Below are 576,716 nucleotides of genomic sequence, written 5' to 3' on the forward strand. Positions count from 1 at the left end.
GCCCGTCATCTGTCACTCAGGAGGGTAATGCAGGAGGATTGTTAGTTCAAAGCCAGCTTTGGCAACTTAGTGAGACCCTCAGTAACTTAGGGAGATCCTGTCTCAAAATAAAAGATGAAAAGGACTGGGGATGTAGCTTGGTGACAAAGGACCCCTGGGTTTAATTCCCAGTACTAAAAAGATAAAAAGAAAAGAAAATTACCAAGAGGAAGCATCCAGGGGAATTCTGGCTAAACTGATCTGACAGAATCATTACTGAAGGCAACTCAGGTTGACATCAAGGATGGGGGATAAGGAATTTGGGCAGATATTAAGGGCAATCAGATATTAAAGGTAGGGGACTTTTACCAAACGGACCCAGCAGAATTCTTGTTAAAATTGGGTTAAATGAACAAAGCCACTAGACTCAGGATAGGGATTAAAGTTGGAGTTAGTTAGAAAGAGGACTCAAAGGAGCCTGATTGGTCAAAGGAGAGAATCTTTGTCAATAATGATCTCCATAGCATAACTGTTTGTCCTTATATAGTAGTGATATAAACTTCTTAAATTCTTAGCAATAAAAGCCAATTGTTTTAAAGAAAAACATTAAGTACATCATAGTATAGGTAGCATATAGCTTAAGTCAGGAAGGTGATGTGGGTATTGCTTTGCCCTTGGAACTATCGGATCTACACCTTCTATTCTATAGATAACAAAATGATGGTAGCCCCTAAGAATTGATTAATTTGTCATTGGTCCTAGAGCTTGTGGCTCAGCCAGTGTTTAATCAGCTCAGGCTGCTATTAAAAACAAACAAACAACAAAACAAAGCAAAGCAACCCTCCCCCCCACATACACACACACTGGGAGTTTACGAAAAACAATTTTATCTCTCAGAGTTCTGGAGTCTGACATGGAGGTGTCAGCACCATCAAGTTCTGGTGGACGCCTTCTTGGGGGTTGCAGCCCAACAACTGCTGGTTGTATGTTTACATGGAGGGAAGCAAAGGGAAGCAAGCTCTCTAACTAGCTCTTCTAAAATCACTAATCCCATTCATGAGAGGTCACATTCATGACCTCATCTAATCCTAATGATCTCCCAAAGACTCTACCTTCAAATACCACCACACCGGGGTAGAGGGAACTAGAGCTTCAACATATGGATTTGGGGGTGGGGAGAGTAAGGACACAAATATTCAGTCCCTAACAGCTAGAAACTAGAAGCTCTTGGACATCATAAAAAGCAGGGCTTGTAGACACTTTGTAGATCCATATGAATGACCTATTGTTCAGAGTCAGTGATATTAGTTCTCTGAAGCATGTTTTCTAAGGTAAGAAAACCACACAAATAAGCCCCAATTCCTAAGGCTGCAAAAATGTCTTCATTCACCTGGCGAGTTGGCATACAGCTGTAATCCCAGCAACTCAGGAAGCTGAGGCTGGAGGATTGCTGAGCTAGCCTCAGCAGTTAATAAGACCGCAAGCAGCTTGATGAGACCCTACCTCAAAATAAAAAATAAAAAAGGGATGGGGATGTTGCCCAGTGGTTATGTACCCCTGAGTTCAATACCCAGTACCAAAAAAAATTTAAAATAAAAATGTCTTCATTCATTATGAACTGGGGTAGGGGACTGAAGATAGTGTATCTGTAAACTTAAGTAGTTTTGAGCTTTCTATATTGCATTATATTGCACATGCGGGGGGGTATGAAAGCAGGTCATTTAAGGATCTTAAGTTCATCTTATAAGATGGAGTACACAATACAATGTAATTCTTTACTCGAATTGCTTTGTCTTGCTGCACAGCTTTGTCATCAGTCGATGTAACAATTACTTTAACAAGCAAAGGAAATGCCACTCAAGTGCAGCACCTGGGACCTCCTCACCTTGCAATATGTCAGACCTCAGGCAGAAGACAAAAAACGCCCTAGGCTGCATGTGAAGCCCAGGTAAAAAGGAAGTGGGTGGTTTTAAGCCTGGGAGTGCAACATGTCCTGTCCCCAGAAGGCCAATATTTACAGTAGGGATTCACTTTCACCTTTGGTACACTTAATCATGGACTGGTTATATTCTATGGCATCATCCTGACTTCAGAACATTGGAGGAAAGCTGGAAGCAGAATGCTCAAGTGCATTTGATAATAAAATGCTTTGTGCAGCTACCTGCCCAAAAGCTTATGTTAAAACATAAACAGAGCTGACCCACAAGGAGCAGACCTCTTCCTCGCTTGCAGAATCTGGTGAGACCGTTAAGAGCGAGAAGTCCGCCCACCAAGCGAGCTCTTCCGCAACACAGGATGCAAACCTAGAAAGGTGGGTCATTGCTCTGCACCAGTGGCCGACCAAGACACAACAAATAAAAATGGAAGATCCTTCTCTGGGGGAAAACAGGCCTCGGACTCATGCGGTGGGCCTGAAGGGGGAAGATGAGCAAAGAAAGGCTCAGCAAAGGCGCTACTTCAAGAAGCCGGGTTCATTCAAACCCGGAGGACAGTAAACCCCGCCTCCCCACGCCGCCGCCCGCTCAATCGCCGAGCACTCCGGGTGTGAGCTCGCCCCGCGGGGAGCGGCTTGCAGTCGAGGAGGCGGTGGCAGAGGTGGTTTGGGCAGCCCCGCGCGGCGGATAGGCCCAGGCAAACAACACCCATTCCCCCTCCCCCTCGCTCAGTTCAACTCCCACTCGGCCCCGGCCACGCCCTGACGCCACCGCCCCCTCGGGCAGCTTTCCGCTCGGCAGCCCGGCCTCGGTCGGGGGCGGGAGGGAGGCGGCGCCTCGAAGAGGCCCCAGCATCCGCCGAAGACTACAAGGGCCGACAGCCTTTGCGGTAGTAGTCCGCCCCCTTTCTCCCACCACTCAGCACGCGTCAGCAGGGGCTCAGCCAATGGAGACCGAGCCAAGGAAAAAGGGCGCCCGGGTCCGGATGCGCCTCAGGAAAGCCATGCTCGCAGCGCGGGGGCAGTGGGCAGTTCACCTCGCGCGCCGAGCAGCCGGAGGTCCGCTCGTCCCCACGTCCACCTCTCGCGCGTCCCTTGAGCGATTGCTTCACTTTTTCCTTTAATGGCCATTCGTAGGGATGCTGGAACAGGGTTTTGAGTGGAGGGCGCCGGGAAATGAGTAGGGGGCGGGATATCCTGAGACAACAAGTTTGGCTGTAAGGAGGGCCTACCGACAGCGCGCCTGAGCTAGAACACCGAGAGAAAGAGCGCGAGAGGAGTCAAGGGAGGAAAAGAAAAGCGACTGAAAGAATAACCCCGGGAAAGGGGGTGGAGAGGAGGCGGCCCCAGCGCCCCGGCCCCCGGCAGGTCGGCGGCCAATCCGCTGGGGGAAGGGGTGGAGAGTCGGCGGCTCCGGCGGAGAGAGGCCTAGGGGGGTGGGGAGTCCGCCAGGCTCGCACCGCCCTGGCCCCGCCCCCGGCCCGCGCCGCCGCCCGCGCCGCGCGCCGCCGCTGTCAATCAAGGGCGAGTCAGCCGGGCTCGGGCGGAGAGAGGAGCTGCTACGCCACAGCCCAGCGGCGGCCATTCGCGGAAAAAGAGGCAGAGCCTGTGCCAGCTACAGCCTCCTCCGAGCCACCGCGGGCGGGCGGGACCGGCCTCTCCTCCCGCCTCGCCCCCACCCCCACCCACCTCTATCCCAGTGTCTCCGTCTGAGGGTTTGTCCTGTTAATGCGGGATGAGCGGTACGTATTCTCCACCCCCCTCGGTCTCCTTCACCGCCTCCCTCTCCCTCCCTCCCCAGACCCTGCTCGGTTCTCCCCCCTCCCCCGGGGCCGCTGAGATGCTTTAAGGGGAGGAGGAGAGGGAGGGAGGGAATCAGGGGGAGGGAAGGAGGGTTGTGTTTTGTCTTAATGTCTGAGCGAGAACAACCTCCTTCTGGGTGTTGCTCAGGAGCCGATGGGTCGGGTTTCAAACCACGTTTTGTGATATCCCCCTCCTCCCTTCCCTCCTTCTCCCCCACCCCCTGCCGGTGTGCATGGATCGCCGGTTTATGGAGATTAATGTTCGGGGGGAGGGGGGAGTAGTGGAGAGGGGGAAGACAAATAATAATAATCCTAATAACCTGTTGTCGTGTATGTGTGTATGGGGGGGTTTGTTGCAGATCAGAAGAAGGAGGAGGAGGAGGAGGCGGCGGCAGCGGCGATGGCTACAGAAGGAGGGAAAACCTCTGAGCCAGAGAATAACAATAAAAAAACCAAAACCTCAGGCTCCCAGGTAAAAGCCAACATACGGAAAAAAAAAAAAAAAAATCATCACGGAACATTAGGAGAGAAAGGGAGTTATGCCCTTTAAATGCCCAAAAGTAAAGGGCAAAATAAAAATGTTTATCCACTCAAAGCATCTTAAAGTGAGGAACTTAAATTGTAAGTTCATGAAAATTTCACATATTTGAGGCTATAACGTTGTTTAAATTACATCAGGAACTTAGACTGTAAGAAAAAGGTGTGTATTTTTCCAAGGGCATTTTGAGCTTAGGTGAATAACACTTTAGGAAAGTTTGTTAGAATTTTTTTTTTTTTTTTTTTTTTTTTTACTTAAACTTTATATTACAGGTTATGCTTCCTTATCCATATAGTTCTTACCTGGTTTTGTTCATATTTCTTTTTTATTTCTGCCACTTCTTGAGTAAGTTCTGATAAGTAAAGCTGTCAGAATAAATAAATGACCCCCTCCCAACTACTGGCCTCCACTAAATGCGCCCACTTTTTTCCCCCTTTCCTTTATCATTCCATTTTGGTTAGGACTCTCAGCCCTCTCCTCTGGCTTTACTGGCAGCTACTTGCAGCAAAATAGGGACTCCTGGTGAAAATCAAGCAACTGGACAACAACAAATTATTATAGATCCAAGCCAAGGATTGGTGCAACTTCAAAATCAACCACAACAGCTAGAACTGGTAACAACACAACTTGCTGGAAACGCTTGGCAACTTGTTGCCTCTACTCCTCCTGCTTCAAAAGAAAATAACGTTTCTCAACCAGCTTCTAGTTCATCTAGTTCTTCCAGCAGTAATAACGGGAGTGCATCTCCTACAAAAACTAAATCAGGTAATTCTTCCACCCCTGGCCAATTTCAAGTCATACAAGTACAAAATCCAAGTGGTAGTGTGCAGTACCAAGTGATTCCACAACTTCAAACAGTGGAAGGTCAGCAAATTCAAATCAATCCAACTAGTAGTTCATCTCTACAGGATTTGCAGGGTCAGATTCAGCTAATTTCTGCAGGTAATAATCAAGCTATACTCACAGCTGCTAATAGGACATCTTCTGGGAATATTCTTGCTCAAAACCTGGCAAATCAAACAGTTCCAGTCCAAATTAGACCTGGTGTTTCAATACCACTGCAATTACAGACCCTTCCTGGTACTCAGGCTCAAGTTGTAACTACCCTACCAATTAACATTGGAGGAGTGACTTTAGCTTTGCCAGTGATAAACAACGTGACTGCTGGAGGAGGGACTGGACAAGTCGGCCAGCCTGCTACTACTACTGATAGTGGGACTTCCAATGGGAATCAGTTAGTTTCCACACCCACCACCACCACTGCTTCTGCAAGTACTATGCCGGAATCACCCTCCTCCTCCACCACCTGCACCACCACCGCTTCAACATCTCTAACAAGCAGTGACACATTAGTGAGCTCAGCAGATACAGGCCAGTATGCAGGCACATCAGCCAGTAGTTCTGAACGCACCATTGAAGAATCTCAAACACCTGCTGCTACTGAGTCTGAAGCACAGAGCTCCAGTCAGCTTCAGCCTAATGGAATACAGAATGCACAGGATCAATCAAATTCTCTTCAGCAAGTGCAAATTGTAGGCCAGCCTATCTTACAACAGATCCAGATTCAACAGCCTCAGCAACAGATTATTCAGGCTATTCCACCACAGTCATTTCAACTTCAGTCAGGGCAGACAATTCAGACCATCCAGCAGCAGCCTTTGCAGAATGTTCAACTTCAAGCAGTAAATCCGACTCAGGTGCTTATCAGGGCTCCAACTTTAACACCTTCAGGGCAAATCAGTTGGCAAACTGTACAGGTTCAGAATATTCAGAGTCTTTCAAATTTGCAAGTTCAGAATGCTGGATTATCCCAACAATTAACCATCACCCCAGTGTCTTCAAGTGGTGGCACAACTCTTGCTCAGATTGCTCCTGTGGCTGTTGCTGGTGCCCCAATAACTTTGAATACTGCCCAGCTTGCATCAGTGCCTAACCTTCAAACAGTGAGCGTTGCCAATCTGGGTGCTGCAGGTGTTCAAGTGCAGGGAGTTCCAGTTACAATCACTAGTGTTGCAGGTAAGTTATAGCGTCTTTTGTTTTATTACTGTATAAAGAGTTTTTAGTAATGATCAATTAATGCTTCTCTTTGCTAACTCAGATTTGAAATGATCTTTGAAGTAAACAAATGATTATAAGGAATCAAAACCAAACAAGAACACTATGCTAGCAGCCATAACTATAGCAATCAGTGTGACCTATTCAGATCTATAGATTTTAGGTAGGGTTTTATGTATTAAAATTCGTTAAATAGACAGTTTTAAAAATTCTTCCATGAAACAAAAATTTTTTTGTTAGAATCCTAATTGTCTTCTGTAATTTAGAGATCATATTTGAGTTCGCTTGAACTGTTCAGAAAGAACTAGTCAAAACGATGATCCCGTTCTTTAGGGAAAGTAGGTTTAAACTGAATTGTATATAGTTGTGAGTCTGTTGAAGTTTTAGTTCTGCAGTGTAATAAGTCTAGCTTTTTTTTTTTTTTTTAACTAGAACTTACTGGTCAAACTTCAGCATCTTGTTGCCAGTGTTTTGTGTTTTATTATACTGTGTTATTATAAACTCGATATTGTTGCACTTAAAGGATAGAATTTAAAGTTGCAAATTGTTTCATTAACTTTTATGTCTACTTTTTGCTACAATCAGGATTTGCTCTATATTGTGAATTAACAGTCCTTTCATTAAAAATTTTTATATATGTAAGTCGAGGTCGTTATATTATTTGTAGATGTTTAGTGTGAGGTTGGTGGAAAGCAATTAAAAATGTAGACAGTAAAATGTCACTAATTTGGACTAATTGTGGTAAGGTCATTTTTAAAACAATTATAAAAGCAGTTGTTATTTGTTATGCATATAAATAGATACGGCTAAATACTTGGAAAACTAGTCCATAGTAAGTAGTTTAATCTCTTTTGAACCAATTTTACTTTACCTAATGCCCTTTGACTTCTAGTAATTAAATATTTTTCATTGATTCTGATTTGGTGAAAACCTAGTTGTGGTTTTAGTGCCGTTGATACTTTTAAACCTTGTTAATTAAATATTTCTATTTTGGTAATCTGAAATAAACAAGCTTGTCACTTTTGAATGACCTTTCTTGAAACAAGTTGCAGAAAAATTATACTAAGGCTTTTTTAAAGTTAATACCTATAGTAGATGTATACATGTAAAATTGGAAATTGACTGATAGAGCCTACTGGTTGAGGAGAACCCAGATAACTTTTCTTTTTCTAGATACCTACTACCTCTAGACCAGTGGCATCCAATAGAACTTTCTGTGCTCTTGGAAATGTTCTCTTTCTGTCCCATCAAACATGTCAGCCTCTAGCGACATGTGGCTATTGAATATTTTTAAATGTGGCTAGTGCAACTGAAGAACAGAATTTTAAATTTTTTATTTAAGTAGCCACATGTAGCTAATGGCTTTTACATTGATAAGCATAGTCATCTTGTCAATATTTTGAGTGTGGTACTTTTTCCTCTATCACCATTACAGTACAATTATGTAAGTGATTCTCTGGCTTACAATCCTTAACTTGCTTTTTGTTCCTACTCATTTTCTAAACATTAACAGTAGCTGGAGCATTTCAGAACGGTGCTTGCTTTTGGTAGGTTGACAGTTTGCACTGTCAGAGCAAAAGTTATTTCATATTGACCTTTAAGCATTAGTTAGTTAATTGTAGTAATTAAGAGAATTGAGTAATTTATAATTTAGATTAGAAATAGCCAGTTCTACTCTTTAATATATGTTACAATCCAGGGGTTTCCCCTTCTCTCTTGAGGGTAAGCCAGCGTTCTGACCCCCCAACTCAAATTCACTTGAGTGGTGCATTATAAACACAGGATCCAGCTTTTGGGATTAAGAATCACCTGGAAAGTTTGAAAGAATCCAGGGTCTAATCATCAGCAGTGAACCAAAAAACAATATGAATCAGATGAATACAGATACCTCAGAGAAAAGATTTCACTGGCAAAAAAAGAGAAAAACTTTAGTTTTTAATTTGACAAATATATATTGAGATGGCTACTGTATGCTGAGCACTCCTAAAAGATATGTTTATTCTGTTATTTTCATGGGTCATTTTTTTTTTCCTTTTTACTTAAAGAGTTTATATGCTGTAGGAGTTAAGTCTGAGTAAAATTGAACTTTATATATTTGGATTTTTTTCCCTGAAGCCCAAAGACTTTAACTTTTCTTGATGTTGCAGTTAATGTTCTAGTAACTCAGCTCCATCATTTAAAAAAAGACATTCACATTACAAAGACCAGAAATTAATCCAGTCTTAATTGTTTGCAGATTTTATCCTAATGTCTAGCATGGCAGGTGCCTGACTAGTGCTTTTTGAAGTAAGGTACTCAAGGTGATGGAGGATTGGAGACATAGTTCAGTGGTAGAGCACTTAGCTAGCTTGTGTGAGGCCCTGGGTTGAATGCCTAGTACTTAAAAAAAAAAAAAAAAAAAAAAAGAGAGAGAGAGAGAGAGAGAGAGAGAGAGAGAGAGAGAGAGAGAGAGAGACAGCAGCATAGCAGTTTGAAATTGGGAGTAATGCCCAAGAATGGTTATAATGGAGCTAATAAAATTGCTGTTTTCTTTGGTTTTGTGTTTTTAAGACTTCGAATAGTAGAAGACCAAGTATTTTAATGCTTTGAGAAGGGGAGAACAAGTTCCTATATATCCCTTTTATAAATTAACCCTGGAAGTTTGGATCTATTACTTTGTATCCCCATTTCATTTTAAATACCTTCTTGGTTATTTCATGTTTTCCTTCATGAGAATAGTAGTATTTAATTTGTGGAAGTATATTTACTCAATATTTACAAGTTTTTAAATTAGTTTTTAACATATAGTAATTGTACTTATTCATGGGCTATAGTGTGACATTTCAGTACATCTGTATAATGTATCATCTCAGATGTTTATCATTTCTTTGTATTGGGAACATTCACAATCCTCTCTGTTAGTTATTTTGGAATATTCAACTAATGGTTAGCCACAGTTATCCTACTGAAATAGTAATTAGAAATTACTACTCTTATTCAACTAACTGTGCCTGTGTACCCACTAACCACTCTCTCTCTTCCTTGGTTCTGATAACCACTGTTCTATTCTTCATGTTTTTGTGATACATCTTTATCTCTCACATGTAAATGAGAACAGGTCATGATGAGCACTATCAAGACTTGAAAACATTATTGATCAACTTTAACAGAATATAGGTAGCTCAAGGACAAAGGTTAAAACTTCTGTACTATCCATCCTTGTTTTACTTTTCAGGGGTGGGGAAGGTCTGAATGATATGGACAAAGATTGGAAAAAAATCATTTAAGGCAAATCTAATGAAACCAGTTCTTGAATCTGGGGAGCTCTGTACTTTGTATTATGAAATGAGACTTTCTCTTCTTGCTAATGTACTCAAAATAATGTGTTTTTGTGCTTTGGTCTAATCTAAAAATCCTGATTTTTAGGCTAAGCATCTAGCATTCAATTAGTTTAAATTATAGTAGGAAGTAAATTCATGTGCTTTCTGCATGTTTGTTTCTTTATTGAGATTCTGAGGTTGAAGGAAAGTGGGAACCTAATTTTAAGATAAACACAAAGGTAACAACTAATGGTGCTTCTGGCTCAAGGACCTCCTTTGTTCTAACTAAGTGAGGAGAGTGCAAGTTTTGTTCAAATAAGAACTATTTTCATAATATCTTTAGTTACCAAGTGAACTTCAGGAGTTACATCTCCTTAAAGAATTTAGAGTTTTTAGGGACCATTGGTATCTACAGTTGTAATTGACTTAGACTGGCCAGAGCCAGTGATTTATCTTATTTTGGGCTATAATCATCACATATGCTAACACATCATGCTGTAGGCCTTTTGCTTGATAACTGGATTCTGCTTTGTCAGTTTTAGTGGAAATTACGTTTTCTATGCTAGTTTTCCCACAAAGTAGGTTCTAACTTGATAACATACTGCTGACCCTTCAAGAACCTGAGACTCTTACAAATTCCTTTATTTTTCTGGGGGAATTGAAGTTTGAAACCTGGGATTATAGTATGAAACCAGAAATGGGAAAGCCAGTTCTTCATTACTAATAAAAATGGGGACCAAAGGATGTAATTGGAATTTATATTTAATTTATAGACCTAATAATCTAGAATTATCCGGTTACATCCAGAGCTACTAAATTGGCTTGAGATTTAACACAAATAAGGTTTTCTTTTGCCATATAGGTTATATTAATTTGGATTTCCCTACTAGGCATCTTAAAAGGTCTATATACATAAACTTATACTCACTTTGGTTCTTTTTCAGACAAGTCAGATTTACTTTTGTAACTCCATTTTCTCAAAATCTTCTAATATTGTTTGTTATAGATTAGAATTTGTTAATAAGGAACTTACATTTTATATGCTAACAAATTATTTGGGTTCTGAACTACCAAGTTGGTTTTACCCATTAGATTGTTCATGTAAGATGAACAGTACTCAAGTTAGAGTTCCATTAGTTTTTTAAAAGGTCATCTTCTGCAATGGGTTTCAGGATCGAGAAAGGAGCAAAGGAAAACATTTTTAATCATCTGCTTTCCAAATTCTAAATCAGGCTGGTTGTCGTGACACATAACCATAATCCCAGCTACTCAAAAGAATGATTGCAAATTCAAGGCCAACCTGGGCAATTTAGTGAAACCCTATTGCAAAAAAGAAAAAGTGCTGGGGATATAGCTCAGTGGTAGAGCACCCCTGGGCTCAATCATCAGTACTCAAAAAAAAAAAAAAAAAAAAAAAAAATATATATATATATATATATAAACCAGGGAAAATATAAGTAAGTCTTTGGAATATTGGGGCAGTCTATAAAAGTAGGTTTAAGAGAAAATAGAAAAGGAAGCTTGATTAGGAAGCTAGGGGATGGTGCTATATGTAGACATTGTAGAATTACACAGATTTATAAAATGATAGTATTTTAAATTGGAAAGGATCAATGACTTGCCAGCTATGACCTTTTGATACTGCTGCTAAAGTCTGTTTATATTTTATTTTACTGTTTTAAGTGAAAGCAGAAATATGGGTCAGATGTTACAGTACTCCATTAAGTGGGAATGACACATTAGGATTGATAATAAAAGGAGGAACCTGACCTGATACCAGACCATACACATATCCGTGCTGTTCTGTACTCTTCTGATTTGGAATGTTCATGATGTGGGTTGTTTTACTACCTAGTGAATGAGCAAAGTGTGTCAAAGAAAATCTGTTGAAATGCAAATCGCTTATATAAGTACATGGTGAGATGAAGGCTTAATGAAATTGTAGTTTCTAAGGTAACTTCAAAATAATTGAGTTGCTCCCACCCGCATTCCTTAGCCCTATTTTAGAAATGAATAAATTGAAGCCCAGAAAGGTTGAATGACTTTCTTGTATTTTGTGGCAAAGTGAGAGCTAGAGTCTTGACTTCTGCTCCAGTTGTCTTTCTGTTGTCTTTCTGGGTTTGTTTTCCAGATCTCTTGTGAGCAGGTGAGAAAATGTAGCTGAGGTTTAGGAATCAAGGAAGGAGAGCTCTCCATTTGAATTTGTCTCTCACAGCCTGTGCCTGTCCTCACTGAATATTCATCTCTTGTATATTAAATATGAGAGCTGGTGAAAACACAACTCTCTTGGTCTCCTTGTTATAGAATTTAATGGTGGAACCTAGGTGATATTATTTTTCTCTTGAAAGAACATGTTCAGAACTAAAGAAGTTAGTAAATTTTACATGTAGGTAAAGAAATCTTTGGGCTATAGAGAAGTTTCTTTTCCCAAACTGTAGTTAGAAATGGCTTTTTCTTTTAAATGAAACTTGTGAAGGAAAGAAGTAAACATTTATTATTTACCTAATACATGTTAGGTGCTAGACTAGCGTTTATATGGTCTTATTAAACCTTATTAAACCTTAATATTTTTGTTAAGTATTTTGTCCATTTTACAGACAGCCTCACTGAGCTTTAATTTCTTTGGGAAAATACAACTGCCAGTAAGTGGGAACAGCACAATTTAAAGTCATCTCTGATTCCATTGCTATTGTTACATAAGAAGCTACAGGATAAGTCCACAGATTTTGTATCTGATATCTACACTGAAATCCTTAAAAGGACTGGTGACTTTGAAAATTGAAAGATCTCTCCTAACTCCAGTAATTTGTGGTAATGACAGACAATAATGTAAAAAGTGGTAAAAGAAGTGGTGAAGTCCAACTAGTGTGGCTCAGATTTATTGTATGTGGAAGTTAGGAGGGACAATGGACATAGGATTAAGAAAACAAAAAGCATGATAATTTAAGAGTAATGTCAGGAAAGTAGAAACTCATAATAAAAGCAGGCTTTTAAAAACATTTCAAACAACTTCCAGGCCTTTTTTTTTTTTGGGTACTGGTGGTACTGGGTACTTAACCATTGAGCCACATCCCCAGCCCTTTTTCATCTATTATTTAGAGACAGGATCTCACTGAATTGTTAGGGCCTTGTTAAGTTGCTGAGGCTGGCTTTGAACATGAGATCCTCCTGCCTTAGCCTCCAGAGCTGGGATTATAGGTGTGTAACCACTACACTTTGAATCATAGCAAGATGGACACTCATTGAGCAAAAGTATGTGATGTGAAGAGAGGACAGAGCAAAGGCAGAGCTTTTCTATTCTGTTTCTGTTAACCATCAAGGAAAATGTAGTTCTAGCTGAAATGACTACACTGTCACTCTGAGATACTTGTTCAAGGTAAGTGAGGAGATATAGCTCATTTAGTTGTTTTTTGTGTATGTGTGTTTGGGGCAGGGGAGTACTAGGGATTGAATCCAGTGTGCTCTACCACTGAGTTACATCCCCATCGTTTTTAAAATTTTGAGACAGGGTCTTGTTGAATTGCAAAGGCTGACCTCAAATTTACAATCCTGCTTCAGCCTTCTGAGTCTCTGGGATTACAGACATACAGACCTGTCACTATGGCTGGCTAGGGTTCTTTTGTTTTTGTTTTTTTTTTTCTGTCAGTGCCACAAATTACTAACTAGGTTGGTGATATGGATGATTCCTGTCCTATGGTCAGAAGGAACTTTCAGATTCCATTTCAAACTAGTATCAGTAACTTAAAAATTAGGCAGCATGAAAAAAGTACCATAAAATTAAAGATGAATAGCACCTCAATTTTTTTAATTATCCTAAACTTCAGGCAAATCAGTTTGATTTCTGTCTTTAACAATGTCTTTGAATGAATCATCAAGTGGTTTTGGCCCCTGAGCATTTAAACAATAATTCCAGGATCATTGGGAGCCACTGTGGACTAAGAAATGGGTTCCTAGCCAGGCATGGTGGTGCAGGCCTGTAATCCTAGCAACTGGGGAGGCTGAAACAGGAACGTGGTAAGTTTGAGGCCAACCTCAGCAGTTGAGTGAGGCCTGAAGAAACTTAGTGAGACCCTGGCTCAGAATTTAAAAGACCAGGGCTGTAGCTCAGTGGTAAAATGATCCTGTGTTCAATCTGCAGTACTGTCCTGTCCTCATTTCCTTAAGCTTTCTATTGAGTGCACCAAGGAAGTAATGTCAATGCAATGACAGTATTTCTGAATCAGATGAAAAGTGTTAATTGATCATCTACCTTAGTAGTTGTCTGGCGTTTTGGCATGGGACTGTACCTTTGATACAGTCCTATATAACTTTCCTTTTTAAGTACCTCATTTACTGAATTCAAAGATGAGACAAAGCAGGGAGATGGTGCTAATATGATCGGAGATAAAATTGAGATTCAAAATACAACAGATAAGATCCTATATTTAAAGTGAGGAGTATTATATTTCTATAGGAGGAAAAACCTGGCTTACAGCAGGATTGTGAAAATGGATTGGGGATTTATTGGTTTAATATGGACTGAGAGTAGAGTATAGGTTTTTCTGTACTTTGTGCTTTTCATACTGCTTCTGCAATAATGTGCACAGTCCTGGGTGGCACATTTTAAATGAGACATTGACACACTAGCAAGCATATCAAGATGGATTCCCAGAATGAAGAGTGTGGAAAATATTTTATACTAGCAATAATTAAAAGAAAGGCACTTTTTATTGTTAAGTGAGAACAAGAGAAAGTGTGACAGCTGTGTTTGGATATCTAAAGAGCTTTTTTTTTTAAACAAATAGTTCTGTTTTGTTTGGCCTTGGGGAACAGAACATGCATATGTACACACACATACACACAAAGACACATACACAGTCTCGAACTAAACTATCATGGAATGTTTCATTAGTGATCTGTCATTAAAGATTGTCTTATCTGTCAGAGATAACTATAGACTAATTTAAAAGACTTTGTTGTGCTATGTGTAAAGTTTGATTAGATGAACTATGAGTTGTCTTTTGGTTTTAAAACTTGACATTCTGTGAATATTTGAGTATTTGGACATATATTGGGTACTTCTTTCCAACCTATGATCAGAGTGCTCTATAAGTCTTAACCTTACCTGGTGAAATAAGTAGGGATTTGAGAAGGAGGTTTGAGGGTGATTTTTACCTTTTTTCTTATTATAGAGGCCATGTAAGACAGATGAATTCTATGATATAATGAATGTAATACTTTAATTAATAAATTAATATATGAATATGTTCTCCAACTTTTTAGGCTTGTAGGTGCTATTTTTCAGTATTATTTGCTCTTTAATTTAGTGAATACCAAAGCATTAGTATTTTAAACTGACACTTTGGTGCCCAGCACTGATTTGGTACTTATTTTATCTCAGTAGCTCCTTAGCTACTGTTTCTAACATTGTCACATTAGTATGAGCAGTATGATTACTTCTTGAGTGGAATTAGAGAACAGTTGGAAAATCTGAGATCCTGAGATCAAACTCTGAGAAGCACTCATAGCTTTAATTTGTTAATTTACCCTGTAGAGTATGCAAATCTAGAATGTCTTTCTTTTGGGGCTCAAGATACCTAGTGCCAGAAGTGGGTTTTTGTTTTTTGTTGTTGTTGTTGTTGTTATTGTTGTTAATTGTTTGAGACCAGATAACCTTTTGAATAGGAGAAAAAACAAAAGTGTGATTCATGTATCTGAAGGCTCTTTTCCTCAGGGATGGTGATTAAATATAGTCAGGTGTGGTTTAAGGAGCAGATTTGTTACTTATTAACTTCAGAGGCAGATACCCAGAGGCTTCATAGCACAGGACTAAAAATTAAAACTTTTTTATATTTTTGCTTGGGTGGTGCCCCCAATTAACTGTTCCACCCTGGGCAAACTTTGTGTTTGGAGCTTCAATACTTGTTTTCCTTTGTAAAATACTAATTCCTTTTGTCTTTACCTCATAGAGTAGTAAAGATCAGATATGCATGTATAAAAATACCGACTATTATAAAGAAAACTATATATGAAAGTGATAATCTGGTACACTCTCAACCTAGCAACACCCACTAGAACAATGTGAAGTAGTAAAGTGGGAGCAAGTTATTTTAGGTATGGATATTAGCATTTACATTGAAAGTAAATGAGAGGTTTGCATGAGACAAGTATCAAAACTTTGGCAAAGTTCAGCCAAGGATATGAGGAGAAGTATATATACAAATGAAAAAAGAAGCAGTGCTCCCATGTAGTAAGAATTAAATGTCTGCTCTGTGCTCTCAGCTCAGCCTTTCTTGGATTCTGAGAATACTCACCTGTCTTATAAGATGCTTATGTTGGGGAGGTAAGGCTTATATACATGAAACAATTATCTGGCAGTTGCAACTATATGAGAGTTTATACTTAAGTACTGGGTTTTGAGGTACAGTAAACAAGCATGAGAACTCAGAGACAAGGAGATCGGTGTATTGGAGTAAACAGTCAAGTCTTTCTTGGATGAAGATAGGACTTGATGTAGTCCTCAAGGATAGGTTTGAAAAATGGACATTTGAGACTTTCAAAGTGGAGAGGTGGAAAAAGAGGATGTCTTGAGTCAAGCTGCTGAACTTGGAATGAACTTGACAGGGATCAAAGCATAAAGACCTCACTTGGAGCTTAGAGCTAACACAGGGAGTGGTATTCCATAGAGGTATAGGGGGTATCCCAAAATAGTAGCTCATCCTGGGCTCAGTAGGTAGTATGCCATCCCTCTTAGCTAGAGAAGTTGTGTTTATTAAACCAGTCCCTAACATTTTGAAAAGGAGATTATACCAAAGTAAAAATAAAAATAAGTTCAAATAACATCATTCTAGATAGAGTGTAGAAGGAATTGAATGGGAATATTTGTGATGCAAATGATATCTATTAGAGTGTTTCTCTAAATGAAAGTATGGAAAAGTTAGAAATCAGAAGCCCAGTTAAAAGGATTTTATTGGGGTAATGAAGTCACAAAGTCACAAAAGACTCCAAAAGACAATGGCAGTTAAGTAAATGGTTACTAAATGCGAAAAACAGATTATTGAACATTTCTTTAGTACCTAGAATGTTGACATGAAAGAAATGGTAAGGGTTTAGATAAAAACATCAGATTTTTTTCCCCTATATATTAAGCATGATACTCAGTATTGAAAAACTAATGATGAAGTGAGACATATTTTTCACCTTTACAGGATATATAATCTATTGTGAGAGACACTGTATTTTTTTCTTCTAAGATATACTTTGTACATTTTGTTATATTTAAAATTGAAATATACCTTATAATCAAAGGCATTTCATAGTTTAATAGACTTTTTCTTTCTTAAGGTCATTCACATCTTAGACTCAATGGAATATGATGTATATATAGTTTATTAGATTACAATGTGACATTTGGTTTATAAAAGCTATGAGTGAAGTGTTATAGAAGCCCATAGGAAAGGAGAACTGGTTCTGGGAATGTTTTCATGGACAGATTGATAACTGAGCTGGAACTTAAAAGAAGACTGAAAATTTGCTAAGTCAGAAGAAAGAGGAGGGCCATTTCAGGTTGTGTTGGATATCACATGTAGTTTGAAAATTCAATTAGTACTCTGTAAATTTTATGAAATTTAGATTTAGTCAAGTAATCATAGTATATATTAACAAATATGCGTATGTGTGTATATGTACATCCATACACGTATATTTTCTCCTCACACCCTGGTGAACATTTCTCAGTTCATATAATCTCAATACTGAACTAGGAAAGTACACACGCAGAGAACCTAGATTTCATAGAAGAAAGGATGGATAGATTCTTGGAATAGATTCAAGATTCATACTTAAAGGATGAGAGTTTATGATCATAAAAGGAAAAGTGATTAGTAAAGTAAGATTTGTATCAGATTGCTTTATATATTTTTGGTAGACAATTGCAGGCAAAAATTTTAGCAGAGAGGGGAGTTTGGAAGAGAACTTGAAAGTGTGTACAGATGCCAGTTTGTTTCTGTCCATCTGAGGTTATGTAGATGCTTCGTAAGGTAGCCATCAAGAGGGGTTTAGAACAGTTCTGTAAATAATGAGTCAAGTCACCATAGCTTTTTGTTCACAGAAGCGGAGCTGCTTTTGCACAGGAGTATAGGAACCAGATAGTGATCTGTGCTGTGGTAAGTGGGTACCTGTGCTTGGTTTGGGGCTGTGGGAGGGGTGGAAAACCCTTGTTTTGGTATAGTTGAGGATGTTGACACCAGGGAGTTGAAGGAGAAAAAGGAAGAGGAAAAGATTAGATGAATGTGATGTCAAATACTAACTGGATATATATATATACATATAGAAGAAATACCTAAAATGGTTTATAAATCCTGTAGGTTTTCCCAGATACTTAAATCTACTTATGAAGTAATTTGAGATATTTGACAGATATTGTCATACATACTATACATTATAATGTGTTTGTTGAAACATATCAGATTATTTGTGATTTTAGTTTTATGATGTTAAAGCATGCTGTAATTTTATTTCTAGAATCTCTCTTTTGTCCTCATTAGTAGGCTATTACTACCTGTATTTATTTTTTATTAGGGCAGGTAAATGCTTTTAGTAACTCCTTGATAAACTCCTATCTGTTTCACGGACTCCCACTGGCAGACCATCCATGAATTCAGTCAGTGAATAGATACTCTGCATCTATATTGTGTGACTTCATGTGTTCCTTATAAGGTTTAATATCATGGAACTGATACCCTGCTCCCGTATGTTCTAATGGGGAAAGAAATCATGCTGTTTTATTTCATGAATAAAACAAGTAGTAAAAGGGTACTTCTTTCACCCTTAGGTTTTATATTTTGACTGACATTGACTCATGGTTGTAGTATACTAGATTATAGGTGTAGCATGTGATGTAGTAACTCATTTAATCTTCAGAACACACTATAAGGTAAGTGTTGGCATCTCTTCTTTCAGGTGTAAAAAACTGATCTAGAGAGAAATAACTCGATCAAGGCCATATGATAAATGATGGTTCCAGAACCCTGTACTTTAATCCTGCTGTGCATTCCTTATGTACTATATTGTGTTTGTCTCCTGTGATCATTTATGAAATTGGTTCATTGGTTGTCTCTTTTATGTTACACACTGTTTAAACACTGTGTTTATGTTAACTCATTTTTTTTCACAATCCTATGAAGAAGGTGATGTTGGTGATCTCAATTTATAGAACAAGGAACTGAAGCCATCAGAGGTGAATTTACTTGACCAAAGTCATTCATCCAGTAAGTTAGGGAACTAGGAAGTAAAAGTTCTTCATAAGATTGATCTAAGGGCTGGGGATGTAGTTCAGTGGTAGAGTACTTACCTAGCATAAGGCCCTGGGTTTGATCCCCAGCACTGGGGTAGTGGGGGGGTGCTTGGAAAGAACTGGTCTAGATGTCTAGATGAACAGGACTATAATATGTTCAGTAAGGCACAGACTCCTATATCTTTAACTGAGTGTTCCAGTCCTTCTTTCTTTGGGGGCACAGTGCACATTAGCCACAGAGGGAATTAAAATGCAAAAAAATTTTTATTACTTTGATATCCTGTTTTGATTGGGAATTTGAGGCTAGGAAGACTATTTCATATCTGTAGAATTTGTATTCTTCTAATTCTGCATGTCATTTTTATGTGACATTAGCTTAGTTGACAGGGATGGTACTGTGGCTTTATTGTTTTGTAGTGGATAATTAATAAGATCTGCCACTGTATATCAGACATTGTTCTAGGTGCTGGGAAAATGAAACATGCCTGTTCTCCATTCATGGGGACTATGCTTTGTCTAGGTAAGTTGTGTTTTATCTCAATCTTAAGAGTGTCAGTGGCTTTTTGAGGGGGAAGTAAGTTTTTGTTTGTTTGTTTGTTTTTTGTGGTTCTGGGGCTCAAATCTGGAGCCTCATGCATACTCAGCAAGCACTCTCCCTCTGAGGTACATCCTCTACCTAGTATTTTTAATGGTTGAGAAAAATAAAGTTTAAATAGTTTGCCCATTGTTACAGAATTACTACATGGAGATATTGGAGAAGGAACCTGAAGTTCCTCTGGCTTTAAGATTCTTACTGCTGTTTCATCATAATTTGTTGAGGCAAAGGAAATGATAGTTCCCAAAAAAGTTTTAAAAGAATTTTCTCTCTATTATTATTATTATTATTATTATTATTATTATTATTATTGGCAATAAACTACCAAAGAGAATTGAAGACCAATGTACATTTTATAGAGGTTGATACATCAGAGTTCATTCACAACATTAAATTAAATACTAATTAAATTTAATTTGTCCTTTATTTTCAAAACATGTGATTGGGTTCATTTTATCTGTGTGTATGTCTGTACATATATGTGTGCATGTATATGCATTACATATGTATTTACTTGTTTGAAAAATGTTAAGGAACTGGGTATGATGGCACACACCATAATCCCAGCCACTATGTAGGCAGGGGCAGGAGGATGTCAAGTTGGAGGCCAGCCTGAGCAATTTAGCAAGACCTTGTCTCCAAAAATAAAAGGGGTGAAACTCAACAGTAGAATACCCTTGGGTTCAATTCTCAGTACTGGGGGGAATAAAAAAAAAAAAAAGTGAGGAAAAACAAAGGGATTATATTCTATGTCTATTTATCTTCCTTGTCCTCCCAACACTACTTTATAATTAAAGCTATCAGCCCATTTTTGAGGTATTTAGAAAATTTGGTATACTTCTTCACATTTCCACCCTCATCCTAAGCCACAAAGAAAACTTAATTGTCAAAACCAAAGTACTCAAACAGCTTTCAGCTTTTTAAAGGGTTCTTTGGCAGCTGCCGATCCTGGTAGTGATAACTATGTATAATGTTCACATTGGAAGGAAAATATGTTTCATTCTGTAAGCAGTTTATGATTAACAGAGGTAAACTGATAATATTTAAGAAAAAAGCTCTGTACTGGATAACAGGTTGTCTTTATCATGTGTGATCTTTGGGAATAGCATCTGTTTTTTTCTTTTGTACAACAAAATATTATTTTTGTATGTGTGTTGTGAAATGAAATAGCTGAGATACTTTCTTTTAGTGTTAGAATACTATAATTTTAAGCAAAAATGTGTGGAAATCAAATTGAACTTAATTCTATTTCAGTGAACCAAGGGGAGAACTCAGGAAAAATATAATTTACTAATATTATTATGAGTTTTAAAATTGATTACCTTTTGAAGTTAAACTGTCATATTTCAAAAAAAATGTAAGGTTTTGTTTTGTTTTGCAACTCCTTGAAGCCACATCTAATATTGATTCTGATGTTCCTCTTCTTTAAAGATGAGTATCTGTAGGTTTGAATTGTTGTTAAGGACTTAACAGAATTTTAAGAAATCAATTAGTTTGCCAGCATCCTTGTAACTAGGCACATGCCCTGCCTTGAGCAACAGCAAAGATGGGGCCAGGACTCTAAATCCTTGGGCATTTAGATTGCCATCTGGGACCTTGTCTGACCACACAAAATGCCCTTGCCAGTGGATACAGACGTTAAAGATGCCTGCTCAGAGACCAGCTGCCCTTTAAAGCTGAGGAGTGTGCTTGCTTAGGCCTGAGAACTCTAGCTTACAAGCACACAGCCCTGTGATATTGAATACTGCCATAGTAACTTTGCAGAAAGCTCTCCTCTCCAGTATTACCTTCTAACCTTTCCAAAAACCAATTCCTGATCTTCAGACCAAGGATTTTTACTCACTCTATATCTTTTCAGTAACCATCTTAGCCTACCTGTTTATTACTTTAGCATCTCACTTATTGGACTTCTAGTCAGCCTGCCCCATGGATGGTAGTTGTAATATCTAGAAGTTTAGAAGTAGAAGTGTTAGGTACTTTTATTTTAAAATGTCTGTTTCAAAGGAGAAAATATTTTACTTCTTATTCTAGAAAGTGGAGAATGTCACAATTGAAATTGACCTCCTATAGGTCTCATAGGAGTAGTGGTATCTTGTCATCTGCTAGACCTGTAGAATTTTTTTTAGTGGTATTAAGGCAGGGAGACCATTTTAGTCTAGCAACTACTAACACAAATGAAGTTTAACATCAGGTTCTAGTTGATAGTATGGGAAGAAAGTACTGTAAATGTTAATGTCAAGGATGCATTTACACAGTGGCCCCTGTGAAGAATTTTTTAGTTAATAATGATAAAAATACAGGCATTTAAAAAGCCAATTTATTTAATTTTTTTTTTACTTAATTTTAATTAACAGATAAAATTGTGTGTTTATTGTACACATGATGAAGTGTATGTACATTGTGGTATGGTTAAATCTAACTAATTAACAAATGTATTACCTCACATAATTAGTATTGTGGTGAGGATATTTAACCCATTCTCTAAAAACAATTTTAAATATAATATTTGCTTAGAATTCATATCCTATATTGACAAATTTATAGAACCATTTTAAAAATATGTAATTACCCATGATTACCAAGAAATAAAAGATCTGTTTTGGTAATATGTCTTAGAAAGGTTACACTAGCATACTACTGTTAAGAAGTTAAAAAAAAAAAGAGAAAATTATGCATTCAAATACCACTTACAAGAAATATCAGTAATGAATTTGTTTCATTAGTTATGAAGAATCCTGCATGCTTTTAAATACAGTATCAGCCCCACACTTTTGCAGTAAAGGTCATTGAGCAATTAATCTTCAGTAGTTGAGAAAGCTATGTTTTTCCATATAATAATCTTAAAGACTTGACTGGAAATAGAGCTGACTTTGTGGTGTTGGTAAAAGAAGCAGTAGACAAGAACCAAGACTGGGGTTCAATTCCCTGTTCTGCCAGTTGCTGTCTGTCACGTTGGGATGTCTTCTAACTTTCTTGAGCCTCATAGTAAACACCTGTAAAATGAAGAGAACAAGCTACTTACCAGACAAGGTTTTTCTGAGGATTAAATGGAATAATATGTGTGAAAATATTCTGTAAAGGCCAAAGTACTAAATAGAAGAAAATTGTTATTATTTTAGTTTACCTTTACTCTTCTAAATTAATAAATGTGTATGCTTAGTATTTTGTACTCTTACATAGTCATGTAAGTGCATGGTCATGTTTATATCTGTGACATAGTGCAATGCCAGTACATAGTGTGGAATAAATATTTAGTAAAGAGGGAGGAGGGTTTGGGGTGGGAAAGATGGTGGATTGAGACAGACCTCATTACCCTATGTACGTGTATGATTACACAAATGGTATGAATCTACATCATGCACAACCATAGAAACAAAACATTGTGCCCCGTTTGTGTATAATGAATCAAAACGCAGTTTGTAAAAATAAAAATAAAATAAAAATATTCAGTAGAAAGAAATATATATATGTTTGTTTATTTATTTATTCTTTTTTAAAATGTATTCTGATACTTGGCTATCTGGGGATTTGCTGACCCTGGGGGGTTCAGTGAGTTCTTAGAGGTAATAAACAATTAGTCTGCCAGTGTGATTTTCAAATACAGACAATCAATCCAGAGCCCATATTTCTTCCCCAACCACCTCATATTTCTTCCCCAACCACCCTAGGGCCAGGTACTAGACAACTAGGAACTATGCCCCAGAGTCCTCTAAAAATCATTCGAAGTAGCTGTCCTGAGCCTGTTCTTTCCTGCAGAAAGCAGGAACTGTAGCTCTGACTCTGGTGTTCCCCACCCCTCCAGTCCTATGGCATGGTTTGCCCTCTTGGGAAATTGTCAATAACAAATTGTCTCTTCAGTGGCAGTTGATTTTTTACTAATACCTTATTATGTGTATTTATTTTTTTTGCAGTACTGGGGTTGAATCCAGAGGTCCTTTACCACTACTGAGCTATATCTCCAGCTCACCCCACCCTTCTTTGAGATAGGGTGTCACTAAGTTGCCCAGGCTGGCCTCAAACTTGTGCTCCTCCTGCCTTGGCTTCCTGAGTCACTGATTACAGGCATAAGCCACTGCACCTGGCTAATACATTATTTTAAAATACTGGGCTACTAAATTTTTTTTTTTTTAGCAGTCCTTGTGCCAAAGAATCTTATCATTAAGAAATAGTGTTACAGTTTTCTTGGAAATAATTTAAATCAAGATTCAGAATGGTACTGAGATAAATGTTTGTATGTAAAGGTAAATATGTATGTGTGTATAAAAATATTTTTTAACCTCACTGGAAGATGACAGGGATCTTCCTGTCATCTAAGCTACCCTTACAAATCATTTATGATTCAACTCTTTTTTTTTTTTAATTTAAAAAAGTGAGACCCACATTAGATATATGGTTTAATCCAGATCAAACCTCTAGTTGTTGGAAATGCCAGGAAATCCAGTTCTAACTCCTTATGGCTTAAATAGATACTCAAGTTCTGTAAGCTTTTTATTAGGAAGAAAATTATTAGACGCAAGTTTTTCTTGCATCTCCTCATCTCAAGGGAATAAGACCTTAAAGTTAATGCTGTTTTCTCCTATCCCAGGTGACAGTGATTTGGTTGCTAAGTAATTGTTGCAATTGGTGTAGTTTCTCCATCTAGCAAAACTAAAATTTAAAATCTAATATGATCATTTAAATTATTTTATATGCAATTTTTATAGTAAAACCCAGATAGTTTTTGCCAGAATCTACCTGTTTTGTTTCTTGCTTTTTTGTGAGTTTTCTTACTTTTATTTTGCTTTCAGTATTAGATTCACAAACCAGGCAGCCTTTAAGTTGCTTTAAATGTTTTATCATAAACATTTTATAGCATATGTACTTTTGTGATTAATTTGGGTCAAATAATCATATTGTGAACAGGTAATATGGGGAGAAATTATTGACTAAAGAGATCAATGAATTATAGTGAAAAAATGATTTAGGAAATAGGGGTTTTTAAAGTGTTTTTTGTTTTTGTAGGGGAGCATTATATGAAGAGGTAAATATATAAGATTTGGGGTATGAAAAGCTTTTCTCTTCCTTTCTGTATTGCTGGGCCTTTATGTAAATAGTGGATCAAGAAAAATGAACTCTGAGAGGCAACTTCCATGCAGACTCTTAATAAGATAGTGTTTTAGTCAGCTTTTACACTGCTGTGACCAAAGGACCTGACAAGAACAATTTTAAGAAGGAAAAGTTTATTTGGGCCTCACAGTTTCAGAGGTCTTAGTCTATAGATGGCAGGCTTTGTTCTTTGGGGCTTGAGATGAGGCAGGACATCTTGGCAGAAGATTGTGGTAGAAGAAAGCAGCTTAGGACATGGCTGTCAAGAAGCAGAGAGAACAAGTTTTTGCTTATGTTTTAGTATTATAGTTCCTTTCCTTACTGAAACATTAGTCAGTGGACATCCATACTCACCAGGGATAAAATGTATACCCCAAAGGCTTGCCCTTGGGGCCACCTTCTCCAGCCATACCCTACCTACCTATAGTCACCACTCAGTTAATCCCTATCATGGGATTAATGTCTTGATTAGATTAAGGCTCTTATAACCCAATCATTTTACCTCCAAACTCTTATGCATTATCTCACACATGGACACTTTATATCTAAACCATAACAGATAGTTCTTTTATTTCCTCAGACAACTGAACAAATTGTAATTATGTTGGAAGGAGAAATGAGATTAAATTAATGTGTTCTTGATGTCAATGCTTAAATAAGGGTATAACTGTTGAGGAATGGTGTTGAATCTCTGCTCATGAAAATCTTTTTTTATAGTGCATGCTAGTTTGTTCTAGGAGTGCATGTCACCTACTCCTCAGGGAACCCAAAATTTCCTAAATGAGGAAAGTTATTTTTTTTAATCAAAATATTTAGCAATTTTGTTTTATAGTACAATCTTAAATTTTGGTTGAACAATGTAGAATTATCTGGCTTATTCAGGAACTCAGAGTTTTTAAAAATCTTCGATTCCCTGCCAGATTTTTTCATATAACGTTTTCTTGCCAGCCTTTACACTTGGTTTCCATGAAGCCCAGAGATGTGCTTATTGCCATAACTTGCAGCTTTTGTAATGGAAAATACATAACTATAAATGAGAGCTAATTAAATAATGGTCTATTATACCACTGCTAATACTTTAGTGCCCTGATCATTTTGACTTCCTCCAGACTTCCTCCATAGACTTCTTGTTTATTGTTGATACTTAGTAAATATTTGAGTAGATTCACTTTATTGAAAAAATTGAATAAAATCGATTGAGTTTTCCATAAGCATATGGGCATTTTCTTGAACTTGTCACTTATTTCAGGGGCAAGTAGTTATTTGGACTGTAGAAATCATGTAGAAATTTTGGAGTTAGCTGTGTGCAGTGGCGCACACCTGCAATCCCAGCAATTCTGGAGGCTAAGGCAGAAGGGTTGCAAGTTTGAGGCCAGCCTCGGCAACTTAGCAAGGCCCTAAGCAATTTAGCAAAACTGTGTCTCAAAAAATAAGAAGGGCTTGCAGTACAGCTCAGTGGTAAGGTGCCTTTGGGTTAGATACCACCTCCCCCCCACAAAACAAAGAAATTTGGGGGATCATTTTTTGGAATGATTTGCTTTTTTTGTTAATTAAATATAAGATCATTTTATTATTTTTCTGGTAACATGAAAATCTCAATATTCTGTATTATGATAAAATCTGATTTTTTCAGTGATGTATATCTGCTTTGTATTTTGTTTTGTAGCTACTAATGAAAGTTAAACAAATTTTTGCTTATGTTTTTGTTTTATAGTTCCTTTTCACACTGAAGCATTAGTCAGTGGACATCCATACCTTCTCTAGATGCTATAAATCTGGTCAGATTTTATTCTTTATTGTTTAGAATTTTAAAATCATAAACAATCCTTTGTTTACTAATTAAAACTGAAATTTTTATATGACACAAATTTAGTAGCATCCTTTGGAAGAACTTAGTAACTTCAGATTTCTTGCAAAGTATTACTAAGTAGAGTGTAGTAGTATAGGTCTCTCAGTGACTGTGGAGGCTGAGGAAGGAGGATCCCAAGTTTGACGCCAGCTTGGGTAACTTAGCTGGACCCTGTCTTAAAATTCAAAAAATTTTAAATAAAAAAAGGATGGCTATGGATGTAGCTCAGTGGTAGAGCACCCTGGGCCTAGTCTAGTTCCCAGTACTGTTTTTTTTTTTTTTGTTTTTTTTTTAACTTTTTAAAGATATATAAGTAAAAGCGATTTTGAGTATTTGAAAAAAAATTTTTAAGCCATTCTCTGAATTTAAGTGCAGGTTGAACACACCTCACCTAAAATCCAAAATGCTCTGAAATCGGAAACTATTCTTCTTTCTTTTTAATGGCAGTCCTCAGGATTGAAGCCAGATAAATTGGAAATGTTTTGAGCACTGACTTGATGGCACACCTGCCTTAATGTGATAGGTTGCTATCAAAATGCCAGCATAATGAAATATACAAAATTACTTTCAGGCTATGTCTATAAGGTGTATATGAAAATTAAATGAATTTAATGTTGGACCTAGGTCATATCCCCAAGATATCTCATTGTGTTTTAAAAATATTCCAAAACCTGAAAAAAAAATTGAAATCTAAAACAGCTATGATCTCAAGCATTTCGGATAAGGGATCATCAACCCATATTAACTACCTCTAGAAATAAGAACACTTTCATGTTCTTTTCCTTTTCAGAATCTTCAAAGGTAAGCAGGCCACAAGTATTCTTTGATCATAAATAGATAGTTGTCTGCCCAAGATGATAAAGGCTCGTGAATTTTTTTCCAAGGGATAACGAAATAGAAATCCAAAGTAGTAATTAAGCCTCCAGTGTGATGAAGGGAAAGGGATATGACTAATCAATTGTTGGTTCTTTTCATTAGTAGTTCTTTTATTTATATCATTAATTTCTCATCTATTGCCATACGTAATGGTTAGCTGCATATATGTGGAAAGATTCTTGAACTCAGTGTGAGCAATTAATGAAATGAATCTGATTTAAAAAATAGCAGTATAGATATTGCAAATACATGGTCTTTTGGAGATTTATTGTGATGTGGACATTAAAAGAATAAATAATCTTTTTTAAAAAAATTTTGTTAGTTGATGAAACTTTATGTATTGTATGCGGTGCTGAGAATCGAACCCAGTGCTTCACACAGGCTAGGCAAACACTCTGCCACTGAGCCACAGTCCCAGCCCAATACTCTTCATTTTAAGAGTTCTTATAACTCTTAAAAGAGGAAATGTAGGTATCCCTTGTTTAAAAGGGTAGGGTTTTGATTATACTTTTACAGTAAAGTTCATTCCTTTCCTTGTCAGAATTCCCCTTTAAATTATTCAAATTAGTCTATGAAGGACAGAAATGGTTGACCTGTCAAAGTTTATTTCTATAAATGAGATGTTATTGTTTTGTATTTTATCATACTGTGAATTACTTAGGTAAATGATAAAACCTTTCCTTGCTTATGTTCTGATCTCCCCTCCTCAATGTACCAAATGTTGCTTGTGTCCAAGAAAAAAATCATATTTAAATATAATTTTTAAAAATCCTTCTTTCCACTTAAATATGTGTTCTTATACTTTTCGCCTTAATTGAAAGTAAAAAGAAATAACTAGAGCGAAATTCCTCACAATTGAAGATAGTTCTGGATTGCATAGTAGAATATGTAGGATGGTTCTATGGTTAGAATGATCCCTATTACATTTTTATAGGAAATTTGTGGCTAGTTCATCTACACTTGAAAGTAGAAAGCTAGTATTTCCTGATTGCTCAATATGCTGTTTAGAGATGCAGCTTAAAATAGCCATCTATGGGGTTAGACTGCTCTATGACAGTGTAACAGTGTTAGACTAGCCTCCCTTGGCCCTACTGTGCAACTATTTTAAGCTATGACCCTAAGAACTGACAGGGCATACTGTACCCTCTTACCACTGAGTGCCAGTTCTGTATTTCCAGGGCTGTATGGATCAGCTATAAACTTCTTTGAAATTAAGACTATCATTGTAATATTTTGGGAATTCTTTTACCCACCTACCCAGATTGCCAGCTTGCCTTGATATACCAGATTTCATTAAAATAAATACCATTGTTGGTGAGAAAAGATGATTAGAAAACCATAAACCCTATATGTCTGGTTCAGTGGTTGCCTTTGCCCATATTCTCTGCTCATGTCAGATTGCTTTTCCCTGGGTTTTTTTTTTTTTTTTTTTTTTTTTTTTTTTTTTTCTGTTTTACCCATTTATTTGTTAGCGTCTGGGTGCTTTCTCTTTATTGTGTGTATTACCATCTCAATTGCATATCTCTGTGATTATTTCTTAACATTCCTACTTACTAAGTATAAGCACAGTTAAGGGTAAGTGCTGAGAATATTACAGTGGAAATCTTTGCCTTCTGAAAGCTTAGGTTCTTGTTGAGGAGACACAATATTCATTAATATAAAAGGTAGAACATAGGAATAATACATGATGGCATATATTAAAAGTGAAATGAATGGGAAAAGGTAGTGATACTGAAATTAAGAGCGGATTGAAGCCACTGAAAACCATAGCAGAAATCCAAGACTGTGAAACCCAGGAGACTTGAACTGATTCTTTAAAAAAAAAAAGAGGAGCCCTCACAAACATGAATAAAGAAGCAAGGCATTATAGACTGAGGAGACAACAGTTGAAAAGAGAAGCTGGAATATGATTCACATATTTGAGAAAGAATGGGTAGACCATCAAAACTGTTGTGGAGCTTTTGAGGGAAATGTTAGAAGATAAAGTAGTCAGGATTGATAGAAGTCTGGTTTTAGAATGACAGATGTCAGAACAAGGACAGGGACAAGTCATTGAAAAGACGTGTGCAGGTGTATATTTTTTGAGGTGAGGGGGTTATGGTGTTTTTGTTTTATTATCCAGCATTATAAGAGAAACAGGGAAATCAATTTTTGGACCACAGGTTTAGTCAAGATATCAGTGATAGAAATCTGAACTTGAGGTCAAGGTGTGATTTTTCAAGAAGTTCTTAAGAAGAATAACAAGATTTGATTTATGGTTATAGAGAGGAAAACTAAGAGTAATTTTATTAAGTTTTAAGTGTGGATGACCATAAGTATAATTGTACCAGTAAAAGAAATGACATTGAGAAAAAGAATGGGGTGAACCTGAATTTTGATGTGTGTTATGTCTGAGCTAATAGTAAATCATTTCATTGGAAATGTTCAATTTCTATTTGGGTTAGATCTGAGAAGAGATCAGAACTAGCATTCTAGATTTGGAATTCTTCTGCATAGAGTTGGTGATTGAAATTATGGTAGTACATGAAATTGATGAGACACAAATTTGTGTTGGAAGTTCTGAAGGATGAAAACTGAACTTAGGATTACACTGACCTTTGAGGACCAAAAGGAGAAAGTTGAACTGAGAGAAAGAGAGAGAGAGAGAGAGAGAGAGAGAGAACACACATCTGTCAATAACTAAGAGGAATCTTTGCAGAATGTTATTAAGATGACTTGGAGAGTGAGAAAGTTCAGTGGGTTTTGTATATGAATTATTTGATAAGATCTAAGATCTGTATTGTTCAATATGATAGCTAGTAGCAGCATGTGGTTTTTTAAGGTAAAGGTAATTAAAAATTTACATCCTCAGTTGGATTAACCACATTTCATGTGCTAATAGCCAGGTGTCTAGAGGCAGCCATATTGGAATGTACTGATGTACAACATTTTATTGCCACATATAATCTGTAGGAGAATGCAACTTTATAAAGCTAAAGGATTGCTAAATCAAAAATTGGGGGGGCTTTTAAATAGATGAGGGCATAGTAACAATATTAAGTGTAGAATATACTTCAGAAAAGTTTGATGAAAACCAAGGAAGAAGACAGTATCTTGGAGCTGATAGAGAAAGACTGTGTAAGGCCACAATTTTGTTTTTTCATTTAGGATTTATTTGTTGAGGGCCTGTTGTGTACCAAGTACTGCACTAGGTATAGACAACACAACACTGAAGAAGGCATTAGAGAGTGTGTAAATATATAATTGGATCAGGGATGTTAAGAAGTTTGAAATCAGATTAGATGCAATATAGTGTGATACTTCTTAAAATGCAATGACTATCTTCTATGGGAACATTTAAATGTGGTTTTAAAAGAAATGAGGGACTTTGTGAGGAAGGTTCCCTGAAGGAGGTAGAACAGGGTAGCTCAGGTAGGATGACTAGAAATTAGCCATACTGGCAAAAAATCACCCAATGTGAAAGGCAGACTCAGTGGCATGATATAATCTGGAATTTACAGATAACTTCAGGTGCTCTGACCAAGAATGCATATACTAAAGTCAAGGTGGCAAAGATCAGGTCAGAAAGATTCTTTCCTTGATAAGGAATGTAAACTGCATCCTGAAAGTTACAGGTAGCCTTCAAGGGACCATAAGTGTAATATCGTGGTCAAATTTGCATCTGGGATTGCTTAGCGTGTACAGTGGAGAGAGGAGGCCAATCTGGGTTCAAAGAGATTGAGAGTATAGGAAGATGAATCTTTGGAGAGGGAATAACTTGAGAGCGTGTATGTGGAGAATAGGAAAATAACAGAATATGTTTTTTGAGGTGTTAGGCTGTAGAAAATGAAACCAAATGCACAAGTGGAAGTGCTTCCAAGATGAGATTTTTTAAAAGATGAGTCAAGCTGGGCACAGTGGCACACCTCTCTAATTCCACCTACTCTGGAGACCGAGGCAGGAGGATTTCAAGTTGGAGCCCAATCTAAACAAGTTTTTCAGACTTAGCAAAACTGTGTCTCAAAATAAAAATGATCAGTGGTAGAGTGTCCCTGGTGTCAATCTCTGCTACCCTCCACCCAGTAACACACACATGAAAGATGAATAAACATTTGGAGAAGTACTCGGATGCTGTTGATAGAAGGGAGAATGGAAAGACTTCATGTGACTTTAGTCTTCTCAGTAATTGAGGCAAAGTCATCTCTTGATTGTGAGGTCCAAAGAAAGAAGAATGAGAGGTTGAGGATTGGAGGAAAAATTAGAGCAGTTGATGAAGAGATTTTTCATATATACATTGCCAAAATAGGGTGAATGAGAGGATACTAAGCACCAGTGATGGCCTAGGTACTGTTCCATTAGAATAAAATTTCAGGGGTCTGTAAGCTTCCTTTCTTTTGATTTTACAGTCTCAGAACATGAGAAAGTGGATAGTGAGAATTACTACCAGGTATGGCAGAGGTTCAAAGAGGCAAAGGTTCAGCAAATGAAGCCAGAGGAAAGTAGCAGGATCAGGAGTGTGTGTGCAGACAAATCCCTAAGAACAAGGTGAGGATTAAGATGGAGTTGGGAACTGTTGAGAGTCAGAGTGGTGCAGGTTGATGATGTGGTCAGAAAAGAGAGTGCTGAGCTGACTTCTTGAAGGTTGAACAGTTCTAAGTGATGACAGAGTTGGAGCAGGGGTTCTGTTTGTAGGGTTTATCTTGAGCATAAAGACTGATTTTCCCTTCCAAACTGGCTTCCTCTCCCAGGTTCATCATCTCCTCTGTCACCTAGACCAGAATCTTTTAAGACTGATTTGGTCTTATAACTTAATGATTTTTACCAAAGCTTGTAGCTTTACACCAGAACTAGACAGATCTTGATTCAAGTCTTGGTTTTGCCACCTAAATCTTGATCACATCTCTCTCTCTAGGTCTGTATGTACTCTGTAAAATATCAATAATAATGTTATTTTAGTGGAATTATGCATGTAAAGTGCTTTTGTACAGTGTAGAGAACACATAAAAGTATTCACTAAGTCCTAGCGACTGTTCATTATTATGATAATTATTCGTTATTCATATATCTGGTTCATTTTTTTGTTGTTAGGACTTTCTTTTACAACCTCACCATCTGGAAGGTAAAAAATGGCATCTTTCCTAACTGGTGTCTCTGCCTGTATCTTTTCACATCTCTGGTCTATAATCAACATTTCATATTTAGCCTAAAACCAGATCCATGATGCACTCTGTTCCCCACAGCCTTAATAGATGAACAGTTACAAGCTTTTCAAGTTATTAGAACTTTCAAGAAGTAATAGATCTCAGTATAGGATAAAAGTTGCTTATAGAGGCTGTATCAGTTTAGTAATAACTTTGGTGGGTTATTCATTTTATTTCTAAAGGACCAGAGGTACCTTAAAACTTTATGTATTAATTAAAATTCCACATAGAAATGTCAGATTTTCCAATTTTCCTTCCCCCCAACCATCTTAAATGCATATATTTAATATAGAATGAATGGAATTGAGGGAAATTAGATTTTTTTTTATTTACAAATTCTATTTTAGAGAAATATTCAGACATTTCTGGGGTAGTTTGTCTACTAGAACAAACTGTTGTTTATAGTAACAGAATAAATAGAAATAACTAAGAGTTAAAAAGGAGCGTATGTCTGTTTTGACAGAGCTTTCTTTCCAACTCTTGCCTTATTTCCTTATTCATTTGGATAGTCTCACCACCTACAAGCCTAGTCAGTGGGAGACGTCCAATAAAATGCTTGTTGTAGCACATTGATTTGGATGCATAAACTGAAGCCACTTTATATGTTGGATAATTTATTCTGATGAAATTTTGAGGAGGAAAAATACATACTAATTGAGTAATTTGATCCATGACTGTTATCTATACTGCCCGTTAGTATTTCTTGACCAGGTAATTTTGGAGGAAAATGTGAACTTTTTTTTTTTTTTTAATACAAAATGCCATCTGAGGTTTTCATCATTAAAAAAATCTTTATTACAGTGATAAATTAGTACTGTGAACAGTACTATTGCAAGTTAAATGTAAGAAAATGTAGAGTTTCTATGGTGCATGGGCTCTAGAAAATAAGTGGAGGATACATTTAAATAGTTAAGCTTATTTACCAGCCAGTGACTTATTTTTTATTTGTTTTTTTTTTGATACTTTATTCAGCTCTTTTTATTTATTTATTTTTATTTATTTTTTTTATTATTTATTTATTTTTTTATTATTGTACACAAATGGGATACATGTTGTTTCTCTATTTGTACATGGCGTAAAGGCATACCATTTGTGTAATCATAAATTTACATAGGGTAATGTTTGATTCATTCTGTTTTTTTTTTCCCTTCCCCCCACCCCTCCCACCCCTCTTTTCCCTCTATACAGTCCTTCCTTCCTCCATTCTTGCCCCCTCCCTAAACCTAACTCTAACCCTAACACTAACTCTTCCCACCCCCCATTATGTGTCCTCATCCACTTATTAGCGATATCATTCTTCCTTTGGTTTTTTGAGATTGGCTTATCTCACTTAGCATGATATTCTCCAGTTTCATCCATTTGCCTGCAAATGCCATAATTTTATCATTCTTTATGGCAGAGTAATATTCCATTGTATATATATACCACAGTTTCTTTATCCATTCATCAATTGAAGGGCATCTAGGTTGGTTCCACAATCTGGCTATTGTGAACTGAGCAGCTATGAACATTGATGTGACTGTATCTCTGTAATATGCTGATTTTAAGTCCTTTGGGTATAGGCCAAGGAGTGGGATAGCTGGGTCAAATGGTGGTTCCATTCCAAGTTTTCTAAGGAGTCTCCATACTGCTTTCCAGAGTGGATGCACTAATTTGCAGCCCCACCAGCAATGTATGAGTGTACCTTTCTCCCCACATCCTCGCCAACACCTGTTGTTGCTTGTATTCTTGATAATCGCCATTCTAATTGGGGTGAGATGGAATCTTAGGGTGGTTTTGATTTGCATTTCTCTTATTACTAGAGATGTTGAACATTTTTCCATATGTTTGTTGATTGCTTGTAGATTTTCTTCTGTGAAGTGTCTATTCATTTCCTTAGCCCATTTGTCGATTGGATTACTTGCATTCTTGGTGTAGAGTTTTTTGAGTTCTTTATAGATTCTGGAAATTAGTGCTTTATCTGAAGTATGATTGGCAAAGATTTTCTCCCACTCTGTAGGCTCTTTCTTCGCATTGCTGATAGTTTCCTTTGCTGAGAGAAAGCTTTTTAGTTTGAATCTATCCCAGTTATTAATTCTTGCTTTTATTTCTTGTGCTATGGGAGTCCTGTTGAGGAAGTCTGGTCCTAAGCCGACATGTTGAAGCTCTGGACCTACTTTTTCTTCTATAAGATGCAAGGTCTCTGGTCTGATTCCGAGATCCTTAATCCATTTTGAGTTTAGTTTCGTGCATGGTGAGAGATATGGGTTTAGTTTCATTCTGTTGCATATGGATTTCCAATTCTCCCAGCACCGTTTGTTGAAGAGGCTATCTTTTCTCCATTGTATATTTTTGGCCCCTTTGTCTAGTATGAGAAAATTGTATTTATTTGGGTTAGTGTCTGTGTCCTCTATTCTGTACCACTGATCCACCTTTCTATTTTGGTACCAATACCATGCCGTTTTTGTTACTATTGCTTTGTAGTAGAGTTGAAGATCTGGTATTGCGATACCCCCTGCTTCACTCTTTCTGCCAAGGATTGCTTTAGCTATTCTGGGTTTTTTATTCTTCCAGATGAATTTCATAATTTCTTGCTCTATTTCTGTAAGGTACATCATTGGGATTTTAATTGGAATTGCATTGAATCTGTATAGCACTTTAGGTAGTATGGCCATTTTGACAATATTAATTCTTCCTATCCAAGAACATGGGAGATCTTTCCATCTTCTGAGGTTTTCTTTAATTTCTTTCTTTAGTGTTCTGTAGTTCTCATTGTAGAGGTCTTTCACCTCTTTTGTGAGATTGATTCCCAAGTATTTTATTTTTTTTGAAGCTATTGTGAATGGGGTAGTTTTCCTAATTTCTCTTTCTGAAGATTCATCGCTTATGTATAGAAATGCCTTAGATTTATGTGCACTGATCTTATATCCCGCTACTTTACTAAATTCACTTATGAGATCTAACAGTTTTCTGGTGGAATTTCCTGGTTCCTCTAAGTATACAATCATATCATCAGCAAATAGGGATAATTTGAGTTCTTCTTTTCCTATTCGTATCCCTTTAATTTCTTTGGTCTGTCTAATTGCTCTGGCTAGAGTTTCAAGGACGATATTGAATAGAAGTGGTGAAAGAGGGCATCCCTGCCTTGTTCCAGTTTTTAGAGGGAATGCTTTCAGTTTTTCACCATTTAGAATAATATTAGCCATGGGTTTAGCGTAGATGGCCTTTACAATGTTAAGGAATGTTCCCACTATCTCTATTTTTTCTAGTGTTTTGAGCATGAAGGGATGCTGTATTTTATCAAATGCTTTTTCTGCATCTATCGAAGTAATCATGTGATTCTTGACTTTAAGTCTATTGATATGGTGAATTACATTTATTGATTTCCTGATGTTGAACCAACCTTGCATCCCTGGGATGAAACCCACTTGATCATGGTGCACTATCTTTTTAATATGTTTTTGTATGCGATTTGCTAAAATTTTGTTGAGAATTTTTGCGTCGATGTTCATTAAGGATATTGGTCTGAAATTTTCTTTCCTCTATGTGTCTCTATCTGGTTTAGGTATCAGGGTAATATTGGCTTCATAGAATGAGTTTGGGAGGGTTCCCTCCTCTTCTATTTTATGGAATACTTTGAGAAGTATTGGAATGAGCTCTTCTTTAAAAGTTTTGTAGAACTCTGCTGAGAACCCATCTGGTTCTGGACTTTTCTTTGTTGGTAGGCTTTTGATGACTTCTTCTATTTCATTACTTGAAATTAGTCTATTTAAATTGTGTATGTCCTCCTCGTTCAGTTTAGGCAATTCATATGTCTCTAGAAACCTGTTGATGTCTTCGAAATTTTCTATTTTGTTGGAGTATAGATTTTCAAAATAGCTTCTAATTATGTTTTGTATTTCACTCGTGTCTGTTGTGATATTTCCTTGTTCATTCTGAATTTTAGTGATTTGGGTTTTCTCTCGTCTTCTCTTTGTTAGTGTGGCTAAAGGTTTATCAATTTTGTTTATTTTTTCGAAGAACCAACTATTTATTTTGTCAATTTTTTGTATTGTTTCTTTTGTTTCAATTTCATTGATTTCAGCTCTGAGTTTCACTATTTCCTGTCTTCTACTACTTTTGGTGTTGGTCTGTTCTTCTTTTTCTAGGGCTTTGAGCTGTAGTGTCAGGTCGTTTATTTTTTGAGTTTTACTTCTTTTATTAAATGCGCTCCATGAAATAAATCTTCCTCTAAGTACTGCTTTCATAGTGTCCCAGAGATTTTGATATGATGTTTCTTTGTTCTCGTTTACCTCTAAGAATTTTTTAATTTCCTTCCTAATATCTTTTGTTATCCATTCATCATATAATAGCATATTGTTTAATCTCCAGGTGTTGGAGTAGTTTCTGTTTTTTACTCTTTCATTTATTTCTAACTTCAATGCATTATGATCTGATAGAATACAAGGTAGTGTCTCTATCTTCTTGTATTTGCTGACATTAGCTTTGTGGCATAATATATGGTCTATTTTAGAGAAGGATCCATGTGCTGCTGAGAAGAAAGTGTATTCGCTCTTGGTTGGATGGTATATTCTGTAAATGTCTGTTAAGTCTAAATTATTGATTGTGTTATTGAGATCTATGGTTTCTTTGTTCAATTTTTGTTTTGAAGATCTGTCCAGTGGTGAGAGAGGCGTGTTAAAATCACCTAGTATTATTGTGTTATTGTCTATTTGGTTTCTAAAATTGAGAAGGATTTGTTTAACATACATGGATGAGCCACTGTTTGGGGCATAGATGTTTATGATTGTTATATCTTGCTGATTTATGCTTCCCTTAAGCAGTATGAAATGTCCTTCCTTATCCCTTCTGACTAACATTGGCTTGAAGTCCACATTATCTGAAATGAGGATGGATACTCCAGCTTTTTTGCTGAGTCCATGTGCATGGTATGTTTTTCCCCATCCTTTCACCTTTAGTCTATGGGTATCTCTTTCTATGAGGTGAGTCTCTTGCAGGCAACATATTGTTGGATCTTTCTTTTTAATCCAATCTGCCAGTCTATGTCTTTTGATTGATGAATTCAGGCCATTAACATTCAGGGTTATTATTGAGATATGATTTGTATTTCCGGTCATTTGGTTCATTTTTAAAATTTTATTTATTTATTTATTTTTTGACACATCTTGGTTCCTCCTTTATTTGACAGTTCCTTTAGGATAATTCCTCCCTTTGCTGATTTGCTTCTTTGTTTTTTATTTCTTCCTCATGAAATATTTTGCCGAGAATGTTCTGTAATGCTGGCTTTCTTTTTGTAAATTCTTTTAGCTTTTGTTTATCATGGAAAGATTTTATTTCATTGTCAAATTTGAAGGTAAGCTTTGCTGGGTATAAGATTCTTGGTTGGCATCCATTTTCTTTCAGAGCTTGAAAAATGTTATTCCAGGCCCTTCTAGCTTTTAGGGTCTGGATTGAAAAATCTGCTGATATCCGTATTGGTTTCCCCTTGAATGTAATTTGGTTCTTTTCTCTCACAGCCTTTAAAATTCTGTCTTTATTTTGTATGTTAGGTATTTTCATTATAATGTGCCTTGGTGTGGGTCTGTTGTAATTTTGTGTATTTGGAGTCGTATAAGCCTCTTGAACTTGATTTTCCATTTCATTCTTCAGATTTGGGAGATTTTCTGATATTATTTCATTGAATAGATTGTTCATTCCTTTGGTTTGTTTCTCTAAGCCTTCCTCAATCCCAATAATTCTCAAATTTGGCCTTTTCATGATATCCCATAGTTCTTGGAGATTCTGTTCATGATTTCTTACCATCTTCTCTGTTTGTTCGACTTTGTTTTCGAGGTTAAATATTTTGTCTTCAATATCTGAAGTTCTGTCTTCCAGGTGTTCTATCCTATTGGTTATGCTTTCTGTGGAGTTCTTAATTTGGTTTATTGTTTCCTTCATTTCAAGGATTTCTGTTTGGTTTATTTTCAATATCTCTAACTCTTTATTGAAATGATCTTTTGCTTCCTGAATTTGCTCTGTTAACTGTCGATTGGTGCGATTATTCAATGCCTGCATTTGCTCTTTCATCTCATCATTCAATGCCTGCATTTGCTCTTTCATCTCATCATTTGCTTCCCTAATCATTTTAATTATGTACATTCTGAACTCCCTTTGTGTCATTTCTTCTGCCATGCTGTCGTTGGATTCTATTGATGTAACATCTAGATTTGTTTGGGGCATTTTCTTCCCTTGTTTTCTCATATTGTTCAGGAATCAGTGGGTCATTAAGATATTGCAGATTTCCTCTATCGACTTATAATGTCCCTGAAGATTGCTAGTATATCCCCTTTTATCCTTTAGTAGCCTGAAGTCTTGGAGGAAGTTGATAATGCGGAGCTCCACGAAGAAGCTGCCTCTCTAGGGTGGTGACCCTCAGGTGGCGTATATTCCCTGCTAGTGGTCAGAGGTGTCTCCACTTGTTGACCAGTGGTCATCCAACGGGGAACTAGGCTGTGGGCACTCGCCTCCTCCTCTGGCAACCGCCTATGGCTCTGATGCAGTCACTCCTAGACCAAGCGACCCGTCGTGCTCCTCCTCTTCCTCCGGGCAACCCCCCGGTGTTCAGAAGCGGTCGTTCTGGGTCTAAACAGCTCACCATGCAGCTCCTCCTCAGGCAGCCGCCCGGAGCCCCAGTGGTTGCTTCGAGTCCAAGCGCTGTGCTGAGCCGCCTCCTCTATGATGATCCCAGTTGTCCGTGTTTACCGCTCCAGCGGGGGGAGGGGTGTCTCGCCGACCAACTCTACTTCACAAAGTTCCCTGCGTTCCGGGGCTACTGCCCCATCCGGGACGCCTCCCCAAAGGGAGAGACTCACCCAGTGGCTTTGAGTTGGTCCCAAGTCTCTCACTATCTCCTCTTTTGAATCCTGCGTCCTGGAGCAACATGAAATGCAGCCGCCATCTTGAAAACTCCCTTATTTTTTAAAGTAGGCATTTATAGAGATCTGTTAACTCTCTCATAACACTAGGGTATTGCCAATCTCTAGGGTATTAATTTTGGGCTCTTGACCACTGTTACCTCAAAGTTCTTACTCAGGCACATTTAATCTTTATGACTCAGTTTGTATTTCTTAATGTTTTTGCATAATTTGGAAGCTGTTGTATTTGCCTGTGTATTCTCTAAAAAGTTATTGACCTGCTTGTAAATTTAACTTCTTGCTATTTACCTTATTGAAATTTATGCATGCATATGATTATTTGTATTTAAAATGTTTAGGTAATTTTTCCTTTCAACGCAGTACTTCCTAAAGTGATTCTTTGATAAAGTCAAAATAGATCTGTGATTTAGTCTCTAGTTTTGGAATTACAGGAACTGATTTTCAGTGATCAGGTTCTATAGAAATTGGTTTATAAAATCAGGGCCCACAAGAGGCTGTTAGTTATTTTTCTTTTAAATATAAGATTAGAGATACCTCTTTTCAGTTACTGGAATGCTCTTAATCTTGTATTTGTTGTGCCAGAGAATCTGAGAAACCAAATAGTAATCAATATTAATTGGTGAGCATTGACTCAGAGCATAGGGAGATAGATAATCTTCTGGACTAATAACCTATTCCAGCAGGTTATGTATAAAGTATGGGAAGAAGAAGAAGATTTTCATTAGGATTTTCCTCAGAAATGAAGTTGCATCTACTGCTGTTAGGGTTATCTTTCTAATATTTGGAATATTGTCTTCCAGTTACGGTTTTTAAAAAAATTTTTTTAGATGTTGATAGACCTTTATTTTTATTCTTTTATTTATATGCGGTGCTGAGAATGGAACCCAGTGCCTCACACATGCTAGGCAAGTGCTCTACCTCTGAGCCACAAACCCAGTTCCTACAGTTGTTTTTGAAGATAGTAGTTCTAAATGAATGTTGATAAATTCTTACTATTAAGTACTTTTTTCCATGTAGGTAGATTAGGGAGATCTCTAATTCTGCAGATGAATATAACCATCTCAAACCATACCAACATAATAACTTTTAAGCAAAATTAACTCTGAGCTTTTAACTCTCTTGGAACACAAACTTCAATACTTTAGTCTGTTTGCTTTCCAAAATAAAAATCAGGATGAAAGGTTGGGGGTATAGTGGAAGAACTCTAGAACTCTTACCTAAAACACAAAGACCTGGCTTTTATAATTGTTTTTATAAATGAAATTATAATTATAAATATATTGTGATGTCAAGTATTTTTAGTGATAGGTAAAAAAGTTTGAGATACCACTGTTACCTGTTTTTGATAAACAGCATTCTCTGTGCTTGGTTTTTTGTTTGTTTTTTGTTTTGTTTTGTCTTTCCCTCCCAGTACTTCACTGGGGATTGAATCTAGAATCTAGCACAGACTAGACAAGTGTTCTACCACTGAACTACATTCCCAATCTTTTTAAAATACGGTTTTGAGGCAGGGCCTCACTAAGTTGTTCATGCTGACCTCGAACTTGGGATCTTCTTGCCTCCACCTCTGTGCTTGCTTGCTTTTTTTCTTTTCTTGCTTTCTTTCTATTTATTTATTTATTGGTACTGGGGCTTGAATCCAGGGCCTTGTGCTTGTTAGGCAAGTGATCCACTGTTGAGCTACATCCACAGCCTCTTTTTATTTTGAGACAGAGTCTCATTAATCTGACACTTGACTAGCCTTGAATTTGTGATCCTTCTGCTTCAGCTTTCTGAGTAGCTGGAATTGCAGGCACGTGCCACCATACCTGGCTGTGCTTCCTTCATAATTCTTCTTAGATGCCCCTCCTCAGTATACTTTTTCACACTTTCTTGAATTTGGTAGGATCAGATCGTTAGTGAAGTTTTAGCAGGCATTTAAAAATATATCTATGTCTGCTCCTCATGGTAAAGAATTCTGCCTTGGGACTTCATATTATTATTTAAAAAAATTTTTTTTTCTTAGTTGTAGATGAACACAATACCTTTGTTCTATTTATTTATTTTTATGTGGTGCTGAGGATCAAATCCATTGCCTCACACATGTTAGGCAAGTGCACTACCACTAAGCTACAACTCCAGCCCCATGCCTTGGAACTTTAATTGGGTGGGGAAAGACCTAAGAAATACCTGCCATGCCTTATAAATAGCAGATTCAAAGCGATTAAAGTTGCCTTTCCTTCTTAGTTCAGAGATGTTCAAAAGTGCAACATCTTAAGTCATCTGAATTGATAGACAGGTGCTACTATGTATATCTCTAAATCTTCATTGTCTCCAAAGCCGAGATCATATCTTTAATTCCAGAGGAGAATGTAGCTAACTGGAAGAGAGTTCAGGGCTCTGGATTGAGGTTGACCTAGGTTTACATCTTGGTTTGCTACTTACAGTTGCTACGTAACCTTTGGAAATTTATATAACTTCCCTGTCTTAGAACAGTAGATGGCAGAGTATAAAGTAGTTGAGTTCAGTTCCAGTCATTTAGTAAATTCAGTAAACACAAATGTTCGTCATATGGCAGCTGTTCTCTGGATTTAGGATGGGAAGGGTAGCATGATACTTTAGAAAGGATCCCACTTCTCTACCCTAGAAAATCACTTCTTTAAATATTTGATTAAGGCCCTTTCTGATCTCTCTCTCCAACCCAAAGGGGCAGTTTTTATTATTGCTTAGCTCTTCACTGAGCTGCATCCCTTTTATAAAACAGTATTTTGCTAAATTGCCCAGACTGGCCTCGAACTTGTAATCCTCCTGCCTCAGCCTCCTAAGTAGCTGGGATTACAGATGTGCACCACCACCGTGACTCCCAGTGTTGTCTTTAGTATACCTTTCCCATTGTCTTCCTGGGAAATTTACTTCTGTTCTTTCTATTTCTCCATGGTTTTGTCTCTTCCATGAAACCTTCTTTGTTTCTTCTTGACAGTAAGTCTCCTTGACAGTAAATCTGTCTATTTGAGTTTGTTCCCACTACAGGTAATTATTTCATCTTATTTATCTTCATCTTGCCAGCACTGTTAAACATGTAGCTAGTACTCAGGAAATATTTGCTTAATGACTAAAACTCACTTGTATACTAGGTTCTTGTATTAGTCAACTTTGCATTGCTGTAACAAGTATCTAAGATAATCAAATTACAAAGAGAGGAAGAGATTGGAGTCCTACAGGGCATATCTCCAATGACCTAAACCATCCCACTAGGCCCCACTTATTAAAGTTTCAACCATTTCCTGATTGTGGCAAGCTGGGGAGCCATTCTTTAGCATTCTAGGTCCAAACCATAACAGTTCTCATTCAAAGATCTAGAATTTCATGGAAATCTGAATGTTATTATTTGTACTTAATATTAATTTTGTAATTTCATGTTCATTGGAATTAATGTTTCTCTTGAACATTTATCATATTTTAGACATTGTCCTAAGTGCCCTATATAGTACATTATCAATTGATTTCCAATATTACCAGGTCCTCAAAGGAAGAAACTAAAGAAAGAATCATAACTCACAGAGCAGACTACTTGATCCAAAAGCTCTGTTGTTTAACCTGTAGACTCTTCTGCACCATCTTTTGTGACTCTCATTGGCTAATATGGTTTACTTTCATTTAAGAAATAGAGAAAGCATTCAGTTGTTCCTTGATATTCTTAGGTTATTCTTTGTCTTTTAGGAAATATGCAGTTGTAGCCTTGCATCGGATGAAGAAGTGTTTTGTAATTAATAAGCCTAATTTCCAAACTTTGGATATTATTGTTTTCAGTAGCATTATACTGTGGAATCTCTCTCTAGTTGTGTCTTATCAAAGCTGTCAAAGCCTATTCCCAAATTTATATTGTTATCTTTTCAAAAGCTTTAATCCAGAGTCATGTGGTTTATAGTTGTTATAGGTATTATACAAGGGTACCATATTTTAATTTTCATATTTAATTTTAGTTTATGACTGTGATAATATGATTGAAAGTCATAAACATTAGTTGAGTTCTAATATTGCTTGATAGTTTTTAAATAGGCCATTTTCAGTCTGGGGTTGTAGCTCAGTGGAAGAGCGTTTGCTTAGGATGTGTGAGGTACTAGGTTCGATTCTTAGCACCACATAAAAACAAATAAAATAAGGTCCATCAACAACTAAAAAATATTTTTAAAAAATTTTAAAAAAAGGTCATTTTCATTGAATTGATAGGTTAATTTATTTGTAGGTAAGTAGGTAGACAGTTGAGGTTGCTTAGTTTTTCCATTTTCTGTACCTGTCTTACGAACACAGTAATGTGACCTGATATCCATATAGCAAACAAACAAAAAGCTTGGAAATTATTATGTTTTCCATAAGAAGAAATAGGCCTACCTGGGCATGGTGATACATGCCTGTAATCCTATTGGCTCTGGAGGCTGAGACAGGAAGATCAAGAATTCAAAGCCAGCCTCAGCAGTTTAGCAAGGCCCTAGGCAACTCAGCAAGACCCTGTCTCTAAATAAAATATAAAAAAGGGCTGGGGATGTGACTTAGTGGTTAAGCACCCCTGAATTCAATCCCTGGTACAAAAAGAAAAAGAGAAGAATAGACCCAGTTGGATTATTTGGGTCTGTTTTCTTCTCTGTAAAATGAAATGGTTAATGACTGACCAACTTACCTCAAAAGGTTGGTATATAAAGAGCTTAAAGAATCATGTTAATAACAGGTAAAAGATATTCACAAGTTGTATCTTTATCCTTTTTACTTTGACTTTTCCCTTTGTGTTCCTTTTTGTTTAAATGTTACTAATTTTGGTATTAATGTAATATGGTTAAAATGTGGACAACATAAACAATATTTTCAACACATTAGACCAGGGGTCCTTAATAAGTAGAGCTACATAAAAGACTTGACTCCTTGTGTAAGGATATAAACACACAGTTCAAAAGGAATATTCAAATGACCAGTAAACATTTGAAAATTATGTTCAACTGTAGTAGAAATCTAATAAATAGATAAAATTAGTAATGGTTGGTCAATTTTTTTCTTTTAAAATTAGTCTTATATTAGCAACACATGGAAATACTTTCCTTGTTAAAAAGAAAAACTGCAACTATAACAAGTGAGACTGAAGTTTCCTTTGTACCCTTATCTTAACCCCCTTTAAAAGGAAACACTCTTAATCAATTTGTTATATATCCTTTCAGAGCTTTCCCAATTTTTTTCTTTTACTGCATGTGAATGTCATTGTAGGAGACATAGTACCATAATATAAACAATTACCAGCAACTCTGTTTTCACATAACCAAATGCTTTAAAACAGATTTGATTCCTAAATATTTCTCTTGTTCTTTTTGACTGCTACATTGCATTCCATTGTATGACTATTTCACAGCCATTTAATTATTCCCCAATTCATAGTTATTTGTTTCTGAATTTTTACTATTATAAACAGTTGCAACAAATATCTTTTTGTGGTATGTGAAAAAAAGAAAAGTTAAGCAGAATGTAAGGGAAATGGGATTGCGGGGGAGGGGCATGTTCTAAATAGAACAGTTGGTATAAGGCAGACCACATTGTGGAGGTGACATTAAACCAAAGATTTGAAGGAAGAAAGTTAGTTTTACGTACATACATTGGGAAAAGACTATTCTAGGCAGAGACAAGAGAGCAGAAACACTAATTTGGAACTACACTTATTGTGTTCAAGGAACAGAAAAGGGATCAACATTGTTGAGGTAGAATAAACCTATGGATTTTTTGGGGGAGGTTATTGTGAACATTTTATGTAGAATCTTATAAGCAGTCAATTAAGCAGAGCAATGACTTGATTTTACTTTACATTTTAGAGTGATCCTTCTGGCACTTTTGAACTTAACAGGATAGGGCAGTGGTGGCAGAGAGACCAGTTTGGAAGCTGTTGTATTGTATTGTGATCAAGCAAGTGTCTTGAACAAAGTGGGGCAAAGGTGCAAGCTGTGGGGTTGATGGGGAAGTGCTTGAATGTTGGATAAATTTTGAAGGAGGAGTCAGCAGGTTTGGTAATTAAATATGAAACAAAGGCAAGAATCAAGAGTCTTGATTACTTTGAGTCCTCAGACTTTGGTCTAGGTTGATCAGATGGATTTGTTTAATTATCTTAAATTTAAATTCTGATAAGGCCAAATTATCAGTATTTTCCTTCATATTTTTTATTGGGCCTTGTTAAGACTCTGATTCCTCTGTATTTTCTTATAACATTTGTTGTGTTTGTTATTTTGTTTTTACATTTAACTATGTATGTATGTATGTATGTATTTGTGGCATTAGGGGTTGAACCAAGAGCCTCTCACACATGCTAGGCAAATGCTCTGTCTTTGAGTTACATCTCCAGCTCTATCAATTTTCTTTTGTCTGTTAAACATTTTTAAATTCTTACTGAATTTTTTGTGTGCATGAGATGCAGCAGTGTTCTCGTACTTCTAGTGGAAATGTAAATGAATGCAGCTCTTTTCGTACACTTTGAAATTCCATAATCTGTATAAAATCTTATGAGTTTCATATCCTTTGACCTAGTAATCTCACTTCTGGGACTATTCTTTGAAAATAATGAGTAAAAATATTTTTGTTCAGGTTACTCATTATTTATGTTACTTATTATAAGTGGAAATAGTCTAAATGTCTGATAGTAAAGCAGTTTCATAAATGATGTTGTATGTCCATGATAAAATAACGTACACTCGTTACATTCTCTTAAATGAAATGTAATAGCTTGGAAGTACTTATTAAGTAAGAAGAATGCAGAATCATTATGTAGTAGAAGTGCATCAGTGTCAAAATGCACTGAACAAAAGACTAGAAGCAAATACATCAAAATGATTACAGTGATAATCTGTGGGTAATGGCTATATGCATAATTTTACTTCTTCCCTCATAGTTTTCAATGGTTCTTAAAATCAGAAGAAAAACTTTAAATATATGTATCTATAAACTATGCTATTTACATTCTTCAAAATAGGTAGAAAGGGACAAAACCCATTTCCTCAAGGGCAAATTTACTTTTAGTTTTTTAAGGTATACTTTTAATTAATTAATTAATTAATTTTTAGTGAATATGAGATTTCCAAAATTCTGCTATTTGCTTGAAATCTCAAACTTTATTACTGGCAACAAATACTGTTAGCTGCCTTGCTTGTAAGGTATACTTTTAATACTCTTTTTAAGAGAGATCTTGCTGAATTTGTGTAACACATGTAAGATAAATCCAATACCTGAGGGAGAAGAAATACAGTGACTTAAGGTATCAGGTTATGATTTAAACCCCAGATCAGTTCTTAAATTGCCTGAATGCTGTATTAGTGAAGCTGGAGGAAATTAAAATTTCTTACCATCTTGCCACCAACATTGCGTGTATGTTGCAGACTAGCTGGTATCTAGGAGTACTGTGGTATTGTACTGGCCTAGTTTCAGAAGAAAACTTCTGTGTTTATTTGAATTTTTAAATTCCCGTTCACTTTATTTAAGAAACAGTTACTGAATATTTCCAGTGTGCCAGGAACTTTGATAACTAGAAAAGTGACATAAAACCACACAGATGTCCTCTGTCCTGAGAGGCCTTCGTTGGAAATAATTTTATGACTAATACTATGATGGAATAGGTTGCTATCTGATTAGCGGAACTGGGAATACTTAAATTCTTAACTCAAGTCTTTAACATCACTTAGGGAGCTAGGTATACTGGAAATCAAGTCAGAATAATAGTTTGTTGCCTTAGGCAAGTTCCCCTTCCTCAAAACCCAGAGAACTAGGCCAGTCTACATAGAATATGTATTTTCCTTTATTAGTTAGACCTGTTTTCCCTTCGTTCTCTAAGATTATCAGTTCAAGTCTCAGAACTTAATACTCTATTGAAGTAAAAGACCACTCAATTGGTGCTAAAGGAAAATTTGCAAGAAATGAGGTTTTTTGTTTTTGTTTTTCTTCTCCAAATACTTATTCTAGATATTATTATCTCAAAGTCTATTGTCTTGCTGCCTTGGTCCAATTTCCATATTTGAAAAATGAGAAAAGTCTAAAACAAAGGCATAAGAAAGGTTGCTTGACTGCTCCAAGCAGCCTTGGAATGCTTTTTCCTCTGTTAGCATGGGAGAAAGAGAAAAGAAGGGCCATCCTCAGTCTGTTCTACCATAGTGTATGGGAACAATACCAATAAATTTTGAGTTACTTAAAAATTTATTTCATAAAACTGTTTCAGAAGTATAAGTACAGGCAAACTTTTTCCCTTGTCCTTATGCCCCAAACAATACAGCAAACTACTTACGTAGCATTTACATTGTATAAGGTATTTGTTATAAGTAATCATTTTTAAAATGATTTAAAGTTGGGGGAGATTGTGCATAGGTTATGTGCAAATATTGCACCATTTTGTGTAGGGGACTTAAGCATTGGTAGGTTTTGGTATTTGTGTGTTGGGCAGCGGGTGAGGGTGGGTATCGTCCTGGAACCAATTCCTCATCAATATTCAAGATAATGGTTTGTATTTTAGAGGTGGGTGTTCCCACAGAGTTCAGAGTGCTGTGGATACAGAGAAGGTTGAGATTACTTTGTCTCGGAGAGTGAGAGGTTTAAATTTGTTTAGTTAAATGCATGCTATTTTCTTGGTAATTTTTATTGTCTTTTCTTGGTCACTCCATATGTTTAAAGTACAACAAGTGCAGTTTAAAATAAGTCCCTTTATTTTCATAGCCAGGACCCACTGCTAATGTTTTATCTGTGTATTGCCACCCATTCAGAGCAGACTAATGGTAACAGTAGCTAACGTAATGAAAATTCTATACTGTAAGGGATTTGTAAGTATTAACTTAATCTTTATATCAACTCTCTGAGACGGGAGCATTCTTTCACAAATAGATTATTTTTTTTTTCCAGTCTCTTCACCTATTTGATATTGCTACCTCTGATGGTTAAGAGTGTAGAACTATGAGAAAAAGGGTAATTATAAGATTTACCATTTATACTTCAGGATAATGTTAAGCCATGCAAACAGATACTTTTTGGTCATATTCATAATTTTTTATAACTGACGAAGCCGAGTTAGTACACGTTCTAATCTGAGGCGAAGTCTAAGTTATAAAACATGAATGAATAACAACATCCTTTTTATTGTTATAGTGATGTTAAGTAATAGTTATTAGTGGTTTTACATTTAGAAAACCAGTTAACTCTGTATAATAAAAAGATGACTTCTCAATAAAGGGATTAATTTTGCTTAAATGATTGAGAAAGAAGAAATATCCATAAAACTTAATCCTTCATTTAGTTACTTTTCACTCCTATATTTTCTTGGCACGATTAAGACATGCTGTTTACTGTAGAAATAGCAATAATGCTTTGTATTTATGTAGCATTTTTCATTTGAGGATCTCAGAATGTTTTTCAAGTATCTCATGAATTCTCACAGTACTTCAGTGAGATAGGTAGGTGGCAAGTATTATTATCTTCCTTTTATAGTTGGAGGGAGAAATTAAGCCACAAGGAAGGTTAACTATTTTATGTATAGCCCCATCAACTAGAGAAAGAGACAGTTTGAGCTACTAAAATAAAAATCAGTATTAAATTTTAGGAGAGTTGGCATAGTATCAGTCATTAACTTCTTTCTTTTGTACATGACACAGATTATTAGAGCAAATATGTTAGCTTTAAAATACCTACCTGGGGACTGGGGATGTAGCTCAGTGTTAGAGTGCTTGCCTAGCATGTGCAAGGCCCTGATTTCAGACCTATAATGTCCGCCCCCAACAAAAATGCACATGGAATTATTTTCTTTCTTTAGAAATAGAAAACATTATATACTCTTTTTTTCCCCCCTTCTTCCTTTTTAGGTCAGCAGCAAGGACAAGATGGAGTGAAAGTCCAGCAGGCTACTATAGCTCCTGTAACGGTAGCAGTTGGAGGAATTGCTAATGCCACGATAGGTGCTGTTAGTCCTGATCAACTCACTCAAGTGCATTTGCAGCAAGGCCAGCAGACTTCTGACCAAGAGGTGCAACCTGGCAAGAGACTTCGAAGAGTTGCCTGTTCCTGTCCTAATTGTAGGGAAGGAGAGGGAAGGTAAATGCTCTGTTTTCAACTCTTAACTCTCTTGAAGGTATAAAACAGTACTTAAAATGAAGTCATTAGCTACCTGCTTTGATTCCTGGAACCTCAATGACTTTGTAGCCCAGAAGTTGGAATGTAATATCATTAAGGGAATTAAATTGGGGTGTTCTAGGAGTGAGACTTGAGTGATCCTCTGCCTTGTACCTCATGCTTTTTTTTTTAATCAATTTATTTTGTAAAAATTTTAAACACTCTTGTTAATATAAAAATAACTCACCCACCATGACATTTGCCCATTTAGAGTATAGTTTGATGGTTTTAACACATTCACAGAATTGTACAACCATCACCATAATCAATTTTAGAGTGTTTTCGTCATCCTTGAAAAAAGTCCTGTGTTCTTTTTTTTTTTTTTTTCCAAGAAGTCCTGTGTACTTTAGCTATCAGTTTCCCAACCTTCTTAGCCTTATGCAACTGTGAAACAAATTTCTGTTTTTATAGATTTGTCCGTTCTGGACATTTCAAGTACATAGAACTATGAAATGTGTGGTCTTTTGTGGGTGGCTTTTTTCATTTAGCATTAATGCTTTCAAGATTTTGTCATGGTGACATGATCAATACTTCATTCCTTTTTTATGTATGTATAATATTCCATTATGTGGACTGTATTTTGTTTTTCTCATCACTTGGTGAATATTTGGATTTTTTCCCTGTTGAGCATTGTGAATAATGCTGCTGTAAACATTTGTGTAGAAGTGTGTGTGTGTGGTCACGTTTTTCATTTCTCTTGTGTATGTGCCTTGGAATGGTATTGCTGGGTCCTATGGTTTAATCATTTGAGGAACTGCCAGGTGATTTCCAAAGTTACTGCACCGTATTACATTTCTATCAGTGATGTGTGAGAGTTCCAGTTTATTCATATCATTGCCAATAGTTGCCATTATCTGACTTGTTATAGCTAATTGTGGGATTGAAGAGAGATCTTATTGTGGTTTTGATTAGAAATTTTCCAATGATTATTGATGTTGAGCATCTTTTCATGCATTTCTTGGTCATTTGTATACCTTTGGAGAATAGTATCCTTTGTATCAAGCACCAGTGTTTATGAATTCAATTTTTTTTTCTATTTTTTTTTCCTTATGATTATTTCTACTTTTGGTGTGATATCTAAAAATTCATTGCCAAATATAAGACCACAAAGAATCTGGTTTTCTTTTGAGAGTTATAGTTTTTACTCTCATGTTTAGATCTTTGATCAACCTTGGATTAATTTTTGTATGTGGTATGAGGTAAGGGGTTCATCAGACACCATTAATTGAAAAGATTATCCTTTCTCCCAATGACTTGTCTTGGCACGCTTCTCAAAAATAACTAATCGGGACTGGGGATAATAGGTCAGTTGGGAGAGTGCTTGCTTCGCATGCACAAGGCCCTGGGTTCAATCCCCAGCACCACAAAAAATAAATAAATAAATAAATAAGAAAGATGATTTATCATAGACATATGGGTTTATTTCTGACTCAATTCTATTTCATTGAAATCTATCTTTATGCCAGTTACATACTGTCATGATTACTATGATTTTGTCATAACTTTTGAAATCAGGAAAAGTGGTGTCTTCCAACTTTGTTATTTTTTTAAATCTTTTAGCCTCTTTAGCAAGACTTGGAATTTTATGTGACTTTTAGCATCAGCTTGTCAGTTTCTACAAAAATGCTGGTTGTCATTGTGATGGGAATTGTGATGGGAATTGCGTTGAATCTGCAGATCAGTTTGGGGAATATTGCCAACTTAACAATATTAAATCTTTTGACCCATGCAAATGGGGTGTTTTTCTATTTAGATTCTTGCTAACTTCTTTCATCAATGTTTTATAGTTTTTAGAGTGTAATTTTTGCATGTTTGTTAAATTTATTCTGATTTTATTCTTTTTGAATATTATAAATGAAATGGATTTCTTGATTGTTTATTCCAAGTGTACAAAAAATAAGCTTTTTATATATTGATCCGATGACCTAAAACTTTTGCTAAATTTTTCATTAGTTCTAGAACTTTTTTCCCGTGAATCCCTTAATATTTCTACATGTAAGTTTATAGCATCTGTGAATAAAGCTTTTACAGTTTTCCACTCTTGAAGAGGGTTCAGTTTCTCTCCCCCTGCCCTCCCCTTCACCTGATGCTAACTGCCTTGTCTAGAACTTTGAGTACAGTGTTGAATAGAAGTGGTAAAAGTATACATCCTTGTTTTGTTTCTGATCTTAGCTCTGGGTCCCTTTATCAAGTTAAGGAAGCTTCCTTCTATTCCTATTTTGTTGAGTATTTTTATTATGAAAGGATGTTTGATTGTGTCACATGCTTTCCTGCATTTGTTGTAGTGATCATGTGCTTTTATTTTTTATTTTACCAATATGTTACATTAGTTGATTGTCAGATGTTAAAGCATTTTGCATTTCTGGAACACATCCAGCTTGATCATGGTGTATAGTTATTTTTACATGTTCTTGGATTCAGTTTGGTAGCATTCTGTCAAGAATTTTTGTACCTATACCCAAAGAGATACTGGTCTTTGGTTTTTTTTTTCTTGTAATGACTTTATCTGGTTTGGGAAATAGTAATACTGAATTCATAGAATGAGTGGAGATGAGTTCTCTCCAGTTTTATTTTTGAACAAGTTTTTAAAGAACTAATATTCTTTAAATGCTTTCTGAAATTGACCAGTGAAACTGTTTAATCCTGGACTTTACTTTTGGGTAGTTTTGATTACTAATTCAGTCTCCTTACTTATTATGTGTTTATTCTGATGGGGACTATTCTTGACTCTAGAAATTTGTCTGTCTCATCTAAGGAATGGTTCATAGTATTACTTTATAATCCTTTTTATTTTTATAAGAATGATAGTGATCTCCCCTTTTTCATTTGTTAATCAACAAATTTTGAGGTAAGTCTTTATCTCAAATGAATCCATTAAGTCTTTTCTCAGTTCTCTTTTGTAACGATATCCACTTTATTGAGAGCACCCTTAGACTTGAACTTTTTCAACTTTGTTGTAAATTGTCATTTCCTTTAGGAAGAGATTTGGAGCTCTCTGGCGTGCTTCTCTTTCTGTGCAAAATTTGAGTCATGGCTCTCCAGCTGGTAGTTGAGACAATGGTACATTTCTCTCTGAGTGATACCCTATTTTAGGAGCCGAGTGCATGGTGGCAGGGACAGCAATAGCCTCAGGTCTTCTCAGCTTGCCTCTTCCAGCTTAGAAGCTCCAGTTTATGAATTGTGAATGAAATAGCTCAGTGGCCATTTGGAGCACAGTTTTTTCATCATGTCACTTCCAAGGTAGTACCTACGTTCCAGGGTTGGGGGCAGATGGAAGAAGGCAGTCTCGAGCCCTCTCAGCCTCACACTCACCTGGAACTTAAACACAATAGTGGGTAGCTGGGGGTAGGATGAGAAATGCTATATCCTGCTCCTCTTGGGAAAAAGTTGTCCAACTGGGAAGTGGGAGGAGAGGGAACCATGTTCTTGGTTGCATCAGTCTGTTTCTTGTGTCATGAAGGTGCAAGGAAGAAGGGAAGGATTGAGTCTTGATTCAAAAACCACAGACTCTCATTGCTCTTACCAGTTCTGTTAGATTTACTTGAATAAATGTTTATTTGCTGTTATTTGTTCTTGGGACCATTTCCAGAAACATAAATCGTATTGTGTTTGTTTTATAATTTTCATCAGTTTTACTGGGAAGCAGACCCAAGGAACTCCTCACACTGTCCTGCTGGAAATGAAATTCTGCATCTTATTTTCTTAACAGGAGTTAGCCATCTTTTTGGTATTTTAGAGGAGAATTTTAAAGTGTCTTTAAAAACTTAGAGATTAGTTCCCCAAGGAATTAATCTTTTCCCCAAGGAAAGAGCCTATGAGGGAAGAAACATGAGGTCCATAGTAGACATAAGCATTGAAGTTATTAACAAGTTTTTATAGCATTTTTGTTTTCAGTATACAAACCCAATTTATTTATTTTATTTGGTACTAGAAACTGAACCAAAAGGTATTTAAGCACAGAGCTACACCCCCAATACTTTTCATTATTTTAAGTTTTGAGACAGTCTTGCTAAATTGCTAAAGATATCAGTTGCTAAGACTGGCCTTGAACTTAAGATCCTCCAGCCTCAGCCTCCCAAGTCTCTTTGGAATTACAGGTGTATGCCACCACATCTGGCTACTTTTTCTTTAATTGAAATTTCCACAGTTGTGGAATTACAATCGAACAAACCTATTTAGAAAAGCATCGTTTAATTATCTTGATTCCCATTTGTTTTTTCATAATTATAAACTTAGTTTTGAAAATGTGATTATTGTTTGGTTTTGTTTTTTGTTAGGAGCAGTAATGAACCTGGAAAAAAGAAACAGCATATCTGTCATATTGAAGGATGTGGAAAAGTTTATGGTAAAACATCTCACCTCCGAGCACATCTCCGCTGGCATACTGGAGAAAGACCTTTTATATGCAACTGGATGTTTTGTGGTAAAAGATTCACAAGGAGTGATGAGCTTCAGAGACATAGAAGAACCCATACAGGTTAGTTGGTTTATTTTAGTAGGACTTGTATGTTTTACTTATTTTTTTTTTTTTTTTTAGTACTTAGATGAAAGTTTTAGTGATAGGTTAGCTATCTACGATTAGAAATATACAAATTAAGAATTCACTTTAGCAATTATGTAAAAGGTGTTGATGATAAATTTTTTTTACTTTATTCCTGAAATGTATTTTATTCTACTTTTTATAAACTTTATCAGCTTATTTAAATGACTTGGAATTTGTTCCATTTGCTTATCTTGTGTTCTTACTTTGTTGAATTCCCATAATATTTTTCATCAGCCTTTAAATAGGTATAAAGACAATTGGATTATAATCTTAGTAGTGACCTGTATTAGTTTTGATTTGTCTTTACAAATTCAGAAAATTCATCAAGAATAATATAACACATATGCAGCTATCACTCAGAACTAGCATTGTTAATATTTTATTTTCTGAGGGGCTGGGATGTAGCTCCTTAATAGAGTACTTGCTTTGCATATGTGAGACTCTGAGTTCAATCCCCAACACCACAAAAAATAAAAAATAAATTATATTTAGTAAAACAGATCTCTTAAGAAAGTCAATATTGAAGATACAATATTGAAGACACAATATTCACAGCTTCTGTTTATTAATGTTTTATTAATTTATAGTTTTTAATGCATCTAATAGCTTTACACATATTATTCATGATTTTATAAATAAAATAATGTTTAAATTAAAAACTGTTACATAAATGATATGTTGCAGTCATAATTTTACTGTTTAAGAAGTAAGCACATATAAATGTATATTTTCAAGTATCTGTGTCTTAGCAGCTATGTAGTATTGTGTCACATGACTCTACCACCTATATTAATTCATTTCCCAGGTGGTTGAGGTTATTGTTAGTTTTTTTGCTGTCACAAATTTTGCTGCTGTGAATATTCAGTGAACATGTGGAGAAGTGGTTTACTGGATGCTAGAGAATATATATGTCTGGTTATGCCAGATAATAGCTAAAAGGTCTCCACAGTGGCTGTTATGATCTCTACTCACTGTAGGGAACATTAGTTTCCACTTTGCTGTGTGCTAACTTGTTAGTAGTGTGAGGCCTCAAAAGTTTTTGTTTATCTAAAATGGTTTCTATTTTATTTTTATTTTTATTTTTCCTAATTGTCAGTGAGATTAAGCATCTTTTCATATGTGTATGGGTCATTTATATTTTTTTCTGCTTTTCTGTTTCTCATTTGTCTTTGAATTGTTTTCTTATTATATATTGCAGTTTCTCTGTTTCAACCTTTTTCATTGTGCTATCCTTTGTCATAGCACATAGTTTTATTTAGTTAGACAGAACTCTTTTGTCTTTTGCTTTTTGTTATGAAATTTTCTTCTATTCCAAGATTTTTTTAAGTTTTTTCGAACTTTTTCTTTTAATGACTTTAGAGTTTTCTTTTTGTAAATTTGGTCTTTTAACAGCCTGGAGGTTTTTGGTTTGTTCAGTCTGTTTTGTTTTTTTTTTTTTTTTTGATGATCAAATGAATCAGGGCTGCCATTTTATTTCTCTTCCATATGGAAAGTCATTTATTTTTCTTTTTTTGCGGGGGAGGAGGGGTTATGTACTGGAGCTGAACCAAGGGGCATGGACCTATACCACTAGCCCTTTTATTTTTCTAATTTGAGAGAGTTACTAAGTTGCTGAGACTAATTTCAAACTCTTGTTGAGTCTAACTTCAAGCTCTTGTTCTTCCTGCCTCACAACCTCCTAAGTCATTAGAATTACAGGGATGTGCCACTGTGTTCAATTAGGAAGTCATTTCTTGTCTATTCATTCTTTCTCTGTCAATCTCTAATAATAGTTCTCTCACATACTATCCCCCTTCAAGTGTGGCTCAATTTCTCAATTCTCTGTTTGGAGACTTTTGTCAATTCCTTACCAGTACCATACTATTTAATTGCCATATTAGGTCTTAACGTCCAAGAAGGCTTTCTCTGTCTCTCTGTCTGTGTCTGTCTGTGTCTCTCTCTGTCTCTCTCTCTCTCTCTCTCTCTCTCTCTCTCTCTCTCTCTCTCGTGTTCTCTCTTGCTCTCTCATTCTCAGAACGTGCATCCTTTCTATTTAGAACATGCCTGTCATATATCCAGTATTTAACTGCTAAACAAATTGATTTAAGTAGATTATTGAATTAGCCATAACTTGTACCAAGGTATATGTGGAACCAAAGGAGAACTAGAATTGACTCTTTCTTTGGGGGAGGCCCCTGGAATTGAACCCAGGAGCAGTCTACCTCTGAGCTACATCCCCAGTCCTTTTTAAATTTGAAGACAGGGTCTTGCTAAATTGCTGAGGCTTGCCTCTAACTTGTGATTCTTCTACCTCAGCCTCCTGAGTCACTGAGATTAGAGGCATGTGCTACTCCGCGTGACTTAGAACTAACGTTTTTTGATCAACTACCATATATCAGATTTTCTAATGTTATTTCATTTGATTATAACAGCAACACTGAGATAGAAATTAACTCCTTTGAACAGTCTCAGAAAAGAAAAAGATGTTAAATGCAAAATTATCTAATTTGACATGCACATATAGTAATAACAACAGTGAGTATTAGTATTTTGACTCAGTCTCTGGAGGACTTAGTACTAAAACTGTGAGTTGTAATTTTTTTTTATAAAAGTTTTTAGACCTTCCTGTATTTTATGAGGCCTTTAATGCCAACTCACCTTTGACACTATCAAATGTGATGTGATTTAAATTAATTCCATAATGTTCTATCTTTTGTGGAAAATTATCTGCTATTTATGCTGTAGAAGAGGAATATTGTATTTCCACCTTGGAGTACCAGTAAGAAAGATTAAGAAAGTTAAGAAAAATTGCCACTTCGATTTGGAAACTCACACTGTGATTGCATCATTTTTTCCAAAAGATGCTATGTTCATAAGATCCTGCTGTGCCACACATTTATATTCACACAGATATATAAGACAAATTTACTCAAGGATTTACATGTACATATGCTTTAAAGTTAAATATTAACAGTTGTCAGTTATTGAGGCCATTTCTTTAAAAAAATGATCCACACCATCATCATCATCTACTAGCTTGATAATTGAGAATCAAATATATCTTAATGTTTATTGATGCAAATGTCTTAAATACACCAATCCAAAATTGTTTAATTACAACTTGTTAGGGACTAGAAATATAGATTGATGGTAGAGCATTTACCTCACTATACAAGGCCCTATCACCAGTACCATGAAACAAAACAAAACTTAGTAACACAAATAGTAAACTCAATATCAGCATATTTACAAATGTTACTTTTAAAGATTTTAACATTGTAACTTCTACTCGTTTATTGAGTTTGTTGAAAGCATGTGAAGAGGCTGGAGATGTGGCTCTGTGGTATACATAACCTTTTGCCCAGCATGTGTGAGGCCCTGGGTTTGAGCCCCAGCATCGCCACAAAAAAGAAAAAAAAGAAACAAAATACCTTTTAGAATAATTATGAATATTAAGTTGAAAGCCTTGAACATGCATGACAAAACCCATTTTATTCAGTGTCTTAACCACTACTATCACTAGATACACACTGACTTATTACTATGAATGAATAAATGAGTTATTTTTAGTCACTGCTGAAAATAGTGAAGATATTTGTTTTGGGGAAAAAATGTAAAGGTTTTCAAAATGGCACATGATTGTAGCTTTTAAAAATCAAATCCTATAAAGGAGCTTAACAATATTAAGGAGGTTAACATTCCTATTTCACTCCTAAAAGAAAATCATTTTTAATCATTGAACTATTGCATTTTTTTCTTCCTTTGATTTCTACTATATATCTAAATAATATACTAATGGTCTATCAATATTTACCAATATCTATTGACATCTAGCATTGAAAGTTAATAACTTACCTAACTTGGCACCATCTAATAGATTGTCTTGTATTGGGCTGGCAATATTGCAGTTGGTACATTCGCCTTGATTTTGATCTTCAGCACTGCAAAAGTTTTAAAAGATTTATTTTTTTAATTACTTATTTCTTCTTCATTTTATTAATTATTCTTCTCTTCCTCCTCATGTTGTTGTGGTTGTTGTCATACTAGGAATTGAACCCAGGGGTGCTTTACCACCGAGCTACATCCCGCTTTTGATTTTGAGATAGGGTCTTGCTAAATTGCTGAAGCTAGTCCCAAATTATGATCCTCTTGCCTCAGCCTGCCAGATAGCTGGAATTATGGGTGTAGGCTACCATACTCAGCTAAAAGATCATCTTTTATAGCTGTATATAGGCCACACATCTCTTGATTAGCCCTCTATAGTATGGATATTAGCATGTCTCTCCTTTATTTTCTATCCTCTTAATTTCACTCACCTAAAAGTTTACCCTTTCTCATTCTCTTGAGGTTAAAATGCTTGTATTCTCATCAATAAATGCTAATATGTTTTTGATATTTTGATTTTTAAAGTTGAAAATTACTAAATAATTGCATTATGTTCAGATATGTACTATTATTATGTTTCTTTGTATTGTTTTTAGTTTCTCTTGGAGTTTCTAATTTCCTTTTTTCCTTGCATTATCTAACTTCATCACCTTTTTAATTATTTCAAATTTTCAAGAATAGTATAAACTCCATTAATTTTCTCAATATATGGCGCTTTCCATGTTTCTGATTGGACATGGACTGATCACTGTGTAGGGTCCTGCATAGCTGTAATCATGGGACTTTTCTTGCCTGCTCTATGCTTTAGATCTCACGTTGGTTTCAAAGATGTCATTTTTTTCATTTTTCTTGGCTTACTCCTTTGGTTGCTGGAAATCATTCTGAAATGCTTCCTAACCAAGAAAAAAAAGTGATAGTAATTTTGTCTGAAAACTGCTTTGTTTTGCTTTTTCACTTAATTTGATTTGACTAATATAGTGTTCTAGATTCAAAACTATAGTCCCTCAAAACATTAATTGCATTACTCTCTTGTCTTTTCACTTCTATTTTACCAGTGAAAAATCTATTGTCACTCTCTCTTGGGTTTTTTAAAAGGTGACATGATTTTTTTCCCTTATAACTTTGTTACTTTTTATTTTGGAATAATTTTATGCTTCAAAGTTATAAAGATAATATGAAGTTTTTATATTTTCTTTATGAAGCTTCCCTTGTTGCTAACTTCTTATTAATTAAACTAAGAAATTAACATTTTTACCATACTGTTAAACTATAGGCTTTGCCATGAATATACTTCTCTAGGTTTAAATCTAGAATAACCCATTGTATTTATTTGTCATGACTTCTTAGTCTCTTGCAGTCTCTGACCTTTTCCAATTATTTTCTTATCTTTTATTACCTTGACACTTTTAACAAATACTAGGCTAGGTATTTTGTAAAATGTTCCTTAATTTGGGTTTGTCTTATGTTTTCTCTTGATGAGATTGAATTGTTAGACTGGACTGAACAAGATCATGAATTGTTGGGAAGAATATCACAGAGGTTAATGCCTTTCTCATTTCATCATATGAGATGTATACCCAGTGTAATTATGTCTTACTAATCCTGATCATTGGCTAACAAGTATGCCAAGTTTCTTCACTGTAAAGTTTTTTTTTTTTTTTCCATATTCTGTTTGTTAGAAACAAGTCATTCAATTCAGTGCACACTCAAGGGGTTGAGAATTAATTTCACCTCCTGGAAGGCTTAGCAAAGAATTTGTAAACATATGTTAAATCAACCACAGTGATTAGTAAATATTTGGGGAGCATTATGGGAATATTTTCGGAGTCTATGCAGATAGATACTGTTTCTCCTTAAAGAAAGACACTAGATCTTCACTTTTAGAGTTCCTTAGTGAATCTTGACTACAGCAGTTATTTCTCTGGGTTTCTGAAGAGTGTTGTCCATTTCCTTTATTCCTTATACAATTTTTTGTTGGAATTCTCATGGAAGGAAAAGTTATGCCTTCATCCCCAATTGTTTGTTTATTCATTCATTTACACTAGTCTGGATTCATATTCTTTGGTTCATAATCCACTACTGTCATCATTTATTTTCTTGCTCAAATTGTTTAATATTTGGCCTTCAGAAAGTCTTTCACATTGGTTCATGTGGGCTTTTTTGTTTGTTTTTGTTTTTTGTGTTTTTTGGTCCTGGGAATTGAACCCAGCGTTGCTTAACTACTGAGCACATCCTCATCCCTTTTTATTTTGAGACAGGATCTCGCTAAGTTGAGACAGGATCTCGCTAAGTTGAAACAGGATCTCGCTAAGTTGCTTAGGCCGGCCTCAAACTTGCAACCCTCCTGTCTCGGCCTCCCAAGTTGCTGGGGTTATATGCATGTGCACCACTATGCCTGGCTTTTATGTCTTTTATGTCTTGTTGACATGCCCACATGCTTTTTTTTTTTTTTTAAACAAGAACTTCTTTAATCTTTGTTGTTTTATTAATTTCATAATGATGTATTTAGGTATAGGTTTTCATTTATTATGCCAGCTAGTTGAACTCAACTCTGGGTAATCTCTTTTTTCACATTTTCATCCCCCTTTTTTCTTTATTCTTACTAGACTATTAATAGATCGATGTTGAACTTGCTAGATTGATGACTTTTTTTTTATGTCTTACATTTTTTGTTACCTCTTGTCTCTTTATCTTTTATTTTCTGTGACATTCTTTAACTCTATCATCACATATTTCATCGAATTGTTTTTTCATTTCCAACAGTGCCTTTTATTGTTTATTTTTTACTTCTTGCTCTTTTCCTAATATGGATGCATGTGCTTGCCGAAACAATCTTGAGTTTTTCATCTAGAAAATTTTTTTCATATTTATTTCATTCAATATAATTTTTTGTCTGTATCTTGCTTTTTCTGAATCGTCCAGTGAATCTTCTTTTTTGTTCAAGTTAATCGTGATTGAAGAATGTGTTTTAAGTGAAAGATTTTGAAAAGTTTATTATGAGCGGGTGGCTTTCATTTTAAGGCCATTGGGTGGGGCACTGTGTTACACTGGAAGATGTCTAATTAGCAAAGGACAATAATATGACCCCAGCCCAGGTAATATGTTTCTTTAGATACAGATCCTCAAATATTTTGCTCCAATTTTTATTTATCCCAAAATTGATATTAGGTCTTATATACTATGTATAGATTTTAATTTTCCATTTTATACTCTGTGTTTCCCTCTCACAATTTTGAGTCCCAGACGCTTACAGATTTCTTCAGAAGATAGATTGGCTCTCTTCTAGAACATACCTTCTTCTTTGATAATCTCTGTTTTCATTTGCAGCAATGTGACGGCATCCTTATTTTGATGACTTCTTTCCTACTTTTTGTTGTTGTAGATTTAACCTTTTTTTTGCCTTTACTATTATTTTAATGTGCATTTCAGTTGTATAGATGTACATATTCATTGTGTTCATGTAGTAATGTAGTTTACCCTTATGAATATTTTATTGTAGATGTCTTATACACTTACTGTATTATTATCCTAGTATAGAACTTTCACTTTTTAAGAAACTTTTAAAAAAAATTTTTGTTATGGTTGGACACAATACCTTTATTTTTATTTATTTATTTTTATGTGGTACTGAGGATTGAACCCAATGCCTCACATGTGCTAGGCAAGCACTCCACCACTGAGCCACAACCCCAGCCCCTAAGAAACATTTTTGATTTCATGAATTTAATTTTATGTTCTGTGATTGCAAAAAACAGTTGTTTCACACTGATGTGTTTGGCACATAGATGCCTAATAAATGTTTATTTTAAAACTTAAAAAAAATTAAAAAATTGGATCGAATAGATGAGACCGAGAACTCTTTATCAGTTATACTGAAGTTTCCCCCAGAATTGTTTACACAGATTCTTCAGCAAGTTGCAAAATGGTCAGAACTGTTGTTTTTGAGTTCACTATCAGCCACAAATAAATCAAGCTATCTGCTCTCTGAAGCCTATCAGTCCCATTTTGATTACATCGAAAACTCTGGACGGAGTCAATCTGTTATACTGAGCATCTAAATGACCATAGTGAAAATTAAACAGTAATAGGCAACTGAGGAGTGAAATCACACTTAAACAGTGCATAAGATGGGTGAGTTCAAAGGTGTTTTTCACCTGCTTTGTTTCCCAGGTTTGATCCTGTGGATGCTGCATAAGTATTTATAGGCAGAAAACACAGCTGCACAGCTGGCCCCTCCCTTTTTTTTTTTTAGTACCAGAAATCAAACCTTGGGAAGCTGTACAACCTCAACCCTTTTTGTTCGTTTGTTTGAGAGAGGGTCTTCCTAAATTGCTTAGGAACTCACTAAGTTGCTGAGGCTGGCTTTGAATTTGTGATCCTACTTGCCCTCAGTCTCCCTAGTTGCTGAGATTACAGGTGTGCACCCCCACATACAGCAGAAGACACTGGATCTAGAGAAACTTCCTGTATCTAGAGAGAGAAGTAAGAAAAGAAAATTAAAGATATTGAAAAAATCTTAAAAGGAGCCAAAGGAAAATAACATGTTTTACATATGGGGGAACAAAAATTCCAATGATGGCAGATTTCTCCTCAGAAACTGTCAGTTCATTATTTTATGTCCAGTGAAAATATCCTGAGTAACAAAAGCCAAGTAAAGGTATTTTCAGATGAAGGAAGACCAAGAATTTTTTGGCATCAGATTTGCTCCAAGAGAAATAATAAGCAAGTTCTTCATGGCAAAAATAAATATTACTAGAGAGAAACTAGAAGGAAGAACAAATAATAAAAATTTAAAATTAATATGCAGCTCCTATCAGTCAGTTAACTGATATATTGTAGAATTAACTAATTCTATAAATTAGAACATTAAATATTAAGCCAAAATAAAAAGGAAAGGGGGAGATAGAAGAATGGAAAACAAAGAAACAGAAAATAGATAATAAGATGATAGACTTAACTCTAGTCAAATCAGTGATTATATTAAAGTCACATGGTTTAAACATATTAATTAAAATTGTCAGATGGCCTTTTTTGAGGGGAGGGTCCCACTGGGGTGAGCCCAGGGGTGCTTTACCACAGAACTGCAACACTTCTATTTTTAATTTTGAGACAGGGTCTCACTAAATGAATGAAACTGGGCCTCAAACTTTTCCTGCCTCAGTCCACCAAATAACTGGAAGTACAGGCCTGTATCACCATACCTAACCATCAGATGACATTCTTGTAAACAAACCAACTAATTACATTCAAAAACTCACTTCAAAGCTTATTCCAGCAAAATATATATTTTATTCAAGTGTAGATGGAGCCTATGGAGGCACATACCTGTAATCTTAGATACTTGGGAGGCTAAGGCAGTTCACAAATTTAAGCCTAGCCTGAACAGCATAGCCAGAACCTGACTCAAAATAAAGTAGATAGGGCTGGGGATGGAGGTCAGTGTTGGAGAACTAAGGTACATGTAACATGGAGGGAGACCATATTCTGGGCTATGAACACTCCTTAACAAGTTAAAAAGAACAAAAATCATTCAAAGTATGTTATTATCATCAGTGAATTAAACTATAAATCAAATAACAAAAATATCTAGAAAATCCTCAAATATCTATTTAATTCTCAAATAGAAATTAAATCACACATTTCCAAATAACTGATGGATCAAGAGGAAGTCTCAAGGGAAATTAGTAATTATTTTCAGCTGAATGAAAATACAACATAATAAGAATGTAGGCCAGGTGCAGTGGTGCAGGCCTATAATCCCAGCGTCTCCGGAGTCTGAGACAGGAGGATCGTGAGTGCAAAGCCAGCCTCAGCAACTCAGTGAGACTCTGTCTCTAAATAAAATATAAAAAGGACTGGGGATGTGGCCCGGTGGTTAAGTGCCCCTGAGTTGAATCCCCGGTACCAAAAAAAAAAAAAAAAAAAAAAAAGATTTGTAGGATTCATGTAAAGTGATGCTTAGAGTGAATTTATAAAATTAAATCCTTCTATTATCCTTCTATTAAAAAAAGGAATGTCTTCAGCCAGTAATCTAATAAGCTTTCATGGTAGGAAACTAGAAAGTGAGCAAATTAAATCCAAAGCAAGAAGTTAGGAAACTATAAAAAGCACAAATACTTTGATAATAGAGGAAAAAATAAAGAAATTCAATCAAAACAAAATCTAGTTTGTCGAAAAGCTAAAACTGACAAGTCTTCTAGCTAGACTCCCAAGAAAATTTACCAACATTACTAAAGACCCAGTAGACATTAAATGGGTAATGAAGGAATGCTGAGCATAACTCCTCTCCCTAAATTTTAGAATCAACTCCTTAAAAGACACAAACTATGAATACTTGTTCAACAAGAAATAGATAATAATCAGAAAAATGAGAAATTACACTCCATTTATGTATGATCTATCAAAATGTATAAATTCATTCTGTCATATACAACAAATTAGAACAAATAAAAAATTTAAAAAGATAGATAAACATGAATAGTTCTATATTTGTTAAAGAAATTGGACTTGTATTTTAAAACTTGGAACAAAGAAAACCCAGGGCCCCAATGATTTGATTGTCAAATTGTACCACTTAAGAAAGAAATGACAGTTCTACAGTGTCTGAAAATTAATGAGAGAAACACTTTCCAACTCACTGTACAAAGCCCACAGTAATATGACAAAACCCAAGGCTTCACAAGGGAAGGAGAACACTGCAGACCAGTATAAAAAGTTTAGGTGTCAAAATTCTCAATAAAATTTTGACAAACTAAATCCAGCAATATGTAAAAAAGATAATGCATCATAACTAAGCAAAGTTTATTCCAGGAATGAAAAAGATGTTTGAACATTTGAAAATCAGGTACTTTAATTACCGATGAAAGAAAAAAAATCACAATTACTTAAGTACAAGTAAATATTTGGAAAAATTCTGTGTTGGTTTTTATAAAAAATATAAAACAAGAATTGAAGAGAACATCATACATACACCAGCATGTTTTATTATCTCACAGTTTCATTAGGTCAGAAGTCTGAGTGGACTTAGTTGAGGACCCTTTTCAGCATCTCACAGAACCAAAATCCAGGTTATCAGCAGGGCCCCATTCTTTCCTGAAGACTCTGGGAAAGTATCTGCTCCAAACTCATTCCCACAGGCAGTTAAATACAGCATTTGGCTGTGGTAGGACTAAGGTCCCTGTTTTTCCCTTGGTACCTGTTAACTGGGCTCCCAGTGTTTGCTTTTGGAGGCAGGCTGCCCATATTTCTTTGCAGTCTTGCCTTGTGGCCCCTTCCCATTATTCAGGTCAGCTCCCTCTCCCACTTTTAATCTCTCTGACTCCAGGTAAAGAAAGCACTCTTTTTTGACCAGTTCATGTGGTTAGAGTAAGTCAACCTAGATAATTCAGAATACTTGCCCTGTATTAACTGTATTAAACTCTATAAGCTTAGTTACATCTGCGAAGTCTCTTTTACCATGTAACATATTTACAGGTTTCAGGGATTGGAGGTCTTTATAGGGCCATTCTGTCTACCACAGTAACTAGTACCAACAGTTTTGATAATTATATGCATTAATTATAAAAAGTAATCATATATTGTGAATAATTATAAAAGTAATTATTAAAAAGATATTATATATATTTAGTGTAAGCATTCTATGTCCTTGAGTTACAGTATACTTAAAGTATACTGATAATGTTTGCTAAGGGTGGGAAATTTATAAATTATCTGACAAAACACAAAATACACTTCCCTGTGGAAAAGGATAATGAACTAAAATGAGTCACTCCCCTAATGAAAGTTATTATATAATATGATTTGCACATATGAGATTGCAGGCAACTTTTATTGCTTAAAATTAATTGGATGCCCCCACTGAGTAGACAGTGTCATCACCATTATTTCCCATTTACCTTTACCATTTGCCACTGAGTAGCTGGGGAGTAGAATTTCTTTACTGGAACTGATAGCTCTTCATGGTTGCAAATAACTCTCAAGAGAATGGAAGCTTCTTAAAGTGAGAGACTCTCACTTATTTGTTTTTAATAGCAGCAGTGCCTGGCAAATAATCTGCAAATAATTTGTTGAAAAATTACTGAATTTATGAATATCACAGTCAATACATACTTGTTAAATGGCCACTGTGTACAGGTTGATCTCCAGCTGTTACTGAATGATGCCATGTCTTTAGGCTATCACCACCCAATTCTGATAATTCACAGTATTTGTTGCTATAAAGTAACATCAGGCTCTAGTTTTACTCTTGTGGTGTAGCATAAATAGCTTAGACCATAAATCAGGCACCTTGAATCCTGCTTTGCCATTAATGCATGGTATGACTCCCAAGCAAATTAATTTCTGAAACTCAGCTTTTTCATCTGTAAAATATAAAATAAGAGTCTGACGATTTTCCAGGTTTAGAATTTGCTAATAGACTTTTTTCTTTTAAATTTTCTCTCTCTCTCTCTCTCTCTCTCTCTCTCTCTCTCTCTCGTGGTATGGAAGTACTGGGGATTGAACCCAGTGGCACACTACCACTGAACTATAACCCCATCCCCATCCCTTTTTATTTTTTAATCTTGAGACAGGGTCTTACCAAGTTGCCTAGGCTGGCCTCAAATTTACAATCATCCTGCCTCAACCTTCCAAGTATCTGGGATTACATGCATGCACCACTGTGCCCAGAACAATTTTTCTCTTTTTAAAGAAAAGTGAAAAAATTGAAAAGATAAAGGAGTTCAGGATTGAACCTGAACTGCGTTTAATATTTTCACCCTTACCTAAATGTCAGTATTTGTAATATTCATATCCCTTTACGGCCTTTTAGTTTGAATATCTTTTAGTTTGAATTGTATCTAAGTCATTTAATTATTTAATATTTCAAGAAAGTAAATGCAAACACGTAATGGGAAATAATGTAGACAAACTTGAGCTTATAGATTTTCTCTTGGTGAGTCAAAGATAGAGCCATAAAATGAAATCATCCAAACTGAATTTTCTTATTATCCAAGTTCTGTCAGAATGGGAAAGCATCACTTTGTTTTATTAACTAACAATTTTATAAGCTAATAGTCACTCATTTTATATATCAGAATATGTATATATAAATATATATATATAATACATATATATAATACATATAATATGCCTTGTCCATTATGTACAAAAATAAGATGACTTTTTTCTTTTTTAGTTAACCATTTTTATTCCAGAGGACTGAAGTAGTTCTACCAGAACTGTCATATTTTGAAGAGAGTTTATTTCTATAAGTGCATAAGGATCCCTTTGTATAATAGAAACCTAAAAGCTCTATTCAATTTGAAATGCCTGCTTCCCATTTTTACCTTATGACAAACTTAGTACAATACTAAATTCCTGGCTTACTTTATTTAAAATGGTTCTAAAATATTTCATGCCTCAGGATTAAAACTAAAACACAAGTAACAGTTTTAAAGATGAATAGACATGAACTTTTGATATTATGGTTTGCTATACCTGATAAAAGATCTTCAAGATCATCTATTAGAAGCCTTCTTGTGATTGGGGACACTGAGACCCAAAGTAATTTTTCACTTGTTCAGTTGTTATTTCTGGTTCATAGCAGAACCAAGACTTTAACTTAGGTCTTGTATTCTCATTCACATGATTTTTCTCCTGTAGGACTTGTTTGGTAGCATTTCAGAATAAAAACAGAAAGAAAACATTGTGCTTCTAGGTAAACTATACAAAAAAATCATGCCATACAAAAAGTGTAGTATGATCAGAAGAGAAATTATTGAAAATTACAGTTTTATTTAAGTAAAATGTATGTAACTTCATTTACTGTTTTTCCTTAAAGGTGAAAAAAGATTTGAATGCCCAGAATGTTCTAAAAGGTTTATGAGGAGTGATCATCTCTCCAAACATGTCAAAACGCACCAGAATAAGAAAGGAGGTGGGACAGCTCTTGCCATTGTTACCTCGGGAGAACTGGACTCATCTGTTACAGAGGTGCTTGGCTCCCCAAGAATTGTCACAGTTGCAGCCATTTCTCAAGATTCAAATCCAGCAACTCCCAATGTTTCGACCAACATGGAAGAATTCTGAAAAGTTATTTATAACAGAGACCTCTAGTGCTGCACTTAAGTTTACACACCTTTGAAAATCTGGAAATGGGCTGGTCGAGTGGATTACAGAGTAGGAAATCATGTTTTTATTCTTGGCTTCTTTAAGTATTCCAGGGTTTTGGTTCAACACATGAAGTGTTGAATTTTTAAAAATACAAAAACAAACTAATATACTGGAAACAGGTAGGAAAAGTATTTCCTCCATACTATAAGTTGTAGTTATTTGGAAATATGTATCACACAACCTTTAAACAGAATCCTCCCCTCTTGAAGATCATGTATTAACATGTTTAAAAAGACAGACCTCAGTAGTTTGCAGGCTGGACCTTAATTGGACTTATTTTCTTTGAAAGTACTTTGTTATAAATTCAGGCAGTAATAATTTATGTGTATTTCTTTTCTCTTTCTCTATAGCACAGAAAACTGATAGTTAACTGATGATAGAAATAATACTATATTTCCTTAGCTTGATTTTTGGAAAATCAGCTCAAAATAGTTTTGGCCGTCTTTTCTAAATCTTAGAAATTCTTCAAAAGTTGAATTAGGTAAGTTCCAAAACAGTAATCTGAGATGTATCTCAGATCTTTATTACCACTACATTATAGTAGTGTGTATGCAGACAATCAGTGAAATCCAATTACTTTCTCCATTTTGGAGACACAAGAGGAACTTAGAGCTAAATCTTAGGTTAAATTTTAGGTTGAAACCTTAGGAAAATGCTGGGAAAAAAATGGTTAAAACAACTCATAATAGCTTCAGAAAAATAAAATGAAGCAACTTAACATGCATTGTTTTAAAGTTAGGATTGATTGCATTCCTAACCCTAGGTTGAACCACAAAATTTCATTTTAAATGTTTATATTGGAAATATTTGCATAGATTATAAATCATTTTGTAGTTTCTTATTCTGTAAATATGAGTTATGTTGACAATGTGCAGAATTCTTTATGCTTTGACTTGGTAGCCAAAGAAAGAATTATCACACTTTTTCAAGGCCAGCAGAAAATTATTTTTTAGCTACATTATAATTTTTTGTTTTCCTTTACTATAAATTGGCCATTCCCATTTTATTTTGAGTACTGTGCTAGAATTTTAATTAGGAATTTATATCACAGTAATGTCTTCATATTATGTCAGTAACTGACTTTTTCCTAAAAATGTACACAGCCTAATGAATATACGAGATATATTATGAAGCAAAAATTATTTTTGAAATATCAGAATACTTTACAGTCAGATAGTGACTAAAGAAAAGCATATTTCATCTTTTATGCAAGGATCTTATAGAAGAGGGTCTTATTAGGAAAGATGGCCAAAAGTTTCATATGAAAAAAAAATTGGATTATTCTAATAGCTTAAGCATTAGTAAGATGCTTATTCTTTTTAAAACTATTTACACAGAATCAAAATTAATGACGTTGACCATTTGAAAACTAAAGTTTTTACCTGCTTGGTTTATTAACATCATTGATTTGGGGACTGTTTGAATATAGGTACATGTTTTCTTGTGCATTCTCTATTATTTCAGGAAAAGTACTACTCGTGAATGAATTCTCTTCCAAAATTGTGATGTTTCTTGTATTTTTGATGAAGGAGAAATACTGTAATGATCACTGTTTACACTATGTACACTTTAGGCCAGCCCTTTGTAGCGTTATATAAAACTGAAGGTCTTTTGTGCTTTCAGTTTGTATAAAAAAGCTTTGAGATTAAAGGAAAAAAATTTTTACACTGTGGTTATAAATTTCAAGTTTCTTAAAGCTTTTGTAGACTTGTAACAAAGTCTTTAAATTTTAGTTGGATTTTGTAAATTGTTTTGTATATTTTATTTAATGTACTCTTAACAACTGATGTATCTGGCTTTAAGACATCAGAATCAGTTTGTTGTTTTGTTTGGTACAGAGGAGCATTTGGTAGTGTTCATTTTAATTTTATTATATAGGAGCTGAAACATCAAATATATATTTTATCTATCATTATGCTACACAATCAGTGCTATAAATTTTTTTATGCAAAGAAACTTTCTTAATGTTTTAATCATGTTTCCTTCGAGTGACACTTTTTGTTGTTGTTAATACCAAGTTTGAGCACTCTGAATCATTATTCCATGAACCAGTTTTAATGCAAACCCATGTATGTTCATCAGAGATGGAAGTTATTTTTAATCAACAATAAGACCTATTATAAATTTATCAAACTGAATCTGGATAGCTTTATAGCATATAAAATATATTAATTTGTGTTAGCAGGTGCACATTTCACCACTGAAATTAGAAATATTTTGACAGTCTGTTCTGCATAACATTCTGAGTCCACTTTTCTGTCTATAAGAATCGTAAATTTCAGTGTCCTTTATTTGACTCAGTGGGATATAGCTGTTATAAGTAATAGGGCACAGATGTGCAGTAGAGTCTTGTTTAATGGCATTTCACTGTTCATTCCCTTTGCCACCGTTATAAAACTTTTCTTTATTGTAATTATCAGTGCAAAGCTATGTATTTATCATGGTAGAACTCCAGTGTTAGAATAGTTTTTTCTTACAGTATACTTTCTTTGGTTAGGTTTGTGTATGTGTTGCTGATTACATTAGAACTTGATGTTAAGTCATTATTTATCACACTCTCATGAGAGCAGTAATAAAAGTGTGTAATCTAGGAGAAAAAGTTAATTTGTCAAACTTAGATAAGCATGATGTTTAGGTCCTATTTTTCAATTTTATAACTGTTTTATTGCAACAATATTTGTATTTAAGTCTCCATTTTAATGCCTTGTGGTGTTTTTTTATGCATGTCACTAAGTTGTCATCCCACATAAATTGATGTGCAGCATAGGGTATTAAATCTACATAATGATTTTAAAACAGAAATAGTTGATGGTAAAATGTAAATGTTTTGCAAAAATTCCTTATAAAAAGTTTCGTAGTAACATTTCACTTGTAAATTTTTTTGTAAGAAAAAAAAAGAAGAAGAAGAAGAAGAAAGAAAATGGAAAAAAAAAAAAAGATGAATCCAGGAAAAAAAACCTTATTTCCCATATCCTAGAATTTAGACAATTATTCTGCCAGCAAAGCCTCTGGGGCTGTAATTGACATTTTTACAGTGCTGATTTGTATAAAATTTGTTTTTTGTGGATTTGGAAATAAAATCATGTACAAGTTGTTGCCTGCAATAACAATTGCAAGTAACCTATTAAAAATTCCCTTGAGTTTAACATGTTTCATTTAATTATGTATACTATAAAGCAGCAATAAATTGTTTCAACTATCAACCTTTTTATCACAGTGAACACTGGAAAGTAAAATACTTCTCACTAGAAAACGCATTGGCAACCCCTCATAATTCCTGGTATTCAGATCTGGTCACCATTTCTCTGAACATACCGCCAAAGAATACCATTTAAAATCAAATGTTAACTCGTAACTGTTGCTTTAAACATGTATGGAAATTAAATTTTGATTTAGACATACTTTTTACTTAAATATTTTGCAGCAATAAATGTTAGTATGTAGGAAGATCTAAAAGTGAAAAACAATTAAAATATTATTTAAGCACACAGGAGCATTAAGAAGCAGTGTAGACCATGTATATATGCTACAGAGTCTGCAAGCAAAAATTCTTTTTCTCTTGGGAGAGCCTTGAGATCTCATGGAGACCCTAACTGACATAATGAATACTGTAATGACTTCACTGAACACATCTCCAAGCCCACAGATAAACAGCAGAGGGGGGCAGGGAAGAGCTGTGGGGTGTCTGCCAAAAGGGAAGTAAACTGGTCCACTGGCCAAATACTCCAGTCTTTAAATCTGTAGTAACCAGAGGCTATTATAGAGTATGGGTAAAGAGCTTGTATGGCAAAGCCCTAAAGGCATGTTTATATTACAGCTTAATGTATGTTCATAATAATGACTGCATCAAGGAACAGTTAAATTTATGCCACTCTGTCAAATAAGAAGTAAAACATTTTGTTAAAAGATTTTCCATGAAAAGCAAAGGTGTGTATTTCTATTACCTGAAAAATTTACATTTGGAGACATCAGGATGATAGTGTATAAAAGAGAGGATAATGCAATTAGAAACTTAAGAAAATACTGTTTTAAAATTTTTTAATATAGTAGCAATCTGATTTTTTTTTTTTTTTTTAACTTCTGGGAATTTTAACCACACAAGACTGAATCACAAAGAAAAAACGGGATAAAATCACTTTATCATAGATTTTTGACATAAAATCTCAGTCTAATAAATTAGGGAAATTCAAACAGTACTAAGAACATTGTGTGTGTGTATGTGTGCGTGTGCATGTGCAAGGGAATACAAGAGATAGGCAAGGCAAGTGCTCTGCCACTGAGTTATATCTCCAGCCCAATACTCCTGTAACCTTGGTGTGGTTTACAATGCCATCATTAAAGATGACTTCAAGATCATGGGAGGAAATTATATTCAGCATAGTTTATTTAAAAGTTCAGATGCTTAATCATAGGGGTGCAGAGACTTTAAGTGCCTACACGAAATGTGAAATATTTTGTTCCTTAATGAATTTGAGTAATATGATATTTACTGTTCAAGGAATAATACCTGCTTAAAGTACACCCAACCAACTTGTAATTGTGTAGTGGGATTTCTAAGTCTTATATTTCCATCCTTTAAAGATTTGCTGATTAGCATAAGCCTTGGACTCTGCTCCTCTTAATATTCATATTATATTCATATTTGGATACCTGAGAGCAATCTCAAGTGGAAATAGTGGAAAAAAACAAGGAACAGAGAGAGGGAGGGGAAAAAAGGAAGGAGCCTACAGTCCTGTTTTTAATGCAGAGTTGCTTTCCATGGTGATAGCAAAGCACTGTGACAGAGATCATCAACTCCCACATGGGGAGTACCCACAAGAGGAGTCTGAGAATTAGTATGGGTTCCTGGTTTAGGTGCTTACTAGCCACACATCTATGGGCAAGTTACTTTTTCTGCATCTTTTCAGTTGCAAAATGGATGATTGATCAAGAAAACCATATCAAGCACCTGACTAATAGTAATGTTTAATAGGTGGATTTATTACTGTTAATTGTAAGTGAACCCAAAAGTTAGGGGTTATCTTAGTTCGCCTTACTATAACAAAATAGCATAAACAATAGAAATTTATTTCTCACAGTTTCTAGAGGCTATAAGTCCAAGGTCAGAAGTGCCAGCAGACTCAGTGCCTGGTGAGAGCCTGTTCCGTTGGTCCATGTGTTCTGGACGCACTTCTAGTGTGCCCTTCACAGGTGGGAGGGGCAAGGCATCTTTCTGGGGCCTCTTGTAAGACCACTAATCCTATTCCTGAGGGCTCCACTTTCATGATCTGATCACTTCTTAAAGGCCCATCTCCTGATAGGGTGGTAATCAGGTTTCAAACATACAAACTTCGGAGGGCACAAAAATCCAGACTGTTGCAGAGGGCATGGAATAGTTTCCAAATGGACCAATGCTGAAATGCTCTGCAAAGGAGCAAAAGTTAATTCTCAAACTTGAAAAAAGAAAAAAAAAATTTTTTTTCAGTGGGAATTCCTCGTTCGACCACATAGTTTTCTCAAACTACCAGTGAGCTAGTTTGAAGTACTCTCACCTCAAATTATATGATGATCTTCCTGGAGCACCCCAATCTATGTGCCACACAAGAAACAGACTGCAGAGATGATGGAGCACATGAAGACCATGTCTACAGGAGGGAGCCCAGGCTGAGGTAATGGTGGGCTAAGTTGAAATGAACAGGATTTAAGACAGCTAAGAAATCAGATCTGGGAGCTAAGATCAGACAAAAGCAATGTACAGGGAAGAGGAGCAGTTGTTTCAATTCATCACTGAATCATGCCTTTCTGGGTGGTTGACTTCAGATTGTGTTATTTATTATCATGCTATGAAATGCCATCTAATAAACATTTTATTTATAGTAGTAGTATTTTTGAGATGTGGAAGCCATAATGAAGTTATATTTTCTGCTGGTAAAATTGTTCCTAGCTTGTATAATTTTATGCTAGAATTAAATACATCAGTAATTCATGGTGCTTCATAAAGGGCATCATGGCTTCCAAGAATTTGGTCAACTTAAGTTTGAACACACTACTGTTGAGAAAAACATTGTAAAGGCAAACAATAAGCTAACTGGGAAAGATTCCAATTCAATTAAGTACTATTGTAAACAGTTACAACTTTACCATAGCTATCTATGTTATGTCTTCCCAGTTTTATATGTTAGGGTACTCTTTGTCAAGTTCATATTTGTTTACGTAATGTGGAGCATCATGTATATGTCTAATTATGGTTGGTAACTCAGGATTAAATTTGAAAGTTACTGTGCTTTTTGTATTGCAGTTGCTGCCTCTCTTAAACTATGTGGACAGAAATACAACATTTTTAGAAAATTAAACCCTATTATGATGGCCAATGTATTAGCTTACTTAAATGTTTACATTTATGGAGCAAATCATGACTAGTACAGGATCTGGGGTCCTATAGGAAGGATTTTTCTTTGTATTGTTTACTCATTTGGCTTTGCTTTTCAAATATTGTGAATGCCAGTTTGTACTAAAAGTGTAGGTAAGTATGTCCATTAGTTCCATAAATAGCTGAAGTACTTTTATTCTTGTGTCTAATTGTAAACGTAAACTTTGACTTAAAAAGAAATGAAAAAAATAGCAAACCTCAAGGATTTGTTTAAGTTGACCATTTTGTAGACATGGGTGGTGGTCTGTACTTTTAGGAAAAAATGTTACCTCATTTTATAACATTAATTTTTAAATACTTAATGTTTTAATTTGTTTTGTAAATATTAATTTTTATTTAAACTTTATTCATATTTTAATCCACGATCTTGACAATTCTTTAGAAAAATTAGTTTTGTTGGAAAAGAGGTGAAAACCACCAGAGAATACATTCAGATAAAATTATCTTCAGCTTATGCATTTTATTCTAAGTGAAAATATTTATCAAATTTATGATTTCATTGTCTCTTATAAAAGAAACATAAAATGTCATTTAACTCTGGCACTATTCAGAATATGCCAAAAATAATTATGATTTTTTTTTAAATCTAATTTTACTACCTTAATTTTTCTGTAGCTGAACTATAACTAGGCCTAAACTACATCCAGAGGACATTGCTTTGTTCTTGAAAATCTACAACCAGGACTAGGGATAAGACTGAGTGGTAAAGCACTTGTCTAGCATGCGTGAGGCCATGAGTTCATCCCCAGCATCACACACACACACACACACACACAAAATCTATAATCATCAGTCAAAATTTAGACATACTTAAACATATTAAATGGAGAGCTCTCCTATTCCAAGTTCAGTTCTTTTCCCTTAAAAGAACATAAAAGCAATCAGGTATGGTGGCACACACCTGCAACACCAGCTACGTAAGCTGGGGTAGGAGGATTACAAGATCAAGGTCAACCTGGGCAATTTAGTGAGATGCTGTTTCAATATAAAATTTTTAAAAGGACCGGGTATCGTAACTCTGGGGCAGAACTCAGTTTCAATGACTAGTACCTTAGAAAGGGGGAAAAGCAAATATTGGTTCTCATTATCAGATACAATGATGCTATGTCCCACATGTTTATATAACCCAGAAATTGGTATGTTGAGACCCAATTTTCAAGGTGATGGTATCAAGAGGTGGGCTTTTGGAAGTGAACAGGTCATGGGGATGCCCTCATAAAAGAAGCCCCAGAGAACTAGCTAAACCTCTTCCCCATATGAAAGCACAGAGAGAAGTTGCCATGGATGAATCAGAGTGCTTCCTCAGACACCAAATCTACCAGACCTTTCGTCCTGGACTTCTCCGCCTTGAGAACGGTGAGAAATAAATTTCTATTGTTTATAAGCCACTTAATTTATAGCATTTTTGTTATAGCAGCCCAAACAAACTTGGACAATGGGTGACAGTAAAAATACTAAGGGCCACCACACAGGTCAATCATCAGAGAAGGAAGACTGAGTATAGTCATGGAGGAAGGTCTCAGGGCAACTCTCCCTCCTCCCTCCTCTTGTCTTTGTTGTTGGATCTAGAGATCACGGGGTGGTGAGAAAGGGATAAGGAACTAGAGGGGCTAGCACCTCTTGTTATGGAATTAGCTCAGTGTTTAAGAACCAGTGTGGTTACACAGGTGTCCCTCTGTAAAGTGGACCTTGGGTAGGTGCGTTTCTGCTCTGTGTAGGTCCGACTTAAGTTTGTGGATAGAAAAACCCAGACCCAAAAACATCCCTTTAAGTGCTAATATAATTTATGAAAAAGTCCATGGAAATTATATCTCGTTTTGCTGAGATTTGTAAAAAGCAAGGGAAAGTGGAGAAGTCATTTCACTACAAGTCAGTTAAGGTTGATTCAAAAATACCGGTAAAATGTGTAAGAAAAAACTTCATTAAATTATGCTGGTCAAGGTGGCACATGCCTGCAATCTCAGTGACTCAGGAGACTGAGGCAGGAGGATCAGTAGTTGGAGGTCAACCTTGTCAATTTAGCAAGCCCCTCAACAACTTGACTCCTATCTCAAATAAAAAAAGTAACAATGTCTGGGAATGTAGTTCAGTTCGATTTTGCTTTTGGTTTTTTGGTACCAGGGGTTGAACCCGAGGCACTTAACCACTGAGCCACATCCCTGGCCATTTTTTAATTTTTTAATTTTTTTTTTTTTTTTTTTTTTTTTGAGACAGGGTCTCATTAAGTTGCTGAGACTGGCTTTGAACTTGCAATTCTACAGCTTCAACCTCCCATGCCACTGCGATTACAGGTGCACACCACTGCACCTGGCTGTAGTTCAGTTCTCAAGTATCCTGTGTTCAATCCCTAGTACCAAAATACAAAACAAAACAAAAAAAACTTTGGATGATGATATCTTGAACAATTTTAAAAGGCAAATCAGAGAAATGGGTTAATTTTTGCAGTTGGTGTGTTATATTAATAAATGTGATTGCTCCTTAAACTTTCTTCTCAGAGATTTTAAAAAGTGTGTTTACTGTATTTATTGAATCTAAGACATGGTTGATTATTTTATATACCACTGAAAATACTCTGGCAATCATATAACACAATGCTTTAGTATCACAAGTTTTCTCTTACACTTATGAAAGGTCTCTGAGATTAACTTAGATATTTTATCATGCATTGCTCTTGTACATAATTAAAAATATAAATGAGCTGGGTGCCATGGTTCATGCCTATAATCCCAGCAGCTCAGGAGGCTAAGGCAAGAGGATTGCAAGTTCAAAGCCAGTCTCAGTAATTTAACAAGGCCCTAAACAACTTTGACCCTCCCTGTCTCAAAATAAAACATAAAAAGGGGCTGGGAATATTGCTCAGTGGTTAAGTGCCCCTGGGTTCAATCACCAGCTTTCCATAGTGGTTGCACCAATTTGCAGTCCCACCAGCAATGTACAAGTGTACCCTTTTCCCATAAAAATTGAATGCATTCCCTCTAAAAACTGGTTTTAAGTTTTTTGAGTTCTTTATGTATCCTGGAGATTAGTGCTCTATCTGAGGTGCGTGTGGTAAAGATTTTCTCCCATTCCGTAGGTTCTCTCTTCATGTTATTGATTGTTTCCTTTGCTGAGAAGAAGATTTTTAGTTTGAATCCATCCCATTTATTGATTCTTAATTTTACTTCTTGTGCTTTAGGAGTCTTGTTGAGGAAGTCAGGTCCTAAGCCAACATGATGAAGATTTGGGCCTGTTTTTTCTTCTATTCGTTGCAGGGTCTCTATTAGGTTCTAGTGCCTGAGTCTCTGATTCACTCTGAGTTGATTTTTGTGCAGAGTGAGAGATAGAGGTTTAATTTCATTTTGTTACACATGAATTTCCAGTTGAAATTGTGTCTTCTTATCACTAACTCTCTAATCATATTTTGCCTGAGAGTGGCTTTGTTAAAACTACCATTACAGCTACTCGGGAGGCTGAGGCAGGGGAATCACAAGTTTGAAGGCAGATTGCACAATTTAGCAAGACCCTGTCTCAAAATAAAAAAAAAAATAAAAAAAAAAAAAAAAAAAAGCCAGACCAGAGATAAGGAGCCACTGGGTTCAATCCAGGGGTTGGGGTGGTGGGGGACCACTCCTCCTTTTGACAGGTGGAGTCTAATTAATTCCCCTCCCATTGAGTGTGGACTGCACTTAAGGACTTTCTTCTAGTCAACAGAATAGAGTGGATGTGACAGTATGCGATTTCAGAGACTCATTCACATGAAGTCACTGTGGCTCCCCTTTTAGTTGTTCTCCTGATTGGACCCTTTGGGGGAGGCCATCTGCCATATCATAGCCAATTCTTACCAAGAGACCCCAGGCATGAGGAGCTAGCACCTCTGTTGGTCTGGAGTGGGGCACTCCACTTGGAGACTGTGGCCTCAGCCCACATTGTGACTACAACCTCATGAGGGACCTTGACCCAGAATACCCAACTAAACTCCTTATAGACCCGTGATCAACAGAAACCACATGAGCCAGTCAATGTTGCTTAGGGTTGCTATATTTTAGAGGTAATTTATACACAACAGTAGATAATGAATACTCATGAGTCATCAGTTTCCAACCAATACCACCTTCTGCGCCTACCATCTTCTGCATCATGAAGAACGTTGATGATGCAGCTTTTCTTGAAAGGGTGCTCCACTGTCATCTCCAGGAATTTCCTCTACACTGACTACATCCATTCTTCAAGTTCTGCTGCAGGTGTAGGGGGAATAACAACTACAAAAGACTTGTCTCCTGGTAGACCACAAATGTAAGACCCACCCTAATTAAAAAGATACTAAACCGGGGGGGGGGGGGGGGGCGGAATGTGCATCATGGAATCAGTAAAGTATGTTTTAAGTCATGCTTATTATTTCCTTTTTGTTCCATCAGCCCTCTTTCTTCTGTTAGACCTTGATCTTGTCCATCTCAGGACAAACCTTGTGTTCACAGGGGCTTACTTTGTTGGCATCCTCCACTTTCCTGAGGAGTGAAAGGCCAAGGAGGTGGTGTAAATGGCAGAGGTGCTTTAACTAGCATCTCCCAGCCCAGGCAACCCTGGTTGTGATTGTCCCAGAGGTCAGCACCCTCTTGGTAATGGCCTGAAATTGCTAGTGGTAGTCAGGGAAGGGGATGGTTGGTGGTGATGGAATTTGGGACATGAACGAGACATATTAAACCTTGGAGAGTTGAGAATATTCCAGTTCCATGTGATATTCTGTATCCCAGAATAGTTCATTACCAGCATATTAGGAATATTAATATATATTTAGGGAGAAAAGCAAGAATGCAAACAATATTTACGAGTTTATTAAGAAGACTTTGTAGTGTCACAATTGTGGCACACCAAAGTAAATATAAAGGAAAAAAGCAGATTTATCTGACCTAACCACACTGATCTCCTCTTTCAATCCTTCTCCGGGAGCTAAGATGCCACCCGGGAAAGGATTTTGTAAACTGTTGAGCCCTGGCAAATGTAGTGCTTAATTACCTTTGTTTTCCATCCTGCTTCCATGCTGGGAGAGACTGCAGAGCCTCATTTAATTCCCACTTGTGCCTGATTTAGAGCCCTTTTTCTGGGCTTCCTCTTCATTTCTGATCTCAAGGAAAGGTGTAAGGAACAGAAATAGAAATAATAATGCTTAATACGATTTAGGAGATAATTCAGACATAATTGTGCTTAAGACCTTTATAATTTTACTCTCATATTGTTGGGAAAAAATTATTTAATCTGTCAATCTTCTTCCCTCTCTGGAACTAGCATTCTAAAATAAATCTGCTTTTCCATTCTGATCCCCTGTAATTTAATTAATCTCTTTCTACAGGTTTCCTTTCGTCCTTCTCCCTTCAGAGGTCTAACTTTTCTCAGACTTGAGTTTCTCGAGTCTAGAAGTCCTTCCTCCCCAGCATCTCTGTAACGCTCCTTTCAATTTAACAAATATTTGAACAATCGTATTGCTAGAGGGTCTATACTAGATGCTGCAGGGGATAAAAAATAAATGACACCGTCTCTAACAGTGCCCACCTCAAAGGGCTTGGTTACTACCCCGGAAAAATAAGAAAGCTACACAAGGAAGTGTAATGCCAGGCAGAGTGGATTGCACTGGTACAGGAGGAGATTACACCCAGTGTCAGGTGAGGATTTTCTCTCTAGAAAGTCTGTGCTGATTGTTTGGGTTTGCTTGATGGCTTGTTTCTGTCAGTCTTGGTCCTTGACTTTTTTTTTTTTTTTCTGTCTAGATATGACATCATTAATCTTTGCAAATCTATCAGTTTTATATTATACTTTATCCTTTAACTCTTAAATTCATGCTTATATACCACAATGATGATGCAGTTTTTCTTAGCTGGTTTTAAATTATTTTGCCCAAACCAGCAATAGTAAGACAATAGAACTTTTGTTTTATTTCTGCTTTGTATGGTCTTGACCTTACGAGGCTACATTTCTGCCTGGGACCTGCATGTCCTCACTGGGCTCAGCCCTTCTTTGCCTCCATCCTGTGTGTACCACACAGCTGGTGACCTGAACAGCAGCTGCCTGATAGATGTGCCCTTCACCCTTTTGTTTTATCTATGTCTGGATATCCCTGAACCAGATATTAAAATTCATCAAGTCACATGGTTTTCTTAGTTTCACTCTGATTTTCCTTTTCTCCTTCCAAACTCTTAAGTTGAGAACAATCAAGGGCTTCTCCAAAAAGAATGTTTAGCCACACTCTTAAAAAAAAAAAAAAGTCATAAAGTCTCCATCATGCTCGGGAAACCACATTAGTGTAAAGTGCTATTTCCAGCACTGTTGTATGTATTGGAGTATCTGAGACAAACATTTTCATATGTCACTTGGTTTACTACCAGATAGTTTCCCCCCTTTTCTTCACCAAGAGAACCTAGATTTTGCTCAGACTCCTCCTAGTGGCCTAAGAGGAGACTGAAGTTGAATACCTTGGTAAGCTAACCAAGGTCTCATTTCCATGACAAATGCAAGATTTAGATATGGGTATCATTCTGTCCAAGTATATGTAGAAGGAAGTTTTCTGGAAGGCTTAGGGAAGTTGTGTTTCTTTCTGCTAAAAATCAATATGTTCCTCACTATATTTTGACATATGTTTATATGTTTTGTCCCTTCAAAACTCATGTTAGAAATTAATTGCCATTGTGGCAATTATTAAAAATACAAGCAACAATAAATGTTGGCAAGGATGTGGGGGAAAAGTTACACTCATACACTGCTGGTGGGACTGCATATTGATGCAACAATTATGGCAAATATGGAGATTCCTCAGAAAACTTGGAATGGAACCACCATTTGACCCAGTTATCCCACTCCTAGGTTTATACCCAAATGACTTAAAAGCATCATACTACAGTGATGGCTACATCAATGTTTATAGCAGCTCAATGCACAATAGCTAAACTATGGAACCAACCTAGATGTCCTTCAAAGATGAATGGATAAAGAAAATGTGCATATATACACAATGGAATATTACTCAGCCTTAAAGAAGAATGAAATTATGGCATTTGCTGGTAAACAGATGGAGCTGAAGAATATCATGCTAAGTGAAAAAAGCCAATCCCAAAGAACTAAAGGCCAAATGGTTTCTGTGATATGTGAGTGCGAATTCACAATAAGGGGGTGGGGGAGAATAGAGGTACTTTGGATTAGAAGAGGGGAGTGAAGGGAAGGGAGGGGTGGGGCTATGGGAGTAGGAAGGATAATAGGATGAATTGGACATTATTACCCTATGTGCATATATGATTACACGACAGGTGTAACTCTACATCATGTACAACCAGAAGAATGAGAAGTTATATTCCATTTATGTATGTTGTGTCAAAATGCATTCCATTGTCATGTAAAACTAATTAGAACAAATTTTTAAAATGGAGGAAAAAGAATTTAATTGCCTTTGTAACATGATTAGAGGTGCTTCTTATAGGTGGTGAGTAGATCATAAGGCCTCTATCCTCATGAATGCATTGATGTTGTTATAGAGGTTATCAAGAGAGTGGGTTCCTGATAAAATGATGAGCTTGGGACCCCCTTATTGCACATATATGGCATGCCCCACTGTCCTTCCTCTGGGTTATGATGCAACATGAGCCTTAACCAGATACTGGCACCATACTCTTGGACTTCCCAGTCTCTTGAAGTCAAACTAATTTCTATTCTTTACAAATTAACTGGTTTATAGTATTTTGTTATAGCAGCAGCAAACTAACTAAGATACTTCCTTTTCTTGCGGGTCCTAGTCATCTGCATGGAATGCTAAAAAGCATGGCTGCCACTTAGCAATCATGATAGAAGATTCACTGACTCATTGGGACCACAGTTTCTTCCCTGGATCATTGAATTAATCTGCCCACAAACTCTGTACATTCAGAATTCTTGTGTGAGATTCTAAATGTCCTTCCCCTATGTCATTTTTAGTTAGCTTTTCTGTTTACAGCAGTAGACAGCAAAGCATCCTGTCGGACATTTCCTGTGGTAGATTTGGACACAATATTCAATTACTTTCCAAGTCTACTTTTGTTGTCCTTTCCTCCTCCCCTCAGGGCACTCTGTTCCTTTTCAGTTGTCTGACTCTCCTACTCTTCTTAAATACTCTGCCTATCAAACTTGAAAAGAACTGTAAAATTGGATCATTTATCCTCACAGAATACTTGTGTGATTGGAGCAAATAGATTGATGGAACTTTTTAGGCATTAGCAAAGAGTAGAAGAAACTATTTTTAAGATACTGGAAATCATCATGTACTGTTATTTATGTGGCCAGTACCAAAGGCCAAGTTTAAATTCATCCTCATGGTGTTCAGCAGGAATCTACTTTCCCAAAGAAGAAACAGTATTTATCTTGCATGAGGCGAGTTATTTGACCTTTCTCAGTGTCCACTTCTTCATTTGTTACATAGAGATAATAGTTGTAGCATCTCAAGATTCACTGTGAGGATCGCATGAGGTAACTTGGCTGTCCTCTTCAGATCCCTGGGCCATTCCATCTTAGAGTTCTGGCCTCACTGTCACTCTCTCCAACACTATTTTTGTAAGGATTTTGAGTGCTTTCAATAGCAACTGAGATGATCTTTCCAAAGTCTTAGTTCTGGTGACCTCTTCTCTTACAGTGATCCTGAAATAAATACAACTCAGCTACTGACCCCATGTTCCTACCCTAGACCTCTTCATTTCCAATAAGTATAAATAAGTACTCAATTGTTTCACTTCCTACATCATGTTCTCACTACCACATCCCATCCTTCTAGCAACTTTCCTACCTACTCAGACTTCAAGTGTCTTTGCTTTGCCTGGTTGAGCAATCCGTTGATTCTGTCATCTTTATACTGCCCCCAATCTCTTCCTATCATCACTTCCCTTCTTACCCAGCTTAAATACATAGTAAAATATGAGTGACTGAGTTCCCTATGCCCTCAACTCCCCTTCCCCAATCTCTCTCCATCAAACTATTTTGACAAAACCAACCAATTATGGCTAAATCCAGCCAACTCAGCTCCAACAACCATGCAGGTGAGTAAGGCTAGAGAAAAACACCTGAGAACTGCTTTGCAAACTTCCATTTCAAAAGTTCGTTCACCTTCTGAGTCTCCTGAACCATTCTTTCATACCTTCTCTGATATCAAACTTCAAACACCACTTCCCTATTCTGCATTCTCAGTTGATGACCTTCCTTCTGATTCATCATAAAATAGACAATCAGAAGAGAACCTTCACTAACTCCCATCCCCACATTTCCCAAGCTACCTGAATCTTCTCTGTTTTTCCTTCTGCTTCTATGGATGCATTGCCACTGTTTAAAGCTTGAATTCATCCTCTTCTTACCTGCTCAGATAACAATTCCTTTTCTTTCTCATTATCATCAGCAATTTTTCTGTCTCTATTGAATCAGTCTCATTAGAAAAATAAAATGCAAGAAGATATTTTTTAAACAGAAAAAGATCTTAAAAATGAACACTCCTGTTCATTTTTTACTCCTTCCTACTTTATTTCTCCATTCCTTCTAAAGTCTCCCATTTTTCAAATTTTCTTCTCCCATTCTCTCTTAAATTCTGCACCCCCTACCAACCCAGTACTGGGGATTGAACTAGACTTTTGATCTCACCATTTCATTGACAAACTTCTTTCCTTGGTCATAAATGACCTCTCCGTGTGACTAAGTCCAATAGTTGATTCTCAGTCACCAACTACTGGACTCCTCAGAAACAAAGTACAATTTCCAGAAATCCTTTTTTCTAGAGTGTCTTTTTCTCTCTTAGCTTTTAGAACTTCACATGCCCTTGGTTTTCTTCCTATATCATTGCCTCATCTTCTCGGTCTTCTTTACCTGTTTCTCCTTAGCCCCAGGGTTTGGTCCTCATATGATGTCTTCCAGTGTTTTGACTTTAAATATCATCTCTGTGCTAATGACCCCCAAATTTATTTATCTAAATCACACTTTCCCCCTAAATCTATACCTTATATCCAATTGGCATTTTAATATCTCCACTTGCACTTTGAATGAATATCTCACATTTAACAAGTTCAAAACTAATCTCCTGGTTTCCTCCTTCAAGACTGTGTTGTTGTTATTTTGGGGGTACCAGGGATTGAACTCAGGGAAACTAGACCACTGAGCCACATCCCCAGCCCTATTTTGTATTTTATTTAAAGACAGTGTCTCACTGAGTTGCTTAGTGCCTCGCTTTTGCTGAGACTGGCTTTGAACTCACGATTCTACTGTCTCGGCCTCCTGAGCTGCTGGGATTACAGGTATACACCACTGTGCCTGGCCTGTGTTGTTGTTTTTTAAGTTCCCTTGTCTTAGCACATTTCAAGTTCAACCCTGACCTTGTCAGAAGATTGAATTAATCCATAATTATTACTTTTTATAGATCCTATATCTAAACCTTCAACATGCTGTTAGCTTTACTTTCTCAAAACATATTCAGAACCTAACCACTTCTTATAACTTCTCATCACCCCCAATACTGAAACTGGTCTAAGCTCCCATCATCTCTCACCTCTTATTACTATAGCCCTTGACTCTTTATTTTTTAGACACAGCAAACAGCTAGAATCATCCTTTGAAAATCTAAAGGAGATCTCATCACTCTTTTCTCAAAAACAAACAGTGGATCCTTCTCTGTTTTAGTTAGAATACAGGCTAAGGTGCTTTAACACAGAGATCTGAAATACAGTAAAAAAGAAAACTTTGATTTCTCTCCTACAGAGCAGATCAATACATGGGAAGTCCTGCTCCAGGAGTCCACCCTGTGAACCAAGCTTCCTCTGGCTTGTTCTTCCTCTGATGGTAGAGGTCTGCTGATGGTGAATTCTCTCGGTTTGTATTTCACTGAAAAAGTTTTTATTTCATGTTTAATTCTTCCAGCACTTTACACGTGTCACTCCATTGTCTTCTTGCATGAAAGAAGTCTGTTGTAATTCTTTCCTTATACCACTGGTCTTCTCCCTCTGGTTGCCTCTGAAATGTTCTCTTTGTCTTTTGTTTTAAACAGTTTGAACAGGATACACCTAGGTGTCTTTGTTTGGTATGTTTCTTGCTTGATGTCTTCTAAGTTTTTTAGATTTGTAGTTGGACATTCTTCATTCATTTCAGAAAAATATTTGAGCCATTTTTTAAAAATATTTTTTCTACTTCATTCTCTCTCTCTCTTCTCTTCCTAGGATTCCAAATCTGAGTCTGACACTGTTTGATATTGTCCCACAGCTTGCTTTTCTTTTTGTGTTTCAGTTTGTGTAACTTCTGTGGACCCATCTTCACATTTACTGATCCCTTGTTTGGATGTGTTGAGTCTTCTGATGATCCTGTCATGGCCATTCCTCATGTCTGTTTCTGTGTGTGTCTTTTGTGTTGTTTCTGTTTTGCTTTAGCATTTCCATAAGCTTTTTAAAAAAAGTTCTATCATTTTGGTGAATATCTTTATATGATATTTTTCATTAGTGACTTTGATAAATACTCATAGTTACTTAAATTCCCCATCAAACAATTCTAACATCTGCTGGGTGTGCTGTACTCCCATGCCTGTACTCCCAGCAATTGGGGAAACTAAGGCAGGAGGATCACAAGTTCAAGGCCAGTCTCAGCAACTTAGCGAGACCCTCTGCAACTTAGTGAAAACTTTTCTCAAAATAAAAAGTAGAGGACTAGGGATGGAGGTCAGTGAGCAAGCACTCCTGGATTCAACCCCTGTACCAAAAAACAAAAATAAAAATAATTCCAGGGCTGGGGAGATAGCTCAGTTGCTAGAGTGCTTGCCTTGCAAGCACAAGGCCCTGAGTTCGATCCCCAGTACCACAAAAAATAAAAAAAATTAAAAAAAAATAAAAAAATAATAATTCTAACATCTATACCATATTGGAGTCTGGTTCTGTTTGTTATTTTGCCTCTTGGCAGTGATTTGTTTTTCTTTTTGTTTGTGTATGCTTCACACATACACACACACACATTACACATATATATTTTTAAACTAAATACCAATAAGAAAAAAATAGAATTGTACTCTTGATTTACATTTTTCCTTTCTGAAGGAGGTCGAGCATCTTTCCATGTGTTTAAGAATTATTTGCATGTCTGAATATGATTCAGCATTCTTTATTCATATTTTTGTCAGCAAGTTGTGTGATGGGCTGACAGATCTGACTCCATGAGAATGTTATAGGCCAGACTTTAAAGGAAATGAATAAATAGACTCCATTTTGCTCTGAGACTCCATGTAATATAGGAAATAAGCTTCTCCCATGGGAACACCCCACCTCTGTACCTATTATCAGTTACTTAGTGTGACATGTTTAACAATACAGAATGACAATTCCTATGTAAAGAAAAATTGCTCTCTTTTGATTCCTATTGCTCCTAAACAATGTACCATGTGAACAGTGATTGTGTGGATGTTAGTAACTATTCTTTAGTTTGTACCTAGGTGACCCACTTCCCCCTCTGTCGATGATCTCATGATGTTAGTTTGTAATTTCAAATCATAGCAACAGGTACTTGTGATTAATGTAATTTTTGGTATAAGAACCCCTACAACCCTGTGGTCGGAGCTGTTCTCCCAATAGCCATTTTTTGTGGCATTGTGTGACACAGTCAGCCAGCTGGCTTAAAAACAGTTCTCAAATTTGGACTTCTCAGTGGTGATTGGTCTGTTCTTAAGTTGTGCCCCATAACAGTTGGAAAGACAAAAAATGGAGATTGGGCAAATAATTTTTCTTCTGCTCCTACTCCTTCTTCTTCTTCTTTTTTTTTTTTTTTATTTCAGTATTCGAGATCAAACCCAGGGAAATTTACCACTGAGCTATATTCTTAGCCTGTTTTTTTAAAAATTTTGAGTCAGGGTCTCACTAAGTTGTTTAGGACCTCTCTAAGTTGCTGAGGTTGGCCTTCAACTTGCAATCCTCCTGTGTCAGCCTTCAGCGTCAATCATTGGGATTACAGACCAACCTGTTCCAACATGTCCAGCCAGGCAAATTCTAAGAACACAACATGTGTTGCATACCTCATTTACTCTCACTTTCCTTTAGATAAAAGAGAAATTCGGAAACGTAATTTCTAGTTTGGGTGACTCTGAGTTCCATCACAACTTGGGATTGGGGGAAAGAATTTTATTATAAGAGCAAAAAGATGAGTGGATGCTGGAGACAGCAGTTTCTGCCACACTTTTAAAGAAAATTCCAGTCATGCCAGTCGTGTGGTGCACACCTGTAATCCCAGAAACTTGGGAGACTGAGGCAGGAGAATGGCAAGTTCAAAGCCAGACTCAGTAACTTAGCAAGGCCCTAAGCAACTTAGTGAGACCCTATCTTAAAATAAAAAGGGGTGGGGATGTAGCACAGTGGTAGAGTGCACATGGGCTCAATCCTCAGTACCAAAAAAATGGAAAATGAAAAATTTCAGATGTTACCACAGCCACACATACTTTGGTTCCTTGTTTCTTCTTTGTCCTCTTCTCCTACTCTTCTCTCTCGCACTGACCTTGCTGTTTCTCCAAAACCAAACAGCCTCTCTTGTCAGTCTGCTTATTCTCCCTTCCACCTGGAAGAGTCTTCTTCCAGAATCTATGGAAGTTCACTGAAGTTGCTGCTCAAAATTGAGGCCTTCCTTGAAAATGGATGCTAACTAGCACCTTCCCACCCCCAGTCCTTCACTCTCCTTTGCCTTTTTTTTTTCTTTTAACTTTTTACAGACTGCATTTTGTTGCATTTTACACAAATGGGTACATCATTTCATTTCTATGGTTGTAACACAATGCAGATTCATACCATTCGTGTAATCACTCATGTACATAGGGTAATGATGTCTGTCTCATTCCACCATTTTTCATACCTCCCCCTCATTTCCTTCTACATAATCTAAAGTTCCCCCAATCTTCTCTCACTCCCCACACCCCCACCCCCATTATATATCATTCTCCACTTATCAGGGAAAACATTCAGCCTTTGGTTTTTTGGGATTGGTTTATTTCACTTAGCATGGTATTATCCAATTCCATCCATGTATTTGCAAATGCCATAATATTCTTCTTCTTTATGCCTGAATAATATTCCATTGTGTATATATATACCGCAGTTTCTTTATCCATTCATCTATTGAAGGGCATCTAGGTTGGTTCCACAATCTAGCTATTGTGAACTGAGCTGCTATAAACATTGATGTGGCTGTGTTACTGTAGTATGCTGATTTTAGGTCTTTTAGGTATAAACCAAGGAGTGGGAAAACTGGGTCAAAGGTGGGTCCATTTCAAGTTTTCTGAGGATTCTCCACACTGCTTTCCAGAGTGGCTGCACCAATTTGAAGCTCCATCAGCAATGTAAAAGTGTGCCTTTTCCCCCACATCCACACCAACATCTATTATTGTTTGTGTTCTTGATAATAGCCACTCTAATTGGAGTAAGATGAAATCTTGTTTTAATTTGTATTTCTCTAATTACTAGAGATGTTGAACACTTTTTCATATATTTATTAATTGCCTGTGTGTCTTCTTCTGTAAAGTGTCTGTCCAGTTCCTTGGCCCATTTATTGATTGGGTTCTTTGTATTTTTGGTGTAAAGTTTTGTAAGTTCTTTATAAATTTTGGAGATAAGTGCTCTATCTGAAGTGTGTGTGGAAAAGATTTTCTCCCACTCTGTAGGCTCTCTCTTCACATTCTTGATTGTATCATTTGCTGAGAAAAAGTTTTTTAGTTTGAGTCCATCCCATTTATTGATTCTTGCTTTGATTTCTTGTGCTTTGGGAGTCTTGTTGAGGAAGTCTGATCCTAAGCCAACATGATGAAGATTTGGACCTACTTTGTCTTCTCTTAGGTGCAGGGTCTCTGGTCTAATTCCTATGTCCTTTATCCATTTCGAATTGAGTTTTGTGCAGAGTGAGATATTGGTTTAATTTTATTTTACTACATATTGATTTCCAGTTTTGCCAGCACCATTTGTTGAACAGGCTATCTTTTCTCAATTGTATGTTTTTGGCTCCTTTGTCTAGTATGAGGTGACTGTATTTGTGTAGTTTTGTCTCTATGTCTTCTGTACCATTGCTCTATTTTGGTGTCAATACCATGCTGTTTTTGTTACTATTGCTCTGTAGTATAGTTTAACGTCTGGTATTGTGATACCTCCTGTTTCACTTTTTCTATTCAGGATTGTTTAGGCTATTCAAGGTCTCTTGTTCTTCCAGATGAAGTTCATGATTGCTTTCTCTATTTCTATGAGGAACGTCATTGGGATTTTAATTGGAATTGCATTGAATCTGTATAGTGCCTTCGGTAGAGTGGCCATTTTGACAATGTTAATTCTGCCCATCCAGGAACATGGGAGATCTTTCCATCTTCTAAGGTTTTCTTCAATTTATTTCTTTAAAGTTCTGTAGGTTTCATTGTAGAGGTTTTTCACTTCTTTTGTTAGATTAATTCCCAAGTATTTCATTTTTTTTTTTTTTTGAGGCTAATGTGAATGGAGTGATTTTCCTAATTTCTCTTTCAGAGGATTCATCACTTTATGAATAGAATTGAATTAGATTTACATGTATTGATTTTATATCCTGCTACTTTGCTGCATTCATTTATTAGTTCTAGAAGTTTTCTAGTGGAGTTTTCTGGATCCTCTAAGTGTAGAATCATGTCATTGGCAAATAGTGACAGCTTGAGTTCTTCTTTTCCTATTTGTATCCCTTTAATTTCTTTGGTCTAATTGCTCTGGCAAGTGTTTCAAGGACAATGTTGAATAGAAGTGGTGAAAGAGGGCATCCCTGTCTTGTTCCAGTTTTAAGAGGCAATGCTTTCAGTTTTTCTCCATTAAGAATGATGTGGGTCTTGGGCTTAGCATAGATAGCCTTCACAATGTTGAGGTATGTTCCTACTATTCCTTTTTTTTTCTAGTGTTTTTAGCATGAAGGAGTGCTGTATTTTATCAAACATTTTGTCAGCATCTATTGATAATGAAATAATGAAATAATCATTTGATTCTTAACTTTAAGTCTATTGATATGATGAATTACATTTATTGATTTCTGGATGTTGAACCAACCTTGCATTCCTTTGCTTTTACTCTTAGGACTTATCATCATCTGGCTGGGTGCAATGGTGCATGCCTACAATCCCAGCAACCTGAGGCTGAGGCAAGAGGATTACAAGTCCGAGGCCAGCCTAAGCAACTTAGCAAGACCCTGTCTCAAAACAACAAGACAACCAAAAACAACAACAAAAGGAAAAAAACAACTTATCATCATCTGATGGAATAAACATACTGTGGTCTTTGTTTAGTTTCTCAAATAGTTCCCCCTTTCCAACCAACAATAAATCTTTATAATGTTTATAACTTGCCAGATATTTGGCCTGAATGATTATGCTTTTTATATATCCAAACTAAATTACTTCTCTCAACAACCTTACGGTGTGGTGTTCCACCTACTGTTGTACACAGTTGCTGCAGAACACATCTGGTCAAAACCATGTTGCCAAAATGAGAATCATCTACTCTTGTTTATACATTGGTGGGCTGATGGAACATAGGCTGATCAAGGCTAGACTGAACTGAACTTTCCCCTAAGCCACCAGTTGGGACCAGGTAGCTCTTCCCAGCAGGCTAGCTGGGGATGTTCTTCCAGGACACTGGCAGAGGCTCAAGAAGGCAAACTTCCATGTCAGGATTTGTCAAGCCTCTTTTTGTGATAATTTGACTGACACAATCACATGGTCAAACAAAATTTCAATGGAACAAGAAAGTATACTCTTCACATGATGTGTGTCAGGGGCTGTGGGTGGGTATCATTTATTTATTTTTTTTGGCACTGGGGTTTGAACTCAGGGGTACTCAACCACTGAGCCACATCCCTGGCCCTATTTTGTATTTTATTTAGTGACAGGGTCTCACTGAGTTGCTTAGCACCTTGCTTTTGCTGAGGTTGGCTTTAATCCTCCTGCCTCAGACTCCAAAGCCAATAGGATTACAGGTGTGTGCCACAGTGCCCAGCTGTGGGGTGCATATCAAATGAAACTGAGGCACCTACAAGGTAAGTAGCTTGCCAAGGTCACACACCTAGTTCCTGGTAAAAGTGGACTGCAAGAAGCCCAGTCTAGCCAGGAGGCCATATTTCACTGTAGAATTGTTGCCATTGCCGTAATAGTTACACCCTGTTTTTTCAGTCCAAAAATTGGTTTATAACCTTTCATACTGTAATTGTCACATGGTATAATTCTGTTCATTATGCTGCTTAAAAATTAAATAGCAATAATGTATTCAGCAGCGACATGTGGATGTGCATTTTTCTTCTGGCGCATTGTGAGAGGGGAGCCTAGAATTCTCAGTGCACTTACACTCTCAGTGTATTTTCAAAAGCTGACTTGTGTGGTTGCACTAACTGCAAACACATCTTATATGTGTGGTACTGAGGACAGTATGCCAGCTAATGACAGCAGCACAGAATCTTTGAACACAGATTTTTTTGTGTAAATCCATAACGTTGCAATACGGTAGCAACTTTTTTCTAGTGTAATATTATTTTGACTCCAATACAGATATCATTAACAACCAATGTGTTAACTTTTTTATTTTCAGAATGAAACAATGTTCACTAAGTTGTGAAGAAATGATGTGCATCAGTTTGGACTACTCAGTTTTAATGTATATTCATGAGTATTCCATGTATTCTAATATTCCACCAAACACAGTTTAGTAATAAATGATATTAAAGTAATACCAGCACAATTAAAAAACAAAACAAAACAAAACTTCACAGCTGGGTATGGTGGTGCACAACTCTTATCCCGGCAATTTGGGAGACTGAAATAGGATGGTTGCAAGTTCAAGGCCAGCCTTAGCAACTTAGTGAGAACTTCAGCAAGACTCTGTCTCAAAATAAAAAATAAAATGGATTGGGGATGTAGCTTAGTGTAAAGCACTCCTGGGTTAAATTCCCAGTACCAAAACAAAACAAAACAAAAAATCTTCACAAAATGGTTACACCCCACTGTTTTGCAAAAAACAAACACCTGCCCCCCCCCCAAAAAAAAAAACCCACCAAAAAAATGGGTATAAAATCTGTGACAACTATGCAGTAAAATACAGTAAGTGTACCTTATAATCACAATATGAGGGCAGGAGATTTTTCTGTTGAGTTTGTTGTTGTGGTCCCAACATCTACAACAGTGCTTGGCACTTAGTAGGTGTTCAGTAAATATTTGTGGAACAAATAAATGAACTCAGCACAGTACATGGCATATGGCTGGTACTTGAGATATGGCAGATATCATGGAGAAAAAAATACTCAAAACTTGGGAATAAGATAAAGAAAAGGCAGCATGGTCTTTCAATACCATACCGGAATGTTGTTTAACTGGTCCACCAAAACATTATTCAATTATCTAGGGAAATGTATGTTTTTGAGGGGAGGGGCTCATTTTCTACTATTGATTAAATTCCCAAAGTCTGTGAAGCTATATTTTAATTTTAGATTTCTGTTCATTACAGACATAAATTATTTCTGAAAAACAAATTATTCTGGGAATGTCCCAAAACTTAACATTACATTGCCCTACAAAACATTGATGAATATTATATTATATTATATTTAACTTATCAATCTTATTCCCAGTTTCTCCAATCAAACCAACTTCACTGTTTTGTTGGTTTCCTCATTAATGAGTTGAGTAAATCTGTCATGTTTTCTTTCTGTAATTTGAGTTACATATTTAACTTTTTGGAAATTGTAACTTTAACATTAGCTCTATTATTTAAAAAAATTCCTGCTGAGCACTGAGGATGTAGCATAGTGGTAGTGTGCTTGCCTAGCATGTATGAGACCCTGGATTCTCTCCCCAGCAACACTCCACCCCCCCCCACACACACACACACCCTGCTGAATCTGAAAGTGGTTATTCACTTCCAATTTAATTTAACTATTATTTACAGAACTCCTGCTTCTCTGGAGTAGGGGAATGCAAAATAGGAATGCAGGGGTGAGAGAAGGGTCTGTGAACTCATTGCTAGGCTTCCATGAGCAACTGGGAGCCCTAAAGATATCATGGACCATACAAAGCAGGCTTGAAGTAATTATAAAGGCTTTCCATGAGTTTATGTTCATTCAAAATTCTGATCATATAACCAGAAAAGCATATAGTTATGAGAGAGCATATAATTATTATTTTGAAAGGAAAAATAGCTGAGGTTCCAAATCTTCCTATAAACATACATTAATCAACCAACTTGTATTATATGAATTATTGAGGGCAACACTGTCAGTAGCATCTATGGAAGGGCAGGGATTGAAATCTTCATTTTATAATGAATAATTAACAAAGGGGAACCACTAAAAAGTTTTAGTTCAAAGACACCCTTCTGAAAAGTCTGGTTACTTCAAAAGTGGGAATTTCCTTCAAAATCTTTACAAGTCCCTGGCTTGGTGGGGAATGCCTGTAATCCCAGTGGCTGAGGCAAGTTCAAAGTCAGTCTCAGAAACTTAGTGAGGCCCTAAGCAATTTAGTGAAACCCTATCTCAAAATAAAAAAAATTAAAAAGAGTTGGAGATGTGGCTCAGTGGTTAAGTGCCCCTGGCTTCAATCCCCGGGACAAAAACTAAAAACTAAAAATAAATAAGTAATAGTCTCTACAAGTGCCACTGATAGACTATACTGAAATTCCATTTCATTTCAGTATTATATAGACTTTTTTTTTTTTTTTTTTTGGTTTGGTGCCAGGGATTAAACCCAGGGGCACTTAACCACCGAGCCACATCCTCAGCCCTTTTTATTTTTTGAGACAGGGTCTCACTAAATTGCTTAGGACCTCACTAAGTTGCTGAGACTGACCTTGAATTTGGGATCCTCCTGCCTCAGCCTCCCAAGACCTGGGATTACAGGCATGCGCTACCGCGCCCGCCGTGAAGACTATGTTTAATCTAGCATTTTTCTCCCGTGCACTTTTACTCCTGAATAATTCTACAGATTTTTGGAACACATTGGCGTTTACAAAGAGCACTATGCATTCTCTTTTGTGAGTAATATCATTCTGGCGTTAGGTTGAGGATGGGAATCAGGATTTGGATTTTCACAACTTGGAAAGTTGAACGTGAGTTGACTCTTTTCTAGTAATACATGGATTATCTCCAGCAAAGGGAATGAAAGCCCTGGACTTGAGCCCCGAATACGGGTTACACAATTCCCTTGGGACGTTGTGACTTAGTTCCTTATCTATGAAGACTGACCAGTCAGAACCTTGACTTTCTAGAGGTCACACGAACTAATCCAGGTAAAGGTTTCAGCATGGAGCTCCGCCAAGACAGCACGGCTTAACTGAGAGCAGCTAATCAACACTGGGCTGTCACCGGGAGCTCCACAAACACGTCAGGTAGGTGAAGGAGTGGACAGCCGTGGAGTGAACGCACTGGGTGGCTCAGACCCAACCAGGATACACACCTCTCCAGCCAGGTTTCCCTCGGGCGCGGACCTCTCCTGTGCTACTGCGAGGAGATCACAGGGCGATCACTCCGCCCCAGGCGGAGGAGGCGGAGACGCGGTCCCCTGGGAAACGGGACGCGTTGCTTGTCCCGGGCCACCGCCTCTGTCTCGGCCTGCGCCCGCCGGACTCTCAGTGCCCAGTCACGCGGCCGCTAAATAGCAGCTGGTCGGGGCCGAGGGTCTGCGATCGCAAGGCAGGTGGGCACCTCCGGAGGCGCGCTGTGTAGGGGTGTCCTCGCCCACTCCAGACTGGCGCAGGGGTGAGCGCGAAGAGCTGACCGGCCCCGCGTCCCCTCGGATGTACCAAATGGCAGCCCGCGGGGCAAGCCCCGAGACTCGAGGCTTTCGGGAAGTCCGGACTTTGCGCCAGACCCCAGGGACTGGCCTGAAGGCCTCAGGTTCTGTGGAGCTGGAAGAGGAGGAGGAGGAGGAGGACGAGGAGGAAGTGGCGGCCAGGAAAGCGCGGAGTTTCGCTCAAGACCCGCGAGTGCGCTTCGTCGGCGACCACCTGGAGCAGATGCTGGGGTTTCGGGAGGAAAACTGGAACCAGTATTTGGAAAGTGAGGAAAACCGGCAGGTTCTTAGGGAATTTTTGGAGAGCATCAGTCCTGTCTGCCTTCTGTTCAGCGTCGCCACCACTGGGCGGCTCGCCGTCTCCCGGGAGGTAAGGGGAGAGGGGATCTGCCATGTCGCCCGGCTGGCAAAACGGACACTGACGGGGAAAGTCAATAGCGGCTCCTTCCCCGCCCCCGCACTCCGAGTGGCGTTTTTAAAAAAAAAAAAAAAAAAAAAAAAAAAAACAGCTTGAATTCTCTAGCCTGGAATCCACAGAACCCCTCTCCTCTCACGTGCTCCCACTTTGCAGTTAAGCGACTGTAGGTTAGTCCTCTACTTTGTAGTTTTCAGTTCTTTTATGCTGATCAAGACCCTCCCGTTGAGCTGGTTGGGACGGGATAACGCAGGAAAAACAGCGCTTCCTTCAGCTAAGAGGTGGTTTTTTTGTGCCAAATAACTTCTGTCTCAGTCGCTCGTGAGTTACTCTAAGATCATAGCCTTTAAAACATGCGTCGTTTGGTCGAGTTCTTCTAACTTATCTTTGTTTAGTTTGACTACCTGTGAACCACATTCCATTCCGGGGAGAATATTGAGTCCTTTAAAAGGAGCGTCTAGGCAATATGCGCACAACGTGGTGGTCCTCCGTCCTTCCTCTTGTTTTTCTTCCTTTTTTTTTTTTTTTTTTTTTTGAATTTATATTGCTTGTCCACTAGAATCTAGTTAATATATCACCTACAAGTACAGCATTTGTAATTAGCGTTTCTCCTGGGTGAAGAGCTTGGAGGAAGATTCCTGATCTTTAGGTAACCGTGCCTCAGGTGAATGTTGTAAAGTGATATGAGCATCCCAGATGTCCCTAAGATAGTTGGAAAATAGGATCCCAGACACTAAAATGTGACAGGAAGGTTGCCTGAGGGTTTTGTGCGTTTTTGAAAATCTTTGTTTTGGTATTCTCCTAATTGTAACTTACTATTTAAGAGTGTCAGACAAAAAACCATGTTAGTATTGAGGAAGCTAAATAGTATATTTGTACAGAAATGACTCAGTAGTTGTGAAAATGTTAGAATATCTTGGTTAAACATTTCTATTCTTTGCCCTGAAGACAAATACAAATAGACTCTTGTGCTTTGTCTTTATCTCAATTTGATTTATTTCTAACCTAGAGATATTAAAAAATTTTAAGATTGAAATATTGTATGCTCTTTGTTTTAAATGATGAGAGCTTATGGTATATGTTGATTTGCTGTAATTGACATGCCTTTAAAGGTGATATTTCCACACCAAAAATACTGTGAAATTAGCATTATAAAAGAACAAAGAAAATTGTATTCATTTTGGAGAACAGGGAAGAACAAGAGAATGACCTTGTTTGTAAAGGTAGGCAAGATGCCAGGTTTTGTTTCATATGTTAGCAATCTGGCTACAAATTGGATACAGCAAATCCTGCTTGTTAACAAGGAAACTGTATAGTGAACTTGCACTAATTATCTCACTCTCATTTCAGATTCCAAGAGATGCAAAACATAAACTTGTTTATATTGCTAAGAAGATTACTGAAAGCGTTGGAGTAAATGATTTCTCTCGAACGGTTTTATTTGGAGAATTACCTGCATCATCTCTTGGGCATATAACTGCTTTCCTAGAGGAGGTACTAGTCAATTTTTAACTTTTGAATTTTTCATTTATCTCCATGATCCTTGAAATTACTTGGCTATTTAAAAGGAAGAACATATAGAAGCCAGCAGTCTCTTTAGCCAGGTGGTTGGCAAGTAACAGCATTTAGATTGTTTCTGTAATGAGCCATTACTGACTCTAATATGCAACAGGTGGTAACTTGTCAGGTCATTCCTCTTTCCTTCTTCCTTACCAAATAATGGAAGTATATATAAATCAACTTGAACTGGCTAGGTTCTTGTGCTTAGTTATAGATTTTAAACTTCACTTTCAGATAAGATAAGCTTACATTTGGAAATGGGTATTATCCATTTTTCAGATTCCTGTTAGAAACTAACAGTTTGAAACTTAGTTTCACTTATGTGTGATCATGAAAAAGGGTGATGGAAAGAATTAGAAATATCTGTCTTAAAACTCCCTTAGCCCCTTGCTATTGTTTGATCTGGAACATCCCTCCAAAGGCCCATGTTTTTAAGACTTGGACCTCAGTTTGGTGCTAAAGGTACCACCTTTAAGAGGTGGGATCTAGTGGAAGGAAGTAACATCATGGGGCATGCCCTTATAACAAGCAGATAAGGATATATAAGGACCCCAGCCCCTTCCTTTTTCTTTGCTTCCTGGCTGCCATGAAGTGAGAGGCTTTCTCGGTCCCATCTGGCCATGCTGTACTACCTTGCTACCAGCCCAAAAGCAACAGGGTTAACCAGCCGTGGACTGAAATCTCTGAAACTGTGGGCCAAAACAAACCTTTCCTTCTTTAAGTTGATTATCTTGGGCACATTGTCAGAGTAACAAAGATGACTGACACACCCCTTATATCAGAGAAACGTTCTTTAAGCCTGTCACTGGCACTTTAAGGTGCCTATGAACCATGTGGGGGGATATTTTTCTAACCGTCTGGGGATTTTGTTGTTGAAGTAAACTGAAATTTTTGGCCTTGAACAGAGCCCCAGAGTCTTCATTCCTCACCTGAAGCTTTTCACAGGCTATCTTTGAGAGTGTAGGTCATAGAATTAGAGCAGTGCTTTTCAAAGTTTACTGACCATTAGGTTTACCTTGGGGAACATTCTAACATACCAATGCCCTAGTCTGATAGCAATTCAAAATGTCTGTGGGTGGACACCAGGTGGTGGTAGTTCAAGGTTCCCAGCTGATTCTAATGCATAGCAAGCACTGGGAACCACTGGGTCAGATACCTGTCCAGAAAGTCAATTACACATTGTTCACTAAATCAGAACTCAGTCAGTCCTGCCAAAGCTATATGGTAGGTTAAATTGCTAGTATGTTTATTAGTGACGATTTACCAGTCTCTCTTACCTCTCTTCCACTTCCTGAGTCTTACGCTATCTTCTTGAAAGGAGGTATTCCTTGCTGTCTTCAGGCAGGCCAAGTCTCTTGCCACTAGCTCTAATACTCTGCCCAGGCTCCCCTTTCCCTGCTCCCATTGACTGGTTTTAGAGGATTATAAAGAGAGGCTGGGAAGAACATTTTCTAGCCTTAATACCTGGAGCAGTTTTTGGTATGTAGCAGATGCTCAAGAAATTTTTATTGAATCTTGCCATAGTCATTTGCTTACATTTAGACTACCACTGGCTGGGGCTTAGGAAGGCAAAGCTACACTCTTCATGGAGATTCTCACTCTACCATCTGTGTTTTGCAAGATAGAGAACTCTCAAATCCCTCTAGTCTTTCTCTGACTTTATCTCAGTACCAAGATCTGCATAGAGTATGCCAATAGGTACATGTATTGGAAACATAAAATATTCAGAATTTAGGTTTAATAAGTGGTTTAGAAGGGTCTAAAATGAGCAGTGGGCAGAAGAAAAGTAAGGACATCACATTATTATGTGTCATTACTTGGTGTGTTGCACATGCTCAAAAAAAATTTATTACAGGGTTTACATTTGATATGGATGAGACTATAAGGTCTGACTATAGATTTTTAGGTTAAAAGATCCAAGGTTTTCCATGGCTTAGTACCCACCATAGTTTACATAATTAGGTGATTAACAGTGATTTATGATGATGTGTCAGGGACTCCTAAGCTTCTTTCTCCAGCCAAGATCTCCCTTCTGTACTCCACACTTGGAGAGCCACATACCTTCCTGACATTTCCACTTGCTGTGCAATTGACCTCTCAAAGTTGAACTTCTGGCCTTCCTCAACCTTCCTTTTCTGGCTTTACTTGTAGTTATGCCCAGATTACTGGAGAAGAATCCTTACAGTTGTTCAAGCCAAGACCTTGGAGTCATCCTTGACTCTGTGTCTCAATGTTCTATCCATTCTGTTAGGAAATTGTGCACATTCCATCTTCATAATACTTCTGAAATCAGTCCCCTTCTCCCCACCACTGCTGCTTCCCTGGTTCAGTTCACCATTACCACCACCCTGTGACTGCTTTAGCCTTTTTAAAAACTTCCCAGCTTCTGTTGCGGCTCTCATTCAGAGCCCACTCCCAGCACAGCATTGGAATGATACTTGCTGCAACACAAACTGCAACATGTCACTTTTCAGACCCTACCTTGGCTCCTGTTTCACTCACAACAAAGGTCCAAGGGCTCATCGCCATTAAGACTTTGCTTTGGTAGCTGCTGGGAATCTGTGTTATCAATGTCACTGAAAACTTGATAGAACTATAGGACCTCAGATCCCACTTTAGTGCTGCTAAATCAGCTGATTGCAATGCTTATTAAAAGCTGAAAGCACTTGCCCAAAGTCTGTGATCTGGGCTCTCCATTACTTCTCTGAAGTCATCTCCCGTGCTAACTCCTGACCCTTTTGTTAAACACCTCAGGTACACACTTGCCCCAGGGTCTTTGCTCTCACTGTTTCTTCCTCTTTGCCTGAATCCACTCAGCTAACTCCTTCTTGTCCTTGAAGTGCAGGGCCCAAATAGCTCTTTTCACTGAAACTTCCATCCTCAGAGGAGGGGTTTTTTTGAGGCGGAAACCAAGGTGAGGCAAGGAGATGCCCAACTCAGCAGCAAAATTAGCATCATAGAAAAGCAACTCCTGCCTGGCACAGTAGCGAATGCTTGTAATCCCAGCAACTGGGGAGGCTGAGGCAGGACGATTAAGGGTTCAAAGCCAGCCTCAGCAATTTAGGCACTTTGCAACTCCATGAGATCCTGTCTCTAAATAAAATACAAAATAGGTCTGGGGATGTGGTTCAGTGGTCAAGTGCTCCTGAGTTCAATCCCCAGTACCTGGGGGCGGGGGGGGGGGGGGAAGTAACCCTAAACCAATGCATTAATTAAGATAAAATATTTTTAGTAGTACACCTCTTATTTACTTGGCAAAAGAAAGGAGCTTAATAAAACACACTGATGACCTAATCAGAGTGATACATGTGAGCTAGTGAATTCAGAAGAGGTGAATTCAGTAGGAGTGAAAGGGATAATACACATTTGAAGTCATAGCAAAATCCATATTACTTTGGAAAAACTTAAATAATACTAAATATTATATATTTTTACAACTTTGTCAAGTTCCACTTTGCTGCATGTGAAAATGTATTTTTACAAACATGAAATTTCCTCCTAGTATCATACCTTTACTGACTTTTTTTTTTTTTTTTGAGGGTAGAGTAGATTGCTGGAAAAATTGCATTCTTTCTCATTTTTGGCATTATTTTAGCAACAAAATCCTCCAGGTTTTTTTTTTTTTTTTTTTTTTTTTTTCTTTTTCATTTGTACTGTTTTATTGGACACTCTTGTTACAGCTTGAATGTAAATTTGGGTTTTAGATTTACAACTCTTCTCCCTCATATGTCAACAAACACAAGAATTCACACATAGGACAAGGAGAACAGTAACATAACTGCTGCAACGTCTTTTTTTTTTTTTTTTTTTTTTTTCCTTTTGTGGTTCTTGGGATTGAACCTGTGGCTTCATACTGGGAGGCAAGCACTCTACCATTGATTATACCCCCAGCTCCTCTGTACCTTTTTATGTGTTTGTTTTTTAAGTGCTGGCATTCAAACTTAGGGCTTTGAGCATGCTAGGCAAATTCTCTACCACTAAGCTGCACTCCCAGATCCAATTAATTAAATTTTAAAAACAAAACTTTACTACACATTGTACATAAGAAAATATACCCCATGTGTGGTGACTCATGCCTGTAATCCCAGTGGCTCAGGAGTCTAAGGCAGGAGGATTGGAAGTTCAAAGCCAGTCTCAGCATTTTAGTGAGGCCTTCTCTCAAATAAAAAATGTGCTGAGGATGTGGCTCAGTGATTGAATGCCCCTGGGTTCAATCCCTGGTTACCTCCCACCAAAAAACAAAACCCATTACAATTGTAGAATAATGATAATTTCTAAAAAAGGAAAGGGAGAAGGTCAGAGAAGATAGTACAAAAGCAATTTATTCTTTAAATTTTTTAAATTTTAATTTGTTGTACATGACAGTAGAATGCATTTATATATTTTGATAGATCATATATAAATGGAGAGTAATTTCTTTTTTTTCTGATTATACATATTGTAGGATCACTTCAGTCATGCAGTCATATATGTACGTGAGGTAATAATGTCTGTTTCACTCTACTATCCTTTCTACCCCCATGTTATTTTAACCTTATTGGATAAAGATAATGTTGTAATGCAAAATTTTAAAAATAAAAATGTTCCACAATCCACATTTTTAAAAAATTATTTTTATATGCAGTTTTAGTTGTCAGTAGACCTTTATTTTATTCATTTATTTATATGTGGTGCTGAGAATTGAACAGTGTCTCATACATGCTAGGCAAGTGCTCTACCACTGAACCCACAACCCCAGGCCCCAACAATCAACATTTTAAACAAAATGTAGGATTAGTAATAGTACTAATCCATACTGGAGTCTGAGGCAAAAGGTAAGTGAATCCTATCCTGTCTTTATTAAATATTTTTGAAGTATTTTTCATGAAAATTTTTGAATTTGTGTGTGTATGTGGCATTGGAGATTGAACCCAGGCCCTCACACATGCTAGGCAAGCACTCTACCACTGAGCTACATCCTCAGCCCTTTTGAGACAGGTCTTGCCAAGTTGCTAAGGTTGGCTGAAGTTGCAGTTCTCCTGCCTCAGGCTCCTGAGTAGCTGGGTTACAGGTGTGCATCACTACATCTGGAAAATTTTAATGTAAAAATATTTTTTTAATGTTCATTTTGATTACTAAGGTTTTTGGTGCCCTCTTAAATTTTGTTCTCAGGCAAGTGCCTTATTAACCTTATCCCAGCCCATCCCTGAATCTTTGCCTCACTAATGTGTTCCAATCCCTAGGAACATTGTATGGCACCTATTAGGAACTCAGGAATTATTTGTTAAAGGAATGGAAGTTAAATGATGTCTAAATGATGTGTTGTTCTTATTAAAGATAAAACACTTCAGCATCAAGATATTTCTTCAGAGCAAAAGCATGTGATATATGATGTCTGTTTTCCTTATTTGAATTTTTCAGCAATATTTGAAAAGACTAGTTGGAAAGTTCTATGCTAATAAGCCTACAGTTGTCAGTCATCATGTAATTGATACTGATTGCACACCTAGTTGGTAGCAGTTCCTGGACACTTGAGATTAGTAATACACTTTTTGCCTTCAAAAAGAGTCTAGTGGGCTGGGAGTGTACCTGAAAGGTAGAATGCACGTTTAGTATATGTGAGGCCCTGAGTTCTATCCCGAGCACTGAAAAAAAAAAAAAAAAAAAAAAAAAAAAAAAAAAATATATATATATATATATATATATATATATATATATATATATATATCAGTCTAATTAGGGAGGCAGAGAGATAAACCAACAGCAATATGGTATGGTAGCAATGGGGGTTAGCAGGGAGTGATGGGAGCCCACTGGCATCATCCCACATTGGAAAGGGTGATGGGGAAGGTGAGGATTCTTGAAGAAAATGAACATAGGTCTTGGCTTGCCTGGAGAAGTTGCAGTTTTGGTCTTGGCTTGCCTGGGGAGGTTGCAGTTTTCTCCTGTTACAGATCAGTTAATATCTGTTATTTTTAGTGCTTCCTTTTCCTCTCAAAAGCATCCATATTTGAATGCTAAATTACGTGGTCCTTTTAAGGACAAGGAGGAGATAGCTGGATGTTGAAGATGGAGGGAAAGGCATTCTGGGTATCGGTGTACAGACTGGCACAAAGGTGGGGAAACACAGGTTGAGTTTTTAGAAATAATTTATAGCTGGGTTGGGAGATGAGCTGGGAAGTGGGAGAAATGAGGTTGGAGAGGCTGATAGAAATCAAACAACCTTGTGACTTTTTTATTCAGGTGACTGCCCGCAAAGCCCATTTGCCAAACTTAAGTCCTTGTGTTTATTGAATGACAGTAATGGTAGTGCATGTTCTGTGGAGGCTTTTTTCAGGTAGTCTGGGTGGCTTAGGCGTTTCCTTCTCTCCATTCTGGAGGCTGAGCTCAGTGTGTCGGCTGGATAGAGTTCTTGGTCAAGGCTGTCTCCCTAGAGAGAAGTGGGGCAGGGAAGGAGGGAGGGATGGATTTGCTCTTTTAGTTCTGGTTGTATTTGCCCTTCATAAACATGTCCAAATTATTTTGGGCCACAGAAACTTTGGGATTTGTCTTACAAATCACAAAAATTCGACAAACAATTCCCAACTGAAACAAGATGAATTACCTTGTATGTAGTTGATAAAATATATTGTGATTAACAAGCAAACCCCAGGCTTATTTATCTTGTTGTATTTATAGAGATACTTTAGCTGTTTGCCTGAATAACTGCTTTCTAGAGCATGTGACTCATAGTATTTTTTCTTGCAGTTCATAGCATGAATATTGTTTTTTAAAAATTATTTTTAGTTGTAGATGAACACACAATGCCTTTATTTTGTTTATTTAGTCATATGTGGTGCTGAGGATCAAACCCAGCGCCTCATATATGCTAGGCAGGTGCTCTACCACTGAGCCACAACCCCAACCCTGAACATTAAGTTTTAAAAGAACCTGGCCATGTTACAGAATAGTAGAGTGAAAGTCTGAAACAGGTACCCAGTAAATCAGGAACATTGACATTGAAATTGTTTTTGAACCTGAGTTTTAGGTAAAGCTGTTGGTACTGGGGATTAAGTCTCCAAAGTAGTTTCCTGGTGGGTTCATGCATGTTCATCCCTACACCCGAGATCTCCATTCTGTTTTCAAAAGCCTGTATTGGACCACAGGCCCCTGGCCTTCCTCAGAGCCTGATTATTGTCATTTCTCTCTGGGGTGCTGGTTCTAGCCCCAGGCAGCACAAACTGGCAGTTTCCCCTAAGCTCCAGGATTCCTTAGTGTCCAATGATTCTGTGCATCTATCTGCAGTTTTCTGGAATGCTCACTCAACCTCGGTATTGTAACAATACCATAGCATGGGTGCCTCGTAAACAGTAGAATTTATTTCGTAGCCCAGCATGGTGGCACACACCTGTGATTCCAGCAACTCAGAAGGCTGAGGAGGAGAATTACAAGTTCCAGGCCAGCCTCAGCAACTAAGAACCTGTCTCAAAGTAGATTAAAACATAAAAAGGGCTGGGCATGTGGCTCAGTAGTTAAGCACCCATGGTCTGGAGATGGGGGTACTATTTCTCATTGTTCTGGGCTGAAAGTCTGAGATGAAGACTAAAGATACTGGCAGATTTGATTGTCTGGCAAAGTGCCTGCTTCCTGGTTTGTAGTTGACACCTTCCAGTTTTGTCCTGTTGAAAGGGACAAATGAACCTTTTTTATAAGGGCACCACCAATCCATTCATGAGAGCTGGAGCCATGTGACCTAATCACTTCCTAAAGACCACCCTTTCTAATAGGATCAACTTTAAGGCTAGGATTTCAACACATGCATTTTGAGAAGACATAATCACGGCAATTGCACTTGCCTTACCTCACCTCGTCCTTTTAAAGATTCAAACCAAGTAACGACTTTTCTGGCGAGTCTTCCCTAATATAATTGTGTCCCAGAGTCAGGTGTTTCTTCCATGTTTTTATGTTCATCCTGAACACACCTTTAATTATGGCAACGCTTATGTTATGATTTCTGGTACCTCATCTACCCACTGAGCTTATTGAGCAGGGACTGTTTATTAATCTCCATACTCATAGCTTGACAGGTAGTAGGTACTAAGTAGAAAGTTATAATAATACCATTGTGGAGAAATTCATTTCCACATTGAGAGAGATACTTTAGCACATTAGAAAACAAAAGTGAATTTTGTTTTTTAGAATATTGTACAAATTGAACACTCTGAACCCCCAAATTGAAAATCTGAAATGCTGCAAAATCTGAAAATTTTTGAGCACCAACTTGATGCTACAAGTGGAAAATTCTATGCCATGGAATTTTGTTTCATGCACACAGTTATTAAAAATAATTGTATAAAATTACCTTCAGCCTACACGAATAAAATGTATATGAAGCATAGTGAATTTTGTGTTTAGTTGTGTGCACCAATCCCAAGATACCTCATTATGTATATTCAAATATTCCCAAGTCTCAAAAACCCTGAAATCAGAAATCCTCTGGTTCCAGGCATTTTTTGGTAAATGGGCTTCAACCTGTATTCTCCACATTAACTTTAAAAAGGTGGAATAACTATTTTCCGAGCATTCGAGCTAATTGAAATTTTATAGTTATAATGTTTATAATGTATCAGGAAAATACATCATAAAAAAGCATTCAAAATAAATAGTTATTGGAAAGGAGCAAGAAAGCAAAAAGAAACCAACATGATTTTATTATGTAACATATGCTAGGCTCTGGAAATACAAAAAAATACTTTTTAAGGGAGCCTCCACAACTGCTTGGTAAATACATGACTGAACAAGCAACATCGTATTTCTACTACAAAGACCTTACATCTAGTTGATGTCAATTTGGTATCCTAGGATATTTATGAAATTGAGTGGTTTTGTTGCCAATTTATATGACAAGAAAATCTTCAAAGGAGCACATTGTCTACAAATTAACTGCTTTTTAAAACATTTCTTTTTCTGTAGGTATTAGTGCCAGTTCTTTCTAATAAGACCAACCATAAATCCTGGTCATGTTTTACTTCACAAGATATGGAACATCATGTAGAAGTCATGAAAAATAAGATGCATATTTTTAGAGGTAAAATGTCCAGAAGAACTCTTCTACCAATTCCCACTGTTGCAGAAAACATTGACCTGGATCAGAATTATTCAGAGACTAAGTATGTATTGGTATACATATTTCATATAGCATATTAAAATGGAGAGCCAGCATACCCATTTACTATCACACCAGTAGCAAATTATTTGCAAAATAAGGAGCTATTTTAACTACATCATATTTTTAAGTGTTATTTTCTTTCAAAGTATACTTTTTAAAGAAAAACTTCATGATCTCAACAACAATATTCCTTTAGAAAAATGTTTTTTGAGGATATGGCAATTCTATGCTTAATTTTGAAAAATATTATAGACCTACTAAGTACAGAATAAAATGCCACAGCTCAAGCAAGAATGTAAAAATGATGGATTTTTAAGACATAATATTTAGGAAACTAGTTTACAGATGCATAAAATAACTATTAAAACACATCCGCATTTGGATAATTCACCTTTGAATTATCATTTCAATATTTGTAGGCTACAGTCAAATGAGAGGAGAATACTTCATGCAATTGAATCTGTGGTTATTAATTGGTCACATCAAATCCAAGAAATTGTAGAAAAAGATTCAGTGCAGCCTTTGCTGAGTGGTCTTCATCTCACTCCTCAAACTGAGCTGGATTTCTGGACGATGAGAAGAGAGAATCTATCATGCACTTATAATCAAGTAAGTAGAGAGTCCTAGAAATTGTAAATTGAATAAACAAAGACAACCATAGAGTGAGGTCTCCTGAGTAGTGATATCCAGTAATTTTAAAGGTATAATGCAGCCTTTATACCACTCAATATGCTGCTCTGATCTTACACAAAGTGCTATACATATGGTATGCATTTTTAAAATTAATGGGGATTAGTTTTGCCTTTATGTGAATATTTTGACAGCATTTGAGATAATTGGAAATATTTTGTGACAGTGGAAAAAGAATGTTCCCCAAGGGAAATGGTAAGGATGCCAAGATTTAATTAATCTAGTTAATTTAATTGATTTGGGAAGGAATAGTATCTTGCTTGCTAGAAACACAGTTTTGGAGGAGCTAACTTTGGTTCCTCTCCTGGGTGCTTGCTGAAAAGTTTCTTTAAATGTTCTAAAGACTAAGACATTCATTTACATGTTTCTGAGAGATTTTTCTGAAATGAATCAAGAAAGTTGACATGGACTAAATAATAGTTTAGACATGTAAACTAATATCTTGAAAATTCAAATGAAAACTAAACGCAAAATAAAATAAACCTATGGAAAAAAATTTTAAAACTTTTCAGCTTGAAAAGCCTTTTAGAATTAAACACCTTTTAGAATTAAATATTAATTTTTTTCCTTTTTAATTTAGCTTCAGGCTCCTGTTGTCCTCAAGATGGTCAAGATTCTGAAAACCAAACAAAGCAGCTATTTTTCTACTTTGAAGGATATTTTCATGACTGTGGAAAATGGTAAGACTCTTGTTCATGAAATGATTATACTCAGTTCTTCTAGTGATAGATTCATCTCACCCTTGGTACTTTATTCTCCAGCTATACTAAACTATTTTTAGTTTATCTGGTATACAGTGGTATTTACCCAAATGACCCCAGATTGAAGATCTAATTAGAATGTCTGAGTGAAGGGAGGGTCCTGGGTATTTGGCAGAGGGTAAATGAAAACCCTACACAGGGGTTTTCCTATCAGCAGTCAGGCTATGATTGTCTAGTTTTCCCCTGACTGGTGAATCTGAATGTGCTTGATCTCCACCGGTTATTTAGCTTACAAGCACTCAAAGGCATCATTTGATCTTTTGGTGAAGATGAACTCTGTGAAAATTATAAAATGGTAGCCAGTTAAAAAACTCTTCTCCATCCTTGTCCTCCCACCATTTCATTTGAGATCCACCCAAACACAATAACTCAGATTTGTGATTCTGTTCATGTTTCTTCGTCCATGTTTAAACAAATATGGATATACATGAAACTGAAGTTTTAAATAAGATTAAAAATATGAACAAACCGGGCATGGTGTCACATACCTATAATCCCAGCATCTTGGGAGGTTGAGGCAGGAGGATCATAAGTTCAAAGCCAGCCTCAGCAACTTAACAAGGCCTTTAGAAACTTGGTGAGACCCTGTCTGAATAAAATATAAAAAAGGACTGGGGATGTTGTTCAGTGGTTAAGAGACCCAGGTTCAATCCCTGCTGCCAAAAAACAAAAACAAAAAAAAAGAACAAATAGCTATTTTTGCTTGTTTCTAACACTTGAAAATTTCTTTTTTTCCTACATAACATTCAGAAGGTTAGCAAATAATTCAAATTCACTTTGAAAGTGTTTTGACATATCTTTAGAATTTTTTTCCATTAATTCTGTTGGAAAAGAAGGTGTAGGGGGAATATTTGGTCTAAGGTGTCTTTCAGAATAGCATTGGTGTTCTAACTCTGCTTATTGAACATTTTAAATTTGCCAAGTCTCCAGTTTTTCATCAGCCAACTGACCATTAACACCTTAGTTTTGGTGTGGTATTTCTCATTCTTGTCACTGTTAGCATTTTAGGACAGATAATTCTTTGTTATAAGGGGTCATCTTTGCATTGTAGGATGTTTAGTATCATCCCTGACCTCTACACGCCCCCCCCCCCCGTTCCAGCTGTGACAAACAAAAATGTCTCTAGACATTAGCAGATCTCCCTTGGGGGGGAACTCTCCCCTGACTGAGAACCACTGGATAAAGGTTACCATATACATTATGTAGTATAGAGCACATAGTACTTTTTCTCTCAATGAATAGAAACTGTTAGCACTTATTTTGTGTGTGTGTGTGTGTGTGTGTGTAAAAGATAAACATTTTCTGTGGTTCAAGCTGCTACAGAAATGAATCACAGGGGTTCTCAGAGTCTTTCCAGCAAGTGTCCTGGAGATTCAGAAAAACAATTTTCAGTTGAACCTACGGCCCAAACCCATGGTCAGTTAGAGGTAGAAGACCCCTCCCAAAGATGCCCTTAAGTTCTGTGAAATTATCAGACATGTTTAACATGTTTTAAGGGCACTTGCCTATGATGTAGGTATTTAAGTTAATATTGATAAAAATATATTAATTTCAAAACATGAGTATATGTGGAACGTGAATGCACTCTTTTCACAAGATTTTACTTATTATTATTATTTAATTATTATTTTTTATTTTGTTTTTGCGGCACTGGGGATGGAACCAAGGGCTTAGCACATGGCAGGCAAGCACTCTACCACTGAGCTATGTGCCCAACCTGCAAGGCTTTACTGTTAGTGCACAGATAAATTGGTTACATGTCTGTCAAGTAGATATGGGTGAGTGACAAAGGCCAGCATGTTTTTTTTTGGGGGGGGGGATGATCTTTTGGGATAACATATGAAAATATGATTTAACTCCATTCCCTACCTTCCTAAAAATAACCGTTTTTCAGTTAATCAAAGGTATGTGTAGCCTCAGGAGCAAACTGAAGTCTGATGGAGATCTACTTAGGTACATTAAGAGGACTAGCTTTAACCAAGAGAAAGTATGAACTTCATTAAGCAGTCACTAGCAGTAGTAAAATGTTTAATTTTTTTCTTCATATCTATGACATTTTTAAGAAGGATTTTTTACTATTATCACGATTGACTAGTTTTTGTTGAGGTAAAATTCATACAGCATAAAATGAACCATTACACAGTGTAAGTTCAGTGACATTTAGGACATTGCAGTACAACTATCCCCTTTGTCCAGTTTCAAACTATGTTCATCACTGCGCTTAATAATTGCTATCTTTGTCAGTACTGTAATAGTTCTCCTAATCATCGCATCAGTTACTCTCATAGGAAACTGGATTGACCTGATAAATGATTCATTTGCACTTGTCCCACGTACTGAGGAAGAATGAACATTCTGGTGATGAAGCTTGTAATCCAAGCCATAAAGTGACAGCAACATCACAGAGCTGTTTTATTCCCACAGCGTTTCCATGGGGTTGAGTAAATCTCTTTAGACTACAAGGATTTTCCCCCCTGGGTCTTCAGCCACAATTACTTATGCTATGTGAGTAACTAGACCAGAGCTCTCCTGAGTGACCGCGTTACAAATGAACAGTGTATAAAGTTTTCCAAATTGTTCATGTGTACATGGTAAAATAAATAATGAAAAAGGAAAGATGATAACATTTAAGCACAGCCTTGTTGTTGGACATGGTTCTCTTGAGCTTGTAAAGGGAGTTTAGAAAAAAAATGACATCCTATGCATGACAGTTCTCTCTCCTTTCAGCTCTTCTTGAAGCCCAAGATGTAGAACTTTACTTGAGCCCTCTGAGAGGACACATTCAACGTCTCCAGGAAGCAGAATTCCCACAGATCCGCCTGCTGATCACCCCATTATTTCATACCATCTGTCTTATTTGGAGTCATTCCAAGTTTTATAACACCCCTGCTCGGGTTATAGTCTTATTGCAAGAGTTTTGTAATCTCTTCATTGAACAGGTATGAAGCATTAAAAATGGGAACAATAAGGATCATTGCCATGAGGTAGGTTGTATTGGAAGAGGGAAGAAAAAATCCAGATTACAATAAGAACATCATTTCCCTTTTTCTGTTTTCAGAAAGGACTTTTATGATAACAAAGACTGGTGGCTTTTTATCCAAAATGGCAAGGGAGCTCTGGAAATTAGTCAGATACAGTCAAAGAACAAATTGTTGCTGGGTTTTGTTTAACATCCTACCTTCAAAAAGATTTAAGGCAGATTTCAATAAAAGGTCAATATGCATAGTACTTTCTTTGTAGCCTTCCCTTTGGTTTCCATAAGATGCTGGCTGATAGAAGACTGTTAGTGAAGTAAGTAGAGAATCTGCCCCCACCCCCAAATCATCTTTGACAAACAATTGTGGAATTGTATTAAAAGAATTCTGATTCACTGTTGATCTTTAAAAATCTTTTGTAATTATTTCTCTACCCTTGACATGCAAAAAAAAAAAAACTTTTTTTTTTTTTTTTTTTTTTTTTTAAACCAGATCACCTTACTTCTGCTTTCCCATCCTTCTCTGTGTGAGCTTTCATTCTTCTTGGGTTCATGGTGTCAACATGTTGCCTAATTTGAGATCTGAAAGATGCTTGGATACCGCAAAATCTGGTTATTCTTAGTTGGGAGTGAGTCCGTCTGCTCTGGCTACCATAATTAAATACTGTAGACATAGTGCCTTAATCAGCATAAATTTATTTTCTCACAGTCTGGAGGCTGGAAGTCTGTGAGGAGGGTGAAGTCAGGGTCATGTTCTGCTGAGGGGCCTCTTGTTGGTTTGTAGGCAGCCAGCCACTTTCTTCCTGAGTTCTTACTTGGTGGTCTCCTCCTTATAAAGTGACAGTCCTTTTGGATTGGGACCCCATCCTTAAAATCTTGTTTAACCCCAATGATCTCCTGAAGACCATAGATCCAGAGAGAATCACATTGGAGTTAGCCTTTCAACATCTGAATTTAGGGAGGACACAATTCAGGTATGTTTCAGATGATTTAACTGAGACTTGAAATGTCATTTGCTCATTTTCCCTGAGAAGTTAGTGGGGAGCCAGACTAGACAAGAGATCTGCAGACTTAATGATTTAGAGTTTCTGGAGTGTGAGATGGAGTTGAGTCTCTCCTCCTCAACCCTTGGAGGACTGAGTGGTGTGTGGAAAGGTCTTCAGACTTGGACTCCTAGATTCAGATCTACTTGAACCGGGTTCTATTACCCTTCTCTGAGTTTCAAGTTAATTTGTTGCTGTATTTTATTGTCCTCTCCCCTGGTTTCCTTCCTTTCTGTTCCTCTGGTGACAGACTTCCATTTGCTCTGTTTCTAGGAAAGGGCCCTGGGCTTTAATCTCCATGTGAAATGCCACTATTTCTGTCACAGGGTCATAAATACAACTACTACTTCTCCAAACCTCCTTTTAGGGACCCTCTTTTCATTATAAGAATTATCAAAACCATTTTACTGCAAAGCTCCATTAATGTGCTAACTCAGAGGAGGCTTTTCATCAGTATAGATTGCTTTTAAGAAGTCCTGGCTACCTTTAAGCCTGTAAACCTATTATCCTGACCCCTAGTCTGTGTCAACAACCAGAGTCTGCCAAGCTCCCGAGGGAATGCTGGGGCTTCTCTTATTCCTTAGTTCTGGCTTCAGTCCAAAGGTTCCATTGACCTGATTTCTTTGATTCTTCAAGTGGCAGAGCCAGGATTTTTTAGTCAATCTGTCCTAATATGTTAAGAAGTGAAAATCAGGTACCTGGATTCCTTGAAGAGCTGAGTGCCCTTTCCTCCTCCCAAATGTTTGCTAATTTATTTCACATATTTAACAAATACTGTAACTACTATATTTAACAAATACAAATACATATTTAACAAAATACTATTATTATTTTGCCAGGATCTACTTAAGCCCTTTACCAAATATCAAATATTCAATCCTCATATCCAGACTATGGCATAGGTACTTTTAGTAACTCCATTTTGTAATTAGAAAACTGAAGCTGAGAGAAGATAAATAACTTTCTCAAGGTCATCTAGCTAGTAAGTGATGGAGTTTTTTGTCCCTGTGCTCCATATTTTTAAGGTTTTTATTTCTAATTAAAACAAACATACATGTTGTACAAATAATAATTATAAAATATTCTTACTGTATAATATTTGAAACAATGGAAAAAGTCTTGCAGTTCTAGAACCCTGAAACTCAGCATTTAAATTTTTTTCCTTTCCTTAAAACTTATGCATATTTATGCACTTTATCATACATACAATTTTACTACCTTCTTGGAAAAATGACTTTTGTTGTTGCTGGATATACAGGTTGTTGCCAGACTTCTCTATTAATTACATGTGAAAAAAAAACTTTATACAAAAGCCCTTTTCTTTAACTTGGATTATTGGCTTAGTGTTAATTCCTTATGTTGATCAAAGGACACAATCTTTTCATGACTCTTGAGCGTTAGTTAATATTTGCAAATTCTCTTCTAAAAGAATATTATCAATATGTGTGAAGTTTTACTACAACTTGTCAACTTTGAGCATTACCATTTTTTAAAAAATTTGGGGTCATTTATTGGGTATTTAGCAGTATCCTATAGTTTCTTAATTTGTACCTTGCATGATATATGTGATTACACATTTTACGTACTTCTTATAATTGTGCTTCTTCATGTAGCCTCCATGTGCTTCCCTTTCATGAATTTATTGATCCCAGCATTTCAGTGAAGATAAAGCATTTTTAAATTTGTTATGTAATTAAGGGTCATAATCTGTGTTATATTAGAGGACGTAAACTAGCATTCTGTCAGCTGCATTTTGCATAATTTATTCATTTTTGTTAGTGGGAATTTAACCCAGGGGTGATTTGCCACTGAACCACATCCTGAGCCTTTTTAATTTTTTATTTTGAGACAGTCTCACTAAGTTGCTTCAGGCCTAAGTTGGTGAGGCTGGCCTTGAACTTGTGATCCTCCTTCTCAATCTCCTGAGTTCCTAGAATTACAGGTGTGCACCTCCATGCCTGGCTTTTTTTTTTTTTTTTTTTTTTTTTTTTTTTTTTTTTTTTTTTAAATTGCCAGTAGTTAAATTTGCTAGATTTCATTTAAACTCCAGCTTTTAGCCTCCACTGAAAAGTCAGAAATATTGCCACACTGACTGTGCCATCCCATTATCACTGGTTGCTGGTGCTTCAGGTGCCCCTTTCCATGAATCAGTTGTGGACCAGGTTACTGTCGTCCTCACAGTCTGCTGCTGCTTCTGATCTGCTTTACTCAGCATCTGCCTGACCCTATGGCTGGTACCCAGTGACAGACAAAAACCCTGAGTTACTTTGGAAGCAAATGTGCTTCTCCTTACTTGTTTCCTCAGTGATCATTACCATTGTCACTTAGGTTAGCCCCGTAGAAGGGATCATAGGGTCACCTGACGTGATAACACACATAGGCTTCAGTGATGGGAGTTTTCTTAATGCCTTGACTCACTTCTCTGCTAACCCCGATTCTAACTTCTGGACAGTGCATCGTTACCCCACAAGCCCACCACTCTGTCCATTCTATGATTTGCTATCTCCCTGGTAAATATCGTTATCTTTAAGATCCTGGGTGAAGAAGAGTCAAAGTCCAAACAGTCAAACCTGGAGGAGAGTTATCAGCATTGAGCATAATAATCCATAAAAGCACATAAAGAATAGAGAAGAAGCAGGTGGGAGACAGGTATTATTAGACTAACAATAACATTGATAAATTGGCTAATTGATAATTAATTGGCTTACTGATATGTAAATTCTCAGTGTTCTCTCTCAGTGTCTGCAGGGAACTAGTTTCAAGACTCTGGTGGCTACCCAAATCCCTATAAGCATAAGTCCATTGTTTATGATGGTCTAGCATTTGTGTTTAACCAATGCATGTCATCTGGTATACTTTAAATCATCTCTTATACCTTATAAGATTTCATCTTATATCTACTGTAATGCAAATGCTATGCAAATAGTTATTATACTATATTGTTTAGGGAATGATGAAAACATCTGTTCATTTTCAATACAGATATAATTTTTTTTTTCATGTTTCCAATCTGTGGTTCTTTGACTCTATGGATGTGGACCCAGTGGATAGGGACAACTGACAAGGCTGACCGTATTTTAGTTTATAAGATCTTCTAAGTAGGACTAGTTCATACTAAATCCAGTGGTTTTTTTTTTTTATTATTTGTCCTCATACCATTAAGAATAAGATAATAGAACTGGTGTGGTTGGTATGCTCCAGGAACATTTGTAGGAGGTAGAAAGGAATTCAGTTTAAGAGCTAAAATGGATCTTGAGGTTCTCCTAATTCATCTCCCTCATTTTACAGATCAGGACAACTTGCCCAGGTCTCTTGACTTCTGTGTTTTTTCCCTCGTATTCTCTGCTGCCCAGTATAATACTGTAGATTGGGTTTTGGAATCTGGGAAGCTAAGAGCTAGTCTGGGATATTGTTTTAGGAGATCTTACTCAACAGTGGGCGTGTGAACGAATTGAATTGTCTATGATGATCTTGTCTACTTGCAGGCCAAGCCAGCTAGTACAGGAATGAGTACAGGGGTAGCTTGTGCTGTGATGTTACTTTGAATATAAGTAATTAGGTAACAGGAAACTGCAGAGGGAAGGCAATTGAGTTACCTGTCTATTCTCAGCTTACCAAAATATTAAAGAATATAACATACATAATGGTAAATGGAGTGTACCATACACTCTTCCAGAATGTGCAGTTTTGAAATTCACACTATGAGGGGATCACTGGCAGTTCTCCTCCCTGTTCTATGTGAAATGTTGGCAGCCTTCAGGTAGAGATTAGTTTCCAGCCAGAATAGGAAATAAGAGAATAGAACAGAAATCAGCAGCTAGAACTCGAAATGTTCTGAGAAGTGTGGTTTTAGACACTAAATGAGTGGGAGATTTTTGTTTGTTTTGGGGCATTTTACCACTGAGCCCCTGCCATTTTATTTATTTTTTATTTTGAGACAATCTTTCTAAATTGTTGGGGCTGTCCTCAACTTGTAATCCTCCCATTTCAGCCTCCAAAGCTGCTGGGATTATAGTATGTGCCACCACACCTGGCGAGTGATTTTCTTATTGCTTTACAAATGAATGCCACAGAGTCTATCTTGAATGTAAAATTGTTGCATTAATGGGTTAGGAAATCATATGTCTATATTTGGAGGAAAAAAGGACTGCCACGTGCTACGTGGAACTCAGTGGTTTTAAAACATTCCATTCTTCACTGAGATCTTGAAAAACCTTATAAGCAACCACAAAATTAAAGATACATAATTTAAACCTAATTTATATGAGGTTAAAATGCATCAGAAGATAGTACACAGTAGAAAATTTCAGAAGGCAGTTTTTGAGGTCCTTTCTGAAGGGAGGAATTCTGAATGTTCATGACAAATACAATGAGCAGAACATTGGGAAGGACTAAGTGGTGGTCCTCAGAGGTGCTTGCACAGAGCTTTGTGAATCAGCTGGTCTTTTTCCTTTACTCTTTCCTTTTCCTCTTTCAAAACTAGTTCATGTGATCTATCTCAGATCATACATCCTAAAATGCCACTTAAGCCCCCAGAAGAGAAGTTCACTAACCCAGAAGACTTTCTAGTGGCCTACCTACCTAATCAGCTCTGACTCATTTTTTGCAAGTGACCCTGTACTTCAGGTAAAGTGATGATATTTTTAAAACCCACATTTTGACAGCTTTCCTCTGCTGGCTTATGTATTTCTTTATATGAAATAATGGTGCAGAATATTTGCTGACAGAAATACCTGTGCAAATTCCAATTACACAGTTTTCATATAAGGTTCTGCAAGAATTTAGTCATTACTAGAATATAAAAATCCAGAAATAGTGGTGTCTCCCACATATTATTCAACCTTATAAAATTTACGTCACTGAAGCCCAAGTGTCTGAATTTCCAGAATTCATGCTTTCTGTGTCTCAGCATTGCTGATCCAATTCTAGATGTTGTCATTTAAAAACAATGAACTGAAAACAAATGGCGACAGTAAACTATTAAACAGTTTTATCCTTTCATTGAATCCTAGGCAATAGCTTACCTTTCACCTGAGGACCTTTTGAAAGGAGAAATCGAAGACTCGCTGGAAAAGGTGCAGGTTGCCGTTCACATCTTAAAGACTTTCAAACATTCTTTTTTCAACTATAGAAAAGGATTGACAAGCTATTTCATGGGAAATAAAGACATGAAACCTTGGGATTTCCCATCCGATCTGGTGTTTTGCAGATTTGACAAGTTTCTTGAACGTTTAATGAAAATAGAGGTATCTATTTATTTGTTGTTTATTCATATTGTGAGTGAGGTCAAAAAGCAAATAGCTTTTGGACCAGCTTCTGTGTGATGGGAGAAGGGCTCCTTTCCTAGTGAGTCTCATGAGGAACTCACAAGGTCCATGCCATAAGGATAGAAAAATGAATTTAAAAGTTTTAATTTGGTTTTTTACTCATTTTTGATTCAGCTCTTACACTGAGTATAAGTAAGTCTTTTTACCCATTAGTTTACTAAGATCCTGAAAGCTATAAATCAGGAAGCTGTAAAGGAATCCCTTTTCCCTGAAAGGTTCAAGAGGAAATATATAAAACATGGTTGAACTTAAGATGGCATTCCTAAAAATCCATTTGATAATTTAAAATAATCACACTATCTTTCAACATATGGAACCTACTGGCTAAGGTTTTTTACAAGTTTGAACTGAAAATACTGCCTTTTCAAAGCTCTAACAATTTGGGCTTTTATCATTGATAAAAAGTTTATTGGATTTCCTTCAGAAAAGTCTCATTTTCTGGAGACTATCATGTTAAGCGAAATAAGACAATCCCCAAACACCAAAGGCTGAATGTTCTCTCTGATATGTGGATGCTGACTTGTAATAGGGAGGAGGGAGTGGAGGTTCACCAGACTGGACAGGGGGAGTGGGGGGAAGGAAGCAGGGATGAGAATAGGAAAGACAGTAGAATGACTTTACATAACTCTCCTATGTTCATATATGAATACATGACCAGTGTAACTCCACTTCATGTACAACCACAAGAATGGGAAGTTATACTCCATGTATGTATGATATGCCAAAATATATTCTGTCATGTATAACTGAAAACAAATTTTTTAAAAAAACCCATTTTTGCTTAATCAACCTGTCTCTCAAACTCAAATACCTGAGTAAGAGCAACTTGTTCGTCCCTTTCATAACAGTCTCTGGAGCTCCCTTCCACTAAAGGAGCTGCCTCATTGCAAAGTTGAGCAGAAAATGCAAGTTTCGTATATTACGTGGGGATCTGACTTATGATTAGGAGGGTATAAAATTAGAGGACTCCTATGTCTAACCATGGTAAGTTAGGGGTTGCGTGAATTGTGAAATACTTTCTAGTAAATATGAAAATGGGGATTTTTATTTTAAAACTTAACAATGGTTCAGTTAGTTATTTTCTATCATCTAAATGTCCATGGACTTACTGATTCAGCATGTTTGAAAATGTTCTCCATTTGAAACTGTCAAATCTTTTCCTGGTCAAGATGATGGAAAGGTCTTTACTGTGTTTTTACAAAGGATGTATTTGTCACCATGTTGGAATTTGAAAAGCTGGAAAGACTGGAATTTGGCGGTTCCAAGGGAACAATTTTAAATGAGCAAATCTGCAAGATGAGTGAAGAATTTATAGAACTCTGTAAAGTTTTTAAACACAGCTCTTACGACCCGACTGATTGCAACAACATGGTAATATTATACCTTTGCATTTTTATTTCCTAGGATTCTGTATTTTTAAAGCTGAAAAGGAAGGTAGGTCATAGTGACCGTAGGTACCATCCAGTCTGGTCCCTTTAGGACCAAAGAGATTAAATGATTTGCCTTAAGTTTCTTAGTTACTTGGTGGTGGATTGCGAAGCAGAACTGAGGCCTTTGTATTTTTTCCAGAACTGTTTCTAATATAACTGGACCTCAGTCTGGATTTGTAAGTATTTGTTTCCAACTTTCTGGAGTTGTAATTGACAAACAGAAATGGTAAATATTCAAAGTGTATAGATTTAGTCATATCACAATGTATATATGTTTCAAAACATTTATACAATGGTATAATCTGTTAATTAAAAATAATTTTAAAATTGTAAAAAAAAAAAGGAACTTGTTCTTTCGTAATTCATTTTAGTCTCAGTTTCTGATGTCCATGTCATTCATGTACTTTATTATACCATTTTTCCAAATCACTGGATATATTTTTGGTCTGTTTATTCAGTTAATTTCACCCCTTTCATTGTATCTATTACTAACATGCATGTTGTTTCTTATAATGTTATTTAGAGCTATTTATTATTTCATATATTCAACGTCAGGCAATAGGGGAAGACTCTCAGATTTAATCTAAGTTGTGATTAGCGGCTTCTGTTCTGTCACCTGGGAGCATCCTGTAGCTCTAAGATAAAAATAGCATCATTTTAGTGGTTTGCCAAAAACAGTGAAGCCTGAGTTTTAAAAAACTTCGTTTGTTTTTAAAAATATGAATTTATTCACTATTGTGTTTATATTTGGCCAAGTAATTGAATCTTTAAAATATGCAAATGTTAGCTTTACAGTAATGCATTTAGTAAAACTTATCCCCTCTGAATTATTTAGTTCAGGTAAGTGTAGTCGATGGTAAGAGGATACTGCCATGCTGGTGCCCTATAATTTGTGGAAAGGTGGGAGAAGCCTAGTGACATATTCTGAGCTTGTCCTAACAGCCTTGTGTGATGTCTGGTATTTGGAAGGCATTCAGTGAATGGGAATCTTCTGGGAACTGGTGACTCAGCCCACCTGCATGAACTACTGGAGGAGGATTGTGGAACTGGGCAGGACATTTGAATAGCAGGACAGTTGTGCTTTCCTCACAATTATAGAACCTGGCAGGTTTCAGAATGCCAGGGTGAGAGACCGTGAGCAGGTTTCACTGATGTCACTACCTTGTCAATTCAGGGGTCCTGATGCTCTTCCTGTGTCTGCCTGCACAGTCACAAGCGTGTGGGAGTAGACAGTGCATTTGTCTTGACACACCTATCTGCTTGCTACTTGTATCTTGGAGGCCTGTTTTACTTTGTACATAAGGTGGGCAAGGCCTTTGCTCTCCAGGTCTGGGTTAGAGACATCAACCTTCCCTTAAAGTTCCCCTTCATCTCCTATCTGATTAACTTACTTTAAGGCATATTCTACAATGAATCAAAATGCAGTCTGTAAAAATAAAAAAACAAAAAAATAAAAATAAAAATAAAATAAACTTTTAAAGGACTGGCTGTATAGATCAGTGGTAGACCATTTGCCTAGCAAGCATTAGGTCTTCGGTTGATTTCTAGCCTGGTACAGGAAAAAAAAAAAAAAAAAAAGAGGGACTTTACCAAAATGTTAACTATGGTTACCTTAGGGCAGTGGCATTATGAATTATTTTTCTTTGAGTTTTTCTATGTTTTCCAAGTTTTCTGTATTAAAAAGCAGTACTTCAAAAAGAAAAAAAAGATATATTCTAGAAGCTGCTTGATGTTCACATCATTCCCTAAGATTAACACATGAATTAACTAAAAATTTAATTAACTGGTATAGTTATGCTGAAGAAGATATTTCTTTTTTGGAAAACCTCTTGGTTATCACCATTACCTCAAAATATTGTGTCTATTATACATTTTTGCATAATAAGCTGTTCATTTGATGTGTTTTAGCTGAGTCTATTGTACATTGATTTTATGATGAAATCAGTAATTTTTATATGCATACATGTGATACACATATATATGAAAGCTTGCCACCCTGCCCTTCCACGCCACTGCACACACCCTTATACATCCCCCCAGTCCCCTTTGTACACTCATGCTTACATAACAGGTGTGTCATGATCAGTCATCTACACTATGGTATAGAAATGGTTTAAAAGTATTCCAGTAAATTAAAGAAGTGATCACTGTAATTTGCTTTCTTGAAATGCTATTTTTCTCCTCATCAATTTCAAGCCTATTAATCAGGTTTTCAGTTGTAATTGGTGTGACAAAAGGTCTGCCACTGTGATGGTCCTTGTGCAGAATGTGGGGACTTTCTCAGTGTTATGATTTATATATGAGGTGTCTCCCCAGAGCTACTGTGCTAATGCAGGAATATTTGGAGACAAAGCGATTGGATTGTGAGCTGTAACCTAACCAGTCATCCTAGTTTGAATGAACTAGGTAGTAACCATAGGCAAGTGGGGTGTGGCTGGAGGAGCTGGGTCACTGGGGTATGCCCTAGAAGGGTTTGTGGATCCCTTTTCCTGTCTTTGCTTCCTGGTGACCATGAATGGAACAGCGCTTCACCACCACACCCATCTGCCATGATGTTCTGCCTCAACTTGGGTTCAGAGCAATGGAGTTGGCCCACCATAGACTAAAGTTCTGAAAATTGTGAACCCAAAATAAAACTTTTCCTTGTCTAAGTTGTTCTTTTTTTTTTTTTTTGCGGTGCTGGGGATCAAACCCAGGGCCTTGTGCTTGCAAGGCGAGCACTCTACCAATTGAGCTATCTCCCCAGCCCACTGTCTAAGTTGTTCTTGTTGAGTATTTTGGTCAGTGACAAAATGCAAACACATTCAGGTATGTAGATAAATTTTTTTTGACTTCTCAGTTATTTTTTTAAATTTATTTTTATTGTAAACAAATGGGATACATGTTGTTTCTGTTTGTACATGGAGTAACAGCATATCATTTGCATATTCATATATTTACATAGAGTAATGACGTTTGATTCATTCCATTATTTTTTTCCTTCCCCCCACCCCTCCCACCTCTCTTTTCCCTCTATACAGTCCCTCCTTCCTCCATTCTTGCCCCCCTCCCACCCCCCATTAGGTATCATCATCCACTATCAGTGAGTTCATTCGTCTTCTGGATTTTTGAGATTGGCTTATCTCACTTAACATGATATTCTCCAATTTCATCCATTTGCCTGCAAATGCCATAATTTTATTATTCTTTATAGCTGAGTAATATTCCATTGAATATATATACCACAGTTTCTTTATCCATTCATCAATTGAAGGGCATCTAGGTTGGTTCCACAATCTGGCTATGGTGAATTGAGCAGCTATGAACATTGATGTGGCTGTATCTCTGTAGTATGCTGATTTTAAGTCCTTTGGGTATAGGCCAAGGAGTGGGATAGCTGGGTCAAATGGTAGGTCCATTCCAAGTTTTCTAAGGAATCTCCACACTGCTTTCCAGAATGGCTGCACTAATTTGTAGTCCCACCAGCAATGTATGAGTGTACCTTTTTCCCCACATCCTCTCCAACACCTATTGTTGCTTGTATTCTTGATAATCACCATTCTAATTGGGGTGAGATGGAATCTTAGTGTAGTTTTGATTTGCGTTTCTCTTATTACTAAAGATGGTGAACAATTTTTCATATGTTTGTTGATTGCTTATAGATCTTCTGTGAAGTGTCTGTTCATATCCTTAGCCCATTTGTTGATTGGGTTATTTGTATTCTTGGTGTAGAGTTTTTTGAGTTCTTTGTATATTCTGGAAATTCTATCTGAAGTATGAGTGGCAAAGATTTTCTCCCACTCTGTAGGCTTTCTCTTTGCATTGTTGATAGTTTTCTTTGCTGAGAGAAAGCTATTTAGTTTGAATCTATCCCAGTTATTGATTCTTGCTTTTATTTCTTGTGCTAATGGGAGTCCTGTTAAGGAAGTCTGATCCTAAGCCAACATGCTGAAGATTTGGACCTACTTTTTCTTCTATAAGATGCAGGGTCTCTGGTCTGATTTCAAGGTCCTTGATCCATTGTGAGTTGAGTTTTGTGTAGGGTGAGAGATAGGGGTTTAGTTTCATTCTGCTGCATATGGATTTCCAGTTTTCCCAGCACCATTTGTTGAAGAGGCTATCTTTTCTCCATTGCATATTTTTGGCCCCTTTGTCTAGTATTAGAAAATTGTATTTATTTGGGTTTGTGTCCATGTCCTCTGTTGTGTACCATTGATCTACCTGTCTATTTTGGTGCCAATACCATGCTGTTTTTGTTACTGTTGCTTTGTAGTATAGTTGAAGTTCTGGTATTGCGATACCCCCTGTTTCATTCTTCCTGCTAAGGATTGCTTTAGCTATTCTGGGTTTCTTATTCTTCCGGATGAATTTCATGATTGCTTGCTCTATTTCTGTAAAGTACATCATTGCGATTTTAATTGGAATTGCATTGAATCTGTATAGCACAGATTTTTGGTAGTATGGCGATTTTGACAATATTAATTCTGCCTATCCAAGAACATGGGAGATCTTTCCATCTTCTAAGGTCTTCCTTAATTTCTTTCTTCAGTGTTTTGTAGTTTTCATTGTAGAGATCTTTTACATCTTTGGTTAGATTGATGCCCAAGTATTTTATTTTATTTTATTTTTTTTGAGGCTATTGCAAATGGAGTTGTTTTCCTCATTTCCCTTTCAGCTGTTTCATCGCTTGCGTATAAAAATGCTTTAGATTTATGCGTGTTGATTTTATAGCCTGCTATTTTTCTGAATTCACTGATGAGATCTAGAAGTTTTCTGGAGGAGTTTTTTTGGATCCTCTAAATATAGAATCATGTCATCCGCAAATAGTGACAGCTTAAGTTCCTCTTTTCCTATTCGTATCCCTTTAATTTCTTTAGTCTGCCTAATTGCTCTGGCTAGAGTTTCGAGGACAATGTTGAATAGAAGTGGTGAAAGAGGACATCCCTGTCTTGTTCCTTATTTGTTACTTAAATAAAATTTCTTGAATTACTAATCAAGGATGGTGCTTGCTTCTTGAGGGAAACTTTGTGACTCCATTTAGTCTGTTAAGCAGAGCCAATTAACATTTACTGAGTGCTGGGCATTATGCCAGAAGCTTCACATACTTCCTGCTGAATTCTCACTATAACCCTGAGAGTGGTCTCACAGGCAAATGACAGGTCGAGTAAATCATCTGGGGGTACACAGTTTCCAGGTGATAGAAGAGACTCAAATCCAGAGTTCTTATCTCTAAGCCCAGCATTCTTTTTTCCTTGCTTCACCCTCAGTATTTATTTCTCTCCTTGTATCCTCATTTAATTGAAGGGAATAGGTTTATCTGGAAAGTCCACTCAGTGTGTCCTGGGATGGAGCATACTGAGTTGCTGTGTCTGCTTTCCTGCTAGTTTTCTAGGAAGTTTATTCTGGGCACCTATCCTGCCACTATATCAGGCTCTAAGATACATTTTTAAAGTATTCATTTAGTTTATCTGTACTAGGTTATATTCTGATTTCTAGAACTAATCCATTATCTCTTTCTTGTCTATTGAACTATTATTTTACTAGTGCTATGTGTAGTGTTTTCTGATTTATATAGATTTAGTCACCTATAGGATTTTGATCTATTTTGCTTTCTTTTTAATGTGAAATTTAATGTTTAAAAGCATTACTTTTAGAAACGTAATATTTACAAAAATATAACCTGGTGCTCTTCTTACCCACAGCCTTTCCTCTTAGTTTTCCATTCCTTCCCAAACGCAACTCTACTATAAATTTCTTATAAAATGTTCCAGAGAAATTTGATACATATAATACTATATAGAGAGAGCCTGGTGCTGTAGCACATGCCTGTAATCCCAACGGCTCAGGAGGCTGAGGCAGAAGGATCACAAGTTCAAAACCAGTCTTAGCAAAAGTAAGGTGCTAAGCAACTCAATGAGGCCCTGTCTCTAAATAAAACACAAAATAGGGCTGGGGATGTGGCTTAGTGGTTGAATGTCCCTGAGTTCAATCCCTGGTATCTGCCCCCCATATAATAAATAAATAAATAAATAAATAAATAAATATATATATATATATACACACACACACACACACACATATACACACGTGTATATATATATATACATACATATATAAATTTGTGTATGTAAATGTGTATATACATATAAATATGTATATATATAATACATATTTATGTATATATATATATATGTATATTTATGCCTTGCTTTTAACAAGTCATTTATACTTTGCTTTTAACATGTTAACACAATATATTTTGACAGCCATTCCCACCTCCCCACCCGCACCCCCAGTACAAGGGACTGAACTCGGGGGGCAAATACCACTGAGCAACATTCAAAAACTGTTCTTTATATATGAAAAAAGGCCAGTATTTTCACTCTGAAAAGTGAAAAGAAGGCAAACTGGCTAAGGCTTTAGGACTGAAGAAAGAGTATGGTGAGGAGTTCCCTGGGTTTTCTTGTTGCCTAAAATGGCCCAGTCTTGGAGCCGAATACACTGGCAACCTGGAAATACCAGTGGGTATAAACTAAGACAAACCCAGTGAAAAGCCTGATATTTTTTGATATTTTTCTAACTGAAGGACCAAGAAGGGAGCTGCCTACCAAGACAGAAAACTTAGACTGTAATTTTTCGAGTTCTGCCAAAATCACAGAAGAAACTGCCCTGCCAATAACTCCTGCCAGGAAAGGCTGAGTGAGGAACCTAGAGGTACACCAGTCTATATTAAAGTGCTCCAACTGAGTGGTATCCGCAAAGGCTGAGGGGAGCCAGGATCTTTATCTTTCCTGGCCAGGAATGAGCACAACTCTCTGGTGTCCAAGGAGGCCACATGGGAATCCTGAATTCTCTTCACCCAGTAGCATCCTCATCCCACTGGGCTGGTGTCAGAGGAAGCTTGATGGAGAGTCAGGACCCTTACTGTGGTAAAATAGTAACAATACCGTGTTCACTGTGGTGTCAATAGAGACCGCGTGGGGAATTGGACCTCTCACCCCAGACTAGTTTAAGCAAGGGGTCTTCCTACCCTTGAGCATAAATAGATACTGAATGGAGAACATAAATTCTCTCTCCACCTGACAGTAATGAGCCTAAAACAGTATTAGAAAGTCACCCAAAATAGTTTAAGATTCAGACTCATAGCAATTTGAAAACGTCCAGACACTTTATAGAGTGAACTGTGATCTCAGCTGAAAGACAAAAAGACAACCAGTTGATGCCAGCAGCAAGATAATAGAGATGTTGAGATTATCTGACAAAGATTTTTAGATCACCCATGCTAAATGTGCTTTAATAAACAATTATGAACATGTTTGATACAAATGAAAAAATAGCCATAGGAAGTGTGAGGAATTTTGGAAAAATAAGGACAAAATTATTTTACCTCTTCAGGATCCCTTGGGATTTGATGAGAGGTTTTAGGGTTTTTAAAAAAATTCTACAAAGGACTTTGGTTGAGATTTTTTATAGGGATTATATTGATGCATATTAGCTTTCTGTTGAAAGCTACCTGAGAAAAACAACTTAGGGGAGGAAAGGTTTATTTTGGCTCATGGTTTTAGAGGTTTTCTGTCCATGGTTACTAGGCTCTCTGGATTCTGGGCCTGTGCTGAGGCAGAGCTGCTCACTTCATGATGGTCAGGAAGCAGAGAGAAGGGCCAGGGATAAGAGTCCCTAGGAGAAACCCCCACTTTCCTGGACCTACTCCCTTCAACTAGCTCCCACCTATGAGAGTTTCCACAACTTCCCAATAGTCCATTCAGCTATGAAGCAATCAGTGGGTTAACCCCTTGATGAGATCAGAGCCCTCATAATCCAATTACTTCCCGAAGCCCCACTTCTGAACATAGCTACTTCACCTTTAACACACGAGCCTTTGGTTGATATTTCATATCCAAACCATAGTAACTGTATAGATCGCTTTGGGTAATATCATCTTAATGATATTCTTCTGGTCTGTGTAAATGGATGTCTTTCTACTTCTTATACATTCTTTAATTTCTTGTAGCAATTATTTTGCAGTTTTTGGTGTACAAATCTTTTGCCTCCTTGGTTAAATTTATTCTTAACTACTTTATTCTTTTTAAATTAAAATTGTAAATAATTGTAAAAAAATTAATTTTTAAATTAAAATTCTAAAATTTAAATTGTAAATGTATTCTTTTTCCTCTCCACTGGGAATTGAAACAGGCCCTTACACATGCTAGGCAAGCATTCTATCACTTAACTACATCCTTAGCCGTGTTTTAAAACTTTTACTTTGAGGCATGGTCTTGTAAAGTTGATGAGGATGGCCTTGAACATGTGATGCTCCTGCCTTGGCCTTTCCTGTAGCTGGCATTGTAGATGTTACATGCTTAGAATTGCCCATCTTGCAATTGTTTTCTTAATATCCTTTTTGGATTATTCACTGTTATTATATGTGTTTTAGTCATTTTTTTCACTACCATGACCAAAAGACCTGACAACAATTTTAAGGAGGAAAAGTTTATTTGGGGCTCACAGTTTCAAAGGTCTCAGTCATAGGTGACTGACTCCATTCCTTGGGGCCCAAAGTGTGGCAGATCATCATGGCAGAAGGGTATAATGGAGCAAAGTGGCTCCGGACATCACACCGGGAAGCAGAGAGAGCTTCCCTAAACAAGAACAAAATATATATCTCAAAGGCACACCTTGGAACCCACCTCTTCTAGCTACATTGAATGTAGGAGTGCAAACGTCTTTATAAGGTGATTTCTCTCCTTTGTGTATACATTCAGAAGGAAGATTGTTGGGTTACATAGTAGTTCTATTCTTAATTTCCTTAGAACCTCCATATTGTTTTTCATAATGGTTGTACCAATCTATAGTTCCACCAGTATAAAAAGAGTTGTACAACATGTCCAATGGGTATTTATTCTAGGAATGTAGGACCATTTCAATATTTAATTTGAATTTGAAATCAACACGTATAGCTTTCAGTGTAATTTCCATGTTAACAGGCTGAAAAAAATTTCCAGTAATCATGTTAACACACAAAACAAATTTGACCAAATTCAACACCCATTTATGACAAAAAAAAAAAAAAAAACCCTTAGAAAGATAATATAGAACTCCACCTTGATAAGAAACATTTAGCAGAAACCTAAAGGACTTTTCTAACAGTGGGAAACTTACCCTAAGTCCCGAATACATAGCATATATTCAACTACCTACTTATCATCCCACTGAGATATTTAATAGACATCTCAAAATTAACAGGTTCAAAGCTAAATTCTTGCTTTACCCATCCCCAAAGCTACTTTGTATACGTTTTACTGGGAATTGAACCTAGGGTGAGGGTGGGAGGACCCTACCACTGAGCTACATCCAGTCCTCCTTTATTTTTTGATTTCCTTTTCTTGCCTGATCATTTTGCTAATGTTTTGAGGACTATATTGAATAGGAGTGGTGAGTAGACAGACTTGTCTTGTTCCTGATTTTAGAATAAATACTTTTAGTTTTTCTCCAGTTTGTATGATGTTGGCTTTGGGTTTGTCATAAATGGTCTTTATGATGTCTAGGGAAGTTCTTTCAATCCCTAGCTTTCCTACTATTTTTAATATGAATGGGTGTTGGATTTTATTAAAAGTCTTTTCTGCATCTATTGAGATACTCATGTGATTTTTGTCAATTCTATTTAAGTGGTGAATTACGTTTATTGATTTGTGTATGTTGAACAACCTTGTATCCCTGGAATGAAACCCACTTGATCACGGTATATTATCTTTTTGATGTGTTTTTTAAAATTTATTTTTATTGTAAACAAATGGGATACATGTTGTTTCTGTTTGTACATGGAGTAAAGGCATACCATTTGTGTAGTCATACATTTACATAGGGTAATGGTGTTTGATTCATTCTGTTATTTTTTTCTTCTCCCCCACCCCTCCCACTCCTCTTTTCCCTCTATACAGTCCCTCCTTTCTCCATTCTTGTCCCCCTCCCCCCCCCCATTAGGTATCATCATCCACTTATCAGCGAGATCATTTGTCCTTTGGTTTTTTGAGATTGGCTTATCTCACTTAACATGATATTCTCCAATTTCATCCATTTGCCTGCAAATGCCAGAATTTTATTATTATTTATAGCTGAGTAATATTCCATTGTGTATATATATATATATATATATATATATATATATATATATGCCACAGTTTCTTTATCCATTCATCAATTGAAGGACATCTAGGTTGGTTCCACAATCTGGCTATTGTGAATTGAGCAGCTATGAACATTGATGTGGCTGTATCTCTGTAGTATGCTGATTTTAAGTCCTTTGGGTATAGGCTAAGGAGTGAGATAGCTGGGTCAAATGATGGTTCCATTCCAAGTTTTCTAAGGAATCTCCATACTGCTTTCCAGAGTGGCTGCACTAATTTGTAACCCCACCAGCAATGTATGAGTGTACCTTTTTCCCCACATCCTCTCCAACACCTATTGTTGCTTGTATTCTTGATAATCGCCATTGTAATTGGGGTGAGATGGAATCTTAGGGTGGTTTTGATTTGCATTTCTCTTAATACAAGAGATGTTGAACATTTTTTCATATATCTGTTGATTGCTTGTACATCTTCTGTGAAGTGTCTGTTCATATCCTTAGCCCATTTGTTGATTGGGTTATTTGTATTCTTGGTGTAGAGTTTTTTGAGTTCTTTGTATATTCTGGAAATTAGTGCTCTATCTGAAGTATGAGTGGAAAAGATTTTCTCCCACTTTGTAGGTTCTCTTTTCACTTTGTTGATAGTTTCCTTTGCTGAGAGAAAGCTTTTAAGTTTGAATCTATCCCAGTTATTGATTCTTACTTTTATTTCTTGTGCTATGGGAGTCCTGTTAAGGAAGTCTGATCCTAAGCCGACATGCTGGAGATTTGGACCTACTTTTTCTTCTATAACATGCAGGTCTCTGGTCTGATTCCGAGGTCCTTGATCCATTGTGAGTTGAGTTTTGTGTAGGGTGAGAGATAGGGGTTTAGTTTCATTCTGCTGCATATGGATTTCCAGTTTTCCCAGCACCATTTGTTGAAGAGGTTATTTTTTCTCCATTGCATATTTTTGGAACCTTTGTCAAGTATGAGAAAATTGTATTTATTTGGGTTTGTGTCCATGTCCTCTGTTGTGTACCATTGATCTACCTGTCTATTTTGGTGCCAATACCATGCTGTTTTTGTTACTGTTGCTTTGTAGTATAGTTGAAGTTCTGGTATTGCGATACCCCCTGTTTCATTCTTCCTGCTAAGGATTGCTTTAGCTATTCTGGGTTTCTTATTCTTCCAGATGAATTTCATGATTGCTTGCTCTATTTCTGTAAGGTACATCATTGGGATTTTAATTGGAATTGCATTGAATCTGTATAGCACAGATTTTTGGTAGTATGGCGATTTTGACAATATTAATTCTGCCTATCCAAGAACATGGGAGATCTTTCCATCTTCTAAGGTCTTCCTTAATTTCTTTCTTCAGTGTTTTGTAGTTTTCATTGTAGAGATCTTTTACCTCTTTGGTTAGATTGGTTCCCAAGTATTTTATTTTTTTTGAGGCTATTGCAAATGGAGTTGTTTTCCTCATTTCCTTTTCAGATGTTTCTATGTTTGCATGTAAAAATGCTTTAGATTTATGCGTGTTGATTTTATAGCCTGCTATTTTGCTGAATTCATTGATGAGGTCTAGAAGTTTTCTGGAGGAGTGTTTTGGATCCTCTAAATATAGAATCATGTCATCCGCAAATAGTGACAGCTTAAGTTCCTCTTTTCCTACCCGTATCCCTTTAATTTCTTTAGTCTGTCTAATTGCTCTGGCTAGAGTTTTGATGGCAATGTTGAATAGAAGTGGTGAAAGAGGACATCCCTGTCTTGTTCCCATTTTTAAAAGGAATGCTTTCAGTTTTTCTCCATTAAGAATGATGTTGGCCTTGGGCTTAGCATCAATAGACTTTACAAAGTTCAGGTATGTTCCTACTATCCCTATTTTTTCTAGCATTTTGAGCATGAAGGGGTGTTGTATTTTGTCGAACGCTTTTTCTGCATCAATTGAAATAACCATATAATTCTTATCCTTAAGTCTATTGGCATGATGGATTACGTTTATTGATTTATGGATGTTAAACCATCCTTGCATTCCAGGGATGAACCCCACTTGATCATGGTGCACAATTTTCTTAATATGTTTTTTGATATGGTTTGCCAATATTTTGTTAAGGATCTTTGCATCTATATTCATCAAGGATATTGGTCTAAAATTTTCTTTCCTTGATGTGTCTGCCTGGTTTGGGTATGAGGGTGATATTAGTTTCATAGAATGAGTTTGGTAGGGTACCCTCCTTTTCTATTTCCTGGAATTCTTTGAGAAGTATTGGAATGAGTTCTTCTTTGAAGGTCTTGTAGAACTCGGCCAAGAATCCATCTGGTCCTGGACTTTTCTTGGATGGTAGGTTTTTAATGGCTTCTTCTATTTTATTGCTTGATATTGATCTGTTTAAATTGTATATGTCCTCCTGGTTCAGTTTGGGAGGCGCATATGTCTCTAGAAATTTGTCAATGTCTTCGGTAGTTTCTATTTTGTTGGAATACAGATTTTTGAAGTAGCTTCTCATTATGTTATGTATCTCAGTGATGTCTGTTGTGATATTTCCTTTTTCATCACGAATTTTAGTAATTTGAGTTTTCTCTCTTCTTTATTAGTGTGGCTAAGGTTTTGTCTATTTTGTTTACTTTTTCAAAGAACCAACTTTTTGTTTTGTCAGTTTTTGAATTGTTTCTCTTGTTTCAATTTCATTGATTTCAGCTCTGATTTTAATTATTTCCTGTTTTCTACTACTTTTGCTGTTATTCTGTTCTTCTTTTTCTAGGGCTTTTTATGTTAGGTCATTTAGTTGTTGACTTTTCATTCTTTTCTGGAATGCGCTCCATGCAATGAATTTTCCTTTTAGTACCGCTTTCATAGTGTCCCAGAGATTTTGATATATTGTATCATCATTCTCATTGACCTCTAAGAATTTTTTTATCTCCTCCCTGATGTTTTTTGTTATCCATGTTTCATTCAATAGCATACTACTTAGTCTCCAAGTGTTGGAGTAATTTCTGTTTTTTATTTTGTCGTTGATTTCTGCTCTCATTCCATTATTATCTGATTTTGATGTGTTTTTGAATGTGACTTGCTAATATTTTATTAAGGGTTTTTACATCTGTGTTCATGAGGGATATTGGTCTGAAGTTTTCTTTTCTTGATGCACTTTTGTTCTGTTTTGGTATCAGGGTGACACCGTGTTTACAGACTGTATTTGGAAGTATTCCCTCTCTTCAATTTCATGAGATAATTTAAGAATGACTGGTGTTAGTTCTTTTGTAAACGTCTGGTCAAATTCAGATGAGAATCCATTACACTTCATTACATGCCACATGTAATTGGCCATTTAGTGCAAAACCTTGGATTCATCCATAACCTCACTCATTTTCTCACAAGAAGCACCAAGTTCTTTCATATATACCCTGAAACTATATCCATCATTCACTTCTTACCTGGTTTTTGCACTTGCCTGTCAAGGATGCATTAGTCTGTTCACACTGCAGCTCGACAGCCTTTACATGCTAAGTTAAGTCATGGCTTTCCTCTAATTAAAGCCCTTCAATAGCTTCCCATGATGCTAGTAAAGTTAACTTTGTCGTTTTCAAAATATGGATACATTTTTATAATGATTCTTAAATAATATTAGTCATTTATTTTCTAGTAAATATTTATTGAGAAACAGCTATGAGCTGGGAACCTCATGAAATATTGGTACCATAATTGAAAAAGTAAACCTGTCTGTTAGACTTAAAATCTAGGGGAGAATACAGGTAGGTAGTTCTTACAAAGTGTGCTTGGTGCTAGGGTATGAAAAGTACAGTGCTGTGAGAACATTTGCAAGAGGTTCTTTTCCAGATATGAAAATAAACCAAGACCTGTAACATAAATAGAAATGAATCAAGTGAGGAGTTGGTGACAGGGGTGGAGGGGGGCGTGGAGATGTGACAGGTGTAGCCAGATCCTAGAGTGTAAAATTTGGAGAAGTGGCAGGATAGTTAGTAAGTAAGGTTCAGATTACACAGGGACTTGTTGGTTATACTCACTTTTGGATTTTATCTTAGGAAATTCAGAATTCTGAATTGAGATTACAAAGTAAAGGATTATGAATAGGAATGACTTAAGATTTCTATTTTAGAAAGACTATTAATGCTGCAGTCTGGTGGATAAATCAGACACGACTATGGGCAAAGAGATTAGTTTAGAGAGTGGCTAACAGCAGTTCAGATGAACAGTGGTGGTCATTAGGCCAGTCTGCCTGGGGAGATGGAGAACAGAGACCTCGTCAGGAGACAGACAGACTGGAGAGAAGATGGACTGCACTTCCCAGAGGGAGGAGTGGAAAGAATTACCCAAGTTTCTACTGGGGTGTGTACAAAGTCAGAGCAGCTTTATAGATAAGGCAATGAGTTCACATTTGTGCAAGATAAACTTGAAATCCCCATGAGACTTCCTAAGAGAGGGGTCCTGTCTGCAGTTCTAAATTTGGTTTCAGGAATGCACGAGCAAGGGAGAGAGATCTGGGATAGAACTTAGCATTTTTTTTTCCCTCTGAAGTTGTTACTTATCTCTAAGTGTTGGATAATGTTTGAGGATTATAAATTGTATGCCCGGTCTTACTATACCGAGAAACCAGACATGTCAGGCTTGTTAAAACTTGTTGGGATGTTGTGTTTACTTTTAAGTCAGTGATCCTTGAATGAAGAGACTGCTTGGCCATAATTCAGGAGAAGTAGAAACTTCCTGTTGGTGCTAAATATAACTGGTGTACAACACACAGTGTTCTAGAACTCTGCCATTGCACTGTTTCCCAGTGTGTGTGGAATTCAGTGTCACATGCTGTCGCAGTCTGTTCAGGTTGTTATAACAAAACAGCGTAAATCCAGTGTCTTATAAACATGAGAAATTTACTTTTTGCGGCTCTGGAAGTCGGCAAGTTCAAGATCAAGGTCACAGCAGATTTGTTGTGCAACAAAGGCTGCCTCGAATTCTTAGAGCCTTCTTGCTGTGCCCTCACCTGGCGGGTGGGCCCAGGGGTCTGTGCAAGGCCTCTCAATGAGGACACCAGTCCCCTTCATTCAGAAGGGCTCTGTCCTCCCCACCTAATTTCCCCCCAGAGGCCCCACCTCCTAATATGTTAGAATTTCAAAATAGGAATTTGTGGGTAGGAGGACTCAGACAAGCACAGGTGTATTCCTCCTCAGAAACAGCACCATGTTTGAGAGTCAGGCTCAGGACCCAGACCACCTGGCTTTAAATTCTGATCCTGTCATTTGCTACAAAGCAACTCCTCCTTTTTACATACCCTAGTAGAAACCTGGGTAACCCCGTCGGCTCCTGTCTCTGGCAAGGGCTGGCCATCTTGTCTCCTGTCTCTTGTTGGGGTTCCTGTTTTCCATCTCCTTGGGCATGACCCTGGTCTGGTTCTTAAGCAAATTATTTAACTTTTATTTGTCACTTTTAAATGGAAAAAAATATTATCTTGGACATAATGTTGTGAGAATCAAGTTAATGATATGAAGCATGAATAACAGAACTAAATAAATGTCGTCATGATTATTAGTTACTGGTAACAGCAGTGGCAAAGGTCTTTGTGAAGTCGGTGGCAGGTGCTTTGGGGTACCCTGACTGTCATGACCACGAAGCCCCAGAGTTTCTGCATTCTTTGGACAGCTTTGCAGAATGTAGAATTGCAGTGCTGTGAAGATGCCAGTTAATCTCTCACCATTCCTTCCTTCTAGTTATGGGAGTGCATGATTATGTATCAGGAAACTGGGGGTTTGTTGGAAAGAAACAGTATTTGTTTCTCCTGTCTCACTAATGATGTTTTCTCACAGACCTGTGGATTTTAGCACTCACTTGAAGAAATAGAATTTCCATGTAGGTTTTCCACTCTGAAAAACTACCAAAAACTGTCCCCCTTAAACTTACCAATGACTGAAGTTATAATAAGGCTAGGTTCTTTTTATTTCTGTTCAGAAAGCTTTACTTTTCATTTATAATCAAAAAGTGTTGGGAGAAGTGAGACACACAGATGCTCCCTTGTGAATGTGGGCCAGAGTTCTGGTGCTGGGGTTTGAGCCAGGGAAAAGGCTATGGACACTGGGCAGTCAGTGGCCCCTTGCTCAGTCGATGCAGCTGATCATTGGTTATCTTTGGGGTCCTGTTATGAAAAATAAATTCAGAAAGTTAGGTCAGGTTTATGTGATTGTTATTTTCACTGTTGGATTCTTTCCTGTAGACTACTATTTTACTTTGAATTTTACAGGAGTTTGAACATGATTATGCTGCATTTAAATCCCAAACTTTGGATTTTGACAGAAGGCTTGGGACAGTTCTTTGTGAAGGTTTCTGTAACTGCAATGGTTTGGAAGCTGCATTTAAGGTGAGTTTGGGGGACTGGGGATATAACTCAGTTGGTAGAGTGTTTTCCTTGCAAGCACAAGGCCCTGGGTTCAAATCCCAGCACCACAAAAAAAAAAAAAAAAAAAAAAAAAAAGGGTGAGTTTGGTGGAAACTACCGTGACAATGTTTTACTATTGAATAATTTGGACTATTAGATGCCAGGCATGAGTACACTCTTCTCTGAATAAGGTGCAGTATTAGATTAGTTGTGTTCCCTTCAAATTCACACTGAAAAATAAGTAATAATGCACTAATGAGTAATGAAGTTTAGTTTGGCAAGGTCATTTTTAGGACGTTTAACTATTGATTTTTTTTTTCTGGTATTCACAACATTTTAGTGCTCATTATTTTTAGAGTAAGCTTGGCCTGGCCAATGAAATATTGATTCAACATTAAGCTTCAGTGAAAAGTGAAAAATGCCTATTAATTCAGGAATTTTTTTTTTAACCATTGTTTACATATGTTGGTTTGCCTGCCTGCTTCATTACTCTGACTGAAACAAATAACCATTTATACACTGTATTTCATCAGGTGTAAGACATCATTGATTATCAGATACATCATTATTTATGTGTCAATAAAGAAAAAAATTTTGCCAAATAATTATGATTCCATTGACTCTATAATGCATGTCAATTTCAAAGGTGTTAAGACATCAAAGAATCTTGTCACAGAACCGATGAAAAACAGTCTATTTGTATTAAGAATTGCATAAAACACAAGCATCTTGATGGCTTCCCTAAATTGAAGGCTTGTAATATGGGGAGTAGGAATGTCAGGTGAAAGGTGCTTGTCAGAGAAGACACTTGCAAGTCAAGTGCAAATTCATAATCGGGTGACATCTCAAAAGAGAAATTGAATGTTCGATATCCAAAGAAACACAACTGGGATCATGGGCACAATTTGTTGGGAGTAACAGTGCAAAACAATATAGCAGACAAATTTTTTACAAGGGATTGTTTGACTTTGACTTTCAAATTCAAATGAATCGGTCAAACAATGGTGAGGCCCCCAGTGTCCTTGTCCTCAATTGAGCATTTAAACATGGAGAATTCACAAGGATCAGATGGCACTTTGTTTATTAAAAAAAAAAAAAACAGAACAAAACAAAAAAAAACTCTTGGGTGAAAATGAGATGCTGTTGGCTAAAATATCTAGCCTCTTATAAAATAAAATGGCCTACAATCTTTCAGGTACAATGACTATTATATATAACACTCACTGTTTGACTCAATTTGCATATATTTTTCTCTTAGACAAAGATGCCAACATATTCTGATCCTCTTTTGTAACTTTTCCCACTTAGCCAAGTCATATTTTTCTTGCCTTTATATCAGAATTTGACTATGATTTTTAATGTCTGTGTATTAGTCTATCATATTCATATTAATTGAAACTCATTTTTTTCACATTGTTGTAATTATGTGGAAGAAAGAATGGAGAGTGAAATCTCAGTCACTTTCCATTTCTAATTCATCTTTATTCTTACCTGTCTACAGATTCTACTGTTTCTAAATAATTTTCTCTTACCTTGTCACCATGTGGTTTTTAAAAAACTTTCTCCATATTTGTACCTTGTCTACTGAAAAACTTAAGTTTTGGAATCCTGCCTTTATGAACTTGGCAAGCGGGGGGGCATCATCTTCCAGCTTTTGTGAGGTTTAGGGAGACTTTTGCAGTGCCTTGTATACAACAGGCACTCAATAACTGCTTAGGGGTAATTGTACTAACTGGTAATTTGAGTATTGAAATGTCACAGTGATGAGGATAAGTTGCTGAAAGAGGAACAACAGGAGAAAAAAATTACATTGTTGTATGTTTAAGAGAAAGGAGGATTTTAACCATGGGTGCAAATTGAGAAACTCTATTATTGGTCCCTGGGAAGAAATATTTGTAGGCTACTTTCTGAAGATGTCAATGTAGGTACACGCTCTGGGTGAAGTCATGACCACAAAGGGCACCAAACACCATTTGCCTCTGGTATAAAACTATAGTGCTTCAAAATCTAGAGTGCTCATACTTAATAAAACATGAAAGCATGAATACATAGCTCGAAAATTTACATGAAGATAAACTGAAGTGGGTAAAAAAGTGTCTAGAAAAGACTTTAGGTGATTGAACATCCTACTCTAAAGTCTGAAATGCTCCTGAATCCAAAACTTTTTTGTGCTATAACATAATGCCACTGGTGGAAAATTCCCATACTGTGTAGAAAACTATGAAAAATATCATATAAGATTATCTTTGGGTTATGTGTGTAAGATACATAGGAAACATAAATGACTTTTGTATTTAAGTTAAAACCTCATCCCCAAGATATCTCATCATGTGTGTGGAAGTATTCAGATTTCCAAAATTGTCTGAAATCCGAAACACTTCTGGTCCCAAGCATTTTAGATAAGGGATACTCAATGTGTATTTGAAAACTATAAACTGTGAAGTGTATATGGTTGAGGGTCCACACATTTTTTAAAAAAATATTTAAAAAAGGCAAACCAAGGAAAAATATAAATACTACTGTGGACAGTGAGAACAATGTTCTGAGAAGTTGCATTACATTATGAATCTGGAAATAGAAGAAAATTAAACCTTATGAATCTTATGTGGGATATTTAGGGGGAGAAATGTAGAAATCCATTTTTAACCTTTTGAGGTCATTGTGAAGGAAAACATTGATATCCTCCTTAAAATAAGTCTTAGTTCTGTGAGAAGGAAGCAAGAGGTTCCAGAACAATGACCTTTATTTTCATTCTTGAGGGTAATTTTTAACACGTTTGTGATAATGAATATTATGATAATGTACACTAAGACATTGTAACTTTTACTTTTTGGTTTTATCACCTACCCAAAGAATATTTCCCATCTTTCCTTCTTTGCATTTGGAGTTAGGTGCCACTAAGCAGGAAGGCAAGGTGAGAAGTAGCAAGGAAACTTCTGGTCTTGTGTTTCTGTTAGGCCCAATATAATAAGTGTTTGAAAAATAATGTTGTGAAATAAATGTATTTCTCAATTGTTGCTGGAGAACACTTCTTTGTTAAACTCATGAGGCAGCGTTGACTTTTGAATTTACAGGAAGCCCAAACATAACAAAACAATGGCTGTAAGAAGAAAGTTAATAATTTATATTTTGCTATGTAGAAGCTAACCAAGACAATTTAAAATATTTAGCGGTTTCTGTGATAGATATGATCAATATTACCAGAAAAAGCTGGAATGTTTTTGTCTAGATTGGCCCCTAAGATATATTTAGATTTACATTTTAGTTTGTATGACTTTTTTCATTATGTTGGTGTTTTGCTTTTTTTTTTTTTTTTTCGTTGAGTGTAGTTTCTGGAAATGTTTGCATAACTTTTATAATGAAGCTATTTTTTAAATAAGTTTTGAGAAATACCTAATATATTCTGAACAAAATCCTTTTTCATCTTGCTAACAAGGCATAAGGTTTGACAGTTTTTCTGTCACCTTAAGTACATTTCATTATTTTGAGGTGGCATCTTTTAAAATACATAATAAGATGCCAAATAAGGGACATATAATAAAGCCCATAAGCAAATAACAAAACATAAAGTGCCCCTTTAAGTGACAGTAGATGCCTGAATCCATGGAGAGTATTAAACTCTGTGTACTATATTTTTTCCTATACATATGTCTCATGATAGTTTAGTTTATAGATAAGGCATAAGTAAGACTAACAACTGATAACAAGTAGAGCATTTATAACAATGTAATGTAATAAAAGGTCTTCAAAACTTAAATGTCCATTTCTAGAATTTTCCATTTAATATTTTCAGTTACCACTGGTAATGGAAACTGTAGAAAGAAAGAATTGGAAAAAGGGGACTACTGTGATGTAGCTTTCAGTGGCCCCTGTCATAAGAGGCTTCACCTTAAAGTGTAGACTCAGGTACTAGGTGGCCCAATTTAAAATCCCAGTTCTACTTTGTGACTTTTGGCAAGTTATTTCCTTCCCACAACTCAGTGTCCTCATCTAGAACACGCAATATCAGCATTTTTAAGGGCCCAGATGTACAGTATCTGGCACATAGCATAATATAAACACTATTCCATAAAAATATACACAAGAAAATCTGCATGAGCAGTAAACAAGATGAGACCAAGGAATCCAAGGTTCGGCTCCAAGGTTAGCTCTGTGGGCACCGGTGGCAAGTGTTAGTTTGAAACCTAGGGCAGGCACTTCATTGAGCAAGAGGACCTGTGGACCTTTGCTTCTGCTTTGCTGGTAAAGTGATCCTGGTCAGTCCCTGTGTCTACTTTTTCTGTCCCCTTTCATTTGGCTTCTCTGCTTGCTAGTACTTTCTACTCACTCGTAACTTTACACAGCATGGATTCAGTCAGCCATATGCTGACTCAGAATCAGAGAATCTGATTAGCTCAAGGCATAGGTTTGAGCCAGGACTTTCATGTCAAAGGAGGCATCCACCTGTGGAGTGGTTGGTTTTGGAACAAAACACTGCTGTCCCAGGTTACTGTCAGGGATGGCTAGATCTTGTGGGTACACAGGGGCTATGGGAAGAACAGTTGGTGTGAGTGGTACACTTGGTGTAATTATTGATGGTGAAATCAGGAGGTCCTCCTCATGGATATGTGGATTCTTATATCTAAAGAATATATATGCAGGAGGGAAGAAAAAATAACATGTGTATCACACTTGCTTCTATTATCACATACACAAGCATCTTCAAAAATGCTCCCTGATGCCCAATAGGAAGTATTATTAGCTGAGAGCAGGGACTTCTGACGGGTGGGCTGTTTCTGACCCCTCTCAGTTTCCACTGAGAGAGAAGAATTACATCTAGAATTTGACTTGTTGAATGTATAGACATTTAGAAAGATACAACATGTTGAAGCAATGTAGAGTTCTAGACTTTTCTTCTATCTAGTCAAGTCAGAGGTTTAGTGGGGGATATTATGAGCTGAATATTTGTATTAAAAACTCACAGTTCTTAACCTTTCTTTAACTTTGATTTTTCTAGCTTTTGACTATATTTGGGAATTTTCTAGAGAAACCAGTTGTCATGGAAATTTTTAGCCCACATTACAGCACACTAGTGAACATGTTGAATACAGAACTGGATATGTGTAAGCAGTTATATAATGAACATATGGAACAGGTAAGTGGTGTGAGGTTGACCATATTCACAATATCATTTTTGTAGGTAATAGCCTAGATCTATATTTGATTATATCTAAAGATTAAATAGAGGTATTAATTTTTTTAATTTAACTGGTTTCTTATGGAGATGGAGAACTTGCTTTAGGACCATAACGCTTCTAATCAAGTTATTAAACACTTTATTTTTTGTAATACTGAGGATTCAACCCAAAGGCACTTTACCACTGAGCTATATTCCCAGTCCCTTATTTTGAGACAGGATTTTGCTAAGTTTCTGAGGCTGGCCTGGAACTTGCAATCCTCCTCCCTCAGCCTCCCCAGTCTCTGGGATTACAGGCAGGCACCACTCAGATAGGTTTTATACTGAAGTACCAAAATGAACTGTTACTTACAAAGTTGGAAAGCATCCTCATTAAATGTTCCTTCTCTTCCTCTTCACCAAAATATCAACTTGCAGATTGAACATGGTCTTGTAGTTCTTAACAAGAATATGCCATTTACCTCTGGAAATATTAAATGGGCCAAAGAGGTCCTTGAGCGCCTTCAAATGTTTTGGTCAAACTTTTCATCTCTCCATTATCTGTAAGTACTGAGGCCTATGTCAAGGTAAATTATCCTAATGTTACAGGTGGTTTTTATATAGGGTAGCACTCAAGAAGTCATTGCTTCATTTAATTCTCTTCACTGGTTTGTTAGGGGGCTCCATCTTTGTGGTTGTAATACTTTTGATGGGACTCAGGTCCTTTTTTTCTTCATACTTTTTTTTCATCCATAATGTTTGTTATGATTTTTTGCTATTATTTTACCTTTCTCTGGTAATAAACACACTTCTAATTATGCATTTCTCTGTGCCTTTTTTAACTCTGTAGAGATTAGTATCTTGTTGCTGTTGACATTTAGCAAAATCTTTGGAGTTCCATTTATTTATAACTGTATATTTTAAAGCAAAAATAATTCAAAAGCATTATTTGGTACTTATTGTTTCTCCTCCAGGGCATTTATAATGTATAACATCATCATTTATGTATATTATATTATTGTAAAATAAGCTGAAATCAATATATAGAAAAGTGGAAAAGCTTTATTCCTACAGATTCTCGGACAATCCTGATGAAGCTGCAGTGTATCAGAAGTATGTCGAAATGACCACTTTACTAGACCAATTTGAAAATCATATCTATAATGAATGGAAAGCTACTGTGGATGAAATCTGTGAATTCAATTTGAATCAACCCTTGGTTAAATTCAGTGCCATAAATGGTCTTCTTAGTGTCAACTTTGACCCAAAGGTAGGGGTTTGGTTTTCTAAGATGTTTTATAGATGCTATTATAATCCTTAAGTAAATCTCTGAAATATTTCTGGATAGGCTTACATTTCTAATCATTTATACATTATTTTGGGAAAATGTCACTGCTGTGAGGAATATAATTATAAACAGCTTCCAGTAAGTCTTTCCTTAAAGATGTATTTTCTAAGTCTTAATTAATTATTCTTTGCTATTTTGTCTTATAATTATTTCTTGGCCACCCCACTCTTTCTAGGTGTGAGCTTTCGAGGGTGGGCTTCATTTCATTTTTCTTTGTGTCTGTGTCTCTAGTGTCTGGCACTTGGTAACACTTACTAAATGTTAGCTCGGCTGAACTGAATCATTAGTTTTTACCAGATGGTTTCTGGCTTAAATATTTTTATAACAAATACTAGTTTTTTAGTCCATTAAAACTCTATCATGTGAGTTAAGATTTTTGGGAATCCACTGACTACTTGGAATAAAAACCAGTCATGTTTTTGGCAGATATTGGTAAATATCTATTTGTCATAGTTTCTTTAAAATGGAAAATAAGCTTGTGTATGATGGTTAAACTGATGGTAATTTTAATAAAACATAAAAAAATTATATAAAACATAATACTTTTTTTTAACTTTTTTTTTGTAAACAGATGGGATACATGTTGTTTCTCTGTTTGTACATGGCGTAAAGGCATACCATTTGTGTTATCATAAATTTACATAGGGTAATGTTATTTGATTCATTCTGTTATTTTTTCCCTTCCCCCCACCCCTCCCACCCCTCTTTTCCCTCTATCCAGTCCTTCCTTCCTCCGTTCTTGCCCCCCTCCCTAGCCCTAACTCTAACCCTAACACTAACCCCTCCCATACTAACAGTTAAATAATGTCCAGGATGAGGACTGTCTTTATTGAACAGATCTTTTGTTATCCCATGATACATTACGTAACAAAGGGAAATTTCACATTTTGTCAATTTTCTCAATAAATTTATCATGTTATGTAATGATATTGCTTATAGAAACCTTATCAGTGATCATGGTCATATGTACATGTGTACAAAAATTATATGGTACATATGTATGTACATATATGTTATATATATATATATATATATAATAGGTATGTATATATTTTAAACATCTCCAACTCTTTCAGCTTGCCAGATTAGGGGCACAAAATAAGCTTTCTTTTCTATTGAGCTACCACAGCTGTGCTTTACAATAAAGGGCAAGATTATGTTAAGATTTCATGACCAAAAACAAAAAAAAATCTGGCTGAATTTTGAGGTAGTAAAGATCATCGCTTCACTATTGGCGATTACCCAGTCTTCCCTGGCAGTTCAAATCCATGCCAAGAGGGTAGGGGAGTTAACGTCACTGAATTGAGAGTCATGCTCCATGGTCTAGTACTGCTTCATTTCCCTAAAATATATGCAAAAAATAGTATTACTTTCCAAAGACCAAATGTTTTGAAATGCAGCTGCTAACCCACAGTGTCAGGGGAGGGAAGTCAAGAAGTTCATTGGATTAGACACGGGAATGAAGGCAAGGGAGTGGGGAGAGGAATAGGTAAGACAGTAGAATGAATCAGACATAACTGTCCTATGGTCATATATGAATACATGACCAGTGTAATTCCACATCATGTACAACCACAAGAATGGGAAGTTATACTCCATGTATGCATAATATGTCAAAATATACTCTATCGTCATGTATGACTGAAAAAAACAAATAAAAAATTCTTAATAGCATTACTTATTTTGCTAATGAAACTCAGAACACACATCAGTATTTGATCTAGAGGACAGAGGATCCTTTGTACTTACAGATTTCATAAAATCAGTTTAATATAGAGATAGGTTTCTGGGGCTGGGGTTTAATATAGAGATAGGTTTCTGAGGGAGCTCAGCTCATAGAGTGCTTGCCTCACAAGCACGAGGCCCTGGGTTCAATTCCCAGCACCAGAAAAAAAAAAAAAAAAGGGTTTCTTGAAATGTTTTAGGACTGGTGTGAATTACCATTGACTTAGCCAACATATACAAGATATTTTCCCTCTGAAAGAAATTATGATCAAATATGCCACTGCCCACCAAAAGCATGACAGGTCATTCCATATGGCATGTGGAGTCCCCAACTCTTAACTGTCAGGATAAAGTTTTAACTAACTAAAAAACTGGTATGGGTTATAAACATAGTGGAGTCTATAAACCTCTGTTAGGTTATGGAAGGCATGATTTTTCATTTTAAAAAACATGAAACAAAAGTCTATCTTGATGATTTGGAAATGTTGTAACCATTGGATGAACTGTTAAGTGTTTCTAGTTAAACTTGTGTTGAAGTAGAATGATATTCTTCAAATACGCAGTAATCCTTGCTGCTCTTTGAATAGCTGGTGGCTGTGTTGAGAGAAGTGAAATACCTTCTGATGCTCGGGAAATCAGATATACCAGATTCAGCGCTCGCCATCTTCAAAAAAAGGAACACTATTTTAAAGGTTGGTGTTTGGGGATCCCATGTTTTGATTGGAAGTATTTTTAATTTTAATCATTAGCATGTAGACCTAAGACATTTTGATGCCTCAAGGACAGAAAAGAGGGACCATATTTGACCTTTTTTGTTTGGGGTTTTCTTTGCTCAGTACATTGGAAACCTTGAACTTCTTGTACAAGGGTATAATAAGCTGAAGCAGACTCTTCTAGAAGTTGAGTACCCTCTGATTGAAGAAGAACTGGGGGCTATTGATGAGCAACTGGAGGCGGCTGTGACGTGGCTGACGTGGCAGCATGACTGCTGGGGCTACGTGGAGAAGGTGCAGGCGGCCACCGCAGAGCTGGAGCGCAGGGTGGAGCACACGCGGAACAACCTGCAGGCGATGCAGCAGATGATGAGGGCCTGGGCCGAGTGTCCGCTCCTGCCCAGGAGGGAGCACAGAAGGGAGGCTGCTTTGACTTTGGATGACAAGGGCGATCTGTTTGCTAAAAAATACAAGTTAATCCAAGAAGATGGCTGCAAGATACACACCCTGGTAGAGGTAATTGCTTTGAAAGTTTCAAAAGTTATTGCTTTTTTACAATTAGCTTAGAGAAGAGCAAAAAATACTTAACCTGATAATATAGAACTCTTTTTTCCTTCTTTTTTTTTCCTCCCTTGTGCTAGGGATTGAATCCAGGGAATTTTACCATTGAGCTACATCCCCAGACTTTTTTTCTAAAATTTTGAGACAAGGTCTCACCAAGTTGCAGTCCTCCTGTCTCAGAGTTGCTCGGATTACAAATGTGGGCCACCAGGCCTGGTGTAGACTCTTTTATTGAACCTGAAGGAGATTTATGAATGGCCAAGTGAAGCAGTTAAAGTAGAAGAATTTGTGTTCTTGTCTGTGACTTCTGTGGTCCTCACTGCTCTTGTTCCTGAGGGAAGAGATTAGAATGTGAGCTGTTGATCAAACAGAAAGGTTGGAGGTGGAATCCTTATCTTTGTCAGGATTGTACCTACATTCCTGGATACTATTAATAGTTGCCACCAGTGTGGAACACCTCTTAGGTAACAGACACCTTGTTTATATCATCTCCTGTAACCCTCTGAGCCATCTCCTGACAAGAGGCAGAGTTACTGTCCTTTTAACAGATATTTGAATTTGTAAATTTTTTTGGTTTTGGTATTAGGGATTGAGCCCAAGGGCATTTAACCACTGAGCCACATCCCCACGCTTTTTTATATTTTATTTTAAGACAGGGTCTCACTGAGTTGCTTAGGGCCTCACTAAGTTGCTGAGGATGGCCTCAAACTCATGATCCTCCTGTCTCAACCTCCCAAGTTACTGGAATTACAACTGTGTAACAGGCAGTATTTTACCAAACAAACAAACAAACAAAAAACAACAACAAAAAGCTAACAAAGAAAACCCCCATCCCCTTGTCTCATGGAGTTTACACCCTAGACAGGGAAGGTAGCAAGAGAAAATAACAAACACGTAATAAACTTGTCAGTTGAAATAGAAGCAATGAAGAAAAATGAAGTAGAAACGGTGGACTGCAGAAAACCAAAAAGGGGTGAAGTGCATTGGATGTCAGGAGAAAGGGGGTTCTAGGGAGTGAAAGTGCAGAAACCTTTGAGGTGGAGCAACCTGGCCTGCCCAACGATCAGTTTGAGAGCCATCATGACCAAAGCAGAATGTGGGAGGGAAATGGTAGTAGGCGATGACATTCCATGGACCTAAGAGCACACCCCATAGTGTGTCTGGCCGTTCTGAGGACTTCGGATTTTAGTCTAGAAACAGCTGCTGGACTTTCTGACTCAGAGCTCTCTCTCTGTTGACTGTAAGCCACAGGAGAGCCAGGAAGGGGTAGCAGACCATTAGGAACTTACTCTTATAATCCAGGCAAGGAATAAGACACCTTGGGTCAGGTGGAAGTGAGAAAGAGCATTTATAGTCTAAATATTTCGAAGGCAGAGTGAGCCGGATTTTCCATGTGGAGTCATAGAAGAGAGAAATCAAGCAGGACTTCAATGTCTTTGGCTTTCTCATGATGATATGGGGAAGACTGGTGGAATGTGTTTTATATGACATGTCCTGGCTTCGGACCTGGCAGAGGTGCTTGCCCCAGTAGAGATTTTGAGTTGGCTGACGTTGCCAATGTATGTTGCGTTCGAGGGCAGAGACCAGATGAGTAACCCAGAACTGAGAATTGTGACCATGTATATGATATTTAAGCCATGGGATCAGACGAGGTTACATGGGAGATTAATGTAGTCCAAGGGTCTTGAGGTCCTCCCTGAGGTCACAGGGAGAGGAAGGATCCTTCCTAAAAACAGAGTGTTAGCCTGGAAATTACATTTGGAAGAAAAGAAGGGAAAGAGGTCAGCCCTGTCCCATCCCAACTTAGAACCCAAAAATGAGGGCAGTGGTCGAGTGTCAGATGGGGCAGACTGGAAATTACTGATGACCTTGACTTGGTACAGTGGCAGAGTGGAAGCCTGATTGGAGTAGGCGAAGGAGGAATGGGAGAAATGGGAGTAGAGACATCCAATGAGCTCTTATTTATTTATTTTTTTGAGGGTACTGGGGATTGAACTCAGCCCTATTTTGTATTTTATTTAGAGACAGGGTCTCACTGAGTTGCTTAGTGCCTCACTTTTGCTGAGGCTGGCTTTAAACTCTAGATCCTCCTTCCTCAGCCTCCTGAGCTACTGGGATTACAGGCATGCACCACCATAACTGGCCCAGTGACCTCTTTACAGGTTCTGTAGTGGGGCAAACTAAAAATTGGCTAGTACCTAGGATGCATAGGTCAGAGTGAGAATTTCATTTTTCATATTAGCTGATGTTCTTATGTTGATTGGGATGATCTCAGAAAAAATTCTTGGAAAGTCATTGTGGGGATGGAATCTAACAAATACGTATAGATGTTGGCTGTAGGTAGAAGCATGGGACGTTTAATTGTAGTAAAATAGATGGTAGGCACATGGGGGGGCACAGCTGGGGATGGGAATGTAGGTAGGCTGATTTCTCATTGTTCTTATTTCTTAAGAAAAAGAGAGAAAAATAAAAAATACGTTCTTTATTTCTCCCAAACATCTTGTTATATGGAGTCTAAGTAGGCATAGTCCTCAGGCACGATCATTGTCCTTGAGCAGAGCAGACAAACCTTCTCCCTTGGCTCTTCCATCCTGCACCCATCCTGAAACACCACCATGTGATGAAAGGGCTCTTGGTACAGGCTGGAAGCCAGGGTTTTCAGTCTCTGTCTTCTAGAAACCCGGCTTGAATTTTTCCATGTGTGAAGTGAAGGTCTTTGTCTCTAGGCCCCCTCTCAGCTGGAGAACAAAACAATGGATTATGGTGTCCCTGCTGAGAACTGTGTGTGACCCATCATCTAGCTCACAGCAGCAACCTGTCATTTACTCATTCAAGACATACTTGCGAGCCTCCTGCATGCCTGCCAACATTTGAGGTTTCTGAGGTACATCAGTGAACAGCACTGGCGAAGATCCCTGCTTTCATGGAGATGAACGTCTAGTGATGGAAGAGAGAATATAATTCAGATTAGACTAGAGGAGAGACGATGAGAAGTAGTAAGTGCTATAGAAAAAAAAGACAAAGTTCGAGCCGGGCGAGGGAATTCTGGAACATGGAGTCAGGGGTGCATTTTAAACCAGATCAGGGTAGACTGCAATGAGGAGGTAAGGCTTTGTTTGACAAAGACCTGCAGGCTGTCTAGTCAACCAGGTGAGTATTTGAGCAGAGAGTATTCAAAAGCCGTGACTGCTTGGCAGAAGCACCCTGGCCAGATAGAAGAAAGACCAGGAAGGTGAGTGGTGGGAACAGAGGGAGCAGAGGAGAGAGGAGGCAGCTCAGGTGAGGCACAATATATTCTTTATCCTGAAGTCTGTGGGGTGCCCCTGATGCATTTTGAGGAGTAAATAAAATGTGACTTTGGATTCCACAGGCTTTCTGGCTGTTGTGTTGAGACTGTAGGGAGGCAAGGGAAGAAGCAAGAGCTCATAGGTTGCTCTAGTGGTAATTTAGGTGTCCTAGTACATCTGAGCTGCTATAACAAAAGATTTTAAACTGGGCATCTTATGTTTATTTCTCCCAGTTCTAGAGATCAAGGCGCCAGCATGGTCAGCTCTGGGTAGAGTCCCCTTCCATATGACAAACTGCTACCTTCTTGCTGTGACCTCATGGAAGGGACAATCAATCTCTCTCAGGCCTGTCTTACAAAGGCACTAGTCCTGTTCATGAAGGCTCTGCCATTGTGACCTAATCACTTCCCCAGCCCCATCTCCTATTTTCATCACCTTGAGGTCTAGGATTTCAGCACATGAATTTGAGAGGACACAACATTCATACCATGGTAACAGATGACAGCCTAGACCAGGGTAGTAGCAGTGGACATGATTAGAAGCAGCTGAATTCTTTGTATTAAGTGGAGCAATTTTCTAACAAGATGGAAGTGGAAGGTAAAGGAAGAGGCATTCATTGAAGGGTCCACTTCTGGTCAAGTGGAAGTTGCAGTGTATTCAGACAGGAAAGGCTGTGAGGGGAGACAGGGGGGCAGATCAGGATTTCAAGTTTGGGGTGCCCCTCCATCAAACAGAAGAGTTGGTCATGCAATTGGATTCACGAGACTAGAGTTAGGGGGAGAGGTCCACTCTGGAAATACAAATGAAAGAGGAGTAGCTGGCAATGGTATTTAAGCCGGTAGAAGAGATCGCTGAGAAGATAAAAGCAACTAGGGAATGGAAGAAAATCAAGGACAGTTGGTCAGGGCACTGTTCTCCCCTTGAGACTGGATTGAAGGCTGCCAGAAGTGCAGGAAAGGGGCAGTGGTACACACAGCAGAGGCGAACCAGGAGGGTGGCATCCAGGAAGCTAAGTGAAAGCATTGTTTTGTAGATTTTCTTACCACAAAGTAAGATGTGGTCCGCTTGATGTGCTATAGTGAACATGTGTAACAAATTCCAAGGTGTCTGAAACATCTAAGTTGTGATTGTTTCCTCTTGACAATTTGCAAGGACAGACGCTTTGCCCCTGCCATCTGTAATCATGGCCCGTATTAGCGTCCTAGGGCTGCTATAACAAAGCAACACAGATGGGGCTTTGAAAATGACAGAAATTTTATTCTATCCTTGTCTGGGGGCTGGAAGTCTGAAATCGAGGAATAGACAAGGCCCCATTCCCTCTGGTGCTCCTGGGTGATCATGAAAGGATTATGGGGTGTACTCACATGCAAAGAAGGTATATATCTGGATTTTTTCTTTTTCTCTCAGCAATGTCATAATTAAGTCTTGCCCCTGACTACCCTAGTCATGTCTTGGGTTACTGTGAATCATTATGTGATTTTTAGGTCACCCCTACAACTGTTTATACATTAGAATTTGTCTCATGGAAGACAGATGATGGCTTATAATTAGTTTTCTGTTACATTTTCTAGATAAGAATTTTTCTTTTAAAAGTACTCCCCTAATGGTAGTGTAGGGGTTTTAAACCATTAAGATTTATGAATCCCAATTTAAATGCTTTGAAAGTATGGCCCACGCAAGATATGACTGGAAACTTCTAAGGTTTTGCAGTGCCTGTTGAGAGAACAAAGTTGGAATTTTTCTACTAATAGATGGATTCTCCTTCTTTTAGTCGAAAACCAAGCAGGTTTGAAATCACCATCCCCAGTCACAGAACTAAGGTGAGCTTGTGATTTGGGGGACTGTATGCCAACTTCAAACAGAAGTTCAATGTTCATTCCCATACATCGCGTCCTCGAAGGGCCCCCACCCTCGCCTCTGATGGGTCAGCGCATGCCTGAAGCTGGTGCGCAGGCACCGGTGAGGACTGGGGTGGGAAGGCAGCAGGGACCTGCAGAGGTGGCCAGCCCTGCCTCCTCAGGCCAGATCCTCTGCCTTGTGAGATGTCCCTGATGTCATCTGGAGAAAGGCAGAATCTTTCCAGGAGCAGAGAGAAGAGGAAGGGCAGAACCTCGGAAGAGGGGTCTGGAAGGGACCTGAGTGACCGTTTAGTGGCTCTCCTTTCTCTTTCTTTTCCCTTTACCCTAATATGTAAAAATAGATTTCCTGTAAATGCCACAACATGATATAAACCATCTCTCTAGGGATGAGAAAGTATATGTGATATGTCAGCAAAGGCCTACCTACCCTGGGGGACTCAAGAGGACTGGTCTCCAGTCCTAGCTCAGTTGCTAATTTCCTACCAGGGCGACAGTGTGTTATAGGTCTTTGTTTTCCTATCTTTAGAATGAGCAGACTAAAGAAGGTGATTTGAGGGTTTTTTTTTTTTTTTTTTTCTTTCTTTCTTTGCTCTAAGATGTATGCTTTGTCTTTCTAGTACCTACTAAGGAACTGGGCTGCTGTGTACAGCTTCCCAGGATGTGCACTGTGCAACTGCAGGAGTGTGGGTCACATAGACTACACAGCATTCTCAAGGGTAGAAGTTCTTCAATTTGGGGGCAGCACACCCCTCGAATTCTTCCTGCCCTGCCTTATCAGGAATTAGGTTCACCTCTGTCATTCTGATTCTTGCACAGAGCATATACCTATCCTGGGTCATATAGTCACAGTAAGGATAATCAAAGACAGAAGACAGTATAGTCTACCTTACAATCAGCTTTTGTTCCTGTATCGTTTTTTCTCTGTGCTCTAGTTTCTGCCTTGGCAACTGCTGCCTGTGCTGGGTAAACTATGCAAACTTTGCTACGCAAATAGTTTCTCTGGAATCAACCACCTGATCTTTTCACACCATTGCCTCTAGCCTAGCACATGATATGCCCAGTCTGTCGCCATCTTTAGCTACATCTCTGTCTGCTGGTCCTACTTTGCTTCGCTGGCCCATCCATTATTTCACCCACACTCTTAGGAAATGCAGGAGTGAAAGAAATCCGTTTTTTGGAAGCACGTGAGGAGCTAAGACTTCACAGTCCAAGCTGAGTCACACATAGATACTTTGAAGAAAAAAAATATATTCTTTGTGTTTGAATAAAGTTTGGCAACAATTGTATTAAATCACATTTCACAGACTTGACATAATATGGATGCTGGGAGTCTTCAAAAACAGGCTCAGCACTTCCCCTGACTTGACTTCAGATATCCCAGAACAGCCTTCTTAGAAGGACCAGTTTGAGAAACTGTTTCCTTTTGGGCAAGGCAATGTCCAAGCCCATATTGAGTTGGGGACACAGTAGGAACTACAGCCCAGATCTAACACTTGTAGAATTCACTGGAAAACTAGCGTTTCCTATCTGTATCTGAAGATAGCAATCTTCATATTGATTTTTTTTTTTCCTTTAAAGAATGACTTTTGAATGTATATTGTACTTGAACTTGGTGTTATAAAATCCTGCTTAGGTCTTTGCCTTCTGGCTTAATGTCTGCAACCCAGTGTTTGGATATTCCTGTGAAATGCAGTCACTTAAACAGAAAGCTTTCATTTTTATTTTCGTTATTAATAGTCATCTGTTAACCCTTGTCTGTTTCTAGGAAAACAGGAAGCTTTTCAAAGCCGATCCTTCTCTGGATACCTGGAAAATTTATGTAGAATTCATCGATGACATCGTGGTGGAAGGCTTTTTCCAGGCAATAATGTGTGACTTAGACTTCTTTCTGACAAATACTGAGAAACAACCAAAACCTGCACCATTTTTTCAAGTACAAATGGTCTTAACACCCCCTGAGATCGTGTTTAAACCTTCTTTAGAAAGAGAGGCTGGTGATGGCTTCTATGATCTCGTAGAAGAAATGCTGTGCAATAGTTTTAGAATGTCTGCCCAGATGAAGCGAGTAGCAGCACATCTGGAAATAGCCAACTATCAGGTATTTTCTTTGAAAATGGGTATTAGCATTTATATGAATGATTCAGAAATACACTGGGGTGGTAGGAAGCACAAGGGAAGAAGCTGGTAAAACTTCCTGTGAACTACTGTTCCTTTGAAAAATTGCCTCCACTAATTATATTGCCCGTTAATTGGCAACAAGGTGAGCTTGAATATGTGCTTGGTTTTCTCCTTTAGAACGACATGGATAATATGTTAGGCCTGGCAGAGGTTAGGCGGGAGATAATGAATAGAGTGGCAGACGTCATCAGCAAAGTCCTGGATTTCAGAAACTCCCTGGAGACCTATGCTTATCTCTGGGTGGATGACCGAGCTGAATTTATGAAGCATTTTCTCCTGTATGATCATACTGCAGTATCAGAGGAAATGGATGCTCATGCCAATGGAGAAATCCCGGAACAACCACCAACTCTTGAACATTTTAAAGAACAGGCAAGGAAAATCCTTAGTTTGTGTTGTTGTTAATCGGCTTTGCATGGAGTTGTTGAAGTTATTTTTGTTTGTTTTTATCTGTAGATTGATATTTATGAAGCTTTGTATGTTCAGATGAGCAAGTTTGATGACTTCAGAGTGTTTAACAGTTGGTTCAAGGTGGACATGAAACCTTTCAAAGTGAGCTTACTAAATGTGATTAAGAAGTGGAGTTGGATGTTTCAGGAGCATCTTTTGAGATTTGTCATTGACAGGTAGCCTTTATATTTTGATATTTGAAATTATACTAACTTTTTTTTAGTTGACTGCTTTCTAATTGAGATATTGATTTTTAAGAGCATGCGTACTGCCTATTCCATAATAGAAATAATGAGTAATGTTTAATCAGGTACATAATGAAAATAAGATCCAATTAAAAGTCTTATGCTGCTAAATGTTTTAATGAATTTATGTATGTATTTAATAGTCTGAATGAGCTGCAAGAATTTATAAAGGTGACAAATGGCGGACTTCAGAGAGAACTGAGTGAAGGCGATCACGAGGGCTTAGTTGACATCATGGGCCATCTTCTGGCCGTAAGAAGCCGGCTGAGAGCCACGGATGAACTCTTCGAACCTCTGAAAGAAACCATCATGCTCCTGGAAAGCTATGGCCAGAAGATGCCTGAGCAAGTCTATGTTCAGCTGGAGGTGAGTGGGGAGGCTAAATACTCACGGGTACCTAAGTGGAGCATCTGCTGCAGCCAGTGTGTCAGTGGCACCCGTGACTTCCTCATAACAGTTCATACTGTAGACACTTTTCATTTTTTAGGTTAGGAATCTGAAAGCTTAGACTAGAACTTTTTGAAGGTCACACAGGTGGTGAAGCCAGCCAGCACTTAGCTGTAGGTGTTTCATGGCAGAAGACTTCTGTGCCCCCTGACCCACTGATGGAAGTCATTCAGGTTGGAGAGAGCCTCTCGGTTGCTCTTTGGAGCCCCAGATTTCCCATGATTCACATATGTGAAATATATCCATGTTCTTCCTCATTCAGAACTGCCGGTCAGCTCAGAAGTGTTCTAGGCCTGGAAACATTTCATGGACATGCTAGTTAAGAATAAATAAATAAATAAATGGAGCCTGGTTTGGATGGAGAAATCGCTGTGTTTCCCAAGCAGATTTCTGTGCTATCCTCATATTCTCTGTGCTCTGGAAAGATTCGGTGGCTTCCATGTGCCAAATGATGAACAAAGTCTTTTTAATTATAATTGAAATCAGGAACAAAAATCTTACAATGGAGGCTCTGTTCTCCTGCCCACCCTGAAGTTCTGTGGATGGTGGGAGTGGAGGGGACTTAGAAGCTGGGCTTACATTTTACCTTGCAAATGTGGTCAGTGGACAGACACGTTAACCAAAAAGCTTTCACTGGATTCTAGCTCAGCCTGTTCAGTTGTCAGAGCACAAAACACAATTGAGATTTGTATTTAAGTACTGTGGAGGCCCATCTCACCTGCTTGCCTGGACACAGCAGTTAAAGTCACAGAGCATGCTTCCTGTTTGGTAGACTATTTCTTGGGATTCTTTGTTTTTTGATTTGTCTATGCTTGCTAGCTCTGATTTCTCACTTTGTTTTGTTTTTTGTTGAGATGAAATTCACAATTAAGATGACATGAGTGACATTTTAAAGTATACAATTCAGTAGTATTTAGTATATTCATAGTGTTGGACAAACCACTGCTTTTATCTAGTTCTGAAATATTTTTCTCACCTAAAAAACAAAACAAAACAAAACAAAACAAAAAACCTGTTTGGTTCCTCAACACATTCATTGATTGGGTTATTTGTGGTTTTGGTGTTAAGTTTTCTGAGTTCTTTATATATCCTAGAAATTAATGCTTTATCTAAGGGGCTTGTGATTTTCTCCCAATGTGAAGAGAAGGCTTTCAATTTGCATTGTTGATAGTTTCTTTTGCTGAAAAGCTTTGTAGTTAGAATCCATCCCATTTATTGATTCTTGATTTAACTTCTTGTGCTTTAGGGGTCTTGTTAAGGAAGTCAGATCCTAGGCTGACATGGTGAAGATTTGGGCCTACCTTTTCTTCTAGTAGTCTCGGGGTCTCTAATCTAGTGCCTAAGTCTTAGATCCACTTTAAGTTGAATTTTGTACAGGGTGAGAGATAGGGGTTTAATTTCATTTTTTTTACTTGTGGCTTTCCATTTTTCCCAGTACCATTTGTTGAATAGGTTATCTTGTCTCCAGTGTCATGTATAACTAATTAGAACAAATAATTTTTTTTTTTTAAAAGAAACTCTGTATCCATTAGTTGTCACTTTCTATTATCTTCCTCTACTCCTGGCCAAGCCCTACCCTCTGACCTTTGACCACTCCTGTTCTGTGTCCATGGATTTACTTACTCTGGATATTTCATATAAATTGAATTATATAACACATGACCTATTGTGTTTATTTCTTTGACCTGATATAATGTTTTCAAAGTTCATTCACCTCATAGGATGTACTGATACTTCATTCCTTTTTATAGCTGGATGATATTCTATTGTATGCTTACAATGCGGCTTGCATACCCATTTATCTGTTGATGGTCATTTGGGTCATTTCCATCTTTTTACAATTCTGAATAATGCTGCTCTGAACATTAGTACTTAAGTATTTGCTTGAGTACCTGTTTTCAATTCTTTTCGGTGTATACTTCAGAATGGAATTGCTGGGTCATATGGTGGTTTAACTTTTTGAGGAACTGCCAAACTGATTTTCACAGTGGCTGGGCCATTTCATATCCCTCATTCTGTTTTGTGAGGATTAAATGCAACAGTGTATTTACAAGTGCTCTCTTGACTATAGAAAATTACTATGTATGAATTATTAAATTCTATTTGAGCATAAAACTATCCTTAGTACTGATAATCCTGTTGTGACATGGGAGTGAGAGGAAAGCTGTGGACAGGTAGATACTTCACACGACTGAGAGGTGACTGAGTAGCATCAACCATAAATATTTCTTCTTTGTAGAAAGATTTGGATATTCTTTGGGTCAGGTCTTGGACCTCAAGATATCTCATATAGAAGCCAGTCATAACATAAGTCATGGATGTGAGGGATTTTAGCCATGGCTCCAGAATTTGTATTATAAAATTTGGCTCACTTCTCTAGGTTCTGGTAATATTGAAAATGTTAGACTTTTCAGTACTTAGAAAGCAGGACACTCCAAGCTATGAGCGTATCAGTATGCAAGTAATTTAGGCTGACAAGAAAGAATAATGAGATTAAAGTTGCATGTGGAGGGTAACAGGATCCCAATTTTATTTCAGTTAAAGCAGCTTGCAACAGTCACTTTGTTTCTCCTTCATTATTATGGATATCATTGCATTTTCAAAATACTTGTCTATGCCTAATTCTGTGCTTAAAAGAAAAAAAGAACCCTTAAATGTGATGGTGCTTCTAAGCATTTAAGCATTATCGCCTCAAAGTCATGAATGAACTTTTATCCCCAACAATGTGGTCTATGGGTGCAGCCTCTTTTCAGTCTGTCTCCCACTTTCCATTCCTGTGATTCCCATTTTAATTTAGTTCTTGTTGGTTCTTAATCTGTGTCATTCTTCCTCATACCTGTCAATAGTCAACTGACTGAGGTGACATGGAAGTTCTACTCTGCAGGATTTAGCTGGTCCTTCCCTACTCAGAAACCTTCATCAACTGCCCCAACCTCTGAGCCTTCTGCTTCCCCAAGAGCCCACTTTCTCCCCATCCTGTTATGGTGGCCACACCTCGAAGGATCTCACCCCAATCTCTGCCTGTTGAAATCAGTCATTTGAGTCTCAGATTCAACGTTGCCTCCTTGAGTGGCTCGTATCAGTTGGACTTCATAGATATCTGACCTTTTGATTTTTAAGGAAATTTATTCCCATCAAGTGAAAGCTGCTTTGGAATCCCCAAACATAAAGTCTGCTGTGTTAGAGGAAGGCTAAGGGTCCTGAGTCCCCTGCTGTGACTTCCCCCTTGTTTCTTAGCCAAGGTTTCTGGAGGGACTCCACAGGATATTTAGGTTCCTCTGAGTAGACTTGGAAATGCAAAGTGCGAGTCTGCATGGGTGACGACTCAGAGTTTGCTGAGAGGAGGCACAAGGTGGAAGGACAGTAGCTTCAGTGCTGTTCTCTTGGTTCCTGAGTTTTTGGTATTCCTGTCGTGGTACCGTATTTTCTCCTAATTGTACTGATGCCACATGTTGACCTCCTAGTGGAAGTTAACATATTCTGTTCTGTAGAATAGTTATTGTGTGAGTCTGTTGCTCAGATTATAGAACAGTTTAAGTTAAAGAATGTATTTGACTTTTGAAGCACCCCCTCCTGCACACAAATGCTATTTGTACTTAGTGCACTCTTCATAATTGGCAGTTACTGAATCATTCATCAAATATTTATTGAAGGTTACAGAATAGTCTGTAGGACCTTCAAGTTTTGCAGTTCAGCAAAACAAGTAATCATTGACCCCCCATTCCTTACCCTGTCACCATGGGACACATTCATAACTTTGTTTTCCTATGACAAAACCGTTTCATTGCCCCAGGAGATGACCCAGAGAAACAATACTTTGTTAGTCTGGACACAAGGAATGCTTTTCAGTGGTGATTATGTACCAGGCCTCTTTAAAGAAAATAACTTGCTTTTGACCTATTTATTTCATAGGCAGGGAAAGTAGAGTTGAGCTGGTACCTAATCTATTGAATGCTTTTGTCCAACATTAAGTAGGAATGAACCATCCCTTTTGTCTCTTCTCCTTCAAGAATCCTAGTCATTGAAAATAAACCAACTTCAACAGTGAAACTCTCCATCAAGAGAAGAGTCCTTGCGGAGCCTCGGGAGGGAGAGGAGACTGGAGGATGATGTTAATTCACATGGCCATCTTTGCCCCGCCAGATAGAAAGCATCTTTTTTTACTTGCTAAATATGACTCGCTTCCATTTCTAGTTGTCAGAGATTAGCAAAGTAATTTCCAGAGTACTTTAATTTTATTCCCATAACAACAAAACAATTTGAGGATTTGTCTTTATTTTGAAAAGATTTCCACTGATTCTGAGATGAGAATAACTCTGGCCGTTCTTGGAAGATGTGAACCCAGACATGGCAATGGATCACCTGTGCTTTAGTCCTGGCTCTGGGGCTTTTTGTCACTTTTTTTTTTTTTTTTTTTTTTTTTTTTTTTGGTAAACCCTATATGTAAGAATGAAAAGGTTTCTTGGGTTAGGGTAAAGAATTTAAAGTTACTTACTCCTATGGGGCTGAATTATTTTTAGGAATTGAAGTAACCTCCCCTTCATACCTTTGTTTTGGTAGGAATTACCTGAAAGATGGCAAACAACTAAAAGATTGCAGCCGCAGTTAGACATGAAGTCTCACCTCTCCAAAATACAGAGGTCACTCTTATACGGAAGAAATGTATTTTGTTTGATGTAAGCTAGTTACCAAGTTTTTGTTTGCTTGTTTTAAGAAAGGCTTTATAAGGATGATTGATGGTACTTGAGAATCACTTTTTTTTTTTTTTTTTTTTAAATCAGGAAAAGCAGGCAGAGTTCAGAGAGAGATTCCAGAGCTATGCCCCTCTTGGCTTTAATGCAGAAAATCCGTACACAGTGCTTGATCAGGTAATACCAATCTCAAATGTCTTATGTCTCTTATAATATCTACTTAAGAAAGTATGTTTAGACACTGAGATACTGCTATATTTTGCCTTATCTTCAACGTTAGTTATGGAAATTGAGGACTGTTTAAAACCAGTTTTGCCCAAGTTAAATTATATTGTGTTTTAAATCATGTCTCCTAAAATCACCACCATCATCAAAATAATCATCAGTGAAAGTAAAAACTACTGCTACTTCTTTAGAGTACTTACTACACATCAAGAATTTTGTTGAGCATAGTTCACTTCATATTATATTTTAGTTCTCACAGTATCTCTGATATAGTTTCTATTACTTTTCCAATTTCAGATAAAGAAACAAGAGTTGCAATTAAGTAACTTGTTGGAGATTACAGAATTAGCAAAAGACTAACAGGATTAAAATTCTGGTGATCTGGGGCTGGGGTTATGACTCAGTGGTAGAGTGCTCCCTAGCACAGGCATTGGGTTTAATCCTCAGCACCACATAAAAATAAAGGTATTATGTCCACTTACAACTAAAAGTATAATATTTTAAAAATTCTGGCTATCTAAAAAGAATAATCAAATTCTAGTCATTATATTGCTTCATATGTGATACTTTTGTTAGTAACTTTTAATCATGGTAAAGCCCATAATGTATTCTTAACTTTGAACATGAGTATTAATTGAGTATTATTGTTGACTCTAAGAATAAATATAGTAGGCAACCAATCCAGAATAGTGAATAATTCATAGAAGCCTTAGAAAGGTGTTTTAAACTTTTATTACAACAATCACACAATTGTTTCTCTAGAAATGTATTCTAGTGGTCTAAATGAGGAAAGGACTTGGTGAGGTTTAGATGGAGGAGCTGGGACTCTTTATGAGTTCTCCATTTTGATTGCCAGCCTAATTTACCTAATGCAGTCCCCTTAGACTGGAGTCCTAGTTGACACAACTGTTACGTCTTTCCAAATTTTGATTTTGATTTAAATTTAACTGCTTTTATCTCTATTCATGAATCACCATTCTATAGCAAAAGGTCTTTTTTACTTGACTAAAGAAAATTGATTCATATGGTCATTGAAAGGGAATAGGTTAGAATGAAGTTTTCTTGTTGTTTTTAAGATCTGGATTATAGATGGTCTGAACAGATTGTGGATGAGAAATTATTTTTACTTGATTAACAAAAGTGCCATATGTAAATGTTATAAGTGTTATCGAATATTAACCATTTCTTTTCTATACCACAAAGGCATATAGTTACATGTTTAAAAGTCGGAGATGCTTATCCTTTAGGTATAGAATATGTAGAGGGATACTTTAAATATATTAAGACTGGATCAGCTTTTTCTTGAAGTCACTTTATTGGTGTGATTGTTCAGTATGCATGGTTAATGCTTATCTCATTAGACTCAACCCAAGGAATGGGTATTCTTACTCTGGGCTGGTAGAGTAGCCCTTAGTACACAAGGCACCTCACTCCACATGATGGAAACCATTGACCTTCCCGGAACAAAGGGAGTGATATGGTATGGTGAACTGACTTTCTTGCTTGCTTGCTCTAAGTCATGAGATTTCTTGGTGAAGTGCTGTTGTTTCTTCTTACCTTGAGGTACAATAGCCAATTGAAATAATTTAACTGAGTATCTATTTCCAGGAATAATGCAATTAGTGTAAGTTATAATAAGTTGGCAAACTAGTTAAAATAAATAAAAAGGATGTTGACTTTGGGGAGTGCATACCCATTTTGAAAAGCCCTCTTTTGTAAAACAGAAACTGAATACGTGTTCACAAAGGTACGATTTTAAGTCTATTGCTGAGTTTACAAGAAAATAAGGGAAATCTTTAAAGGACAGGAAGAAGAGTATTTGAAAACATGATGGAAGCAGAGGCTGATTCAGACACCTGAGCTGCTGTAAGGACACACGAAAACACCAGAAGGCGAGGACTGCAAGGCGATACTTCGGTGGGGAAGCAGGAGATGCTTCTGGCAAGCTATACCTTAGTGACGGTGGGCCAGGAGGGTCTGCAGTCTACAGCAGGAGCCTCTGAGATTCCCTGTCGTCCTTGCTGCAGTTCAGAGTAGGGTGAAGAGAGAGAGAAGAAAGGATGCTCTGGGAATTTGTAAAATGGGACTATTCCCACAAATGTCTGTAGTTCAATTTTATGCTATCCCCTACTTGAGAAATTTCCAGGTCAGGAATGGAAGTGGTTATTAGTAGATATTCTGAGCACCTAGTAGAAGCAAATGCAACTCTGCTCTGGAAAAAATATATGTTGTCATACCTGTATCCTCAGGAGTCCAACAGATGAAGTTCAGTCAAATATGAGTCCACAATAAAACACATACACCCATGAGCAGGAAAGTCAAAGAATCCATAGATATAGACCCATCTAAAGCTTCACATATCAAGATAAAATCAAAGATCATATTGAAAAAAAGCAACTTCTCTATTTTGAGACTATCAAAAATGATTAATTGAATTTAAAAAAGGGACAGATACTTATAGAGATGAAAAAAAAATACAGTTGTTAAAGAAACTACAACCCAACAGATGGATTAAAGAGTTAGTTAAAATTAGAGAATTAGTGAAATGCAAATTACATTGGAAGAATTCACTCAGAACACAGCACATAGGTGTAAGGAAATGGATAATATAAAAGATGTAAAAGAGATTGAGACACAGAGAAAAATGTTAGAATGGCATCTAACTCTTCTCAGGTTTCCCAGAAGAAAGAATAAACAGAATAATACAGAACAGTTGAGACTTTCCTAAAATTGGTCAAAGCATGAAATTAGTAGATTCAGGAAATTTACTGAATCCCAATCAGGATAATACAGATTAGGCATCTCAGAATAACACTGAACTGCAAAATACCAAAGGCAAAGACAAGATCATGAAAGGAGCCAGATAGAAAAGATAGATCAACCGTCAGAAATGATTATACCAAGAGTATACCTCACATCAGCAACTATGGAAACCAGAGGGCACTGAATTGTAGCTTCCAAATTCTGCCAAATGAAAGTATATAATGAGTAACATAAGGATACTTCAGATAAATAAAACTGAAATTTATCACTAAAATAATTTCTAGTGCAATTACCTCCAGAAAAGAATCAGCAAAATCAAACTTCGTTATCAGAAAAGCCTAATTATATTAACAAAACCCTGATGGAATGATCAAAATGATAAAAAGAAGAAGTAATAGTCTTCAGGATAAAATAGAGACTGATAGTATACAAAAAGAGCAGAAATTCAAAAGATCAAACTAAAAAGCTTTTTTCTCAGCAAAGGAAACAATAATGTGAAGAGAGAGCCTACAGATTGTGAGAAAATCTTTACCACGTGCACCTCAGATAAAGCATTAATCTTTAGGATATAGAAGGAACTCAAAACAATTAACACACACACAGAAAAACAAATAACCCAATCAATAAATGGGCTAATGTACTGAATGGACACTTCACAGATTTACCATTGATCAACAAACATATGAAAAAATGTTCAACATCTCTAGCAATTAGAGAAATGAAAAGCAAAACCAAGATTTCATCTCACTCCAATCAGAATGGCTATTATCAAGAATACAAGCAACAATAAATGTTGGCGAGGATGTGGGGAAAAAGGTACACTCATACATTGCTGGTGGGAGTGCAAATTGGTGCAACCATTATGGAAAGCAGTATGGAGATTCCTCAGAAAACATGGAATGGAACAACCATTTGACCCAGCTATTCCACTTCTTGCTTTATACCCAAAGGACTTAAAATCAGCATACTACAGTGACACAGCCACATCAATGTTTATAGCAACTCAACTCACAATAGCTAAACTATGGAAGCAAACTAGGTGTCCTTCAACAAATGAATGAATTAGGAAAATGTGGCATATGTATGATGGAATATTACTCAGCTTTAAAAAGAGAACAAAATTATGGCTTTTGCTGGTAAATGGAGGGAGTTGGAGAATATCATGCCAGGCAAAATAAGCCAAACCCAAAAAGCCAAAGGTCGAATGTTTTCTCTGATATGCACATGCTAATTCACAATGGGGAGCGGTGCTAGGGAATAGTTACTCTGGAATAGTTACTCTAAGTTAAGGGGTGTGAAGGGCAGGGAAGGGGTATTGGGGGCAGGAAGGATAGTAGAGTGAAATAGACTTTATTACCTCATGTATATATTTAACTGCATGACCGATGTGATCCTATAATATGTATAATCAGGAAAATGAGAAAATATACTCCATTTATGTATGATTTATCAAAATGCATAAATGTATTCTATTGTCATGTATAACTAGAATAAGAAAAATGCAATCATAAAAAAATTTTAAAGAGAAAATAAGTTTTTGTCTCAAGAAGTGTCAAACTCTTCAGTTATCATTCAACTTTCATTCATGGTAGAGGCTCTTGGAAGACATTTTAAACCATTAAAGGATAACAAACTATTCAGGAAACTTTATACACCAGGGAATATGAAAAATCCTACTACCACTAGTGAAATACAGAGAAGCCTAAACAACCGTTATAAGTAGAATAGAGAAGTCATAGTATATTTGCAAATTGTAGTACAGTACAGTGCTGGAAATTAATGAACTTAACAAACATCATCATACATAGATAGGTGTTCTTCAAAAATATTGAATGAGGGCTGGGGTTGTACTCAGTGGGAGAGTGCTTGCCTAGCACTGGGTTCAGTTCTCAGCACCTTATATGGATAAGTAAAATAAAGGTCCACTGACAACTAAAAAATTAAAAAAAAAATATTGAGCAACCAGGTATGGTATCTCATTCCTGTAATCCCAGTGACTCAGGAGTCTGAGGCAGGAGGATTGTGAGTTCAAAACCAGCCTTAGCATCTTAGTGGGCCATATGCAACTAAGCGAGACCCTGTCTCAAAATAAAATATAAAAAGGGCTGGCTGAGGAAAGGTTAAGCACCCCAGGGTTCAATTCATAATACCAAAAAAAAAAAAAAAATTAATTGGCAAGTCTTGATAAGAATAAAACTATATAATATCAAAAGCTTTAACTTTTTATCACTTAGCAATACCTACATATGTAGTGAAAATATAAAAATCAGACAAAAAAATTAGGTTTATTGGTTTAACTGGTAATAGGAAAGAGAGAAAAATGAGAAAATTGGGGATTACTATAATCCCAGTAACTCAGGAGGCTGAGACAGGAGGATGGCAAGTTTGAGGCCAGCCTGAGCAACTTAATGAGACCCTGACTTACAATAAAATAGTATTAAGGACCAGGAATGTGGTTGTTAAAGCATTCCTGGTCTCAAAAAATTGAGAAAGGTATTAAAGGTTATTAGTAGTGTTTCCAAACTTGATGAGTTGCATGTATATATATATATATATATATATATATATATATATATATATATATATATACATACATATATATGTGTATATATATATATATAAACACATATCTTTTTATCTGCATGAAATTTTTCATAATATTTATAAAACTCAAAACTTCCAGTTCTTGTTTGTGAAGATACAACTTGCGAAAACAAAAGCAGAGTTCTATTATTTGCATTTACCTAGTTGAAACTTTAAAAAGCAGAAGTGAGGTTAGGGAGATAGAAGCTTTGTATGCTTGATCAAAGGATATCAAAGTTCAGTTAGAAGAAATATGAACAGTGAGCCCTTCTTAGCTACACATTCTACATTCTCAGATTCAACCACTGCACATGAAAAATATTTAGGAAAACATTGCTTCTCTACTGAATACATACAGACTTTTTGTTCTTGTCAGTGTTACCTGAACAATATAGAATAGGTATTTATATTAGGTATTAGAATTAGTCTGTTGATCATTTAAATATATGGGAGGATATGTGTAGATTATATGCAAACACTACACCATTTTATATAAGGACTTGAGCATCTGTGGGTTCTGGCATCCTTGGTAGTCCTAGAACCAATCCCCCAAAGATATCAAGGCATGAATGCATTGAACAGCATGGTGAACATAGTTAATAACAGTGTATTATATTTTGAAAATCTCTAATAGAGTAGATCCAGTAGGAAATCTAACAAACATTGAAATGGTGTGAGAATATTGTTTTTAAAAAGTAGGTTTTGAGGGTTATTATCACCAAAAGATGTGAGGTAATACATGTTTTTTTATTATTAAAATATTTTTTATTTTTACAGGTACATTTTGATTCATTGTACACAAATGGGATACAACTTTTCATTTCTATGGTGTACAGGATGTAGATTCACACCATTCATGTAATCATACATATATATAGGGTAATACTGTCTGTTTCATTCTACTGTTTTTCCATCCCCACCCCGTCCCATCCAAAGTTCCTTCATTCTTCTCTTCCCCCCATCACCCCCACCCCCCATTATATATTGTCATGCACTTATCAGAGAAAACATCTGGCCTTTGGTTTTTTGGGCTTGGCCTATTTCACTTAGCATGATATTTTCCAAGTTCATCCATTTACCAGCAAATGCCATAATTTTATTCTTCTTTATGGTTGAGTTATATGCCATTGTGTATATATACCACAGTTTCTTTATCCATTCATCAACTGAAGGGCATCTAGGTTGGTTCCACAATCTAGCTATTGTGAATTGAGCTGCTGTGAACATTAATGTGACTGCATCACTGTGGTATGCTGATTTTAAGTCCTTTGGGTTTAAACCGAGGAGTGGGATAGCTGGGTGAAAAGTGGGTCCATTCCAAGTTTTCTGAAGAATCTCCATACTGCTTTCCAGAGTGGCTGCACCAATTTGCAAACTCCACCAACAATGTATGAGTGTGCCTTTTTCCCCACATCCATGCCAACACTTACTATTGCTTGTGTTCTTGATAATAGTCGTTCTAAATGGAGTTAGATGAAAGCTTAGGGTGGTTTTAATTTGCATTTCTCTACTTACTAGGGATGATGAACACTTTTTCATGTATTTGTTGATCACCTGTATATCTTCTGTGAAGTGTCTGCCTATTTCCTTAGTCCATTTATTGACTGGGTTCTTTGTATTTTGGGTGTAAAGTTTTTTAAGTTCTTTATAAACTTTGGAAATGAGTGCTCTGTCTGAAGTGTGTGTGGAAAATATTTTTCTCCCACTCTGTAGGCTCTCTTTTCACATTATTAATTGTTTCCTGTGCTGAGAAAAAACTTAGTTTGAATCCATCCATTTATTGATTCTTGCTTTTATTTCTTGCACTATGGGAGTCTTGTTAAGGAAGACTGGTCCTAAGCCAACATGAGGGAGATTTGGGCCTACTTTTTCTTCTATTTGATGAAGGGTCTCAGGTCTAATTCCTAGATCCTTGATCCATTTTGAGTTGAGTTTTGTACAGGGTGAGAGATAGTGGTTTAATTTCATTTTACTGCATATGAATTTCCAGTTTTCCCAGCATTTGTTGAACAGGCTATCTTTTCTCCGTTGTAAGTTTTTGGCACCTTTGTCTACTACGAGGTTACTGTACTTATGTGGGTATGTCTCCGTGTCTTCTATCCTGTACCATTGATCTACCTGTCTATTTTGGTGCTAATACCATGCCATTTTTGTTACTATTGCTCTATAGTAGAGTTTAGGGTCTGGTACTGTGATACCTCCTGCATCACTCTTCCTGCCCAGGATTGCTTTGGCTCTTCTGGGTCTTTTGTTCTTCCAGATGAACTTCATGATTGCTTTTTATGTTTCTATGAGAAATGTCATAGGGATTTTAATTGGAATTGTGTTAAATCTGTATAGCACCTCTGGAAATATGGCCATTTTGATAATTTTAATTCTGCCTATCCAAGAACATTGGAGATCTTTCCATGATGTAAACATATTTTAAAATGTTGTACATGATAGATAAGTTTTTGTCAATTTAAAAAGAGTTAAAGACTAATGCTGCACAAAATGATTAAGTGACTTTTTAAAAAATTGGTGTTTTATAATAATACATGATAGTGGAATTCATTATGCCATATTATACAGTATTATGCAAATGACATAATTTTTTCTAACTGGGTTTGAACCCAGGAGTGAATAACCTTGAGCCACATCTCTAACCCTTTTTTAATGTTTTACTTGGGGACAGGGTTTCACTAAGTTGCTAAGGCTGGCTTTGAACTTGTGATCCTCCTGCTTCAGCCTCCCAAGCCTCTGGTATTATAGGCATGTGCCACCACTCTCTGCACACATGACATAATGATCAATCTCATTTCCCAGCAAAGTACTGGTTTTCACAGTTAAAAATAAAAATGAAACAAAGTGATATAATTGTTGTATATTGAGAGGAGAATGAGAGACAATGTAAAGTGGAAAGACAAAGCCAGTCCTTTTGCAAAGCTAGTAAGCCAGTTGAGTGTCTATACTTAATCAAGAGCAGCTTAAGTAAGACTTGAAAGGGACAGAAATGGCACCAGAACCAGAGACCGAGCCCAGGTATGGCTTTTCTGCCTTACAAGGTCTTCTGTATACCTCAAACTTCAACCATAAAATACACTAAATTGTTAATTAAAAAAAAAACAACGAAGGGATGACTCATTGAGTAAGAAAAAAAAAAAAGAGTCAGCTTATTTTTGAGGTAAAATGTAAACTTTGCCACATAGATGAGGTGGTAGGTAAACATTGGCAGAGATCATCAGGAGAAATTTTCATATTGGGTTGTGTTTTTAGCTTCTGTGTTTTATTTCATGAATTCACCTGAGTGCCTTTTATATTACCTAATAATGTTTAGGGTCATTTTAAAATCTGAGAGTTTTTATTTTTTAACTAAGTGATTATTAAAAAACGAATTTATTTTTACATGGAAATATCTAGAGCATAATCTTTTGCTCCCCACAGAGCCCCCAGTTGTACAATGTAAATCAAGAGGAAATATTGTTTCCATTGAAATCTTATGCCAGAGAAAATTTGGCTGAAATATGTGTATAGGGAGAATATTGGTAATATTGTTGCATTTAATAGCTTTCACTTTTTAAGTAGTTGTGAATCTTTTAGCTGAAAACTTTCTACATTTTACCAATAATTATACTGCAAATTTTTTTTTAATTTTCCTTTCAAAAATCTGAGCTTCATCATCCACTTATCAGAGAGAAGAATGGAGGAACTTCAGATTACATAGAGGGAGATGAGAGGGGAGAGGGGACCAGGTATGAAAGATGGTGAAATGAGACAGACAGCATTACCCTATGTACACGTATGATTTCACAAATGATAGGAATCTCCATCATGCACAACCATAGGAACAAAAATTTGTACCCCATTTGGGTACAATGAATCAAAATGTAGTCTGTAAAAATAAATAATAATAATAATAATAATAATAATAATAATAATAAAAACCAAATATCTAAGTTTTTTTCCCACATTTGTTATTGGGGCATTATAGTTGTGCACAATGATGGACTTTATCACATATTCATACATGCACACAATATCACAATACAATTTGGCCAGTATCAAAGTTTGGAATAGTGAAATAACCAGAGCTACAGGACTGTGTAGCTTTTATCTCTTTGTCACTTTGTGTGCTGGTGTGTGTTTTCTCCTCAGGCAAATCAGGAGCTCGAGGCCTTAGAAGAAGAAATGGTGCAGATGCAAGACTCTGCTCGCCTCTTTGAAGTGGCTCTTCCAGAATACAGACAAATGAAGCAGTGTCGCAAAGAAATAAAATTGCTCAAGGGACTCTGGGACGTCATTATTTATGTTAGAGTAAGATGTGCTTTTGCAAAACATGCTTTTTTTTTTTTTCTTTCAGAAATTCTTTTGTATACTTGTGCAATTGTTGGGCTCTATAGCATTTTGTTTGGATTTCACATTTTGAAATATGTACACATTAGATTTCATACCCCACCCTGAGAATTAGTGTTCATGCATCTCTGATAGTGGAAGCTTCTTCCCTGAGTATCAGTTGTTTTTGTTTTTAGTTTGGGATAAAACTTTGAATAATGAGCTAAGTGACTCAGACTCTTTTGGGGATTATATAGAATATAAATAAAAAATAATATATAAGTATATGTTACATATATACAGTCACCTGTGCATATAAACTCATGTATACAACCTTGCTTTATATGTGAGTGCATATAAAAACAGACCCTAATTAAAAACAAAGTTAATTTGAATGTGGTTAAGTTAAAAACTTAAGTGCAAAATTAAGTTTTAGGGAACTAGGCATATTGCAAATTGTATTTGAAAGAATTTTCTTGTTAGTTGCAAGCCAAATAGAAATATATTAACAAGCTAGAACATATGATCAATCAATGGTTAATGAAAGTTTTGTTTAAATGGATAAAACTCTTGTGAAAGCTGATTTCACTTCATGCAGGATTATAGAAACCTGTTATTTAATAATATACTTATCAATATATTCAAAGTACACAGGACTAAGTGATAATGACTGTGCATATACAGAATTTATAATTGCTACTAAAAATTAATATATCATAATGTTTTAGCCTCAAACTTGACATGTTCTGACAACTTTTTTGTTTTGGTGATAGGGAAGTTTTGACAAGTGCAGTTAATATTTAAAAAATTGTCTTTCTACTGGATGATAGAGTCACTGTGTATCATCAGTTTATATATTTTGCTGTGGAGACTTGCTTTCACCAAATGTTGTTGACACTTTTATCTGCTTGTGCATTTTCAGAGAAGCATTGATAATTGGACTAAAACCCAGTGGAGACAGATTAATGTGGAACAGATGGATGTAGAGCTCAGAAGGTTTGCCAAGGCGAGTTCCATAACTGTCTATTATAACAATTTATCTTTCTCAGCACCACCTCCTTCCATCTTCCCTAACCTAGAATCTGGTGTGCTGGGCTGCATGTCCTTATTTACTTCAAATAGAATGATATCAGATAGTATTTTTTTCCACTTTTAGTTGGTTGCACTTCTAATCAAGCCTGCCTTTCTGTGAACGAGTTGATAAAAGCATATTAGGGATAATGAATTTATGAGAATCAACTATAATCATGAGCTTCCTATGGCTGTCTAGAACAGAGAGGAAGATCAAGAGTAATAGGACTAAGGAGTTAGCTTGTGGATTAAGTCCTTGATTTCCTTCCTCAGTTACCAGGAGCATTTTGTAACTGGAATTTGGGGCAACTAGTACAAGTAGATAACATCTAGATTTACGTGGGGTATATTCTGGTGCCTTCCATTGTTACTGGTTAATCTAGTGTCTCAAGGAGGTTCAATATACACAGAACTTAGTTTATTTGAATGTAGTGGTTTAATACTTACCATAACCATATGCCCTCTGAAGAGTGTAGAACTTTGGATAAAGTTAAAAATAGCAGAAGACCTGGTGCAGTGGTACTCCACTATAATCCTAGGAATTGGGAGGCAGGAGGATTTTAAGTTTGAGGCCAGTCTCAGCAAATAAGCAAGGCCTTCAGCAACTCTCTCAAAGTAAGAAATCAAAAGGGCTGGGAATGTAGCTTGGTAGTAAAGTGCCCCTGAGTTCAATCCCCAATACCAAAGAAATAAAAATAGCAGGGACTCATGGATGCGGTGGTATGTGCCTGTAGTTCCAGCTGCTCACTCAAGAGACCGAAGCAGGAGGATTCCTTGAGCTCAGGAGTTCAAGACCAGCCTGGGCAGCTCAACAAGATCCTAGCTTTAAAAAAAAAAAAAAAGAGAAGAAAAAGAAAAAGATCAGGGCCTTGTTCTTCCTTGCCATCCCAGAATATCCTTGCCCCTGACTCAGTCTTGTGTTCAGCTTCTACTAGTTCTGCCCAGTTTGTTCTCCCATATTTTTCCAGTACCAAAGACCCAATCTGAAATGTTTCCATTGTTATGGTTGTCATGGGGTCACCGTACCTCATTCTGTACCCTTGGTTATCTCTCAGCCCAGTGACAACTTCATTCCCACTTTCAACTGCAGATCTTTATTTTTAAACAATGGACACTGTTTTCTCTGTTCTAAAATCCAATTGTTTTGCTATGAATTTTCTTATTCACAACTGCTGATGTTGTTCTATGACCCACAAGGACAGTAAAGTCAAGTGCCCTATTTGACACATCTTAAAATCATTAAATATTTAAGTTCCAAGGATAACTAACATTTCAAGGCTATCATGTGAACGAGTCAGATATTAGAAAGGAGTGTCTTCAGGATCTGGATTAACAATCTCAGTTTTTGCTTATTTGTGTTTTTGCATATTCGTGCATATGTCCTCTGGATTCTCATATCCCCACATTTGATGTCCTGTAGGGACATCCACTTAGATCTTATGACCAAGAAACTGGTGTGCCCAGGTGGCTCGTGTGTAATGGATTCAGGATACATGAGCCAGTATATCCCTTCTCATTTCTGATTTTGGGCCCAACCCAGGTGTTTAAATGCTTTCGCTCTATTTCCTATTCCAGGGATGGGGAAACGTGCATTTATTTTTCCCCAGGAGGAAAATGATACATTGTATAGGAAGCTGTTTTCTCCCCCTACTTTTCTTTAGGAAATTTGGTCCCTAGACAAGACAGTCCGCGTCTGGGAGGCGTATGCAGGCTTGGAAAGTGCTGTAAAGGACATGACAACTTCCCTGAGAGCGATTGCAGAATTACGGAGCCCTGCCCTCAGGGACAGGCATTGGCACCAGCTGACGAAGGCCATTGGGGTGAGTGTCCTGGGTCTCTGAGTATTTTTGTGACTCTGCAGTGTTATTCCTTGATTGGCATTTTCTCAAATGAGGAAATGTTTGAAAAAGCCTCCAGTTATATATCCAGGCCACGCTCTTTGAGATAGTACCAGTGGACTGTACCTCCAAAGAGCATAGTTTTCACCCTGTTTCATGTCTTCCTAGCTGTGTGATTTCAAGCAAGTTGCTTAACCTCTCTAGTTTGAGTTTTGTCTTTTAACTGCTCTTATGCATTAGAGGAATCTTGTAAGGAGCAAATGAGATAATTGGAAGACTTTTTATAGAGCACCAAATGGTAGCAAAGAATCCTGCAGAGGGGAGTAGAGGCATAAAAGTGGATTTGGAGGGAGAGGGAGTTCTGTCATTGCAATTCACCCTCCCCCACAATTCACTTAGCGTGGTGGCATCTTGATGATCATCTGATGCTTTTAATCTTAGCAAGACATAAAATGGTTTGTCATGTGTCCATGACTCTTGGGTTCTCTCTCTTTTTTCCCTTTTGTGTCTATTGAAAAGCAATCATATCCACCTTAAACTTTATTCTCCAGAGAAGCTGACCTTTATGAATTTAAAATATATAAAAGGAAGACCTGTCTGTGTGTTTTGCATACTGTGGAGAAAGGTTCTTGTGAAGTGAAGGACAGTTGGCAGAGTAGGGATGTAGGGGTCAAGGCCAGCCTGACTTTTATGGCTCAACCCTAACATGGAGTCCCTCTGGGGCCATAGACCAGTTACTTGTTCTTCATATCTTCATTGACTGTCCCATGCAGTAAAAATAATTTGTTCACCAAATCTGCATGAGAAGCATTATTATCATTTATTTAGGTTATAGACATGTAGTAAGCACTCAACACATGGTCCCTGAACCTGATATCATCATCATTATCATCATCATCATGATTATCTTTATAGTCTTTTAGTCTTTGAATATTTAGACTTTGTGATTGATTTAATGCATTCATTCAGAAAATCTTCATCTCATCTCCTACATAGTTGATTGTGAACCCTAATCTCTACCTCCTCCTAATATGTCTACCAATACAATTTCACCTCACCACAATCTCTGCCTGCCTGTTAACACTTTTCTGCAAACTAGAAAAAGGTACCTTCTCAGGCAGAAAATATAGAAAAGAGCATCCTCCTCCAGGGTGCCCCCAGCACAGTGGAGCCGAGCCTGGGTTCAGTCTCCATGTGCCATCTGAGCCAGTATCTGTTTCAGTGTACAGATTGCTCAGGGTGGCCCCATTACACATCCCTGCTCATCCTTCCTCTAGGACAGACCTGGTTCCCATCAGCTCTGCATTGAGGTCAGAAGCTCTACCGAGAGATAGTGTGGCCAACTCCTCTGGTTTTTTCCAGGTCTTTCTAGGTACAGGATTTAGCACTGAATGTCCTACATACTAGGAAACTCTCTAGTCCTGGACAAACTTGAATTACAGTTTCCCTTATGCAGAGAAGTGGATGATTGTGGGAAATATTATGGAGTAGGGAGAGACGGTGGGGGGCGGGTGGCCGCAACTTCCAAGAAACTGATTGGATATTCTTAGCAGGAGCAGGAAAGGAAATGGTTTTTCTGCAACCATGTGGCTGGGTCACCTCTCTTTTGCAAGGGACATGATTGAGTTTGGAATGTAGAAGAGCGAGTGCTTCTTAAGAACCAAATATTGGAGGTGGGGGTGGGCGTGTCAACAAGATAATGAAGAAATAAATGTGAATTATTTTTTCACACGGTAAGTATGAATAATGACTCTCTGCGTTAGCGTATCTTTTGCCAAGGAGCTAAGATTAAATTAGTGATAAAACTAGGTTAAATCACGGAAGCAGCTGGGAATTACGTTCAGTGAATAGGGTACTTCAGGAAGAAAAGACAAATGAGCTGCTGCCTGATTCCTGGGACTTCAACCAAATTATAATAAATGAACAATAAGATCCTCTTTTTAAAAATGAGTGTTCTGGGCCAAAGAGATAGGAAGCGTGCCGACAAGGGGAAGGTATGAAACAAAAGACAGTAGTACAGCATGAGCATGCTGGAGGCCTTGGCTCGTGGCCCGCGGTGCCTCCACAGCTGTGAATTGAAGGACTGTGATTGTCCACACCTTTCAGCACTAGAGGTATACCCGCGGCCGCCTTGAGTATATTTTAGTTGCACTTCATTCATGTGACTATTGGGTAAAGGGAGCCCTAATAGGTACAAAGTGTCAATTCTATCTTTTTTTCCTTCCTAATCAGGTTAATTTTTCAATAAATGAAGCCACAACGCTGGCGGATCTGCTAGCACTGCAGTTACACAGAGTGGAAGATGATGTCCGAAGCATTGTGGACAAAGCAGTGAAGGAGCTGGGGACTGAGAAGGTAGCATCCTCAGGGCTACCTGAGGAGTCTCCTATCTGAGGCTACTGTGTGCTTTAGCATGGAAGTGAAACTCTTTTTGATGCCCTGGGATGTCAAGAAACGAATCCCAGTTTGTTCCGCTGGTTGGGTGGGTGAGTGGGCAGGAAACCATATCATTCAGAGGGAGAATAAAAGTTTCAAACAGGAGGCTGGACCAGTGAATGACAGCACAAAGTACTTACATGTCTGTAACCTTTCCTGGTGCTTTATTTATATGAACTTGTTTAACCCTTAGAGGTAGGTAATATTATTATCTCTGTTTTACAGATAAGGAAACTGAGGCATAGAGAGGTACCATACCAGGGTCACATAGGGGACTGAAGTTGATATTCAGGCACTCAGGGTACTACGAGTCACCTATCATGCTGACTACTGTGTAAACAATGTCTACTAAACCTGTAGGTAATCTCTTGAGTCCCTTCCTGCTTGCAAAGTCTTGTGGGTAAGGATGTAACACTCAGATCCAATGTATGTTTGATATTAGCATGATGTTCGTTCCTTGGGTGTGGTAGAATTCCATTCTGCAAACCTTGTCACCATGAATGATTTGGAGGAAAAAAGTGAGGCCAATACTGTTTGACATTACTCTGCTTTTCAAAAAATTCTTCAAAACATAAAAAAAAAATCAAGGTAATAGCCTAGATATTGATCCTAAATCAAACTTTTGCACTTATTAATTGAATTATGCTTTTGATTTCCAGGTTATTACTGAAATTAGCCAGACCTGGGCAACTATGGAGTTTTCTTATGAAGTTCACTATCGAACAAGTATTCCATTACTGAAATCTGATGAACAACTTTTTGAAACTCTAGAGCACAACCAGGTAAGGTGAACAGTTTTATGATAGATTTTTAATTTTAATTAATGATTTTTAAATTTTTTTTCTAAGTTCTAGTACTCAACATTTATTCATTCATTGAGCAGCTACTTATTTTGGTCTCCATGTACTGTCCTATGTGGGGTCCAAAGTTATAAATACTTGTTCTCAAGGAACTTGAAAAAGACAGAGAAGGAATCCAAGAAGTTAAGTAAACATCGACTTTCTGATTGGGGAGGGTGAAAATTTTACATAGGTCTATAAAAAGTGATGGTGCTTATGTTGAGCCTTGAAGGATGGGCTTGCATTCAACAAAAAAGAGATATTGGAAAAAGATGTTTAGGCAAGGAGGACAATATTAGTAGTATCTTGGAATTCCAGAAAGCATCTGCCATCCACAAGTTATTTTAAGAGTTTGTTTTCCTTGGATTATAGATTGTCTTTATGGGAAAATTGAAAAATAAGACTGAAAGACAGATCTGAGTACAACCTATATATGGTCTTGAATTCTAAGATTATGGGGACTGGGATCTCTTTGGACAAGAAAGGTAGAAGAGATTATTTGGGGAATATAATACCTGAATTAGGCATAAAGCACTATGGAGAGAAACTGATACAGAGAGATGTCTCTATTATTTTTTCATGTGTTTAGTGTGGAAGGCCTTTATGTAAAGGTGGAAAGTCAGACCGGAGCCCATCACAGAGGTTTAGTAGCACAGTAGGTTGAGAGGTCATTGTTGATATCTTAAGAACTGATGAGCTGGATAAAGAGAGGCACAGGTGATAAGCTAGCTGGCAAAAGGCATAATTTCATTCTTCTTTATGTCTGAGTAATATTCCATTGTGTATATATATATATGTGTGTGTGTGTGTGTGTGTGTGTGTGTATCACATTTTCTTTATCCATTTGTCTGGTGAAAGGCACCTAGGGTGGCTCCATGGTTTAGCTATTGTGAATTGAGTTGCTATAAATATTGATGTAACTGTGTCGCTATAATATGCTGATTCTAAGTCTTTTGGGTATATGCTAAGGAGTGGGATAACTATTTCAAATATTGGTTCCATTCCAAGTTTTCTGAGGAATCTTCATACTGCTTTCCAGAATTGTTGCACCAATTTGCTATCCCACCACCAATGTATAAGTGTATCTTTTTCTCCACATCCTTGCCAACATTTATTGTTTCTTGTATTCTTGATAATTGCCTGTGAATGGATGAAACTGGAGACTATCATGCTAAGTGAAATAAGCCAATCCCAAAAATCCAAAGGCAGAATGTTCTCTGATATGTGGATGCTAACACATAGTAAGATGGAGTGGGTGGGGTAGAGGTTCATTGGATTAGACAGAGGGAAATAAAAGGGAGGGGTAGGAACAGGAAAGACAATAGAATGAATTGAACATGACTTTCCTATGTTCATATATGAATACATGACCAGTGAAACTCCACATCATATACAACCACAAGAATGGGATCATAAATGATACTCCATGTATGTATAATAAGTCAAAATACACTGTCATGTGTATTTTTAGATACACTGTATGTATATCTAAAAAGAACAAGTAAAAAATAATAATAAAAACAAGATAACCCAACTGGTATTGAAACCTTGAAAAAGGCTGCATTTGGTAGATAAGAGAAGACAAAAAGGGCAGAGAGAGAAAGAGAGGCCTGGAAAATTATAGAAATAGGATACTGTGGTATAACAAAGACCTGGGAATGGGTGTTCCTCCCATAGATCAGTCACCTGTGTTAAACACCTAGTGAAGGAGAATGAGAAGTGGCCATTGCACTTAGTGACTTTGTGAGATTTCAGTGTCAGAGCACGGCAAGCAGTGCCAACCAAACCCCAGGGCATGACAGCAAGCCCTGGTGATAAGACAGCTGCAGAGCTTAGTGGTCACCTGAAAATGGAGGCAAGTGGAAGCTCGAGGGCCTAGCAGGCTGGAAGGAAGTATGTTTTATTTTTTGGAGATTAAAGCACATGCACACCCACAATTTTGGAATGATTTGCAGGCAGGGACCTGGGGAGAGTGATGAAAGAGCAGTTTAATTCCTAGAGCTGCACCCCAGGGCACCGTATTTTCTCCTGCCTGCATGGAGATGCACGATCTTCTTGTAAAGACATTAAATGCAGTTGCTTGTATTTTTTCTTTTGGGAAAAATGCGAACATGAATGTTTACTGCCATTAATTCACTCATTCACTCATTTAGCAAAAGCTTATTGAATGACTGTTCTGGGCATTATATGCTAGGTCCAAGAATCCAGCAATAAACAGAAGAGGTAGTGATGCCTCTTTTGTGGCACACAGTCTACCAATTCCAGTATTTACAATTCTTTGCTTTTCTTTTAGGTTCAGTTGCAGACTCTTCTTCAAAGCAAGTATGTGGAATATTTCATTGAGCAAGTCTTAAGCTGGCAAAATAAATTAAACATAGCAGACTCTGTCATCTTTACTTGGATGGAAGTTCAGCGAACTTGGTCTCACTTGGAAAGCATTTTTGCCTGTTCAGAAGATATTCGAATCCAGCTTGTGGAAGACGCCAGAAGATTCGATGGGGTAGATGCTGAATTTAAGGTTTGTCAGAGACAGGTTGAATTCTGTGCTTGGAAAGTTTTTAGAATATTATGAAAGTTTTGTAAAGAACTGTGATTTGGAATATCAGACTTATAAAAAATGAATGCATTTTTTTCATTTCAATAAGTGAGGGTCAGGAAACTTTTGGTTTATAGCCAGGTAGTGAATATTTTAGGTTTCACAAATCATGAAGCCTCTGTAGCATATGGCATAAAGGAAAACACAGACATTACATAAACAAACAGGTATGACTGCACTGAGAAAACCTTATTTATAGACACTGAAGTTTGAATTTTATGTAATTTTGATCTGTCACAAAATATGCAGCTGAGGGAATTTTTCAACTACTTAAAAATTCTTAATGATTCTTAGATCAATCATTCCAAAGCAGACAGCAGGCCATGTTTGTCCCATGGGTCACTGATTGCCGATCCCTGCAGTAAGAAGGGTGAATGGGGTTCTCTTCGTAAGTAGAAGACTGACGGGGAGACAGCTAACAAATCATACTTACCAGTTTGCCCCTGTCCCCATAAGGGTCACAGAGAATACATGAAGATGTGCACATGGTTATAAGAGGTGATTTTGAGACTTAGAGCAAAGAGCAGTAACTATACCATTTTTCCAAAATGGGGGTTAATTTTTTTCTTCTTTTTACTCAGGTACTCTTTGAGATTCTGGTGTATGTATCGCCTCACCTCCCTCCCTTCTTTTTTCCCCATTCCTTTATTATTTAAAAACTTTGGTTCAAAAGAGAAATTCCATGTGGGCTCACTACCCTGTTATGGTAATGACCAGAACATTTACTTTGACCAAAGCTGTGTGTTTATAGTTCTCTGATCTTCATCTAAAAATTTAAAAGCAAAAGAGACAAATACAGTGTCCATCATTGTTAGCATCTCATTAACCTTGCTTTCTCATTGTATGTTTTTCCATCCCCAAAGTGGATGTAAAATCTAGAAAATAAATTTCTAATGTCCATGTTGTATTTTAATGTAGGAGTTAATGTTGGAGACAGCAAAAATTAAAAATGTTTTAGAAGCAGCATGTAGACCTCTTCTCTATGAAAAACTTAAGCATTTACAGTACAGGTAAGAATAGAACTATATAACATGGTTGGTTTACTTTAATTTTATGAATTTTCTTTCACATACCTAATAGTATTTGACTTCATGTTATTGTAGGTTCTATCTCTACTAAATTATTTTATGATTTTGCTCATAACTGTCTAGTTGCCTTGTAAATATTAGGTGATATACCTATTGGGAGTTAAATTCATATATAGCTGTTTTCCAAAAGAAATAATAGTAAAACTAGAATATTATATAGTGAGAATTGATGCAATTGATCAATTCTTTCATCAAACTATTATGTAGATATTAATTGAGCACGTGCTGTATGCCAGGAAATGGAATGGGACTCATTTATCTTGAGTCCTTCAGTTTGTATATGTTCTCCTTTGATTAGAAATTATCCATAGAGAGTCTGCTAGCACTTTAGAACCCATTTTCTAAGGGAGATTTGTAAATTTATTTTCACATATGATTCTACAACAGTTACTAGTCACAAAAATATTCTGGTTTTTAATGGGCACATCAGCTCCTAAAATGGGTGGTTTGTCTGCAGAATTTTCTCATTTTTGTTTAACCAATAATCTTGGGGATTCTGGGGCTCTGGCTCAGTTTTGATTGGCTAAGGACAATGAAAGAGAAATGATTCTAGATCTTGTGACTCCTCTGAAGACCTGAGAGAATGGAAGACAATTGCGTTTTGTAGACATTCAATGTGGGGTGGGGCAGGAAGGACCCTTCACCAGTCACACCTTACTAATGGATTTGTGCTCAGCTTGAACAGTGCCAAACCCAGGGTTCATTAAGCAACCAGTGACATAAACCCCAGTCTGATATTTAGCCTCAACTAATATGTGTGTGTGTGTGTGTGTGTGTGTGTGTGTGTGTGTGTGTGTCTCCTCCCAGTTAGTATGACTTTTGCATCATTTGCAGCAGCATGGTGGTGTCAGAGGAGGGAGACATCCTGTTCCATAGTGAACTCATTGTAATGAATGGACAGGCAAAAGGAGCTGGGTTTGTTCTGTTGAAGTGTTGGTGACTGAATGGGCAAGGTGTGCTTAATGGGGGCGGAGGGTGGGGGATGAGAGAAGAATGGGGGAACTTTAGATTATGTAGAAGGAAATGAGAGTGAGGGGGTATGAAAGATGGTGGAATGAGACAGACATCTTTACCCTATGTACATGGATGATTACATAAATGGTATGGATCTACATTGTGCACAACCATGGAAACGAAACGATGCACCCCATTTGTGTACAAAAAATGCAGTCTGTAAAAAAATTTTTAAAAAAATTTAAAAAAATTTTTTTTCATTCATCTAGGCTTTCTCTTTGTGAAAAAGCTCTTGCTGAATACCTGGAAACCAAGCGTGTAGCTTTTCCTCGCTTCTATTTCATCTCCTCCGCTGACTTACTTGACATCCTCTCAAAGGGAGCTCAGCCTAAACAGGTAATTTTTTTTTTTTAAATCTCACATTATACTGTGTTAGCTAAGGAATGCCCCAGTTTCCCTGTCATTATCAGGTGCCATCTGTCATGTCACATGTGCCAGGAACTAGAAAATCTGCAGTTAAAATTCTTAATGCAGCATGCAGGATGTCAGAGCCTTTGCTAAAAGAGGTCTGAAGAGTAACTGCCTGGTGTTCAGTACAGGGGCAGGATATTGAGTGTTGAGCTTGGGGTCCTAAAAGAAGTCAACAGAGAGAGACACGGGCTCCAGGTCCCCTGGGTTCCAGGACAAGGCTGGAGCGCGTTGGCAAGATGAACACCTGCCTAGGGAAAAATGGCCGCTTGTGGGAACAAGATCGTGGCTCGTACTTTTTTGCAGTTCCTCAGTTCCAAAAAAAAAAACCCTTCATAATCATTAAGTCAGACTAGTCTTGAGTACTGTCGTCGTCATATTTGTATAATTTCAGACTCATCCTCTGGTTTCCCCTATCCAGAAATAATGCACCACCTTGCTGATTCCTCTGTCAATACTGAAAGCAAATAAAAGCAGATACCATTTTTTGCCTTCTGAGAGGGACAGACTGATCTGGGACAGAGCTTGTACACATGTAGAGCGTTGCTTTCTATCATCTTTGAGAGGACATCATCTCTCCCTTAGGCCTACCCACTTGTCCCCCTCATTTACTTCTTGCAGTTGTAAGCTGACATGAGAGCCCGCTCCTGAAGTAGACTGTCATTGCAGATTATTTTGAAACTGAAGGTTGTGCTTTACCACTGGAGTTTTGTCCATGTTGTTTTTCTCAAAAAAAAAAAAAAAAAAAAAAAAAAAAATTCTTTAGGTATTTTTATGCCATTTTCTTTGAAATATGTGTCTCTTTGCACTACAGTTTCCTGAATTTTGATGTTGTTTGGACACAGTATTTATCTTGATGCTTCTTTCTTGTTCATCATTTAACTTTGAACCTAAATTCAATTGGATGGCTATTGTTGCTTAGAATACAAGTGAAATCTTGCTATTAATGACAGAGTTATTGGTCAATTTTTTCAGGCTTCCCTTACAGGTGCTGTTTTGTATATTAACCCCTGGATGGATTTGCACACAAATTTTCTCTAATTAGATTGAGTAGGAGCACACTACATCTATTCCTTACATATACATGTAGCACACAATTAGACACCCACTTTTTTTTTTTTTAATGGTGTTAGAAATCCAGGCTTTCTGCACGCTAAGTGAACACACAACATCTGGGCTGCATCCTCAGCCTTAGGTGCTTTTTAAAACAACAACAACAAAACGAATTTGAAACATAACAGTCATAATCACACTTATGCTCCAATAATTCCCTGTGGGCATCCTCATGATCAGCAGCTTGAGACCTATGAGATAGAGGGTATCATGTCCTATTCCAGGCATTCCTGAAAACCTTTCAAATCCAAACACTTACAATACAAAATGAATTTCCCATATGTAAATCAGAGGAAAAATGTAAAAGTCTGTAATGAGGATAACATTCTCTTTCTTTTAATTATAGTCATTAAAGTCAACAGTCTCAGTGACTTTTATTGAGCAGTATTAGTTCCATGGAATAACAGACATTGAACGGTTTAAATTTTTCTTCAAGTCCTAATCCCAAATGTGCCCTTCAGAATCTTCATACACTAGTAGCAGACTCCTTTATAATGTACTGGGCAAGTATCATAATTTTCTAAAAAATGAATAAATAGCCAGGTGTGGTGGTGCACACCTGTAATCCCAGTGACTGGAGATGCTGAGGCAGAAAGATCGAAAGTTCAAAGTCAGCTGCAGCAAGTTGCCAGGTCCTAAGCAACTTAGCAAGACCCTGTCTCAAAATAAAAAATAAAAAGAACTAGTAATGAGACTCAGTGGTAAAGCACCTCTGGGCTCAGTCCCCAGTATCAAAATAAATAAGCAAACAAACAGTAAACCAAAACCAACTTAGCTAGTTGGAAATTGCAGTTCATCTCCATGTGAAGGCCAGACTTTCACCTGAGCACCTGGAGCTGAAGATTGGAGGCAGGTGTTGATTGTTTCCTCCTCTTCCTACCTGTTTATCATGGGGAGGGTTTACAGCGGTATCTGTCCCTTGTTGCCCCCCACCACCAGTTTTTTTGGTTTTAGAGCTTGAGCTCAGGGCCTTCTTCATGACAAGCATGTGTCCTCCCACTAAGCTTCACCCCAGCCCCTTGTCACCGTCTTCATGATTGTTTCTGCTTCTCTGGTCAGCAGTGACTGTCCATCTTCACAATCAACAGCGAGGAGTCACATGTTGGGTCCCTTGTGGACCAAGCTTGAAAGTCCTCAGGGGACAAAGGGAACCTCCCCGGGGGAAGGGGATAAATGGCAGAGCCAAGTGTTGCTCAGTTCTCCTAGTTTTTGCCTGGCCAAGGTAACCAGCCTTTTGACACATCATCTTTCTCCATCTGCCTAAGCAGATGTCCAAACAAGGGACATGGTGAAGGTTCACTTCCTGCAGGCACCATGGCTTCTATGAGTTGTTCTCTAGCTCCTCTCACTTGACCCTAATGGAAGCTGGGGAATCATGGCTTCGCCTTCCCCACAGGAGTCAGGGAAACCCCTGGGCAGCCTGCTTGGGGATGACAGCTCACAGCTGCAGGATTCTGCCTTTCCTCTCTCCAGGCCTTCCCTACTTTCCAGAGAAGGAACCAACAGATGTAGATGAATAAGCAAGCAGGGTGTTGAGAAGTGTTTCACCAAACCCTGGAGGGACTAACCCACCCTAACCCTTGTCTGCTGTCCTTGAAATGCACGTGTGCCTTCATTGAAGTCCTAGGGGATACTGGGGGAAGAAATCACACAATGTATTCTTGTCACCTATTCTCATCACCTGCCTTTGAGATCACCAAAAAATGCCTCATGCCTTAGCCAGGCAACATGTTGGCTCATAGTCCATACCTTCCTGCCACCAACTTTTTTTTCAAACTTCAGTGGTATGCCTTTTTTTTTTTAAACCTTTTTTTAATTGTTCTAATTAGTTGTACATGATAGCAGAATGCATTTGTATTCATTGTACACAAATGGAGTACAACTCTTCATTTCTTTGGCTTTACGTGATGTAGAGTTACATCATTGGTGTAATCATACCTGTACATAGGGTAATCATGTCTGTCTCATTCTACAATCTTTCCTTTCCCTGTCCTCTCCCCTCCCCTCATTTCCCTCTACACAATTCACTGTTCCTCCATTCTTCCCTTACCACACCCCCAACATGTTACGTATCAGCATCCACTTATCAGAGAAAACCTTGGGTCTTTGGTTTAGGGGATTGGCTTATTTCACTTAGCATGATATTCTCCAATTCCATCTATTTACCTGCACACACCATAATTTTATTCTTTTTCATGGCTGAGTAACATTCCATTGTGTGTATATACCACAGTTTCTTTATCCATTCATCTGTTGAAGGGTATCTAGGTTGGTTCCACAATCTAGATATTGTGAATTGAGTTGCTACAAACATTGATGAAACTGCATCACTGTAGTATGCTGATTTTAAGTCCTTTGAATATAAACCAAGGAGTGGGATAGCTGGGTCAAATGGTGGGTCCATTCCAAGTTTTCTGAAGAACCTCCATACTGCTTTCCAAAGTGGTTGCACCAGTCTGCAGTTCCACCAACAATGTTTGAGTGTAAGTGGTACACCTTTTTAATCTAACGCTTTTTCTTTCCACAGCATGATTAACTTATTCTACAGAGCACTACCTTCTCTATTCCTGGTGACTTATTGCAGTGATCCTGCCACCTGACTCATTCATAGGATTACAATCATAGTCTAAATTCCTGGATTTCAAGTACATTCTGTAGTACTAGTGCTAGGGCTACTTCTTAATGAATGACTAGATAGTATAGGATGCTTAAAAGATTTTAAATTATAATCATACTGAGGTTCAATCATGGCATGGCAATTTCCAGCATCTTTGCCATGCTGATGAACACCAGCAGTTGGCTGTTGGCACCACATTTATACAAGCAGGCTGATATGTCTGCCTACCAGTTAAGGGGGTCAGGCCATGTGCCTATAGGGTAGACACAGTTTATGGTTCTCTCGGGCTGCCAGCTTGGAAGTGATTAGATATCTGATATAGTCTGAAATTTTGAGGAGAGTTCTATTATTTCAAATAGAGCTTAAAATGTGATTTCAGTGAGATCTTTTTAGTTATACTACTAAAACTTTGAATCATTCAAATTCAAATAAGATGTTGTCCCACTGTTACTGATGGTCTGTGATTAGAAAATGTGTTCAGCAGACTTTGTGGTGCAAATAACCATTCCAGAGTGATTTGTTGGGTCAGGAGATGGAGAAGGAGCAGCAAAGGGAAATTTGTGTCATCTATAGCCCTGGTTGACTTCGATCCCTGGAAGAAAGGGTTCTGCAGGGTGAACATGCGTTCTGAATTCTTGGTCATTGACTGTGCAATAGTTGATTCCTTTGGCAGTTATGAGGGACAGCATGGCCTTGCTATACTCTCCTACCCTCTTTGCAATATTGGAATCAGTTTCAGACCACCATACAGGGCTTTTGCATCTATGCCTTTTGTGCTGACATTCCTAAATGTGCTCCCTGTAGTGTGACTGAGATAACAAGGCAACTGCAGCTTGTGGAGTAACAATGTAATTTCCCGGTAAAAGACACCCTTTGTAGGCAGATAACTCATGTTGACATCTTGTGAATGACTTGAATTCTTCAGACCCCGCTCTTCTACCCACACTTAATTTAAGAGTGTTGGTCCAAGTGAGAGTTTCTGAAGTTAATTGTGGAATTTGATCAGCCTGAGCACATCAGCCAGGGAGGTCTGATACCACTACAGCCTCCATTCTGCGAGCACAAGTTTCCAATTTAAGACACTGGGGTTGGAAGGTTGGATGCAGTTTGGTGTGTCTAGAATGCCTTTGGCAATTAATAGTTGTCAGTAAGCTAAGTTAAGGTCAAGTTTTTTAAGATTTTCTTACCCCAAACTCAGCCCGACCTCCCAAGGGCATGGATTATCTGAAGGACTGTAGGCTTAACTTCAGTAGTAAAACTCTCTGGTAGTTGCTCTGAAAATAAAACTTAAAGATGTACTTGAAGGATTCATGGGCATGGTGCAATAGCTATGTGCACCTGGTATGAAGGTCTTATGTGATTCACTAGTAATATTCTTTGATGTTCTCCACCCTCTTTACAAAAATATCCACTTATGTTTTGCAACCAAAGTAATATGGTGACTGAAGTTGGTTTCTGAGTGTGACTGACTGCATCTGTGCTGTTTTAGGGGTTGTCACAAGTTACACGTGGTTATTAATCATTTGACATGTGACAATGAGGAGTTGACTTTTTAGTTTGAGTAAGTTTCAGAAGATCTAAATTTGAAAACTGATATTCAATTCAGCCATCTGAAAGCATAAGTGTTTGAAATAACTTGGGTATATGCGTCTACCTTTGCCTCTGTATGTTTTATGGAACCTAAATCTAGATGAGGCATTTTTGACAAAAGATCCAAATTGAAGTACACTATAAATATAAAATACACACCTGGTTTCAAACACTTACTACAAGATAGGAATGCAAAATATTTCATTAAGTTTTATATTTGTCATGTTAAAATAATAATTTGGATATACTAGGTTTTATTCAAATTTTACTTTTTTAGTTAATATGGGAGCTAGCTGGGTGCAATGGAGCCTATAACTCCAGTGACTTGGGAGGCTAAGGCAGGAGGATTGCAAGTTTGAGGTCAGCCAACTGGACAACTTAGTGAAACCCTGTCTCAAAATTTTAAAAATAAATAATGAAAAAAACTGGAGGTAAATCTCATTGGTAAGTGCCCCTGGGTTCAATCCCCAGTAACACATTATTATTCATGTGGGTGCTTGAAAATTGGAGTGGTAGGAATTGAAGCTGCAATGCATTCTATAGAACTAGATAAAATATATATATATATATATATATATATAAAAAAATATATATATATCCTATATATATATACCTAGGAATGCTTAATATTTGCATCAAGGAAGGGCATGAACACTACATAAAAGGAGTGCTAACTTGTCTTCTAAGAAATCCCCTAAAGTTTCAGCAATGAGATAGACGGCACTCAACTGATACTTGTAATATTGGCATTCAGAAAGGTTCTTGTGAGAAATGGGCTACATATTAGGCCATAAGAAGCACGGCTGGATCTTAACAGGGCCAATACCTAGACCCCACGTCCCAAGAGCACAGTGTGTTTTCAGGAGCTTCCATTCAGTTATCTTCCTGAGGGGGTAAAAGTGTCTTGGCATTTGCATTTCAGGAATGGGGACGAGGGACCTCAGCACCTGTTCCTAGTGTCCCCTGCCTTCACTGGCAAGGGAATATTTCTCTTTGGAGAGTGAAGAGGAAAAAGGCTCAAAATGCAGATGGTGAGGCAAGAGCATGCAAGAATGAGTTTTAGATGAAATCCATACAAAAATAAATAAAATCTGAATTTTTCTAGAGGAAGTAGAAGGCTGGAGGGATAATAGCTTCCTAATGTGGAGAAAGGGATTGCCCCCGACTCTAGTTTAGGACTGAAGAAGGAATGGAGAAGAGGAAGCAGAAGGCAATGGACACTGAAGATGCCCATGCCTTGACCACCTTGCCATTGGCCATGTTTTCCTTCAACTGATGACAAGGTACAGAAGCTGCTCACGAAAGGAGTTTCAGTCCCTGCCCAAGGAGAGCGGCAGAATTAATGAATATATCATATTTCAAATGCATTCCTTTAAATAAGACAACCTGATACCCACAAGTTTAGGTGTGTGACAAGAAAACAGAGAATCTAGTGTTTAGATAAATTTGTCATAAACTACATTTCCAGTGGATTATCATTTATTATCTAAAACTGGTTAATATAATCACAAGTTACGTATTTTTTTTAATTTTGCAAATGTGTAGCCATTGCTCTAAAATCTACTGCAGTTCTGTTACCAGGATTTTCTCCAGAGCCAGTTTGTAAGCTCTATAATTATATCAGGGTTATTGTAATGTGAGATTAAAGTAAAACGTTGCTCTAATGTTATGAGATCCAAATATTAAATGTTATAATTGTGAGGTCCTGCCGACAAGACGTTCGAGACCCTTCCAGCCTTGGTTTCATGGCACTTAACGTCAATAGATAGGGCCCCCTGCAAAGTTCCATTTCTTCTGGGAACTACTAGAAAAGCTGAATAATATGCTGATCTGAATCTGTTTAAATGCAGTGAAGGGCATTTAAAGAGCATTGAGGAAAATCAAGGCTTCAGGGGTGACGATGTGAGCAGGAGGTGGCAGAGTGAGGTCTACCTGCTGTGTGGCACTGCTTTTCCCTGTGAGCTATTTGTTGATTCATGGTTGTGCTGGGTCTACCACACTGACCAGAGCTTTCCTTAGTCTCAGAGAACTTGAATGAAGGAGAGAAATAAAACCCTGAAAGCAGAGATAATTGAACAATAAGAAATGATTTTAAGGTCATTTGGTTATAAATTTGCTGGAAAGAAGGGGCATCTATGTTCCAAATCACAAAATCATTTCCAAGCAGGTATAGATGTAAATGTGAAAGGTAAAACAGTGAAATGATGTAGAACATATGAAACAGAGGACATCTTCATGATCTTGGGATAAGCAAAAATTTCTTGAATTGGACACAAACATATTAGCTATGAAGGGCATGTTTGATGGATTTGGCTATATTAAAAATTTTTTAAACTTTGGTGTATCAAAAGGTATTAAGAAACTAACAATGCAAACCATAAATTTGGGAAAAATGTTTGCAAAACATTAAACCAAAGATTCATAAGCAGAATGTAACTCCTCCAAAGAAACAAAGACAGATATTTTAGTATACAAGTATGAAAAGGCAGAACACTTAAGCAGTTCATAAAAAAAGATATTCTAATGGCTAGTAAACATGAAGTGTAGCTTAACTTCCTAAGCAAGCAGAGAAATGCAAATTAAAACTACAAGGATGGGCCCAGTTCTTCTGGCAGAGATGGAGTAACAGGAAATAGATTTATTCTTCTGTCTGAAACAGACAAGAACTTCGACAAAATATATCAAGCAGTCACTTTCTAGACACTGGACATCAGAAGTGGAAGACAGTGATTTATAGCAGAGTAGGAACATGGGGAGTGAACTCCAGTTTGCTGCTTTTAAGAGAATTTCTAGATCATGGCATGTGAAGGGAATCCAGGAAGAATCTGAGTTGACTAGAATTTGTAGAACAGAATACCAAAGAGGAAAGAGATCTCCAGAAATGTATAGAAAGGCTTCTTAGAATAGTCAGCAGAATTTTTGATTAATACATATGTATTACGGGGACTACCCAAGTCTGGAGAAAGATCCATCTGAGAGATTTAGTTCCCAGTGTTCTCACAGAGCTAGAAATAGTGCCTACTTCTACCAACTAGACTGGAAAACCCTTATTATTTATGGATAGAGTACTGACAAAGTCTTGCTGGTAATGGAGAATAATTAGCTCTAGATTGGACACTACTCTACCCAGAGCAAATATTTTTTTCTGCCAAACAAATCTTAATAGCAATATCCATAAGGATCAAACTGTCTCCAGGCAACTTAACTGCATTCCAGCACAAAACTCTGGAATATAATAAAATATAACAAAATATATTCAGCATCGAGCAAGATAAAGTTCTCAGTGCTTAGCATCCCATTAAAGGTAACTGGGCATGTGAAGAAGCAGAAATATTCAACACATAAAAGAGGACATAAATCAGTAAATAAAAACTGACCCAGAACTGGGACAGATGTTAGAATTGGCAGACAAGGACATCATAAGTTATTACAACTGTATTCCATATGTTTCAAAAGTCAAGTATAGATATGGAAATTATAAGAAAGTTCCATATGTGCAATTGAACTTCCTAACATTTTGGGGGTGTGAGGGGGGACAAGGCAGAAAAGGAGACAGAAAAAAATCTTTGCCAAAAACCAAAAACCAAAAATCCTAAACTTTTCAAATTGAAGGGAAAGTATAGTATAAATTTACAGATTCAAGACACTCAATTGGCCCAAACACAAGAAACAACAACAACAAAAGTCATTGAATTGACAAAATTGGTCAAACTCAGTGACAAATGAATCTACACATTGCTCTTACAGCCACAGTATGTACAAAGGAGCAAATGTAAGGATTACAACAGACTTTGCATAGGAAACAATGGAGTGAGCAGATAATAGGCAACTATTTAAACCTACTGTAAGAAAAAGAATGTCGACCTGAGATTCTTTACCCAGTAAACATATCTTTTAAAAATGAACGCCAAATACAGATATTTTCAGACATTCAAAAGCTGGAAAATTTCATTACCAGCAAACTGGCACTACAAGAAATGTTAAAGGAAGTGCTTTAAGCAGAAGGAAGATGATACCAGATGGAAATTTGGATCTGCACATACAAAAAATATGAGCATTGAAATGTTAACTGCATGGAACTAGTTGAAACAGTCACATTAGCCATCCTTCAAAGGCAGATGGTATGGAAAGAACAGACACCTTGAAATCATATAGACATGAGTTTAAATACTGACTGTCGATCCTACGTTGTTGCTTTATGTTTCAGAACATCAATTTCCTTATGTGTCAAATGGGAAGACAGTAGGTACTCTCTTTGTTTTTAAGTGACAAGTAAAATAAACTGTATAAGGAAACAGGAAAAGTACTTAGCACATAATATTGTAAAGATGGTCACAAGTTCGTCCTCATCCTGCATCCATACCTTCTTTTTAAAATTTTTTATTAGTGTGTTAATAGTCATATATAATATTGAGGTTCATTTTGACATAAATATACAAGTGTGACATAATTTGATCCAATACTGTCTCCAGTACTTCCCTTTCCCTCTCCTCCTCCCTCATTTTCCCCCTTTCCTCTACTCTATGCGTTTTTCTTCTATTTATTTATTCATTTTTTGGCAGGAAGTGTGTACTGGGGATTGAACTCAGGGGCACTCGACAAGTGAGCCACATCCCCAGCCCTATTTTGTATTTTATTTAGAGACAGGGTCTCACTGAGTTGCTTAGCGCCTTGTTTTTGCTGAGGCTGGTTTTAAACTTTCGATCCCCCTTGCCTCAGCCTCCCGAGCTGCTGGTCTTATAGTCGTGCACCACCACTGTTCAGTCTTGTTTTTATCTATAGTTTTTTTTTTTTAATTGGTGTATTATAGATATACATCAAAGTGAAATTCACTGTGGTATATTCATATATGTACCTAAGAAAGTTTGGTCAGATTCGTTCCACTGTTCTCCCCTTTTCCTGTCCCTCCTCCATTCCTTTCAATCCTCTTCACTCATCTCTGTTCTATTTTCATTTTAATAGCTCTAAACTAGAAGCAACCTAAATGCCCCTTAACAATATAATGGTAATTACATTGTGTGACAGTCACACAATGGAGTACCACACCGCAAGGAACACAAACAAGCCAACAAACTAGTCTATACCTAGTAACATGAGTAAATTCCAGTAATGTAATGTTGAGCAATAGAAGGTAGGCATAATAGAACACACACTGTACAACTGCCCATTTGGAAAGAAAATGCTCTCATTTTTAAAAGATAATGTTCACGTTTAAAGGAATGGTAACTGCCATGGATATCCAGTCTTCTGGATATGAATGTTCTATTTTTTAATGACAGTGGTTATAAGAGTTTTGTTCACTTTCTTAAAATTTATCACAGTACACATTTTTCTTTATAAGTGTTTCAATTTCCAAAAGTTTATTTGAAATATCCTAGCATGTGTGTTGTGAACACATTTATATAAAATTATACGATATATGCATGCCAAAGATTTTAAGGAAGAAGCAGAATCAACCCCATATGCACTGATGTGTGGATATGTCTAAGCTATCTTAATAAGTACAAAAATCAAATTACAAAATGCCATATATACTTTGATTATTTCTGGTAAAAACAAATCTGGATTATTTAAGTAATTGTGCATTCATTTTTGGAAGTTTGAAAACAGTACAAATACATAGGAGATGAGAATAATATGCTTCTAGATGTTCTTTTTGAGTATAGCTTTTTATGTGTGTCTGTGATTATGTCCTAACATATATATTTTATTAAAACTGGAAATTCCTCTATAATGCAATGTTTAATAGCTATAAAAGTTTCCATTATATGTATGTACCATAACAGATTTAACCAGCTTTTGCAGATTTAGACCTCAACAGTGTTATATACCCTTATACCATCACCAATGTTATTATTTTTGAAATAAAATAGAACAGTTATCTACTATTTTACAGATTAGCTTAACGTGTTTTTCCGCTGTAGTGCTGGGAATCAAACTCAGGGCCTCACACATACCAGGTTAGCACTCTACCACTGAGCCACATCTACAGTCCCTAGCTTAAATTTTTATACATGTAAAAATAACACATTCTATCTTATTCCAGAAGAATAATATCCACAAAAGATAAGATTGCCTACATTTTGGTCATTATTTATATTACTGCTGTGATGATCATCATCAAATGGATAAATGAGTTAATGAATACACATCAGTGAATCCTGTGGTGCTTACCAGGCCAGGATTTATGTATACTTTTATCTCAGTTAGTGACCAGCTGTATCTTTAGTTAGATTGGACAAATATGAAATTAGATAGTGTGGGCAGAACCACATGGTTTGAAAAGATATTTAGAAACTGAGGTGCTCTTATCTTCTCTGCTTTGTAGGTGAACAGCAGTTATAGGTCATAGGGACTGACCAAACATTTGATCACTGTATTGGTTTGTGTTTTAAATTATAAATTATATAGATGAATAAATGTGTCTGGCTCTATTGACAGATATAAGTTTTTTACACTTAATAAGAGTTCCCAATATGAACCTCCACTACCAAGGATTGGGTAAATAACACCAGTACCCTGGCAACATGATTCATGTCTCAGATACTATGGTATCTTCATGGTGAGTAATTGCATAAAGCACAAACTTCATTGCTGAGGTCACTGCATAAATAATAGATGTGCATTGTGATCGGTGACCAGTTATGTCACATCTTCTAAATTCTGTCAGCGGTAAGCCACTGTACATCTGTTGTTTTGTTTACACATAAGCAGTGAGGCTTTTAGTCTGTGACTTCCTTGTCTCTAGGATGAACCCACATGACATTTTACAGCACTAAATGATGGAATAAGAGTTAGTAACAAAGTCGAAAGTGTAGCAAAGATGAAATAGGTAAGGCGGGAAGTGAAATTTGTATCAAACTTTGGAGGCATTACAGGAGGGACAGCTGACAGGAAGGGTTACCTTCTCCGTTCCACGGTCCTGATGCACAGCCGGGCAGGGAATGAACTTCCGATGTAAGCGAGAGCAGGGGTTGTGACAGAAAGAATGAAGTGTTTCCAGAAGAAGCAACATCGCAAGACAACAGATCCTCAAAAGCCTCACTTTAAAGGAACTCTCAAAGAAATTTCATGACCCTGGAAGCTCAAAGAATAAAATGCTGGTGGCCAATCTAGATTGGAAAAGTGTGTGTCAGTTTGTCCAGGCATAAGAGATGCTCATTTCACATCTTAAAGTTGTAAGAGGAGGAGGAGGAGGCAAGCACTGTTAGGTCACCTCGGGAAAGTTTTCTGTGAAAGAAAACACTTTAATTTCAATGTGCTTCATGTCTTAAATTACAGGGTACTAAATATTAATTTACAGGTTTTTTCCATTTCCTTGCACATTCGTAACCAACAGGGAGTTTCTACTGTTTTGACCAAAAAAAAAAAAAAAAAAAAAATCCTGTAAAGATCTTTGCACTATCACAAGTTTCCCCATTGATTATTGTCGCTTTGTGTGATTTTAAACTGGTTTGGTCATTTTTATGATCCCACACAACTGTGGGAAGCCAGCCTGCCTCTATTTCTTAGTGTATAGAGCCATCTGATTTACATACATCGAGGGAACATTATTTCAATTTTCTTTGCTAACCTGTTAGAAATCTATTTAAAATATGACGAAGCTTTGACTCCTTTAAGAGACTAAGAAGCGTTCATTTTTAATGTATTCTTTTTAGTCATAAAATAAAACATCTTTCCAAATAGCTAGCTAGGAAGAAGGAATTTTAATTTTGTGTGAAATGAAAAGAGAATGTCATTAAATATGGAATAAATTGGAGGGCAATAGAATCCATGTTTTTTTTTTTTTTTAAAGGTCCCATTCTCTCAAACTTTAAATAACAGACAATATGAAAACATCCCACTTCAACCAGGCCAGCTAGAAGAAATGGGAGGACTGCAAGCTATGAGGTTTGCATTTCCTGGCCACTAACTGAGTGACTACAGGGCCAGAAGTTGTTTCGAAATTATTATCTCACCAAAGTAATAATGTGTGAGGGTGTCTGATGGTTGAGGTCTCATTTATCCTGCAGCTTTTCAACTGGATATTATCTAGGCCCATTACACAGTAGAAGCCATTCAACATCTGTGCACTTGCCGGCCACTTCAGCTGTAAGAGTGAATTGTTAGAATATTGCAGAGACTTTCTGTGCATAAATGTCCTTTGGGTAACGGGTAGGGATGGAGGAGAATATGATGCCCTGAGCATGATCAGTCAGCTACCCCTCTGCCTATTTTTAAAGGAAGCAAGAATCTCAAAAACTCATCTATTTTAAACTTGGAAAACCTCTTGACATGATTTTCTTTAATACTAAAACCGCAAATACAGCAAAAATGTAAAGGCTAAATACTGCCGAGATTAAATCACCCTTAAAGAGTTCTTACAGATGTTGGTGTTCACCTGGTCATGAAGATAACTTAGGCATGTTGCTTTTATTTCTAGGAGCTGCTGTTGTTTAGGTACCAAGTCCAGTTAAACTGCATTTCAAGAAAGACTTGTTACAAAGATGAAGCCCACATATTGGGAAATGTTATAAAGCTTCAAATTATCTGCTGGTCACCAGCAACTTTTCTTTTTTTCTTTATTCTACCCCACCCCTGTTGAGATAAAATTCATATAACATAAAATTAGTCATTTTATTTTTTTCATACTTTTTGTTGCTATATAACAATTATACATAATAGTGAAATGCATATTAATACATGCATATCATATAAAATATAACTTGATCGATATTGTTCCCAAGAACTTCCTCTGGAACTCTTTTGAAGAACATTTTCCCCCACTTTTTTATTGGTGCACTATAGTTGTATATACTGATGGGATTTATTGTTACATATTCAAACATGCACACCATGCACAATATAGTTTGGTTAATATCACTCCCCAGCACTTCCCCCCTCCCTTCCTGTTTCCCACCCCTGGGTCCCTTTCTTCAACTCATCTTCCTTTGGTTTTCATTAGATACGCCCCCATCTTTTCTTTTTTTCCTCTCTAGTTTCTATGAGAGAGAACATATGACCCTTAACTTTCTGAGTTTCACTTATTTCACTTAACATAAAAGCCTCTAGTTTCATCCATTTTCCTGCAAATGCCATAATTTCATTTTTCTTTATGGCTGAATAAAACTCTGTTGTATATATACACCACATTTTCTTTATTCATTCATTCATCTATGGACACATAGACTGGTTCCATAGTTGGCTATTGTGAATTGTGCTGATATAAACATGTGTATGCATGTATTGCTATAATATGATGACTTTAGTTCTTCAAAATAAATACTGAAGGGTGGTATAGCTAGGTCATGTGGTGGTTGCATGCCTAGCCTTTTGAGGAAACTCCATGCTGACTTCCATAGTGGTTATACTAATTTACAATCCCATCAACAGAGTGAAAGTTTTCCTTTTTCTCCACATTCTCTACATTTGCATTTATTATTAGTGATATATATATTACTAATAAATATATATATATATATATATATATATATTTTTTTTTTTTTTTTTGATACCAGGGATTGAACCCAGGGGTGCACTTAACCACTCAGCCACATCTCCAACCCTTTTTATACTTCATTTTGAAACAGTGTCTCACTAAATCACTTAGGGCCTTGCTACATTGCTGAGGCTGGCTTTGAATTCACTATCCTCCTGCTTCAGCCTCCCCAGCTGCTGGGATTGCAGGTATGCGCCCCTGCACCTGGCTTATCATTTGTATTCCTAATGACTGCCATTCTGACTGGTGTGAGATGAAATCTCAGTATAGTTTTGATTTGCATTTCCCTAATTACTAATGATGTTGAACATTTTTTCATGTGTTTGTTGGCCATTTGTATTTCTTTTGAGAAATGTCTCTTTTTCATTTGCCCATTAAGTGGGTTATTTGAATTTTCGGTGTAAAGTTTGAGTTCTCTATGTATTCTAGATATTAATTCTTGGAAGAGTAACTAGCAAAGATTTTCTTCCATTCTATAAGCTCTCTTCACTTTTGTAATTGTTTCCTTTGCTGTGCAGAAGCTTTTTAATTTGATGCCATTCCATTTATTAATCTTGGCATGATTTCCTGAGTTTTAGGGGTCCTATTGAGAAAGTCATTGCCTGTGCCTGTATACTGGAGTGATGACCCTATATTTTATTCTAGGAGTTGCATAGTTTTTTTTTTTTTTTTTTTTATTTAATTTCTAGGTCTTTGATCCACTTTCAGTTGATGTGCAGGGTAAGAGACAAGGGTCTTGCTTCATTTTTCTACATATGAATAACCAGTTTTTCTTTGACCATTTATTATAAAGGCTGTCTTTTCTCCAATATACACTTTTGGCATATTTGTCAAGGAGCAGATGACTCTAGTATGTGGGTTTGTCTCTGTGTCTTAAATTCTGTAACATTGGTCTATATGTTTGTTTGTATGCCAGTACCATGTAGTTTATTTTACTATAGCTCTGTAGTATAATTTGAAGTCAGGTATTGTGATGCCCCTAATGTTACTTTTGTGTCTTAGAATTGTTTTGGCTATTCTGGGTCTTTTCTTCTTCCAAATGTATTTTAGGACTCTTTTTTTCTAGTTCTATGAAGAATGTTATTGGTATTTTGATGGGGATTCCATTGAACCTGTATATCACTTTTGGTAGTATGGCCATTGTAACAATATTAATTCTCCGTATCCATGAACATGGGAGATCTTTCCATCTTCTGAGGTCTCACTCAGTTTCTTTCTTCAATGTTCCATAGTTTTCATTGTAGAGGCCTTTTACCTCTTTGGCTAGGTTTATTCCTAGTTTTTGTTGTTGTTGTTTGTTTTTTGAGGCTATTGTGAATGGGATTGTTTTCCTGATTTCTTTCTCAGTAGATTCATTGTTGGTATATAGGAAAACTGTTGATTTTCTTATATTGATTTTGTAACCTTCTACTTTGACAATTTGTTTATGAGCTCTAGCAATCTTTTAGTGGAGTTCTTTGATCTTCTAGGTATAGGATCATATCATTTGCAGAAAGTGATAATTTGACTTCCTATTTTTATCCTTTCTATTTCCTTCTCTTGCCTAATTGCTCTGGCTAGAATTTCTAGCACTACGTTAAATAAGAGTGGTGAGAGTGGACATCCTTGTCTTGTTCCAGATTTTAAAGAAAATGCTTTTAGTTTTTTCCCATTTACTATGAGGCTTGCTTTGGGTTATTCATATGTAGCCTTTATAATGTTGAATTAGACTCTTTCTATCCCTACTTTCTTCAGTGTTTTTTATCAGGGATGGATGCTGAATTTTGTATAAGGCCTTTTCTGTATCTATGGAACTGACTGATTTTTGTCCTTAATTCTATTTGTGATGAATTACAGTTAGCGATTTGTGTATATTAAACTATGCTTGCATCTTTGGAATAAAATCAACTTGATTGTGGTGTATAATATTAATATATTGTTAACATGATTTGTTAATATTTTATTATGTATTTTTGCATGTAAGTTCATTTGGAGTGTTGGTCTATAGTTGTCTTTCCTTGATGTGTCCTTATCTGGTTTTGGCACAAGTGTGATTCTGGGTCCATAGAATGAATTTGGAAGTGTTCCATCCCTTTCTATTTCATGGAATAATTTGAGGAGTATTGACATTGATTCATCTTTAAAGGTTTGGTAGAATTCAGCTGAGTATTTACCTGGTCCTGGGCTTTTCTTTCTTGGAAAGCTTTCTATTGCTGCTTCTATCTCATTGCTCACTGTCCTCTCGCTTCAGTTTTGGCAAATCATGTTTGTTTAGTAATGTGTGTATTTCTTCTAGGTTTCCAGTTTATTGGAGTATAATTTTTCAAAATTGTCCCTAATGATCCATTGGATTTCTGTGATATCATGATGATTTCTCCTTTTTCATCTCTAATTTTACTAATTTGGGGTTTCTTCCTTTTTCTTTTGGTTAGTTCGTCTAAGGACTTATCAATCTTATTTATCTTTTCAAAGAACCAACTTTGTTTCATCAATCTTTTGTAGTGTTTTTTTATTCTCAATTTTGAATTTCGGCTGTGATCTTAATTATCTCCTTCCTTCTGGTTTTGTAATTGGTTTGTTTTCTTCTTTTTCAAGGGCCTTGAGATGCATCTTTAGTCTGTTTATGTGGGATCTTTCTGATTTTCTTATGTAGGCACTCATACCTATAAACTTTCCTTTGGCCCTGCCATCATAGTGTTCCAGAGGTTCTGATATGTCATTGAAGTCTAAGAATTTTTAAATTTCTCCCCTGATTTCTTCTGTTTCACTCATTCATCATTCAAAAGTATATTGTTCGATTTCCATATGTTTATATAGTTCCTGTATGATTTTATCTTGTTGATTTCTACAAACAAGCCATTTTAAAGTATATGATTCACTTCTATTTTGTGCTTTCTCAATGTTATGCAACCACCACCTCTTACCTAAGTTCCAAAATGTTTTCATCACTCCAAAATAAAACCTTATGTCCATTAAGCAGTTGCTCTTCGTATCCCCCTCTCCCCAGCTCCTACCAGCCACCATTCTGCTCTCTGTATCTTTGGATTTACCTGTTCTTTGTATTTCATGTGAATAAGATCATTTAATACATGGCTTTTATGAGTGGCTTCTTTCACTTAGCATGATGTTGAAGGTAAGGTTTATGCATGTTGTTGTGAGTATATGTACTTTTTATGACTGAACAATATTGCATTGTGCATCTGTATTACAGTTTATTCATTCATTGATGAACATTTTGTTTTCCACATTTAAACTAATGTGAATGATACTGCTGTGAATGGGGGTATACAATTATCTGAGTACCTGTTTTCAATTCTTTTAGGGATACACCTAGGAATGGACTTGGTAATTCTGTGTTTAACTTTGCAAAGAAAGCTGTTTTCCACTTAGCAGCATTTATTTGCACTGGGTGTAAGGAAAAGAACATTTATTGTTCTTACTTCTGTTGCTTCCTCTTGGTTGATCTCTGCCCTTCCTTAATCCACCCTGAGACAGATGATGGAGTGATATGCCTGATAATAAAGTCCTTTCCCCTTTCCTTCCTTTGTGCAAGTCTGCTGGGTGGGAGGTCTGTTGTGGTCTGTGCCAACATGAATGGATGTGTGGTGTTGCTCACTCAGGTTGTGTTTGGAGGCTGGTTAGGTTTTATTCTAGTAGAACAGGTGCTGGTATTTTGTCTTTTAATATATTCTTAATCTTTGTTTGGTTGCTAAATTATAATCTGCCTTGAGTCCAGTGTGCTACTTATTGGGTTCCTTTGATGAGTGCAAAACTGAGGATGTAAGAGGCTATAATAAAGGTACATGACCTTTATTAGTGTGGCTGGGAATTGTAGGTTCAAAATCTCATTGCCATTTACTTTTAGCAATGTCAACTTGGAGAATTTACCTGAGCTTCATTGTATTTATCAGTGAAAATGGGGAAATATAATTTACCTTTCTTGTGCACCTAGGATGTTGTAGGGCTCACTAAAGTTTCAGAGCAAATAACAATGTACCCCCAAAATAAGATTCTAATTTGTATATTGATTTCATATATTTTGCCAGCTTTTCAACAGTATACACTAATAAAATAAATCTTAGTCTTAAAAATTTGTCCCCAAACATCACACCAGGACAATTGTCCTCAGGAACAATGTCTATATAGAGGAGTCAGCAAGTCTCTAATCTTCATAGAAAACAGGGAACTTTACATGGTAAGTATTCACCAGAAAACATGTGATGATAGAAACAGAATGCCTGGTTCTTCTCTTTCAAGGTCATTTCAAGGCCTGGAATTTTAGAAGTGATCTTTATTTTGAAGAAAAACATTTTGAGATCACTTTATATCTCTATAAGGAACGTTTTGTAACTTCATGCGGCATCATCTTTAGGGTATCAGGCTACATCTACAGTAAGAAACATTCTTACTTTTCTAATATTTTTGTCTTAGGTAACACGTCACCTTGCCAAACTGTTTGACAGCATTGCAGATCTGCAGTTTGAAGATAATCAGGATGTATCTGCTCACAGAGCAGTTGGGATGTACAGCAAAGAAAAGGAGTATGTCCCGTTCCAAGCCGAGTGTGAATGCATAGGCCATGTAAGATTTTTGTTTTTATTTTTACAGACATTTTGATTCATTGTACACAAATGGGGTACATCTTTTCGTTTCTATGGTTGTGCACAATGTAAATTCATACCATTCGTGTAATCATACGTGTACATAGGATAATGATGTCTGTCTCGTTTCACCATTTTTCATACCCCTGCCCCCTCCTCCCTCTCATTTCCCTCTATGTAATCTAAAGTTCCTCCATTCTTCTCCACCCTCAACCTCCATTATATATCATCTTCCACTTATCAGGGAAAACATTTGGCCTTTGGTTTTTTTTTGGATTGACTTATTTCAATTAGCATGATATTCTCCAATTTCATCCATTTATCTGCAAATGCCATAATATTATTATCCTTTATGGCTGAATAATATTCTATTTGTATATATACCACAGTTTCTTTATCCATTCATCTATTGAACGACACCTAGGTTGGTCCCACAATCTAGCTATTGTGAATTGAGCTGCTATAAACATTGATGTGACTGCATCACTGTAGCATGCTGAGTTTAAGTCCTTTGGGTATAAACCATGTAAGATTTGATTATGAGGTTTTGTATGCTAGGGGAGTTAAACTAAACAAGAAAAAAACAACTCATATCAAATCAGGCTCTGGCTGGTCTTGAGTTGTGAGATTCCTGTTTACTCATGTCTAGTGTGAGAAAGGGCTACTGTCCCGTGCTTCCTGATGTCTACTCATTTGATTTTAGCACCCAGCAGTGTGTCAGAGATCCTAGGAGTTGAATTAGACAGAATGAACTATCACAAATGGAATGACAGAACCCCAGAATTAATAGCAAATATAGTCCAGTGACTTGGCCTTCTGAAAAGCATGCTGTGCTCTAACATTGCTCAGAGAATACAGAAAGGCTTAGGGTGAAGCAGCACCCTGAGGTGGGGTGGGTTTTAAAGAGGCTTTGTGGTTTAGAATTCTGATGTGAATGTTGTAAATGACTGCTCATAAATAAGGCTGATTGAGTTGTGTGCACAGAGGTAACAGTACTTTTTACTGTTACAGACAAATACCTCAAAAATACCCTTAGCAGTTATCCACAAGAATGCCTCGTTATAATGTATGACTGAACTTTTTTTATGCAGATGATTTAGGGGAATTGCATCTTTTTCTGATGACTCTTGTGTATCTTGGGTTAACCCACAGAGTAACCTAGGGAATAGGCTGTGTCAGAGAACTGTTTGGGTTGGGACAGGGAGTTCCTTATAAAGTGTTCTTTGCAAGAATGTGACTGCAAGCTTATTTTATAAGTGTTTCATTTACTCTTCTCTGTTGCCTTTTAATATTGTACCAGAAAAATCCTGCCAAATGAAGGGGAAGCAGATGGTAGAATACTTTGATTAAAATATATTTTTTGATCTCTTGGGCTTTTTAGGATATTATTATAATGATTAGAAAAAGTCACCATAAACTATCTTGACAAAAAGTGTGCTGCTGTCTGCTCCCTCCCCAGCAAACTGTTCATCTCCTGGCATGGTGCCCAGAGGGGAGAGTCCAACTGATAGATGTAGTTGTCACTAGCAGGAACTCTTGATATTGAAAGTTTTTATGGTGCTCTAATTTATTCTATATAAGCAATTTATGCTAGAGACTTGATCATGTACTGCATTCACTAATTGCCTTTGTTTTATAGAAAGATGCTTTTCACTTGATCTTTTTAAACCTTGTACATTTTTATAGTTGTTTCCTCTCAATTTCTTCTATTTATTTGACAAATGTTTACAGAATACCTACTGTGTATTGGATGCTAAGGTAGAATTTTAGGGACCCAGAAATGAATAAGACATAACCCTTGTCATTGAGAACTCCTTGGCTCATTGAGGAAATGTATGTATACATAAAGTTTAATAATGGAAGGTAGCAATTGTTGCCATAGAAGGTTGCACAGAAGGTTATGAAGTATTAAAAAGGAAAGGATGTAGCAAACACCTCATCAGAGCTTCGTTCTGATCAGCATTGCTGGTGTAGTCATCTGAACACAAGCTGATATTTTGATTTTCATGTGTATTTGGTCTTCCCAAATGGACTGGAAAGTTCTTGTGCACAGGTGGCTATATTGAGGACATGGGTCACGGTATATAGGAGCTGCTCATATAATGATTGATTTACTGGCAGTACGTGTTATCTGGTGTCCTTAGGAGTTGTACTTAGTGATTAAAGCAGATACAGGACCCTGTTGATAAGATCAGGGACTGTGAACTCACCTGTTAACAAAGCCCAGCTAATAAGAGAGGTTGGGGCCATGGCCGGGGTGATGCTTCCTTTTCCCTTACGGAAGAAAGTGGCTAGCTCATCAGCCTCCCCACTGCTCAAAAGAAGAGGTTCTAGGAATGCTGCTTCCATCTTCACAGGGGAAGGGGAAGAAATCAGTTGTAAAAATCTTCAGCATGTCACATGGTTCTTGGAATTTATTTTTTATAGTCTTTTTTTTTTTCCTGTACTCAATCACTTGCAAATAGTATATGAATCCTTTTACTTATGTGATTTTTGCAAATGAAAACAGATACATGTATTCCTAACAGTGCATTTGAACAGGGTGGAAAACTAAGATATATTTGTGGGAACAAAATAAACTTGAAAATTTTTAAAAAGATTAATTTTCACAAGTCAGAAGTTGTCCTATCTTTTATGTTCTCTTGCTGTTTTATTTTTGACAAGTGTGAAGATTAGAACCACTAGGAAATATAATTAAGATACTTGCTAAAATTACTTTGGTTTAAGACTAAGAACAATGAAGATATTAGAGAATTTTCAGGAGATTTTAACAATGATCAGAAGATAATTTTTTTAAAAATCAGTTTTCCATTATCTCCAAAACTCTTGAATGTGACTCAGACCTCTGTAGGTGGTATTGCATTTAGTTTCTCAAAACACTGTTGGGTTAAGGGGAGATTCTTGGTCTCGAACTTCTTAGTCTTCAAAGCTAGAAAGTGAATAATAGAGAACTCATGCTCTGTTTAGGCTGTGGAAAGCTATTGGGCAGCTGGTATGTAATATGCAGTGAAGTATATCAGTGTGAGAAGACAGGCTCACATAGGAAAATCATTCGTCGATCATTTGATCATTTGTTCAACTTTTCCTCTGTAGCTTTCTACTTGGCTTTAAAATGAATCCATACAAGGTCCTACTTGTCACATGGCCTAGGATTGGTGGGAAGACACAATGGTCCTCCTTCCATAGTTAACCCTATGTTACACATTTCCATTTGTTTCTGAAGGTGGAAACTTGGCTTCTGCAGCTTGAACGGACCATGCAAGAAACAGTGCGTCAGTCTATCACGGAAGCCATAGTGGCCTATGAAGAAACACCTAGGGAACTGTGGATTTTTGATTTCCCAGCTCAGGTTGCGCTGACCAGCTCACAAATATGGTGGACTACAGATGTCGGAATAGCCTTCAATAGACTGGAGGAAGGCTATGAAACGGCCCTGAAGGATTTCCATAAAAAACAGGTATTTTTATAGATTTATGATTTCTGATCCTTGAAGGGACTTAAAGAGGTAAGTTTCATTCACTCATTTATCATTTACCTTTGGAGAAAAATATATTCTTAGTTTTCTAATCTTTGAAAGATGTGGTATTGGTTTCTATTTAGTATATTTGGGATTATGATTGAGTTTAAAGAAGTGGCTGATTGCTTCTTAGGATGCTATCTCTGTAATTCTAGTGGCTGAAGCTAAGTAGTTAATTTTTATTTCATGGACATAAATAACTGAGATAATTAATTACATCTCAATTTTATTCTTTTCTGATAAAAATTCCTGATGGTTAATTTGCTAATAATTGCTTTTTTATTACAACTATTTTATATGTAACTAATGACATTTTAAAACACTTAGTTAAAATAATAACCTGTCTTAACTTTCAGCTGTTATCAATCATTGCTCAAACTTAAATCTTTCAACAGGCATATTTCTACTTCTTTTACTTCAAGTTTTTTCTCTTCATCTAATTCTTTCTCCCTTGCCTTCAACTTGTCATTTTTTTTTTTTTGCTTTTTAGAATATTTATTACTTAAAATAGTAAATGATATTTTATAGATATTTCTTATTTATATCAATTTTATTTTCAATTTCATGATTTATTATATGTTTATTGGTTACAATGCAAAAGAAGAAAATATACTCAAGAAAATTAATATAAAATAATTTTTAAAAGGCAAACTATAGGTTCACTTTCTAGAGAAAACAATTTGGCATTCAGCATTTAAAGTTTTCCTTCTATCAACTAATTCTACCTTTCTGTGTGTGAGTGTATAGATGCCAATCTCTATATAAACACATATTAATTTGTGACTATTTACATATAAGTGTAATTATATATTTAATATGTATATATTAGATGTATATCTATATTGTCAAACATGCATAGAAAAGTACCAATTTCTTTTACATGCCATACATTTTATGGTTACTTCATGTTTTCATTAAATATATTACCTACCTTTTTTCTTGTCATGATTATACATCAAATTTACCCTAAAAACGCCAGAATTTGTTTCCTCCCTATACCTTCTTTGGATTTCCTCTGATTGTTAATTTCTTAGCAGGCTCTGCTCTAGGTTCTGTGGTTCTAGGAATGATATTTTTGCTCTCAAGGCTTTTAAATTATTTTAACTGTTCATAGATGTAACCTCTTTCTCATCAAAAATCATTTATTCTGATCTCTAAGTCCCCCCTCCTTTTTTTTTTTTACCATTATTTCATGTTGTTTTTTACCCTTTAATTGTGGTAGTGGGGATGGTATTATTTTGAGTTTACTAACCTTTTTTTTTTTTTTCCATGTAGTTTATGATAAAGAAAAAAAAATCTCAGGTTATGTAGGTTCAGATTTCAGCTTCTACCACTTACTTACCAGCTGTGTAATTTGGCTATGGACAAGCTAGCTATCTGTCCTATGACTTAGTTTTATCATCTGTAAAACAGGATAATGATAGTACCAGGATGATATGTTATATACATTACATAACTAGTTAGAAGGAGTAAACTGGTTAATATATGTAAAATACTATTTTAAAGTACTTGACAAAATTTAAGTATGATGATGTGTTAACCATTGCTGTTCTATTATGAGGTTGTTGGGAGCAACAATGACAGTGGTGTCTAATATGATACAAAATGCATTTGATACATTTCCCCCAATAATTTATCATAAAATCTTCAAACATATAGCAAAATTGAAATAATCATAGTTATGTGCATGCCTATCACCTAGATTCTATAATTAATATTTTGTTGCATTTTCTCACATATCTATTGTTTATCTAGCTTTCTACCATACATCAATCCATCTTATATATATATATATATCATTTCAAAAGAATAACAGAAATCTACCTTTGCCCCTAAAACTTCAAGATTTTTTTTTATTTTAAAGATTTCATTTATTTTAATTGGTAAATAAAAATTGTATTTATTGTATACAACTTGATGTTTTGATATATGTATACATTGTGGAATGACTAAATTAAGCTATTTAGCCTAAGTATTACCTAACACAGTATTTTATGTGGTGAGAGCATTTGAAGTCTTAGCAATTTTCAAAAATACAGTATTTTGTTGTTAACTGTAATTATTATTCACCAATAATGTACAATAGATTTCTTAAGTTATTCCTTCCATCCAATTGGAGTTTTGGGTCACTTGACACTTTGCCTATCCCCCCACCTCTGGTAACCACCAGTTTACTCTGTTTACATCTGCATTCCACTTTGTCATACTCTATTTATAAGTAAACTCATGTAGTGTTTGTCTTTTAGTGCCTTATTTCACTTAACATAATGTCCTCTAGGTCCATCACTGTTACTGCAAATCCATGATTTCCTTCCTCTTAAAAACTGAATAGTATTTATTCCATTGCATGTATTTACCACTTTTTTTTTAAAAAAATTCTTATGTATTCATGGACATGGAAGTTTGATTATATGTCTTGACAATTATGCTTAGTGTTGCCATGAACCTGGGGACTGCAGATATCTCTTTGCTATTACTGATTTCATGTCTTTCGGAATGAGTTTTCTGGATCCTATGGTAGTTCCATTTTTAGTTTTCTGAATAACTGCCATACTGTTTTGCATAATGTCAGTACAAAGATATAGTTTCACCAATGGTGTACAAGGATTCCCTTATAGATATTCCACTAGTTTAATTTCAGTAATCTCATCTCAACCTCTCAAAGTTTTTTGGTTCTTTAAAAATAAGTTTTATGATGACCGGTCTTTTTGTTGTGGTTTTTAGTCTTTTATTAGTTATTTCAGAGATAGTCAATACTTTCATTTAGATTGTTCTACCAACTATAGTTCTCTTGAGACTGATTTTATTTGTTTGTTTTTGGTACTGGGAATCGAACCCAGGGGCACTAAAACATATTCCAGTTCTTTTTCTTTATTTAGTTTTTCTTTTTGATTTTGAGAGAGAGTCTTGCTATGTTGCCCAGGCTGACCTCAAACTTGTGATCCTCCTGCCTCAGTCTCCTGAGTCACTGGAATTATAGGCAGACACTACCACTTCAGGCTCTGTGTTCATTTTTAAAATGTTATCAAAGTGTGCTGTTCCTGTAAAAAGTCTCTACTGAGTTGAACCAATGTCCCGCTAGTGTGTTTTTCCCCTCATTTAGTCAGGATCTCATGTAGGTTCTGGATTAATTTTATGGTTAATTACTCAGTGTAGGACGTCCTGATCACATTTGCAGGGTCATTCTGGAATACTGCAGCTTCACGTGGCATAGACTTGAGACTTTGATTGCTGTAAAGGGCTCTATTCCTTTCCAAAGGCCACAGGTCTTTCAGGCTTTTGGGTTGCCTCTTTGCTTCCCCATTGGTAACACTGGGCAGCTGCTACTGCGGCTACTCCTCTTCCTCTTCAAGCAAATCACATTCCAGGAGCTTTAACTTATTTAACTAATTCATGAAATTTAGCTTTCTTCTCTCAGTGTATATTTTTCCCCATTTTGTTCAATATTTATGTAATGCTGTGTGTGTGCGTGTATGTGTGTGTGTGTGTGTGTGTGTGTGTGTGTGTAAAATGAGAAGTAGAGAATAGGAAGAAAAACAGAAAAAGAAGAAAGAATTTATCAACTTAATTATGAAACACTTCAAGCACAAATTGGAATGTTTGACAAACCAAACAGGTGCCTTTGATATGGTGTTTCAGTTCTGAGACTATACTAATGTATGTACTAGAGAAACTAACATTTGTGAACTATTAAAGCTGTGGTTTGGGTCATGAGAAGTGTATGCATCTAAGTTGAAATCCTTTTAGTGTTCTCCCTTTAAAAATGGATGGAACCATCTGCTAGGGTGTTTTTAATTAAAATCGCTCTCGGTAACACTGTGAACAGTTTTTAAAATGATCTTTAGTCCCTTTAAATGGCTTAATTTAAAAACCAGAGATGAGAGTTGACTGTAATTGGTGAGCTACCTAAACAAGTATTTCTTTCCTTTTCTCTTATTTTCAAAGTATAGTGAAATAAATCTAAGATAATTATTTTAAATTCTGTTTCCCTGAGATCTTCTACTATTGCATGTATGATGATATTGGGATTAAACACAAAAATACTGCATTTTTGGAGTATATATACCTGCCTTGTTTTTGAAAATACGACAAATATAGTAAATTTAATTTCTCAAATTTGTATTTTCCTTGTAAAAAAAAATTGGTTTGAAGGCTTATGACCTGGTAATAAAGGTTTTTTTCTCTCCTTTATTATTTTTTTTTCTCTTTCATTGTTGAACTGTGTGAAAAATTGAGAGAGAGCGAGAGAGAGAGAGAGAGAGAGAAGCATTTTATACTTTAAAAAAAAAATTAACAACTGTAGTATGCCGAGACCTTGCCCAAAGAGCTTTTTGATAAGACTCATAATCAACAACAAAACTTTTCTCATTAACAGTCCATCTTCCCCCCACACAAAGAATCAAAATTACTGTGTTTAGGAAAGAAACCCTCATTTTGTTGCTCAAGGTCAATTTCTGGCTTCACTCTCAGATGCTGAGAAATTGTTTAAAAACAAATTGTATACAAAATTTATAATCTTATTTTGTCCAAGCCCTTATTACCTGACTTGGAGAGCCTGTCAATCCTGGAGCTACCCAGTATATATTGGACACAAGTTTTTGTTTTGTTTTTGTCTTTTTGCCTTCATATAAAAATGGAATCTGATAGTTTTATGCTTTGTAATCTACAGGAAAAGGTGAGGATAGCTCATATATTTTTTTTACTTCCTCTCTCATCCAAAATTAAGTTGATATCAGCAGGTTTCCCAGTACAGATGGAATATTTTTTTAAATTGTACCTGTACTGAATTGTACAAATGTTTTTCTTATCATTGTTCCCTAAACAATACAGCATAACAACTGTTTATATAACATTTACATTGTATTAGATATTATAAGTAATCTAGATGTTAAAGTACAGGGAGAAAGTATATAGGTTATACCCAGAGAGTATGTCATTTTTTGTTTTTATAAAGAACTTCAGCCTCTACAGATTTTGATATCTCATGGTGGTGGGAAGGCGATCCTGAAACCAGTTCCTGTGAACACCAAGAGATGACTGTACGTTGAATGTCAAGTTAAGAAAAATATATTTATGTTCCTGGAAATACTGAACCAGATAATTTGAAAAATGCCAGGAATTTAACCATCAGATGAAATTGAACTGATGAGTAACTAAAAGGGAACAAAATCAGTGCAATCATTGAAAAACGAGGAAGCTATAGTCAAGTAGGGAATGACACATCCATTTTAACCCAGAGAAATTATAAACAGAGGTTCAACAAATATAAAAAACACAGTGTCCATGATCAGTGACAGGATTAAATGTAGACGAGATGGTCAATTGGAACCTCTTCCACTCCCCACACACTCCGATGTAATACTGATAGAAGTGTTTAAAATTCTGTGAAATAATTTATAAAGTGAACCATGTATAGAGGACTTCTATCATGATTATGTCTTGACTGTAGAGCAGGGGTTAGCCAACTTTTCCCATGAAGAAGCAGATGGTAAATGCTTTGCTTTCCCATAATTGAACATCTCTGTTGTGTTGGTGAGAAAGACTCTATAGGTAAATTTGTAAGCAAATGGGTATAGCTGGTTTCCAACAAAAATTTATTTATAAAAAACAGATGGTGGGCCAGGTTTGGCTCATGGCTTGCAATTTACCTCCTTGCTCTAGAGAAAAAGTATACAGTATATCCTGTAGTAATTCAAGATCCCCACCATGACAGATGGAGGTAAGAGGAAAGGGGATTTGTCACTCATGTGCCATATGATTACAATCTGATTAACACAAGAGTTGGTTCTTTGAACAGACCAATAACATCAGTTTTTGCAGTTCAGAGGGAAAATATGAAAACATGCAACAAATGGGTAGGGAATGGAAACATACCCTTCAGTAGAGGTTATAAAGTGACAAGGTAACTTTGTGATATTGTTTTGCTAATAAATAAATTAAAAACCTAAATTAAGTAGAGTATGGTGGTGTACTCCTGGGATCCCAGCTACTTGGAATGCTGAAGCAGATTGCAAGTTTGAGGCCAGCCTCAAAATTTGAAGAAGAAAAAAAAAAAAAAAACCAAACAAGTGACAGAGGAGGGGTGGTGTCGCTCAGTGATGGAGTACCCCTGAGTTTAATTCTTAGTACTGCTTTAAAAAAATATATAGATGGGTGAGTGTTCTATGAACACTTTATCTTGAGTTGATTCAAATGAGATAGAAGACCTAAATAGACAATTAGCCAAAGAAATACTTAAAATTGTTTTAGTCACTATAACCCAAATATCCAACAAGAACAGCTTAGAGGAGGGCTCAGTTTCAGAGATCTCAGTCCATAAATGACCAATTCCATTGCTCCAGGGCCGAAGTGCAGAAGGGCACAGTGGAGGAAAGCTTCTGAGCTCGTGTGAGGGAAGAAACCCCAGGAAAGATGTACTCTTCCAGGGTACTCCCTCAGTGACCACCTCCTCCAACCGTGCCCCACTCAGAATTTTTCTTTTCTAGTACAACTCACACAATACAGGTTACACCCAGTCAGGTCATTCAAACTAGGATGGACTGATTAGATTACATCTTTCCTAATCCAATCATTTTAACTCTGAATATTCTACATTAACACAAGACAGTTTGAGTAGCCACTCATACCCACACCAAAACAACTTGTAATCAAGGTTCTGTAATCAAAGATGTGCACCCTACCTGCTCTCTGTCCTTAGAGCTCTGTTTTGGTGGTTTTTATTAGACATTTAAAAGAACAGATATATACCATGTTGTATCAACTGTTTGGGAGTATAAATGAAGGTGGAAAGATTTTCTATTCCTTTTATAAAGTTCAAATTAACTTGATACAAAAACCAGACAAAGATACAATTCAAAACCAGATAATAATATAATACAAAAGAAAATTCTGTTGGTGTAGCTTCTAAACTGGTATATATCTTTGTTGTTGGATTTTTCATTTAGCATTATTGGTAGATATTACTCATGGATCTCATGTTTCTATATAGCTTATGAGAAGAAGTAATGACTGCCTTTTATTCTGGACTATCTTTTCAGGATGTTTGTGTCCAGGATGCTTGTAAGATCAAGGTCATGTTGCTCCAGATGAAAGGGAGGTTGTCTTATTCTCTAGTATAATAAAAATATTTCTTTCTGGAGAAAAGGTCAGGCAAGCTTTTTATCTTTTACAAAATATTTGGACTTCCCAAACTCAGAATTTGTCTTTTGTAGTACAACTCACACAGCATGTACTGACTCTTTCTGAGTAGCATTTGAAAGTTTGAATATGATCGCCCACCGCCCGCGGGCAATCACAACGTGTACGCTTTTCTTGATCATAGGAACCAAAAAAAGGGCTTTATTCCGCAAGTCTCAGACTTATATTGAGAATATCAGCCTATCAGAGAGTAGACTACCAGGAAAGTCAGCCTATCAAGGAACAGTCTCCAGGCAGATACCAGGATTGTCTCATGTACAACAGCCAACCAGAGTTACTTCCTAAAACTTGTATATGAGTGCAGCTAAGTCTGGCAAGCTGCCAGGTGCCATCTTAGAGATCAGGCCACGGTGCGGCTCTGGGGCCCTCAGAGCCTGCCCCTGACATCTCCTCCTTATTCTTTAAATAAAGAAAAGATGACTTGGGACCATGCCTGTCTTAGGTTGTCCATGGCAAATTACATCCTTACCCGTCATTGGAATTCTGACTTCCAGGCGTCAGAACCCTGTCTTAGGTTGGTATGCATTTCCACGGATCTTACCCGTCTTTGACTACTGGTCCAGCATGCTTAGCCATACTTGGGGGGATGTGCCTGTCTCAATGGCTGTCAAAGCCTGTACTATAGCCCATCGATGATGTCGGGCATCTTGGCGAGCTCTGATTTGGCTGCGTATAACATAGGCTATCCCTAAGCAGATAATAATCAGAACAGCTACTGTTCCAGCCCACTGTTTTGTCAATCCCAGGGCTTTAGATAACAAAGAGAACATCTCAGATACCCATGCAACTTGAACCTTGGTGGCATTGACTCTGAGTATTTCAACTCAAAGCTGACTGGTTAAATTATCAAACGTAGATGACCAATTACCAATAAGGTAGACAGAGATTTTTAGATAACATAGCTGCAGAGCTAAGGTTATTATAAGCAATAGGGGTGACACACACTGCTCTTAAAGGATAAACACATCCCAGTCCCAAAAGTTCTTGCAAGATATCCACTTGTTCTTGTAGTAAGTCCACTCTTTGATTTACAAGGAGTAAGCCTGCTGTTAGATGTTGGTTTAGGGTCTCTTTAGTCTGTAAGGCTGCAGCTGTATTTTCGGCCAAGTGATTGACTGCTGTTGCTGTAGGTATGGCAGTTGCTAGTGCTGCTGTTGCAGAAACCACTATTGCAGTGACCACAGTCGCTGTGATGCCAAAATCTCTCTTGTCTCTTGATAGTAACACTGGCAATTCCGCATCTGTAACAGAGACTGGGACTGGTAGAAAGGTAGGAACACACATTAAGACTGCCAGCGGGAACCTAGAAGCATTATAATTGAGAGAAGCAGTTGTTTCGTTAGTTAGCAGAAACATAAAAAGGGGGAAACACACAAACTGGGGTAGGTGGAAAGGTACATAATTGAACTGTTCCTCCTAAGAAACTGAAAAGAGGTTGTAAGTTAGTTCAAGGGGGGAAAGGCTACAAGCATCATGGTCATCAGGAGTCTGAGTTACTTGTTGGTAGCGTTGGCACTGGTCGAGTTAGTCGCTCAGGAACCCAAATAGGCGATGTTTTATCCTGTGGAAACACACAAACTGAGCCGCGGCTCCAGTAAAGCACTGGGTCCGGGCCATTCCATTGTCCTGTAAGAACATCCTTCCATTTTACCGTCACTCTATCATGTTGTTTATGATTGCCATGTCTCTCAGCGGCACAGCGACCCTCATTATCCAGAGTTAAATTTTTTTAAAAATAAAGAGGCAAAGAGAAAGTTTATCTTTAGGGGACCTGAAGGTCTCCCCTATTCCCCCTCTTTGTTTATAAAGAGTATTTTTGAGGGTGAGATGTGCACGTTCAACAATACCTTGTCCTTGTGGGTTATAAGGTATACCTGTGGTTAGAGTTATTTCAAATTTAGTGAGAAATTGGTTCTTACCAAATTTAGTTTTTAAAGAAAAATTTAAGACTCTATAATGTAGTATAATACTCTAACAGTTGCTTAACCATAATTGTATAAACCCCTATTTTTAAGACTAATTGTTCTAAAGAATAAAACTTAATAGACACAAAGTTAAGAGTAAACTAGTGTTTCTAAGAAATCCTTGTTATTTTACCATGTCATTTTATCATATAGATTAAACTTTGGTTTATATTAGAACATTAGTATTTCACCTTAGGAAAAACCTTAAATAGCTTTAAATGTTTCACATACATACAACCAACTTAGTTACATGCAAACTTGTTGAAACTTGCCCTTTACTTACGTAGACTTTCTTAGCACTTACTTAGACCCTCATTTATTTCATCACACAAGCACTTTCTTACCCAGTAACATTTCCTTTTCCTTTTACTAAATATATTTCCATACCCAGAACCTTTATTTTCTCTTTCCTGTTGACCCCTTTTTATTCACATTCTGAAACAACTCTTATGAAATTTCTGAATTTAGATAAATTACTCTATTTTAATAAGATTAAATATTTTGTTGTTTATAGTACTCTAATTGAAACACAGTTGAAACTTTTGGGACCCTTTGTATATAGAATTCCACTTGTTAGGACATAACTCTTAGTAACCTTGTTTTTTAAAGTTTAGTGAGGACACAAAGTAATTGTAAACCCTTTTTATTTACCAATCTATGAAAACACCAATAATGTTTAAGTATGTTACCCCATGTAATTTAAGGAGTTAAAAATACTCGATGTTATTTAACAATTAGCATTTTAACTTTGTAAATTAATCAGATGTCTCCACAAACACATTTGAGTAATCCCATACATGTTAACTCTAATTCACTTATTTTCTTAAAAAAAAAACCAAGATATTAGACAAGTGTCCTGAACAGTATTTGCCAACTTTTTCTTGTTGGAGGAAAGTCCTAGAAAAATTGATGTTAGACATTTTATAAACATCAACATTTTATTAGTTTGACCACCTAGAGACTTGCAAGTTATTTTCAAGACATTTTACTTTTCTTAGTTTACCCAATTTGAATTGAACCTTTAAATCACGTGAATTAAAAGTATCTGGATCCATTTTTAAATTTTAATTTTAGGAGCGCTCAGTTTTGATACAGACAAAACATGACATCGGACAACACAACATACAAATAACACAAAATCAAAGGCCTTGAAACTTTATAGGTGAATCTCCATTGCAATGTAACAGATGTTCAAAACTCTAGTTGAATAATAAAAAAAAAAAGAACTGATCAAAAAAGTCATGAGCTCAAAAAATATGTAGAATTCAAAAAAAACAAGAGTTCTGGGAAAATGTTACGGCCATTAATTACTTTAGTAAAGCACCATAAAATTTACTTTTGCTGGAGTTCAGGTAAGACTTTTGCTCTCTTTTTTTTTTTTTTTTGGGGGGGGGCGGGTTTGAGACCTGTCTCCTACTGAGCCTTCAGGCTTTTTCTATTTACATTTCAATGTAAGCCTTGACTGAGATTTGGATCTGAAAGGAGCTAAAATTTTCCAGCAGAAACTTGATGCCTAGGGCATTTTAACCCTTAATCCTGGTTAGTAATCAATTCAGGTTTGGCTGCAGAAAATTATGAAACAATTATCTCCCAATACTTGTGGGGCCTGGGGCTACTATATCATACTCCTTACTAGGACATGCCACTGATGGTTGGGCTGGTTACTCCCTACCCACTGGTGTACGTGGGACCTCATGGCAGGAGGACTAGGTGGGCTGGACCGGGGAATGGAAGTAGAAACAGCTGAGTCAAGGTTGGAGGAGGAGGAGGGATTAAGAGGGGGAGAAGAAGGAGGCATTTGCAGGAAGAGCAGAGAAGCGCAAGAAAGAAGAGACTTGAAGATAAGGAATCCCTTTCCATCTGCCCACTCGCTCACAGATGCTGTGTGCCAATATCTTTGGTAGCCACAATCCACCTTCGCATGGAACCATCTTTCATCCCTGCACAGGCCAATTTGTTATTGGTAGTCATTCCTTCCCAAACTAACATTTTAACATTTACTGGGAAGGCCCTACAGGGACGGGGGAGGTTAGAGTCTGTGCGTTCTTGCCCAGTATCACAAAATGGCCACCGGGAAGATTTCCCGCCACCCGGAAGGAGGAGGGTGAGGGCTTTCATTGGAGTCTGATGTGGCCCCAGAATACAAGATGGCAGCAATGAGCCTCCCCGGGGCGGTAGTGGGCCTCCCTATGTGTAGAGGCTGGCTGCCCTCGTGGTTCCTCAACCTTGGGAGGAGCGGATTGAGATGGATTGGGCTCCTCATTAAAGGTCTCCCAATGTTGTTTACTATGTGGCAAGTTTCTGGAAGGAGATGCAATGGGTGGAGCCGGCGGTTCTTTAGGCGGCGGCTCTTTGGGGAGAAACTTGGAGCCCCCTTTGGGAGGTCCTGGAGAGAAGCAGGCCTTAAGGGCAGATAACGTAGGGCAGACTCCTAATGGGGGACCCTCACCTAAACTGATTTCCCTCTTAAAGGTGTCCCAGGCTTTTTCCGCCTGTGTATCAGACCACTCAAGGCTGCTACTCTTCAGCATGATTCTTAGAGCTGAGAGCGCAGGGTCACCATGTGTGGTGTGTGTTTGCCCCATCTTTTCTTTAGCAGATCCTGTAATAGCAAGATTTTTTGTTTTACATAGTAAATCCTCCTCTTCATCTGAACTATCCTCACACCCAGTTTCATTTTCCTTGTCTGTCTCTGATCTTATTGATGCCCTTTCTGATGCTTTAGACCTTTCCTCTTTTATTTCCTCCAAAACCTCTTCCCCTTGTTTTATGGCCTCTCTGCATTTGGTTCGGGCTGTTTTAGTTTCAAGAGGAATTCCATTGGCCTGGAGCAAATCCTTAAAGGGACCTTCCATGCGCATTCGTGACATTTCAGTGCCCATTTTTCTCTATTAAACTAACAGAATGCAAAGCACTTTGACTAGCAAAACAAAAGCGAAGGCACTTACAATCTCCGCTTAACCCTCGAACTTTAACTCCGTCGCTTCCCGCGAACTTTAACTCCATTGCTTCCCCACAAACTTTAACTCGTCGCTTCCCGTGAACTTTAACTCCATTGCTTATCCAGCGAACTTTAACTCGTCACTTATCCAGCAAACTTCAACTCGTGGCTTATCGAGCAAACTTTAACTCGTCGCTTACCCTGCGAACTTTAACTCGTCGCTTACCCTGCGAACTTTAACTCGTCGCTTACCCTGCGAACTTTAACTCATCGCTTATCCAGCGAACTTTAACCTGGCCAGACTGTACTTTACTTTCCCTGTATTTACCTGATCAGTTTCTTCTTTATAACTCGAGGTCCCGGGTTTCGGCACCACTTATGATCGCCCACCGCACGCAGGCGGTGGGCAATCACAACGCGTACGCTTTTCTTGATCACAGGAACCAAAAAAAGGGCTTTATTCCACAAGTCTCAGACTTATATTGAGAATATCAGCCTATCAGAGAGTAGACTACCAGGAAAGTCAGTCTATCAAGGAACAGTCTCCAGGCAGATACCAGGATTGCCTCATGTACAACAGCCAACCAGAGTTACTTCCTAAAACTTGTATATGAGTGCAGCTAAGTCTGGCAAGCTGCCAGGCGCCATCTTAGAGATCAGGCCACCGTGCGGCTCTGGGGCCCTCAGAGCCTGCCCCTGACATCTGAACGTACAGAACTTGTACAAATGCAGATACTCCAGGATTACTTGGACTCTTGCTATGAGTAATAAATACTGTCTTTTATCTCTGATGGAGTAATCTCTATATCTTCTGCCAGCACCTATGAAACATTGGCAGACTAGGAAATTAGTTTTCATGGTGACTCTTAGACCCTTTACACTTCTTGACAAACATATTCTTGAGATTCATTTACCTTGCTGCATGCATTTGCTATGCATTCTTTTTAACTGTTTAGTAGTATTCCAATGTATTAGTATACTACTTTTTTAAAAAAACCCATCCTGTTGACTTCTTGATTTCCAGTGTGAGATATAAGGCTTCTTTAAACATTCTTGAAAATGGCATGTGTTTTCATTTCTCCTGGGTAAATACCTGTAAGTGAAACTGCTTGATAATAGAGAAAGTGTGTATTGAACCATTAAAGACACCATCTGTTTTTCATTGTTATATTTCCATCATCAGTGTAACAGAATTCTATAAACTTCATATTTGCCCATGTTTGGTGTTATTTTTTATGATTACAGTCTTTCTAGTGGCTATAAAATGGTATCTCAGTGCATTTTAATTATTTGCACTTCTCTAAAGTTATTCTCATGTATTAATTGGATTCAATCTTTTGTCATGAAGATCTTTTGATTCATTTTTTAAAAATTGGGTGTTTTGCCTCTTTATTGTTGATTTTAGAATTTATTTTAGATATTAATCCTTTGTCAGAATATGAATAGATTGTTCATTTTCTTAATGGTGTTTGATGAGCAGAATTTATAATTTGATGTAATACACCACCATTTTCATTGATGTCTATGAGAGTCATGCCTATCTAAAAGTCATGAAGATATCCTGTTTCTCACAAGTTGCTTTATGGCTCTAGGTTTTTCATTTAGAACTGTGATCCATACATCTTTTCTTTTTCCATTGACTTAACTTGGCACTTCGGTCACAAATTACTTGACTATATACATGTGGATCTATTTCTAGACTTTCTTGTTCCATTGATCTATTTTTTTTTTTTTTTGCCTTTATGTCAGATCCATAGTCTTAATTATTATAACATTATAATAAACCGTGAAATCATGTTACATGTCCTCCAACCTTGTTCCCCCACCCCCAATAATTGTTTGGAATATTCTCAGTTCTTTTCAGTATAAATTTTTCTGTCATGACATTTATTTTTTAAAGCCTAATTTTTTGGGCCTAATTAAGTTTTTTCAGTGCTAGGGATCCAACCCAGGGTCTCAGACATGCCAAGCAAGTTCTCTACCACTGAACTGTATCCTCATCCCAGCCTAATTAAATTTTGACTGGGATGGCATTAAATTTAAATATAAATAGTGGGGAAATGAGCATCTCTGTAGTAAGGGTATATTGTTCCACATAAGATATTTCTAATTTCTCTCAGCAATGTTTTCTATAGTTTTCAATGTATAATCTTTGTACCTTTCTCAGTGTATTTATTTTTAAATATATATGATATTTGATTCTGTTTTATATACTAATAAACTTTTAAATTTATATTCCAGTATTTATGGCTGGTAATAGAACTATATTGCCTTTTAAATATTTACAAAGTCTTGGGACTCTGCCAAATTTGCTTTCTACATTTTGTAGTTTCTAAAATATATATATAAATTCCATAGGACTTTACAAATATAAATACATCATCTGTAAGCAATGACAATTTTACTTTTTCACTGTTTTCATTGTTTTATCTGCTTTTTGTTTTCTTTTCTTGAATATTTTAGTTGGTTAGAATTCCTAGTACAATGTTGAACAGACATAGTAAGGGTGAAACTGAATGTTTCACCATTAAACCTGATGTCATATGTCTTTACAAACATCCTTTATCAAATAAAGGAAAATGCCTTCTATTCCTATATACTGAGAGTTTTTATCTTGAAGACACCTTGAGACTTTTCAGATCTCAAGATGTTGAGATGGCTATGTGGTCTGTCCCTTTTATTGTGTTACTGTGAATTTTTGAATGTTAAGTCAACATTGCACCCCTGAATAATAAAATCTGTGTGGTTATGTACGTATTTTATATGTCTTTTCTGGATTCTGTTTGCTAGCAGTTTGTTAATGATCTCTGCCTTTGTTATCAGTCATTGGTCTGTGATTCCTTCCCTTGTGATACCTTCTAAGTTTGGGATCAGGATATCTCAGAACTGCAGAGGGTTGTATTCTGTTTTGTGACAGTTTATGGCAAACATCTCTGATGGTATCTGGGTCTGGTGTTTTCTTTGTGGAATATGCTTTGTTATAGATTGGTTTCACACAATGCTATTTAGCTTTGGGGGCTGCTGCTTTTCTTGTGTCAGTTTTGGAATTTTTATTTTTCAAAGTACTTTCCCATTTCATTAGAGTCAAGGCCCTGGCTGAATCAGCCAGCACCTGTTGTCTACGGCTACTTTCATATGATAATGGCAAAATGGAGTTGTGACAGAGACAGCATGGCCCAGAGACGGAAATGGTTAGAACGTCTGCCCCTTTATAGAAAATATTTGTCTAACCTTAATCCATTTTCTAATTTTTTGTAACAGGTTGTTATATTGTCCCCATATTGTCCATAGAATCTGTAAGTTCTGGCCTGATGTCCCACTTTCATTCCCGGTATTGGTAATTTATATTTTCTATTTTTTCCCCTTAGAATTTTTAGATGTTTATCAGTTTTATTTCTATTTTCAAGCAAAGAACACTTGACTTTGTTGACTTTATTGTTGGTTTAATATTTCACTGGTTTGCATTTTGATTTCAATTTTTTGTTCTTTGAGTTTAATATGTTCCTCTTTTTCAAATTTCTTCAAATTAGGAGCTTGGGTTATTGCCTTTACACCTTTTTTTTTTTTCTTTTCTAATATAAGCATTTAAAAGAACCTTTATAACTTGATGAAAAAAATATCTACCAGAAACCTGCAGAGAAAATCATACTTAATGGTAAAACTTTAGAATCATTTCCATTAGTGTCAAGCGTGAGGTAATTATGTTCACTTGTCTCCTACGCTCTTTGCTCAATATTTTGCTGGTGGTTTTGGCAATACACTTAGAAAAGTAGGAAGTGAACCTTGGAAAGGAAGGCAAGGAATTGAGAATCCTCAACACATACCCTGATCATTTCAGAAGGCAGGACTTGGTCCTTTTACAATTTTCTTTTCTCTGGCTGGTGGAAAGGGAAATGCATTGTTTCCGATACTGCTTAAGGTGACACATTGGTAGGTTTCAGGATCAGAGATCCTTGTTGCTGTTGTTATGAAACAAGAACTTCAGTGTTAGGTCCAGTGGGATAGGGGTCAAGAGTTCTGGTAGCTGGTCCCTGAAGTGCTGCTATCACAGTTATATCGTAAGGTGCATTTTGATTTGCTGAGCTCCAGACCTTAACATTCCTACAGAATAGCTTTTTCCAGTTTCCTTTCCACCATCTCCTAAGTGGAGATGGCGTTTGTCATGACTGATGCTGGTAAAACTGCAGTGCGTCTATTGCAAGGAAGATCTTCTTACCATTTTGCCCTGTTTAAACCTATCATCTTTAAGGACACGGCTCCTGAAGTTCACATATGTGGCCTCTGTAGACCACACTGCCACAGGAGCTGGGTCAGGACAGAAGCAGTGAGACAAATATTTTCTATAAAGGGGCAGACGTTCTAACCATTTCCATCTCTGGGCCATGCTGAATCTGTCACGCCTCCATTTTGCCATTATAGTGTGAAAGTAGCCGTAGACAACAGGTGCTGGCTGATTCAGCCAGTTCTGACTATGAGTCCATGACTGTTCGTCAAGAAGCCACCACCAGCCCTCCAGGCCAGCTGGCACTCCTTGAGAAGACTACAGTCCTCTAGATATGTGTGTCATCAGAACTGAGTGGTGCACAGGATTCACATCTTTTTCTCTGGCATTTTTATGTTTACTAAAGAAAATTCGTAGGTGAAGAATACTGAGTTACTTCCTCCACGTGCTACAACCCTTGGAATCTCACTCTTGCCTGCCAAGGTACCCTGTTAATACTGTCCACATGGAATGGTTAAGTATTTGTAAAATATACAGTCAAAGCTTGGAGTTTGTACTAAATCCTGACTGTGTGATCTTGAACAAATAATCTCATGTTCTCATATATAAAATTGGAATAATGTACTTCATCAGGCAGTCGTGATACTTAAATTAGAATGTGTGCGTACAGTCCACACGTGCACACATGATGACTCTGTAAGTGCTCAATAAAGGTTGGCTCTTACCTGCTGATCTCATCAGAGAGGCACTAGATCAGTGGCATTTGAGCTTCTGTCCCTTGCTTTGCACCATCCTCGGTTAGGATGGGAGGGTGACCTCCCTCCCATTGTTCAGAGCCCCTTCTCTTCCTGTGTTCTGGTTTCTCTCAGGACTGTCCTGATTTCCTTTTCTATTTCTGCCTTCAGTTTCTCACTCTGGCTTATTCCCATTATTACCTATGCCCAAATCTCGCTCATTATATAAAATTAAAATGACCAGAAATGGTTCCTTAATACTACATCACCTTCCACGTCCTGCCCTAACTCTGTAACCTGTGTCTTACTAAAGCTTGTTGACCTGGTATTGCTACAGTTTTCCCTTGTTACCCTTGGGGGATTCATTCCAGGACCCCCATAAATACCCAAATCCATGATGCTCAAGTCATTTATATAGAAATGGTGTAGTGTTGGCACGTATGCTACACACATCCTCCTGTATGCATTAAATCAATGCCTTGTTGCTTATAATACCTAATATAATAGTTGATATACTTAATTGTTTAGTGGATAACGAGAATTAAAAAGTCTGTGTGTGTTCGGTATGGACTAAGGGTTTTTTCCCCAATCTTTTCTATTCGTGGTTGCCGGCATCTGTGGAGGTGGAGCCCATGGTGCAGAGGACTGCTCGTTCTTTCCCTTTGCTCCTAATCTCTTCACAACCCATTTCTACCACTGGATTCCATCTATTTCTAAATTCTCAGTGTTAGGAAACATGCCTTCCACCTTCAAATACTCTCCTCACTTATATTCAAGATTTTTTGAATTCCAATTTTTCCTTAGACAATTTGAACTACTCTTCAGTTTTCCTGGCTCCTCCTCTTCTCCCTGAAATTCTCTGCCCTGCATCACTTTTTCTTTTCACCACATCACCTGTCCCTGGCTCATCTCACCTACTGCTAGGGATGCTCTATTTTCTTTGTCAAATTGCAGCTGACTTTGATTTCCAGCTCAGCTCTCTCTCTCCTGAAGCATAGCTCAGCGCATATTGGATTTGTCACTGGAATTCTCACAGGTACAACATACAACATCCAAATAACATCACTCTTCTTCTCAAATCTGCTCTCCAGTGTTCCAAATGTCAGAAAACGACATGAATATTCTTCTCCAGTTGTGTACACAAGGAGCTGGTTTGACTTTTCTTTCACCTAGTGTCCAAGTCAACCACAGCTATCTTCAGTTGCCCCAAAAATGTCTGATTTTTCTGTTTTCTCAAACTGCTGCATCGATATCCTATTCCAAGCAGCTCCTCTCTCACCTGGACAGCTTTAGCATCCTCCTTTTGGCTTTCTCCCTCTAGTCTTGTTTTCTTCCAATTCATTTCACTGCCAGAGAAATCTTTTAAAATGCAATGCAATGATCACCCTACTTCAGACTTCTTCAACACCATCCCATCAGCCTGTGGGAGGTGACCAAGCTCTGCCTGTTCTGGTCCTCGCCCTCCTCTCCAGCATCCTCATGCACCTGTTCCCTCTGCTTCCCCTCCTGCCTTTCTGTACTTACAGTTCCCTCACAGCGCCACCTACTCTGTTCCAGACCTTCCCACAGGCTGTTTCTGTCACCCTAACACTGCTGCCCTGGGTGGTCAACTCCTAATTTCTTCATAGCCAAGATCCTGCTCAGCCTTTAGGTTCCAGCATAAATACTCTTTCCTCCAAACTGCCTTTCCAAGCCTGAGATTAGGCAAGGCCCTATTACTGCACTCTGTGTGCTATCCAAGTCCTTTGTATTTGTTTCAGCAAACAATTATGTGTCTGTGTTCCTGCTTGGGGACAGTAACCACAGGTGTCATCTTGTATGAATGAGTGGGTGAGAGAATAGACTGTTGTTCTGGTGTACATTGTCACAGTCCTTTGTATACTCAGCTCTTCCTTTACTCCTTCATGCAGTGATTATGTGCTGGGCACATTCCTTATGCTGGCCACTGTGCCAGGCAGGTGAATACAGCACAGAATAGGACACATGCGGGCCTATCGTTAGAGTGTATTGTTAAAATGGGGAGGCAGTCAACAGGAACTGAATGATAAGACACTCATAAGCACCATAAGGAAAATAAATAGGATCATATAGAATGAATGGCTAGGAGGGCTTAGTAAATAATATGCCAGGGAAGGCCAGTCTGAACAGGTGCATTTGAACTAGGACTTCAATCATGGGAGGAAGCCAACATCCAAAGATCATAGGGAATAGGACTCCAGGCAGATGAAGCCATTGCCGTGACCTTGAAGCAGTCGTGGTGGGCAACAAAGAGAAGCCCTGTGTGGGAGGAGTGAGGTCCGATAGGGGAACAGCAGTGCAAGGTCATGACGGGCCTTATGGATTGTACTCAGTTATGCTGCTTTATAGCCCCAGGTCTTTACTGTACTTACATTCTAGTTAAAGCCAAGATACATTGTGAAAACAGTCACTCGACTTGCAGAGGCTAAAGGTAGTGGATGGGAGGCAAACATCCTTTATCCAGTAGAAAATCAGCAATGCTGTGACCTATGGCAAGAGTAAGTACTAATCGCATGATGGGATGTATATTTTTAAAAGCTGCCAAAAAATGTTTTATATGTCACAGACCATAAACTTGTGTGCAATTATAGTATGACCATATAGTAATTGCTACCTGATGCTACTGCCCCAATAATAGACATTTTATAACTACTATTTATTTTTATGGTTATAGAATTTTATTTCATATGAAACAGTATCATCAGGACAGTCTTAATCTTGAGAGACAACATGAGATCCCCAACATATGATGCTGTGCCTGTAATAGTGACAAACTGTATTTTTAATCATCTTTCATTTGACTGAACTTCTGTGAAAAATGAATCAATAATGTAGAAATCACAGGTTGTTGGGAGGCTCAGCCAAGACAGTGCTGAGTGAAGGCACTTGAAATTATAAATGTTCTTAAAGGCAAAGGTATTCCTACTGTTGTTAACTCCATCACCAAATACTGGTGTTGGTGTAAGATTTGAGACTGAAGACTGCATATCTTGATAGAAAAGAAAATATCCTGTGCAAAAATGCCTCCTGCTAACCAACATGTATATAATTTCATTTAGAAACTTACATGTGCATGGTCTATTATGATACATTCATTTGTCTGTTTAAGACAAATACCGCCAGCTAGCTCTTCAGTGCCTCTGGGTATAAAGCACTGAGTACAACTCTGTTCTTGCCTGCATGGAATTTAAAATCTTAGGGATGATGAACATTGAACACATCACATGTGAAAAGTGATCACATCTGTGTTTGTTAAGATTTAACTATTTTTAAAGTTATAACTTAAAAATTATTAAAATTATAACTTTACTATAATTATCATAATCATTAATAATATAATAAATATTCTTACTAATACTTGTTTTTGACCTTTTGTTAATGCCATGCTAGTGGGTGTGAGATGACATCTCACTGTGGTTTCAGTTCTTGTTTCCCTGATGATTAGTGATGTTTAACATTTGTTTATGCACTGGTTGGTCAGTTTGTGTGTACCTTTTGAATGAATATTTGGGTCTTTTGCTCATTTTTAAATAAGGTGTTTTCTTTTTTTTTTAATTAAGTTGTATGGATTGCTATTTCAGGGCGTTGATCAGATAAATGATTTAAAAATGTTTTCTTCCATATGTTACCTTTCTGTTGTTTTGTTGTTTGCAGTGCAGAAGATTTTTTAGCTTGGTTTCCACTTGACTTGGTTTTAGTCGTTCTGTTTGCTTTTATCGTATGTGCTTTTGGTGTCAGATTTGAAAAAGCTTTGCAATGGGAAGAAGCTTTTTCCCATGTGTTTTCTTCTATGAGTTTTATAGTATTAGGCCTTACATTTAAGTCTTTGCTCCATTTTGCATTGAGGATCCAATGTGATTCTTTTGTATATGGATATCGTTTTCCCTGTGCCATTTATTGGAGAGACTAAGACTATTCTTTCCCCATTGTGTACTTTTTGTGCCTATCTTGAAAATTAGTTGAAAAAATTATTTTTTTGACTCTGTCTTGTTCCACTAGCCAGTGTACTTTTATGCCAGGGCTACAGTGTTTTTGATTACTATAGCTTTGTAATATGATTTGAAATCAGTAGGTATATCTCCAGCTTTGTTCTTTTTTATTTGATTGTTTTAGCTACTGAAGGTCAATTTTGGTTTCATACATATTTTAAGATTGCTTTTTCTTTGTGAAAAATGCCATTGGAATTTTGATATAGTTTGCATCAAATTTATAGATTCCTTAGATAGTGTGGACATTTTGAAAATATAAATCCCAGCTGCCTGGGAGACTGACTCAGGAGGATTGCAAGTTCAAAGCCAGCCTAGGCAACTTAGCAAGGCTCTAAGTAACTTAGTGCAACCTGTCTCAAAATAAAAAAATAAAAAAGGACAGGGAATGTGGATCAGTGGCTAAGGGCCCCTGGGTTCAACGCCTGGTACCAAAAAAAAAAAAAAAAAAAAAAAATTCAATCCATGGACAAGGGGTATCTTTTCATTTATTTGTGTCTTTTTCCATTTCTTTTATCAGTGTATAAATCTTGCACTTTCTTTTTTGGTGGGAAAATATTGTATAGTCACTATGGAAAGCAGTAAAGAGGTTCCTCAAAAAATTAAAGATAGAAATGCTCTATAATCCAGCAATTCCACTTTGGTTATATGTTCAGAGGAGATAAAATCATGACTTTGACAAGATGTCTGTACTCCCTATGTATGTTTCAGAGGTATTCAAAATAGTCAAGATCTGGAAACAATGTAGGTGTGCATTGATAGATGAAAAAGGAAAGCATCGTGTGTTCTATTGTGTTCACACACAATAGAATTCTATTCAGCTTTAAAAAAGGAGGGAAAGCCTGTCATTTGCAACAGCATGGATGAATCTGAAGAACATTATGCTTAATGAAATAAGGAAGACACAAGCATAAATACCGCATATCTCACTTACATGGAATTAAAAAAAAAAGTCAAACACAGTAATGGAATAGAATGGTGGTTACCATGGGAAAGGGGGGTATACTGGTCAAAGGGTACAAACTTTCATTTATAAGACAAAGAAATACATTCTGAATACCTAATATGTAACATGGGCAACTATAGTATTATACACTTAAATTTGCTAAGAGAGAACTGGAATTGTGGCTTGGTGGTAGAGTGCTTATCTCATACACATGAGGCACTGGGTTTGATTCTCAGCACCACATATAAATACATGAACAAAATAAAGGTCCATCAACAGCTAAAAAAAAAATTCACAAAGAAAGTTGATCTCAAGTATTTTCACCAACCCAATCCCCACAAAAAGATGGGTGGTAGATATGTCAAAAATATATAATTTTTGTTAATCATACCTCAAAGCTGGGGGATGGGGAGGAAGTAGATGAAATGCTTATAAAGCTGTTGCATATCCTGATATGCAAATTCCATATTTCTTTGAGCAAGTGTTTGTGTTTGATTTTAAGTCTTTGGACTCCTCCTTGCGTAACTGCAGTTCTTTAGAGTTGGAGGTGGCAGCTGAGTCCTGTGAGGACCGGGACAGGGAGCCTGAGGTGCGACTAGTAAGACTGAGGCTCTGAAGTCAGAATGGGGATTTTGAATTCCCTGTCCCTCACTGGCAATTTGGTAACACATCAATGACTGCTTCCTTCTCTCTAAGGTTAGGATGCTAATAGCTGTAAGATTCAATGAGATGATACAGGTAATATGCTTCGTCAGTGTCTGGGAAACTACGTTTTCATTTCACGTAAACTGCATATTATGGTTATCTTTCTTCTCCCTTCTCACTAGTTATGTGAATTTCTGTCCAGATGTACAGCAGTATCAGGGAAGTCTTTGGGATTAATATTTTCTGGGATTTATGAACAGTATAGTATTGAGCCTGGTTTTGACAGTCAACTACCCAGGTCTGAGAGCTTCTCGTGATCTGCCATATTCGTTACCAGCTCTGTCCCATGCTAACAGTTTATAACTGTCCTTTGCAGAGCTAAAAAGGAAAGGGGACACTATTGCTTCACAGTAATGCTGTGAAACAGGGAGTAAGGAAGGTGGGCTTTGTCCTTGTTGTTTGTTTTTGTTTTTGTCTTTACATATAAGCCTCAAAGGCAGGAATTTTCTGTTTAAACAACCATGTTATAATCACCTAAGAGTATCTTTCAAATATTTTTGACAAGAACTTACCATAATAAATATTTAATACCCAACATGGTGTAGAAATATATATATACACATGAAAATAAAATGAAGCATTGATTGTGTCTTATGTGTGACTGTACACATGTCTATGTATATATTTATATGCATATATGAAATGAGCACCCCTACACCTAACATGCAAATGCAATGAAATATAAACTATTAAAAATCCAGTTAGAGCTCCATGGCTTGTGTGCTCCCCATTAACCTCTGTTATGCCCACCCCAAGGTATTTTCTATCCTAAACTCTATTGACATTTATACTGATATAATTATACTTTCAACAGTATATTCATATCTATATGTTTATGTATATTTTCAGGTTTTAAATATTATGAAGGATATCACATTATATGCACCAACCTGTATTTTCATCTGTTGCAGTTCATTCTTTTTATTATTATATTTTCTGTAGAATATACATTGAATGAACATTTCACTATTTATGTATTTTTTTGATCAGTATTCAAGTTGTTTCCAATGTTTTACTATTTAAAAATGCTATTTGGAATGGTCTTATATTTATTCTGTATTATATGAGCAAGAGTTTCCTCTGGAATAAGAAACCAGGAAAAAAAAAAAAAAAAGTAGATCAAGTTTACATGTGTACCTACACACTCAAAAAAATTTCACTACAGAATATTTGCTTTTACTATCTGTAATGCAGTACTTCCTATTTCATTCAATTTGATGAATTGTCATACATGTTATTCTATTTCCTTCCTTTCCAAAGAAAAGACCAAATACTTATCTGATATCCACAGACCTAAAGAAGAATAGAAATGTGAATAAGAAAAGTGAAATGAGATAGTCCTTCATCTAAATATTTTCTCAGTAATCATCACTATCTTGTATACAGAAACAAAACAGAACAAATACTAGTTGTTAGGTGAATTTATATAAAGCAAAAAATAACTTGTCATTAAACCCTTCCTATACTTTTAAGTTAGTCTAATTTTTCCTTTTAAAATTTGTAGTCATTCTTGTTCCGGTAAAGTTGTGGACTAGATCTCATTAGTGGGTGGTGTCCGTTTCTGGCAGCCAGGAACCCCCATCTCCCCACCCCACTCCCCCACTTCTACCTGGGTCATTGTTCCCTGAATCTCTGGTCTGCTCTGAGTTTCCGCTCCTTGAAGTGTGAGGGAATAACAGTATTTGTCTCTCCCCAGGGTTCTTTGGGGATCCAGAGGTATAGTAAATTAGAAATTGTTTTTTAAACTAAAGTCCTCTTTAAAAATGTGAAGACTACTGGGTTGTTAGGTTATGCATTTGTAACCTTTCTCTCCTTTTTAAAAAAAATTCCTCCTAGATTTCTCAATTGAATACACTGATTACACTTTTGCTGGGAGAACTTCCACCTGGAGATAGGCAGAAGATCATGACAATTTGTACCATAGATGTTCATGCCAGAGATGTGGTAGCAAAACTTATTTCTCAGAAGGCAAGTTGTTTGTAGAAATTTTATTTTTCCTGAAAATCGCATTTATGCCGGAGTAGTTTCAAGAAAGTCATTGTTTTTTCAAAGTTTATATAGTTTAATTCGTCCTGAGAAGCTCCAGTTATTTTTGGTGTGCTGATTTGAGTTAGCTAATATATTATCCTGACAAGAATCATCCCAAGAAATATCCCAAAGCATTTTTCCAATGTAGATAGGAGTCTCAAATCATCCAAAAAATTAATCCAGAAGGAAGGACCATGAAATGTCAGTGCATTTATCTCCCTGGCTTCTGGCTTCCCTGTGCATAACCATCTTGGCCCAAAAGCCTGTGACTCTCACCTGTGTGACTTACACAGCCATTAACCATAAGATGGTGTGTCATTTAAACCATCACTGTGTGGCTTTGATCTACCTCCCCTTGAAGAAATTGATGTTGGTCATAATTCTAGCTTGCTTGAATCATCCTGTGTTTTTTCCTGTCATGGATAGATAATTCGCTTGTAAGCAGTTTTCCTTTTCCTTTCCGTGTTTTAATGACATGTTTTCCTTATCGCTTCAAAAAGTCCATGTGTTCTTAGATGCTGTCAGTGTTTAATGTAAAAGGAGAATTTTCTCATCCTTTTCTCCTAAGCCGTGTTTCTCCTTACAAATGCCAGAAGTATGCTTGTCTATTGAACATCACCATGAATCCCATCACCCACTTCCTCTAAATCCCTTTTCTGGGGGTGATCATGTTATAAAATAAGACAATTACTTTCCCAATTTAAATGCATGCATGTATTATAAAATGCTTTCTGTACTTTTTCTACTTATTTCTTCACTTATTAAAATCAAAGTAAATTTAATCCTCTCTGTAAACTACAAGAAAATGTTTCTTTGTGCAAGCCATAAACATTCCTTGACCCAGCTTAAGTACCATTAATGAACAATGTCAATTTAATCCAAGACTGATCCTTGCAAAACACCACTTACCATGTGTTCTCATCTTGAAAATGAACTGTTGATGACTACTCCTTTTTCATGGCCTTGCACCTTTTGTACTGTTTGATCAGTCCACTGATTCGTTTGCAGGAGGATGAATTATGATTAAAGATACATACTTTGTTTTGTACTAAGGAGATAATTTGTCTAATTCTTATCCATCTATAATAAAATGCTAAACCCTGCATAGTCATCAATTAGTAGATAATAATTTTGGTAACTTGAAGTGATTTTCAGGAAACCCTAGGATTCAGTGTACCTTGAAAGAGGATACATATATACATACGTATATGTGTGTGTATGTTTATCTATCTTTTTTAAGTTGGCAGAGGAATGGATAGTATTGAGTAAAGATGGGAAAAAATAGCAATGAAAAAATAGTATTTGCTATGATGAAATATGAACTGGAAAGTGTCGATACTAAGAGCCAACTGGTTTTAGAATGAACATGGTTGAAAGTGTGGTTTATTTATACTGAAATGCAGAAATTACAGATTGTCTCATTTGTGTATAGAATGTACATTTTTTCATGAATTTCGGTGATATGAGTATGAAGTAATAACACTTATCCTCTGGGGTGATTCATAAAGGAGAAGAAGCATTGCTTGAACAAATTGATATTGTTTTACATAAAAGCCAGTGTAAATGAAGACATATTACACACATATTTCTTATTAAGTAGTCAACCATCTATATGCAGTTACAATTTGCAATAGCTTACAAAGGCTTTCCTATTCGTAAGATTTTAGAAATTACTTGGAACCTATACATCTGATTACATTAACAAATTAAATCTGTGGTCTCAAAATTATCAGGGTCCTGTGTGTAATGAGTGTGCACTGATTCCAGGTTGTCAGCCCTCAGTCTTTTGCTTGGCTCTCTCAACTCCGTCACCAGTGGGAGGACACCCAGAAGCACTGCATTGTTAGTATCTGTGATGCCCAGTTCCAGTACTTCTATGAATACTTAGGAAACAGTCCTCGACTAGTGATCACTCCTCTAACTGACAGGTAACAATTTCAAGTTGGAGTCAGATGGGAAAAATCAAGTCCAGTGTCTCCTAGCATGAGTGTTGATGATGTGTGAGAGTGAAAAGGGAATGAGAGAAAATGATGGACAGATATGAAGTAGCAAGTATATTAACCGATGGTGTAAATAGTGAACATCGATTTCAGTTCAAGTTAAAACTAAATTAGAGAAACAATGACAGGAGCTATAAAATATACAAATGGTGAAAGGATGAGTGCATCAGTGTGGCTCAAGGCAAGCTCTTTGATTCCTGAGTCCATTTTGCCCAGTTTTCTACTCTAACATCCTGTTGCCAACTTCCCCTCTATCCTCTTAATGGAGTGTCAAAATAAACAAACAAAACCACAACCCTAGGAACTGTATTCAAATTCATTTTTGAAGAATTGCTTACGTGAAAGGAAGAAAAGAGGGAGAACATAGATTCATTCAGTGATTTAACAGATACTTACAAAGTATTATGCTAAATACTGTTCCATTATTGAGCAGCCAGGGACCTTGCTATGAGTGATTACTTTCTAGTCAAGTATAGTATACAAATGGATGGGATGAAGAAGAGCAATAAAATAAGTAATTTTAGGTGATAATATGTTATGACAAATTGGGTGATGTGTTAAAAGTCTCTTGAAGGTAGAATCCACTACAGGTTGAATATCCCTTATCTGAAATGCTTGGGGACCAGAACAGTTTCAGATTTGGACTTTTTTGGATTTTGGAATATTTGCAGATTTTACTGGTTGAACCTCCTTACTCTGAAACATTAAATAAAGTATGATGTGATTCAGAATGTGAATTTTTAAAAATATTATGTCACCACTCAAAACAGTTCATATTTTGAAGCATTTGGGGTACTCGGCCTATATAGATTGAAAGAACATTCAAGGCAAGACCTAGCAATAATGCAGAACCAGCCATGCAGTTACTGGGGTGCAGGGAAGAGGGGGAATCAAGGCCCAGTGTGTGGGAGAAAAAGGGAAGAAGCATTTTTAAGTTTATCAGTATGTGAAGATTTATAACTTACTGAATTTTCAATTTCAAAAATTGCTGTGTGCTTTATTTGAAAGTTAAGAGGAAGATGAGCACATACAAATATATTACAACAAATCCCACTGTTATGTATAATTCTAATGCACCCAAAATATGGAAAAAAAGAAGATGAGTGTTCATTCTGAGAGTGCAAATAGTGTTGGATAGGATGTTTACATTGTATATATCTCTTTTCCATTTCATTCTCTTCAATGTTAATTATTTACATTAACATTATGATGTCTTTTATGCACTTTTATTATGTCTTTTTTGAAAGTGACCACCCTTTGAAAGTTAGGCAGGTAGATAGTATCTTTCATATGTGGGCAAGTTCAGAGACAGACCAGTCGGCTTGTACCTAAGAGTCTAGTGTTGGAATACAGGTAGATCATTAGGAGGATGCAGGCTAAACTGCTCTTATGGAGAGACTCCAAAATAAAATGGTCTAAATAATAGAAGCTGATGTCTCACTTATCATACAATCCAGAGGTGAGTGGGCCAGCAGCATAGATTGGCAGGTGGCCAACATACTACACGTGGCTTCTGCATTTGTTTCAGCCAGTGGAAAAGGGAGATAGAGAGCCCAGGTCAAACACCTTCGAGGAGATAGCCTGGGAATACCAGTTCTTAGGCTTATCCTCCTAATGGAGTGTCAAAACAAACAAACAAAACCAAAACCCTGGGGACTGCCTGTATGCAAATTCAGTTTTGAAGAATTGCTTACATGAAAGGAAGAAAAGAGGGAGAACATAGATTCATTCAATGATTTAACAAATACTTAAAGTATCATGATAAATACTGCTCCATTATTGAGCAGCTGGGGTCCTTGCTATCAGTGACACCATGTTGTTTGGAGCTTGGTCACTTGTCCACTCCTGTTTGGAAGACAGGTGGAAAAAGTAGATACAGGTAACCACTGGAAAAGGCTACAAGAGTGTGTATAGTCTCTTCTACAGAAGGTTTCTTATCTAGGAGTCTTTGCACTCCATCTCATCGTAAGATGAACTGGATATAAGATGCAGTGGATATAAAATTCAAAGACACCTTCCATTTTCACAAGTAATTTCTTCTATTTGCAGAGTACTTTGAATTCTTCAAGGCATTTTCTTTTGGCTTTTTTCATATGTCCTTACAATAAACTTCGCTTTATGGAGGTGAAAACTGAGGCACGTTGATGTCTAAAGGTTGAAGCATAACATCTGATGATCTGCAAAGTAGACACAGATCCTGGTCACCTGACCTCCGTGTACATGTTCATTAGATCCACTCTCTGTACTATGACAAAAATAATTTATAAATCTGAAGAAATCCCAAATAAAGATCATCATGCATTTGAGGTCTTTGCCATCTGTTACTCCTTCCTTCAAAATAAGAATTCTGTCTTTGCATGGTTTCTTCAGTCCCAGATCTTCTGATTCTCTCCTACAATAATAAGTATTACAGTAATTCTAAATGCATACAGCAACACATCCAAAACGAATTCCTAAAATTATGTTTTAATATAATAAATTATATCACTGCATATTGGTCTTATACACTGAAATAGTTACATAATATTTGCATAGTATTTGCATACTATGTCTTTGTATAAATTTATGTATCTAAGCTCTTAATATATTTATTAGGTGGTGATTTAATATAGTCAGTGTTTAATTCATGCATAATCCAAGATTTCTATTTTTCATTAATAAACTATTGCTTGAGATGTTGTCTGCCATATTAATAGTACCTTTACCTAGATATATCAGAAATTCAATTGCATTGCAAATTAACTGTTATTTGTATTCAAATACATACCTCTTAGGAAATGAGACCAATAAACAAATAAGCCACTTCATTTTTCTCTAGTAGTTTTAAACAACCAACCTAAAAATAAATTCAATGTAAAATGTTCTGACATGGTAGTCATGAGAACAAGGGAGAAATACATCAATACTATGTATTACTACCACATACCTGACCTTAGCTTCTTAAATGTTTAAGAAAATCAGTTGCCCCTAATGTTTTAGACATCTCATATGAGACTGTAATTATTTTCTTTCTATTGTGTAAAGGTGTTATATTACTTTAACTCAGTCACTTCATCTAACCATGAGTGGGGCTCCAGCTGGCCCAGCAGGTACAGGGAAAACGGAAACCACCAAAGATCTTGGACGTGCCCTTGGCATGATGGTTTATGTATTCAACTGTTCAGAGCAAATGGACTACAAAGTAAGTTATGAAATAATGTATAAAATGAGTCTTCTAACAACATTATTCCTGTTTGGAATGAGCCAAAAGATTATTCCTTGTCTGAAATGCTTGGGACCAGAAGTGTGTGGATTCAGATGTTTTCAGATTTTGAAATATTTGCTTACACACAACGAGGTATCTGTCTTGGGGTTGGGGCCCAAGTCTAAACCCAAAATTAATTTATATTTTAAATATGTCTTTTACGTAGACTGAAGGCATTTTATACAATTGTTTTGATATTTTTATGCATGAAATAGTTTCATAGCATCGAATTTTCTACTTGTTGCATCAAAAATTTTTGGATTTTGGAACATTTTCAATTTTTGGATTAGGAAAACTCAACCTGTAAATGCTTCAGACCTCTTTAGTTCAACTCTGAATGCTTCATGTTGTCATTTAGTCCATAGGAAATGTCTACAAGGGGTTGGTGCAGACAGGAGCTTGGGGTTGCTTCGATGAGTTCAATCGCATTGCTGTGGAGGTCCTGTCGGTGGTGGCAGTGCAAGTGAAAACGATCCACGATGCCATCAGAAACAGGAGAAAGACGTGAGTGCCACGTGGCTTTTTTCTCTCTCGTTCCATATAGAAAAAATGACATGGAATGATGTAGGTAATTCCTCCTCTCTATTGCATGAAATAAGAAAATAGTTAATTTCAAAAACTTATTTTTAATATTCTCCCATTTTATTTGTGGCTTTTTGTGTTGAATACGACAAAATCAGATCATGTTTCTTGAATTCCTGAACAACAACTTCTATGATGCTAAATCTGGTGATGAGTCCTCCATCCTCTTCTTTCTTAACTTCGCAGGAAGCATCTGACTCCCTACTGCATGACTCACTTTCTTCATGGGGTTTGCAGGACACCACACCTCCCCCTTTCCTCTCACCTCATGGCTGCTCTGTTCCTGGCTGCATCTCATCTATAAAATGGGGAAAAGCGTAGCATCCACCTTATAGACCACTGTGGTGATTCAGTGGACAGCAATGGGGCAAGCGTCTTCCACACACTAGGCACCATATTAAAGTTAGCTACTGTGTTACATTGTTTTTATTTCCTGAGCTGTTAATATTGAGTCTGACAAGGCTCAGTCTTTGAACTTCTTTCCAGTTTTTGTCTTTTCTCCCTTGGTGATTTCCTGTAGTGCTTTGGCTTTCAGAAACCATCTCCATGTTGCCAGTTCCCAGATGACCACACTCCCTGTCCCTCATCTCCAACTTATGGAAACTGCTGCCTGTTGGGGCACCTCAAGATTCAATTTGGTGTCTCAGAAGTCTCTCATGTTTAATTTGTCTAAAATCAAAATCTTGGTCTTTTCACCATCACCTTCTTGGTTAGTTGCCCGATCCTAGTAGATGATAACTCCATGTTTTCCGGTAACTCGGGGCGAAAACAGTTCACATATATCCAGAATATAACTACTTATCTATGCAATGCCATGCTCCAAAGGGCAAAACATGGCTGGCAATTAGGGTTTGATGGCTTAGTGTGAAAAATAGACTATAGTACACAGCACGATGCTGGTTCTCTCTACAACCACCTGGTGGTATGTGTGTATATATATATATATATGCATGAATATGTATACACACACACATGCAACCTCATTTATCTGACTGATCTAGCCCTCTCATTTTTAAGAATAACTACGAACCTGTTCTAGAAGTTTTCAGTTTATCAGTGGACACATTCAGATGATTCCATCTTCTAGAAAACTTCTGTCTTTTCCCTACGTGGGTCTATGTTCCCTACTAGTTTCCTATGTTTAGATGTCTGTTGTCTCACCTGCCCCTACCCTAATGACATATAGAGAAGTTCAGCTCTTTTCTCTTTGATTCCCAGCCATATTTTATTAGTTTTTGTTAAAAATCTTTCTTGATGAAACCCAGATGCCATGAGAGGCCCTCATATGTTGTGGAAATCTAGGTAACTGAACCTGGCAGTGACTTCTGAAGATTCCCAGCCACACTTTCTGATAGTCTCCCATATCCACATGTTGGTGTCATGCCTCTTCATCCTTAGGCTGGCCACCTGTGGTCTGCAAGGCTCTTCATGAGTTGATGAAATTCTTTTGCCATCAAGGAAAGATTTAAGAGATGGAAGCATACCTGGACCACAAAGCCTTGCAGCATCTTGTGACCCTACCTTATTGAGATCCACACCTTTGGCTGGTGGCTGTCCCTGCTATGCAATAGCCACCTGTCTCCTGCTCTTTCTGCATTCCCTTGCTTGACACCTAGGACATGAAGACTTCTCCATTTTTACCCTGACTATACAGAAATCGATCTGCTTTTAATTTTCTAGTAGCTAATGTATTCTGAGTCCTAAATATGGGGGGTTTTTCCTCCAGATCTTTTCACTCTCTATTCTGGGGTAGAGGTCCAGTTCTATAATACTTCAACCCTTCCCCTTTTCAGTCAGAAATCTTGTTGAAAAGCCTTGCATTTTGTCTCCCTGACTCCACCTGAAAGTTTCCTTCGATTCATTTCTCAGTTTGGCTCTTACAGCCCTTTACCATTCCATTACTCTGGCCATCAACAGCCTAGTGGGGCCCTTGCATATTTTTCTGAGAATCATTGCTTCTACATGCTTCCAGTGATAATGAGAGCAATGGTCATAGCTAACATCTGTTGAGCATTTACCATTTCCTAGTCATGGTGGTCTTAACCAGTTGTGTTCATAATCTCTTTTAACTCCTTACATAATGAAATGTGGTGGGTAATATTATTATCCTCTTTTATTATTAGGTGGTGGAATTGGAGCATAGAGAGGATAATTAACATGCCTACAGTGATACAGTTGGATTCTGAACATTCACAGTCTGGCTCTAGAGCTAGCTATCATAACCATCATGCTGTTTTACCTCTCAGTAATATCAGTAGATATTTACTGAATAAATAGGAGAGAGGAAGGAAGAGAGCAGTAAGCAAATAGACAAAGACTGAGCAGGGAGCCCCTTTCTCCTCTTGGCATGTACAGTTTCCATCTATGTAGTATCCCACTCAGGGACCTGTAGCCCACATTGAAGACAAAAATGCTCTCCCTGTTGATTCAGTGTTAAAACAGTCAAGCCCTTGTTCGCATATTCTAGGGCACTATGGCTATGCTAAGATTAAAAAAAAAAAGAGTACTTCTCGTATTTGTAATTCCTCTGGGGGAAGGGAAGATATTTTTAATAAACAAGCTTCAAAATCTATTCAAAATATGTATGCTTATGAATTTTAAAGGAAATCACACAGAACACACAGCCTCCTAATGATAATTTGCATTTTGCAGTGTTTTGCATTTATCAATGCACGTTCATATTCAATGAGCACATTTAATTCCGTCGGCATTCTTTTTATGGTAGATTTGTATTTCTTGGAGAAGCCATCACACTGAAGCCATCAGTTGGAATATTTATTACTATGAACCCAGGATATGCTGGTCGAACCGAATTACCAGAAAATCTCAAAGCTCTTTTCAGGCAAGTGTTATGCTTTGCAACTTAGCATCTGGTACGCTCATGCCACCTAACGTTGGCTTGCACTGTTGAGTGATTTGTTTTCATTTGAAATTTCCTGTGGAAAACTCAGTATTTCTTTGGGATCCCTTTGTAATAAAAGAATTTCCCCATGCTAAATAAATGCTTGTGAATTACGAAACCAAGATTCAAAGTCAGTATTTCAAAATTATGTGGTAAGTTTAAATATTTAATATTAACTGTTTTGTCATGTTTTATTATAAATATGATTTTCACAAATTATGAAATGTTTGGCAAATAGAGAAAAGAATAAAGAAAAAAAAATCTTAGAATCACCACCCAGAAATACTGATTATTGTGGGATTTTTTCCTAGTTTACATTTTATGGTACTAAGAAGTTATAGTAAGCATGATTTTTATTTAGTTCTCTTAACATTTTTGAGATACACATTTTATTATATTATTGGAATATTTTTGAAAGTATTATTTAATGTAGCTCCAAAAAAGTCCCTCTCATGGCTTGTCTGTGGTTTCTAAACCATTCCTTACTATCTGACATGTGGGCTTTGTTTTTCCTTTTAGATTTTTATGATTACAAAATAGGCTATAAATATTTATTCACATGATAAAATATTCTTATTTCTGATAATTGCCCCAGAATAACTGCTAAATGTAGTATTACTAGGTGAATGTCTATTGAGGACCTGCTTTCCAAAAACATTCTGTCATTGAATACCCCTGACCACGGTCTGTAAGAGAACTTATGAGACTACTTCCAGTTCCATTATGATTCACTTATCTTTTAAATGACCTTGTTCGGATGTAATTTAATGCAATGACATGCTCCCATTTAAGTGTGTAGCTGGTGAAGCACTATGCCAGTCAAGACACTGAAGGTACTTACCACACCCCTTCAAGTTCTCTTGTTCCTCTAAAGTTACCCCCCACACCACACATACATATTGCAGAGGTAGTCTATGATTATAGATTAAATAGTTTTCTCAGAGTTCATGCAAACGAACCTAGATAGTATGTACTCACTCATATCTGGCATCTTTCTTTGATCATTATAGTTTTGAGATTCACCCAATCACTGAGCTTCTCAGTACTGGATTATATTTTATCACTGTTTGCTATGCTATTGTACAGATCTATTACAGTTTGTTATTCATTCACCCATTGATAGACATGCATTTAGTTTGGGGCTATAATGAATAAAGCTGATAGGAACATTGATATAAATCTTTGCATGAATATATGTTTTCGTTTCTTTGGGGTAAATATCTAAGAATGGAATTGCTGTCTCATATGGTGAATGTGTGTTTTACTTTTAAGAATCTGCAATCTCAGGGCTGGGGATATAGCTCAGTTGGTAAAGTGCTTGCCTTGCAAGCACAAGGCCCTGGGTTTGATCCCCAGCACTGCCAAAAAAAAAAAAAAAAAAAAAAAAAAGAAGAATCTGCAATCTCGAATTGTGCCATTTTGCAACCCCACCCTCAATACCTGAGAATCCTATTGCTTCACATTCTTGACAAAACTGATATGATCAGTCTTTTTAGGGTTTGCCAATTCAGTAGATATATAGTGTGTGTCACTGTGGGTCTTGTTTGCATTTCCCTGAATGCTAATGATGACCATTTTTTCATGTACTTATCTGGCCATCCTCTTACCATCTTTTGGGAAATACTGTATTCTACATAAAATTCCTTCATTAGATAGACACATTGCAGAGTTTTTCTTATTTTGTGTCTAGCCTTTCTATTGTCTTAATGGTTAAATTTAATAAATTTATCAATTTGTTTTGTTTTATGTTCTACTCAGGAAACTGCCTAGCTTAAGCTTGCAGGAATTTTCAGTTGTTTTCTACAGGTGGTGGTGTTTTGTAGTTTTCATGTTTTTTCCCCTTTATTCTGTTAATGTACTGAACTATATTGATTAATTTTCCAATGCTAAATAGTCCTTCAGTGTAGCATTCTTGTGATAAACCCTTTTTGGCCAGGTGTTATTTTTTATGTGTAATGTTAGATTCAGTATGTTGCTGTTTTCTTGTGAAATTAAAAAAAAAATATCTATGCTATGAGACTGGAGATGTAGCTCAGTGGTAGAGAGCTTGCCTAGCATGTGTTAGGCCCTGGGTTTAATCCCTAGTATTCAGAAGAAGATGAAGAAAACTACTAAGAGGAATAATGGTCTGTAGTGTCCTTTCTTCTAATCTTTGTCTGGTTTGGGCATCAGAATAATGCTGATATCATGAAATTAGTTGGCAAATGTTCTCTATTTTCTTAAGACTTTGTGTAGGATTTCTATTATTTAGTCCATAATTATTTGCTAGAATTAATCAGCAAAGCCATCTGGACCTAAATTTTTCTTCATGGGAATCTTTTTAATAATTGAATTTTTAGAACATATGAAGCAATTAAGGTTTTTAATTTTTTTCTTGAATTATTTTTAATAATCTATATCTTTTCAGGAATTTATGGTCTGGATTATCAAATGTATTAAAATACATTTGTTCAAATTATTCTTTTACTATTTTTGCTGATGTCCTAAGTTCCATGCCTGATGTGGGTAATTTGTGTCTTCTTTCTCTTTTTTCCCTAAGGATAAGATAGAAGCATACCAATTTTATTTTTCAGGAGTTCTTAGGGTTAACAATATGTGTCTTTTATTTAGTGTGCCTTCAAAATAATACACCACTTTACATATGTTGTAAGAATCTCTATAGTATTGTGTGGTTTCTTTCAGTTCTTTCAAGTTTAAAATTTGCCTTCACAACTCGTCTAGATATTGAACCATATTTCATTTGAATTTTCTAATTTTTTAAAAGATTTGCATAGTTTTCTCTATTTAATTTTAAAAAGAGTTCAGGAAACTTTGTGCTAACTAAAATATTCAGTCACATGTATATGTGATGAATTTTCTAATTTTTTCATATTTTTCAATGTAATTCATCTAATGAGAACTTGTTTTAGTAGGTAATATGAAATGAGTATTTAAATAGTCCTTTTCCCTAATAGTTACTCAAATATTCTCACACCCCATATTGAATGTTTTCCTTTTCTCATAATAACAGCTTTCTCTAGCATAGTAATTTTATAATATAGTAATTTTATATTCTTTCAAAAAAGTCTAGATAAACTATCCTAGATATGAAAGGTAATAATTACAGAACTCTTAAAAAAAAAAAAAAGAAAAAGAAAAATCAGGTATGCTTCTATCTTATGCTCAGGGAAAGTTTTGTAGGGAAATTGTTCAACTTCACAGATTTTTTTTTCCACATTCTTTTTTTTATTGTAAACAAAAGGGGTACATCTTGTTTCTCTGTTTGTACATGAAGTAGAGGTGTACTATTTGTGTAATCACACATTTACATAGGATCATGGTGTTTGATTCATTGTTATTTTTTTCCTTCCCCCCACCCCTCCCACCCCTCTTTTCCCTCTATACAGTCCCTCCTTCCTCCATTCTTGTACTTTGCAGATTTTTTATATTTATGACCCAATTTATCTTACGTGTTTCTTCATCTGAGTCTCAAAATTTTAAATTGTTTTATGACGTGTTCATAAATTTGGTTTAAGGAATTAGTATGGCAGCATTTGTTAGTATCAGCAAAATCTGAGGAAGATTGTGGGTGAAGAAAGCATTGTTTATGAGTGGAGACTGTGTGGGTCCTTAGGAATCTCCTGATTCCACCACTTACCAACTGCGTGGCCTCAGGCCTGCGCATGTATTTTGGGGATGTCAGTCTGTACCACTGTAAATGAAGGTAAGAGGAGTAGCTGCCTCATAGCATTGTGAGAATTAAGTAGAAGGGTGCCTTTAGAACCCTAATATGGCATGGAATAAGTGCTCAGTAAACGTTATCTGTGCGTAGGGTTGTGGCTCAGTGGTAGAGTGCATGGTAAGCATGCATATGGAGTCCTGGGTTCAATACCCAACACCATAAAAGCAAATCAATATCTATATTAATTTGAGCTTACAATATGAGTTAGTCTTTTCTCTCCCCTGTTTACTTTTCATCTTTATTTCCTCTGTCATTTGATGGGCAGTAATAAATGTGATAAAAAGTAGGGAGGTCATCTTAGACACATGAAATATTCAATAACCTTAATCGGAAAACAAACAAACAAACAAAACAACAACAACAACAAAACCTGAGGAATGTTTAGAATAATGTGATGTCCATAAATTAGGCTGTAATTATATTTACAGAAACAGGTAGATAAATATTGTGATATAGTTTTAAGGCTCTAAAATAATAAGCTTATTTGTTCTTGCTTCTTTGTGTTTAGACTTAATTGAATGGCATATTTTTTCACATGTTGCTACAACTGTCTTTAGGGAGGACTTTTTGGAAGACCCCTCCAAAACCAGGTGAACTTTGTTTTTCTAGATTTTTATCTTCAAAAATCTCTCCAGGTTGGCCCCAGGCAGTGTTGTGCTAAAGATGGTTTATATAAGTTTTTGAGAGCTGATGGTTAAATGTTCATGAATTGTCTGAGTTGCTGGTTAAGTACAGCCACTAATAAAAGCTAAATTATACCAATCTTGATTAAATAAATTTTATCATAGCAAAGGTCACCAATATTCAACGCCTGACTTCATGATTATTTTACTACTGGTTATGCTCTGGAGGTTAGTTGTGGTGTCTGTATGGTGTTGACCTACAGCACATCTTCTAGGACTGTATTTAGGATGGAACGGGAGCTTGAAAAACAGCTGTGGTGAAGGGGTTTAATCCATGGAAATGAGCAAGCACTGTTTTCAGAATGGCTGATGGTTTCCACTTTACCAGCACCTCACTAGCCACCTGTGAAGCTGGCCTCTAGCACAGATCATCCACTGTTCTTTTTTTGCAGTGACAACTTAAACACCAGATGTTTACAGGCTGGTGAACCTAATGGAATAACCTGAGCAGCTCCTGGCAGAGTGCATCCTTAGCATGCTTGATGCCCTGGGTTCAATCCCCAGCACCAAAACAAAACAGACAAAAACCAAAAACTAAAAAAGCAACAACAACAAAAAAAGGAGTTTACAGAATATATCCATCCATTTCTTTTTTTGTAGACTCCTCCATCCAGACTTTTCCATTCCTGACTTGCCTTCTTTTCCTAGGTATCCACTCACTAGTGAATGTTTTTTAGTTGAATGGAAGGGTCTTGTTAGCTGTGATTGACAGAGGTAATTGTGATCTGCTTAGGAGTGGTGAGAATGTTGGTACAGATTAATCACTTGATTTAAGCAACTTGGACTCATGACCTTATCACATTTTGAAACTAAATTTCATGTTTATATTTTAGACCCTGTGCCATGGTGGCCCCTGACATTGAGCTGATCTGTGAAATCATGTTAGTTGCTGAAGGTTTTGTGGACGCACGCTCATTAGCCCGAAAGTTCATTTCATTGTACACGCTCTGCAAGGAGCTCCTGTCCAAGCAGGTGAAGGGTCTTTTGTTACTTTTCCTTGGTTTTTACATCCCATTAAAACAGCTTTTGAAATATGGATGTTGGGTAATTTAGCATTCAAATTACACTTACAAATGATTTTACATGTTACATAGAATTTTGAAAATCTGTATTTTACAATATTTTTTTTGAAAGAAAATGTTAGACATTTTAGTATTCTAATGTCTTATTTGTATTTAATAGTTTTCAATCAATGGGCCATGTGTTTTCTTTAGGCATTATCAGTGCCATAATTATAAAGGTCATCTTATGTTGCTTCTCTTTCTTGCTAAGAATATTACTTTTCAGTGGGAGAAGACAGGAGTGTTCCTAAGAGTGAGGTGATATTGATTTTTCTGAAGAAATGTTAAAAGTTTTTTTATTTGTCGGCAATCCTTTACTTGAAGTTGGGGTTACCTTTTTTTTTCAACTTTTGCTGTCTAATTCATTCCTCTCTGAAATGGGTCAAACTCACACCCTCTCTACTCTCTAGTGATGAGCTTCTTGCAGGTTCATTGAAGTTGCTGATGTGCCACAAAAATTATACATGGTCAGCACCAACATTTTAAAATTTGACCTCATGAACACCTTCGTCTTTTGGCCTTCCATGACCTTTCATTCATTCCTGGTGACATTAATTTTCAACTGTTACAGAATGAAAGTTTTAAAATACCAATTGCAACTACACAGTTACCTTTACTCTCCAAGGTTTTCATTTTTAACTTGCTCACTATTAGGGTGAGATATGGAATCTGAGGAATAAAGTTATGTCATTCTTTTAATAACTGTGAATTTATATTTTGGGAGGAAACATAAAATTTAATAATATAGAAAAATATTTACAACATCATTAAATGCAAAAACAGCATATCAAACTGAAAGTGAGCTCAAATTTGCATGTGTCTTACATTTTATATTATATTGTGTGTTTTCTCTACACACAAAGTGACTGGAAAATGCATTGTGATTTTTAATTGTTGGCTCTGGGTAAGAGTCTTAGTATTTTCATTTCTTGTGATCTTACTTTTTCTTTAAATAAGTTCATTAAAATTTCATAATAAGAAAATTCAGAAGAAAAAATGTAATTGAACCCAGGAAACATGGAATTAGAACCATGTTCCTTCTCAGGAGTAACATGTAAACCATTTAGTAGCATCTACTGTATGCAGGTGATTTGTTTCTTACTGCTGCCGATGAAGGGGTAGTATGCAAAACAAAGCCATTTCCCAGATTTCTGATTTCAAAGAATTTAGGAGATTTAGTTAATGAAAAATAATTGGAAGAAATAATGAAAAGATTATGAGTTTTCACAGGAGAGAAGAACCAGCATTTATTGAACAAAATGCCATGCACTATGTTTCAAAGTCTTCATAAGACTGAGTCCACACAAGTTCTTCATAAGACCTGAGTCCAGGTAGTGTTGAACCTATTCTACAGATGAGGAAACTAAGTGAAATAATCTATCCAAGGTCCACAGAAAACAAGTGGAGGCATAATTTGAATTCTGTTATTTTAAATTCTGTCTAGAATTTAAGAGAAAGATTTTGGAAGTAAAGATAGAACACAGAAGGAAAAAGAAATGTGATGAATGAGATGAAGGAAAAGAAGTCTGACCAGGACAGGAGAGCTAGTGAGACACATAGTTCATAGACACCATTCCATGCTGCAAGGATGAACTTGGGAGAAGAATCAGTGGACATTTTTGAACCAAAGGAAGAATATAATGGAAACAGTGAAGATGATTTTAGCAGTTGTTTGCAATGTTTAAATGTTTAGGAGGGTCACCAAGTCCCCTTAAATTTGTGCCCAAAATTTCTTTTGTCTTCTCCCTTTAATATTGTTGCTGTAAGAACTTAGCCCTCTCCCTAACCTCCTCACTCTCCAAATTCTGGTTCTTCCTGTCTTCCTCCCTCCTCAAGCCCCACTCTTCTTCTGTATCAATGATTTTAAAGTGACTTTTACCATGAGCCACAGGGAGGGGAAAAAATACTTAGAGATCAGGACACACACCCATGCACAGGCACACACAGGAACAAGTGAACCAAGAATTTTCACCAAAACACTCCTTGTCCTTCTAACTTGCATTGCACTCTGGTGTCTTTTGATTTCACTCTGCTTTAATTTATTACCAGCAAAAATGATGGTCAAGACCCACTAAATTGATTTTTGTTATCTGCTAATGGATTAAATGACATATTTATGCATGTATGTGTAGTTCCACTGCCCACAAAGAATTTATAAGCATGTTAACTCGTTTTACTCCTACAGCCTCTTGTGAAGTAGATGGACATGTGTCTGCCTCTTTGCAGATATTGATTCTGAGGCTCAGACGTGGGGTCTAGCTGAGAGACCTTTGAGAAAAGGATTTTACTATGTGAACTATAGTTGGGCAAGAAAGAGAAAGTCAGTCCCACAAAATCAAACACATTTGAACCAAGTTTATTCAGTGCGTCTTTATGAGCACCTCCACTGTGCCAGGCACTGTGCTGGAATCTAGAGAACAGAAGTAAATAAGATACCTCTCTGTCTTCCAGGAGCTCAGAGCCTGTGGGAGGAGACTTCATCAGGGACAACCAGAGGAACTGGTTTATCATTCAATGTTAATAATTTGGCTTTTATTATACTTAGTGCTGGTCTCAGCACAGGAGTGTCTAAGTGGTTAAGGGATAAGTAGGACAATTAGACATAGAGGGCCAGGGAAGGGCAGAACAGCAGGGTCCTCAGTGCACAGCTGGAGAGATGTGCTTATGTTGGAGGGGAACATAGGGAAGAGTCAAGCTCCCGAGTTAGAAGGCTTATTAAGAGAGAAGAGCGTGGGAGGTAGTTGGAGCCCTGGGCAAAAACTGCAGAAAAGTGCTGTGGAAAGATTTGCTGGCAGAGGCAGGAAAATGGGAAAGAAGCTGGACACCCACCCCAGACACATGACTTCCACAGTTTCAGAAAGGAGAAGGAAACATTTTGAATCATTAAAGCGTGCATGTATTTGAACTCTTTTAACTTGCAGCTTTTACTTCTGGAATGAGAATCTTACTCCTTCTCTTAATTCTTGACCACGAATACCTCTGCCTTGATTTTAGGATCATTACGACTGGGGACTTCGTGCTATTAAATCTGTCTTGGTTGTAGCTGGCTCCCTGAAACGAGGAGATAAAAATAGACCTGAAGATCAGGTACACCAAGTACTAATATGATTTTCTTGAGTGAGTAACTGAATGGCTTCATAGAAATGAAAGGCTATACCTGGATGGTGAGACGGGCATAGCATGACTTCAAATAAATAACATCTATTCTTAATGCTGTACAGTTTAAAGACTGGCATTTCTTATAAGAGATTACAAGTGTTCTTGAATTTGGAGATCCAATTCTGGGAAATAAAATGTGATTTTATAAGTGCTTTTGAAACATCAGCCACAAAAAGTATTTTGACAGTTATAATCAAGTGATTCAGTAATCTCTGTTTGATTTCCTTTGAGGAACACTTAAGAAACCTGATTAATTGAGTTGGGGTATTAATTCTGAAAAGTCAGGGAAGATACAACCTAATGAGAGAAATTGCATCCATTGTATGAGATGTAAAATGGGCATGAAGCAGGAAAGACGGTTGCTTAGCCCCAATGCAGGGGGTTGTTCAAAAATGCAAGGAAAACGTTCTTCCTAGGGAGAAATGACACCACATTATACATTTTCCCCATGAAGTACAGAGTGTAGTGAATGCCCATGACTATATGTACAGGCAGCATGACTTCAGAAGTAGAGAAAAAAATAGACCCAATCGGTAAGTTTCTTTATATATTAAAGTGTATTTATTATATTCCTTTTTATTTGCAAGTATTTCTCATAGTCACAGTTCAGGCTTTGTCCACATTTTCTTTCGATTTTCTCCTGCTATGTGGTTATTGTGGATAGGATGCTTAGCACTTTCTCTGAAAGTTACCCTGATGTTTGAGTGATTGCTTCTAAAATCTGAAGCCCTCTTTGATTTTCAGCCACTGGAGAACTAAGTGCCAAACTAAAAATGTTTGAGATTATCATTCTGATATCTTAGAGTACTTGGGACAAATTAATCTGACAGGTTTAGTTAATTTACAATTTGGAATTTGGACATTAAGGAGAAGGGCTCTGCTTGCTGAAGGCAGAACAGAGTGTTAGTAGGGAACGAACAGGACTCCTTGCTGGTCCAGTCCTGACACTTATGTATCCTCTCATTTGAACCTTCTCATGTTCTGTTATGTCAGCTTAAGAGCACTTCACCTCCTCATAGATAGGCTGCCATCCATGAAGAACAGTACCAACACCTCACATTTCAGATGCCAGATTCTAAAGAGCATCTTCAGTTTGTTAGGTGTTTGTTAGACTTTGTCTTGCTTTTTTGGGAGCGTGGAGGAGTGGCATGAGATGGAACCCAGGGACACTCTTTCCCTGAGTTACATCCCCAGTCTTTTTTTTTTTTTTTTTTTTAATTATTATTAGTTTGAGACAGGGTCTCACTATGTTGCTGAGGCTAGTCTCCAAATGGCAATCCTCCTGCCTCAGCCTCCTGAGTCACTGGGATTACAGGCATGCAATACAGTGCCCAGCCTATTGCTTTTTTTAAAAATTAACTTTAATTGGTAAATAAAAGCATGAAATATTACATCTTAGTGGGGTAACCTGAGATGATTCGATACATGTATACTTTGTATAATGTTTAAATCAGGCCAAACATATTTATCTCCTCAAGTAGTTACTGTTTCTTCATGGTAAAAACTTTGAAAAGCCTTTCTGCTGGCTTATTGAAATGTACTACATTAGCTTTTTGATAAGGTGCTTTCTGTTCTCCTTCCTAGGTACTCATGCGAGCACTAAGGGACTTCAATATGCCTAAAATAGTGACTGATGACATCCCAGTGTTTCTGGGCCTGATCGGGGACCTTTTTCCAGCCCTGGAGGTGCCCCGGAGAAGGAAGCCACACTTTGAACAGATGGTCAGGCAGTCTACCCTGGAGCTTCGCCTGCAGCCAGAGGAGAGCTTCCTTCTCAAAGTAAAAGAAGCATTTGCTTTTTGTGGCAGTCCTTGGGATTCACAGTGCAAATCACTGCTTTAGTGGTGCTCAACCAAAACATTAACTTATATTACCCTGGCCTTACTATGGTCTTAATAAATATTCCCAAGCATTTTAATATGACAATCTTAACTAAAGTAAATTTAAGTAAATATTTTAGTAGTCCCATTCAGTGAGAAGGTATAAACGTAGAGATGATGAAGTTGTGGTTTGAAAGTGTACATTTCATTTATAAAACATCTTGGTGATATGCACCAAAAATTTATCTTATTCTCTCTCCCCTCTATTTTAGAGAACATTAGCAGTAAAATCATTGGTGCTTACTTTTAATGGAGGAGGAATGTCAGCAAGCCCAAAAATAAGCCAGGAAGATACTATCTGGCTTATCACAGTCTTGTGCATGGGCATGCTCAGTTTGGGTTTAGTGATTACATGGATGTTGTCTTACATATATAATATGCATAACAAACATACGTACTATCCATTTTAGATATTTTATGGAATATAAATCAACTCAGTTGTAGGCAATGATGGGCTGTAGACTGTTTTTGTTCAAAGCTTTATGAAGAGTGGTACCACGTAATTGATAAAATAATGGTTTAATTTATTTGCACTCCTGTATTCTCTGTGGAAGATCCAGAAGAAATGATACTTGGGACTTGTTGTCTATTTTAATTTTCTTTGGACATAAAACCAGTGGAGATTGGTTTGGGTTGTAAGGTAAAAAGAATTGGGCAAAAACAGGGTAAGATTGTCTTTTTGTCACCAACTCATGAAAGGAAACCAATGACCAGCTGTTTGGCCTGCAGGTTGTCCAGCTCGAGGAACTGTTGACCTTGCGGCACTCTGTCTTTGTGGTTGGAAATGCGGGCACAGGAAAGAGTAAGGTATGATAAATGGTCTGGGAGCTTGCAGCCTGAGAAGACACTTTAAAATTTTTGTTGTTATTTTCAATGCAATATAAAAGAGTTCCCTTTGCTGAAACCCACCAAAATTTTGGGTTAGAATCTGAGACTCCAGTGTTGCTGTGTTCAACAATTGACACCAACTTCTCTTGCATCAGTAGAGGAGATAAACATACAAAGCATTTCAATTCACCCAGGAAAAGCAAGCTGAGATGGAGGTGGGGCTATCCAGGTGAAATGCCTGTCACCCTCCACAAGCCTTTGATTTACACACTCATTCCTGTGTTCTTTTATCAAAAGAACACAGAGACTTTTCTTTTTTTTCTTTTTTTTTTTTTTTTGAGATCCCTGTGCTAGTTACACTATGTGTGATTTTCTCTACATGATGTTGATATGCTATGGGCGCTTTTACTCCCATTTTCAGTTCACTGCTTGATTTTGTTTGGCCTTACTGACAGTCCTGGCAGCATACTTATTTTCTTGGTTGGCAGACAGTATAGGCAGAACTGCATGCATTTTAATTCAGGATGCCTGGGTATAAACATATTTGGTAGCCAGCAACTAAAAATAATCAGAATGGGCATTGAAGTTTTAGAGCATGAGTGTATATAGAACTCGTAAGTCCTTCGACCTGAATGCAAAGTCGAACAATTGCAAAGGGAGGCTCTATATGGAGATTTTTCTAGATAAATGTAATAATTCAAATATCAAAGTAGATAACTGATAGGCCTATCATTATTTTGTTAGAGTAAGTTTCAGATGTAGGCCATGGTTCATGGAAGGATAAAATTAAATTCTATAATTTCCAGTAGATTAATGGTTTCTAAAAATATAAGCTTACTATTCCTAAGGCATTTAATTTCTTTCATCTGGTCTTTACCTATTCAGTTCAACTTGTAGTTAAACTGATAAAACCAGATCGCTGAAGCTCAGGCCTTGTTATTTAGTAACTTACCATTCTAAAGTACTGGGCAAATGTTTATCAATCTTTCAAAACCCCTAAGAGTAGGTCATGATGATAAATATTTAAAACAAAAACTATGGATTTTCAGAGAAAGCAGAAGGGACAGCTGGGGCAAATGCTTGGGTTAAGGTGTCCTTTAATTAAGCAGACACATCTTGAGCATCTATTCTGTAAGTTTATATCCTCAGGCTTCTTTTCCTCATTATCTACTGCAGGATTTTTCAACCTTGGCACTAGTAACATCCTGGACTGGTTAAGTCTTTGTTGCAGGTGGCTGTTCAGGGCATTGTAAGGTGTTTAGCTGCATCTCTGCCCTCTACCCACTAAAAGCCCAGTAGCTCAATCCATCTTCCCCCAAGCCAAGGCATCCTCCTCTTAAGGATCACTGCTTTGGGTCACTAAGTCACTCAAGTATGTCCAGACCAGCATCATTGGCATCACCTGGGCCCTTGTTAGACATGCAAATTACCCATCCCACCTTATATATACCTACCAGATTAGAAACTCTGGGGTTGAGCCCAACAATCTGTTTTAACACTCTCTGGGCAGTCATGGTATAGGCTAAATTTGAGTAGAAACTGATCTAAATAATTCTGGCTGGATGATTTTATAAATATGAACATGAATACATAGTCTTTCATTCTGCACACTTGTATAAAAATCTCAAATAATAGTGACTTTCTCTAGTCTAAATGATAATCAGGTGAACTGACTGTTTCCCTGTGTGATTGTGAGATTAAACTTGTCAAGATGATAATGGAAATGCACATGTGTCCATTTTCCACCCTTCTCAATCTTTGTACACAGAATATCTGGTAACATATAGTGAATAAGGAAAACCCTTTGGAAATTTTTTCCATTTAGCTTACATTAGTATTCATTTACTTGGCTCACTTTTCCCTCTCCTCAGATTTTGAGAACACTGAACCGAACATATGTCAACATGAAACAGAAACCCGTTTGGAATGACTTGAACCCTAAAGCTGTGACAACAGATGAACTCTTTGGTTTCATACATCATGCTACCCGAGAATGGAAAGATGGCAAGTGATATTTCCCCTTTTGAAGTGATAAAAATTTATTTTTTTCTACCCAGAAAGCCATTTCTCAGAACAAGTCAATTTTAGTCATAGTTGCAGATTTATTGTTTGTGTTGGCATTATTGGAAATATTGCAGAGCACAACAGCATTTATAACGTACAAATTAAAGCTAGATTTGAATAAGTACGTGATTTTCATTTAGCAGATTCATGCTAAGAGCTATGTGTTTTATCCCACAACATTTGTGTTGGGGCTCCTTGTAAACCAGGAGAGAAGTCAAGACCAGTGCTTTAGGAAACAAAATGTTGGATAGAAGATGCCAACTGAGGATTGGGCAGGCACTACTTTAGGTGCCAGGCACAGGAGTCAGTGGGGCATGTTTCTTGCCCTGTGATCCAGAATCAGAAATGACCTGAAATCTGAAATCTTTTGAGCGTATGTTTTTGGTTTCAAAGCATTTCAGATTTCACATTTTTGGATTAGGGGTGCCTAACTGTTTAAGTCTGTACAAATATTCTAAAACCCAGGAAAATCTGAAATCTGAACTACTTCTAATCCTGAGCATTTCAAATCAGGGACACCGTACCTATATCTTCAAACAAGCAGATGCTTTGGTTGAAATCTCTCATGACCTCCCATTTCAGTAATCAGAGTAACCTGGGTATTGTCCTTGAGGTCCTCTTGCTCTGACACCTACTTTTAAGCTCACAACAGATTTTATGGGCCTTACCTTAATATGGATTCCAGTACTTCTCACCTTCTCCAAGATGTTGCATAGTCAAAGCTCTGCAGTTCCACTGTTTCCCTGAGCACATCTTCCATACAGATGTCAGAGGGCTCAGTTCAAGATATTACTTCTTGGCTACAGTTCCCAGTGGGTGCCCATCACCCTCAGAACCCAATCTTCCCCACGGCCTGCACAGCTTTAGTGATTGGGTACGCCTTGCCATCTCTGACTTCGTTTCCTGCACTCTGCACGTCACTGACTGTAATCATCAGTCCTGGCCTCTTGGCTGTCCCAAGCATCTTCCCATCCCAGGGCCTTGGTAACTGATGCTCCTGCCATCAGCAGCACTCTTCCTCTGAATATCTGCATGGCTTGCTCCCTTGGGTTATTGCAGTCTCACTAAATGTCATACCAGAGAAAACTTTCCTGACGACCTCATGTAAAGTAGGACACACTGTCATTCTTGGTCCTCCTCTCTTGTATAAGCTCTTTCCTTCATCTGTGGGACCATTTTTGCTATTTAGCCTAGTTGCTGTTGCTGCCTATTTTTTTTTTTTTTTTTTTTTTTTTTCCCTAACAGTACTGAGTATTGAACAACCCAAGGGCACCTGACCTCTGAGCTACGTTTTGAGACAGGGTCTTGCTAAGTTGCTCAGGCTGGCCTTGTATAGCCATCCTTCTGCCTCAGCACCGCCCCTGCCCCAAAGTATCTAGGATTACAGGCGTGCACCACCGCGCCAGACCTAGTTTCTTTTTATAAAAGATGATGCCAGGGAGAAAACCATGTTCTGTTTATGTGCGAAATCTGTGGACGCTGTTCAAGTCAGGGACTGTAAGAAAAGGTTGCTGGGTTCTGTGTAAATCCTGGTGGTAGGTTCTGCTAGGTGCTCTCACTTACTTTTACATAAAATACTTCCCAGAGACACACATCACATGCATGCACCAGGCAGGATTGTTCATCCTGCTATTATACACTTGAGTTTGAAAAGCCAGCAACGATTAAACATGCTGGGTGACACACCACACTTAGATATGTCATAATAGCAAAAGGGACCAGGGGCTTAAAATGTTTTTATCTGTAGATCTTGTGAAGTAATGATAACTTAATAAAATGTCAGTGACCAAATAGGTCAGAGAGATATGGCACTTCTTAGTGCTTTCGCTTTAGAATTATTTCGCTTCTTTTTAATTATTTATTTTTTAATTTTTTACAGACTGCATTTTGATTCATTGTACACAAATGGGGTACATCATTTCATTTCTATGGTTGTACATGATGTAGATTCATACCATTTTAAATATTATTGAAAAAAATTGAGAAAGATGTAATAAACTAATATGTAATCTAAAACAGACTGAACATATGTGCATGGAAAAGGATGGCCTCCATTTGGTTTGTTTTGAGTATTATGTGTGGTTCCTTCAGTGAAGCCCCACAACTGTCCTTTAAGGAAAGTAATGTTATCCATGTTTAACATACAGCAAAGCTCCAACTTGGAAGGTGAGGATCCGTCATCCCTGGGAGGTAAAAATTACCCATTGGTAAATGGTAAAATTGGATCTGGAACCCACATGGAGCACAAAATGTGTTATTCATTGCCCATAAGAAAAAAAGCAGGAATTTATTTTTTATTCACTTAATTCAAGTGTTTCGCAGAGAAATAATACAAATTTATTTTAGAAATATACAGCACTCAACTCTATTATATTATATTAGCAGTGTTTACTTTATAGGTCTCTTCTCATCCATTCTGCGAGAACAAGCAAATCTCATACATGATGGTCCAAAATGGATAGTCCTGGATGGAGATATTGACCCCACGTGGATTGAATCACTAAATACGGTCATGGATGACAACAAAGTGAGTATGCTGCAGCGTCAAACCTTAAACATAGCATCTTGAGAGTGCAGAGAGTTCCAGTCACTTGCTGATGTTAATTCTAGCTTGCACTCATTAACCCAGTGCTCCTTATGTTAATCACTATTTTGATAAATGACATTTTCCTCATATTTCTCTTAATTTCACAAAATCTAAAGTAACACATTCTCTTTATCTCTATAAATTTCATTACCTTTAACGAGAGTTAGATATATGTGTAAGATTTTAGTTTCACATTTTACCAGTTTCTAAGAGCTAGGCATAAATTATTATATCCTATATGGCCTTTGGTTAAATGTAGAATACTTAAGACTATAAAAGAATGAGTTTGTACCATATGATAATTGGCGAATATAGTTATTGAAATGAGCAAGTTCCTCTTGCTTTCAGACTGTATTTGAACACTTCCTAAGTATTTTGCAAAGGTTAATTCAGCATCCCAGCAAAAGCCAAATATGATAGAACTGGCTCTGAAATACCAATTAAGCAACATGAAGTCTATTCTTGGGGACAGGATGGAGAAATCAGTAGCCATTGTTGCTCCAGAATAGAATTAGTAACCACCTTACGTTAGTTGTGATCACTACTTTCTGAACCAAGACCTTGTTCATCAGAACATACAGGTCTGAGGTCTTCATACCTGCATGAGTTTCTATAGGACAACTGATAACTGTGAGGTTTCAGATTCTGGAGAACATTTATTTTTTGTGATATTCAGTCTAATCATGTCAACTTACATTTTTCTTGGTAATTACCGCAGTTAATTGACCTTTACAAGTCATTTAGGCGATTTTATTCCTTGAGGATCAGTCAGGTCATCTCAGGGATGAACTTAGGTCTTGATTCTGATGTGCTTCTAACTGGGGATGGTAAGCTTGCAGCCCTTGGTTCTCCCAGGGACAGCCTTTTGGTTGTGGAGCTAATTTGGCAGTGTTCCTCTTGCTCCCAATGACAGTTTGCTAGTATTGATTGCTGTGCTGCTCATTCTAGGTACTGACCCTGGCCAGCAACGAGCGGGTGGCCCTCACTCCTTCCATGAGGCTTCTGTTTGAGATACATCACTTGAGGACAGCAACCCCAGCAACTGTCTCCAGAGCTGGTATTCTATATGTGAACCCACAAGATTTGGGCTGGAATCCGTGAGTCTTTCTTTCTTTTCTTTTTCATTATAGCAAAAAAGAAAAAAAAAAAAAAACATAAAATTTCCCATTTTTAAGTATAAGTTAGATCAGTGTCATTAAGTACATTGACCTTATTGTGTAACTGTCGCCACCATCCATCCACAGAATTTTCTTCATCTTCCCATATGGAAATTCTGTAATCATTAAGCAACAACTCCATTCCTCCGTCTCCTCGGCTTGACGCAGCCTTTGTGTACTTTATCTCTGAATTTGACTATTCTGAGTATCTCATGTAAATGGAATCACACACCATTTGTCCTCTTGTGATGGGCTTATTTCACCAATGTAATTTTCAAATCTTTTTTAGGACGTACCCAAAAGTAGAATTGCTGGATCATATGTGAATTCTGTTTTTAATTTTTCCAAAACCTTTCATCCTGTTTTCCACAGGAGCCATACCATTTCACGTTCCTTCCCACAATGCACAAAACTACCCAATTTCTCTACATTCTCACCAATACTTTTTTTCCCCTTCTTTCCTTTTAGTAGCCATGCTAATTGGGGGGAGGTAGTATCTAATTGTAATTTTGATTTGCATTTCTCTAATGATTAGTAATCTAGAACATGTTTCCATGTGCTTATCATTTGCATATCAACTTTGGAATAATGTCAGTACAAGTCCCATATCCATTTTTTTAATCAATCTTGGGTTACAAAAGCTAAATATTATCACTTGGAGAAGATATTGGCAATTAAATGTAAGGCTCACTAGATGGATTTAAATGAACCTCTGGACGTCTTCATCATTTTTACTTGGACATTGCCTTGTTCACACACCTGGGACATGTTACAAACTCAGTAAATATTTGTTGAATAAATGAATAAATAATAGCTTATGTGATGCACTTAAATGTAATTAATAAGCATATATGTGTTTGCATATAGTATGCTTACATGAGCAGTGAAAATGCTTTGATTTAGAGCAAGATTTTGTGCCCACTTGCTTACTCTTCAAATGCTTACACTTTCCAGTTTGTGCTGGTGGTCACTTGTCACCTTCAGCAGTTCCACTCTGCACTGTAGGAACCACTGATCTCTACAGATAATCATGTGCTGCCCAGCACACATCCTGTGTCAGATACCTTCTGTTTATCCTTCCAAACGTATTCTCCCTCCTCCTCCCCTTGCTCTGGGTCCTGGGAGGCTGTACCACACAAACCACATCACTGGGCTCCTTGCCCTCTGACTTCTGGTCTATTTGGCCAATGAGAATCCCTGGCAGGAAGTGAGAGGGAGAGAGGAGGGTGAAGTCAGGCTATTTATTTCTTGGGCTCCCTCCCCACAGGGTCACATTAGGATACTGTGTCCCTTAATTATAGGTCACAGCCCCTCTTGAATTTCTCACGAGGTACCTTCCCTCCAGATTGTGGTAGACCTCCATTCTCATGACCTAGCAGGCACAGGTTCACTGAATTTGGCTGAGGCAGGTGTGATTTTTTAAATGTCTAAAATGGAGAGTCATATGTGGGCTAATAGCTCCTTTGCCCAGCAAGAGTTCTGTCTCTTGGAGGTGCTTCTGTGCTGGCTGAAGGAGTCTCTCCAGTGTCCCTCAACTCTCCCACATAGAGACCACAAGCTCCCTTTGCTGGTGGCAGCTTTCACTTCCTTCAGAGGATCCCCCACCCCTGCTGGTGTTGTGGATTTCCATAGGACCCCACAAGGCCCAAGTCTTTCAATCACTTCATGTGGAGATTTGGGCTAACAAAAGCTTCTCTAAGTCCCATTTAAAAAAGGACTTTCATCCAGTACATCAAAGTCCCAAGTTGCTTAAAGAGGTGTCCAGTGGGGATTCTTAAATAGCTCTCTCTTCACCATTGGCTTTTACTTTTTTGAGGTTTTTATTTTATCTAAGATGAATGGGTAGGTTTTAATTTTCATGTAAAGGTGTAACTAAAGGTCTAGCCAAGTTACTTTCCAAAACAATGGGAATCATCTCAAAAGGATATTTTTATATTTTTACCTCCCATTCAGAACATTTCAGTAAACTGCCAGAAAATGGCTATTTCAGGGTTAGGGGATTTTTTCACTCCATAATTATTGGATAGTTTAGTACCTTATTTTAATGCCATAATATGATAACTTTGCATGTATTAATTAATTTAGTATTCACTTAACTCCTGGGATCAATTATATTTATTAATCTAGTTTTCTTTTTTTTCTTTTTTTTTTTTTTTTAATGGTATACCGGCCCTTAATGCCTTACTCTTTTTTTTTTTTTTATTGTAAACAAATGGGATACATGTTGTTTCTCTGTCTGTACATGGCGTAAAGGCATACCATTTGTGTAATCATAAATTTACATAGGGTAATGTTGTTTGATTCATTTTGCCATTTTTTTCCCTTCCCCCCCTCCCCTCCCATCCTTCCCCTCCATCTATACAGTCCTTCCTTCCTCCATTCCTGCCCCCCTCCCTAAACCCAACTCCAACCCCAACACTAACCCTTCCCACCCCCCATTATGTGTCATCATCCACTTATTAGCGATATCATTCTTCCTTTGGTTTTTTGAGATTGGCTTATCTCACTTAGCATGATATTCTCCAGTTTCATCCATTTGCCTGCAAATGCCATAATTTTATCATTCTTTATGGCTGATTAATCTAGTTTTCTAAACTAGTATCTAGGGTCTCGCTTTTCCCAAATTTTTTTGTTTCCAAGTGTTTAAAACTATAGAAAAGTTGAAAAGGTGCAATGTACAACCATAGGCCTTATTCCTACAATCACCACTTGTTACTATTTTACATTTGCTTTCTCTCTGGCTGTGCAGTCAGTCTCAGTCTCTCTCTCTCTCATAGGCATAGAGATATATTTTATTATTTTTTTCAGAAATATCTGAAAGTAAGTTGGAGATATTAAGATACTTCATCCCTAAGTACTTCAGGCATTAATCTCTTGAAAGCTAGGTTAGCTTTCTACATGAACACAATATGATTAACACACCTAAGAAATTTATCCTTAATATGTTACCTAATAGTCATTTTTTCAAATTTTGCCATTTCCCTCAGTAATTTCTTTGAGGCTACTACCACTGTGGCTCAATGAATAGTAATCAGCTATCCCTAAATGCAGAACCTTCAGGGCTATTTTTGAGGCTACTGCTCCTAGTTATTCTTGAGATGTCCTCTGTTCCATTACACACTTGGAAGTGACTTTGGGGGGAGATGGGAGATAAAAATTTTAAAACCAGTCAGAGCTGCCACCTCTTGTACCAGATACTACTTCACTCACAGTGCACACAGAGGTAGAGGCAAGATCTGAACCCAGGTGCTAATTAATAACCTTAACTGAGAGTTTGTTATACATCAGGTAGTAATCTAAGCACTTTACATTTAGATTGGTTCAATTCTCACAACAAGAAAGTCTTTATAATTGTCTTCATTTATAGATAAGAAAGTTGAGGCACAGACAGGTTAAGTAACCTACCCAAGATAACACAGTTTAAAAATGATGGCACTAGAATCTAGATTCAGGTAGTCTGAGTTTTAGAGTTTTGTCTCCTTGTGCAGTCCTCTTCTCCACCATAAGCTCTGGATACCAAGATTCTACTCCAACAGCTGATGGACAATAAAACCAGTAACTGGTGGATAAGTGTGACCTTCATGACTTTGTCCACCTGCTTTGCTTTGTTCTGGGTTCCCCATCACTACCACTGAGAGATCCTCTATCAAATCACTCTCCCATCTGGACTTCCATGAGAACCGTTCCTCTTGGACCTGAAAAGTTTTGACAGATGACATTTTAATAAATCTAACTATGGCATAAGACAGTTGACTATTTAATAAAACCCTACCATGAAATCTCACGGAAAGCAAAGGAAGCCTTTTGTACAACAGTCAGCTTGCCCTAATTTCTTCTGATACTCAAAATGTGAAATCTCATTTGCTTAAAGCCAAGTGTAGCTGCAATTGGCCTGTGATCACACTGCTGCCCTGTTGGCTGTGGAGTGGATTTATTTTCTCTGCTTCTTCCTTGATCAGAACTTCTTCAGTGATTATTTCTCATTTAGCACCTCTTAGTTCACCCCAGAGACTACTCTGGATGCTACTAAGTCATGCTTTGTTTTATTAATACATAGCTTATTAATATGTTAGAGGTATTTAATGTATCAAAATTAAAATTTTATAAGGTTCAGATTGATATGTGTGTGTGTGTGTGTGTGTGTGTGTGTGTGTGTGTACAGACATATCAATTTATAAAAGCATGAGATCCCACTTCAGAGTCTGTGATTGGAAACACATTATCAGCTACTGGTTGTTAGAAACATTGAGTCCAGTGGAAAAGGAGGTCGTTCGAAATTGCCCCTGTGGAATTTTCACCTCTTTTGTAACTGATTTCTCATTATTAAATAATTGATGCCAAATGTAATCAAGAAAAATGCCTGGCTGTTGTCATAAATAAGGCCTCTGCCATGAAAACAGTTCGTCCCTGAGGGAATGCCGGGCTGCACTTCCTTCTAAATGCTTCATAATGGCCTCCTTACCCTCTATTGTGTTTGGCTTCTAAGTGCTATTAGAAGTTTCTTTTGCATTCTTTTCATTAAGTTAAAAATGGCCATTAAAGCAAGTTTTTAAAGGGCCATTTTAAAATATCTCTGCTTTGAGAAACAGAACGACCCCACTAAACAGATCCCTGAAGTATTGCAGCAAGCTGTGTTGAAGCGGAACTCTGCACGTGCTGAAATTCTGCTTTTCAAGCCTGGTGTTCAGTAAAAGCTTTTCTGTGTTTCTTTTCAGGTATGTGGCCAGTTGGATAGACAGAAGGCAGCATCAATCAGAAAAGGCCAATTTAACTATTCTTTTTGATAAATATGTTCCAGCATGCTTGGATAAGCTGAGAACAAGCTTTAAGGCCATCACCTCAATTCCAGAGAATAGCCTGGTGCAGGTTTGTCCTCAGTTACACTGTCTGACATTCAGGTCCTGATGGGGCTTGATAAAGACAACACATGTTTTTGCTTGCTTAGGAAGGTGGAAAGATTTCTGGGATTGTTAGGATGCTCCTGCCTCAGGCCCTGGTTTCCCTGAAACTTTTTGCAAACCCCTATCACATGCTTCACACCACGTTGTCATTTGGATTTGTGGTCAGTTTTTCTCAAGATTATTAACGAAAGGACTAAAGTCATATTTTATTCATTTTCTTACACCCAGCGGTTTACATAGTTCCTAGCACATAGCAGATGCTAAATGTGTTTGTGGAGTGTTTGTTCCTCCCGAGTTTGTTGGAACAGAATTAGAAGAACAAGCAGCCTTAGTTTTTCTAGCTGCTGTGTAACTTGCTCAGAGAAGGTACTCAGTATGTTTGGGGTTTGTTTGTTTTGCTTAGTGCTGTGGATTGAACCCAGGGGTGCTCTCTCACTGAGCTACATCCCCAGCCCTTTATATTTTTTACTTTGAGACAGAATCTCACTAAGTTGCCCAGGCTGGCCTCAAACTTGCCATCCTCCAGCTTCAGTCTCCTGAGTTGCTGAAATTACAGGCTTGTGCCTCTGGGGCCAGCCTCAGTATGTTTTGTGAATAAAGTGAATCTGTGCAATGAAAGATGTCCAACAGTGAGTAAGGGAGGTGGTCCTAATTCTTTAAGTACCGTCACCCACAGATTTCCCCTCCCCAGAATATTCCTGATTACCTGTCAATCTGCATGAAGATATCATAATATTCTTGGAATAATTTTCTGATCCTCCTTGTGAGTCAACTGGTAAGAGTGAAGGGTATGTGTGATTTGTTGTCATGGAAGCGAAGGGAAATAATTTACAGTGCACAGAAATGAAGATTGTGATCATAATCTCAGCATGAAGAAAAGCTGTCCCCAGTCCTTACATATATCCAACTTCACAAAAGGGTCACAATTGAAACCTTTTTTTTTTTTTTTCAATTCTTTCCTGTAGGAACAAAATTGGTTTCTAAGTACTTTGTTACCATTAAGTTACTGTGTAACCAAATTTTGTTTGAAGCTAAATTAGAAATAGTTGCAGGCATAATAAGAAGGGAAAGTTCAGGTTTTTGGATAATTCACACACCAATTAAGTAAACGATAGTATTCAACAGTAATTATCCGAGGTATAATTTATTTCTGAAAGCAGGTCTGAATTTATTCATAATGAATTAATTATGTGGTTAGCCTAATTAGACTTCCTCTGGTGTAATCCTTGCAGAAGCATGATCGTGTTCTTTCTCAAGTTGACTTGGGAATTTGTGCGATTCTCTGGTGTGAACTTTTTCATTCAAGAGTAGTGTGAAAATAGGTCAGTAGGAATTAATATGACTTTTGCTCTCACTTCTTCCTTTTTGTAGTATTCAGAAATAGCATTTACCCCTAGCTCCCTTTAAGCTGCTGTCTTATGGAGTAGTCTGTGTTCTGTGATTATTTTTAAGTACAGGAATTTGAGACCAAAATGGGGGTAGAAGAGAGTGACTTAAAAGGCCTGGCTTTAGGGCCGGGGATATAACTCCATTGGTAGAGTGCTTGCCTCGCAAGTACGAGGCCCTGGGTTCAATCCCCAGCACTGCAAAAAAAAAAAAAAAAAAAAAAAAAAGGGTCTGGCTTTCAAACATTAATGAACTATTTCCCAATATAGGAAAGATCTTTTTTTAAAAAAAAAATTTTGTCGAAGTATACTGACTCTTTGAGAATATGGATGAAAGTGTGATTTTGTTAATTGCTGATGCAGAACTCCAAGTGTTTTTCAAGTACCATGGAAGAAAAGAGAATTATCATAAGACTTATTGGAGTGTTCACCTAATAACATCACATTGAGACCCTTCAGTCTGTTTAACTGTTCCTTAAAACAATGTGGCTTCTACTTAGAGCAAAACCCTGAGGTTTTTCCTGATAACAAAGTTGATGAGTTTTATTAAAAGACTGTTTCAAATTGGTAAACATGGATGATGTGAAATAGAAATCAAGCAAGATTTTATAATATAATAGTGCTATAACTATTTAAAGAAAAATCATTTCCCCATTTTTCGTGGCTAGAAAAGAAATATTCAGTCAGACATGGTGGTGAATGCCTGTAATCCCAATGACTTGGGAGTCTGAGTCAGGAGGATCACAATTTTGAGACCAGCCTCAGCAACTTAGCAAGGGCCTGTCTCAAAATAAAAAGGACTGCAGATGTGATTCAGTGGTTAAGTGTGCCCAGGTTTGATCCCTGGTGCAAAACAAAACAAAAAACAATGCTAAGCTTCCATTACTGTGCAGATGTGTGATAGTGACCAAATTCTATTATTGCCTCCAAAAACCAAGGCGAGAGTTTCTTTCATTTTTAGGGTCTGTGACAATGCTAATTAAAAACAACCATTTTGTGTTTTAGTAAACTAGCCCTAAATTTGTTCATCTCTGGTTACTATTTCATATGATAAAGCTTTTTGCTGCAAGGTTGACAAGATTGCCTTGCACATGTGGTATCTTTAAACAGGACCAACAGAATGTGTTCTGTTTCACCTGCAGGGTATGAAGAACAAGTTCCTGAACAGCATTTCTTCCAAGGTTAAATGTAGTCTGCTGTCCAAAAAATGCCACTGGCAAGGCTGCTAGTCCAGCTTTCTAAATTTATGACACCAGGTGGAAAAAAATGACTGCCAAAGCCCTAAGGAAAGTGGGTTGCCTAGTATCCACAAGAGGACAGGTTTAGCAATGCCTGTCTGTCCAGTGGAATCTGAAAGATTCAACCCCAATTATATTACAAAGCAACACTTACCAATGAGGAAAGATGTCTTTGATTTGGTTTTTAAGTGAGAAAGCAAATTACAGAATACCATGTTAATAAGAGTCCCTATTTATAGTGAATATAAACAAATATTCATTATTGTTTTTCTTTTAGCTCATATATCTTCCTGGTTTGTCCAGTGATTATTAATTTAATCACTAAAATTTTGTTTTGAATAATTCGTTTTTCTTGGACTATTAAATTGACTAAAAGTCATTTAAAAACTTAGGGGATTGACTTAGATGCCTAAGACAATCTTTTTTTTTTTTTCTCCCAATGTAGCAAGTCAGAGTTCTGAAAAATTATATGATATCCTAAGGATAATAAAAAGTTGTAATAAGAAGTCCTTTGGGCTGGGGATATAGCTCAGTTGGTAGAGTGTTTGCCTCGCAAGCACAAGACCCTGGGTTCAAATTCCCAGCTCCACAAAAAAAAAAAAAAAAAAGTCCTTTGAACCTGTTTTACTATTTAAAAACTCATTGGCTGTTTCTTTTTCTTTAGACCATTTGTGCTTTTCTGGAGTGTTTGTTAACTCCTGAAAATGTACCTTTGGATAGCCCAAAAGAAGTTTATGAAATCTATTTTGTCTTTGCGTGCGTCTGGGCTTTTGGAGGCACCCTGCTTCAAGATCAGGTATATTGAGAAATGGTTGACAGCCCCAGTTTTACTTGCAGGGTGTGGGGGTTGATACATGACTCCTGTTGTTTTGTTATGCTGTCTTAACTCTTCTCTGCTTGCCTTGTTCTCACTGGAACCTGTGCATTCTGGAGGCAGTCCCATGCAGGCAGACGGTTGTCACCTCAGCTGACAGTGAAGTTCATGGCCTTCAGCCTAGCTCACCCCTCTGAGCTCGAGGCTCTGTGTCCACCTGCCTCCAGAGTATTACCTGCTGCATGCTGATCCACAGACCAGCACACTCTGTGCCTGACACACACCTCTTCCTCTCGCCCCACCCAAATTTGCTCCTTCTCTTCAACTTTATTCTCCTGAGTGATATATTCCTTTGAGTTGCTCTAATTAAAAGTATAGGAAAATCACTCTTCCTTTTTTCCACATCCCATGGTCTCAAACTCTTTCAGTATCACTTACAAAGTAGCTGCTGGGTCTGTCTCCTCACTCTCTTATGTACAGCCCTAAAGCAGGAGTCAGTCATCCTTAGATTGCCCTGAGTTCTCACAGTAGCTTAACTCAGGCTGCCATAACAAATATCTTAGACAGAGTGGCTAAAACCACAGAAATTGACTTCTTACCATACTGAAGACTGGAATTCCAAGATCAAGGTACCAGCGTGATGGGGTTCTGGTGAGGACTGTCTTTCTGGCCTCTTCTCTGTCCTCATGTGGCAGAGAGAGAAGGCAGCAATTTCTGCCATCTCTTCTTACACAGGCACTCATCCCATCATGACCTCATCTAAACTTAATTATCTCCCAAAGGTTCCATCTCCAGATACCACCATGTGGGCAGTTAGGGCTTCTGCATCTGAACTGGCAGCATGGAGCAGCAATGGTGGTGGCATGACTCAGTCTGTGGCATAGAGTAACCTTCAGATAGGTCTCAGTGTTCCCAGTTGCTCAGATCAGTCACACACTGTTCCCAAGATAGTCATCTGTGTACCATCACCAATCCTATACCAATTTCTTTTCACTGGTCTTTCCTTCAGCTTCAAGTGAATCTATCATTCATACCTGTATACCTTTTTTCTTTTTCTTTTTTTTTTTTTATAGCCCTTTTGTTGCTTCTGATTTCCTATGGGAAACACTTGAGGTAAAAATTTGCACAAACATGTACACCCCATACAGACAAACAGCTTGGACTTACAAAAGTGAAAGAAACAGGCGGGTCTCATCTCCACCTCCGTGTGGATTTTTCTCATGTCATCTTTATGATAAGTCTTCCAAGTATCTTCATTCTGCAGATAAAGTTCAGCTCAGTGGGATGAAGTACTTTGCTCCGTGTCCCACTGTTGGGAAATGGCAGCAGCAGGATCCCCATCCAAGTTTACTTTCTCCAATGGCCACATTGTCCCTGGTACCTCAGAACCTCTCATGGTCATAGTACTTCCATGCATAATCCTGAATCTTTACATGAAAAACAGATGGCACACGATTTTAAAGCATCCTAACTTTTTCCAGGTGTGAACAGGGGAATTACATCAGATGGCATCATAGCCAAGAGTGACCCACATTTCTGTTGGTTTACTTGTTGTAGGTGCTAAAATAAAGAGCTGATGTAACCTGTGGGCCAGTTCTGCTTTTCATCACTTAGTTACCATCTCTTATAAATAAACTTGGCATTCATTTGGCCTTGAGGATCTTATGACAGCCCTTGACAGAAGCCAAATTTCCTTCTGTAATCTCCAAGTGCTTCCTAGGTTTTAGTGGCCAGTGCTGGTTTAAGAGGGTCAAGGATTGGGTGACTTTGTGGGTTTTTTCTCTAAGACCTGCTTTACACTACGTGTGGGGTACTCCTGCAGAGATGTCAAATAAAGAATCTGCACCCACCACCATGGTTTTCTTTTGACAACTTTCACAAGGTTTTCCCCTTTTCTAGGTCTGTAAAATCTGGTAGGATGAGAACAGCTGAGATTTTTCCTCTCCTGATGTACCTTTTTCCTTCCTCCCACTGAATTCTCTTAGTCTCTCCCGTTTTCCACTTATGACAGTGTTCTACTCAGTGGCTTAAGCCATAAGCTGGGCATTAGTGGTCACCTTCCTCTCCCGTAAGTTCTTTCCACAATTAATAGCCAATATTATCATCAACATCTTTAAATTTGCAGAAGAGCTTTAATGACAAAACATTCCTAAGAGAGGCCATGGGGCTGGGAATGTGAATGAAGCAGACACAAGAAGCGATTTTAGGATAGCTATTCATTAGTTCAACAAATCAGGTGCCTGCTACATGTCTTAGAATGTTGCTTAGGGTTTTTCATAGGCCCTATCATTGAATTAAAAAAATAAAAATAAAAACCTACATGGATGGGTACAATTATTCTTCCTTAACAAATAAGGAATAAAAACTTAGAGAAGTAAATTATCCTGCTTAAGGGCACCATGCTAGCCAGTGCCCTTGCAGATTCACAGTGCAGCAACAGAATTCTGGGTGTTCCTCACCCAGGTCATTAAAGAGAACTCCAAAATGGGTCTCAGCTGACTCCCTGCACTCCAGCAAGCTGCCAACATTTCTCACTTGACTTCTGAAGTCGCCTCCCCCTGGACTTCCTGCTTCTACATTTGCCCTCATAATCCATTATCCACTCAGCAGTCAGAGTGATCTGTTGAAATGTAAACTGAATCATATGACACATTCCAGAGTTCAGAACACTTTAATGGATTCCTTTTGCTTTGAAGGTTAAATTAAACATTTTAATATCATTTCCAAATCCTCTGGTTCTGACCCTGCCTGTCCTTCCCTACCTCATCCTCTGCCATGTCCTGTCTTTCCATCTACTTCAGAGACACTGGCTTGTTTCTTGAACACACCAGGATCTTTCAAACCCCAGGATCTTTGCACATTCTGGACTCTTCATAGAATAGGCTTCTCCCTACTCAGCCTCTTCTCAAGGATGGCTTCCCTGAACACCCAGTTAATGTAGGGTACTCTCCTACATTCATTGGCTTGGCCTCTGCTTACATCATGCACCCCCCCATGTCTTCCCAGTAAACTCTGTGAGCATGGAGATCTTATTTGTTTTCTTCCCAACTACAGAAAAATAAAGTGTTTTAGTTGAATGAATGAATTGATAAAGATTTTTCACCAAAATAATTTTGCTGATTAAATTGTTAGGTAAAGCAAATTTCTTCCTCCAGCGGACACCAGGTAAGTGATAGTCCATGAATTAAGATCAAATTGGTTTGCTTTGATGTAAGACCAATTTTTTAGGGTGATAAAATATCCCATGCTCCCCCCAGAAAATAGTGTGAGTCTAAACTCATTAACTTGTGAATGAGCTGGAGAATGAGCTGGGCAGGCTTATAAGGTGGTAGGAGAGGCCCTCCATGCAAAGACTCTAAAAGTGGGTCATAGTTCAAGGACATAGGGACATCAAAGCATAAGCAGATCGAAGAATTTTTCTGGGACATAATGGGAGTTGAGTCTTTAGATAAGATTGCTAAAGCAGTGGACTTAGACAATGCTTTTGGATTTTACCAAAATTCACTAAGTCTATCCTATGGATGTAGGGGGTCACTGGGCCAGGTTGCCCTATGGATATACAAGGGTTTTGACTGTTATTGGTACACAGTTTCCATTTCCTTTCCTCTATTGTCTAATCCCTAATCTAGCAACAAAAGCCTGTTGTATCTATCATTATATAAAAACAAGTGTGTTCTAGTCAAGAGAGTCTGCTTGCTGCGTAAAGGACAGGAGCCGACAGAAGCTGGTCTCAGGGTTCAGCCAGACCTTTCAACTGCGCCCTGCTTTAAGCAAGCCACACCTTCCTCCATTTCTCCCTCCTCCTACAGAGGTTCCCAGGTGTAGAATTTCAAAGATCAGCAAAGTTTCAATATAGTTTTGTTGGAATGATGCAGGATTGCTAGCCATTTACTTTTTAAGTAAAGGCATATTATAAAAATTCCTATTTAGTGGTACCATCATTTTGTAAAACAAAAGATATTTTAACAACAAAAGGACCAAGGAGTCTATAAACTCAGAATAAAAGACGGTATTTAAATCAATCTTACCAATTTTTTAAAAGTACTCCTTTTTACTTACTTTTCTCATTTTTCTATAAATTGGTATGAACACTGGTATAAATCAATACCAGCATTTTATAACCACTCTCCTATGGTACCTGGCATAGTAATTGCACAATAACTCAGTGAATAACTGAGGTTCACCTAACTAGCTTGCTTTCTTAGTTAATAACTCTTCCACTGCATTTGTACCTCATGGACATGTGGCAGTTACAGCTTTGGACCTCGATGGCACTAGCACTCATCATGACTAATGTCTAGTTATTTATTAGACTTGGTAAGTTCCTCAATCCCATTCCAGAAGTTTCCTTGGTGACTATTCCTCTGTATACTGCAAACCCCGTGTTGAGCAGGCTTTGATGTTTTCAAAATTACCTTTAAAGCTGCAATAAAGATTTCTCTTGTTCTGCTTAGCTTTCTGATTACCAAGCCAACTTCAGCTGGTGGTGGCACAAAGAGATGAAAGCAGTGAAGTTTCCATCCCAGGGAACAATCTTTGATTATTATCTGGACCACAAAACTAAGAAATTTTTGCCTTGGGCTGACAAAATCCCCCCGTTTACCATGGATCCAGATGTACCTCTGCAGGTGGGTGTGTGGTACAGCAGTTTTCTAGCAACAGTGCTCTGATTTGAGGCCTTCTGTAAAACAGTCTTTCTTTCTTGCCAGATGGATAAATTATTGTGTTGATATGCTCAGCATCTAACATTCTTCTCAGAGAAGAAGCTCAAATACAGGAATGCTTAGTGAGATGGCTTTTATTTCTGTAACCTCCTTTTTTTCCCATTTATTTCAACTTAATTCTGTTAACACCTTTTTTTTTTTTTTTTTTAATTTTCCTCACGAGTTTTGTGAAGATTGGAGGGCTCATTCTATTAATTCAATGACTCTTGTTTCTGACCTTGCGTAAATTTCTTAGATAGCACTTTTCACATATAGCTTCCATCTTTTACTCCTCCCCTCAAGTCATAAAATGAATATATTTAATCTTAATGTGGGTGTTTCAAATTTCCAAGGCAGCTGCCAAATCCAAATGAATCTCGTTTTCTTCGATCTCTTAGATTGAGTTATTTTTTGACCGTCTTTTATTCTGCTTTCATCTTTTTCCCATCTTATTTAATTTCTTTCTCAAAATCATGCTGTTCTGATTCATCTTGGAGTTTACCATTTCAAGCAACACTGTATGAATAGGGTACAGAACATGTTAGAAAGCACTGAGGGTCACATAACAGAAAGTTCAAAACATTTATTTTTTTGGAGCTGGGACTAGTATCACAAACTGAGTGATCAGATCCCAGGAACTCTTGGCTCAGCTCTGGAGGCTGGAGACCCAGGTTCACAGTGTTAGTGGGATGGTTCCTTCTGAGATCCGTGAGGCTCCTCTTCTGGCTACTGATGTTTGCCAGCAGTCTTGGTGTTCCCTGGCTGTGGCATCTTCAGTGGGCCTTTCCCCTCTGTGTGTTTTGTGTGTGTTTGTGTGTGTGTGTGTGTGTTCAGATCTGCCAGTTTACAACACCAATCGTTGTGTTAGGAGCGCCTCTCCTCGTGTTAGTTCACTAGTATCACCATAACACCACATTACATGTCGTGTGGCCTAGATGATGGAAATTTATTTTCTCACCATCTGGAGGCTGGAAGTCTAAGATGAGATCGTTGGAGGTTTTGTTTTTCCTCTACTGAGCTAGCAGATGACCACCTCCTACCATGTCCACACGTGATCCTTCATCTGGGTGAAACTCTTTGCACACTATTTCACCCCTGTGCCCACATTTCCTCTTCACATTAACACTTCAGTCACACTGCATTAGGACCCACCTTGTGGCCTCATTTAAAGTTAGTTGTCTCTTCCAAAGGCCCTGTCTCCTAATACAGTCACATTCTGAGGTACTGAGAGAGAAGACTTCAACATGTAAATTTTAGGGAAAACATAGCTCTGCCCTCTGGGCCTTCAAAATTCATGTCCTTCTAATGTGCATAATTTTTCACCCATCCTAATTGCCCCAAAGGCTTTCCCTCTTCTAGCCTTAACTGTAAGTCCCAAACCTTATCCAATATCATCTAATTCAAGTGTGGGTAAGATTGGAGGTACAGCTCATGCTGAAGCAAATTCTCCCCTGCCTTTAAGCCTGTGAAATTAGAGAAGTTATCTGCTTGCAAAATGCAGCTGTGGGGCAGACATAAGATAGATATTTTTGTTCCAAAGGAAAAAAATCAGAAAGTAGAAAGGAGTCTTAGGTCCCTAAAATGTTTAAAATCTAACGGAGCAATTTCAGTTAGATTGTTATGACTAAGAATAATCCTCTTTGGTTTAATACCTCATCCTCCACTGAGAAGTTGGCCCCACTTTCTAGTCCCATTGTCGGGGGAAGTATTGTCCTCTCAGTCCAAGGTTGCAGCCCCACCCCATGGCCCTACATAGTAGTCCTTCCCTGAGGCTTTGATGTGTAGCATCCTGGTCTACTGAAGCCAGAGAAGGGCCCACCCTCTGAAACTGAGGAGGAGATAGCCTCATCCCCCAGGTCTGGGCCCAGGGTGCCAGTGGCTACTCTTTTAATCTCTTAATTAATTTTAGGATCATTTTCCCCTTTCCTGAAAAAAGAACACATGATTGCAGACAGATGGCTTTTTCCTGTAGAATCCAAGAAATCCCTTGACCTATGCCAATTTCATCCTGTCTCTATCCCCTTTAAGCCAAGAGACTAAGGTCCCCAAATTGCCTTCCATAGCTTGCCCCCAATGACCTAACGACCTCTGACTAGGCCCTATCTCTGAGATTCCACCACTTTCCAGTACTGTCATACTGGAGACCAGGCCTACACCACACGGACCTTTGGGGACCACTGATGAAAGTTAGCAAGAGATGACTTGGATAAAGTGGGGGCCCTGCTAGGAGGGAAGAAGTGGAGGACTGAGTGTTGGAGGCAACAAATTATGTCCCCTGTGTCTACTTTACATACTTTGAAATCTTCTTCAAAATACCTAAATTTTAGTTACCCAGCAATGTTATCTAGCTGGTTGAACAATCTTGTAATCAATCAAAAATACTGAAGATGTTAAAACTGGTATCATGAGGTTGGTGCACTTTATCAGTATCATTTATTCAACAGAAAACTGTGAGGACCTAGCAGTCTTACTCTGGACACAGTTGTGCCAAATGTGTCTATTGGGTTAATAACTTCTTAATGTATTAGAAGAAAACCATGGGAATCAGTAATAATAAATCCCCACCAGGCCTCTCCTAAGTGCTGTCCATAGATTACCTAACCTTACAGCAACCTTCTAAGATATGGACTCTTACTAGCCCTTTTTTTACATATGGAAAACAGGAAGAGATTAAGAAATGAGTCCATAGTTATACTGGTAGTAGGTGTAGAATAACCAATGGACCTAGTTTGCCTGGGACTGAAGGGACACTTAACCACTGAGCCACATCCCCAGCCCCTTTTTTATTTTTTGAGATTGGGTCTTGCTAAGTTACCTAGGGCCTCACTAAGTTGCTGAGGCTGACTTTGAACTTGCAATCCTTCTGCCTTATCCTCTCAAGTCACTGGGATTACAGGTGTGTGCCACCACACCAGGCTAGATTTGAAATTTTAAAGTAGGAAATTCTGGGCAAACCAAGAAGAGTTGGTCATACTGTAACAGCAGAGCAGATTTGAACCTAGGCAGTCAGCTCTAGAGTTCATACTCTGAAGCACACTTCTGTGTGGAGGGTGAGATGGAGCTCAGGCCTGATTGACTCAGGTTGGAATCCACATACCACTTCCTAGCCAGCTGTGCTCTTCACCAGTTACTTATGCTCTCTAAGCTTTAGCTTCATCATCTCTGAAGTGGAAATAATAACAAAAGTCTTCCCATAGGACCTATATTATGTAACAGGATGCATGTAAACTATTTAGCATTTACTCAACTCTACTAAGTGTTAGTTATTGGAACTAATGTGTGAAGAAAAGAGCTGATAGCCAACATAAAAAGTAAATGATGACAACTAAGAGAAAAAATATAAACTGTGCCTCTAAAGAAAAGGAAAAAAGGACTATTTAATGTGGCACAGAACTGACTGGCTTCCAGTAGGCCATATGTACCACCGAGATAAAAAGAAGTTCTAGAGTAAATGTTCATATCATGAATTGAATCCAGATTGAATTCTGGAATGATCCGTTTAGTATTCAGGGTATCCGAACCAAGTGAAGAATTGTTTGCCTTATACTTACACCTATTTCTTATGAACAACATGAATCCTGCTAGTAGTTTTTTCCTGTTTTAATTTTGGTCTCTGTTTTAGTTAGCTTTTTCACTGTTGTGACTGAAAGACCTGACAAGAACAATTTTAGAGAAAGGAAATTTATTTGGGGCTCATGATTTCAGAGGTCTCAATCCCTAGACAGCAGGCTCCATTCCTCAGATCTCAAGGCGAGGCTGAACATTGGCAGAAAAGTGTGGCAGAGGGAAGCAGCTCATGTGATTATTATCGAGCAGCAGAGAGAGAGAACTCCACTTACCAAATATGAATATATACCTCAAAGCCAATGCCCATCCCCTCCAGCCAAACCCTCCCTACCTTCAGTTACCACTCAATTAATCCCATCAGGTGATTAATTCACTGATTGGGCTAAGACTTCAGAACCCAATCATTTCTCCTCTGAACTTTCTTACATTGTCTCACATATGAGTTTTTGGCAGTACCGCACATCCAAACCATAACAGTCTCTAAGAAATGTAGCCCATCAGCCTTTAGTCACTACATGGAATTCCATTGCCTGCAGTCTATATCTACTATCTCTTTGTTCTGATCTTGGATGTTAATCTGTGTTCACTAGTTTTTATTGGTGGTTTTCCTTTTGTTGTACTCCTGTAAGCCACTTTGAATTTACTGTGAAACAACATGGTATATGAGTAAATAAATAGCCAGTTTCCAAAATGGAAAAAATCAAGCTTTAACTTTTAACTAAGTAATGCATTCATAATAAGTTTCAGATGTGCTTTGGATTTGTGACTCTTCCACTTGAAAGACACTTGTCCTCCCTCCACCACTCTCTCCCCACACTGACCCTCTTTGGATGGATTGTGCTATTTAACTGGGCCAAGGTGTTGCTGTGGGTTGTCATCTTTGCCAGCTTCTAAAGAGTGGTGGCTAGCTTCTGGAGTGTTCATTGTATTCCCTCAGACGAGTTTCGCGGGAAGGTGAAAGAGAGCTTTAGGGACTAGAACTTGGTTCAGAAAATATACATCAGTTGCTTTTGCTGTGGCATCTTGACAGCATAACCAGTTGCTTTCCTCCAGCTGAGATGTCTGACAGCTGACAATTCAAAACCAAAATTGAGTGGAATCTCTCCCTCAGGCTGTTAACTCAGACTAACAATTCTTTGCATCTCAATTCTAAAGTGACTGTGCTGGATCAGATATAAAATTTTGAAATGCCTGTGTCTCTTCCTGACCTTTCTCTCTCATTCTGGTGTCTCCCACTCCCCCACAGAAAGTTCTGGTTCACACATCAGAGACGACTCGTCTTAAGTATTTCATTGAATTGTTGCTTGAGAAAGGAAAGCCACTCATGCTGGTTGGAAATGCTGGAGTGGGAAAAACCGTCTTTATGAGTGGGACACTGGCAAGTCTCTCTGAGGAATTCATAGTATCCCGCGTGCCGTTCAACTACTACACAACATCTGCAGCCCTGCAGAGTAAGTGCTTCTCCCGCTACATACACAGGGGTGCAGTTGTGAACAAGGTTTAGAGATTGCCTGATAGTACAAGGAATAGAATTACCTCTAGTCGTCAGTGTCCTTACTTTGAAAGAGATATCATTACCCTAAGTCCATGTATGATTACACGAATGATATGAATCCACATCATATACAACCATAGAAAGGAAAAAATGTACCCCATTTGTGTACAGTGAATCAAAATGCAGTCTGTAAAAATAAAAACTAATTCTAAAAAAATAAATAGGAAGAAAAAGAAAACAGAGAGTTAGGATCTCAAATGTTTGAGGTCATACATAGGCAAAGAAGAGATCTGGAAGGAGCAATTTAAGCAAAGACCTGGAAAAGAACATTGTGGGACAAGTTCCATGAATTTGGAAGATGACTGAAACATAATGAGTGAGCAGAAGTTGAGGAAAGACTGCAGTGCCGAGTGGGGGTTACAGTGCACACGGTGACCGGTGGGTGCTCTGGAACATGGGACTTTTAATGTTAAAACTGGAACAGTCTAGTCCTGGACAACCTGGGCTAGCAGATCACCATAACTGTAGAGAATGCTGGGGTAGAAGCTGAGCAGATGGAGTTTCACTTGCTAGGAAGTGGTGAACCATCCAGGGGAAGCAAAGAAGTGTCAGCCAGGTCAGCCGGGAACCATGTAGGGAAGAGGATCATGAAGTGGGAGACCAGTCCTCCTGAGAGTATCCAGCTGAACGTATTGTGGTCTTGAGCCAGAGTTGTAGGAAGGTAACAAGTTGGGAACACGAGGCAAGAGCAGGAGGTACCATTGATGGGCTATTGCTTAGACAGGAGACCGAAAGAAAGTCTTGGCCTGCAACGGCCCAACTGAGAGAATGATAACCTCATCAGAGGCTCAGAAGGCAAAAGAGAGAAGTGGCTCTGAATGAAGTTTGAAAAGAGAGTTAGAATTATTTGAACATCGAAGTGCCAGTAGCTCACGGGAACTGATGTCCAGTCAGCATTTGGGAACATGGGTCTGTTGCTTGGAAAAGGTGTTCATTGTATGCTTCTTTATTCATTTACCCATTTAACTTATTACATATTTGTAGTGGTCATCATATGAATATAACAATTCCTTGACCCCAAAGTATTTATAGTCGGCTGGAAGAGTCAACATGGAATTAGATACTGTGTCTGAGACACACTGTTCAAGATTTTCCACACCCACGACTGACGTATCAACTCTGCATCATAGGCACATGAAAAAATATAAACACAGGGGTGATGTCTACTGTCCTCTGTGCTTTGCATTTCAGTGGTGTAAGAAGAGAGATGTGGGAGATTTTCTTGACCCTCTCCTGTGGTGTCCTACAGGAAAAATGGGGTAGACTTGAGAGACCAGGCTATAGCTGGACCAGCAGCAGGAGCCAGGGAGGGAAGTCTCAGATCAACAGAGAGGTGATCCCAGAAGTGATAGACAATGAGAGTGTGTTGAAGCCTCCAAAAAAGGAGACTTGGAGTGACTTTTGGCAACAGAAAAGACATCAGCAGGAGAGAGTGACATAGGATGAGGTAGCTGGAGACACATCCCTAGTATTAAAGAGTGAATGGGTGATACCTGTGATGATCCCGGAATTCAAGAGTAGACAGGTGATACCTATGGTGATACCTGTGGACAGGTGAAACCATGAGATGAATAAATCAACAAAAAAAAGGGAAGAATAAGAAAAAGATACTAAGGGCAAAAAGTTTATATTCAGCCAGCAATTGAGAGACAGAATTATCTATTTCAGGAATACTTGAGAAACCTCTAGAGAAAAAAGCTGGTCGTAACTACGGTCCAGGAGGAAATAAAAAATTGGTTTATTTCCTTGATGATATGAACATGCCTGAAGTGGATTTATATGGCACTGTTCAGCCTCATGCTCTGATTCGACAGCATATTGATTATGGACACTGGTAAGCAATTCTCTGTATTCTCAAATCTAATTGGATGAACACTTTAAGATGAAATTATCTCCGAGTTTTTTCTCTTTCAGGGAGCATTTTCTGTAAGATCTTTTGGATTTAGGCTGTATCCCTATCCATTTAGACTGTATCCCTATCCATTATATTAGATGGAATAGTTTCCCTTTGTATCTTTCAAAGATTGGATTGAAAAGTAGCCTAGAAACATAGGAACTGTCTAGAGATTATGTTCTCTTTAAGAATTAACTCACACTCAATTATTAAAAAGAAGCTTGGTCAGAGGGTGTAGCTCAGTGGTAGAGTGCTTGCCTAACATGCATTTGGTCCTGGGTTCAATCCCTAGCACTGAGAGTGGAAGGCAGGGAAAGGGAGAGAAGGGGCGAGGTGGGGAGAGGGAGAAAGGAGTAGGGGAAAGAAGCTTGATCTTTTTCTGTAAATATTTGGTAACATTCAGGTCGCAATTGTGGCATCCAAGAGTCAGACCACCTTCAGTTTTCTGGGCTACAGTTCAGTTGTCTCCCAGATCAGATCAACCTCATAGAGCAACTGTAAAAGTACATTTTGTGATGAAATTTTATATGAACTAGTGCATTTCATTGTTATCTCCAGCGTTTGGATTTGAAGTTCTATTTTCTGTCTTTCAGGTATGATAGACAGAAGGTGATGCTTAAAGAAGTTCACCACTGTCAGTATGTCGCCTGCATGAATCCCACCGTGGGCAGTTTCACCGTCAATCCGAGGTTGCAGGTAAGGTGTACGGTACAGCTCTCCCAAATATGAATTGTAGGTTCAAATCCTTGATTCTTGGTGCTTTTGAATACAAAGTAAGCTTTCTACTGGACATTTGGTTAAGCATATAAACTTTTTCTTAATTAGTAGATTCCCTTTTTTTAGAGCAGTTTCAGGTTTATAGCAAAATGAGCTGAAAGTACCATGTGCCCATGAACTCCCTCCCCTCTCTATTTTACCCTAGTATCAACCCACTGCACTAGTTACAACTGATAAGGCAATATTGATACATTGTTATTATCTGAAACTTAGAGTTTACATTAGGCCCGTTCTTCGTGTGGTACGTTCTGTGGGTTCTCACAAACACTTGAGGAAGGTATCTACTGTTATGCTATCATGTAGAATAGTTTCACTGCCCCCAACTTCTTTGGATATCCTGCTTTCCATTCATTTGACCACATACTCAAAAGTAGAATTCCTAGGTCCTATGGTAATTCTGTTTTTTACTCTTCAAGGAATTACTATTCAGTTTTCCACAATGGCTAAATCATTTTTCTTTCCCAGCAGTAGTACTCAGGGTTCCAACTTCTTCACATCCTTGCCGATTCTTCTTACTTTCTCTTTTCCTTTTTCCTCATAGTAGCCATGCTAATATGGGTGAAATGGCATCTTATTAGAGATTTGATTTGTATTTCCTTAATGGTTAGTGATGTTGAACATGTGCTTATTGGCTACTTGTATATCTTTTGTGGGAAATTTCTATTAAAATATTTTGCTGACTTTTGATTCAAGTGTTTTGTTGTTATTGTTTTAGGAGTTCCCTATGTATTCTGGATATTCCTAAAAAATTACCTTCTTACTGTCTCCATAATTTTGCCTTTTACAGAATATCATATAATTAGAGTCATATAGTATGACTTTTTGGATTAGCTTAGCAGGTATGCTCTTTAGGTTTCTCCAAGTCTTTTTGTGGTGTGAAAGATCATTTCTTTTTATCGCTGTTTAGTATACATTGTATGAATGAACACAGTTTATTCATTTACCCACTGAAGGGCAACTTGGTTGCTCTGTCAGATTTTCGTTACTGTGACTAAAATACCCACCAAGAACAACTTGGAGGGTAAAGTTTATTTTGGCTCACAGTTTCAGAGGTTCAGCCCATGGTCAATCAACTCCATTGCTCTGGGCCTTAGGAAGCAGACAGAAAGCAAGGAACAATGATTAAAATATAAACCCAAAAGGCATGCCCCCAGTGACCTACTTTTTTCAGCCATGCCTCACCTGCCTACCATTCAGATTATGAATATATCAAATGGATTAATCCATGGATGAGTTTACAGCTCTCACAATCTAATCATTTTACATCAGAGCATTTCTGCATTTGCACAGGACCTTTTGGGGAATACTTCATATACAAATCATAACAAGTTTTGGTGAGTAAGCATAAAGCTGCTGTAAACATCTGTGTGTAAGGTTTCTGGCGCAGGTAGGTGATGGCTCCACCAGTGCACATGCAGCAATAACATACAATGGTGTCACTCACTCACCTGGAGTCCACTAGGGGTGAGCTGAGTGACTCTGCTGATCTTGGCTGGGCTTGCTTGTAATTGTCTAAGAGTGGACTGTCAGCTTTTCTAGTGTGATTTCAGCTGTAGCTGTAGTAATTGGGACCCTGTGGCTCTGCTTTGGTTTGTTTCATCCTTGGTAGGTCTATAGAGTTCATGAAAAGTCAGACGCTTAATAGATCAAGAAGAAATATGCAGGCCTCTGATGGTGACTGGCATATTGTCACTTCCATCTCAACCTATGGACCTGAGCAAGTCATCTGGCCAAACCCAGTGTCAGTGGAAGACACCAAAAAGTTACATGACAGTGACCTGGATACAGGGAGAAGTGAAAAAGCTGAGCCATTATAATCCCTATTTTGTAGTACTCACATTTGTTCTTTCTTTTCAGAGACATTTCACAGTATTTGCATTCAACTTCCCATCTTTGGATGCACTAAACACCATCTATGGACAAATCTTCCATTCCCATTTCCAGCATCAGGCATTTGGTCCATCAGTTTTCAGGAGTGGCCCTTCTTTGATCCTGGCAACAATAGCATTCCATCAGATGATGACACAAACCTTTTTACCCACGGCTATAAAATTCCACTACATTTTTAATCTGAGAGACCTATCAAACATCTTCCAGGTAACTTGACTGCTCCACATTAACCTTCTCAACTAGAGAAGTAATTGTAGGAATATTAATGATACTCATTTATGGAACTTACCTTTAAAACTATGCTATATAATTTTATATGCATTCTTTTATACTCATAAGCTTCTTTTGAAATAAGTACAGCAGGCTTTTTATTCCCTTTTTTATCAATTAGAACAGTCATTCCCTCAGTTTATAGAGTGTCTTAGTCTCTTTGTGCTGCTGTAACAAAATGCCTGAGACTAGGTAATTCATAAGTAATAAAAATTTAATTCTCACAGTGTTGGAGGCTTGGAAGTCCAAGATCAAGGTACCAGCATGTTTGGTGCTTGATGAACGTCTGATCAGTGCTTCCAAGATGGTTCCTTGAACACTATGTCCTCCTAGAAGGGCAAAAGGGACAATCACCTTGCACCTCTTTAACGTCACTCTGATCTCATAACTTAATGATCTCCTAAATTTTGGAAGACATTCAACTATGTCCCACTTAGCAATAGAAGCAAAGGTGGAGATTTAAACTCCTTAAATTGAGTGAGTGAATGGTCATATTTTGTCATAAAACATTCATATGTGATTGTTAAACATGTATTAGGAGAAATAATTTTTAAATCGATGGAGCATTTTGGTTTGATATTGAAAATTAGTTTGCCTAGCATGTTAGCTTTCTGTTACTATAACAAATACCTGGAATAATCAACTTATTAAAAGAAAAGGTATTTTCACTCACAGTTTTAGAGGCTTCAGTTCATGATCATTTGGCACCGTCAGTTTGGTCATGTGGCAGCACATCAAGGCAGGGATACATCATGGACCGAGATTGCTCACCTCATGACCAGGAAGCAAGAGAGAAGAAGGGACCAGGGTCTCATTATCTCTTTCAGAGTCACAGTACCAATCACCTAAAATCTCCTGCTAGACCCCACCTCTCTACCACCTCTCTGCAGCACCACACTAAGGACCAAGACTTTACTCCATATACCTTCAGGGGGCCCTTAAGATCCAAACTAGAGTATCTGGTAGAAGGACAGTGTTGATATGTTGAGTTTACAAAGGAAGTTCTAAAGAGAGAATTGAAAATCCAGAATTAAGGCAAGTCCAACCAGTATGATCTACCCTGTATAGTAAATGTGATTGGAAGGTTATTTATGTTGTGAAGTTCTTCTGTGAGAGAGAGAAGAGTAAAAACTTTACAGGATTTCTTCATCTTGTAACTCTTCTCAAAATCACTCCTCAACTGCCTCAAAACCCTAACACAGCATCAGACAATAGTTATTAATAACACGGACCATTTCTTTTCATGTCTGTTTTATAGCAACTGCCAGGAAGACTATGCTTAATAAAGTATTGTTTAAAAGCAGATTTGGGGGGAGGTTGGGAATATAGCTCAGTGGTAGAGTGCTTGCCTAGCATGTGTTAGACCCTGGATTTGATTCCTGACACTGCAAAAAGAAAACAAAAACACAGAACAGTCTGAATCATAAGAAAGGGAAAGGAGGCTCTGGGTAAAGTAGAATGTGGTCCTGCCTACTCGCCCTTCATAACCAGCCCATCAGTGGCACCTGATGCTTCCAAGTAATTTTTTTAGCCTTTTGAAGTTCGATTCTCCATAGCTCCATGGTGTTCTGCAAGTGCGGAGCAAGCACACTCTCCATGAGAAGTGGGCCTGTATGAACCAGGATACTGAAGCACAGGGTAGAGTAAGCACAGGAGTCTTAGTGTTTTGGTGCTAATCCCAAAACTGCTCACAAAGTGTGAACTTGAGCAGTTTACTTGGTCTTAACATTGTTTGTCAAGTGAAGGGGTAAGACTGATAGCAAATGATTTTAAGTTAAAAAAAAAAGCTTCCTGTGATTTTCATGTTGTTCGTTCTTTGGTTTTGTGAACTAAATCTGCTGGGAGACTTAATAAGTGCAAGTACTCAGATGTGATGTTTAGTTCCTGAACTGATAAAATACAGTCCTAGTTATATTACTAAAAATGGGTATAGTGATATTAAATTTTTTAATGTTGCTTATCAGAAGATGAAGGTGCTTTGACATGAACGTGTATACACACACACTCTGTAAACAGTATATCTTTTAAATTTCTAAATTTAGCATACAGTTAAAAAGACGATTAAAAATTAATATATTTATAATATCATAATCTCCCCAGTTAAAGGTATGTTTCCATTGTCACCTTATAGGGGATTTTGTTTGCTTCTCCTGAGTGTTTAAAAGGTCCAAATGATTTAATGCACCTGTGGCTCCATGAATCTTCCCGTGTTTATGGAGACAAACTGACAGACACAAAAGATTGTGATTTGTTTCAGAAAAAATTGCTGGAAACTGCTTATAAATATTTTGAAGTAAGTATATGAATTTCAGGGGTCCTTACTTGTGGTGGCACCAGTTAGTGTTGGGGCCAAAGTTAGAGAAGGACATGAGTGAGTTTCAGGTCCTTTTGCAACTGGGATTCCGGAGCATTCTGAGTCTGGACTTGAGACCACTCTCCCACTTACTTAGCTATGGATGCATCTGCAGGCTTTTCCTCTGATCGGCTGCTCTGCCTCAGAGGAGTCTGGATAGCTAACACACCATATTTTTCTTTTCCTCGTCCTGTAGGGTGTCGACAGTCACGTGCTGTGCCAACAGCCCCTTGTTTATTGCCACTTTGCTCATGGTGGGGAAGACCCATGTTACATGCCAGTGAAGGACTGGGAAGTGCTCAAGACAATTCTCATGGAAACATTAGACAACTACAATGAGCTGAATGCCGCCATGCACCTGGTTTTATTTGAAGATGCCATGCAACATGTGTGAGTTGACTGGTCACAACACGTTTCTGTGAATGGAAGCATGATAGTCCCCAGTTGTTGTTCAAGGGGCTGTGCCAAAGCTCTCTGTTTCTCTCCATTGTCATACAGAACTGAAACAAGCAAGTTGCTGTTCATTTTGTCATAATCTTAATGTCTTACACAAGCACACTACTTTCTTCCATGCCATTACATCCATTCAGATTTTCATTTTCTTTGTAGCCCAGTCAGAGAAGAACATTAAGAAAGAAGATAAATTACTCATTCAGAATCACATAGTTTCTAAGTGGGAGAAACAGGACTCAACCCGATTCTCCCGGACTGAGTAGGTTTTGTGGAGTGCCCACTTGAGTGCCAAATAGGAAATGGCATGCTTCCTTAGTACCTTGGGGCAAATTAGAAAGAAAGGATGAAGCATGTTTTATGGGCAGAAAATTAAAGATAACTGTCCTGGGGTGGGGCTCAACTGACAAGGCTCTCCAATCCCTCCTTAACTGGACACCTCATGTAGTGCACAGTTGACCTACCTGTGGCACCCCTGGTCTCAATCATCATTCTCAGTGCAGAGACCCAAAAGTGAGCACCACAGTCCCTTTCCAAATTGAGCTTACATTTTAGTGTCAGCAATGGATGTTTATAAGGACATGAACAAACAAGCAAAAGAAGAAAGAAAGAAAGATATCAGAAAGCAATGGGTCATACTGAGAAATAAAATAGGCTAATTCTGAGAAATTAGATACAGATTGAGGATCCCTTATCCTGAATGCTTAGGTTCAGAATTGTTCAAGATTTTGAAATTTTTGTTCGGATTTTGGAATATTGGCACATACATAATAAGATGTCTTGGGAATGGAACCCAAGTTGAATCATAAAGTTTGTTTATATTTCACATGCATTTACACCTATAACCTAAAGGTAATATTGTACAACATTTGTAGTGTGTCTAATTGGTTATATCGACTATAACCAATTGCCTGATGCTGAATATAGAATTTTCCACCAAAAGTTTTGGATTTTAAGTATTTCAGATTTCAGATTTTTGGATAAGGGACACTCAACCTACATTTGAATTCCCAAAGAAGGCCTGGGTATCCATGGGAGCAGTTGATATTTAAGCTGAAATCTAAATGATAAGAAGGGATTCTAGAAATGTCTGAAAGAACATTGCAGATGGAGGGCAGATTTCATGTGACCCTGAGGTAGGAATGTCCAAGAAACAGAAGAAAGATTTAAGGCGGATATAGCACAGAGAGAAAATAGGGTGAGCAATGTATGTCCAGGATGGAGAGCAGGATCTAGCCTGACTGATAAAGGGGCATTTCCTGAGCGTTAACCAGGGTAAGCACTTTGCTGATGTTCTAAGTGCAGGGAGAAGCTGCTGGGTGGATTTTAGCATGGGGCTGACATGACTGACTCTAATGCTAAAGAACTCGCATTGCTGCCGCTGGGTGAAGAGTCAGTTGCATCTTTACATCCAGTTCTGCTCTCCTGGTCCAAGTCACCCTCATCCTCACTGGCCTTTCTGATCAGTGACAGTGGACAAAGAGGAAAAAGAAAAAATTTTATCATTAGAAACAGGAAGGAGGAGGAAAGAACGGAGGAAGGGAATGGAAACTGAGACAAAACAAATGTGGAAAATTCAGTTTTTAGAATTTCTCTAAAACGTTTAGCCTCTGTGCTTCAGGAAGTTTGGAACCCTCGCTGTGATCACTTGTTATAAAGACACGAAGCACTGATGGATTTACTGATCCCTTTGTAGGGATCCTCTCCTTATTCAGACAGGAGGAGTTTTAATTGGCATCAGTGACTTTGGTGTTCAGTGGGTTGTTCTGACACTGTTCCAACTGGTTAGAATACCCTGACTGCGTTGTGGCTCAGGTGAAGCTAACCTCCCACTGACACAGAGGAAGTGTTCTCCTGTGTAGCCCTCGGTGTGCTGTCCCCTGTGGCCTGAAAGGTAAAGCCGTGTCTTTGATCAGACGTGGTGAGCTGGAAGCCAGGTTGAAGATGATTTAAGAACATGTCCTTGGGTATCATAGAAAGAGAAATTGCCACTTAGGGAATCTCACGAGGCAGGAACCTCAAGGCAAGCGTTAGCATGAAATGCAAACCTGGCCTTGGAGCTTGGGGTTTCGGTCACGTCATAGCTTTCCCACGATGGCTGTGTCATGTGGTCATGTAAAGTAAAATTTAATGGGATAACAACTTGTAAAAATAACCTGTCTTTTTGAATATTAGAGGGTTTGGGGAAGTGTTCATAGGCACTGGTCTTGGTATAATGACCCCAACTTCATTTTTTCAAAAAGCACTATTAAAAAAAAACACATACAAACAAAAAAAACAATCTCTGGATCTTTCAGGGCCTGAAGTTTAAGTTCATTTCAGAAAAGGAAGTTAGAGCAAACACAATGGCACCCTGTTTTATCACTTGTGCATCAACAGGCTCGTATTGTGCTGTGTGTCTTTCTGCTTATAACATAACTATGGTTTATTTCTTCAACTGAACCCACATTTCACTCATGTTAAAGCCAACTTATCCCTAATTTAAGAATGTAGCAATGATATCAACAGCATAAGAATTTGGAACCTCTCAGATGCTATAGCACAGGGATTAGTTGACCATGCTGGAAATTTAAGGTTTGATACTGAATAGCTTCAGTAAATTATTCTACAGTGGTCTATGCAGGGGAGGCTTTAACTGAAGGAAATAAGGGTCATGTTAAACAGAAAGTGTTTAATCTACATGGTGAATCAGGTGGAGATGTATATTAGCCTTAACAAAACCATTCTTTCCAAAATAATGGTACTGGAAGATTCCAGGCCTGCAAGGATATTCTCCCTTAACATCCTTGTACATGGATGCTGATGTGGAATTGGGATCATATCTTGCCGATCAAGAAACTTTGAAGTTTAGACACAAGGCCTTGTATATGTTTTCAAGTATGGTGGTGTATGATAAAGCAAAAGGAGTACAAAGTGTTGCTGGCCTGGGAAAGCTTTTTAGGCACATAGATAGAGGGCAGAGTAGGCAGTATCCTTTTTTGTTGGGGAAACATGTGGACAGGGACTAGTATTTCTAATAAAAATTGGAATTTAGTCTCTAAGTAGTTATCTAATAAAGCAAACCAGACCTATCCCAGGGCATTTGAGATTTCATTTTGGGATGAGTGCTCTTTCTTTTACCAGGTGTCGAATCAGTCGAATCCTGAGAACCCCTCGGGGGTATGCCCTCTTAATTGGAGTAGGGGGCAGCGGCAAGCAGAGCCTGTCTAGGCTGGCAGCTTATATTTGCAACCTCGAGGTCTTTCAGATCACTCTGACGGAAGGGTATGGGATACAAGAACTTCGGGTAAGTACAGTCGACAGCTGTCATCCCTTGCTCTCCGTGGGTATTCGGTTTCAGGACCCCCACAATGCCCAAATCTGCAGCTGTTCAAGGCCCTTCTATAAGATGGTGTTCATATCTGCATACAACCTACGCACATCCTCCTGTATACTTCAGATTATCTCTAGGTCACTTATACCTAATGCAATGTAAAACGCCAGGTAAGCAGTTATATTGTATAGAACATGGCAAGGAAAAAAATGTGTATGCGTCCAGTGCAACCGCAGCTTGGTTTCCCAAATATTTTTGATTCCCTGTTGGCTGCAGAGGCTTCTGACCCTTTTGTCTGGCAGATAGAGCATAAGCTGATGGTGCTCCCATGTCATCTGGGAGTCCTAGTTTTGGCCAAGGTCTCCCTGACTATGGGAGAAGGGCAGTTCCTTAGAGGAGTTATTTGCCTCTGGCCATTTTGTCTTCCTGATCAAATTGGTAACAATGAATTTCTATGTATTTTTGTAGGTTTAATAGGTTTAATAAACCTGGCCCAGAAATACTTGATCAAATCTTCGCTTACACAAATATGTTTTTCCTTTGCATGAACTGACCCTGAATTTGAACTCTTAGTATCTCTGTGTGTGAGAGGGTAGAAAGCAAAAGACACCTTCTTTCTAAGGACAAGTAGATGTCGTCTCCTTTAGACAGAATATGAGAATAAAATGTCAAGAGCACATTCAGGAAACTGTCATGCTTTAAAATTTTTGCCTTTTTTTTTTTGTAACTGAAACAACTTTATTATACTTATGATCAGTAAACATTCTAAAAATTCCCATTAAAAGGCAAAGATTTTCAAACTTAAAAAAAAAATCAAGATCCAAATATATTCTATCAAAATAAATGCTCTTTCAACATAATGACACAAGTAGGTCAAAATAAAAAGGATAGAGAAGATATACCATGAAACATTCAATCATAAAAGAATTCAAGTGACTACATTAACATTCATAAAAATAAACTTCAAGAAATACCATGAAAGAAATAGAGGTATATTTTATAATAGTGAAAGAAAAAGTTATAAATTTTTAATTCTTCTTAATTCTTCTTAATTGTAATATTATTGAGAAAATAGTACTTTTAGTTTGTAGAAAGAGATATTTAAATTTTTTTAAAATGCATGCTTTTAATATTACTAACTAAATAAAAAGCAAAAACTGTTTTCAGTGAAAATAGACTATTATTGGAATGAGACATCTTTCCACCCCTGCTGCTGGGCGGAGGTATCCCTGAGTGCTCTGCACCCTGTTAGAACAGAGCTGTCATTCGTCAGCAGTTCATTTCTGTCTGCATGCTCCGTGAAGCTGCTTGTGTGGCTTAATGTCATGTAATATGACTCTCATCATCATATGCCCAAAGTGGAGGTGACGTCACGCCATCTTCCCCTGTGACGGGTCTTTGGGAGGAAAGGCACTGTGCGCTCCCACCAGGCCGAAGTTCCTCTATTCTTCCCGGCACTCACACACGTACTTCCAACATCACATCAGCATTTTAACAAAACATGAATGATGGCCTCTTTCCTTGCAGGTAGATCTTGCCAATTTGTACATCAGAACTGGAGCCAAGAACATGCCCACTGTGTTCCTGCTGACAGATGCCCACGTTCTAGATGAGAGCTTTCTCGTGCTGATTAATGACTTGCTGGCATCAGGTGATTAAACCAACACATTTCTTGAAAGATCTTCCCCAATGACAAATTATCTGTAGTTTCAGTGAACTTTAAAGAGAGATAATTTGTCTTTGAGATGTTTGCTGGGGCAGTCTTCGGGGAGAAACCTATAAACCTAACTAATTTGAGGTGTATTGCTTTCTTAGTCTGCTTATGGATGAGAAGTGCCTTAGAGAGGACTCCAGTGAAGTAAATGTTATTCCTACATGTGCGGGTTTAGTGGGTGCATCCATCATTGCTTGTCCTCAATGTTCTGTATGTCTTGAAAAAGCAAAAAAGAAGAAAAATGACATTTCTGATTTCAAACTTTTATCATTTAAGCTGATCTTTATTTTATGAAACATATCAAACATTAGAATGAATGTCTCATCTGCAGTTTAAATTTCAATGATCTTTGAGTAATTCTGCTCTTTTTTTGTTGTCGGGGGGAAAACAGGAGAAATCTCAGATCTCTTTAGTGATGAAGATGCAGACAAGATAATTTCTGGAATTCGTAATGAAGTTCGTGGTCTGGGTATGGTGGACTCCAGGGAAAACTGTTGGAAATTCTTTTTGACCAGGGTCCAACTACAACTCAAAGTAAGAAACCCTTACTTTCCCTGTATATTATTTAAAAGTTGCTTTTGGAACTGTAATGTGAATCTGTTGGAGGATTTATATTATAGGTCTGAATTTCAGTGACTCTTTGCAAAGGACAAGTGCCAGTTAACAGGCTGTGTCTTCAGTGTGACTCCCTCGGGTCTGCTGAGACTCTGGGCTCTGTGAACCCTTGGGCTGAGCAGGTGTGCAGCGCATGCCTGGACCTCGTGTGTGTCTCTCAGCAGGACTTACACTGTTAAGGAGACAGGAGACGCCATAATCATCCTACAGGACAGGTGTAAATAGTGAGAGCATGGCCTCCTTTCTACCTGGTGTGGGTTACCCTGGAAGAACAATGGCTGCATGTCAAGCATGGATCAGAATTCATAGGGAGGAAGTTTCAGAGAGAGGAGATGGCAATTCTACAAGGGTGGCCTGAAGAAAAACATTTAGAGAAACCTGAGATAGCTCTAAAGGACGGAGCATGGAGTTCTTATGGGGAGAAAATGATTGATAAGTCTGGAAAAATAAATTGGGATAAAGTAAAGAGTTTGTAAGTCATTCAGTGAGCAATCAGGGTTGAGTTAAGGAAGCAACTGGTGTATCAATACTTCACTTAAAGTAATCTAGGGGCGTTACTCAAGGGTTCTGAGGTTTAACCCCGTGTTTTCCTCCTTAGGCTACTCTGTGTTTTCATGTATTTTATAGGGATATAAATATAACCAAATAACAGTAAAGGCCAAGAACTACAAGAAAAGTTTCCCAGTGTGTGACCAAAAGCTAATTTTAAAATGGTGTTACAGAAAATTCAGACTTCCCGTATAGAAATGGTTAGTAACCTAAAAAGACTACTGCTTTGCCCCTTCTGCTATGACTATACCTATCAAGTTAGTACCAGGTTCTGTGGCAGTTATAAAGCTAGAAGTATTTAAGGAAAGGGGATGGAGAGTGTACTAGCCAGTAATATACCTTGGCTTAAAGGCAAAGGAGTAGACTAACACTCCAAGATTTCAAATTATACATTAATCTTACCAAGTAGTTCTAGACTGAGATTAGAAGGTTGGGACTTAAGGTTCAGTTGCTTCAAGAGTTTTTTCCCCACCAAAGATGTGACTGAAGCCAGATGCAGGGGAACACACCTGTAAACTCAGTGACTCAGGAGGATGAAATAGGAGGATTGCAAGTTTGAAGCCATCCTGGGCTACTTAGGGAGACTATGTCTCAAGAAATAAAAAGGGCCAGGAATGTAGCTCAGACTTAGAGCACCCCTGGTGTAATCCACAGTAACTACCATTCTTTAAAAAAAAGATGAAATGATTTTTACTGGGTAATAGGAAGCCCAGGAATTCCTTCTTGTTACATAGAGCTATGTTTGAATCACATTTTCTTTATAAAATGGGAAAACGTTTGAATTTGAGATAGTAATGTTAAAATCAGTGATTATCAGAGTCTTTTCCTCAGAGCTACAGAATCAACATCACCTAGAAACTTCTTTTTTTTAAATATTTTTTAGTTGTAGATGAACACAGTACCTCTTTTTATTATTTTTATGTGGTACTGAGGATCGAACCCAGTGCCTCACACATGCTAGGCCAATGCTGTACGATGGAACCACAACCCTAGCCCACGCAGAGACTTCTTAAAAGATGCAAATTCTCCAATCCCACCTCAGACTTCCAGAACCAGAAACCCTGTGGGTGGGGCCAAGAAAACTAAGTTTTAATCAGCCTTTCAGGTGATTCCCAGGCTTGCCGAAATTGAAGAATCATCATTATAAATAATGCTATATAAGCATCCTTTATATCTTTTATGCTCAAGTTTGCTTATTTCTATAGCATAAATTCCTAGACCAACAATTGCTGGGTTTGATCGTTTCAACATGGGGTAGCTTTTATACATGCCCGCACATTCTTTGATGCGTTGTTACTGACAGGGGCATGTACATCCCCTCTCTTTGAATGTGGATGAACTTAGGACTGCTTCAGCTAACACAGTAGGACCAAACTGATGTCGAGTAAATTCTGATGCAAACTCATAAAAGGGCCACTTCTCTATGGAAATGTGCAGAGTGTTGTTCATAAGGGTTCTATTAAGTAAATAAAACTAGTTTATTAAATAGCTTTATATATGTATGCCATATATATCTCCCCTACTCTTTTATTTAGTTTTTAAATGTATATATGGTGCATGTTTGTTTACTTGCTTATAGCTTTTGAATATTTTTTAAAAGTTCATCTATTAGATTAATGTTTTCCTTAGCGAATTTGGGATTTCTTATAAATTTAGAAAAGTATTTTTTCCCAAAATTATCTTCAATGAAGCAAGTGAAACTCAATTGGGCTTCAAGCAAGTGAAAACCCAACCAACGGTTCTATAAGCCTCTCATATCAAAAAGACTGGACTGGCTAACACACAGCCTTGGAGACCCAGGGTCTTACATCTTTTCCTTCTGCCAGTTTTCATCCTGTTGCCTCCCACCTCCCAATCACAGACTCCTACAGGAGATTTTATTCTAGGTAGGAAGAAGAAGGGTAAGAGGACCTGAGGATTACCTGGATCAGGAAACTAGTTCCCCCCAAACCCTAAGCCAATATCTTATGGGCCACATTCTGTCAACAGTTACCTGGGAGACTGGGGAGGGAATACTGGATCTTGGCATGCTGTCTTTATGCATAAAATTGGAAACAGACTTTGGAATACATCTGCCCCTCATCTTGCTGGGATTACAACCTTATAAGCCCATCACAGATTGAAGGTATTGTAGGTTGAAATGCATTCCATACACCTGGAACATGGTAGCTAAGCAGCACCGTGTACTCTAGAGCCTCAGTTGTCACCTGTCATGATCACATGGCTAACTGGGAGCTACAGCTGGCCATGACTGCCCAGCATTGGAAGAACATCATACTACAAACACTTGCCTGAGAAAGATCCAAATTCCAAATGTGGTTTCTACAAATGTGTTTTACCTCCACGCCATGGTAGAGTTGAAAAATCTTAAATGAACCATCACAAGTCAGGAGTCATCTATAGTTTTTAAAAAGGAACAGTATCAATCATTGCAGTGCCCATATGCTTTCATGATCTACATTTAAAACTGCTACTTGTAGAATATATTGCTTATTATATGTGGTAGAGAGTAAGCTGAGAAGCTTTTGGTTATTTTTTTCTCTAAAGAAATCTTATCTCAATGTCATGTATTTCATGTATTTCTTCCCTTTAAGTTTCACCTACCACCTGTGTCATTTGCCAAATGGCCATGTTTCTTGGTTATATTTCAGATTCATTGTTTTCTTGCTGTCTTTCTGCATTGATCCCAACATTACACTGTGCAAATTAGTAGAACCTTTTTAAAACTATGTTTTAATATCTAATTGTGTTTTCTGGTCAAGTTGTTCTTGTGTTTATATGTCCAGACAAGCATTAGATTTATTGTCAAATTCTAAATATACTATTTTGATTCTGATTTAAATCATGCTGAATGCTTATTCAGCTTATTTAGGGAGACTTTAATCTTTTTTTATTTAGCTTTTAATTTTTTTTACAGACTTCATTTTGATTCATTGTACACAAATGGGGTACATCATTTCATTTCTACAGTTGTCCACGATGTAGATTCATACCATTCGTGTAATCATGCGTGTACATAGGGTAATGATGTCTGTCTCATTCCACTATTTTTCATATCCCCTCCCTTTCATTTCCTTCTACATATTCAAAGTTCCCCCATTATTCTCTCATTCCCCACCCCCACCCCCATTATATATCATTCTCCACTTATCACAGAAAGCATTCGGCCTTTGGTGTTTTGGGCTTGGCTTATTTCACTTAGCATGATATCCTCCAATTCCTTCCATTTATTTGCAAATGCCGTAATATTATTATTCTTTATGGCTGAATAGTATTCTGTTGTGTGTATATACCAGAATTTCTTTATCCATTCATCTGTTGAAAGGCATCTAGGTTGGTTCCACAATCTAGCTATTGTGAACTGAGCTACTATAAACATTGATGTGGCTTTGTTACTGTAGTTTGCTGATTTTAGGTCCTTTGGGTATAAACCAAGGAGTGAGATAACTGGGTAGAATTTAATCTTTATGAAGTCTTTAAGTATTTTAATAAAGCTTTGTAGTAGTATCTTATTTGATTATAGGAGAGCTATTATTTTTCATTTTTACACCCCACTGCCTCTCTGCCTCACTTACAGTTTCTAATGACTCATTGATATCATATAGCCTGCCAGTAAACTTATTTGTTTTTTTCTGCTTTCTGCTTATCATTTCTCCTCACTCATTGCTATGGTAAACACTATAGAATAATTCAGTATTAATGGTGATAGCGAAAATTTTGTATTGATTCTGACTTTAATAGGGACCTCTCTCATGTTACATTATGTCTTCTACTGACTTTTAAAAAATATTTTATTTCTTCTAGTTATACATGGCAGTTGAATGCATTTATGCATTTTGATAAATCATATGTAAATGGAGCATAATTTCTCATTTTTCTGATTGTATGTATTGTAGGATCACATTGGTCATGCAGTCATATATGTACATGAGGTGGTAACATCTGTTTCACTCTACTATCTTTCCTACCCCCTACACCTCCCCCTCCTTTCACTTCCCTCTACCCAATCTAAAATAACTCTGTTCTTCCCCACCCCTTGTTGTTAATTAGCATCCAAATATCAGCCTTTGGTTTGGGGGGTTTGGTTTATTTCCCTTAGCATGATATTCTCCAATTCCATCCATTTACCAGCAAATGCCATAATTTCATTCTTCTTTAAAGCTGAGTAATATTCCATCATATATATATACCACATTTTCTTTATCCATTCATCTGTTGAAGGATACCTAGTTGGTTCCATAGTTATCTACTGTGAGCCGAGCTGCCTGTAAACACTGATGTGACTGCATCATTGTAGTATGCTGATTTAAGTCTGTTGAGTATAAACTGAGGAATAGGATAGCTGGGTCAAATGGTGGTTCCATTCCAAGTTTTCTGAGGAATCTCCATACTGCTTTCCATAATGGTTGCACCAATTTGTTTGTCTTTTGATTCAGGATACATATTTTGTCAAAGAAGTATCTACCTACTAAATTCTTTTCCAGCATCTATTGAGATAATTATGTGGTTCTTCTCCTTGGACTTATATACGACAGTTTTACGTTTTTATATCCATCAGTCTTCCTTTATGCCTTGCCTTTGGTTTAATACATTAGCAAGACTTACCTAAACTGAGATTAGTTTGTGATTCTCTCTGTTGATGTCTAATCATTTTTATAATTTGATGTTTTATTGCTTAACTCAGCATAAGCCAGAATTTATATTGATGATAGATATGAATGATTTTGTCCAAGGACTATTCATGGAATAATCTATTTCTTCACTACTAAAATGGACAGAAGTTTGGGGTTTTTTGTTGTGATTCTTTTTTGTGTTTATGCTAAGGAGGAATAGCATTCTGAGGAATACATCCCTCAGAAAAGGTTTCCCACTTGTGATGCCTTTTGACTCTATTCCCTAGTTTGATGGATCATGAGGGGGGTTAGTAGTCAGAACCATGACCTCTTTGCCCTGAGTGAGAACTAATACAGCAAAAATTAGTCACCTTTCAGCCTGAACATGGAAGTTTCTTACTTAGCAATCCATGTATATGACCACCTAATCCTTAGAATTTTAAAAAGAATTCCAAATTACCGTTAGTGTCAGATAGCATGCTATTTACCAGCATGTACCAGAGTTTCTGGTGAACTGACATCTTCTTGCTTGTGTTCAGAGCTGGGCGCCATGGGAAGCCGACTGTGTCACAAGGATTGTGGGCACACCTGGCAGGTCGAACTGAATGATGTGCCATGGCCACCCCATTACCCATGCTCATCACCCAAATTCAGTTCTCATTCAGAATGCAGGGCCATGAGAACCTGTTGGCATGCAAAACATGACCTCTGACTCCCACGGAGCTCTTCCCATTTAACGATCATCAGATGCTTGTCCTTGGATTGCTACAAATAAGCCAATGAAAAATGCCATGTGTGATTTGCACACATGGAACTTTTTCTACATAATCCCCAACTTATACCCTAGTATAGTATTTTCTGCTTCTTTCCTGTGGATCTTAGTTAACCCTCCAATTTTTCTCTCGTGTTTTCCTTCCTGGCCATCTGATGCTATAGGGCAAAGGAAATTTCTGTAGCAATTGATTTCTGATTTTTCCCCTAGATTGTAAATATCTATCTGTCTTTTCTATGTATTTAGATATATAGAGAGATCCATTTCTAATATTAGAAATATGTGCTTACAGTAGAGTTTAAAAATATAGAACCATATGAAGAAAATAAAAACTATCCTTAATTGCTATCTGCAGATAACATATTAATTTATTTCCTCCCACTTTTTATGTGTTTATAAACACATTCAAAATGTATATTCAGAACTAAAAACTTTTTGTACACATCTCACACTACTGTCTTTAATTGCCTTCTTCTACACTATTTTGAGTATTAGATTTCCACAGGAAAAAAATATTAAATGATTTCAGAATTTGGCACATGGAATGAACTGTTTAACTCAAATGTACTTTGTTCTAAATAACCATTTACGTAAAAAAACTCTTCCCATTGTCAAATTTTCTATTCGTTTGTTGTGGTTTTTATTGATTTATAGGAGCTCTTTTGGTAATGACTAGTATTCATATGTGCATAATGTCTTTTTCTGTTTTACATGTTACCAGCTTTTCTCAAAGTTGATAATAATTCTGATAACTTTATGATGATGTTTTCCATTTTTATGTATTAAAACTGTCAGGTTTTTCCATCATTTGCATGTAAAGGCTTTTGGGGGGGATTCATGTTTATAAAAATATTACCCTGGACTTTATTTAAATTAATTCATAACATTTTAATGTTTAACTCTGAATTTTTGTGTGTAGTATAAGGTAGTCTTCCTATTTTTCACCCTCAAATTGTTCTAACACAATTTATTATATAATCTCTTGTCACTAATTTTAAATTCTACCTGCCTCATATTAAATGCCCACATATATTGGGTTCTATTTGGGCATCTGTTATGTCCTATTATTCTGTTCCTCTGTGGTTGCATATAAAAACCACATTTCTTTGTTTATTAAAGCTTTATAATACATTTTGGAATCTAGTAGAACAGGAACCCTTTACTTTTCTACATTTACTTAGCTATTTGCTGTTTGCTAAGTAAATAATTGATTTCCCAGATGAACTATGAGGTCAGTTTGACATTTTAAAAATTCGAATAAGAATGTATTAACTATATTGGGGATCATGGACCTCCTTATTATTCTGAATATTTAACCGGGCACAGAGGCGCATGCCTGTAATACCAATGACTTGGGAGGCTGAGGTGGGATTCCAAGTTCAAGACCAGCCTCAGCAGCCTAGCAAGGCTCTAAACAACTTAGTGAGAACCTGTCTCAAAAAAATAATAAAAAAGGCCGGGCATGTTGCTTAGTGATTAAGCACCCGTGGGTTCAATCCCCAGTACCACCTCCCCCCACAAAAACAAAAACAAAACAGCAACATTAAAAAACCCTGGATATTTTAATTCGCCTACCTATACTTTTTTTACTTATTATAACATAAGGTTTATTTTTTGCTAGTGTGAATTCACAGTCAATATTCTATTTTTCCAAATATCATTTTGATGTTTTTAACCCATTTTTATTCCATACGAACTTTAAAATCACTTTGCAAAATTCTGTTAATCCTGTTGGGAATAAGTAGAATTGCTTAAAATTCATTAATGAATGTAAGAAGGATGGCATCTTTCTAATAATTGATCTCTTAGGAACATGTCTATAACTGACCTTTGATAAAATAACTGGTTATCTTCATGTTTCTTGTACATTTCTCTTTAAGTTCTTCTCTCAATTTTTCATTGTATCTGTCCCTCCTGCTGAATTTCTAACAGATCATTGTGGAAACAGAAGCAAGCAATCTGACAGAGTAGAGGAGGCATGGATAGGTGTGTGTTTATGTGTTGTTTCTTTTACTGTTTCCTTGAACACTCATTTATTCCAATAGATTTTGCATTTTGTTCTTTAGACAAATGTATAAATGGTTACATTGTCTTTGTATTTTCACTCCTCCTTTCTAATAATCACTCCTTTTTCTGTATATTGTACCTATGCTTTCTGAACATTTTAAAAATTTTAGTGCTGTTGTACCCATCTTTTTCTTATTCTTTATTTTAATGCCAATAGCTTTCCATCATTAAATGTAGGATGAAATGTTGACTTGGAATTTTAAAAATATTTTTGGGAAGAGTTGTTGCAGTTTATCACATCTGTTTTCATGTAAGCCCTCTTCTCCTATTTTCTTCCTTTGTCTGGGCCTGTCTCGTCTTATGGACTTCTATCCTTCTTTTCTGCTAGCCTCTAGAGAGTTTCCAACCTTTTCTTCAGGTTTTTATATTAAATTTGCTTGGAGATTTTTTTTTCTTCTGAAGGATGCATTTTTATTTTCTTGGCTATATAGTATGTTCTGCTTAGGCTATTTTCCCTCTTCTTCCTTCTTGGATGGAAGAGAGCAAATCATATCTGAAGTATGGCAACAGGTCTGGTGGGTGATTGGCTCTTGACTCATACTGCCTCCCACCACAGGATCCTACTCAGCATTTTCTGCTGAGTAATGCTGATATCCACAGTAGTTAAATATGGTCTCACGCAGTCTAAGTCAGAAGACATAGTACTAGCACAAATAATACTCGTGTTATTTTTTAAATTTGTATGAAAAGCTCAAACACTCATCTGTTCCATAGAAAATACAATATCATGGACTCACCTTCGTGTGATTGTAAAGTCAAGTCTCTTCAAGTCTGCATCTGGTTGAGAACAGAGCATCTGACGTTCTCCTCTTGTAAGGATGGTCATCTAGGATGACTGACAGTGACAGGGACAGTCTGTACTCCTGCCCCACATCTGCCTCTTGCCCTGATGGGGAACAGGAAAGCTCTAATGGCTGTTTGCCTGGGCCTTGTGCCTCTACCCTGCTAATGGGTCTTGCTTGTCAGGGTCACAGTTCTGGATCTGGTACTCTAACTCCTGCCCTCCATTTTCTGGTATTATACAGCATGAGTAGAATAAAAAGAACCTTAGAGGGTGTCATGGTTTGGATGTGAGGTGTCCCCTAAAAGCTCACATGTGAGACAATGCAAGAAGGTTGACAGGAGAAATGATTGGGTTGTGAGAGTCTTAACCCTATCAGTGAGTTAATCCCCTGATAGGGATTAACTGAATGGTAACTGAAGTGGTAGGGTATGGCTGGAGGAGGCGGGAATCGGGACGTGGCTATGGGGTATATATTTTGTATCTAGAAAGTGAGTGTCTCTCTCTCTCTCTCTCTCTCTCTCTCTCTCTCTCTCTCTGTCTCACTGCTTTCTGATCACCGTGATGTGAGCTGCTTCCCTCTGCCACTCTCTCCTACCATGATGTTCAACTTAACCTTGAGCCCCAAGAAATGGAGCTGGCCTTCTATGGACTAAGACCTCTGAAACCGTGGGCCCTCAAATAAACCTTTCCTCCTTCACAATTGTGCTGGTCAGATCAGCAGCAAAATAACTGACTAAAACAGTAGATTACAAAGATGCAACTTGTGCTCTGTATCTGAGGTTCACCATCCTTGAGTTTCCATAAAACACGCACAACCTCAAAAAATATCATGACACAAGTGTTGGTATTTTATTTACCGTTTATGTACTCTTTCATTTAACCATTCGTCATTCATGGGTCCTGAGGACAGGAAAGGGAACCAGAGCCAACCCACCTGGAGCTCAGCTCATTGTTGAGAAGACAAACCACAGATCTAGTGAAGACTCTGACAGATACAAACTTGAAGCTCTGTAAATGAGAGAGAGGGATTACATAAGGTAGCAGGAGACCTGTGGTAAAGATCATTTAGGTAATGATAGGAAGAGTCTTGAAGACAATAGTCTTCTCCATTTTTCTAAATCACTTATTCCTTCATTTATTATTTTATTTTTCTTTTTTCTGGTGCTAGGGATTGATCCCAGGGCCTCACACATGTTAGCAAAGTGTTCTCCCACTAAGCTGCATACTTGATCCTCATTATTTTGTATTCTAAAAGGGAATTTTAACACCAGAAATAAAGTATATCACTTTACATTGGGTGAACTTTGCATTTTACAAAGCATCTTCTTGTTCTCCTTTTGGTAACATTCAGATCTGGAGTTTGCCAGTCGAGGACAAGACCTGTTCTTGCGACAGCATCCGCGGAGAGGTGCCACATGGTCAGCAGCAGCGCTGCCTGCACCACGGGCATAGTCAGAAACTGCATGACATAGTTCAAACAGACCTATTTAAAATGGAGAAAATTTCAGATTTTCTTTAAAAAGGAAAACCTATGACACATCATCGTGGGACTGCACATTGACCTGGAGAAACTAAGTGACCGCTGCAGACCCTGGGGTCCGGCAGGGTAGCCAGTGTCGGGGCTCTCCATGCTGTCCTCAGGCCTGGTGTGCTCTTTCCTCCCTATTAGGATTCCAAATACGATTTTTATGATTAGAAGAGTTTCATTGTTTCAAAAACAAAGACAAGTGGATTAAAACACCCTGATATAAAACATTGCATCTAGTACAATTCTGGAATGTCCAATATTTACAAGTCAGAGGTCACAGGAATGGTTTCATTGTGTGCTATCTAAAAAGGAAATAAGTCTAAAAATATACTGTCATGTGTATGTTGAAGATGCTGTTGGATCTTTTAAAAGAGATCTGAACTTAAAAGGCGGTTACATGAGGGGATAATACAGGAAGCTAGAAGGATGATAAAAGCGAGACTAAAACTGTCAAAATTTTTGTGCCTAACTTCCATTCCTATGTGGGTTCTCTAAGATTCAGATCTTATTATTCTTGGAAAACAGACTTGTGAAGATGAATGCAAACTTAAGTTGTGGATAGAAGCTTCTAAAGTAAGTATGTGGGAGGGTTACTGCTATCTGAGAATGAACTATACCAACTGGAAGAAAAAATGGAGTGACTGGAGCAATTCAGATTTCTATTACAGGATGAAGTGGACTGAGTCCTGTTCGTGTTATACAAATGAATATGTACTCACTATGGGATTGTACCTAAAAGAAACTGAAGAATGTTACAAAGCAGGATGAAATGTGGGTTATTGCAAATGAGTCATAACACCTGTGAGGGGGAAAAGAAAGGGGAAAAAAAGAATAGAAAATTCTATGGTATGGATTCCAAAAACAAGTTCCTGACATCCAAATGTTAGAGCTGCAGGCAATACATAGATGGTGATTTCAGGGTTTGCTTTTTCACTTGTGCGAATTTGCTTTTAGAAAAGAGCACAGCTGCCTGAAGCATTTTTAACTTTATTTTTGTAGCTGATTTTTTTTTTTTTTTTCTTTCTGTCTCCACTGTTGGAATTGGGTTATTTGCAATTTGAAACTTTTTTTTTTTTGGAGGGCGGGGTTTGAGGTCACATCTATTTCAGTGCATTTAGGTACTTAAAGGTAGACATCTGTTCAGATGGCAGATGGGACTGGTTTCCTCAAGTCTGCCAATTCAAGGTATGCTTTAAGGAGAGGAAGTCTCAGATGGAACCCCAATTCAGAGTTTATTAACAAGAGACTCACGCACTGTCTCACAACCTTCTCTATAAACTTGTTACAATCCCAGCTTTGTCCTTTTGGGAGCCTGACTAGCTCTTCCATGGCAGACTTTCGGGCAGATGGAGCAACAACCCCATTGCAGGATAGGGTTGACCTTCTCTTTGGAATCCTGTCAGAAGAGGGACCCTTTCCATGAGCTGTTTGCCACAGAACTAGATGAAATTCACAGTTTCAGGTGCCACTATCAAGAATTTAATGGCTGCGATACCTCAATATCTGGATTTTTCCTATTTCATTCATATATAGGTAGAGATGCAGGTGCAGTCTTTTGCCTCAGATACACTGAAAACTACTCATTTCATCAAGAAAAATCATGTCTCACATCTGTGATGCAGCCTGGCTAACCATGTGTGTTGATGAAGGAGGTTAGCTCAGTTCCTGGTAGCTGGCTCGACAGTGTGGGCATTCATGACAGTCTGAAATGCAGGCCACCAGCCGGCACAGGCCCTGTTGGTGAACTTAAAATGTTTTTAAGAGTAATGACATTCACATGCATGTCATAGCAGCCTGGAGTATTTTTAAAAACACCTTCTTTTTTCTTCTCCCTACACACACATGACAATTTTAAAAGTAAATTATAGACACTATAACACCGCTTTTCAATCATATGGTTTTGTATTTCTTATAAATCCTTTGCTATGTAAATTTCTCCTTAAATTAAGGAAAATAAAACAGGAAAATGATCTAGAGTGATTTCCCTCCTAAAAATATCCTTGTGGCAACAACTTGGGTTTATTCCAGGTTTTCTATAAAGTTGTGCAGGCTCTTTTACAGAAGAACAGATGAACCAATGGTTCCAGACAGTAGCACGGGCTTCCAGATAAATCTCACATAGCACTGTTTACTGAGGAAAGCTGATAGGGGAAACTGTGCTCTCTTTCCAGCATAATTAGAAATTATTAATCAGTGAATTAGACCAATAATTACATCCTCAAGGTAGTGTGATACTGTCCATTCCCTTCTGAGGAACTACTGATTACTATGAAAAACTGTATACTTTATCTCCCAGATTGTAGTTTATTCTTTAATATTTTTAAAATGTTGATAAACCTTTATTTTATTCATTTATTTATATGTGGTGTTGAGAATTGAACCCAGTGCCTCACACATGCTAGGCAAGCACTCTACCACTGAGTCACAACCTCAGCCCCCTCAGGTTGTAGTTTACATAGTAAAATTTAGATTATTTGTGCTGGTTTATTTAAAATTCTCTAAACTTTCTAGTTCACTCTGTATGTAGAGAACCAGATTCCATGACTATTTCACTAACCAATGTTAGTAGAGTAACTCAGAAAGAATTTTTCCTGAAACTGAATAAATGTGGTTCAGACACATTGTTCTCTGACATTTTTAAGACCTGATAGGTTACATATAGAAGTCATGGAAATACTTAGTATCTCAAAATGCAGGATGCTTTTTTTCTTTGCCCTTGCTACAATTATGTGTAAATGAAGTTTCCAAAATTGACACCAATGAGAGATGATTTGGGTGTGGAAAATCAACTTCTTGGGAAGAAAGGAGAAATATTAATTCATAGGGAGAAAAGAAAGCCAATAAGAGAAACCTGAGAACTAAGATATAAATGAAAATCATGCAGGTACTACGGATCCTTTACTTGGCACTTGCAATATTAAAGCAATTACTCAGTTTGTAACTAGAAACAACTCAAGGTGGATTAAACATAAGAAATTATAAAACTTTAGGAAGAGACCGTGGGGGAAATCTGGATAGCATTGGTCTTTACAGTGATTTCTTAGATATGACAGCACATGCACAGGAAAAAAGCAAAGATAAACAAGTGGAACTACATTAAATTTAAAAGTTGCTGCACAGCAAAGGAAACAAACTATTGGGTGAAAAAAATCAAACTTCAAAATGGGAGAAAAGATTGAAGCCATATTTTTTATAGGACATTTATACCTACAATATAAAAGGAACTCCTTTGCTTCAACAGTCAGAAAACAAGTTTGAAAAATGAATAATGGACTTGAACAGCCATTTCTCTAACAAAGATGTGCCAGTGACCAGTAGGTATAGGAAAGGATACTCAACCCCACTAATTATCAGGGAAATGGGTCACAAAGAGGTCTCTCATCTATGTCTGTTAGGACAACCTTTTTAATGGAAAATAACAAGTGTTGGTGTGGATATATGAAGCAATCAGAACTCTTGCATACAATTGGTAAGTATGTAAACCAGTGCAGCTACTATCAAAATGACAATGGCAATTCCTCAATATATTAAAATTAAAATCACCAGTTGATCTAGTAGTATACATCCAGAGTAAAAGAAGTCAGGATTTGAAGAGGTATCTGCACTTGAATGTACATTGCAGCATTACTCAACGTAGCCAAGACATGGAGACATCCTAAATGTCTCTCCACAGATGAGTGGATGAAAACGTGCATATGCACAGTGGAATATAATTCAGCAAGAAAAAGAATAAAATCTGGTCGTTTGCCACAATGTGGATAAACCTGGAGGACATCATGCCAAATGAAATAAGCCTGCCACTAAAGACCAAAACTGCATGAGCTCACTTATATGAGGTGTCCGCAGTAGTTAAATAAAGTAGAATGGCATTTGCCATGGGATCAAAATAGGTAGAAAAGGAGGGGTGCTGTTTAATAAGCGTAGAGTTTCAGTCATACACAATGAGAAAGTTCTAGAGATCTTCACAACATTGTGCTCATGGTTGACAGTATCCTAAAGCTATCTGTGCTAAACCCAAGGCCAACATCATTCTAAATGGAGAGAAATTGAAAGCATTCCCTCCAAAACCTGGAACAAGACAAGGATGCCCTCTCTCACCACTTCTATTCAACATAATCTGGAAACTCTAGCCAGAGCAATTGGACAGGAGAAAGAAATTAAAAAGGGATATGAATAGGAAAAGAAGAACTCAAACTGTCACTAATTGCAGATGACATGCTTTTGTATTTAGAAGATCCAAAAAAAAAAAAAAATCCACCAGAAAACTTTTAGAACTAATAAATGAATTCAGCAAAATAACAGGTTATAAAGTCAACATCCATAAATCAAATGCTTTCCTATACATCAGTGATGAATTTACTGAAAGAGAAAAAAACTACCCCATTCACAATAACCTCAGAAAAATAAAATATAATACTTGGGAATCAGTCTAACAAAAGAGGTGAAAGACCTCTACAATGGAAACTACAGAACCCAAAACAAAGAACTTGAAGACTTTAGAAGATGGAAAGACCTCCCATGCTCCTGGATAGGCAGAATTAATACTGTCAAAATGACCATACTACCAAAAGTGTTATAGAGATTTAATGCAATTTCCTAGTAAAACCCTAATGACATTCTTCATAAAAATAGAAAAAGCAATCATGAAATTCATTTGGAAAAATAAGAGACCTAGAATAGTCACACCAATCCTTAGCAAGAGAAGTAAAGCAGGAGGCATCACAATACCAGACATTAAACTATACTATGGAGCCATAGTAACAAAAATGGCATGGTATTGGCACCAAAACAAACATATAGACCAAGGGTACAAAATAGAAGACACAGAGACAAACCCACACAAATACAGTTATCTCATAATAGACAAAGGCACCAAAAACATTCACTGGAGAAAAGATAGCCTCTTCAACAAATGGTGCTGGGAAAATTGGAAATCCATATGTAACATATCTCTCACTATGTATGAAATTCAATTCAAAGTAGATCAAAGACTTAGACACTGGAACAGAGACCCTGTGCCTAAAAGAAGAAAAAGTAGGCTCAAATCTTCACTCTGCCAACTTAAGATCTGACTTCCTTAACAAGACTCCTGAAGTGCAGGAAGTAAAATTAAAAATCAATAAATGGGATACTTTCAAACTAAAAAGCTTCCCAGCAAAGGAAACAATCAATAATGTGAAGAGAGAGACGAGAGAATGTGAGAAAATATTTACCACACACACCTCAGTCAAATAAAGCATTAATCTCCAGATATATAAAGAGCTCAAAAAACTTAGCACCAATAAAACAAATAACCTAATCAATAAATGGGCTAAGGAACTCAACAGACACTTCACAGAAGAAGAAATATAATGATCAACAAATATATGAAAAAAAATGTTCAACATCTCTAGCAATTAGAGAAATGCAAATTAAAACTACTCTAAGATTTCATCTCACTTTAGTCAGAATGGCAATTATCAAGAATACAAACAACGGACTGGGGTTGTAGCTTAGTGGTGGAGTGTTTGCTTCACAGGTGTGAGGCACTGGGCTCCATCCTCAGCACCACATAGAAATAAGTAAAAATATTGTGTCCATCTACAACTAAAATATTTTTTTAAAAAACACAAGCAACAATAAGTGTTTTGGAGGCTGTGGGGGAAAAGGTACACTCCTACATTGCTGGTGGGATAGCAAATTGGTGCAACCATTAAGGAAAGTGGCATGGAGACTCCTCAGAAAACTTGGAATAGAACCACCATTTGACCCAACTATCCCATTCCTCAATTATACCCAAAGGACTTAAGATCAGCATACAACAGTGATGGAGCCACATCAATATTTATTGCAGCTCAACTCATAATAACTAAGGTTCCCTTCACCAGATGAATGGATAAATAAAATTTTATATATATATATATATATGTGTGTGTGTGTGTATATATGTGTGTATGTATATATGTGTGTGTATTTGTATATATATGTGTATGTATATATATGTGTGTGTATATGTATGTGTGTGTGTGTGTGTGTGTGTGTGTATGATGGAATATTACTCAGTCTTAAAGTAGAATGAAATTACACATTTGCTGTAAGTGAAGGAGTTGGAGAATATCATGCTAAGCAAAATAAACCAATCCCCCAAAACCAAAGACTGAATGTTTTCTTTGATACGTGGATGCTAATTCACAATAAGGGGCATGGTTAGGGAAGAATAGAGTTATTTTGGATTAGGCAGAAGGGAGTGAAGGGAGGATAGGAAGGATAGTAGAATGAATTGGACATTATTACCCTAGATACATATATGAGTACACAACTGGTGTTATTCTACATCATGTACAACCAGAAGAATGAGAAGTTTACTCCATTTATGTGTGATGTGTCAGAGTGCATTCTACTGTCATGTGTAACTGATTAGAACACAAATTTTTGAAAAAATAGCAATATCCTGTACACTGAAAAATTTGGTAAAGAGGGTAGATCTCATGTTTTTTTTATCACAATAAAAAAATTAGACCTTAGGATTTTTCTAGCTTGAGTTATAAAATAAACAGACACCTATTAAATGAGATATTAGGTGAGTTGATACTTAGGCTGGAGTTTTGGTTTTGACATAGATTTTTTTTAAACACCAGGGGTAAAACAAAATTATATTCTTCTCCCACCACATCCGCTGAGTGGGACCTGCCTTCCACCAAGAAGACCTGTGACTTGTAAGCACGTTGAAGTCTGAGAAGCACTTCCACACACCCAGATACTCCCGTAGCAGTGAGGAGGAATGATTTCTCCTGAGTCTCATCCTGCAGGGTCTCCAGGCCAGAAGCTACTTCATCTAACCTTTTGTTGTTGTTGTTATTGTTTGTTTGTTTTTCTGCAGTGCTGGGGATTGAACCCAGAGCTTGTGCTTACAAGGCAAGCATTCTACCAACTGAGCTATATTCCCAGCCCCAAGAAGCCACTTCATCTAAATGTGTCTTGAAAACTCACAATGGGAATTTGGTGTGAAAAGTTCAAAACCTAGATTACTCTGATAAATAGTAGAATTCAAATTACCAGAGAAAACAAAACATACAAATGTCTCAAATAGTCACTAAAATAACCCACAAATGTATTGAGGGAAAAAATTGATGTCAACCTCAATCTTATAAAAACCTTTAAAAAATAAAGAAAAATAAAGATAATGATTTCATCAAGTCTGACCTCATGGTATCAGACTTGAAGCAACAAGGTGTTTATATCAAGTATCAGACATTTCTAGAAAAGAATCATCCAAGCCTCTCCCTCAGACCTTTGCCCAAGTTATTTTACCAGCTGGCATGTCTCCCCTCAGTCTCTTCAAGTCCTAGGGGACTTGGGAAAGAGGCAGAGTCTCTTGTCTCAGCACTTTTCTTTGGAGTTTCTCCTCTGAGAACCTTCTGAAGTTTAGGGAGGACCCTCAAGAAGGGAAGGAAATAGGGTCAGACCCACCATCCTGCCTCCGAGGCACCCTTCCCACTGAGTATCTGTGACACTACCAGGGCCAGACTCGGGCACCACCGACAGACTCCCCTGTGTGCCTGGAGAAAGTGTGGAAGTAGACGACTGCCTTCTTACCCGTGGCTTCCTCATCTGCAGATTCAACCAACGTTGAGTCAGAAATATTCAGAAAAAAGGTGCATCTGGACAGAATAGAAGTTTTCTTGTCTTTATTCCCTAAACAACACAATATAACAAGTATTTACATAGCATTAGGTATAATCAGTAACCTAGAGATGATTTAAGAATATAGGAAGTCATATGTGGGTTATACGCAAATACCATCTGGGCCATTTATGTAAAGAACTTGAGCATCCTGGGAGTTTGGTATCTGCAAAGGTCCTGGAACCAATCCCCTGACACCACATACCAAGAAATGGTTTATTCAGGTTTGAATTAACTTTTAAATCTTCGGAAAAAAAAAAAAAAAACCTTCAGATTTACATTGAAAACTGAAAAATTTCTCAGGAGGAGGTTTAAACCAATTTTAAAAAATTCTTTTAAAATCTGAAGTAAGAACTCAAGCAGATACATTTTATTTTTAATGGAAATAGAAATAAACAGAGACTCTGATAAGACACTGGGTTTTTCTTAAGTCTGTTATTATACAGTTTTGAGGAACCTGATGCGTAACAAAATGGAAGGAAAGAGAAGATAAGAGTATTGGTGTTATATCTTGGTGACTTATTTTTATTGTTGGAATGGTACTTGTGGAAGGGAGTAAAACGACTCACTGTTAATGATGATCATCAAACACAACTGAAAGAAGAGGGACAGTTTTTAAGAAAAGCATGCTGCGGTGTTTCTGTATGTCCCGTGATGCGCCTTTGGACAGGTTTGCGCTCATTAGTAAGAGGTTAAGGTTGCTCTCCACACTGCGTGGTGCGTCGCTGTGGTTTAATGTCACGGTTGGCTGCGCTCCTTTCTTTCCTCATCTGTGAATGCCGTGTCATTCTTTGCTCATTCATCACCCTCCTGTTTTGGTCCTGCCCCATGTCTCCACAGATCATTTTGTGTTTTTCACCAGTTGGTCACACGCTGAGAGTAAGAGCTCGGAAGTTCCCAGCCATAGTCAACTGCACTGCTATTGACTGGTTTCACGCGTGGCCGCAGGAAGCTCTGGTCTCAGTCAGCAGGAGGTTCATTGAGGACACTGAGGGAATTGAGGTACGCTGTGTCCATGCGCCTGAGTCCCCCTCACACATGCAAACGTGCTAAAAATCCTCAGAGGATTGTATTTTCCAAAATTCTCTTCTTCTCAGAAAGTGATCCTTATTTAAGGTGATAAAATCATCTGTGGTTTGCATTCCGTGGAATATAATGGTTCTTTGTATGGAGATGGATGTGCACGTCATACACACACACACACACACACACACACACACACACACACCATATTCACTTCATGTTCTGACTCACTAGAAGGCCAAGGTCATCCTTGAATCATTCTAGGTCTTATTGAATATAAACCCTTAAGTTGACAACTAAAAACCTAAACAAAAGTGTAGTTACCCTTAGCCACACCATGCTTGATTTCTAACTGCATAAGGCAATAAATTGTGATTATTCACAGCACAGCATTGGCAAATGAAAAAGTTGGTCCCTGTCAATTTCACAATAACATATCTGCTTATTTGTTTCCTGGGTTTGTGTGTTATAGGTAGGTGTCATTTCTTCTTGATGACATTTTGTACATTTTTAAATGGGTGCATGAAAGAAAAAAAGAAAACCTTTCAGGCATTCAGATTCGAAGGAAAAAGAAATGTAAACATGAAGCTGCGGTTAGATTTCCTAGAGAGGAGGTTTATGTGTAAGCAGTGCCTTTCTGACTAGGCAGTTCAGGAAGGTGGTGGTGGAGAACATTTCCCGGAGAGCATTGTCCTGCTCCATTGAGTGATAAGGTGAAAGGTGCCTAGAATAGGTCCCACACTGAGTGACTCTCAGAGCCAGAAACAGAACTGGGGGACTGGGAGGGGTAATGTCAGTTCCTAGAAGAAAATTTATCATGAGGAGCCCATTGTCACCTCCTGTATTCCAAAAGCCATAGCAGCTGCCTTCCAGAGCAGTCTTTCAACATTTTGTTGAATATCCCATCTTTCGTTGACCAGATGGTTAAATATCCAGGCATACTTACATATTTAATTAATTAATTTATATGCAGCTAGTTTTATTGACTGTTACATTAGTTTTCCTTTGCCTGCCCTCCCCCCCCCATTTCTCTCTCTAAGCAGCTGTGTGGGTAAGCACACAGGCAAATATTCACTTCCACCTACAGAATTTTGTAGAGGGAAACCTCCTTAGTTTTCTTCTCAAATGTCTGTAATCTAATTACATCATGCTGGATTGCAAGGAGAGAACCGAATCAGCATCTAACTTGGAAGATACACATACAGTAGATGCTTTAGGCATTCAGCCGCCTTTCTCTCCCTCTCCTCTCCACATTCACATTTACAGCCTTTCCACTAATAAATAGGGGGGAAATGATGTCTGCTAAAGGCTTACAGAAATCTTTCACACTTTGGCTGGTTTAGTAAGGAAGAAAAAAGAATCAGAGTACTTCATTTCTGAATGTTACTTTCTCAAGCAGTAGGAAATCAGAGCTCACAGCATGGTTTAAGCTCAATTTGGCACAGTCCTTTCCTAAGTTCCTTGTCTCGGCTGCCTCTTGCTGGCTCTGTCCCATGGAGGTAGGTGCCACTTTGAAAACTGTTACCACGGAAGCAGCTTTGATATGCCAGTGACCATTGACATCTGCTGGATGAGGCAGGATTTGCATCATTTGAAGTCCAGAGGGCTCCTGCCAGGTGCTAAGCTCTGTCTGATGGTGTCATGACGCCTCCTATAGGATTCTGAGTGCCAAATAGGAATTTTGAAAGCACTCTACCCTTTCTATCAAGCTGAATTATGCCTCGAAACAAATTAGCCAGATGATTTCATTTCAGTGCAAGGTGCTTATTTAACTTTCCCACCTTCCTAATTTGTCGCTCAGGAGCAATAATTATGATTCAGAGTGCAGTGTGTCCGTGTTCTTCTAAAAACATGTGGCGTCTTTTCTGTAGAGGTCAAACCAGCTTTTAAATTTTTTGAATGAGTACTAATTTGATCACTTTCTTAGTTTTAATTTCAATCATTAAGACTGAAAGTTATCACCATAATTTAGGTACTTCTTAATTATCGACCTCTTTTGATGAGCGTAAGGTACTTATACAAGGTGACCCCCTTTGGCCACAGAGGAAGGGTTCATTAACAGCAAGCAGTTTTATGTATGTTGACATATAATTTTCCATCAGTACACACTCAGCCCCCAGGGGTATGGGTTGACTGCATCTAAATAAATGTTTATGCTATTTTTCAGTTACCCGATATTGAACTAAGTGATAGCTGTCCAAAAAAATGACCAAAACATTTTGACACTTAAGTCTCACCAGATATTTATCTCAAGACTTTGCATCAGCATACACCTCTTCTCATAAGAGATTTGAAAATGGAGATAGGAGGAAGTGGTGTAAGGAGACAGAGAGGGAAAGGCCCTCTGCCCATCCCTGGGAGTAGGGTTGGAAATGCTGAGGGAAGCACACCGGGGAGGGAATTGGGCGAAGACCTTGGTGGTTAGTGCATGGGTTCCAGTTGGGAATATGCAAGAAAAAAGGCAGATATTGGGCATTAAAAGAAAAGTAGCAGTTTTGCTTTTCAGGACAAAATGTGCAATAGACATATTTGAAAACTTGGCAAATGAAACAAGAAGTAAACGGCAACTGTCTAGGGGTGAGATTTGTGTGGGGAAGTGTAAAGATCTGAGCAAGATGGAGAAGCGCATCTTTTTCAGGCATGGCGGTCAACTGGAGGAGTACAGCTCTCGTTCCTGATGTGATGACACATGTGATCATACAGCATTATCAGTCTTTCCAATGAAATGCAGTTATTCCCCAGGCTCCTGCCTCTTCTATCCAGAACTTGTTCTAGATCTAGAGGTTAGCCTATGAATGACATATTTTGCTACCATTTTCCAAAACCAATAGAGAAATGTTTAAAGAGGAAGGTTATTTTACTGCTATGTTTAAAAAAACTTATTTTTCCAGTGATCTGTAGGTTCTTTAAAAAATTCTTGTGTCAAACAGGAAGGGTATTAACATTTTTTCAATGATAGTTCATGTTTATTATTTTTACCTCTGTTCTTTCTCTAAAATATAAATTAGGATTATTAGATATGAGTAAAAAGATAACCTCTTGGTATGAAAAATTATATGAATTGAGGGGAAATACCCTCTTTATAAGGAATACTAAAAGCCATTTGGAAATATCAGGACAAAACCAAATGCAACCAAATTGATCTTGGACCAACCTAAATCTCATCCTGGTTTAAGCATATCTTCAAATGGGCGAGGAAAAACCCAAGTCATTTTTAACATCCTTCCCCATTTCTCCGTTCTTTCTCCTTTACCCACTCCCATGAGGATCTATCCGTCCTGTGTGCCTTGCTTTGCGCATGTTAATCGAACTGAGAATGGAGCTGCAAAAGGAATACAGCAATCCTTCCCAGGACTTTTGCAGCTTTGTAAACTTTAGGATTCATCTAAATGGGAAAGCAGAGTCCCATTTTTATGGCCACCCAGGCATCTGGATGTGCTGTCAAGCCAGAAACTTGACTCACTCGCGGAGCCATGAGCCCTCCAAGTCTGTGCTTCTGTGGCTCTCTCTCGAGGTACCGGCCTTGCCAGAACCAGCTCTACCATTTTTGTTTCTGTGTTCTGTTAGGGAACAAAAGCTACTTCTTTCATGATTAGGAACTAGTCAGGAAGATAATTGGTTTAGGGTGAACTTGAGCTTGCCTTTGACTAGTATGTAAGCTTCAAAATTAAAAACAAAAAAATAAAAAATAAAAAGCATAAGAAAACTAACAAAGTGCCTTCACCAGACAAGTAACAAATGGGAACAACACAAAAGGCAATGCAGCTTAGAAAACCATGTTTGCTGCCACAGTTAACACCTGTTGCTGCACTACGCGGTGGCATCCTCTTAGAGCAGCTACTGGTGGCGCTGCCACTAGGGCTACCTGCCCTGATCTTTCATTGCTTCCCTCTCCCGTCAGCACTGTCACAGGAGGGACTGCTGGTTGCCCTGTCAATAGGTGAGGGGTGGCCTGTGCTCATGCTGGGGAGGGCCCACTTGCTGTTGGACACCAGAGCCCATAGTTGTCCTTCCTCATCTGGATTCTTGCTCCAATGTTTGACTATTTTGAAAGAAGGGGAAAAAAAAAAAAAAAAAAACAGAATAAAAAGGACTAATTTTTAGGGCAGGGGGAAGCATAGGGAATGTAGCAATGTGCCTGGTTTTTCAGACCTGCAGATTTAACCTAGATCCTAAGCCCTGCATCCTTGGCTGCCCCCCAGGATGCTTTTCTCAGGTTGAATAAGTACTCTGAGAAGCACAGGAGACATGGTCAAATGCAAGCTCGCTCATTTTATTCATGATTACATTTTCTTTAATAAACCACCTTAATGATCACAAGTGTCTAAATAACATATTCTCTTTTACCAGCTCCCAAATGAGTGAAATATAAAAGATTTTATAGCTCAGCAGTTTGACATTTAAAAAAATCAGTACAGAAAAAAATTTCTGAGAAAAACTTTCAAGACTTACTATTGACAAGAATTAACCCAAGTTTAACTTAAAAAAAAAAAGAAAGAAAGAAAGAAAGAAAATAATATTCTTTTAGTTGCCCCTTTCTCCTTCCCTCCATTGAAAACAATACTTTTGGAAATCTAAATTTGATTTTATAGATGCAAATAGTTGTTTTTGCTGGTCTCAGGAAGGTATAAAAAACTATTTGATTTAGTGCTGGCCTCTGGGTATTGGTGTCATTCAACAATCCTGTCTGGCGTTTTAAACAAGGGGAACATAGTGGGCACTTGCTCGAAGAGCCAGCTGGTCCGAGCACTTGGTGTGGCAGCGAGTTACTGCCAGAGGCAGCAGTGTGTTTACGGTGAGCCATAGAGAGACTGGAAATTAAGCTCTTTCTCTTAATGTGGGAAAAAGCAGTTTCATCTTTGCATTTGATGATTCAATGCAGACAGCATTGTTTTCCTAAGCAGCTTGGTAGGGAAACCTGGAATTTATAACCATTTGAGGCTGACGCTCTGCTTATTTTTATTTTTGCCCTCCCCATGATTGGCTATGGAATGACTACAGAGTGGCATCAACTGATGTTCATGAAGGGGCCAAATCTAGCAGGAATGATGTTCTTCCCTTACATCCCTCGAAGTGAAAAATACAGTGTTACGCTGCCATGGCTGCAGTACCGCAGCCGCCCTCTCTGCTCCCCCCTCAAAAGAAAACTGGAGATAAATGAATGGCAGAATAAATAATTTATGCTAATGAAATTACTGCAATTAGTAGTTCTACAATGACCCTTTTAAAAGCCACAGCTGTTAATGTCAGGAAGTGCTGTCACTACTGACCTTATCATAAGAGAAAGTGACAAATTGAGAATGCAGGGAAGACCAGTCATCAAAGAGGTCTGTTCTGGACCGATTAGAGTTTTCTGAAAAACAGTGTGAATTACAACCAGCTGCTCCCTGGCTCCTCCAGGCTCCCATGCTGTGCCATTTTGTTAAGCCCGATAACAATAGTTATTTTGCCCCATTGAGACAAGTTGTCTCGGGCCACTTCCAGCTCTACCGGAAACCACTTTTTCCATAGGAGACTTACAAATGAAACTGTTGTTAAAGAGAGCTTTCAGGGCCTCCGAGGAGCCTCCTCATAAGGATCATGGTTGGGCAGAGGCCAGGGATTTTTTTTTTTTTTTCCTTCCTCTAAGAAGGTTACACTTGGCTGAGGAAGTGTTTATCTGTATTGTGGAAAGGTATGTGTGCGTTGCTAGCTCCCATTAAAACAAGACTGGGCAGGAGTGAATTTCTGTTCATGTTTACATTGAAGCCAGGTTCTTTAAAAAAAAGTCCCCAAGGGAATATGACTTAGATGAAGTTTATATAACTTCCTTGTAAATTCCATTTTTCTGAGTCCACTATTTGGTAATGAAACAAAGGCTATTCAGGATTCGCACTTGTGACTTTTATATGTAAACTTTAAAAACACTGTTTCAGTTTTTTAGTAAGATGGATTTTTAATACACAGATCAATCAAATAATGTGTGGGTTTTATACCCATTCAGGGATTTTTTTCGCAAGGTTGGAAAGCTGCGTGTTGAAAGATGTTGCTCAGGAACAGCTGTTTTTCTCCTGCAGGAATTGCCGTCTCTCTCCCAGCACCTCTGGTTGTAATATTGATGGTGCAGGTTTGAAGCGTTTAACTGCATCACCAGCCACTTGTGTGCAGTGTTCCCAAAGATGTCTGAGCATTATTGACAACACTTTGGTAAATTATGTGTGACTTTCCTAAGACTTGGTGTAGCTCATTTAATTCATATTAATTGATTTTTAGGCTCCCCTTGATTAATTGAACCTGGTTCATCTTGTACAGAATGCAATAAATAATCATTAAAATGAGGGAGATGTGACTCCACAAATTAAAAAGTTAACTACTTCAGAAGTCACCAAGGACACAATGGAAGGAATGGGTTGCGGGGGTTGGGGGCTCTGCAGGAAATCTTCAAAGGAGAATTGTTCTGTTTTGTGTTTTATTTGGGGGTGGTGTTTTCCCCCCCAAATGAGAGTAAAAATGATCACAATATTTTTCTCCCAGAAACAGTGACTTTTAAAAGCCCAACCAGTTTGTTTTTTTGTGGTTCTCATAAAACTCAACTTGTCAATTTCAGCTTTTTTTATCATGACTTTGTAAGGTTATTGATTCCTTTTGTCTGAAATTTAGCTTGAAAACAAAAGAACAAAAAGAACAAAAAAAAAAAAAGAAAAACTCAGAATATTGTGTCTTTATTTCTCTATTTTCTCTTTCACACACTTGATAGATAAAAATGAAGTTGTAAAGAGCTGTGCTTATATGTTGGTTTTTGGGTTTGGTATGTGGAGCACATGAAATTCCTTTATCATAGTTGGCAGGTAGATGGTTAGGAAAGCCGAAAGCTGTATTATAATCTCTCTAATCCTGTGAATATCTCTTAAAGATTAAGTTTTCCAACTTGTACTGTAATTTGTGCTGACTTTTTGGGGCAAAAGTGCTGTATAATTTTGTTGATTTTTCTTCAATTTTTTAATTTATAATTTTAACTTGAAAGGATTTCACAAGAATGCAATGTTTGTTTTCAGCCACTGTACAAAGATTGCATTAGCCTCTTCATGGCACATGTTCACACCAGTGTAAGTGAAATGAGTGCCAGGTATTACCAGAATGAAAGAAGACACAACTATACCACCCCGAAGAGTTTTCTAGAACAAATATCACTCTTTAAGAACCTGCTAAAGAAGAAACAAAAAGAGGTGTTCCAGAAGAAAGAGCACTTGGTGAATGGCATCCAGAAGCTAAAAACCACTGCCTCTCAGGTATGACCAGGGTGTGTTCCCAAGAAGTGAAATCTCTGCTCTTGCATAGAAAATCATGTTTCCTTTTGAAGCAGAGCTTAACATATTTATACAAGATGCCTAGCTTTAAATTTACAGTTTGAGGACACAAGGAACATATTGGTACAAGGTTGTTACCACTTTCCTGCATCTAGAAAGAACTGGCCAGTTATTCTTTCACAACTGATTTGGAGAGACACTTCCTCTTCTCTGCAGGAGCTCATGCAGGGCAGCTGGGGATGTTGAAGGGACAGACACAACCCATCCCCCTCTCTGGTCTCTGACTTCCCTGGGGCTCTGCTCTTGCGGTCAGGAGTTTTGCCATCCTAGAATGCAAGTACAATCCCTTTTTATCTCAGATACTCAACCTGGGTGAGGGCATCATTACCTGGCTGATGATGGGTAAAGTCCCCAACTACAGCAGTTTTCTGTGACCTTGGTGTCTGTTAAGCTGCGTTTAGCCCCAGTTCTCTTAGCTAAAAGTGCCCAGTAATGTCTTCATCCTCAGTTGTAACATCCCTGCTATCTCCAAGGACCATATCTCTAACTTGCAGGAATAAATCAGGAGAGATTTAGCACATATTAATCTCATTTCATTGACAAAATCCACAGATTTGTGAAGTAGGTGTTACTACAGTTTTACGCATGAGGCTTAAAGAGTTCAAGGCCAGAGAGTCAGTGAGGGTGGGGATTGAACCCAGGTTTGTATTATTCTAATGTCCATGCGCTGTCCGTGGTACCAAGCTACCTGTCAGTGACCGGTAAAAGGAATTAGAATGGAAGACAGTGGAGACTTTGAAGAGTAGGCCAGCCTTTCTCTGAGCCAGTCAGGCCCTAAGCTGGAGTGAAATGAATTCTCACTGGTGCTCGTCTCAAAACCAGAAACACTGGTGGGCTTCAAGTTCTGTCATCAGGTTCTGTTCTCATATGCTTTTCAAGGGACAATTTTTCCCCAAGAGGGCTGGGTGGCCCACCTGTGCCTAGGCTAAAAATGAGGGAAGATCCATTTGGGGGACACACCTTAGCACTTTTTCACTCTGTCTAGCACTTTACAGACCGAAGCACCACGCACTTGGTTCCATACATAGGAGCAGCTGTGAGATGAAACACCAATCTGTAAAGTGGTGAGTAAAGTAGGTGGACCACGACTGGGCAAGAAAATTCAGAGTTTTCAGGACAGTTAGAATCAAGTTCTATAAAGAATAACCAGGGAGCCCCCAAGAACATAGTCATATCTGTGCATCTGCTCCTTCCCCTTCCAATACCTCTTACCCTTCTTCTCTTCCCCATTCTCATTCTCCTCTTCCTCCTTCTACCCATCTCTCCTATCCTCTCCCTTCAATCAAGACCCTTCCCCTGTTGAGATAATACGAGCTAATACGATGTTGAACTAAGATGAGGAGGAGGGAGCTTTGGGTCACCAAGTATTTCTCTGAATGATGCTCCAAACCAAACCTGTTGACTTTGCCCCAGGGAATGATAGTGTTGTCACCCAAGGATGAGTCCCTGACCACCTCCGCCACCCCAAAAACATACCTCTACCACACTTAGAGTTGTCTTCACAAATGACAGAGCTAAGGGCAAGTGGAATAGTACAGAATTCTGGGTCCTCCTGTGGCAGCAGTGTGTCCACCACAGGGAAGTAAGGGGGAGAGTCTGTGGTTTGGTAATCATCCCAGTTGTGTATGGGTAAGTCAGGAATGGGGGAGCTGATTCCTGTGTCTGCTGAGTACAGGGCTGTGTGGGGTCTCCCTACCCTCCCTCAGCCAAAAGCAACAGGCCGGAAGTTTGTGAAGATGCATGAGGCCTTGATTGAAGAAATGCAGGTGGTTTCTTCTTTCATTAGTTATTTGCATAGGGAATGTTTTTAATAGCAGGAGAGTGGTTGGAATATTTAATAGCTAAGTGATAGCTTTTTAAAACTCAGTTTATTATGAACCGAAAGTCTAATTGCCTATCTGGAGAGCTGAGGAGCCTCATACATGGAGAGATTGTATGTGGAGCAGAAAGACTTCATCATGGAGCACGGGTCCTCTCTGGGCCTGTCCACCTTAAGCAGTTCTCCACAGAGCCATTGAGAATATAAATATCTAAATCTTAACAGTGTTCATGCATTACCATACAGCTATAAACCTCTTTCCCAGATATATAGTTCCTCTAGATGTCAGCTTAGGTCATCACAGATAGCCGTAGTAACATTTCTTCTGCATTTTACAAGAGCAGAGTGATGTGGTTTGGTGCTAGGCCAGGAGAAGAAATGTACATCTGTCAGGCTCACTGGGCATCTAGCCATATTGTGCTGATACCCCACAAAACACAGTTTGCCCTTCTTGCTAGGAAGCAAATTCAATGTTAGGTTGTCTACATGACCATGATTAAATGTTATATGAGGTGAGAAAAATCAAGGAGACCATTTCATGTGAAGTGGACATTTGCAACCAATTAATCTGTAGACAGTCAAGGAGAATTCATGACTTCAGTTTGTCTGACGCCTCCAGCAATTTACTCTTGGGGGTTACAAAGCATGGTTCTTCCAGCTTGCCACTAGGCGTGTCTTCCTGTGGCCTCTGCTACCTTAAGCCTGAGCTGTATGGGATCAGAAAAACTGTCATGGGGTGTGATGTGCTCAGATAAAGACTTCCATGAGTACTTCCCCAAGAGCAGATTGAGCAGCAGGATAACTTCTCTATCAAGCTGGTGCTAATCGTTATTTCCTGTAAAGCAGTTGAGAGCAGGACATGGTCACGCATGCCTGTAATCCCAGCAGGTCAGGAGGCTGAGGCAGGAGGATCATGAGTTCAGAGCCAGCCTCAGCAACTTAGTAAGGCACTAAGCAACTCAGAGAGACCCTGTCTCTAAATAAAATACAAAAAGGGCCTGGGATATTGCTCAGTGGTGAAGCACCCTAGCTTCAGTCCCCAGTACCAAAAATAAATAAATAAATAACCAAAAAAGCAAAACAAAACAATAAAACCCCAAACAAACATTGGGAAATAGTATTGTGTTCTCAGGGATAAAGAAAAAATGGGGCTGCCTTTTTGCAAATGAGAGTACAGTAAATTCAGGGTAGAAATATGCATGACACAAACCCTTAGAGATCCCCAAATACATGCTAAAAAAAAAAAAAAAAAAATACCGTATTCACTCTTTGTTGTTGTCAACACAAGTTACCCCAGAGTGATGACTTTTCTTTTAGGTGGGAGATCTGAAAACCAGACTTGCCTCTCAAGAAGCCGAGTTACAGCTGAGAAATCAGGACGCTGAAGCTCTGATCACAAAGATCGGGCTCCAGACGGAGAAAGTGAGCCGGGAAAAGGCCATCGCGGACACTGAGGAGCGAAAGGTCAGGCTAATTCCCCCACTTAGCGTGCCGAGCTATATTTAGCACAAAATAAACCTTTGTAGGTGAACAATTTTGAACAACTTCCTCTCCAGGGAGCATAAAGTCTAAAGAATTATTATAGCTACACATGTAACAGCATTTCACACCATGATTACCACTTGACCTTTCCTTACATTATGCATTTTCCCAACCTTTTAGCTCTTTTAATGATATGAAAGAACAATAAATACTGAGCTCATTCAAGCATATAATGGATGTGGATCTTGAACATCAGGCCTATTTGTAATACAGTAAAGGTCAGGAAGTCACCTCTGAGGTTTCAAAAGGTTTTCAGTTTTTAGGCAAATTGAACAACTCAATTGTTAACAAAGCCCATTCCATCACTTTGCAAGATGGTTTTCAAATTTTGCATTTTAATAATATAACTGGAGTTTATTATTAAGTCCTAAACTAAATTTGTTCTTTTTGATTCAGTTGAGGCCCTGACATTCTGTTATATTTTATTTATTAATTAATTTATTTATTATTTATTTATTATTTTTAAGATTGCATATTTGTTTATTTATTTATTAATTATTTTTAAGATTACATAGATTCTGCTTTCTTTGTGCTCAGGTTTCCAGCAATTCTGAAATAACTACAACTTTACTTTTGTCTTCTTGAGCTACAATGGAAGCTATTACTCGTGTATCTTATGTCCTAAAAGAAATAGAACAGTAAACAGATAATAAATATTTTTTTTCTAAAAATGAATGAATGTATATGTGTGGTGTAAGTAGTATTTCTTATTTTAGACAAAAGAACATAACCAGGGCCTCCTTAGTAAAACATTGAACATTGCTGACACTCTCATTGATAGCCTTTATGCCATTATCCTTGCATTTTAGGATACCAGAACATGTTTGAGTTTTTCTGGTGGTGATGCCAGTCATTAGTGTATAATTGAGTTGTTTTTCTTTTTTTTTTTTTTTTCTCTATTGTATCTTGCACATTTTCCTTTATCTTACACAACTAAAGGCTACAAAGTACATTTGAAAATCAGTACTCTAAACAATTTTTTAAAAATACAGCATATTGGATGATGACACATAATGGGGGGTGGGAGGGGTTAGTGTTAGGGTTAGAGTTAGGTTTAGGGAGGGGGGCAAGAATGGAGGAAGGAAGGACTGTATAGAGGGAAAAGAGGGGTGGGAGGGGTGGGGGGGAAGGGAAAAAAAGAATGAATCAAACAACATTACCCTATGTAAATTTATGATTACACAAATGGTATGCCTTTACACCATGTACAGAGAAACAACATGTATCCCATTTGTTTACAATAATAAAAAAAAAATACAGCATATTTGTAATTGATTATAAGGCACATTTGGCATGACACATTGGTTTATAATTTCTAATTTGAATAATGAATGTTTTCATTGTGTTTCAGATAAGTGGAGAATATCTTTGAAATTATTATATTAAGTAATTAGGTATTATACATGGTGTGATTATCATAAGCTAATTCTACCCAAGGGACATTTGTTAGGTATTATAAAATGTATGAGGTTCTAGTAATTATTATAACCTATCACCACCGATACCTTTTAGAAGTCTTAAAATGTGACAAGCATTCTAGGAATATTTTCACAACTGAATTCCTAAGGTAAAATCCTTACAAAGGAGGAAAAAGGTGTTAGCAATTAGAGCTCCTTTAACATTGTTTTCTGAGATTTGTCAAACATGAAAAAGACATACTATAATGTTTATCTAATCCATACCAAAACTTATAAGCACTTTTATTTTACCTGTAGAGTTGAGTTTAAGTATAAACAAATATTAACTGAGTTTGTTTGTTTATTTTTGGCTGGACCTCTTCTAGGGTCTTGAGGATATTTAATAAGCAAGGTGCCCTCATGTAGCTTACATTGGAATGGAAAAGACTAACAGGAAACAAATAACACTTTCAGAAACAATATTTTATGAGTTCGATAAGTACTTTGACATCAATCAAATAGATGTAATAGTAGAAGGAACTACTTTAAATCAGGTGATCAGGGAAAGGTCTATTTGTAATTAAACTACATAGAGTCAAGCAATTAACCAACACCTGAGCACATGCTGTGGACTCACATACGTCATGTTTAGCAAAGTGCTAGATACCATGCAGTTACTCACAGGGGCAAATATGGACTCTTTCTGATTCTGTGAAATTGGGCTCTCCAGACTCACTCCATGAGCAGTAATTCAAAAGCAATGCTGCACAGATCACAAAGTACATTGTCACATGTTATATGACTGAATAGATGTTGAGGTTTAGAGACTGGTATGCAGTGAATCTTGACAACTCATATAAAGAAGCAGGCTGAAATTTATTGCTTTGAATTTCATGAAATAATCAAGGGCCATACATATTACCAGTATTGACTTCAAGCAACACAAGTGCCACTGAGTTTGTGAAAATTTGTTCTCCTTCCAGCTTTGACTTATCAGCCCAAATTCTAAAATTCTAATCGTTCTAGGATTACTTTCAAAATGTAGTCATCCTGAGTAGAAATACCTTCCAAATTAAATGCTATAATATATTCTCTGCAAAAGTTGGATCTCCTTGATTTTGAATGACTTTCAGTTTGTATATGTTTCTTTTCTAAGTGTGGGTGGGTCCAGGTTTTGAGAAGCCATCAGGAATTTCATATGGTCTGAATGCAGGTAAGAGCAGAGTGTTAGTTTGCTAGTACTCCCTGAACAAACTACCACACACTGGGAGGTTTCAACCACGGAAGTCATTTTCCCATATCTCTGGAGCCTGATGCTAAGATCAAGGTTTTGGCAGGCTTGCTTGCTGCTGAAGACTCTCTCCTTGGCTTACAAATGGCTGCCATCTTACTATGTCCTCATCTGGTCTTTCCTCTATGAGCACTCATCCCTGATGTCTCGTTTGTGTTTCCAAACTTCTTCTTCCTCTAAGAACGATAGTCAAATTAGATTAGGGTTCATCTGAACGGCCTCACTGTAATTTCATCACTTATGTGAAGCCCCTATTACCAAGTAGAGTCACATTTTGAGGTACGGGGTGGACATAATTTAGCTCATAACTAAGCAGTTCAGGGGACTTTATTCCCGTTGTGTAAGAACCACAAAATTCTATAAGCATCTTCAAGGAGCTGTTGATTAATAAATGGCAGAAGATTTCTGGTATACCCAAGGATGGAACTGTCTCCAACACTGCTTCAATGACCATGGGAGAGAGAAAGCACACCTGCTAGGCAATCCAGTAAGCTCCTCCACTTCTCCAGGTTGGAGCCTCATCAACCACTGCCCAACACACGCACAGCTACTGTTAATGTAAATAACAGGAGCCACCAGGGAGAGGAAATGGCATGCTGCAGTTGATCAAATCACTGAGATACACAAATTTTTGCTATTCTATTGTTCCACCTTAGGGTAAGAGTAAGAAGTATTAGGTATTAGAGTAAGAGGTATTAGTAAAAGATATTAGTTGACCAATATAAGAGTGTTTTCTTCCTTTATGTTTGTGGGCTTTTATTTAGTGTTCAGGGTTACCTTGTTTATAAATGTAACTGAAAGGAATAATACTCCATTAACAGTCAAGGACTCCAAAGGAAAAGAGACTCTCAGAAATAGCACTTAAAAGAACTACTCTGTAAGGTTTCTCCTACTACTAAAAGGCTGTGATCCTGGGGGCTGCAGGTGTGGCTCATTGGTAGGGTGTTTGCCTAGCATGCCTGCCATTCTGGATTCAATCCCCACTACCACCACCACACACACACACACACAAGTCTATGATCCTGCGTCCAGTTTAGAATGATTTTTGAATGGTACCATACTCTTTTGTCTGAAACAGTGCTCTCCAGCACACTGAATTTTCTTAGAATTTTCATGGTCCATTTCTGGCAGTGTTTGAGGGTTGTGGTTTTGGAATAGTTCTCAGTAAGCAGGCATAGTTTTCTTATTTACATTAACAGTAGCTGTGTGTGCATTAGCAGGAGATCACATATCTACCCTGAACCAATTATGTTCGTAAAAGGTGCAGTATACAGCAAAATAATGGTTAATCAAGAGAAGGGTAATTACTGCTAATAAAGCTGTAGTAGACAACATAATTTGTTGTGAGCAGTGTTTAATTTTATGGTATGGTTAAACCTGTTCATTCCAAACCCATCTGAAGAAATTCACTTTTTCTTCATGCTTATGTTCCACAATCACCTCACCACAGGACTCATCCCCCAAGTGCTGATGCCCAGAGCTACAGCTTCAAGTCTCAGATTTTTGCTGAGGACTAACAATGCGCTCTTCCTGGCCATTCAAATTCCATAGTTATCGTAAGAAGAGGAGGATGAAAGTCCCCTGGCTTCGTATTGGTTTAGCTGAAGTTTACCAGCATGGTTCCCTGTGTCCACACAGCACGGGTTTGTGTCAGGAGACTGAAGCAGCACCATTTTGACCTGTGAAGGGGTGCAACTGAACCTGCCCTTGGCAACTGTGCAGTAGTGTCATTGCCCCATTACCCAAAATGGATCTGGGCTCTTGTCTCTGTTTTTTTATCAGGTCCTTGGAGAAACCAGTAATTGGTCTTCACACACAAAAAATTCTATCTGTGGTTAAGCGTGCAACCCAAGACCACAGATGAGAATATTTTCTGCCCAGTTGAATGAAAGAACTTCACATCCGTTCTTAAGGAGAAGCCAGTGTTAGCAAAAATTAGATAAAAATTCAAACAAGAATATTTGTGCTCTTGATTGCTGATCCAGCTGGGATTTTCACTTGTCAGGGACTCACAGAAAAAGAAAATTGAAGAACAGAGGAATGCCTGCTTAATCTTGTTTTTATTATTAGCGGCACCTTATAATTAAATGAGTCAAAGCTCTTCTTGGAGCACTTTAATATTTGAATCCATTTGGTTTGGGATTTGTCATGTGTGTTTTGTACATTTACAAAGCTTTATATACATACTGTGCCTGGAGGGAAATTAGTTTTTATGACAAATTCCTCACCTATTCAAAGTTTAGACAAATGAATTATTTAACAGGTGCAAGTGAGTCAATCTGCACTTTTCAGTAGAGATCTCTGACATAATAATTTGTGTATGTGGGTTTGTGTGCTTTTCCTCTCTGATTAGGTGGCAGCCATTCAGACCGAAGTGTCCCAGAAGCAGAGGGAATGTGAGGCCGACTTGCTAAAGGCTGAGCCAGCCCTGGTGGCTGCCACAGCTGCGCTCAACACGCTCAACAGGGTATGATTTCTTGGCTTGTGGGTTTCCTCAAAATAATATTCAAAGGTTATTAGAGTTTGAACAACTGAGCAAGAGTATAACCCATGCAACCATACAGTTTTTTGAAAGGAAAAAAAAAAGTTGCATAAAATATTAAAGTTGAAACAACTCTGAGCTCATCGTTCTAGTTCAACTTCTTTTCCCATTCAGGTGCCTGTCCCCCTACCCCAGCACCCAGTCTCCTGGGACCACACCCAATTCCATGTGGTGAATAATCTTCTGAAAGTCAACTGGATTGGATCCAAATCCAGTTTTCCATGTTCTATGTGTGCTTTAAGAACTAGGTGAGGAATTCTTTTTTCTTCTAGCATACAAAAAGTAGCATCAATTGGGAAATCAAAACAAAACGGGCAAGAGGCCCTCATTGTAAGAGCAATAGGAGCAACGGTACCAAGACTGGTCCCCACCTCCATCTCCTAGTTTCATACTAGTTAGTAGCAAGAACTCACTGAACTTTCAAATTTGAGAAATTATCTTTTTTGCCACCAGAGTATTATAAGAAAAAAGTAAAATGGTGGGCAATGTTATAAGCTGATAACTGATAGTGTCCTGGGGGTTCTTCTAGGCCTCTATGGAGAATCTCAGGAAATCCCAGGCCTAAGTTGAAGATGCAACTTTAAAAAGTAAAAGATCAGAAAAATACTCCATTTCTTCCCCGAATATTTTATTTTGAAGAAGTAATTTTGCCTGAACAGTCTTGTAAGAGTTTTATAATTTTACTGTAAAAAATTACTGAAAAAAAATTTTAGGAATATAAATATAGCACAGTAGAAGATAATTACACATTTGAATACTGCCATCAAAATATTGTTAAAAGCTAGCTAACAGCATAAGGAATGTTCATAATAATAAGTTAATAAAGCAGATTGTGAAATAGGATATATCACAACATTTTTGGTAAGAATATTTAGTGTATGGGAAAAAATTAGAAAACAAAGGGTAACTGTTCTCTCTGACTTGAAGAATATTTATTTTACAATTGCTTGTCCAAATTTGCAAATTTTCCTCAGACTGCTCTTTATATAGACAAAATAAATTAATGTTACTTAAGATACCAAGTTGAGTATATTTTAAAATTTATTGGTTCTTTTTAGTTATACATGACAGTAGAATTCATTTTGATATAATTATATGAGCTTGGAATATATCTTATTCTAGTTAGGATGCCATTCTTATGAATATACACAATGGTGGGATCCATTATGGTGTGTTTCTATATGTATACAGGAAAATTATTTCAGAGTCATTCCACTGTCTTTCCTTTTCCTGTCCCCCTTCCTTCATTCTCTCTTGTCTATTTGAATATATATAATGAAACAATCTTGGTCAGCCAGTTCTCAATTATCAATAACATGTTTTAAGAATTGACTTTTTTCATACGTTCATGCCCTTTCCATTCTTTGTAACCATTTACCAAATAAATAGTCAACTTCCCATAAGGGAGCAGGGTCAGGTTGACCATTCGATATGGTTTTATAAGCAAGAATGTATTATGTAGCATATAAAATAATCACAGGAAATAGCTGTTGTTTTTTACATCGTGTATTATGAACCTACATGTACTTCTTACAGGTACAAATTCCTGCCCCAAAGTATTTGCCTCGGTTCTTGATTCCATCTGTTGAGTAAATAAGTGTTCTGCTCTGAGGAGACCAGTCAGGGAATAAAGTTCAGTCTGCGTGGACCCCTCCCAGTTGAGAGTCACTGAAATGTAATGGAAGATGTTTCTTGCTTGTGCACATAAAGCAGAAAAACAAAACTAAGACACGCTGAACTAAGGAATTATATTTATGGGAGAACCTGGTTAAAAGGCAAATATATCACAGTGGATTGAATTTATAAATAACCTTACAGCCTCTGTGCTTACACAATTTCCTAGTCCCCATGAGTAGGGCTCTGCAGGACTGCTATAAACCAATGGATGCCTTTTCTTGGGGGCAATAAGGGTAGAAATCAGAGAAGTACCCAGCAGGAACTGAACCTCATAGGATCCCAAAGTAGAGTCCCTTGGGGGCAATGAACTGCCAAACCAGGACTAGTATGATGATGGTGGTGGGAGGCCACTGATGCCCAGCTTGGTGACTAGCACTTCTCCAACCTCCCCTAATCCTGTGCATGTGTGAACTTTTCTTCAGGTCAACCTCACTGAGCTGAAAGCCTTTCCCAACCCACCAAATGCAGTTACCAACGTTACTGCAGCTGTAATGGTCCTCCTGGCTCCCCGGGGCAGAGTACCGAAAGATCGAAGTTGGAAAGCAGCTAAAGTTTTCATGGGAAAGGTATTGGCCAGCCTGGGAAGATGAAAGTCCTGACAGTTTCCCTGTTGTTGTCAGTGCTGGAGTTATGCATGATAGCAAAAGATGTTCAAGTCCAAAGAAGCCATCTTTCTAGCTGCGGTGTGCTCTGCTGTGTGTCCTTTAGGCCTGCAGCTTTTGTTAGCCATATTGGAGGTTAGCTTGGAGTTGTGGCATACCTAAGGCAGTGCCAGCTGCAGGTGGAAGGTTGCTAATTATTTGCAAAATTATGAAAGCAGTTAAGTGTAGGAGGGAGAAAATTACATGGGTTTCTTAGACTTGAAAAATGTTACTAATGTACAAGAAGGTGAAGCAAAGGGGCTTTTTGGTATGTGTTTTGCTTTTTCTTTTCTGCCTTTCTTTTCTTCAAAATGTGAATACCTCCTGTGCTGGGCCTGAATATTTTACCCTGGGATAGAAGAGGTTTTAAAAGTGTCCATTGCTAATTCTAACTTCATAGTATAAAGACTGAAAAAGTCAAACAGTAGGATAAATGCCGCTTGCCAATTTTGCCTTTGTAATGTGAGTCCTAAAAGCTGGTTTTAACTTTTGATCTTGGAATTTTCTCTGCAGCCAAAATGGGTTCATTGCAATAAGTCTTTTTGCTTTACAGGTTGATGATTTTTTACAAGCGTTAATTAACTATGACAAAGAACACATTCCAGAGAACTGCCTCAAAGTGGTGAATGAACAGTATTTGAAAGACCCAGAGTTCAATCCAAATCTGATTCGAACGAAATCTTTTGCAGCAGCTGGCCTCTGTGCCTGGGTCATCAACATCATTAAATTCTATGAGGTATCAGTTGTAATCTGATGGTTAATAAGCATTATCCATGTAGGGCCATAAGCATCCTTTTCTAGGTCAACAAAAAATGTAAAATAATCTGATATTTAGTTTTCTAAAGAAGGATATGTAGTTTTAAGAACATGATATGAATGTGTTCGAGTTAACAGAATTCTATAGAGGAGAATACTTTAAATGTTGGAAATTATCTTTTTGCGGGGGATGGGGGCATACCAGGGGTTGAACTCAGGGGCACTGGACCACTGAGTCACATCCCAGCCCCATTCTGTATTTTATTTAGAGACAGGGTCTCTCTGAGTTGCTTAGTGCCTCGCTTTTGCTGAGACTGGCTTTGAACTCAAGATTACAGGCACGCACCACCACACCCAGCAGAAATTATCTTTTTTTAAGAGTAAAATAATTAGCCACTTTAGATCAAAAAGGAGCAATTCATTTGATTTTAATTAGAGAAAAATTTGTAGCATATATAAATTGTTTATTTACATTAAAATATTTGATTTATGTTGACATGAAACAACTGCTGGTCTAAATTCATATTGAATTAATTCCCTGCTCTCAAAGCAAAAATTCACACAATCTTTATTGCACGCATAGTGAGATGAGGAAATAACCATTTACTTGTTTTAGTATTTTAATGACAAATAGTGTTTTGCCTATAGATGATCTAATCTAAAATTTGCAATAGAGATAGATTATCATTTTTTCCATCATTTATTTATCAAATACTTATCATCTGCCAACTATGTTCTAAACTATTTGCAGAGTACTGGATATTAAAAGGAAACTATGTATAACCCATGACTGAAGAATTGTTTCAGATTCTGAGACATGTCATTTTCAGATATGGAATTATAAAGAAAAAGTCAATTGTAGTCCATGTCATTCCTCAAATGGTTTCCATAAAATCAGGTTATATCCTTCATACTGTGGAACCCATAGGAGCAGGACTTTCTCAATCTTTCTCTCTCTCATGGAAATCTTTTAGCCCAAGAGTTTACAGTGGATATATGGCCTTTCTCCAGAATAAAATGCCTGAGCACTGTGCTCTGTTGGTGAAAAGATGAGCAGAGATCCAAACTATGACTGTGTTGTATTGCTATAAAGAAAGAAACTTTGACTTCTTTCCAGAAGAAAGTTGAACCAACAGGAAAAAAAAAAAAAAAAAAAAATGATCCACCCAAATTCTTAAGTGGTCCATTCAAATAACAAACACTTAAAACAGGAGCTTCAAAAAGAAAGTGAATGTGTGGTTAATATTGTGTGAGAACCTCTCCCACTTTCTGTGTTCAGAGAATTTCTCCACGCTTACTTTCTGCCTCAGAGTCTACACCTGATCACATGTTTAGCTATGTTTCACGCACACTGCACTTTCTAGTAATTTGAGGATTATCTCCATATTTGATGAAAAACCAATCTTAGAATGTTCATGGAGTTTGACCTTCTGAGTATTTTATGCAAGTACTTGTAACTCAAATGTCCAGAATAAGTAAGTAACCAGTGGAGGTCCAGAGTGCATGTGAGGCTTTGTCAGCTCTTCACCATGGTGAAGAAGCAGCAAATTACTTGATAAATTAGAGCTTTTACCTGCTGAGTCCTCAGCCTATGTAAGGTCACGTGATTACTCTTCCCATTTGCATCTGTATTGCCTTCTGAATTAAACCCCACATGGATTTTTCAGGTGTACTGTGATGTCGAGCCAAAACGCCAAGCATTAGCCCAAGCAAACTTAGAACTGGCTTCAGCTACTGAAAAACTTGAGGCCATCAGGAAAAAGCTTATGGTAAGTGCAAACTATGAGTCTAAAGAAGTTCCCAAGAGATGGTCCCACTGCCTCCTTAGGAACCCTCCTTCAGACACACTCACGTCTGAGCTCTGCCTAAGAAGGGAATTTGATCTTTCACGAATGCATTCCCTTAGATACCCATTCAGTAGACATTTCTGATCTGTGATGTGCTGGGCACTGGCTGGAAAAGTAGAAGCAGTCATGGTGTTTGCACTTAACTAATTTTCACAGTCTGGTGGGAGGAAGGGGTAGGCAACATGGGGATTAAAAGTCCAACTCCTACTGGTCTAAATCCTGGCTCCACGATTTACTGTTTCTCCCCACATAAGTTGCTTAACCTCTCTAAACTTCCATTTTCTCATCTCTAAAACAGTTACAGATTAAACATCCCTTACTCAAAATTCAAAATTCTCCCAAACCCAAAACTTCTTTAGTTCCAATAATGTTGGAGCTAAAGAAGTTTTTGGTTACCTGGCATCCAGTCTGCCTTCTTTGAGGGAAACCAGCCTGATTTATCTTTGAGAAATTCTCTCTCATCATTAGATATACTCAAGTGGGACATTTTAGCAGGATTGCCCTTCCTTTTCTAGCTATCAAGGTCTAAATATTTAATCCAAGCTTTGCCATCCCTCATCTCTCAAATTCGAATGATGGGCAGAAGGAACAAAAGACTGAGAACAGTGTTCTTGCCTTCTAGAGACTGTGTTCAGATGAGACTCAAGCAGTTCCTGCTTCCAAGACCCTCTGGAGCTTCTTACATGGTTCTCTGCCTTTCCTTCCCTCCAGAGAGCTCTCCCAAGTCCTTCCAGTAAATTCCCTTTAGCTCAAATTAGCTAGAGGTGGTTTCTTCCACTGTGACCTAAGGTACCAAGATAATAATTAGTGTACAGCTCACAATGGATGTTTCGTAAATAATAGTTCCTGTTCTTCCTGTAGAAAACTGATATGTAGATGTTCTCCCGTCAGGACTGGAGTTTGACAGAGAAGCCTGACTCAGAAATCCAGATTTTGGAAATTGTTGGCATAAAGGTCACGTGTGTAGAGAGATTGTCCAATGGGAACGTGAAGAAAAAGGAGCAGTGGGGACTGAGGGTAGATGGCAGGGAGGACGTTCCTTATTCGAACTTAGTCCTGCCCCAGATCTCTGAGCAGATGAATGAGCAGCCCCTGAATTCTAGAATGTGGTACTCAGAGTAGCCACATAGCCACACCAGGCCTCTTTCAGAACAAGGCTTAAACTAGACCTACTTATGTGTGAGGTCACTACTTGTCAATTTGGCAGAAAGGAAGGGGACACCTAATAGACAGTCCTCGCCTCCAAGATTTCAGGGCAAGCTATTAAAAGCCAAGGAGTGAGAGCAACTTTCCAGATCAGAGCCCAAGGCACTGACTCCTTGAATACATCAGGAAGAGATTGATCTGCGCTCTCATTGTACTGTTGAGTAATTATAAGGCGTATTTTCATTATGATTATTTAAATAAGATGGTCAGTAATCCCAGAATCTTTCTCCTTATGACATATGTAGTTTTAGCACCTCTTGCAACAATTTTCTCCCCCTTATTTTTTGAGGTTGCTTCCAAGAGACCTTCCTGATGCACACTCCCTGCCCCGGGTGACTTGGCCCTCCAACCCCACCACATACACTTCCTGTCTACTAGGTGCCTCTTTCTACTAGAGCACCAAGCATGCTGTGCATTGATACCTGATGACTGGTGGAAGAAAAGCGGGTCTCAGCAACAGCATCTAATTGGACAAGTCCAGGATAAACATGTTAACTTTATAAAAATTATCCTCATTCATTAGTCAAAACTGTCAATTTGACCCAAACCTCTAGAAAAATGTTACAGCTATTGTTAATGGCTTTGGTAAATTTTAGAAGCAATTTGATGTTCATAGGAAAAGTGCTGAGGATGCTCAAGACAACTATGAGTTAAATCCAAAGGTAAGATTTTCTGTTTGCAAAACTAGTAATTCTTTGGATTTAGCTGCAACTAAAACGAAAGAACTATTCACACCATGTGTGTTCAGAGACCCACAGAATAAGGAGAGGGTCACATATCAGCCTCAGAACTAAGTTTTCAAACAGAGAAAAGGACAAAGTAATAGTTGAATTGACTTTTTGAAGAGTGAGTTCCCGGCACCCCTGCCAAAAATAGAGATCCAGAGAGGAGTTACAAATACAGCAGAATTTTGACTGTAGTTCCCTCCAGGGTCCAAGTCCCTCCCAAGGCTACATGACTGGTCAGGCTAAGGACAAGGTAACTTTGCACAGTTTGTCTGTTGGCAAACAGTGTGAAATAGAGATCTGCACCCAAGTGAAATTATAGTTTTTGCTAGCTTTCATTTTCTCCAGCCTTTCATTTCTCTTCCCTCCTAGGCTTTCCTGCTTCCTAACCTGTGTTTCCTGCTGCCTTTTTACCTAGGACAGTGGGGATATGTCTGATGGGCACATCAGGACTGCCATGAAAATGTGATAATTCCAGGGTGTTAGTCTCTGTGTATGTGTTCTTTTGAGTCTCTGTCTCTAGTTTTAGATTCAAGGACAGCATCATATTGAAGGTTGAGTGGGGAAAAAAAATTGCTAAACTTTGTAGAAGAAAGGCTATTATGTGTCTTAAATGGAGCCTAAGAAAATCTAAAACCGGCTCTTTAAGGTAGAGTTTCTCAAAGTGTGTTCCCTTGACCAGCAGTAGCGTCAGTGTCTCCCAGGAACTGTTTAAAAGTAGATTCCAGACCCAGCCTCAGATCCGCTGAGTCAGAAACTCTGGCAGTGCAACTTAGGAATCTGGATTTTAACATGCTTTCCAGGTAGTTCTGTTGCTTGCTTAAGTTTGAGAATCACTAATTTAGGGCATTTGAACATCTAGAGTTCTTGAATTGAGTTCTTCCATCTTTGGGCCCTTATTTATAGAAATTTTCGGCCTGAGTCTGCCAAAAACTGGTAAAGGACCAGAATTTTACCATCCTTGTAAGCTAATAAGGTTGAATACCACGGTATCACATGTGCTAACAGAAGACATGAGACTTGTGAGTCAGACAGGAAAGGATTTTATTACTCCAGCATAGCCAGTAGAGTGAACTTCATGTTTGCACCTACCTGTTACTTTCCCTTGCCTTCTGACTCCTGTGGGAATAATATTCTCAACTTTTCACAAAAGTGTTTTTGGGGAAAGGCTAATAGTCTTTTTTTTTTTTTACTTTTAAAATATTAAAGAATAAAGTCTACTCCTTGCTCATAGACCATTCAAAAACTGCCAATAGACTAGGGCCATAATTTGCCGATCTTTGCTCTATACTAATATAAATGACTGGGATCTTATGTTCTCTTACCTGCCAATTTTCCTAGTTCTCCTAGTTCTAGCTTGGACTTTATTTCTGCATGAAATTCCCCTGAATGACCACCAATTTCTCTGTTGTGACATATAACTGGTACATAAGAGTATGGCTCACCCTAACATACAAACTTACAAACTGACTGGCATTCCACACTAACTCTGAGCTGCTTAGGGTCTTTTAGCTTTTATGCCCAGTACCTGACACATGGGGTTATTAGTTAAATGAACAAATAGCTACCACACCTTATTTTACTTTTCTTTTTTCTTTTATCTATTTTTTTGATACTGGGGATTGAAGAAAGGGGTGCTTTAACACTGAACTACATTCCCAGACCTTTTTATTTTGAGACAGAGTCTCACTAAGTTGCTGAGGATCTCATTAGGTTGCTGAGGCTGTCTTTGGACTTGAAATCCTCTTCCTCAAGCTTCCAAGTCACTGAGATTACAGGTGTGCACCCCTGTGCCTGAGTCACACCTTATATTTTAACTAAAACATTCATTTATTCTACTTGAGGGACTCAACATTCTGTTCAGTAAACACATATTTTTAAACAATGTACTGGGCAGTCCAGACAGCTAAATAAAACTTAGTCCTCACTCTGGAAAATCTTATAGTGAACTTAGTAAGTGCTATTTCATTTGTTAGGTGCAGTCAAGAGAGACTGTATTGTTTACCACTGAAACATGAAGAATAGAGTGATCAATTGCACACATGAGAGTGAGAGTAGGGGATGCTCAGGAAGTTTTGGGGGAGCAGTGTTTCCCCAAACTGAATCATGAAAGATGGATAAATTTGGACTGGGAGTTGGGAAAGAGCATCCATGAAAGGTCTGTGGAAGAAGGCCATGTGATCTGTAGATAATGAGCAGCTTAGTGTGGCTAAAGAGTAGAGTATGGGCGTTGGTATGTGGGAATCATTTTGGTGAAACAGGAGGTAGCAGCATAATCACCCCAGAACTTGTAAGGGATTAGGTAAATATGCATTGTGTTGTCCAGGAGACACCTAGATTTCTAATATTGAGGACTCATTTTAATGCCCACACCCAAAAAAACAATTACAGTCATGAATACTAGTGATATTTTCTTTTAACCATGTTATAAACGATGCTTAGGGCTCTAGAATAGATCAGTCCTCACCATGGATCTGGGAGTCACAATCAAGAACCATCACTGTCAGTTGTGGAGAGTCAGCGAGGGCTGTAGCTCAGAAGCAGGAGGGATAAATGGGCCAGTTTGCCTTTTAGAAAGATAATTCCAGGTCAGGGGGAAGAGATTGGAAGCAGGATAAAAGTGAATGAGGGGAGCAGAGTGAAAATGAAAGATGGAGAAGGAAAGGATTATATCCAGTTTATAAGTGAGCACAGAAGGACAATACCTAAAGGGAGGTAATAGGGAGCCAAGAGAGAATGAGGTCATAGGGACGAGAGAGTGGAAATTCTAGAGGGAAGAGAGTCTCCTCCCAGAACAGGTGCCAGGGTACCTGTGGACAGGCTCTGAAACCACACAGTTGCTAAGTTCCAACTCAGTATTTCAGAACCTCCCAGCTGTGGGATGTTAAGTGACTAACTTTACCTCGTTGGCTCTGGTTTCCTCATCTGTAAAATGGGGAAGTCCCTCATGGCCTTAGAGGACCAGTCAGGAAAGGAAACACAGGGAAAGTACTTAGAATAGTGTCTGGCACGTGCTGGGAAAGCAGTAATTGTTGCTTGTTGAAGATGTTGTCATTAAAGGATACAGGATGAGCATCTCTTATAAAATACCTGAGACCAAGAGTGGTTTGGATTTCCAATTTTTTTAATTTACAATATTCACATGTACTTAACGGACTATCTTAGGGATGGCACCCTAAACACAAAATTCATTTATATTTTGCATACACCTTATACACACAGGCTAAAAGTGCTTTATGCTTCTTGTAACGTGCCTATGTTTTGATTGTGAGCTATCCCTTGAGGTCAGGTGTGCAATATTCCCCTTGTGGCATCATGTTGGCACTCAGAAGGTGGATTTTGGAGCATTTCAGATTTCAGATTTTCACATTAGGGATGCTCATAGTATGGTGGTGGTGTTGTTTTTACAATGATTCGTATATGGATAGAATAATAGATTCATTGGTGGATCTTACCAGATTTGTTGCAGTAAAATGGTAGGAATAAAGGTCAGATTGAAATTGGTGAACGAGAAAATGGGTAGTAAGAAAAGACAAGTAGCAAGAATAGGGGATTATTTTTTCAGAGAAAAATTGGGGGGGGAAAAAGGATAAAAGTGAAATTAAGACCATCTCCAAAAAGATTCCGAAAGCCTAATCTCATATATTTAAGAGAAGCATCTGATAATTACCTGTTCACTTTGAACTATTGTGTACAATGTATGTACATTTTGTACATATATTTACATATCTAGTTGATTCATCTGAACCACCAGGATTCCCTTCAAACCTCTGAATGTATATGAAGCAGAGCTAGTAAGTATAAGCTCAAGCTAACAACTGAACTCTCCATGAAAGGAAGTCACAGACTTTCACCTTTCCACATGCTCAGGATGCTTTTTCTTTTTTAAAATAATTTTCTAGTTGTCAGTGGACCTTTATTTTATTTATTTATTTATATGTGGTGCTGAGAATCAAACCCAGTGCCTCACACATGCCCAACAAGGGCTTTACCACTGAACCACAACCCCAGCCCTCAGGATGCTTTTTATTATAGCAAATGATTCCTGGTAAACTTTCCTCAGAGTTACATGCTAAGGGCCAACTTTTACCTAGACATTTTTCATTAGTCAATTATGTTCCAGCTATCTGAAGAGATGGACCAAATGTGAATTTATGTTTCTTTTGAAGAAAATTTCAGTATTACTTCAATATACCAACCTAATTTTTACCACATGCTTCCTGAATGTCTGCCCTGTTTCATGTGCATTAATGTACTTAATTCCACAAAAGCTATATGAGGTGGGCATTAATAGGAGTAGTTCCATTTAACAAATAAGGATATGTGAGCTCACAGAAAGTGAATGATGGGCCCAGAGTTCCACGGCTGATAGGGGCGGAGAGGGATAGAATCCAGCCATTTTAAACCCAATTCTGGATGCTCTTAACCACACTCTATCCCAAGCTTAGTATTGTTCCTTTTCATAAAAAGTAATTTATTCTAATGCATGAGTTCATACTTTTAAAATAACTATTTTAAACTTATCAGTTTTAATTTCTAATTCTATTAATATGGATTGACATATTCTGCCTAAATTAATGCTCTTTGGGGGTTCTGAGTGGACCAGGGTTATATTTTGAGAATTGCCAACTTATACCACCCTGGTTATTGTTATTATGGGGAACTTCAAAATTAATCCTAATGAAAACTGAGTTAGGTAATTTTTTTGGTTTGTTTTATCTTGTTTTTCTTTAATTTCTCATTTTTTATGTGTACATTTTTGGGTGTACTTTATGGCAATTCAATATGTGTGTACAGTGTAAATCAAGGTGATAAATATTTCCATCTCTTCAAACATTAATCACTTTTATGTGTAGATAATTTTGTATTATTCTTTTCTAGTCATTTTGAAATATGTCATAGGTTGTTTTAACCAATAGTAACCCTACGTTGCTAAAGAGGACCCATAAGTGATTCTTCCACTCAACTGTGGTTTTGGTGCCCCTTATTGAGCTTCCTTCCATCCCCTTCCTCTGTCCCCTTCCCTTTTCCCCTCTCTAGTGACCACTGTTCCATTCTGTTCTTCTCCAAGGTTGATTTATTGGTTTCCATACATTAGCAAGAAATGTGGTACTTGTCATTCTGTGCCTGGCTTATTTCACTTAACATAATGACCTCTAGTTCCATCCATGTTACTGTGAATGACAAGATTTCATTCTGAATAGTATTCACTGTGTAAATATCACATTTTCTTTACCCATTCATCCCCTAAAATGCATCTGAGTTGATTCCAAATTATGGCTATTGCGAATAGCACTACAGTAAACATGGGAGTGTAAGTATCTTTTGAAATAATGATTTCATCTCCTTTGAATATATACCAGTAGTAGAATTTCTGGCTCATATGGTAGTTCTATCTTTAAGTGTTGGGGAAATTGGCATACTATTTTCCACAATGGCGGTACTCATGTACATTCCCACCAACAGTGTATAAGAGTTTCCTTTTCTCTGCATCCTTGCCAGCATTTTCTTTTGCTTTTTGTTTTGTTTTTTGGTCTTTTTGATAATAGTTGTTGTATTCAGCTACTTTACTGCTGTGACAAAAGGACCCAACCAGCACAATTATAGAGAGAAAAGGTTGATTTGAGGGCTCACGGTGTCAGAGGTCTCCATCCATAGACAGCTGGTTCCATTCCTCAGGACTCAAGGTGAGGCAGAACATCATGTTGGAAGAGTGTGGCAGAGGGAAGAGGCTTACCTGGTGATCAGGAAGCAGAGAGACACTCCACTCAGTCAATCCCCATCTGGGGATTAAATCACTGATTGGGTTAAACCTTATACAACCCATTCATTTATCCTTTGCACCTTCTTGCATTGTCTCACACATGAACTTTTGGGGGGCACCTCACATCCAAACCGTAACAATAGTCATTCTAATGGGTGAGGTGACATCTCACTGTGGTTTTGATTTGCATTTCCCTAATGATTAGTAAGGTTGAGCAACTTTCATGTACTTTTTGGCCATTTGTATGCCTTCTTTTGAGAAATGTTTGGGTTTTTAAGCCTGTGTGTGTATGTTAAGCTTTTTTAGTCCCTCATCTATCCTGGATATCCCTTGTCAGATGTATAGTTTAAAAATATTTTCTTCCATTCTGTCATTTCCTTTGCTGTGCAGAAGTTTCTTAGTTTGCTAAAATCCCACTTGTCTCTTTTTACTTTTGTTTTCTGTGCCTTTGGGTTCCTATCTAAAAAGTCATTGCCTACACCAATGTTTTGAAGTGTTTCCACTGTGTTTTCTTGTAGTAATTTTATAGTTTCAGTGTCGCCGCCCGCAGCAACAATCCTGCGGATATTTGTTACCGCCTGCAGCAACAATCTCACGGGTATTTATCGGAGGTGGGCTGGAAATAAACTACTTCTATTCCTGAACTGCTTCCTTGCTTACTTGCTTATTCTCTAGCTTATGGAGGAAGAAAAGCTTGCTTGATTTTAGAGGAAGAAAGGCTTTGAGAGGGAGAAAGACTTTGCTTAGAGGAAAAGAGGCTTGCTACGCTTTCAGAGATCTACTTCTTCTTAGAGTTCTGCTGCTGCTTCTTAGAGGTGCGTCCTGCATCCTGCAAACTAAAGGTGTATGCTAGAGGTGCGTGCTAAAGGTGCTATCAGTGGTACTTCTTAGTGGTGCATCCCGCATACTGCAATCTGTGATCTGCGACCTAGAGGTGTGTTCTTAGTCCTCCGCTCTGCGATCTGCCATCTGCCTGCTGCTTTCTGCCTACTGCTGCTGCTGCTGCTGCTTTCTGCCTTCTGCCTACTGCCCCCTTATATTCCCTCCAAGAGGCAGAGGGCAGGGCCATGCCAGTTAAGCAAAGATCAGGCGAGGAGCCAGCTGCCCAATCATGGCAAAGGTCAAAATGAGCAGGCACACGAGCAGGAGCACTCAGGAACACATGTGCACGCTTTGTGTGCGTGGACTTACTTGAATACGGCCAATGATAAAACACCTGAGTGTGTTTATGTTAACAGACTTCCTCACCGCTGATGTGATCAAAACAACTTCTGGCTGGCTGCCAGGCACCATCTTGGCATAGTCTGCATGGCATAGCCCCCAACATTTCAGGTTTAAGATTTAGGCCTTTGATTCATTTTTGTGGGTTTTTTTGTATGGCGAGAAGGGATTTAGTTTTGTTCTGCAAATCCAGTTGTGTCAGCACTATTTATTGAAGAGACTTTTTATATGTTCTTGACACCTTCATCAGAAATGAGTTGACTGGACAGGTGCAGTAGCACATGCCTGAAATCCCAGTGAATCAGGAGGCCAAAGCATGAGGATTGCAAGTTCAAGAACAGCCTCAACAAATTAGTAGGATCCTGTCTCAAGATAAAAAATTATATTTTTTAAATGAACTGGGACTATAGTTCTATGGCAAAGTGCCCCTGGGTTCAATCCCAGTACAAAAAAAAAAAAAAATCAGTTGACTGTATGAGTATGGATTAATGTCTGGATTTTCTGTTCTGTTACGTGGGTGTATGTATCTGTTTTTAGTTACTATAGCTTTGTAGTATGTTTTGAAATCAGGTATTCTCATTACTCCCGCCTTGTTTTTGTTCAGCAAATCTTTGACTTGTCAGAGTCTTTTAGGATTCCATATGAAATATAGGATTGTCTTTTCCATTTCTGTAAATAAAATTGTTGGTATTTCTAGGAGAATTACATTGAATTTATAGATTGCTTTTATAGATTGAATTTATAGGTTGTATGTGTATTTTAACAACATTGATTCTTCTGACCCATAAATGTGAAACCATTTTTATATTTTCTAATATGTCCTCAATAATTGCTTTTATTAGTGTTGTAAGTTTTCATTAAAGATACCTTTCACTTCCTTGGTTAAGTTTATTACTAAGATTTTTTGCAGCTATTGTGAAGGGGATTTTTTCACAATTCCTTTTTCAGCAAGTTCATTATTGGTGTATAAAATGCTGCAGTCTTATATGTGTTGATTTTTTTGTATCCTGCGACTTTATAAGTTTGTTTATAAGTTGTAACAATTTTAATGGAGCATTTAGGTTTTTCTGTGCATAGGAACATGTCACCTTCAAATATTGATAATTTAACTTCATCCTTTCCAAATTGGATATCCCCTATTTCTTTTGTCTTGTCTAATTGCACTTGCTAAGACCTCTAGTACTTTGTGAAATAAGACTGGTGAAAGTGGACATCATTGTATTATTCCTGATCTTAGCGGAAACACATTTTTTCCCATTCATTATGATGTTTGGTTTTTTCACATATAGCCTTTAGTATTTTGAGATATGTTCCTTCTAGACTAATTGTTGAGAGTTTATATCATGAAGACATGTTGAATCTTATCAAATGCTTTTTCTGTGACTGAAATGGTCCTAAAATTTTTGTCCTTCATTCAATTGATGTATTGATTTACATCTGTTGAACCATCCTTGCATCCCTGGGATTAATAACACCTGATTATAGTGTATGATCTTTTTGATGTACTATCAAATTTGGTTTGCTAGTGTTTTATTGAAAAAATATTGCATCTGTATTCATTAGGGATAAGCATTTGTAGTTTTTCTTTCTGCTCTGTGTCTTTCTGGTTTTGATATCAGGGTAATGCTAGCTTTGTGAGAAGAGTTTGGCAGAGTTCCTTCCATTTCAATTTTTGGGAATATTATAAGAAGAATTGGAATTAGTTCTTTAAATGTTTTGTAAGTTCAGCAGTCAAGCCATCAGGTTCTAGACTTTTATTAGATGGGAGATTTTTAATTATTGCTTCAATTTCATTGTTGATTATTGGTCTATTTAGATTTTCTCTTCTCGACTCAGTTTCAGTAAGTTGTATGTGTTCAGGAATTTATCCAGTTCTTCTCAGTTTTCATTTTTTGGCATAAAGTTCATAGCAGTTTCTTAAGGTCTTTTGTATGTCTGTGGTATCAATTGTAATATCTGATTTTTCATCTCTGATTTTACTTATTTGGGTCTTTGTCTTTTTTTCTTGCTTAGTCTAGCTAAAGGTTTGTTAATTTTGTTTATCCTTTTTAAAGAAAACAACTCTTTGTTTCATTGTTTTAATTTTATTTCTGCCCTGAACTGTATTATTTCTTTCCTTGTACTAACTTTGCATTTGATTTTTTTTCTTTTCCATCTTTGGTTGTATCCCATAGATTTTAGTATGTTATATTGTCATTTCCATTTATTTCTAGAGAATTATTTTATTTCCTTTATAATTTCTTCCACTACCCATTGATCATGTAGGAGCATGTTATTCAATATTTTGTATTAATATATTTTTACTGATTTGTAGTTTAAATCCATTGTGGTCAAGAAGATTCATGATATGATTTCAATTTTTTTGGTTTATTAAAATGATTTGTGGCTTATGATCTATTCTGGAGAGTGTTCTATATGCTGATGGGAAGAATGTATATTCTGCTACTGTTGGATGAAATGTTCTGTAAATGTCTGTTAGGTCCATTTTCTCTGTTGCATGGTTCAATTGAGATGTTTCTTTGGTGATTTTCTGTCTAGATATTCTGTCCTTAGGGAAAAGTGGGATAAGAAGTTTTCTACTATTATTTTATGAGAATCTATCTCTCTCTTCTGATCTAATGTTTACTTTATGTATTTGGATGATCTAATACTGTTTTGTTTTATATGTTAGTTTCATTGGTGTTTGTAATTGTTATATCTTGTTGAATTGATCCTTTTATCAATATACAATGGCCTTTTTTTTACACTTTTTGCAGTTTTTGATTTAATGTCAGCTTTATCTGAGCATAGCTACTCCTGCTCATTCTTTTTTTTTTTTTATTGTAAACAAATGGGATACATGATGTTTCTCTGTTTGTACATGGCGTAAAGGCATACCATTTGTGTAATCATAAATTTACATAGGGTAATGTTGTTTGATTCATTCTGTTATTTTTTCCCCTTCCCCCCCACCCCTCTTTTCCCTCTATACAGTCCTTCCTTCCTCCATTCTTGCCCCCCTCCCTAACCCTAACTCTAACCCTAACACTAACCCCTCCCACCCCCCATTATGTGTCATCATCCACTTATTAGCGATATCATTCGTCCATTGGTTTTTTGAGATTGGCTTATCTCACTTAGCATGATATTCTCCAGTTTCATCCATTTGCCTGCAAATGCCATAATTTTATCATTCTTTATGGCTGAGTAATATTCCATTGTATATATATACCACAGTTTCTTTATCCATTCATCAATTGAAGGACATCTAGGTTGGTTCCACAATCTGGCTATTGTGAACTGAGCAGCTATGGACATTGATGTGGCTGTATCTCTGTAATATGCTGATTTTAAGTCCTTTGGGTATAGGTCAAGGAGTGGGATAGCTGGGTCAAATGGTGGTTCCATTCCAAGTTTTCTAAGGAGTCTCCACACTGCTTTCCAGAGTGGCTGCACTAATTTGCAGCCCCACCAGCAATGTATGAGTGTACCTTTCTCCCCACATCCTCGCCAACACCTCCTGCTCATTCTTGGTTTCCATTTGTATGAAATATTTTTTTCCCACTGGATAACATTATTAATTCTGTTTTTCTGATAATGAAACTGAGGCATAGAGAACTCCAATGGATAACCCAACTTGGTTCTGCTTAGCTGTATTAAAGCCTAAATATGATCCTAGATATCTGATTTCAGAGCTTGCATGTGTTTCAATGTTTTATAAAGTCACAAGTACTTTTAATAACCCAAAATAGACCTGTAATATTTTTATTTCATTCTTATGCATCTTATTAAATGCATAATATCTCCTCCAGTTTGTGTAAATTTTCTTATTTTGCATATTAATCTTAAATCTGACATGCATACATGCATGTGTATATATTTATATATTGCTATGGCAGTATAAGTAATGAAATAACTTCATCATTGACAAAGACAGTCTATAAAATTATGAATAGATTTTATTTTATCAGTTTGCTTATTTATGTTTCTTGGGACTTTATGTGCATTCACAAAATCAGTGTTACAGATATTACTTAGGGTCCTTAGAACTTGCAGGTAGTAAGATACTATACTGAACTCTTCCAAGTATTTGATATCTTGGTCAAGACTTTTTTGGCTATTAGTAATACAAACCCACTCAAAATACCTTATACCGAAAAGGAGATCACATGACTGATGGGAAAAAAAAATATGATTAGGCCTCAAGAGATTGGCGAAATGGGAGGCTGCCTGAATTCCCCCGGGAAGATGCTTCAGGGTTGGTAACTGCTCACCTGGGTTTTCTACATACAAGACTTTCATCTTTACTTCCTTCAGAATGGTTTCATTTGCTCTCCTGTGCCCCGGGTGGAAAGTGGTCTTACCCTAAATGCTGTTTCTCAAAATATCCATATCTTCCCAGGTCTTTTGATAAGACAATGGATTACCTCTGAGTTGCAATCCCATGTTTCCAGAGGTGAAAACCTGGTAGGATGAGTCAGGGCAGGTCTGAAGGAGCTCAGTAAGTCACGTTGCTCTTCACTACTTGTATTATGAATCAAATGAGAGAAGAGTCAGTAGGTAAAGAAACACAGATCACCCTGGTCATTAATAAAGCTGGTTTTGGAAAACGAATCTTATATAGGCCTGGTAAGGATGATAGGGTACCCATAGTGTATGAGTCTTAAGGGCACATCACTCACTTCAGTCTTTCTCTGCACTCTTCCCAGTAGAGAAGGAAAGTAAGATGATCACATGGTGATCTGATAGTCTGTGAGGCTCTGATACACCTATCATTGCTGTATCCTCCTCCTCCCCTAAAATATGTATGATCAAAAGGCCAAGGAGAGAAAGTAGTTCATTCTTCAAGGTAACAGATAATCTATAATGACTGTACTATTTCTCTTTTAACTAAAAATGACTCAAGTTAACTTTGTTTCCTATTCAGGATCTGGATCAAAATCTGAGCAGACTCACGGCTTCATTTGAAAAAGCAATAGCAGAGAAAGTCCGATGTCAAGAAGAAGTAAACCAAACCAACAAAACCATTGAATTAGCCAACAGACTTGTCAAGGAACTTGAGGCAAGTTAACTTGTTCTTCTAAATCTTTCACTGAAGTGTTCAGTTCAGCTTCTTTGGGTTGTATTATTATTCACTGTCAGTAATGCCTAAGAAGAGATTGAATCAACAATAAAGGGAAATAGGTAATCATCGCTCACACAGTGGGTCAAAGTGGCCAGAAGGAAGTGACCAATCTTGTGTTTATTTAACATATAGCAGTAATTGCAGTGTGATGGCAGCACAGTTTTCAACAAAAGCAGGATGAAGATATGCTTTTGTCAGAATTTAGCTGTTTTGTATGCATTTTAAAACAGTGAAGTATGCGGGCTCTAAGTAGTTTATCTACTTACTTTTTTCTCTCCTTTCTTTTTAAGAACATTGGAAAGTTCTTTAAAAACAAAAATAAAGCCTGTTCTCAAATGTTATAAAACTCAGGACAACTGCTAGGTAATTGTGATATTGAAATGCTGATCCTTTTAACATATATTTGCATTGAATTCTACCAGCAGACCACAACTTTCAGACCAAACCTGATTGATTTGTTTTTGTTGTTACATCTTTTTAAGTGACTGATGTGCTAATATTAATAGTAATTCTGTAAGATAAAGATGTTTAAATCTTAATTTTTTCCTGTATGAACATAAGTAGTAGAATATATGGCCTTTGACATAAATAAGTCACAAAAATAAGATTTTACTTTCTCTACCATGTGGCATTAAACAATTTGGGGTAAGTCTCTGAAGCTCTTCAACTTTATTTTCTTGTCTCTAAAATGAGAATATGGATAATACCTATCTCACAAGGTTGTGCTGAATCTTGAAATGCCTGTTCAAGAGTTTTCTGTCAGAAGGATAAATAACCCAAAAAAGAGGTGGTCAAAGGTTTGGGTAGACGTTTCTCTACAGAAGACATATAGGTGGCCTGTAAGCACCTGAAAAGATGCTCAGCTTCATTTGCATTTCCTAATGCAGAACTACAAGGTGATCACTTCTTATCTTCTATGATGATGATAAAAAAATCTTGGGCAATATCAAGTGTTGTTGAAGAGATAGAGAAATTGAAATTCTTCATACATTGTTGGAATGTAAGATGACTCAACCTCTTTGGAAAACCTTGGTAGTTCCTCAAAATATTAAACATGAGGTAACTACATGATTCGGTAATGCTCTTTACAGATATATATCCAAAAGAAATTGAAGCAATTACCCACATCAAAGCTCTCCTGCCATTGCTCATTGGAGCATTATTTACAGTACCCAAAATAAAAATGATCCAAATGTCTATCAACTGATGAGTGGATAAATAAACTGTGGTTTATTCATACAGTAGATATTATACAGGTACAAAAAGGAATGAGTATTGATACATGTGACAAGATTGATGGACCTTGAAAACAGCATACTAAGCGGGAAAAAAAATGAGACTCAATGGCTACATATTGCATGATTCCATGTGTACAAAATGCCCCAAATAGGCAAATCTATAGATCTAGAAAGTACATTAGTGGTTAGCGGGGCTTGAGAAAGGGGTGGAGTTTAGGGAGTGATTGCTCATAGACCAAAAATTTTTCTTTGGGGTAAGGAAAATGCTCTAAAATTAGATCATGGAAATGATTGTCCAAGTCTCTAAATATACTGAAAACTACTTAGTCGCATATTTTAAAGGGTGATTTGGTGTAAAAATCATATCTCAATAAAGGTATTATTTTAAAGCATAAAGAATATAACTGCACTATTTTAATATACTATTAAAAGTATATCATAAAGTATCTAACAAATAAGTTTATAACTGTTACTAGAACTACATTTAGCTGATAACTATATAACTGCACTCTTCAAAATGTGTTTTGGTAGTGATGATAGAAAACTTGATTTACAGTGGCTTATGCAAATATTTTTATTTTTTCACATATTGCCAAAAATACTAGGGGTAGACCATTATATCATTGTTGATTCAGGTTATTAATGGTCAGACACCAATCTCTTTTATCCTTCTGCTGTACCCTGCCTAGCATGTGGACATTCACCCTCATGCGTTTTGCCTCATGGCCCCAAGATGCCTGCTACACCTTCTGATTTCTCAAGAGGAGGAGGGCAGTCTGCATTGCTGAATTTCCCTCCTGTGATTAAAATAAAATAGGAAAAAAAAAATCCTGAAGTTTTCATAGAGACCTCTCTTGCAGACTCCCATTTACTTTTCCTTAGCCAGAACCAGATGCATGGTTCCTAACTGCAAAAGAGCCTGGGAAGGTGGGAAATGGAGTAGTGATTGCTTCACCCAATCACAGTCCATCTCTTGGGACTGGACTCATTACCACCCAATTCAAAATTATGGTTCCCTCTGGGGGCGGTGGCACATGCCTGTAATCCCAGAGGCTCAGGAAGCTGAGGCAAGAGTATCTCAAGTACAAAACCAACCTCGGCAAAAGCAAGGTTCTAAGCAACTCAGTGAGACCCTGTTTCTAAATAAAATATAAAATGGGGCTGGGGATGTGGCTCAGTGGTATAGTGACCCTGAGTTCAATTTCCCAGTACCTGTCCCACCAAAAAAAAAAAAAAACTATGATTCTCTTAGCAAGAATGGAGGGGAAAATATGTGTTGGGATGGTTGAGCTGGTGATAACCTCCTTCTTCATATATTTAGAACTGTAAAAATCTAAATTTGCCACAAATTTAACCCCCTCTCCCCAACATTCTAAAACTGGTAGTTCATGGTGTATAGAATCTAGTTAATTCTATAAAATGTATTATTTATTCCATCTCAATAACTACAGGTCTTTTATTCCAAGTTTTCTAGTCAAAAGCTTTTGAATTACCCTTGACTTTTTGCTCTTGCTGACAAGCCACAGGGACTTCATTGGCATATCCTACTGGCTCTGCCTTGAAAGTTCATTCAGAATCTCACCACTTCTCACTCCCTCCACACCCAGCGCTGGTCCACACCCCCAGCATCCCACCCTCAGTACCTCCCTGACCTCCACCATTACTCCCCAGTGTTCATTCCTCTCATCGCAGCTGAGTGATACCTTGAAACGTCCATTGATGTCACCAAGATGCTCAGCACGCCTCAATAACTAACCATTTCACTCAGAACAGTTCACGGGCTCTACAAGACAGGTGGGGCCATATGTGCCCTGGCTCCTGGGTGCCTCTGTCCTCACTTCTGCTCCTTTCCCTCCCGCTGCTGCTCCACTGGCCTTCCTGCTCCTCCTCAGACAGTCACTCTCCTAACTGGGGCCTTTGGCTTTTTCCTTCCCCTTTCCCAGAGTTCACATTGTGGACTCCCCACTTCTTCAGTCTCTGCCAAAAGTTGCACTTCTCAAAAGGTTTCCTCAGACCTCCCTACACAGAACACCCACCCTGCCCCCTGTACACTCACACACACACACACACACACTCTCTCTCTCTCTCTCTCTCTCTCTCTCTCACTCACACAGCTCTACTGCCTCTTACACTTGCTCTGCATCACACTTCAATCCGATTGAGCATCACATGACAGGTACAGATGTACATATGTACAGATGTACTCACACTCTTATTAACCCTTTTCCCCAATTAAAATACAAGCTCTCAAGAACAAGAGTATCATCTGTTTTGTGAACTACTGGATCCCAGGCATGAAGATTAGTCCTCGGTATGTCACAGGCATCAAGAGTTATTATCTGAAAGAATGAATGAATGGATGTATTTTGAAAACCTCTTGTGTTTAAAAAAAAAATTGGAGCCCTTTAGTTATTCTTTAAGTCAGTTGAGAAATTTTACTCCTACTGGTAGGTACTATTACTCCCACTTAACGTGGTAAGATTTAAGCCCTTTGAAGTATTTACCATCTGTGAGGTACCTGAGAAAGAGAAGCATCTAGACTGTTTCTGAAGTGGTTGTGAAGTACCTGCATTTTATCAAGGCTTCCTCTTATGTCTCTCACACATGACCATATTCCCAAAGACTTTACTTTCTTGTGATGATTTAGACAATGAAAGAGGAAAAAGCTTGTGTGTTGTTAACTAGGAAAAAATATATTTTTGAAGGATTAATTGAAGATGTCAGATCTTTTCCTTTGAGGATAAATTCTTTCTGACTAGAACAGGAGACAGTTAACTTCTGAAAAACATCAAGACTGATGATTTTGTCTATATAGCATTGACCTGGAAGCTCAACCATTCAGACTAATAAATCAGGCAATTTATATTTAATCATTAACTAACTTCTGAGCTGAACAGCTGTTCAAAATTAGAAATGGGTCACCCCGGCCAGGACGACATTACGGGCAATCTATAATGCATTAGAATAAAATTACAGTGATTTTTAACTGTCTAGAAATTTATTACAGGACATGTTCCAACTCTTAAACCCTTGTTAGCCAGTGTCAGTAATGATTTATGTTGTGTGGGTGGTATAGTGAAATTATTGACGATTTCAATAGCCAATAAGTCTATGTTTAGTAAATCTTCAAATTTCAAAGCTGTTGTGGAGAATGAGGTGGGTGCACTTTATTGTTTATCATTTACAAACCAAAGACAACAAAGATGGAGGGTAGGCAAATGAGAGATTCCTCTTGAAAATTAATGGGCATATTTTCTGTGGTCGAGAAAAAGTGATAAATTCTAAAAAGAGGACCAGAGAGCTGGAGTTCCTCAGCGTTTAATTATATAGCGAACTTGGGGTGATCTTTATCAAGGAAAGCAAGGAGACACCTTAAAACAGCTTTGATAATCATTTTACACGCTAATCTCACTACCCCAGCTTCCGAGATATCAGGATGGCTTACAGGAAAGTGACGTGCCAATCTGTTCTGACAGATCATTTTGGGGTTTTGTGGACTTTCTTCTTTCATGAGGAAAGTAAAATTCTGCTAGGTTCTTTTTTAATACTGTCAAATTGCTGATTTTTTTTTTCAGGTTCTATTTCCATGTTGCTAGAATATTGTACTAATTTTTAGCATGCCTTAATTTAAAGTGAATTAGTGAACTATCCTGCAGTTCAGGCAATCCATACACATTTATTTCAGTTTTATTCAAATCCAATATTAAGGGCTCCACCTACTTAACCTGTAAATCAGATTTTAAATGACCAACCCTCTAGATATAAGGACTTCAGCAGCATTCTTTGAGTGTATTGTTGTCAAGGTTAGTGAAATCCAGTTTTCCATCTTTTTACATAGGTCATAGCTTCCTCCACTGATTTAATGATTCTATTAGAAGAAGAGCCTTTAGTAACTACTGGCGTGATCCTTTAATTAATAGAATTTGGGCTAGATGGCTATTTAAGCTTCATGTTTTAATTAGCATGAATGATATTTGTCATTCTCTTTGTCTATAATCAGTCCACAGAGCTGGTACGGTAAGGGGGAAAGGATGCATCTAGGTCAGTGTCAAGTCATTGCCGAAAATTGGGAAGAATGCAGAACAGCCACGCCGACATCCAGAATCCTAACGTCACTCATTCTTTACCATAGCCCACCCTCCATTCCCAGGAGAGAAGTAACTATCTGCCTTTCAAGAAGAACCCCAATCATGATTAAAGAGTAGGGGCATCCAATTCTTACTAAAGGAGATACAAAAAAAAAAAAAAAAAAAAGAATGTCACATGATACTAGACTCAACTAAAAGAGTAGAACTGTTTGGTCATGATGAGATTGACCATTTACATTCTGTTCCTTCCAGAGATGGTAGAGTGGCGTAGCCTTAAATTGGGCTGTAAAGTAAATATAGTAAATGTTCGTTGAGCTGATGCTCGCACTGCAATTACATGCAAGTTATTTTATTGTTCAGTCAGAGAAGATTCGCTGGGGTCAGAATATTAAGTCCTTTGAAGCTCAAGAGAAGACACTCTGTGGAGACGTCCTCCTTACAGCAGCATTTGTGTCTTACGTTGGTTCCTTCACCAAACAGTATCGCCAGGAACTTGTGCACTGCAAATGGGTCCCATTTCTTCAACAGAAGGTGAGTCCAGTTCTTTACCTTGTCACTTTGTGGAAGCATCATGTTGAAATTCCAGTAGTTAAAAAATAAATAAATAAATAAAACATATATATGCCCAGAACCTTTGTACCCTTATTCTGGTAACTAACTAAGAGTAACTAAATAACTAAGAGAAAATTCTCCTATGAAGATGTTTTTGCACAGCTTCTGTTATTTTAACAATGATTTCCATAGGTAGGTGACAAGTAATTTTATAGAGTTATGGTTAGAAAAGTTTAATGAAAATGATAGCAGAAATCAAATTTGGATCATGTTATTGAATAACATGAATTTTTTTGTTTTCTTACTAAAATGGGTTTTTCATTCAGAATTTGCATTTATTAAACTATTATCATATATTACACAAATTAATGGAATTCATTGTGCTATTTTCATACATACATGCATACATCACCCTTCTAACCCCTTTTCTCCCTTGCCTCAGCACCTGGTCCCTCTATAATAGCAATTCCTTTTCTACTTTTAGCTACTTTCATTTCTTGTTTTGGGTGGGTGTTGTTTTTTATTTTCCACATGACTGAGAACATGATATTTGTCTTTCTGTGTTTGGCTTATTTTGCTTAACATGTTTTTCTCTGATTCCATCCATTTGCCTGCAAATGACAGGATTTCATTATTCTTTATAACTGAATAGTATTCCATTGTGTGTATATATACCATATTTTCTTCATCTTCTAATTTGTTGATGGGTATTTAGGCTGATTCCATATCTTGTCTATTGTGAATAGCGCTGCAATAAGCATGGGTATGCAGGTGTCTGTGTTGTATGTTGATTTTATTTCCTTCTAATGTATACTCAAGAGTGAGATAACTGGATCTTGTGGTAGTTAAATGTCTAGTTTTCTGAGGAATCTGCATACTATTTTCCATTGTGTCCATATTTATATTCCCACCACCAGTATGTATGGGTTCCTTTTTCTCCAAATCTTCACCAATATTTGTCATTGTTGTTTATAGTAGCCATTCTAACTGGGGTGAGATATTATCTCAATAGTTGTGATTTGCATTTCTCTGATGGATAATGATAGTGAACATTTTTTCAAGTATTTCTTGCCATTCACATTTCTTTTAAGCATGTATTCAGATATTTTGCCCATTTTAAAATGAATTGCTTGTTATGGTTTTTTTTTTTTTTTTTTTTTAGTTCTTTATAAATGTTAGGGTACATAACCCTCTGTCAAATGAATAGCTAGCAAATGTTTTCTCCAATTCTATTGTTAATATCTTCAACTCTGTTGATTGTTTCCCTTGCTCTGCAGAAGTTTTTAGTCCAATCTTATCCATTTTTGTCAACTTTTATTTTTTTTTTCTTGTGTGCTTTTAGAGTCATCATTGCTTGTACCAATACCTTGAACTATTTCCCCCTATATTTTTCTGTGGTGGTTTCAAAGTTTCAGGTGTTACATTTAAGGTCTTTGATCCATTTAAAATTAACTTTTGCAGGGTCAAAGAAACAGTTCAGTTTCAATCTTCTGAATGTGGATATCCAGTTCTCTCTCCCTCCCCCTCTCTTTCTTCTCTCTCTCTCTCTCTCTCTCTCTCTCTCTCTCTGTGAGTCTAGCTAAAAGTTTCTTAATCTTTCCAAAGAATCAATTCTGTTTCATTCATTCTTTGTAATTTCTCTTTGATACTCTTCTATTTCTCCTCTAATCTTTATTATTTTTTTTTCCTTCTACTAATTTGGGATTTGATTTGTTTTTTTTAAGACATTGAGATGCACATTAGGTTGTTTATTTGATCTTTCTTTTCTTCTCTTTTTTTGTTTGTTCGTTTGTTTGTTTTGAGATAGTCACTCATTTCCCCAATCTTCCTTCTTAGTACTGGTTTTACTGAATCCCACAACTTTTGGTATCCTCCATTTTCATTTGTTTCAAGAAATCTTTAAATTTCCCTTCTGACTTCCTCTATATTCCATTATTCACTCAAAAATGTGTTGTTCATTTATGTGTTTGTATAATTTCTGAAGTTTCTCTTGATATTGATTTCTAGTTTCATTCCATTGTGATCAGAAAAGACATAGGATATGGTTCCAATTGGTTTTAAATTTGTTAAGACTTGTTTTGTAGACCAATATATGGTATGTTCTAGAGAAAATTGTGTGCACTGATGAAAAGAAAGAATGTATATCCTGCAGCTATTGTATGGAATGTTCTGTAAACATGTATTAGGGCCTGGGGTATAGCTCAGTGGTAACTTGCCTAGTATGCATGAGGCCGTGGGTTTGATCCCTATCCCCTATAAATGTCTGTCAAGTCTATTTGATCTATAGTGTTGTTTAACTCAGATGTTTCTTTGCTGGTTTTTTGTTTGTTTGTTTGTTTTTGGTCTGGAGTATCTACCCATTGGTGGGAGTGGTTATTGAAATCCTCTACTATTACTGTATTGAAGTTTATTACTTCCTTGAGGTCTGATAGTGTTTTATAAAATTCAGTGTATGACATTAGGTACATATATATAATTTTTATATCTTCTTGATGAATTGGTCCCTTGATTGTTATATTAGTGACCTTCTTTGTCTCACTGTTTTTGTCTTAAAGCCTATTTTGTCAGATATAAGTATAGCTACTCCTGCTTGTTTTTAGATCCCATTTGCTTGAAATATCATTTTCCATCCTTTCACTTTTAGTCTCTGTGTCAGCTTACTGGAAAGGTGAGTTCTTTTAGGCAGCCTATTGCCGGGTCTTGTTTTTTAATATATCCAGCCAGTCTGTGTCTTTTAATGGAGAATTAAGTACATATATATGCAGAGTAATTAATGAAAGGTATGAACTTGGGCCTGTCATTTTGTTGATTTCTTCTGGCTGTTTTGAAAAAAATTTTTTAATTCTTCCTCTTTATTCATCATTGTGGTTTGATGGTTTGCTCTATTGATGTCTGATTCTTTTCTATATCTCATTCATGTATCTATCCTTCTAGTGGGATTTAAATTTTCATTTGCTATTGCAATTGTAGTTATTTTTCTTCTACTTCTGGGTGTAGGACTCCCTTAATCATTGTTCGTAATGCTGGTGTAGTGGTCATGAGTTTCTTCATTTTTTTCCTCATCTTAGAAAGTCGTTATTTCTTCTTCAATTCTGAAGGATAACCTTGCAGTTATTTGCTTTCAGGACTTGAAATATGCCTTACTGGCCTATAGAGTTTCTCTGAGAAACCTGCTATTAGTCTACTAGAGTTGCCCTTAAATGGGACTTAGCACTTCTCTCCTGAAGATTTTAAAATTCTTTCTTTTTCTCCTGTACTTTTGACAGTTCAACTATAATAGATTGTGGTGGGACTCTTTTCTGGTCATGTCTACTTGGGTTCTATAGGTTTCCTGCACTTGCTTGTCCATGTCTTACCCATGATGAGGGAAGTTTCCTGTGGTTATTTCACAGAACAGGTTTTCATACCCTCACCTTTTATTTCTTCCCCTTTGAGTATGCTGATGATGCAGACATTTGATCAGCATCAAAGATTTTATGTACTCTTTGCACTATTTTTAAAATTTCTGTCTGAAGATATTTCAGTAGACATTTCTTCAAGTTCTTCTTGAAGCTCTTATAGATCAAGTCTTTCTTTCACTTGACCTAGTCTGTTGTTGAGGCTTTCAGCTGAATTTTTTTTCTGACTTATATAGCTCTTAATTTATAAGATTTCTGACTGGTTCTTTTTCAGAATCTCTCTTTGTTGAATTTCTCATTCATATTCTGCATTGTTTTCCCAATTTAATTTATTTATTTGTATTCTGGAGTTCATTGAGATTTTTCAAAATCATTCTTTTGATTTCTTCATCAGGTATTTCATCCACTTCCATATCTTTGGACTCCATTACCAGAGAATTATGAACTTTAGAAGGTTTCATATTGCAGTGTTTTAAAATATTACTTGTGTTCCTATGCTAATATTTATGCATCTGGTAAGATTTGTGATAGGGAATGGTCCTCTTAACTAAGTAGCTTTCTCCTAAAAATGTGTCTTAAAGTATAGGCTTATTTTGCAGTAGAATTTATTTCCAGCTGGTTACCACTGTATAATCTCTCAGTAGCTTCTTTGACTGTAATTGGTAAGTTCAGGCATGGCACATACCATGTTAGAGAAACCCTTTGTCTCTGTGGGTCATACAAGAGTGAAGATACTCTAGAAGTTCAAGCAGATGTGGTATTGATGGCAAAGTTGTATGGGTTGACTCTTGTGTGGTTACTCCTCCAAAGAGAGTAGCCCCTACAAATTGATGGGGATTTCCTTAGGCACTCTGACACTGGCTCTAGTATTTGAATGACTGCCTGGTATTGGCTGTTGCGGTGTTGGTAAGGTGCCTAAGCTCTTACCCTCTAATTAGACACTTGTGTGGGTTCAGGTGCTTCACAAGGAGAGATAGGGCAGGATTCACAGCACCCACTTCATGACTCACACAGTTTTGTCAGCAGTGTGTGATCAGGCAAGTATGGGGGCCAGTTCCGGGGTCACATGTAGGTGAAGAGGCAGGGAAAGTTGGGTTATTCATTTATGCTGCTACTGTGGGTGTGACTGCTCAGGAGCAGGACCTCAGACCCCCACCCCAGCTATGCACACCTGGGGACAGGGCAAGAGCCCATGGACTTTTCTTTCCCCACCCTATTCTTTTAATTATAGCTCCCACCAGGGATCAGCTTCAGTGGGTCACATCTGGAGCCATGCAAAATTCCTCTCAGCTCAGATGCTTGTAGGAGTAAGAGAGAGTAGAACTGGTTCCTCCTTATGCAAAGTTTCTCTGATCTTTAGGCTGTGTGCTGAAGGGTTTCTGACCCCTGAAGCAGTCCAAACTCAGACAAAAGTCACTCCTGGCTATAGCACCCAGGGGGGTCACTAGGAGATGAACTAAATTCCTTTTCCAAAGCCAGACTTCTATGGAGATTTTAGTCTTCCAATTTAGGCTGTAAACTAACAAGGTTTCTAAAACTTTCCAGCTGCAAGAATTGGCAGCCTCTACCCAGATAGCAGAGGGAAAAGCCCCCAGCCTAGCTGTGGAACTGGGACAGCAGTTGCTGGGATATTTTTTCTCTTATTATGCTGTAGTCCCAAGTCTGAATTCTACAAAGTTTATATTGGTCTACTGTTGAATTTCAGTCCTTTGTCAAGGTCACTCACATCACTATGCAGCTATACATCTGTTGCTTTGGTTCTTTGTGAAAGAATGTTGGGTTCCTCTATTCAGCCATCTTGCCTATCTTTCTCTCTTAAGGATTGTTCAAGACTGCTTTCAGATTACAGTTGTAACATTTTGTACACAGACATAAAAACAGTTTACCCTAATCGAATGTTTTCTCTTATGTACAGAAGCTAGAGCAAAGTAAGGGGGAAAAGGAGGCAGGGATGGGATACCATAAGGATAGAGGAAAAACCAATAGAGTAGAAAACGGAGAATGAGTGGGAGGGAAGAGGGATGGGAAAGAGGAGGAAATATGGAATGCATATGACAAAATTGTGCTATGAGCATGTATAAATATACCACAGTGAATTCCTTATTTATATCTGCAAAACTCCAATTAAAAATAAGGTAGGCACAGTGGCACATGCCTGTCATCTTGGTGGCTCAGCAGGCTGAGGCAAAATGATCACAAGTTCAAAGCCAACTTCAGTAACTTAGGGAGACCCTAAGCAACTTAGCGAGACTCTTGACTCAAAATAAAAAATAAAAAGGACTGGAGATGTGACTCAGTGGTTAAACACCTCTGGGTTCAATCCCTGGTACCAAAAAATTAAATAGATAAGTAAATAAATAATTTACCCTAAATTTGAAAACTTAAGCCTATAAGCAAAGGGAAATCACAGATTTGAAATATTTAAAATTATCTAATTTTAAATCCTTTCTATACAAATGAGAAAACTGAGACACATGAAGTTTAAATAAATTGACTCCTGTCACATAGAACAGGAAATTAGACCTTGTGACTTTCAGACCCATGTTTTCTGTATAATAGTGTCATCTCATTTGATTAAGTAGGTTTTTAGGGTACTTATCCAGCTGTTTCTGGTATATATTTTAAAATATTCTAACTCGCTCTGTATATTACTATTCCGCATCAGTGATTATGCCTCAGTGTTCACAACAGCAGTGTGCTAGAGGAATGTTTGCAATTTAAATAAAAGTCAGTGTTTTAGGGAAAGCTCATTACTAAAGGCATCCCATAAGTAATCACTTTCATAGAAAAATCCTATTGTGACTAATTTATTTCCTATATCTGTAGTTTCAAATTTTGTTTTTATATTGAAGATTTCTGAAAAGGAATTATTTTTTTACTCCCTAAAAGTTTAAAGTTGCTACCACACCAGAAATTATGCTTTTGTATAAGAAAATGGGCATTCTACAAATTTTGCAGTTATCAATACATTGTGAGTTTCAAAACTGTGTTTTCTATTTCTTCTTTTACCTTTTTTCTCTATCTCACCTTCTCCAAGCTTGAGTCCTTTTGCGTTTGCTCAGGTCACCCTTGTGACCACTTCATATTGACAGTTGTTCCCTCTGCACTCACAGTCCCTAATAAATTATTTTCTTCAAAGTTATTAGGAAAATTCACTTCTGACATGAAAACAATTGAATATCACATTGTCTTTGTATTGCTATATTACTTACTTTGGGGCACATATTGTCAGTGTGAACTGATGGATGCTACCAGTCTTTTTACACTGTTTTTACTGGAAATTTGCTTCCAAATTTAGTTTTAAAATTGGTCTTTAATTGCTGGTAAAACCTTATTTAGTGTAAGTATTTCTGGAAGGTTTCATATCAATTGATTTGTATTTCTTCATTTACTTAAAATTCCAAATATGGGGTTCCAGGAAAACAAAATTTTGCTTGGCAGAGTTTGTAAATATAAAAACAATGAAATTGATTGACTTATCCAAATTGCCAAAACATCCTAAACATGCCACCGAAGCAGTTATGATTTTCTGATGATATATGCTAAACCTATATTCACTTTAGCTGTGGGCTTGTATTTACTGTGACTTCACTGTTGCTCAGAGAGCACCTTGTCAGTTTTCAGTCCTCAAGTGCTGTCTCCTTTCCCTGGATTACCTAAGCACCATGCAGACTGAGACACAGTCCCCAAAACATGCCCACTCTGGGTATAGCTAAACCAAAGGAAGAAATCTACTCCACCTTATAAAAATAACATCCCTTTAGAAGAGATTGTTCTAAGACACCTGGAAAAGTCAGGCACAGTGTCATATGCCTGGAATCCCAGCTGCTCAGTAGGCTGGGGTGGGAGGATCACAAGTTCAAGACCAGCCTAGACAACTTAGTAAGACCCTGTGTCAAAATAAAATAAGAAAGGCTGGGACTGTAGCTCAGTGGTAGAGTGCTTATTTGAATCCCTGGGTTCAATAATCCCCAGTACTAAAGAAAATGAACTAAAGAAAGATTTCTGGAAGCAAGTGCTACATAAAACATAATAAATGTGTGTCCTCATGGAATCAAGTTGCCATTTCTGAGCTGCTTATTTTCTACTTCTAGAAGTAGCTGCAGTGAAATCAAGAAGACAATCATATCAATATGAACTTGCACCAGGGTGGCAGTAGGAGCTAAAATTGTTTATTATTGTTAATATTTAAAATTAATATTCCCTGGTTATACCCCCACAAGAGGCAAATCCTCTTCCAGCATGTAGGGCATTTTCTAGAGCTCTACTTGCCTGTAGGTAACTATTTCCTCTGTGTCTTTGACTTATCAATTTGGCTTGGGTCTCTAAGGGATTCTAATTGTTTGCAAATATCACAGTCACTTGCAACCTGGTTTTTGTGTGATTTATAAATCTGTAAAGTGAGCATGACATTTATCGATGACTTCTTGACATATTGAAGGTAACCTTGGAAGGAACTCTGTTATAAAAGAGTCCATTCTCCTTACCATATCCTCAGATATCCATACATTCAATGTTATTTCTATATTAATAATATTCTAAATATATAAGTTATATCTATATTGTAACAATTTAAATTTTTCAGTGAAAAAAAATTTTCTTTAACAATACTATAAAAAGAAAATGTCCTAATTTTTTTTTTCTAAAACTTTATCAAAGGAGTCACAGTATTTATGATATTCCTTAATGTGATGCCTCCTCTTATATTGGGATGGGCTTTATTTCCCCTAGTAGAATGAAATGACCAAAATAAGAGGTGATGGCTGGCTGGTGTGCTCTGTGATTTTCTGCACTCTCTTTTGCACAAAGTAGATACTAAATCAGTGCAAGCTATTGACTTTGGGTACAAGCTCTGTAGATGCCCACCTCTGCTACTCCTTTTATCTTCAGAAGTCCGAGTTATTCAGAGCTGCCTATTGTTTCAAGCTGTTGTTTTAAGTAGATGGTAAGAAATAAAAACTATGTGTCTCGTTGCTAATGGGAGGATGCTTATTCTAAAAGAAGCTAAATTATTTGTGTCTTTAAGGAAACCATGTGTTGGGCCAGACACCGGGACTTGTTCATATCACTAGATTTCTGTTTTAAATGCTGGGGATGGAACATGGAACCCAGGGCTTTGCATAGGCCAGGTATCCTCTCTACCACTGACCTATATCCCAGTCCTAATTTATTTGTATTAAGGATTGATGGAATATGGTGCTTTTTTTTTTCCCCCGACTTGATATAACATTGTGTCACAGCCTTACTATTGAGGTCCTTTCAGTATTCTGTTTGCTCAAACTCTGTGACCAACCAATGAACCAAACTCCTACTGCTACTGCAGTTTCCCCTACCTACTATGGGCAGGGCTGTCATTGCATGGAGGCAAAACTCCATGTTTCCATGTTAGCCCCACTACTAAGCCATGGGGGTGGATGGCTCTTTATTCATCTTGCTCATTTTTTTGGAGGAAGAGAAGGAGAAAGGAAAATAGAAAAAGAGTAGAGAGGAAGAGATTAGAAAGAACAGAGGGGACATGAAGAAACATGTTTTAAAGAATAAGGATCATACTTCACAAAAAAAGACACAAGACCACAGAAAGGAATTTATCAAGGAATTCAATCATTCATGGAGGTATATTTCTTCCTACCATACCGTGCGGCTGGCACTTTATTCATCTTGCTTATTTTGGTGTCTCCAGACAGTGTTTCATGTATGCAAAAGGCACTCAGTAAATGTTTGGAAACTGATGACCAAAGGAAGTCCAAAAGAGAAATCATCTGTGTAATGTGGGCTTGCAGAAAAAGATGAAACGTCTGAATAAGACATTGCTTTTAGGCATTGCTTATATGGGGAGATTGCTCCATGGGAAATAAATTTCTGCTGTTCTACCACACTTCCTGGTGTCTGAATTCTCTCTTACCTTGTTAAAATAGCTACAGGTGTATGTGTATGTGTAGGGCAAAGTCCCTTTCAGTAGAGGCCAAGTAGATGCAGTTAATAAACCATTTAATAAACCCACAGTTGACAAGATTCTGAGAGGTAACTACTGGGTTGATCAGGTCAAAATTATATTTCACAATAGGAATTGTATTTGGCGTCTCAGAGGATTTGCATGTGTTCCCTTGGAGTCACTTTCTCTAGGTTTGAATCTGTTTTCTTGTCTGTCTTGCTGAGTCTTCTTCCTCGACCACATTGCCAGCTTATTGCACACAACTTTGATTCTAAAGGTTTCTATCCCAATAACGGAAGACCTGGACGTGATTGCCATGTTGACAGATGATGCTACAATTGCTGCCTGGAATAACGAAGGACTGCCCAATGACAGAATGTCAACAGAAAACGCCACTATCCTAACACATTGCGAGCGCTGGCCCCTGATGATAGATCCCCAGCAGCAGGGAATTAAATGGATAAAGAATAAGTATGGAACTGACCTGAAAGTCACACATTTAGGTCAAAAAGGGTATGTGATTTCTGAAGGGATTGGCTTTGTGTTTAACTATTATGAAGTAGATCTGGTTTTTATGAAGTTTTGGCATTTATTAGACCTCTCTACCAATTTAAAATACTATTTTAAATAGTATTTTTAAATACTATTTATTTGCCTGCTCATGTTTCCTATAAAGTGTCTCCATTGAAAAGGCATTTATTTGTGTTAGACAGCATCTAATTATTTGAATTAAAACCAGATTGAAGGTTGGAACGAGAATTGTATCTAAGAAAAATATGTAAATGTCCTAAGAGTAAGAATGGAAACCTGATTATTATAATCCTTCTCTAGAGTATTTGGCATATAGTACACAGTAAGACAAAAATTGCCAACTGCACCTGTAGAATGATGTTTAGAATTAATTGTCCTAAATAAATTCTTTGCCCCAGTAGGATCATGCATGGTTGCAAGTCCCAACATTGGATTCCTTACTTCTTAGTTTTGTATCTCACTCTGGAGAACTGTACCTACTCTGAGACATTCTGTCACTGGAGTCTCATGGCAGCCTGATGAGGAAAATGTGGTCTTATCCATAGTCAGTCTTCAGTTAATGTTGAATAAATTATTTTTAACTTACTAATATTTTCTTTAACCCCACCAATCTTCTTTTCCCATACAAAGTAAAACAAAGAATTTTTGTAATTGTACAGATAAATATGTTCCTTGCTTATCTGAATATACAGAGAGAATCATTTGGCGGGGGGCGGGCAGGAGAATTTTCTGGGAGAATGGGAATGAAATGAAACAATAGTTCACCATTACATATGACTGAGCTTAAAGGTTTAAAATCTAAAGGTTTGATGAAACCACAAGGCCTTGAACAGATTAGAACTGTTTCTTTAAAATGGACCCATCAAAGGAATTCAAATTTACAATATTTGGGTCATTTACACCTATTTCAGTCATTGGTTATATCAAAGGCAACTAATGTACACTTGGAAAATACGACTGTAAACTTCATTTCAAAATCTGATCTCTGCTTTTTGTGTAATATAGCTTAAGAAGAATACTAGTTTAAAAAAGATTTCCCAAAGTTAGTTTTTCCCAGTTAAAATATCTACCTTAAGTAATCATATAAATGCTTTTCAGCAGTTTCTCTGTGCTTATTTACATTTTATCATCTCAATCCTGATTGAATTAAGGTTTTTGAACGCCATTGAGACTGCGTTGGCCTTTGGTGACATCATCTTGGTGGAAAACCTGGAGGAAACAATAGATCCAGTCCTTGACCCCCTGCTTGGCAGGAACACGATTAAAAAAGGAAAGTAAGTATGACTGAATTTTTAATATATAATTTGTGATTATGAGTGTAAGCATAGCCTCTGTTTCTTAGCCCCATAGTCAGGTACAACCTTTTGGGATGCTCTTGGTGATGTTTTTGAGTTTCCATTCCGTGGCACCTACACTCCAAGACCAAACCAACCTCAACACATCTCATACTCTCAGACTCTGTGTTTGATGGAGTTAGATTCATTTTACATAATTCCTGACTTAGAGACCAAAAAACTATAGTCACTGATCTGGGAACAGTTGCCTGTTTTTTAATTTATACTGACGTTTCTTCAGCTTCAGTAATTTGCAAAACACCTTGAGTATGTCTGCTTAGTATCTGCATATCACTTGTCCTCTTATTCACTTAATACTTTCCTTTAAATAGGATTTCAGTCACCACTGTTTCTTTAAACCAACCTGTCCCTAGTAATAATATCCACAAAACAACTGGTTTACTTTCCAGATTCTGTTTTTTCCTAATATACTTCAAAAATATAACCATTCAAAAAATGCATTTGTCACTGGAGTCTAGCAATCACCCCCCTTACTAGCAGTGGTGAGTTTCAATAACAGGGAAACGCCCCACCTCACCCCAGTGAGCTACATGAAGCGGTAAGCTGCCATTCCCCCTGGGATGCTACACTTTCCAGAACATTCCCCCAGGGGCATTGGAATCATTTCCAAGAAGTCATTTGTCACTTTTCTTAAATGAGTGGAAGATCGGATGCAGCATTTAGTCTCTAATCAAGCCAGGGTAGGCTCAGGGAGACTGGCAATTCCAAAGGCTCCTGGTGCCTCTTTAGTCAAGGAATCAACAGTTACCTAACTTACTTTGTTGAATTTTCTACTTTTTTTTCCTTTCTTTTTTGTTTTGTTTTTCTTTCACAGAGGTATAATTTTAAAACTTCCCCAAATTCATTCTGTAACACCCACTATCCGCCTCTAAAGTATCTGTCTCCTTTTTCATCCCTCGCTTACTCCTGTCAACTTGAAGTGGGAATGGGCCCACTTAAGGGTGACTAACTTCTTTATCTCTACCCAGTTAGTATGTTATTTATTTTACAACTCACCAGTTGATCTATTTAGAGTGACTGACAACTTGTAATTGTTTAATAAACCAAAATTTACCCAGATATGCATTTAGAACAATCTAATATGCCACTTGACAAACTGTGACTTTTAACATAAATGTAATTGTAGCTGTGTCTAATGTGTTAAAAATAAAGTGTAAAATCTTGAATGTCACTAACATGAAATTCTTGTTATTAAGGTGCTGAGTGTATTATGAAGAGCTTAAATTTTTGTCAGTGAAATACATATTCTCTGAGTTTTAACTTCAACTTCCAATGGCACAATTCAGGTGTAAGAAATGTTATGATTCTCCTTCACATATATATTTGAATGATCTGAAATTTCCAAAATGTCATGATTTTTTTTCTTAGCATGAATGTGATTAAGTAACAGTGATAATTCCAGAGATCTTGGATTTTAAGAGTTTGCATGGAGTATCAAGTCTTTACCACAAAATGTTAGTCCAGCACAATTTGTTCCAAAATAATAATATTTACTGAATATACACTCTCTCTAAGGCCTTCTAGAACTGATCTTACCATTCCAGATTTTTTTTAAGGGAAGAAAAATTTAAGATGTTCTATAAGAATGTAATAAGTGATAAGTATTATATGAAGTTTCTACTTTAGCAAACCTGACTACTCAACTCTTACATATAGGAACAATCATTATTTGAAAGTGAATTTTAACCTCATCTCTCCAGTTTTTCCTACTTCCCTCTTGGACAGATGATTTTTAATTTCTTTACTCAGAGACTCCATGTGCGAGTGGGGACCTTATACCTCCTGTTAGTCTTTGAATGAACCTTCTTTGAGTACTGTTATATGTCAGGCACTGTACTGGGGTTGCAGATTCAAAATGTGATCAGGTGTAGACCCTCCCCTTAGGAAGCCACACTTCCTTGTGCAAAGGCAAATCTATACATACAAGAAGTACGGTGCCATTTGGCATGATGATAGAAGTGCATGTGGCAGAGAGTCATGAACTTCACAGCGGAGACTTGAAAAAGCTTTATGAAAAAATTTACATTTGATTACAGTTTTATCTAATGCAAGTCCCGAAAGATCAGTGGGCATTTTTCAGGTATACGGAGAGCCCTGATACCAAATAGCAAAAAAAAATGAAACAAGCCAACAGTTTTGGAGATAGCATGCGAAATCGAGTAGGATAGAGAGTCTGTGTTGGGGGTGATAAAGTAGTGTGGACTGGCAGAGAAGAGACAGAGATATAAACAAGGCCCCCAAAATGGACTTCCTTCTTGACCCAAAGGTTGCCTTTTCCTGTAAGTGTATAATTTTCTCCTGCACCCAAACACACTCAAGGTGCCAATCCCTATCAGTTACAGTAGTTGACAAAATCAATTGTTTTTCACTGAAGAACAGTGCCTCTCTGAAGTCTCCATATTTTCATTGAGAACCCTGAGAGTAAGTCAGTGGGGAAACGAATGAAGATTCCTGAGAAAGCTAGAAGTAATGTGACCAGAATTGCATTTCTGAAAGGTCACATAGATAGCCATGTGAAGTATTAATAGAAGGAGCGTGGACCTGAAGCCAGAGTCCAGTTGGCAAGTCATTGCAGTTATTCCATTGAGACATAATCAGAACCTAAACGGAGGCAGTGGCAGTGAGATGAGAGAGGGGGACAAACCAAAGAGAGGTCAAGGAGTCAATATCAGCTCTTGGTTATTCACTATTATTGGTACGGGGGGAATAAAAGAAATTGCGGGTGATTTCCAGTCTTTAGGTAAGTGGATGATGATGTGATTTACAGAGAGATGTTATAGAAATAGGAGGAAGTGTGGGACGAGAGGTGGTGAGTTCTCTTACTGAACATTGAAAGATGTGCTTTTTAAAAACACATTTCAAAGAGGAGTCTAAGCAGTCGGATATGTGAGTACAGAGCTCGTGAAGGAGGTCTTGGCTGAACAAGTAGGCTGGGGCAGCTACATAGAAAACAGGTAGGCCATCATGGTGAGTGTGATTATCCAGAGAGATTGTATACATTCAAAAGAGCAGCATGGACCCTGCTTCCCATGAAACAAACAGGGACCGAGAGAGCTTAGCTGATGTCTTCTTAGGTGTCCCCTGACTGTATGATGTGCAGTTAGGTGGAGACTTAGTTTCTCAGCCAGCTGGTCCAGGTAAATGGACCACCACCCTCTTTCAGTAGACTTTCTGTAAGTGCCTCTTGCCAATTAACACTCCCTCCTTGACCTCTTTGATTTGTTTTCTTCCTAAATCTTGTTGGTTGTTCCATCAATGTTTTGAAATCTTTGTTTATATCTACGCCTTCCAGTGTCTTCCGGGCCTTTCATTTGCTCACGCTGACTGAGCAGTTGCTTTGCTGCCTTTCTCTGCTCATGCTCTGCCACCCAGAGCATGGCTAAAATAATACTGCTTCTATCGTCAATGCCCCGTTCCTGAACCTTCTCTTTATCCTGTTGCATTGAATTGAACTGAAGCCCTCTGTGAAGCCCACGAGATGCCCTGCCTGTCTGTTACTTCTGCATTTCCTTCCACCCGCCTCACGTGTCACCACTTCTTCACCCAGATGGTCTCCCCTCCTGTGGTATGATTCTTTACTTAGCCTTTTTCCCCACAAATTCCAAGTCCACTTTATTCTAGATTTACTGCTATTTAATCAGTAGCAGTTAGGCATTAAAAATCAAATGGAATTTAAAATTTCCATTTTTTTATTTGCCGTAATTGGTGATACATGACAAGACTGCATTTCAGTTCATTGTACATGAATGGAGCACAACTATTCATTTCTCTGGTTGGACATGATGTAGAGTCATACCATTCATACTAGCATACAAGTACCTAGGGTAATGATGTCAATCTCATTCTATCATCTTTCCCACTCCCACGCCCCCTTCCCTCCCCTCACTCCCCAATCCAAAGTTCCTCCATTCATCTCTTCTCCTCCCCATTATGGATTAGCATCCACATACCAGAGAAAACATTTGGCCTTTGCTGCCTACACATAGCACATTCTGTCCTGCATTGTTCTTCCTTTTTCTTTGTTCCTGTTACAATATGCTTTGTTTTCCATTCTCATATGTTCTTAATTCATTAAAAGTTCTCTGTTGGACTGGGAATATAGTTCAGTTGGTAGAGTGCTTGCCTTGCATGCACAAGACCCTGGGTTCAATCCTCAACACCACAAAAGAAAGTTCTCTGTAGACAGATGCAGTGGCACATGCCTGTATTCCGAGGAACTCGGGAGACTGGAGGCAGCAAGATCACGAGTTCAAAGCCAACCTCAGTAACAGAGAGGCCCTCAGCAACTTAGACACTATCTGTAAATAAAATGTCTTGAGCGTCCTTGGGTTCAATCCCTGATACCAAAAAAAAAAAAAAAAAAAAAAAAAAATTATCTGGATAAGAGTAATATAGGCTTTTAAAGAGATAATTAACAAAAAACTGGAACAATAAGAATGTAGACTGTCACTGTGGCAGATCAGATATATGAATCTTGAAAAACAAATATATTAGTTAAAATATTTAAAATACCTTTGAAACATACTACTGAGTTGACCAAAAAAAAAAAAAAAAAAAAAAAAAAAAAACAACAACAACAACAACAACAAAAAGGTAGTGGCAACCAAATAACAGAAACTCCAAAGCTGATTCTCTTGTGGGTAACTGCTAAAACCTGATGATCTTGGTTTTCTGTGTTATGAATGTACAGAGTTTGGACAAGTCTGAGGCCTACAGCTCTATAGAGCAATCTCTTAGAAGACTACCCACCCTTTATACAGATACCTATCTAAAGCTACAGGGCATACCTTCTGTGTAATGGTAAGTTTCTTTTAAAGTAATAAAAACCAGTGTTGTGTCAAGGAAACTGCTTTCTCTACCTTGGCACTGGAAATAGGTGAAAAAATATCCCCTGAGATTTCTTAACCCGAAACCATCTCTCTTATAAGAGTTCAAAATGCATTTTAACTATTCGGTTACCCTTAAAGCCTTATTCCAGTAATTTATTTTAAAGTGGACTTGAGTTATTCATGCCTCAGTAAATTGGACAAAAGCAGAGGAAAATTCTGTCTGGAAAAATGGCATAAACTCAGACCTTAGAAGATTACCAAAGATACAATTCCAAGGAACAAGAGCTCATAAGCAAAAATCACAAGCACACAAGAAAATGAGGCACCATGAGCAAGAGCTGAAAGAATAAAATCCTAATCTCAGTGTTGCCTTACTTTATATTTCTTTCATTATTAATAAGAATGAACTTATTCGTCATTTATAACACCCCTTACGTGAATTGCCTGTTTTTACTTTTGTTAATATTTTTCCATGAGGTTTCTCATCACTTTCTTTAATTCCTCACTTTTTCTTTTCCACTCATACTTATTCTTTTTTTCCAGCATTATTTTGAATTCTTTCCATAAACATGTATCTTTTCATCATTTCCATAAAAGTTGGCAAGGGCAAGAAGATTAATGCAGTGCTCAATGCGCTGTCTTGAATTAGGGACATGTGCATTTTCAAGAGTGTTTCAGGACTTTAGGTGGGACTTATGCATTAGTTTATAGTTGTTAGAAACTAGCATTGGAGTAGAAGTACTAAGATGAAACTTGGTTCAAATCTTACCCTATGTTGTAGTTTGGTGATTTGGGGTAAGTTATATTTTTCTGTGTTTTTTTATCTGGTGAGATAAAAATACAAAGAACATATAGGTACATAAAATACTAAAAATATATTAGATATAGACATTCAATATCTATTATTTGCCTTGAATAATTTAACCAATGATAGTTACAATGTATATTGGTGATTATGAGTATGAATCAGGTACTAAGCCAGAGCTCTTAAGGTAAACATTGTGTTTTGGATATGGGAAGTGTGAACAAACCATGAATGAAGTCATGAAGCAGCTCAGGGTGAGGGAGGAAAGAAGGAAGGAAAGATATTCTTTGGTATTTTAATTTACTCCTAGAAGAGCAGAGAGTTTTGGTTTTACTTTTTAAATTTTATTATTTAATACAGATTCTATAAAATACATATGTATTTTATATGTAAAATTTATAAAGCAAAATAATAAGCCTGTACCTAGCATTGAAATTATTAATATTTTTCTGATAATTTTTATTATCATTTTGGTACAATTGTACATAATAATGGTATTTGTTGTTACATATTCATGCATGCGCACCACGCACAAAATAATTTGGCCCATATCATTCCCTGGCACTTCCCCCCTCCACCCACCCCTTTGTCCCTTTCCTCTACTGATCTCCCTTTGATTTTCATGAGATCTGCCTCTACCTTTCTTTTCTTTCTGCCTCTCTAGCTTCCACATATGAAAGAAAACATATGACCCTTGACCATCTGAGTTTGACTTGCTTCCCTTAACATAATAATCTCTAGCTTTGTCCATTTTCCTGCAAATGACTTAATTTCATTTTTCTTTATGGCCAAATAAAACTCCATTGTGTGTGTGTGTTTGTGTGTGGTGTGTGTACACACCACATTTTCTTTATCCATTCCTTCATTGATGAACACCTAGACTGGTTTGGCTATTGTGAATTGTGCTGCTATAAACATGGATATGCATTCATCTCTGTAGTATGATGACTTTAATTCTTCAGGATAAATACTGAGGAGTGGGATAGCTGGGTCACATGATGGTTCTATACCTGGTGTTTTGAGGAGCCTCCATACTGATTTCCATAGTGGTTGTACTGATTTACAATCTCATCAACAGTATAAAAGTGTTCCTTTTTCTCCACATCCTCTCCAGCATTTATTATTATTTGTATGCTTGAAGACTGTCATTCTGACTGGTGTGAGAAGAAATCTCAGTGTAGTTTTGTGTTAACAGTTTTTTTAAGCTGCCTTTGTGCTCCTTTCCTATTCTGCCTCCTTTTCCAAAGGAAATCAAGATTCTGAATTTTGCTTATCATCTCATTACTTTATTTTAAAATAGTTTTATTGTATACATGTATATTTCTAAATAATTATTGATTTAGGGTTTTATAAATATTTCATCATATTGTATATAGTTTAATGGGACTTGATTTTTTTTACTCCATATTGTGTTTATGAAATTTATATTATGTCTTTAGCTCTATTTCTTTTTTCGTTATTATTTATATACCTATTTATTGTATTTATTGTTTTATTTACTTACATATTTACTTTGGTGGTAGGTTTAGAACCCAGGGCCTTGCAAATACTAAGCATGTGCTGTAACACTGAGCTATACCCAAGTTCCTAACTTTTATTATTTTTATATTCAATGATGTGTCTATTACCATATTTATTTAAAGTTCTTATTGAAGGAAATTTAGGTTTTTGCACTTTTTTTTTTTGCTATTAGAAGCTATGCAGCAATGAATGTTTCTGAACATTCATACACACATCTGCAGGCACCTACAGCAAAACATTCTTCAAATCTTGTACTCTGACTAGAATAGTTACGTTTGTAGAGTATATGCATAAACCGCTTTCAAAGCTAATGTAGTTTTCTAAAGTGTTTACAAGTTCATTTGCTCATCACTACTGTATAAAAGTTTTAGAGTCTTTCAGAAAACAGGATTAGAAGCTTTCACTTTGGAGTCAATTTTTTAAGTATTTTTTATTTTTTTCTTTTTAGATGTACATGATAGTAAAGTGAATTTTGACATATTCTACATACTTGAAGTTTAATTTATTCTAATTAGAATCCCATTTTTGTAATTGTACATGATGTGGAGTTATACTGGTCATGTATTCATATATGAACATAGGAAAGTTATGTCCAATTCATTCTATTATCTTTCCTATTCCCATCCTTCCTCCCTTCCTTTCATTCCCCTTTGTCTAATCCAATGGACTTCTGTTCTCCAACTCCCCACTATTGTGTATTAATATCCAATTGGAGAGAACATTCTGCCTTTGGTTTTTTGGGATTGGTTTATTTCACTTAGCATGATAGTCTCCAGTTTCATCCATTTACTGGTAAATACCATAATTTCATTCTTCTTTATGGCTGAATAATTCCATTATGTATATATACCACATTTTCTTTATCCATTCATCTGTTGAAGGGCACCTAGGTTGGTTCCATAACTTAGCTATTGTGAATTGAGCTGCTGTAAACATCGATGTGGCTGCTTCACTGCAGTATGATGATTTTAAATACTTTGGGTATATGCTGATGAGTGGGATAGCTGGGTCAAATGGTGTTTCCATTCCAAGTTTTCTAAGGAATGTTTATACTGCTTTCCATAGTGGTTGTACCAATTTGCAGTCCCACCAGCAATGTATAAGTGTACCTTTTCCCCACATCCTCGCCAACATTTATTGTTACTTGTATTCTTGATAATTGCCATTCTGACTGGAGTGAGAATCTCAGTGTAGTTTTAATTTGTATTTCTCTAATTGCTAGAGATGTTGAACGTTTTTTATATATTTGTTGACCATTTGTACTACCGTGAAGTTGCCTGTTCAGTTCCTTTGTCCATTTATTTATTGGTTTATTTGTTTCTTTTGTGTTGTTTTTTTGAGTTCTTTGTATATCCTGGAGATTAATGTTCTATCTGAGGTACAGGTGGTAAAGATTTTCTCCCCTTCTGTAGGTTCTCTGTTTACCTTCTTGATTGTTTCCTTTGTTGTGAAGAAGCTTTTCAGTTGAATACCATCCCATTTATTGATTCTTTATTTTACTTCTTGCACTTTAGCAGTCTTGTTGAGGAAACTGGTTCCTAAGCCAACATGTTGGAGAGTTGGGCCTACAAAACTTCCAGAACTCATAAGTGAATTCAGAAAAGTAGCAGGATATAAAATTAATAACTATAAATCAATTGTGTTCCTATACACCAATGATGAATCAGCTGAAAGAGAAATTAGGAAAACTATCCCATTCACAATAGCCTCAAAAAAAAAAAAAAAAAAAAAGTACTTGGAAATCAATCTAACAAAATAGGTGAAAGACCTCTTTGACTTTTTTTATACTGCAAAAGATTTCTGTATTTAATACCACTAGTTGCCTCTTCCTATGAACCATTTCCACCCCCTACTTGGTTTTTTTCTATGCCTATTTTTGAGTGAAAGTTTTGAGGACACTGTCTTTTCTTTCTTGTCTCCTTCCATTCTCTCCTCCTTTTCTTCCAGTACTGGATATTGAACCCAGGGGCACTCTACTAATGAGCTACATTCCCAGCCCTTTTAATTCTTTTTATTTTGAGACAGGATCTCACTAAGTTGCTCAGGCTGGCCTCAAACTTGCGATCCTCCTGCTTCAGCCTTCTGAGTAGCTGGGAGAGGATACTATGTTTTTCTTTTTTAAAAAATAGTTTGGTTCATAAAAACCTAAGAAGTACTTTGAAATTTTTTTTGATATTTTAATAATCATTTTGTTTTTACCTGACAAGATATATGTAATAGTAAATACTTTATTTTTCCTTCATTTAACTCTTAAAAAATGAGAAACTTAAAAAATTCATATATGTGTAAACTGGAAGAGAAAAGGAAAAAATAGGACTAGATTGGTAAAAATAGGGATTTTTTTTTATTGTAAACAAATGGGATACATGTTGTTTCTCTGTTTGTACATGGCATAAAGGCATACCATTTGTGTAATCATAAATTTACATAGGGTAATGCTGTTTGATTCATTCTGTTATTTTTTCCCTTCCCCCCACCCCTCCCACCCCTCTTTTCCCTCTATACAGTCCTTCCTTCCTCCATTCTTGCCCCCCTCCCTAACCCTAACTCTAACCCTAACACTAACCCCTCCCACCCCCCATTATGTGTCATCATCCACTTATTAGCGATATCATTCGTCCTTTGTTTTTTTGAGATTGGCTTATCTCACTTAGCATGATATTCTCCAATTTCATCCATTTGCCTGCAAATGCCATAATTTTATCATTCTTTATGGCTGAGTAATATTCCATTGTATATATATACCACATTTTCTTTATCCATTCATCAATTGAAGGACATCTAGGTTGGTTCCACAATCTGGCTATGGTGAACTGAGCAGCTATGGACATTGATGTGGCTGTATCTCTGTAATATGCTGATTTTAAGTCCTTTGGGTATAGGCCAAGGAGTGGGATAGCTGGGTCAAATGGTGGTTCCATTCCAAGTTTTCTAAGGAGTCTCCACACTGCTTTCCAGAGTGGCTGCACTAATTTGCAGCCCCACCAGCAATGTATGAGTGTACCTTTCTCCCCACATCCTCGCCAACACCTGTTGTTGCTTGTATTCTTGATAATCGCCATTCTAATTGGGGTGAGATGGAATCTTAGGGTGGTTTTGATTTGCATTTCTTTTATTACTAGAGATGTTGAACGTTTTTCCATATGTTTGTTGACTGCTTGCAGATCTTCTTCTGTGAAGTATCTATTCATTTCCTTAGCCCATTTGTCGATTGGATTATTTGCATTCTTGGTGTAGAGTTTTTTGAGTTCTTTATAGATTCTGGAGATTAGTGCTCTATCTGAAGTATGATTGGCAAAGATTTTCTCCCACTCTGTAGGCTCTTTCTTTGCATTGCTGATAGTTTCCTTTGCTGAGAGAAAGCTTTTTAGTTTGAATCTATCCCAGTTATTGATTCTTGCTTTTATTTCTTGTGATTTGGGAGTCCTGTTGAGGAAGTCTGGTCCTAAGCTGACATGTTGAAGTTCTGGACCTACTTTTTCTTCTATAAGATGCACAGTCTCTGGTCTGATAGGGATTATTTTTCTTCATTTAATATAATAAATGAAAACTTGGAGAAAATGATGAAAAAGAAAATAGTGGGAAAATGTTGATATGCTTTATTTAATAGAGATACCCATTTGCAGTGTGGTAACAGGGACAGATAAATTATGACTTTACCTTGGTCACATTCCAAACTAATCCACATGTTGGTACATTTTTTGATACATCTTTCTGTTCTGGTATCCAATGATAAACATTTTACTTGATTTTTGTATCCTTTTATATTTCTGTATTACTCTGTACAATTACCTGTGGGGATACCAGTACATTTTCCTTTGCATAAAAAAGACAAGATACTGTTGAAAACAGAAAAAGAGGAAAGGACAGCCACACAGATTGTAAAGCACATAAATTCACCTAGAATGAATGCCTTTATTGTTCTTGTAGGTGGGATAACAAATGTAGGTGGGATAACATGTTCATGCACCTGCTGGAAAATCACATCCATCAGAAAGTTTTCAACTATTTATAGTGTTTTTGTTTATTTCAGTTGTTTGTTTTGGAGGCCTTTTCAAACCACTATTAGTTTATTCTTTCTAATAATGAATGTCTGAGAAATGCTTGTGATAGATATAGCATGGTCCAAAAGTTGAAGTTCATTAATAATTGGAATGTTGTGGAGTATGAAGTAATGAATACTAATTACTCCTTTCATGTCTGACAGCTCCCTATGGACCAATACATCAGCCCAGACTTTAATTTGGTTCAAGTAATGGTTTCATCAATAGCACATTAAATCGGTGTTTGAGAAGATATACAGTTGAACCTGACCCACACAGTAGATACCTCTGTCATAAAATGGCCAGAGGCTGACAATAGCTGGGTAATTACAAATAATTAAATCCACCAAACTCTAGACAATCCTAATTTTAAATAAAATATATCTTATCGTATCAATTGACAGAAACCATATCTGGCAAGATTTATCAACATGTACTTTTTCCAAAGCAAATTTACTACTTTACATGTTAGAGAAGTGCTGATCTGTGAAGCATCTTTACAAAACTATATCTCCTCAATCTTGCACATCTTCCCAAATATTAAAGTCCTTTTCAAACTTTTAACTAGAATAACCTTACCTCAAGATAATTTTCAGTAGTTTCTGAGAATATTAATAAGTTTTAAAAGATATTTTATAACTCATTCTGCATTTACTGTTCTCATAATTGCTCTTTGAACAATGGTCTTTAAGTAATATGCCCCAGAAGGACACTTAAAATTGACCAGTGGAAATATTGGCTATTTGATATCAATTTTCATTTTAATAGAAATAATACAGTAAAAGGGAGACAGCATTTTACATTTATTCTATAATGATTAGTTTTGCTAAAAGTTGTGTTAAGAAGAATACAAAGAATTGCTTTGAGTTAGCAACTTTCCAGCTTGTTAAATATTACCATGCTACTGTTCTTGGAATTGATGCTATATGATTATTTGATGTTTGGTTGTGAATCTGTTTGTATTAGGTCTTGAGTGGGACTAAAGATAGAACAAGTTAAGTTAAATCCCACACTGTGATAAGATTTCCTGTCTGTCTGGAACTGGAAACTTAGGAATTTAAAATCAACTCCAGAGATATGTAGTTCTCTCATTCTTTTCCTTTGGATAAGACCAGTTTCATTTGCAAGTTAGTTTGTGTCCTTGTATAATAGAAGTTAGCATTCTAGTCGCTCCTAACTTCTAAATTAAAAATAAAATTTTATTGTCAAAAAAGTAAATAAATAAACCAACAGCCTTTCTAACCCTAAATTCAGTCTAGGTTTTGTTTGTTTTTTAAGTGTGACATTCAGGGTCTACAGATAGTGCATCCCACACTCACAGTGCTCTTGCCAATAGTGATTGGACTTCATTGGAAAATAAATACCAACCCAGGTAAAGAACCTTGGAATTCTGTTCTTCAAAAAAAGCAATTTTTTAACAACAACAACAACAACAAAAAATTAATGGAACCAGAATTTCTTTGTTATACCATCCTACCATATTAAATATGGTCGTAGGGAAGTGTGTGCACATGTACGTATCTAAAGGGAAGTAATCTGATTTTCTTTTTCAGCCCTCCTTTCTTCTGTACAATGTTATCTGGAGTTCTGAAACATCAATCTCATTTTTTCTTTTTAAAATTCTAATTGAAGTTTGCTTTTATCTTGGACATGTTGGTTATATTAACCGTGTGAAGCAGCAAGACAATTAACTCATTTCTATTCAGGACTCCTTTCCTTCCTTGCCTTGAATGTCTTGCCAGCTGTGCGGCTTTCAGCCAAAACCTTTCCTGAGGAATGGGGTTTGACCAACTCGCGCAGCCCTTCCTGCTGGGTTGCTAAGTTACCTCTCCCCTCTTGCCATTTGCTACGCCTGATCTTTTTGGCTGCACATCAGCCGTAGCTGTAGGCGCTCACAAGCCTAACCTAGAAGCTTTTAATTTTAAACAGCAGGACATGCAGTAAGGCTTTTAGATGTCCATTGAAAAGTTGATTTCTTCTCTGGAGTGTTTTTTTATTTCTTCCAACGGGTGGGACTATATTATTTATTTATCTTAACACCCACCTACTATCTCTTTACCTTGACAAAATGGGTCTGATGAGGCCCCCAGAATGGAATTACTCATATTTAGAGAACACGGTAGCTACCTGCAGTATCCACACTAAAGGGAGAAGCTTCCACATGTTAGTACAGTAACTTGAGGAGATTTTACCTCAAGCCCCAAGTTTTATAAATCTTTTTTAAAAAATTCCCATCAAAGCCATTCCTAGTAAAGATACTGATCTGTCAGAGCTGTCAGTCTTTATCCTAATGAGAATATGTTGTTTTCCATGTTTGATTTCAAGTAAATAAAAACTAGTTAAAAATAGTGATGGCATTTATTCTGGTCCTCAGAATACCTGATCACCAGAGAAATTCATTTGGGTTTTTATGACCCAAAAGAGATGGCCTTTATAACAGTGGCTATACCAAGTCTGGAGACAGTTTTAATAAAAGACAGACTTTCTTAGTTTCCAGATATACAGTCTAGAAATAAGAATCCCAGAGTAGAATCTCCAGTTTCAGAATCTCATCTTGGTTACATTGTTGCTGCTTCTCCCAGATCACAGGAATTCTGGTTTCCATAAAACCCTGATCATGAGAATGGGTGCTAGTCTGTCACAGAAGTGCAGTGAAAATTCACCAAAAAAAATCATTTTCAAGTGGTTTCAAAGTAGTTTTTGTATCTTCCACAATAGTAATGACCTTCAATGACTTGCAATTAATTATTAAATCATTTTATCCCAGAACATTTTTTTGACTAGATTTTGAATGAACTCTGAAAGAATCTTTATATTCCCAGTGTATCTGATTTTTATGCAAACCTAACACGTAAACTCTGGATTTCTGTTTAATATGGGTTTGCAGATGATTGTTATGATGAAATAACTCATATTGCTAACTGATGAAAATTCTTTATACTTAAAATATTGTGTTTTCTTAAAAGAAGATATAAAACCTTGTATAAATTGAGTCATTCTCTTTATAAATTTTTTATGAATCGATTCATATTATAAATATATTGACCAGAAATCATAGATCTTACTTTAGGATTGGGCACAATCTATGCTATTCTCTTTCATAAATAAGGGCAGAATTTCTAACCAGAGATCAGCAGGGCATGAGCTGTGTCCATTTTTTTCTCTTACAACCATAGGTTGGTACTGAGTCAGTCATCTTCTCTCTATCCTCCTGTGATTGACAGGTCATGCAGGTTGACCTAGACTGACATTACAGAAAATGTCAGAGGAAATTAACTTGCATTGCAATGCAGTGCAAATGAACTTTATACTAGGAGTCTAGAGACTCAGGTTCTAATCCCAGCTCTGCCACTAAGTGATGTGACCTTGGACAAGTCATAAACTCTTTGGGTCCATAAAAAGGAATCAGCTGAACAATCTCCAGGGGCCCTGCTTCCTCTAAAATACCAACTCTTCTAGGTGAAACAATGTTTTAACTCACCCCACATCCTAATCACTTAGACCATGTTGTTGGGACTGGGAAAAATAATTTTATTTCTGTTTCGAGGTCTCCTAATCAGTCTCTCACCTCCAGAAAAACACATGTCAGTCAGTGGGGGAGAGGGAAGCTCACTTCTCGAGAGAGGTATATAAACGCCCTTGGGAAGCAACTGCACCCACGTGGAGAGATTCTGCCCCCACTCGATTCTCATTATTATGCAGTAACAGCGGCCCATGTGTCCCGGTCCTGGGGCGGTGGGGCTGGAAAATGGACTAAGAGCATTTGCTTTAAGTACGTAATCCCACTTCCCAGCTCTGTGTTGCTGCTCTCACCTGCTATTGTTCCTCACTGGAGTTTGAAGTCCAGAGTTCCTGTCTTCCTTCACTGCTTAGAAGTCAACCTCTGCACTCATGTCTTTCACAGAAACAACAAAGTGATTCTGTTTGCTTTTCCCACCCCTCTGGTTAACTCCGTTGTTTTTTGGACCCTTCAACTCATGAGAGAGCATTAACAGTCTGTTTAATTTTCCCAGATAGGAGATTAACCAAAAATTAACCTAGCAGCAGTGATAAAACCCACTGAGTCATTATGTAATTTTTGCCTTTCATAGATCATAAACACCCCAATTGAGGATAATTTACTGTCCCTGGGAAATCTAAAGCTATCAAATACTGTTTCCAAGCAAGATGTAAAACCCAATTTTATAGGCAGGCATTCTCCTTTTCCATAGCAGAGTTTTCCCTCATTCCCCCATTAACTCTGTCTCTTCACAGAGAAAATCAGACCTATCAAAGCAGATACATTTCTGATTCCCAAACTGGGGCTTGTGAATGCCTTAGGGAGTAGGTAGGTGTGAAAGGGAGATAGCGCCATGGAATTGTCTGGGGTGTCTTCCAGAGCATTGCTTTAACTCAGATGTTTGGTTAAATTTTTAACCATTTAAAACTTCACCTGATGTACAGACAGAGAAACAACATGTATCCCATTTGTTTACAATAAAAAAAAAAAAAAAAAAAAAAAAACTTCACCTGTACCCAGAAGTGATATTGTCAGTACTATGTTGACCATTCTTATGTTTTGTTTTTTTCTTGGAAGTTTGAAGAGGGGAGTGTAGTCAGGTATAGTGGCTGGTGGGGAAAATTAGCAACTATTACTTTGAGAAGATATTAACTCAGACCACTAACTGATATGATACTCTAGAGAGGCCATGAGCCCACCACCTGTCACACGACTCATGAGCTAAGATTGATTTTTTAAGGGTTGTAAACACAGGGTATGTGACAGAGATGTATATGACCTCAAAAGCCTATAATATTTACTCTCTGCCCTTTACAATGAAAGTTTATCAACCCCTGCTCTAGAGGGATTTCTCACTTAACCTCCTACAGGCTAAGTACCCCTTATCCAAAATTCTGGGAACCAGAAGTGTTTCTGAAATTTTTTTTTTTATTTTGGTATATTTGAATGTATATGAAAAGATATCATGGGGATGTGACCCATGAGTCTAAACACAAACTTCATTTGTTTCATGTACACTTTATACATATCAACTGAAGTTAATTTTATACAATATTTTTAGTGTACCTGCATTTTTGACTGTGACCCATCACAAAATGTGTGATTTTTCCACTTGTGACATCATGTTGCTGTCAAACAGTTTCAGTTTTTGGATTTTTCACTTTAAGGATACACAACCTGTACTTTCAACAGTAAGTCGTCTTACTAGTGGTTTGTTTTAATTCTTATGCACATATGGGAACACACAAACACATGCACAGACACACCAGAATATCTCAGAATTAATTTGGCTTCCTAATGCTACCTGCTGAGGTTCTCATAGTATGAAATAATAAAAACTCTAGTATTCATTTATTAATTGTTCTTCCTTTTAAATATTTTTAATTATAGATGGACACAATGCATCTATTTTATTTATTTTTATATGGTGCTGAGGATTGAACCCAGTGCCTCACACATGAAAGGCAAGTGCTCTACCACTGAGCTACCACCCTAGACCTTAAATTTAAGATTCTAAAGCATAAAAATAATTCTCTTTCATCTGGGGACATGGGTTAATTGTTAAAACACAAAGTTTATGAAATAGGAATTTAAACTTGGTGAAAACTCAAATGTGAGGAAAAATTCAAACACGTTGACATCATGGTCGGCTGTGACAGGCATGACATTTCTCTGAGTCTCTCCACCAGGGAGGAATGAATTCAATCCAAGATGGAGTGGCAATCAGAAAATCACAGAATTTACACAGAGGTGTAAGTACAGGCCTTATTATAGAGACACCAATTAATATAAACTTTGGTATCTCCCATATGTGAGAACCCAGGCAGTAATTACATAAAACCTTCACTCTCAAAATTTCATTTAAAAGCCAATCACATTGAATAGCACTAGCAAAGATTTCCTCAAAGCTACTTGTGAGATCAATTTTGGAAATCCCAGGAATGAAAAACTCAAATTTTGAAGATGCTCTCCATGATGGACATGGCTGAATATGTTGCCAAAAAGAGGCAGATACACTAAGAAAAATGTCCTTGTTAGAAAAAGATCATGTCGTAGCATACCTCATTACGCTCAGAAGATAAGCCCAAACCTCTGAGAAACAATAGTTGGTCTTGTTACTGACCTTATAGGTCAATTTAAGTCCAAAGGTTAATGATTTGGCCTTTCAGCATATTTTTGGAGTTGGACAGCCATCAGCACAGTGCCCCAACCAGCACTGCCAAACTCACAGATCCAGGGAGGGATGAAGGGGAATTAGAAAAATAAAGACTTACAAACATAGGTCTTGAAGATTAAGCTGGGATCAGGTGGAACTCTGCCCTCTGATGGAGATGCAAATCTAAAGAGTTACACCAGCAACCTTTATTTAGATACGTCTCATTATCAGGCTAAAGAATATGCAAGCATTATTCTTTCTATTCAGGAAAGTTACAAAACTAGGACATCTATGTAGCATTTCCACAGATGCAATTCACAGTGGCAAAGTGCAATGTTAGGAGCTTTGTGTAGCTCTCAAGAAAGTGCCATAGTTAAAAGTTACTGTATATCTTCTTCTGTAAAGTGTCTGTCCAGTTCCTTGACCCATTTATTGGTTGGGTTCTTTGTATTTTTGGTATAGTTTTATAAATTCTTTATAAATTTTGGAGATAATTGCTCTATCTGAAGTTCATGTGGAAAAGATTTTCTCCCACTCTGTAGGCTCTCTTTTCACATTATTGATCTCTAGTAATTAGAGAAATGCAAATTAAAACAACTCTAAGATTTCATCTTACTCCAGTTAGAATGGCTATTATCAAGAACAGAAACAATATTGGTGTGGATGTGGGGAAAAGGCACACTTGTACATTGCTGGTAGAGTTGCAAATTGGTGCAGCCACTCTGGAAAGCAGTATAGAGATTCCTCAGAAAACTCGAAATGGACCCACCTTTTGACCCAGTTATCCCACTCCTAGGTTTATACTCAAAGGACTTAAAATTAACATACTACAGTAACACAACCACATCAATATTTACAGCAGCTCAATTCACAATAGCTAGATTGTGGAACCAACCTAGATGCCCTTCAATAGATGAATGGAAAAAGAAACTCTGGTATATATACACAATGAAATATTATTCAGTCATAAAGAAGAAGAAGAATATGGCATTTGCAGATAAATGAATGGAACTGGAAAATATCATGCTAAGTGAAATAAGCCAAATCCAGAAAACCAAAGGCCGAATGTTTTCCCTGATTAAATGGATGATGATATATAATGGGGGTGGGGAGGGTGAGGGGTGAGAGAAGAATGGAGGAATTTTAGACTATGTAGAGGGAAATGAGAGGGAGGAGGGTGCGGGGGTATGAAAAATCGTGGAATGAGACAGACATCATTACCCTGTGTACATATATGATTACATGAATGGTATGAATCTACATCGTTCACAACCACAGAAACAAAAAGATGTACGCCATTTGTGTACAATGAATCAAAATGCAGTTGGTAAAAATAAAAAAAAATTAAAAACAAAAGTTACTATAAAGCCAGCAGGAACAGAAATGGAGTTGGTGAAACATTGCGGTTATCTAGCATAAGAATTCCTTCATTCCCAGGAGCTGTGTGCCTGAGATCAAGGTCAGGGCTGATGGACTCTTGCACAGAACCTCCTCATGCAGGGAATTGCTACAGCAGCTAAGCATCCTGTACCCTTGCACAGAAAATTCTCTGGTACCAGGCATGCCACAGTCATGAGGTCATCAGAGACCCCCCAATCTCAGCCACTGTTCTCCCATCCTCTGTCATCACTCTCCACAGTACAGTGTGTTAGAATTGTCCTAAGCAACCACTGATCTGCTTTCTTTACTATCAATTTGCCTATTCTGGACATTTCTTATAAATGGATTCACAATGTGTGCCTTTTGTGAGTGGTTTCTTTGACTTGGTATGATGTTTGTAAGATTTTTCCATGTTGTAGCATACAGTGAGCCCTCTGTCTCCATGTATTTGCATCTGTGGTTATGGTGGACTATCTTAAGAGACTTATGCACCCATGGATTTTGATATCCACAGGTGGTCCTAAAACCAATCCCCTGAGGGTACTGATGTCCAACACATATATCAGTATTTTATTCCTTTTCATGACCAAATAGCATTCCATTGATTAGATATGCCCATAGTGTTCATCACATTTGAGTTGTTTCTACCTTTTGACTATTATGAATAACATTGCTGTGAACATTCATACACAGATTTTGTGTTGACATATGTTTTCTGTTCTTTTGGGTAGGTACCCAGGAATGGAATTGCTGGAACATTTCAAGGAATTGCCAAACCATTTTCTCAAGTGTTTGTGCAATTTTACATTCCCACCAGCTACCTGTGTGAGGGTTCCAGTTGTTCCTTATTTTTACCAGCACTTCCTATCATTTTATTATAGTCATTCCAGTAGGTGTGAAGAGGTGCCTCACTGTGACTTTGATATGCATTTCACTAATGACTAATGTTAACAGCCCTTCCACATTCCCATTGGCCATTTGTACATCTCTTTGGGTAAAAGTCTATTCTACTCTTTTGCCTATCTTTTAATTGGTCAGGTCTTTGATCTTTGTATTCCCATCACCTTGTAGGGACTTGATACAAATGAATAAATGAATGAATCAGCATATAAAATATCATACTCATAATGCCTATTAAAAGCAGCCCAGAGTGGAGTAGGTGTTAAGTCACTGTTGACTGAATGGATATTTCTTTGTAATGTATTTCATGATAACACAAATAACAGAATAACGTATCAATAAGACATGATTATTTTAATGAACATCAACCAGAAAATAGGTAGAGGCATGTGAACAGATGGCATCAGATTTATGACCTAGGACATAGGGAGTCAGTGCCACCATGCTGATAGATAAACTAGCAGCCACTGCTTCTTACTACACTCAATCTCTGCTTCATTCACTTCTTACTGTTCTCAGTATGTTTTTAACAATGATGTCAATGCTTATCTTTTTTAACATTGTCTTTTTTCAGAAGGGAAGTATGTAAACACACAAATACATTTTAGCTTTGTCAAAGGTGGGTTGCTAGCTGAATTGCTCATTTTCTTCCTGGAAAAGAATTAAATGGCATGACAAAGTAAAAAACAAACCCAAAACTAGATAAAGTGAATGAATTCACCTTTGAACTTAGTGAGGATTATCACAGTGGCTTGTTTGGTGACTCTTTTTCAAGCTCAGACAATCAACAGTTGTGAAGTTTTCTGTGGCAAATGTAAGATCACTCTGCAATGAAAAAATCTGAGTCAGGTAAAAAGGTATTAGGTCATGAGTCTGATCTGTCCTTTGAATTTTTTTTTCCTTTTTTTTTTTTTTTTTTGGAATGGGGATGCTAGAGATGGAACCTTTAGAGTTCTTAATTCGAACTCAGGTGGTTAAAGCTTTACTGATTTAAAAGCATAATTTTTATAATGTATACACATTAAAGCAATTGTCTCATAAAAACTTCTCTGAACAAATAGAAAAGCCAGTGGATCAAGGCACTTTCATTACCATATATGCAAGAGATTTAATCTGTAAGATACAATTATAAGATATCCACCAATAACAACCTAAAACATCACTATATTACAACATTCTGAATAACTTACCTCAAATTAAGAAATAAATATTGCAATTAAGTGTTGAACCTGTTATAAGTCTCTTCCTTTGAATACACTCAGTTTTCCAAAATTGATAAATTCAGTGAAATAGCATTTCACTTGCAAGCCAGTGAGACAGGTGGTAAATATATTTTTTCTCGTGGATTATTTAAATTATATTTTAACTTAAAATAATATGAGATTTGGACAGCATTTTGTCATTATGATAACATATCTACAATCAAAATGATGTATATACTTATAAGGGAAGAATCCAATTTTATATGAACATTTAAGAAAAAAATAATAGAAGAGTGAGAAGATGCTCCTTGTTTTAGCAATGCTCCTAGGCATCTTGTGTGAACTTCCATCCCACATAGTTCAGGCTACTTTAGCAGAAAAGTTTGAGAAGTTCAGTTTTCATGTATTTTGTTTTCTCTGTCTACCTGTCTGGCTATCTCTGTGGCATGAATTGAAAAAACTCTCCATCTACTACTCCTTATAGCAGGTTCCTAGCAGGAAAGAAAACAAAATAGGCCAAAAATATCAGATAATAATTTCAAGTATATATTTACTTTATATTTTAAGAAAAATAACTAGTACATTTAATAATGTATGTGTAAGCATGTATATTTTAATATTTTACAAAGTTGAAAGATTTCACATATTTAATAATATACTGAAGTACAGATATATACTTTTTTATGTGAAGATATTTCTGCTTGTTTTTATTTGGTTTCCCTATTTCAAACATCATTCAAAGTTCACTAAACCCTTTGAACTTTATGAACTCACATGCATGCACACACCCCAAACATATACCTCTTCATAATGAGCAAACTAATAGAAAGTTCTTAATGTATACTTAATACATGTATATATAGATACATCAAGACACATGTACATGTTTAATCCTTAAAGAATGGCAATGTTTAACATAAGGGTTTTTTGTCTGTCTTGTTTTGGGGATTAAACCTAGGGGTACTTAACTACTCAGCTCAATCCCAGTTCTTTTATGAAATAGGTCCTGCTAAGTTATTGAGACTGGTCTCAAACTTGTGATCCTTCTGCCTCAGCCTTCGTAGTTTGGGATTATAAGTGTACACCACCACACCTGACTTTAATATAACTTTAATCATAGAAAGTGTAATGAAAGCTAACATTTACTCTTAAAAATCTTCTGTAAGATTGATGGTATTTAGTTGTTAGAGCAATTACAAGAGGTGAGTGTTTTTGTTGCTATTTCACATCAGAGGAGAAATAACCATATAGAGGTATGGTGGATAATTCCTATTCATCCTATATTTCAAAAACAGGCTGAAAAATCCCAAATCCCCTGGTTTTCTGGCCTAGGTATATTGTCAAAATGCAGCAATGGAATGACGTCGTCTTATTGGTCATGTTTCGTGAGACTCTTCTGAATGTCTGTGATATGTCCCCCTTTAGGTATATAAGGATTGGCGATAAGGAATGTGAATTCAACAAGAACTTTCGCCTCATCCTTCACACAAAACTGGCAAATCCTCACTATAAGCCAGAATTACAAGCTCAGACAACCCTCCTCAATTTCACAGTCACAGAAGATGGTCTTGAAGCCCAGCTGCTAGCAGAGGTGGTCAGTATTGAAAGGCCAGATTTGGAAAAACTCAAGGTAAAAATTATTACTTCATCCTCCAACAGTAATTTTTTACCTCCTGTGCAGAAATTATGGTGAAAATACAGAAATACAAGACAGGATTCTCACATTCCAGAGTCTCATAATTGAGAAAAATTATGATACATGTGAAAAATTAAGCAATTCGAAATTGCTCCTGATAAATGCCAGTTAGTTAGGGTCATCCCACAGGTAGGAGGCAGACTAGTTGGGCATAAAGGCATGCTACTCAGGGAAAACTGAGCTACGGGCCCAGGTGGATTGGATGAGAATAGACCAATTTATCCAGGGAAAAAGAATGACGACTAATGGAGTAAGGTTGAAAAAACTAAGGAGGTTGTAACTGGCTATAACTAATATATTCAAAACTTTATGGCTGTAAGTACAATGATTAAGAAAAAAATATTGAAATTAGTTAAATTTAGCATTTCTTTGCAAACAAGAAAACAAAGTAAGCCTAAAAATGTAGAAAGAAGGCAATTATAAACATAAAAGCAGAAAATAATGACAGAATATAAACAGAGATTAACAAGATTAAAAACTAGTGCTAGAGGGAAAAAAAAGAAACTAAGAGCCCTCTAGAAGGTCTAGTCAGGAATAAAAGAGAAAATGGGTGAAGCATATTAGGAAGAATAAAAAGGGCACATAGAGATTAAAATACATGAAAGAATACAGTGCCCACCTTTCTAACAAACAATGTGAAAACTGAAATAGTAAATAGTATTTCTGTGATGTGAAGATTAAAGAGAATTTACTGGCTAACTTGATGTCTTCAAGGTTCTATTAGTATTTAATGCCTTCTTTTTTTGTCTTGTGGAGGGTGGGTACCATCGATTGAACTCAGTGACACTCAACCACTGAGTCACATCCCCAGTCCTATTTTATATTTTATTTAGAGTCAGGGTCTCACTGAGTTGCTAGTGACTCACTTTTGCTGAGGCTGGCTTTGAACTCACAATACTCCTGCCTCAGCCTCCCAAGCCACTGGGATTACAGTCTGGTGCCACCACAGCTGGCCCCTTTAATACCTTTTTATGTATGAATAATATTCCTTTGTATGGATTTAGAGTGTTTTATTTATTTTATTTATCCCCTTTTCAGTCAATGGACATTTGGAGGGGTTTTGGGTTTTTGTTTTGTTTTTTTTTTTTTTGCTTTGTGGCTGTAATATATAACACTACTATGAAGAATTCTAGGCAAAGTTTTGTGTGCATATATATTTTCAGTTTCCAGTTATATGTAACTCTATTTCAAATTAATTGGGAATTGCCAGACTATTTTTGAAGTGACTGCAAAGTTTTATACTTCCACCAGCTGTGCATCATCTTTAAAGGGTATGAAGTGGTATCTCATTATGATTTTGATTTTCTTTTCCAGATAGTAATGATGTTGAGCCTTTCTTATTTACTGACCTTTTACATATCTTTTTTTATTATGTTGTCTTTGTTTAGTTTTTGTTTTTGTTTTTGTGGTGCTAGGGATCAAACTCAGGGCCTCAGGTATTCTAGGCAAGCCCTCTACCACTGAGCTGTACCCCAGTTCCCAAATTAGATTTTTTTTTTTTTTGATGAGTTGTAGAAGTTCTTCATCTATTCTGAATATTAAGTTCTTATTAAGTTCTGATTTACAAAAAAGTTCTCCCATTTAATGTATTGTCCTTTCATTTTCTTGGTGGTATCCTTTGAAGAACAAACTATTTTAATTTTGGCAAAGTCTAATTCATCTTTGTTTTTCTTTTATTACTTACACTTTTGTGTCAGTCTAAGAAACCATTGACAGACAGTTCATGGAGATTTACTCCGGTTCTTCTTCTATGAGTTTTATAGTTTAAGCTTTTACATTTAGGCCTGTAATCAAATTTAAATTAATCTCTGCATGTGATATGAGGTAGGGAGTCAACTTCATGCTTTTGCATGTGAATATCTAGTTGTCCACACAACACTAGGTGGAAAAGATTATCTCTTCTCCTTGAATCATTTTTGCTCCTTGCCAAAGATCGGTTGATCAAATTTCCATGGACCTGTTCCTGGGTTCTCTATGCCATTCCATTGATTTGGTAATCTCTTCTTTCTCAATACCACACTGTCTTGATTACTATAAATTTGTAAGTCTTTAAGTCAGGTAGTGTCAGTTCTCTGTTTTTCCTCATTGTACTATGTAGATGTTCTGAGACAGGTTTGCTGAGGGTGAAGACAGACGATGCCTACCCTACTTAGCCTTACCCAGTACGCTTACCCAGGCATCGGAAATCAAGCTCTGAAGGCATGGATCTAATTTTATTTAGGGTTGCACAGGACATATTTAGACACATTATCCAATCAGGTTAACATGCTTGTTAAAGTATAACAGAGTCAGCCTATAGGTGAACTATACGTCGAGGGTCCAGGTAGTGTAAACAAACCAAGCATGCCTAAGCCATTCTGCCCAGCAACAGGTCTGAGACAAAGGACTGGGGGAATGGCAAGCTCCTGCACACAGCATGAGGCAAGGCAGCGCGGGCGAGCTCACATCACAGCTTTCTGTGATGCATGTCAGAATGAGGCCTCCCCTCAGCTCAAACTCAGCCTCAACAGCTACAAAGACCTTCATTCCATGGCGAGTCTTTACCATTACCTCAGTTTCTCTGTCCAGACTGTTTGGCTTACTTAGACCATGGTGTCAGTGACTGCTGTCAGATAAGCTTGAGGAATGTTCCCTACAATACTATTAACAACTGTGGATCTTACGCCTTTCAATATAAATTTTGGAATCAGATTATCAAAATCCACAAAATAATCAATTTGAGGTTTGATCAATATTGCTTCAGATCCTGGGCAGGAATAATTGATATCTTAACAATATTAAGTCTTCTATACATGAATATGAAATAACTTCCTATTTTTTACACCTTTGATTCTTTCCTCAGAGTTCTTTTTAAATTTTTGCTAGATCTCCATCTAAGTATTTCAGTTTTCGGTGTTAATGTAAACAGTATTATGTTTTAAATTTTAAATTCCAATTGTTTGTTGCTGGTATATAGAAAAGTAATTGGCTTTTGTATATTAAACTATATCCTGCAGACTTGCTATAATTGCTTATTAGTGCAGGAGACTTTATTTCAGTTCTTCAGAATTTTCTATATAGACAATCATGTCAAGCTTTAGTACAGTGTAGAAAAATAGTGGTGAAAGAGAACATCATTATCTTTTTCCAGATCTTAGGGAAAAAGCATCTATTTCTTTTTGCATGAGTTTTTGGTAGGTTTTGTCTCTGGAAGTATAGGTCCATTTCATCTAAGCTATTAAATTTGTAGGCATAAATTGATCTCATCATCAGGTGTGATGTTAACTGTAAGTCAGTTTTAGATTTTCTTTATCAAGTTGAGGAAGTTCCTGTCTACTTCTAGTTTGCTGTGAGTTTTCATCGTGAATGAATGTTGGATTTTATTAAATGTTTTCTTTGTTGATATGATCATATTTTTTATCTTTGACTTGTTATGTAACAGATTAAATCACTTGATTTTTGTATGTCAAATCAGTCTTGCATACCTGGTATAAATCCCACTTAGTCATGGTGTATAATTATTTTATATGTTGTTGAATTTGACTTAATAAAGTTTGGTTGAGTATATTTACATCTGTGTCAAGAGAGATACTGGTCTACAGCCTTTCTTTCTTGTAAAGTCTTATCTAATTTTTGTATTGGAATGATAACAACCTTAGACAATGAGTTAGGAAGTGTTCCTTCTACTTCTGTTTTATAGAAGGAATTGTAGAGAACCAGTATCATTTTTTTCTTAAGTCTTTGATAGAACTCACCAGTAAAAACATTTGGACCTGGTACTTATTTTTCTGGAAGGTTGTTAATTGTCGATACAGTTTCTTTAATAGACATGTGGCCTATTTGAATTATGTGTTTCTCCTTTTGTGAGTTTTTAGTAGATTGTGTCTCAAAGATACTGATTCAATTCATCTAAGTTACCAAACTTGTAGACATCAAATTGTTCATAATATTTTTAATTTTCCTTTAATGTCCATGGAGTTGGTAATGATGCCTCCTCTTTCATTTGATATTAGTAATTAATGCCTTTTCTCTTTCTCTCCTCCCTCTCTCCTGCCCCCCTCTCTCTTTTTTCTCTAGTTTAGCCTAGTTAGAGGGTTATAAGTTTTGTTGATACCTTCAAGGAACCAACTTTTGGTTTTGCTGATTTTCTCTATTGACTTCCTATTTTAAATGTCATCGATTTCTGATTTAATTTTTATTATTTTCATCTGCTTGTTTTGGGATTTTGATTTGTAGTTTGCAGTACTAGGGATTCAACCCAGGGGTACTTTGCCACTTTGAGTTATATCACCCCCTTTTTGTTTTATTTTTATTTTTAGATAGTCTTAAGTTTACCAAGCTGGACTCAAAGTTGTGGTACTCCTGCCTCAGCCTCCTAAATCCCTGGGATTACAGGTGTGCTCCACCACACCCAGCTGCTTGCTTTAGATTTCTGTTGGTCTTCTGTCTCTCATTTCCTAAGGTGAAAGCTGAAATAATTAACTTTGGATCTTTTTGTCTTCTAATTCAAGTAGTCCATGCTATAAAATTTCCTGTAAGCACTTTGTACTGCATTTTGCAAATTTTAAAACATATTTTCACTTTTACTTATTTTAAAATATGTTTAATTTCTCTCGAGGTTTCTTCTTGGACCTACATGTTATTTAGAAGTATGTTATTTCATTGCCACATACTTTGGGATTTTCTAGTTATCTTTCTGTTGTTTCTCACTTAATTTTGTTGTAGTCTAGGAGCTTACTTCATATAATTTATTTTAAAGTTTTTCAACTGTGTTAGATGGCCTACAATGAGGTCCATTTTGGTGAGTGTTCCATATGAACTTAAAAAACTCTGTATTCTGCTATTATTCAAAGAAGTATTCTATAAATACCACTAGATCCAGTTAATTGATTATGTTGCTCAGTTCAGCTATGTCCTTACTGATCTGTCAATTTTGGATACAGGAGTTTCGAGTTCTCCAACTATAATAGTGTACTTCTCTCTTTCTCCATGCAGTTCTATAATTTTTTTGCCTTATGTTTTTTACACTCTGTTAAATACACAAAAAATTTTAAATGTTTTCTTAGGGAACTGATCCCTTTGTTATTTTATAATTTTTCTTATTTTGATATTTGCTTTTTTAAAATTAATACAGATGCTCCAGCTTACTTGTTTGCTTGCTTGTTTTTGTTGCCTCTGTTGTTGTTTTGTTTCATTTTCTTTCTTTTCCTTTCCTTCCTGAGATAGGGTCTTGGTAAGTTGCCCAGGCTGGCCTCAAACTCACAGTCCTCCTGCCTCAGGCTCCCAAGTAGGCTGGGATTAATACTGTGTGCCACCACACCTGGCTTTATCTGGCATATCTTTATCCTACTACCTTTAATCTGTCTTTGTTTAAAGTTGGTTTTTGTAGACAACATATAGTTCAGTGTTGTAGTGTTGTCATTTATCTACTCTGTCTGATTCTTGATTTGAAGAATTCTAAGTTATTATTCATATAGTCAGATTAATATCTACCATACTTTTGAACTTTTTTTTCTTATTGTATTCTTTGTTTATTATTTGTTTTTGTCTTTTCCTCTCTTTCTGTCTTTGGTTTTAGTTGAGCATTTTAGATATTTCAATATCTCTTCTTTGTTAGCTTATACATTATGCTTTTCTTTTTAAAAGAAAGTTTAGCAGTTGCCTTAGTGTTTGCAACATATTTATAGCTAATCTAAGTCTGCTTTCCTATAAATCTGTACCATTTACAGTTAGTGAAGATCCCTTTTAATAGTATATCCTCATTTCCTCTGTTCCATCCCTTATAACATTACAGTCATTCATTTTATTTATCCCTAAGTTATAATCACTGGATAAATTATTGATATTATTTTGAACAAACAGCTAAATTAAGAGTAAGAAGAAGAAAATATTTTACTTATTCTTTCTCTAGCACTTTCTTTATGTAGATCTGAATTTCTGACTTATTCCTTTCCCGAAAAGAAATTATTTTGAACATTTATGGTAAGGTTGGTCTACTACAGCAAAATCCTTCAGTTTTTGTTTGTGTAAGAAAGCCTTATTTCTCCTTTGCTTTTGAGGATAATTTGACAGGATATAGAATTCTAGGTTAGTTGGGTTCTTTCCTGCAGTATTTTAAATATTTTACTCTTTTCTTGGCTGCATCGTTTCTCAACAGAAGTCTCATGTAATTCTCATTCATCTCCCTCCATAGATGACTTATATTTTTCCCTGGATTATTTCAGTATTATTTTTGTTGTCTTTGATATTTTTGCAGTTTGAATGTGATATACTTAAGTGTAGACTTTTGGTATTGATCTTGCTCAATTTCCTGAGAGCTTCATGAATATGTGGTATTTGTCATTAATTTTGAAAAATTCTTCACCATTACTCTTCCAATATTTATTCTGCCCTCTTTCTCTTTCTTTTCTTCTGATGTTTCCATTGCATGTATGTTACACCTTTGTAATTATCTTATTGTACTTGAGTATTCTTTTCCTTTTTAAATTTTCATTATTTTTCTCTTTTTACTTTAAGAGGTTTCTACTGACATACCTTCAGCCTCACTGTTTCTTCCCTTGATAGTATCCAGTCTGTTGATGAACCTATCAAAAGTATTCTTCATTTTTGTTATAGCACTTTTTATTTTGAGCATTCCCTTTTGATTTTTAGAGTTTTCATCTCTCACTTACATTACCCATGTGATTCTGCATGTTGTCTATTTTTCCAGTAGAGTTTTTTGTAAATGAAGTATAGTCATCGTATGGGGGTTCAGGGGGCCAGGGATTAAACCCATGTGTGCTTAACCACTGAGCCACATCCCCAACCCATTTATTTGTTTATTTCTTTATTTACAATTTTAAGAGAGGGTCTCACTAAGTTGCTGAGGCTATCTTTGAACTTGAGATCCTCCTCACCTCAGCCTCCCAAGCTGCTGGGATTACAGGTGTACACCACTGTGCCTGGCTAGTTATAGTCATTTTTAATACCTCTGATAATAATTCCCAAATTTCTGCCATACTCGAGTCTTATTCTGTGATTTGCTTTGTCTCTTCAGACTATGTTTTTTGCCTTCTGTCATATCTTATACTTTTTTGTTGAAAGTAGGACATGGTGTATTAGATAATTAAAACTGAGGTAAATAGTGTTTAGGGTAGGACATTAGTGTGTGTGCTATAGCTCTAGGTGTCATAGGCTTCAGTTTTCCTGTTTTTACTTTTCTTGTTGTTTTGAGTTTCCCTGAAATTTTCTTTCTTAAATGGAATTTTAAAGTTCTCTGAAGTGCAATCTACCGTTACCCTACTAGTCCAGTAGTAGAGTTTTGGAGTGGAAAGTATTCCATAAATTTGTGATTAAATCTCAGAGTTGTTTTAGTAGGCTTGACTCACTGGGCTGTGACCTTCAAAAGCGTTCCTTAGCCTTTTTTCCTCCTCTTCCTATGTGAGACAGGAAGTCCTGAGGGGGCTGAGTAGTGTAATTGCCCTTCCCCTGAGTCACATTAGACTCTGATAAAGTTATTTTCCCAGTGGGCAGGTGTTTGTTAAGGAGAATAGAAAACTCTGGACATGTTTAAAATGATTACTTATCTCTAAGTTCACCACAAAATGATTACTTTCCCTGCCTCTGCCCAGGGCAGGAGTGAGTTTTTCCTTGCTTTTGTGAGAATTTGATAGGGCTCCTGAAGGGCCCCTACAGCTGAGTCCAGTAATTTTTAACTATCAAGCTGTGCCTCTAACAATTAGCCAATTATGGTTTTGAATAGTGATTTCTCTCTATTTGCCTGTCCAGTTTTCAGAGTGGTAGTTTGCCCTGTGACCTCAGTTCTCTGATGGAAGAATCATTGCTTAGTTTTGTCTTATCATGAGAACAGAATTGAGTATTCAAATTCATGTCATGTCAGAGTGGAAACCAAAAGTTTCTAATGTTTTCTTAAACATTTTTTTTCTAGAGGTTTATGGTATTAAATGATTATAATAAATGTTCATACTCTGGACCTGGGAGTACAACTAGCTCTTAACATGCCTCCTGAAATTTTAAAAAGAATTTTTTCAAAGTATATTCAGTAGAGTTTTAATGTTATATGCTTTATTACACATAGACTGGCTATGAAATTTGTGATTAAGAAACCCCCTCTTAAAATTTTTTGTGTAGTCACCATTTCTCACATGTTTCTTGGTTCATATTAGTTGGTTTTGACAAAGCACCAAAATGACTTTAAGATTGAGTTGAAGCACCTGGAGGATGACCTCCTTCTGCGCCTTTCAGCAGCAGAGGGAAGCTTCCTAGACGACACCAAGCTGGTGGAGAGGCTGGAGACGACAAAGGCCACCGCAGCAGAGATAGAGCACAAGGTAGGAAAGGGCAAGGGATGCTGGAGATTTTTAATGCTCTGTTTTAGTGAAATGCTGGGGACTACAGTACAATCAAAGTGGTCATTCCTCTGAGAGGACTGACATACTGTGGAATTCATTTAACGACGTGCCCTTAAAAATTGGTCGGTGTGGGATTTAGAGTGGAGATGGAGATGGTTGAACTTATACTTTAATTCCTCAGAGATCCAGTCATTCACTTTAGGCTCTGTCAGGCTATTGTTTCTCTTGAGTGCCCAGATTTGAAGAAAATTGGAGCCCGCTGTCTTCTATGGTGGAAAATCTAAAAAGGCTTAGCATTTGGCTTGGGCAAACTTATATCCTATAGTCTTAGCACAATTTCCCCAGTCTGTTGGCATTTTAGAGAAACCCTTGGAGCTAAAGTTTCCTTCGTAGGTCTGCAGTGGCAGGAAACTGAGCAAGAGATGGTCTCCTGCTATAGTCAAATGCAGTGTTTACCCTGGGAAAATGACATTTCCTAAAAGCTGGTAAAAATTTTCATCAAGTAGGCTTCCTGCTAAATGTGCAATGCAAATCTCAATATGCTATATGCATGGTGTACACTTTGGACTTTCACTTGTGGTCATTAACCCTTGACATTTCGTTGTTTCCAAGTCAGCATTAGGCCCTGATTTGCTTTCTGGAATATTCTCATTAATGAGCAATCTATTAATTACCCAAGAAGCAGTGTCACCAAACATCTAATATATTTGTCTTAAATTAAGCAAGGAAATAGAATTTCAAATTACTCTATTCTTTTAAGTAAGTGAATTCTAGGTAGCTCCTAAGATAATAAAGACTAAGGCAATTAAGTAAATTAACTCTTAGCTTTGAAGTTAACTTCTAATTGTCTCTTAGAGTATCACTTCCTGTCTTAACATATTGCCATGAAAGTGACTTCCCTCTTCTCTATATTTTATTTCCTTTTATACATATATATATATATATATATATATATATATATATATATATATCACGAGTCACATCTATAGAAATACTTTGGGAAATTGTATCTTGTAAAGCCATAGTCCTAGGTAAAAGAAACAGAGGTTGGATCCTTGAATGAAAATGAATATGCTGGTGGATGGTGGTAGGTTTTATTTTTTTTTAATTATCTCTCTGAATGTGCCCAGAGGCTAATACATAAAAGTAAATGGAAATACGTGAGCATATGGATGATCTGGTGCAGTTAGAATTAGAAAGTCATGGCAGTCTTTGTATAGAAGCTTTTTAGTGAGCATAGCTATTGGATGTATTATTGACCTTGGCAGCTTTTGTATACCTTGTTGCCTAATAAAGTTGTTGGCATCAAATTGACCCAGCAGACTTTAAGAGCCATCCCTGGGAGGTGATATAGCTGGGTTATTAAGCCCTGAAAGAGAAAGGGGAGGCAGGAAGGTGACATTTCTGAGAAACAAACTCTATAGAACCCAAAACAATTATGGTCGTTTAAATCTGTGATCTGTAAAGCAGCTGAAATCATGTCCATTCTCACTACAACTCAATTTGTGAAAAAAAAAATTAAAAAATATGGATTTAATAATTTTAGAAAAGCTCAAGCACTTAAATGCCATTTGTGTTATCTATTTTAATATGAATTCTTTCTCATTTCAAATACATCCTTCCATTACTTAGGAGTGTTTGGAGAACATGAAGAGTCAGTTACTAATTTTGTTTGATCCCACCGTAGGTGACTGAAGCCAAAGAAAATGAAAGAAAAATCAATGAGACCCGAGAATGTTACAGACCAGTAGCAGCAAGAGCATCCCTTCTTTATTTTGTTATTAATGATCTCAGAAAAATCAACCCTATCTATCAATTTTCTTTGAAGGTAATGTTGAATAGGCTAAGAAAAATAAAAAATCTCAGAAGTTCAATGTGTTTCAGGAAACTAGGAATCTATCTCTAAATGGTCAGTGTATTCATGAAGGACTAGTTAACAACAATAAAAATATCATGCTCTCTGGAACTTTTATTCATAATTCTCAGTAAGGCTTTGAGCTAATGAGAGTACTGATGTGATATCATATCATATTTGTGTGTTGTTTCTAAACAAAGTATGAAGGGTTTATTAAAATATAAAGAATTTTCTTTGAGGTGCCTATTCTATCTTTGTGAAAATATAGAAATCCTAAAGATTTCTCATGTTTTTTTGGTGAAGGAGAACTAATAAGAACAACTATCTATTAAGCCACTATTACATTAAGCAAGGCACTCGTATACTAAGGCACTATGAGAAAACTATAGAACAGTCCCCATTGTGGGCCATGTTGCAAAAGTCCTCAGAAAAGATTGACATACTGAATTCAGCCATATATGACAAGTGCAATATAATATGACTAAGTGGAATTTATTGCAGAAATACAACTTGATTTAACTTTTTTTTTAAAAATCACATAATGTAAGTCATCATAGTAATAGAATAAAATAAAAAACAAATGATCATTTTGGTTACTGCAAAGAACCTGACATAGTTCAGCATATGGTTTTGAAAGGAGAAAAACTTGTCAGTTAATAAGGAATAGATGGCAACTTCTCAACATGATAAAAGGCATCTTCAAAAATCAACAGCAAATGTGATGTTGAAAAATGAACAAGTATAGCTTTCTATTCAACACTATATGGGAAGTTTTAGCCAGTACAATAAGACAATACAAGGCAAGAGTTTGAAAAGAAGGAAAACTCTTTTTTTAAAAAACAGGTGATCTGATATATGTTGAAAATTCTGTGAAATCTACAAAAAAAAAAAAAGTAGAACTAAGAAATGAGTTTTAAGCAAGGTTGCATGATATAAAGTCAATATACAGAATCTCTGTAGACAAGAGAAATAATTGGAAAATAAAAATAACAGCCCATTAATATTTATAATGATTTCTAAAACCATGAAACTCTAAGGCATGATTTTAATAAAATGCATGCAAGATTTTTATACTAAAAACTATAAAATATTCTTGAGAAAAATTGAAAACATCATTATTAAATAGATATACTATTTTTATGGATTAGAATTGTCTTTATTGTTAAGATGTTAACACTCTCCAAATTGATCTACAGATTCAATTCGGTCTCAATCAAAAACCCTGGAAGATGGGTTTTTTTTTTAGTAGAAATCAGCAAGTTAGTTCTAAAATTTGTGTGGACATACAAAGGACTTAAAATAGCTAAAAGCAATTTTCCAGAAAAAAAGCAAAGCTAGAAGCTGATCTTAAGACATATTATGAACTTACGCTCATCAAGATGGAATGTTGTTAGACTTAAAAAGAAGCAGAGATCACTGGAACTGAGTTACTGTAAGTGCAACATCTGGTCAGCTGATTTTCAGCAGTGAGGCAAAGACAGATCCATGAGGGCAGAACCGTTTTTATAGCTGAAGCTGCTATGACCACTGGAAAACCATGTGGAATCACACCAACTTCAGCTATTGTACCATGGTATATACAAAGTTAATTCGAAATAAATTGACTGAACTTTAAAATTTCTACCAAGAAAAATGAGGGAAAAACTTTTTTTTTTTTTTTTTTAACTAGAGATTGAACCCAGAGGTGCTTAAGCATTGCGCTACACACCCAGCCCTTTTTATTTTTTGAGACAGGATCTCCCTAAATTATTTAGGGCTTGCTAAGTTGCTGAGTTTGGTCTTGAACTTATGATCCTCCTAAGCTGATAGGATTACAGGCTTGTGCCACCATGCCTGACTTAGGCAAAGATTTTTTTTTTTTAGGAAAGAACAGAATGTTAAAATATACATATATATATTTTATATATATGTATATAAAAAATATATATATATAGGTTCATATATATATATGAACCTTATCATAATTTAAAGTTTATGACCTTTAAAAAACACTGTTAAGAAAATAAAAAGATAAAGCACAGACTAGCAAAAACAATATTCCCAATACATGTATCTAACAAAGAATTTGTAATCTGATATATAAAGAACTTATACAACTTAGTAATAAGTGTTGAACAGACATATCCTATAATAAGATGTGTGTACCCTTAAACACATTAAAAATTCACAGCAGTCATCAGAAAAATGTGTGAATGGCTAAAATTTTAGAAGGTTGTCAATACCAACTTTAGCACAGATATAATACTGCAACTCTCACACTGCTAGAGTTAATACAGATGGGCTGAACTATTTTGGAAAGCAGTTTGGCAATTTTTGATGAAATTAAATGTACAGTTGCAATAGGATCTTTCATTTTTACTCTATTCATCTAAGAATAAAAGTACATGTCACACAAAAACTTGCTCACAAATGTTCACAGGCACTTTATTTGGAAATAATCCAAAGGACTGACAAGTGAATGGATATATAAATTTGGCATGTCCATACATTGGATATTGCTCAAAATGTAAAGGTACACATTGCCTGATAGACACACAAATACTGGAATGTCACCAAAACATTACGTTGCAAAAAAGCATCCAGACCCTTAGGAGTACCCACCATATAAACTTATGTGAAATGACAGAAAAGGCATGGTTCATCTACAGTGACAGGCTGGAACTGACTGTAAAGAGGCACGTGAGAACTTTATTTTGCAGTGATGAAAGTGGAAAGGCTCTTTATCTTGATTATAGTGGTTATTACTGGAATATTGCCATTTGTCAAAAATCTTCAAATGGTACATTCAATAAGCACATTTTATTGTATTAAATTAATGATGAGAATATCAAGTTAATACTTTGCTAATGCCTTCTTACCAGCATTTACCATATGTATCTGTCATTGCAGGCTTTTACTTTCATATATATATATATATATATATATATATATATATATATATATATAAACACAAATCAGTCTGTGGTCTCTGGTCCCTGGTCACTGGCCAAAGATAAACATATAAACAGATGTATTTCTATATACTTAAGTACATATCTCTGTGTATAATATATATAGACATATATATATATATATATATATATATGAATTTATCCAGCCTCATTATTGCCAAAATATGAAAAAATAATAAATACCAAGAGTGATTTTTTGGGGGAACTAGGAATTGAATTCAGGAGCATTCAGCCACTGAGCCACATCCTCATCCCTATTTTGTATTTTATTTAGAAACAGGGTCTCACAGAGTTGCTTAGCACCTCGCTTTTGCTGAGGCTTGCTTTGAATTCACTATCCTCCTGCCTCAGCCTCCAGAGCCGCTGGGATTACAGATGTACGCCACTGCACCCAGCCCAAGAGTGATTTTAACAGAAGAGAGAACCAAAGGGTATACCAAAAAATACATGAGTGGAACCACAGAACAAACAACCTGGTTTAGAAATAGCTTCAAAACTTGAGTAGAAATTTCTCCAAAGAAGATACATTTTTTTCATATTCTTCTTGGCCAACAAGAATATGAAAAGATATTCAACATTACCAGTTATTAGGGAGATGCAAATCAGAACCACAGTAAGGTCACACTTCACACCCATTAGAATGGCCACAATTAAAAAAAAAAAAAAAAAGTGTTGTTGAGAACATGGAGCAATTGGAATCCTTGTGCATTCTTGGTGGAGGTATAAAATGGAAAACATTATGACCATCCCTCAAAAAATTAAAGCCATAATCATGTGATCCAGCAATTCCACTGTGAAGAACATATCCAAAATAATTGAAAGGGATTCTTGAAGATGTAGCTCCACACCCATATTCATAGGAGTATTATTTACAGTAGTCAAAAGATGGAATCAACTCAGATGTTTTTCAATGGATAAATGGATTTACAAAATGTGATGTGTGTGGATTTACAAAATGTGATGTGTATACACAGTGGGATATTATGTATCCTTAAAAGGAAAAGAAGGCAATTTTGACAGTGCTCCAACATGGCTGATTATTAAAGGCATTATCCTGAGTGAAATAAGCCAGCCACAAAGCCAAATGTTGCCTGATTCCACTCACATCAAGTCCCTGGAATCGTCAAACTCATAGATGCAGGAAGCAGAACCGTGGTTGCTGGGATTGGGGGCAGGGAATGGGTGGTTGTTTAATAGGTAGAGTTTCAGTTTTGCAGGATAAAAAAATATCTAGAGATTGGTGGCATAATAATGTGAATATACTTTACTAAACTGTACACTTAAATTTGGTAAGTGGCAAATTTTATGTGTATTTTACTGTAATCACAAAAATTTTTCAAACTTTTTTTTTTTTTTTTTTTTGGAAGTGCACAGGTGGAAGAAGAGAGCCTGATGTTACTTAGTTGCTAGGAAGGACATGAGAACCTATCGTATAGAAACCACATTAATGACGACAGTCAGTGTGAGGGCCATTTACCTGGGGCCGGGAGTTGTTTAAAGAACTCATATCATCTCCTTAAAAATTCTGCCTTTCTCTCTCCCGGTAGATAAATCTCGAACTGAGGCCCTGTGTTTCTGAGGCTAGCGGGACATGCGGGCGCCAGTGAGCACCCTCTAATAGTCATTAAATCCCCCAGGCCTTCAACGTGCTGTTCCACAGAGCGATCGAGCAGGCTGACAAGGCGGAGGACCCGCAAGGGCGCCTCTCTGTCCTGATGGAGAGCATCACCCACGCCGCCTTCCTCTACACCAGCCAGGCGCTGTTCGAGAAGGACAAGCTCACCTTCCTATCCCACATGACTTTTCAGGTGAGGAGACTAGTCACTTGGAAGCATCCACCAGGTGCCTCTGTTTATCATGTGTTTTCCTTCTGCTGAGTGAAAACAGAGTTGCCTTTCTGGAAACACTTGGTAGTGAGAAGAGAGTTTGGGGTTCTCATGGAGAACCTGAGCATGTGATAACCCTCCGCTGGGTACTGGGCTTTGGTTAGGTGGTTATGCACATTAAGCAACGACCATAGCCATCACCATGAAAAGCTTCAATGAGACATTCTGTTATCTTCTTGGGTCCTGTCAGGAATCTTCCAGAGCCTACCAAGAAGGTCTTTTAGGATTAGGATTTTGAGTCCAGATCTGAGAGATCCTAGGACTGAATGGTTTAAAAAACTGAATGGTTTCATCCATATTGATGCAAATGACAAAATTTTCTTTTTAAAGGTTGTACAGCATTCTTCTGCAAATCATAGTGTATGTTTCAAAATTGCAAAAAGGGTACATTGTAAATGTTCTCACTGCAAAAAAAATGATTACTATATGAGGTGATGTATGTGTTAATTAGTTTTCTTTAACCATTTTACAATGTAAACATATATCAAAGCATCCCATTTTATCCCATAAATGTCAGTTTATTATTTGTCAGTTTAAAAAAATGGGTAAAGAGATTACCCATCTAGGCTTCATACCCTATTTTCAATTGATACCAGTTTCCCTTTTAATCTTTTTAATTTGGACTTACACAAAAGAGTTTTGTGAGAATAAAGGTGTCCATGGTAAGAAAAAGAAGGAAAAATAATAAAACTTCAAGCTCCATGTTCAGATGAAATAAGCCTGTTATTTTTTATTTATTAGTTTGCTGTATGGTTCTTCCTGTCCCTCAAAACCTTGAGAAAATATCTGTGCCTTACCTGTTTTGTGTCTTCCAAAGGACCTTGCCCAGAGATGGTATTTTGTAAGCACCTGCTGTGCATAATAATAAGCTACCACTTCCCTTTTGATGTTTTTGATATTCACAGATGTCCTTAGGTTCTCTAAGAATATAAGTGTACATGTTTTAGTATGTGTGTGATCAACAGGAACAAGGAATTACAAAATGATATACTGATTTTTAATTAACAAGAAGGAGTCAGGGATGACAATACATGATACACACATCTATTTAAAACTTCCCCTTGGAAACCATAGATAAAGTAGAATCTATCTCAAATCCTGCAAATCTATGTAAATGAGATCTTCATTGTCTATATGCACAATTACTCATTGAAATAAACTGAATTAAGAAAAATTAATTATTCACTAAAATAGAATATATTTTAATGCATTTTGAAAATATCTAGAATTTTCTACATAAAAGTCAAATTTCTCTTGTTTATTGAGGTGTTATGTTTCTACATGGAAATTAGGAATATTTCATTTTTTGCCTTCCAAAATGTACTATGAACTTATTATAAATTCCTCAATCAGACTGCCTAGGGTTTATTCCAGTTAATTATGTTTAGTTGTATCTGTTAAACAATTTTGAGTTTTACTCAAAATAATCTCAGATACAAGAAAGGTCTTTTATGTTCTTTATAGTTTATTGAATATAACATATATACTAGATTAACTTATGATATTAGTTCTCTCTGTTTAGTAATTAAGTCCATTGTCACCTGAGACTTTCTCATTTTCTATCACAAATTTTAAGATAGATTTATATCTAACAGAAAATTAAATACAAAGTGTATTTCAAATATCTTGCTGATAGCCATGGTCATTAGAAGTGGAATAAATCAGGCTTTGCAGTTATTTTTTATAATATTTCCAGGAATGGTTTTGCAATTGTGAACATACTCTCAGAATCTTTATTTCAACCATAGAGTAGATACTTGCCAGAATTCTCAGCAGATTTGGTTGTGCTGATTGAGGCTTGTCTTCCCTGGTGACTGCTTCCTAGATTGTGATTTCCACGTAAACTTAATGATCCTTTTCAATTTTGTGTATTCAAGATTTTGTTAAGAAAGAAAGAGGTTGACCCCCTGGAACTGGATTTCCTGCTCCGGTTCCCAGTCGAACACACCTATCTAAGTCCCCTCGACTTTCTGACTACTCAATCATGGAGTGCTATTAAGGTACATGAACAACTTGTTTTCTCAATTTCTAAATATTGCTTCAAATATTAGCTCTCATAAAAGGATAAATACATTTGTCAAGCTACAAATGATATATTAGACACTATTTCATTGGTAAAAACGTGCTATATAATGTGATGATCTTTCATTATATTCACATTATTAAATTATTTATCTTCTTACTGGAAAGTAAAGGAGCTTTCCACCTATCTGTGGGTGGAAAAGTTATTAATAAATATGTGTAGTCCATCAGGACCTTTGATAAAAGTCAAGCTATATAAATGTGGTTTTTTTCAACTTACTTAAATCTATTTTCTGCATTTCATTTTTTAAAATTATGTTTCTCTGCTTTTTCTAAATATTTTTAAATTACACAACAAAATAGTAGTTTATTCTCATTATAAAATGTTAAAGCAAAACAATATTATAAAGAAAAAAGTATCCTTGTTCAACCCCACTTATCAGTCTTTATTCCATTGTTCTGTCAGAAGATCCTATGTTTTTAAAATTATTTATTTTTTTATTTTTTACAGACAGCATTTTGATTCATTGTGCACAAATGGGGTGCATCATTTCGTTTCTATGGTTGTACACAATGTATTTTTAAGAGTTTTTTCTCCCCAGCTCTAGAGTTCCTTAAAGATGTTCAACATATGTTAAACTTTGACCCATTTTTTGTTCAAAGGAAAAAATATTTCTGTGCATTGAAAATAACTGTTATGTCTTTTTTTATAGTACATTAAGATTTTAATTTTAAAAACTAGTTTGGGCTGGTGCAGTGGCACACACCTGTAATCCCAGCCACTTGGGAGGCTGAGGCAGGAGGATCGCAAGTCGATGGCAAGTTAGCAGGACCCTCAACAACTTAGTGAGACCCTGTCTCCAAATAAGAAATAAAAAGCACTGAGGATGTAGCTCAATGGTAAAGCATCCTTGGGTTTAATCCCTAGAACACCCCCACCCACCCCCCAAAAAAACTAGCTTTGTTTTTTTCTGATTTTCTTTTTTGTTTGTGGAACTAGGGGTTGAAACCCAGGGTGCTCTACCACTGAACTATATCCCTAGTTCTTTTAATTCTTGTTTTTTATTACTGAGATGCTGACTTTGCAGAAAACAGTTGACGCATTCAAATGGGTGATAAAGAGAGTTTATCAAAGAATATATTTTTGTATTGTGGGCAAGAATGATGAGAGTGAACCAGGGATGGGGAAGGAAATAAGAGAGAAAGGAGCTACTGGAACGAATAAGAAATGAAGTTACAGGAGAAAGCTACCGTAGTCATTGCCAAAGACATCCCCAGGGTAGAGTTGGCAAAGAAAGACCCTGCCTCTCTCCCTCTCTCCAGCCCCTAGTCTCCTGCAAGTGCTTACTTTTGACAAACCCAGTCAGGCAAAAGGACAGGGGAGCTTAGTTGACATTATCCTTAGGGATCACCCTCTAAGCCGGGCGGGAAAGGGTACAGAGTAAATCTGGAGAGGAGAAGGAAGACTGTCCAGTGTGATGTGCTAAGATGGGATTAGATCCCCCTCAAGTCCTCAGGCTGTAAGCTGCTCTCCCAGTTTCCCGTCTGTTTCCTTTTGCACTCCAGGCACTTGCCCTTATGGAAGAATTTCGAGGCATAGACAGAGATGTGGAAGGATCTGCCAAGCAGTGGAGGAAGTGGGTAGAATCTGAGTGTCCAGAAAAAGAAAAGTTACCGCAAGAATGGAAGAAGAAAAGTTTAATACAGAAGCTGATTATTTTGAGAGCAGTGCGCCCTGACAGGATGACATATGCTCTCAGGTAGGGCACTTTCGGAAATTCAAGTTAACATGGAGGAAACTTGGCCCCCGGGGATAAGGGTATCTGGTGGAAGTGTCAACTGTCCATTTCCATGAGGTGTGATTCTGCTGAGATTTCCATATTTCAGTCATCGCTATTGTTAAATTTCACTAAACGGTGTGCTGGTCTATTGGCAGACCCAGCATATCCTTCCTGAAAAGCTCAATTTTGAAATCAGGAGGGGAGACAGGATCTGATGGAAATATGCTTGGAAGAGAGATGGGTGTCAGCAGAGTTCAGAGGCCAGGAACATGCATTATCCAAGAACAATTTCCATCATCTTTATTCAGTGGTATCATTTTGGCTCTGAAGATTTAGCATGTCAGACAACAAAAAAAATGAATTCCTTTCATGGAACAGCTCAGCATCCTATAACTTTACAACCAATGCAATTTAAAAGCAGAAATCCGTGTCTATATCCTGGTTCTGGTGTCCTTTTTCTTTGCCCTTTTGGCTTCTAAATGGTAATATGCTGTTTAATTCACACGTCTTAATTTGAATTCACTAACCTAAGAGTTCTCAGCTTCCTTCCCTGTTGTGCTCCTCTTTCTTCAATAGTGTTCATGTGCCTCAGGTTTTTTCCTTTGCTTTGTCTAGTTCAGCCAATTTTCAGAAACCTCTGCCGATCCCTACTTTACAAGTTAATTCTGCTTAGTAGTACTTACTTTCTGCTAAATCTGATGCTGCTGGAAAATAATCCCTGCTTAATTGAGCTTCCCTGTGTTAGAAACACCCCAAAAAGCATTTGTATATTCATGAGAAGCCCAGCAGGCTGGAAAATTGCACTGTGGCAAATCTAATGAACTGTTAATAAGTAATGGGGGAATCTGGCAGGGGATTTGGGGGATACAAAGCCATATGCAGGCAGGTGATGGTACTGGGGGGTTGTTTCAAAAGCCCCCCAAATAGAATATAGGACTCTGCTTTCCCGAGTTTTGTAAGTACAGAGGGGTTTCATTGATACCCCTCCTGCATAAACCTAGTTAGAATCATTTCGTCATTGTAAAAAGCCACCCCACATAATAAACATGGCTTGCTTCTTTTTCCTGTGCCTATGGTTTAGGTTTATCCAAGCAGAAGTGCTTTTCAAGGTTGAAATCAATTATGTTTTTAGCATCTTCTTTTTTTGTTTTGTTTTGTTTTGTTTGTTTTTTATTCATTTTTATTGTAAACAAATGGGATATTCATTTTTATTGTAAACAAATGACATCTTGTTTCTCTGTTTGCACATGAAGCAGAGGCATACCATTTGTGCATCTTCTTTTTTAATAGAAATTTTGTCGAGGAAAAATTGGGTGCAAAGTATGTAGAGAGGACCAGATTGGATTTAGGAAAAGCGTTTGAAGAAAGTGACCCAGCCACGCCCATATTCTTCATCCTGTCTCCAGGGGTGGATGCCCTCAAAGACCTAGAGATGCTTGGTGAGTGGCCAGGGGGCTTACTGGCCTGCCCTTCCTCCTACTTTTTACCTGCTACCCACCTGCCCTTCCTTTCTGTTCACAGTTCATTCTCTCTTCTTTCTCTCTCTTTGTTGGAGATTGGGTGTATGGAAAATGTCAGACTAATAACACTGCAGTCTGAAGAAATGTTCAAACGGAACATTCATCTGGTTGGCATCATGCAAGTTTCTTTTGTACTGTTTCCCACCTTTTGAGTAGATGAGGGCAGAGGGCAATTTTCTCCATGCTCATATAATCTTGCGCCCCCCTGTAACTAAATAATGGTCATTAGAGCAAGTCTATTTGATTGTGCAAGGCACTGGCGCTTTGTGCTCCGGATTACTATTCCCCATGGCCTACACCAGGAATACCAGGTTAATGTAGCTGTGACCTGACTGTGCCCAATTTAAATGTGGCCTCACAAGGTGAGAGCTTGTGCATTTACCCAATGAACCGATCTGTTCAAAAAAATGATGTGATATCTACCACATGTTGCTCCTTTTTCTGAGGGAAATGCTTTGCTCCTCCTGCAGGAGTTTAGAAAGCTCCCTAACAATGCTGCCATCTATCAAAATGTCAAAAGCTTCATTATCATAAAACCAAAGGAACTGACTTCCACAGGCTTTTCTAATGCTTACAGGGAGGGAGCTGTGGAGAGCTCACAAAGCCACTTGTGGAAACCATGGAGATGGAGTTCAGATTCTCCAGGAAAGTGACCTAGAAGATGGCAGTAGTGACCACAGATGTACATTAGACCACTAAACTCAGACTCTCCTCACCTCTTTTCCTCTGACATTTGCTCTTACCATGTTGTATTCCCCCACAGGTAAAAGACTTGGGTTTACGATTGACTCAGGAAAATTCCACAATGTGTCTTTAGGACAAGGTCAGGAGACCGTGGCTGAAATGGCACTGGAGAAAGCTTCCAGAGGAGGACACTGGGTCATGCTCCAAGTGAGTATTAAGTTTTCCATCAAAGTACTGGGCATGAACATAGGATGATGCAGAGCCACCCTGCCCAGAGGAGGGAGAGGGGGGTCCTTGTCATAACACACAGGGATTCACGGAGCCCCGGTGGCACTCTCAGTCCTCTAAGGGCATTAGGGACTCTGCTGATAGGGATGGTTCTTCTCCTTAGAGAGACTGCCCAGTGCTTTAAATTTTTTAAATATTAGAAGGAATCCCATTGGTCTCCTGACTTACAGATGTCTGCAACACTGCAGTAGCACTTGAGGACAAACAGGTTCCTAGAGATCGCCACACTGTTGCTATGGTAGTAACAGAAGTTGCATGTTGCTTTAAAGTTGACAGAGTCCAGGACACACACACAATCTTATACAACTCTAGCTGCCCCTAAGCACTTGGGTAGCTTTCCCTTTGTTTGTAAATTAAGGAAATTAGACAATTCCTTCCTGCCTTCTAGGGTTGGCATTACACAGGTGTGTGATTCTACCACATGGTAGAATCTTCTATGGTGGCTTCCTTAGCCAGGGATTCTCACAGGAGCCCCCAAGCACAGGTCAGCTCCAGGGGCCCCTGGGAGCCGTGCTGAATCCTATGGCAAGCCCCACTAGCTGTCAGCAGGTCTGGCAGTGGCCATTTGGTTTGAGACACAGTGAGCCCAAAGATTTCCTTAAGTATGTAATTCACAGGATACCTTATCTCCAATTGTTACAGTAAAGCTCTACAGATAGGTATTATTTCCCATAGTACCTCCAGCATCCAGTATGTTGATACATGTTATATTTTGCTTAAATGAAACTGGGTTCATGACAAAGCAACCCAAAATCCAAGCAGGTTTCCATCTGTAGGAACATATCCTTCTGGATTATTAATACCCACTGCTCAAATGAGGCCATGATAGAGACCTTCATATGGGGACTTGGAATAGTGGTACATCCCCTCCTGAGGCTCAGAATCAGATGTGTAAGAATGGAGGCTCTCTTTTGTATGTGTGTGTGTCTGTGTGTGTGTGTGTGTTTGATATTGTTTTATTTCCCAGAGACAGCAGTTATTGCTCATCTAGTCTGATAACACTGAAATATTCCTAAAAGAAAAGATTCCATTGAGAGTTCTTATGTACCCAGGAGCTCAGGACTGGAGAGAATAGTAGAAGGGGTACAGTCATTCGCAAAAGAGCCTATGATTAGAGCCATGTGTGTGTGATGGTAGGAGCCTGGAGTCCCAGCTACTCAAGAGGTAGTTAGGGTCCAACAGACAGGACATAATTGAACTTAGAAAACAGGTTTTGTTATTCACTTTCCTTAGGTATGAGAAATACTCTTATTAGAACCAAATAGCAAGCATGTAGGAGAGGAAAGTTGGGTCCTTAGCTGCTGGATTCATTTCCAGGACTGCCAAGCCAAACTTTCATAGACTATGTGACTTAATCCACAGAAATTTAATTTCTCGCTGTCCTGGAGGCTGGAAGTATGAGATCAAGGCGACAGCAGGTCTGGTTTCTTCTGAGACCTCCCTCCCTAACTTGTAGATGGCCAACTTTCCCTGTGTCTTCACATGGTTTCATCAAGGCACCAGTCATTGGGGGACATATGACCTTATTTAGTCTTAATTACCTCTTTGAAGGACTCCATCTCCAAATATAGTTACATTGTGAAGTACTGGAAGTTAGGGCTTCTGCACCTGAGTTTTGGAGGAGACATAGTTCAGCTCACGACTCCTGGCAATGTTCAATATTTACCATGGGAATAAAAGTCTAATGATGTGAACAACTGAATGGGCCTAGAACCTCCTACAACAGAAATTTCAAAGAATGCCCTTGTTACTCTTCCCTTCCTTATTTGCCTTCACCCTCTCTATTTCTGTACGTGTTATAATCATAACATATTATGTTAAGATTATTAAAAATAATCTTAATTATTTTCCTTGCTGGAAATAATTATGTATCCCTGGATGTGATGTTGTAGTCACTGTTTCAGAACTTCTCCAAAGCTGGAAAACATGTCAGATACAGCCTTCAGACCTCTCTCGTGATACCAATGACCACGTTCCACCTTGTGAGTGGTTAGTGTTGAAGGAGCGCATTTGTGAATCAAAGATGATTGTGATGATAGTGGTGGCATTTGTGTGTGTGTGTGTGTGTGTGTGTGTGTGTGGCTTTTGACAGCTCTTTGATTTAAGAACAATGCTATGTTAAGAATATACCTTTTGTGTCTACATGCTAATGTACAGGAGTTTGAGTAACAGAGGTTTCCAGCAGAAACAAGGGGGCGATCCATTGTATTACTGGCTTCTAGTTTTATACTTTATTAATCTAACCCAGATATGTCTCAGTGATTGGGTTGCAACTGTAACAAAGAAAAATGTTAGGCAACTCCATCTCAGAAGTGACTAGTGGGTGTTTGAAGTAGGAACATGTTTGGGAGACATTCTGGTTTACAATGACAAACTTTGGTGATGTGAAACAATTTAATATGTTCAATATTCAACTGTTTTACCCCTTTTTTCCCTTTTGTGACATAATAAAAGAAAATTTAAGTCATTGTTCTGAGTTTTAAACACACACATATATGCTTGTGTGTATGTACGTCAGAAAATGTTTTGATACTAGAATTCAAACAATATGCTAAAATTTTATAAGAATCATAAGCCAATACTGTCTTTCAGAATGTCCATTTGGTAGCCAAGTGGCTAGGAACCTTGGAGAAACTCCTTGAAAGATTCAGCCACGGAAGCCACAGAGATTACAGGGTGTTCATGAGTGCTGAGTCTGCCCCTACACCAGATGAGCACATCATCCCTCAAGGACTTCTGGAAAATTCCATTAAAATCACCAATGAACCTCCTACAGGAATGCTAGCCAATTTGCATGCTGCTCTGTACAACTTTGATCCGGTAAGAAAGCAGAAGCAACCTGATCTGACAAATAAAATCAGAGTTCTCACAAGACTGTGAAGACCATCCTCAATTCATGCATCTCAGAGGATTGGCATAACATCTCTGAGAGGAGGGGGTGTGTGAATGCTTGTGTGTGTGTGTATGTGTGTGTCTTAGTTTTTTAAAAAAGCTGCCCTAGTCTAATGACTCAAAAATATATTCAAATTTTACACTAAAACTAAGAAAACTATAGCCACATGTGTAATGTGAACAAACTCAGTGACTTTTGAGGAAGTTGCTCAAAATAGTATCTCTTACCATGGACAAAGTAAAAGCTTTTGTTGATGTATTTCACTGCACAGTTGACACGGATTTTATGCCAAATTATTTTGCAAAAAGTGGAATAAGACGATTACGTAGTTTTTCTTTTTAGTTGTGCCAGTATTACTTCAGAATCATTTACTACTAAAGTGCTTTTGGCACTGAATTAGGATGCACAGAATCCTCGTGAATATATGTTAACGCAGTGACAATTCTGTAGTGAAATATGGTATCCTTGTGGATGTGGATGACTGTGATGATAAGGGAAGTACAATGTTTCAGATCTGGGTATTTTTAAATTATTTATTTATTTTTTAATTTTTTATAGACTGCATTTTGATTCATTGTACACAAATGGGGTACATCATTTTGTTTCTATGGTTGTACACAATGTAGATTCATACCATTCATGTAATCATACATGTACATCTGGGGTTTTTTAAATTTTTTTAAATTGTAGATGGACACAATACATTTATTTTATATATTTATTTTTATGTGGTGCTGAGGATCGAACCCAGTGTCTCACACGTGCTAGGCAAGCAGTCTACCACTGAGTCACAACTCCAGCCCTCAGATCTAATTTTAGCATTGGAAAATTCAAAGTCCTTTTTTTCAGGTTATAGTAATGATACCTTCTTATTTATGTTTTTGTTTCCTTTAAAAATAAATTAATACACATGTATAAATGAATGATAACCCAATTACTATTATTCCCCCTATTCAAATTATTGTATCTATCTGTATCAAGACCAAGTCTTTCATTTTCCTTTGTTTCTCTTGTTTTGATTTTCTAGCCCTACTTCTATTTTCTTGGAAATCCTTGGTAAATAGTACTCTTATTAAGAGTAGAATGAGCTATAGAGAATAAATATACATGATTGGGTGATAAATATTCAAGCCCCTATTAGAAATGTTATTCTCCATGAAGCACCCCAACACACTTAACTTTCTCCAATACTTTTTGGACCAATGCCCAAACCAACTTTATGAAGAAATTATAATAATAGGCCACCTCAAGAATACAGTGATGAAAACATGGTTAATTACTTAAATAACTGTGTAATTTATAGGCTAGATATAGAGAAGACTGTATAAACAATAGGCACTTCAAAATCTTGTTGAATCTTTTGAATATTTGCAATATGCCTTTTTCAATGTACTATGGCAGACATATATTTGCCTTTTTAATCATCTTTTAATTTCTAATTTCTAATCAGATATGACACTTTCAAGTTCTTCCATAAAATAAGTGCAAAAGAGGAATTTGATATATTTACAATTTATTCATTCCCCTAAAGGAACTGTCTTAAACATGAAAGTGAGCATTTCTTGAACAAATATGCTCCTGCCCAATTATCCTTCAGCATTGTTTTTTTGGTGAGTAGCCCTTTGAGAATCTGATACTACTTTGGATACTCTCTCTAGAAAAATGCATATTCAAAATTGTGTATATCATGATAGAAGATTCCTCCAAAGCCTATGCATGGATTCTCTAGTTAAGAAAACCTGTTCTAATCTATTCTTGAAAGTAGCAATTCTTTTGACTGCCATCTGGAAAGTCAGAAGGACTTTTAAGAACTTTAAGGAGGACTGTTTCTTTCTAGTGGAAGGAATACTCTTTTTTTCTTTGTTTTTGCTTCTGGGGATCTAACCCATGGCCTGTGTTCAATCAGTGAGCTACATCCACAGCCCAAAGAGAATACTCTTAAGTGTTAAGGCTAAATTTGACCATATGTAGCAAAAGCAAAGATCATCCACGTGAACCACTAAACTTCTCCAACCTATTTTATCCAAAATGAACAAACAAAACCCTTAAGGAAATCTAAAACTTTAAAGAGTCTTCAATGAATGCCCACTTGTCATTATGTTTGAAAACAAAATGTAGTTTTAAAAATATGTTGTTCAAGGATATCATCCTGTCCTCCCTGGCTACCTGTGAATAAGCTCCCAGCACTCTTTCATCAGTTCAGATTAGAGTTGGCTACTTTTGAAGGAAATTCTTACAAAATAACAATGGCTGAAATGGGTTAAAAAAAAAAAAAAGTATTTCTTGCCATGTGAGAGTTCTGGGGGCAGGCCCTTCAGAGCTGACGTGTCACCCCACGGTTGTCAACAACCTGGTTCTTTACAGTTCACTATTGGCACTGTGTGTAGGACGGACCCATCGTGTCCCAGGTGGTTGTGAGCATTGCCATTCCCATCCATGTCACCAACAGAAGAGCAAGAGAAGAAACAAAGAAGATGACTGTGGAGATATCTCAGCCACGTTCCGTGTGGATGAGAAAAGAGTTAACTGCTGGAGGATGATGTTGGTGGTTTATCAATCAGTAACCTATAAACTTATCTACTCAATAAACACACAAGAGCCAATACTCTTTTTAAATGAGAGGGGGCGTGACAGGTCTGGCCATACCAGCTCTGGCCTCTAACAACATGGCGTAGCCCAACTCTCCTTTATTTATAACACACAGGTAAAGGGGGCCAAGACTGGGAGGAACTTCTTCTGTGATGGACAGGATAGGGTGGAGTTAGGGGAGCCATTCTCTTAGGGGAACTAGACAGGGAACCCTCTGACTCGGCTACATAAGGATGGCTTCCCACAGATGACCAAGGGAATATGTTACATTGTATTTTTTTAAAAATATGATTCCTACAAATAAATATTCTAGTCCCACATCATCTGGGTAGGGAAACAGTCCGAGACCCTCAGTGGAGGCCAAAAACAAAGAGTAGCAGCAAATCCTTTATGTACTGTATTTTTTCCTATGCTATATACCTATGATAAAGTTTATAAATCCAGCACAGTAATATATTAATACCTACTAATAAAATAGAACAACTATAGCAAAGTGCTGTGATAAGCTATTTAAAATTATTAAACTATTTCTGGAATTTTCTATTTAATATTTTTGGATGATGGTTGGCCACAGGTAATTGAAAGTACAGAAAGTGAAATCACAAATAAGGGCTAACTACTATACACAATACCTACTTCTCCTTTCATGTCATTGGTTAATGTAGTCACACTGCTTTACCTAGCTGCAAGAGAGGCTGGTAAAAGTAAATTTGCCTAGTCATATGCCTAGCAATAAAATCAGCAATAAAACATTAAGGCATTCATAGTGGTCTTTGTAACAGTTGTACTCCTTTCTCAAATCTCCTTGGGTATTCTCTGTTGCTGCCATGACCCAATCTGATTAAAGCCTGTGACATGAGCAAAAAGTGGTGACTGCTACCTACTGTGTCACCTACATGGGTTAGATAAATGTGTCCCAGTTGTTCCTGTTGCCCAGATGCAACCTCTTAGCTAAGAAAAAAACCCAAGGGGACAAGGCAAGTGAATGTTCTGTTTGGATGTTTTTGTTTTGCATACTTTAGTTTTCAAATCAAATTAAATCTGTATTTTTAGTCCTCTTGAATTAGAATTTAACTCCTAACTTTGGAAGCACTTAATATTAGCGCTTTATTCCCCTGAGAATTCTAGAATAATTACCTGAATAATTATGTGAATCTGATCATTAAAGTGATGAAGATGTAAAGAATCATTTTTTGTAGGATACTTACCAACATCCATCTCTTTCAGTATATTAGCATTTGCCTCTTGAAAATGTCAGAAAGGAATACTGTTTGGGCACTTTTCATACCAAAATAACCATTTTTTTTCTTAGAATAAGAAATATGGGTTTCAGTTTGTGTGAAATTTGCAGGCAGAAACAAATAAATGGTGATTATGCATGTAAAGTCAGAAGCTGTGTGCCGGATAGCACTATTATGTAGTGTGAATACCTGTTCTCTGTTCACAATGCTATTTGTATATTTTCTGATATTAATTTTCTCATCTTTTGGTTTGTAAAAATACAACTGGCTTGAAATATGGAATAGTAGGTAGACTCATACTTTTTCTTAGAAAAGCCTGACTCATATTTCATCAGCATTTATATTATCAGAGTATAATGAAATGGACATTGACTCGTACTTTCTAGCAGTAAGGGTAAAACCAAGTTATGTGAAGTAATAGATTGAGTTAATGTACTTCATTATTGTAGTAGTTGGGGTTTTATGAGACCTATCTGTAATTCAAGTGGCTGTTAAATGTCTTACTAGATCATAATTTTGATGTGAAATTTTGGTGCTTAGAGTGGGTCTCCTAGAAATTTCTTATACATGAAAGTAATATATTTTTATATTCTTCAAGGTTAATTCCAGTGATATGGTTTCTCTTTCCTTCTTTCACAAGGTTGCCTTTTATTTGATGGTTAGTTGTGGAAAAGTTATTTTTAATGATTATACATTGCCAAATTCCATAAATTACCTAAAAATAACCTGATGATTTAGAGTGACCTGGTGACTTTATTGGGTCTGCATTATATGTAGTCTGGCCAGTTCTAGAACTGTATGTGGTGGGACCCCTGATTCTGCTGAAAGAATTATGGCAAGAAAGTAAACATTCTTCTGGTCCTGGCTCACAGAGGGAAAAAAAAAAATCTAGTCTTGGTTTAGTGCCACAAGTCCCTTGGGAGACCAGAACTGAACTCCTCCCAAAAGTCCTGAACATCCTCTGTACATGGCCCATGTTGTCAGCTCCATCTTAAATTTTAACTGGCCATCCTAAGGGTCTAGAAACTAATGTGTAGGTTTTGGCCTCATTGTCCCCTTCTGCCTAAAACCAGCTGCAGGAGTGATCCTCAGCGTCTTTTCCCTGTTTTCCACATGGAACCACCAACCTTGAGTAAAGTACTGTCTTCAAACCATAGATCGGACAGCTGTTCTCTGCCTTCTTATTTTACAGCTGTTGGGGCTCTAACCAGATCCGTGCAACACACCAGGATTCTACCTTCCCTCTACATTTTCAAAAAAAACAAATCCTGTAGGTCTAGTCCACAGGATACATGTTTTCCTATCCTTCCTATGTTGTTCAGACATCCTAGCAGTGAATTTCACTCCTAGTTCATTGGAAGGAGACTATGTGCCCTGGTAATTGTTTTAGGTAAGGTACAGGCTGAGCTGCTGTGACAGAGATAATGCCACCGTGGTGATCACATGAGATAGCAGTTTGTTCTCTCAAACACATTAGGCAGATCTGTTCCTGGATCATCCACACTCCACACTCATGGTAGAGTGGTACCTCTACCATGCCTGACCCAAGGCTATCCACTCATCATTTCTAGTCCTCAGGAAAAGGGGAAGAGGGTCAGCCAGGGCGAGCCGCTTCTTATTAAGCAAACAACACGGAATTTATGTACATCAGTTCTCAAATTCTGTTGACATAAACTTGGTTATCTGACACCTCTGGTTTCAAGGGAGGCTGGGAAACAGTCTTTCAGTGGGTGGCCATGGGCCCCGATGATCTTTATTACTGTGGAACCCAGGAATGTATGGAATAGAAGAATGGATAGCTATGGTTAACAAGCATCCTACAGGTGATGATTCTAAGGCCATGAACTTTTGGCATTTAGATTTTACAAGGAATGTTTTACAGGGGAAAAAAATGGTATCTAGCAGAATTACCATGGTTAAAATAAATGCCTCATTTTCTTGTGAACTTAGAAGCACTCTGAAGAATAACAAGCAAAATGAGAAGATTCCTCTTATATCTTCAGACAGGCAAAAATCAAATAGCTACCTCTTGTGCTCTCTTGGAACTATAGTTACCTCTGTAGAGTATCTCCCTGAAATTCTTCACAAGATTATTGAAAACTCAGACCTTTGCAAACCATACAGATAGTCATGCTTTTTTTTTTCTTTCCCTTTTCTCACAGGATACACTTGAGATGTGCTCCAAGGAACAGGAGTTTAAAAGCATCCTCTTTTCTCTGTGCTACTTCCATGCCTGTGTTGCTGGAAGACTGAGGTTTGGTCCCCAAGGCTGGAGCCGGAGTTATCCTTTCAATCCTGGAGACCTCACCATCTGTGCCAATGTCCTCTACAACTACTTAGAGGCAAATCCTAATGTGAGTACTAGTGGTCAGATGGTACCTTCCATGACATGTACTGAACCTGTCAGTCTTTGGGCATTATCAAAATGGACCATGATTTCTCTTTCTGAAGCTATTACTGAAATAGCTGACACTCTATATGCATCTTCTGCCAAGTGTGAAAATAAACCACATCAAAGGTTTTCCAGCAGTGGATGGTCGAACTTTATAAGATAGGTCAAAACAGTTCTACATCAGCAGCTTAGTGAAAAAAAAAAAAAAATGTCCTTCATTATGTTAACAAAAACAGTGGTTTACATGTGCATATATGCCAGATTCATTAGGCAGGTAATGAAGCATTTGCACAAATGTAATTACATACAGCAATTCTGACAGTTCATAACACTGCATTAATAATCACTACAATTAGTTCTGATGATGGAAGCAATTTACAGTGCGTCACATGTATAAATAATGGTGCATTTCTCGCATATGTCATTATTATGTATTAAGGATGCCACCTTGTTGTGACTTTCTCAGTAATGTTCCCCTTGATTTGAAGTTAAAGGTAGATGAATGATTTTATTTTGTAGCTAAAATGTGTTTTACAGATGGGAATGGGAATGCCTCATCAAGAACAGTTGTGTAAACTCTTATAAACCCAATGATTGGATTTCAAAAAGACCCATTCATTCCTAAGGAGATCCTGACTTAATCCTCATACGGGGAACTTTTTCCATTAAGTCTGTTAAAATTGGGATATATTTGTCAAAACCATCCAGGTATGGTAATCTAGGCCACATTTCTATAAAGGACCTTTAAAATCACCCATGCACATATCTAGGGTTTCATGGTTATTTGATGTTCTTTCAGGTTTTTTTGTCCGTGTTTTCTCAAGCTTTGGTGGTGATTCAACTGCTATCAGCATACATTGACTGGGTACACAGGTGTGTGCTCCCTAGGAACAAATTTTGAACAAGTTGTTTCCAAAATAAATGGTTTTAATATGGTTTGCAATGACCAATATTCCCAATCTTTTTTTTTTTTTATAATTTATGAAACTAAAAGCTAAGTCTGCATGCTCTTAAGCATGCTTTGACTGACTGATTTTTTTGTGTGTTGATCTGTTTTGTTTATCATATTACATACATAAAATTGATTATTATAATAGTTCTGAGTGGAAAGATAAATGGAACATTTGATACATCAGTTCAAGTCTTGCATAGCTGTCCCAGATGAAGATAAGCCCAGGAATACTGTCCTGTCACAGCTGAGCCCTGAACACAATTGAGGTAGAAATGCAGTGAGAAAGGAGTTGCTAGGTGTTTGTCTCCAGCTCTCACATCCAGAGAATGGCAGCACCATTGGACAATTAAGTTGTCTTGGTCCTGCTGGTTCTCCCAGGGGGTTCCAGGGTGGACACAGCTTCAGGTTTTTAACACACTCTTGTGTGTCTCAGATATCTTCACCCAAGTCATTTGCTATACATCACAATGCAAGCTGTCAAGATTTGGGAATTAAGTTAATCTGTACACATAGTTTAGTTCAAAATGCCCTTTTCAAGAAGGGATATGTTGGGGCTGGGGTTGTGGCTCAGTGGTAAAGTGCTTGTCTATCATGTGTGAGGCCCTGGGTTTGAGCCTCAGCACCACATAGAAAAATAAATAAAAATGAAAGTATTGTGTCCATCTGCAACTAAAAAAATATTTTTTTTAAAAAAAAGAAGATATATGTAAGATTAGGAGAGACGGGGGCTGAAGTCATAGCTCAGTGATGGAGTGCCTGCCTAGAATGTGTGAGGCACTGGGTTCGATCCTCAGCACCACATAAATAAAAAATAAAAATAAAGGTATTAAAAAAGGAGAGAATCGCTTATCGAAAAGAACAGACCCCGCCCCCCTGCTAATTAAAATTTTCTGGAAGATACATATTTGATGCTGAAAAGCAGAATGGTCTTTAATAAAATGTAACCAGAAAGGGAAATAAAATCAAGAGGTCTCTTTTACTCCACTTCAGCTCTGTGGAAGGTCGTCAGTGCAGTGGTGGAGGGTGCATGTTGCGGTCTAGCCGCTTATTTCTCATTCACATCAAGTCAGGGTAAAAGAAAGACATGTGTGAGGTTCATTTATTCACATTCAAATAAACTCGTAGCAAGTACACTGGAATAGTCGAAGCAATTTTACTTGTATTGCTCTGTCACATCATGCAACAAGGGAAGGCTATAATTACGTTTTTACTTGAACCATTGGGAGGCAATAGACTGCCCTGAGGGTATGAAGGTTCCTGTCTACGAAAGCTTCATCACAAACTGGCATGTTTTGCAAACCTGGAAGAAGCTAAAGGGTAGCAGAGAGAGGCTTCGAACTCTGCTAAGTCAAATCAAGAGGAGATAGAGTGAATTCTTGAATAAAAATGGTACAGTCATTAGTCACAACCCTTATGTCATTTGGCCAGTGAGGCCACAAACCAAGCCCTCAAGTCACCCTGTGGGGCAAGATTTGTTTATTGAGACTTTGGGAAGGTGATAGAATTCAAATGATCCAGCTATTTCTTTTCCTGAATCAGATCATTAAAACTGATAAAAATCAGTCATAAAAACAGGTAATACTTCAAAGGCTCTCTGAACCAACATCCTCAGGATTTGGGGATGAGATCTTGAACATAAACTTTCCTGCAGTAAAATGTCCTAGGAATGATTCTATTTCCTTTAAAATCTGCATTAAAAGTACAGTGTTAGTCAATTTTCACTGAATGTATTAGAACACATAAAAAATAATTCTACCAAAGAGCTGAGGTTTCCCAGTTTTCCTGGGCAAGGTCATGCTAGGTCCCCTAATAACCAGGTACCTCCTAAGCATGATCAGCAGTTACTAAGACTATTCTATTCATGTGAGCAATAAATTATGGTGGGTATTTGCCACAAAAAAAAAAAAAAAAAAAAAAAAAAAAAAATTCTCCCAACAAATTCTACAGAGATTTGGACACTGTTTGCACCTCTTTTAATGTTATTGTTTGGTTTGGTGTTTTGTTTTGTTTTGTTTTGTTTTTTGGTACTAGGATTTGAACTTAGGACTACTTTACCACTGAGCTACATCACCAGACCTCTTTTTACTTTTTAATTATAAGACAGGTTCTTAGTTCCTGAAGCTGGTCTTGAACTTGCAATCCTCCTGCCTCAGATTCCTGAGTCACTGGAATTACAGATGTGCCACTATGCCCTGGCTTCTGCTCCTCTTTTAAATGATACCAATGACAGGGGCTTCAGAATATTGTTACAGGGGCAGGTGCCCACTGGTTGGCCCTGCAGAGGCAGATGTTTTGGGCTCAGAAATGAACATCTGCATGCTTTTGCCCCAGGTACCATGGGAAGACCTCCGTTATCTCTTTGGTGAGATCATGTATGGGGGCCACATCACAGATGACTGGGATCGCAAACTGTGCCGGGTATATTTAGAAGAATTCATGAATCCATCTCTGGTAAGGCCTTTTTAAATTAATTCCACTGAGGAGAAAATTCTGGTAAGAATTTCTGAAACTAATTTCACTATATAGGTAATTCTTGAGTGTTATTGAGGATTCCTGCCCTTTTGTGAGTATGTTTTGGTCTACTTCCATTGGAGTTTAATAATGTGTTAAGAATGTAGAATCTCGGGCCCCTTCCAAGATGGATAAAATTGGAATCGCATTTCTAGAAGACTACCAGGTGATTTCTGTGCTTGCACAGTGTGCTAAGGTAAGGCACTCTCACATACCGGTTCAGTGATCTCTCTCTTACAACCCTGTGAGCTGTGCAGAGCCAACAGTGCTGTGTGGAGGCATGTGATCAGCGCCAGGCCACTCAGTGTGGACAAAAACTTGGGCCAGAATATGTCTTTTGACCTCAATTCCAGAGCTCATTTCACTATAGTTTTGGTTCTGATTTGAAGGAGTTTGCCTGCTACAAGTGTCGAGGACCATTTTAAATTTTGATCAGTAATACCTCGCTAAATAGATGCTCAAGAAAAGTGAGGCAGATAAGTCTGTGAGGTGATGCATCTGTTCACTTGATTTAATCATTCCACGATGTAACGTAAACATGTATCAGAACATCACATTATTACTCATAGTTACAATCTGTCAATTAAAAATAAAACCTAGCCAGTCTATAAAACAAAGGACAGTATCAATTAGTATGATCCAAGAACCTTATTTGGATCTTGTTTCGAACAAACTGAAAAAAAAAAATGACATTTATGACACAATGAGAAATTAGTATATAAGAAAATTCAGAATTCCTATTTGCATTTTACATAATAAAGTAATACAGTTATGTTTAAAAAGAATAATGTGTTGATTTGAGAACCTGATTTTCTTGTTCTGTGAAGAAGAGGTAAATTGCCACTGTGCTGGAAGATCAGGCCTCCTTTTCTCATGTTAACCCTGTGTCTGTGGCCAGGGCTGTGTGTTCTTGTTACTCATTAATGAAGCTAAGAGTGGCAGCCCTGCTTTCTTCGTATTCATCTCATGTTTGTACAGGTTCCTGGTTATTTCTTAAAAGCCCAAAGCATCTGTTTGTCAGCTTTCCATCACTGTGACAAAAACCATGAGTTAATCAACTTAAAAGGAGAAAAGGTTTATTTTGGCTTATGGTTTCAGAGATTTTAGTCTATGGTTGCTTGGCCTGGGGCAGCACAGTCCCTCATGATGGGAGCACATGGTGGGGACATGTTTACCTCCTGACAGCAAGGAAACAGACAGGAAGGAGTCAGGACCTGGATAGGCCCACAACAACCTGAAGACCTCCGATTAGGCCTCAACTCTTAAAGGTTCCATCATCTCCCAGTAGCACCACAGGCTAGTGACTAAGCATTGGACCATCGAGGAACACTTCCCAGTGACAGCAGGACCCTATATACCATCTCATTTCTCTTCCCAGTTGGGCAAGACACCTACTATTTAGAGCCAGAGTTGGTTTTTTTTTAAAGTAGTTTGAGCAAGCTCTTATCATTTCTGTGAAATCTCCGTCTCAGAGAAATATTGAGGAGAGTTGATCACCTTCCTCTAGTCCATTGAGAAGTAAACTAATCATGTTATTAGAGAACGTGGTTTATTCTGGTCTATATATAAAACTGGTACATTATTTTTCACTACTATGTTGAACAATTTAGAGACAGACGAAAAAGAATTTCCTGCTATGTGACCATCATTTAGGTGTTTCTTTTTGTTGCAAGTCTCCTGGTCTTCCTCAGTTCTAATGAGCAGAATTTCACATGTCAGATGTATTTCCAACTTAACACTACTGAAGTTGCTCCTCTGAAGAGGTCTAGCGCATGTTACCATGGAGATGGGAAAAATAAACAGTGCCTGAGAGCGACCTTTACAGAGACTGATTTCTCCGAATGACGCAGAGGTCCAGGGGCAGAGCAGGAAGCTCATGCAGACAATCCTTCCCCTGGCTCTGGCCTGTGGCTACGGGAGTTACTGTTGCCAGATGAGACAGTCCATTAACCTTCACAAGTCTGAACTCCCAATTCAAATAATTGTACAATAAATATAGGTGCTGAAACTTGAGGGGCATCACTGGTGTGTGGGTGTAAGCCCTTTAGAAATGTAGGTAGCTGACCTGCCACACAGATCTGGTGAGATGTTCAGGATCGAAGTGCTTCATTTGCAAGTTTGCATCCTTACTGGACAGTGCTACCTTCTCATTCACCCAGGGAAATTAACGCACTTACTGACTCCATGTCAGAGGCTACAGGTCTATTATTTTGTTCTCATGCAAATGTTTCCTGACCATGCTGTTTATATCATTAGCAATGCAATCTAACACTTCACATCCACAGGATGTCTTATTGCCGCTTCTCATGTTGGTTAATGTATTTGCAAAGTAGTATCATTGGTTGCATTGGAACATGATCAGAAAGCAACCCACGAATGGGTTGGGTTTAAAGTTCTTTTATCAAAAGAACTGGAATGCTTTCAGTGATATTTTACTATCAGGAGGAAGGATGAGTTTCTGGGTGGATAAAGGAAGTTTGCCTTCAGAGAGAAAGCTCCAGTGGCTTTGACTATTTGCCGAAAGTTAAGGACAAAAATACTTTCTCATTTAACATGTGTACTTGGCAGTAGTAAGTAATGTAATAAAATTACTTTGGGAAAATAATGTCTTTGGTCACCCGGAAGTTATCATATACTGTAAATTATTTTGGTGATATATAGTCAGGATTAAGAGCCTGGGTTTCAATAAAAATCAAAAATAAACCCCTTGAGTTTGAATTTGAGCTTTTCTTTGTGTTGACCGTGTCATCTTAGACAAGTTACTGAACTTCTCTGAACCTGAATTTTATCAGCTATAAAACAAGAATGACCAACACAAACGTTTGTTGTCAGGTTTAAACATTCATAGTGTTAGAACAATATTTGTACTGATTGGAAAATATTTTTATTAAGTATAAATGTTTGTAATACATATTTCATACTTAACTGTATCTGTGATAACAATGGAAATCATTTGTTAAACACATGTGCTGTACCACGGGTATCACACGTGTGTAGTATTTCTTCTCACTACAATCCTGTAAAGTAGGTATTATTATCTCATTTAATCAAAAAAAGAACTCAGGGGCTAGGAATGTAGCTCAGTTGGTAGAGTGCTTACCTTGCAAGCACAAGACCCTGGGTTCGATACTCTCCAAAATAAATAAATAAATAAATAAAAACTTGGACTCAGGGAGACCAAACAGCTTGTAAGCAGCAAAACCAGGATGTGAACATGCTGTGGGGCAGGCCAGTCTTTGCACCACCTGCACTGGCTGGAATGTTGATCTGTTTGTGGTGGTTGGAGCAGAGGTCACCAAAACACTGAGCCGTGTCTGTCTCGCATGATGCGGCACTGAACATGGACAATCCAGACTAATCCTAGCTCTGCTTCCAGCTCTCTGTCTAGCTTTGTGTCAGACCTTCCCGCTGTGCCCTGTCGATCCACTTGAGAAACCAAAGTATAGACAATCACCAATGTAGTTTTCAGCTCTAGAGATGACATGACAATGCTAATTCAGCCTTGAGTAATTTCTGAAAATCCCACTAGCACTTTGGGGTCATGGTACTTTTAACCTGGAGGCCAAGGGCAAATGTACTTGTTTAGACTCATGATGACCTGGGAGCTTCTTGTTATGGTCAAGAGTACTTGGAGGGGAGGTGGAGGAGTAAGGCTTTTATTAAATGACCAAAAAAACGTGAAAGACAGCCACCCCATGGAGTCAGCACAGAGGGCAGGATGCTGGTGTTCCGTTTACTATTGTGCCTCTCCATGTGCTTGCACTGATTTCTGCAAAGATGACCTCACATCCTGAGTGATTTTTGCATGATGTGGAGGTGCAGTCTGCCTGAGAAAGGGTCCATTGATTACTTTTTAAAATCGGTTTTACTGAGACATCATTTGCACACCATAAAATTTATCAGTTTAAATTGTATCATTCAAAGCTTTTTAGTAAGTTCATGGTTGTACAACCATCATTACAATCAGAAAACCCCTGCACCCATTAACGGTCCTCATCTGCCCCCACGCTCCCCTTATACTCGTTACTTCCCAGACCCTGGCAACCATAATCTACTTTGTCTCTACACATTTGTCCTGGAGATTTTTGTAAGGGGACTCTTTCCTTTTGTGTTTGGATCATGCACATTGTAGCATGCATCAGAACTTCACTCCTTTTTATGGCCAGATGATCCTCCAAAGTATAGGTACACCACACAGGTATACCCATCAGTGGGCATTTGGACTGCCTCTGGGTTATTATGAATAATGTCGCTATGAAATTTTATGTATAAATTTTGTGTGGATTTATTTTTCAGTTCTTTTGGAAATGTACATAGTTTTGATTTGCCTGGAGGAGGGTTGTTTGAGAAGGTGTTATAATGTCTCAAAGAATTACCCATTCTTTTTTTTTTTTTTTTTTGTTGCTGGGGATCAAACCCAGGGCCTTGTGCTTACAAGTCAAGCACTCTACTGACTGAGCTATCTCCCCAGCCCAAGAATTACCCATTCTTAAAGGGACATTCCTCCAAACAACCTTCCTCCAAAGATGGTAACTCTAGCGAGGTCTGCAGTTAGCGCCCCATCAGCAATCAGCAGGTTATCATAAAAGCCCAAGTGGGAAGAAGGCCAAGAGTCAATCAGAATTTACAGAGCTCTATGAATATACTGAAATCTTTAGTTCTTTTATGATAAAAGGGGCAAGTCAATGAACCTAACCTTGATTTTCAAGCTTTCCTTATTGGGCACCAAAGTAGGAATTTATAGGGCATTTCTTAGATTTGGTTTTTCCTTCCAGAAAAGCAAAATGTACTTAAAATAACCATAAAAGATGTCCATAAAATAACCATCTGCTCCAAGGGCACAGGAAAGATCAAAACAAACATTTATAAAAGACTGCTCTGTGCCTAGATGTTTGCATACCTTATTAAATGTTCACAGCCATAACTATTAAGTTGCTATTATGAGCCCCATTTTACTGGTAGAAAGATCTGAAATAAAAAGAGAGTCATTTCTTAAGGCCACCCAGCCATCCATGGGAATTGAACTGGGCGTGCCTGGCTAAGAGCCCTGAGTTCTTTCCCTTGAACTTGGTGGTTACTTTGCGTCACTGATGCATTTACGCATTCTGAAGACTCTCTTCATGTCTGTATAGACACACTGCCTGGTACTTCCAGAAAGCACTGGCTATTTGCATCACACCAGCATTAGTAAGTATGCACTTAAACATATGGCCCCCAGAGCATCTTAAAATCTCCAAGTGGTTCAGGTTTTAGTTAATTTGCTTGAAAATTGTTTTGAAGGGCAGATTAATGGCAGGTTTTAAAAATTTCTTTCAGTTCTCTAGTGAGCACTAACAGAGAAGACCAAGTCTTTATAGAGAATGAAGTTCAATTTGGATGTGTTTATCCTAATTTGGGGTTTTGTTAATATTTTTGCTCATGTTTTAATTTGGGGTAATTTATCATAGACTAATAATGGTGAGTTTAACTTTCATATATCTTTTATCATTGCATCAAATGACATCTAAACTTTTTATATGAATATGAAATGATGAAAATGTGAATAATTGAATAAAGCCAAGCCCAAGGATATTGGTAGTAAGATAGTCTCACTTGTTCCTTCCCATATTCCTTGAGTCAAGATTTCTGTTTCTAGAATATAAAGGAAGGATTCCTCCTGGCACCAAAAAAAAAAAAAAAAGACTCAAATATTTAAAATGCCTTTGAAATTCATGGAGCACTTGAGCATTTTGCTAAAGTCACAGCCATTCTAAGCAATCCAAGATTGCAGGGAAGAAACAAGCCACCTTATTCACCAACATGACTATGGAAAATCAGACTTCCTTTGTCCCCGTTAAACTCCATTCCTCAAGAACAAAGTCACATGACATTTAATGCTTACAAGCTTTATGGTAGTATATTGGATGATCACGTTATTGAATGAATTAATAAATACTGAATACTGTCTCCAGGTGATAGGGGACATTGGCACCACATACACAGTAACAGACAAATCCTCACTTTTAGAAAATGACTTAGAAAATCTAGGCAAAGCTATATTAAATGGTAGTTTTATTTTATTTTATTTTATTTTTTATTTTATTGTAAACAAATGGGATACATGTTGTTTCTCTGTTTGTACATGGCGTAAAGGCATACCATTTGTGTAATCATAAATTTACATAGGGTAATGCTGTTTGATTCATTCTGTTATTTTTTCCCTTCCCCCCCACCCCTCCCACCCCTCTTTTCCCTCTATACAGTCCTTCCTTCCTCCATTCTTGCCCCCCTCCCTAACCCTAACTCTAACCCTAACACTAACCCCTCCCACCCCCCATTATGTGTCATCATTCACTTATTAGCGATATCATTCGTCCTTTGTTTTTTTGAGATAGGCTTATCTCACTTAGCATGATATTCTCCAGTTTCATCCATTTGCCTGCAAATGCCATAATTTTATCATTCTTTATGGCTGAGTAATATTCCATTGTATATATATACCACAGTTTCTTTATCCATTCATCAAGGACACTGGGGTGAGATGGAATCTTAGGGTGGTTTTGATTTGCATTTCTCTTATTACTAGAGATGTTGAACGTTTTTCCATATGTTTGTTGACTGCTTGCAGATCTTCTTCTGAAGGACATCTAGGTTGGTTCCACAATCTGGCTATTGTGAACTGAGCAGCTATGAACATTGATGTGGCTGTATCTCTGTAATATGCTGATTTTAAGTCCTTTGGGTATAGGCCAAGGAGTGGGATAGCTGGGTCAAATGGTGGTTCCATTCCAAGTTTTCTAAGGAGTCTCCACACTGCTTTCCAGAGTGGCTGCACTAATTTGCAGCCCCACCAGCAATGTATGAGTGTACCTTTCTCCCCACATCCTCGCTAACACCTGTTGTTGCTTGTATTCTTGATACTTGCCATTCTAATTGGGGTGAGATGGAATCTTAGGGTGGTTTTGATTTGCATTTCTCTTATTACTAGAGATGTTGAACGTTTTTCCATATGTTTGTTGACTGCTTGCAGATCTTCTTCTGTGAAGTGTCTATTCATTTCCTTAGCCCATTTGTGGATTGGATTATTTGCATTCTTGGTGTAGAGTTTTTTGAGTTCTTTATAGATTCTGGAGATTAGTGCTCTATCTGAAGTATGATTGGCAAAGATTTTCTCCCACTCTGTAGGCTCTTTCTTTGCATTGCTGATAGTTTCCTTTGCTGAGAGAAAGCTTTTTAGTTTGAATCTATCCCAGTTATTGATTCTTGCTTTTTCTTGTGCTATGGGAGTCCTGTTGAGGAAGTCTGGTCCTAAGCCGACATGTTGAAGCTCTGGACCTACTTTTTCTTCTATAATCTGCAGGGTTTCTGGTCTGATTCCGAGGTCCTTAATCCATTTTGAGTTTAGTTTCGTGCATGGTGAGAGATATGGGTTTAGTTTCATTCTGTTGCATATGGATTTCCAATTCTCCCAGCACCATTTGTTGAAGAGGCTATCTTTTCTCCATTGCATATTTTTGGCCCCTTTGTCTAGTATGAGAAAATGGTATTTATTTGGGTTTGTGTCCGTGTCCTCTATTCTGTACCATTGATCCACCTTTCTATTTTGGTACCAATACCATGCCATTTTTGTTACTATTGCTTTGTAGTAGAGTTGAAGATCTGGTATTGCGATACCTCCTGCTTCACTCTTTCTACTGAGGTAAATGGTAGTTTTAAAACAGCATCTCCCATATATTTAAGCAATACACAGAACTTGCAGTACAGGATTGGGAAAATTATAAGTTATTAACATCCATGAGAACTGAGATATGGAGGTGGGATATCTGAGATTATACTATATTAACTGGAAAATTGCAACACTTGATTGTGTTTGTGACTGGACATAACTCAGGCCCATTAATTCTTTTGTTACATTTTGGAGATCTACACTCTCATATTTAGAGGGTTTGGTATTGCTACTGCTCACAGTGCCTTTGTTCAAAATGCCTCTGCCTGTGGACATGTTGTCTACCCCTTCCTCCAGCCTTAATGAAGTCAATGGGCACCAGAAAGGATGTATGGCTAGTCTTCATTCACTAGGCAACTATGCACTGAGCACCAGTTAAGTGCTGGCTACTAACTCAGGTCCTCGGAATCTTGAGACAAACACAGACTTTGCTGAGTAGTCCAAGATCCAAGGGAGGCGACCTGGATTAGATTTACTGTATACCCTCTGGGAATTGGGAATGTCGGGGAGAACGAGTGGAAAGCAGCATGTAACCGAGTGGCCAGTGCCCAGTGATGACACAGCACTTGCTCAGTCCTTCAGGGCAGGTACCTCGCCACCCCAAGCACATTGCAAACTGATTCTCCCCGGGAGTAAGATTCCTGTGCGCACCTTGGAATCTTCCCCTGGTGCCACAAATAGAGCAGAACAGTTGGCTTTGAAACATTTTAGAGAAACTGCTACTCATCAAGTTTTGTTCTGGGACCTTCTGGCCAGAGTTCTGGATGTTTAGGAAGTGAAGATTGATGCCTATTCAGCTTTGGAGTAACTGACTTTTTCTTTATGATTAAAGATTGAAGATGAGCTTATGCTGGCACCAGGATTTGCGGCCCCACCCTACCTCGATTACTCAGGGTACCACCAGTACATAGAGGAGGCACTGCCTCCGGAGAGCCCAGCACTGTATGGCCTCCACCCAAATGCTGAAATAGAATTCCTGACAGTGACATCTAACACACTCTTCAGAACTCTGCTGGAGATGCAGCCCAGGAATGCACTCGGCACTGAGGAACTGGGGCAGTCTATGGAAGAAAAGGTACCAGGTCTTTGTTTCACTTAAATTGAGGTATAACTTACATCAAAGAAACTAATCGTAAGTGTACAACTTAGTGAACTTTTGTCTGTACTTGTGCACATTCATGTTACTAGCAGGTGGGTCAAAATACAGAACATTTTCAACAGTCCAGAAAGATACTTGTGCCCTAACCAGCCTGTGCACCTCCCCAGTCCCCAAAGGGTCTGCTTGTTTCTGAATTTTGAGTGCATGGGATCATATGGGACATATTCATTTGTCGAACTCCTATGATGCCACACTATGTCTGTGACATATGTCTATGTCGTTCATGTACTGGCAGTTCAGGCGTGCTTCGTATTCTGTGATATGACTGTGATTCTTCTGTGCGTGGTTTCTGGGTTTTCACTTGTATGAATACTACAGCCATGAGCCTCCTCATATACTCAGGAACTCCCAAAGGCTTCTGTTCTAATACCCATTTTCTATACTCAGAAGTGGGACTGCCAGATCCCAGGGTGGAGTTCAGCTTTAATAGTGCTCTCAGTTTTCTCGAGTGGTTCCAGCAGTTACACTCCCACCAGCAGCGAGGGCATGTGGCTTCATTGGTTGGCCTCTCGGTTTTGTTAGCGTCACAATTTTGCATTGGTTTCACTTTTGTATTCCTCATTTGTGGAATACAGTTGAGCATCTTCTCATGCAAAGTACTTGTTGCTTCCCTATTTTTCAAGCTTGTCAATCTTTTTCCTCGTGGACTTGCAAGAACTCTTTATTCTGGATATGTGTTCTTGATCAGGTATGTGAAATGCAGGTAATTTCTCCAAATCTGTGGCTTGCCTTTCATATATATTTATTTTAGTTGTCAGTGGGCCTTTAATTATGTGGTGCTGAGAATCGAACCCAGTGCCTCACACATGCTAGGCAAGAGCTCTACCACTGAGCCACAACCCCAGCCTGACTTTCACTCTTAATGTTTTTGATTCTTGTCATTTTGTTATAATCTTTTTCACAATGTCTTGGGAGACAGACCTTTTATTGAAGATTTTTATTATTCTAGAATGATGGGGATGAAAAATTACTTTTTAATCTTTATTATCATTGTAGTATTGGGGACTGGACCCAGGAACACTCTACCACGACCCCGCAAGCCACCCCCCTCCTTTTTTGAGTCTCATCAAGTTGCTGAAGCTGGCCTTCCAATCCTCCTGCCTTAGCCTCCGGAGTCCCTGGGATTACAGACTTGCACCACTGTGCCCAGTTTTTTAAACATTTATATTAAAATCGTGTTTCTCATTAATTTAAAACCTGAACAGCTGATTTTCCCCAAATAAGTTAGCTCTTATTTTTTATCAAAATTATTAATCAGGCTTTGATTGGTCAGGATTCAGGTTGTTCAAATGGAACTCACTAGACATCAGATCTAACTATAGTGTGACCCAGAAACCGTTTATATTCTTTTTTGGACTCTTTCAGTTATTTCTTGAAACAAGATCATTCACTGAGAAACAATTTAAAAACTTTAGAATTTGTTGTAATGTTTTATATACTAGCATCTTTTCTATAAGAATGCTACATTTTTAAAAAGACTATGAACAAGGAAAAACTCATTCATTTGGGAAAGAGCTATAGTTTAATAAAAGAAAAGGTGGATGGACGTGTCTTGTTTTTGTGCTTCTACCTTCTCACAAGGACGCTGTCATTACACCAAGAAATGCAGAGCATCTGCCCCAGCACCCAGACTGGCAAGGCATCCTGACAAAGGCAATGTTAGGTGCTGACTATGTGCCAGGCACTATAGAAAGTACTTTTTAGGTATGCTGTTTAACTGGCAAAAGCTCTGGACGTTATCAGTATCTCTATTTCAGAGATAAGCCACAGGCAGGCAGCTGGAAAAGATCAATGAAGGAAAACAGAATCTGGCTGTTTTTAAAAGTCACTCTAACCCTAACTGTAGTTCATAAAGTTGACTGCTGCATAAACGAATTTAAGATTTCAGGCTCTGGCACATTACCTGCCAGAATGCTATAGTAACCTATAAATATGATGTCAGAACCAGCAGTAGCCAGCAAGGAAAGAGGGAAAGCTGCCTGAGGCTAAAGACAGGTTTTTCAATCATTTGCCCTTTTTGATCTGGTTTTCCCAGGTCAGTGAAACTCCATAGATAGAATGAGTATGCACACGAGTACTATGGGCTTTTTACATCTTGAATGTATGAATTTCCCACTTATTCAGGGCAACTTCCTCTGATCATATCTGTATATTCAAGTGTCATGTAGTTAATGATGATTCTTAAACCCCTAAGTGCTACCAGTAAATAAACTGCATATAAACATCAGTCTCCTCCAGGGCTACATTTTGGGATCTAATGGAGAAGAGGTGGCTGGCAGTGATGCAGAGGCAATGAGGTAGTGGGCAGTGCCTCTCTGCCCACCTCCCAGGAGCGGGAGGTATCTCTAAAATGCTTTCACAGGCATCTTTGGGAGTTGCAGGATATATTCTGGAACTTCAAAAAGTAAGGTATAGGTGGTCACCAAAAACAAAGATGAAATAGATAAATCTTTGCATATGTTAATGATTTAAGGTTAAGAATGTCTTGGACGACATTTTGGAGAAACTTCCAGAAGAGTTCAACATGGCAGAGATAATGCAGAAAAACTCAAATAGAAGTCCCTATATTCTTGTTTGCTTCCAAGAATGTGAGAGGATGAATATGCTCATTCGAGAAATCCACGCGTCACTTCAACAATTAGACCTTGGTTTGAAGGTAAGTTTAACAGGGGGCTAGAGCAACACTTTGGAAGGTATTTATTACATGGTCTTTTTTCCTCCATACAAGGGGGAGCTGACGTTGTCTCCTGATGTGGAAGCCCAGCAGTTTGCACTGAGTTATGACACAGTCCCAGAAGGCTGGAGCAAACTGGCTTACCCATCTACTTACGGCCTAGCCCAGTGGTAAGCTACCCAACCCCACTGCCACTGGCCATTATCAGCATCAATGCTGGGTTAGTGTTGTGTGTGAGACTCTGTAAGAACCCCCAAGACTGTGCTTTGTGACTGAACTTGGTCCCTAAGTGGGACAACTCTACCACAGTAGAGAAGTGAGCAGAACTTTCTCATTTTTAACTCTGCAAGATATCCACAATTAGATTTTATATATCCAGAAATGAGGATATATATTATATATATTTATTATATTTAGTTACATCTTGTGTAACTGTGGACTTTTCCCCACCTGTACCTTTTGTGCAAATTTTCATATTTTTCACAGGTTTTTTCCCCAACCTTTTCTGAGTTGTTGGTTTAACATTTAATCACATACCATTCCCATTATTTTACTTGAGACTCTAACATTGAAACACACACTTGATTTTTCCAAGTCAGCTTTTTTCCCTTAGACCCATCAACTTTCCTCTGAACATCAAGCTCTTTCCGGTCTTGGACAAGAGTGTTTTCACTTTGTTTATAGTCAATCATTTTTTTCCTTTAACATCATATCATCTTTTGTCATCTTATCGGGGCTGGCTCCCTTTTCTTTTACCATAGTATAAACCATATTGAGGGGTGGGTGCCACATCCTGTGTGTCTGAACTGGCTTTGGTGACTTGACTGATAGTTTACTTCTATGTGGAATCCTAGACACAATGATTATTTTCTCTCCAGAACTTCAGTTTTCTAACTCTGTCATTTCCTAGTATAGATTAGAAATGTTGAGCCTGTTCTTAAACATTCTTGTCATTCATTCACAAGTTTCTCTTTACCCTTGATTTCTTCAAGTGTAGTTATATTTGGGATGTTTTTAAAACTATCTAACTTGGTGCTGTGTGGTTACAAATATCAGGGTCCATTTGTAGCTTCCATTGTGAAAGTTTTGTCATGCATATCTGTTGCCTTTTGCTTTATTGTCATCTGTATTCATTCACGCAAACTCTAGGTCTATTTGCTGTGAAGTGGATTTAATCATTTCCGGGTGATCCTCCATTATCTCTTTAACTGTCTCCAGACTATTTTCTTCCCTTCACTAAATTATTTAAATTCCATTACCTTTTAAAGACTCATCTTTTTATTTCCTGGGTTACAAACCTTGATGTCGCATTTGTTGTCGTTTAATGTAATGATAGTCTGTCTTCATACCTGAATGACACTCTGGCTGGTTATTAAATATTCCCATTTTTCAGGATTTGGGAGGCATCACTGTCCTGTCAGACAGCTGTAGAAATGTCTGAGGCTGCCATTGTTTTTTTCCCTTTTATAAATGGTTTCATGTTTTCCTTTGGCTTTTCAAGGGTTTTTTTTTTTTTAATCTAATCTTCACAGGTCATAGCATAATTGTCTTATTATTGATTATTCTAAGTCATACTTTCTTGGTATCCTTAAATTTTGAACATTCAAATTTATGATTTAGGAAAACTCACTTTAGAGAATCCCTATTAAATAAGGTTTTATTTCTACTATTATTTTTGTTCTAACCCTAATTTTTCCTTTCATTTACCTTACTTCCTGAGATCTTCCAACCCACTGTCATTACTTTTCCTTCCCTGATCCCTTCCAAATCATAATCTTGTTTATATAAGTAATCACTTCATTTTCTAGTTGTTGCAAAATGGCTGCAGTTTCTCCTCAGTGAGGTGACAATCTTCTCTTCTGCCCTTGTTTTTGTCCTGTCTTGTCTTTGGGCAGTCTATGCTATTCCTCTGTATTAAGTACATTTTTCCTAAATCAGCCATTTTAAAGAATTTAATATGGAGCTGGGCACAGGCCTGTGTTCTCAGCAAGAATTTTTTCTTGTGATGTCTGCATTTGAAGGTGAACCCTTAAGTCATCGTCATCACAGCCCAGAATCAGCCAAATGCCTCAGGCAGATATCCCTGCCATGGAGGTCTGGGGGTGACTCTTCATTCAGCCCAGCTTCCTGTGCAACTCTTAACCTCAACAAGGTCCTGGAAAACATCAATGGCAGCTCCAGCTGTGTCCATGATGCTGGAGAACTACTCTGCTGGTTTTTTATGTTGAGGCTTTCTCTGTGCTTCACCCTCTACCCCTTTTTGGCAGCCCTTAAACCTACATTTCAAGGTGCCTCCAGGAGCCAGCTTCCTCATGGCTAGGTGCTTCCTACCTCGCACAATTGTGTGGCCTGGATGAGAAAACCAGTTATAGACAGTTTTCTCAAATGTGCCGGAGACGGCAGATTTTTTTAAAAAAAAATTTTTCCCATAGTGACCTTTACCTTCCCCTTCCGGGTTACCATCAAGTAGGAAGAATATTGTCACACACCGTTCCCTCTGTTCTTGGCTGGCCACTCCAGTCTCAGACACCCCCCCCCCCCCATTGCAGTCTCCTTCCATCCCTGACACAGTGTTCTTGCGGGGTTCCGAGTCCTGCACCTCTTGTTGGCCCATCAGCCCAGTGTATGTGGGATGACCTATACAGACAGGCATCGCACAGCACGAGGAGGATCTAAGTAGATTAAGAAATGCAGAGGGATGTTCATGTTCCCCAGTGTTTCCTGCTCCTAGTGGTCTCAGCTCCAAGAGCTGCAGGAATGAAATCTCAACAGGAAACACTAGTTCTTTAAAGGAACAACCCCTAAATCATCAGGTTGGCTGTCAGTGGTATACTTTACACCTCCACCCCCCCCCCCACTCTTGCTGCCAGAATCTTACTGGAAGATATCTATTTTACTAAAAAGCACGTTTATTTCTTCTTGCCTTCCATTAACCAGGTTTAACGACCTCCTCCTACGCTGCCGAGAGCTCGACATGTGGACACAAGATCTAGCCCTTCCTGCTGTCGTGTGGCTGTCTGGCTTCTTTAACCCTCAGTCCTTCTTAACTGGTAAGGGCGGACGCAGAAGTCCTGCCTTGCTTGACCTATGATGCACTCTCCCTGCTTACCAATCCTCACACAGCAGTCATGAGAGGAAGAAGTGACTGTGGCAACTAGAGAGACAATAAAGGGGCCCTGGGAGCAGGCATGGTGAGCTGAGTCAAGGGCCATGTGTCTGTCACAGCTTCTCCATGCTGCCATTCTAGTTTGCAAGAGACACCAAAGACATTACAGAAGCAAGTGGCTGCATCTGCTCCAATAACACGTGACGTACAAACAGGTTGTCCTGCAGGCCTTCCTTTGCCAGGACCCGCTCTACAGCAGCTATGTGTGAATGCCCAGAATCTAAAATCCACCCTGGCGCTGAAGAATGCCTTGGCTTACTGGTGGCTACTGGGAACCTCTGCACAGTTTTATTCCATTTAATTCCTGTTCCTTCTCCTCCCAAAGCAATTATGCAGACTATGGCTCGAAAAAACGAGTGGCCACTGGACAGAATGTGCTTGACAGTTGATGTCACCAAAAAAACAAAGGAAGATTATGGCCATCCCCCAAGGGAAGGTGCCTACCTCCACGGGCTCCTCATGGAAGGTGAGGTGCCTACCGTGTGTGTGAAAACTTTCTCCAGGTTCAAATTGGTGTTTTACCTTTTACTGTTTCTCAGGATCCATTCATGCACCCAACAACTTCATGCTAGTGGTTACCATTTATCTCATGTCCTTCTGTTTCCTTCAGTGTGAACCAAATTGAGGCATTGGTGTTAATGTCCCAAGATACTCAAGCCCTACAATGAATTTACATTATTTTGCTTTCGGCATAAAGTTGTTGGCAAAACTACCAGACTTCTCCCAACCTTTAAGATGCCACTGTGCACCTGTAAGAGGGAGTTACGATGTGAGCTTTTCCAAATTTACTTGGCCCTGTGTTTGTGTGACTTCTAGTCCTTGCCAAGGTTTTCCTTTTTCACTTTAAAGGTTGGGAAGATGGTGTAACTCTTAGAAAATAAAGTGCAGTAGGGGAGAGAATGCAAAACGCTTTTTTTTAAGGGAGGACAAACTTATGATTTTATTGTTCAGCTGTGGGAACCTTTGCCAGGTAAGTTAACTTCTATTCAAATCTCAGTCATGGGCCAGCTGGGTCATGATACTACTGACAAGCAGAAACATGACAAAAACCAGAATGTTTATTGCATCCAACAATCACTAGCAACATGCCATACTGCTGCAACAGTTGTGTTTTTTCCCACAGGTGCCCGATGGGACCCCCAGACAGGAACCATTGTTGAAGCTCGCCTCAAGGAGTTGAAGTCCCTGATGCCTGTCATCTTTGCCAAAGCCATACTGGTGGACAGACAAGAAACCAAACACACCTATGCGTGCCCTGTGTATAAAACCAAAACAAGAGGCCCCACCTACGTCTGGACCTTCAGGTTAAAGAGCAAAGAGAAGACAGCCAAATGGGTGTTGGCAGGCGTGGCTCTGTTGCTAGAAGCATAAGACGGTCCTTGCACTGGGACTTAACATTCCTCGGCCAGAACATAGGAGTCTTCATTGTGTCACTATTCCCTATGTGTGTTAATTTTTTCTACTGAAAAGCATAAAATACATTCCAGCTTATGTAACTTTTTAGTAACTTACATGTGCATTCATTTTTAGAATACTAGCCTTAAAAAGAAGCAATTGTACAAAAAAAAAAAAAAAAAAAAGACACCTGTTTAGTCTCTACGATCACTGATTTTAGCTTTCCCCAGTACCTCTCTGAATCCCCATTCCTCAACAGGCAAAAAGCAGTTTGTCACATTTTTACCAAGGTTCCACCAAACAGACATGTAACCTCAGAAAAATGCAACTGGAAGGAAGGGGGATTTAGTTATTATTAAACACCAAAATCTCTTAAAAAAAAAAAAAAAAATAGCCCTTAGGTTCTCTGAAAACCTGAAGCAGCAGGCACTCACTGTAAGGCCTCTAGTGTCTGTAACCTGACAGTCCACTTATGATCAGTTCTCGCATTCCATGATTGATTGCACTTTGTAATTTAGGGGAACATTCTTCAATATAAATTTCCAACAATCCAGAGGAGGATAAACTATTACCATTTGAGCTATGATCACTCAAGGTGAGGCAGACTACAGGAGAAACAAGTCCTGTAAAAATGACTTAGAGTGACCACGAAGTTAAACAAGGTCAAAGGCTGCTTCAATGGATCTTTTCTGTAATTTACCTGAACTTTAACTCTGCCCCATTTGAATTGTGCTTTTGAATCATCAGCAGATACCACACAGGGCTTGTGTGAATATATATATATATAGATAGATAGATTCCTCTGCTTTTCTATTTTCCTGAGAAATCTTTTTAAGCATATAAACTTTTTTTTTAAAAAAATAGTATTCAGAAACAGTAAACTCTACAAGAAATTTTGTATAAAAACAACTGTAAGAAATCTTAGGCACAAATGGTATGCATTTCTTGTTGGGGAATACTTCGCTGGTTCTTTTTTCTCTCAATTGTCTTCAACCAGCTGCTTTTGTAAGCTGAGAAAAAGATAAGTAGTTATTAAAGGTGAACAGCATTCTATGGAGATTTAAGAACCCCTCAGAGCATAAACCCTGATCTCCTGACACTTCCAGAATAATCCTGTGTCCTGCATGCCCCAAGTGACTCCTACATTCCAAAGTTTGTTACAGACCTGAGACTTGTGGGTAACAATTCTGTGTCCTCTTCCCAGGTGCACACTGCCTGACCTCTGTGCTACTAGGGTTACGGCTGCCTCTTACTATCCCCGCAGCTCCCTCTCAGCCTGTCGTGTCTATTCCTTCTGTTTTTCACAAGGGGAAATTCTGGCTAGAGGCAGTATAGAGGTGAAGACTCTAACAAAGGAAGGGAAAATAGTAAGTCTGAGCTTCTCCAATAGAGAGAGGCAGGATGGACAGTACTCAACGTGGCTTCTATAAATCAGCCAGGAAACAAGGCAACGGCTCCTTGCCTAGAGGCTCTGCATGCTGGGCCCCCAGGATCACAACTTCCATTTTTAAACTAGGAGAGACTTACCTCTCTAGATATTCCTTAACATTATTGTAACCATAAAACTTGGCCAGATGAATGAGGATCCCCGTAGCACAGCGGCCATCACGCTTTCGACAGTAACTGCAATTACAGATCCCACGGCAGGGAGGACACATCCAATCCTAAAAGATGATGGCAGAAATCTCCCATTAGCTACAGGAGCTCGTGAAGCCCGACTGAGCTGGGTCTCTATCTTTGCTGCAGGTTTCACAGTGGCCCAGACAGGCCGATCACCCCACATCAGAGAAGCAAAGAGCTATGTCTTGTCTTGGTTTTAGACAAAACTAGCTCTATGGGATTAGTGGGCACCCCTGCTCAAAAGGAAGACTTTCAAGGGGCAAGTGCAGGACCCTCATACCAACTGGCCCTGACTTTAAGAGCATGGGGTTTACAAAATCCAAGGTATAAATTCTAGCTCTCCCAATAGGTGTACTTATTTTTAAATCACAACTTGAATCGTATGTCTAATAAACTGGGGACATTCTACATATCACCTTGTTGCAGAAATCACAAAATGAAGTGGTTAAGAACACAGACCAAGACTACTTAGGTTCAAGCATTACCTCATTTCACAGAGGGAACAAAGCATAGGCAGGTTTACCTACTTCATAAGGGAAAACAATAGTAATGGAAAGAAAAACAACAGTGCTCAGTGCACAGAATTAACTCGTAGGAAAACCTGACAAAAACTCTTCTTCCCCACCGGCCTGCTCCTTCTCTTTCCAGAAGAAAATGCTATTTTTCATCCTCAAGAGTCTTAAGATATAGGAGGAAAGCAGAGAGAAAGCTCTTCAAAAACCAGAGCTCTTCCAGGTCCCCCAACTTGGGCTTGTTTCCCTTCCTCAAGACGACTTAAAAGCAAGCACTCTTCCTACCGGGTCCAGCAATGCCGATCTCACGTCCTCCCCGTAGCGATTCCGCAGGCAGGGCCCGCAGAACTGTCCTCGCACTCCGCCGCAGCTCTGGTTCCGACACACCGTCTTGGTGTCGATGGTCTTCTGCCGACACTGATGGCACGTGTTACCCTGGCATGGGGGGAGGGCGAGCATGAGCACAGAGATTGACAGTGACGACCATGAGACCAGCTGCCAGCACTGTCCCTCTCTCAGGGACAAGCAGGACAGTTCCCTAGGACAAACCCTGGAGGCTTTTACCAGATGGTGGGCACTTTGGTTCTGGGGTCAGAGAAGCACCCCAGAGCAGATGAGACTAAGCAGAGACCCCACAGACAGAACAAAGCAATCAGACAGAACAAGAGACAAGAAAGCTTGAGGCAACATGTGCAGTGGTGACAAGCCCCAAGCAGCAACAATTTGGCTGGAGCCCCAGCCTTCAGGGTACCATCTGATTTTAAAATGTTGGCAATTCAGTTAAAAACATTTAAGTACTTCCTTATCAAAAAAAAAAAAAAAAAAAAAAAAAGAACAAAGTCCCCCTTTAAATCACCATTTAGAAAAAATTTTCAATTTCCCACCACAGTTTTCTGACTACATTACACCCCACAATAATACCATCTTTTTTAATATTTAAGATACACTACTAGGTAAGTAATAAAAATGTTAACAATTACATGTAAATATGATTTTTATACTTTCCTAAACTATCATCCCTGCCTCCCCCCAGATTATAACCTATGCCTCAGTAACCTGCCTCTCCTGACGAGAGTTACTACACTAAGTTGCCTGCCTTTTCCCAGCTACGGCTGACCTCGACCCTACAATTTAGAGCCAGATTCTGAGCCCTCAGGGAGATGGCACAAGGATATGAGCACTAATAGTTTAAAAACAATGTAGGATTTCAAATACCAGTGGACTGCCAGAGTCATGCAAATTATTAATAATATACAACTTACCAAAACTTTATCATAGATTTTATCTCGCACAGTTATGGCAACATTTTCCAAGTCCTCTTCAGTAATATCCTCCACTGGTCGAAAAGAAGATATGCGGTGACGTCGTCTATACCCCTGGGATTTCCCCTGCAAAAGGACAGAAACTGGAATAAGATATATTAATCCATTTCAAAATAAAGAATCTTAAATTATCAGAAATCTGGCACCATTAACATTGACTATGTCCCTCTTCTATTTCCTGGGAACCCTTTCTTCCATGTAGTTATTTACTGGTCTCCTTCCCAAACCAAGCTTTCTTCTTGACAAGTCCATATAGCAATAAACGAGAAGTTTGGGCTTTTGGTTTCACTGCTAAAAATTTTATGGAGCCAGGGAAGTGAACTTCATTGAACAGTTAAACCCACAAAGTAGAAGGCTTTAAAGTCTCACCATCCAGACAGGTCACTTAAAAGGAACCATCCCTGTACTTTTCCATATACAAAAGTACAAAGCTGGCCTGAGCTGTTAATAAGCCTTTACTGCCTCCACTAGCGCAAGTTCAACCCAGCTCATTAGTAGTAACCAATGAGCTGCTTCTCAGCTCAGTTTGAATAAAGGACTCTCAATGCAACCTACAGTTTAGAGAAGGGGTGTTCTAAAACTGTGGTCCTAGGGGGCATGGGCATCACCTGGGAACTGGGAAATTACAGTTCTCAGCTGCTGCAGGCCACCTGAGTCAGAAACTACCTGTAAACAGTCTGGTTTAACAAGCTGCATCATGTTTGAGGACCAATGACTTAGACCAATAATTCACTTATTACTGTCAGAAAATACCCCACTAGTTGTCTTTCTTCTTCTGAAACTATAAAACTCTTCAGCAAATTTGGTGGCGGAGATGGTAAAGTTTTCTAGAGCAAACTTCTCTGGAGGCCGTGCGCTCCGGGTCGGGTTTGTGCGTCGGGTGATCTGTCCCTCTGAGAAGGCCCGACGAACTGTTTTCTTCTTCTGAAACCAAAAACAATATGCAATTGAGTGATCTCTTGAATAAAAGCCACTAGGCAACCTGTTATTAAACATCAGCATCAGTGTGAATAATTTTAAGGAGTTCCACTTACCGAAGCTGAGGTTGGGGTTCGTACTGGAAAGAAATCTGGCACTGAGTTCAATTCTGCCAATAACTGAGCAAGCTGAAGAACAAAAGAAAGTATCTCACATAAATCAGTGCTGCCAGAATGTTATGTTTTGGATGTGAGGGGTCACCAAAAGGTCATGTGCCCCCAAAGCTCAGCAATCCTTGAACTGTTGAGACTATGAAGACTCTTGGAGATGAACTAAATGTATTTTACATTGAGACATGGTCATGAGCTTTTGGGGGATAAGGGTATCCCCCAGAGCACCCGAGCTCTCTTGGCTCTCGTTCTCAGACTCAGAGGCAGAATCTTCCATTTCCTTCGCCTGTTTACAGTTTTTGTTTCTTCCCAGATATTTTTTACTCATGTGTGAAACAATGTAAGAAGGTTTAGAGGAGAAATGATTGGGTTATGAGAGCCTTAACCCAATCAGTGAATTAATAACCTGATAGGATTGAGTGGTAATTGAAGGCAGGTGGGGAGTGGCTAGAGGAGGTGGGGCGTTGAGGGCGTGGCTTTGGGGTATATACTTTTTATCTGGTGAGTGGAGTCTCTCTCTGCTTCCTGATAATCATGTGAGCCACTTCCCTTGGCCACATTCTTCCACCATGATGTCCAACCTCACCTTGAGCTCTGAGGAATGGAGCCAGCTGTCTATGGATCAAGACCTCTGAAACTGGGAGCCCCTACGTAAGTTTTCCTCCTCTATAATTGTGTTGGTCTAGTCTTTTAGTCACAGCAGTGAAAAAGCTGACTAAAACAAAGGTCTAGGTAGGTCATCCAACACCTCGAGCAAGCCTTCAATTTCACTACTAAATAGCTTAAACAGGCCTCAACAGTCACATCACCTCACATGTCAAGATTTTATCTCCAGAGATGAGAAGCTGACAACACCATTCATCTGCATCAACACAAGGATGGGATACAGTAACAACAGTCCTGGAACATCCAAAGCCTGGGCACAAGGTTCAATTCCTGGCCAGTAATTCACAGTGTGAAGCTGGGACAAATCATTTTGCATACTAAATCTCTCTCAGTTTCAACATGACCAAAATCCAAAAGGCTCAACTAGATGATTCTACGAGAGCCCCCCAAATCTGATACTGTTAGGTAAATTTCCTGGCAATAAAAACAATTTATAAAGACATCCCCAAATGAAAACCTAATAATACCAAGTACTAAAATGCCAATCAGATAATTCAAATAGAATTCCTTTTAGTTTTAGACTTTTTAAATTTTCAAATATATGGGTACCACTATAAAATCATGTAGAACACATAGTTCTTACTGAAGATGCAGACAGACACAGCATTAAAAATTTCCATTAGTCAAGCCCAAATGCGCCTTAGAATAAAAACCGCCCACAAGCAGGCTTTTCATTTTCTGAAGTAATATATTAGACATATGATTACATTGATATTTCCCTTTAAAATAAAAGACAGAAAAAAATTCCAAAATAGGTAAGGTAATTGAGTGGTAAAATTATTTCTTAAAATTTTTTCAATACAAAATTATAAAACAATGATTTTAACAATGATCAGATTAAGTTATTGACCTCATTTAGAAAAAAAGCAATCACACATAACAGGGATTTCACTGTGTTCTACTGACTATTCTAATACAGACATTTAAAAGTGAATTTAGCCCCTGAGGTTGTTCTAATTCCTAGACCCTTCCCCTTCCTTCAGAGGATATCTCCCAGTGCAACAGCTTCCGGGCAGAAGTCGCCTGCCTGTCCTGCCCACAACTCTTAACCCACTCAGCAACAGCTTCTTTACTTCTTTCTGCAGTTGCTCAGCCCCTCTCTTCCCAGCACTGCTACTGATTGAGAACTCAACCTGACAAGCAGGAAGCAGCATTAGTTCTTGCTCCCTGTAGGGCCTGTAAATGGTCCCAGGGGGTCTCTTTCTGTTCCCAAACCAGAGCTGATCATGTAATAACAGCTTTGGGTTCTAGAAAAGAAAAAGGATACAAACTCCCCAGAGTACACCCTCCTAAGAGAAGCCAAGATGACCAGAACTGAAGGGTAGAGTCACCCGTGAGGCTCGGCACCCACCGTCAGAGCCCAGCCTACTCCTGGTACTTCCCACTGGAGACTCACCATGGCCTTGTTCTCCCTGATGTTCATGGTCCTCTTCAGCAGAGCATCTGAGCTCTCTTGGCTCTCATCCTCAGACTCGGAGGCAGAATCTTCCATTTCCTTCGCTTGTTTACAGTTTTTGTTTCTTCCCAGATTTTTTTTACTATCCTGTAAATGTGAGCTGGAAAACAACAGCTCAGAAGAACTATTTTTATCTGATGTTTTTGCCAATTTCTTGGTTGGGAACTGCAAGGCTACTCGTAGGCCAATGCTGCTTCTCCTAGACCTGCCTCTTCTAGGTGTAGTCTTTTCTTCCTCTTCCTCTTCTTTCTCACTCACCAATGATGCTTCACCGTCATCACTTGAATCTGACTCCACAAGCTAATAAAAGAACAAAAGAACACACTACAACAGTCTACCAAAAAACAAATGAAAAATCCTACTCGTTTTAAAACTACTCAGACATTATTTTAGAAAGACAAGTAATGAAAAGCCTCCCCCTTCCTATTGCTAGATCACTCTGAACACTTCACTTAAAACACACATGGAGTTTGTTGGGGAATAAACTCAAAGCACAAGTAATTCCCTACTGAACCCTGCACAGGTCATACCTACATGCTGTGTGCCATTAGTCAGGCTGTGAGCAAAACACTGAAAGGGGGCTCTGCCACATGAGCAACCCAGGGGCGCATCAGGAAGCCAAGTAAAATGAGGAATATGGGGTGTGCATGACCAGAGTTATCTTCAGACAAAAATGACATGCAGTGGGGAAAAAATACTAATCTGCTATAAAGAACAAGACTAGGACTCAAGAGTGGGGGGAAAGGAAAACTGACTTCTCCCTGGTGAAATGACCAAGGAGCAGGCAGAGGACCTGCCACTGGGATATGTGGGGGTGTCATCCTCAGGGTGGAAAGGGCTCTGTCAAGGAGAGCTCCCTCCCTTCTCTATCAACTTCAGAACCACAGGGGGTGATAGCAAGTCTGACAGCTCTGCAGGATTATGCAGAGCACCTGTTCAGTTGGCTCCAGAAATTCTAACCCTAATTTTCAAACTCCATGCAGTAAAGTTCTCAGCATTAAAAGCTCACTGGGTCTTGCACGTGAGGTGGTAACAGGGTAACATCACTTAGGTGACAGTAGGATGATCTGAGAGGCAATAGGGACTCTGAGCAATGGCAGATAGGTCTAAATACTCGAGACAAGGATATCATCATCTAGGCATCCCTCCTTGACAGCCTGGAAATGGCTGGCAGTGAATGCTGAAGATGGGCCACAATGAACAGAGGCAACAGGATGGACCAGGACTCAATCCAATGACTCTGCCTCCTCCTCAGTGACTCTCAAAATTCTAGCTGGACTCAAGGTAGAAATAAGAGAGGAAGAAAAAACATGCAGAAAACTTCCAACCCTGGTGTACCCATCCACCCATCCACACCATACCAGTAGAAAACTAAGACTGAACCATGCTGGCTGATCTATTTTCTTTTTTCTTTTCTTTTTTTTTTTTTTAAGTATCCTAAACTTTCCACATTAGTAGCTTCAGAATTCAAAATGGCAGGCTGCAAATACCAGCACAAAACCCAAGGAGAAGAGCAAAGGTTGGCACTGTGGCTGTGGTTGTTCTGCACCTAGCCTGCAGATCATAGGAACCGAGGTTGTGGCAGGACCTCACTATCAGAAAGGACAATTTGGTCAGTTCCCATGAGCACAGGGTGGAGATAGTAGTGCTTGTGCTTTAGTCTGGATCCCCCAAAAGATCAACGTATGAAGGCTTGGTCCCCAGGGTGGAAACCTTGGGAAGTCACGGATCCTTTAGAAACAGCCCATGCCCTTAAAGGAGACTATAGGACCCAAGTCTCTTCCTGGCTTTTTTTGGCTTCCTGATCATGAGATTAAGTGGTTTTGTTCTAACATGCTTTCCCACTGTGATGTGACTCCTCACCACAGGCTCAAAGTCACAGAGCTAACCAATCATAGGCTGGAAATTCCAAAATTATGAACCAAAATAACCCATTTCTCTTTATACATTAATTATCTCAGGTATTTTGTTATAGTAGTGGACAGCTAACTAACATAGCTTGTATTCTCACAAAATTTGAAAATAAATTTTGCAGGTGGATCCTATAATGAGCTATGAGTTATGTTACACTCTATATAATACTCACAACTGATACCCTAAATGTGTAGTCTAAGTGGGGAAAAGACTTGGGCTAATTCACTTTCCCTCACTACTAGAAACACAAATTCTTTAACTGACCAGCCATCACTTAGCTATAGAACAGAAGACACCCATTAAGGTTTGTGAGAACTTTAGTGTCTTACTGGCAAGAAACTGGGGACCTGCTGGCCATAACCGACGAACTGCCACACAAACAGCTTCTGTAAAGAAAGCCAGGGCAGACTGGTACAGCTCTGTTGCTATTCATAGGAAAAAGCCACCATCTAAGGAGGCAGCCTACCATTAGGGCTTTCCATGGCCTAAGCTTTCCCCATGGAAGGTGAGGGACAAAGCCAGCCTGGCAGTCACAGCTCATTTACACTTCCACACTGGTTCCATGCCAAAAGTTGTTCTTTAGGAGCCACCAGCTGAACAGGTTTAAACTATCTTCACCTTGATCACAAAGGAGGAAATGGTTTGTTTACTTTCTGGATTAGCCTATGCTATTTTTCAGTTAGTAGAAACAATTTTTTTTGCACTTAAAAAAATCCATACTATTGTTATGTTTTTATGTATCAGTTAATAACATAAATTTAACTTGAATTTTTAAAAAACTAAAAAAAGACAATGGAATATTACTCCGCAATGAAGAATGATAAAATTATGGCATTTGCAGGCAAATGGATGAAATTGGAGAATATCATGCTAAGTGAGATAAGCCAATCTCAAAAAACTAAAGGACGAATGATCTCGCTGATAAGCAGATGAGGACATTTATTGGGGGGTGGGAAGGGCTAGCATTAGGTTTAGGGTTAGGTTTAGTGTTAGGGATAAGGAGTGTGGTAAGAATGAAGGAAAGAAGGACTGTATAGAGGGAAAAGAGGGGTGGGAGGGGTGGGGGGGAAGGGAAAAAAATAATGAATCAAACATCATTGCCCTATGTAAACGTATGATTACACAAATGGTATGCCTTGACTCCATGTACAAATAGAGAAACAACATGTATCCCATTTGTATACAATAATAATAAAAAAATAATAATAAATAAATAAATAAATAAGGAAGGGTAAATGTAAGGTATTTTGGATTGGAACTCAGGATAGAAAGAGGACATTACCAGAAAAACTGGTGAAATTTCAATGAAGTCTAGAATTTACTTGATAACACATTAATTTCTCAGTTTTGACAACTGTATCATGATTATGTATGGGGAAACTAGGTCAAATACATATAGGGTCTCTCTGTGCATTCTCTGTAATTTTATAAATCAAATTATTCCAAAATAAAAATACTTAGAAAAAAAATCCAAATATTGGGCTTTAATGTAATCTTAAGATTCAAACACCAGTTGGCAGAAAACTGAATGCAATAGGCAGAGTAAAAGGAAGAGATCTTAATGGTTGAAGAGATCTAAATGGTCTGAGAAAATCTTCCCCAGGAATCCAGGAGGGCCTAGGGTCATCTTTAAAGTTAAAAACCATGCTGGATCCTTGAAATCAAGATGCACATGGAAATCCCAATCTGCACCATGGCCACAATTCTGTCAAATTAACCTCCAATCTAAGAATATTATTTCACACACAACCAGAAAGGGCTGGAAGGAACCTGTTACCCCAATACGGACTGAAAAGATAAAAGCAGTTCAAGAAATCTGAGATAAACTGGTAACGACAATAAAGGACACCAGGGACACATCCCCAAAACCCCAAGTGGAAGACAAATGTATTTTCTCTAAGAAAGGAATGGGTCAGTGGACAGGAGATTAGACTTACAGCAGCAATTCTTATACTAACTGGTTTATAAGATAAATATAAAGAAAAAATGAAATCTTTTCATTTGTGAAGTGACTACTTACAATAAAACTATAATTTAGAAACAGAACTAAAACTTTTACTGCCCACAATCCTTTGCGTTGATAATCATTACCATTACTTCTGGGTTACTGTTTATGTTCAGATCATTCTGTGTAAATCCTTCGAAGTCTTCATTCTCTGAGTCAGTGTCCTCTATAAAAATTCTTCTTAGTTCTTCTGTAAAGTATTTGGAACGGAAACGAACATCCTGCTAAATTAAAAACACATATATCAGAGAGACAGGAAGCACAATAGATGAGATGGGGGAGGGGAGGACAGGGATTATTGGTTCAATGGATGTGAGTTTCTCTGGAGATGGATGGCAGTGATGGCTGCCCAACACAGTGAAGGTACTTAATGTTACTGAACTGGGCACTTAAAGTGGTTAAGATGGAAAATTTTACATAACAAATATTTTACCACCCTCCCACACACGCGCGTACACATGCACGGGGGCGCACGCGCACGCACACATGCACACACATTTTTCTAAGACTTACAGAAATAAAGACCTACAAATTGGGCAATTTCAAACAATCAGAATGGTTGTTGCCTTAGTCACTTCTGGCATGACTGGTGAGTACTGATAGAATTCGGCTTCCCCTGCCAAAGCTGGCAACCAGAAATGTCTGCTTTCACACAGAACTGCAAACACATGGAGAGAAGAGAGGAGGAGAAAACCTGGCTTCCTCCCACATGCTGATTTCTGCCAACAGCCATCCAGAGCCGGGGTCCCCTCCGAGTGGGTTAGCCTGGCTCCCTTTCACACACAGCAAGTTTCTGTGCAAGAAAGAGCTGGGGACCCTCACACCCCTCCACCCACTGCCAGAGGGGCTGGACTTGCTCCATTACCAATGACAGTGAGAGACTGATGGGAAGCCACAACCCTCCTCACCCCCAGGGGGTGGGATGAGCAACCACAGTGGTAGCAAGTGAGCAGAGGGAGAGATGTTATGACTGACTCAAAAAACAGACATTTTTCAACAGTGAGTTTTCCACCTTCTGAAATACCACAAAGAGGGAAACCAGATCTTAAGAAAGTGGGTTCGAAAGAAATGAAAAAGAAAGAACTACAGACCCAAAGAGAAACCCTCAAGGGCAGGCTCCCGAAGGCCTGCAATACTCCCTGTCAGGGTGAGTCTCATCCTCCCACCCTCAGTTTATCCACGACCCCTCACAACACACCACATTTGATTGAGACTCTTCAGCTCCCCTGCCTTTAATTATATCTTTCTTGGCACTCCAATATCTTTGGGGGGAAAAACAGATATAACAGACGAGTGGAAAAACTTACAGGGGGAAAGAGAAAGAAATGCCTGCATCCAGAATTCAGTCAGCTTAAAAATGTCTCCTATGAATTATTATGGGTAACTGGAGTGAGTTTGCTCAAAGCTAAATGACTTTCTTCCTTTGATGATAGCTGTGGTGCAGCTGCTTGCAAAACAAATACACACAAAAGGGAAGTTTCTTTAAAGTGAAATTCAAATTGTGTTCGAGAGAGACCAGAGTAGGCTATATATGCTATGCACAAGTTCAAGAGGTGTCCCTTGGCTGGTTAAAAATGCATCTTAAGTGTGTGGGGTGTGGCAAGCAAAAGACCAGGGCTCCTCATTAAGGAAGAATGAGTGCAACACAGCTGGCTACTGAGGAAACCCACCAAGCACCTGAGTGCTGGAAACATCTGGCTCACAGAACATCCAGCCAGACCCTGCAGGCTGTTTTAGGGAAATGGGGTCTGTGTGTAAATGTCATTAAATACCCCAAATTCCTGCCCAGGGCCTGAGGAGAACAGGTCAGATCTTGGAGCAGTGAGCTCCAACCCTCACCGCTCTAGCTTTTCCTATCCTTTGTGTAGGCCTTGCAGGGCAGTGGGCAGCCTGGGAGAAATCCTACCTTTGCTGGCCAGTCCTGATGGAGAAAAAGTTAGCCACAGTCCTAAATGGAGGCCTATGCTTTTATTTGGCTAACTTCAAAGGGTGTAAAAACAGTTTGTCCTGCGGGTCTGTGTGGCGCACATCTCCACACCATAGCTCGCGGCATTCCTGCTCTCACGGCCCACTGCTCTCTGGAACCTGTCCAGTACGCTTCAAAACAAATACTCAGGCACCTACATCTACCATGATCAAGGCAGTAAGCAAGCAGCAGACTGGAAGGAGTTACACAGGCAGCTAAACTTTTTTATTTTTAAACCCATGTGACATGAAAATAGACTAGGGAGCAATGGCCTGCTGACCCAGTCAGTTGGACAACCATTTCAAGTACAACGAACAGCCAGTGGCTCCCATTCTGTACCACCACATGAGGTGCTAGATGCTTAAAACAAGGGCAAAGGGACAATGCAAGGACAAAAGATCAGAGCCAGGAAAGCTAGAAAGCACCTTCCAATAAGAGGTCCCTTCCTTCAAGGAGCTTGTATAATCTGCAGCAGAGTCAAACGGTCAAGTACCATGGTGAATGGTGCCAGTGGAGACATAGGCAATGTGGCGAACATCGGAAGAAACTCCAGTGAGACCTCATGGAAGGAATAGGATTTGAGCTGCACCCAAGCCAGGATACACAGGCAGGGCGAAGAATGGGGGCCATGGGAAGAAAGCGCAGGATGGCTTGGGTGACGCAATCAACCTAGTTTCTGAGCTGTGCATCACAGCAGGTGGAAGAGCACCAGGGGAGTTAAGAGGTTATGAAGTGGTGGCCCGGGATCAGGAACATCATGGCTCACTGCTTCCCAGATGTGGGGCCTTGGGCAAAAGATATTGACAGCACCTCCAACTTCCCAATGAGGTCTGTGCAGTGAATGCAGTAGTACCTGTAAGAAACCACAAGGCACACTGTCACAGCCAACCAGGACCTGCTGGGGTCAGACCGGGGGTCCCAGAAGGACAGAAGTGACTGCGTAAGTACTAGTCACAGGAGCAAAAGCAGCTCCTGTGTTTCTCAATGCCCAGGACATGCCAGGCTCTGCATTGGACACTTCACACATGTCCTGTGCTGCTTGGAATGCCCCTAAGGTGGATCTAACAGGCTCCGTTCGCCCTTGCTACCTGACCCTGTTCAGATAGACTAGGGAGGAGGGGAGACAGGAGCTCAGTCTGTAAGGGATCCTAGTAGGATCATTCTGGTAGGGGCCATGAGGGCTAGCGCAGCTACAGAGGGAAGGGGAGGGAAAGCAGAGATATGAGAACACAGCAGGAGTTTCATTAGCTTCTAGAAGGGAGGGGGTGGGGGAGGGGCAAGGAGAGGGGAAGGGGAGTTGGAGGGACCATCAAGAACAATAGAGGGAGATAAAGATGGGCAAATGGGGAAGCCAGACAGACAAGCAGAAGAGGGAAAACAGTGAGTTTCAGCTGTCCCTTGAATGACTAAGAGCAGTCCAACTGGCAGTCCACCTGGGGCTGGAGAGAGGAGCCACGCTGCACATGAAGAGCATGGTAACAGCAGCAAGCAGGACGGCCCATCACCAGATCACTAAGAGTGAAAAGATCTGAGGACGAACTCATACAGAACCCACATTTAGGGAAAAAGAAGGAATGACAACAAAAAGCAAAAGGTGGTACAGATGAAGAGACCCAGGAGTAGAAGGAGGCAGCTAGAAGGATTAAATGTCATGATGACATCAAATAAGACAAGGATCACAGTGCCCAGAGAGGCCCAGCAACCCCAAACAGTGCTGAGGCCAGAACACACACAGTCACTCCGAGTAAGGAGGCAGGCTGTCTTGCAGGTAGCATTAGATGCTTCCCTTCCTGGAGGTGCCCAGTTGAAGCAAGATGGGTTGAATTTACAGCCGTTGACAAGAGGCCACGGTGGAAGAGAATGAAGAATTTTGAGTGTCACAATGAACTCAGAAGAAAATGCCACCGAAGGCTGTTTATTTTGATTGGCCAATCTGTTGTTAAGGCACAATACAAACCTCCAGGAACCTCACTCTCGGAGGACTATAACCTGTGTTTGCTACCCAGCAAAGTAATTAAAGAAAGCATAAGACTCTCCCCAGCAGTTCCAGGCAGGAGGCACTGATAGAATCTCACTGCAGGACCAGAGTGAGGCAATTGTCTCATACATTCCACACGCCTCCTTGCACTGGCAGGGCTGGCCCTCCCCTGCCACCACGTGGGAGGACTCTGAATGCAACCTCACCCTAGGTAACAGCCTGGAGGTAGCAAAGGAAATGGATTTGCTCATGTGAGGTCCCTTTATTTAAAAAAAAAAAAAAAGAAAAAAGAAAAAAAAAGTGTGTGTGTGTGTGTGTGTGTGTGTGTGTGTGTGTATAGGTAGAGTACATGGACAGGAATATAACACCCAACATGTGAGCAAAGTGTTCCCACCAGTGTCTTAAGCATGAAAGGCACAACGCCTCTAAAATACAGCACTTATCAACTACTATCACCAAGCTCAGACCACTGAAAAAAAGGAACATCCAAACCAAGATCCAGGCTTCCAGATGAACACACCTGCCCTGCAAGCTAGCATTCCTACCTGTTTCCCCATCTCAAGAGAGTCAAAACTATCACAGCTCTCCTCTGACGACAGGGTTTCCATGGGAACGTCATCTCGGAAACCAACGAACTCTTCATCATCACTGGGGGCGTTAAAGATGTCAGCCACTTCTTTAGGGATCTGTTTTGGATTCAAAAAGGGAAGGAGGATAAAACTGGGGCAGTTATAATCACTTAGGCAAATTCTCTAAAGCAGAGCAGGAATTACCATCTCATAACTTCATCACGCTGCCATAGTTGCCCAGGAGACCCCAGGAACCCTGGGAAAAAGGTGCTTAAGATAAGATAGCAGAAGGTGTTGGGGGGTGTAAAATTTTTTCCAATTCTAGATACACACCCCGTTTTACAGGTGATGACATATATAGATGAAGGAAGAAGGGAAGCAGGAAAAACAGGCATCAGTTTCTGAAAACCAACCAACAATCTCTTTCCTCTAACAATGGCTTTGTCCTTAAATGCCATTCGTGTAAAAAAAAAAAAAAAAAATGACTCCATCAAGGGTCACTAAGCTCTTCTTTTCTTAAATATTTCTATCTGCAGGTCTTTATTTCTCTGTTGTTATATGCTGATTCATAGATATGAAAGTTCATATAATGAAACAAGTAGCTTTCCCCCTCTTTTATATGCAAAACTAATTTAAGCAGCTGTGGAATTAATGCCAAGAGAATTTAAATGCCATTAGGGGCAATTATTCCGAGAATGTTGTCAGCACATTTAATCTAACAAATATGTATTAGCTGGGAATTCATTTTTGTACATTACCTCTTTTCTCTCAACTTTTCAAAAGTCCAAGCACAACAGAAAAGTGAAAAACAAAACAAAAAAAAATCACAGAAATCACCTGTAGATTCTTCACCTGGTAACACCATTTGTCTTCACATTTGCTTTTTTTCTCTTCTAATAAATGTTAGGTTGAAATCACAGGCATTTCCTGATGTGTCTGCCCTCAGAAAACAGCAGTTTCATAGGAGCCAACCTAATCCATGTACACCCCACCCATGAAAGCAATTTACAGACATACTAATTTGCTTTAAAATACTTTACTTTATATCTCCCCAGGATAAGGACATCCTCCTGGATAACCACAAAACCACAACCATACCTAAAATGATTGACATTAATTCAGTAATATCATTTGCTATAATTATTTAATTATAATGTCTGGCACTGTCCCAAAATTTTAAATTTTTTTATTTGCTCTAATTAGTTGTACATGGCAATAGAATACGTTTATACATTTTGGTAGATCATACATAAAGGGAGTGTAATTTCTCATTTTTCTCATTGTACATATTGCAGGGTCACATGGGTCATGCAGTCATAGATGTACATGAGGTAATAATGCGTGTTTCACTCTACTATCCTTCCTACCCCCATACTTTTTTGGGGGCAGGGGAGAGAACCAACTCAAGCAAGGTTCATGTATAGTATTTGTTTTTTATGACTTTTTAACATTGTTTTTCCCAACACTGACCCTTTTTGAATAACTCAGGACAACAGCCTGGGGGACTGTCATGCATCCTGAGCTTCTCTGATTGTTCCCTTAGATGAGATTCGGGATAAATAAATAAACGAATGAATGAATAAATTGGCAACAATTCTGCAGCAGTGACACGTAATTCTCAGTGCAATCACATACAGAGGCACAAACTGTCAAGTTATCCCACAATTAACTAGTAGTGATATTTTTTAAAAGTGTAATCATAAAGCCTTCCAAATATATTTCAGAAGTCGGGGGAGCAATATAATGAACACACATGTTGACTCCCCAGCAATTACCTACCCAGGGCTAATCTTGCTTCATATTCATCCCCACCCAACTGCCCTCCTCCCAAATTATGTAACGAAGCCTACACGAAAACCCCAAATGGGCAGGGTTCAGAGGGCTCTGGGCACCTGAACTCACGACTTGCAGGAAGGTGAACAAGTGCTTGTCCACGTGCAGGGAGGGTGGTGCTCCCCAGTCGCTCAGAAAGGGAGGTTCCCATGCTCCAGCCCCTTCACCCCAAGTATCTCTTCATCAGGCTATCCCTTTGTGCCATTTAAAATACCCGATACGAAACCAGTCACCATAAGAAGTGGGTACAGGAGGAGAAATAGTGTTTGGTTTTCCTCTATATATTCAGACATTGCTTCTAGGCTTTTTGATTAGACAAAACAAGAGTACTTTAAATACCTTAAACCACAAAAACACAGTGACACCTTGAACTCACACCACCCTTATCTTGTCAGCCATCAGAACTCACACTGCAAGAGAATCCTGTGTGACACACACACAGACACAAAAGTGTAAGCATGCCATACATAGTTCCCCCAACACCCAGTGGGACAGGATTCTTCCTTGCCTCCTTTAATCCCACATTAGTGTCACCTTTCCCCACAATGAAAGCCCCCGACTTGCAATATTTCTAATGTACTTCATCCATGAGCTCTATCTACAATATACTCAAAACAGTATCAATCTCACCATCAATGTACTACCATCAATAAACAATAAAGTTCAAGTCTTCTTTGCAGTTCTTCCTATCCCTGGGGGAACACAGTCCCACTATCTACAAGAACCTTTTCTGAAGGCAACCAATCCTTGTCCCTAGGGACGCGAAAGTGCTTTCCTGGTACTTCCCATTCCACAGCGCAGTATATTAAGATATGCCCTCAAGGGTCAAGATCTAATGAAATGATTTTTACTGCTCCACCAAGACAGTCTCACGTGAAACTGACATTTTATTTTTAAATTGAGGTTATGATTAATGCAATGACTCCTAGCACAGTTTGCTGTTACCATCTTGCTGCTACTACCTTGACTCCTGCTAAAGACCAGGAATTTTGTCCACCTCTGCTTTTGCATAATCAGTGCAAATATCAAAACAGAAGAAAAAAAAAAAAAGGTAAATAATGGCAGTATCATTAAGTCAAAAAATAATACTCATGGACCACTACAAGGGTCCCAGGGTCCCCCAGAGCACCCTTTGATTACTATGTTAGCATAGACAATGTTGTGTAGTCAAAACTAACTTACACTCTGAATTTGTGTGTGTGCTGAAATAATCTTACATTCAGTCAGGTTGAGAAATTACTAATTCCTAATCCACTTATTTTCACTGATTTTTTAATGCTTGTTTAAAAATTACTCAAAATTAACAATTCAAAGAAATTTAGCATTTGGTTTTCAGAGAACATAAATTCAGAGACTAGATTGGACAAGCTGATGATGTTGGAGTTAACATAAACACTTTCCCGTCATCTCATAAAATCAGCTCCAGGGACAAACAGGAACCACCCCCTTCAGCCTAACTCTGACACGGTGGGGTAAACATTTCACCAGGAAGTTCAATAAGCAGAGCTTGCCACCCTTATCTTGTCAGCCATCAGAACTTACAACTGCAAGAGAATCCTGTGTGACAGACACACAGACACCACCTACAAAAATGTAAGCATGCCATACGTAGTTCCCCCGACACCCAGTTCCACCCCTGAAGTGGCACTGAGACAAGGATGGTACATCCATGTCAGTCTCTTTCTTTTTGACCTCTCACCATCTTGTAAGTCAAAAAGCCCTGCTGGCCCCGAAGTTTGTTTTAACATAAATGGCCATAAATGGGGTATTCCATGAACCAAATTATTGGAAGGAAATCCACATAGAGAATGGAGAGGCTCAGACATAGGAACAAACTGCTTCCAGTGGAAACTGTATCAGCCGCTGAACCACTGGGGGGGCTCTGCCCCTCACACGGTGACAACCTCCTGCACCTGCTCCAGAGGAGCCATGGATGGGGGGGGCTGTAATTATTAAGAACAAAGGGTAAGAACACAAGTTGCAAATGCATTCTTGCAGTATGAAGGGCTCTGATTCTCCTGGTCAGACTTTTAAAGTTTCAAGATTTAGCAAAAATCTGCCAAACATTCTCGTGTTCCTCAATGACAACGTTTAATTTAACAGATACAACAATGGGGACAAGATGTGTAAAACAGGGACCCAAAAAAAGAAAGGGACAGGCTTCTCTTGTCTGACCAGTTCAATGATATCAATACACTGGCCCCACCACCTGCCATCTTCTTGTGCTGTGATCCACTGGGTTTCTGGGCAGAGATAGGGTGCAAATGACTTTTTTTTTTTTTTTTTTAAAAGCGTATGCTCCAATTGTTAACATTAATTCTAAAATTCCCAAAAAGAAAATTACAGCAAATAACTGAAAAGAATGAAAATGCAACAAATTTCCCACCAGTGGATATTTACATAAGTTGAATTCACACAGAATTAGGATGACTTCAATCTATTCAAATAAGATGAAATCAAGAAAAATTCCTTCTGACAGCTATGTCATTATTCATAAGTACTTTTTAAAAATCGCAGACACATTCACGCCATCCCTGACTTCACACACACTCTTTGTGTGGGTTCACTCTGTCCTCGTTGGAATTAACCATGGGACTATCAGTGAAGGTCAAGTGGGGACCAGGAGCCAATCCCTGACAAGGGCACAGGAACTAGGAGCGAGTCCTTGAGCACCTGCTGCAGGCCTAGCTCAACAGGCCACCAACAAATCCCTGCTGAAAGTATTCACCCTGTATGACTTTGTAGTCCTTTACCTAGAAAAGGTGCATTTTCCTAGAAATGCAAAGGTACACTCTGTGACATTAAGAATTTTCACCCAGAAAGTAAGGACATTGACACACAACAGCCACCATCATAGCTCCTCTCTGGAAAGGACTGCAGATCTCACTTATAGCCATATAAATTTCCCAAGAACTCATCTCTGGAACAGACACTGCAATTCAATGGACTTTGGGACGAAACAGACAAGTGTAAAACAAGGGACGCCACTCTTACACTCTCTAGCTAACCACGACTGGGCAGGAACAGGGGTCCAGGGTGCCTGACCCTCAACATTCCCAAGGAAGCTAGGAATCCGAGTCTGGGTGGGAAGGACCAAATATCTGCATGAAGGATCTCAAACCTATTAAGAGAAAGCACAAAGCAGAACTATGGAATACTATAGTGCTGTATGGAAATTTTAAGTGCCAGAATTTCAAAAAGTATTACGAGTACATCTACTAGTACCTGGCATTAACTTTTGTGGGTACCAAAGTGTTAAGAAAATTAAGAAAAACATTAAATTAAAAAATATCCTTTGCCTTATTCAAAGCAGCATTGCTCAAAAAAGCTAAAAGCTATCCAATTATCCCTGAATGGATGAATAAGCAAAATATGCCATACACATGCTATGGAATATTATTCAGCCTTAAAAAGGAAGGAAAAGCTGACATATACTAGACCATGGATGAACCCTGAGAGCTTTATGCTAAATGAAATAAGCCAGTCACAAAATGACAAATTCTGTATATGATGCCATTCGTGAGGTACCTAGTGAGGGCAATTCAGGGAGACAGAAAGTAGAAAGGTGTAGAATGGATACAGAATTTCTGCTGCACAAGATGAAAAGAGTTCAGGAGCTCCTCACCCTCCCTCACACACTCATGTACTTCCTGGATGGTACTGAACTGTACATTTTTAAATGGCTGAGATGGTAAATTCCAAGTTATGTATATTTTACCACAACTTTTTAAAAACTTCTACAATAAAAGGTAAATTTTAAAAGATAATTTAAAAATGGGGGGGGTCCTTCCTTAATACAATCTTTTCTAAAGTGACAGGACAATCATCAATTTGGCCCACTTTTTTTTTTTTTTGCACTGCTGGGTATTGAACCCAGGGCCTTGTGCTTGCGATAGCTCTACCAACTGAGCTATCTCCCCAACCCCTATTTTGGCCCACTTTTAATGCTGCCAGCATTTTAGGAGCATCTGGTTTGAGAATCCAGCCTTCTTACCTAAGACTCAGGTGCCCATGAGTCACCTTTAGCATCTGTATTACCACAACTCAAACCCTGGCATCCAGACCTCTAAGTCTAAAAATCACTCAAGAGTCTAAAGGGCAGAGAGGTTTGCAGAACCACGCTTGGCTGGAACCCAGCTTTGCTGCAGCCCAAATGAAGTGTAGTGATAAAAACCAATCCTGCTGAGGAACCACTTGCATCTCCAGAGCAGGTGCTGCAATGGCAGCTCCTGAGTAAATCAAAGCAATGCTCAGAGGTCTCCTTATAACTTTGACCTCTGCCCGCCCAAATCTTAATTAAAACTCATAAAAAGCTAACGAACTATTAAAAAGATGCCTCAAACTGCCAGCTGGCTTTCAATCAAGAATTTACCTTTGAAAATAAATTAATGTAAAGCATCGCTAATTTAAAATTTTTATACTGTAAAATTAAGCATAATTCTTTTAATTAAAATTTTTCCCTATCTTAATGGTATCTAAATGTATCCTTCCTTCCTGGATTAGAAAGAATACCACCTTAGGAGGAACATATTTATCACCCATTAATTTTTGAAGGAAAAAAAATAAGACTCTCTATTAAAGTCAACTGATTGAAAGGCTGATGTGATAAAGCTTCAAGACATGCTTTTTACAACAGGAATACTAAGCGTATATTTCACCTGGAAACAAGCTCCATTTTGAGCCTAAGAAGAAATGCAAAAAAAAAATTCACACAGACTACTGCATTTTGGTTAAGTGCTTTGAAAACCACTTGATGGCTGTGACTACAGAATTTACAGGGTGCACTGTCCCCCATCTGTGTAAGGGACCTGTATACAGAAGAACCACTGCTTCCCCACAGATCTGCCTCAATGGGAGGTTTTATGTCATTTTCTACCATAAACACAGTCATTTCTTTAAATCTTTTACAAATATGTTGGATGGTCCATAAAAACATGTATTATTTACAAGTACTAACCCAGAAATGGATCACAGTCCTGAGTATAAAAACGAAAACTACAGAGTCGGCATTGGTGGTGCACACCTGAAAGTCCCAGGCTCTGAAGGGGCCAAGGCGGGAAGATCGCCTGAGCAGGAGTTCAAGGCCAGCATGGGCAACACAGCAAGACTGCCTGTGATGATGGGTTTGGCAAAGAATTCTTAAGACAGCATCAGAAGCACAATGCAGATTTTTTTGAATTTTGTTACAGCAGAACTTCTCTTTATGTAAATCCAAAGGAAAGCCACAGATTGGGAGACATGATCTGCAGATCATGTGTCTGATAAAGGACCTGGACTCAGACTATAAATGAATTCTCAAAACTCAATAGCAAGGGGGCTGGGTAGTAGTAGAGTACTCGCCTAGCATGTGTGAGAATCTAGGTTTGATTCTCAGCACCACAGAAAAATAAAATAAAGGTATTGTGTCCACCTACCAAAAAAAACCAAAAAACAAAAAACAAAAAAACCTCAATAACAAGAAAACAGTCCAGATTTTTTAAAAAAGGCAAAAGATCTGAACAGATACTTCACCAAAGACATGTATGGTCGATAAGAACATGGAAAGATGTCTAACACCCTTAGTCATCAAGGAAATGCAAATCAAAACTACAATGAGATACAACTATATACTATTAGAATGGTTTCATAAATATGACAATACTGAAGTCAGGCATGGTGATGCACACCTATAATCCCAGCAACTCAGGAGGCTGAGACAGGAGGATCCCACGTTCAAGGCCAGCCTCAGCAACTTATCAAGGCCCTAAGAAACTTAGTGAGACACTGTCTCAAAATTTAAAACAAAACGAAAAGGGTTGAGGATGTAGAATCAGTGGTAAAGTGCCCATGGGTTAAAATCCCCAAGGATTTAAAAAAAAAAAAAGAAAGAAAAGAGAATACCAAGACAAGAGTAACCAACCTTCATATATTGCTGACTGAAATGCAGAAGAGTAGGATTGCTTTGGAAAACAACTTACCAAAGTCTTAAAAAGTTAAATATTCACTTACCATAGAATCAGCAACCCCACACTTAGGTATTTATGTATGTGAAATGAAAATTTATATTCACACAAAACTTGTCCGTAGCAGTTTCATTCCAAAATCAAGACAAAAATTCAAATCAACTAGGGAACAAATAAATGAAAGTAGTTATGGCCATATAAAAGAATCCTCTCGGTAATAAAAAAAGAATGAGTTACTGACATACAACACAGAAAACCCTCAAACAGTTTATACTAAGTGAAAAAAGCTACACATTGTATGATTCCACCTACATGATGTTTTGCAAAAGGCAAAAACTACACGAACAGAAAAGAGACTGGTGGCTACCTGGGGTTAGAGGTGGAGGGTGGACTATAAAGAGGCAAAAGGGAACTTTGAGGAGGGATGGAATTGACAAGGATGTAATCACGCAGCTGCAGGCATGTGTCAAAACTCCTAAGACTGAGGGTGAGTTAAATTCAACCTTAGTTAAGAAAGAGAAGTATGCAGAAACAGTTGAACAATACAGATCGCCCAGAAATGGATCCTAGCCCATATGATTAAAATGCAATAAAGGAAAGGCCACAAATCAATGGGAAAGAAAATGTGCTGCCAGTGAATGATGCTGGCAAAACTGGCTGAGGAGGAGAAAACAGGCAATTTTGCTTCTCTCCTGATGCTATCAATCAGACAGAGTTATAGCAAACTACAAGGAACAAAGTAATTAACATGCATACGCACCTGGCCTCCGAAGAGGAAGGACTTCAGCCTCCAACGTAAAGAGTATCAAGAGGGAAAACAGGGTATTTCTGACCTCATAACAATTTAAAGCTTCTTATTTAAACATTTTAAAAGTCTTCAACCAAAGTAATAATGAAAGGAATGGAAATTAAAATAGGCATCATTCTCATCCAGCAATTCAGCAACATTTTGTTTCAGTTTTTAAAGAATGTGCTCAATCATGGGGAAGATACAATAAGACAAACATCACCACATAGAACTGATAGGAGGAAAAACAGGCCCAAATTTTCAGAAAAGAAATTTGGTCATATACATCTGTATTTGTCAGTTTGTGTTACTACCACAAAATACCTGAGGCAGCTAGCTTTATAAACATTAAGAACTTATTTAGCTCAGTTTCAAAGGCTTGAAGTCCAAAGAAAAGAGTGTAGGGCAAGATGGAAGGTGGCACATGGAAGTGGGTATCAGGATAAACAGTCATGTCATGGCAGAGGTGCACGTGTGTGGAAGAGCTCACACTGCAAAAAAGGACACACCCTCAATGGCTGAAGGACCTCCGACCTGGTCCAACTCCCAAAGGTCCCATTATCTCCCAACTGGGCCACTCTGCAGAGTAAGACTTCAATGACAATGGACCCTTGGGGCAACACATAGTTAAACACTGTGCGAACCATAGAAACATCTAAATTAGGACAATTTTTTTTTTTTTTTAAAGTACATACGGTGAGATTTCAAAATTGCCAGGACAATCTGGTTAAACTCAGGGTGATGGAGTATGTGAACTACTGCTAGTAGTTAGGAGAATCATAAAACCAAGGATAATCAGGTTGTGATGGAACCACATCATTCAGTTGACCCACTTCCCCTCATGCAAAATAAGCAAACTGCAGCTGAGTCTTATTCAAAGGCACAAGCCTTGTCAAAGTCCTTGCAAGAAATAAACCCAAACACCACCAAAGGACAGAGTATTTAGGAGTTACTTAAGCAGGAAATTTAAGATCGATCAAAAATCACAAGCAACAGAGAAGGGAAAATACACAAACTGGACTTCAACAAAACTGATAACTTTCTGCATCAAAGGATATTATCAAAAAAGTGAAAAGACAACCTACAGGAAAAGGAAACACTTGCAAATCAGATTTCTGGTAAGGATCTACTACCCAGAATATACAAAGGTCTCTTACAACTCAAATAGAAAAAAACAAACCAGTTAAGAAATAGCCAAGGGACATGAACAGACCTTTCTCCCAAGAAGATACAGGAATGGCCAATGAATACATGAAAAGATATTCAACAAATATTCATCATCAGGGAACTGCAAATCAAGAACATCAGGCGCCAGCTGGCACATTCTAAGATGACTTTAAACCAAAAGAAGAAGTGGGGGAGAGGATGCAGAGAAATGAGAACCCTTAAGCGTTGCAGATGGGACTATAAAAAGGCTCAGCAGCTTGATCGTTCTTCAAAAAGTCAAAACACATCATGTATAACGAATTAGAATGAATAAAAATAAATAAGTTTTTAAAAATTTTTTTAAAAAGTTAAAACACAGAAATACCATATCGCCCAGCAATTATACTCTTAACCATATAATCAAAAGAACTGAAAACAGGTGTTCAAACCTGAGCCCACATGTTCATGGCCTCCCTATTCATAATAGCCAAGAAGTGGAAATGACCCAAATATCCATCACAGGTGAATGGTTAAGCAAATGACAGCACATACATAACACTGGGCCATAAAAAGGAAAGCAGTACTGGTCCATGCTACAATGTAGACCAACTAGGAAAACAAGCTAAGGACCAGAAGCCAGGCACAAAAGATCACCTGTCATGTGAGACAAGGTAAATGAAATATCCACAATGGGCAAATCTAGATACCATAAGCAGATCAGTGGTGCCAGGGCAGCAGGAGGGAGGAAAGTGGCTAATTCTGAAAAAGCACAGGGTTTCCTTTAAGGGTAGTGACAATGTTTTGGAACTGGATATGAGGTGGTAGATACACATTATGAATGTTCTAAACGTCACTGAATCGTGCACTTCAAAATGGTTAACTCTGTTTATCAATGTGGCTTCAACAACAACAAAATTTGAGTCTCAATTCATTATGATAACTTAAAGTCTCACTTTTATTCCATTGTTCAAATATGCTTATAATTATGTAAAAGTCAGCAAAGGAGCTGCTAAATATTGTGGATGGCAGGAAGAACACAGCTCTTCACCAGGTTGGCATGTGGTCTATTGTACCACTGCTCACAGTGCCAGGTAAAGGGTAAAGGTCCCTAAACTCCCTCCTAACCAGTCTCCTGGTTTTCCAGAGCTCTCTCTAGCAAGGGAGCCTTCTAAATGATATCCCCCCAGGTCCCCCATCGACCTGAACAGTGAAACCCTACACTGCCATCATGGCTCCCAAGGGCCCCCATTCCTCTCCACTCAGCCTGCTCTGTGCCCTCCCACCACAACAGTCCTTTGCTAAGGCACAAGGGGACAAAGCACAGTCTGCCTCAGGGCCTCTGCCTGCTCCACAGATTGGCAAGGGGGTCTTTTCTCGTCTCTGCTTAAATGCCACCGCCTCAGTGGGACCTGCCCCTTGACCACTCTTTCTGAAGAGGAACCCTGAGAACAGTTACTTTTTCTAGCCCTTTCCCCACTTGATTTTACTTCATTCTACTTACTGTAGCCTGATATTTTATAACTTTTTAAAATGTGACACATTTGTTATCTACCTCTCCCACTAAAATTAAACCATGAGGGCACCAGGTGGGCAAGAACTTCAGTTTGTTCATCACTGTTCTCAGAGCCTGCATAGAGTAAGAACTCAAGTATTTAGTGAATGAACACAATGAACATGTTCAGTAAATGAATAAAAAAAGGATAGGCATACACAGGAATTAATGCAATGGAAAATACAATCGTAAGGCTACACAAGAGAACATTAAGTGATTATTTCTGGATTAGGAAATTAGAAGAATAGCACAGAAGAGTAAATGGCATTTTAATGTCAGACTACCTTCTTCTAATCATGGCTTCATCCAAAAGTTGAGTAACCAGGGCCAGGTTTCTTTACTTGCAAATGCAAAGAACAGTTCTGTAGTTATTATAAAGATTAAATAACATATGCAAAATACTTGCTATGGTTTGGACAGAGTTTAAGTGTGTCCCCCCAGAGGGTCATATGTTACAGGCTTGGTTCCCAATGTGGTGGTATTGGGACACTGCAGAGGTGGAGCCTCGTGTGAGGTTTTTTGGTCAATTGACCAAAATGGACCATGGGAACTGTCTCTTTCTGGCCTCCAGTTTTGAGGTGTGATTCTTCCTCCCACATGCTTTCTTGCCATCTATCATGGGGCTCTCCTCAGGTATTTCATCACAGCGATAAAAAATGAACTTATAGTACAGTAAGAAAGTCAGCAGCAAACAACACATTCTTAACAGTCACTGTTAATTTTTTCTTTGCAATATTCCTTTGAGAAATATACATATTTTATAAAAGTAATCAGGGAGTAAGATCAGCAAAGTGGTGAACTAGGAAACTTCAAGGTTTTGTTCCCTCAAGGAGACATAAATAAATAAATAAATGAAGAAATTGCCTGAACTAACATTATAGGAGCTTGGGAAAAGGCCAAGGGTCTACAGCAACCAAGCAAATGCCCAACCAAGAAAAATAAATAAATCACCTACAATGACAATTGTAGGAAATTCTGTGGAATTTTTTTCTCACTCTTTTCTACCCACTCCACAAGGCAATCTTAGTCTGCAGAGTATAGCAGTCTAGTTTCTCCCTCAGACCAGAATGATTGAGTGATTATAACTTTTTTTTTTTTTTTTTTTTTTTGTACCAGGGATGGAACCCAGAGGCTCTTAACCACTGAGCCACATCCCTAGCCTTTTTTCAAATTTTAGATTTTGAGACAGGGTCTCACTAAGTTGCTTAGGGCCTCTCTAAATTGCTGAGGTTGGCTTTGAACCTGTGATCCTCCTGCCTCAATCTCCTGAGTCACGGGGATTACATGCATATACCACTGAGTCCAGCTTGTAACACTCTAATCTATCAGGGAGCTGCCTGAAGGAATAGGACCTATCTCACCTACCTTGGACCCCAGATGGGGAAAAGGCATGGCCACAGCTCTTGAAAGGTGCAGGAAGACTACAGACCTGCAGATGGCTAGAAAAATGTAAGAGCATCTGGGGGCCATTAAGAATTGGGTGAGATGTTTACAGAAATAAAGACCAAAAAGAAAAAAAATGCCATGAGCAAGGGGAATTCAGGAAGCCAGACAGCTCCAAGCAAGATAATGTGTTCAGAAAATATCTAGGAAGAACTTAAGTTTTCAGAGAACATACCCAGCAAATCACTGTAGGACTTGTTTCGCCAATCAGCAAGGACTGAACGAGGTGGCTGTTTTATAAAATATTCAAATGTTCAACAAAAGGCATCATACACAGAAACAGAAAGGAATGACTTATTCAAAGGCACAAAGCTTGCAGAAACTGGGAGAGAGCACAAACATTGTACTTTACTTCCTAGACAAAAATGACCCTGAAATATGCTCAAAAGAGCAAAAGGAAGCATAAAGAACTAAAGCAAGTTAGGAAAATTATATATAAGCAAAATGAGGCTATCAACAGAGACAAATTATGAAAGGGAACCAAACAAATTCTGGAGCTGAAGAAAATACAACCACCAAATGGAAAATTTCATAAGAGTGGTTCAAATACATGTCTGAAGGGCACAATAATCAGCAAACTTGAGGACATTTGAAAATATCAACTGTGTCCAGTCAGAATGGTAATTATCAACAATACAAACAATAATAAAAGTTGAAGACAATGAAAATAAAAAGAAACACTTTTTACACTGCTGAAGGGATTGTAAATTATAGAACAACCACTATGGAAATCAATATGGAGGTTCCTCAAAAGACTAGACCATGTAACCACTATATGACCCAGCTATACCACTCCTTGGTAGTTATCTTAAAGAATAAAAGCTACCACATTATAGTGATATATGCATTCCCATGTTTCTAGCAGCACAAGTCACAATAGGCAAACAATGGAACCAGTCTAGGTGTTCATCAATGGAGGAATGGATAAAGAAGATGTGACATGTATACATAATGAAATTATGTCATTTCCAGGAAAATCAATGGAACTAGATATCATTATGTTAAGTAACACAGGTCAAACTCAAAAGTTCTCTCAAGGGTTGTATATTTTCTCTTATATATGGAAGCTAGAGAGGAAAAAGAAAAGAAAGGTGGGAGAGGCAGGGACCACATGAAAAACAAAGAGAGATCAGTAGAGGAAAGGGACCACAGCATGGGGACTGAGAGGCAAGAAGTGCTGGGGAGTGACACTGGCCAAATTATATTGTACTGTGTGCACGTACGAATGTGTAACAACAAATTCCACCATTATGTACAACTATATAATGCACCAATAAAAAATGTGGGAAAAAATATCAAGTGTGAGGAAAGAAAATAAAGAAAAATTAAGAGCTTGAAGAGATTGTTTCAAACAGATCAACATATGCATTATGCAAGTCTGTAAAGGAGAAAAGAGAGATTATTTAGTAAAATCATGGCCAAAACCTTCCCAAAATTAATGAAAGATATTACTATACAAATCCAAGAAGCTCAATGAACTCCAAGTAACAAATCTGAAGAAAACCAAATGGAGACATGTATAATTAAACTGCTGAAGGACAAAAACAAAGAATCTTAAAGGTGGCAAGAGAAAAGCTACTTGTCACATATAGAAGGTAGTTAATAAGATTATCAGTTCGTTTTTTCAGCAGAGACCTTGGAAGCCAGAGGCAGTAAGATGGTATATTTATTATACCATTTAAAATGCTAAAATGAAAAAAAAAAACCTATCAAACAAGAATTCTGCATGGGGGTGGGGGGGCTAACCTCCAAAAGTGAGATAGAAACCAAGACATTCAGATAAACAAAAGCTCAGTGAGTTCATTGCCACTAGCATTAGCAAACAGAAATGGTAAACAACAGAGTGCTTCAGGTTGAAATGAAAGGATACCAGAAACTTGAAGTCATATCAAAATATACAGTTCTCAGGTAAAGATAACTACATGGAAATATAAAAATGAGTATTACTGTAAATGAGATTTGTTACTCTACTTTTCTATTTTCTATAGGGAAAACTAATGAATCTGTTAGTGGGTACACAAAGCAAAGAGATGTAATTTATGATGAATTGTACAGGAATAGTGTTTTTACAGTTACTAAAATCAAATTGGTATCAAAATGGTTATAACAACTTTAGAATGTTATACAGAATACTCATAACCACAGAGAAAAGATCTACAGAAAACACAGGAAAATGTGACTACAGTAAAAATGTGACACTAAAAAGAAATCAACCAAACACAAAGGAAGGCAGTAATGAAGGAAGAGGAACCAAAAAAAGCCATTAAGATATAACAAAATGCGAAAACTAAGTTGTTAAGACAGAAAATAAAGTGCAAAAATTTAGTCATTCCCTACTAGTCATTACTTTAAATGTACATGGATTAAACTCGATAAACAAGAGATAGGCTGGCAGAGGTTTTTAAAAGGCATTAACTATATGCTATCTACAAAAGATTTATTTAGACCAAACCAACAGGTTGAAAGTGAAAGGATATAAAAAGACATTAAGTGCAAATAGTAGCCAAAAGAGAGATGGAATTGGCTAATATCAGACAAACAGATATTAACTTAAAATCCAATACAAAAGACAAAGACATGGGGCTGGGGTTGTAGCTCAGTGGTAGAGAGCTTGCCTAGCTTGCGTGAGGCACTGGGTTCAATTCTCAGCACCACATATGAATAAATAAAATAAAGTTCCACTGACAACTAAAAAAAATTTAAGACAAAGACACTGACTGACCAAAACAGTCAATTCACAAAGAAGATAACAGTGTTCATATATGCACCAAAATCAAAGCTGCAGGACATGTGAAGCAAACACTGACAGAATTGGAAGGAGGAAGAGGCAGTTCTATAATAAAGCAGACTTCAACACCTTACTTTCTATCAGAGATTGAACAACCAAATAACAGAGCAACAAGGAAACAGAGGACAGGAACAACTCAATAAACTAACGGACATAAGAGAACACTCTACCCAACAGGAAAAAACACATAAAATTATCCAGGACTGATCATTTGACAGACCACAAAACATGTGAATAAATTTTAATTAGTGTCATACAAGCTATTTTTTTGTGATCACTAGTATAAAACTAGAAATCAGTAAGAAAAGGAAAACAGGACAGTTCAAAAGTATGCGGAAATTAAACAACACACTCTTAACTGTGTAAGTCAGAGAAGAAAACACAAGAGAGATTAGAAATAAAGGTTGAGCATCCCTAATTTAGAAATCTGAAATCGGAAATGCTCCAATGTCTGAAAATCTGAGCTCCAACATGAGGCCACAAGTGGAGAAATTTCATGCCATGAAATTTTGTTTCATGCACAAATTTACTTAAAATATTGAATGAAATTACTTTGTGCATCAGGTATATATGAAATATAAGTGAATTTCATGTTCAGACTTGGGTCCCATTTCTCAACTTATCTTATTATGTAAATGCAAATATTCCACAACTTGAAAAAAAAATCTGAAATCTCAAACACTTTTGGTACCATTTTGGATAAGGGGTACTCAACCTGTGCCTTTGAACAAATGCAAATGAAACCTATAGGATGCAGCAAAAACTGTGCTAGGAGGGAAATTTACTGCTATAAATACTTAAAAGGAAGACAGACCTCAAACACCAACTTTACACATTAAGGAACAAGACAAAGTACAACAAACTAAACCCAAAGCCAGCGAAAAGAAGTAACTCATTATTATGATTAGAGCAAGAGACAAATAGAGAACAGACCAATAGAGAAAAACCAACCAATCAACCAAATGCTGATTCTTTGAAAATATTAACAAAATTTAATTTCTAGTTACTTTAACTAAAAAAGACAACTCAAAATTACTAAGTTCAGAAATGAAATTGGAGACCTTGCTACCAATCCCGTAGAAGTAAAAAAGGATTTTAAAGGAGTACTATGAATGATTATATACCAATAAATCAGATTATCTACATGAAATGGATAAAATTCTAGTAACACAAAAACCTACCAAGACCAAATTACGAAGAAACAGAAGATCTGGATAAATCTATAAGTAGTGAGAATTTGAAACAGTAATCCAAAACCCTCCCAACAAGGTAAAGCCCAGGTACTAATAGCATCACTAGAGAACTTGATCAAACACTTCAAGATGAATTAACACCAGTTCTTCTCTAAACTCTTCCAAAAAAGAACTGAGGAGGAAGGAACATTTCCTAAAGCCTCTACAATCTAGCATTATCCTGACACCAAAATCAGACAAAGACCCTACAAGAAAAATACAGAGCAACAGCATATATAAATTTTGATGCAAACGTCCTCAACAAAATATCAACAAAATTTAACAGCATAGCAAAAAGATTATAAAAGAGAACTAAATGGAAATTACTCCTGCAATGCAAGACAACAAACTAAACCCATGAAACTAAACCAAACTCAACACATGAAAATCAATTAATGTAAACATACCATATTAAAGAAGGAAAAGAATATAAGAAAAAATGATGTATGAAAAACTGATATAAGAAAAAAAAGCATCTGAGAAAATTTAATACTTTTTCATGATTAAAAAGATAAATAAGAGCTGGGGTTGTAGCTCAGTGGCACAGCGCTTGCCTAGTACTTGTGAGGCACAGGATTCAATTGTCAGTACCACATTAAAAAATAATAATAATAAAGGTATTGCGTACATCTACAACTAAAAATACAAAAGAAAGAAATCTCAGCAAGAATAAAACCCACCCACAGCTAACATCATACTCAATGGTGAATGAAAGACTCAAAGTTGTTGCCCCCTAAGATGAGGAACAAGACAAGCATGCCTGCTTTCAGTACATCTATTCAACATAGTACTGAAAGCTTGAGCCACAGCAAGCAGGCAAGAAAATGAAAGAAGTCATCCAAATTGGAAAGGAAGAAGTAAACACATCTCTGTTAAATGACATGTTTGTATATATACAGAACAGTAGAGATTCCACAAAAAAGTAGTCAGAGCTATTAACAAATTCAACAATGTTGCAGGACATAAAATCCACACATAAAAATTACCTGCATTCTACACAAAAATAATAAACAATTTGAAAAGGGTACTTAAAAAATCAATTCCATTTAAAAGAATAATACTTACAAATATACTTAACCAATAAAGTGCAGTTCTTACATACTGAAAACTACAAAACATCACTGAAAATTGAAGGAAAACATAATAAATACAAAGACAGCCTATGTTCATGGATTGAAAGACAATATTGTTAACATGACCACACTATCCAAGCCACCTACTATTCAATGTAATTCCTTTCAAAACACCAGGGGTGTTTCCTGCAGAATAAGATGAGACCAACTTGAAATTTAAATGGAATCTCAAGGGATCCTAAATAGACAAATATCTTAAAAACAAAGACCAGTGTTTTGAGGACTCAACTCTTCCTAATTTCAACACTTACAACAAAGCTACAGTTATCAAAACAGTGCATACAGACCAACTGGAGAACAGAGAGTCTGAAATGACCCCTGACACATACAGCCAAATGACTCTGGTGACAAGAGTGGCCATTCAATGGGGAAACAACATTCTTTTCAACAAATGGTGCTAGGAAAACCGCATGAATTCACATGAAAAAGAATGAAGTTGGGCCTTACCTTAAACTATCTACAAAAATGAACTCAAAATGAAATCAAAGGCCTAGATATATAGAAACTTCATGATATTGGATTAGATGGTGATTTCTTAGATACAGTAATAAATGATAAAACAGGTGAACTGGACTTCATCAAGATTAAAAACTTGTGCAAAGGACACTAGCCAGTGAAAAGACAACCTACAGAATGGGAGAAAATATTTGCAAATTATATATATGAGAAGGAATTAATATCCAGAATATAAAACTAACTTCAACTCAACAACTACAAAAAATTCAATTAAATTAACATTCCTTTAACATTTGAATTAACATTTCCCCAAAGTAGACATATGGAAGGCAAAAGAGCACATGAAAAGATGCTCAACATCAGGAATGAACAAGAAAATGTACATCAAAACCATAATGAGCAGGGCGCAATGGTGCACATCTGTAATCCCAGCAGCTTGAGAGGCTGAGGCAGGAGGATCACAAGTTCAAAGCCAGCCTTGGCAACAGCGAGGCACTAAGCAACTCAGTGAGATTCTGTCCCTAAATAAAATACAAAATAGGGCTCGGTATATGGATCAGTGGTTGAGTGCCCCTGAGTTCAATCCCCAGTGTCCCCCAAAAAAACAAAAAACATAAAAACAAACAAAAAACCATAATGAGATACCACCTCTTAGTCAACAGAAAAGCCATGATATAAAAAAATAAAACAACCTAGCATCAGCAAAGACGTGAAGAAAAACTGAACCCCTTGTACACAGCTGTAAGAATATAAAATGGTGCAACCACCATGCCAAACAGTAAGGCGTTTTCTCCCAAAATAAAATTTGGAATTACCATATGGCCCAGTAATTGCACTTTCAGGTGTATAACCAAAAGAACTGAAAAGAGACACTCCAGCAGATATGTGTAAACTGATGCTACCCATCGTATATCAAAGCATTATTTACAATAGCCAAAAGGCAGAAACAACAAAATGTCCTTTGATGGGTGAACGGATTTAAAAAAAATTGTTGTGTACAAATAAAGGAATACTGGCAGATGCAGTGCAAAGGGAATGAGATACTGTAAAGGAGCAGTATTCAGCCTTAGGAAGGCATGAACTGACACACACTACAAGAATGAACCTTGAAAACACTGTGCTGAGTGAAATGAGCAAGTCACAAAATACTCTGTGATTTTACTTACATGAGATACGCAGAACAGTCAAACTCTCAGACAAAATAGAGGAGAGAGGTTACCAGGACTTGGAGCAGGGGAGATGGATACAGAATGTCAGTTTACAATGATTTAAAAAAAAAAAAAAAAAAAAAAATCCAGAGGTAGTGGCAATAGTTACACAATTAGTGATTATACTTAATCATGTACTTAAAAAAGGTCAAAATAGCTCATTTTATTCTGTATATTTTACCACAATAACAAAAGGCCCCAAAGTAATCAAGGTTATTTTTAAAAGAGAAAATATATGCAGGGAGAAATATAGACATGTATTTGTATAGGCTTAGAAGAGCTATTCAATAGCAGATACATGGCAAATGAACTGGAATTTTGCCAAGTACTGGTATATTTCCTTTTCCAGGGAGGTCTGCAGATAGGAATGTGAAGCCAAAGTTAAGATTTCTCTGGACTCTGAGATGGATGATCAACTCAGACAAGTCAGCTCTTCATGGTTTCAATGAGGCACCACTGGCGATTTGGACAGAACAAATTGCTTTGTCGTCGGGGCCTCTCCTGCCTGCCAGGTGGGATTTAACAACCCTGAACTCCAAACCATTGACTAACAGGAGCATCTATCTAAAACAAAGTCACATATTTCTATTACCACCACCACGATGACCCAGCTCACTCAGATGACAACCACAAGAGCAAATCCAAAACTGAAATATGAGCACCTGGGTCTGTCAGGATATGAGGTTAGAAAACAGTAGCAAACAACCCCAAATCTCAACAAATGGCTTAAAATAAAAAAGCCTTCTTTCTTGTTCATACTGCATGTTCATCACAGGCCAGCCAGTGGCTCCATTCCACAAAGAACCCGCTGACAATGGTGCCAGTCTCTGGAAGGCTGGCAGACACAGTGCAGAGGGAATAAGATTCAGAAAACAATCTGCTAGCATTTGAAAAATCCCACCTAGCAGTGAGGTGCAACACTTCTGCTCAGATTTAACTGGCCAAAGCAAGTTAAACAGCCTGGCCTGTTTCAAGGGGCCGGGAAAGTACAAATCTTGACATTCACCCAACAAGAAAAGACAAGAACATTAGAGCAGAGTCCTGATGACTTCCAAACTGTGCCTGGAAAGTGTTCCATAGGCAGAAGACTATTTAAATATTAGTTATTAAAACAGTATAAAGTACTACTACTACTTTGCACTATCATCCCCACAACAGGTATTCATTAAGCATCTATATGTACTATGCACCACACTAAGAGATGTGATGAAAAACGAGTTGTATGCGGCAGGGCAAGACAATGTGGTGGGACAAACAGTGAACAGGCAAGTCCAGAAGCCTGAGATGTCCCCAGGAGGGCACGATATCCTGCAGAGGGGGCAATGGTCAGGAAGACTTCTAGTGGTGGTGCTGCTGGCCCTGTTTACATGGCTGCAAGATGGAGACAGTCTGGGGCAGGACACACAGAAGTTTCCCAGGTGGAGGCAGGGATCTGAAGGTGCCGTCTTTCAGAGGAGACAAGAGGCCCATGCTCACTCCAAGAAAGCAACACAGTACAGCTCTTCCAACTGCTGGGGGGACTCTCCCCATCCTACAGTCCAACCCCGGAAGCCTTTCTTCAATCTCCTGACACACTTCTATCCTGCTAAGAGCACGGACTGAGGCCATGGGAAGTGAGCCCCAGCAACACCTGTGACATACTGCTCAGGCTGTTGACACCCCTAGGCTCTTGGCACTGGGCCACATATACCAAGAGCACGTTCCTCTGCAGCACCTCAGTACAACTGCTTAGTCCAAGGAAGGTCAAGAGGACAACCAGGCTCCCTCTTCCCTGAGTGAAGCTGGCCGTGAGGGGAATGGGGATACTTTTAAGTCAGGAAAAGGGAGAGGAACACAGAGGTCATGTGTTTGGGGGGTGGGCGGCAAAGGCTACATGGGGCCTGTGGGCTTAACTACTTTAATAAAAAATAAACCTCCCAAAAGAAAACAAATCCTGGACCACTTGTCAAGGGGTAAAAAATGAGAGTTAAAAATAAATAATGATATTAAATATACCATTATTTTTCTTAACCTTCCTTTTTAAGCTGCTCATGGAATGCAATATAAAGACATTGGACATTTTAAATAAAAACATGCTATTAGGGATTTCAACATCAACTAAAAATTTGATCTCCCTCCCCCCATTTAATATCCTTCAGAGTCATGAAGCTTTAAATAGATTTGGGGGAATGGGATTTATAAGTATGATCTTTCTATTCAAGGTTTATAGGTATGATTTCTGAATTTTATACTTGGCAGTTCCATGCTTCTCCAGCTTGGGAGCTCGGTGACAATCAGAGGGCTTCCAGGGCCACATATGGGGCAGGAGAGGGGAGTTTTTTCCCAAGAAGAGTCCTTTCTGTCTTGTACTAAAATAAGTAAAAAAGGTATCCAGGGATAGAATACAAAACAGGCCTGACTTTGAAAGATAAAACTGAAGATTTATGAGAACATTCCCATGTAGGCTGTGTGGGGCTGCTAGACCTGCAGGCCCCTGGGGCAGGCATGAACTGGCTTCCACATTAGTTCAACAGAAAAATCTGAGCAGCTGTTACAGGATGATCCAGGCCTTCATAACTCATGCTTCCACTCATTCTGCACTGACAGCTCTAAATCAACCTTTTTAAAAAACTTCAACAAATGTTTAACACCTACTATATGCCAGGTCCTTCACCCATCAGCTGGATAATTATGATTTGGGGTTACTAGTCACTACCTCGAGAAAATCCTGGGGCCTTCATGACAGAGGAGGTCTGCAGCAGGGAAGTACCAGGATTGATGCTAAAAGACCCAGAGTGCCAGGTTCCACCACAAATGCAAGGCACTCTTCAGGTACAAAGGACCCTCTTTGAGCAGATAGTTAAAGATGGGGAGCTGCCCCCACGACTGTGCTTGCTCCTCATGGGGGTTTGAGGAAACTGCAGAAGGGATTCTTAAGAAAGCCAGCACCACTGGCAGGTACATGATCCCAGGAATCTGTTGTCCATATACCTGGCAGCCTGGGCTGGCAGATGCACAGGCCCAAGGACTCATAATAGGAATTCCATATGCTATTCTTTAAATGTTTTATAGAAAAGGAACAAAGAGAAAAGCAAATATATCATTAGGTACACATCTTGGCAAAATTGTAGACTGTACTCACCCTTTACAGCCAACAGAAATCCTCTTTTTTTGCTCTTAGAAATCATCACTTTATAATGGTAGGAGACTATTATCTTGTAAATAAGCAAGGCAAAAAAGGCAACTCTTTTTAAAAAGTAAATTACTGCCACACAGGAGAGTAGCTCAGTTTGGAGTGTCCTTCCTTCTAGGCCAACACGACCAACTTACACACAGTCCCCAACAAGCCCAATCCAGTCACTCTGCTATGCATCCATGGGCACCTGCCTGGGTCTTCTTGGTTTTCTAGGAAGACCAGATGGTGGTAAAGAATGGGTCTCTAGGACAACCCTCCACTTTCACCCACATTAAAACACTCTAGATGGTTTAGGTTTCTGAGAGACAAAAGTCATGGTTTCAGAACAGTTTTTATGAGCCTTAGTTCTAACCACAGCAAAAATGCTTTCCCTCAGCCAATACAGCATAACAGAAGGGGAAACACCCTAGAAAAATCAGGTATCAGAGTCCCACCTAGTGAAAACCAGCCCTATCCCCTTTACCAGATATTCAATACATTACAAAAAAATAGGAATTTTATAAATATTAAAAAACAAATCAACCACCATGGACTTTATCACAAGTCATAAAATATATAATGCTTCCACTCTGGGACATTTATTCCAAGTTCCTTGAAAAAAATTTTTTTCAGTAGAAATATATATTAAATACACATCTACTCATTAACACTGTATAGTCCCTAAAAAGGAGAACTATAAAGACCTCCAAACTACTCAGAATTCAGGGGCTGGGGATGTAGCTCAGAGGTAAAGCACTTGTCTAGGACATGCCAGTTCCTGGGTTCAACCCCCAGCACCAACAATTTAAAAAGCAGAATTCAAAGAGCAATCAAACAAAATTATGTAAAAATGACTCTTACACTACAGGCTAATCAAGATGAAAAGGATCCAGAAAATGTGGCACACACAGTGCGGGAAGCAGAGCTGTGGTTCACCATTTGTTGTCACTTCAGCTTATATTAACATGATGCTACTTGCACAATACAAACTCATGTAAAAACTCATTCCTACGTAAAAGCTTTGTGGATCTTAGCATATTCCCAAATGGACTTTTATAGTGAATATAAATCAAAATCTGGGCTGAACTGGCTAAAACCTACTCCTTCTAGTTAAACAGAGGAACCAAGGAATCATGGCACCATCATATATTTAAATAGCATGTTACACGCCACAGGTCCTTAAATCATCTCAGTTAGATGGCAAATTAGGCCTGGATTCCTATCCTCATTATTTCAGGGAAAAACTGGTGACTTAGCCAGGTCCTGTGATTCCAGTGGCAAGGGCCAGGTAGTGGTTCAGAAGCCAGAATCCTAGCTGAGCAACTCCCTCTTCAGTTACTCTGGACAAATCAGCCAACTTACAGCCTTCTCTTTAAAAGGCAGATAATATAACCTACTTCACAAAATCACAGGGAGAATTAAATCATAACTTTTAAGTCCCTAGCACAATATAACTTTTAAAAGGCAGTGACAGTTTCTGTTTCTTGGAAGAAAAGGAATAGTTTTCCTCCCACCTCCGATCCCAAGGCTACCAAGGTCAGGAGCCAGCTGAGCTCTGGCAAAGGCAGACGTGTCCAGGAGTCCCAGAGGGACCATGGAGGGTGGGGGTCTGGGGGGTAATGCAGTGTTCTGTATCTCTGTTCTTCCACTATAGCTAATAATGCCTGGCGCATAGTAGGCACTCAATGAACATCTGATAAAAGGACAACAGTCATGGCTGTCAGCAAATCCGCTGACAATTATGAAGAAAAACCAAACCATCAACTGTATGTTTGAACTTAAACTCTGGCCCTAATACAGCAAAACTCCATGGCATATTTTGTGGTTGCATTTACTACCACAAAAGATAAACTTTTCTAAGTGTTTACTTCAGCTGCATTTACCAAACATGCCTCTGAACGGTCCTATTGCAAAATATTCACAAACCACTGCTTTTCAAAGACAAAAAGAAAATAAAATGGTCCCACTAATGTTTTCTTATCTCCATCCTCACACCAAAGAACCTGAATCAATTCCACTTTGGTGAATAAAGACAGAAGTATTTTATGAAACAAAACTAAATTTTGGAGGTAACGATTCTAAACTATATCAAAGAGAATAGAAAGGAATAAAGGAAAACTCCTAAGAGCCAATCAAAATTAATACACTTGGATTATTCTATTCAAATCGTCTCTCTAAACTTTTTCCTTAATATATTCTAGTATTCATAAATTGCTTTAAGTCACATATTATCTCATGGTTTTCTGTCCTCTAAGCCTGCTGAGATCAGAGCTGCTGTGGTATCTGAGAATTCAATTCTGCTTGTCAGCAGCCTACAGAAAGAAGTAGCCTTTTAAATACAGGACTATTGAAGTGGCAAATCACTGTCCTGAGAAATCACAAATGACTTCTCAGTTACCAGCTTCTGGGGCTATGGGCTCAAATTTTAAGCCATAAAATCAGATAGGTTTTGCTCCCATGAGGTCAATACCAGAAAAATTCCCCTTTGCCCCTTCAACAGTATGCTCCAAGCATATGCAGGAGAACATTTAGCATCATTTCCTTCTCAGAGACCAACCAGCACTCTGGAGCTAGAAGAATGAAAAGGACAGTAACTTTCAGGACCTATCTCTCTGCTAGGGAACTGAGACTCAACTCCAGCTCCAGTGAGCTGCACTGTTGAGAGTTTAGTAAGGGATCACACCCTTGCCTTTACTAGATATTGTTCCTATCACTCACATAAAAGCACAAAGACACAGTGGTTGGCCCCTCAAGGACCACAGCGCATGGAAGATGAGATCACAGTCATAGAACATGGAATCCAACACACTGGTGGGGTAGCAGAAAGGCAGAGACTTCAAAGTGGTTCCCAGTGCAAATGAGTGTCTCCTTCATCACTTGCTACTCCTAACAGTCTTCCTAAGCTGTTTTGCCGCAATACCTTGCAGTTTTGTGCTTTCCAAGGGATGGAAATTATATTTATCATATGTATGAGATTAAAACACGCTGCATGCTGGTCTGAACCATAGCCACTGTGCAGAAATGCTACTTCAGGCATCCATCACACTACTTTATTCATAAAGCTGGGGGATTGGGTAGAACCACACAAATTTAACATCTTGCAGTGCCTGAAATGTTCATTAAGTGCTCTTATCTGCAGTCACCTGCCTACCCTACGGAATCACTCTCAGCTAATTTAAATTAAAGAGACTATAATCTGCTCACATTTAAATTATGATGAACAGGAATATTTCCACTGGAAAAATCATCACATCTTAATTTGCACTGCCAATTAGGTCTTCAGAAAAGAAAACCTGATCATCTTACATATAGTAATTTAGTCTAATTGGTGTATAATGGGTTGGATATAATTTGAGGATCACCCCCACATGGTAAATAGTTTAACATTTCAGAATTACCAAAAATTAGCCTCATTATCTGACAGTAAAATGTTCACTTCCAACCACACATTCTGGGACTTTCTGAATTTCCAAAGCTTGAAGCAGGAATGCAAGTGATCAAAGTGCAAAGAACTTTCCAGCAGAACAACAGGTTTTAAGAGTGATACATAAAGATACATTTTCTAATGATGAAATTCACAAGACTGCAAATCTCCTTCCAAAGAATTTTTTGTTTATTTTTAAGTCCTGGAGAAGCCAAAACTTCTAGTAGCAAAGGCCAAGTGGCACCAAAAACAAAAACAAAAAAATCTAACATTGGCTCAGTCCTTAGGCTTCCTGATTGTTTTCCTGCTATTGATACCACCTCACTGCAGTAATTTCAAAAATAATACTCTCAAAACAACTACCAGAATTTTCTCAAACATCCACTTTTCAGAAAGGCTTTCAGAAATTACTAAGTAACCAAAACGTTCATTAGAGGCTCGGTCTTTAATTTGCCACCAGACTCAGGCAGGTGACAGCAGCCTGGGTAGGCAATGCCAGAGGCGCAACCCCTTCCTCCCCCCAGAGCCCAGGTGGAGGAAAGAGGTAAATGCCAGTAGAAGGTAGGGGGAAGCTGTTGGGTCCACAGGTTCTTTACGAAAGCAAGAAATTCAGCCTTGCACAAAACATCTCAGGCTCCCGCCAGCAGCGAGTGGTTGTTTCCTTCCCTCTTAAAGTGTTTTTAGTTCTTTAGAAAAACAGTGTTTAATGCTTACCTCTGAATAAAAATGTATGTTTATTTTCATTTAGAGCTTTATTTAGAATAGAGTTCATTTAAAAGTAATGAAAAACTCGTAAAATTTTTTAAAAATTAAAAACCCTAAAATCACGTTTGGGGAACATATTCAATTATTTGTTAATAAGTTTTAAGGCCCGGATAGACAGACCCATAACGCGTAATTGGGGTCGTGCTGAGTACACGATTTGGGATCTTGAAGCTGTTTTTTAATTTGGACTAATGACGTTACCGTTTTCCCCAAGTGGTTACAAACTCCTTGAAAACATTTACAAAAGTTCTAGAACAAACCCACGAGCAATTCTTTTTAAACTCCATTACCTAAATTGGACTAAAGCTGACTCCCGAATGTTTTTTTAGAAAATTCTCATTTCCTAAACTTCCTCGACTCTGTGCCAATTCCTCCAGGAAGGCGGGTGACCACCAAAACAAGCCCCCTCGCCCCCACCAGGTCTCCGGGGCACTGCAAACACAGGCGTTCCGCCCCCACTGCCTCCCTGACTGCACCTCTTTGGAAGAGTCCACACCTGGGGCCGGTGGCCGGCCTGCGGGGGCCCGCCGGGACCGCCCCCTCCACTTCGGGTGGCACAGCCCCGCCCCACCCCTCACACCTGCAAGGCACGCCAGTTCCGACTGCTGGATGGGGCGCGCCCGATCCACAGAACCACAGCCAAGGGCCACGTTTCCATTCCGAGGTCGGGGGCAGGGCCGGGCTGCAAAGAAAAAGCAAGCCGTAGGGCGCCCGGGCTGCGGTCGGTAGCCAGACCCTCACCTGCGAGCGGGTCGCCAATTCCATCTTCCCAACGCAGCTCCAGCCTCCTCTAGCACGCGGCCACTAGAGCCCGGTCGCCACGGGCGCAGCGTACCAAGACCGCCCCCAGGTCGCGCAGCTGGCGCGCTCCGCTAGGAGCTCCGGCGGGCCCAGGGATGGGCGCACTGGGCGCCCGGGACAGGGGGAGCGCGCCGCACAGCCAACTCGCCGCCGCGTCGCTAGGCCTCCGGCCTCTGGCCAGTGACACAACTTTACGACCTGTGAACTTCGCTTCGCAGCGGTGCAAGACTGGGCTGTCCTTGGGCGAGACCGGGGTGGATTCCAGTGTGCGCGCGTCCTGCACCCCCCTACAGCGGAGGGAGGGAGTGGAGCAGTCCAGCTAGGTTTCGCGCGGGAGAAATGAGAAGAGGCAGTCCAGGCACAGCCTCCAGCTGGCACGCCCAGCTACTCGCTCTGCTAACTTGCAGGTTTGCTTCCAGATTGTGCCCTGGAGCGCGAATCTCTGCTGCATTCCCTGTCTCCGATCCAAAAAAAAGAATTTTAAGACAGCTACAGAGCTTGTTTTGTTTTGTTGTTGTTGTAAAGGAGCGGAGTCTGCCGTCTCCTAGAACAATTGCTACTGGATTCACTTTAAAAATAGGCAACCCAAGCCCCCACTTTCTTTTCCAAGGGTCGGGTAGGAGCTGCAAACCCTCCTGAAACTAAGTAGTTGGCCATTGCACACTGGACCTCCATCCCTACTACACAGGGTTCCTGACTAGCACCAACCATGCCTGGGAACAAGGGTGAACAAAAACCTGCTCTGTTGGAGTTTATAGTCTGGGAACCAGTTACCAACACAATGACAAAAATAAATGCACGAATAATACCAGTAAGTAATACTGTAATTTTGTTAATTTGGACTGATAATGTAGTCCAGTCACATTTAACTAATAATAAATGTAATAGTGATGGTTCATATAAATGTAAATGTGGAGCAATGATAAATACCATGAGGAAAAAAGGAAGTGGTATTATAGTGACTTAAAACAGGACGACAATTTGGCAAAGGTCAAGGACGACAATTTGGCAAAGGTCAAGGAAGACTACCCTACTAGGGTAGGAAAAGTGGAGAATTAAATGTGTGAGACTCTGAAACACCTGAAGCAGGTATTGGGGAGGCAGGAACATGAAATCTTGTCAATGTGCAAGCCTTTTTAATGCTGCCGTCTTGAGTCCTTGTGGAACAGCTTACATGCATGGGGCCTTTCACAGCCCCTCTTGGGATCTGAGGATTGGAACTGGCCAAACATTTACTCTAACATGAAGAGAAAGCTTTTGGAAATGATTTTTTGTTTCTTCCTTTATTCAATAAACAGGTATTATGTGATCTCAGTGCTCCAGCCTCTGGGACTGGTAGGACCAATAAAATATTGTCTGATTTAAGGAAATGTTTAAGTGTTATTGGATAATGTCAATTATGATCAGAGCCAGTTTTGTGTTTATCATGCTTGAGGTTTCCTCCACCTACAGTATCTCCTTGAATCTTCTCAGTAATCTTCCAGGTTCCTTTGTAGTGTCTATACTTTTAAAATAAGGAAATAGAATCTAAGAAGATACATTGAGAGTAAATCCCTGACTCCCTGCCAGTAACATCAGACTACCAAACTGCAAACAATATTTTATGCCACCAGTTCCAGCATTCTTTCCATTTTACTTTACTTTTTTCCTTAGAGCTTCTCTCTCTCTCTCTCTCTCTCTCTCTCTCTCTCTCTCTCTCTCTCTCTTTCTCTCTCTCTGCATTTATTTCTTTTCATGGTAGGTTATGTCAAATCCCTTTTGAAAAGGGAGTATAGATTTGAAGTAGATCAGATTTTGCAAAGCACTAGAAGCAGTCTACCCTACTTATGGTTTGGAAACCTATAAGCAACTGAGTCTTCCTACTTTAAAAATCTGCCATAACCAGCCCCAAGTCTTCAGATGGCAACCTAGAAACGCTTCCTTTGCCCCACAAAGTCCATGTACTTGAATGCTATTTTGTATTTGATTCTGTAGTACTGTGTTTTATTGTCAGGTTTCAGTTCCATTCTGTTCAGGGAAATTCCTAAGTAACAAGAGGGATTATAATATCACATTGTAGTAATACTTTCTATTGATGATTACTAATGGAGTAAGGTGTGAGCACTGCAAAAATGAGTGCCCCTTCTTGAAACAATGGTATTCAGGGTACAACAGAGGAAATGCAGACAAATGTTTGCAAACAAATTTCTTTGAAGAAGTCTCTGCCTAGAAGTCTATGCTTGCTTGCTTTTAAAATGTTTGAAAGAATAAGGAACTGTACTACTTTGAGCAAGTTAAAAACAATGTGGTTAGAGACAGAAAGAGTTAAGAAAATGTCACCCCAAATATGCTGGTCTGGCATACTGATGATTCTAATTTGAAGGCATTAAAAACAAAAACAAAAAAACAACAACAACAACAACAAAAAAAAAACTTGTCCACCATAGTGGGACATGCTGGTAATCCCAACTATCTGCGAGGCTGAGGTAGAAGGATCACAAATCCAAGGTCAGCCTGGACAACTGTGAGATCCTGTATCAAAATAAAATTTTTCAAAGGGTTGGGGAAGTGGAGCACTTGCCTAACCTGAGTTCAATCCTCAGTACTGGTAGCGGGAGGGAAACAGCAGGTACAGGAAGATTACACTGACCTTCATGCTATTTCTTAAAGGCAGGAGATGAAATTACCTCCTGAAGGATGCTTCCCTACAACACAAAGAAAGCAACATTCTTACCAAGGATAGGAAACTGAAGCAGAAGGAAATCTGTACAGACCAACCTTGTTTAGTTCACTCTTAATCTTTCTAGTCACTTCTCTCCCTGTTAACTACCCTAAGCCAAGGTCCTCTGCCTTATCACATTTTCACACATTACTGCTTTGTCAATTTTAACTCTCGGGGTCTTCATTTCCATGTAACAGCTCCCATGCCACCTAAACTTGTTTGAAGTGAATTTGTCTGATTCTCTCTTATTAATCTATTTTATATCTATTTAATTATAAGACCCAACTGGGCCCCTGGGAGGGTGGAGGTGGAGTTTGGCCTCCCCTGTAAAGCTAACACTGAACCTACTTTAAACGATATGAGAATTGTGACTGGAAGTCAGCCCTGGCCCACAATGTTGACTCTGTAAAAGGAGTCCAGTTTGGAAGTCTGGACAACTCAGCACAGAACCCACTTTTGGCAGACAACTGGAAGCAATGTGGGTAATATCTGAATATTGCTCACTTTTATATTTGACCATAAATTAAGTTGCAGTAGAACAAGAAAACACTCTGTTCTCTATTTCTTGGTCTCAAAATAGCACGTCATTGTGATTGGACAAGACCTAACCTAGATTCTGATTAAAAAACAACAACAACAACAACACTCGAATAGCTTTAGGGAAAAACACATCTGGACAATTGCAAGTGTTCATATATTAAATGCAGAAAAATACACATGGTGATCAAATTTTAATGGCCTATGATTCTACCAGAAAGTCAATAGCAATTGACTATTGGTATCAACTTGAAGAGCACTCACCTTGTTTCGAGCACCATGCTGAATTAGCCTTTGCATGTATTTCCTCATTTAATCCTACAACTGTGAGCTCCACATCGTCTTCCCAAAAACAGTGCGGTGAAAATAAGTTAAACACTATTTGCTAAGCATTTGGAATTTCTTAGAGATTCTATGTAAACTCCAAATATTATTAATACAACCCACATTTCATAGGCTTTTGTGATATAGGGGATACTCTTTATAGTTTAGCCTATGAACATAAAATATGATTTTTAACTAGGCATTGAAAAGGATAAAAATAAAAATAGATAATTCAATAATTTATTTTTCTAAGAACTTGTTTATTATAAAAGAAAATAGTAATAATTCATTTCTAGTAGTGGTACCAACAAAAGTAATGGGGTTCACAGTTTTTAAAGTTGCTTTTTTTCACAATGAATTATTATAGGTAACACTTTTTAAAGTAATCTATAAAATATCAATAAACATCTATAAGAAATGACTTTTACATTACTTCTTAAAGGACAAAAAATTGAAACAATTTGATAGAAAAATGCAGAATATTTTTAAATAAAAGATTTTTAATTTCAATTCTGCTAAAGTTACATTAACCATCTAGGATTTCAAGGAAGAATTCTAAAGGCCAATATTCATTCCAATATTAAGAACTGAGAATGTAGCTCAGCAGTAAAGTAGTTGTCTAGCATGCATAAGGATCTGAGTTCAATCTTTGGAGCTGAAGAGTAAAAGTCTGTCCATTCATTGACCCCTGATCATGCACCAGAACCTGTATACTTGTAATTTCACTCAATCATTGCCACAAGCATGTATTATATATAATATCCTCAATTTTCAGGTGAGGAAACTACAGCTGTGAAGGTTTGAGAAACTTGCCCAAGGTGGCCCAGCAGAGCCACATTAGAACACAGATCCACCCACTATTAAGCTGTACTCACTTACCTTTTTGCCTTTATTTAGGTAGCATGAGAAAGGTAAAAGACGAAATTCAGATTTTAATTAAGATAAGTGAGAGCAAGGTCCTTTCTGTACTATCATCCCAACATATTTATTTACTGTGCCCATGATTCTGAGTTTCCCTTTTTGTTTCTGAAAATGATTATTGTTGTTTATAGGCCACTTTCAACAGGTGTTCCCATAGTCTTTCAAGAGTTGTCCCCCTACCCACCACTTCCCCTCCTGCCTCCCTTTTCTGAGTTCTATGCATAGTCGAGACTTGCATGTGGTGAAATTTGTACCAGATGGCTATTTGAATCTGGTAATCTGATCATCATGTCTTTAACAGCTTTCCACTCTGCCCTACTTATCCTGTCTGGATTCTTTTATAGCTTCTGAGTCCAAACAAGCTCCTGACCTTGCTAACTGTAGCCCAGCACCAGGAAATTTCTGACCGTCTAAAACTCAAGGTCTAATCTTAAGACTGTGTAATGAAATCAATGACAATAAATTCCAAGTTGAGCTCAGTACAACAGGACTTGGCCATTTCTAATGGTTACATCAAGGAAAATCTGTACATGAAATAGAAGGAAGAAATAAACTACTGTGAACGTGTTGAGCCCTGTCCCCTGCTCCAATTTGAGTTGTTTTATATATGTGTATATGTATACATATGTGATATACATGCATATATATTTAAAATATACACATATATACATGTCAAAATGTACATATAATACATATATAAAAACATTTAATACTTACAAATTTTACTTCATATATGTAAGTGTGTATATAGACATATACCTGTATATTTTATATATATGTGTGTGTGTGTGAGTGTGTGTGTGTGTGTGTGTGTGTGTATATATATGTATATATATATGCACTGCTTTGCCAGATAGCTCTTTTGGCAGGGGGTAGATACTGGGGACTGAATCTAGGGATACTTGATCCTCAGCCCTTTTAAATTTCTTACTTTAAGACAGGTTCTCACTAAGTTGCTGAGAGTCTTGCTAAATTGCTGAGTAATTCTTGAACTTGCATTTCTCCTGCCTCCGCCTCCCAAGTCACTGGGATGACAGGTGTGTGTCACCGTGCCTGGCTGCCAGACAGCTCTTATAAACAGGAAGTGAACTGTTGCTGTCAGACACTGACCAAGGAAACTGAAATGTAATGATGATGTTTTATTTAGAGTCTTTCTGTTTTTGAAGCAAAGCAACATACCATTTCCCTAGCCTCTTTCGTCCATTTCCTCCTCTCCATTGCTCCTCTCTGTTTTCTCCCTGAACACTCTGTCAAACAGTTTATATACCACAGCTTACACTTCTCCACAGGAATCAGGAAAAGACTTGGAGGATTTTTATGTAAGGAGAGACAGGCTTTGCAATTCCTTGGGAAATATGGGTCCAGCTGAGACAGAAATCGATCATACTTGAAGCTTGAAACAAGTGTCTCTAAAGTAATAAGAAAAGAAAAACAAACAAAATCAAAATAATAATAATTCATGAAGTTCTACTTTTTCAGCAACTTCCAGCATTTTCCCACCTTTTCATGCTTTGGATAATATGCACAACTGAAAACATGTTCAGAGAGAAGGATGTTTCATCCCGAAAGAAAAGGGGGACAGTAAAACACCATGTCCCTGAATGCCTCCTGTCTGTTCCCAAACGACCTTACCAAGTTAAGAGAACAATGAGAGCAAGTCTGGGCCTGAATGCCCAGATACATATTATCTTGAAGGACACTGGCTTTCTCTTATGCACACTGGGGACTCAGGCAAGTTAGTATTATCCATAGAAAGCAACTTTCTTGCATCTGTGCCAGGACAGCTGCTCCTTGGGATGCTGGTCATACAAGCAAACTGAGCCAGCTAATGTTGATGATGTCATTGCTTCTGCAGCCTATTATACAAAACTCCTCTTCTATTGGGGACAGTCTGGAAAGTGAGGACACTGTGAAAAGGATACCTGTCACTCATTCCGCCAGTCATCAAGGATCAAAGGGCCACCTTTGATGGAGGTGCCACCTGGCGAACACCTGGAGGGACGAACATGCTCTCTGCTCAGTTTGTCACTACTGAACTCATCTTGGAGCAGTTACTGATCTCTTGTAAATTTTTCCCAATAAATCATGCATCTCACAAACTGCCTCCAGGCACTTCTTTTGACCTCTCCAAAACTGATCTGGAAAAACGAGTTGTGGACGTAAAAAGGGAAAGCAGCACGCGTGTTACAGCCAAAAAGACATACTGAAACAAAAGGCAATGCTTATTCAACATCAGAAATTTACCGTCTACTTTCTACACCCCTACCTTCAAAAAAGCAAACTAAATATATAGGCAAAGTCACACGTAAAAATTAGTACTTTCTAAAACGTGGCATATATACACAATGGACTATTACTCAGCCATAAATAAGAATGAAATTATGGCATTTGCTAGAAAATGGATGGAATTGGACACTATCATGCTAAGTAAAATAAGACAATCCCAAAAAACCAGAGGTCACATGATCTCTCTGACATGTGGACGCTAATACACAATTAGGAGATGGGGGAAGAATAGAAGTCAATTGGGTTAGACAAAGGGGAATGAAGGGAAGGGAGAGGGGACAGGAATAGGAAAGACAGAATGAATTGGACGTAACTTTCTTTGCTCATAAATGAATACATAAATGAATCCATAATCAGTGTAAGTCCACATCATGTACAACCACAAGAATGGGAAGTTATATTCCATGTATGTATAACATGTCAAAATGCACTCTACTGGTCATATATATCCAAGAAGAATAAAAAATAAAATACAATATTGTTTATACATCTATGAAAATGTCAAAAGGAACCACACAATTTTGTATAATAAGAAGCTCAAAGAAAATGTTTAAATGACAAAAAAAGCAGCACTTTCTGAAATTTATTAACTTCTAGGTAGGACTGACTGTTGAAAGTATTTAGGTTTCTTTAATACTAATGAAATCTTTTAACTGAAACCCTGGAGGGGACCAAAAGTGTGCAGAGGGCTTCTCTTCCGCATCTGCATCTCTGTCCCCTCCAGCAACAGGGTTGCTGAGCAATCCCAGTTCACATTTCTGCTGGTGTTCCTGATCACCCTGGGTGTCAAAGTTTTGGAAACCCCAAGTCACAGCTACAAACAAGTGCATGTGCTCCTGTGGCAAAGCCTATCTTTAAGTCAAATGTTTCTTCTTTTGTCCTCTTTGAGGACAAAAATAAAGGTTGAGGTATACCTTTTCATTCTTACTTGAAATATTTATTGAGATTCACCTGTAGTTTTAAAAATTAACACAGAGAGGTCCTGCGTCCCCTTCATCCAGTCCCCTGACATTGCAACATTTTAGGAAACTAATAGCACACCTTCCCATTCCAGATGTTTCCACTGATACCCCCCAGTTCCCTGTTTTCACTCCTATGAGCAGAGGCATATTTGGTTCTATACTATTTTAGTACCTGTGTGAGTGAGTGCATGTACCACCCCAACCAGAACAGTTCCAGCATCACCAGGATCCCTCCTGTTATCACCCCCTCCTTTTTTTTTTTTTTTTTTTTTGTGCTGAGGATTGAACCCAGGGCTTTGTGCATGCGCAAGCACTCTACCAACTGAGCTATCTCCCCAGCCCCCTGTTGCCATTTTATAGCCACAATCACCTCTCTCCTGCCCACGTTCCTCTCCTGCAACCCATGGTAACCATTAATTTATTCTCCATTTCTAACATTTTGCCATTTCAAAATATAAATGGAATCATACAATATACAACATTTTGGAATTAGCTTTTTAAAAATTTCAGCATGCTGGAGCGGTGGCAGGGGAGTAGCTCAGTGGTAGAGTTCTTGGCTAGCATGCACGAGGCCCTGTGTTTGATTGCCAGCACCACAAAAGAAAGAACAAGTCACTGGTCCCTGGCTGTGCACAACTCTGGACAGGAAGGCCATCCCCTGGTGAGACTATCAGGATTTTGACAAAATCCTATCCCATGTTTGAGGTTTATTTTGGGTACTACTCACCAGGTTAGGAAAAAGACCGACTGTGTGGGGAGCTGAGTATAAGCTGCTCTGAGGTATAAGAGGCAAGAGCACGAGCTGTCCCACACCATCTCATGACACCTGGGGCATCAGTCACAACCACCCAGGCTGAGAGTAGGCAGTTTAACACTGGCTTCCTGACTCTATGTCTCCCTGCCACGGATGTCTGATAGTTACAATCTGAATTAAATCTGCAAAAAATAAAATGTTTGGAGTCACAGACACAGGAGCTAGCTGGCTTGGGTTTAAACACTACCTTTGGTACTTATAGGCTCTGTTATCTTTAGTAAGTTTCTTATGCTCTTTGCATCTCGATTTTATGATCCACAAAATAAGACTAATGATAGAACCTATTAAATAAGATAATTGTGAGGATGATGTTAGTTAATATACAATAAAACACTTAGAACAGTACCTGGCATGAGTAAGGCCTAATATCGTCATCATCTTCTTCATCATCATTATTATTACTGAGCTTCATTTGACAAGTTTTAAATTCCAATATTGATATAAGGAAAGGCTTCATCAAGATAATTCTGTAAAAGAATAGAGGAGATTTCAAAATATATTATATACAATAATTATTGTGCTGTTTATCCAAGAAAATAGAGAGCTAAGGAAGTTGTACATGTTTATATAGGATTTTAGTATATGACCGAATTGATATTTAAAATTAGTGGGAAAAGGAAAGACTACCAGTAAATATTGTTGGTATAATTGATGAGTCATTTGGAAATTATTCACATTAAACTGATGATTTAATTACATCAAAAAATTAATTGCATATAGCAAACCATCAGAGCAAAGTTAAAAGATAAGCAGCCTTTCAGTTCAAGGTATTAGTTGACCATTTTTATTCTTCCTTCTCAAGGCTCCACTAAAATGATGGTGAAATTATAAACAAATGTATGCTCTCACAAGAGCAGAGAGATTGGAAAAAAAGATATGAGGATGAGAGGTTTCCATGCCTCCTTGGGTGAAGTACAGGAAATGGATGACTGGAACACTTAGCTGAGTGGGAGAATTAGTAGCTGAAATCCAGAGGGCTTCATTGAAGAGTAAGGACCCAATGTGCTTTAGCAACCTGGAGACATTGGCTGTGACCAGTGTCTCTGAAGACAGTGGGATTGTCTCAACCCCAGACTCCTTCCTTTCCTCCTACACACTATGCCAAGTATCTGGAATCCAACCTGTAAGCACAAGACCAGAAGCTTCATCTTCAGAGAGGGACTGAGCAGCCTAGGAGGAAACCCCTACATACTGACATATGAGGGTCCTCAAGTGAAATGTCTCGTGTTCTCACTTGTTGTTGGCAGCTGGCAAACAAATCAGGTCCATGCCACCAGAGCTTATAGTCTGCATCATATGGGCTCCTCTTGAATACAAACAATAAAACAAGGAACATCACCCATTTTAGAAAATGCTCCAATGTGCAGAAATTCTAATAAGTAATAGGAAAAGTAAACATAAAATAAAGGAGAGAATTAATACACTAGAAAGACATTTTTTAAATCTGCTTTTTATAAGCTTAAAGAGATACTAGGCAATATTACACTCATGTATAATAACAGGCTACTATGAAGAAGGAACAAGAATGGAACAAGAGAGCAGGTACAGAGGCACCCACCTGTAATCCTAGTGACTCAGGAGACTGAGAAAGGACAATCACAAATTTGAGGTCAGCTTGGGCAACTTAGTGAGCCCCTGTCTTAAAATTTAAAAAATAAAATAAAATAAAACAAACTGGGGATGTAGCTCAGTGGTAGAGCACCCCAGGTTCAATCCCTAGTACCAAAGAGGGGGGAAAGAATAGAATAAGAAAGAGAAATTTGAAAAAATTGATATACAAAATAAACAAAATGAAACGCTCAATGAAAGGTTTTGAAGATACAGAAATTTCCCCAAAAAGTAAATCAAAAAAAAGAAAAAGAGAAAGTATAGAATAGCTAAGAGACATACAGAATTAATGCAGAAGCTTCAATATTTGACTAAAGGAATTTTAGAATGAGAGAACAGAGAAAAAAAGAAGTAGGTAAGTAGGTAGGTAAGTAAGTAGAGTGATAGATGAATAGATATCTACAGAATGAATGGCTCTATCCAGAAATAAAGGATATAAATATCCAGACTGAAAGAATCTACTGAGTAGCTAATGTAACAAGTGATAAAATGGCCTCACCTTCATGAAAATTCCAAGATATATGGTGAAAGTTCAGAACATAAGGTATAAAAAGAAGATCCTAAGTCCAGAAGATCCTAAGTCCAGAAAGAATAGATCTCGAGTATCGGGAAAACATCAGATTTCTCAGCAAGGTAGTGTGGATCTAGAAGAAAATGGAGCAATGTTTCCAAAGTACAGAGATAAAAAGATTTTTAAACTATAAACAACCATCAAAACTGGGTGGAAGACAGGCATGGTGGCACATGCCTGTAATCCCAACAGCTCGGGAGGCTGAGGCAGGAGGATCTCAAGTTCAAAGCTAGCCTCAGCAAAAGCAAGGTGCTAAGCAACTCAGTGAAACCCAGTCTCTAAATAAAATACAAAATAGGGCTGGGGATATGGCTCAGTGAGTGCCCCCGAGTTCAATCACAAATACCCAAACAAAATAAAACAAAACTGGGTATAAGTTAAAAATAACACCATTATTTTACACCTGCAAAATTTACTTCATATATATACATATATGTATATACCTGCATATATGTATACCTTTGTACACATATATATATAAACATACATATGAAGTAAATTTTATAGGTATAAAATAGTGGTTTTATTTTTACATATCTACATATTTATGTTTTACATATGTATATATGCATATGTGTGTATAATACATATACAGAATACACATTTTATATATATTTTTATATATATTAGCTTGGATTGATCAGATTAGATCCAGGAGAGGGATCTAAAAGGAGGCCACTAGGAAAAAGGGAGAAACTTAAAACTACAATCAGATGAAGCATTTGGGAAAGTAAAGTTTAACACATTCTCCTCAAGGGTAGAGATGAGGCAATGTGAACTTCAACAAAAACACAAACCTGCATTACAGAGAAACTCTAATTGTGGGTAGGTCTTGGCTCTGTAACATTTTTAGAATTATGACATAAGAAAAACCAGACTGAGACAGTGAAAGAGAAACAAAAGGAGTGTTGAGAGGACATATTTATCTATCAAAAAAGAAGTCATTAGATAATGCCTAAAATTGAATAAATCAAGAAATATCATGTAAGAATATTGCTTTGGAATATTAAAATTATTAATATAATTACAGCTAAAAATGTTAAATATGGATGATTCTGGGGATTGGGAAGACTGGAAAAGTACAGTGGGAACTATTGCTTTTATTATAATCTTTAAAAAGTATTATCAGGAACTCATCTAGGTTGTGTGGTATGTAAAGTTCATTTATTATGGTGGGAGGAGTCTTCCTTAAGCAAAAGAATATAAATTTAAAGATAAAAAGTTATAAAAGGGAATATTTATTTAGAATGAAAAATGCCACAAAATTTACAAATTTTTTTTTAAATGTGAATACCACAAACATCACAAAATACAGGGAAAAACAATAACTTTTTCATTAGTTAACTTCATGATACATCCCTATAATGCACTTTCTGGTATTTTCTGGTTACATACTTTTCAATTGCCTCTTCATTTTTAGCATGAAAATAGCATAAAACTGTTTCCTTTAGAGGGAACAAAAAGATAATACAGTCTTTCTTTAGCACAAGTGACTGAAATTGTTCTTCAGTATATTGACAGTTTAAAGAAGTTTTCCTTAAGCTTCACAACTTGCTATTAATAATGCATTTAAATCACTAGAATTTATGACAAGTTTGAGAAAAGCTGTTCTCTCTTTAATATTTTAACAGTAAAATTTTAGAGATTTTAATTTTTTGGTGCAGTGACTAGTCTTAAAATACTCTTTGAAGATTCTTATAAACCAATTCATCATCCATATTCTTCTTGCATGGTTGCATTGTGCTGACACCATGATTCATCATGACAGATGAGGACTTCCTTTTTGACCAGGTGGATGACAACCTAGTCTTCTGTCTTTAATTTATATAGCTGATCTTTGAAAGGATGTTCCATAGACTAGTTTCTGGCTCTGTAAGTTTCTGTTTCTCCTCTCTTACATACTTACAGTGCTGTGAGAACAGAATACATTTATATTACAATGTGATTTCTGACTCCAAACCTTTTTGTCACCATGCTAAGTGACTTGCCACAATGAACAGAAGTATTCCTGAAAACCTACTTCAAGATGACCAACTTGACAATATGTGGAAGTGACTGCCAATCACATAAATATATCAAATTTAGTTTGTTTTCTGTTACTAATAGCAAAGTATCATAGATTGGCTGTTATAATGAAAAGAAGTTTATTTTGATTCATGGTTCCAGTCCAAGATTGAGGGATGGCATCCAGTGATGGCCTTCTGCCTGCAGAATCCCAAGATGGTGCAGGACCTCAGATGGCAAGACAGGGAGCAAGAGACCTAGCTAAACTGGTTTTATGACACTCTCAAGATGTCCATTAAATCATTAATCCATTAATCCATTAATCACATGAGTCGATTAGTTCACTCATGAGGGCAGAAACCTAGTTATTTTTTAAAGGTCCCACCAGGTCTCACTTCTTAATATCCCATAATGGAAATTAAAAACTTTTAATATAAGTTTCAGAGGGGACAAACCATATTCAAACCAAAGTACCCACTAAGCTCAGACAAAATGTACTAAAAAGTCAGTGTTTCCTTAGCCGCCAGCAGCCCCTCCAGTACGACCAAACAGAAAGGAAAGTGAGAAAGGAATAGGAAACCGTAACAACAGATTGTCATTAACATATCTTGTTTTGTCAAATTTAGAAAAACACATGACCATGTGGATACATTGTTAGGTCCCAGGCCCTTGGAGAGAACCCAAGTATGCTGTAAGGGAAATCCATTTCTGGCTATGATTTTTAAAAACTGTGTGCATACAGTATCTTGATAAAAACAGAATGGAAAGAAAAATGTTAAATAAAGAGAAAATATTTATATCACATTTAACAGATAAGAGATAAATGTTTAGAATATATTGTTAAAAACTCATACACATTAAAAAAGACAAATAAGTTGACAGAAAAATGAGCAAAAGTTAGGTCACAATGTCATAAGAGATACATGGAATGATCAGAAAAGAAATGAAAAAATGACTTTTGTAACCAGGGAAATCCAAATTAACATATAACAAGAAACAGTAGCCTAGGATAGGTATTACTAAATTGGCTATGTTATTGGAGCTTGTGTAATTATGAGATCTTATAAACTCTAGGTCTATGAAGACAAAGGGGCAACAGGCATAACATTACAAACTGTGAAGTCTCATAAGAAGTACAATTAAGAAAAAAAGTAATTATAGTAAAACAAACTGGCCCAACAAAGATGTTACCCCAGGGTTATGGTTTGGATCTTCAATGTACTCCACAGAACCATGTGCTAAAAGATTAGTTACCAGTCTAACTGTTGAGAGGGGATGGGGCCTTTAAGAGGTGGGGTCTAGTGGAAGGAAGTTACGTCATTGAGAATCTGCCCTTGAAGGGGATATTGGGACCCTGGCTCCTTCTCTCTTTGCTTCCTGGCCACTATAAAGTGAATAGTCTTCTCCCACTACATCCCCTGCCAAGATGTACTGTGCTGCCACAGACTCAAAATGGGGTCAAGTGACCATGAACTGAAACCTCTGAAACCATGATCCAAAATAAGCCTTTCTTCTGGTTAAGTTGATTATCTCAGGCATTTTGTCACAATGATTGAAATCTGACTAATACACACACACCTTAAATTCCTAATAATCAAGAGCAAACACAGGACTTGCCTATATTGTAGAAATGAAGTTTGCTTGATGAAAGTAAATGTGGTAAGGCATAGTAGCTTCTGAAGAATGGAGAAAGAGGTGTGCTGAATGCGATCATCATATTAGAAGACAAATGTGGCATCAGAGGTAGATGGTTCATGTCCTGATTTTTTTTCTTGTGGTCTGATTTTTAAGAGAAATCCCATTTCTGTTGTTTTCAATTTCCTCCTTTCATAAAGAAACCACGTGTTTGGCACCAAGCAAGATCAGCATTCATAAAAAAAAAAAAAAATGAGTAAATAAAATAAAGGGCTGGGGATGTGGCTCAGTGGTTGAGCACCCCTGGGTTAGATCCCCAGTACCAATACATACATACATACATACATACATACATACATACATACCATCATTTATTACTTTATCTCTATATACCATTGGTTAGAATCCATTCACATGGTCTTCAAAGCTGCAAGGGATGCTGGGAAATGCACTCTGACAGTTATACCCAGGAAAAAGAGGGAATCCATTGTGGTAAGCACATGATATATTGATTATTTTTTGCCACAATGTATTCATTCATATATCCATCACAACAATAGTTTGGGGCAGGTACTATGTTTAAGTCTTTTTAATAGGGAAGCAGGGTACAGAATACTTGTGTAATTTTCCAGAATTACATAGTAAGTTTCAGAGCCAAAATCGAAATGCAAGTACTCTGGCTCCACTTTTTAACATCTGCACTAACATTGCCTCTTTACACAATCACTCACCCAGTAAGTAGTAGTTTAAATGCATTAATGAACTGGCAAACCAATCAACTTCTGTTCCTTTTCTCTCTTTCCAGAAAGCTTCCTTGTCTAAACTTTTAAAACCAATCTTTGTTTAGAAGAGACATTTCTGAAAAACTCCCTGCCCTATCTATTGATTTACAGATAAGGAAACTGGAACCAGAACCTGGAACCCACTGTCCTGATTGCTATTCTAGGGTTTTCCCCATATCCTGCTTCCCCCAAAGCCCTCTTTGAGTTTTCAACCTTTTTGGCACTGCTGGATAAGGTCATGCTCAGTAGATAAGGCAGTGGCCTCTGCCTTTTATCTCCTGCTACTCTGCAGTGAATTTTCCTGTGTCCCTTTCCAAATCTCTTCTAAACCTACTTTATGCTAACAGCTCATGCTCCTGGGGGCCACAACTGCTTCTTATTTGTGGAAAAGTAAATTCCCAGAAGAGGAATTTCACTCCAATTTTGGGACTATTTGTGCATCAGCAAATTACCATGAGTAACAATAATTTTTCTGTTTTGGTTCCACTCCTAATCTGTGACTTTCTAGATTTCCTCTGTGAACCAGGGCCTTTGGTTGGTATGCATTTGCTAACTTGTGTTCAACAACCAGTCTGGGAAAATCCTCTAATTTTGTCAGCATGCAAAACTATCCCCTAAGAAAAATAATGGCTTCCTCTCTACAGATCTATACATAACAAAAGACTGACTGTAGGGGACTATGATGAAGATTTCCATTAAGAACATTTTTCTTTTTTCCTTTCTTGACCTTGAGACCTTGATCTGCAGGGAGAAGGTCAGGGTTTAACAGAACCTACAATTGTTCCCTGGTTCTCGTTTTATTTGATGCATTCTTCCTAGTTGCTTTCTGGAGTCTACTGTTAAACCTTTTGTCCTCCCATTGTTTGCCATTTTAAAAATTTGTAGGTGGTAAGGCCATTTCACCTGTGAAAACACTTTGGAAAGAGGTTTTTCTTTTTCTTCCTTAATATCAACAATTTCAATTCCCTAGTCGTCTTTTCTCACTAGTTCTTATTTTCTAAAACCCAGTCCAGGATTAAGCGATCTTGAAGAAATTTGGAAGTTAAGACAAAGCTTTCCTTAGAACTTAACAAATCATAAAATAAAAAAATGTTTCCTCTAATCTCACTATTTTGATAATTAACTGGACATACTGATTAACCAATTATTCTTATGTTTCCCTGTTTTGGGTCTTATTAGAAATCTGTAGCAGCCTGAAGTCCTCGGTCCTGTATGCCCAGGCTGACTTCAGATGCTGAGATCTGCATCTCTATCTGAAGACTCTGTTTCCTGACCTGCAGAAGACTCCAAGCCGTGGGCAATCAGAACTTCCAGAAAACTCTTCTGGGGCAGCCCTCAGCCAACGATGATTGGAAAAGACATGTGAATACCTGGTTTCCTTGCCCCTTGGGTAGAGTAATTCTATGTGTTTTGCAGTATTTCCTGTAAGATTAAATTCCCGTTCCACCATGGTGGCAGGCTTATAGTGAAGCCCTTGTTACTCACCTTCCCACCTCTTTATCGCTTCTCTCCTTCCCTGTGGGTGTTCCCTGCACGTTCTCAAGTTCTTTGAATTCGACTCTTAACTCAGGTCTGCTTCTGGGAACACAGTGGGGTTGAGTCATAAGGGGATGAACTAAGCAATTTCACATGATGTTGAGCTGAACTATATTTCTGTGATAACATCCTCTGTCCAAAACAGAACTGAATGTGCTGCAGCGTTCACAGTGGAACCATCCTTCATTTGCTCCCATCTTGGATGATGGGAATCCTTCAAGAAGCTTTTTCTAGCTAATTTTATTTGGTTGTTTACTTCATGGAAATGCCCTTATTAGAACCCTCACTATCCAGGGGAGCCTTTACCTTGTTCATCTGAAAAAAAAAAAAAAAAATGTGGTTAGATTAGGTGTTTTCCTAAGTACCTTAAAGTTCTAACCATTTATGATTTTATGGGTTTTCAAGGTTTTATGCTTGTTCGTTTGTTCCTTTAGTGTTTCTTATCTCTCATATTAAATAAAGCCATAACTAACCCAAATGTCCATCCACAGATGGGCAGATGGGCAAACAAACTGTAGTATGTCTAGCGTCTGGTACAGTATTCAGACTTCAAAAGGAATGAAGTATTATTTCATGCCAAGACATGGGTAAACTTTGAAAACAGCGTGCTAGGTGAAAGAAGCCACGTACAAAAGGAAGAAAATCTATGGAAACAGAGTGCAGGTTGGTGACTTCTAGGAGCTGAGGAGGGGAGGAGCAACTGGTTAATGGAGAAAGGGCTTTTTTGGGGAGTGATGAAAACATACTGGAGCTAGACAGAGATGGTAGTTGTACAACATCATGAATGTACTAAATGCCTCTGAATCATTCATGTTAAAATGGTTAATATTATGTTTCATGTGTTTCATTTCAATAAAAAAAGTTTAAAAATGATCTATAGATTGTTACTGAAATATTTTTTCAGGCTAGAGTGAAAAATTAAGGAAAAATGAGAATTAAATATTACTGAGTAATACCTTTAATGATAACAGCTACAGTCCTGTATTTTACATTCATTACCTTTAATTATAGCAACCCTCACCCATCCTACACAGATGAGGACACTAGTGTTCAGAAATGTTAAATCAATTAACTCAAGATTAGGAAGCTAGGAACCAAGAGAACTGAGATTTGCTGCTGGGTCTATCAGATATATATCAAGATGGTAAAGTAAAACCCACTATATCAATATACATTAAATGTAATTGAACTAACACTCTAAGTAAGAGGCAGAGGTTGGTAGACTGATTTAAAAAACAAAGCAAGATTCAATTCTATTGTTCAAAAGAGAAACACCTTAAACAGAGACACACAGAAGAAATAAAGTGTAAAAGAATAGAAACAAATACCACTTCAGCAGTAAGTATAAAAAAACTGGCATGCAATACTAGTAGGAAAGTCAACTTCTCAAAAGCAGTATTAGATAATGATGTTTCTTAATGATAAAAATTAATTCATTTAGGTATTTGAAATTATTTATTCTCATCACATTTTTTCTCCTTGATATCTTTGTCCACCACGTCTAATATAAGCTCCTGCCATTATCTGTTTACTCCCTATGCCCACACTGTTCTGAGTTTCTTATCCCCTGATCCATACTCCCAGGCCTCTCCACTATGGCCTTTGGAATTTCTTTCCTTATCAATCTCCTCACAGATCTTCGGTAACGAGCTCACATTAATGAAGCACCTTGTTACAAGGTTCAGAATCATTCTGTCTCTCATTCCTTCCAAATCCTCTGTCTCCTTGGAAGCTACCATTTGGTGTACAGTCTTCTGTCCTCCTCAGTATGGTAAGCTTTCTCTCCATACTACATCTTCCCTCTTCCCCATAGTCATGTATCAGTCTTTGTCGTTCCCTGGAAATGCTCTACTTTGAACTCTTAACTTTGTAATATTTACTCTCTGATTGCCTCCTCTCCTTTCATTGATTCATTTGTTCAACAACAACAAAAATATTATTGTCTATTGACTATGTTCCAGTCACTGTTCTAGGTGCCAGAAACACATGAGTTCACCTAACAGTTAACAATTTCTGTATTTTTGGAAATGACCTATCGGTTCTGCTCCAGTTTGCTTATTCCGTATCCAAATCTCTTCTTCCATTTTATTGAAGAAATGAGTTGTCTTGTGTTATTTTCCAAAAAAAAAAAAAAAAAAATCAGTCCTCTTCTTTGTTATTCCTCCTAATCAGTCCAAACTCCATACCTTCTGTTGCTTTCAACTATCTCATTTTCTTATCCTTTTTAATCACTTACTCTGTAAAAACTTTATACTAAATTTCTACTTTCAGATAAAATGGAGTAACAGAAACCAGATTTACCCTTCTTAGTACTTCTATCTTAAGCACTAAGCTATCAGACAAATTTTATTAAATAACAAATTTTAAAGGTTGGACATCAGTCAGTGCAGGATGGTTGTCCCTGATAGAAGGGATAATAATGAAGGCCTATGATTGCCCCAGCTGACTTCCTGGAAGTTACAATTCAGGAAAGGAGAACAGAGAAGGCAGAACCAGCTGTCCCCCTGAATTGAGGAGATAGCATTGGAGTTCTGTGAAGGGCAACATCTAGAGTTTGCAGGTCGGAGGGGACAGATCTGTACAGAGACAAATCAAGCTCCAGAAGGTTCCCTTTGTGTCTTCACCTGAGTAATGATCGGTACACATGTGACAATACTATCCAAAGCCAGGGAAAACACCATCCAAAATGTATAAGCAGAGCAATCCTTATAACTTAGACAGGGTCGAGAATAATTCATAATCCCACCAGCTCTAATGGAAAAGCCTTGCAATGCATAGGTACTGGATAGAGTTCTCCGAATGGTCTTGTCTCAGTAGTGGTGGAAAACTTACTCTAGACTAACGGCACTTCTGGTCCCACCTAGTGAAGCTTAAAAGCAAGCCTCAAAAGGACCATGTGTTGCTAGGCAAGGTGGTGCACACCTGTAATCCCAGTGACTCTGGAGGCTGAGGCAAGAGGATCATGAGTTTGAAGCCAGCCTCAGCAAAAGTGAGGCACTAAGCAACTCAATCTCCAAATAAAATACAAAAAAGGACTGGGGATGTGGTTCTGTGGTTGAGTGTCCCTGAGTTCAATCCCCAATAGTCGCCCCCAAAAAGATCTTGTGTCACCAAGTATGTTACTTGCAGCCTAGAACAAGGCTCAAAGATATTTTATACAATTTTTCAAATATACCTAGCATGCAACAAAATAAAATTCACTATGCCTGCCATTGAGTAAAAAATCACCAAGCAGTCAAAAAAAAAAAAAAAAAAAAACCCTTAATGAGGGAAAAGAGAACATCAAAAGATACTGAGCTTGAAATGACACGTATGGTAAAAGTAGTAGACAGACATCAAAAATTATGATTTAGGAGGTAGACAATAGCATGTGCATATTAAGCCACATGTGAAAGTTCTAATAAAACACTTAAATTGAACCTCTAAAGATGAAAGAGATGAAAGCTCTTGCACTAATTCAATCCAATTGCCTGATTTGTCCATTCTCCACCTGAGCTGCTAGGGACTGTGTGATAACATGGTGGTTGGTACCATTAATTCACATCCATCAGCTTAATGTTCTTCCTAGTCCTGATACATGTTCACAGTCAGCTTCCTTTCCCATTCCCTTAGGGAATTCTCCAAACCTTTACCATTCATCAGTGGCCACACATTTCCCTCCTTAGGTGATGTGGGGATTGCTTCCCAGAAGAAATGGAAACCTTCCAATAGGACACCTTGCAACCACCTGCCCACTTTAGTTCACCACACTTGTCCTATTTGCCTCCCTTCAGGAACATCTCATAGCTGACCCACTCCCTTCTTCAGGTCTGTGGATTTCATCCCTACCCCTCTCACATTTCTCCATGATCTCTGAGACTCTGGCCCATCATCAACTCCTTTCTTAAGTATTTTCAGACTCTAGCTCTATTCTGGTACTTTCTTCCTATAGGTTATAAATATAATTCTCTGCTCACCCCCAAGTAGTTTCCCATTGGTCTCAGATTCTTCTCCTTTCTCTCCTTTCCTACACAGTCAGTCAAGGAATTCTTTCTTTAGGAATAGTGTATACAAGGCTGTAAAACATTTAGAAGGAAACACAGAGGAAAAGCTTCATGATATTGGATTTAGCAAGCATTTCCTGGATGTGACACTGAAAGTATAGGCAACAAAAGTAAATTGAAAATTTCTGTATGTCACAACACAAGGGAAATGTTAAGGAGTGGAAGAAAATATTTGCAAATAATATATCTGATAATGGATTAATATTCAGAGTATATAAAGAACTTCTGTAACTCAACAATAAAAACTCAATTGAAAAAGAGCAACGAGCCTGAACACATATTCTCTATAACAATAGCCAAAAAGCATTTGCTCAAATATGACCAATAATCAGAGAAATGCTAATCAAAACTATAAGAGACATTATCACACAGTCATTAGAATGGCTACTATAAAAATGATAGAAAATAGGAAGTATCAGTGGAAATGGGGAGAACACGTATGTCCTATTGGTGGGAATGTGAAATAGTGCAGTCACTTTGGAAATAGCATAGTATGGTTATCCTCATACTATAGGCTGGGCTCTGATTCTCCATTGCTACTATATTGGTCTCACCCTGAATCCCCCTGGCCCACTTAACAATTGCTTCCTTTCCACCACTTTTCATTCCTCTGCTTCCACTTTCCTAATTCACCTTCTGAACTACTGCCAGAGTTGTCAATCACAAGTCTGGTCATTCACTTCCCTATCTAAATTCTTCCAAGATCTTCCCTGGATAAATTGCAAGTGAGGCCAACTGGGCTGGCCCCTGCCTGGCTCTACAGCCTCATCCCTCCCTTTTGTCCACACATGCAGCATGCTGTTCTGTGCCTCCATATCCCAGGCACACTCTCCCCAACTGCCTGACCTGGGTCTTGATTGTCCTTCAGGCCTTTCCTGGGTCTGATTTCCCCCTTGAGCAAGCAGCATTTCCCTCTCTCCAGAGAAACTCCCACTCTGGACCACAGGTGTCTTTTTGTCTTCCTTTTCCAGATGCTGAACCCTATGTTAAGCAAACTAGGATTGTGTATGTCCTTCATGTTACACGTGTTTATTGAGCTGCTCTTTAGTGGAAATCACCATGCTAGCTCTTTTTGCCCTTATCACTTGTGTTTAGAAGAATATTTGATATGTAGTGGAAAACTCGATACATGTTTTCAGTTTAATTAGCATTAATAAGCTTTCTTTGAAGCATCTGCCCAGTATGAGGTGTCATCCATCAGGAGGTGAAATCTAGTGAGAGGAGGTGAATGGTATTGATTTCCAGTTTTCTCAGTGCTCCATGGGAGAAGCCCAGCAGAACAGATGCCTTGGGAAAGGGAATCAGGAGTCCAAAAGCTTGACCAGCAGTTAGTGAGAATTCAAACATCAGACCTGTGTTCTGGTTTACAAAAGCTCTACCTTATGAGCCTGAGAGACAAATCCAAAATACAATAACAAATGAGATTAACTGGGAGTCTACATTGAGAAGAAAGCCTCATCAGTAAGTCCCTAGCTTGGGCTGGGGAGACCACTTTTTATTTTCCCCCAAATCTCCTCTCAGGTATGGGTAATGCAGAATAAAATGAGAGGTCATTTTTAGTTTAGAATGGTCTGATTATTGACCAAAATCTATTAAAATCTAAGATCTGATACCATCAAAGTTATGACGTAGCCCCAGGTTGGTCTTCCTCAGTAGGAGAGCACAGGGCCACTGTACTCTCCTCCTGCTCATGGAATCAGTCTCAGGAGCGCCATGGGCTGCTACACACACCTGTGTGAGCAAATATCATGGTCCAGACCAATTACCAAGGGACAAGACCTGAATGGAAGCAGCTTCCACCTGTGACTAACAATCATGATGGGGCACCGGCCAGGATGAGCTTTAGAGCAGACAGGCTCTTCTCCTCACCAGCTGAATAACCTGGGGCTGTCAAACATCCCACACCTCAGTTTCCTCATTTTGTAATCAGAGTTGTAATTTTATAGTCAGTATCAGAGTAGGTGTGAGGATTGAATGAACAATACATGCCAATCTCCTCAAATTGTACCAGGCACATAATGTGATGCAGAAGTTGGCTCATTTGTCATTTGTCAAGAGAGCAAAGTGACCCAGGCATTATTCTGAGCCCTTTGCATGGACGATTCCATTTGTCACCCATGCCTGCATATGAGATGACACTGCATAGGTATCACCCTCCTCTAGTATACCTAAGAAACTGGAGGCACAAGTATACTTACACAGATATTATCTATTCAATGAGTTAAATAAAGAATCAAACTCAGAACTGTATGGCTATGGCTTCACACTCTCATAATATCAGCATTCTGGATTATAGCTATTAGTGGAATGTTTGGTCTCTCCTTAAGAATAGAGCCTTCTGAGGTCAAGTTCCATACTTGACTCATTGCTTCCCTCCAGAGTAACAATTTGGATGGCTAGGTTATGCTGCAGCAATATCTTCAAAATCACAGTGAATTAACCCAAGCCGACTTGCTCATTCTTGCTACACATCTGCCTGGAATGTCATCAGGAGACTACTCAATGTCAGCTACTAGGAACCCAGCATGACAAGGGAGCATCTCAACACTTACTTCCTTAATCACAGAAGCAGGAAATAGGGAATGTAAATGTAAATGTAATTAATACAGAAATAAACCATATACTGCTTCTTAAAGTTTCAACTCGGAAATATCACACATAATTTCTGCATAAATTTCATTGGCTAATGTATATCATTTTTCCATACCTAACTTAGAGGCACAGAGAAATAGAATCCTTTCATGTGCTTGGAAGGAAAACTGAAATGTTTGTGAAGACTCATTCACAACCACACTCAGAGTAGTTATCACTATGCACAGAGTAGGCTTCCAACAAATACCCATGAACTAACAGAAGCTGTAGTAAATATTTAGATTAGAGATTCCCACACTTGGATTTCCATTAGGATAACCTGAAATAATTTTTTTTTCACTCCAGAAAGCTAGGCTGCACTCCAGAAAACTTAAGTTGCCATCGTTGGAGGACATCATTGTTTTTAAAGTTCCCCAAGAAATTTCAATGTGCAGCCCAGACTGAGAACCATTGACTTAAACCTTTTCCTAAACATCTTTCCACATAGGCCAACTAGGCTTGAGTGCTGCAAAAAAGTACTTATGCCTACCTACTTTATTTTTATTAAATATGATGTTTTGATTCTTGAGTGGATTTTGGTTCATGAAAGGAATAAGTTGAAGATGTCAAAATTAGTCACATTTTCAGTATGATGCTATGTGTCTTATTCTAGAAAAATTTACATTTAATTTTATCATCCGTTGCTTAATTTTTTAAATTTGTTCTAATTGGCTATACATGACAATAGAATGCATTTTGACACAATGTATACAAATGGAGGATAACTTCTCATTCCTCTGGCTGTACATGGTGCTGAGTCACACCAGTAGTATAATCATACATGTATAGAGGGTCATAATGTCTGTCTCATCCTACCTTCCTTCCCATCCCCACCGCCCCTCCCACTCACTCCCCTCTGCAAAATCCAAAGTTCCTTCATTCTTCCTTACCCACCCCTCACTATGGATCAGCAACCAATTATCAGAGAAAATTTGGCCTTTGGTTTTGGGGATTGGCTTATTTCACTTAGCATGATATTCTCTAGTTCCATCCATTTACCTGCAAATGCCATAATTTCATTCTTCTTTAAAGCTGAATAATATTCCATTTTCTTTATCCATTCATCTGTTGAAGGGCATCTAGCTTGGTTCCATAGTTTAGCTATTGTAAATTGAGCTGCTATAAACATTGATGGGGCTATGTCACTGTAGAATGCTGATTTTAAGTCCTTTAGGTATAAACCAAGGAGTGGGATAGCTGGGTTGAATGGTGGTTCCATTCCAAGTTTTCTTAGGAATCACCATACTGCTTTCCATAGTGGTTGCTCCAATCTGCAGTCCCACCAGCAATGTATGAGTGTACCTTTCCCCCCCACATCCTTGCCATCAGTTATTATTGCTTGTATTCTTGATAATTGCCATTCTGACCGGTGTCAGATGAAATCTTAGAGCAGTTTCGATTTGCATTTCTCAAATTGGTAGAGAAGATGAACATTTTTTCATATGTTTGTGATCAAGCATATTTATTCTTCTGTGAAGTGTTCGTTAGGCTCCTTTCTTGATTGGAGTTATTTGTTTCTTTGGTGTTAAGTTTTTTGAGTTCTTTATACATCCTGGAGATTAGTGCTCTATCTGAGGTGCATGTGATAAAGATTTTCTCCCACTCTGTTTTTATTTTTGCATCATATTCCTTCAAAAGTCAAAGAAGTCAGTCTGAAAATGCTATCTACTAGAAGGTTCCAATTTGATGACATTCTTGAAATGGTTAACTATGGCAACAGTGGAAGGATTAGTGGTTTCAAGGGGATAGGGAAGAGGGTGGGGAAAAACTAGAATTTAGGATTTTTAGGGCAGTGAAACTATTCCTTGTGATTCTTTATGGTGGATACATGTCATTATATGTTTGTCCAAACCCAAAGAATGTACATCAAGAGTGGACCCGAACGTAAATTATGGAGTTTGAGTGAGAATGTCAGTGGAAGCTCATTGACTGTTACAAACATACCATTCTGGAAGGGGATGTTGATAATAGGGCTGGCTGTATATGTGGTAGGGGAGATTAGGGAAATCTCTGTACCTTCCATGAAGTTTTGCCATGAAACTAAAACTGCTTTAAAAATAGGTTATTAATAAACAAGGTACTAGAATCAAGCTTTTTTAATAGACTGCGGACAAGTTGAATAGGACACAGTGTGAAATCCAAAAAGATTTGTATCCAAATTTATCTGGATAAATGTTATAAATATAACTACTTCAGAAATCATATGCTGTGTGAAAAAGTATTAGAGAATTACCAATGCCCTCACCAAAACCAAAATGACTGGCCAAGGCCATGAAGGACCTTCAAATCTTACACTGGACGTAGAACTTACACTGAACAGGTCTGATTTAGAACAAAAGTCTTCTAATCTAAATGAAAAGTCATGCTCCACAGAGTGAGATATATGTGTACCCTTGAAGCTGTTCAGCAAAGTCTTTCCATAACACAATAACTTCTTATAATACAAAGAGTGTTTCTAAATAGATTTGCATCTTCTCATTTTCATGTGGTCCGTGACATCACCATGACCCCAATATTTGTAGATGACAAATATGGACAACATGTTCAAGACACAACATCATTATCAACTTCTTGAAAAACAGATATTCTTATTTAACTTTTTTTTTAACAAAGATGAACTTAGCTCTTTGAACTCATTGCTTTAAGAATTTAGTTGTCAAAATGCTTAGATTATTACAAAAAGTATCAAATAATAAAATAAATTGCTATAAATATATATCAAAGAATGCAAGACAAAAACCACTATAGCAAGAACTTCAGACTACTCTCCAGATATTCTCTTCAGGGCTACTCTGTCGAAGTTTCCCTGACATCTTTCATGTAACAAGTTTCCTAAAATTTCACTGGATTACCAACTAGCAGATGCAATATAGTTTTTCTCTTAGACACACTTAAAACAATGATTAATAGTCTATATGTTTGTCCTTAATTTGATAAAATATGGCATTTACTTCTGAACTGGAATATGCGTTGTAAAAATAACCATTCCTAGGTAACTTGACTGAAGAGAGTTTTTCTCTTCTTTCTTTCTTTTCTCTCTCTCTCTCTTTCCTTCTTTCATGGAGATTGAAACCAGGGGGTGCTTAATTACTGAGTCACATCCCCAGCCCTTTCTAATATTTTATTTAGAGACAGAGTTGTTTTGGGCCTGGTTAGGTTGCTGAGGCTGACTTTGAACTCACAATCCTCCTGCCTTAGCCTCCTGAGCCGCTGGGATTACAGGTGTGCACCATGTTGCCCCACTGAAAGAAAATTTTTAGTATTCTGGAGACAAGAGGACGCGGGGGCAAAGTAATTCTCTCTTTTGAGCACCCTCAGCCCCCATTACCCTTACTATCTTCCTTGATTTCAGTTGTCCCCTGCAATGAAAATAACTGGGCATTGCTGATCCAAATGACAACCCATCAAACAACAGGCATTTATCAGGTAAAAAGACCCTGTAACGTGCACACATTATATGATCCTCTAGAGCCTTAGATCAAGGATGAGAACACTTTTTTATACCCTTGTAGGCCACCAGGATGAATCTAACTAGAGGCACCATTTCTCACAGGTACCTCTGGGATTCTCTGTTGAAAAACATGAGGTTTTAGCTGGGAGCTTTCAGGGTGTGGGATTCACCCTTAGGCACTGGATGCCTTTCCCTTCATTGCATTCAAGGGCGAGGTTGGGAATAAGAGCCTGAGGGAGGCCTGGTCCTTTAGGTATGTTTATGAGGACGTGAGCGCAGCTCCAGGGCGGCCCAACAAGCAAAATAGGAAGAGGGCCCTACCACGTTCACTTGCGAGTATAAAAGTAAGAGTTTTTATAAGCAGCAGATTTTTTTTTTTAAATCTAGAAATTGAGGCAGACATTACCTTATGTACAGGTATGATTACACAAAGGGCGTGAATCTGCATTGTGCACAACCATAGAAACGAAAAGATGTACCCCATTTGTGTACAATGAAACAAAATGCAGTCTGTAAAAATAAAAAATAAATTTAAAAAAGGAAATTAATAAGAGGCTGCACCCCAGCAATACCTTGTATTCACACAGTACATAGTTGTTTACAAAGTGAAAAATGAAATTCTAAGTGATGAGCTGTAAGATGTTGTCCAGCCTTCCAATTCTATGCAAACACATATATATATCATATATGCATTTGCTATTTCACAGTGTAGTCATTGGATAGCAATAAATTACTCTTCCTTTTAATTATTTTTAGCCTGTGTAGATCTCCTTTTTTTGGGGGGGGTGTGGGGTACTGGGGATTGAACTCAGGGGCGCTCAACCACTGAGCCACATCCCCAGCCCTTTTTCGTATTTTATTTACAGACAGGGTCTCATGAGTTGCTTAGGGCCTCACTGTTGCTGAAGCTGGCTTTGAACTCACGATCCTCCTGCCTCAGCTTCCGGATTGCCTCAGCCTCTGGGATTACAGGCATGCACCACTGCACCTGGCTAGACCTCCTATTATATAGTAACATGCATTATATTATATCCTATTAAATAGTAACTAATAATAGTATCCTATTATATAGTAACATACATACTCCAGGGATATATTTTTTAATATCCAATGATGAAGACATAGATTTTTTTTTGGACTTGAAGCAATTTTTAGGATACAATATTTCATTTAGCATATAGAATTTAACTTAATTCACAATATTATATTTCAAATGTAAATTTAAATTAACACGTAAGCTTTAAATGTCAAAACCTCCCTGGAGAGGAAAAGGTTAGGTCAATATTAGATAAACCATTAATATCATATGCCAAATTTATAATCTAAAGAAAAAAATCATAATTATCTCAATACATGCAAAAAAAATCTTTGACAAAGTTCAATACTCATTCGTGTTTTTTTTTTAAACTCAAAAGAATAGAAAATGAAAAATACTTTATGTGTGTGTATAGATGTGTGGATCTAACTCCTAAAGCAGATATCTTATTTAATGGGAAAATATTAAAGGGGTTTTCACTAAGATCAGTAACAAGGCCAAGATGTCCACTATCTTCCTTATGCTAAAACAAACAAACAAACAAAAAACACCTCGGTGTCCATCAGCAGATGAATGAATAAAAAAAACCATGAAACATGTACATAATGGAATGCTATTCAGCCTTTAGAGAGAGGAACATTTCATTGTCTTCAATAACATGGATGAATCTTGCGGTCACCACAATAAGTGAAATATTCCAGAAACAGAAAGACAAGGACCGTGTGATCTCACTTTCATGTGGAATATTAAGCAGAGAATAGAATGATAGTTCCCAGGGACTGGAGAAGCGGGGGTGGGTGGTCAGGAAGCTGTTGGTCAAAAGATACGAAATCTACCTGAGATAGGATGATTAAGTTCAAGAGATCACTTGTCCAATATGGTGACTATAGTTAAGAATGATGCATTGTATTCTTCAACATTACTAAGATCTTTATTTCGGTGTTCTCACCTCAAAAAATGGTCAAGTCTGTGAAGTGACTCATGTTAACTAGCTTGACTTAGCTATTCCCATTTTATATTTCAGAATGATTTGTACGCAATAAATACATAAAACTTTAACTGGTTAATTAAATTTTTCAAAAGTTTAAAAATGTTAGTAAATGAAAAAAAAAAACAAGATATCCATTCTCCCTAAGTTAATATATACAGGATAACCCCAATAAAAATATCAATAAGCATTTTAAGCATTTTGTGAAGTTAAGTAAATTGACTAAAGTTCATATAGAAAGGCAAAGATGCAAAGATAGTCAGGAAAACATAGAAAAGGAAAAACTATGAGGGAAGACTAAGCCCTCAGCTTCCACCATACTGTGAAGCCTCTAAAACGTGCACAGTGTGGTAAGGCACAGGCATGAAGAGGACAGGCGCCGAGTGGAGCCCAGAAAGACCAGGCATACGTGGAAATGTGTGTGAATCAGAGCAGGCATGGAAACACCGCTGAAGTGACAGTGGTTTTAACAAAGGGCACAGTGAGAGCTGAAGAGCCATTTGGAATAAAAGATTGAAGGAGGCCCATATCCCATAAGATACACACGAGTAAACTCCAAATGCTTTAGAGAATCTAAGTGTGAAAAACGGAACGATCCGTGTACCAGGAGAAAGCACTGTGAATTCTTCAACCTCACTGTAGGGAAACTTTTAAAGTTAAAACTCCATATAGAGAAGCTATCAATAAAAAACAAACAAACAAACAAAAAAACAATAAATTTGGTTACATAAAAATAAAAAATCTGCGTGGCAAAAGCACTATAATCAAAAGGCAACTGGCAAACTCGGTAAGAAAATATTTGCAATGTATGCTATAAGCAAAGGACTAATAGCCCGAATGTGTATTTAAAAGTGAATAAATAAAATAAAAAATAAAACGTCCAGAAATTGAGAAACAAAATACTAAAAACCCACTCAAAGTATTTGGCAAAGAACAGACCATTCACAACAAAAGCATATAAATATAGCCCTGAACTTTATGAAAATGAATTCAAATTCACTCCTTATTAGAGAAATGCAAGTTAACACAATACTGAAATACCATTTCTTACCTACCACAGTCATAATAAAAAGTACAATAGCATGTGCCATTGGTGAAGCTGTGGGGACCTTGGCTCTCCTATATAACTAGTGGGACTGCAGACAGATACAACCCTGCAGGGAAAGAGGGGCTGGCTTTTGGCAATATCTAACAATGAGTTAGATGTCAATATCTATATGAACTTACTTTTTTCCTGATTTTTAGATTTGGATAAAATATATATGACATAAAACTTATCATAGTTAACCATTTTAAAGGATTCAATTCGATGTCAGGAAGTCTATTCACAATATTGAACAATCATCACCACCATTTATTTCCAGAACATTTTCCTCATCCCAAAGAGAAACTGTGCTAATCAAACACTAACTCTACCTTGTTCCCCAGTAACCACCATTCTACTTCCTGTTTTTCTCTTTCTCTATGAATTTGACTACTTTATGTAACTCCTCTAATGGAACTGTACACTGCTTGTTCTTTCATATCTGGCCCATTTCTTGTAGATGTTCTTGAGGTTCACCCATGTCGTGACATGTATCTGAATTTCCTTCCTTTTTAAGGCTGAATAATATTCGTTTATATATAAATACCACTACTTGTTTTGTCCATCCGTTGATGGGTATGGTTGGCTATTGTATATAATGTGGTTATGCATTGGTTGTGTGAGCATCTGTTTGGGTCTTTGCTCTCAATTCTTTTGTGTTTATTCCTGGAACCAAATTGTCAAATCCCATGGAAATTCTATGTTTGATTTTATGAGTGCCACCAACTGCCACCCCTGTACGTGACTTTTGACTCAGCATCCTCCTTTCAAGAATTGATCTTGGATCCAAGATGGCGGCCTAGAGGGTGACTGCACCCCCAGTCGCTCCAGAACCCAGGAGTTAAGAAGGGGAGGCATTGACAGACTCGGACTGAAATAGAGCCACGGGTGAGTCTGCCCACTGGGTAAAGCTCGGCCCGGGTGGCAGGCCCAGATAGAGGTGGCTTATCGGAGCCGGGCAGGGCAGCTAGAGTCTTCCACAGGCAGCCCTGCGCACTCCGGCGGTGGGCCCCACCCACACAGCCAGCTTCTCCAGGTTCCCGGAGCGGGTCCGCTAGTGAGAGCCTTTCTGATCAGAACAAGCTCCAAGTCCTGGAGCCAGCGCAGCACAGCGTACTCTGGCACGCAAGCAGCTTCAGGGACCAGGATAGGGCAGCCAGAGACCTCCCCAAGTAGCCTGGACCCCTGCGGTGGGAGGTGCCTTTCAAGGCTAGCTTCTCAGACCAGACCGCCCAGTGAGAGGTTTTCTACATAGAACCAGCCACAAGCCCCCGAACCAACGGAGAGCTTCGATCCGCAAGCAGCCTCTGGGATCAGGGCAGGGCAGCCAGAGACCTCTTCAGGCGGCTCTGCCCACTCTGGCCGCAGGTTCTCTTCACGGGGCGATCCAAGATGGCGGCCTAGAGGGTGACTGCACCCCCAGTCGCTCCAGAACCCAGGAGTTAAGAAGGGGAGGCATTGAGAGACTCGGACTGAAATAGAGCCACAGGTGAGTCTGCCCACTGGGTAAAGCTCGGCCCGGGTGGCAGGCCCAGATAGAGGTGGCTTATCGGAGCCGGGCAGGGCAGCTAGAGTCTTCCCAAGGTAGCCTTCCACACTCCGGCAGTGGGCTCCTCCCACACGGCCAGCTGCACGGTGCAGGCCCACAGTGAGAGCATTTCCGCACAGAGCCAGCTCCAAACCGTGGAACCAGTAGGGGGCTAGGGGCAGTTTTCTTCGGATGCACTGCATTATCAGATTCCTCCAAGACATCAGGCTACTGAAGGCTGGGAGGTGATACACTGGAAATCTACTGGGACACTATAAGCCAATAGCGGAAAACTGCAATATCTCAGGGTCCCACTGACAGCTGACCAATATGAGAAAACAAGGGAAGAAAATGTCCCAAACAAACCTAGATACTACATCAATAAAACCCAATGACAGAAAGGGAGTTCAGAATGTACGTAATTAAAACGATCAGGGAAGCTAATGAGGAGATGAAAGAGCAAATGCAGGCATTGAAGGAGGAGATGAAAGAGCAAATGCAGGCATTAAATGATCGCACCAATCAACAGTTAAAAGACCAAATACGGGAAGCAAGAGATCATTTCAATAAAGAGTTAGAGATACTGAAAAAAAAAACAAACTGAAATACTTGAAATGAAGGAAACAATAAACCAAGTTAAAAACTCCATAGAAAGCATAACCAATAGGATAGAACACCTGGAAGACAGAACCTCAGACATTGAAGACAAATTATTTAATCTTGAAAGCAAAGTTGGCCAAACAGAAAAGATGGTAAGAAATCATGAACAGAATCTACAAGAATTATGGGATATCATGAAAAGGCCAAATTTAAGAATTATTGGGATTGAGGAAGGCTTAGAGAAACAAACCAAAGGAATGAACAATCTATTCAATGAAATAATAACAGAAAATTTCCCAAATCTGAAGAATGAAATGGAAAACCAAGTACAAGAGACTTATAGAACTCCAAACATACAAAATTACAACAGACCCACACCAAGGCACATTATTATGAAAATACCTAACATACAAAATAAAGACAGAATTTTAAAGGCCGCGAGAGAAAAGAATCAAATTACATTCAGAAGGAAACCAATAAGAATATCAGCAGATTTTTCAATCCAGACCCTAAAAGCTAGAAGGGCCTGGAACAACATATACCAAGCCCTGAAAGAAAACGGATGCCAACCAAGAATCTTATACCCAGCAAAACTTACCTTCAAATTTGACGATGAAATAAGATCCTTCCATGATAAACAAAAGCTAAAGGAATTTACAAAAAGAAAGCCAGCATTACAGAACATTCTCAGCAAAATATTCCATGAGGAAGAGATGAAAAACAACGATGCAAATCAGCAACAGGAGGCACTAGCCTAAAGGAATAGCCAAATAAAGGAGAAACCAAATCATGTCAAAAACAAATATGAGTCAATTGAATGGGAATACAAATCATATCACAATAATAACCCTGAATGTTAATGGCCTGAATTCATCAATCAAAAGACACAGACTGGCAGATTGGATTAAAAAGAAAAATCCAACAATATGCTGCCTGCAAGAGACTCATCTCATAGAAAGAGACACCCATAGACTAAAGGTGAAAGGATGGGGAAAAACATACCATGCACATGGACTCAGCAAAAAAGCTGGAGTATCCATACTCATTTCAGATAATGTGGACTTCAAACCAAAACTAGTCAGAAGGGATCAAGAAGGACATTACATGCTGCTTAAGGGAAGCATAAATCAGCAAGACATAACAATCATAAATATCTATGCCCCGAACATTGGCTCATCCACGTACGTCAAACAAGTCCTTCTCAATTCCAGAAATCAAATAGACCACAACACAATAATACTAGGCGATTTTAACACACCTCTCTCACCACTGGATAGATCGTCCAAACAAAAATTGAATAAAGAAACTTTAGATCTCAACAACACAATCAACAACTTAGACTTAACGGACATATATAGAATATACCATCCAACAAAGAACGAATACACTTTCTTCTCAGCAGCACATGGATCCTTCTCTAAAATAGACCGTATTTTATGCCACAAAGCTACTGTTAACAAATACAAGAAGATAGAGATACTACCTTGTACTCTATCAGATCATAATGGATTGAAATTAGAAATAAATGACAGAATAAAAAACAGAAACTTCTCCAATACCTGGAGATTAAATAATACACTATTATATGATGAATGGATAACAGAAGACATCAGGAGGGAAATAAAAAAATTCTTAGAAGTAAACGAGAACAAAGACACATCATATCAAAATCTCTGGGACACTATGAAAGCAGTACTTAGAGGAAGATTTATTTCATGGGGCACATTCAAAAAAAGAAGAAGAAATCAACAAATAAACGACTTAACACTACAGCTCAAAGCGCTAGAAAAAGAAGAGCAGACCAATACCAAAAGTAGTAGAAGACAGGAAATAGTTAAAATCAGAGCCGAAATCAACGAAATCGAAACAAAAGAAACAATTGGAAAAATTAACAAAATAAATAGTTGGTTCTTTGAAAAAATAAATAAAATTGATAAACCCTTAGCCACACTAACAAAGAGAAAGAGGGAGAAAACTCAAATTACTAAAATTCGGAATGAACAAGGAAACATCACAACAGACACGAGTGAAATACAAAACATAATTAGAAGCTATTTCGAAAATCTATACTCCAACAAAACAGAAAACCTCGAAGACATCAACAAATTTCTAGAGACATATGAATTACCTAAACTGAACGAGGAGGACATACACAACTTAAATAAACCAATTTCAAGCAATGAAATAGAAGAGGTCATCAAAAGCCTACCAACAAAGAAAAGTCCAGGACCAGATGGGTTCTCAGCCGAGTTCTACAAAACCTTTAAAGAAGAGCTCATTCCAATACTCCTCAAACTATTCCATGAAATAGAAGAGGAGGGAACCCTCCCAAACTCGTTCTATGAAGCCAATATCACCCTGATACCTAAACCAGACAGAGACACATCGAGGAAAGAAAATTTCAGACCAATATCCTTAATGAACATCGACGCAAAAATTCTCAACAAAATTTTAGCAAATCGCGTACAAATATATATTAAAAAGATGGTGCACCATGATCAAGTGGGTTTTATCCCAGGGATGCAAGGTTGGTTCAACATTCGGAAATCAATAAATGTCATTCACCATATCAACAGACTTAAAGTTAAGAATCACATGATTATTTCAATAGATGCAGAAAAAGCATTCAATAAAATACAGCATCCCTTCATGCTCAAAACACTAGAAAAAATTGGGGTAGTGGGAACATTCATTAACATTATAAAGGCCATCTACGCTAAGCCCATGGCTAATATCATTCTAAATGGTGAAAAACTGAAAGCGTTCCCCCTAAAAACTGGAACAAGGCAGGGATGCCCTCTTTCACCACTTCTATTCAACATCGTCCTTGAGACTCTAGCCAGAGCAATCAGACAAACCAAAGAAATTAAAGGGATACGAATAGGAAAAGAAGAACTCAAACTATCCCTGTTCGCTGATGACATGATTATATATTTAGAGGAACCTGGAAATTCCACCAGAAAACTTTTAGAACTCATAAGTGAATTCAGTAAAGTAGCAGGTTACAAGATCAATGCTCATAAATCCAATGCATTTTTATACATAAGTGATGAATCTTCAGAAAGAGAAATTAGGAAAACTACCCCATTCACAATAGCATCGAAAAAAAAAAAAATACTTGGGAATCAATCTCACAAAAGAGGTGAAAGACCTCTACAATGAGAACTACAGAACTCTAAAGAAAGAAATTAAAGAAAACCTTAGAAGATGGAAAGATCTCCCATGTTCCTGGATAGGCAGAATTAATATTGTCAAAATGGCTATACTACCTAAAGTGCTATACAGATTCAATGCAATTCCAATTAAAATCCCAATGATGTACCTTGCAGAAATAGAGCAAGCAATTATGAAATTCATCTGGAAGAATAAAAAACCTAGAATAGCTAAAGCAATCCTCAGTAGCAAGAGCGAAGCAGGGGGTATTGCAATACCAGATCTTCAACTCTACTACAAAGCAATAGTAACAAAAACGGTATGGTATTGGTACTAAAATAGACAGGTAGATCAATGGTACAGAATAGAGGACACGGACACAAACCCAAATAAATACAATTTTCTCATACTAGACAAAGGTTCCAAAAATATGCAATGGAGAAAAGATAGCCTCTTCAACAAATGGTGCTGGGAAAACTGGAAAACCATATGCAATAGAATGAAATTAAACCCCTATCTCTCACCCTACACAAAACTCAACTCAAAATGGATCAAGGACCTCGGAATCAGACCAGAGAACCTGCATCTTATAGAAGAAAAAGTAGGTCCAAATCTTCAACTTGTTGGCTTAGGATCAGACTTCCTTAACAGGACTCCCATAGCACAAGAAATAAAAGCAAGAATCAACAACTGGGATAGATTCAAACTAAAAAGCTTTCTCTCAGCAAAGGAAACTATCAGCAATGTGAAGAGAGAGCCTACAGAGTGGGAGAAAATCTTTGCCAATCATACTTCAGATAGAGCACTAATCTCCAGAATCTATAAAGAACTCAAAAAACTCAACACCAAGACTACAAATAATCCAATCGACAAATGGTCTAAGGAAATGAACAGACACTTCACAGAAGAAGATGTACAAGTAATCAACAGATATATGAAAAAATGTTCAATATCCCTAGTAATAAGGGAAATGCAAATCAAAACTACCCTAAGATTTCATCTCACCCTAATTAGAATGGCGATTATCAAGAATACAAGCAACAATAGGTGTTGGCGAGGATGTAGTGAAAAAGGAACACTCATACATAGCTGGTGGGGTTGCAAATTAGTGCAGCCACTCTGGAAAGCAGTGTGGAGATTCCTCAGAAAGCTTGGAATGGAAACACCACTTGACCCAGCTATCCCACTCCTTGGCCTATACCCAAAGGACTTCAAATCAGCATACAACAGAGATACAGCCACATCAATGTTCATTGCTGCTCAATTCACCATAGCCAGATTGTGGAACCAACCTAGATGCCCTTCAGTTGATGAATGGATAAAGAAACTGTGGCATATATATACAATGGAATATTACTCCGCAATGAAGAATGATAAAATTATGGCATTTGTAGGCAAATGGATGAAATTGGAGAATATCATGCTAAGTGAGATAAGTCAATCTCAAAAAACTAAAGGACGAATGATCTCGCTGATAAGCGGATGAGGACATATAATGGGGGGTGGGAGGGGTTAGCATTAGGTTTAGGGTTAGGTTTAGGGTTAGGGATAAGGAGAGCGGTAAGAATGAAGGGAAGAAGGACTGTATAGAGGGAAAAGAGGGGTGGGAGGGGTAGGGGGGAAGGAAAAAAAAATAAACATCATTGCCCTATGTAAACGTATGATTACACAAATGGTATGCCTTGACTCTATGTACAAATAGAGAAACAACATGTATCCCATTTGTATACAATAAAAAAAAAAAAGAATTGATCTTGAAGTTACACATTCAGCAATACAAAAATGCATATGTAGAAGTTATGTCCTACAGTATTACTTATATTGGGAAAATACGGGAAGCAAAAATATAGGCATGATAAACCATAAATTAAAGAGATTGGTTTACTACAGAGAATGGTTGAGAACTAGGCAGAAAGGATGGGAGGATGGAAAAGGGACAGCAAGAAGAGAAGGAAGCACCTTTCAGTGGTATGCATTTTGTACAGCTCTGACTCTACCACAGGAATATTTTCCATCTCTGAAAGAAAGAAACTAAGTAAATTCGGAAAGTATGATTTTTTTTACTTGATGGTATAAAGTTAAAGGATAAAAGAACAGTGTACAATGTAGTAATCTTGTTAGTCCACACCAGATTTGTATACTAATACAAGTAAGCAAATATCAGTAAAAAGAATCAAGTTTCTCATTGTTGGAGAAAGATGTTATCAATCAAGTGAGGAAATGACTCTGAGGAACTGGAACTGAATTGGAGTCAAGGAGATCAGTAAATTCCTCTATCTGCATATGTGTGGAGTGGATGTTTAGATGGTAATAGATGTGTGGGCCTGGGTTAGTGTGCATACCCCTAGTTCAGTTCTTTGCTCTGCTGGAAGGACCTGGAAGCAATCATAGCCTAGTTATAAGGTAGTACTTCTATCTTGCTTTCTAAATACTACTCTCAAGAAAAGGAAAAAAAAAAAAAAAAAAAGAACAATGCTCCAATGCTCCTTGGACAAGTGGCTGATTCCAGAACTGGGGCAGTTGAAACAAAATAAGCCTGGAACATCTTGTGCCCAACTGCAGAGAAGTGCTCACCAAGATGCAGGCATGTCCTAAGAGCATGGAGCTCACCTGGAAGACCTTGCAGGGGCTAAAGCTGCAATCATTTTGAGCAAGCAAGAGAGAATGAGAGTATTAAATTATAACCTGCAGTCTAAAGTAAATATCCCCAAGTCTATAGTGATATAAATAGATAGGTTAGTGAATAAATAAGTGAGGAGAAGTGACATGGTTTTCTTATAGAAGAAATCCAGTTAATAAGTGCAGAAGAAATGGAGGAAATGTGGAGAAAAGAACTACAGTAATAACTATAGGCATCAATGGGTGCTAAAATTTCTGGGTGAAAGTTTAAGGATAAGCAGGATATTGACATAGTTGTAAAATATCTCCCCCAATATATTTATTAATTACTAATAGGAAAATAGTTGTTTTATTTTGGGAACTGGGAAACTGGTAATCAGGGTTCACATGTTTAGTAATAGATATTAGCATCACCAATGCGTGGAGGAGGGCGCAAATCACTTCCATGATGTTCCTGCTAACACACATAACCTCATCTCATGAAAACGTCAGCCAAAGCCAAGTGGAGGGACATTCTACCAAGTGGATTTAGTCTTCCAGAAGGACAAGGTCAGGAAAGACAAGGAAGTACTGGGAAACTCTCATACTAGAAGAGACTAAGGAGACATGACAACAAGATTCAATGTGGGTCCCTAGATTGAGTCCTGGAACAGAAAAAGGATGTTAGTAATAATTCAAATAAGGGTAGTAGATTTAGTTAATAGTTTTTCCACATGTTTAATTTCTTCACATAATTTGCTAATGGAAGGTGTTAACAATCAGGGGAGGCTGAGGGAAGGGTGTAAAGTTATTCTCTGTATAATCTTGTGACTCTGCTGTAAGTTTATATTTATTTCAAAACAAAACGCTTGCTGGACCAGAGTTTCTTCTCTGTAAAATGGATGCATTGAGTCATACTATGATTTATAAGAACCTTTTGGGATTTAAAATCATAAGTAACCATGGATTTTCTGGGAAAATGTCTCCCCACCTCTACCATGGACACACAGGCTCCCCATCACCTCCATAGTCTCAGGCAGGACTTTGTTTTTGATGGGGACAGCTCCCCAGGACACCTATATTACTTTTCAGTAGCCACTGGGGTACCTATTTTAAGAAATGAGCCAGATCTCATCTGCTGGCTGGCAAAATGGTCTTGCCTCAGCCTAAGGCAACATTGGAAGATTAAATAAAACCAGAAATTAATGACTGAATTATTTGTCCAATTCCTCTGATCCCATGACAATACAAATTTTATATCAATAAGTACCATTTATTGCACATTTATTCTGTGCAGGGCAGATCAGCAGGGTGTGCTTGTGGATACCTCTAATCCCTTACAGCCACGTGATTGGAACTTGTTGACTCAGTTCCTCCCAGACAAGGAACCTGGGGCTCTGAGAGATCAAGCAGTTGGCTCAGGTAGTGAGTGGAAAACCCAAGATGAGAGTCCTTTTGATCTTTCTACAACACAATTTTAGCTCTTCAGACACAAACAAGTTGAAGAAATACATTTAAAAACAAAGAAAAAGGGACCAGGGTTGTAGCTCAGTGGTAGAGCGCTTGCCTAGCACATGTGAGGCACTGAGTTTGATCCTCAGCACCACATAAAAATTAACAAATAAAGGTATAGTGTCCATCTACAACTCCAAATACACATATATTTTTTAAAAAGAAAGAAATGGTGCCAATTCTTCATTTTACACTTTTATCTCAGAGAAGAAGCAACAACTAGAGAAATGATAGGAACACAGCCCAGTCTCTCAGACCCTTTTTTTGAAAACCAAAGGTTGGTAAAATTTGGGTGGGTGGGAAGGGAGAGTTAACCTCTCAAGTTCTGTTAATGTCTAGGATAAAGGCCTTGGGCCTGGGAATAACCAATTACATGCATACTCAAATAAACAAAAGCACTTTCCATTAGCACCATCCACATTTCACCACAGAAGAAAATATTCTTTTTATTGTTCACCTCATTCCTGTGATTTGTCCATTGGGTCAGGAGGGAAGACTCCACTTGAAGGACAGCAAAAATCTTTCTCTGATCCTTTAGCCCCGATTGATGGGCTGTTTTATACAACAGTGCCATCTACTGGAAAGACACAGAGTTACAGGCCACTTGACATTTTTCAATCTTTCTGTTTTGCTTTTTAAAGAAGCTTAAAAATGTTCATATCTCCACCTCGCTTAGTTATCAGCAGCTCTGTTTTATGAATAAATACATTTCCATTGGATAAAGCCCCGGGCAACTGCACTAACATGCTCTAAAACCATATGCCAGTTTACAAAAGTCATGGAAGGGTTTCATACTGGACTAGAATGTGTTTTTTTGTAGAAAGATAGAAACATTTAAATAGGTGACTGAAGGGAAGCATAATCACCATAATTCTGCTAAAATATAAACTACCTATGAAGTTCTTTCGTGTTTTGTATTTACAATTATGAAATCACATTCCTTCTCTTGTCCTATAAATGGCTTCTTCCACTTAGCCACAGATGGAATCGTCATACTTCCAGAATTTTTAATCCTCACTTTTTAGGTCAATGTACATCTGGTTCATACAGACAGCAAGGTCTCAAAATGACTCCAGCCAGGAGCATGGGTCTCTTGTGGCTGTTTATCCATTCACTAAAATATCCCTAATAATAAGAAGGCAAAGAAACAGGGAGCTGAATCCCTCTTAACCCTCTAGGTTTCCCTGCTTTCCCTCTTCCTCTTGGAAGAGGGAAGTACTCTGGAGGCAAAGTTGAATCACAGAGCAGAAAATAAATAAGGAGGCCAGTTTGAAGAAGTGTCTCTGCTCTGAACCATGAGTCCTTAGTGGTTCCTTAAATATATAGACTCTGATGACTGAATTGGAAAAGACTAATCCCAATTTTAAGAACATGGAGCTTGTTGGAGTTATCTTCAATACCTCTACTTTTCATAGAGAACCATCAAATGATTTCCCCCTGAACTTTCCTAAATTCTAAAAAGAGCGATACTATTACTAATTAAAGGTTATCCATAGCAAGGACACTTACACGGCTCAGCTTGCTAGCAGTGCCTGTCCTCTTTATGTACTTGCTTAATCTGGGAAGGGTGCTCATGTGCCTGCTCTGTGGCATCTGGAAGACTATGTTTTAAAATATGTGAAAGGTTTACAGCTGTCTTCTACCTACTTCTTTGACACATTTTTTGGCCATATTAATGATTTACTTGAAGGGGAGACCTTGTGCAGGCATTTAAGGCCCCATCTGAACAACATTCCTATGGGAAAATATGTGACACTAGGCTATGATTTGCCATGCAGTGTGGTTTCCAGGAGACTGTGGAAATAAAAAGTATACCTGCTCTTGACTTTGGAATTCTGTGAGGACAAACCTGGACTCTTTATGTGACAGAAGGGAAATGAAGTTTCCGAAGAGGCAGACCACAGGCTCGCATCTCCATCTTCCTTCCTCAGTGCATTTTTCTTTTGATATGCATGGCCTGTCCTGGGCCAGGGTGGTGGTATGAATGCCTGGGTTTGAGTCTGCGCTCTGTACTTTATGACCTGGGCACTGGGTGAGTTGTTAATCTCTCTTTGCTCAATATCCTCATCTGTAAAATGGGAACATGAAAATAACGGTACATTATCTCACAAAGTTGTTAAGATGATTAAGTAGATTAGGAAAGCATTTGGAATAGTGCCTGACAGAGAGAAAACTCTTAACAAATGTTCGCTTCTATTGTCTACATGGTCAATGAAATCATGTGCAAAGGTATTGATACAATTTATATGACATTAATAAAATCAACAATTTCTACTTGATGAGTGCTTACTACACATTTTATTTGCTGCTTAATACCCACTTTAAAAATGGCAATCTGGAGTCTCAAAGAAATTAAGTAATTTTCCTAGGGTCACACAGCCCCCCAAGTGACAAAGCCTGGCTTAAAATTAGACGTCTCCAGATACATTTCTGAATGAGACCTGTCAAAAATTTCATCTTAAACTCTGGCTAATTTTCAGATAGATAGCTCTGTGAGCATTTCCAAGGGCTGAGTACCCAGCATTGTGCCTGGGCCCAGAGAGCTTGTGGTGAGCAAGACACAGACCCTGTGCTAAAGTTGCTCACAGGCTGGTGATGAAGTCAGACCACGAACAGGAACTTGTGAAGTCTAATGAATGTATTCCCAAATAAGAGAGGAATAAAATGTATCTTTAGGAGAGGGGCCAACCTATCTCCTGGGGTAGTTAGTGGAGGACATAAAAAATGCTTCTTGGAGGAACTGATGGATGAGCTAAGAACTTAACCTATCTCATCAGGTTTAAAATAGCACCATTAGGGCAAGCCTACAGCCTGGATGGCATCAGGCTGACACCTCATTTTACCTTCACTACAATTTTCTAGGAGTGGTGCCATGGTTTCCTTTTTGAATATGAGAAAATGGAGACCTTCAGAGGTCTAGTAAGCTAAGATCAATCAGCTCATAAGTAAAGCACCCAGGATTGAAACCTGACTTCTCTGACCAATACTCCTATGCCATCATCCATCACAACTTCCTGACCCCAGTCTTACATTGTTTTGTGTTTGGAGCAGTTTAATCCAATTTAAATTTCGCCAGGCTGGGGAGATAGCTCAGTTGATAGAGTGCTTGCCTTGCATGCATAAGATCCTAGGTTCAATCCCCAGCACCGCAAAAACAAAACAAAACCAAAAATTTAAATTTTGCCTTCCTACTGATCTGCATTCGATTGTTTCATTTGTTTCAATGAGCACTATTCAAATAAACACTTTCTAATTAAAAGAAAGAGAGTTCTCTTTTCAGGGATCCAGTTTGACCTCACCAAGATCATCTTGAATGGTCAACACCAGGATTGCCCCTGAGTAAGCCTGGTCTGTTTTCTCCACATAGTTTGCAGCACACTATGAATAAACAAAACCATTAGCATAGTATATGAAGTTTTATGATCAGGAATGTGCTTGACATCTTTAATATTAATTTGAGACAAATAAGGTACATTTGGACTTGCATGAAATCACCTTTTCCCCTGACTGTTATATGTGCCCCTCCCCTTGGACTCAAATTATGGGGGTCCACTGGTCATGCTGCTGCCCAAGACCGTGCTTCTGTCAGTAAGTCCTCAATAAATGGCCCTCTGTGCAATCTTTCTGCCTCTTCATTCAGTCTCACAGCAACTTGCATCTGGTTCTCTTATACTGGGACTGGGTTTTTCAGAATCATTATTTCCAAACTATTATGTTAATCGTGTAAACCTAGTGAATCACATTTCCTAAACCTTAAAAAGGTCCATCTTGGGGCTGGTGTTGTGGCTCAGTGATAGAGCACTTGCCTAGCACGGATAAGGCACTGGGTTTGATCCTCAGCACCTCATAAAAATAAATATTGCATACAATTTGATGTTAAAAAAAGAGGTACATCTCTCTCACAGAGTATGTTAGTCAGCTTTTTGTCACTGTGACCAAAATACCTGACAAGAACAACTTGGAGAAGGAGAAGTTTATTTGGGCTCAGAGTTTCAGGGGTTTAACCTATGGTCTGACCCAGGCCCGAGGTGAGGCAGAACATCATGGCTAAAGGGCATGGTGGAGGAATACTGCTCTGCTCATGGTTGCCAGGAAACAGAGGGTGGAGGGACACACAGAGATTAAACCATCCAGGGTACACCTCCAGTGACCCACCTTCTCCGGTCACACCTGCCTACAGTTACCACCCACTGCAGTAGTACTTTCAAATTATTAATCCATCAGATGAATTAACCCACTGATCAGGTTATGACTCTCATAATCCAATAAATTCACCTGAGCATTCCTGAATTAGCACAGGAGCTTTGGGGGACACCTCACATTCAAACCATAACACAGAGTTTCACACGTACTGTGTGATGTGTTGGTAAAGTTGGGGAAGCAATTCAGTTGGGAATTGATGCGGGTGGATCTAATGTCAATTTTCTATTTTAAACCCTGCTGGAAACCTTTGGAACTTTTTGTTTGGAGGTTGTACTAGTCAACACTGGGGAACTGGAAAACAGCTCTGATTCCTTGAGGAATCTTCAAGGGGAGATAAATTACTAAATGCCCTAAAGACAGTCTCTTCTGTTAACATGAATCAAGACCTACCAGACAAACAACTCTCTAAAGAAAGGTCACTGGAATATGTAGCAAGATGTAATTAGCCGGAGGGAAAAGAATGTACAAAGCATTATCAGAAAACTGAGTTTTTTGGGGGGATACCAGGTTGAACTCAGGGGCACTCAACCACTGAACCACAAGCCCAGCCCTATTTTGTATTTTATTTAGAGACAGGGTCTTGCTGAGTTGCTTAGTGCCTTGCTTTTGCTGGGGCTGGCTTTGAACTCTCCATCCTCCTGCCTCAGCCTCCAGAGCTGCTGGGATCACAGGCGTGCACCGCCATGCCTGGTGAAAACTCAGTTTTGACCAAATTCTTTTATGGGGCATAAGAGTGGGGATACTCTGGTCCCTGGTTCCGTTTCTTCTGTCTTTTCCTGCAATTTCTCCCCATTCCACCCTCTCTCCTTCCAACCTCAAAAACCCAGCACACTCCTGAGGGTCCAGCCATGGCATCTTCTTGCAGTTCCATAAACAGAACACATTCTTTCTGCTTCAGGGCCCTTGAACATGTGTTGCCTTCTGCTCTTTCCCTGGCATGTCCTTCCCACACATATCCTTGAACTCTGGCTTCTTTCGCTTTCTTCATGATCCCATCCTCTATAGAGACTTATTTGGGTATTTAAAAAATCAGGAACTTTCTCTTGGGGCTTCCCATAAAGCCTTTGAAAGTATTATTTTTCTTAAATCATTGCTCCAATTACATCTGTTTCCCCAATATTCCATAAAGACCAGAGAATCAGAATCACATTTTGTTCATCTCTGTACTCATTTCATTTTGAACAGTGCTACCATAAGTTAGATCCTTAAGTACTATATGGATGGGGGGGACAGATGGATGGATAGATGATGGATGGATTGAAGGCTTTAAATGAGCACCAAAATCGCATTGCACATGCCCAATCAGGTCAGAACCCTTCAGCAAAGATACTATTAGTTACTCAAAAGTTAAAGATGAAGGAATTTCAGACTACATGAAGAAAACATTTAAGAAGAAGCCTATAAGGACATGAACTTTTGACTCCATGATTTCTCCCCAGCTTAGGCCAATTTTTGTATTTCATTGACCTGAGCTAAAAATAAGGAGGGGGTAGGGAAAGGATCATTTCTATAAATAGCACTTACAGATTTCTTGAAATAACAAGGCCACCTCACATTGGCAAGGATAAAAGAAAATGTCAGGCACTAAAGATAAAACATGGTGGTGAGCTCTGGATACTAGGAAGACAAAAATGGCTCATGCTGCCCTCCTGTGCTTCTGAATTCTAGACGTTCCTGGTGCACAAGGGCTGAGGGGTCTGAAGGCTTAATGCTCGCCACCCCGGTGTAACTCTGAGAACACGAAGAGGCATTTCTCTCCTTCCTTAAGGGAATGAAGTCCTTTAGCGTCCACGTGAAAGATGGCGGAAGAGCCAAGTTGTCTATTCCTACCCGCTTTCCATTTTGATATTTTTAGTGAAACAACATTCAGGCTGTAGAATTGGACGGGAGAGGTTTCCATTAGGCAGGGTCTTATATTGTACGTCTTGCTCCGCCCCCTTTGTCCCAGCTCTCGCTAGCACGCCGCGTGCTTTGTGTCTCCTTCCATTCTACCAATCTCTGCTGGTGGCGCCAACGCCGCTGCCTCCGGGGAAGTGATTATTGCAAATGTGCATGATTTGATCCACAATATACAGTATCGTGTGAAGCTTGCTTTTATTGCCTTCAGCCTTTTCTTTCTTACAATTTATTTTAATACGTTTGGAATTATTATCCCAAACATTAGCCAGCTGGCCCGCTGGGGTTTCCTTTGCTGGATTCTGGGTCTCTCTTTTTCTAATCCTCTCTTCATGGATAATCCACTCTAATGTTTCTTGGCTGTGGCAGGGGTTTTGCTATTACTACCTGTTGATTAGAAATTCACTTTGTCCTGTGTAGGTGGTTCTAATTGTTCAGTAATGAACACCTTATTTGAGTCAGCTGAGGTCAGAGTTATATGCATGAGATTTTTCTTTCTCCCTTCCAGATTTCTGGATGCTTACTTGTCTTTTCTTTTTCCCTGAGCTGCAATTCAGTTGGTCTTTGAAGAACAAAAAAAGAAAGAAACAAAGGAAAAAAAAAAAAAAAACCAGAAAGTGAAAAGAAGCTGGGAGGTTAAGGCCAGAGAAAGGCTTTCATCGTCTCCCAGCTGTTCAGACCTAGGTATGTGTCACTTTTTGTCTTTGCTAACCCATGGACCTTCAGGGTCCCTGCTGAGGGATCCTCTAGAGAGCTGGGGGTTTGTCCTTTAGATATGATAACAGAGTTCAGAAGGAGAAAAGTCAGATAGGTGGGATTCTCAATCATTAGAGGCCACCAGTATAAAAAAGGGTCAAGAACAGCAGGCAGGTTTGGTGGCCTTGCTGACCCTCTCTGCTCTGAAGACTCAGCTCAAAGCCCCTGCTGAGCCATCACAGTAACAGAGGTCCCCAAGACTCCTGTGGAGGATCCAAAATGAACTGTGCTTCCTAACACCCATGTTAAGAACTGTGCCAAAGTCTCCATTTAGTTCATTTCTGCATTGAAGGGAATATTTGTCCGAAGGCGTCCATATTTTACAATAAGATAATCACTGGCTACCTTTCACTTGAAATTCCAAAGAGGAAAAACGATGATGATGATAATGATGACGATGATCATGTTAAGTGCCATAATAGCATCCTCTTCTCTCATTCTGGATGATTTAGTCTGTCTAAAGCTGCACTTGGGAAGTTTCAGGACTTGTGTGAACACTTGCTTTGGGGGACTGTTATTTACATTTGTTTATCAGAATCTGGCATATTGCCTGGTACTTAATAGAGAATTGATAAAAAAGGGAATGAGGGGGAGACAGGGAAGGTGAAGCTGGAAGAAAGGAATGTATGTGTTCAATATAGACATTTGGAGAACACAGAAACATAGAAAAAAAGAAAAAACTATTTCTCCAAAGTCCAACTGAGGAATAACCTTCAGGAATGGTTTGTTCTCTTTCAGCAAGTCTCTAAGTTCATTTGTTTCACTGTTTTCTAAATTCAGATTATGCTACATGTGGATTTTAGTCAGCTTTTTTGCTGCTGTGATTAAATGACCTGACCAGCACAACTGTAGAGGAGGAAGAGTTTATTTGAGGGCTCATGATTTCAGAGATCTCAATCCATAGACAGCCGGTTCCATTCCTTGGGGCTTGAGGTGAGGCTGAATATCATGGTGGAGAGTGTGGCAGAGGGAAGCAACTCACATCATCAGGAGGCAGAGAGACTCCTTACCAGATACAAATATATACCAAAGCCAAGCCCAATTCCCACCTCCTCCAGCTATGCCCTACCACTGCAGTGACCACTCAGTCAATCCCTATCAGGGGATGAATCCACTGATCCAGTGAAGACTCTTACAGCCCAATCATTTCTCCTCTAGAACCTTCTTGCATTGTCTCACATGTGAGCTTTTGGGGAACACCTCATATCCAAACCATAACAATATGTATCCTGCCTTTTAATTCAGTTAACCACCAGTGTTTGACTAAATTCAATGCTGTTCAAACTGCTGAAAATCACATTTGTAATGGCTAGATAATATTTTACCCTTTGAACCCAATGTTATTTCTTCAACATGGCCTACTGTTAAGGCCATGGCTGTTTCCATATTGGTTTAAAATAGATATTCTCTTCCTCTGAGGTGTTATACTTCTAGAGATTTCTTTTTAAAAAGTAATAGCAGGAATGGAATTTATATTTTATTAGCATTGTGAGTATATTAAGGATTTAGTATAAAGTGTGTTAACATTGCTTTCAAACCAGAATCGGTTCAATATATCTACACAAATAAGGTGAATACCTTCCTTAATAATAATAACAAAAGTCTAATACAAATTTTTGGAAATATGAGGTTTTTAAAAATATTTGTTATTTTATTTAATATTGGCCATTTTGGGGGGGATACTGGGGATTGAACTAGGGGAACTTCACCACCGAGTCACATCCCCAGTCCTATTTTGTATTTTATTTAGAAACAGGGTCTCACTGAGTTGCTTAGTGCCTCTCTTTTGCTGAGGCTGGCTTTGAACTCGAGATCCTCCTGCCTCAGCCTCCAGAGTCACTGGGATTACAGGCATGCACCACTATGCCTGGCTGTATTGGCCATTTTGAAGCAAATAATTTGTTGTACATCCCTACTATATTATATTCCTGAAACCTGTAAAAAATAGCTGTACTTCATATTGTCTGTCAATAAATATAATGGCAAAAACCTTTCATGGTGCTAAGGTTCTATGAATATGAATCATTTACCTTTGATTCTCTGTGTACAAGCCTGTTGGGTAACTTGGAAACCACCTATCTAACTGCTTTTGGAATTTTTTTTTTTACACTTGAAAACTCAATTAAAAATTAATTAAATCAATTAATTAAATTTAAAGATATGCTTTATTTAGTGTTGATTGTGCTCAGGGGACTACATTTTCCTAATGAGGTTTTCTTTTAATCACTAACAAAATATATATCTAGATCCATTTAATCCATATGATATATGAAGCTATTTCTACACCTTCCTATGTACTTGTTTATTTTTGCAATGCAGGGATGGAACCCAGAGGCTTGTGCATGTGAGGCAAACATTATACCACTGAGCTACATCCCTGGCACCCCCAACCCCTATTTGCTTTTGCTATTCCATTTGTATTTTCTGAAAACAACCACGGTCATTTAGCTTCATAGATTTTTTTTCCTAGGAAACTGGGTAACATCACCTCTCCTGCAACAACTCGGTGGCAGTGGTTCAGAAGAAAGAGATGATAGTTGACCTATATTTCAATTTTAAATTTCTTGGCACAAATATAACATTATTTAATGTGTTTGAGAGGGAGCTGTCACGCTGACATGTAGTCACCTCTCTCTAAGTATTTTTCTCTAGAGACTCACGGTATGGCTCAGAGAAGAGTGGACCACAAGAAAGGGAGAAGAGACAGAAGAGTGAACCCCTCACTCTTTGAGAAAAGACCAAAAACAATCTCATATTGGGGCTGCTCTTTCTTCCACGCTTCAAGGCCCTCTACCTCCATGATTCCACCTGTTAAATTTTAATGAGATCCTTTTTGGATGGGCCCCCTGGGCTGATTGTTCTGTCTTCATCCATGTGTCCCCAGAGCCTAGCAGGATGCCTCGCATGATGACTACTCAATTTTAATATGTATTCTAAAACTCCAAAGGTGAACAAATGGACTCTAATTTAACAGCTGAAAAAATTATGTTTATAAAATAAAAGCACTTAAACTGAGAGTTGGTTTAATCACTAACTAAAACAATTAGCTTAAAAACATTTGCACTATTTCTATTGTAACAATTTCTACTGTTAAACAGATTAAAGATTGTTAAAAGATTAAAGCCAAACAATGTGGTGGTTACGATGAGATTAATGGGACTTAATGACTATTGAAGAAGGGGCTTCCAGCACAGCTTGCCCAGAAGTCTGAGTTATTCCTTAGAAAGTTCTAAATTGAGGTAAGTGGTTATTTATACAAGTTAATGATCTGATGAGTTTTTTTATATTTGCTGTTCAGAATAATTTCTTTCCTTCCTGTACATATACAAGTACATTTAAAAATCTTTTTGAAGTATATAATCCAGACTTCTTCCCAGCCTGGTCCCCCTTCCAGCCAAGATGCTAATGTCTAAGGTGAGAGAGTTGTTTCTTTTTCAGTTGGGCTTACTCACGGGACCTCGCTAGGCCAGTGCCTTGCGTTGGGTTCAAACAGATGAGCTTGAACTCTATCTCTGGCACTTCGTAGCTGTGTTGCTCTGGGAGTTTTTTTTATTTTTTATTTTTTTTAACCCCTCATGCCTTGGTTTACTTATTTGTAAAAACAGAGACTGTAACATCTACTCATTGGGATTACCTCTGCTAATCCTTCAATGTGCCCAACACAAGTGTTTGATCATGGTAGTTGACTACCTTGATAGTAAGGTATCAAGTAAACTACCTTTTAGTTATTCCTGTGTTTGTTTCTCCTTAGTACTTTGGCATCCCTTTTCATCATTTTCTGCATATCTGATTATTACATTAGCTAGACTTACCATAGCTGTCTTGGTGGAAGGCCCTAAGCGTGATGAATGGAAGGGTGCACCTGGAGAAGGTTTAAGAGCTGCCCTCCAAGCAACCACCTGATCAGCAACAGTTTCTGTTGCTGAAACAAATAGTCAACTAAATAGCAATAGCTTCAGCAGCATAGAAATTCACAGTTCTCTCTGTGAATTCATAGTTCTCACACAATCATCTAGAGTAAGAAGTTCAGGATGATTTGGCAACTGGGTGGTGCTGGGGACCTTGGTTTCTGTATCCAGCGTTCTGTAGGCTATTTTCACCTCATCTGAGTCTACCTATCCACATTCCAGTAAGTGGGAAGCAGAAAAACAAGGAGAGGGCACATGGCCTATCTATTCTATTCCTTTCTTCTAAGGATATAACCCAGGTGCCGTATATATCACTTCCTCTTATATTTCTTCTGCTGGAATGTAGTCAGATGACTGAAAGGTGTAGGGAGGCTAAAAAACATGACCTTTATTCTGTGAGGCCATGGATTTGGCTAAAACTCGGAAATTCTGCTGGTAACAGAAGGGAAAATAGATTTTAGGAAACAAAGAGCAAACTTTGTTTGCTCTTTTCTAGATAAAGAATTTGGCCATCAACTCTGAAAGCTCCAGGGAATCTTCTCAAAGTTCCAGAGTTGGTCACTCACAGGAAGGCTGACTCCTCTGAAAAGCTCACATGAGAATGTAATGAAAATTATTATGAAAAATATGACTTTGAAAGAGACTGGAAGGATGGGTCATCATAAACATAATTGTTTCATGTATGTAAGTTGCACAGGGGAGTGAATTATTAGATGGTTGCTAGGTGAGCAAAGGCTCAGAACCTGTGAGCGCATAATAGCCAGGACTGCCAGCTGATTGCTTTCCTCCTCACACCAAACAGGCTACTTACACTGGTTTCTCTCCTGGGTAGTATTCCAGTGAACCCTATCTGCCATTATCTTCTAGACTTTCCATAAGCCCTCTTGTGGACTTGCCTCCTTTTTAGCAATGGATTAATTCTTTAGATATGTTAATAACCCAGTAAGTTTAGTCTGTTCATACTGAAACCTGATGTTAATTCTTTCTATCTCACTATTCTGTTCCTTATGCATTGGTTTATGGTTCTAGTCCTATCTTCCAGGCTATTTCTATAATACTTTGAGCTCTCAGTATTCATTTCATGTGTGTACAACACTTTTAGGATAAGACCCGCACCTCATATGCCTTGTTACTCATGTTCTTCAGTATTTTCCACTCCCAAATGATATTGATGTTAACCCAAGATGATGAACACCTCCTCTGACACAAAGGTCATGGCGCAGATATCGCCTGAGTATGAGGTGGCCACAAAGATAAAGCTGATGCCAGGAATCAAGAGTTAATGGAGGGGCTGGGGTTGTAGCTCAGAGATAGAGCGTTTGCCTAGCTTGTGTGAGGCACTGGGTTCGATTCCCAGCACCGCATAAAAATGAATAAATAAAATGAAGGTATTGTGTCCATCTATAACTAAAAATAAAAAAGAAGTTAATGGAACTGGGCATGGTGGTGCACACCTGTAATCCCAGTGGCTCAGGAGGCTGAGGTAAGAGGATTACAAGTTCAAGGCCAGCCTCAGCAATGTCGTGAGGCCCTGATCAATTTAGCCAGACCCTGTCACAAAATAAAAAATAAAAAGGAGTGGAGATGTGGCTCAGTAGTTAAGCAACCCTGGGTTCAATTCCTTATACAAAAAAAAAAAAAATTAATGGAGATTTAAAGATGGAGAACAGTCAGTAAATTCAAATATAGAAACTACAAATTTTGTACTTTCTAGTTACAGCAGGAAAAATGAAAACCTATCATATGTTTTAAAAATATTTTAATGTGACCTGGTTACATCTCCTTCATATATAAATAAAATTTCCAAACGGAGAGGGTTACTTTCCACAGTAGTGTGTGTGTGTGTGTATGTGTGTGTGTGTGTGTGTGCACACACACACATGCATGCATATGCAACACACATGCATACTGTAACACACTGTTCTCCTTCTTCACTTCTGGCTTTAGTGACTGATGTGGGGATGCATGACTGGCTTGGTGAAATTGGGTACTTAGCGATACTAAGACCAGATGCCCACTCGACACAATGCCAAAGAAGAATGTTGGCACCTTGTTCTTTTGGAAAGGTGACTGAATCTGATGATTCCGTGACAAGCTGGTTTGAGTCTGGGTGAAGTCACAGTCCATAAGCCCTCTGAACCTAGCAGACTAGGTAGAGGCTATTAAGCACAGATAGTTGGAATTTGTAGCCCAGCCATTTCTGTGCCATGGAACACATAATGTCCTTCTTTCAGGTCAAATATCTAGGTGAGAATGGTATCTTTAGGGAAATAAGAATGGAAGTTTGGAAGGGGAAAATGTTTAAGTCATGGGTGCAGCAAATGTTTGAAGGGCACACAAGAGGGCATAATGGAGAGCCCAAGAACATATTTGGAAGGAGTTTTTTCAATGTCAGACAAAGGAAAGCAAAGGAAACTGCATACTAAGAAGCCATTGAGGATGGGCCCAGAAAGGAAGGGGCAAGAGGCAGTTTTGACCATAATCACTCTTGAATAACAATGAAATGGGGGCTGTAGTTGTAGGCCATTAAGAAAAAACAATTAAGAGGAAATAAAGAGAAATAGGCAGGTAGAATGAACCCTTGGATCATGTGAACCTCCCTTCCTTAGGATTATCCCTCCTTAGTATCCAGCTTTTGGGGATGGTGATATTTTGGCTATATCCCACATTAAAGCTATGTGATGACAGAAGAGCCATATAAGCAAGAGAGTGGGCTGTCGGCATTAAAAATGAAAAATAAGGGAATCCAGGACAAGTGGGAATTGCTAGTATAGACCCAGAAAGGATGTTTGCTCTTCCTGAATGGGAGATAAGGGAATAATGGAGAGAGACCCAGGGAGAGAAACTCTTGGCCATCCGTGGAAAGCGGTCCCTTCTGGGTTGACAGGTTCTACCAGGGAAGGTGTGCACCCTCCCCTGCTGTTCCTCCACTACTAGTAGGGTTGGCCTATTTCGTGATGGAATGGCTCTGCCCAACTTCCCAAGGAGGCAAAGTCCTAAGGACAAGGTTACAACAATTTTGGGGTTATTTAGTAGGTTGATTAGTTGGCTTTTGTTGTTGTTTTGCAAAACAATTTCTTTTTTCAGGGTTTTTCTTATTTCCAACATGTTTGGAAGCAGAAGGGAAGCTGTTAGGAAAGAGAACAGCTGAAAAAACTGGGAGATGCACCTAAGTGGGAGGGAAGTCTCAGGACCCAGGAAGAGACAGGCCTGGATCATTAAGGGAAGAAGCTGACAGATAAATATGGGAGTAGTCCACCACTCCACAAATATCCATTAAGTCCCTAATAGGTGCTGGGCCTGTGCTTAGACTGGTCTTAGGTTCAATTAAGTAAGAGCTTAGAGGCCAGCATGGGTTGGGGGGCTTAGGGAAAGGTGAAATATTTGGAATAGCTTTAGGGACTGAGGTTTGACTTTCCATGAAAAACAAACTAGGCAGGTAGATGGATGAGAGTCTAAAGGACAAGTAGGAGGACTTTAATGTCTGCAGTTATCTAGTTCATATGAAGATATGAAGAGAAATGAAAGCCAAACCCAAATCCAAAATGCTCCTTTCTACCATGGTGTTTTCTCATTGGTACTAATAAGTACTCAGTTTCTGAATTTCCAGAAGCGGAAAAGAAAAGCCAGATTCACAGTTGAGTGGAACCACAGTGTACCAGCACAATCAGGGATCTATTTGTAGTCACAAAAGCCAATGCATATGAATTCATTCAGCCTCCATTGTTTATAATTCTTGCTTACATTTGCTGTCATGTAATACATAAAATTTACACCCTTTTTGGGACGCAAGAAGTTATTTTTATTTATCCTTCTTTGTTAGCTGTTTCACTTCACAATAATTAATCAAATCACCAATCAGCGTCAACTTGGGGAGCGAGGCTTATTTGCTTTATTTGGCTTTTCTAAGGAGGTATCTCAGAGGCTGAGGACTCTGGTGTAATATGGGTCCTCTTCTTGTATGACAGGTTGCAATTTTCTTGTAATGTTCAATGTGGTTCATCTTGATAATTATGCTAACTTAAGTAGCCCTACACATTATAGAAATGTATGTTAAGGTACATTAGCTAATATTAAGAATTTTAATTAAGTTCTGCCTATCATAGAAATACCTATGAAATAAGGATTCAGCTGAAATTTACAATTAGTTTATAATTCTACACAATTCACACACATTCCTACTAGAGAGGTTGGGGATATCCTCAGCCTCCCATCCTTGTCTGTGACATGAAATTTTATAAAGGTCATATTAAGTTACACATAAAAGAGACATTCCCATCTGGCTTGGAATTCGTCTCAGATTTTTTTCCTTTTTCTTATCTGTCCTGTTTGGTGTCTTTCTTCTCTTACTGCTCAAGTACCAGTAATGGGGACATGGGCAGAAAGGCAACGGGATAGTTCCTGGGAAGTCTCAGTGGCAATTGTTGAAGAAGGACAAGAAAGAAGCACAGAGTCACACCATCTTGCTGACAGCTGGATTCGCTCTGCCTGGCTGAACAGGGATTTGTATCCATGTCAGCTCTGTGACCGCAGCTTTTTCTGAGGGACTGGATGTCCTGATGACTAGGAAAGAAGGAGACCTAGAAGACTGTATCCTGCTTCTCATCTGGGAGGTCCTAGTCCTCCCGACCCTAGGCTGGGCTCATCAAGGTGCTGAGGCTGCACTGAGGGGGCTGTTACCACACTGTCGCCTCCCAGCAAGAGAAACCTAGCAGAAAACATGGCACTGAGTTGAAAGGGGACCACGATTTAAAAGGATAAAAGCATGTTGATTCTCTGTATTCGTTAGGGGCTTGATTGATTTTTTTCCCCATTTTTAATGTTTTAGTCAATTTATTTTTATGCTTTTTTTCTTTTATTTTTTAAAAATTTTTACAGACTGCCTTTTGATTCATTGTACACAAATGGGGTACATCATTTCATTTCTATGGTTGTGCACAATGTAGATTCATACCATTCGTGTAATCATACATTATGATGCCTGTCTCATTCCACCATTTTTCATACCTCCCTCCCTCTCATTTCCCTCTACGTAATCTAAAGTTCCTCCATTCTTCTCTCAACCTCCAATCCCCGACCCCCATTATAAATCATCATCCACTTATCAGGGAAAACATTCGGCCTTTGTTTTTTGGGATTGCTTACTTCACTTAGCATGATATTCTCCAATTCCATCCATTTGTCTGCAAATGCCATAATATTATTCTTCTTTTTGACTGAATAATATTCCATTGTGTTTTTATACCACAGTTTCTTTATCCATTCATTTGTTGAAGGGCATCTAGGTTGGTTCCACAATCTAGCTATTGTGAACTGAGCTGCTATAAACATTGATGTGACTGTGTTTCTGTAGTATGCTGATTTTAAATCCTTTGGGTATAAACCGAGGAGTGGGATAACTGGGTCAAAAGGTGGGTCCATTCCAAGTTGTCTGAGGGTTCTCCACACTGCTTTCCAGAGTGGCTGCACCAATTTACAAGTCTACCAGCAATGTACAAGTGTGCCTTTTCCCCCACATCTACACCAACATTTATAATTGTTTGTGTTCTTGATAATAACCATTCTAGTTGGGTAAGATGAAATCTTAGAGTTGTTTTGATTTGCATTTCTCTAATTACTAGAGATGTTGAACACTTTTTCATATATTTATTGATCGATTGCAAGCAGCTGGAACAACGTTGCTCCTCCCTCTTCCTCTCAGAAAGGGGGAGATTTATTGACATTAGAGAAGCTCACAGTACCTATGGAAGAGCTGAACACATAGTCCTGGGTGTGGGGTGGGTCTTCCCCAGGACTCTATAGGTCCGGATGGGTGCATTTGTTTCTGGAGCTGTGATGTGGATGAGACTTGGCTCTATTACTCTAGTGTGTGAGATCTTAGCTGGGGCCCACATCCCAAACTCAGCTGCAATTAGGAGCTCCCCCGGCCCGCGTTGGTCAGTGGTGGCCAGGAGATAGGGCGCAGGCTGACCTGGAGGATCCTCTCCTATGTTTCAGAGCTTCCCCGAGGAGGGGCACTTGCTCTATCTAGCCTGGCTGTCACTTTGTTTTTGTCTTCTGCAGCATTTCTCTGCTCTGAACTCCACTCTTGTCACAAACTCCTTCTGACCCCAGGACTGCCCACTTGGCAGCTAAGCACCAAGGTCAAGAGCTGGAGATGCCAGCCTGGGTGTTCCTCCTCTCTCCCCTTCCTGACCCTCACTTAATGATTCCAAGGTGCACTTAGTGCTCTTTCCCTGGGTCTAAAATTGCTGTTATGGTGTTCCCATCATTTTCATGGAAATGAAAGGTCTCACTATCTCTGTGAACTGCACTTGACCATGGATTCTTTGCTGCCTCATCTTCTAAAATCAATACAAGTGTTTTATTACTTTTCTCCTTTACTAGCTCTGCACAGCCTTTGGAATAAAACCGACACTTCATAGCGCTTATAAACCCTTCATTATCTGGCTCTTCCCTATGTATTGTCTTGCCTTTCCAGAACCACTCAACAGTAAGTTTCTCACTGTTTCCTGAGCTTACCCACTACTTTAACGACCCTCCGACCCTCCGTCTTTGAATGCATTATTTCCTGTTCCTGATATTTTCTCTTCTCTCTCATCCTTCCACTTAGGTGAGTACCAATGCATCTTGCAAGACTCAAAAGTCATCTCTTGTGCAAAACATCCTTGATCCTCTCAACCCTGATCCAACAATTTCTTTAATTCTCCATGCAATTAATGAATATTTATTGTTAAATTCAAAATCTCTTTGGGACTCGGAGCTCCCCAGGGAGATGTATCGTGGTCAACTGTAATCTTTAATGCCTAGAACAGAATCTCAAACCTTGTAGATGCTTATTCATCTGTGTTGTTGGCTGCGTATTAACAATGAAGCAGGCCACCCAAAGCATGTCATATCTACCTGCCACTTTGTTAGCACTGGTCTTTCCTGGAACACCATACCATTGCATAATCTGTGAGTGAGAGTCTCCTAAACTGACAAATGTCAATGCTCATTTTGTTACATCTCAAGGTATGCATTTCCATAGCTGGCATGAATCTCAGTCCAGAGTCACATGTACAAGAATATCAAGTGCTATATTTTCTCAAAGTTGACTTGATTTTTGAATCTGGCCATCAATCCTGCCAGCTAGAAAATCCAAACCCCTTCTAATATTCTTCTGAGACAATTTATTAAGCAACTACTATGTGCAATGTATGTGGAAGATACACAGTTTAAAAGAATCTGTCTGGAGAGATACAGGTATAATTGCACATTTTATAAGCTCATTCCACAGGATTTGAGGCAACATAAAACTGAATCAGAGACAGATGTCTCTCTTATACATGAGTAGAGATGTGAACATATATAATACATATGAGTATATATATGTATATACCTTCATACACATGTTCATGTGCACACACATATGTCAATATTATAATTTTTTGTTGTTGTAGATGGGAATAATATTTTATTTATTTGTTTTTATGTGCTGCTGCTGAGGATTAAACCCAGTACCACACACATGCCAGGCAAGCACTCTACCACTGAGCTACAGCCCCAGCCCGACACACATATATTTTTCACTGCAGAAAAATATACCATCTATAATTTGTGATAAAGCATCATAATTTATTGTGAAATTTTAAGATACTTCTAAGGGAGCAACACTATAGATTTTTTAATAATCACCTTTTTAAAAGGAATTTTCACTTAAGATTAAACCTCTTTAAATCATTTGGTTTCATGCTTTCTGTCACACTCTTCCTAGAGAAACCCAAAATATGGATCTGGAAATCATGCTAATTCTAATGGAGATTTTTAACTGATCTCTCTGCTGTACTTGAATAAAGTTTAGAACCCTTAATTTAAGGAACTGTTGACTTGACCTTTTTTTTTTCCATGTCATTCAGTTGGATGTTGTTTGGTTGAGTCTTAAGAAGGAATATTACCAAAAATGGTGCATTGTGACAGATTTACGATATGCTTATTGTTTGTCAGAAAAAAATAAAAAGAGAAAACTACTCTGTGGTTTATCAACCACATTGTCCTTTATTTCTTATTAACTCTCTAAAGTTCAGAACAATTGTGGTTGCTACAAAAAAAGGAGGAAAAAGTTGAATTCTGTCATCTATGTGAATATTATTTTAGTCAAAGCAGGAATTTGCTACATGAATGAAAAATAATAATAAGAACAGAGTGTTAGGATGGTTTTTCAGGTCATGGCTGATCAATAATAAGTCTTCGTTGTTGCTGATGTTTAGTTCAGTGGTTCTCAACCAGGAGTAATTTTCCCAGTTTGCTTCCGGAAGCATTTTTGGTAGTTACTCTGGGAAACAGGTGCTCCTGGCATCCAGTGGTTAGAGGTCAGGGATGCTGCTGGACATCCGGTGATGGATAGGGCAGCAAAGAGTTATTCAATCCCAAATGTCAATGACCTGACTTTGAGAAACCCTGGTTTAGCTATATAACACCTCCCTAGGATTAAAGTTCTCATCCATTATTTATTTTCAAAAGCAATCCTGGGAAACCACCAAGAGGGAGAGAGATTAGTGTTGTTTGGCACACTAGAATCCCACCTGGCTTCCTTAAAGTTTGAGAAAAGTGTGAATATGGAGAGAGAAAATCACTTTGTTAAACCTTTTTTTTTTTTTTAACAAAATGTGAATTTGCTGTAAATTCAAATGCCATTTCTTTTGCCATATCACGTAACCTGGCTTACTCTCTCTCATTTGAAATGTACCTGTTCCTTGGAGCTAATTCTCTCTGTGTATTTTAAAGAATGTTTGAGGAGATAATTCTTTAAATGGTATGGCCACAAAGTGGAAGCTCTACCTTTTCAGGAGTGCCCTTGGATTTTGCCTGGCATATAGATTTTTCTGCAGATTTATTCATGTCTCTGCTAAGGTAAGTATAGTAGTTTGCAATTACTTAGTAGAAGCAAATAAAGAGATTAGAAATAGAAGGGGAAGGGAAAGATAGGGTGCACTCTATCCTGCGGAAGAAGAATAACAAACTTCTCATTTATCCTTTATTTCTTTTTATTTTTCATGACTTAGAAAAAAAAAATTTGCAGTGCTGGGAATCAAACCCAGGACTTAACGCATGCTAGGCAAGCACTCTACTACTAAGCTACATCCCCAGCCCAGTACAGTGGTTTTAGATTATACTATAGTTTATAAAAAAATATTTATAGAGTACTAAATATTTATAGAGTACTTGGTCTCTCTCTCTCTCTCTCTCTCTCTCTCTCTCATCCTGGGGATCAAACCCAGGACCTTGTATATGGTAAGCAAGCACCCTACTGTTAAATAAGCACTATTCTGCTGAGCTATACCCCCAGACCTTTATAGAGTACTTGGAAAGATATCAAATTATTAGCTTCCTTTGGGCCCCTGCTACGAGTTAAATTGTGGCCCCATGCCCCAAATTCATATACAGAAGATCTAACCCCTAGCACTTAAGAATGTGACATTATTTGGGATGAGATGTGCCACAATAGAGCATGCCCCTAGCGTGACTGTTGTTCTTTTGGAAAAGGAAAATTGGGACACAGATGTGGGCACACAGGGGGATGCCATGGGAACGTGAAAATGGCCAGCTGTGAACCCAAGGAGAGTTAATAAACTGACCTTCCTCTTGCAGCCCCGAGAAACCACCTACTCCGCCAGCCCTTCAATTTCAGAGTTCTGGCCTCCAGAACTGTGAGAAATAAATGTGTGTGTTGAAGCCACACAGCTTGTAGGACTTTGTTCTGGAAGCCCTGGCTAATTAATGCAGACTGCTTTGTATTTTTGTTCAGTCCTTGATGCAGGTTCTCTGGAGTCTCATAATTTTTGAATCAAGTAAAGTTGTATTTCTCAAACTTTAATGTGCACATGAGTCACCTGGAGATCCTGCTGAAATGCAGTTTGTGATCTAGGCTGAGAACTGTGATTTACTTTCTATCCAGCTCCTGGTGGCGTGGCCTGTCCACAAGCCCCACTTTGAGCTGCAAGACCATAGAGCCCCTGAGTAGCAGGACACAATGCTTCTGCATCCTGTCTTCATGTTGGGATCCTTCACAGAGGCAGTGTATTATATCTGTGTTTCTGGGACCTGGGCATTGATGCTTTTAAAAAATCCTTCAGGAATTCTAATCTCTAGACAGATGTGAGAACCACTGAGCTAGGGCATGATAAATTGGAGATTTTTCTTCTGTCATTAGCCTACTGACTTGATAAAATCAGAGATAAGGAATAATTATCGGGAGAAAATATTTTAAATGGCAGCTCTTGCCCCAAGTTTGCATATTTGTCTGGAACAACTCAGCATGTTCAACAGCTCCTCCCTCATCACGAGAAGTAGCCAACAAACCTCTGTTTCATAAGGGCGCACTAAACATGTGAGCTCCGCTCAAGGAAGTTTCCAGACTCCTCCCTCTCTTTCCCCTTCAGGAAACTTGGCTATAGTGACCCAGCCTCAGAGTGCCTCTCTCTCCTTCTTGGTATGCTCAGACAGTCTTACAGTTTTCATTTTGCCTCTGCTTCTCTTACTATTGGTGCAGCCTTTGATTTGCTCCCTGCAGGGGCTTCCCTCCACAGCCCAAGGCCTTTCTCAACCTGGCTCCAGACAACCCTGCCCACAGCAGAGCTTTGAGTCTCCAGCTCCAAAAAGGGAATCAGATTAAAACAGACAAACTCTTCTATCCATTTGTTCATCCATCACCCTCCATCCATTTATTCATCCTTTCATCCTCTGATCCTCCCTTCCACCTATTTACCCATTGTGCACCCAACAGATACATCTCCTACTTTAGGGGCTTGGGGATATAGTGGTGGGCATGACAGTTACAGTTCATTTCCATGCATCAAGCCTAGATAGATCAGGAAGGACAGCGATTGAATACTACATATGGGATGAGAACTACAAAAGATAAGAGCAGACTGTTTTGGGAGTCTAGGAATGGCAAATATGACCTTTTTTCTTTTGCTGAGACATAAAGAACAATTGGAGTTTTCATTCACTGAACAAGGATAAAGGGGTTACAGGCAAGCAAAAACCTACCATTAGGAAGGAATGTCTCATTAAAAAAAAAAAAAAACTGAGAAAGAGGTCAGTATGATTGGAGTAGAGAGAGTAGGGAAGGATAGTAGTAATAGGGGCTGCTGGCGATACTAACAATCACATGGGTACACCCAGACACTGGGAAATTATTCTAAATATCCAAGACGGTTACTCTAGTTCCTTGACTCCTGAAATTTCTAAGGATTTCACTTGCCTTCTTTACACCCAAGTCGAGAAGTGTTTTCCGAGCACTTTGAGGTTCAGCATTGCCCTGCAGTAAGTTGGGGTGGGGTGGTATTGCAAAAGAAAGAAAAGACCTGGAGTCTGCTTTTGAAGAACTAATGATCACAGGAAGATAACAGTGCCTAATGTGGGTTGAGCGACCAAAGTCAGTACCACAGATGGGAAGCATTTCGGGTTGTAGAAAGAAGGATTGCAATACAATAGGTAGAGCTGGCCATCCATATCCGAGGGCTTCCCATCTGAGGATCAAGCAACTTCAGGCTGTAGGTATTTGGGGAAAAAAAATTGTATATACTGAACATGTACAGACTTTCTCTTCAGTATATAATACAATATAATACTGTTATTGTTTGGGTATGTGGTGTCCCCCAAAAGCTCATGTGTGAAACATTGTAAGAATGTTCAGAGATGAAATGATTAGATTGTGTGCATCTTAACCTAGTCAGTGGATTAATCTATTTGAGTGGATTAACTAGGTGGTTAATTAACAGGAAGGGTGTGACTGGAGGAAGTAGATCACTAGAGGAGTGCTTTGGGGTTTATATTTTGTCCCTGGCGAGTGGGGCTCTGTTTCCTGGATGACAAGTCCTGAGCTGATTTCCTCTACCATGCTCTTCTGCCATGATAGTCTGCCTCACCTTACCTTGGGCCCAGAGTTATGGAGTCAGCCCACCACTGACTGAACCTCTAAAACCTCTGAGCCCAGATAAGCTTTTTCTCCTCTAAGTCATTCTTGCATATTGGTCACAGCAACCTGACCAATACATTTACATAGCATTTATATTGTATTAGATATCATAAGTAATTTAGAGATCATTTAGAGTATGCAAGAGGATTGGGTAGGCTATATGCAAATACAATGCCATTTTACATAAGGGACTTGAACATCATCAGTTTTGGTATTCAGGAGAGAGGTCCTGGAACCAATCTTCCTAGGACACTAAGAAATGACTGTATTTGTCCATCCAGTCTGTCAGCCACATAATAGAACCTATTTATATTATACTTACATAATTAATGTAAAGCACTTAGCTATAAAAAGCATCCCTGAATTGAACATGAGCATTTTGCAGAATTGGAGGCTTTGATTCGGGAAAGACCTGCAGTTCTTCCTGAGCACAGAAGGTGTTCATGGGTCCTTCTGCTTACCGTACTTACAGCCCCTTGCCTCATCTGCACAGGACAGAAGAAGCAAGCCGAGTGGCAGCCTCCAGTACATGTCTACAGAGCACCTGCCCCCACTTCTGGCTGCTTTTTCTGTGTCTGGACCCTCCCCCTGCAGTCTGAGTTGACCAGCCAAGACAACACCAGCTTGCCCACCAGACCCACCAACTCACCATTGTGCCTTTCCAGTTGACTCTCTTACCTGGAAACCCTTTACTTCTTCATTGGTCTGTTTTGCCAAAGTAAAAAATGGATCGGATCATAGCTTCTGTAGAAAACTAACTAATGGTATGTGAGTGAAGGTCTAGCATCGGGACCTTCAGTCCACCATGAGGGAAACATTAGGACTAAATTATACAGTGAAGGTCTAAACTTTGCTTTTATTTATCCTTTTCCTGTTGGGGCCCTATACAGCAAAGAAATTATTTTGTTTTTCTTCTATAAAATTTTTAGCATGCAAATTGAGACAGCTCTATAGGGGTACGACGACAGCATGGGGGGTTAATGTTGCACAATTTGTCTAAGCAGTGAGAATGGAGAGGCCGATTATTTAACTACATTTCCTGCGAGGCTTTTTTCTTAGTGGGATGACTCAGTTCCACATAAGCCCACAGTAGGGGGACCTCACTTGGGACAATTATATTGAATCATGTGCCTTCCCCAAACAATTTGCTCTGTGGGGAAGTCCCAACTTGTGCCTGCCGTCCTTTCACAGAGCCTTATTTTATGCTCTTTGCCTCAGTGGGAGAGGAAATGGATGTTATCACTGTTGTGCCCAGAAAGAGCAATCTATGCTAGATACACATTATTTGAAGCAAGCCAAGGGATTTCTTTTTTTTTTTTTTTCTCCTCTTAAAGAAAGTAGGAAGGCAGCTTGGTGTGTGTATTGATACATGGTTGATATAAAGTAAATAAGCGGGGATGAAGTCATGGGAGGAGAATTAAGTGGGGCAAAGGCTTCTGCCTGGGTAGCTCCAAAGGCAGGAGTGGGAGGGGCACATCGTGGGGAAACTGCATGAAGATGAAGTCTTCCCTAAGGTAGTACCCATCCCTGGATAGCTTGTGACCAGAAATTAATGGATGTACATGCAACATTCATTTAATTTGCCTAATTACAATTTGTTCACACCCGCATTTACAGGGCTTTGTTACAAACGATTCCCCAGCTTGGTCCACTGAGTGAGGAGGGTGAAAGTAACGTTGCTCCGAAGTGGTTTGTGGGGGAAATTTACATAGAGCATCTCCCCCACCAATTATTAATTGGCTCCCGGGGAGGGCCTGGTTTCTGAGGGTCTGTTAATTACCATTCATGTCAAGGTTAAACAGCTGCCCCTGGTAAGCCGGTACCTGCTATCCCGTCTGCACTCCTCTGCGCTCCAGGCTGTCAGCAACGTGTTTACATTCACAGTTAGGTAGCTCATGTCAACACATCCCTTCCACGAAAACAACAGAGAATGTTGCCTTGACACTGTTTATGTTGTCACCCAAGGTTGTGTGGGTAGAATGTCAACAAGGAGTGGAGGAGGCTAGAGTTCTCCCTGGGCCTCACACAGTGTGTGTGGGGGGGTGTCTTTTCACTGAGATGGAAAGTGAGCTCTAGGATCCCTTTGCTTTCCCTCAATGCTGCAGCCTTGCTGCTCCGGGTTAAAATATATTCTCAGCTCATCTCAGCAGCTATTAAAATTTGCAAAGCACTTTAGGGCTTTTTTTTTTTTTTTTTTTTACGAGTTGATTCCTTCTTCCACCCCCATGATCCCACAGGATTAAAAAATCCTGTTTTGAAATGTTATACTAAGATCTGTTACTTTGTTCTGCTAATTTTTCAGTCAGTTCTGAATCTAAGTATACCAACATCATTGAATTACAGACCATCTTGGGGCAGAAGCAATCCCTGTTATATGGACTGTGGTCATGAGTGCCAGAGCTGTAGGCATCTGAATGTCAGTGATTCTGATGTGACCCTCTAAGTCCTTCAGGACCCCTCTGCAACCTACCCAAAAGGGAGAGTTAGACCAGTTTAGGTTACTGAGCAGCCCCACTTGGTCTTTCTACTCCTTTCCTGGGCTAATGGATACCCATTGCCCACGCTGAGCTACCAACTGAAAAACCACGTTGCTTAGTTCATAGCTCACATTTCATTTAGCCTGCTGGAGAGACCAATTTCAACAGCAAGTAGAGATGAAAAGAAGGAAATTAACCTAAAACTTTACTTTAAAAAGAAATCAAGAAATGATCTAGAGCAGAGGTTGGAAAAATAAAGCACACAGACCAAGTCCAACCCTCTGCCGGTTTTTGAAAATAAAGTTTTACTGGAATACATCACGTTCATTTATGCACACATGGTCTGCTATCAGCTGAGATATATTATGCTGACTATGCCAAAATGCCTATGTTCTACCTCAAACCCCCAAAGTGACTACATTTGTAGATGGGACTTTTTAGGAAGCAATTAACATTGAGATGGATGGGGTCTAACGAGAAGAGAAAGACACTTCCCCTGCCCACCTCTGCATCTAGGAAGGGCATGAGAGCACACGGTAAGAAGGAGGCTGTTTAAAAGGCAAAAGGGGGCCCTCGCCAGAACCTGACCATGCTGGAACCTTGATCTCAGACTTCCAGCTTCCAAAACAGTGAGAAAATATATTTCTATTGTTCAAACCAGTCAGAGCTAAGGCATTGTCTGCAACTGCTTTTCTTCATGTCCAATCTGAGCAGTAGAACAGAAACTATAGGATATGAAATGCCAAAAGTATTTATTATCTGACTCTTTACTGAAAAGCTTGCTGACCCCTGACATAGAATGCCACCCTTCGAAACCACATATAGAGAATAAAACTATTATATAAATAAGGGGAGATTTCAAGATATATTAGAAGCAAGTAACAATGTAGTAGCTAAATACATGAATATAAAAAGCAGTTAATACAAAGATATAGATTAGAAAAGACAGACATAGCTAAATGTAGGGATCAGTTATTGAAAGAGGTGCAATAAAAGAAGTAATAGAGCATAACTGATTGAATGTGAAGTTTGGGCCAGAATTTTGTATCAATGGCTAATTTAATACTGTTAACTCTCTAAAACCCAAGAATTACAAACTTAAATGCTCATAGCAAACAGGTAAAATAGGGAAGAACCTGTACTCCACCAAAATGAGTATATCTATTCTAAGCTTGCCAGCCTTCTGATTCATGAAAAAGTCTCAAATCTGGATTTTTACATAAAAGCTACCAATTTTAAAATTAAAAGTCAATTTTACAGAGTATTATGAGTAAAAAATTTGACCCATGAACCACCACTTTGTGCTCCAGATTTGTTTGTGCCACATATATGTAATAAAATTTAATAAAAAGTATTTAATAAAAGGTATTTTTTCATTACTGGGGATTGAGCCCAGAGCCTCACACATGCTGGGCAAGCCCTCAACCACTGAGTCACATCTCCCATCTCCCCCTCTGTATTAAAATTTTTGAGACAAGATCTCACTAAGTTGCCCAGGCCAGCTTTGAACTAGCAATCTTCCCACCTCAGTCTGTTCAGAGTAGCTGGGGTAAATAAAATTATAAAGAAAATAATTTTTGTTTAAAGAAAAAGAAAATACCTCCTTTGCTGGCTTCCTTAGTGATCACTGGGCCTTTTGCTTCTAGGGAAGCTTGAATTTCAGATAGGTTTGGTTGCAGTATTTCCCCCATGCTATTCCAAATTTAGCCCATGGATTAACCATTGGGGTGTCACATAAGCTCATTAGTCCCTCAGTGCAGGCAGGTGTAATGTGGCGTGATGCACAAAACCCAGGAAACATTGACTGACGGGCTCTAATTGCACCTAATTGCTTCCATTTGAACAAACAGTTATGTATTTCTCTATACATGTATACATGTACACACACAGTTTTTAAAAAGTCACACTAAATAAAGTAGCAAAACTGTGTTCTGGGGAATTTCTAGACTCCCAACAGGAACACGGCAGCAGGATATCCTAAATGACACGGAATATTGACATCTCTCTCAGTTGGACTGGGAAAAGAAGTTGTAAAATATGTTGTCTTGGGCTGGGGCTGTAGCTCAGTGGCAGAGCACTTGCTTACCACATGTGGGCACTGGGTTTGATCCTTAGCACTGAATGAAAATAAAGGCATTCTGTCCATCTACAACTACAAAAAAATTTTTAAAAAAAGGTTTTGTCTTCCTCAGCGCTGGGAATCAAACCTAGATTCTCACACCTGCTAGACATAGGCTCTACCACTGAGCCACACACTCAGCGAAACTTACACTGTTTCTGGTATGTCAACTTTTTTTTTTTTTTTAATGTAAGTTAAGTTGACTTAAAATTGCCATTTTTCTGAGGGAAATAACAGGAAATTTCTGAGGGAAATAATAGGAAAAAAAATATGCTTGAGCCCAAGTTTATAGTGTCAGAGTTCTAATCCACCTCCTGTGCTTTGTGAGGCCTTCTGAGGTAGGTTCTTTATGGTCACTTTGTCTCTTTAAAAGCTCGAGTTTTGACAGCATCTAACACATACTTTATATGTAGTATTCAACTCTTAGTAGAGGAATTAGAACCAATACTGGTTAATTCATCAAAAAATTCAAAGTAAGGAAATATTTTAAAAGATTCATATATAGCTCAAAGATCTTATTTCAATGTAAAAATAGAAATGGACATTAGCTTTCCTATTTAATTTTTTTGTGGACAGTCAAGACTTTTCTTTGAAAATAGGCTCTTTGAAAATAGGCTCTGTGGTTAGAATTCTCAACATCTTTCCTGCATGGACTGTAACCACAATCCTCATATCCTTCCCAGCGCACACACGGCTCCAGGTTTTGGGCAAAGCAATCTGAATATTTGAGCTCTTCTGGAGCATGGGATGTCCCTAATCTCTTGTTCTTAGCTTGCCTACTAATTTGACAGTGATTTCTTTTGGTGAGCTAATTTTTATTTTAGGCACATTAATACAAATATGGTGTTCCCCTCTTAGGTGACAGACACAACCCTCCACCCAGTGTCACCAGCTCGGTGGTTCTTGGGCTTACCAGAAGAATCAGACAGATGCTCAGTGTAACAGGAACAAGGCTCTTAACTTGGGGGCAGGGGCGTCTACATGAATGGCACTAAACAAGACTGTCAGGCTGGCCTAAACAAAGGTCATGGGTGTACAGTTTTATGGCACCTGCAGGGTAGGCAGGACCCAGTGTCTTGATGTTGTCCCATGGCTGGAGACTCTAGTTGCACCTATGCTCTTCAATCATGCCACTTGGTACATCAGGTCTAGTTGCTCCTGAGTGTCCGCCTAGGGGTGTGCATTGCCCTATGTTGATAAGGTAGAGGTAACGACTTTACTTTAGTGTATGTCCTGCACGTGTGTTTCCCCTCCCTGTCTGGAACTTGCCCCTTATCATCTGGGAGAGCCCCCGTGTTAATTTCAAAATAGGGCAGACTGTTGTCCTATCTCAGTGGACTTGTGGGTAGTGACCTTGCCTCTCTGGCTTCCTGACATTTCTGCTGACCACACAGTCTCAAAAGGCTGCACTGACTTCCCGGCCTTCCACCTCCAGGTGCATTATCTCATTCCCAAGGCCTTGAAGACTGGTTCATTTTTTAACTCCTAATTTTTTGGTATGGCTGTTAACTCCATGACTGCCAGCAAGTTTGACTGTCTTAGATCACTTAGTGGTTTTAATCTCCCAATCCTGAAGGGTCCTGTTTTTCACGGGGGATTCCTGTCTCACTAGGACTTCCAACTTCCACCAGGAAGTCGGTGTTGGCTCCCTTGGGTGTCCTTTATTCAACTGGATGTCAGGCTATGCTCAAATGGTCTTTGTAGTTCTCCATAATTTGCCTTCTCTCTCTGCCCACTGACTCACCCACTTTTTTTTTTTTGCGGTACTGGGGATTGAACTCAGGGCCTTGTGCTTGTGAGGCAAGCACTCTACCAGCTGAGCTATCTCCCTAGCCCTCACCCACTTCTTATTCAATGCTGCCCATAATATCTCTGTTCTATACTCCACATGCCTGCCAGATGATCCTCCAAAGTGCACTGCTAAAGACCTCACTGCCCTGGATCAATCCTTTGATGACTCCACAGTGCCATCAGGACATGTTCAAGCTCTTCAGTCTGGCATTCACAATACGTCCTTCCCTGACATGTTCAAGTGCATTGCATGTCTACACACGTGTACTTCACTCCAATGTACCAAACTAGAACACTCACCCAAATACAGCCACACACCTTTGCTTACTCCACTTGCTGTGCTCTGTCACTGGCATCTTTCCTTGCCATGTCCCCTCATCCACTTGGGCTGAGTTCATGGGTTCATGGGTCACTTTATCTATGTATGTGTTCCCTGAGTCTCTCCTCTGCACTCTGAGAATGCCACAAAACCACTTATTGAGTCTCGTTATGATTGTCGATGGTCTTGTCTGTCTTTTCTATTTGACTGATGGTTCTCAAAGACATGCATACTGTATTTTGTTCTCTGAATCTCTTGCATGAGTATAAAGACTGTACCATTTTGAGCTCAGCGGTTGTTAAATGAACAAATGGGGAAAAGTCATAAAGAGAGATGGTGCTATGGATGCCCACTAGAAGGCTCTATTTAGTGATGAAATGTACAACTAAGGATTAAAATGGGATTGGTTTTAAAGAACTGAATCCTTTTAAGTTTCTTAAAAGATGGCAGGAGGGAAAAGCATAGCTATAGGGGATTTTACCTGTACATTAACAAAAGCACCTAAATGATGACCATAGAAGGATAAAATAATCTTGTTTTACAATGGGGAGTTCGAGGACTACGGAATATAAAATAGATAAACCACAATGGCATATTGTAGAGTCTGTTGTCTGACAAGAACACTGTCAACTGGTAGCTACTGTTGTGATGGTTAATATTATTCCTTTTGAATTAGCAAAAATCAGATTGCAGTGTTTTACACATGTAATTGTTATTTTAAAGCCTTGAGACATAGACATGAGGTATGATAAAAATGAGTCCCTGGGTTATCTTTGAGACAGTTTATCAAAGTGTGGAATTTACATGAGAGAACTCTACTTGTAATTTCATAGCTACTCATTTAAATACTAACTTTGTAATGTTTGGAAATGATTTAGAAAATAGAACAAGGGAGCCCTTGTGACCAGAAGTTGTCGTCTAGTTATTTTCAAATGTTAATGAGCATAGGAATCATGAAGATCTTATTAAATGCAGGTTCTGGTGCAGAACATCTGGAATAGGACTTGAGATTATGTATTTTAATAAGCTTCCATGTGATGCGGCTGCTACTGGCAGATAGCCCATGTTTGAGTGGGAAAGTGTGTTCCCATCTGGATTCATCCTAAGAATCTCTTGAAATGGTTGTTAAAAATATGGGTTGCTGACCTCTACCCAAGTGTAAACACACACACACACACTTACACCTGTGTGTTTGTGGAATGAAGCTTTGGGAACTTGACTAATATGTAGTATATAAATACGTATTAGACACATTTTCTATAGAAACTCATTGATGTCTACTATGTGTTTCTCAATTTCATAGAGATTATTCACAAGCTTCTTAAAAATTCAGAAATTTTAATAAAAATTTCAAATAAAAGTTCTTTCCCATTTTTCACCTTTCAGTTGCATCCTTCTTAGTACTGTGTCATTCCTAATTATTTGATGAAGTAAGTTAATTCTCCAAATTCTGAAGATTTGTAGATAAATGCCTAGGTTAAGTTCTGTCTCACAAATTTTTCAAAATTAAACCTTCAAAAAGAGTTCAAAATCTTTTTTTTTCCTTCTATCCAAAACATTTAGATTGGATGTTGTTATAGTTTAGCTATGACGTGTCCCCCAAATGCTGATGTGTGAGACAATGCGAGAATTTTCAGATGAAATGATAGATTAATCCATGAATGTATATTAACCAGGTGGTAACTCTAGGTAGGTAGTGTGACACTGGAGGAAGTAGGTCACTGGGGGTGTGACTTTGGAGTCTATATTTTGTCCCTGGTGAGCGGAGTCCTCTCTCTGCTTTCTGGTTGCCATGTCCTGAGCTGCTTTCCTACTTCACATGCTTTGCTGTGATGTCCTGCCTCATCTTGTGCCCCGAGCTATGGAGCCAGCTGACCGTGAACTGGACCTTCAAAACTGTGAGCCAAAATAAACTTTTCCTCTATATTTTTCTTGTCAGGTATTTTGGTCACATCAACACAAACCTTACATAGATGTGAGATGGTATGGAATGCAATAAGATTTATAATTTTGGCTTTCAGGCCAATCACATTTTGAAGAAATCTCTTTCCCCATTGCCATGGTGTACCCACTAGGGTAGATTCCTCTTTTACAAATGATAATGACTCAATGGTGCTGAAAACAGAATATTTACGCAGTGCTTCCTAGATGGCAGTCATTTTTTAAGTATTTTACATCAATCAATCTATACCACAAGTTGGCAAATATCATCATTATTTCCATTTTACAGATGAGGAAACTGAGGTACTTTTCCTAAGATCACACAGTTCATGAACGATGTAGCTAGGATTTCATTTCACACATTCTGACTCTGCAGTCTGAGTTACAGACCATTATAATCTATTTTTGTCATTAATACTTAAGCCCAAATTTCTAGTTTCCAACCGCCTTTATTTATTGTAATTGCAAAGTGCCTACTGATATTCTAGTCCTCGTTACCTTTAATACAGTGACCAGCAATATGAAGTTGAGCAGGATGACCCTGAGAGTTCTGTGTGTGTTTTGCATGATGGCAGGAGATATTATTCCTCTGAGTGGTCTTCATAGATCTGTGTAGTTATTACAATGTTCCAGGAGATGTTAGTCAAATGTCCTGAGGAAAGACTACCTTTTCCCTCATTTGCATAGCTATCAGTGGGGACTCAATTTTGTTATCTCTGATTAAATGGACACAGCAGATTGGAAAAAATTGTCAGAATGTTTTGAAGCTACTCCAATCATGAGATGGAGTCTATTTCTCCACCTCGCGAGTCTACCTTGGCTGGTGACTCAGTTTGACCAAGAATGTGGTGGGAGTTATCTTGTCCAATATGGTCTTTATGTTCTGCAGCCTTTCAATTTCTGCTTCTGCCCTTTGGGAGCACTTCTATATTCTACAAAGAAGACCAGTCCAATCCCCTGTGAGTGAGAGGCCACTTGAAGGAGAATTGAGGTGTTCAGCTGACACCCCTAGGTGAGTATCACATCTGGAGAGAAAGACCTGAATTCCTGTGGTAGCTAAGCTCAGCCTCAAGCTGGCTCAAGAGCTAAATGCAGCTGAGTGAGTGGGCTTGGAAAAGCCCTGCAGAATAACTATCCAGCCAACCTGCAGGCTGATGGGAATTAATAAATTATTCTTCTAAGCTACTAAGCTTTAGGACTTATTTTTTGACACAATACACATGTGATGCAATGGTTTAAAACATTAATTAAAATCAAGGCAATAAGTATATTTCAAACTAATGCTATTTGGAGAGTTGTTTAACGTAATACAGCTTTTTGGTTTAATAAAATTATTTTGTATAAAAGCCTACAGCTAAATTGGAGATTGAAGCAGATATATTTACTCTTAGTGATTTCCAAAATCACATATTTTTATAACTAGAGGTCACGAAGAAGGCCATTAACTAAATGCATTACTACAAATCTGAGTTGTTATCATTGATTTTATAATCTAAGACTTGAAGCCAATAAATAGAAAAAAAGTAAGTCTACATTTTTATAGTAAATTTGATAGTGTGTTAACAATAATATAAATCCCCTCTTTTGGAAAGGATAATATGATATCAGAAATATGAATCTCTATTTAAGAAGGGATTCAGCTTCTAATTAAAGAGAAACTATGGCACAATCTTCAGAGATCTAAAAATCCCTTTTTTTCCCCCAGTTACTGTGTTGTAAATCCCTCTTCTGGGTTGGCAACAGCTCTTGTTAAATTATTTTACAACAGAGCTCATCTTTACCACCTAAATTGTAGCGCTTTATATTTTTATTGCTGTCAAAAGTTTGTAAAATACCTTTCAGATAATTGTGGAAAATTATAAAACCTGCCTGGGGTGGGAAACAGTAATAGCTCACAAATTACACTCAGTTCAGACATAACTGAACTGCAAATGAACTTTTATTTTTTTCCTGCTTCAGGCTAGCCACATTTATCCAATACCTGATGATTCCTTTTAATGGGAACAATAGACCTTGTCTTTTCTCTACAGCAGTAACAAATATAAGAGCTTCTGACAGTCTCAAATGCTTGTACACAACCCAGAGCATTATTACTGTGAAAGTAGCACTAATAAAACATGCTCTGCAAACAGACAAGTACCTGCATGACTACCAAACTGAATTAGGACGTTAAAGCAGTTAACAATGGCCAGTGGTCCCACCCAAGAGCAAAGAAACCTTTGGAAAGGTCACATCTCCTAGCCTCTTGATGGAAATTCCAAAAGCATATGTGTGCTTTTGGTCCCCTCGCAAAGCATTATTTGGAAGAAGTTTTCTTAAAATAAAAAATTTAAAAGTAACCCATTCTATAAGCAATTGACTACTTTTTTTCTAGCATCCATCGCTGGCATGACATTTACTTTGTACAATTAGTAATGTATCAACAATGAATGGTACCTGGCACAGTGGCTCATGCCTGTAATCCCAGTGGCTCAGGAGGCTGAGGCAGGAGGATTGCAGGTTCAAAACCAGCCTTAGCAACTTAGGTTGTAAGCAACCTAGTGAGACCCTGTCTCAAATTAAAATAAATAAATAAATAAATAAATAAATAAATAAATAAATATATAGGACTGGGGATATGACTCAGTGGTTAAGTGTCCTTGGGTTCAATCCCTGGTAACAACAACAGGAACAATGACAGAATGGTAGTGTATTAAATTTCTTTTGTTATCTTCTAAGAGTCAATTCATGAGTCTTTAGTTTAAATGTACAAAGGTTAAAAAAAAGTTCACATAAATGTAAATATTTTAGAGTTAGGAGTCAAACAGTAATATAAGATTCTGTGATACTTCCATCAGAGCTGTACATTTAAATGTTTTGTATATCAGTAGGAATCTTCCCATTTGATAAAGAATGCATTAAATCCAGGCATGGTGGCCCCTACCTATAATCCCAGGGACTCAAAAGGCTGAGGCAGAAATATCAGAGTTCAAGGCCAACCTCAGCAATTTACAAGAACCTCAGTAATTTAGGGATACCCTTTCTTCAAAACATTTTTTTTTTTTTTTAACGAGGGGATCTGGAGGTGTAGCTCAGTGATAAAGTGCCCTTGAGTTGAATCCCTAGAACCAAAACAAAACAAAGCAAAGAATGCATTGAAGAATTTCATTGCCTGGAATTTGGAAAGAACTTTCCAACCCAGCTTGATCTATTGTTTTATTTTACTTAAGCATGATAACAAAGGGTTGGGAATATAACTCAGTGGTACAGTGTGCTTGGCGTGCCCAAAGTAGATCTTGGGTTTGATTCCCCAATACAAAAAAAAAAAAAAAAAGAGAGAGAGAGAGAGAGAGAGAGAGAGGAGAGATTGATAACTAATAGTTCCATCTATTTTTCTGTGATTAGTTTCATTGAAAAAGTATCAATGAGGGCATGAACAGATTTCACATAGAAAGGAAGAGCCCTACACCAGAGGAAGTCACCCTATTCCTTAATAACTAGATGAAAGAAGCTCTGCCTTCTGTCCATTTCTAGTGCTGTGTGAATTTCTCACACTTTCCCTACTTTCTCTGGGCCTACGTTTTAGTGGTACACTGGCTCTCTGAGTCATTCTGTGGCTTTAGTTGTTTATGAGGGTGTTTTTACTCACTTGAAACTGCTGTCTCTTTCTTAATCGGCCTCACTCCAACTACTTTCTTTCTTTGCTCAAGACTGCTACAAAAACCCTACTCGAAAAAAGCAGTCCTTTACAAAGCCCCGATTTGAACATTTAGGGGATTTTGTGAGATTTTTAAAAGACTTCAGCACAGAGCAAACAACTTCAAGTTATTTGCTGAGTAATTCTTGTTCTTTTATTAAAATTAAAGTATTAACTTGTTTTTTAAAGTCAATGTATACCCTTAGTGGATAAAATCAAAATAGGAGAGAGCCCCCCACCCCAAACAAAAAATCTTCCTCCCACCCTGGATCCTCCAGCGCCCAGTCCCAACATCCACAGCATACACACTTTTTCTAATTTATTGTGCATCTCTCAGAGCTATCATCTGAGTTAAAAACTTAAGTGAATATATTCTTATTTACATATGATGAAAAAATGTTATCCTGGGACTTGCCTTTTTTTTCCCCATTAAATACTGAATCTTCAACATCACATATAATCACACAGAACTATTTCTGTGCATGCTATTTATTGTCAGGATTTATTTTAATCTACTTAACCAGACCCATTTTGTGAACATTTAAGTTGTTGCCAATCTTCTGCTATCACAATGTTGGAATATATAAACACATATGTGTGGGGCAGTTAAGTTAGGACAAATTCCTGGACTAGGAATTAATTGATCTAAGGGCATTTTAAACAAATTTTGCTAGATATTTTGAAATTGTGCTAATTTTTTAACATGAAACCATATTATAAACCAAGTTTGATTCTTGATTTTTTTAAAACCGATTTTATATATCCTTTTTCTATATTATTCAAAGCTTTTCATACACTTTTTCTCAGTGGTGGCAAAATAGTTATTTATGTGGAGATATCATAGATAGTTAATTGTTTTTTGGTTGCTAATTTAGCTGTTCGCATCTTTTGCTATTTTAAGATAGCCTAGCATAAACATCTTTGAGCAAAAATATCTACTCTCTCAAGTGTTAACTTCCAGAATAGGCTTTTAAAAGAGGAATTATTGAGTCAAAGGATAAATTCATATTTAAGACTCTTGATCCTTATTGTCAGCTTTCTTTATGGGAAAGTAGTAACAAGTGACATCACTGTCAGACACACAGGAGTGTGCCTAACTTTCCACGTCCTCACCAATGGAGTCACTACATAGTAAAAGAAAAATGTTATCCGTTGTTTCAAATTTAATTTATTTGTGTATTTTTAAAGTTGCTTTGTAAGTATTTTGGCTTGCTAGTTTTAAGAACTTCTTTTGCAAACTCTGGGTATGTGTGTGTGTTTGTGTGTGTGTGTGTGTGTGTGTGGTTACACGTATGTTTTAGTTTTCTTATTGCATAGTAAAATTGTATGTGTGTAGTTTGTGTGTATATTAAAGTGAGATGTGTGTGTATGTGTAAATGTATAATGATGGGAGCCAAAATTCTCATTGTTGTAGTGGGAATTTATAGATAAGCAAGGGGAAAAGATTGGAATGACCTATATGGAAGTGGTTAGAGTTGGAAACTTCAGTATGAAATCACACTTAGCTTAATATAGACACAGATGGCTCTATATAGGAATATTTATAGATGTATGCATGTGTGTGTATTTGTATATGTAATATATATACTTTTCTTGCTCTGTCTACTGAAAGAACTTATAGGCAGCAATATCCCAGTAGCAATGAGCACACCTAGCACCCAGATCTTGGTATAGTGGTTCATTAATTATAACAAATGTTGAGTCATACTAATGTAAGATATTGATAACAGAAAATCGGGTATCTTTAGGATATATAGGAACTTATATTTTCCCATTCAGCAAATCTGAAACTTCTAAAAAATACTTAGAAGTTTAGAATAAAAAAATTATCCCAAAATTTATACTATAAAAAGTCTGAGATAAAAACAAGGTTAAAGAACAAAATGAACACATTGTGTTCACTTTCTAGCTTATGATGCTCACCCCTTTGGACCCCTCCTCAGTCCCTTCTTCCAAGGTTAACCACTACCCACTACCTTGAACCTGGCATTCATTATGCATGTGATGTTCATGACATTATTTTACATGTTTTATGATTTCACATCAATTGCATCATATTACATGACTCTTGCAAATGCTGCATTTAATGTTAGGCTTATACGATTCATATAAGTTTATGTAGTTCTAATTCATTTATTTTCTCTTTTACCAAGTCTTCTATCATATGATATACCCAAATCTATTGATCCCTTTGATGGACTGTAGGGTGTTCCTTCGTCCCATAGTTCAAAGTCCTTCTGTTCGTTTTTCATTTGCCAAAGACACTGGAAGTTCTCACCAGCTGCTCCATTCCACGAGATACTTCATATCTCAGTCTGGCTGCCTAATTCCTCTCCCCTCTATGTCCTTCCTCATCCCTTTCCTCTCAGGTTGGCCCAGCGTGCTCCAATCTTGTCTGCTTCTTATGCACAGCTGTTCATCTCTCCTGTTCCCTTCCCCCTCTAACCTGCCTTTGCATAGCCACAAACCATCCAAGACCTCAGCAGAACAAAAGGGCCTTTTACTTCCATTCCATGCAAAATTACCAAAAAACAATAGTTTAAAAATTGTTCTAGCTGGGCACAGCAATGCATGCCTCTAATCCACCGACCCTAAATTCTTAGTTAGGAGAATCCCAAGTTCAAGGCCAGCCTCAGCAACTTAGGTGAGAATCTCAGCAACTTAGTGAGACCCTGTCACAAAATAAAAAAATATAAAAAGGACTGAGGATGTAGCTCATGATAAAGTAAGTGTTCCAGGTTTAATCCCCAGCACAAAACCAAAACAAAACAAACAAAAACTTTCCTCTCAAAGTAAGCTTTAAAATACTTAGAAAGAGAAATATCCACAGTTCTTTTATAAAAGAATATTTAATGCCCTTAAATGTCTCATCCTGTAAGTGAGGACAGTTCAAATATGATCTTAAATATAATCTTAAGTGGTCTTAAGTAGTCTATGCAAAATGAGTTTTCAATAAAAGAAATTTCTATAAAGTACATGGAAAGAACTTGGAAAGAATCAGCTGCATGTCAGAATCAGTTTGTCCTAAGTGAAAAGGAATTTTAAGTGACCGTTAGATTCTCTGAGTACATCTATGTCCCCCTTTTTTCTATTTAAATCCATCTATATAGAGAAAAGAAAAGTTTGGACCTTTGAAGACAAATATCAAAATGAAGAAGTTAGGTGTTGGACAAAGACTTCTCTTAGGTAAGCAAAATCAGGGTTTTGAGATCCTTGAAATCTAAAAAAAAAAAAGATTTTTTTTTTGAACTTTTAAGTAGCTGCCTTCCAACCTGATAAAATTAAGGTACAAAAAATTATCACATTTAGATTTATATTGAGAAACTGTTTCATAAACTTACATAAAATCTATACTGTTCCCTCATTCTTTTGGATCTGAGGTGTCTCCTAAAAGCACCTGTGGTTATTCAGAACTATTTGAGATAAAATGATTGGATTGTAAGAGCTGTTTCCTAATCAGTCTCTCCAGTTGGAATGGACTAACTGGATGGTAACTGTGGGTAGTTGGGGCATGGAAAAAGGACATGGGTCAGTGGAGGTGTACCCTGGAAGAATTCTCTTCCCTGAGACTCCCTCCCCTTTCTCTGTTTCCCAGCTGCCATGAAGTGAGCTGTTCTTTCTCCACCAGGTCTTTCTGTGATTTGATAGGGAGAGAGCCACAAAGGAGATTGAAGAAGACAATGAAACCAGCAAAGGCAATGGGACAGAGTTTGTTTAGTGGAGGACACCCTAATATGGACCCTAAAGAGAAAGAGGCTCTTCCACTATCAAATACAGCCGACTCCATAATGTTCAGATAGAGCGACTCTGTTCCTATACCAGTGACTTCTTTCCTGTCTATACTGTTTAGTTTCCACAGGGGTTGTGACAGAATTTTTTTCCGTTGCCCTGCCTCAGCAAGACTTGGCAAATCACACTGTACTTTTAGGAGGAAATGTATCCTAAATGCTCAGTGTACCTAACAGTACAACAAGAGGTAAAGAGAAACAGAAGAAGAGCAAATACAGTGAGGTACAGCCTGCTCCTGAAATGCCCCATTCGCTGGTGCTAAAATCAGGTTCCTCCTCCTCACCTTTAGAGAGGATGGGCATTTGGCTTGGCTGGCTGAATAGCGTCCCTTATTTCCTTCTTCCATCTCTATCTATCATTCACTTCATCCACAACATGAGACCACACCTGTACATTTTCAGACTCCATCAGCAAAAGTTGAAAATATCTCTCTTATCCTTTTGTGAAACTGTGAACTCACTGTTTGCTATAATGAACTGATTTCAGTTGGAACTATCTACTGAGAATGAAGAAGAAATAAATGGCCATAAGATCACAAGTCATTCATTGATTCAGACACCTCTGGTATGCATTTGATGCGTACCAATCACCAATATGGGTGCTTGGGATAAAAATTCCATAAGATGTGGTTGTTGTTGCCAAGGAATCTGTAGAGAGGGGTAGATACATTAGTCAAGCTTTCTAGGTTGCACTGAAAAAAGGATCATCAAGAGATACAACTGGGGGCTGGGGTTGCAGCTCAGTGGCAGAGCGCTTGCCTAGCATATGTGAGGCACTGGGTTCAATCCTTAGCACTGCATAAGAAAAAATGCATAAAATAAAGGCATGATGTCCATCTACAACTACAAACAATTAAAAAAAAAAGAGAGAGAGATACAGGTGCCCTTCTCACAAGGGATTTTATTTTATTGATTGTCTTAGGAGGTGTTTTCTTTTAAGGACCTTTAATAAAGGAACCAAGGGTTAGTTTGTTTGTTTGTTTGTTTTTAGGTTGGTTGATGGTTTTATAGGAGTACAGTCATAACTGAACTCTATTATGGACACCATCCCCAACTTAGTTGGTTGAAGTTGGGACAGAAAAAATAAGTTAACTGGGGAACTCAGTAAGTGGTAGGCAACAAGAAGTCTTTCTTATGTATATGTAAGATGTTGTTACTGGACATACTGAGTATGGAGATTCTAGTCTTGGTCTGAGTCTGTCTTCTGTTTAAAATCTACAATTGCTTAATAAAAGCTAAATAGCAACTGGACTCTAATTCTTTTCAAATGCACTTCTGCACTGTAGTTTCTTTACCCTTAGGAGAATGAGGCAGATGGAACCAAGACTCCTTAAACAGCACGGCAGGCAACATGATAGCTCCTTTATGCACCACTGACAGGGGGTCTTGTTTGGCCTTCCCTAAGGAGAAGATGACTGGTTTGTGGCCATCACCTCCCTCTCTCCCACCACAACAGCAATTTTACTTTGTAATTCAAATAAGCCTTTCTGGAAAAACAAGTGGAACAGCTTTAAATCTTCTAAGGCAGTTAAGCAAATTTTGCATTTTATGAGCGAGGATAATCCTTTCAACATTTTCAGAAATAAGTTTACAAGCCCGCATGCCTGGTGAGCAATGGAAGCTGCGTGACAAATGGGGACACAGAGCGTCCTCCAGGCAATCTGTGTGACACGCAGTAAATCGTCCCGCTTTGGCAGGCCTGCAAGTGTGGTGAGAGCACAAGATCAATTCTCCCCCGGCCTCACAAAGGGTCCTTCATTGCTGATGGCTGTTAAACCAGAGGAGAAGCTTAATGAAGTAGATGCTGAAAGCTGACAGGAGTATTGGAAATGAATACAGAGAAAATGAAAATATTATGCACCAAATTGGCAGAACAGAAGACGGAGGGACTATTAGTGGACAGGAAAATAGAGCACGGCTGAGTGTTTTCTCAGGCCAGCTGGTGACAACAGAATATCTGTGCAAGGATGTAGTAAAATGAAAACCACACATGGGTTGGGGAGTACTTGGAAACCCAAGTTATGCCACAGAAAGCCCTGAATAAATTGGAAGTTTAGGCCTGCCAGCATTTTGAAAAATAAACACAGCTATGATGAAAGGGAATTTGCACATCTGAGCTGGAGAGTAATGGGAAAGCAGAAGGAGTAATGAAAGATGAATACGAAGCCGGCTCTGAGGGCAGGAAACCTATTACCCCTCTCCACTGGTTCTCCTTAGTCTGCTAATTCAGGGCTTGTTTTGTCTATGTTTGGGCACCATATTTGGGCTTTCTTTTGCATTTTCCTTCTGTGAGCTTACACAAGTGTGCATGAAAAATGGCATTCCAGTTCAAGTGGAAAGTTATTGCAAAGCAGGGAAACAATGTTTTACAGTATTAACTGGTGTTATGAGTAGGTGTGTCCCACAGAAATAGCAGAGTGACAGGACAGAATACCTGGCCATCAATAAGAAGGAGAAAGTGACAAGGATGTTGTTCTCCTGCCTTCTAGGAAAAAAAAAAAAAAGTTGTGGACATTGGAAAGAATAAAAAATATCATTGAGAAATGTATCCTCTTACCAAGGAAGACTCTGCCTTTTCTGATCAGCTGAGGCAGGAGAATTCTTATTTCTAGTCTCTGGGTCTACCAAACATTGTTATCCTTGCCCATATGAGTTGGATTGAAAACTGAACATAGAGCATTACCATTGTGTTGAGATTAGGTTAGGATAGAAACAGGAGCATGTCACCTTGTCTCTACAGAAATCTGAGGAAAACTGTGGCTTAGGTAAAATTTAACTGAAATAAATGAACTTTGATGACACTGGAAAATAGGAATGAAACAGGAAGAGCTCACACTATTGTACTAAATCCCACGCACAATATTTGTTTAAGATAGAAAACTGTATCAGTGGACCTCGATGTGGCTTTGGTGTCTGCCATCTCCCTGATTGGCATAGCAAGGGGAACACCACGGACGAATGGGAAACTGGTTTATAGAATGTCAGAGTTGTCTTACCAGAACCTCAAATAAATACGTGTTTCTAATGCCCTACCAACGTGGTTCCAAATGGGATTGAATGTTTCTGTGGGGATTTTTTTCCTTTCCTGGAGGGATGGTTGGTTTACATCCGGGAGCTTTTCTTGTTCATTTCTCCAAAGGTGAGTCTGAGGAGTGTGGGGTCTTGACTGGAGGAATTTACGCGCCCTCACCTTCCCTATGTGCGCAGTTTCAAAGATCATGCCAAAGAAGGCAGTAGAGAAGATAGCAGAAGGGACAAAGGGGGAGGGGAGGCAAGCGAAACAAAATGGATTATGAATTTGAAAATTGCCAATTATCTTGTATCATACAGCTCAGAGCCCTGGCACAATGATCAGCCACAATCCAGATTTTTCAGCTTAAATGGCTTTACATTCAAGCAAGCAAATTAACCATAAAATAGGGTGGGGGGAAAAAAAACAAAATATCCCAAGAAAGAATAAACTGCAGATAATAAGCACCAATCTGGTGTTGAATGCAGCCCAAGACACCAATTGTTTTAAGTCACGACCAAGACAGCTGAGCGCTCATCTCGGGGATGCGGCGTGAGGATGATTGCCTGCCATGAGTATCTTCTCTCACAAATAACAGTTTTTTCGCTCTTAATTTTCTGCTAAATTGGAAGCTAACTGCTTCCCACATTGTCATCGGAACACCTGCAGCTGTGCTGGATTTCTGCGCACCATTTCTTTTAGGTAAAACAGCACTCCGCTTCCTTCAGCGCCTCATTATGCCGAGGTCTTCCTTTCACTGCGCTGCGGCACTAATGATTCAGGCAGGCTGGTCAGTCATTAAGTGACAAGCAAATGATACCGTGTGCAACGTGTGAGTAATCGGTCTGAACAAATGAAATCACAGACTTGCCTTTCCCATCATTCATTTCACAAACAGTAGCAATGTGGTGCACAGCAGGTAGCCCGGTTAAAACCAGCCTTGTAAAACAAATTTCCTGCAGCCCGTTAAGGGAGCTAGCTGCCACGGGCTGGAGGCTTCAGTTACTGGATTGTGCCCAGAGGAGTTAAGGAAGGTTGGGGTGGTGGGGGGCAGGGAGGGAGGAGCTGGGAGGAGAGCCTCCGTACATACATTAGAGTAATTAAGGGTTTCGTGTCTTATTGGTATGTTTTTCATTTGTATGGATCTCAGAAATGACTGTTGGATTAGCAGACCCAAAACATACAGCATACACTTCACTGTGCCTTGTCAGGAGGTAGCTGTTAAGAGACTGAAGCAAAGTTCCCAAATAAATGTTCTAAATTTGGAGTCCTGAAGACGTCATTGTAAATCAGATGGATTGCTAGGAAGCTGGTGATGCAAATCACAGTGATCAGAAGTTTCATGGCCTTTATTTTCTTAGTAGATCCCCTTTTGATTCAACAATTATGTTGCAAACAGTGCAAACTGGCTGCTAATAGAAACCTGAGTTGTGTGTTGAAGTTTAAAATGCATTTGATTATCGTGAGGGCTGGGGAGGTAGTGAGAGAGGATGACATGGGAATTCTTCTAGCTCCCAACTTTTCCCTTCTGGTCTCTAGCTAATGGATCTTAGGCTTGCTGACTGGGACAAGGAGAGCACCTGCTTTTTTGCTGGGACTGGGGGCCCTCCAGAGGTTTTACTTGACATCAAGTTTACTATTTTTTTCTTGAGCCTGCAGCTGGCTGATAAAGAAATCAATATTGTTTTGGTTTAAAGGGTACTGGGTCTTTTGTAGCAGTGCTGTGGGGTTGTGGGAGGACAAACTGGAACTATATTTGTGACATCACCTCTTTCTGTCCCACACCACCAGGGACAAAACAGAACAGAGTCTCATGTTTGGGACTATTTTTCATCTCTGGTCACCCTGATGTTGGCTTCAAACTTATTTTTGGATAGCCAGCATGAGCTTCCAGAGGAGGGCCTAAGCAGTCAATCTGGCTGGACTGGAACCCACACAATGTGTCCAGGTTGCACAGTTAGGAAAGACAGTGAGGCTGAGTGTCCACATGCCCAGACACTAGTATCAACCAGCGCTGAACTTGCATTCTGACCTTCCTATACACTCACAGACCAAACTAGTGTCCTCAGCCTCCCTCTGTTCTATGACACACAGGATAACATATTGAACACTCCTAGTCTGAATCCAAGATTTGAAATGCTCCAAAATCTGAAACTTTTTCAGCATTGATATGATGCCAGAAGAGGAAAATTCCTCTTGACCTCATGTGACAGGTCAAGTTAAAAAATCTGTGTATTAAATATATTGTGCAAAGTTACCTTCAGGTTGTATGCATAAAATGTATATGAAACACAAATGAATTTCATGTTTAGAGTTGGATCCCTTCCCCAAGATGCCTCATTGTACATCTGCAAATATTCCCAAATCTAAAAAAAATCCCAAATCCAGACATTTTTAGTTCAGAACATTTTGGACAAGGAATATACAACCTGTATAAGGAGTAAAAGGAAGAATGTTTCTCATAAAACGAACACCATGAACTTCCTCTTAGGTCAGGCCAATATCCTTAGTCTGGGATGATTTGCAGAGGATTAGCTTGAACTCATTAACTAAAGTTCTCAAAAAAAGACTTCTCATAAGTGGACAATAAGGTGACCATTGTAAATAAGACTTTCTTTAAAAAGTATGACATACCATTCTTACCTCCACTATGACCAGTCATAAGTCTACCAAAATAAGGATGACGACTCTAAGCTGTTCTTGATTTATGAGAATGGTGCATACTTTTTTAAAGTTTTCAAAAGTATATTATCGGATGAATATATGCTTATTATAAATATATAAAGTTATATAAAATACTTTCTCCTTCCGTGTTTTTCTTCACTACAGGTAAAACCACTGGTATGAGGGTGATGTCCATGATCAGATGGACATCCAGATGTTTTCTGTGCTCATACCAACACATACCTGGGTGTGATCATACCCCATACCTTCTTCTGGAACTGTTTTTTTTTCTCTGATTGAGACACAGTGGACACCTTTTCATGTCAGCATGTGTAGCATTATCTCATTTGTTTTAACAACTATACAATTCAGTGGCCCATGAATGCGTTTTAATTTTTTAAACCAATCTTCTACTGATATATAATTAGGTTGTTTCTACTTCTTACTCTACTGAAAATAACACTGTAGTGAAAACCCTTGCATGTATATCTTCATTTATGTGAGTATAATTACAGGGTAAATTCCTAAAACCAGAGTTACTGTACAGTTTAATCCTTGTCAGTCTGACAGTTGATTGTTTTTCACTTTTAATCTTACTAAATTAAAAAGAGATGAAAAATCTTTTCATGTTCCAAAGAAAGTTACAATCCTTTTTTTTTTTTTTTTTTTTTTTTTTTTTTTTTTTTTTTTTTTTGTCGGTGACTTGCTTATTGGCCCAGTTTTGGCTCATAGTTTTTTCCTCACTATTTAAATGAGTGCATATCAGCGTGTCTCCCAAATATTTGTTGCTACTTTTAGCCCTTTTAGAGTGATTTTTGTCCCAAAGAATTGTTTTATATTCTCTCCTTTAGGTTGGTTTTTTATTTTATTTTAAAAATATTTATATTTTTTTTAGTTGTCAATGGACCTTTATTTTTATTTATTTATTATATATGGTGCTGATTATTGAACCCAGTGCCTCACACACACTAGGCAAGTGCTCTACCACTGAGCTACAACCCCAGCCCCTGTTTTTTTTAAAGAATGTTTATAACTTGGTTCATCTGGAATGTGTTGTAGGTAAGGGTGAGAGAGACCTGGCTTCACTTATTTTCACATGGTTAGTCGCTATCCCCAAATGATTTGTTTAGTAGTGCATCTTAAAGGACAATGTGACCATCCCAGATCACTGCCTCATAGAAAAGCATTTTTTAAGCTTGGCTTCCTTAATCATGGGGTCTGGGCCTTAAATACTAAAAGTTACATATTAATAAGTTCTTCCCTTTAAATGTCAACAATCTAAATTTAATGTAATTAAGATCTTTTAAGCTTGTTTCCAGATTCTGTTTCAAGACTTTTAAATTCTGTTGGTGCTGGCTTACCTCTGGGTTCAAGGGCAGAAAACCATCTGCAATCTCATAATCACAATGGTGAGATGCAAAAAACCTTGAAAGCCCACATGTTCTTCTTCTTTTTTAATAGTGCTGGGGATTAAACCAGGGCTTTGTGCATGCTAGACAGGTGCTCTACCCCTGAGCTATTTCCCCAACCCCTTGTATTTTGTTTGAGATAGGCTGGATAACTTGCCTAGGCTGGTCTTGAACTCACCATCCTCCTGCCTCAGCCTCCTGAGTAGCTGGGATTCCAGGTATGTACCACTGCTCCTGTCTCTTTTTTCTTCTTAATTCACTGGATGGTGAAAATTAGCTTGCTATCATAAAGTTGTTTATAGTCTTTATTCCACTTTGTCTGAATATCTATGTTTCTTGCTTCAAACCTATAGAGACAGTGTGCAAATTCTTTTAAAATTGAAGAGAATATGAATTTAAAAAATATTTGATCCCAAGGATTTTGGAAAGGAGAGTGCAGCTGTAGAGAGACTGATTTGTATTCCTACCTAGGAGCAGTAAGTTTGCTAATAAAGGGTGAAGAATGGATTATGGTGAGGGTTAATATAAATGAGGAAGATGGAGAGGAGGAAGATAAGAATTTGAGCAGAAAATTGTTTCACAAACAACTCCTTCTGAATAAAGCCATGAGATTTCATAGCAATCAAACTTTAAGTTCAGTGGTGCTGCTGTGCTTAAGATTTTATTTAGTGAATAACAATTAGGAAACACTTTGCAAATCAAAACAAACACAAAGGTCTTGAGATTTTGAACATTATCAATGTGAAAAGATGATTAGTATTATAAGGACTAATAAAACAATGTGCTTCTCCATTCCTTCAAGGATCTTGCAGTACTTCTTAGTGTTCTGGGAGGAGGTTCATTTCTATTCAAAGGGAAAATGGATTCTCTCCAACACATTTGAGCTGAGATTTTTAGAACTCTAGTAGAGGAAACCAGGACTGTGTCTGCTGTAGCTCATGGAGCCAAAGAACCAGAAATGAAAAAAGCACTTAGTGTTCCCATATCCCCCCTCCACCAACTCTAGGAGAAAAAAATGGCAGAGAATCAAGGTTCTGTATTCAGCCTTGGTTGAACATCAGAATCACCTAGGGAATGTGTAAAAATATCCGCAGCAGGAGCATTTCCCCTCAAGCTTGAACATGATCAGATTCACCTGTTGGACTTGTTAAAACATAAGTGCTGGCCTGCCTCTGAAGTTGTGATTCAGCAGGGTTAGGGGGAGCCTGAGAATGTGCATTTCTAACAAGTTCCCAGGTGCTGCTGGTGCAGCTGGTTCCAGGACCTCACTTTAAGATCCTTGTATGGTGGGACTGAGCATAACTCACTTTTCATCAAGAAGATTCCTTATAGTGCACTGGAGAAAGGTAGAATCACTTTTTTGAGGAGATAGATTTTCCAAGTACATAAAAAATCAGGATATAATTGGGAATACGATCAGAAAATGTTAAGAAAAAAATCTAATTTTAAGACACACAGTTTTCCGTTGTTGTTAGATTCCTTATCAAATAGATACAGAGAATTTACAAAGGATTAGAGCCTAATTTGGAGCATAGCCCTGAACAAAAGTAAATCCTGCTTAAAATTGCAATGAAGGAGAAATTCCAGACATCGTGCAACAAATAATACCCTTAGAAAAGATATTTATGTAGCAATGATTGTCAGTTCATTTCTGGAAACCCAATAATCTACTCTTACGAAAAACCCTTTAATAGAATCGTAAAGATGAATGTCAAGGGGCAACTAGGCATTTGCTTTGTTTGAAATTTCATGTTAACCCAAGATTTTGTTTGTCTGTTATTCCTAAATGCTGGAGAGGCAGGGGACATCCTCTAACATGGTAATTCACTCCCTGGCAGTCTGTGACATGAGACTGATTTGATTCTTCCTTTTTTTGTAGTCTCTGGCAACAGTGCTTGGCTCTGTGATAACAGCCACTTGATACTGGGGGGAAAAAAACTGGGAATTTTCTGATGTGCCTTTGTCTTCCACACCTGCTGTGAGGACAGGTAGAATTGATTCTGAGGGATCAGGTGCCGGAGGATGCAGACTTCACTGCATGAAACAGAATAAGGAAACAAGACTTCAGAATTAATCAATACTGCAGGACCAGTGTGCTTATTTATTTATTATCATACTTATTTACATGCTTAGATCAAGCCACACCTAGCTAACTCAGTCAAGGGATGGGGAGCTTGGTCCTTCCTATTCTAATTTTACAACAAAATTACAACTAATTTTGCCCAAGACTTCGGGGTGGGGCTGGAGTTGTGGCTCAGTGGTAGAGCATTTGCCTAGCATGTGCGAGGCACTGGGTTTGAGCCTCAGCACCCTAAAAAATAAACAAATTAAAAAAAAAGTTATATATATATTTAAAAAAAAAAAGATTCCAGGGTGGGCTCAGTCAGTTCCCTCACTTGATTAATTAACAGGACAACTCGCTGCCCATGCCAAACAAGATTATCAAGTAGTTTTATTTATTTGGACCTGAAATAGCTGGAAACCAAGGAGTGCGGTCAATGTCAGGGGATTTTTGTGGTTCTTTGCTTTTCAGCCCTTACTTATCTTTTTGGGTGTTAATGCGTCTGTGGCAGCAGACAGGATCACTATTGCTAATTATGTTCCCATCAGTCCTTTCATTTGGTGGCAGCCATCCATGCTGATGACCTCCTTTTCCCTGCCTCCACTTATGGGAGGTTCATTGTGTCACTCGCATGACCCCTACTGCCCCCTACCAGGTAGATAGGAAGGGAAAGCAAAGAAGGTCAAGTGCAAACCATCCAGTTTTGCCACTTGCTGGTTCTAAGTTGCAGTCAGCACAGAATATAACTTGTCTGAAGTTGAATTTCATTCACTGCCAGATCAGAGCCACTGGTTCTGATGCCCGGTGACCCTGTCCTGCCATGGAGTGGCGCGGCTGGGGTCTGGCCATCCTCATTGGCAATATAACTGATCATCACTGCAAAATCATTAGAGGCTCTGATAATGGGAAAGAGCAGCTGAGTAGGAATTTTTTTGTTTTGTTTTTTTTCCCTCAATTCCCTTTTGATTTCTCTTCTTATCACCCACGCACCTTAGCAAGCTGTGACACTGGGTCAACAGTCAGGGATACCGAGGTCCCTTTTCTAGGTCCTGAAAGTCTTAAAAGCCATCCTCAATCTCAGTCACTCAGGAGGCTGAGAGAGGAGGATCACAATTCTGAGACCAGTCGTGGCAATTTAGTGAGACCCTGTTGCAAAATATGAAGAACTGGGGCTGTAACTCAGTGATAGAGTGCCCCTGGGTTCAATCCCCAAGACAACAAAACAAACAAAAACAACCAAGGCTCCTAAGGAATCTTCCTGCCCATCATAGAGCCCACACTATGACCCACTGCTTAACATATTTTCTTGGAAAATTCCCTGGGATGGTCCTTCTCTTAATTTCCAGGACACCCCCTACTGAATAAGCTTCGACCTACCCTCTAACACATTCTTAATTCCCTGCTTTTGATAACATTCCCAGAATTTCTCTCCAGTAACTCAAGCCCTACATTCACAAAGGATGGGGACTTGTTTTACTGTCTTGTTCCCCCACAATCTTGCTTCTTCCCTTTGACAAAAGCAAGAGTCAAACCTGGAATGAAGTATCATTTGCAACAAGCATCTGTCAAATTTGCTGCTTAGCAGACAGACCCTGGAATTTCCTCTAAGATGAGTATGTGATGCATGTAACTGACAAATAATAAGGATCCAGTTTAAAGAAGCCAAATCCCTCAGGAGAAGACAAAGAAACCAAAAGAAAAAGGGACAATGATCTCAATTACAGGATCATTGAAAAAGAGAAAACTCAAACAGCCAAAAAACAGTTGAGAAAAACTCAACCTTACTAGTAATTGAGGAAATACAAATAAAACCACCTTCAGATTAACAAAGTCTTAAGGTTTGAGCATGTGAAATACTGACAGGCCAGGTGGGGGTGCATATTCTCAGATCCTGCTGGGACAGTGGAAGTGTTCAGCCACTCTGGAGATGACATGGCAAGGGGCAGGGTCCATCACATACAGTCCAGTTCCCCCCACCACCCCGCAAAGTATAAATCCTAGAGAACCTCTTACAGCTGGGTACAGGATTTGTTTTCAAGGATGCTCATCAAAATAGTAGAAAAAAATGGGAATATTTAAATATTTGTCAATAGAAAGTGGAGAAACAAATACAGTGTATACTGTTGTCCACTCTTATCTGTGGGGGACACATTCCAAGAAGCCATGAACAGTGCTGGATGCTATATATACTATATTTTTTTCCTATATGCGTATTCCTATGATAAAGTTTAATTTATAAATTAGGTATAGTAAGGGATTAACAATAATGAAAAAAATAATTATAATAAGTTTATGTTATTTAAAATTTATTAATTATTTCTGGAATTTTCTATTTAATATTTTTGGACCATGGTCGACTCGAATAACTGGAACCTTAGAAAGAAAAACCTCAGATAAGGGAGGTACTGCTATACTCATATACTGGAACAGTGCATAGCATTTAAAATGAATGATCTAAGAGGAACAGATGCTACATACATACCATGTATACAGCAGCACCACTCACCATAGCCACGTCACGGAACCAGTTGGGGTGTCTGTCCATCAACAGGTGAATGGGTTAAGAAAATGGTGTATGTACATAGTGGAGTTTTTCTCAGTCATAAGGAAGAGTGAAATGTTGGCCTTTGCAGAAAAACAGACGGAACTGGAAAACATCAATAAGGAAGACAAGCCAGACTCAGAAGGTCAAGGGTTGTATGTTTTCTCTCATATGTGAAAGTCAGAAAGAAAAAAATGGGGAGAAAAGGGACCTCATGAAAACAGAAGTCAGACCAGTAGAGAAAGGGGATGGAGGAAGAAGAGGTAAGGGAAAGGGGAGGGCGAGGAAAGATACAGACCAATTTATGCTGTGCACATGTACAGATCCATCACAATGAACCCCACTGTCATGTATAATTAGAAAGCACCAAAAAAATTTTTTAAAAAGAGGTATATGGATCAACATGGGTCATTTTTTCAAACACAATGTAGCGTAATACAATTTCTCTAGAGTTTACCAATAATTGCCACTATACGCACTATTTGGTGATGGGACTGAAGCCCAAGTCCCTACTACTGAGCTCCACTCCCAGCCCTACATATTATTTCTAAATTCAAGTCTATGTACTCAGTGCATTAAGTCAGATAGAAAAGATAAACATCATCTTCCATTCTGTGATTACCTCTGGGGAGATGGGAGGTAGGGGAAGAGGAAGGGCACCATGGGGCTCCCACTATATCCAAACATTTTAGTACTTTAAAATGAAGCCAACTGGCCAAAAAAAATTATGTACATAAAATATGGATAAGCCTATGAGTGTACCTAAAATATTCCTCTTCTTTTCACTAGTATCAAAATAACTTCCATCTTCATCAAGAATGGATCTTTTAACACCATACTGTGATTGATAAAGCTAACAACCAGGGTCTTTTCTTCCTTCAGAATCTTGGTACTCTTCTCCAGGGCTTTTACATGAAGCCCAACCATGGAGCCAGAGCAGTAAAACGGGCTGGGTGCACAGGGTACCTTGGACCAACCAGCCTCTCCTTGGGATGCGGCTACTAGTCAGTGCTCAGACACTTCCAGAATGCTCTTTTTGTTTCATTCTCCTTTAAATGCTCAGAGGAAGAAACAAAGAGAGATGCCCCCCATGGCTTTAAGTCAAACCCTTAATTTTATTTGAATATAGTTTTTTTGTCGTTTAATTACTGCCATTTTTTTCTTTTCTTTCATTCTTTCTCTTTTTTTTTAAGCTTCCAGATTGCTGTGTAATTTCTGCATCTATGCAGATTAGACTAAGAGTCCATGAAGACCCAGCCACATAATTAAGAACAAAATGGAATCTTCTACTTTATAGTCATCTTTCCCAATGTAAAAGAATGACGTTTTCCATTTGTGAATCTTGCAGGGCTAGCTTCTGGGTTTTCACTCTTGACAAATATTTTCTACTCAAAACCTGCTGCAGTGAATTTTCCATTTCTCATGTCAACATGGCAGTTTTGCTCTGGATCCAATTCTAGGAAACAACAGTGGTTTCCACATGAGACCACTCATGAGGTACTCCTCGCTCTTCAGGGCTTTTCCTGGAGACCTTTGGTAGGACCTCAGAGTAGGATTTACTTCAGATTTGCAAAGACTTCCCAGGTGTATGTGGGTGTCTTTTGGTTGCCTACTGACCTTGGAGGCTAAATTACCTTAAGTGATATAGATACAACAATGGTAGGTTGTCAGTCAGTATCTAGGACACAGGTGGCCAACCCAAATTTGAGAATTCAAGGGAAGTTTGATAGAGAGACTGTCATCAGAGTAAGAGAACCACAAGGTTAGTGACCTTGGAGATGTTACCACTCCTCTGCTTTAATAGGCAAGGGAGGGAGGAGTTATCTATAGCCAGAAGGAACTGATAGGAGCCATGACAAACCATGGCAGGGAGGAGGTGGGGAAATAATCACTCCAAATCACTCTTTCCCTTTATTCTCATTCCCTACTGGACCCAGGGGTAAAGAAGCTCCTTGATTTCAGGTCAGTCTTCCAGAGCACAGAATAATGCATAACCAGAGGAGAGTGGATATCAGCCTATCCCAAAATGTCCTATAAAGGCACTGACGTGTCCATGAGCCTAACATTCCACGTAGGCTATTCCACATTAAAAGTTATTTCAAGGATAATATATTCCCCATTTTGGAGGGTGGGAAAGTAAAGTTTCTCCGGTAATTTACATATCATTTAGAGGTGCTCTGATCCCCAAGCCAGTCCACTAGTGGGGTTAAAAATCCACCAGCTCAACATTCTGCTTTGTGTATAAATACTCATGCTTCATTAGAGGAAGAGGCGGTAGGTTTTGTGTTGACCAGGAATGTATTAAAATAAGAGCAAATGCAAATGAATTCAGTAATAGTTGATTTCTCACATGAACAAGAGATCTCTCTTAGTACTTTTGTGTTTTGAGGAGTATTGATAGAGATATCTGGATCATCAAAGAAAAAGTGTACTGTTTTCTCTAATGTTGAAATTAATTCAAATTTCATATTTCTTAACTAGGATTCATATGACATTTGAAAACTTTGTAAAGTTTATTATTTCTATTCTAGAAGTGTTATTAAGATGAATAAAGCACTCTGCTCCAAGACAAAAACAAATTGGTCTTATTCTGCTTACCAGGAATGTAAATTCCTGGTTTCTTTCCACAAAATGGGTGAAGCCAGGATAGGGGGAAACAGCCATAGTACCTCTGACCCCTGCCACACTTTCTGACCCTCTTTGAATCCTTTCCCACATAAACCTCCTACTTCTTCAGTTAAATGACATGTATTTGGTGCTTACTAGGGCACACAGTTGTAGTACGTGCTCAATAAATGTTAGCAATAGGGAGAAGGAGGAGCACAGGAGGAAAGAAAGTTCATAGACTTTTCAAAATAAAGAAGTTCTACATAAAATTCAGAAAAATATTTTATTAGGAAGTAAACATACGGAATGTGCCTTAAATGATGAGTGATTCTAACAAATGAAGGGAGAGTAGGATTGACAAAGAGGACTGTGTCAAAGAAAGCATTTGTAAATGTATTCAATGTTGGTTATAAATGAGAAGAGGGTACGTCAGTCATGTTCTTGGACTACGGTTTTGGAACTTAATTAGGTTAACAATGGAGAGCTATTAAAGGAATTGGTGAGGGGCATGGTAGTAATAATAAGAGTAGTTAATGTCCCTTGAGCGCTTGCTATGTAACGGGCACTGATCTGAGTTCTTTACATGTGATGATTCATGCAGTCTCACACCATCCTATGAAGTAGTTGATTTTTTTTTTTTAAACTGGGGATTAAACCCAGGGGCACTCAACCACTGAGCCACATCCCTAGCCCTTTTTAAAAAAAAATTTATTCAGAGACAGAGTCTCGCTGAGTTGCTTAGGGCCTCACTAAGTTGCTGAGGCTGGTTTTGAACTTGTGATCCTCCTGCCTCAGCCTCCCCAGCTGCTGGGATTACAGGTGTGCGCCACCACATTGGTTGAAATAGTTGATCTTAATCATTTTGCTGGGTTAGGGTCTACCGGGGATTTCAAAAAGGTTATATTAGTTCACAAATTCATATATACATTTTCTGTATATATGGGGAGGAATGGGAAGGGAGGGAGCATTTTTACAGAATTTTATTGAATTTTAATTTTTTTTTATAAAGAAAAGAGGTCTATTTTGGTTCACAGTTCTGGTCCAGGGTCAAGGGGCCACACCTGTTTCATAGAATTTTTAAGTCTCAGGGCTAAAAAGAGCTTCAACATTATTAACTCATTTACTTTTCACTATAATCCCATAACATAGGTTCAAATATTATGTCAATTTTTAGATTAAGTATACAGAAAGTTCAAGACACTTGCCTGGATTCATGCAACTAGCAAGTAGTGGTGCTGTAGTATTTTATTTCAGGCAGCTTAACTTCAAAGTCCTTACTCTTTACCACCCCTGTGCTGTAAATCTGTTAGCTATTATTCATTAACTGGGTTAAGGACTGGGGCTACAGAGATGGGTGAAAGTGTCTCTTGTCGTCAGAGAGTCAGAGTTTCAAGGAGAAGAGAGACACCTAGTCACAGACAGTTACAATGAATATGATACAAGCTAAGGAGAGAGGAGTATCCACCTGGGGTAATGGGAACTCAAAACTGGGGTGTTAACTGCCTGGAGGGTTCAGATAAGGTTTCCCATGGCAGGTGGCCATTAACCAGGTCTGGCAAGAGTTGCAAGAACTCTTTGGGCAGGAAGGTAACCTTTGCAATATAAAGAGGTGAGAGAGAATGTGATATTGAGGGAATCAGTGATACTTATATGGAGAGGAAGATCAGCTTAGAGGAACATTCAGAGGGTAAGATCAGAAGATGGTGGAACTGGACTTGTTGGAGGGGTAAGTAAATGAGATGAGATAGGACACCTCCCAGGATTCTGGTCTGGTATAGTGGGGTAGAAAGTATGTGCTTACCAGGACAGGAAGTGGGGGAGAGGGAGATTTAGAAGCAGGAAGCTAGAGGGGAGGCTGATATGGGGAGTTTCAGTTCACTTGTGTTTGGTTTCCTCCTGGTGGAGATGAGTGCAATGAACAATTGAAAACAAGGATCTAAAGGAAATAAAACTGACCATCTACAGTGACACCCAGGGTCTGCAATAGCCATCTGGATATATCATTTGTTTGTTTTTGCAGTGCTGGGGGTGGAACCCAGGGGTGCTCTACCACTGAACTATATATCCCCAGCGCACTCTCTCTCTCTCTCTCTCTCTCTCTCTCACACACACACACACACACACACACACCCTTTTGTTTTTTGAGACAGGCTCTTGCTGTCTGGTCTTGACAGACTGTTCTTGAACTTATGACCCTCCTGCCTCAGTCTCCCAGGCAACTGAGATTACAGGCATGTCACTGTGCCTGGAATATATCATTTAATCATGAAGGTAATATAAGTCTCCATATAGAAGGTGGTTCCGGGGTGTGAACCTAGGCTGTGTGGTAACAAGGCCCTTGGAACGCCACAGTGGCATTTTCTCAGAAATAGTAGAGCTTTGGGATTTGGTCTTTTGGGGAAGAATTTGCATTTAGAAAAAGTGAAGCAAATTACTCAGACTAAAATATTTTTGTAAAAAAAATAATAATTCTTCCCCTAAAGGGAAGAAAACAATGTTTTAAATTTGGAGTTGGTGCTTAGCACTAAAGACAATTTTAAAAGACATTACTTATTGCTTTAAAAATAACATCTTAAGGAAATCCTATGAAGAACAGTCAAATGAAGAAGAGGAAATAAGGCAGATTTAGATTGCGATGAGGGGAGATCAATAAGGAAGCAAAGGGTTTAAGTTCCAGGGTCATTAAGTATAAGATTCTATAAAGGCAAATGCAGGCTGGGTCGAGGGTGAGGCATGAGAGGAGCCCGAGGGTGAGTGTCTCCTTAAACTTTGTGCTCCAGGTGCCTCTTTTTCTCCTCCCTAGTCCTGCCCCTGGTGATCTGATGAAAAATCATATCCAGAGGCTGATTAAATGGCAGGTGGCATTTAGTTCACGGGAGATGAGTATGGGTCCACGCCAATCTGCTCCCAGGTATTCCTGAGGGCCAATGTGACCTGCTGAGGACACAGCCTGCTGTTCTCAGCCCTGGCTGAACATTGCAATCATCTAAAGAACCTCTTAAGAAACCAGTGTCTGGACACCCTCCCACCACAGGTTTTGAGCTCACTACTCAAGAGCAAGACTAGGTTGGGCACGTTATCTTTTAATTTTCCCAGATGACCTTAATATACAAATAGGGTCATGAAAGACTTACCTAGAAAAGATGACAAGGATGGGTTGCAGGAAAAAAAAGGGCAACATCAGATCCAGAATGGAATGCTGAGTGTGTGGCTGGCATTTGTCCTTATGATTTAGCAGTAGCATTAATAATATGATTATCATCATCATCATCTATTTGTGGACCGACACAACCATCCAGGGCAAGAGACTTGAGCCACTTGAATAAAAAGGTCTATCCGAGCACAACACAAAGCTACAAACGGCCCCTAGGAAGGGCTGGAAGTTCATGCAACTGGCGAATCTCCATGTAGATCTTGAATGTACTCTGTCAGCAATGGCTGGTAAAGACTAGAAGATGCCCTCATAGTGTTAAGTGTGGATAAAAGCAGATTAAACATGTTTATTATATGCAGGTGGCTAACATTTATAGGATAAGCTAACTATTTCCCCAAATCCAGTTCTTTTGCTATAAACTACAGAATAAGAGTAAAGGAGGAACCCCCCCCCATATTTTTCATCTTCATGGAAAGTTTTATACTTTTTTTCTTTTTTTGCCCCTTCCTTCTCTCCTTGTCTCCTGACACCCTCTAATTAGTGCTCTCATCACTGCCTCTGGCACCGTGCATGCTGTAGGTGGCTGGCGTGACATTGGATGCCTGCCCCTGCAGTGCTATTAGGCACCCCGTGGTGCGCAAACAAAAAGCCCAGAAAGCCTGACCCAACTATTTTCCTATGAATAGATCGTGCTTTCTTTATCGAGATAAAAGGTGTTTGTGTGCAGCTATTTGTATAGAGATGAGATACACATATAGGCATAAACACTGGGGACCTTATGTGTGTGTGTTGCGCGTGAGTTTCTCAATCTAAAAAGACTCAGGGTCAGAAATATTTTGGGGTGTCCTCAAATAGATTGGAAGTTCCTGAAAGACTATTTCAACAATTGTTTTCCATGTTTGAAAGACGCAGAGAGTGAAACTTTCTTAAAGGAAGATGGAATCCAGTGAAACTTTCATGATCTTGAGATTAAAGGAGCTCCCAGGAAATGGGTTGAAACCCTCTTCTTCCAAGTTTCATTAGGAGCATGTTAAGGCAGACTTCTTTGCCTTAGAGACAGAAATCTCAAAATCCCTATGGTGCAGCCCCCTTCTACCTCCAGTGTTTGGTGGAAAGAAGCCCCCATCATGGTCAGATATCAGATTAGTGTTTGTGAAGCGAACACCAAGGACTGAGCATCCTCCCTGAGCATCTCTCTCTAGAGAGCCACAGCACCATCCCTCTGAGATGTTAAAAGATGATGGTGGACAATGAAGGTCTGGGCTGAACATGGTAGCACAGGGGAGGATTTGCAAGGGGGAATGGTTTTTCATTGGGGTAGTGACATACTTTGGAAAGTCCTAGTGCTAACACTGAAGGACTAGGGTAGCAAAGGGCATGACAAATGCATAGACGTATCAAAGCCCATGCCTCTCTGCATGTAATGTGTGAACACTGCAGCAGTCCTTGCTGATGACCTTAACCTGGGAAGCAGGTAGTCTTTTTTGGTCCAGTGTAGACAGAAGCCACAGCTGACACCTGCATAAATGGTTGGTGGCAACTGGTGCTAATTAGTTTACTACTATAGATAGTGGGGGGCACACATCCCAGGGTACCCATGTCAGTGCCAGTTAACTCCTATTGTCCTGGAAGGCACCTCCTCTCACTCTTACGAGTGTCCAGGGTTGGGAGGTAAATTATATTGTCACCCTAGTAGAAACTGAAACCACAACAAGCACTTGATGTTGTAGCCTTCCATCCAGCCTGTAATATAGGAATTGAAATTGAGCCTGGTTAATCTGAAGCTAGGAAGATTCATCCCATTATTAATGATAGTTGGAGACTTTCTAAGTTCTAAACAAAATGAATTGCTTGTCAAGCTCTATGAAATGTCTGCCCTTTGCTGGGGCCTCATTCAGAGTTTGGCAGGCTCTCATGTGGCTGTTCCTGTACTGCAGTAGGTACCCAGCATGAGGCAAGCTGGGGCTAAGAGCTCCTTCTCCAAGCCATGCCAGAGGATGCTCCTTCCTTCCTTCCTTCCTTCCTTCCTTCCTTCCTTCCTTCCTTCCTTCCTTCCTTCCTTCCCTCCTTCCCTCCTTCCCTCCTTCCCTCTTTCCATTCCTTTCCTTCCTTCCATTCCTTCCTTCCATCTTTCTTTCTTTCAATACCAAGGATTAAACCCAAGGGCACTTAATCACTGAGCCACATCCCAGTCCTTTTTATTTTTTATTTTGAGACAGGGTCTCACTAGGTTGCTTATAACCTTGCTAAGTTGCTGAGGTTGGCTTTGAACCTGTGAGCCTCCTGCCTCAGTCTCCCAATCCTCTTGGATTACAGGCGTGAGCCAATGCACCTGGCTCAGGATGATCCTTTTCTAATTCACACAGGGCATCATATGGCTGGTGGTGGCCTTAGACATGGTCCTCACATTGGAAGGGGCACCTTTCATTGAAGAGACAAGATGAACGTGACACAAGGCATGTTCATGAAACATATAAGACAATACTATAATTAGATGCCAAATTAGGAGTGCAGGGTCAGGGCAGGGCAGTCAATCAGTAAATGTTGAATAGATGAACAAATGACATGGACTGTCCTTAATGTGTGATGGATTCAGAAAAGGGGAAATCAACCAGAGTTAGAGTCAACTGGTTTGTTTTAATGGCTTAGATGGGAAACCTGATGGAAGGATGAGTTAGATCAAATGAATGGGGAGGATCTATGGGTGGGACAGAGGTGAGGAGAGGAGCTGCCCCTTTCAGAAGAATAATACAGGTATAGGAGTTCAGACTGTACAATAGGTTAATATCTGAGAGGAATGAAAGACAAGACTTCCACTGTCTTCCTAAAAAATAAAGGCAAGAGCCCATTTCCCCGGTAGCTACCTTATACAATTTTGCCAACAATAACAACTAATCAGTTTGATTTTTTCCCATAAAGGAAAGGAATGATGTGGATAGTTTTAGGACCAGCTTATCTACTTATTAGTAAGCATGTAAATTGTTGGCCTTTTTTGACCTCATAGTCTTTATGTGTAAATACTCTTGTGAGTCGATTCCCATGACACCCCACTTTAGATATATCTCTGAATACATTCTGAAGAATTGAATTCTTCAGGGTGAACAATACCAGATGCACATGAGGAACCAATGCCAAACCCAGGTATGCTGAATGACAGGGTCCACAGCTCAAATGTCTTCAGGGACTGGGCAGGTGTAACAATAAGCAATGATGCAGGATTGTGTCCTCCAAACATGGCTCTTTTACAGCATTCAAACTAAAATTCAAGACCCACTTAGCAAATCAAAGAAATGGTCTGTGAGTTAAATGGAACCTCTAGTTACCAGTTTGCAACTCATAGAACATGAGTTACTTCATTGGTCTCTCAGTATTTCCATAAAGCCTAGAATGTTTGAAAGTGTAATTTAAAAAGAAAAAAAAGAAAAAAAAAAAAGCTTTTAGAATGTAAGCTTTATGAGACAAGGGATCTTTATCTTTGTGTCCCCTGATGTTCCAAGTGTTTAGACCAGTTGCTGCATGTGGCAGACACTCAGCAAATGTTTGTGTGAATGACTAGACCAGGTCTGAGAGATATTTCTTATTTAACATCAGGAAAGAACTTTGCGCCCAGGAGGTTAGCTGTCTGTATAGAAAAGAGGAAGACTGCTTTGTTCTTTTATGCTTAAAATTCAGCATTGATTTTATTGTCTGAGAACCTTTGAAACTTGTATTACTAAACAGATCCCAGATTCCTATTTCACTAGGGAGAAATTGCCCAGCACCTGTGAACTTTGACAGCCTCCCTTTGAGCCACAGTCATAGCAGATGTACTGAAAACATACAGACTGAATATTCATGGTTTTATAAGCCCGAGGTGCTAAGAGCAAACATCCCTAAAACCCAAGCTTGCTAAACCTCTTTAAAATAAATTGTCTCTACTCTGAATTATTGAGGTTTTCAGGGCAAACTGAGGGTACAGCAATTTAATCTATTCTCAAGCACTTTGACTTTGCAGAATGGATGGAGGACAGCAACCATATTCTAAATCTAAAAGGTACATGTTTCCAACAATGTGTCAGAGAAAGGGCGTACTTTAGGACTGGACCTCAGGCCTTGCTTGCTCCAGACAAGCACTCTACCACTGAGGGCCATGTTTATTTTGAGACAGGATCTAAGTTGCCTAGGCTGCTCACATATTTGTGATCCTTGGTTCTAGTATCTGGAATAGCTGGGATTATAGGTGTGAGCCACCATAACTGGCTTAGATATCTCTGATATGCTGATTTATTTCATTTGGATATAAAACCATAAGTGGGCTAGCTGGCTCATATTGTAGACCTATATTTGTTTTTTGTTTTTGAGAAACCCCCCAATAATACCTATACTAATTTACTAATTTGTTCCCGATAATACCTATACTAATTTACATTCCCACCATAAATATGTACAATTAAAATCATCTTCATGATGGAGGATATAAGGACTAAGGACTAATTCCACTTTCTGTACCCATGAATATTGCCTTTGACAAACTACTTGATCTTCAAAAAGATAAAAACTGTGCCTTGAAATTGGTCTTCTCATTGTAACTTATAATTAAAGGTAAATCTGCAAATTACTCTACCTTACATATAAAGATAACAAGAACTCTAACACCCCAAATGAGCAGAGTTGCAGAGTTACATTAAGGAAATGAACAAGCAAAACTATATAGATATTTATTTATATCTGGGGGTTGACCTATCTATATATAGAGACTTTGTGACTTAAAATGGATTAACTGGCAATTTTTTTATTTTAAAATGGTGCAAATCATTAGGAAAATTTTGATCTTTTCCCAGGCTAATAATTTGGAGCATTATAGGACCCCTCCTCCCAGTGCTGGTCCCAGTTAGCTGCTGGATCATGAGGATAAACAGCCCTTGTTCTATAACAGTGTGCTGGTTGCTGAGCTAGGATATTGGTAGGTTAGTATATTAAATGAATTTTCACCTCATGATATTTTCAACTTACGATGGGTTTATTAGGATGGAGCCCCATCCTAAGTCAAGCATCTATATAATATCTGTCTCCCTCCCTCCCTCCATATTTATCCAGGCATTTACCATGCATACTCTTAGCATCACAAAAGGAATCTATAATACTGCTAAAGACAGATGATTAGCTCATCTATCCAAACTGCACTGCAGGCTTGTGTTTAAACAATGCACTTTCTATCATTTTCAACATTATTTCTAGACTATGTATTTGAGAGATTTTTAGTCTGTCACAACTCTCCTTTGTGCACCACACCAAATGAAAGAAAACCAAAGCAAAGAAAGCAAGGTTCGCTTTGATAAAGACTGTTCATAGACTGCCTAGTTTAATAACATTCTCCTAAAGTTAAAAAAATACTCTTGGTTTGGGTCAGGTGACCTCAAAGTAAAGCAACAGGTTCTCAGTAGATTGTGTTTAATTCAAGATAATGAAGAGGAAATACTTTACATAGGGCCCTAGAACATAAGAGTAAAGTATAGTGATGGCTTTGCTTTTTTTTTTTTTTTTTTTTGAACTGGGTAAATGCACTCCAGTAGATAGTGGTTTGCAAATCTAGTTTGACACGAAAATGAGCTGATGAATGTGTTTAAAATACAGGTTCCTGGGGCTGGGATGGAGTTCAGTGGTAGAGCACTTGCTAGCATGCCTGAAGTCATTCCTCATACTGACAAAAAAGGAACCCAAGCTCCTTCCTACTCAGACTCTCTGAGGATTCAAAACTCCTGAATCTACTTTTAAAAAATGTCCCCAGGTTATTCTGCTGCACATGGAAGCCACTGCTATAGGAGATTTTTCATAAAGGATGTGATATTTCAAGAATCCATTTTATTTTACAAAAAGAAAAATGAGTAATTTTATACAATATATATATATGACTATATGTATATGTGTACATTTGTAGGGGCCCTCTCTGCCTTGTCCTGTGTGGAGGAGGAAAGGGTTAACTGCTGGAGGAGGATGTTGGTGGTTTTTCTATTACCCAAAAAACTTATCTATTCAATGAACACAGAGGAGCTAACACTCTTTTTATGCGAGGGGGCGTGACGAGTCTGGTCATACCAACTCTGGCTTCTTACAACAACATGGAGTTGCCCAACTCTCCCTTATTTATGATATGCAGGTAAAGGGGGCCAGAACCAGGAGGAGCCTCTTCTGTGATGGACAGGATAGGGTAGAGTTAGGGAAGCCATCCTCTTAGGGGAAAATTTCGGACGGAGACAGGAAACCACTCCCAGGCAGGGCCACATAGTTCCTGGCAGTTTCTAGAAGCCAGGCTTCTGCATCCCATGGTTCAACCTAGTCTGATTCTGCTAAATAAGGACAGCTTCCCACGTACATTATATATGTATGTGTGTGTGTAGACTGCCTAGTTTAATAACATTCTCCTAAAGTTAAAAAAATACTCTTCGTTTGGGTCAGGTGACCTCAAAGTAAAGCAACAGGTTCTCAGTAGAGAACACACACACACACACACACATATAGTGTGTGTATGTATGTATGTAGTTGATCCTCAGGAAGACTTTTGTCTTAATAAGCATTTTCTAATTTTCTCTCTGAACTGAAGTGTGTGACAGAAGGCAACAGACCTCTCAAAAAGTTTAGCAGGGAATAATCTAGACAGTGGGAAATTTTAATCTCAAAACATGTGTTGACTGTCTTGTGTAATATGAAAAACTGCAATTTCTTTTCGAAACAGTGTTCTGAAAACTTGTCTTTGAGTTGAGAAAGAAAGAGAGAGAGAGACAGAGAGAGAGACTGAGACTTAAAAAACACTATCTAAGAAATAGGACGCATTCAGAAATTCCCAGTGCTAAGACGGAGCCGTCGTGTGTCTCTCTTCTGCTCAGCCTTCCCCACTGTGAACCGTGTACTTGGAGTTTGATTGTGTACAAATGTTTAGACCATTTTATTAAAGGACTGGAGGGGAGGCCTGGGCACAAAGGCGAACCAGGGAGATCCCTTTCTGTGACTGAGGAGGCCACTTAAGTCAGTAGGAAGGTAATTGACTTTCAACTGAGGTTGGGCATTTACCACATCCTAGGGAGAGACATTTTGAATGGTGCTGCAGTCTGATCTGTACCTGCATTCTGAGAAGTGAATAATTTAGAGGGAAAATACTTCTCTTCTATTCTCTTTGATTCACCAACTACAGATATATTCAATCAGAAAAGCCTACACCTCAAATTTTCAGAGTTCAATGCTAGGGGAATGCTGTGAGAAACAGTTCCATACCAAGTGAACAATGATAAAATTGGCATTTTCTTCTTTCTCTCGTAGAAAAAGACAAACCTGCTTGGCTGAGGCAATGATAACTGTCTTAATTCATGGGACTCACTCATCACTGACTGGCCACATTAGGATGACCATAGTTTTACTCTAAGTAACAAATGGGCAGAAACTTGAGTGTGACTTAGTAACATGGTTGTTAGTTAACAATTCACACAGAAAGAGCACTGAAGACGATTTTGCAGGCACAGCCCATGATATACTCACAAATGAGCACAGAAAATAACACCTCTAGGAGAAGCCCTGAAGAAAGTAGACACAAAACTGGGTCACACCATCCTGTCACCAGTATCATCTGAGTAAATGCCTGCCTAGCATGCTACCTGCCACATAAGTGCCACACAAATATTATTAACTAAGTGAATACACAGATGACTCGAGCTATGAAAACATACCAGAAAAAATACTGGAAGGAAAGTGTCCATATGGTACTAGCATTTTTCTGTGTCTGATACTTTTCTGCACTTTTTGTGCCAATTTTCTATGATCAGTATGCATTACTTGTATAATTTGAAAAGACCAATAAAGATGAACAGTCTCTTTGGTTTTTAATTCCTCAGTTTTCTCTGTCTGGAAGCTCTGAGGCCTGTTTCCCTATTGCTGGCAGCTACTTTCTTATTTTTCCCCTTGAAGGAATCTTTTTTTCCAACATTGAAAATGTAACTGCCAAAGGGGGGACTAGATGCCTTTTTGCTTGTAACATATAAGGTAACTTAGCACATTAAGAGAGAACTCAACTGAAGAACACGTTGGGCTTAAAAACAACCTTGTAGGAGCAAATAAGTAAACTGGAAAGCTGTGTCCTCCAAGCAGGAGACGATGCCATAGACAGTCCCCCGCTTAGGATGGCTCCGCTCTCCATGGAGCTAGAGTGATATGTGTTCAGCAAAAATCATAGTGAGTTTTTAGTCTTTTCCCATGCTCTCGATTCACTGTTTCGTTTCCTCTTCTGATGCTGAACTGCCTTTATATGCCCTGCAGAAATTTAAAGAGCTGGAACATGCAGACTCATGAAGGGAACTGACCAGTACTTCAGGGTGCTGTCCTGCTAAGCTGTGATGTTGGGTAGCTTAGGGGGTTAGATGCATTTTTTACTTAGGATATTTTAACTTACAATGGGCTTATTGGGTGAGACCCCATTGCAGGGTAAGGAGCACCCATCCTTCATGAGGTTAATGACACTCTCCTGTCATTTATTCATTGGCATTATGGAGCCAACACCGAGAGCGCTGATGAAAGCTCTCTAGGCTGGCTAAGCCTTTCTGCACATTACTTTTCCTGCATCCATTCTCTCCCTGTGTGCCATCACCACCTTCTTATTAATCATGGTGTTTTTGTGATTGAGGTTTAGGCCAAATTGTGGCCAACAGGAGACCTCTGCAGTTTTTAGTCTTTTTTTTTTTTTTTTTTTTTTTTTTAAATACCAGGGATTGAACCCAGGAGTGCTTTTACCACTGAGCCATGAGCCGCATTCCCAGTCCTTTTGATTTTTTATTTGGAGACAGGGTTGCTGAGGGCCTCACTGAGTTGCTGAGGCTGGCCTTGAAACTGAGACTTGTGCCTCAGTCCCCTGAGTCACTGGGACTACAGGCATGTGCCAATGCACTCAGAAAATTCTTTATCTTAATAGACATTGCAAATACTACTGGCTTTTACTTAAAAAAAAAAAAAATCACTGAGCCTTGGAAAAACCAATCTCCTGAATCTGTGAAATTTGGACCACCTAAGGAAGTTCACAGCAAGTTCTGCCCAACTGCCATGCCCTCAGGGAGAGCAGAGAGGCAGCTTTCTAGGGTCTGGAGGTACAGACTTGAACTGGTACTAGGGGTAAAGTATCTCTCATTTGTACATCATGTGCTAGTGCCATTTGTATGCAAATATCAAAATCCTTTCACAACATTAATCATGTTGATCTCCTTACCTATGCTGTGAAGTATTGCTACTACAGCTTTCTGCTCCTACAAGTGGTGTATTGAGGTCCTGGGAGATGGTGTGACTTCCCCCACCTTTGCAATGCTTTCAGGGAGACAACAGAGGCAGCCTGGAACTGGGTTCAATTTCCTTTCAATACACCATTCTGCCTCTATATGCCTTGCATGAATCGAAAGCTAAATGTTCATGCCCAAGGCACTGAGATGCTCTAAAAGTCATTGGCACGAGGTGAACTATTCCCAGCAACTGATCCAACTAGATGTGTACATGGGCAAATAATTTTCTGTTAGACACCATCATCATTAGTTTTCAACAATTACAATGCTTCTCCCTTTAGCCCTGAAAAATCGATGGAGAAGCTGTTCAGGTAGTTGTGATCCAAATTTCACAGATTCAGGACTTTGGTTTTTCCAAGGTTCAGTAAAGCATGCAAATGACTTGACTGTGGAGTAGCAATGCACTACTGACCCTTTTCAGGGTTGCTGACCACCACAGGTTGTTCTGTTCAGACTGTCATCTGGCGGCGGCTGCTTTCAGGCAATTACCCGTGGCCACTTAGTGACAGTATTAGGAAAGTTAAGTTGGGATTTTTCCCAACTCCTAATTTCCTCTCAATAAAAATTGAAAGTTAAAAAAACTGGCTTGGCTGCAGCCTCTAAGTGCTTTTGAAAGACACAGCTGGGGCAGGTGGGTGTGAAACGAGCCATCTGATCAAGAACGCAGATTACTTGGAGATGCTCATGGCGGACTTGGAGACAGCATGGGGGAGCTGTTTCCTGGGGGCAAAGGAACTGACAGTCTTTAGAGGGAAAAGTGAGACAATCTGTCTTGTCCAGAGGTGCTTCTGTCATGGATATTCAGAACTAGACCTGTGGTACTTCCCATTACAAGGGTGTTTCCTTTCCTTTAATGGTTCATCTTAAATACTATGCCATCAATACAAAAATTTAGGAAGTTAGTATCTAATGCCAAGAAATTTTCATTTCTATGTTGGGTTATGTGGGACACTTAAAGAAGGTCAACTTTATCTTAAATTTTAGTATTTTAAGTTTCTTTTTCCTGGCATCAGGAATGGAACCCAGGGGTGCTTAAACACCGACCCACATCCCCGGCCCTTTTTTTACGTTTTCTTTCAAGACAGGATCTTGCTGAATTGCTGAGGGCCTGGATAAGTTGCTGAGGCTGGCTTGAATTTACAATTTTCCTGCCTCAGGCCTCCTGAGCTGCTGGGATCACAGGAATGTCCCACCACACCCGAATGTTTTAAGTTTCTTTCCTTAAAAATCATTTCAGATTTAAAGATATTTATAAATACTCTAATAAAAAGAGAAAGAAAAGGACACGGGGTGAAAGCCAACAACAAAGCTACTATCCAAGTGTTCACCTTTCCTGTTACGTTTGTTTTGGGTGATTTCTAAGAAGAGTGTTTCTATTAAAGACACTGAAGATTTTATGGAAATAGGCTTCAGTACTACGGTGGTGATGAACAGGCTGGCTTTCAGTGGGTGACTGTTATTTCCAACATGAGTGAACCCCAGAAGGACCCCAGAAATCCACAGCTGACACGTGTTCCGCTACTTCCCCACCTTATTCCACTGCACAGTCTCCCACCTCCATGGCTCCATGCCAAGAATTCTTGACATTGAAAATTAGCCTGGCTCCTTGCAATTTAAGCAAGACTTAAACAAATGGTTCCATTACCATCAGGGCAAGTCCTGGCAGAGAGTTAGAAAACTCAAAAATGTTGAGTCTATTTTATTCTATATGTGCCTAATATTTTGCTTTATGTCTCTTTCTAGTTAGCAGTTACTACTGGGGCTCTATCTTTCTTCTTGCCCACTTTTACATGGGT

General features: G+C 38.1%; 3 protein-coding genes across 5 annotated transcripts; 2 read left to right on the plus strand and 1 right to left on the minus strand.

The window, feature by feature from the left end:
- Window positions 1–3,089: 3,089 nt before the first annotated feature.
- On the plus strand, window positions 3,090–71,067 carry Sp4 (Sp4 transcription factor). Of its 2 annotated transcripts, none has more exons than XM_047562331.1 (6): window positions 3,090–3,654; window positions 4,074–4,186; window positions 4,714–6,268; window positions 49,198–49,426; window positions 53,782–53,981; window positions 67,732–71,067. In XM_047562331.1, exons 1-6 carry the CDS (start codon window positions 3,648–3,650, stop codon window positions 67,977–67,979), a joined length of 2,352 nt encoding a protein of 783 aa, XP_047418287.1. In that variant the 5' UTR covers window positions 3,090–3,647; the 3' UTR covers window positions 67,980–71,067. The 2 variants fall into 2 exon arrangements, with proteins under 2 accessions (XP_047418287.1, XP_047418288.1); XM_047562332.1 differs by having other exon boundaries at window positions 4,079–4,186.
- Window positions 71,068–94,989: 23,922 nt separating this feature from the next.
- On the plus strand, window positions 94,990–427,386 carry Dnah11 (dynein axonemal heavy chain 11). The gene is given in 83 exon segments (XM_047562330.1): window positions 94,990–95,591; window positions 96,987–97,130; window positions 106,128–106,324; window positions 106,743–106,932; window positions 107,594–107,693; window positions 110,502–110,713; window positions 116,804–117,037; window positions 118,322–118,489; window positions 134,878–134,994; window positions 140,009–140,146; window positions 140,606–140,730; window positions 141,242–141,437; window positions 143,828–143,932; window positions 144,077–144,469; window positions 151,426–151,758; window positions 151,956–152,210; window positions 152,295–152,464; window positions 152,677–152,899; window positions 157,541–157,565; window positions 157,568–157,656; window positions 157,762–157,848; window positions 167,377–167,535; window positions 168,476–168,559; window positions 170,286–170,444; window positions 172,695–172,817; window positions 173,558–173,680; window positions 176,031–176,255; window positions 177,252–177,343; window positions 178,645–178,771; window positions 198,052–198,201; window positions 201,445–201,678; window positions 226,288–226,419; window positions 228,247–228,407; window positions 231,504–231,660; window positions 232,082–232,227; window positions 235,031–235,147; window positions 240,445–240,583; window positions 243,667–243,759; window positions 245,416–245,610; window positions 246,441–246,518; window positions 248,411–248,543; window positions 251,003–251,130; window positions 252,139–252,287; window positions 257,063–257,213; window positions 260,536–260,667; window positions 265,140–265,313; window positions 270,202–270,406; window positions 272,179–272,344; window positions 272,998–273,100; window positions 275,039–275,278; window positions 277,473–277,634; window positions 277,891–278,084; window positions 281,268–281,430; window positions 282,985–283,108; window positions 283,563–283,705; window positions 302,602–302,763; window positions 309,819–310,052; window positions 313,267–313,413; window positions 318,533–318,646; window positions 320,821–320,964; window positions 321,593–321,775; window positions 323,463–323,564; window positions 337,465–337,599; window positions 343,349–343,519; window positions 353,148–353,383; window positions 354,553–354,675; window positions 377,017–377,221; window positions 385,432–385,596; window positions 387,305–387,445; window positions 392,061–392,231; window positions 394,187–394,309; window positions 395,898–396,091; window positions 397,403–397,551; window positions 398,396–398,523; window positions 401,197–401,424; window positions 407,490–407,681; window positions 411,003–411,122; window positions 419,720–419,962; window positions 422,520–422,702; window positions 422,775–422,890; window positions 425,658–425,770; window positions 426,212–426,352; window positions 427,010–427,386. Coding segments are annotated over 83 exon segments (13,539 nt in total). The 5' UTR covers window positions 94,990–95,225; the 3' UTR covers window positions 427,258–427,386.
- Cdca7l (cell division cycle associated 7 like) lies at window positions 426,923–470,204 on the minus strand. 2 transcript variants are annotated; one of them, XM_047562334.1, is made up of 10 exons: window positions 469,982–470,204; window positions 442,354–442,494; window positions 437,951–438,085; window positions 433,886–434,245; window positions 431,770–431,841; window positions 431,489–431,659; window positions 430,676–430,801; window positions 429,699–429,848; window positions 428,809–428,945; window positions 426,923–428,291 (listed from the first exon to the last, which is right to left on the minus strand). In XM_047562334.1, exons 1-10 carry the CDS (start codon window positions 470,003–470,005, stop codon window positions 428,261–428,263), a joined length of 1,347 nt encoding a protein of 448 aa, XP_047418290.1. In that variant the 5' UTR covers window positions 470,006–470,204; the 3' UTR covers window positions 426,923–428,260. The 2 variants fall into 2 exon arrangements, with proteins under 2 accessions (XP_047418290.1, XP_047418289.1); XM_047562333.1 differs by having other exon boundaries at window positions 437,951–438,088; window positions 469,982–470,203.
- Between the last annotated feature and the right edge of the window lie 106,512 nt (window positions 470,205–576,716).

This window comes from Sciurus carolinensis, chromosome 8 (genome assembly GCF_902686445.1).
Source record: "Sciurus carolinensis chromosome 8, mSciCar1.2, whole genome shotgun sequence".
Classification (NCBI taxonomy): Eukaryota; Metazoa; Chordata; class Mammalia; order Rodentia; family Sciuridae; genus Sciurus; species Sciurus carolinensis.

Excerpts from the sequence above, each read along its gene's own strand:
- Cdca7l (XM_047562333.1), bottom strand. The coding sequence starts at position 470,005 with ATGGAATTGGCGACCCGCTCGCAG. Across the intron at positions 434,246-437,950 it reads ACAGTAACCCAGAAGTAATG|CTTGTGGAGTCAGATTCAAG; the intron begins GTAATGATTATC and ends TTCTTTTATTAG. Across the intron at positions 430,802-431,488 it reads GAAGAAAGACAACTAGTGGG|GGGAAATCCCAGGGGTATAG; the intron begins GTATTTTCTGAC and ends GTCCTTTTGCAG.
- Sp4 (XM_047562331.1), top strand. Across the intron at positions 4,187-4,713 it reads CCAAAACCTCAGGCTCCCAG|GACTCTCAGCCCTCTCCTCT; the intron begins GTAAAAGCCAAC and ends CATTTTGGTTAG. Across the intron at positions 49,427-53,781 it reads TGTAGGGAAGGAGAGGGAAG|GAGCAGTAATGAACCTGGAA; the intron begins GTAAATGCTCTG and ends GTTTTTTGTTAG.